Raw genomic sequence first — 547,684 nt, forward strand, 5'->3', positions numbered from 1 at the left:
AATTCCTAAGGCTGTTGGAACCATTTGCTGATTATACGTAATTTGTGGTCCGTGACTCTTTAAGCTTTAATCTTACAGCTCTTCTTCTTCGTCTCCACTTTTGAGTTGTAAAGAATGGGGTGACGTAGATACTGTCTTCAAAAGCTAACACAATAAGAAATGAATGGAAAAAAGATAAGCTCTCACATATCTATTAACAAATCTGCTTCTTCTTCTTGTTCTTCTTCTTTTTTTTTTCTTTCTTTTCTTTGAAGGTCCCAAATGAATATAACAATATAGAAGTCTAAATTGTTCAAAATCAACTAGGACGAGAAGTTTCTGAATAGTTTCATACAGAAGTGGCCATTAACCGAAAAAGGGCTGCAGAGTCTTGGTATAGTTTCATACAATTACTCTCAGAGCTGCCCACCAAGTTTCCATCGTAAGAAAAATTTTGAAAGTTTTGCAACAGGAGCAGCAAGTTTTAGTTCAATGAACTTTAAGGAGGCGTGCATCCTTTAAAACATCTTAGAAGAAAAATTTGTAAAAATAGCATACAAGTTCAAAGTATCATTTCAGACTTGTAGGTGAGAGTTTATACCGAACTTGTTAATTCTGTATATGTATAAGGCTCACTGAAATGAGATATTTCAGTACCACGTTTTGTTTCGGAATTATATATGTATATGTATAAGGCTCTTAATAGTTAATATATCAGTAACATATTTAAAAAAAAAAAGGGAAGAAATGGAACGGGAAGCTGCCGCTGGCCAAGAAAGAAATGGAAGGGGAGGGGAAGCTAATTGTTAGCGGCAAAGAAGAAAAGCGCCCCCCCCCCCCCCCCCCCCCCCCCCAAAAAAAAAAAAAAAAAAAAAAGAAGAGGAAAGGAGAAAGAAACTAGGGCCAGATTCCCAATCCCATGCCTTGCATTTCATCGACTATTTCGGTTCTGTTTCGACTGGCATGGCCGAGAATTTAACCGATACGAAATAAAAATCTTATCATTTTGTTTCAGAATAAAGAAAAATCATTTAAGCCACGACAGGTAGGCAGGTAGCAAACCAAGGGAGAAACCTGAAAGAAATTCCAAGTTCGCTGGCAGCCACTTCCAGAGGTCTTTTTGTCCTTTTACCAGTTCAGATCAGAGAAAAAAAATCTGGAAAAAAAGGTTTCGATTCCCACCCAAAACTAATCATATAATAAGTATAAACCAAATTCCAGAATTTCAAAAATCTGGAAAGGAGTAAAATGAGGGTCAACATGGCAGCTAGAGCATATGTGTTTGCTAATTGCTCCACCACCACCCAATCCTAGGGACATTTTGGTCATTGAATAAGTGAAAAAAGATTTCAATAATAATAATAATAATAATAATAATAATAATAATAATAAAGATCGAATTTCCTCACCCTCAACAGGCATTGCATATTATCTATAATAACTTGGAAGAATAGATTTTATATTCGTATCATTTTAGGAAATGATCTTTGCATTGATTCAAAATTTTGTTTCTTTGTTGTTGTGGGCTTAGGTACAACATATTATTTGGTTGATTCTATCTATCCTACACGAACTGGGTATTTGGGACCATACAAGCGTGAGTCTTATCATCTTCCTAATATTCGACATCCAAATGGAGTTTTTAATTACTATCAATCCAGTTTGAGATCCACACTGGAATGCACGTTTGGAGAATGGAAAAAAGGGATTTGTTATTTGTTGTATGCCGTCATTCATTCAAGTTTGATGCACAAGTTGGGATCATTATAGCCACCATGGCGATGCATAATTTTATACGACGACAAACCAGCACAGATAATGGTTTTGGTGGCGTTGCTCTGCGCGTACGGCGTTTGGTCATCTTTCAAAGGGAAGAGAGAGGATGATAGAGCGAGTCTTGTGCTGGCCTATCACGCACCTATGATGTAACTAGTTCTGCCATGAATCTCATCTGCATATCTTTCATTTGCTTGTGCATGATGCTCGACTTTTATTGTTTCCTGGAATTTCCTGCTTCTCTTTGATCAGTGGCCTGCCCTTTGAATCATATTGGGCACAGTTTCTCAATGCTTTTCTTAGGTACAAATACAATCAACTATTATCCAAGGCAGACATGTATTAGCACATACAAAGAGGTCTGGAAACGCCTTCCCATTCGTTTGTTGTTGGCTTGTTGCAGTGTATAAGCTCCAAGCCCCATCCTAGGGCATTAACAAACGCCTGTTTCTTGTAGGTTTCACCCTCAAAGTTTTTGATTCTGGAAACATTAATAAGCAATGAAATTGTAGTCACCCTCTTGCTCAAATCCAATCAAGGCATAGTGGAGTAAAAGATTCTTAAACTGAGCTTTCTGGATGGGAAGAACTAAAACTAACAGCAACTCTCGTCCCACATCGACTCAAGATATCATACAAACGCTCTTCATAAAGTCGTCTCAGTCCACTATAGTACGCCGAGCTGGGTAGCGCCAGCTTGTAACTCGAGTGAGGGCACTAAGGTTGCGGGACAAGGGCTCGGCCCACTCAGGCAGGGCCAGAAGGGTGCGCATAGTGGTTTGCCCGCTCCAAGTTGGGAGTTGGGCCGTGCGGCTTCGGCGAAGGCCGGGGTCGCTCGGCTCCTAGAGTGGAGGGCAATGCGTGAGGCTGGGTTCACAGAGCAGCGAACACTTCCCGCTCTCGACGGTGGAAGGATAACAAGCCGCTGCATTCCTGGCCCATGGTGCCTGGTGAGCCTGCCCATAATGAACTGCAACCTTTTTTTCTATTTTCCTTCAAAAAAAATTCCCGCTTTGTTATGATGCTAAAAATTAAGATTTAAACCCTTAAATATATAATAAATAATTTATTAAGCACATATAATAATTAATTAATTTATGAATTAAAGGGTTTTTGAGACTTATATGAGTGATAACAACGAAAGACTAGCTAGTAATTGGTGGTTGAAGTTTTATGGTCCTAATATCATCACTCTAAATTTAGTTAGCATATTATCACTTGTCAAGTTATGAATGGTTGATTTCTTTCCTTCACATTCGCAACCTTTCCACTTCCAATTATTTAAACTATGCATTTAAATATTAATTAAAATCTTTTAATATTTTATTATTTTATTCTTTCATAATCATTTAATATTTTTAATCCAATTATTGACCGGGGGGTCAACATTTGACCAATTATTTTCAGAGAAATTTTGAGTATACGATGTCGATATCAAACATAACACTATATGATGTGTGACCTTTTAAGTTCACTATCCCCTAGTAATTAGATAATACTAAAACCTTTTTTTTAGTATTATCCAACCCTTTGACCCATCACTGAAATGTCTTCAAATCCCGATAACAATTCTAGAGTTTCTGAATAGTGTTTAACAGCGGTTCAGGACAGTATAAGTGACAGTGAAGTTTCACTTCAAGTGAATCTATTATAATTGACGATTACTGTATGTTATAATCATTCTATCACCTAACGTCTCGATTAGACGAGAGTTATGGAGTGACAAACTCAGTAACTATATGTCAGACCTCATTAATATGATTAGATGACATCTTAAGAAACATATTTCTTGATTTTCAATTTGCCCTGGTCATGGATTGTCCCATCACACTGATAGTAGATCACATAGGATGTTCACCTCATCAAATATCGATGAGAGTGACATATCATATTCCCAACACCTGTCTCCATATACTAGTAATACAGAACCATATAGATAAACGTTCTCTCCTCTCAATTGAATGGTTTGACTCATTAGCAAATCTCACATACCAATACACAAAATAACTGTGTTGGTTCAAGTCTAAGGATTAACACACTATCGCAACTTGATAATTCGACCATAAAAGGGAAGAATAAAGATGCCGGGCCACCCAAACATAGCCAATGAAATAGATAAATAAAAAAATAATTAATATTTTTATTTTATTTTTTTTAGTATATAAAAATATATATTTATTTTCTAAGCTGACCGATCAGACGAACGACGATGCATGTAGACGGATGAGTAGGGGTTCGCCCGCCAACAAAATCTGGGTGTCCCTTGGGGCCCAACCCCAAGTCAGAGGCAATGATTTAAATATCCTTAGTGTTCTCTTTATCCCACAAATGTGGGACAACACTAACCCCTCCCCCTCACACACAAAGACTTACACTCACACACATGAATACACAACATATATTCGATTAATTGGAGTCTCTATTCAAATAATCTAAAGACTATGAATAATTTAAGAAATTATGTTATAAGATAATATTGTCATATAATCTCTACACTTTGAGAATAAGATTCTCATACAGAAGATTTAAAGACTTATTTATATAAATTTTGATATATATCAGACAACATGTATACATTTATTTAAAAAGGCACACACCAAAAAGAGCGAAGAGATAGTAGACTCTATATCTTCATATATAATTGTATGTATTTCTAAAATTTGAAAGTTGTAGATATATTTTGTTTCTTTTACTTGTTAACCTATGTAACTAACTTGTGAAATGTTTATTGAGAAACAAATGGAAGAAAGGTTGTCACAAATACCTACTGATGAACAAACTCCAAACTTGCTAGAGGAGATCTTTACTCAAATATTAGGCGAAGATCATACCCCCAGTTCCAATAAAAAACATCTAACAATTTTTCTCTCCAATTCACATTTCATACCCAATCAAGGCACAGTGGAGTAAAAGATTCTCAAACTGAGCTTTCTGGAGGGGAAGAACTAAAACCAACCGCAACTCTCGTCCCACATCGACTCAAGACATCATACAAACGCTCTTCATAAAGCCGTCTCATTCTACAGAAGTACGCCGAGCTGGGTAACGCTAGCTTGTAACTCAAGTGAGGGCATTAAGGTTCCGGGACAGGGGCTCGGCCCACTCAGGCAGGGCCAGACGGGTGCGCTTTGTGGCTTGCCCGCTCCAAGTTGGGAGTTGGGCCGTGCGGCTTCGGCGAAGGCCGGGGCCTCTCGGCTCCTAGAGTGGAGGGCAATGCGTGAGGCTGGGTTCACAGAGCAGCGAATACTTCCCGCTCTCGACGGTGGAAGGATTACAAGCCGCTGCACTCCTGGCCCATGGTGCCTGGTGAGCCTGCCCATAATGAACTGCGACCTTTTTTCTGTTTTCCATTAATTTTTTTCCCCAGTTGGGTATACTGTTAAAAATTAAGATACAACATCATAATTGATCACCCTTAAATATATAATAAATAATTTATTAAGTACATATAATAATTTATTAATAAATAACTAATTAATTGATGAATTGAAGGGCTTTTTAGAGTTAAGGATGACTGACTAATTAATTGGGTATACTGTTAATAATTGAAGGGCTTTTATTTTTACATCTTATGGTAGAATAGATAATAAATTAGCCAGTGGGCGAGGCTATATGAGTGACAACAAAAGGCGAGAAATTCGAAATAGGAGTTTTACACGTCCTAGTACGATCACTCTAGATTTAGTTAGCATGTTGATACTTGCTAGGTTTTGAATAGTTGATTCCTTTCCAAATCACTTACAAGGACATTTTGATGGATGCTTTAATTTTTGGAAGAGTGATTTTCATCTAATTATTTCAGGATAGAATGGGAAAATTAAAAGTGTAAAGATATTTAGGTAATTTTGAATTTCTATTCCCTTTAAAAGTCTCAAATAGAAAATAAATCAGAACCTTATATAGATGGTTCTTCCTACCCTCTGGTTGTTCAATACATTAATGCAATACATGCATGATTCGGTACATTAATGCAATGTATGCATACTTAACATAAATAATTCAACAAGAATATAAAATTATAGTGTAAAAAAATGAATTTTTAATAATAGTTCAGCCTAACTAAATGGAGGAGGCTTATGTATACCTTCATCTTCTCATTTTGTAACAATAATTCAACAAGAATATAAAATTATATTTTTTTTTGTAAAAAATATAGAAATGTGTTTCATTATAATTAGAGGTGTGTAATCAGTTATAATCAAATTGAATCAAACCTATCGACTAACCCCAACTAACCGAAGCCTAAAACATGATAACCAAAACGAACCAAAAATCGAATTAATGCACAAAATAATCGAAGAGATCGAACATTAGTTCAACCTTACTGTTGCCGCCAACTACCTAACTGGTCGGTCACTCTAATTATTGGAACTGATCATTAGATTCCCCTAATTGTGATGATTCATATATCAAAAAATGAGTTTATTCAGATAGTTGATTTTTTGTAGATTTAAAAATTATTTTTATGATAAAAAAACTCAAAAACACGTTTCTGGAAAAAACGTCGATAGTCACCATACACGTTGGATTTCAATGATCAGAATCGATCATCATATTCGCTTTAGCTTAGTGACCCGCATACCTGAAAATAAAAAATATCTAATAGTTGAATTTTAGTAGATATATATTTTAATGTAAAATAAAAGTTGCAGAAAAACTTATTAAATGGGCCATTTGCGTCGACAAACAAACATGGTGGTGCAAATTAGTGGGGGAGGGAGATTCTGGGTTAGTGTTGGTGTCAGAGGGAGAGGAAGGGCCGAGCGAATCAGAACTTCAACCCTTCATCTTTGTTTCTAGCAAATCGGCCCTTTGTCTTCGACATGCGAATCAAAGACAAAGTTCACTCAACTAGTCGACTCTTCGTCTTCATCTCCAGTCGGTAAGCCTAGAGGTGAGGGATGGTAGTGGTGATAAGGGACAAACAAATGGAGGTGGTGGTGGGGGGTGGTCGAGTCGGATTGAGAAGAAGAAGATGGAAGGGCGGGCAGAACTTAAAAGGCTATTTTCTTTTTATAATACACTCAAAATGATGTTATTTTGAAATTTCGATCAATTTGGTTAAATCGACAACGAAAATCGAATTGATAAAAACTAATTGAACTTTTTACTGAAATTAATCGAATCGCTAATTGACAATTTAATAATTGAACCAACCAATTCGATCGATTTAATTCGGGCTAATCAAACTAATGCACAACCCAAATTGTGACACTACTTCGTAGTTTTATAAAAAAAAAAATTACAAAACCTTTTCAAACAAGAAAAACTATAATTGCAAAACCTTAAGTATTTTTTATCAAGTTGTGAATACATATCTTGGACACATAATTGCTATAATATGTATCGTTTGAAGACTTCGTCCTGTGCCAAATATTATGAATATATAACAGTAATAACTTGACGATGTTATCTTACAAATTATTGGCAAGATCACTCAAAAACTATACTAAGATTGTTTAATTGGATTGCAGCTCTAATATAAGAAGACTAGTCAGTTTCGTACAATATTTACTGAGCTTTCTGGATGGGAAGAACTAAAAAACCAACAGCAACTCTTGTCCCACATCGACTCAAGATATCATACAAACGCTGCTCATAAAGCCGTCTCAGTCCACTGAGGTACGCCGAGCTGGGTTGCGCCAGCTTGTAACTCGAGTGAGGGCATTAAGGTTGCGGGACAGGGGCTTAGCGCACTTAGGCAGGGGCCAGACGGGTGCGCTTTGGTGGTTTGCCCGCTCCAAGTTGGGAGTTGGGCCATGCGGCTTCGGTGAAGGCCGGGGCCGCTTGGCTCCTAGAGTGGAGGGCACTGCGTGAGGCTGGGTTCACAGAGCAGCGAAGACCTCCCGCTCTTGACGGTGGAAGGATTACAAGCCGCTGCATTCCTGGCCCTAGATGGCGCCTGGTGAGCCTGCCTATAATGAACTTGCAACCTTTTTCTGTTTTCCTTCAGAGTTTTTCCCCAATTGGTTAATGCTAAAAATTAAGATTCAAACCCTTAAATACCCAGAAGTGTGTTTTGTTTTTATATCATACAGTAGAAGACATAATAAATTAGAAGGTGGACAAGGATATATGAGTCATAACTAACTAGTAATTAGTCGTTGAAGTTTTATGGCTCCTAATACATCACTCTAAATTTAGTTAGCATATTGTCTGAATGATTGATTTTCTTCTAAATCATGCAAAAGAAATTTTGGTAAGATTGTAACCAGTTAAGTCAAGCTTCATTGATGTCAAGTTTGAACTCAAGCTTGATTAACATGAACTAAGCTTGAGCTCAGCAAACTTTTAGCAAGCTCAAACTTGAGCTCTAATTATATTTTTTTAAAAAAAATTAATAACTTAATATGCAAATAATCAACGAGTATAACTTTAAATCAAATTTGATAATCAATAAATTTCAATTGTAAATTAGGTATTAGTTGATTAATTTTCAAGTCATAACATATTTTATTATAAACTGGAATTTGATAAAATGTCATATATTAAGGAAAATAATATTCTTTTAATAAAATAAATCCAATGTTCAGGTTTTTCAAAAGTTGAGCAATAAGAAAAGAAAAATGCGTTTGATAAAAAATAATGTGTATCTTATTAGATAAAAAGTATGATTAACTTTAAAAAACAAAATATTAATTTAAATTTATCTTCTCAAAAAACCCAAAAACTAGTATGAACGAATGCTTCCAAAACTTGGTAACAAATATTAAAATGTTAATAAATGTGTCCATAGTGCGTAGGGGTAGGGGAAAACGATGATCCCATAATTAATTTGAAGGACGGATCTTGTTGGCCAGCCAAATTGCTAATTACGTAGTGACATTGACATCTTCCACCACAATTATAGTATTGATTGATCAAATCTAGGAAGATGTTAATAATCCACAGAGTCCATCAACCCAATCAACCTTCTTGCATCCCAATCCCATTCATCTAGAGAGAGTCAAAAATTCATTGTCCTGTTGTTTTTATAATTATTAAAAAAATTGAAACTTTAATTGTATGAAAAATAATTATCATCTCTTATCACAAAATCAAGCTACGATTTGGGTATTAGATGTATACCATAGTGCAAATTCATGGCTCATATATATTAAGTACTTTTCTTTTATCAAAATCAAACAGTTTCCTCCATTAGAGTAGTTGATAAGCTTTTTAATGTACACTCCAGAATTATGAATGCGTGACTGTGACATAGAAACAAAATAAAATTGAGTTCAGCTTCAGCAGACTGCAGTAGGAAATTAATTAACTAATCAAATTGAAAAGTTCCATCACTCAACCACATCAACCTTGGTGCTGCGGGTGCAAGACAGAAACCGCCGGAACACCGCCGACAGGGTAGCGCAAGACACTCGCTTGGCTCTCATCACTCTGACCACCAGCTTCCTTCCGCCGCCGCCGCCGCCGCAAGCAGATGACTTGTTCTTACCCTTTCTTCTTCTATGAATTACCAGTACTTTCTCTTTAACTCTAGCCAGCCACTTCCTGGTCTTCTCCGGCACTCTCTCCTTCCTGGAGAACGTGTAGCTCCTCAAGTACAACTGCCTGCACGAGATGCTGTCCACCACCCTGGGGCGGCTGCCGTCGCCGCCGTTCCGCAGCCCTTTGGTGCTCACGGACCGCACAAACTCGGCGTCGGAATCAGGCCACTTGTACAGGTTCACGTAGGTGGCTCTGACCGGTACGCGAGCATCGGTGGCGCCGCAGCTGGTTGTGCAGAAGGTGGACATGATAACCGGCAGAGGGAAGGGCCAGATTTTGTTACTGGGTTTCCTTTATGTTGCCGGAAGGAGAGCTTAGCAAGCAAGAAAAGTTAGAGACAGAGAGCGAGTGGCGAATTGGCCATGAAGTTGCTAGGTGCCTAGTTGTTTGGGTGTTTGTTGGGGATGAAGTGGGCAACGATATGTGGGGGCGTTTTACTTAGAAAATGATATATCTTTTGAATCTTTTACAAAAAGATTTTGTAATGAATAATACATAGAAACAAAATATTTTGTAAGATTTTCATGAATAAAATAAATACTACATATATCACAAACACTTAAAGCATGTATATATGAAGGAATAACAAATGAGTATGTAGCATATATATAGGTGCAGGAGTCAACTGACCATTTAAATGCCAATTTAGCCAAAGTGGGACTCTAATTGGTCAAGGCATAGGGCATGCTTTTAACTAGCTGTCGTTTTTAGATAGAAGGGAAAAAGCTTAAGTTGATGATACATTAAAAGTTTATTTCTTTTATTTAACAAATCTTATACATTAAAAGGTCCTAATAAGATCATATTCATTGACCCAATAAATACTAACAAAGTAGTTGCCATAATTCATCCTTGGACCCAACAAATGGGAAGCCCAACAAATGTGATAAATGAGAAGCAATCTGGTAAACAATTATATGAACCCCAACAACCAAGCCACCAAAATATTACTGACGCATTTATGGGCATTCGTCTCTCTGTACCATTGAACTTTGAAGGGTTTCGGTTCACTGCAGAAAGGGAAAGGCCTAACACCAAACCTAAATTGTTTATGAAATTGGGCCCGCTCTAAAGGATTCAGTTTAAAAAGGGTTTGAGATGGATGTGTGCTAAGATTGTTTTAAATTTATATTTGGTTCCAAAGTAGGGTAAAGATATGATTTTTGTAATTCATTTAAAACTCATAGAGTTCTCTTAATATTTTTAACCTATATACCTTATTTTGTCGATAAATAGAGTTATATATTATCATTATTAGATTGCAACAGAACATTAATCGTAATGTGTAGAGTTTTGAGAGTTAAGAATGAGATTGTTTATCTCTTTGTAAACCCATTAATAAATTACATAATCAATTTTGTATTTGTCGAATGTAAGTATTACGGGTATTTTCCGCACTACTTCTTATGAACTGGGTTTGACCCAATAGGCCGGCCCAATCGTCTAAAGCCTAATAGGCCCGCTGAAATCCGAACTCTGATCGTGGAACCAAGCAAGCTCCCACAATCTTCTAGCAAGGCTTCCAACAAGCTCTCAATGATATACCCAATGAGCTGCTAACAATGCTTCTAGCTCGTTAGCCTAACCGTTCAGCTCGCCGGTCAAATTATTCAGCTCGCATAGCAACAAGATTACTAAATGACCGAAGGCAGGGACCCACTTATTTCTGTAAGGCAAACTGGATCCTTGGTAATACGAAGCTCACTCTCGATTTTATGGGGATGATAAAGACATTTTGCCCCCCATGATATCATCTCTACACTTTTATGTTTTATGCAATTGTAAACACCCCTCACTATAAATAGGGGTTGAAACACCATTGTAAAAGAGAGAAGATGGATAATACATGTAACACCCGAGAATAATTTTGAGGATAAAAATGATGTTTGATAAAGGGCTTAATTGAAATTTTGGGAAAAATATGACTATAGGGCACACTAACACAGCTTTGGACGACCGAATTAATCAGAGGGAGTACCTCGGACCCTAGATATCCAAGGAAAATGGTATAGTATCGACGAGCAATTAAAATTATGATTTTTAGTGATGAAAGAAATGAGATCGGGAACAGTTTTCGGTACAGCAAAAATATAGCTGCCAATTAGGTCGTATTACCGAATTGCTGTAAACGACGTCCAAAAAGTCAACGGAGAGTGTCAAGGACTAGTATTCGATGTATAGAACAACCCTTAAGTGGTTTCAGGTTGAATCGAGTGGATTTGAGGTCAAATAAATCAATCGGGCCTAAGTGTAATTTTTTAAAAATACCCGAGAGAGGTCAAAACGGTAAATTTTCAGAAATTTCAAGGGAGAAATGAGAAGTCTTAATCTTGAGGGTCTTAGTGAGGGTGCTAAAGAGATCAGGGGCTTGAGGGTAAGGGCCAAAATGCAAAAGAGAAATTTCAAAGGACCAAAGTGCAATTTTCCAAAAATTGTACAAGTATGGCCGATTTGGCCGGAAAATCCGGCCATTTGGCAGCCTAGGATCATCAGGGCATGGACAAGGACTGTCCTGGTGGCGTGTAGGAGGAGTTTTGGCCGAAAATTGGCCACGTGGGGGTCGGATTTTGGCTATAAATAGCCAAAGATTTCGGCCGAATTTGAATCATCAAATCGCTCAATTTTGAGAGTGAATCGAGGGAAACCAATAAGGGGCTTTTGATCTTTGAGGGAAGAGGATCATTTCTGGAGATTTTGGGAATTTTCGGGATAGTATAGAGGGTGTTTTCGCATATATATACATTCGGCCGTATATATATATATACATTTTGCGTGAAATACTAAATCGGGTTGTAGAGTGATTGATCGAACGATCTAATAAGGGGCTTTTGTTCGCAAGGTGATGGATAACTGATATGGAAAATTTCGTGCCAATCGGAGTTCGAATCGAGGGTTAATTTGATTCGCCGGAGTTCGGTGGCGGGATAGCTTCGACCGACTGTTTTTGGCCAAATCGAAAGGCTTCCGGTGGTCTTTTCTGAGCAAGATTGGTACCATTGGGATCGACTAAGGGAGAGGAACATCCTTGTGTCGTCGCTTCAATTTTCCGGTGTACCGTCGCCGGAGAAGATGACCGGAGGTATTTTTGTGTTTTTTTAAATACTGAAAATATAGAAAATTCAATAAAAAATAGAATTAAAGGAATTAAAATTCTGGAAAAATATCCATAAATTCAAGAAAGATGAATAGTTTAATTTGGTGAATTTTTATCTTGGAAATTTCTTGGGGAAATAATTATTTTTGATTTTTTAACGGAAATGTAAATAGAAAATAAATAGGAGGAATTTTTATGAAATTCTGAAAAAATTCCATAAGTATAAGGAATTTATTTTATGATTTTTGGTGATTTTTATTGAAGTATATTCGAAGTAAATCGATGAGAAATAAATTTTCTCAAGGAAAAGTAATTATGGAAATTTGAGAAAATAGGAGAAAAATCTGGAAAATTTCCAGAAAATTCCAGAGGTTTATAAATATTATTTTATGAATTATTATGTAAAAATATTTGAGAAAATAGTTGTGTAGGTATTTATTTTGGATTATTAGAGAAGAAAATGGGAGAAAAATAGGAAAATTGTGAGAAAATTAAGGAAAATTATAATTGTTGGATAAATGTGATGATTAGGGTGCCTTGAGGCTTGAGAAGAAGTGACTCGTGCGAAGTTCGAAGAAGGCACGCAAATCGAGGCAGGCACGCAAATCAAGGCGTACCGCGCTTGTCAAGAAGAATTTGAAATTTCGCCAAAGGTGAGTGTTCGCCCCCAACTTTGTTTTGACTTGTGAGTGGTTCTACCCGAAAAGACTTTAAGTGACATGTGAATGGTTTACTGTGAATGTTCATCCCTATGGCTTGGTTTATTATGGTTGTCCAAACAATTATTTACACATGCATTGAATTTCGTACGGTAAAGTGCATACATTGAGATGTTGATTTTATGCGTGTTATGATTTTTCGGCGTTGGCTTGTTTTGTGTCGTCCATGTGGGACGTGGGTTGGTAACTTGTGACGTAGCCCAGAGTGACAACACTCGGGATGCGTACCTAGGATTAATGCTAAGTGACCCACTTGGGACGGGGCTGAGACGGACTTCACCCTACGAGACCCAAGTGGCGGGGCTGAGAGTGGACACCACCCCGGTTGTTGGCTCAAGTGGCGGGGCTGTGAGTGGACACCACCCCAGGTTCCTTTGAGCAATAGCATTAATGCCAAGGTGACGTCGATTCCGAGGATAGTGCTGATGTGACACTCTTGGGGCTAGGGTTGCGTTGGGTTTTGGAATACTTTTGAGTTGGAGCGTAAAGCCTAACAATGACAATGGGGTGATTCCCGGGTTCATATGCCGAGATTGTCCCTCTTAAGCAGGACTGTTTTGCCAATGGGCCGAAGTGGTTGTGTCGCCTTTAGAGAGATTGCATTTTCCCCGATTAGGGTTAAGTGCTATGTGGGATTCTCTTAAGCTGGTACATGTCGGGATTTATCAATTTTGTATATGATTTTTCATATCTGCATGAAAACGTTTTTGAACTCTCACGTAGATGATTCAGCATCTAATTTGGACTATGTCCCTGGAATATTCAAACGTTCCAGGTGAAAGCAGTGGCGCCAAGGGAAAGAATATCATCGAGATGTAGCAGCTATGTTTAGTTTTCGTAGGTTTTGTCCATGATTACGATGTTCAGAGGTTATGTAATATTTTGATATTTTCATGTGAAACATCGATTTGGTTATTGTAAAGGAATTGTCGGTTATATCATTGAGGTTTCGATCTTGCTTCCGCTGATGTGATTGTTGATACCTGTCTTAGTTTATTATTAAATTTTGATATGCTAAGAAGGTACGATCGGGATTGACGGGAAATGATTATGATGAAGGTATATGTATTGAGAGACTTATGTTGTGTGTTCGATGTTGAAAAAAAAAAAAAAAAAATTCTCGAAATCTCGAGTTAACGCTCGTTGTGGGAAAATGGGGCGTTACAATACCATATTGTTACTCTACTGGAATAATCAGATAACAGTCGTGGAGTAGACATCGTTCTGACCGAACCACGTAAAAATCCCCCATGCATGTTTTGTTTCGTTCCTCCTCCTTGCATTTAGGGTTTATTTACTCATTGCAGGCCTACGAATCACGGTCGGCTAATCTTGAACGTCGACATTTTGGCACTAGAGGAAGGGGCACGCTTTGATCGCTAGCCATGACAAGAGGAAGGAACGCACGAAGCTTTGATGCGGTGGCCGATTTGCTAGAAAATCACTGCAATCAACAGATGAATGTTCCATCAGCCGGAGGACCCCGTTGTTTCTGTAGTGGGTGCCCCTATTCCACCACCAGTTGGAGTCACCATCGGCATACCTCCATGAGCTCCTGTTCTACTCGTCAATCACACTGCCGGAATGGAGACGATTCAGGCTTGGCAACAACACCAGGAGGCGTTGGAGAATACAGTCATGCAGCTCGGTGATGCTGTCAGAGTCCCTACCCAAGCTCAGGCGCAGGCTATCCAGAGACCCCTAGAAATCCATTCACCCCGTAGGACTCACCATTTGTGGGAAAAGAGACCCCTACTGGGTGAGGAGGATATTGAAGATAATTATTTGCCTCCAAATCATCATTCCCCCAAAAGGGAGAGAAGCAGACGATCGTAGGTTCAGCAATTGGCTAACCTGGATTCAATTGTTATGGAGTTGTGTCAAAGAGTTCGACAATTGGAGGCACAACAATGGGTCCATGGCCAGAATAATGGCCATGGGGACAAAACGCCATTTACTAGAGAAGTTGAGCTCGAACCTCTCCTCTGTAGATTCAAAGTCCCGAGTATGCTGCAGTATAATGGGGACAGTGGTCCCTACGACCACCTAGATGCATTCAATGTCCAGATGGATTTGTAGACAACCAGCTCGTTGGTCAAATGTCATGCCTTCCCAACAACCTTGGGTGATATTCCCGAGCTTGGTTCAGGGGCCTACCGCCTTGCAGCATCAGCAGCTGGGAGGAGTGCCAACGAAGATTTCTCAATCAATATAGGGCGCTGAGAAGGTAGCTCGCCCCTCTGTGTCACCTTACCACAGTGTTCCAGAGGACAAGCAAGTCTTTGAAAGACTATATCGCCAGGTTCAAGCACGAGATGAGCAATCGAAGACCCCTCCGATGAAAGCGTTCTGACTACGATTTTTGTAGGCGTCCGCAAAGATGAGAAGCTCTATGAGAGCATATATAGAATCTTTGTTAAAGACTTAGGGGAATTCTATGAACGAGCTGGCAAGGAGATTAGGTGGAAAGAGGATTTTGGCTCGAAGAAGCCTATCGGACCGAAAGAAGAGGCTTGGGGCTCCAAGCAGAATAAGCAAGGAAATAACCGAGATAATGGAAGGGAAGCTCGGGAAGAACGCTCGAACAACCAGGTCTCCAACAACCTTTGCGATCAGGTCGCTTCGACAGCTACTGTACCATGTCAGATCCCCAAGAGAGGATCTTCGTCATAGAGAGAAACAAGGAGGAGTTTGGGAATCCCAACCCGATACAAACTCCCAACAAATTCAGAAATAAGAAAAAAATCTGTACGTATCACAATGAGGCGAGTTATAACATTTCTAAATGTTGGGCTTTGAGGGATGCCATTGAGAACCTCATCAAAAGAGGTCAGCTGAGGGATTATGTGGTGTAATCGACCAATCAATTGATCCAACAACCGGCACAACAGCTGCCCCTCCCCGATGATGAATGCTCGTCGGCAATTCGAATAATCTACACAATTCATGGTGGACCTCTTCTCGCTAGAATTTCCCATAGGTCCCATGACAGGTACGTGTGTGAGGCCAACCATGTCTTATTGACAAGGTGAAACGAGTAGGTCGCACCCGGGAGACAAGCTAGGGAGATGGCAGAGAAGATCATTTTCTCAGAAGAAGAGGCTAGAGATGTCCATTGGCCATACAATGATGCCCTCTTTATACGAGCCCGGATCTGCAATACCGAAGTGCGAAGGATAATGGTGGACATGGGCAGCTTGATAAATGAAATGTATAGAGCTTGTTTTAATCAAAGGGACTGGGGCCGGAGCAGTTGAGCTCATCCCCGAAGTCACTCTATGGGTTCACAAGTGATGCGGTGGTCCCTGTTAGGCGGATTAGTCTCCCTTTTATTGTTGGAGATGTAGATCGCCAGGCCACTATATTGGCGGAATTCCTGATTGTAGACTGCCCTTCGGCGTACAACGTCATGCTCGGAAGGCTGGCAATGAACAACCTAGATCTGGTCACTTCGAGCAGGTCATTGACAATCAAGTTCCCGACCCCCAATGGAGTAGGGTGCGCATGAGGTGAGCAATACCTCGCAAGGCATTGCTATGAAAATGCCCTAAAAATGGAGGCCAAAAGGAAGAAAATGAATGTCATTGCAAGAAGCGACTCGTAACCTACGACCTGCCAGCCAAAAGAGTGTTAGCTATGATCCAGACCCCCACGAGGTGGACTGTGATAGGACCACCGACCTAGTGGAAGAGGTCGAAGACATTCCAGTCAGTGAGATGGATGAGGAAAGATGCCTCAAGTTGGGGAGGAATCTGGCCCTCGAGGTAAAAAGTCCCAACTTACCAATTTTCTTAAAGCTAACCTCGATGTATTTGTATGGAATCATGAGGATATGGTAGGAATAGCCCCAGAGGTTATGTCACACAGGCTTAATGTAGATCCCAGCTATAAGCCAGTGCGTCAGAAGAGGAGACTAATGACTCTTGAGCGCTATGCCGCTCTTAAAGAAAAAATGGACAAGCTCTTGGAAAATGAGTTCATTAGAGAGGCCCACTACCCAGTCTGGGTAGCTAACCCAGTCTTGGTAAAGAAGAAAAATAGGAAGTGGAGGACTTGTGTCGACTTCACCGACTTGAACAAAGCTTGCCCTATGGACAACTTTCTTCTACCAAGAATTGATCAGCTCGTGGATGCAATAGCTGGTGTAACATCCCGCATCGAGCGATAGGAAGGACCAGAACAACTTACCCTGATGGGCTTACGCAAACTTCCCAAGGGGTCACCTATCATTGACTTTCCCAACTCAATCACGCTTAACCTGAGAGTTTTTTTTACCTACATTCAATCCAAAAGGTATCCATCTGGTGTTGTTTCCTTCCTTACTTATTCTCGATATATACTACCCTTTTCTGGGCTCTTGAGGTATTATAGTTGGGGTATTACCCTTTTTCGAGAGTTCTATGTGTTAGAATTGAACTGATATGGCACATACCAAGATGAGGGGTGAATTGGATATTTTAAAAAACTTAATTGAAACTTGAAATCTTTTTGACCCAATTGAGATTTTAGTGATTTAAAACATATAACATATGAAATGACAAATGTAAAGTAAGAAGAATAAATGACACAAATAATTTATAGTGGTTCGGCTTAAACTAAGTCTAATCCACTATCTTAGCTCCCACTAAGGATTTTAAACCAATTCACTAAAACCTCCTACTTACAAAAGTAGGACCTCTAGCTATACAAGCTAGGAAATACAACCTGTAATACCCAAAAAAATTTTAGGTAAGAAATATGAGGTTTCAAAGGAAATCGGTATCAGAAAAGCCTGAGAAAATATCCGAATCGACTAAAGGGAACGCCCGAGGGCTCATATACCTAAAGAAATAGGTATATACCTATTAAGAATTTCAAGAAATGATCTTTAGCATCAAAAGAAATTGGATCAAGAATGATTTTCGATACAGCTAAAAATACAGCTATGATTTTGATTGAAAAATCGAATCAATGCAGGAGACCTTTGAGAGGTCAACAGAACTTCAATAAAGTTCATATTTAGTATGTAGAACAACCTTTCAGTGGTTTCAGGAAGAAACGAAAAGGTTTAAGGCCAAAACGAAGATTTTGGCCTAAGTACAGTTTTTCGAAATTGCTTGAAGGAGGTCAAAAAGATAATTTCTTGGAATCTTCGAGGGTCAAATGAAAGTTTTAGGACTTGAGGAACTTAAATGCAATTGTGCAAAGTTGAGGGGTTATGTAAAAATGGGTTAAAATGGGAATACCAAAGTTGAGGGGCCAAAGTGCAATTTCAAGAAAACCTCCAAAGCATCCATGGCCGACCAACCTTCCAATCACCGAAATCAGTCATGGGAGACCCAAGGCAGTGGCTGGGGGGCCTCTGGGCAAGGCCAAGACAAGCTTCTTGGCCAACAAATGGCCAAAATGACGTCAAAATTGGGCCAACTTTCGGCCAAAAGTTTGGCCACTGAAATGGCAAGATTGGAGCTTTTTTGGTAGATTTTGGACTTGTTAAGGGCGAGAGGGGACATCAGAGGCCTTGAATGAAGTGAGATCCGTCGTTTAGGGGCTCGAAATTGCCTATAAATAGAGGATATGGTGGCCTAAAGTTTTGCAAGATTTGAGCTTCAAATCGACCTCATTTTTGAATAAATTGAGGCACCAAACCATAGGGCTTCTGTTGCCCATGAGGTGAGGATCATTTTTGAAAAGTTTGAGGAATTTTGGAGTTCATTTGAGGGGTGATCGGAGCTTCCCCGGAAAAATCGAATCTCGCCGGAGCTGGACTGATTTTTTGCTCGAAAGGAGGTCTTCCAAGTGTTGTTTTAACCTCAAATTTGGCCAGAGTAATAAAATCAAGGTAAGCTATCTTTTGGTATAGTCAGTTTAATTTTCCGGTGTGCCAGCGCTGGAGAAGATGACAAGAGATAATTTTTATTATTTTTAAATATTAAAAGTAAATAAAAATAGAGTAAAAATAGAAATAAAATGGATAAAATTATGGAAAAATATCCATAAATACAGGAAAAATGAATAGTTTACTTTTATGAATTTTTATTTTGGAAATTTCATGATAAAATAATTATTTAAAATTTTTGAAATTAAACTTAATTAGAAAAAAATAGGAAAAGGTTTTGAAAAATTCCAAAAAAATTTATGGAGATTAGAAATGTTATTGTAGAAATTTTCATGGGAAAAAATTGAAGAAAATACTTTATTAGGAATTTTGGAAGAATTTATGGCTATAAAAAACTAGAGGAAAAATAAGAAAAATAGAGAAAAAATAAGGAAAAGTCTAGAAAAAATAGATTATTAATTTTTCTTGGAAATTATTGGCCAGGAAGTGATTTGGCCAAGGATCTTGACAATTTGTAATATTTTCGAGGTTGACACGCAAATCGAGGCAAGCCAAATTTCTATTTTAAGGTGAGTGGTTTTGTCCCTATAACTCATATACGATATTATTACCTTTCTATGCATGATATCTATGTATGTTATGATCATCTTCATATACTGTTGCATGAAAAGTCGTGAGGTATGCATGACATAATATTATTGTCATATTAAAACTCGTACATGGGATTGGGATGTCACCCTAAGAGTGTCGCCGTAATTCCCCAAGGGCAATTGATGGAACAACGTTATGATTATTCTGCAGAGATTCGGGATTCGACCTAGGGTTTCGTGCCGGGCTGGTGGGCCAGGGAAGTTACACTAGGGTATTTGTTTATAAATGTCCATGCATCATTCATTCATTCATACTTATATAACCCTCACTTAGAAGATTTCATCTTCTAATATTGGATTATGTCCCTGGAATATTCCACGTTCCAGGTGAGACAAGCAGCCGGAAGGGCAAGGAAGTGATGGAGACATGAGCTTGACGAAAATTTGTGGCCCCTATGTGGGGCTAGGACCATCTATTACATTCAGTTGTATTGTTTAAGGTTTTAGCAATATTTGTAATATTGTGTTGGGTGAACGATGTGTATGTACCCACGTATGTATGTTTTCAAGGTTTCTTGCAGGTTCTGATCTTGCTTCCGCTTATGTTTAAAGTGTATCACTCATTCACCATGTTGTTGATTAGTGGTTAATTTTGTAAAAATTTTGTTATAATTATACCCTTCTTTCGATCTTAAAAATGGTTTAAATTAGATATTAATATATATTTTATGGTTATATGCAAGTTTAAATTGAAAAATGAATGAAATGAAATTTTAAAGTAAAATTTAATAATAATAATAATAATATATAAAATTATATATAATACATATATATCATTATATGCATGCATGTAATATATATATATAATATAATCTAATATATATATGTGCCATGTGTAATACATATATATAATATATAATTTATTAATAACATTAAATTATTATTATTATTTTTTTAGGCATGAAGAATTCAAGCCCATGAAGACTTAAAGTCCATGAAGAATTCAAATCCATGAAGAAATCAAACCCATGAAGAAATCAAGTCCATGAAGAATTCAAGCCCATGAAGAATTAAGGCCCAATTTGAACAACCCATGGACAATATTATTTGGAGAAGGCCCAAGGATTATTTTTAATCCTAATGAAGATTAAAAACCAATTTATAGAAATCTATTTTTATTTTTTATGTGAGAGCTTTATTAGGTGTGTTTTTTAGCTAAAATCCATTTAACTATTAGGTGGATATTATAGCTAAAATCCATTTAACTTTATGAGTGCTTTATTAGGTATGTATTTTAGCTAAAATCCATTTAATATTAGGTGTGTATTATAGCTAAAATCCATTTAACTTTAAGTGTGTGAGTGCCCATTAGATATAATTATGTCTAATTGAATAATTGAAATTGTGTGGTTTGTATTGCATCTTGTGGCCTATAAATAGCTCACTTGATTGCATTTGTAAGTGTGATTATTATTCTTGAATAAAAGTTTAGTTGTTTCCTTATAATTCTCTCTTTGAGAATTGTTCTTGTTCTTTCTCATTTTCTTTAGTACTTTCTCTTATAATCTTACTTTTTTCTTTCTTCTTTTAAATTCTTATGTCATTTATTATTACTTTATTATTCACCGCCTAAATGGCCGGTTAATTTGTGCCTTTAAATTTCTGCAATTTTAATTCTTGTCATTTAATTATTCACCGCCTAAATGGCCGGTTAGTTTATGCCTTTAAATTTCTGCAATTTTAATTCTTGTCATTTAATTATCCACCGCCTAAATGGCCGATTAGTTTATGCCTTTAAATTTCTGCAATTTTAATTCTTGTCATTTAATTATCCACCGCCTAAATGGCCGGTTAGTTTATGCCTTTAAATTTCTTGTCATTTAAATTCTGTTATTTAAATTACGTTATTTAAATTTATGTCAATTAACTTTCAAATAAAAATGAGTAGTTAAATCTAATCTTGGGTTAAGGCAAGGACAGTGTCCAACGCTAATGATTCCCAAAGAAAGCTGCGCTTTAAATAAGTAACATTAATTTAAATTTCAGTATGAGTGTGTATTAATTATTAAAAAATCACTAGGTTTGGATTGGAGCGTAAGCCTAACTTAGAGCTTTCATGCCATGTATGAGAGTTACTAGAACTGGAAACGCTATCATACCTAAACCCAGATGATTAATTTAGTTGTTTTGTGTATTAGTTACAATTGAATTTATGGTGGTTGCTTAAATTAGAATCTCGCATATCATGTATGGGGATTGCTTAACCTAGAACTATCATCATCTCTAATTGCATTTAATAACAAACCCTCATATCTGAAATTAAATTAATGTTGCTAATTTTTTATGCTAAAATTTGGGAATCAACGGGTTGGTATTGAAATTGTCTTAACTCAAGCACTATCCAAATTCATATTTTTACGTTTAATGTTTATTTCAATTTTTGCCTTACTTTATTTTCTAGTATCTGTTGTCTAAAAACAAAACCATAAAAAATCTTGTTGTCAATTTGTCCAAATGCGTGTGCGTGTGTGTGACATTCTTTTTCTTTTGCCATAAATAAATCTCTCAGTGGACGACCTGGATTCATCTAGAAAATATAAATTTAAATTTGGACTACAACTGCACTCGTACACTAGCGAGTATAAACCTCTCACTAAAATAAAAAAAATATAAAAGTTTTATTATGATTTGTTTTTATTGTGTTTTAATTGCAGGGTGAGAGTGCAGTCAGTTGTGGAGTGTTGATGTATAAAGGTTATGTTGAGGATTTATTGTTGGTTTATGTTTGATGTAAAAAAAAAAAATCCTAACATATATTAATGCCCTGTAAGGCGGGGTGTTACACAACCTCCTACTTAAACCAAGTTGGCCCTCTAGCTATACAAACTAGGAAATACAAGAAGTATAACAAAGAGAGGATCTAAGAGATAAATCTCTTAGTTATAATGTCTCTCTAAAATGATACAAGGCTTGAAGTAAATAATTACAAGTGAAGATCAAAGCCTTGAAGAGAGAAAATTAAAGCACAGTCAATGTAAATACAAATGTGTATACGATGTAAGTTCAAATCATTTTCTTTCCATCCATTAGTCTTCTCTTGATCATCCTTGAGTTGTATTTATAGGCTTCCCAAAAAATTAAAGAGAAATGTAGCCGTTTGTGACCGTTGGAGTTTGAAAAACTAGCCGTTGGAAGCTTTCTGCAAAAGATATAGTCGATAGAAGAAAATGCATAGTTGACTATTTTTACAAGTAAAACAAGACATAGTCGATAAACAAGAAGGCATAGTCAACTATCTTATAACACAAATTTTCCATAGTCGACAGACACATAAATATAGTCGACAAATACAAAAATATGAAGAGGATTTTGAAATTCATGAACAAATATAGTCGACTATCTTTACATGATAGTCGACGAAGTGAAAAATAGTCGATAGAAGTCTCAAATAGTCGACAGATCAAATCAGCATAGTCGATTATCCTTATGCATAGTCGACTATCCTTAACAGCATAGTCGACTATTTTCAGGCATAGTCAACAGAATGAACCACATCGTCGACTATCCATTTGAAAAGATTTAAAACTTAACTCCTCATTTTGATTCTTTTGAAAGCAAGTTGAGATTATCAAAAATATATTTATTTTGAATCTAAACACACTCAACCACACTTCAACATTTCTTCTATATAAATTTTCATAACTTTGCTTCAAGGAGATTTAAAGATTGATTTTCTTATACATATAATCCATATAGTAGAGATTGATTTTTATATAGTCATTATCAAAATTATTTTATTACCAAGAGTAAAATATCACTATGAACCCCAACGATAAGGAGCACACCTCGTTCATTACTGATCGGGGACTGTATTGCTACAAGGTGATGCCCTTTGGGCTGAAGAATGCTGGGCTGACTTCTCAGAGACTGGTGAACATGATGTTTGAGGCACTGATCTGCAAGACCATGGAGGTCTACGTTAACGACATGCTGGTAAAGTCAGAATGAGTAGCCAATCATGTTTCCGATTTGGGAAAGATGTTTAAGGTCCTTAGGAGCTATCAGATGAAGTTTAATCCCCTCAAGTGTGCTTGTGGGGTTGCGTCTAAAAATTTCTAGGATTTATGGTAAATAATAGAGGCATTGAGGCCAATCTGGAGAAAATAAGGGCCTTGCTTGATATGAGGTCGCCCATACGAAAAAAAGATGTGCGAAACCTCAACGGCCAGGTCACTGCTTTAAGCCGATTTATCTCTAAGTTAACAGATAAATGTGCTCTATTCTTCGAGTTTCTAAAAAAGGCACAAGATTTTCAGTGGATAGAAGAATGTGAGTCCGCTTTCCTGCAGCTAAAAGAATATGTGGGGCGAGCTCCACTCCTCGTCAAGCCCAAAGATGGAGAAAAACAGATTATATATTGGGAGTATCCTAGTACGCTCTCAGTGCAGTCCTCATTCGAGGGGATAAATGGGTGCATTACCCCGTGTATTATGTCAACAAGAGCTTGGTCGATGTGGAGACAAGGTATACGCCGATGGAAAAACAAGCCTACTGCCTGGTAATGGCATCAAGGATGCTACGACGTTCTTTTCAGGCTCATCAAATTGAAGTCCCGACCAAGTACCCACTAAGGAAAATCTTGCAAAAGCCAGACACCTCAGGTTGCTTACTAAAGTGGGACATAGAGCTCGCCCAGTTTGATATAGAGTACAAACTGAGGACAACGATAAAGGAGCAAGCATTAGCGGACTTCATCGCTAAATTCACTGGACCAGCTGAAGAGGAACCGGAAAGCTCGAAAGGACCTTCCTGGGAGCTATATGTGGACGGATCATCAAGTGAACATGGGGCAGGAGCTGGGGTGATGTTAATAAGCCCCGAGGGCCATAGAATCCTCTATACTCTAAGATTCGGCTTCCCAACCACCAATAATGAAGTTGAGTATGAGGCACTATTAGCAGGACTTCGCTTGGCAAAGGAAGTGCGAGTTGAGGCCCTGGTAATTTTCAGTGATTCTCAGCTTGTTGTTAACCAGATACGAGGCGAATATCAAGCCAGGGGTACAAAAATGGCAGCATACTTGCAGAAAGTACGCGAGCTCCTAGCTGCCTTTGAGAAGTATGAGATATGCCATATTCCTCGATCTCAAAACTCTTACGCAGATGCACTGGCCCAATTGGCAACTGCTAGAGATTCCGAATTCTTGGGGGCCATACCAGTAGAGTTCTTGGCTACCCCGAGCATAGATCAACAAGCTGAAATATTGACGATTAACGTACTCCAAGGCTCATGGATGAATCCCATTCTAGATTACCTCCAAAACGGGAAGTTGCCAGAAGATAAGTTGGAGGCACGAAGGCTGCGAGCTTGAGCAGCTCGGTACTGCATCTACGGCAATAGATTATATAAGAGAGGGTTTTTAATCTCGCTTTTGAGGTGCATTGATGGCATCGACTGTAAAATTGTGCTGGAGGAAATTCACGCAGGCTATTGCAGTAATAATGTTCGAGCACTTTTATTGGCGCAAAAGGCACTTCGATAGGGATTTTACTGGCCCACAGTAAAGCAAGATGCCGCAAAGCTGGTTAAGAAATGTGATAAGTGTTAGAGATTCGCTAAAGTCTCACGAGCTCGGCCAGCCTACCTACGACAAATGAGTAGCCCATGACATTTTGTTATCTGTGGAATGGATCTGATTGGGCCACTTCCAGCATCTCGCGGAGGGTGCAAGTATGCCATAGTGACAATTGATTACTTTACCAAATGGGCAAAAGCCAAAGAGCTCGTCCAGATCATCAGCTCAAAGGTACAAATATTTACATGGGATAATATTATTTGCAAGTTCGAAGTTCCACAACAAATAGTCACGAACAATGGAACCCAATTCACCAGTGAACAATTCATCTAATTCTGCGAATCATTGGGGATCCAGAAGAGTTTCACGACTGTGGACAACCCCCAAGCCAATGGATAGGTCGAGACTATCAACAAAATAATCAAGCAGATCCTGAAAACAAAGCTTGAGGCTAGAAGGAGGGCTTGGGTAAACGAACTGCAAGCAATGCTCTGGGCTTATCGAACAACAGCTCAGAGCAGCAAATGGGAGACCCCATTCTCAATGGTGTATGGATCCGAGACTATGATCATAGCAAAGAACAAGGTGACCAGCCAGCAGAGGGCCACCTTTAATTCAAATGACAATGACGAGCTGCTGGTGGCGAGTCTTGACCTACTCAAGGAGGTGAGAGATATAACCCGCATGAGGGTCGCCATTTATCAACAAATGGTAGCACGATACTATAATAGAAAGGTGCGGATTCAACGCTACAATGTCAGAGACCTAGGATTGCGTCTGATACTTCCCGGAGCTCGTAAAGAAAGTGAAGGCATTATTGGCCCTAACTGGGAATGACCCTTTTATCATCAAGGAAAACTTTGGAAATTGAGCATATCATTTGGCAAATATGGATGGAGTTATTCTCCCGCGAACTTGGAATGCGGAGCATCTCTGTACTTACTTCCTATGAATGTAATCGTCCTGACCTATGCTCCAAATTTCTATTGCAATTGATTTTCATAATTCTGATTTGAATTTGTGAATTTTTATGCATTACACTTCATTTTTATTCAATTGAATATCTCTAAAATAAGGGGTTGAGAAATCATGATTTGCGAGCTGGGGCCCATTCAACTTAGCCACTGTGCTATGGTTTGCAGCTTAACTGAGCATTCATCTTAGTCCCCTCTCAGGTCGTGGTTTGCGAGCTAAGACACATTCCTCTTGACTTAATATCATGGTTTGGCACCTACTAAGCAACCACTTCCATTATTTAAGTTAAGGGTTCATTAGCTGGGGTCCTTTCATCTTGACTCAAGTCATGGTCTGCGACTTTCCTGAGTGTTCCCTATTAGCTTATTAAACTTGTAAAAAGCCATGGTGTGTTAGCTGGGGTCAACCTATGATCTGCCTGGACATATAACTTGGTAATACAAGTCAGTAAAATACAAGCCATGGTATGCTAGCTGAGGTCGTAGGATGATGTGTGATTTATGCACAATTAATTTGGGCAAGTTTACCTTTGTCAAATATGCATATAGTGATGAAAAAAGTGTCGATCCCATGAGAACTAGATTACAATACCAAAATAATTTTAATTAGCCTAAGTTGAACTAATTAATTAATCGGATAAATAAAAAGAAAAATAAATGAAAAACTGAATTCTTTATGAGAAAAATTAATTAATGAATGCAATAGGGTTTAGATTTCATTTAATCTGGGTTAGTTAATTATCTATTCAATCCGATTTAAAACCAAAAATACCCTTACTGTATTTCATAATTATTTGCATGTGATGGTGGATTTCTCTCAATTAATTAATAAGATTTTTCAAGTCATATTAATCCTTTATTAATTCAATTTCACTATCAGATTTCTGAGTAGATATCAATGAAATAAATAAGCATTAAGTTCTTTTGAAATCTCTAATTTCGGAATGGGATTTGACTCATTAAGTTTCCTCGATTCCCACATATGAGCTAATCATCTTTCAAACTCATAGTCAAGCATGTGATTTATATTGCCTATGGATCTAATTTATAACAATCTTTTAGTCAGTCATGCATAAATCAATAAATCATTAAAAAGTGGCCAATTTTTTAAAACATTAAGCACAATAATATAAAATCCCCATATAAATAATAATCGGGTTTTTAATTAAACTAAACAAATAATTACATAATCTCAAATTTAAAATTCATCTAAACCCTAGCTAAAATAATTTAGCTAGACATAATTAAAATAAAAATAAACACTGAAAGTTTAATGGAGAAAAAAAGGCTCTCTGCCCAGTCTATTCCAAATCTGGGTCACAATTGCGCCTCCTTGCTTGCGTTCTTTTATGCGTCCTATAGTTTTTTCTGTTCTATTCCGCCATTGCAGTGTTTCCATTCAATCTTCTTCTGTTCTTTTATGCGGCCGCTGCTTCTCCAGATTCATTCACTACGCCGCTCTCAGAAGCCCTCCAATCTCCCCCTGTTCATTCCATGTTCCCCTTTTATATATTATAATAATATATATATCTATATAATAAAACAGGATGGTTTTTGAAAATATATACATTTCAACGGCTCAGATTTAATTTTTTCAGATGAATGGCTCAGATCATTTTTTTTCCCGCCCAGTCACTTCTCCTCTCTCTCTTTCTCTTCGCGGCTATCTCCCACCCAGTCACTCTGTTTCTCTCATTCTATTCCACTCTCCTTCTCTCTTTCTCCCACCCACCCACCTCCCTCACTCACTCTGCCTCTCTCTCTCTCCCTCCCACCCACCCACCCACTGCCTCTCTCCCTCCCTCAGCCTCCATCGCGAGCAGCTCTCCATCAGGCAGCGGGCAGCTCTCCATCGCGGTTGGCTCGCCTGAAGCTCTTCATCGCCGCGATCACCTCAAGCTCCATCACCGCCTCCTCGCTGCCGCGTCGTCTCTAGCTCCATGCCTCCAGCTCTATTGTGTGCGTGTGTATGTATATGTGTGTGCGTGGGGGTAACTGTATTTTCTGCATTTTGTGTGTGAGCGTGTGTATGTATATGTGTATATTTTGTATCATTTTGTGTGTGTACGTGTATGTATTTTGTGTGTGTGTCCATGATTTGTTTGTTGAAGATAAGGGCAGAAGCGAGCTGTAAATACATGTATTTTGTGTGTGTGTCCATGATCTATTTTTCCAACTCTGATGGCAAGCATATAGCTCCCTGAGTTTCTGGGTTTTTGTTTTTAATGCTTAACAAGGTTTTGGGTTTAGTTGGTTGGGGTTTTCTTTAGTTGGTCTCAAACCTCTGCTTTTGGGTCGTTTCTGATACGAAGTTATTTTCTTTCTGTTTCTGTGTTTCTAGCTTCCAATCTGTTCAATTTATATTAATTTCAGAAATTTTATGTGATCAGAATAGTGTCAAATGGGATTTCCTCTTTTACGTGGCCAGATTTTTTTTTCTTTGTTGCACTGCTGCTTGATTTTTTGCTATCAATAGGTTTTGTATATGTTGATGCAGGTATAGGTTTTGTATACGTTGATGCAGGTATGGGTTTATGATATGGACATTTGGGTTGTATACTTGGATACAGGTTTTGTACACCCAGAGCGAAAGAGAGAGAGAGAGAGTGAATGATACTATATTTGTATTCGGGCTCTGCTTCAAGTTGTTGTACTCTTCTACTCTGATAAAAAAAAATAACATCAAATTTGATATAATAAAATATTTGATAGCATCATTTGATTCAATTAGCTTGGTTGATGGATATCATTAGTAGGATGCAATGAGTTTCAACAAATTACTCCATTCTATGTATAGAATAAATATGTACATACAGTGAATGATACTATATTTTATGTATATATTCATTGCAAGCAGTGTGTGTGCGTGTGTATGTATATAGATTTTTACATTTTGTGTGTGTTGTGTACATTTTTTACATTTAGTATTGGAAGCACCAAAAAATATAACAAAAGAAAAAAATTGAGTTGGACCCACTCTAATAAAATTTTATCCAAACATTTTCTTAAAAATTTTATTCAATTTTTAACATTGGGTACAATTAAGTTGGACCCAAATATACAATTTTATTTTTTAAAAATTTTATGGGACGAAAATGAATTATAATTTTATTTTTTATTTTTTTCATATGTATTTATGTGGGTCCCATTCTTATAAAATTATGTCTTTATACAATTATATGTGTTTATGTAATCTTACAAAATTTAATGTGTTTATGTAGGTCCCAAATATATGTATTTATATAGGTCAAATTGTAAAATTATAACTTATTTAAGTCTCTAGAAAAATTATGCTCCGATTTCTATAAAATTGTGTTTCGATTTTAATTTTATCATTTTAATGTGATTGTTAAAATACATCTATTCTAAACATTAGGTTGGCTTTTTATCATTTTGGTTTTTTTTTTTCGTCTTCTCATCATCTATTATATCCATGACAATTATTTATTTAAATAAAATATTAAATTTTATTATCTGATTTGGTAGCAACTAATTTGTTTTTTAGGTTGAAATGCAATAGTTATGGACAATATTACTATTTTTGGTCATGTAAGTTTTTTTTTTTCATATAAATTTAATGTAATGCCTATTTTGTTTTTTAAAAAAATACTTATCATATTTAATTTTTTTCTAATAAAATACTTTTTTTCTCATACTTTATAGGTGGATGGAGATTTACATCGAACCGTAATATCGACTCCATTTACTAATTTTTTTATTTATGTGTATCAAGTTTTATTTATCACTCTAAAATATTTACATATATAGGTTCGATTTCTTCAAGAAAAAATTATTAATGTTGTTATTTACAATGAGCGTGACCTTAATACTATTTGCATTCGTGAGGTAAGTCTAAAAGTCACTTCAACATTGAACATGCATTTTCTTATCATTTAATTTTTTTTTTATAAATATAGTCAGCTTATTTTTCATTATTATAGACAAAGGCAAAGGAAAAAGGAAAAAGGCTATCCCTTCTGGTAAAGGGAAGAAAAATACCCATCCCGTGGTATGGTTTCTCAATAATTTTTAAAAGTTTCTTTTATGAATTTAGTGTCATATACTCTTTTTTATGTATATTTTTCAAATATTTAATCTAAATTTTTCTTTTCTGAAGCAGGTTAAAGTAAGCATTAATCTGAAGCATGTTAAAGTAAGTATTAAGAGAAAACACATATTGCAGTTATAGCATAGCATAATAATATCTAAAAATATAAGAGAAGAAAATGAATATGTGATGTAAAAACATTAGAGAAGAAAACGAATATGTGATGAAAAGGAAATTACATAATATAATTTTTTTAATTTTTATTTTTCTTATAAGTTCTTAAAAAAAATAACAAGAAGAGTAAAAAAGAAAGTAGAAAATATTACACGTTAAAGAGATGGGTAGTGTCTTTAAACCAACAAGTGCATAGTAAGTTTGCACTTTTGTGTGCTTAATGTGTACAGTGAGTTTTCATTAACAACTCAACGGAGTGAAAAAAAACATGATGAAAAGGAAGCAAGAGAGGCGATAATCTTCACATTTTATACACCTATTTATATAATATTCTTATTTTAGGCATACAATGATAATATGTTATCAAAAGCTGGCCCAACGCCTACAACGAGAATGAGAAATATCAAAGGAATGTGTTAACTCAAGACAATATTCTTTAACATGAAATTGATAAACAATTGTATTTAATTTTTGAAATATATACTCTTACTATTATCATTTTATTATATAAATTTTAATTTGTTCAAAATTCATTTCTGTAGCCCTACTCTTACAACCCTATCTAGAAATATTGGTGTGGTCATCTGTGATGAGCAGACCTTAATGTTATATGTGTTCATACGGTAAGTACAAACATTGTGTTCGCGTGGTAAATACAGATGGCTCCTTCTGACAAGAGAATGACAAATGCATGTCAAGTGATATTAGTGCAGAAAATGAATTTGTTATTTTTGTATTATTTTTGTAAAATGATTGTAATATATTTTTCTGTAATTTGCTATTATTGTATGTGTTTTTCAAATTTATTTATTTTTATTTTACATGGATACATGTGCATTTGTATGTTTGTTTTTCTTATGTAGTTATAATTTGATGTTAGTAGTATTAATTGATGTGTATTTTAATTTTAATTTTTTTATATTGTAGAGTATTGATTATTGTGCATTATTTGATATTTAATTTTTTTATATTTGATTTGTTTGAAATTGTATAATATAGGCTGGTATTTAATTCTAGAATACATGCTGATATTATTATATTTAAATTTATTATAAATTCTTCACAAATTTCAATATAATACGTATAAATTATTTGTTACAAAAATTTTAGAGGATACCCTATTAAATTTTTGACTGAGTATTCACTTTTTGACCTTTTTTTATTTCACTAAAGTCATGACATAAAAAATGATCAAACGATTTTCAATTTAATGTATATAGGGCAACATGAGTTTATACGTGTCTGAGTTTAAATTTAATGTTCGATTTTTTTTAGTTGCACCGTGCTGAAGGCACGGGTTATTCCTAGTATATATATATAGGCGCATGGAGCCCTAGACTCTCTTCACACACCACTGTTAGCAATTATTATATATATTTTTAAATATTATATATATAAATAATATAAGATAATATATATAAAAAATATTATAATTTAATATATAATATTTAATATACTATTAATTACATTAATTTTAATTATATTATAATATTAATTATTTAAAATATTTACTTTTTTTTATTTATATTATAATATTAATTTTGAAATTACCTTTATAATATCTTTTTTTTTATTTTTATGCCCAAAATTTTGAAATAATATCCTTTGTTGGGTTCCTATAAAAAGAGATTAAAATAATATAAAATCTATATAAATATACATTTATGTAGAAAAAATAACACAAGGTTAAGATAAAAATTAGATAAAAATATATATACAATTAAGCCATATCACAGGACGATCCACCTGGACATATATCTTGACAAGCTTTTCATTATGATTTATATGATATTTTGTTGGGACGTGTTAGTTGGAGTTTGTCTTAATTTTCTTAAGTATGCCTATTTGCGACCTACTGGACACGCATCTTGACTGTCAATTATTATGTTCATCGATCACGAGCTGTTCAGTCGTGGCATATTAACTGAGATCGCAAGACGATCTACCTGAACGTACATCTCAGCAAGGTTTTCAATATGATTTTGTTAAAGATGTGTTATCTAAGGGTTGTCTTAAGTATGAAAGATAACACCTTACAGGACACGCATTGATGGTTATTACGTCTATTGTCGATGACCTATTTAAACCTTGCCAATCTGTGAGCTGGTAATTCTTTGGATCTATCTAGGCTTATCGTTCTCAAGTTATATTCTTGAAAACATTTTTCAAGTTATACCTTCGAGCTTACCTTGATATGCAGGAACTTCTTGGAGTTGGTGTTAAAGTCAAGTCATGGAGATCGGCTCAAGTTATATTATGAAGACTGGTTCAAGAATTATTTTGTTAAGTCTTATTTAAACTTTGAGTCTGATTGGCTTGAGTTCGTTACAAAATTAAAGTAAGAAATACGAGTTCAGAAATTTTTGGATTTCATTAATAAAGTACTTCTATTACAAGATAAAAAGAAAAACAAATGGAGCCTAGCTAGGGGGAGCGGTAGCTTTGGTAGGCTAGACCTCAACAGCCTCAGAGAGCTGGACCTCAACAATTTTAGCTGGCCAGACCTCAGCATTGGCAGCAGGCGAGATGACCTCGGATGGATCCAGCGAGGCAGAAGCCTAGGCATCCTCAGCAGCATCAGCCACGAACCATTTGACCTCCTTGATAGCCTCATCACTGAAGAAGAAGAAGTCAATTTCTGGATGCTTCAACCACAAAGTGTAGAGGAATCCTAAGCAGGTGTCGGACACAGCCTCTTTGCGTGCTTGGTCAATTCGGGCTTCCACACCCACCCGATCTCATTGATGGTCACATCCGCCATCTGCTCTCACTTGTTGGCTCGATCCTCGGCCAACTTACGCTCATCCTTAGCCTTTTGCAGCTCCGCCTCGGCCAGCTTTAGCTTGTCCTAAGCCTTTTGCAGCTCCTCCTTAGCCTTATTTAACTCACCGATGAGCTTGGAGTTGGCAAGCTCCCACATATCCTTCACCCAGTGAAGCTCCTCGTCGAGGTCTTTATTTCTTTGATGCGCTTGTCTTAGCTACATCTCAACGCCCTCGACCTTTCTTTGGGCTTCATGAAGCTCGGTGAGTAGTGATTTCTTCTCTTCCTCGAGCTTTTTTATCTCGCCCTGAAGGGACGTGTTCACCGCGTCAAGTTGTGCCTCGAAGTCTTGGTGTTGCCCTTTGAGCTTTATGGTAGTAAGAGAGAGCTGTAAAACAAAAAGAATTAGCTCGAAAAAAAAAAGAAGCCAAGAAATGAAAGAAAAACTTACTACGACGCCATAACGAGCAATGAAATCATAAATGGTCGTCCCTTTCATTGCTTCATGATCCAGGGTCTTGGTACCCGCGCCCAAGAGTGTGAACATACAGTCCAAGAGGGCGTCGAAATAGGTCCCTCTCAGCATGGCCTCCAGGGCAACCTTCTTCTCAAGGACTTTGGCCTCTTTTCCCCTATCGTCATCCCGCTGCCGGTCTGATGCCCTTTTTTACCCAGTAGCTGGAGCATTAGAAGCCTCATTTGCAACCTCTTTCTCACGAGCTCGGTCAGACCCGCGATCATGAGAAGCAATAGCTCATTACTGTTGTTGTTGTTGGAGGCAATGTTGTTGTTGTTGCTGAGTGTGGGGCCGTTGCTATTGTTGTTGAGGTTGTGGTCGTGATTGTGGCTGCTTCGACCTTCTGTCCCAAGTAGTGTAGCCCGTCCTTGGCACTCTTAAAGGAAAAAAAGAATTTGATAAGTTTTGGAGATGGGGGAGAAAGTTCATTCCTAAGGAATATGATAGCTAAGGAAGTGAATTGGGTATACAAGTTTAGGGTTAGTTGAAAGGGTGCGAGCTTGAGCTCGTTCAGAAGGTTGAGAAGATAGGGTGCAATGGGAAACCTAAACCCAGACTTGAAGTATTGGGGGCTAATGGCAATGAAGCCAGTTGGGGGATAAGCTGCATGACAGCTCGGATGGGGGATATACACTCGGCGTTGGAAGGAAGTTGCCTAAAGACCTCTTGCCCTTGGCTTTCCTCAGCGACCTGTCTGCTGATAGTCAGGGCGGTTTTCGAAGATGTCCCTTTTGCGACTTCCTCAGTTCACAAACTCGCTCTCTTGGATTATGTATCTCTATCACGAGGCAGTCTTTGGAGTTCGAGGTATCGTCCTCTTCTATGATGTGGTTGCAGCGCTTTTGACCCGAGTTCTCTTGAACAGAATCAGACATCTACAAAGAGAAAGAAAGAACAGTCAGGTTGCAAGTCACGGACCAGACTCCAAAGAATTGGAAAAACCCTAAAAATACTCCATATGTGATAGGCCATGTGCTTTGCAACAGAGTGTCGCCTAAGGCAGAAGGGCTAAGACTAGAAACTCGGTATTCCATAGAAGACTAGTTCTAAGGTCATTGAGCCCGAAAACTCGGTGAATACCTAACAAATCGATTCAAATCGGTGCCCCAAACAATGAATGTGGCACTGACAAAATTAGAGAAACCTAAGAACCACCGACGGCTAACCGACGATGGGCGATCTAATGAAAGAAAGAAACGAATATCATAAGAAGCTTACCTATTGTTGAATCTCCTGCCGATGTGAAAGCTTGGGGTAACTTTTTGGCAGTGATGGATGCCTAAGCAGTTGTAGTCGAAAGGAGCTTTGTTGCAACTAGATCTTCAGAGACGAAGGAAACAAGAGCAAGAATTTCAAAATGGTGTAAAGGGGGAAATAGTAAGGCCCTTCGGCTATTTATACGCCCAGCTCGAACAATCTCAGCCATTAGATCAAAACGGCTTATGGCATTCCCCGCACCCACCGGATACACAATGGCTCATGGGCCCCACAGCCGTAATCATGCGCAGTAATAGGGGAACACGCGCATTAAATGTGCCCCAGACAAGACGTGAAGTATGAAACGATATGAATTGAAGCAATTGGGCAGAAGTTTGAAAGGTGGATTCACAGTTGTAATGGTTGGCATGCGTTAGCTCCCAGTTTGAAGATCGCACCATGAGCTGGGGGGCTTATGTTACGGGTACTTCTCACACTACTTCTTATGGTCTGGGCTTGACCCAGTAGGCTGACCCATTCGCTTAAAGCCCAGTAGGCCCATCCAAACTCGTTAGACTAGCTCATACATTGCTGAAATCCGAACTCAGATCACGAAACCAAGTGAGCTCCCATAAGCTCCTAGCGAGCTCTCAACGATATACCCAACGAGCTGCCAACAATGCTTCTAGCTCGTTGGCTTAACCGTTCAGCTCGTTGGCCAAACTATTCAGCTCGCATAGCAACAAGATTGTTAAATGACCGGAGACAGGGACCCACTTACTTCTATAAGGAAAATCAGATCCCTAGTAATACGGAGCTCACTCCCGATTTTATGGAGATGATAAGGACATCTTGTCCCCCATGATATCATCTCTACATTTTTGTGTTTTATGCAATTGTAAACACCCATCACTATAAATAGGGGTCGAAACACTATTGTAAAATAGAAAAGACAAATAATACCATATTGTTATTATGCCGGAATAACTAGAGAACAGTCATAGAGTAGGCATCGTTCTGGTCGAATCACGTAAAAATTCCCTATGCACGTTTTGTTTCGTTCCTCTTCCTGGCATTTAGGGCTTATTTACTCATTGCAAACCTATGAATCACGATCGGCTAATCTTGAACATCAACAATAAGCAATTTAGCTAATCATCAATTTGTTTATATTTAATTGTGATATTATGTGAGTGTGACAAATTTTTTGTGTGTTCTTAATTTCGTATCAAATGCTACTAATTGGATACTTGAATAGTATAAAAAATTGATTACCTAACCATAAGCATAATAATTAACACTACTTATTATTAACAATCCTTATTAATAAGGACACAGAGTTTAGACTCTATTTTTTCAATGAACCAAGCACATATAGAAAAAAAAAGGTCAACTACATTGAGCATTCTTGAGATTTGATAAAAATAAAACCCTTAACATTATAAATTATGTATCCCTTTCCCCTTGATTAAAAAAATTAAAATACCTTTCACCTCCATCATTCCCTTTTCTCTTTATTACTCTTCTCTTTAATCATAGGCAATTTAAAAAGATGCAAGCATGTGTTGGTTGTCCATTTGCCATGGCAAATTGGTTGATATTGAAACCTTGGTGGCTATGGGGTTTTGAAAACCCCATCATTGTTGGGTTTCTAGAGAACTCTATAATTAACAAAGTAGACAGAAAGTCTCGATGAGAAAGTATAGAAGATTGACGAGAAACTTGATAAAAGAGTAGAAAATACTCTATCAATTAAGATATAGAAAAAGAGAGAGAAAGAGTACCCATATAAGTCTTGTAGAACGATGATGCTCATAGTGTGTGGAGTTTTGAGGGTTAAGAAAGAGATAGTTTATCTCTTTGTAAACCCATTAATAAATCACATGGTCAATTTTGTATTTGTCGAAACGTAAGCAATTTGGTTAACCATCATCAATTTGTTTATATTTAACTATGATATTTATGTGAGTGTGACAAATTCTTTGTGTGTGTTCTTTATTTCGTATCAAATGCTACTAATTGGGTACTTGAGTAGTATAAAAAATTGATTACATAATAAATGGTATCACACTTGATTACCTAACCATAAGCATAATAATTAACACTACTTATTAATAAGGACAAGGACTTTGGACTTTTTTTTTCAGTGAACGAAGCACAAGCTGAAATAAAGGATGTCAACTACATTGAGCATTCTTGAGATATGATAAAAAAAAAAATTCTCAACATTATAAATTATGTATCACTTTCCCCTTAATTAAAAAAATTAAAATACCGTTCACCTTCCCCCCCCCCCCCCTCCCCTCTTTATTACTCTTCTCTTTAATCATAGACAATTTAAAAAGATACAAACATGTGTTGATTGTCCACTTGCCATGGCAAATTGGTTGATATTGAAACCTTGGTGGCTATGATCATTGTTGGATTTCTAGATAACTCTATTATTAGCAAAGTAGAGAGAAAGTCTCAATGAGAAAGCATAGGAGATTGACGAGAAATTTGATGAAATAGTAAAAAAAACTCGATCACTTGAGATATAGATAAAGCGAGAGAAAGAGTACCCATACGTGTCTTGCAGAGTAATGATATACTCGTGTTTTCCAGCACCCTCTCTTTTTTCTTAAATTAATATTCCTCTTCAATTATGATAGACCTACTACACATGTGGCCTAACTTGATAACTCTTCAATTATAATTGACAAACAAAATGGGTCTTAATATTATATATCAACTTACTTGATATACCGAAATAAGACATAAAAAGGGATCAATGAGATAGAAATAATGAATCGGAAATAGAGTTCATGTTCGAAATCCATAGATAATTAATATGGATGGGATTGTCTATAAGAAAATTTGAAAATTCAACCAACCCATTTTCAAGTGAATGAATAAGAATCTTGAACTTATAAAAGACCATGACCATTTATAAAACTTGTCACTGGAAATTGAATGTAAACAAGACCTATTTTCAAATGGTTGTCATTGTAGATAATAGAGATGAAAGGGACGGTGGAGAGAGAGAGAGGGGGTGGCTACTGGCCATTTTCAAAATAGAGATAAGAAAGAGAAATAGGGAAGCAGAAGACCAAAAAAAGATAAGGGTTGAATAGGAATATAAGATGATCATTTAATATAATAAATTAATTATAAGTTATTTTTTATATGTCAAAATACATTTATTTTTTAGTTAAATTTTAAAAGTGTTGGATGTAATTTAACTAAAAAAAATTCAATCCAAGACAAGTAGGGAGAGGGTTGAGAACGGGTGCCATAAATTATTAGTTACAAAATTCTATAAAGATAACAAATTAACTGTACGAAAATACCAAATCCAGTGGCCCACTTGCAATGAGTGCAATTTTGTTCGTCTCTTTTAACAGGCGATCATCACCCCCTCAATGATTTGAGAGTAAAAAATAATAGAACAGTAATTAAATATTACTACTCATGCAACTATTTTGTTATTTTTAATCCTCAAAATACTAAGGGTGATGATCACCTCGTTAAAGGAGTGAACAAAATCGCACTCTCACTTGCAATGGCAATGGACGGAAAACAAGTTCCAGCAGGGAGTCCTGAGGTTACAAGTGCAACCAACCAAACATCATGTAATTCCTTCCTAAAAACACAAGCTCCTAGCTAGGCCCCCTCCCTACTGCCCCTATATTCTTATCAACAACCAACAAATTACGCCTTTTCATGTAATTCCTAAGCACAACCCTCTGACGTTTAAGGGCCACATAAACACTGTTTGGATGCTTCTGTATATATATATATTTTTTCGCATATTGTTCCGGTCAAGCTGCCTGTCCCAACAAACGCCTCATTCTCCAAACAAGCTGCATGGCGACTGAATGAAGTCATGTTTGGATTTGACTTCTTTCTCAGCTCAGCTAATCCCTTTCCAACCCATGATCACCCACGCGGAATATTTTATCTAAGAAAAAACTATTAAAATATCAGATCCATCCCAATCCCGAGTTCGATCTTCCTTTTTTTTTAACTAAATTGGCTCATCAATTGCCATCTTACAATTCTTGTGATATAATCATGACCTGTTTCTATATTATTTATATAAAGATATAAAATTTAAAAAATATGCACATCATTTATTACATATTAATTATCTTCTTATACATCTAGATCGAAGCATGTATTATAAATTGAGCAAATTTTAAATAAAATTAAGCTGAAAAACAATTATCAAACACACTCATTTTAGATAAATTGGACAATAATCAATTCCAACAGGGTCATTCACCTTTGATTAGGAATTTCATTAAGTCGTCGGCGCTTCATCAACATATATCTCTATCCCAACAAATAAGATTTTAGCCAAACAAACTCCACGATAAGTGAATAAAGTCGCACTTGATTTTTTAGGACAGATATTAATGGGTGGAGTTGCTGAATCCACGAACTCATTAAAGCGATGACCTAGTGATTTTTTAATTAATTTAATATATATTAAAAATTAAAGAACTTTGTTAAATGACTAGAATTTATTGGAAAGTCATTTAATACTTGATTTATATTATTTTAATAATATTTAACAAAACAAAAAGATAATTTTCATCTCATAAAAATTCAAAACACATACTAAACATTTTTCACTTATATGCTTTACTCCTGACTAAAATTATTGCCCAATACATTAAAGTTGCACATTTGCAAAACAAAAAAAATAGTTGTAATCAATGTTCAACTTTATATAATAAATAAATTATCAAATATGCACAAATTTAATAAAAACTACTACTTGTTCCTTTGTAATTTCACATAAATCTATATAATAAATGCTAGATCATTGTCAATTGGACATAATTCTATGTAATTACTACTTGATCATGCAAAAAATCTATAAATTTGATCAAATCAATACTACACCATTTCCGATTCGACATAATTCTATGTAATAACTACTTGATAGATCTAAATAAAGAACAACTCATAGATCATTTTAAGACTACAAAAAATGATATAATTATATCCATAATATATAAATACATCAAAATATTAATTTAAATAATTAAAAATACTCAAAAACTTATATCTTACAATGACCCAATCACTTAAAACAACAAATTAATAACTAAATCCCAAGTTACAACAACATTTCATAATGGCATACTAGTAACAAATAACACTTTAGGGACTATATGCCCCTAAAATATAATTTAGTAAGAATAAGAATTTAATATATCTTGGCTACTTATGAATTTAAACTAAAGTATAAAATTTATAATAAATATAAATTTTAAGTTTGGTGAGTAAAAAAATATAAATATAAAATATATATTCAATTATTTATACATAAGATAATTACAAAATACATAAAATTTTATGTTTTGTATGAATGATAAAATAGAAGAAATATAATTATATTATGATGGATATATGAATATATTTTTTATTAAAAATAAATATTATAATATTATGATTTATAATTTGATTTTCATTTCATAACTTAAAATTTGAAACAAAACTACAAAATGATTTTTTTAAAATTGCAAGACAAACAATGCTCGCCAAAATTTTTTAAAGTTACAAAATGAGTTCATTTTGATTTAGATGATTTTGTATAATATATTTTTAATTTAAAAAATATATATTTAGTGAGATAAAGGTTGAATGTGTTGTTTTATATGTTATTGTAGAAAGAATATGATTTTGTAAAGTTATACAAAATCATAGTTCAACCCAACTAAATCATAATTTTATAATTTGATTTGATTATAAAAAAAATATTTAATTTAATTTAAATAAAAATAGTATTTTATAATTTATTTTTGAATTATAATATTTTATAATTTAATACTTGAATTCTTATATATGTAATATATGCTATTTGGTCTATTTGAAGATTTAACTTACATTTATAATGAATAATTTCTTAATAACTATATAGTAATTTTTATAATGTTAACTATTTAAACACTACAAAAACTTTGAATAATAACATAATTTTGATTTAAATATTTCGGTTGGAAGTAACTATGATTACACTGTAAGTATTAGTGAATAATTAATTTGTAAATAATAAAAAAAACTTATATATAAGAAAAATAAAAATATACCAATTTTCTTGAAATAAAATAATCAAATTGTTTACGATGGGAATCAAATCATGGCTAGGACCTTTGTTAACAATTCGATGTATGGAAAAAAATTTACAAGTATTATTTGGTTTGATATATTTTATGCACGATTAAAAATTTGATCAAACATTTGTTGTAACGCCCCATTTTCCCACAACGAGCGTTAACTCGAGATTTCGGGAATATATATATATATATTTTTTTTCAACATCGAACACACAACATAAGTCTCTCAATACATATACCTTCATCATAATCATTTCCCGTCAATCCCGATCATACCTTCTTAGCATATCAAAATTTAATAATAAACTAAGACAGGTATCAACAATCACATCAGCGGAAGCAAGATCGAAACCTCAATGATATATAACCGACAATTCCTTTACAATAACCAAATCGATGTTTCACATGAAAATATTAAAATATTACATAACCTCTGAACATCGTAATCATGGACAAAACCTACGAAAACTAAACATAGCCGCTACATCTCGATGATATTCTTTCCCTTGGCGCCACTGCTTTCTCCTGGAACGTTTGAATATTCCAGGGACATAGTCCAAATTAGATGTTGAATCATCTAAGTGAGAGTTCAAAAACGTTTTCATGCAGATATGAAAAATCATATACAAAATCGATAAATCCCGACATGCACCAGCCTAAGAGAATCCCACATAGCACTTAACCCTAATTGGGGAAAATGCAATCTCTCTAAAGGCGACACAACCACTTCGGCCCATTGGCAAAACAGTCCTGCTTAAGAGGGACAACCTCGGCATATGAACCCGGGAATCACCCCATTGTCATTGTTAGGCTTTACGCTCCAACTCAAAAGCATTTCAAAACCCAACGCAACCCTAGCCCCAAGAGTGTCATATCAGCACTATCCTCGGAATCGACGTCACCTCGGCATTAATGCTATTGCTCAAAGGATCCTAGGGTGGTGTCCACTCGCAGCCCCGCCACTTGAGCCAACAACCGGGGTGGTGTCCACTCTCAGCCCCGCCACTTGGGTCCTGTAGGGTGAAATCCGTCTCAGCCCCGTCCTAAGTGGGTCACCTAGCATTAATCCTAGGTACGCATCCCGAGTGCTGTCACTCTGGGCTACGTCACAAGTTACCAACCCACGTCCCACATGGACGACACAAAACAAGCCAATGCCGAAAAATCATAACATGCATAAAAATCAACATCTCAATGTATGCAATTTACTGTACGAAATTCAATGCATGTGTAAATAACTGTTTGGACAACCATAATACACCAAGCCATAGGGATGAGCATTCACAGTAAATCATTCACATGTCACTCAAGGTCCCTTCGGGTAGAACTACTCATAAGTCAAAACAAAGTTGGGGGCGAACACTCACCTTTGGGCGCAATTCGAATTCTTCTTGAAAAGCGTGGTTTGCCTCGATTTGCGTGCCTTCTTCGAACTTCGCACGAGTCACTTCGTCTCAACCCTCAAAGCACCCTAATCATCACATTTATCCAACAATTATAATTTTCCTTAATTTTCTCACAATTTTCCTATTTTTCTCCCATTTTCTTCTCTAATCCAAAATAAATATCTAAACAACTATTTTATCAAATATTTCTACATAATAATTCATAAGACAATATTTATAAACCTCTGGGATTTTCTGGAAATTTTTCAGATTTTTCTCCTATTTTCTCAAATTTTCATAATTACGTACTTTTCCTTGAGAAAATTTATTTTTCATCGATTTACTTCGAATATACTTCAAAAAAAATCACCAAAACTCATCAAATAAATTTCTTATACTTCTGAAATTTTTTCAGAATTTTATAAAAATTCATCCTATTTATTTTCTATTTACATTTCCTTTCAAAAATCAAAAATAATTATTTTCTCAAGAAATTTCCAAGATAAAAATTCATCAAAATAAACTATTCATCTTTCTAGAATTTCTGAATATTTTTCCAGAATTTTAATTCCTTTAATTCTATTTTTTATTGAATTTTCTATATTTTCAGTATTTAAAAAAATACAAAAATACCTCCGATCATCTTCTCCGGCGACGGCGACCGGCGACCTGCTCCGATGGCTGATCTGAAGACACCATCTTGAAGCCCTCTTCAATTCGATCACAATGGAGCCCTCACATGGCCGAAAAACTTACCGGAAGCTTCCCGATTTGACGATTTACAGTCCGACTCCAGCGAAGCTTTGCGTTTTTCGGCGAGCCAAATTGACCTTCGATTTGAACTCCGATTGACACGAAATTTTCCATATCAGTTACCCATCACCTTGCGAACAAAAGCCCCTTATTAGATCGCTCGATCGATCACTATACAACCCGATTTCATCTTCACTCGATATATGTATATATATATACACGGCCAAATGCAAAAACACCTTTACACCGCTCCAAAAATTCTGAAATTCTCCAGAAATGATCCTCTTCCCTCAAGGATCAAAAGCCCCTTATTGGTTTCCCTCGATTCGCTCTCAAACTTGAGCGATTTGTTGTTTCATTTTCGGCCAAAAACCCTTGATATTTATAGGCTAAATTCGACCCCCACGTGGCCGGATCGGCCAAATCTTTCCCCACACGCTTCCTAGACTACCCTAGGCCATGCCTTGACGAGATTTGCTGCCAAATCTCCCGATTTTTCGGCCGAATCGGTGGCCAAATCTGCCATGCTTTGGCAAATTTTCAAAAATTGCGATTTGGCCCCATTTGAATTTCCTTTTACATTTTGGCCCTTATTCTCAAGCCCCTTAATTATCCAACTATACCACTCAGACCCACAAGATTAGAACTTCTCATTTCTTCTTTGAAATTTTTTGAAAATTTACCGTTTTGACCTCTATCGGGCATTTTTAGAAAATTACACTTAGGCCCGATTGATTTATTTGACCTCAAATCCACTCGATTCAACCTGAAACCACTTAAGGGTTGTTCTATACATCGAATACTAGTCCTTGACACTCTCCGTTGAATTTTTGGACGTCGTTTACAACAATTCGGTAATACGACCTAATTGGCAGCTGTATTTTTGTTGTACCGAAAACTGTTCCCGATCTCATTTCTTTTATCACTAAAAATCATAATTTTAATTGCTCGTCGATACTATACCATTTTCCTTGGCTATCTAGGGTCCGAGGTACTCTCTCTGATTAATTCGATCGTCCAAAGCTGTGTTAGTGTGCCCTATAGTCTTATTTTTCCCAAAATTCCAATTATGCCCTTTATCAAATATCATTTTTATCCTCAAAATTATTCTCGGGTGTTACATTTGTCACATAAAAAAAATTTAGAATATAATTAATTTGTATTTAATATATTTTAACTGAATAAATTTAATAATAGAATTTTGACATATTATATATAAATAATGTGCTAGGTATACATTTTCATAATTCTTAAAAAAAGAGGGAAATAGAAAAGAAGATATGGAAATAGAGGTTGGATGAAGAAGAAACATAGAATAGAGAAGAAATATAGGTTGGATTTGGACAAAGAAGAAGCACTTAATAATTTTTTGGAGAATAACATTGTTAATATTGATATTCTAAAAATTTATTAAATAAAGTAAATGGTTAAAATTTAAAATTTTAAATTAACATAGAAGAAAAAGCATGCAATTTTGGCTTGGACTAAGAAAAGCACATAATAGTTTATTGGAGAAAGTAATTGACTTTTGAAATTCTAAAAATTTATTAAATAAGATAAGAGATTAAAATTTAAATTTTAAATTAACAAGAAAGAGAGAATGAAATTTATAGTTGTGACCGAAAAGTGTATTATTGGTAAATGAAATGATAAATAATATAATTATTTTAATATCAATAATTGAAGTGATAAAAAAAATCTATCTAGATAAATTTTATCTAAATAAAGTTATTAAAAATTAAAAATTACTAAAACCAAGCCCATAACCCAATGAACACAATTTTCCAAGCGTTTTCATAGCTTTCCACGCACGCCTTTTGAAGTCTTTGTCGTTGACGCAAAATTGTGTTCATTGGGGTTGGTGAGCGACAATGCGCCTTTGGAGTCAATGAGTCATTTTCTTAGAATTTTCTCTCAAATTTTCATTCACATATTAATCATCCGCAAATACAAAAGAGGGATTTGATAGGATGATGTGACCCCCAGTACTTTCTCTTTTTTTTTTTTTTTTTACCTATAACCTTTTAGCTTTAAAAAATAGGAATTTTGTTTTAAGAATATTATATTAATAAAAAATAATTAAAATTCACAAAATTTAGATATGAGACTTTAACCTATGACATTATCAATGGAAATATAATAATTTTTAATTTTTGAATATTTTTAACAAATTGAGCTGAAATTTAAAATAATAATAAATATTATGTTATGCTTACTCGATACTAAATAACATATTAATATCTTTTGATATTAATAATTATTTTTTATTTTATTCTTTCTTAGAGTAACAAGGGTTGCTTCTCTTCTTCATCTCCATCCTTACTTTAATAACTAAATTCTCATCCGATAAATTTTTTAAATTTTCTTGTCAATCGGGTCAGGGGCTGCACATTTGCAGGGTTATAGTTACACTAAACATTAAATACAGTGACAATCTAGGGAAGGACTAACCCGTGTCACCCCAACTAAAATTTATATATATATATATATATTTATTCTGAAAATAAAGCTCCAGCCCTCCCCCTGATCCCATCCGCCACCCAACCAAAACATTTATATATATATATATATACAGATTGAAATTGAAGCTACAGCCCTCCCCCTAACCCATCCGTCGCTGGTTGAATGAATATGATTTATAAATTATTATTATTATTATTAGTTAAGATTCTTTGTTTGAGCAAGTTCCTAGAAGTTTTCTGTTTAATTATAATATATATTCTGCTTCATTGAGCAAGTCCCTGGAAGTTTCAAGTGGGTCTCCTTGGTTACAACTTACAAGTACAACCAACCAACCAACCATCACAAAGTGGAAAGACTGATCGATTCGGTCAACCCAAGCTCCTAGCTAGGCCCCTCCCTACTGCCCCCGTCTTATCAACAGGTCTGTCCCAACAAACGCCTCATTCTCCAAACAAGCTACATGGCGACTGAATGAAGTCACTTCATTCTCAGCTGTCCCTTTCCAACCCATGATCACCCACGTGGAATATTTTATCTAAGGAAAAACTATTAAAATATCCTTTCTTTCCAATTTATTCAAAAACAACAAATTTGGCCCATCTAATCAAATCCATCCCAATCCCGACTTAGATTAAAAATCAAACTATATATAATAATTGTATCGACCGACTAACCCAACAAATCGAAACTTAAACCGTGCTAACCGAACCGAAAACGAATTAGAACACAAAAATAATCAAAAGACTAGCCTTATTGTTGTTGCCGGCCACCTAGTTGGGCGGTGATTCCAATGATCGGAATCAATCATCGGATTTCTCCAACCACAATGACCCACATACCAAAAAATTAAAAGCATATAATGGTTAGATTTTAATAGATTTAGGTTTCAAACTTTCAATGTAAAAGAGAAGTTATGCCCATAAAACTTATCTAAAAACCATCGACAATAGCTTGCATCGGCATCATCTTTTCCTTCACTCTTCATCTTCATCTTCACCATTGGCGACGACGAGGGATGGTGGAGGGAGAGATAAGGGATAAAGAGATAAGGCAGTGCTGTCGCGAGACCAGATTTATAAAGAGATGATATGAGGTAATGCTGCGGCCAACCAAATCTCAAAGAGAAAAGAGACGAAATGGTGAGAGAGATATAGTCTTAGACTATGTTGCACGGAAACAGAAACGTTCCCGTTTCTGATAGGAAACAGAAACGGACGTTTTTCTAAAAAAATAGGTATAAATATGGTCCGAAACAGGAATAGGAAACGTTTCGAAAACGGGGAAACGGCACCTATGAGGTGTTTCCGTGCAACATAAGTCTTAGAGAGGGAGAAGGACGAAGAGAAGACAAGAAAATACAGCGAGAGAGAGAGAGAGAGAGTCTTAAAGAGAGAGAATGACGAAGAGAAGAGAAAATAGTAGGCAAACATAGGGTGTCTCACCCGCGTGAGGGAGGGGGGGTCGATTCGATTCGGCAAAGGGGTTATTGCTATATGGTTAAGTTCGGTTCAATTTTTCAGTTATTTTTACTAGAATAACTGAACCGAACCCAATAATTGATTTTTAAGGATAAATATAATCGAATCGAACCGTTTCTTTTGAAAAATCGAACCAAATCGACCGAATTTGTTGGTTCGATTCGATTAGTTTGGTTTAACCGAACTTTTGCTCACCCTTATCAATTGCGATTTTACAATCTTGTGATGTAATCATGACTTTTTTCGATATTATTTATACAAAGATATAAAATTTAAGAAATGTAAACACCATTTATTACACATTAATTATCTTCTTATACTTTTAGATGGAGATTAAATTAATCATCAAAGCATATATTACAAATAAAGCAAATTTTAAATAAAATTAAGCTGAAAAACAATTATGGAACACACTCATTTTAGACAAATTTGATAATAATCAATTCCAACATAGTCATTTAGCCCTCGACCCTTGATCAACATATATCTCTGTCCCAACAAACAAGTCTTTAGCCAAACAAACTCCACGACAAGTAAATAAAGCCATGTTTGATTTTTCAAAACATATATTAATGGTTGGAGTTGTTGAATCTACAAACTCATTAAGGTGGTGATCCAGTAATTTTTTAATTAAATTAATAAATATTAAAAATTAAAAAACTTTGCTAAATGACTAGAATTCTATTTAATACTTGTTTTATAATATTTTATAATATTTAACAAAATAAAAAAAAAAACAATTTTAACCTTATAAAAAATTCAAAACACATACTAAACATTTTTTACTTCTCTCTTGTACATCAATTCACGTGTTCTTTATTTCTACCCATAACCTTTTAGCTTTAAAAATAGGAATTTTGTTTTAAGAATATTATATTAATAAAAAATAATTAAAATTCACAAAATTTAGATATGAGACTTTAACCTATGACATTATCAATGGAATACACCAACCAAGTAAATATAATAATTTTAAATTTTTTTAATATTTTTTACAAGTTGAACTTAAGTTTAAAAATAACAAATATTATATTGTGTTTATGAACACGGCACGACACTACACTAAATAACACATTAATTTCTCTTGACATTAACAATTATTTTTTATTTTATTCTTCCCTACAAGGGTCACTTCTCGATCTCGATCTCCATCCTTACTTTAGCAACAAAATTCTCCATCCGATAAATTTTTAATTTTACTTGTCAATCGGGGCAGGTATTGCACATTTGCGTAACTTCTCATCTAAGTTCGACGATCTCGCGAGGATTACGATTAATGCTTTCAAACTCTCAAATACCTAGTATACTCATTGATGAGGAGATATTTTACTAAAGGGCAAAATTACTATACTACCTTTGGAGACTATCAACCTAGTGCCGCCACGCGTCTGTCTCAGAAAGCGTCACGTGTCATCTAGATCTCCATCCCATATTTGATTTTGAACGAGATTGACTCGGTCAACCGAGATTATCTCCAACGTCTTGTTCAGAGGTTATCTTATCTCTTCAGAGTATGTTTTATGTCATCTTTAAATAGAGGTCAATTTCTACAGGTATGGATCATCTGATTACTGTGTGACTTTCTATTTCAGATATTTTTTTCTACTGACTTGAGCATTGGAGTTCTCCCGGGAGATTAAAAGCCCACCCTTACAAGTACTTACTTTGAGACAAATCTCGATGATCGATCCAGTATCATCACTCATTGTTTATCAAATACTAATGGTATGGAACATCTTTTACAAACAAGAGTGTACTACTCTAGGAGACTTAAATTACATGCCAACAACCCCCCCTCCCCCGGTCGCCCTTACACTAACTTCAATTTTTCATAAAGTGGCTTCTCTTCTCGTTTTTATCTTTTAAGCTTAGAAAAATTACATGCAAGGTTATACTTACACTAATTTATTTATTTTTTAAAATATATGTTATGATAAAGTATTTGATATAAATTTTCCTTAAAAAACATCAAATGCAGTGACAGATTTAGGGAAGGGCTAACACGTGACACCTCAATCAAAATATTTATATAAATATATATACAGATTCTGAAATTGAAGCTCCAACCCTCCCCTGATTCCCTCGGCCGCCAGTCGAATGAATATGATTTATAAATTATTATGATTATTATTATTATTAGTTAAGATTCTTCATTTGAACAAGTCTCTGCAAGTTTCCTGTTTAATTATAATATATAGAAAAATTCTATTCAGAATCTGAAAATTTACTCTTCAAAACCCATGTCCCATCAAAATTTTCAATAATTTTAATATACCTCTTTTACCCCATAACCCAAGCAAACCCTCTCCTCCGATCACCTCTCATCCCCAGCCATCACCTAAATATATAAATACGCACTCACACACACTTATATATATATATATACACACATAGCATAGCCGCGACCATACAACCCAGCACACACACATATACACTCACACACCTATATAAATATATATATACATACTCACACACACTTATATATATATATATATATACAAGTTCCATGGCCGCGGCTATAGAAACCCCCACATCTCACAATGCGGGGATTTCTAAAATCTCCGCACCTTGCGGTGCGAGGAATCAAGCCTTTTCCGACTGCTGGGAAGGCTTGATTAAATTTGTTTTATTTTAATAAAATAAAATAAAAAATAATATAAATAAATGAATTCTAAATATCTGTATTTTAAGTAATTATAAATTAACTAATTTTAAATTTTAAATCATTGTAATTAAGTGTTGAATTTTTAATACTTAAAAAATTTTAAAATTTATTTTATTGAATTACTTAAAAATACCCATATCTAAAAATCCTATCATCATTTAAAATAATTTTTTTAAATATATATATCCTTACCTAATTCAATAAGATAAATTTAAAAATCCTATCATCATTTAAAATAATTTTTTTAAATATATATATCTTTACCTAATTGGATAAGATAAATTAATTAATTTTAAATTTTTTTAAGTATAAAAAATTCAACACCTAATTACAATAATTTAAAATTAATTAATTTATAATTACTTAAAATACAGATATTTTAAAATTTATTTATTTATATTATTTTTTTATTTTATTATAATAAAACAAATTTAGTTAAAATAAAAAATAAATAAAACCAATCTTCTCCGACTGCTCAGTCGGGAAAGCCTTAATTCCCCGCACTGCGAGGTGCGGAGATTTGAGAAATCCCCGCACCTCGCGGTGCTGGGCTTGCAAAAACCCCCTGGACCGTGAGGTGTGGGGATTTCAAAAACTCCCGCACCTCGCGGTGTGGGGATTGTAGAAACCCCTGCACCACGAGGTGCGGGGATTTCCATGGCCGCGACCATGGAACTTATATATATATATAAGTGTGTGTGAGTGTGTATTTATATATTTAGGTGATGGATAAAGATGAGAGGTGATCAGAAGAGAGAATTTGTTGTGGGTTGTGGGGGTAAAAGAGATATATTAAAATTATTAAAAAATTTAATGAGATGTAAATTTTGATGAGTAAATTTTCAAATTCTGAATAGAATTTCCTTAATATATATCCTGCTTGCTTCATTGAGCAAGTCTCTGGAAATTTCCTGCTTGATTATAATATATCCTGAGCAAGTCCCTGGAAGTTTCCAGTACGACTCTTGATTATAATATATCGATTTGGTCAACTCAAGCTCCTAGCTAGGCCCCTCCCTACATGGCGACTGAATGAAGTCATGTTTGGATTTGACTTCTTTCTCAGCTCAGCTATCCCTTTCCAACCCACGTGGAATTAATATTTTATCTAAGGAAAAACTATTAAAATATCCTTTCTTTCCAATTTAATCAAAAATAACAAATTTAGCCCATCTAATCAGATCCATCCCAATTCCGAGTTAGATCTTTATTTAACTAAATTGGCTCGTGAATTTCCATCTTACAATTCTTGTGAATAATCATGGCTTTTCCCAATATTATTTATACAAAAATATAAAATTTAAAATATATATATATTATTTATTACACATTAATTATCTTCTTGTATCATTAGATCGAGATTAAATTAATCATCAAAGCATATATTACAAATCGAGCAAATTTTAAATAAAATTAAGCTGAAAAATAATTACGGAACACACTCATTTTAGACAAATTTGACAATAATTAATTTCAACACCATCATTCACCTTTGATCATAAACTTGGTTAAGCCCCCTTCATCAACATATATATCTGTCCCAACAAATAAGTCTTTAACCAAACAAACTCCACGACAAGTGAATAAAGTCGTGTTTGGTTTTTCAGGACAAATATTAATGAGTGGAGTTGCTGAATCCACAAATTCATTAAGTTGATAATCTTGTAATTTTTTAATTAATTTAATAAATATTAAAAATTAATAAACTTTGCTAAATTATTAGAATTTATCCGGATAAAAAAGTCATTTGATATTTATTTTATATTATTTTAATAATATTTAACAAAATAAAAAATAATAATTTTAACCTTATTAAAATTTTAAAAAACATACAAAACATTTTTCATTCATATTAAAATAATATGCCAAACACATTAAATATTAGCTTTTCACGCATGCCTTTTGAAGTCTTTGTCATTGACGCAAAATTGTGTTCATTGGGGTTGGGAAGTGCCAGTCAGCCTTTGGAGTCAAGGAGTCATTTTCTTAGAATTTTCCCTCAAGACATATTAATCATCCGCAAACACAAAAGAGGGATTTGATAGGATGATGTGACCCCCAATTCACGTTTTTTTTTCTACCTATAACCTTTTAGTTTTAAAAAATAGGAATCTTGTTTTAAGAATATTAATATATTAATAAAAAATAATTAAAATTCACAAAATTTAGATTTGAGACTTTAACCTATGACATTATCAATGGAATACACCAATCAAGTAAATATAATAATTTTTTAATATTTTTAACATACACCAACCAAGTAAATATAATAGTTTTTAAATTTTTTTAATATTTTTAACAAATTGAACTTAAGTTTAAAAATAACAGCAAGGGTTGTGTTTAACAAATATAACTTAATATTTTTAACAAATATAATATGTTGTGTTCATGAACACACACGACATTAAATAACACATTAATTCCTCTTGACATTAATAATTATTTTTTATTTTATTTTTTAAAATATATGTTATGATAAAATATTTAATATAAATTTTTTCTTAAAAAATATCAAATGCAGTGACAGATTCAAGGAAGGGTTAACCTGTGTCACCTTAATAAAAATATTTATATATATATATATATATTATTAATTAAGATTATTCGAGCAAGTGCCTGGAAGTTTCCTATTTGATTATAATATATCTTGCTTCGTTGACAACCGATTCAGTATGTAATATGCCAGCTTTGCAGTGCAGACAAAAGCTGATCATTGACGGATCACCACGTCGTTAGATCAAACGCTGAAGCAATCAATCTTACCCAAGTGAATTCGCAAAATGGGAATTCGCAATGCGTGTCAACCCACTAAACAATCCAAGTCCAAAGAATAAAAGAATTGAGCTTCGGAAGTAACCCATCGAAGCCGCCTGTCATGCGAATAACTACACATGGGCCCATAATTATTGCTTAATATCGTATTCACCCGCCTGCCGGTGTTTTTTCTAGTTTTGTTTATTTTAAATTCCATAAATTAACTGTACGTCTTGTGGTGTAGATGACTTGTATTTGGCAAAAATAATTTCTTATTTTGCTTTAATTTAATTAAAGATATTAATAACAAATAAAGTGCATTAGCAATTGAAACAAAGTATAAAGCTATTTTGATTATAAATAAATTATAAAAGACATACATGAATTTACTTATTATTTTGTTCTCATAGTTTTAATTTTATCAAATTTATTTATTCAATTAAATTGACCTAAAACTTAGATAGTTAGGTGTACGCCGGACCAGTGAACGAATACAATACAATTGGTTTTGGTATTATGGGTTTGGGATCAAAATTTTATACCTATTCTTTTAAATAAAATTACACAAATTCATAATTACTAAAATAAAAATAAATAAGGATAGGGGTAAAAGACCGTACCCATTCATAATCTATTTATTCTATTATATAAGTAAATAAACTATTTTTATGCTAATAAAATTGTTTATAAAGTGATTTTTTAACATATTTTTATATATATTTTGTTTTGGTTTGGTTCTTTCAAAAAAAATTCAATTTTAAAATAGCAAGAAACATGGAAAAACTTTTTGGGTTATTTTTACAATTTTGAAAATATTTCAAAATTATTTCGTAATATTAAAAAGATATTAAAAGCGTATTTTTATCCAGTCATCATATTAGAAACGAAAGCAATTTCATCTATATTGTTCTAAAGATTACGTTAACCTTTTCACCTTCTAATCTTGAATTGTTGTAAGTTAATTAATTAAAATTAATTAATAAAGCAATTTAAATTATTTATTAATATAATTTTTTACATTGAAATAATTTTATTAGTTGATTAAAACACAATAAATACAAAAACAATGTGCATTTTATTGTTGTTTAACCTATCAAAATTATTATTCCAAAAAATTGTAAAAACTTGAAAAGTAAAAGTATGGTATTGATTAAGAATAGGAAGGGTTGGTGAACTTTATTATTATTGAAATTATTATTAAATGTATATTTGTGAGTCATAGTTCCAATAAACTAAAAGTTCATTGTACCAAAATCAAGAGTGAAGAATAAGAATTATACATGGAAAATTCTTCAGAGCCAAATTTACTTTTGAATTGAAATTTCAACTCATTTCCGTATTTGCAATTGGAGTACTCATTTCTTAATGGGTGCTAATAAATGATAAGTTAAGGGGGCCTCTCTGTAATTAACTAACCTCTTCGTCCTATTTATAACGCTGCGTAGTCGCCTTCCCGATTACTGTTCTATTGCTTCAACAGGGAGAAAAGAGAAGCAGTTGCTCATCTCTCTCCAAATAATTCTGGTAAAGGAAACCTTATCACTTTCTGCATCTCGATGTGAAATTTTGTTGTTAGGTAGCGTTTCCATTATTTGTATGAATTTGCATTTCGTTTACATGTTGAATTGTTCTGTTTCAGGTGAGGCTTTTTTAATTTGTTGTTTGGATTGGTCGGTAGGAGTTGGAAATTGGAGAGTTTGTGAGTCTTGATGGGCACAGGAGGGAGAGATTATGGGAAACAGGAGAGCGCTGGCGCTAAATCGTCATCCGGAGAGGAAGTTTTCGCCGCATGGGCCAAAGATGTACGAGAATGCGAGGAGCAGTATCAGGTGAAGCGGGAGTACGGATTGTCGGCCGGTCAACTGGAGGAACAGCGGAAGATCTATGGATGGAATGAACTGGAGAAGCACGAAGGGCCGTCGATTTTTAGGCTGATCTTGGACCAGTTCAACGATACTTTAGTGAGGATTCTGCTTGTGGCTGCGGTGGTTTCCTTTGTCCTCGCTTGGTATGATGGCGAGGAAGGCGGCCAGATGGAGATCAAGGCGTTTGTGGAGCCTCTGGTCATCTTTCTGATCTTGATCGTGAATGCAATCGTTGGGGTTTGGCAAGAGAACAATGCTGAGAAGGCGTTGGAGGCTCTGAAAGAAATTCAATCGGAGCAAGCCACTGCAATACGTGATGGGAAAAAGATTTCGGATTTGGCTGCGAAAGAGCTTGTTCCGGGGGACATTGTTGAGCTCCGGGTAGGTGACAAAGTCCCCGCTGATATGAGAATTTTGGTTTTGATTAGCTCGACTGTTAGGGTTGAGCAGGGTTCGTTGACTGGAGAGAGTGAAGCAGTCAGTAAGACAACCAAGGCTGTTCCCAAAGATGTTGACATTCAGGGGAAGAAATGTATGGTTTTTGCCGGGACGACAATGGTGAATGGGAATTGTATTTGCTTGGTTACTCAGACAGGAATGACTACAGAGATAGGGAAAGTGCATTCACAAATCCACGAGGCCTCGAAGAGCGAGGACGATACCCCATTGAAGAAGAAATTGAATGAATTTGGAGAGGTTCTCACAGCTATAATAGGGGTAATTTGCGCATTGGTGTGGCTTATTAATGTTAAATACTTCTTCACTTGGGAGTATGTGGATGGTTGGCCTGGTAATTTTAAATTCTCTCTTGAGAAGTGCACATATTACTTTGAGATTGCGGTGGCGTTGGCTGTGGCTGCCATTCCTGAAGGTTTACCGGCTGTCATTATAACATGTTTGGCCCTTGGCACAAGAAAGATGGCTCAGAAGAATGCTTTTGTAAGGAAGTTGCCTAGTGTTGAGACTCTTGGTTGCACAACCGTGATCTGTTCTGACAAGACAGGTACCCTGACCACAAATCAGATGGCGGTATCAAAGCTTGTGGCTATGGGTTCGAGGGCAAGTGATATCCGGACATTCACAGTGGAAGGGACCACCTACAATCCTTCAGATGGAAAAATTAAAGACTGGCCCATGGGTAGAATGGATGCTAATCTCCAAATGATTGCAAAGATTGCTGGTTTATGCAATGACGCTGGCATAGAGCAATCTGGGAGTCATTATGTTGCTAATGGAATTCCCACTGAAGCAGCACTGAAGGTAAGATTTTGTAATTTTATTTTTTCAGGTTTAGATTTGTTTGCTCTTGGAGTTCTGAAGCTTACATGATGCTTTCATTAGCTTAAACATTAACGCTGGGTTTTACCCTTCCAAGCTTTAGATTGGTTAGTCATGGTTCATCAACTCAGCAATAATTCATCCATTCCTCCAGTTTTCTCCTCCTTTTTCTTTTTTTTTTTTCTTTTTTGGTTTCATTCGTCACAACTATGGTATAACATTGGGGTACCGTCCCTTGTTGAAAAGCTTGGTAAAGTTGCTATATAATCCAGCTAGCGATGAATACTGATTCCGAGAAATATTCTGGTCATGATTTGTTCTCAGGTGATGGTTGAGAAAATGGGGCTTCCGGATGGATTGAATTCTGGGACATCTTCAGGCTATGGTGATCTCCTGAGTAAGTTACAAACACTTGTAATATCATTTATTATCATTTTTGCTTGAATCTCAATCCAAGTCCATTTAATTCTGCACTGAAGGTTGTTGTCAAACATGGAGTAAGCTTGAAAAGCGGATTGCAACTCTTGAGTTTGACCGTGATAGGAAATCCATGGGAGTAATTGTAAGCTCCAGCCTGGGTAGAAATTCATTGCTTGTAAAGGTACATATACTACTTCTCTTTTGCTCTCTTCTTACACTTTTCATATCTTATTGGCTGGAGAAATTAATTTTCTTACGAAACTGCCTTTTAAAGGTGTCTTACTTCCCAAACACAAAATATAATAATAATATTCATGAATTTATTAAAAAATTAAAACATATTTGAGTGGTGTCTGTCTTTTTTTTCAAAAGCCACAAAATGAATACTACAAGCTGCGGGGTCCAGCATTGAATCACTGATTCTATTTGTTCCTCTCACTCAATTTCTATTCTTTTTCTTTTTGGCTCTTCATCCTTCTTGTGAGGCAGCTTGAATGTTGTATTTTGAAACTTTAATGTGGAATAATATGATGAATGGATGAAAGGGTGCAACTTACTAAAAAACATGTATGATGAATCAGTGTTAAAAGTGAAACCAGAAAGGTTGTTGATGACTGGGAACCTTGCCGAACATTTCTGCCCCTTTAACAATGATCTGGCAGCACTTGGGATGCCCCAAAAGACTAGGGCATGCCCCTTCCTAATAAGAAATGTTTGAAATCTACATGACTGGATTAGGGACAAATTATACGAAACGGTTGTAACCAAACATGGATTGGAATAAGATAAAATTAGCTGATCTACCTTTGACGCCAACCAGATTATATGCTAAATACCGTATATAGCCCACTACCATATTACAACAGTAGTACTTTAACTTTCCTAATGACCTGAGAAACACTAGAATTTTGTGTCCTATTTTGTCAAGAAACTCCCATTTCTAATAAGTTTATTATTGTCAGTAGCATATTTTTTTTAGCCCCTCGTTCTTTTCTTCAGTTGTGTTTGATAGAGGGATTTCAAATTTTGTCATCTCAAATTCTTCTATTTTTTGGGGTCCATATCCAAGGTAGATTTTGACCCACGTACAAATGATTTCAACAATTATGTTAGCAAATGATAGGGTAAAATGACACAACCCCCCCCCCCCCACCCCCCCCCCCCCCCCCTCTCACTATTTGATGCCATCTTAATCCACTATTACAATTCTGAGTTATCTCAAAAGAGGATTATGCCCTACTAACATAAAATATTAAAATATTATAGACGTTCTGGATAGAGTCTAGATTTCATCACTTTTGACTGTCAAGGACTCAAATTTAAAATACATAGGTAACGAAAATTTCTCCGATTCTCGTGTTCAATTAGACTTCTAAAATATAAATCTAATTTTCATAATAAATCAAAATAAATACCAACATGTTCAATAAAAATACTCCAACAGTCAAGTATATTTAAACATATTTTTATCCCGATCGACTGACCGGTTCAAATTCCCAACAAATACATATACTGAGTTACTTATATCCAAATCCTTAATTTGATCTTAATCAAATTTTGTTTAAGCCGTACCCATCTCTCGAAATCAAATACAAAGCACATATATATATTACAAAAATAACACAGAAACACGACTCACATCCTCACTGTCTGCAATCACTGTTAATCGACGACTCTTCCACCAACACCATTTTTCTTTTCTTAGATCCCGAGTCATCTGTTGGGTTAATGGGGGTAAAGAGGTGAGTCCGAGAACTTAATAAAGATAATATGCAATGCAGTAAATTAATGAGTATAACATCATGGATAAAAATGAACTACACCGTGCATACAAGTCCATCCACCACACTTATCTCAAATTCTAGGTGACCCCTAGTGGTTCATTCTATGACCCCATCTTAAAACTCTCACGATCAGAAACTCACTGTTCATACCTAGACACTTCATTAACATCTTATACAAGTTATAACAAAATTAATTTACACAAAAAACATATTAAACCTTTATCTCCATTTCGGCTTAACTAAATCCCTACAATGAATTAACCCTGACCTTAAATCGTATTTCTGAATAATTTTCTAACTTCGGACATGCTCCTCTAACCTCAGATTAATTTTTAAAATTTTTTAATTTTTCCAAAATTTTCAACTATTTTTTCCTTTTTTTATCTTTTTATTTTTTTCTAAATTTTTCTTTTTCTGCTACTCTCTTCTTCTTCTTCGTCTCCTTCTCTTCTTCTTCACGCCCGACGCCAGCGCGCACCAGCCCGACGGCCTCCCGCCGCCTGGCCTCCGCCGGCCGCTTCTCGCCGCCTCGCGAGCGTCGCTACAGGCCGCCTCCGCCGCTGCAGCCCGCGCCTCACGCAACCGCCTGCGCGTATCCACTGCCGTCGGCCGCTGCTGCAGCTTCCAGCCGTCTCCGGCCACCGTCGCTCACCGCCGCACCCAGCAGCTGCTGCTGCCCCGACCAGCCCCATCACCGGCCACCGCTGCTGCTCCAGGCCATCGCTCGCCTTCGCCGCTGACGCTGGTCGGCCGCCACCGGCCACGCCACGATCGGCCAGCATCTCTCTCTCTCTCTCCGATTTCAGCCCCCTGCTCTCTGCTTCTCTCTTTTCTGATTTCTGCTTCAAATGCCCACCCATATATATACATATACGAGTCTTGGGCACCAAGCATAGCCGACTGTTTCACATATGAATCATTTAATTCACCCAGACTTTGGCAACGTGTGTATATATAATTTGATATTATGTTATAATTATATAATATATTATGTTATATAATAATTTTAAAAATTATTCATTTAATTTTTAAATTTCTTCACCACCTCATTTAAATATTTTTTTAATTACAATTATACCCATAAGTATTTAATTAATTCTCATCAAAATACTTAAAATATAAAATTAATAATTTAAAATTTACTCTATTAGTACGTTTTTGTCCAATTATTTCACATGACATTTGCTTAATCCCAAAATCACTTCAGGTTGATCCTTACACAAAATCAAAACCCCCCAAGATTCTATTGACTTTTCGAAATTCCTTCATCATCATTTGATTTTTTCAAACTCCATCACATTTGTACCGAAAATTATTTCCATTTTAATTTCTTTCAACACCATAAATCTGGTTTCAAGACTTTTGTCAATATCTTAGTGTTTTCTATTGATTTCCTTAAAATCACATATAACTCAATAAATCACATTAAAACTCATAAATTAATTATTTTCAAACCCTAGGATCTTACGAAACGTAACCTTATAAAAACATCACTAGACTTACTAACAGCAGCTCCATTGTGACAGGGTGCAGTAGAATATGTGTTAGAGCGAAGCTCCTATGTTCAATTGCTTGACGGTACAATTGTTGAACTGGATCAAACTTCACGAGATGCTATTCTACAAAGCTTGCAAAAAATGTCCTTGAGTGCATTACGTTGTCTGGGTTTTGCTTATAAGGACAACCTCCCTGAATTTGCCACATATAATGGTGATGAAGACCATCCCGCACATGAGCTTTTACTTAATCCATCTACTTATTCTTCAATTGAGAGCAAACTCATATTTGTTGGCTTGGCTGGGCTAAGAGTGAGTTGGCACACTTACTTTCATTCCCCGATCAAGTTCCTTTTCATTTCTCATTCCTAGTAAGCAATAAGAATTTTGTGAAAATTTCACAAGTTTAATATCGTTTTTTCTTTTCTGAAGGATCCTCCTCGGGAAGAGGTACGGCAGGCTATTCAGGATTGCAGAGCAGCTGGCATCCGAGTAATGGTTATCACAGGAGATAACAAGAATACGGCAGAAGCTATATGTCGCGAGATAGGTGTATTTGGACCACACGAGGACATTAGTCTAAAAAGCCTAACAGGGAGAAAGTTTATGGAACTTCATGACCCCAAAAGTCACCTACAGCAAGTTGGGGGACTGCTCTTTTCTAGGGCTGAACCAAAGCACAAACAAGAAATAGTGAGATTGCTAAAAGAAGATGGCGAAGTAGTTGCAATGACTGGGGATGGAGTGAACGATGCTCCTGCCTTGAAATTGGCTGACATTGGAATTGCAATGGGAATTGCTGGGACTGAGGTATATCTTCTTCATTCAATGTATTCATAATGTTTACATCATAAAAATGATAGACAGAATTAGAAAGGGGAAGAAGTGTTTTACCCCATATCTTCAATATGAATGATTCTCAACAAATTTTCTGCTTCATTTTGGAGAATTTCAATTAGTTTACAGATTTTTTGCAAGAATGCGTCAGTAGCTGTATGCACTTGCTAGGTTGCCAAGGATAATCAAATGAATTTGTTTATTTAAATCTACCCCTAAAGATGTTCAGTTGCCCTCTAAATGTGCGAAGCGACTTTCAAGTTTGTGTTTGTAAGTTACTTTGGGGTCATTGGATGAGCCTTTGACATCCATGAGGGTCTTTTCAACTGTTAAAAACTTTCCCTTTCTTGGTCTCTTATGATTTTAAGACTTAAGTTGCTCTTATTGATTCATACAATCATGGTCCTCTGTTGCACATCACCTCACTGTTCCCAAAATTCTTCCTTATCTGGAAGCTGGTATTATCAGTACACCACTTCAAAGCATGTATCTGGCTTTCTCATCTCCTCTTTCAGTATTTCCTGTATTATTTTTTTCTAGGTTGCAAAGGAAGCTTCCGACATGGTTCTAGCTGATGACAACTTTAGCACAATTGTTGCCGCTGTTGGTGAAGGCAGATCTATTTACAACAATATGAAGGCATTTATCAGGTCCTTTCCCTCTATGTTGTTGGCTTTTACCACAATCAACTACAGGACTGACTTGATGGTTTCAATTTAGAATTCTGCTTACTTTGGTCTAGTTTTCCATGAGTCAGACTCATTCTCCCTCCTATGGGAAGGGGAATGGTCATTACGATACCAATTACCTCTCCACATGGATATAATTGGGGAAAATGATAGTGGAAATCTTGGCATGTGTGTGTATATGTATATCCAGGATGAAGATAAACAATAAAGGATTGAATGCAAAACCTATTTGCATTTCTGACAAGACACTGGCAAAATGGAAAAGGAACTTCAAAAGGAAAAATAAAAACTTTATGGAAGCATATGTGAATACTGTAGTAGATGCTTTATTAATTATATTAAGTGCTTAAATAGGGAAAAGAAACTGAGGAGAATCATGTCAGTATATTATAATAAAGCATATTGATGCTTGATAGCTCTGAGGAAACACTAGTGTTTCCATAGTTGCCTCCTACCCCTCTATTAGAGAAGCCTAATATTTTGTTGAACTTCCAACTATGTTGTATTTTCATAAAAAGAAGATTTTGTTCATCTTTTATAAGGGTATTAGTAATATTTTTTTAATTTTCAGAAGATCATCATACATACGGCGCGGCTTCGCCAGTGCATTTCCCTTGCTAACAGAGTTCTCTGGAAAAGAGAGTCCATTTCATTCTAGAGTTATACATGGTCAACCGAGTGGCTTTATAGATGCAACTTTGTGCATTTGGGATCTTTGGTTCATCCCTGTTTAATTATTGATTCTATGAATCAGCTAGCAGTTACTTGAGTTCTCCACCCCTTCTACCATTTCTAAGAGGCTATAGGCCCTTAGTAATGGTTTTCTAGGAATCAGGTCCTTGGAGTCCAAAAATCGTGATCTTTTTCGTCTATTATGAAGTTTATGTCTTGTGGATGGCACGAGGATGGTTTGTAAGTGCGGCATGGTTGAAGTTCTTCCATTAACCACACACATCTAGTTGATTATACTTATTTTTGCTAGAAAGGTTTCCTGTTATGTCACTCAGCATGTGATAAATAGTATGACAAACTTTCTTCGAAGTTCTTGATGAAGTGTTGCTACCAACGGTCAATGACTCAATACTGACAGTAGTGTGGTCAGTTGCTGGTTCCTTTTTGTTGGATCGGTTTCCTGTTATGGTACTCAGACATGTGATTCAACCCAAAAATGGATGCCGGTCTTGTTTGAACTCCAAGTTGCAATTTGGTATTGCCCGTTTCTGTGCCCGGTTTATTGCCCGCACCTCAAAAATTATGCCTTGCTCCCTTTGTACAGATGGAGGCATTTTATGCTAAGTAATTTTCTTATGGAGCAAATATAAACAGTATCAGTTGTTTGCAGTTGGTTAAAAAGATTTCATCATCCATTACAATGCTTACAATTATTGTGAGCCATATGTAAACGTTGTTTTACCTGTCTCACACCACCTGTCATTGCATTTAGGATAACAATGAAAGTCACCCTAATAATCTCTTGATGACCTCAGGTACATGATCTCCTCAAACATTGGTGAGGTTGCCTCCATATTTTTGACAGCTGCTCTTGGGATTCCAGAAGGCCTGATTCCCGTTCAGCTTCTATGGGTCAATCTTGTTACCGATGGACCGCCAGCAACAGCTTTGGGATTCAATCCACCTGACAAGGACGTTATGAGGAAACCCCCTCGAAGAAGCGACGACTCGTTGATCAGTGCTTGGATTTTATTCCGATATCTGGTATACAACTTACTTAGTTTCTCCTTCCAAGGTCCATTACGCATGGGCACCAGAGTAATATAAGCCTATTCAACTTGCAGTGCTTACTCTTTGTCAAATTTGATACAGTTGATTGGACTCTATGTTGGGCTTGCCACTGTGGGAATATTCATCATATGGTACACCCACGACTCATTCTTCGGCATCAGCCTAAGTGGAGACGGACACAGTCTCGTCACTTATTCCCAACTCGCCAACTGGGGTCAATGCCATTCCTGGGAGGGCTTCTCGGTAACACCTTTCCGGGCGGGATCTCAGGAGTTCAATTTCGATTCGAATCCGTGTGACTACTTCAGGACGGGCAAAATAAAAGCGAGGACTCTCTCTCTGTCCGTCTTGGTTGCCATCGAGCTGTTCAACTCCCTCAATGCCCTCTCTGAAGATGGCAGCCTCCTGACGATGCCGCCATGGGCGAACCCGTGGCTGCTTCTGGCCATGTCTGTGTCATTTGGGCTGCACTTCCTGATCCTGTACGTGCCTTTCCTTGCCCAAGTCTTCGGCATTGTGCCGCTGAGCCTGAACGAGTGGCTACTGGTTTTTGCGGCCGCATTTCCCGTAATTTTGATAGACGAGATTCTTAAATTCATTGGTAGATGTAGCAGTGGTGTTGGAACATCATCTGCCTTTAAGAAATCCTCTAAGCGTAAACTTGAATGAGGAACGCTTTAATTTGGTTTAGGTTTATCCTTTGCGGGCTGAACTGACAATTGCTCGAGTGTCCTCCCCTTTGAACGTGTAATATGTAAATTGGGTTTACAATAATCTTCTAAACTTAGAGAAAGTAATAGTCTTATCCCATTCTTCATTAGCTTCGTTTTGAACTTGACAGACCTGCGCGCGTCATTTTATTTTTAATCCTTTTAACTCGTCATGATCTTTTATCTTTCGAGAATTGAATTGAACACCTTCCTTGAGTACAACATTCCATAGATTAAACATCACTGAAAAATAAGCTCAAAATCACCTGATTGAGAGTGTGTTTGGCATAACTTACTTTCTGGTAAAAGACAACTTATAATAATTCTTTTTAGATCTATTTAACAATGTTCAAAGAACTTATATTTGGGCAAGCACTGAAACATTCCCAATGCATTCAGTCATACCCACAGAATAGAATTCAGCATCCAGACAAAATGCCAACACGGGTTCAAGAAATTGAGAGAAAATTCCATCGACGACAATACATAACATTTGCGGGCAAACTAAAAATCCCTGCAATCTAGAGACTAATATAATTACACCAACATAAAAACCATGATCCTAACACACGACACCCTAAAAGCAAAGACACGGTCCCAAATATACTGACCCCCTCAACGCTTTTAATCGAAACCCTAGCCGCCGAAACCATAGAGGGTCCTGCCTTGGCGCTTGAGGGCATAGACGACGTCCATGGCGGTGACCGTCTTCCGGCGAGCGTGCTCGGTGTAGGTGACGGCGTCGCGGATGACGTTCTCCAAGAAGATCTTGAGCACGCCACGCGTCTCCTCGTAGATGAGGCCGCTGATCCGCTTCACTCCTCCCCTGCGAGCCAGCCTCCTTATCGCCGGCTTCGTGATCCCCTGGATGTTGTCCCGGAGAACCTTGCGGTGCCGCTTTGCTCCTCCCTTCCCCAACCCCTTGCCTCCCTTTCCTCTTCCCGACATTCTCGATTACCGACTGAAAACCTAAAATCACCGAACAAAGATCAAAAAGAATATCCGAAAATTGTTACGCAATTAGTAAAGGATCCAGTCCAGAATGAAGAAACTGAGTGGAAGCGAGAGATTTAGGAGACTGAATAGGGCTTGAATCGCTGACATCAAAGCCATATGAGAACAGACGAGACAGAAAGATAGAGCTTACCAGTGAAAGTGAAACTTCTGATTCTCTTACGAGTTAGGGGTGGCGGAAGGATTGGGAGTAAATTTATAGTAGAAATCGACGTGACTTCAGTCCGTTGGCTGTTGCAGGAAAAGGCTTTGGGCCGTCGATGGGATCGTACGGAGGGTTGAGATGAAATGCTTCGAAGGAGTGGATCGGTGACGTGGCAGGTTTGGGAAAGGGCAAAGTTTTGAATCGTCCTTGTTGGCTCGCTCGGATTTTTGGTCGTGGCGCTGGCGGGGAGTTTCTATTTCGACGCGGAAAATTATATTCAATTTCATTCCACACTAAATATTAGTGTCATTTTAACTATTCATAATTATGTAAAAAAAAGTTAATTAAATTAAAGCAATTGATTTTAATCCATTTGAAGTACTATGATGACTCTAAATACATCCAGTGTATTAAAGTCCTAATTATTAGGTGTATTTAAATTAGAAAATGGCCAAATTTAAAATTATTTCTTGATGCAACACTGTCATAATCATTTGGTGCATGATTGAGCTTATATATCCACAAAATTATTATATTATCTATATCAAATAAACATAACACGTTTGTTCGACTCAAGTAACATTAGAGGAGGGTCTTGGGCCCCACTTCTTTTCCCCTCCCCACACACTCCTTTTGCATGTCTGTGTTAGGTTGTCGAGCAAACTTGACGTAAACAAAAAAATAATCTTGTATCTAAATATTTTCTTATGTTGACTCCAATCGTTTGTTAAGGCCATTGTCATATCTAAATTTGGCGAACCACCCCAATATCTCACCTCTAATAATACTTGTCATCACAAATGGTTGCCAACGGTGGTGATTGATTTCTTCAAGGTCACCATCCCATCTCCCCTATCCCCCAATAGCCATCAACAGAGAAGATAAGAGAAAGATTTTCTGGAGAAAAGAATAAGAGAAGGATTGGCCAGATCAAACAATTGCAGTGATCAACAGAGGTTGCGGTGAGTAACACCAACTCTAGGTGACCAGCGACAACTTGCAGAACAACTCCACATAATAGTTTGTGATTTTTTATGATTTTTTATTTATGTGTGTATTAAATGAGTGATATTATGTATTTTGTTATTTATTTGTGTATTTGATTATTAAGTTTGTGTACATACATATTTAATTATTTTATGTTTTTAATTATTAATTTTGTGTACATGTATATTTGATTATTTTGTATATTTAATTATTGATTTGTGCATTTAATTATTAAATTGTAAAATAAATAATAAAATTTTATAATAGTTAAAATTATATGTAAGGTAAAATAAATAGAATTGGAGTTTATTGATAAATAAATAAAAATATGGAGTTAAATAGAGAATATAATATGGAATGTTATGGGATAGACACAATTTTTGAGATAAAATATAATAGGGAGTTAATTATTTACAATATAATAGGGATTGAGATAAGAATTGTCATTGGAGATGGCCTAAGGTTGACTCTAACAATTTTTCTTATCTCAATTTTTATTATATTATAAATAATTCACTCTTTATTTTGATTTTACCTAAAAAATTATGCGTAGACCAACCACACTTCTTATTCTTTTTTATATTTGATTCCCTATTTTATTTATTTATGAATAAACTCAAATTTATTTATTTATTTATAATTAAATACATATATGAGTAATGGTATGAGTCGTAACTGATGATAATGTCATCAATCATATGTTGTATTCTTATTAGAGGAGGTGCTAAACAGATGAAATAATAACACATAGTCTTCTTAGTCTCATTAAATGAGGATGGGCTATATAATTGATAATACTATCATCAGTCATGACTCATAATATTTTATACACATAATCAATAATTAAATGCATAAAATAATCAAATACGCACATACACAAACTCAATAATCAAGTATAATAAATAATCAAATATGCATATACACAAACATATTAATTAAATATACAAATCAATAATTAAATACACAATATCACTCATCCAATATACAAATAAATTCAAAATTCAAGAAAAAAATCATAAACCAATCTACTAGAGGACGGTGAACAGTAAACCGACCATTCTACTAATTAATAACCAAGTTGTGCAAGCACCTGCCGTCAATCATTTAGCTCGTCGCCGCCAATGGTACTTGTAATAGTCGTTGTCATCATTTTTCGCTGGTCATCATAGCATCCACTAGTCGTTATAATCATTGGATCTAATAGTTGTCAGCTCGATCTAGTGGTCGCCACAACTGTTTCATCTGCTGGTTGCCGCAACCGCTTCTAATGTTGATGGTCATTGCGGTGAAGAGAGATAGTGAAGATAGCTTGACATATTTTGATTGCCTAGTCTGGCAATCGTTTTGAGTTTTACAAATTTTTTGGCGAATGATTCTGGATATGACAAGCAGCATTGGAGGCAATAATTTGTGTTTTGCTCATTATATTTGACTTGATAAGCTGAAATGACAATCTCATTGGAGATGGCCTCATACAGAGAGGGGGAAGTAGTATTTTAATCTAAATGGGGAAAGATCCGTAATAAAGTAAAACATTCGGGACAATCTAGAATTACCCCCTAAATTTAGACCTCTTTCCCTCTTCAAATTCGGAGGAGTGCATGTTACAAAGAGGCTGTTTGGCTTAGCGTTTTTTTAAATAGCTTTTAAGTGATTTAACTTTTAACTTAAAAGTTAGATAGTGTTTAAGTTGACAATTTGTTTGGATATATGTGCTTTTAAGTTGTCAATTATTAGTTATATGTTTGGTTTGTGAAAGCTGATAAGCTGTCAGAACTTGACAAAAAGATTAAAATAGACACGATGCTAAATAATATAATTAAAAAGCATAAAAATACTATTTTTGATCAAATAAATTATAAATTAATTTATAATTAATAGAATACTTGCAATTACAAGTTAATAAATTATATATAATTATCAAAAAAATATTAATACAATACTTTATGTTTATAAATTTTAGTTTAGTCCATAAAAATATTAAATATATATTGATACATTATAAAGTACTTATACATAATTATCTTTTGACATACAAAAAATATATACATATAAAACTGATGAAAAATATATACAAATAAAACTTCACGTACAAAAGAAACTTGACATACAAAAAATACATAACATATATATAAAAATAAGTTGTATATAAAATATATATATAAATACACAACATATATATATATATATTGATGAAGAAGAGGCAGCGATGGCGCGACAAGGAGACCCACCAGCGACGACGCCCAATATGGAGAGGAAGCCCTGTGGATCCGGAGAAAAAAGAGGCGACAATGGCAAATCGGAGAAGAAGGAGGCGGCAGGTGATGGCGTGACCCAAAATCGAAGGCGGCTTGCGACGATGAATCTGGAAGAAGAACCGGTGATGGCGCGACCCAGATTTAGAATGAGGCTGCCGTGGCAACCCAGCTGGATGACGGCAGTATGGAGGAGGGGTGACGGTGCAGCGACGATAATGGTAAAGCAGAGGTTTTGGAGAAAATGATGGAAGGGTACGGGTGTAAATATAAAAAAATATTTGAGGGTATTTTTATATTTTTCTTAGTCAACTCACCAGCGTTTTGTGGCAAAGCTAGGGCACCAGCTTTTGCTAAACATTGCTATAGCAGCTTTTCAATGGCAAAGTATTTAAGTTAAATTGCAAAGCCAAACATTTAAGCACAAACGCGGCGGAGCGGATCCGCTGCATAAATGGCTTATACGGGGTCAAACCGCTAAGCCAAACAACCTCAAAGTGCAAAGAAGGCACCGGGCAAAACCCTATGCCCAAAACCTCCAAACAAACAATGGCGTTCTTCGATCTCAACATACCCTACCACGAATTCGATAAAAACATTCCCGACAAATCCACTCAAAAATCCAATCACCTGAAGCTCACTGTGAAGTTAATGGAATTGGGCTACTCCGGCGCCGCCTACAATCGCACCATCAAGGGTGTCATGTAGGAATCCGACCGCTGCGCCACCTCTCTTTTCCCTCTCTCATTCGTCTTCAAGCTCGCTCCCTCCCCCCGCCACCACCGCCTTGGCCTCCCATTCTCCTCCCCCTTCTGCTAGTACACCCGATTGACCGTCGCCGTCGACAGTCCTACCTAGTGTAACATCCCGTTCGAGCGATAGGAAGGACCAGAACAACTTACCCTAATGGGCCTACACGAATTTCTCATGAGGGTCACCCATCCCTGGATTATCCCAGGTCAAGCACGCTTAACTTGGGAGTTCTTTGCCAACATTCAGCCCAAAAAGTATCCAGCTAGTGTTGTTTCCTTCCTTACACTATTCTCGATATATACTAACTTCTCTGGGCTCTTGGGGTATTACATTCTCCCCCCCTTGATCACATGACGTCCTCATCATGCGACCTTACAACTGGTCCCAGATCTCCCCCCGATGCATGGCCGATGTGGGATTTGTCTAAGGTGCCTACACGCACCCCCCTCAAGGACTCAGCTTCCTCGCTGAGGTTTGCCCCACCACCGCGCTCAGAGGCTCGGGGGTCGGCTCTGATACCATTTGTAACATCCCGTTCGAGCGATAGGAAGGACTGGAACAACTTACCCTGATAAGCCTACACGAACTTCACAGGGGGGTCACCCATCCCTGGATTACCCCAAGTCAAGCACGCTTAACTTGGGAGTTCTAATCCAACATTCAGCTCAAAAAGTATCCAACTGGTGTTGTTTCCTTTTTTACACTATCCTCGATATATACTAACTTCTCTGGGCTCTTGGGGTATTACACCCAGGCTTTGGCTCTCAATTCAAGAAACCCTATTCTCAAGACGTACAATATCATCGCGGTTCGATCATTGAATCAGAACGCATTCAAGTAGGCTTGCCAGGCTTTTGAGGTTTGTTTGAATTGATAGTCTGGTTTTTAGTTAATGTGAGACGCGTTGTTTGGTTTGATGGTGTTCGCTGGAATCTAATTGTTAGGTCAACTTAATTGCGATTGATTTTTCGGAGAAGTTTCCATTTAGGTTGAAACAACCAATGGTGAAAGCTGCCATTCAAGTACTCTTTTCGCCGTCATTGTCTCCACCACGTTGTTAAAGTAAAATTAGGTTGTTGTGTATGCTCGGTGAGTTTACCAATGCATACCTGAAGGGTAGTGGCTGTTGGTTATCATCAACAACAAAAAGAAAAAATAAAAGAAGAAAAATGTGATTATTGGACCATATTTTCTTACACTTGGTTTGAATGATTAGCTGACTAGTGGGAAACTGTCAACAATTTTGTGAAATTTGGCTAATGAATATTGAAGAAAAACAAACTTGAAAACACTATTGAACTGAAATTTCCTATAAGTTTAATATTTGAGAGAACTACGAGCCGGATGAGACCTTTGGATCATCTATTTCCAATTTCTAGCAATAACCGAGGCATGAGGTTAATTGTCAAGGTTGGTTTTGCATAGAATGAGGGAACCTATAGCTTTGATATCATGTGCAGCATTTATTTTGAACTCGTGGGAGATATGTTATAAATTCTTTTGATGATTGTTTATTTCTTGTGATTGATATATATATGCAGCGTGGGGTGTATTTTGAAATTACATACTCGTAGTATTTTGATATTGTTTATAATCTTTTGAAACTTACCATTCATGTCACTTATATTTTTATTTCGCTCCAATTTAAACTCTTCATATTGAGTCATTAAAAAATTGATTTTAGTATTTTTGACTTGATCAGTTCTTTCATATACCATTTCTAATTTTTTTCATATTTCATGAGAAGTGGAGCAAGCAGACAATTTCTCATATTCGCCAAAAAGTATTAACCCAAAAATTATATTAGTGTTCTAAAAGGTGCTAGGCGCTAGTCGGGCGCCAAGCTGGGGCCTAGTGCCTAGGCGCGCCTAGGAAAGCTGCTTCTTTTTTTTGTTTTTTAAATGTTGTGATGTAATTTGATGTTATTTTCAATTAAATCAAAGTTGAAAAACATTAATAATGCAACATAAACTAATAATATAACAATAATGGAATGACAAGTGAAATATAAAATTAAGCATGAGAAAACAAATATCTTCCTCTCCATAAGATAAACCATACTTGAAGAATTTAAGTATCTAACTATCTAATTAGACTTCTTCCTCTCCATATTCTTCTAATACATAATCTTCATGAGACTCAAAATCAAATTCATTGAGCTCTTGCTCTTCTTCTTCTTCTTCTAATTGGAAATCATCTTCATAAAGCTCTCTCATCCTAGAACTTCTTCGAGGTTGAAGCATCTCATCTGCTCCAGATGCTTCACCAACCATTTCCCAAGTAAGCCCCGTACCAAGATCAATTTCTTCATCATCTCCTCCTTCAACAATCCATCCTTGTGCATTGCTGGCATCACTAGCAAGTAGCACATCAACATTCATTTCCTTCTCCCTCTTTTGCTTGTTCATCAATTTTGCATTAAATTGGACACAGACAAGATTGTTCAATCGATGCACATCCAGTCTATTTCTTTTCTTCGTATGTATCTAGATAAATAAAATAAAAGTAATATCACTTTAAGTTTTTAAATGATAGGAATAATGAAATTAAAGTATTAAAAACGTTTTAAAGTATACACTAACATCTTCAAAAGTGTTCCAATTTCTTTCACAACCGGACGAACTACTATTAATGAGAGAATCCTTATCGCCATTCGTTGCAAGTTTGGAGTGTGATTTCCATAAGTTATCCATCATTTAACTACATAAGTCAAACAAGTATAAAGTAAATAAACTTATACACAATAGAAACTAAGAAAATGATTAAATAAATTTTATACATGGATTATAATTGTCATCATTTTCTGCACACCCTTGAGTTGTCCACGATTTTCCAAAAGTTCCTTCTTTATGAGTATATTTTGGCAACTCAATATTTACAACATGACCTTGCAATTCACCATTGACATCATAAAACATCTCCACATAGTTAAAAAATCCATCCATGACTTCATGATCAAGTTTTATACCCATATCCTTAAAAAAGTAATAGGGATTCAAAAGGTAAGCCGCAAAATGTAGTGGACTATCTAGCCTATCTTTCACCCTTGCTTCAATAATCTCTATAATAGATTGATAGTTTTTCTCAATATTATTTAGGGCCTCCTTAATAGCTTCCTTTGCATCCTTAATCTCTCCATATAAAAAGCTCATAGAAGGCTTTTTATCTGCATCAACAATTTGAAACACCTTCACCAAAGAAACAAAAACCTTAAGGCATAAATTCACACCATTCCAAAAAGTAATGCTCATCATAGTAGCATATGTTGCTTTCCCTTTAACAGTCTTTGACCATTTGCACTCATCCCATTCAGAGCTAGTAAACATTGTCCTCATTTGAGCTTTTTTCTCCATCAAACTTTGTAAAATAAGGAAAGAAGAAACGAATCTAGTGACTCCCGGTCTCACAATATCCCTCTTCTTTATAAATGATCTCATTAAGGACAAGGTCTTATGGTGTGCATAAATGAAGATTGTCAAACTTTTGGCCTGATCAATGACTTTTTTAAACTTCGGTAGTTTTCCAATACTTTTAAGCATCAAATTGATAATGTAAGTAGCACATGATGTCCAAAAGATATTTGGCCTCTTCAATTTCAATAATTTTGTCGCTCTCATATTGTTGGCAGCATTGTCTGTTACTACTTGGATGACATTTTGTGGGCCAACTTGCTCAATGCACTTGTCCACATATTCAAAAATAAGTTCACTTATATGTGCGTCGTCTGAAGACTCTCTGGAAGACAAAAAAATAGTACATGCATTAGAATTAACACATAGGTTCATGAGGCTCCTCATTTTTCTATCTGTCCAAGCATCTGTCATAATGGAGCACCCATTTTGTGCCCACTTTTCTTCATGTTTCTTTAGTAATTCTTTAGTTATATCCACTTCTCCCTTTAACAACAGTTCTCTCAATTGGTATTGACTGTGAGGTTTGAAGCGCGAGCCAAATTGACCAACCGCCTCAACAAACAATTTGAAGCTATCATGATCTATAGCATTGAACGAAATACCTGCTTCATACACTCATCTAGCACAATACTCACGAACAGTCTGTGTTCTTTCTTTAAAGAGTGATTCATTGATATTTTGCTGCCTTTTCGTCAAACAAGTTTCAAGACTGATGGAGGTTGTAAACTTATCCATAGGGCCAAGAGTATAGGGCATTTTTTTGCTACCTAACTCTTTCAATTCATCTTCATCATCCCTCCCTTCAGAAATATTAACAAAAGATCTCATCAAATCTTTCTCCTTCTTCTTATTCTTCTTCTTACTCTTTGCCTCGACAATAGCATTCTTGCATTTGGCTTTATCATCCGGAGAAAATTTTGGACATGCAGAAATATTTTAAAAAATATGACCTATGTGTTCTTTTATTTTGTAAACTCTGCCAGACAAAACATTACCACACAACTTACATTTAACTTTATTCATATTCTTCGGATCAATTAATATTCCATACTCCGATCCAATATCATTGGACTTCCTTTTAAAAACCGAAATTGCATCAGACGATGCTCCCGTACTTCGAATCCCATCCGACATTTTTAATTTAATTGAAGAAACTTGCAATAGAAACCTATATATAACCAATAACCTTACTTAATATTCAAAATAATAATAACATATCATGGCTGTAAAATAATCAAATGATTCAAATTAAGACAATAAAATAGCAAAATAATTTATGTTTTACAATATAATAAAAACAGAAATATAATCAATAATAAAAACATCAATATACTATAAGCAAGCAGCAAAATTTTTGGAAATATTATAGAATATATATAATTAATAATAAAAACTAAATATAAATCTAATAATTATATATAAATAGAAAAGAAAAATGAAATAAAATAAAAAATAAAAAACATAAAAAAAAACCAGAAACACAGCAAACACAAAACCCAAAGAGAGAGAGAGAGGTTACGAGTTGACAAAGATGGAGCTTGCCACAACGGAGATAGAGCTCAACGGCGAGGACGGGGGCGGCGACAACGACGCTGAGGCAATGAGGACGAGGAGGATGCGACAGATAAGAGGCGGTGACGATGAAGCTTGGCGGCGAGGATGGAGCTGAACGTAGCGACGATGGTGAGCTACTGGCGAGTCGATGAAGCTTGGCGGCGTTGAGACAATAGCATTGAGGTAAGAAGAGAATGAAGAGGGGGAGACGCTAACAGGTTCGATTTATGATTTAGCAAAAAAAGCCCTAAAAAGCTGATATTTAAAGCTAAAAAAAGCCCTAGGCGCGCTGGCTGACTAGGCGTCGCCTGGGCCGCCTAAGTACCCAAGTCGGTCGATTACTCGAGCCAACGCCTAGGAGGCCCGACTAGGGCAATTTCGGGGCGGCTAGCGGGCGCCTAGCCCGATTTTTAGAACACTGAATTATATATTTTGTCTTATGGTTCATTTGGTGTTTTCTAATATCTTCTTCATTCCATTCTCTCTCTTCAAGTTTAGATGTTGCAAAACTATCTCTAATAATTGTTCACAAATGATGATCTATAGAGAACAAGTAGGATTCAATTTGCATCTTCCAATAGGCAAAGTTCATGCCATTAAAGAATGGCGGTTTAGAAGGTGAACATCCTTCGGGAATGGTTTGATTTGTGAATGAGGCCATCTAGATCTCTTCTAGGTTGAACTAAACAAGAATTTCGACTACCTTAGAAGTCTATTCTGATACTAATTGTTGGTCCTTTAGATAATGACCATTTAAGAGGAAATTGGTGAATTGAGTGGTTAAATAAAATTTTTTGCTTATTCAATTTTTTAGATGATTATTCACCCTATATCGAAATATATCTATTTTATAGAAAATAACGATGCATATATGAAAACAATAAAAGACAAGAAATAGACACGACGATATATAGTGGTTTGGTGTATTTCAAATACCTACTCCATTTTTCCAAAATGTCAATCACTCTTGGGATTCCATTAAACCAATCAACACTAAGGTTTTCCCTTAGCTTATCTTGGGATTACACACAAACACCTAAATTTTCAACGGATCTAGGAAACCAAAACAAATCACACAAATGTTTAGCAATTACAAAGATTGTCCTCACAGGGACATAAATAAATCATAGAAAAATATTACAAGGCAATAAGAAAATAAACTAAATATACCCTCAGTTGATGGAGTAAAAAATCGATATTTTTTTAGCGTTTCAACTCTCAATTGCCTTGGGCTTGATGTTGATTGAGCAATCGAGCACACAAACTTCTTGAATCTTGAATGAAAGAATAAGGGCTTTTAGAACTTCTTGTTGATAGCTCTTGGAGTGCTTGAATGTGATTAAGAGAGGCCACAAATCAAGCTTAAGAAGCTTTTATATTCCTTAGGGTGATCTGCTTTCCTTTTAAATTTTTATACCCCTTAGACTGGGATAGTTAACTAATCAGAATCTTTATTCGACTATTGATGAATCTTTAGTCGACTAATGAAATTTAATAGTCGACTAATCTAAGGTTTAGTTGACTAATGAAAAATCATTACTCAGCTCACTCGACTAATACTATATGGATAGTCGACTAATGAATTAAAAATGTCGAAAATAAGTTTTATCCGCTAAAAAAATATTTGTAAATTGATTTAAATAAATAATTATACTTTATTTGAATTAATGCCATAAAAAAATATTAGGCGATAAAATTGGGGGTTAACAATTTGTACATAGTTTAAAAATGGGTATTTTTGTTAATAATCAAAATCTTAAAAATAAATATAATAATACAAATTGGCTCAACATAAAATACTACATATATCACAAAGACTTAAAAGCATATATATATATATATATATATAGGTGCAGGAGTCAATTGAACATTTAAATGCCAATTTAGCCAAAGTGGGAGTCTAATTGGTCAAGGGATAGGGCATGCTTTTAACTAGCCATCGTTTTTAGAAAGAAGGGAAAAGGCTTAAGTTGATGATACATTAAAAGTTTATTTCTTTTATTTAACAAATCTTATACATTAAAAGGTCCTAATAAGATCATATTCATTGACCCAATAAATACTAACAAAGTAGTTGCCATAATTCATCCTTGGACCCAACAAATGTGGTAAATGAGAAGCAATCTGGTAAACAATTATATGAACCCCAACAACCTAGCCACCAAAATATTACTGACGCATTTATTGGCATTCGTCTCTCTGTACTATTGAACTTTGAAGGGTTTCGGTTCACTGCAGAAAGGGAAAGGCCCAACACCAAACCTAAATTGTTTATGAAATTGGGGCCGCTCTAAAGGATTCAGTTTAAAAAGGGTTTGAGATGGATGTGTGTTAAGATTGTTTTGAATTTATATTTGGTTCCAAAGTGGGGTAAAGATATGCTTTTTGTAATTCATTTAAAACTCAGTGAGTTCTATTAATATTTTTAACCTATATATCTTATTTTGTCGATAAATAGAGTTATATATTATCATTATTAGTGTGTGGAGTTTTGAGGGTTAAGAATGAGATAGTTTATCTCTTTGTAAACCCATTAATAAATCACATAATCAATTTTGTATTTATGGAACGTAAGCAATTTGGCTAACCATCAATCTGTTTATATTTAACTGTGATATTTATGTGAGTGTGACAATTTCTCTATATGTATTCTTTATTTCGTATCAAATGCTACTAATTGGGTACTTGAGTAGTATAAAAAATTGATTACCTAACAAAAGGTATCACACTTGATTACCTAACCATAAGCATAATAATTAGTACTACTTATTATTAACACTCGTTTGGACTTTTTTTTTTCAATGAACCAAGCACATATAGAAAAAAAAGGGGTCAACAACATTGAGCATTCCTGAGATTTGATAAAAAAAAAAAAAAAAACCCTCAACATTATAAATTATGTATCACTTTCCCCTTATTTAAAAAAATTAAAATACCCTTCACCTCCCCCCTCTCCCTTCTCTCTTTATTTCTCCCCTCTTTAATCATAGACAATTTAAAAAGATGCAATGTAATACCCGAGAATGGTTTGAGGATAAAAACGGTATTTAATGAAGGGCATAAATGGAATTTACGAAAAAATAAGACTATAGGGCACACTAACACAACTTTGGACGACCGAATTAGTCAGAGGGAGTACCTCGGACCCTAGATAATTAAGAAAAATGGTATAGTATCATCGAGTAGAATAAATTATGATTTTTGGTGATGAAAGAAATGAGATCGGGAACAGTTTTCGGTACAGCAAAAATACAACTGCCAATTAGGTCGTATTACCGAATTGTTATAAACGATATCTGAAAAATCAACGGAGTGTTTCTAGGACTAATATTTGATGTATAGAACAACCCTTAAGTGGTTTCGGGTTGAATCGAGTGGATTTGAGGTCAAAACAATCAATCGGGCCTAAGTGCAATTTTCTAAATTTACCCGAGGGAGGTCAAAACGGTAAATTTTTGAAAGTTTCAAGGGATAAATGAGAAGTACTAATCTTGAGGGTCTTAGTGGTGGTGCTAGAAAGATCAGGGGCTTGAGGTTAAGGGCCAAAATGCAAAAGAAAAATTTCAGGGGGCCAAACTACAATTTTTGAAAAATTGCTCAGAGAGGCAGATTTGGCCGCGATTTGTGGCCAAAAAATCCAGCCATTTGGTAGCCTAGGACCATCAGGGAGTGGCCTAGGGAGGTTTAGGAGGCGTGGGGAAGAAGCTTTGGCCGGAAATCGGCCACGTGGGGGTCGGATTTTGGCTATAAATAGCCAAGGGCTTCGGCCGAATTTGAAGCACCAAATAGCTCGGGTTTGAGGGCAAATCGAGGGAATCCAATAAGGGGTTTTTCATCCTTGAGGCAAGAGGAGCATTTTTGGAGAATTTGATGAATTTTCGAGGCGTTTTGAGGATGTTTCGAGGGTAGCCGGAAAAGCCCTAGGCGGACCGCCACCGAGACCTGCAACTCAAGTTTTAAAGCACTTTCCGGTGTTCTTTCGGCCTGAAACCGGTGGGGTAGGATCGATTCTTCATGGGCTTTCAGGAGGTACCCGTTTCGTGGTGATCGGAGCAACCGCCGGCGGCCAGCTCAAGGTTGAAGACGGTGGCGCGTGACTGCCACGCACCAGCCCAAACCAACCAGCCACTCGCCCGCGCGTGAGGGCTTAGGTAATTTTGCAATTTTTTTATTATTTTGGGAAAAATAAATTAGGAATTATGGTGGAGGAAAATTTTGAAAAATGTTGGAGAAAATGGTCATTTTGTAATTCTCAAAGTAAATAAGGCTTATGAAAAATAAGAGGAGATATTGGAAAATTATCAGAAAATTCTAGGAGTTAGGGAATATTTATTTATGAATTGTTGTGAAGAAAAATCGAGGAAAAATCTTGAGTAGGCATTTATTAGAATTTTATAGAGGAAATAAGAAGAAAATTATGGAAAAAATTGGAAAAATAGATATTGATACAATTTTGAACAAACGTGATGTCTAGGGTATCGTTGAAGCCAGAGGTTGAATTATAAGAGCATCGGGCACAAGAATCGAGGTCAGGCACACAAATCGAGGCATACCGCGCTTGTCAAGAAGAATTTGAAATTTCGTCAAAGGTGAGTGTTCGCCCCCAACTTTGTTTTGACTTGTGAGTGGTTCTACCCGAAAGGACCTTGAGTGACATGTGAATGGTTTACTGTGAATGTTCATCCCTATGGCTTGGTTTATTATGATTGTCCAAACAATTATTTACACATGTATTGAATTTCGTACGATAAATTGCATACATTGAGATGTTGATTTTATGTATGTTATGATTTTTCGGCATTGGCTTGTTTTGTGTCGTCCATGTGGGACGTGGGTTGGTAACCTGTGACGTAGCCCAGAATGACAACACTTGGGATGCGTACCTAGGATTAATGCTAGGTGACCCACTTGGGACGGAGCTAAGACGGACTTCACCCTACGGGACCCAAGTGACGGGACTGAGAGTGGACACCACCCCAGTTGTTGGCTCAAGTGGCAGGGCTGCGAATGGACACCACCCTAGGTTCCTTTGAGCAATAGCACTAATGCTGAGGTGACGTCGATTCCGAGGATAGTGCTGATGTAACACTCTTGGGGCTAGGGTTGCGTTGGGTTTTGGATTGCTTTTGAGTTGGAGCGTAAAGCCTAACAATGACAATGAGGTGATTCCCGGGTTCATATGTCGAGGTTGTCCCTCTTAAGCAGGATTGTTTTACCAATGGGCCGAAGTGATCGTGTCGCCTTTAGAGAGGTTGCATTTTCCCCGGTTAGGGTTAAGTGCTGTGTGGGATTCTCTTAGGCTGGTGCATGTCAGGATTTATCGATTTTATATATGATTTTGCATATCTGCATGAAAATGTTTTTGAACTCTCACTTAGATGATTCAGCATCTAAATTGAACTATGTCCCTGGAATATTCAAACATTCCAGGTGAAAGCAGTGGCGCCAAGGGAAAGAATGTCATCGAGATGTAGTTGCTATATTTAGTTTTCGTAGGTTTTGTCTATGATTACGATGTTCAGAGGTTATGTAATATTTTGATATTTTCATGTGAAACATCGATTTGGTTATTGTAAAGGAATTGTCGGTTATATATCATTGAGGTTTCGATCTTGCTTCCGCTGATGTGATTGTTAATACCTGTCTTAGTTTATTTATTATTAAATTTTGATATGCTAAGAAGGTACGATCTGGATTGACGGGAAATGATTATGATGAAGGTATATGTATCGAGAGACTTATATTGTGTGTTTAAAAAATATATATATATATATATTCCTGAAATCTCAAGTTAACGCTCGTTTGAAAAAAGTGAGGCGTTACATGGAAGAATGTGTTGGTTGTCCATTTGCCATGGCAAATTGGTTGATATTGAAACCTTGGTGGTGATGGGGTTTTGAAAACCCCATCATTGTTGGGTTTTTAGAGAGCTCTATTATTAGTAAAGTAGAGAGAAAGTCTCGATGAGAAAATATAGGAGATCGACGAGAAACTTGATGAAAGAGTAGAAAAGATTCTATCAGTTGAGATATAGATAAGGAGAGAAAAATAGTACCCATATGTGTTGTAGAGCGATAATGATGCTCGTGTTTTCCAACACCCTTTCTTTTTTCTTAGATCTATATTCCTCTCCAATTATGATAGACCTGTGGCCTAACTTGACACACTCTCTATTTATAAAAAAATCTTAAATTGTGCTCACTTTCGATCTATAAAAGACCAAGACCATTTCTGAAACTTGATAGTGGAAATTGAATATAAACAAGACCTATTTTCAAATGGTTGTCATTCTAGATAATAGAGATGAAAGGGACGGTGGAGAGAGAGAGAGAGGGGGGTTGGCTACTGGCCATTTTCAAAACGGAGATAAGAAAGAGAAATAGGGAAGGAGAAGATAAAGAAAGATAAGGGTTGAATAGAAATATGAGATGATCATTTAATTAATATAATAAATTAATTGTAAGTCATTTTTTATATGTCAAAATACATTTATTTTTTAGTTAAATTTTTAAAGTGTCGGATGTAATTTAACTAAAAATAATTCAATCCAAGACAAGTAGGGAGAGGGTTGAAAACGGGTGTCATGCATTATTAGTTACAAAATTCTATAAAGATAACAAATTATGTACGAAAATACCAAACCCAGTGGCCCAATGGCAATGGAAATGGAAGGAAAACAAGTTCCAGTAGGACTCCTGAGGTTACAAGTACAACCAACCAACCATCACAAAGAGGAAACACCAATTGATTTGGTCAACCCAAGCTCCTAGCTAGGCCCCTCCCTACTGCTCCTATCTTATCAACAACCAACAAATGACGCCACATTTGGCTTTTCATGTAATTCCCAAGCACAACCCTCTGGTGTTTAAGGGCGTACGATCCACAGAAACACTGTTTGGATGTTTCTGTATATATATATATATATATAGATACATACACACACATATATATTCACTTATTCACAGATTCCTAATTTAAATAAAACTAAACCAAATTAATTTAGTTGATCTGGTTGAGTTGATTTAGGAAGCCGGTCAAGCCGCCTGCCCATCTTATCAACTGGTCTGTCCCAACAAACACGTCGTTCTCCAAACAAGCTCCATATGGCGACTGAATGAAGTCATGTTTGGATTTCACTTTCTTTCTCTTCCAACCCATGGTCACCCACGTGGAATATTTTGTCAATGGAAAAATTATTAAAATATACTTTCTTTCCAATTTATTCAAAAACAATAAATTTGAGTACAAGTGTTAACTCATTAAGGATGACCCTGTGACCATTTAATTAATTTAGTAAGTGTTAAAAATTACTAAAACCAAGCCCATAACACAATAATTTTCCAAGCTTTTTCATAGCTTTCCACGCACGCCTTCTGAAGTCTTTGTCAGTGACCCAAAATAATGTTCATTGGGGTTGGGAAGCGACAATGCGCCTTTGGAGTCAATGAGTCATTGACTTAGAATTTTCTCTCAAATTTTCATTGATATATTAATCATCCGCGAATACAAAAGAGGGATTTGATAGGATGATATGACCCCCATTGCTTCTTTCTTGTACACCAATTCACGTGTTTTTTTTTTCCTACCCATAACTATTATATGTATTTTTTGATCGCATAAAATAAGTTAGACTCGATCCGACGAGTCGACCCATTTTCCTTGAAACCCAAATAGGTCCAAGGTTGAGGTCGTCACAGTCATGTTGCACGTTGCCTACTCCGAGCTCAGGCCTTGAAATCATGCAAGCTCTCAGTGATGCATCTAGCTCATAGACTGCAGAACCAAGCGAGCTTCCAACGATACATTTAGTTCGCATATGCAAGCGGAGTGCAGAATGACCAAAGAATAGTCGTGGGCTAAGCATCATTTTGGCTGGACCATTTAGCCCAATCCGGCCCCTCTTTCTTGGCCTATCTTTTGACCCATGCCAGTCTCATCCTGACCCTATACCAGCCAACAGCAATATCATTGCAGCCTCTATTGGGTATCCGCGTGTTGGCCTCCATCCACATTAATGAAGGTCCTATCAACACCATGCTGCCACCTGAGAACCCCCGTTAGCGTCGATATTTAGTGCTATCACTTGTAAAAGCACGACGCAAACGGAGATGACATCTCATCCTATTATATCAGTAAGCTCTTTCCAAAACTAAAGTATGCTCTTCTCGGCTAACCTGCGAATAGATTGCATCATTCTTTTTCTCTTATTTACTTGAACGTCGAAGTATTTGCAGGTGTCGTATGTCGGAAAGCCTACAAAAATCACTGAAAATCTTTGCGGTTCATTCAATCATCGCGGGCCAACGAATCACGATCGATCAATTCCGAACGTCGATAATAACTTTTTAGTTTTAAAAAATAAGAATTTTGTTTTAAGAATATTATATTAATAAAAAATAATTAAAAATTCACAAAATTTAGATTTGAGACTTTAACCTACGACATTATCAATGGAATACAGTACACCAACCAAGAAAATATAATAATTTTAATTTTTTTTAATATTTTTAACAAATTAAACTTAAATATAAAAATAACAACAAGTATTATGTTGTGTTTACAACATGACACGACACTAAATAACACATTAATTCCTCTTGATATTAACAATTATTTTTTATTGGAGTAACAAGAATTACTTCTCCATCTCCATCTTTTCTTTAGCAACAAAATTCTCCATCCAGTAAATTTCCAATTTTACTTGTCAATTGGGGTAGGGGCTCTGCACATTTGCGTAACTTCTCATCCAAGTTCGACGGTCTCGCGCGGGAATTACGATTAATGCTTTCAGACTCCCAAATAGCTAGTATGATCATTATTCATCAGACACTAATAGTGTGAAACATCTTTTTCAAACAAGAGTCCAATACTCTAGGAGACTTAAATTACATGCCAACCCTCCCCCCCAGCCGTTGCACTAACTTCAATTTTCCATAAAGTGGCTTCTCTTCTCTTTTTTTTTTTATCTTTTTAAGCTTAGAAAAGTTACATGCATGGTTATAGTTACGCTAGTTTATTTATTTTTTATAAATATATGTTACAGTAAAGTATTTGATATAATTTTTTCTTAAAAAATATTGAATGCAGTGACGGATCGAAGGAAAGGTTAACCCATGTCACCCCAACCAAAACATTTATATATATATATATATAGATTCTGAAATTGAAGCTCCAGTCCTCCCCTGATCCCATCAGCCGCTGGTCGAATGAATATGATTTATAAATTATTATTATTAATTAAGATTCTTCGTTTGAGCAAGTCCCTGGAAGTTTCCTGTTTGATTATAATATATATATCCTGCGTCATTGACAACCGATTCAGTACCTAATATACCAGCTTTGCAGACAAAGCTAGCTGACCATGGATGGATCGCCACGTCGTTAGATCAAACGCTCAAGCGATCAATCTTAGCCAAGTTGTGTTTTTTAGGCTACGTGGCGGGACCCTACTGGCCATACTTTGTGTTTTATGAAATTGTTACAGTTGCAAAAAGGGTGTCCGCGCTGCGTCAACCCACTAAACAATCCAAAGTCCAAAGAATGAAAGAATTGCGCTTCGGAAGTAACCCATCGGAGCCGCCTGTCTTGCGAATAACTACACATGGGCCCGTAATTATTGCTTAATATCGTATTCACCCGCCTGCCGTATGGAATAGACTCGTGCTTTTTTGGGTTTTGTTTTTTTTTAAATTCCATAAATTAACCATACGTCTTGTGGTGTAGTACTTCTATGACTTGTATTTGGCAAAAATAATTTTTAACTTTGCTTTAATTTGATCAACGATAATAATAAAAAAATAAAGTGCATTAGCAATTGAAACAAAGTATGAGGCGTTGTTTAAGCAAAATATCCAAATTATAAAAGACGTACATGAATTTACTTATTCCTTTGTTCTCTTAGTTTTAATTTTATCAAACTTATTTATTCAATTAAATTGACCAAAGACTTAGATATAGTTAGGTCTACGCCAGACCAGTGAACGAATACAATTGGTTTTGGTATTATGGGTTTGGGAACAAAATTTTTGAGTTGTTTTTATAATTTTAAAAATATTTTAAAATTATTTTATAATATTAAAAAGATATTAAAAACGTATTTTTACCACGTGGTCATATTAGAAAGGGAAGCAATTTCATGTATACTGTTCTAAAGATTATGTTAACTTTTTCACCTTCTAATCTTAAATTGTTGTAAGCTAATTAATTAAAATTAATTAATAAAGTAATTCGAATTATTTATTAATAATTTTTTTACATTGAAATAATATTATTAGTTAATTAAATAGTTTAAAATAAAATATATTTATCATAGGTTAAATTTTTTTATTTAAATAATAAAAATAAAACATAATAAATAAATAAAAAATGTGCATTTATTGTTGTTTAACCTACCAAAATTATTATTCCAAAAAATTGTAAAAACTTGAAAAGTAAAGGTATGGTATTGATTAAGAATAGGAAGGGTTGGTGAACTTTATTATTATTGAAATTATTATTAAATGTAAATTTGTGAGTCATAGTTCCAATAGAATAAGTTCATTGAACCAAAATCAAGAGTGATGAATAAGAATCATACATTAGTTTAATCAAAAATCACCAAATTTACTTTTGAATTGAAATTTCAACTCATGTCCGTATTTGCAATTGGAGTATTCGTTTCTTAATGGGTGCTAATAAATGATGAGGGTAAGGGGGGCCTCTCTGTAATTAACTAACCTCTTCTTCGTCCTATTTATAACGCTGCGTAGTCGCCTTCCCGATTCCGGTTCTATTGCTTCAACGGAGAGAAAAGAGAAGCAACTGTTCATCTCTCTCTCCAAATAATAATTCTGGTAAAGGAAACCTTACCAATTTCTGCATCTCGATGTGAAAATTTGTTGTTAGGTAGCGTTTCCTTTATTTGTATGAATTTGCATTTCGTTTACATGTTGAATTATTCTGTTTCAGGTGAGGCTTTTTTAATTTGTTGTTTGGATTGGTCGGTAGGAGTTGGAAATTGGAGACTTTGTGAGTTTTGATGGGCAAAGGAGGGCAAGATTATGGGAAACAGGAGAGCGCTGGCGCTAAATCGTCATCCGGAGAGGAAGTTTTCGCCGCATGGGCCAAAGATGTACAAGAATGCGAGGAACAGTATCAGGTGAAGCGGGAGTACGGATTGTCGGCCGGTCAAGTGGAGGAACAGCGGAAGATCTATGGATGGAATGAACTGGAGAAGCACGAAGGGCCGTCGATTCTGAGGCTGATCTTGGACCAGTTCAACGATACTTTAGTGAGGATTCTGCTTGTGGCTGCGGTGGTTTCCTTTGTCCTCGCTTGGTACGATGGCGACGAAGGCGGCGAGACGGAGATCACGGCGTTTGTGGAGCCTCTGGTCATCTTTCTGATCTTGATCGTGAACGCAATCGTTGGGGTTTGGCAAGAGAACAATGCTGAGAAGGCGTTGGAGGCTCTGAAAGAAATTCAATCGGACCAAGCCACTGCGATACGTGATGGGAAAAAGATTTCGGATTTGGCTGCGAAAGAGCTTGTTCCGGGGGACATTGTTGAGCTCCGGGTAGGTGACAAGGTCCCCGCTGATATGAGAATTTTGGTTTTGATTAGCTCGACTGTTAGGGTTGAGCAGGGTTCGTTGACTGGAGAGAGTGAAGCAGTTAGTAAGACAACCAAGGCTGTTCCCGAAGATGCTGACATTCAGGGGAAGAAATCTATGGTTTTTGCGGGGACGACAGTGGTGAATGGGAATTGTATTTGCTTGGTTACTCAGACAGGAATGACTACAGAGATAGGGAAAGTGCATTCACAAATCCACGAGGCCTCGCAGAGCGAGGAGGATACCCCATTGAAGAAGAAATTGAATGAATTTGGAGAGGTTCTCACAGCTATAATAGGGGTAATTTGCGCATTGGTGTGGCTTATTAATGTTAAATACTTCCTTACTTGGGAGTATGTGGATGGTTGGCCTGGCAATTTTAAATTCTCTTTTGAGAAGTGCACATATTACTTTGAGATTGCGGTGGCGTTGGCTGTGGCTGCCATTCCTGAAGGTTTGCCGGCTGTCATTACAACATGTTTGGCCCTTGGCACAAGAAAGATGGCTCAGAAGAATGCTTTTGTAAGGAAGTTGCCTAGTGTTGAGACTCTTGGTTGCACAACCGTGATCTGTTCTGACAAAACAGGTACCCTGACTACAAATCAGATGGCCGTATCAAAGCTTGTGGCTATGGGTTCGAGGGCAAGTGATCTCCGGACATTCACAGTGGAAGGGACCACCTACAATCCTTCAGATGGAAAAATTCAGGACTGGCCCATGGGTAGAATGGATGCTAATCTCCAAATGATTGCAAAGATTGCCGGTTTATGCAATGACGCTGGCATAGAGCAATCTGGGAGTCATTATGTTGCTAATGGAATTCCCACTGAAGCAGCACTGAAGGTAAGATTTTATAATTTTGTTTTTCAGGTTTAGATTTGTTTGCTCTTGGAGTTCTGAAGCTTACATGATGCTTTCATTAACTTAAACATTAACGCTGGATTTTACCCTTCCAAGAATCCAAGCTTTAGATTGGTTAGTCATGGGTCATCAACTCAGCGATAATTCATCCATTCCTCCAGTTTTCTCCTCCTTTTTTTTTTTTTTTTCTCTGTTTTGGTTTCATTCATCACAACTATGGTATAACATTGGGGTACCGTCCCTTGTTGAAAAGCTTGGTGAAGTTGCATATATAATCCAGCTAGCGATGAATACTGATTCCGAGCAATATCCTGGTCATGATTTGTTCTCAGGTGATGGTTGAGAAAATGGGGCTTCCAGATGGATTGAATTCTGGGACATCTTCAGGCTATGGTGATCTCCTGCGTAAGTTACAAACACTTGTAATATCATTTATTATTATTTTTGCTTGACTCTCAATCCACGTCCATTTAATTCTGAACTGAAGGTTGTTGTCAAACATGGAGTAAGCTTAAAAATCGGATTGCAACTCTTGAGTTTGACCGTGATAGGAAATCCATGGGAGTAATTGTAAGCTCCAGCCCGGGTAGAAATTCATTGCTTGTAAAGGTACATATACTACTTCTCTTTTGCTCTCTTCTCTAACTTTTCATATCTTATTGGCTGGAGAAATTAATTTTCTTACTAAACTGCCTTTTAAAGGTGTCTTACTTCCCAAACACAAAATATAATAATAATATTCATGAATTTATTAAAAATTTAAAAAATATTAGAGTGGTGTCTTGTCTTTTTTTCAAAAGCCACAAAATGAATACTACAAGCTGCGGGGTCCAGCATTGAATCTCTGATTCTATTTGTTCCTCTCATTCAATTTCTATTCTTTTTCTTTTTGGCTCTTCATCATTCTTGTGAGGCAGCTTGAATGTTGTATATTAAAACTTTAATATGGAATAATATGATGAATGGATGAAAGGGTGCAACTTACTAAAAAACATGTATCATGAATCAGTGTTAAAAGTGAAACCAGAAAGGTTGTTGATGACTGGGAACCTTGCCGAACATTCCTGCCCCTTTAACAATGATCTGGCAGCACTTGGGATGGCCCCAAAAGACTAGGGCATGCCCCTTCCTAATAAGAAATGTTTGAAATCTATATGACTGGATTAGGGACAAATTATACGAAACAGTTGTAACGGAACATGGATTGGAATAAGATAAAATTAGCTGATCCACCTTTGACGCCAACCAGATTATATGCTAAATACTGTATGTAGCCCACTACCATATAACAACAGTAGTACTTTAACTTTCCTAATGACCTGAGAAACACTAGAATTTTGTGTCCTATTTTGTCAAGCAACTCCCATGTCTAATAAGTTTATTGTTGTCAGTAGCATCTTTTTTTTAGCCCCTCGTTCTTCTCTTCAGTTGTGTTTGATAGAGGGATTTCAAATTTTGTCATCTCAAATTCTTCTATTTTTTGAGGTCCAAATCCAAGGTAGATTTTGACCCACATACAAATGATTTCATCAATTATGTTAGCAAACAATGGATTCCAAATACTAACAACAGCTCTATTGTGACAGGGTGCAGTAGAAAATGTGTTAGAGCGAAGCTCCTATGTTCAATTGCTTGACGGTACAATTGTTGAACTGGATCAAACTTCACGAGATGCTATTCTACAAAGCTTGCAAGAAATGTCCTTGAGTGCATTACGTTGTCTGGGTTTTGCTTATAAGGACAACCTTCCTGAATTTGCCACATATAATGGTGATGAAGACCATCCCGCACATGAGCTTTTACTTAAACCATCTACTTATCCTTCAATTGAGAGCAAACTCATATTTGTTGGCTTGGCTGGGCTAAGAGTGAGTTGGCGCACTTACTTTCATTCCCTGATCCTGTTCCTTTTCATTTTTCATTCTTGGTAAGCATTAAGAATTTTGTGAAAATTTCACAAGTTTAATATTGTTTTTCTTTCCTGAAGGATCCTCCTCGCGAAGAGGTACGGCAGGCTATTGAGGATTGCAGAGCAGCTGGCATCCGAGTAATGGTTATCACAGGAGATAACAAGAATACGGCAGAAGCTATATGTCGCGAGATAGGTGTATTTGGACCAGATGAGGACATTAGTCTAAAAAGCCTAACAGGGAGAAAGTTTATGGAACTTCATGACCCCAAAAGTCATCTACAGCAAGTTGGTGGACTGCTCTTTTCTAGAGCTGAACCAAAACACAAACAAGAAATAGTGAGATTGCTAAAAGAAGATGGCGAAGTAGTTGCAATGACTGGGGATGGAGTGAACGATGCTCCTGCCTTGAAATTGGCTGACATTGGAATTGCAATGGGAATTGCTGGGACTGAGGTATATCTTCTTCATTCCATGTACTCATAATTTTTACATCATAAAAATGATAGACAGAATTAGAAAGTGGAAGAAGTGTTTTACCCCATATCTTCAATATGAATGATTCTCAACAAATTTTGTACTTCATTTGGGTACTAAGGGCGCTGGTTTTTTTGAGAATTTCAATTAGATTACAGATTTTTTGCAAGAATGCGTCAGTAGCTGTATGCACTTGCTAGGTTGCCATGGATAATCAAATGAATTTGTTTATTTAAATCTACCCTTAAAGATATTCAGTTGCCCTCTAAATGTGCAAAGTGACTTTCAAGTTTGTGTTTGTAAGTTACTTTGGGGTCATTGGATGAGCCTTTGACATCCATGAGGGTCTTTTCAACTGTTAAAAGCTTTCCCTTTCTTGGTCTCTTATGATTTTAAGACTTAAGTTGCTCTTATTGATTCATATAATCATGGTCCTCTGTTGCACATCACCTCACTGTTCCCAAAATTCTTCCTTATCTGGAAGCTGGTATTATCGGAGACCACTTCAAAGCATTTATCTGGCTTTCTTATCTCCACTTTCCGTATTTCCTGTATTATTTTTTTCTAGGTTGCAAAGGAAGCTTCCGATATGGTTCTAGCTGATGACAACTTTAGCACAATTGTTGCCGCTATTGGTGAAGGCAGATCTATTTACAACAATATGAAGGCATTTATCAGGTCCTTTCCCTCTTATGTTATTGGCTTTTACCATAATCAACTACAGGACTGACTTGATAGTTTCAATTTAGAATTCTGCTTACTTTGGTCTAGTTTTCCATGAGTCAGACTCATTCTCCCTCCTATGGGAAGGGGAATGGTCATTACGATACCAATTACCTGTCCACATGGATATAATTGGGGAAAATGATAATGGAAATCTTGGCATGTGTGTGTATATGTACATCTAGGATGAAGATAAACAATAAAGGATTGAATGAAAAACCTATTTGCATTTCTGACAAGACACTGGCAAAATGGAAAAGGAACTTCAAAAGGAAAAATAAAAACTTTATGGAAGCATATGTGAATACTGCAGTAGATGCTTTATTAATTATATTAAGTGCTTAAATAGGGAAAAGAAACTGAGGAGAATCATGTCAATATATTATAATAAAGCATATTGATGCTTGATAGCTCTGAGGAAACACTAGTGTTTCCATAGTTGCCTCCTAGCCCCCTATTAGAGAAGCCTAATATTTTGTTGAACTTCCAACTATGTTGTATTTTCATAAAAAGAAGATTTTGTTCATCTTTTATAAAGGTATTAGTAATATTTTTTTAATTTTCAGAAGATCATCATGCATAAGGTGTGGCTTCGTTGGTTCATTTCCCTTGCTAAGAGAGTTTTCTGGAAAAGAGAGTCCATTTCATTCTTGAGTTATACATGGTCAACCGAGTGGCTTTTATAGATACAACTTTGTGCATTTGGGATCTTTGGTCCATCCCTGTTTAATTATTTATTCTATGAATCAGCTAGCAGTTATTTGAGTTCTCCACCCCTCCTACCATTTCTAAGAGGCTATAGGCCCTTAGTAATGGTTTTTCTAGGAATCAGGTCCTTTGGAGTCCAAAAATCGTGATTTTTTTCGTCTATTATGAAGTTTATGTCTTGTGGACGACACGAGGATGGTTTGTAAGTGCGGCATGGTTGAAGTGCTTCCATTACCCACACATCTAGTTGATTATACTTATTTTTGCTGGAAAGGTTTCCTGTTATGTCACTCAGCATGTGATAAATAGTATGACAAACTTTCTTCGAAGTTCTTGATGAAGTGTTGCTACCAACGGTCAATGACTCACTACTGACAGTAGTGTGGTTAGCTGCTGGTTCCTTTTTGTTGGATCAGTTTCCTGTTATGGTACTCAGACATGTGATTCAACCCAAAAATGGATGCCGGTCTTGTTTGAACTCCAAGTTGCAATTTGGTATTGCCCGGTTTATTGCTCGCCCCTCAAAAATTGTCTTGCTCCCTTTGTACAAATGGAGGCATTTTATGCTAAGTAATTTTCTTATGGAGCAAATACTAACAGTTTCAGTTGTTGGCAGTTGGTTAAAAAGATTTCATCATCCATTACAATGCTTATAATTATTGTGAACCATATGTAATCGTTGTTTTACCTGTCTCACACCACCTGTCATTGCATTTAGGATAACAATGAAGGTCACCCTAATGTTCTCTTGATGACCTTAGGTACATGATCTCCTCAAACATTGGTGAGGTTGCCTCCATATTTTTGACAGCTGCTCTTGGGATTCCAGAAGGCCTGATTCCCGTTCAGCTTTTATGGGTCAATCTTGTTACCGATGGACCGCCAGCAACAGCTTTGGGATTCAATCCACCTGACAAGGACGTTATGAAGAAACCCCCTCGAAGAAGCGACGACTCGTTGATCAGTGCTTGGATTTTATTCCGATATCTGGTATACAACTTAGTTAATTTCTCCTTCCAAGGTCCATTACGCATGGGCACCAGAGTAATATAAGCCTATTCAACTTGCAGTGCTTACTCTTTGTCAAATTTGATACAGGTGATCGGACTCTATGTTGGGCTTGCCACTGTGGGAATATTCATCATATGGTACACCCACGACTCATTCTTCGGCATCAGCCTAAGTGGAGACGGACACAGTCTCGTCACTTATTCCCAACTCGCCAACTGGGGTCAATGCCATTCCTGGGAGGGCTTCTCGGTAACACCTTTCCGGGCGGGATCTCAAGAGTTCAATTTCGATTCAAATCCGTGTGACTACTTCGGGACGGGCAAAATAAAAGCGATGACTCTCTCTCTGTCCGTCTTGGTTGCCATCGAGATGTTCAACTCCCTCAATGCCCTCTCTGAAGATGGCAGCCTCCTGACGATGCCGCCATGGGCGAACCCGTGGCTGCTTCTGGCCATGTCTGTGTCATTTGGGCTGCACTTCTTGATCCTGTACGTGCCTTTCCTTGCCCAAGTCTTCGGCGTTGTGCCGCTGAGCCTGAACGAGTGGCTACTGGTTTTTGCGGTCGCATTTCCCGTAATTTTGATAGACGAGGTTCTTAAATTCGTTGGTAGATGTAGCAGTGGTGTTGGAACATCATCTTCCGTTAAGAAATCCTCCAAGCGTAAAGCTGAATGAGGAACGCTTTGATTTGGTTTAGGTTTATCCTTTGTGGGCTGAACTGACAATTGCGCAAGTGTCCTCCCATTTGAACGTGCAATATGTAAATTGGGTTTACAAAAATCTTTTAAACTTAGAGAAAGTAATACTCTTATCCCATTCTTCATTAGCTTCGTTTTAAACTTGACAGACCTGCTCGCGTCATTTTATTTTTAGGTTTCGTTTTGGTAATGCAGTTTGATTGCTTATAAGTTATTAGTATAGCATTTTATTTTCTTTCTAACAGCTTCAAAGATTCATAGCTTAAATGCTAATGTATTAACATTTAAGGAAAGCTCTAGGGTAGTAGCTTTTGCAAAAAAGCTTCTGAAAGCTTCTGGAATTGATCAATGAAATGACGATTTTGCCTTCAACTAATTTTAATATTTACTCTTCTTATCTCTATATATTCCCAATCCTGCTCTTCTTCTTCAACGAAGCTTTCTTCTCTATTAGCATTTGTGCCTCCTCCATTATTGCCATCGCTAGATCTCCTCTCACAACAGTCGTTGTCGTCACCCATCGCCTCCAACGCTAGAAGCTGCTATCGCCACCTCTTACTATCAGATCCGTTGTCATCGTTGTCGTTGCCTGGGTCTCCTTTTTAGTCATGTCTGTTGTTGCTTCCTTCTTTCAGATCTACTTTCGTCGTTGTTGTTGTCTTCATTATTGGTCGGGTTTATTTAAATAGCAAATACTTGATAAGTATTGATAAAATTTAAAAATAAATAATTTTATATAATATCTCAAAATATATATTGAAGATTTTTATGAATTAAATCTAAATTTATACATAAAATAAAAAAAATATATTTTTTAAAAATATATTTTATAATTTATTAACATGTAATTGTAAATATTTTAGCAATTAGACATCAATTTAAATTTTTTTTTTAAAAAATTATATTTTTCTAAATTTTATTTGCATTATTTAGTGTCATGTCCATTTTAATCTTTTTGTCAAATTTTAATAGTTTATTAACTTTTACAAACCAAACATATAACTTTATACTAATAACTTAAAAACACATTTATTTAAATACGTTATCAACTTAAACACTACCAAACTTAAACACTATTACATAACTTAAACATTACCTAAATTTTCTGGTCTTAAAAAAAAAAACTAACCAAACTAACGGCTAGTTTGGTTATGCATTTTTTTTTTTTATGTTTTTAAGTTGGATAGTATTTAAGCTGATTATATCATTTAAATTGTGTAACATTTAAACTAATAATATGTTTGAATAAATGTGCTTTTAAACTATGAGTTAATAATTTATATATATGTTATATATATACATATATATAAACGTTTATATATTATTATAAGTTGGTGACTAATAGCTTTTAGGAAACGCTGTTAAATTTATGTTTAAGTTACATGACTTTTAAGCTATTAACATATCTAAACATATAAGAAAAGAAACTTGCTAACTTATAAGTTAAACTAACAATTTATAAGCGATTAAACTACATTACCAAACTAGCGGTAAACCAATCCTTCTAACTGGTGAGGATCTTTTATCTTTCAAGAATTGAACTGGACACGTTCCTCAAGTAGAACATTCCATCGATTAAACATCGCTGAAAAATAAGCTCAAAATCACCTAATTGAGAGTGTGTTTGGCATAATTGGTCAAAGACAACTTATAATAATTTTTTTTTCATCAAATCGATAAATATGAATAAATAATCAAATATACAAGTAATCAATCGACATATTCAAAAAAACATGATTAACAACCAAAACCTTAAAAACCAACAACTTCAAAATGGTCCAAAACATAAGGATATGGAGTAAACATTGGCCCCGTTTGTTGCAGCTTAATTAAAGAAATTATAGTTTATAGCTTCTTAAATTATAGTTTCTAAAACTTAAAATAAGTTGTGAACCTGTTTGTTGTAGTTTCTTAAAAATTGTAGTTAAGTAGTTGTGGTGTTTGATACTATAAGCTGTAAAATAACTTATTTTTGTATAATTGTCCATAATACCCTTAGTAGTTATAGAATGATAATTTAAAAATTAATTAATGTATATGTATAAATTTCAAATGATATAAAATAATTAATTAAAATATAAAAAGAAAGAAAGATGACAAGAGAGAGAAAGAGATTTGAAATTGGAGATGACAGTAGAGAAGAAAAACCCATAATTACATAGACAAGAGAATAATTCTTTATTAAAAATAAGAGCAAAATTGTCATAAAAATATAATTATTTAAACAAAAATTATAAAAATTGAGGTACCCAATTTTAAAAAAGCCAACTTCTACCCCTTCTAAAAACTAATAAAATCTATAAATTAAAATTCTATAAGTTAAAATAAACACTACATCTCAACTTTTTTGAAACTAAAAGCTAAAAATTATAATTTTTAAATTACAACAAACAGGGCCATTATAATAATTCTTTTTAGATCTATTTAACAAGGTTCAAAGTACTTATATAGTTATATTTGGGCAAGCACTGAAACATTCCTAATGCCATCAGTCATACCCACAGAATAGAATTCAGCATCCAGACAAAACGCGAACACGGGTTCAAGAAATTGAGAGAAAATTTCATCGACGACAATACATACCATTTGCGGGCAAACAAAAAACCCCTGCAATCTAGAGACTAATATAATTACACCAACATAAAAACCATGATCCTAACACACGACACCCTAAAAAGCAAAGACACGGTCCCAAATACACTGACCCCCTCAACGCTTTTAATCGAAACCCTAGCCGCCGAAACCATAGAGGGTCCTGCCTTGGCGCTTGAGGGCATAGACGACGTCCATGGCGGTGACCGTCTTCCGGCGAGCGTGCTCGGTGTAGGTGACGGCGTCGCGGATGACGTTCTCCAAGAAGATCTTTAGCACGCCACGCGTCTCCTCGTAGATGAGGCCGCTGATCCGCTTCACTCCTCCCCTGCGAGCCAGCCTCCTTATCGCCGGCTTCGTGATCCCCTGGATGTTGTCCCGGAGAACCTTGCGGTGCCGCTTTGCTCCTCCCTTCCCCAACCCCTTGCCTCCCTTTCCTCTTCCCGACATTCTCGATTACCGACTGAAACCTAAAATCACCGAAGAAAGATCAAAAAGAATATCAAAAAATTGTTACGCAATTAGTAAAGGATCCAGTCCAGAATGAAGAAACTGAGTGGAAGCGAGATATTTAGGAGACTGAATAGGGCTTGAATCACTGACATCAAAGCCATATGAGGAGGACAGATGAGACAGAAAGATAGAGCGTACCAGTGAAAGTGAAACTTCTGATTCTCTTACGAGTTAGGGGAGGCGGGAGGATTGGGAGTAAATTTATAGTAGAAATCGACGAGACTTCAATCCGTTGGTTGTTGCAGGAAAAGGCTTTGGGCTGTCGATGGGATCGTACGTAGGGTTGGGATGAAATGCTTCGAAGGAGTGGATCGGTGACATGGCAGGTTTGGGAAAGGGCAAAGTTTTGAATCGTCCTTGTTGGCTCGCTCGGATTTTTGGTCGTGGCGCTGGCGGGGAGTTTCTATTTCGACGCGGAAAATTATATTTAATTTCACTTCACAGGTGTGTTTAATAATATTTAGTTAAAATAATATTATTTAATTTATATAAAAATTAAAAATCACTCCTCTAAATAAAATTTTACATGAAAAATAAAATAAAATATATTTTAATGGTTATATCATGAAATTTAATTTTATAAAAAATATAATGTGTTAAACAATAAAGATAAAAATTTTTATGAAATTTTTATATTATCCAACTTAATGTTTTTTTAACTGTTTATAATTATGTAAAAAAAGTTAATTATATTAAAGTAATTGATTTTAATCCATTTGAAGTTTATTTAAATTAGAAAGTACTATGATGACTCTTAATACATCCACTGTATTAAGAGTCCAATTATGTAAGTACCCTGCCAGATATTCCAACCGCCTGTTCTATCTGAACACAAGACAAAAATACCCTGGTATGCATATATACGAAAAATACAACAGTGGAAGTAAAACAAACACAAGACAAAAATACCTTGACATGCATACATACGAAAAATACAACAGCGGAAATAAAACAATATACATGCACGTCTACAAGTACCCTGCTGGAACAGCAGTCAAGGAGTATATAAAAATATACAGACACCTGTGCCAACGATAAAAGATATAAGGAACAACCGGGCACAGTAAAAAATGAGAGTCAGAACTCTTAACAAAACATCAGAGAAAACGGGGGCAGCTAACTGTACACCCTACCGACACGGCTGGCTGCTAGGTAGCGTGGTCCTCGCCCTCGACTGTTGCTTTACCCTTACCTGGAATGATGGAAAGCAAGGTGAGTCGCAAGACTCAGCAAGTTTATATGAAAAGGAACGCTGTAAACGAAACAGAAGAGGAGATCACCCCAAATATAAACCCACATGTACACACAAGTCATGTGACGCAACAATGCAACAGTGCCGCATAATAAAACATATACCGGTCCTTGGGGATCACATAAAACACCTGGCACCCAAGTCTCATACCAACCTGCCACTGTCCTGAAAGGCAACATAAATCACCACAAACCTGTGCGCACTGTCCCGGGTCGATACTCCCGTCACCCGTATCCCTGCCGGTACTCCCGACAGCCGAGCCAAAGACTCTCTCGGAACGGTACTCCCGTCCGAGAACTAATAACTACCAATAACCATGTAATACATATAAAATGCAAGGCTTAATGAGCATCAACGTGATACAAGGCGCCCATACATCCAGGCATCAGGCCATGCTCCGCCCACGTAGTAAATCACACGCGATGCATATGCCTGTGCTGTATGCAATCTGACCAATCTAAAATGTCCGTGATCAAGCATAACCAAATCATGATAATCCCATCATGCAGCCCGTACCCATGTGCATACCAAACCATGCAACAAAGATAAAATAAAATATAATCAGGCATGCTATAATCACATAACGACAGAGCTAGTCAACAGTGTCTGACACCGGTCAGTGACCAGGAGAGACTATCTAACGACCTAAAATAGACCGTACAACAGTCACACCGTCACCATACAGCTAACCCTTGCCCCCACTGCCCAACCACTCTAGCCAATAAATAACCGAAAATCTAATAATAATACCCGACAGCTAAGAACCTAGCCCCGGGTGAGTACGACATCATTCCCATAGGCTTGGGGGTGATACAAACCCCCGTAGTCAATCAACGAATAATACCCTCGAAACCAGGTTAATAAATTAAATTACTAAACACACCGTTTAAATTTCATAATTTATTAACAGCCAAATCCAATGAAGGGAGGTCAAATAAATTGACATCGAAAGAATCGACAATGAGGGTATATAGAATTTGCCTTTCCGAAAATAGCCTTAAGCTCAATTTGACCAAACGCGGTCAAAGTTATACAAACTGCAATATTCTAATTATTGACAAAATTAATAAAATTAGGCTCCAAATAAAATTTCACCGCAGAGAATATTAATTACTAGTTTAATTACATACCTAGATAATTAAATCTGGGATTAAACGGAGTTTAATCTGATTTTTGAAGCCCCAAAATTCTCAGATTTCCCTCGCGAGCTCACTGTTATTTCTGTAAAATTTCTCACTGTTTGATATAAAAAAAAAGCCCGAAATCGGGCTTAAATCACAGCCCAAAGAAGCAAGGGAGGGGGCGCCATGTGGCAGCGCGCGACAGGCCGCTGGGAGGCCACCGCCTCTATCAAAACGACATCGTTTTGACGTCTAGAGGCTGAATTAAATCAGCCAAAATTCCCCCCCGCGCGCGACCGCTCGCGCCTGCATGCCTTCTTAACCTATATATGAATTAAGTTATACTTAAAAGTGATTTTTCGGCCATTCCGCAACTCGCGCCAGCACCCCTAAACTTCCATTATATACACAAACACCCCCTATAATAATTACAGAAATGCCCGAAACTTCTAAAAATCCCACAACTTGATTTATTTTAATTTTTTTCTTTTTCCAAAAATTCCTAAATAACAAAATTAATTATCTTAATTTCTTATTTCCTTAAAATCACATAATTTAATTTTATTTACTCACAACCAATTATTTTACTATTTCTTTTAATTTAAATTACCCCAAAATTAATTTAATTTGCCATATACGGGCGTTACAAATCCTCCCCCCCTAAAAAGAATTTCGTCCTCGAAATTCGTACCCGACTAGGTAAATAACTGAGGATGAAGTCGCCTCATCTCCTCCTCTAGCTCCCAAGTAGCCTCCTCAGGGGTATGTCGCTGCCACTGGACCTTCACATAGGAAATCGTACGGTTACGGAGCACTTTTTCTTTCTGATCCACAATGCTAGCAGGCAACTCGGTATATGACGCATCCTCTTGCACCACGAGCGGATGGTAGTCAATTACATGCCCGGGATCTGCCACGTACTTGCGAAGCATAGAAACATGAAAGACATCATGTACGTGGACTAACTGAGGGGGTAAAGCTAATCGATAAGCCAAAAGTCCGACTCGCTCAAATATCTCAAACGGTCCCACATAGCGAGGACTCAACTTGCCAGATACTCCAAAGCGTCGAACACCCCTCATCGGCATAACCCGAAGAAAAACATGATCACCCACCTCAAACTCCAAATCCCGGCGTCGTCTGTCAGCATAACTCTTCTGACGGTCCTGAGCTGCCTTCATCCTAGCCCGAATCAACTGGATCTTCTCTGATGTCTGCTCTACCAACTCCGGTCCAAGCAATGCTCGCTCCCCAATCTCAGTCCAACAAAGCGGTGATCTACATGGTCGCCCGTACAACGCCTCAAATGGTGTCATCCCAATACTAGCCTGAAAGCTATTATTGTAGGCAAACTCCACTAGCGACAAATGGTCATCCCAGCTCCAATAGAAATCCAGTACACAGGCACGGAGCATGTCCTCCAAAGTCCGAATGGTCCGCTCTAACTGTTCGTCAGTCTGAGGATGGAAAGCTGTACTGAAAGTCAACTGGGTCCCCGTAGCACTCTGCAACGCCTCCCAAAATCGTGAGGTAAATCGAGGATCCCTGTCTGACACAATGCTAGCTGGGACTCCGTGCAATCCCACCACCTCGTCAATGTATAACGTGGCCAGTCGATGAATAGGATAGGTCTTCTTGACAGGTAGAAAGTGCGCTGATTTGGTCAATCGATCGATAATCACCCATATCGAATCGAATCCAAGAATAGATCGTGGCAATCCTGAGACAAAATCCATAGCTATGCGCTCCCATTTCCATTCCGGCATAGATAAAGGTCGTAACAATCCTGCAGGCCTCTGGTGCTCAGCTTTGACTTGCTGGTACACTAAACATCGGGATACAAACTCTGCTACGCTCCTCTTCATGCCGCTCCACCAATATTGGCGCCGTAAGCCCTGATACATCTTCGTCGCCCCAGGGTGGATAGTATAAGGAGAACGATGAGCTTCCTCTAGGATCCTCTGCCTGATATCACTGTCACTCGGCACACAAATCTGCCCACGGAACAATAGCAAGCCATCATCCCTCTGGCTGTACGGCTATACCCCAATGGACCAAATCTCTCCATATCAGCCATAATCGCGTCAAGCTCCACATCCTGTCGCTGTCGATCGCGAATCTGATCCTCAAGATCTGAATGGATACTCATGGCAGCACAATAGAGTGTAGGATTATCTGATGCCACTGAGATAGTAAGATCACTCATCTGCTCTAATAAGAACCACTCCTGCACCATCATAGCTGCAGCTGATGCTCCACAACGACTCAATGCATCTGCAACCACATTGGCTTTACCTAGATGATAGAGGATCTCGCAATCATAATCTTTAAGCAACTCTAACCAACGACGTTGTCTCATATTGAGTTCCCTCTGTGAGAAGAGATACTTAAGACTCTTGTGATCAGTGTAAATCTGGACTCTCTCACCATAAAGATAATGCCTCCAAATCTTCAAGGCAAACACTACGGCCGCTAACTCCAGATCATGTGTAGGGTAATTCTTTTCGTGCCTCTTCAACTGTCTGGATGCATAAGCATTCACTCGGCTGTCCTGCATCAAAACACATCCCAACCCTGCACACGAGGCATCGCTATATACAGTAAATAACTCACCACACCTGGGTATCGTCAGTACTGGCGCCGAAGTCAAACGCCGTTTCAACTCCTGGAAAGACCTCTCACAAGACTCGTCCCAAATAAATCTGATGCCTTTCCTCGTCAACTTCGTCATGGGTGATGCAAGCCATGCAAAGCCTTCTATGAATCGTCAATAATAACCGGCAAGGCCAAGAAAACTCCGAATCTCTGTCACTGTCATCGGTCTCAGCCAATCCATCATGGCTCTAGTCTTTTCTGGGTCTACTGAGATACCCTCACCTGAGACCACGTGTCCCAAGAAAACAACTCGGGTCTGTCAAAACTCACATTTCGAAAACTTGGCATATAACTGCTCCTCCCTAAGCTTCTGCAGAACCACGCTCAGATGCGCCTCGTGTATCTCAGGGCTCGGTGAGTAAATTAGGATGTCGTCAATGAAAACTATGACAAAAGAATCCAAGTATTCCTTAAATACTCTGTTCATCAGATCCATAAATACTGCAGGTGCATTGGTCAGCCCAAATGGCATGACCACAAACTCGTAATGGCCGTAACGTGTACGAAATGCGGTCTTCACAATATCCTCATCTCTGACTCGCACCTGATGATAACCTGACCGCAAGTCTATCTTGGAAAACACTGATGCACCACGCAATTGATCCAGTAAGTCATCCACACGGGGTAAGGGGTACTTATTCTTAATTGTTACCTGATTAAGCTGTCGGTAGTCTATACACAGTCGCATAGACCCGTCTTTCTTACGCACAAATAATACTGGATCCCCCCATGGCGATGTGCTCGGTCGAATAAACCCCCTCTCCAAAAGATCTTGCAACTGCACCTTAAGTTCCTTCAATTCATTGGCAGCCATACGGTAAGGAGTCTTGGAAATAGACTGCGTACCTGGTATCAGATCGACTGCAAAATCAATCTCTCGGTGCGGTGGTAGTCCCGGCAACTCATCTAGGAACACATCTGGAAAGTCTCGCACCACAGGATAGGCAGCCAACTCCTTCTTCTCCCCAGCTATCACGGTCACAAATGCAAAATAGGCTTCACACCCACGTCGTATAAGCCTCTCGGCGTGCATAACCGATATCATCGGCGTAGTCACCACAGGCTTCACACCCCGATATGTAACAACTGGTCTCCCCGGGTGCTCAAATGAAATTACCTTCCGACGACAATCAACTCGAGCATAGTGCTGTGAGAGCTAATCCATACCCAACAGTAAATCAAAATCCTGGATCGCCAAAACAATAAGATCCCCTAAAAATACCTGGTCATGAATCCCTATCTCGCAATCCCTAACCATCTCACTTCCCAACAACACCGTCCCTCCCGGCATCGAAACAGATAAATCATATGGTAAGGGGTTACATGGGATCGGGATCTTATGCAATAAATGAGGTGCTATAAAAGAGTGGGTAGAACCTATATCAAATAAGGCACGTGCATCGTGACCATGAAGAAAAGTATACCTTGTACCGTATCACTGCCCTCGGCGGCTGTCACCGCAAACGCCTTCCCCTGCATCTGTACCCTCTCTGTGGGCCCTAGGCGCTGTGCTGCTAGTAGGGGTAGTGGTGCTCCTGGACCCGGTGCCCTAGGTGTAAACTGTCTCTGAACTAGTCTGGGTCCCACACCTCCCATCCGTGGCCCTCCAATCTGAGCTGGCTGGGTGCACACGTTCGAACGATGGCCCCTCTGTCCACAACGAAAGCAAATGACATCCTACCCGGTGGCCGGTGTAGCTGGTGGGGCCGGTGTAGCTGGTCTGGGCCCTTGTGGACAGTCCCTCTTCAAATGTCCCGGCTGACCACAGCGATAACACACGTCCCGACGAACATCCCGGCACTGAGCCTGGTGTCTCTGTCCGCACTGCCGGCACTGTGGAAGCCCAAAACTCTTACTGCCCGCATCCCACTTCCTTTTCTTACTGCTACTCCCAGCGCCCTTCATGACTGACTGATCTGATCGTGCCTCCAATCGGTCCCGCTCCACTGCGTGGGCCCACTTTACAGCCGTAGGAAAGTCGGGTGCCTCGATACCAGCCATGGCGTGACGAATCTCTGGTCGTAGCCCCCTCTGAAACTTGCTGACTCTACGAGACTCAGGGGTCACTAACTCTAGAGCATAACGAGATAACGCCACAAAATCAGTCTCGTACTGTGTGACTGTCTTGTTTCCTTGCTGTAAGTCAACAAACTCGAACACCTTCTGTTCTCTGACCCAAGCCGGTATATAAGTCTCATTGAATGCCGCGACAAACTGTGCCCATGTCAGGCCTCCATCACCATATCGCTGTCTGGTGGTCTCCCACCATCGCTCGGCGTCTCCTCGCAACAGGAAGGTTCCCAATCGAACTCTATGGCCCTCTGCACAGCCTATAGATCGTAGATGCTTCTCTACAGCCAGTAGCCAATCCTCGGCCTCTGTCGTGTCGGCGCCTCCACTAAACTCTGGTGGACGTAGGGCCATGAAATCTTTAAGTAATGCGGCACCAAAACTGTCCCCTACTCTCGGAGTACCTGAATGTGATGCCTGGGCCTGTAGCGGTCCTACCATCATAACTACGCTCCTGACGAAACTGAGATGCCGCAGTACGTCTACAGCCCGTAGAAGACCTGCCGATGTCTCCTACATGTCCGGAGGCCCTAGCTGTCTCTCATCTCCTGTATCTGTCGCTTGTACCTCAGGAGTAGGAACAAGGTGCCCTCTACCTCGCATCGGTGGTCTACCACGACCTCGTCCATGGCGTGCGTCCATGAGTCCTACATAACCAAAATCAATTAGAACGCATTTCGAAATTAAGGACACGACCTGACACTCTAACTCTACCTAACAGCCTTGGTGTACAGTTACTTGTCCCCCAAATTGACTCAATGACGCTCTGATACCAACATTGTAAGCACCCCCGCCCGGATATCCCAACCGCCCCGGTCTATCCGAACGAGAGCGCCTACATAAGAGAAGAAAAACAAACACAAGACAAAAATACCCTAGCATGTATACATACGAAAAATACAACAGCGGAAGCAAAACAATATACATGCACGCCTACAAGTACCCTGCTGGAACAGCAGTCAAGGAGTATATAAAAATATATAGACACCTGTGCCAACGATAAAAGATACAAGGAACAACCGGGCACAGTAAAAAATGAGAGTCAGAACTCTTGACAAAATATCAGAGAAAATGGGGGCAGCTAACTGTACACCCTACCGACACGGCTGGCTGCTTGGTAGCGCGGTCCTCGCCCTCGACTTTTGCTTTACCCTTCCCTGGAATGATGGAAAGCAAGGTGAGTCGCAAGACTCAGCAAGTTTATATGAAAAGAAAGGCTGTAAACGAAACAGCAGAGGAGATCACCCCAAATATAAACCCACATGTACACACAAGTCATGTGACGCAACAACGCAATAGTGCCGCATAATAAAACATATACCGGTCCTTGGGGCCCACATAAAACACCTGGCACCCAAGTCCCATACCAACCTGCCGCTGCCCTGAAAGGCAACATAAATCACCACAAACCTGTGCGCACTGTCCCGGGTCGGTACTCCCGTCACCCGTATCCCTGCCGGTACTCCTGACAGCCGAGCCAAAGGCTCCCTCGGAACGGTACTCCCATCCGAGAACTAATAACTACCAGTAACCATGCAATGCATATAAAATGCAAGGCGTAATGAGCATCAACGTGATACAAGGCGCCCATACATCCAGGCATCAGGCCATGCTCCGCCCACGTAGTAAATCACACGCAATGCATATGCCCGTGCTGGATGCAATCTGACCAATCTAAAATGTCCGTGATCAAGCATAACCAAATCATGATAATCCCATCATGCAGTCCGTACCCATGTGCATACCAAACCATGCAACAAAGATAAAACAAAATGTAATCAGGCATGCTATAATCACATAACGGCAGAGCTAGTCAGCAGTGTCTGACACCGGTCAGTGGTCAGTGACCAGGAGAGACTATCTAACGACCTAAAATAGACCGTACAACAGTCACACCGTCACCGTACAGCTAACCCTTGCCCCCATTGCCCAACCACTTTAGCCAATAAATAACCGAAAATCTAATAATAATACCCGACAGCTAAGAACCTAGCCCCGGGTGAGTACGACATCATTCCCATAGGCTTGGGGGTGATACAAACCCCCGTAGGCAACCAACGAATAATACCCTCGAAACCAGGTTAATAAATTAAATTATTAAACACACCGTTTAAATTTCATAATTTATTAACAGTCAAATCTAATGAAGGGATGTCAAATAAATTGACATCGAAAGAATCGACAATGAGGGTATATAGAACTTGCCTTTCCGAAGATAGCCTTAAGCTCAATTTGACCAAACGCGATCAAAGTTATACAAACTGCAATATTCTAATTATTGACAAAATTAATAAAATTGGGTTCCAAATAAAATTTCAACCGCAGAGAATATTAATTACTAGTTTAATTACATACCTGGATAATTAAATCTGGGATTAAACGGAGTTTAATCCGATTTTTGAAGCCCCAAAATTCTCAGATTTCCCTCGCGAGCTCACTGTTATTTCTGTAAAATTTCTCACTGTTTGATATAAAAAGAAGCCCGAAATCGGGCTTAAATCACAGCCAAAAGAAGCAAGGGAGGGGCGCCACATGGCAGCGCGCGGCAGGCCGCTGGGGAGGCCACCGCCTCTATCAAAACGACGTCGTTTTGACATCTAGAGGCTGAATTAAATCAACCAAAATTCCCCCCATCGCGCGCCTGCCCGCGGTTTAGATCCCGCGTCCGTAATTGGGTCGCCCTCGGGCGCGACCGCTCGCGCCCGCATGCCTTCTTAACCTATATATGAATTAAGTTATACTTAAAGTGATTTTTCGGCTTTTCCGCAACTCGCGCCAACACCCCTAAACTTCCATTATATACACAAACACCCCCTATAATAATTACAGAAATGCTCGAAACTTCTAAAAATCCCACAACTTGATTTATTTTAATTTTTTTCTTTTTCCAAAAATTCCTAAATAACAAAATTAATTATCTTAATTTCTTATTTCCTTAAAATCACATAATTTAATTTTATTTACTCACAACCAATTATTTTACTATTTCTTTTAATTTAAATTACCCCAAAATTAATTTAATTTGCCATATACGGGCGTTACAAATCATTAGGTGTATTTAAATTAGAAAATGGCCAAAATTGAAATTATTTGTTGATGCCACACCATCATAATCATTTGGTATATGATTGAGGTTATACATTTGTAAAATTATTTTATTATTTATGTCGTACAAATATAATATTTGTTAGACACAAGTAACAATAGAGTGCGGGGGACTTGAGCCCTTTCTATCCCCCTTTCATGCACACTTCCTTTGCATGTCCTAGTCAAGTTGTCGGGCAAACAAAACGCGGACAAAAAAACAATCCTTTATACATTCGTTGTATCTAAATATTTTTTTATGTTGACTCCAACGATTTGTTAAAGCCATCGCCTTATCGAAATTTGGCAAACCACCCCCAATATCTCACCTCCAGTAGTAATTGTCATCACTAAATCCAACTGCTAAGGCTGTATTTTCTTTACTTTTAAATTTTTATTTTTAATTTTCTATTTTGATAATATGTTTTTAGAAAATTAAAAATGTGTTCTCTTTGTTATTTTGAAAAATTATTTCTCAAAACAGTAAATTAGAAAACGCATTTTCTTTGAAATTTTGAAAATAAGTTTTTAATGATATTTTATTTAATAAATTTGATTATTCAGTAAATAAAAAATATTTAATGTTAATATATTATTAAAAATATATATACATTTTAAAGTTAATAAATTTTGTAATATTTTTTTCCATTACAATAATAAAATATGAATAAATAAATAAATATGTTTTGAGTTTTGAGTTTATTTTGAATGAAAATACTAAAAACAACTTTTTGTTATTTTGAATTTTCTCTAAAAAAAATTTTTGATTTCAAAAATATATTTTTAAAAATAGTAAAAAAAACACGTTTTCATTATTTTATAAAATTAAAAATAACTTAAAAACAATAAAGAGAACGCAACCCAAATTTTTTACAAAATTGAAAATGGTTGCCAACAATGGCGATCGATTTCTTCAAGGTCACCATCACCATTTATTTCCCTCTAATGGCTATCAACAAATAAGATAAAGAAGGATCACCCGAAAAAAATAATGATTGGCCGAATAAGAGAAGGATTGGCCAGATCCAACAATTGCAGTGACAAACGGAGGTTGCGACGAGTAACGACAACTTTATGTGACCAACGACGACTTGCAAAACGATGACACATAATAGTTTGTGATTTTTTTGTGAGTTATTTATCTATTTATATTTTAGATTAGTGATGCTGTATAATTGTGTGTTTTGTTATTGAGTTTGTGTACGTGCATATTTGATTATTTTGTGTATTTAAGTATTGATTTTGTGTTTGTGTATATTTGATTATTTTGTATATAATATCACTTATCCAATATACAATAAATACAAAATTTAAGAAAAAATCATATACCAATATACTAGAGAACGGTGAACAACAAGATGACCATTCTACTCATCAATAACCAAACCACACAAGTATCTACTGTTGATTGTTCAGTTCATCGCTGCTAACAGTACTTATAGTAGTCGTTGTCATTGTTTCTGCTGATCGCCATAGCTTTCACTAATTGCTATAATCATTGAGTTTGGTAATTGTCAACTCCATTTAGTAGTCATCACAATTGTTTCTTTTGGTGGTTGCCGCAACCGCTTCCAACGTTGATAGTCGTTGTGGTGAAAAGAAATAATGAATATAGCTTAAAATATTTTGATTGCCAAGTCTAGCAATGGTTTTAAGCTTCAATAATTTCTTGGCAAATAGTTATGGATATGACGTGCAGCATTGGAGGCATTAATTTATGTTTTGCTTGCTATATTTTGCTTGATAGCATAAATGACAATCTAGTTGAAGATGGCCTTATACAAGGCGGGGGATGTGGTATTTTAATCTAAATCAGAAAAATCCGTAATAAAGTAAAACATTCGGGACAATCTAGAATTACACCCTAAATTCAGACCCCTTTCCCTCTTCAAATCCAGAGGAGTGCATGTTACAAAGTGCAAAGAAGGCACAGGGCAAAACCCTATGCCCAAAACCTCTGAACAAACAATGGCGTTCTTCGATCTCAACATACCCTACCACGAATCCGATAAAAACATTCCCGACAAATCCACTCGAAAATCCAATCGCCTGAAGCTCACTGTGAAGTTAATGGAATTGGGCTACTCCGGCGCCGCCTACAACCGCACCATCAAGGGCGTCATGTCGGAATCCGACCGCTGCGCCACGGCTCTCTTCCCTCTCTCCTCCGTCCTCAAGCTCGCTCCCTCCCTCTCCGCCGCCGTCAGCCTCCACCGCCGCCGCCTCGGCCTCCCCTCCTCCTCCCCCTTCCGCCAGTACACCCGATTGACCGTCGCCGTCGACAGTCCCGCCCAGGCTTCGGCTCTCAATTCGGGAAACCCTATTCTCAAGACGTACGATATCGTTGCGGTCCGGCCGTTGAATCAGAACGCATTCGAGCAGGCTTGCCAGGCTTCTGAGGTTTGTTTGGTTTGATGGCCTGGTTTTGAGTTAATGTGAGACGCGTTGTTTGGTTTGATGGTGTTTGCTGGAATCTGATTGTTAGGTCGACTTGATTGCGATTGATTTTTCGGAGAAGTTGCCATTTAGGTTGAAACAACCAATGGTGAAAGCTGCCATTCAGGTACTCTTTTCGCCGTCATTGTCTCCACCGCGTTGTTAAAGTAAAATTAGGTTGTTGTGTATGCTCGGTGAGTTTACCAATGCATACCTCATACCTGAAGGGTAGTGGCTGTTGGTTATCATCAACAACAAAAAGCATCAACAACAAAAAGAAAAAATAAAAGAAAAATGTGGTTATTGGACCATATTTTCTTACACTTGCTTTGAATGACTAGCTGACTAGTGGGAAACCGTCAACCTTTTTGTGAAATTTGGCCAACGAATATTGAAGAAAAACAAACTTGAAAACATTGCTGAGAGAACTACGAGCTCAAAGAGACCTTTGGATCATCTATTTCCAATTTCTAGCAATAACCGAGTCATGTATTTTCTACTTTAGGTTAATTGTCAGGGTTGGTTTTGCGTAGAATGAGGGAACTTATAGGTTTGATATCATGTGCAGCATTTATTTTGAACTTGTGGGAGATATGTTATAATTTTTTTTGATGATTGTTTATTTCTTGTGATTGATATGCAGCGTGGGGTGTATTTTGAAATTACATACTCGGGTCTTATCATGAATGCTCAAGTGAGGAGGCAAATGATTTCTAATGCTAAGGTATGGATCAGAATAAATTTACTATAATAGTTGGTTGGACATGACAACCTAAACATGTTATCAAGTTTCCACTACCCAGGCAATCTCTACAAGATTGCCAAATCCAACAATTTGTTACCATAAAATGGAAGAAAATTTTAATTCAATTTTGGTTTGATGTATTAGCTTATCTTGTTAGGGGTTTCTGTGATTGCATATGAAAATTAACATGTAGTGAATTCATGAAAGGGCAATCCTCCACACAAAGTGAAAGAGCATGATTCGAAGAATTGGCTCTATCAAAGAATGTTGCATGTAGTCTGTTCTCGGCCAAGTTTTGTATTTGGATGGGTAAATTGGAAGCCCAATGAAAATTAAAAATGCCAGTCAATTTTGGAGGACATTTGGCTAGCTTTCTTATTAGATTTTAATATCACCATTCAAAAATATTTTTGGTTAGGGAAACAGAGGATTCATACATATTCAACTGCATTACCTGTGACTGAAATGCTAGTCATGTTTTTTTGGGCTAGTTTTTTGATTTCATTTATAGTCTCAGTTCTGTCATCCTAATTGAGTAGTACTTGGGTGAATCTGTTTAAGTTACTGGTGGATTGGACTCGTGGGAAGAATATTATTTTTTCAAGTGCTGCCCCTTCTGTTACCGAATTGAGAGGACCGTATGATATTTCTAATTTATCATCACTAGTTGGGCTCTCCGTGGAACGTGCTAAAGCAGCCCTATCGAAAAATTGTAGGTATGCCTGCCCACAAGAAATGCCATCATCTTTGGATGATCTGCTGATGATTAGTGCCTCTGAATGATTCATTGTGCTGATGTTTTGCAGATCTCTCATAGCTAATGCTTTGAGGAAAAAGCAATATTATAAGGAGGCAATCAGAGTTGAAGTAATTCCACCCGGGAAACAATTTGATTCGATGGAATCTTGGCCCGATGACTGGCTTAAATGGGATCCGATCTCTAGTGGTGAGGGTGATTTATTATTAGATGACATGGCAAGGTCCTTCTCTACCTCCAGCAAAGTTTCCAAAACTGTGAAAGCCATTGATTTCACTTCAATCAGGGGCAATTTATCATCAAGTGGGCTGCAAATTGTAGATTTGAAGTCTACACAGACTACAGAGCAGCAGCTGCTGCTTGTTGGTAAAAAAAATTCTGTTGCTGTGGAAACTGATGCATCAATTGCGGTTATTGGACAATCTCAACGGCTAGACAGTCTTGATAGCCATCCTCTAGCAGATTGCAATATATCTTATGATATTCCATCTCAACGTCATACCTACTGCAGTGGAGAGTCTATGAAGTCATTTCTACCATCTGAAACCCTGAGAGATTTTAATAATTCTGGGCGAATTGTAACCCACACTGGTGAGGAAGAACTTAAGAACTCAAATCAATTGGATGTACCCTTCACATCACTTGGAATCAAAATCCATAGCATGCAACCTGAAAATATCACCACTACTTGTGATGCTCATGTTATTCCACACAATCATGATGCAATGTGCCATACTTCAGCAATGGACACTGAAATTGCTGCCGCTTGTGATGTTGCTGATGCAGAAGATTCTGCTCAACCCAATGTTATCAAATTTTCTGTATTCCAGAATGAAGGGCCTAAGCAGTCAAGCCACTTGGATGCACTTTCAATTACAAATCATGGTACAGATGGGGGAATTGTAATTGAGGAAAATATGAAAGTTGAAGATGATTTTTTGCTGCCATCATCTGAAAAGTCTATGCATGAAGACTTTATGGAAATAGAACAGTCTAGGGAAGCAAGAGATGATCCAGTTTCTACTGCTCGTGTACTGTCAATTGTGGAGTCTCACAATGAGATCAAAGATAGTGAAGACCATCAGATTGTACATTATGGGCTGCGAGAGGAGTTTGCAATGGAAGAGCCAATGCAAAATGAACATCGTGCTGATATTAATTATCCAACTTCAGGTAATGGTGTTATTGTACATGACCATCAAAGTATATGTTAACAATGACATATTATTCTATCTCCTGGTTTTTGGACTCCCTCATTGTTTCTCTTTGTTCTGTCTGATTTAATCCTTTTAATTGTTGCTAACAATTGTGCATATTTTCTGTGTCCCATACACAGTCGGTATCATTTGCTGTTTTATAAGCAAATTCTGCTTGAATGTGTTTTTGTTTTGGGTCAATCTGTCAGGTTGTTCCAGCTGTGTATAGATCCTGATTGCTGCAATATAACAAAGGGAAATTCATTTCCTACCAGGGATTTAAGGGCCTGTTTACTTGTGGAAAACTAGAGTAATTTTCTAGAAAATATCTCTACAAAGATAGAAAATTGGAAACTGCATTCAAAATGGTTGTTTTTCTAAATTGGAGAATATAAAACAATTTTTTTGTTTTCTAAAGTTGTACTAGACTTTAGAAAATATCTTAAAGTTGTTCTCTAGAGAAAACATATTTTTTTTAATTTGAGCCCCACTTCGAATCATATCAACAGCAATTTTTTCTCTTTTGCTTCTTTTTTTTCCTAGTGTTTCATTCGCACACATCCACCCACTCACCACGCCTTCCTCTCCTCTTCCCTGCTGCCCTGTGCCATTGTGATGGCAAGCCCAATTGACCTCTTCTCTTGTCGTCCTCATCCCTGCCATTGCAACAGCAAGCACCACCAGTGCCCTCCTCTGCACTGCCCTCTTCCTCTCCTCTAGCCGTCTTCATCCCTCGACCAACACCACTGCACCTCTATCTTCCACTGCAACAATCATAGCTCCTCTCTTTATCAGGTCACCCTGACTATTCACCTCCTACCTTGCTGTCTATCTCAACATCTTTTCTTTTGCATGATTTTGAACACAATATCTTGTTTTTTGAAATCTAAAATTAGTTTCATATTTAATAGAAATAAATGAGTTTTCCATTTTTCTCTGATTTTTTGTATAAACGGAAACAAAGATGAAAACTGGAGATGGAAAACAGAAAACATTCTCCACAAGTAAACAGGCCCTATAAGCTTCTCTATTCATTTTCTCTATTGATTAATAATTTCTGTTTTTTTTTTTTCTATAATCTTTTTGATCCAGCACCTGTTCACTCGTTTCTTGTAACATCAAATGCAGTGAAGAGGAAAGTGAAACAGAGGAAACGCAGCAAAGCTTGTTTACTCCCTTTCAAGCGCTTTTTGAATCCTACACCTTTCAAGAGGAAAGCTCAGAAAACTAAAGCCATGATTAAATTAGTGTGATTGTGTAAGTACTCCCCTTAGAAGTTTTGATTGTTGATTGACACATGAATAGCGGTCAAGCTTTGTACTTTATTATTATTATTATTTTCTCTAGTTGCTTTTTTGTTAATAAGTAGGTTAACAGTTTTGTTTGTCGTTTAACCCTTCATTGTTGGGTTCTCAATTTTGATTTTTGGAGTTCTACAGTTGAAGAGGAACTTGAACTAGTCAACACTTTTGGCGAAGTACTTCAAATTTATTGTGGAGCGAGGAAAATTTTTGGTCAACATTCTATATAATATAATGCTTATGTTAAAGCATCCACTTGTTTGTGCATGTATTTTATAGGTTATGTGACGTGACATTAGTTACGTCACTCTTCACGAAATTTTGTTACCCAGTGCCTCATTGTGTATGAAATGAGATCTGGTTTTTAGGATCGGACTAACTATAAAAACATGATATATCATTTGCCTGTTCTTAGCTACAAAAATAATCCTAATCACTCTATTTTGGAATATCTGAACCACCTATCCTTTTAGCTGAGGTTTCCTTGTGTTGTTGGATCTATTTTACTTTGTAATTTGGATAGTTCTGGTATGTGCAATAAGAAGGATAGTTTTGCTATCTGATAGCAAATGTTACAATGTCTTTCCTTGCCAGGATAGGGGAACTCAATACACTACAATTATAATTAACATATCGTGTTTAGTTCCAATATGTGGGGTTAGTTATGGAACACTAAAATTACAGCGATCAAAAGTTGGGGAAGAGAGTGTGTGGGTGTGTGTGTTAGTTGCATGAATTATCAATTACCAAGCTGCTAATTCTAATACTTTGCAATGAATAATACATAGAAGTTTATTGATAATATATATATATATGACCAATTCTTAATATATTCTTGTCCGCCTCGCATTTTCGGTTTTTCTCATAACAAAGCTCCAGCTTATTCCTCAAGAGGAAGGGAATCATCGATCTATAAATTTGTATCGACTGGCACAAGGGACCAAATGATTAATAATGTGAAGATGCATTCAGACACGATCCGTACCTTTTATCACTAGAAAATGATAAAGATCATTTGATCTTCTTACAGTATTTTTGTATGAAAAATGTCACCTGAATGGCGCACTTCCTTTTCTTTGCAATGTTAACGAATCATATCATAGGAGAGGATAACATAAATTCTTACAATCTGGAAGATAAAGGTAATAATGACTAGCACATTTAAGTTTGGGAATTGGTAGTAAGCACAAGCTTCCTAATCAAAAGATCCACCGTCCACATCACTCTTGGTAGATGATATTGATGCCCATGCCCCACACCAGACCAGAATACAGCACTAACCATTGCTTGCCTTTCTTTCTCACTCCCCAAACAAGAACCAAACCAAAATAAAATAATAATAATAATGCTAAAAGAAATGGCTAATTTGTTATGTTCACCCTCTTCTGGGCAAATCTAAAATATCTCCACTGCTTCAACTCTTCTGCTGGTAAGAGTTTATAATAATTATTTACACACGGATTTTTATATATTTACATGATGCACATAATTTATAAATTATTATGTGTCCGGATGAGTTTACTGGGTGCGAGAGACCAACAAGACAAAGCCCAAGTTTATCACACTTTTAACCAACAAAGACAAAAGCCCAAGCTTACCACACTTTGCTAGAGCATGCATCCAGATTAATTAGTGGAACCTATTAATTAGCTAGGCATTTGCCGAAAACGAGTACTGGAGAAAGTTGACCCAGTTGTCTTCATCTTCTTCTTCTTCTTCTTCTTCATCGTTTTCCTCCTCCACACACCCAGACCCACCATGGCTGCTCCAGCAGTACTGCTGCTTCTGCAGAGAGCTCCCCTCGATCTCTTTGTTCCTCGCGAATCGACCTCTGACGCGTGGCCTGTTGTCGGCCAAAGTCTTCCTACATGCATACTGATCATTCCAAATAGTTATCTCTACCTAATAATTCGTTCCTAATTAACAAAGATTAATTATTATGTTAATTACCTTGATCTTCTTGTTGAAGTTTCTTCGGTTTCTCTTGCTTCTGTATCTCTCAATCCTCTCCTTCTTCTCCTCAGGGCCGTAGCGACAGGCTTTGTTCATTCCTTCTATGATAGTATAGTTGTTTTCGTTCGATAATGGGCTCTCAGATGATCTCTGGTGGTACTGTTGCACCATCTTCAGCTTCTGAGTCATTAATGAAAATGACACAAAGTGTGTTACTATGAATCTTTTGTTTGTTTGCGTATGGTAACTGCAATTAGATGGCTATATGATCAAAGCGAGTGAATCCACTTTAATGGCTAAATCAAAGGGAAGTGACTGAACCTCTTAATGGGATCAAATCAACCTGTCAATGTGACATTCCCAATGACTAATATTGAAAACCACTAATTATATACAAAACATAAAGACTGACACTACACACACACACACACACTCAAATGTCATCTTAATTAGATATATTATACACTTTCATGCATTAATTCATAACATCCTTAAATTTGAGCTAAGATGATTGTTTCTTCTGGGTACAACTTAGAGATTATTCAACGTACAATAACTATACATATTTTCCTCAAAACAAATTGTGAAGTCTGCTTTTTATCTATAATTAATTAATGAGATAATATATGTGCGCCAAGTGCGTGTGTTATGATCAGTGAAATTAATTGTAATTCAACCTCACATGCATACTGCTTGGGATGACTTTTTCCACAATAATCATCATACTTATTCATATGTATATATAGCTCTCATTTTGTGAAGCAATAACCCTTTGCTGGTGTAATGATATATATATATATATATTGTTTCCAAGTCTATAACCTGAAATTTACACTGTTAGAGGGCGGGGGAGCGCTGAATTACCTCCAAGTCACCTGTACTGCAAACCCTTTTCACTGGGGAAGTCCCAGAGCCCAAGAACACAGCTGGCAAAGTCGGAAGCATATTCCGGCTAAACCCAGTGCCAGTATTATTGTTCTTCTGACGAAGCGAGTGGGTGCTCACGCTCCGCTGCATCAAACCCGGCGTCGACGGAGCCGAGTAACTGGGAGACCCGCAGCTGCCATACCCGTGACCCACCTCTGACTTCCGCGGCGCCGCCGCCATCGCCTCCAACTCATTGCTGCCTGCCCGTGCTTCAAGAGGCGGCGGCGACTCGAAATTTGGCATTGGCGCGGCGGCGGCGAGTGTCGGGAATAGGAAGTCCGGCGTGTCGTAGCGGATCAACGAATGGTTACTGTGACCGTACATGGCAACTTTGATCAGTGTAAAAGGGTTTTGGAGAGTATAGTCGATTGGCTTGGCTTGGCTTGATTTTTGGCTTGTGCAGTTAAAGGGTTCAATTTCGACTGTGCTGGAGGATGACGTGTAATCTGACGTCACCCGTCCAGAGTTGACTTGCCCCCACCTCATATTTTGCACCTTTTAACTCCATTAACTTTAACAACAAAACAGCATTATTACTATTATTGGGAGAGGGTAATGATAATAATTAGAATAATAGTTAAATATTAATAAATATATATATTTTTAAATAAATTATATTTAATACATCTTATTTTTTTATTAATTTTATTGTATTTTAAACTATTTAATTAATTAATTATGGACGTTCAAATTTAGTCGATCCTGATTCGTAGGCCCGCAACGAGGATATAAGCCCAAAATGTAAGGAGGAAGAACGGAATAAAACGGACACGAGAAAATTTTTACGTGGTTCAGCCAGAATAATGTCTATTCTACGACTGTTCTTTGGTTATTCTGACAGAGTAACAGTATGTTATTGTTATTGTTTTCTCACAATGGTGTTTTTGACCCCTATTTATAGCGATGGGTGTTTACAATTGCATAAGATATAAAGGTATAAAGATGATATAATGGGGGACAAGTTGTCCTTATCATTTGTATAAAATCGGGAATGAGATCTTTGTTAGGAGAGATATGGTTTATTTTAGATAAAGTGAATAGATTCCTACTTCCGGTTATTCAGCAACAATGTTATGCAAGTTGAATAGTTTGACCGGCGAACTGAACGGTCAGGCCAGCAAGCTATGTAGTCGTTCAACGAGCTTGATGGTTGTCCATCGAGCTGGAGGTTACGCTACCAGCTCGTTTGATTCAGTTGTTCTAAGCTTGCTTGATACCCACGATCTGAGCTTAGGTCCGGCGACGTGCGACCTCATTCTGAAAGTTTCGACTTGGGTCTGTTAAGGCTCAGGAGATTGGGCTTGTCTATTGGATTGAGTCTAGTCCATATGAAGTGGTGCGGGAAATATGTATACATTAATAAAATTATTTAAATTTTAAAAATAAGATATAGTTAATGCATATTATTTAATAATAATTCATTGATAGTAATGATTTATAAAAAATAATTTTATATATAATGATGTATATAACTTATTATTTTTTTATTGATCATCGTACGTTAAGAAGAAAATCAACAAATTCAATCATCTTATGGATGAAATCATCCATTATTTGTAATAGCAAAATCAAAGTAAATCATTCACATAATAATAGCACCCATCAATTAACAAATTCAATCAACACCTTATGTATACTTTATGTCTAATACATACTTTAACAAAATCCACAAACCAACTAAACGGGAAGTCACAAAGATTCTTTCAAACAAATAATAAATTCTTATAAAACGAGATAATACTATTTAAAATTAATAATAATTTGTAGTGGTTATATATAATCTAAATTAACAATATATAGATGTGTTGAGTAGCATGAAATTAATATTTTTAATTTTAGATCAAATTATTATAGATTTTATTAATTAATTTATAAAATTAGTTAGTTAGTTATTTATAAATATAATATTTCTAAATTATTATAAATAATAAATCACTACCAAAATAACTCGGCTAAAGACAAGAGCCTCCATTTGGAGCAGAGGAGGGAAGACCCCACCACTCACTCACTCACTCACTTTCTACTTTGAAAAGCGGGGGAGAGGGAGATTAAAATATAATTAAAATAATCATTTCAATCATTGGTACTAGGTTAGGGTTAATTAGCTAGGTTTAGCCTAATCATTAATTATTATATTAATGATTGACCAGGATGAATTTTAGATTAATTATTTTATATAAAATTAAATGTATGTATGTCATTTTTCTCTCTTAAAAATAATATCATATATAGTTCTATGTGTCTCTTTTATTTTTTGTTTTTGTTTTATGTCACATGAGTGGCCTTTTGACATGGCAGGGTTAGTGCCCGGACATTTCTTAAAAAATTTAGGTAAGCTAAGTGTATAGACAATAATATTCCAATATTCAGTCACGTCACAGGCAAATATAGATTCACTTGTGCATTTTGATTTAATTAACCTTTTATTTCTTTTTTGAAAGGGTTTCTAATAAAAGGTATCAAACATAGTAGTACGTATTATTAATTCTTATATTTTTAAGAAACCACAAGACCTGTCTATTTAAACAATCATTTAAAAATAAAATAAAATTGAAGATCGATATATATACCGAAAGGTATTGCCAACTCACAATTAAGCAATGTCTTTGAAGATCGATGGGATGCTATGTAAACTCAACCAGAATGATATGATGATGGAGGAGACTAGTCTCTCGATCTGCATGGTGGTGGTGCGCCAAGCAACCGACGGATTGTGACGTTGCGTTGGTTGATTGGTCAGTAACCTAATTAATTATAAATAGAAGAACCCAAATACTACCAGCCCACCCATCCAACCTTAATTTCCATGATTCCTTTGACGATTTATGCATACATATATACGTCAAGTCAGGATTCCACCCAGCCCCAGCCCCAGCAAAAGTCACTTCTTAAGGCAATGCACTTCTGTCGCGCCACCCCCACCCCCTCACCCTGTCAACACGTATAACATACAAACTGAGAAAAAGTGTCGATGAACAGTCCTTTTCTTGGGGGGTGGGGGGGAATTCCTCTTCTTGTGCCCAGATGGTGCTATTATTTATCGTCAGAAATCAAAGGGAAAAGGGCGCCTAGCTACTAGCTAGCCCTAGGGTTTGCAGAAGCTTAATTAATTAGGGGTTCGTGCTTATGCTTTCTTCCTTATGCCAAACGTGGCAGATTAGTGGATGGGCTCATTCCAGAAGAACCACTAAGCGACTTATATTATACTTGGGCAAAATCAATTATTGCGTTGTTAATTAATTTATCATCACAAGTAATTATCGTTAATTTGTAGCGTAAAAAAAATTAAACAAAAATACCATTATTTCCCTACCAAAAAAAGATTTGACAGAATTGGCCAGTTGGGGCTGTGGTGTGGTGACCCAGGATTCAATATTATTCGAGGTGGGTCTCTCTCTGGTCATGGGGTCAAGAGCAACAGTTCCTCCACTGGACTGGAATAATACCTCTCTCTCTGTGACCCGAACCATCATGTTCATGTGGGTAGTGACGTGCCATCATGCATCAACCTCTTGGTTTCTCTCTAAATTCAACTTGGAATTAATAAGAATAAAGCTGCTCATCAAGATGGGTTTGCGTGACGAGCCATCAATTTCCCAAAAATGGCAAAATGGATCATACTATAAATGTCCTTATATTCCCCTTTTTCTGGAGGAGCCAATCAACGGAGAGGAGGGTGAAGGGTTTGCTAATGATTCTTTTCTTAGTGTTCACAGTCCTGAAAAAGTCCCAATACTTGTCGCCTTGATATGATGGTTTCAAATTATAGTTTTCTTCTTTACCCCAAGGGTGCATTCTTTTTTAGGCATGACCTGATCATATATTAATTTTTATATTTCTATTTAATATGCATAATGTCTTAGTTATTCTACGTGTGAGATTAGTAGCATGTCCTATGAATATATATAGTATATAACGATTATCAATTGTTAATAATGATATAAGAAGAATAAAAAAAAGAGAGAAAAAACCTACAGCCATATATATATCGTTGCCCTCTATGATTGAATACCTTAAAGTATGATTGTATGGGAGCATGGCCTATCCCAGCCGGCTATCAATGGGCCCCAACCATGTTTATCAGTGGGCGGTGATATATATATATTAAATATAAGTAAAAGATGTATATGAAAATTTTAAAGTATTTATATTTTTTTACTTATATTTTATATATAAAGAATAATTTTAAATATCTAAATATCTAAATTGAACGACGTGTATGTTAAAAGCCAAAGATATTTACAATAACACTTATTAAAATCATTGTGACATCCCGTAGATGGATAAAGATTTATAGGATTTTAGCCAGTGTGGTCCTTTATTTGATATATATATTCAACTAATTAAAGATAAAAGTAATGTTTTTAAAATTGTAATTGTCTGAATATAATAATAATTTTATTTGACTAAAAATATCATCGTCAAGCTGACTGAGACTGTAAGAAAGAAAACAATCAAAGAGCGCGGATAGATCCACTCTCAAACACTCCGATACTTAAGTTAGATACTGAAAATGATAAAAATTGTATTGAAATCAGTATCAGAAATGTTTATTTTTCAGGAATGAATGCCTATTTATTTATATAGGTACATGGAATAATCTTAATTAATCCGGAATTAAGATACTCATAGATAATATATGTCTTTACATTTTCTAATCTTGTTGGAATTAGAATTCTTACAAATAACGTTTATCTTTGATTTTTCCTAGTTTGATTGAAATTAGAATTGTTATGGATAACGTATATTTTTTATAAATAACGTTTATTTTGTCCTTTTTTGAAAATAAAATTTTTTATGAATGATTATTTATCTCAACGTATATTTTTTTATGAATAATTGCTTATTATTTTCTTAAAATATTTAAGAAACTTTTGAATATAGAATTATTTAATTTGTGCATTTGTGTGAGCCCCTCCCATATGGGATATTTATGCCTTTTAGGTCCAAAGTTTTTTTGGGATTTTAAACTTGTTTTTGTCTTTTAATGAGCTTTTGATTATGAAACAATTATTAAATGGCTAACATCAATACCATGTGTTAAGCTTTTGGTGTTGGCAAATTTCTGAATAATCCTTGAGCTGTGGGATTATTAAGTTTTGTAATATATGAAATCAAATGTTATCAAAGTGTATTGAAGTAAGCCGTAGTTCTGTTAATAAATTTTATTAAAAGAATATTACTTTGAAAAAATATTGTTAAGATGTATGGGTCTCTAATATCTCAGGCCTATATACAATGAAAGTTTGGGCAATTGGAGTTGGGAAGTCCAAAATTAGTTGGGTCCAACAGAGACGGCCTTCAGGCTGAATGTCGTGCACTATGGACCCACCCAACTTCTTTGTTTTGGATCTTCACCCATGTTTGACATTAATGTCACAATGAGTGATTCTTCACCATGTAGTCTCTCATTTAAAGAATAAAATTAACCTCTTTTCTCTATTGTTTAGGGGTTTGATTAGGACAATAATAACAAAATGTGTTGTTAGAGTTAAATTAAAATAAAAATAAATCCGGCCACACCAACATCATCAAAATTAGAGACACCCAAGTAAAAATTGAATTACGTAATCATATAATGTTAAGAAATGTTGATGGGAGTGATAAAATATTTTTTTTCGGTTATGGCTTGACAACAATGACTATTAGTATGATAATCTAATTATTGATGGCCTTGTTAATGTTGTCGTGCCAATACTTAAAAAGGCTGTTACTCCATTTATATCTTTCATTTTATAAGATATCTATAATTAATTAATAAATAATGTTATGAGTTATGATTGATGATGATATCATCAGTTATGTGACGCATTCTTATTAGAGAAGAAGGCTAAGGAAATTATGTATCATTATTTTTTCCTATTTAATTCCTCTTTCAATAAGGATGCGACATATAACTCATGATACCATCATTAGTCATGACTCATAATATTATTTTTAATTAATTACCCTATTAGTAATGGAGATATGTGGATTTGCCATCTGTTGTCTTTCTCACGAATTATAATATTTGATGGTGGTGTGTGTGGGTTATTAGATGTTATATGATATAATAATTAATGTGTTTAATAATAAGATTAAAGTTTTCTCATGAGTTATTTCTTTTAATGTTAGGTTTTAATTCATCATTTGTTATAAGATTGTGTTGAGTTTAAAAAAAGGATTAACTATGTTATCATTAAAATCCACTAACATTTACCTAAATTAATAATATAATATCTTAGTATTTTGAGAATAATAATATTTTTTTTTTGTTTAAAATATTTTTAACATCCATTAGAGTTATAATTGAGAAAACTAATGGGTTTAGAATTAGTGGGCTAAGTTGAAAAATGAAAGACAAAGTAAATGAGTTTAGAGTTAGTGGGCTAAGTTGAAAAAAAATGAAAGGTTAAGTAAATGAGCTTAGAGTTAGTATGCTGCTAAGAAAGTGAGTTTAAAATTAATGAATTAAATGAAAGAATAATTTATTCAAAAGAAGATTTAATGGAAAATAATTAAGGTGATAAAATAATTAACGATAATGGGTGAATTAATTGAGAAATGTGGGAGACAAAGTAGGGTGTGGACAAATAATTAAAAATTATGGGTGAGATTTAGTGGAAAATAATTAAGAAATGTGACAAAATAATTAAAAATAATGGATGAAATAATTAAGAAATGTGGGAGACAAAGTAGGGTGTTGACAAATAATCAAAGATAATGGATGAAATAATTGAAAAATGTGAGAAACAAAGTAGGGTGTAGACAAATAATTAAAGATTATGGGTGAGATTTAATAGAAAATAATTAAGAAATGTGACAAAATAATTAAAGATAATGGATGAAATAATTGAGAAATATGGGAGACAAAATAAAGTGTGGACAAATAATCAAAGATAATGAGTGAAATAATTGAGAAATGTGGGAGACAAAATAGAGTGTGGACAAATAATTAAAAATTATGGGTGAGATTTAGTGAAAAATAATTAAAAAATATGATAAAATAATTAAAAATAGTATGTTACTATAATTATGTTAAACTTAATTCAACTTTCTATAAATATAAAAAACTTGAAAGGTTGGAGGATTTAAATTAGAAAGAAAAAGGTTATAAGAAAGAAATATTTGAAAGTGAGAGAGATTTTTGAAAAAGAGAAAGAAAAAAATAGGAAAAAAATATAGAGAAAAATATCAAAAATTTCTAGAAAAAATCTTATAGGCTGATTTTAATAGTTCTTATGAAAATTTGTGGCAAAAGACGTTGGATACGCAAATCGAGACTTCGTGCAGTATAGAAGAATACCAAATCGCTCCACGGGAATGTGAGTTATTTTCGAAAATTTCTTCAAAAATTTCAAAAATATAAGAATGATATTTTAGAATTTTTGATGATGAAATTAGAAGAGAAATGCATGATTGATATTTATTATGGATTTTTGAAGTAATAGATACTTGAAAATAAAAGAGAAAATGAGAAATAAATAGAATATGGATTCTGAAAATTATGAGAAAATTTGTGAAACTTAGGAATATTGTTTTAGGAGTTATTGTGAAGAGATATTGAGAAAAAATTTATGAGAAAGTATTTATTTCATAATCTTGAGAAAATAATATGAGAAAATAGGAAAATTAGAAAAAATTAAAAATTTGATTTTCTTAAGTAATTATGATGTCTAGGGTACGTCAATGTTCATAATTGAATACGATTGGAAGTCCAACGAGAATTTTGAGACAAAATTATGCTATGGGCAAAATTGTCTTTTTGTAAGGTAAGTGGTACTTTCCAACTAGATTTAGTTTTATGAAAATGCTTGATTGTAAGTGGTTTGACCCCCCAAAACTTGATTTTATGTAAGTGATTTTGTCATATTGTCATGCCTTGATGTGACTATGTCATGTAGATTGCATTTATATGTGTTGATGATAAAATATGCATTTGAGCATTATGAGATTCACGGTCATACGTTGTATGGGTACTAGCACCGTTACTTTGCCAAGAGTGTACCTATACACATCGGTCTGACAGGGAGACTGTAAAAATTGTAGGTAATCTTAAGGTGCAGTTGACCCAAACATGAGAATTATGATTTTATGTGCATTACATTCATACACGAGCATTAAATATTTTGTTCCCTTACTGAATCATCTAATTTGGTCTTTGCCTCTAGAATATTCAAACGTTCCAGATGGAGATTGTAGCAGAAACGAATATGAATGAGGCATGAAATAGGCACTTAGCAAAGTGCATCATGAGTTGTACGATGAGTTGAGTGTATGTTATGTAGCCCATATATTTAAATTCTGCTACTTTGAATTCTAAACGTTTTGAGAAATGTTGATGTATAACCTTAATTATGGTTAATGAGAATGTACGAATTGATTTATAATTAATATTAAGATGTTAGGTTCAATTCTAGTTTCCACATTTGATGTTTATAATAATTCTCTTTCGAGATAATGTATAGAAAATTTGATATGGATATGAGAAATGATATGATTTAGTAATAGTTTTATAAAAAAAATTATTATTCTATAATTATCATAAGTTATAACACGCTCAAAAAATTGAGGCGTTACAAATAACCTCCCAAATCTAAAACCATAAGCAATCTAATCTAACTATTTAACATATTAACCTTACAAAAATTCACACTCTCGAACCTCAACTTCCAACAGGTAGCAAACACTCCCCATTAAAATTTATTACTGTCAAATTTAAACCCAAATCTTAAAGTTGACAGCCCTTGAGATAGCAGAGGGGGCCACCTAATTTGAAAGACCCAAAACATATGAAAAGGATACAACTCTTAAGAATTTCAGTAAGTATTGAATTTTACATTTATATTCCCACCACTTCTATGAAAAACTTAACTCATGAGACGAGATACACCATTTCATCACTTCATTCGTATCAAATTCTTGGATACTTATCATGATATTGTGGACCCCATAAAAGGGCATTTGGATGGAATGAGGACATTGGCCACACAAGTGTCTTAAAATTTAGATTTAATACCTTTACCTAGAAAAAAGAGAGAGGAAAAGACAAGAAATAAGCCAAAGCAAAGATGGTGAACTCTTGAGAAAGCCTCTCTTTCTTCTTCTTAGTATAATCAGCCCCACACAAATACTTTTGCTTTCCATGAAGTCATGTGAATAGATTACACTTGATTTAAAATGGGCATGCCTTTAGAGTCACCAAAATCATGTGATTAGATCAAATGTGGCTGGAAATTTCTCTTTGTGGGCAAAATGAAGGATGGTAGCTTTAATTAATTGTCTGCCATTTCCCTATCTTGATCAAAACTTGCTTTTACTGTGCCTTTCTTCCTTGTCAAGAGAAGCTGAAAACTTCTCTTTTGCTTTCCCCTTTGCGAGTAACATGGGATGTTTACCATGCTGTCCAGAGGCTTCTGCTCAGATGGGACCTTTCTCTTTTTTCTTCCAAGCAACCACACACAATAAAGCAACATTCTTCTCATCTACAAAGCCAAAACTAAACATTTCTCTAATTTGGATTACCATTTCTTACTATTGTAAGAGAAAACTGCATCAAAATGAAATTTTAGTTCAAGTAAGAATACAACCACCATAAGTCCATAACTACATATAGTCTCTAATTAATTACTTTGCTTTTCATCTTTCTTTTAATTAATTTCAAACATATCATCATTACCCTTTACTATTAATAGGGTCATGAACTCAGTTTTCCAATGATGGAACTTCGGTTCCTCGTGGCAATGAGCTATGGAATCCAAAGACAAAAAAAAAAAGGGGGGGGGGGGGGGGGGGGGGGGGGGGGGGTTGTTTTGCTTTGAGCCCATGTGACCCTTAGGCCTTAAGTCTTTATGGACCCAACTCTGCTTCACTCTTCTATCCACTTCTTTTATAGTAATATCCTTGCAAAAAGCATTTGTTCACTCAAATCCCAAAAGTGTTCCTCATGGAAGTTAAAGCTTTTGCCTACTTTAAGCACACTGCACACCATCTTTAGTTCCAATACTGTTGTATATGGATGCTCTCTTAATATTCTAGTTAGTTTCAAGCCCCTTCTAAGCATGTAATGGGATGAATGCCTAATTACAAAGCCATTTGGGGGTGTTTCGGATTAAAGTGGGAGGTGGATTGAATTGATTTGAGTTTGATATTTAAATTCAAAACTGAGTATTTTTTTTTTTTATATTCTAGTTACTTTATATGTAATAATAGAATTTATATATAATTAGTTTATATACATTATTTATATATAATCATAATTTTTATGTATTTTTTAGTCATTTAAAATTTTAACTCAATTCAACTTTAATTTTATACAATCAACCTCAACTCCAACTCATCCACCTCAGGGCCAAATAAGATTTTAGTCTCAGGTTCAAATCTCCTTAAAGATGTTAGTCTTCTTTACAATCAGAGTTTAAACCTGTTTAAGACAAAATTATACATAAATTTCTATGTAATTACTTGAGGCATGTGATTTATGAGTCATGTATATTTTAATAAATTTAGTTAATGTGTATCGAAATCGATAGAAAAAAGATTGCCGCCTGACACCTTCGTTTAGTGGTGTGCAAACTAATCGAATCGACCAAAATTCAATAACTAAAAAAATCGAATCGTTGTACAAAATCGAATTAATCGAATAAAATTCGTAAAAATCAGACCGATTGAATAAACCGAACAAATGCAAAAATAATCGAACTAATGTCCAGCCTTACTATTGTCGCCGGCCACCTAGTCGATCGATGATTCCAATGATATGAGCCGATCATCGGATTCCCTAATCGCGATGGTTCATATACTCAAAAATAAGTTTGATTCAATAGTTATTTTTTTTGTAGATTTAAAAATTAATTTTATTATCATAAAATTCAAAACTCATTTTTGGAAAAATATCTCCAGTCGCCATCCATGATGGATTCTGACGATTGAAATTGATCATCAGATTCACCTTGCCTCAATCACTCACGTACCCAAAAATCAAAAAAAATTAATAGTTGAATTTTTTAATGTAGAATACCTATCTACAAGAAAGTTGCCAAAAAACTTACTACATGGGCCCAAGCATGATGTGAATATCTAAAGGAAACAGATATAGTTTGGGGCTATGGTGGCATTGATAGGCGAGCACGGTAGCTTGGTATTGATGACTGTCGAGGTGGCGTTGACAGATAAGCACGATTGGTGTCGATGTTGATATCGATGTCGGTGTCTACATCAACATCGAAGGGAGCGATGGGTTGCCGGAGAGTTGTAGATGAAGGGGAAAAGAAAGGGTAAAGGAAGGGCCAAGGCTAAGGCAGTTTGGTCCTTCCGCCATTTTGTTTGTCATTTTTGTGTATTTCTTTTATATTGCATCTAAAACGATGTTGTTTCGATTGGTTTGGTTAATTCGACTATTTCGAACAAAAAATTAAAAACCAAATTTCACAATAAAGATAACCGAACTAAACTATTACAAAAAAGAATAATGTAACAGAATTAACAAGTTGAATCGATTCAATGTAGTTAGTTCAATTTAACTCAACTTTGCCTTCCCTACTTTGACTAAAGCCATGCACCACTTGAGGAGGAGAGTGAAGAAGTATGCTCTACGCTGCATATGCATGGAGTACGGCCCAAGTTAACGTCTCCATCTCACTAGCTAGGTAACTTCCATGCTATTCATTACCACTCATGAATTGAAAATGAAAACACAAAAACAGTGAAATTAGAACGAATTTGATATCCAACAAACAATAAAATAAGTCCCATATAGGAAATTAAAATATGCAAAGTTATTGGACAGCCATATATATATTAATATGTCCTTTATATGAACTTTGAACAAGGCCCTAATTTGATTTAGAACACGCGTGGTTTGAGATGGTAAAAAATGGCAAATTTGGACCATAAGCCAATGAAAATCGTACTAAATTCATTGCTTCTAAAAGCAAATGTTGATGCAGGGGCATGGCACATCTAATGATCCCCAAATATTAGATAATAATATAGTATAGTAGCCATTAAAATATTATAGCTCTGACCCTCCTAACAAATCAAATTTCATAACCCACCATTGAATTAGACCACCCATATGTGACATTAAATTAAATATGCCAAGTAAGCCAATACCCAGCCGTCTATCTACAAGTTCTTTAACCAAATTTGATGTTGAACTAGAACATATATATATATATATAATATTAAACATACAAAACATAGGGTCTCTTAGGACAAGCAATTTGACATGGTAAAAAATGAACTTAGAATTCATCGCTAAAATATGCACAACTCTAGAAATAAAGCTGAATCAATTCTGAATTTTTTTCTGATGGCTTTGATCAAATCAACACTGTGATATCTTGTATGGGTGTCAAGCCAAATGGACAATTATATTTGGGCTGAAATAAGGTACCAAAGGGGGCATGTGCTGGCTCATACCAAGTCTTTATCGGGTGGGGACGCCTCCCTCACCACACACACCAACCAACCAACCCTACTTGTCTTCCCCTTTTATCATCTCTCTTCAAACTCCTCTCCTTCCCCCATCTAATCTAATTCATTTCCCAGTCTTATATGCCACTCTTCTATCATCAGTACAAGCCCCATTAAGCCATCATGCCCGTTTCCCATCAATTATTGGAGTCTCTCTCGTTTCCTCTTCAGGTGGCTAGCTGTTTGGCAAACTTGCACCAACGTCCAGTGTGTTAGGGGCTGAAAAAATAATAAGCAATATCATGAATATATAAGTAAAAGTTATTTGTATTTATGTTAATTGGGTCCAAAAAGATAAAATCAAAATCTAACTTCATTGGAATTAAAAAAAAAAAAAAAAGCAAAGCAAAAGAGAAAAGCCCGAACTAAAATTGTATTTTATTCTTAAATATATATTCTAGCAAGTAAGGAAGGACAACAATTGGGGAGACATGGAGCGGAGCCCACTAGTTCCTCAATGGAGGGAAAGGCTGGGCCCCACGGCCTTAATTCAAATACGCATGTCACAGATTAATTGTGATTTATCCAAATGGAATTTGGTAAACCATATATTGTAGTATTCTTCGTCTATTGGATCACGCAGACGGGGCGGACCTTTGAATCTCAAAACGGTGGCAATTTAATTTAGCAAAATCTGAAGAATTAATAAGTGGTCCGTCCAAGATGAGATGACAAACTCCGTCCGTCTCCATTTGGTGGCTTCTGATTTTTATTTATCGCCCTTTTCCCATTTTTATAACGGTCGAGAGAATTAAGACGAACGGCTCTCTAACGCCGTCCACCCAAGTCGTCTAACTTTCTCCCCTGAATTTCAAACGCCCCGTAACGGCACAAAGTTTTGAGTTTCTCTTTCTATTTCTAGCGCCCCCCTCTCTCTCTCTCTCTCTCTCTCTCTCTCTCCGGCTATCTTCTCATATACTCTCTCTCTCTCTCTGAAACACAGTGCATTCCTGCGGTGTCTTTCTCACTGAAATCTTCTTCGGTATTTTGACCCTGTCTCCGTGGATTGAGGAACAGCCGGCTGTTGGATTTACAGTAAGTATTTGTTTTGTTCTACTTCACTCGTATCGTTTCTCTGCTGCTTTGGTTTCTTCGTAGATTCCGAGCTTCGATCGGCCACTTCGATCCAACTCTGATCTGTCTTTTTCAAGTCAATTAATCTCGCTTTTCTTGAACTGGTCTCTCTCCTTTGTTTAATTGCATTCTCTCGCTCTAGATTTGTTCGATGTTTAATTGATTCCCTTTATACTTGTCGTAGTGGCGATTGCTTTGTGGATGAAGTTTCTGACATTAGATTTGGTGGCCTGATTGATTTGAGTTGACTCAGTGAACTGGTGTTCAATCGGCCTACATTTCCAGGTGCGAGATTGAGATTTAAGGAAGAGTTAAGGAATGGAGTCGTCACAGTCGCAGCAACAAAGAAGAGGAGGTTTGGTCTCGCTGTCCCCCTCGCAGACGCCTCGATCGAGCGATAAGGCGGCGAGAGATCTGAGGCCTGGCGATGGGAATTCGAACAGTAAACACGATAAGGATAAAGGTGTTAACGTTCAGGTTATTGTTCGATGCAGGTCAGTTGAAATCTGATTTTCTTGTGTGAATTTAAGGTAATTGAGTTAATTTTTTGGTTAAATGTTGATTTTGTAAATGACGACGGATTGTCATTGCCTTGCAATGGTAGGCCACTGAGTGAAGACGAGATGAGACTGCATACACCCGTGGTGATTTCTTGCAATGAGTATAGAAAAGAAGTGTCTGCAATTCAGAATATAGCTAATAAGCAGATTGATAGAACTTTCTTGTTCGACAAGGTTTGATGTTTTAATTTGGTTCCTCTGGATGATTGTTTGTTTTCTGTGAAAATGAGATTAAAAAATTAAAAAAAAAAAAGTTTTGTAGCCTTAAGCAGAAATTCAAGCTTTTTATGAGATAAAAAAATGTATCATTTTTTTTTCTCTTTTTGTGATTTTACCTGTCAATGAGATTTGTTGGGACTGAAAGAAGATCTTAAAGCAATCTTGATTCTTGAATCTGTAGCGAAAATTCAAGCTTTTATGAGATTAAAAAAAATTATCAATTTTTGTTTTGTTTTGTGATTTTAGCTGGCAATGAGATGATTTGCAACTATAAAAGAAACTCTTAAAGCAATCTTGACTGCCGTAGCGAAAATGCCTATTTTTGAGCTTATGTTCTTCAATGTTATTGCTGTTCTTCGTCCTGTTGGTTTCCGTTGGTAAAGGCTATAATTTGGACATCTTTGCCTAGGTTTTTGGTCCAGCCTCTCAACAAAAGGAGTTATATGATCAAGCTGTTTCTCCTATAGTGTTTGAAGTTCTCGAGGGTTATAACTGCACTATTTTCGCCTATGGTCAAACGGGAACGGGGAAAACATACACAATGGAGGGAGGTGGAAGGAAAAAGGTGTGATTTCTTCCCCTTTAATGAACAATGCTGTTTGTCTCTGTATGGGCTTGTCTTCCACCTATTGCTCTCACCAGTTTACACTATAATGGTTACTCAAATGATTCATCCATTCTTTCATCTTTTTTCCTTTCTGTAGAATGGTGAATTTCCAAGTGATGCAGGAGTCATTCCCAGGGCTGTCCGACAAATTTTTGATATACTAGAAGCGCAAAATGCTGAATACAACATGAAAGTTACATTTTTAGAGTTGTACAATGAGGAAATAACAGATCTATTAGCCCCAGAGGAAACTACAAAATTTATAGACGACAAATCCAAGAAACCAATAGCACTGATGGAGGATGGAAAAGGAGGTGTTTTCGTTAGAGGCTTGGAGGAGGAGATAGTTTGCACTGCCAATGAGATTTATAAGATCTTGGAGAAAGGTTCTGCTAAGAGACGTACAGCAGAAACTCTTCTTAACAAACAAAGCAGTCGATCTCACTCAATATTTTCCATTACAATTCATATTAAAGAGTGTACTCCAGAGGGAGAGGAGATGATTAAGTGTGGGAAGCTTAATCTTGTTGACCTTGCTGGTTCGGAGAACATCTCACGTTCTGGTGCAAGAGAGGTAATCCATAAGCATTGATTAACTCTTGTTTGACACATCCTCCGGTGCATTAAGTGTTAGTGAGTCCACATGACAACAAAGTCATGTAGTTTATAAACTGTCTAATTCTGTAAATTTTTTCAGGGTAGAGCAAGGGAAGCTGGAGAGATAAACAAAAGTTTGCTTACACTTGGGCGTGTCATTAATGCCCTTGTTGAGCACTCTGGTCATGTGCCTTATAGGTATAATTTAATTGGCTTAGTTTACATTGTCACAGTACAGACAGGTTTTAACTGTACACAGACGACCCATTAAAAAAAGCTAACTTCTTGGAATATCAGGGATAGTAAGCTGACAAGATTGTTGAGGGATTCTTTGGGAGGAAAAACAAAGACATGCATAATTGCTACTATATCACCGTCTATACATTGCCTGGAAGAAACACTCAGCACTCTAGATTATGCACACCGTGCCAAAAATATCAAGAACAAACCAGAGGTCAGTTCGTTGGTCATTGTTAAATAGATGATGTAAATAAATATTCCACTTCCTTTGGTCCATTCTTTATTCTACCATCTTTTGAAGCTTAACTATTTCCTGACTCTCTCCATAACATATTTTTTGTAATACTTTTACCTGGTAACTGTTCCAGATCAATCAGAAGATGATGAAATCTGCACTTATCAAAGATTTGTATTCTGAAATTGACCGGCTTAAGCAAGGTTGGTGATTGCTTTTGAGTCTATGTCCTCTTGTGTGTTTGTGTGCTCTGACATGCCTGTGCATGTCAGCTGTGTACTTCACAGAATGATAAAATTCATATACATGCAAATTGATGATGCTAATGTCTCTTTCATTTGACCAGAGGTATATGCTGCAAGAGAGAAGAATGGTATTTATATACCAAAAGATCGTTATCTTCAGGATGAGGCAGAAAAGAAGGTTCGGCTCTGGGATTTAAACCATTTCACCTGCTTTGCTCTCTGGTGATTCATTTTGTTTAATTAAATATGTGATAGATCCGGGCGGATTGGAAATTTTGTTTGATTACTTGTACTTTTTTGCAGGCCATGTCTGAGAAAATAGAGCGTATTGAACTTGATTTAGAATCCAGAGACAAGGTACAATTCATTCAAATTTATTTTCAGTTCTTGGTTTCTATTGGAAAGATTATCTGATTATCTTGTTTGTTCACTCCAGCGACTGATGGAGCTGCAGGAACTTTACAATTCTCAGCAGCTTTTGACTGCCGAATTAAGTGATAAACTTGAAAAAACCGAGGTAACACAGAAGTGGAATATCATCTCCAGATTATCTAACCTTTGCAGCAGCATATGTTCATTTTTCTTCTTTCCTTTTAATTCAGAAAAAGCTCCTTGAAACTGAGCATGCGTTATTTGATCTTGAAGAGAAACACAGGCAAGCAAATGCAACAATTAAAGAAAAGGAATATTTGATATTCAATCTTCTTAAGTCTGGTGAGCACTTCATGGCAACTCATATTCTGCACAAAATTTAATTCTATGCATATCCATGTGCACGAGATTTCTTCCCTTCCCATGTTCGAGGTTTGAGCAGTTCCATGATTTCAATAAGCATTACTGTAATTTTATTCAGCAGTGTTTGATGACACCAATTGCATTGTTTTGGATTTCCATCTCGCATTCATCCATTTTGTTTACATAGGCTGCACACTTACTGTTGTATGTACATTTTTTTTTCCCAGAGAAATCACTTGTTGAACGGGCCGTTGAACTTCGTGAGGAGCTAGAGACTGCTGCCTCTGATGTCTCTAGCTTGTTCAGTAAAATTGGTTTGTATATTATAATTTTTGAGAAATTGATTAGAATTAATTTTTTTTGTTTAAATAATAGTGTTACAATATTGACATCTGTTTGTTTTCTTAGAGCGCAAGGATAAAATAGAAGATGGAAACAGAATTCTTATCCATAAATTTCAGTCTCAGCTAACTCAACAGCTTGAGACCTTGCATAAGACTCTGGCAGCTTCTGCCACTCAACAAGAGCAGCAACTGAAAGACATGGAGGAAGACATGCATTCCTTTGTATCTACAAAGGCAGAGGTATAACTAACTCGGGCAAAAAAGAAAGTTTGTAGGTTTCGGTTGAATTAGTAATTCTCTGTTAAATTAATACATTTTATCGCCTTTGACATACCTGTAGGCTACTGAAGAACTTCGAGGCCGTCTAGCAAAGCTGAAAGCTATGTATGGTTCTGGTATCAAGGCTTTAGATGAAATAGCTGGAGAGCTTGAAGGAAATTCTAGGTCAACATTAGGGCATCTGAATTCTGAAGTTTCCAAACATTCATCAGCTCTTGAGAATGTATGCATTTGTTACTATTACACTGAGCAAACCTCGTAAAAATATTTTGTTTTTGGCATCTTTTTAACATACTCTTGTATACAGCTTTTCAAGGGAATTGCTTCAGAAGCTGATGCATTACTCAATGATCTTCAAAGTAGTCTTCATAGTCAAGAAGACAAGTTAACTGCATTTGCACAACAACAGCGTGAGGTTGATTTTGTTTAACCAAACAACTTTATAGGAGTTCTGTGGCTCTTTATTTATCAGTTATGAACTCCTATGTCTCTTGGATCATTCTCAAAATATTTTCAGGCACATTCCAGAGCTGTGGCAACAACCCGGTCAATTTCACAAATTACAGTGAACTTCTTCAAGACTTTAGACATGCATGCCTCAAAATTGAGTGAAATTGTGGAAGAAGCACAAACAGTCAATAATCAAAAATTATCTGAACTAGAAATGAAATTTGAGGTGATTAAAGCCCTTTATGTGAAACATCCATTGTCCTTGGTTGAGCATGACTGAAAAGACTTCTATTTATTTATTATTGGTGATTGATATCTGTTTATTTCACTTATAGGAGTGTGCGGCCAATGAAGAGAAGCAACTCCTACAAAGGGTGGCAGAACTGCTTGCAAGTTCAAATGCAAGGAAGAAAAAACTGGTATGTGGCCAATTCTGCATCAACAATCAATAGTACTCCTGTACACCACATGAATTGTTGATTAACATTCATTATATCCATAGATGTGTCAATGGTAACTTCACCCAAAGCTTTTTAAGTAGTTCCAGCAATGCAAGTATAGTAAAGATTCAAGCATGTAGGGTTCCTAAACAACATAATAAATGTTCTGCTGTTATTGAGTTATTTACAGATCTTATTAAAAACAACTGAATGGATGTGTCAATGGTAACATCACGTGAAGCTTTTTAAGTAGTTCCAGCATAGACATTAGCAGCTACAGAATGCTTAACCAACTGCACTCCCACCCCCAAAAAGAAGAGCAGGATGCATTATGGTCCTCTCATGACTGTCGCACATTTTAGTACCCATCCACTGCATTTTCCTTCTTGTAATCGTAGTTTATAATTGCAAGTATAAACTGCATTTTCCTTCTTGTAAATAGTAGATTCTTGAAGAGCCGCTTTAATAAATAATAATGCAAGTATAGCGAAGAGAGCATGTAAGGTGTTCTTAAACAACATAACAAATGTTCTGCTATTGTTGAGTTATTTACAGATCTTATTAAAAACAACTGAATGGAGGCTATGTTGTCCTCGTATATTGTTTGTTACTAGTTACTTGTGGAATTAAAGTTAGAATTCTTTTTCTCACACCAAACGGCATTGCCTCTTTCTAATATATATCAGTTGGGTGTGTAAAATTAAGCTGCATTTAAGAAAATGATCAGTTTCAACTGCTTCACAAGTGTTTTGCCAAGGGGGGAAAGGTGGAGAAAGAACTTGAGTTGGTGATGAAAAACTTTAAGTAGCAAAGGATTTGGCATGATATTCATGGTATTGTTTCTGGTGAAATAAATCTTTGACTTGATGAAGAAATTGATATACCTTGCCTAATTGTTGTCTGCCTTTGAAATATTTTCACCTTGAAGATTTGGAAAGAATACCTAGACATTGTTGAATTTTTTAAAATTATTGTCAGTTTTGTGCATTTAGTTCTTGAAATTTTAAATTATTGTTAGTTTTGTACATTGTGTTTGATTGGCATGGAAAACATGGAAAAGAAAATATTTTTCAGCCAAATTCCAACTTTGGATGTTTGATTGGTAACTTTTTCCATGGACCCAAGTACAAAAGTGTCATATTTTCCACAGAAAATAAATTCTTGGGGGGGGGGGGGGGGGGGGTGCTGGTTTTGATTTTGTAAGAAAGTTGGAAAACGTTTTCTTTTCCACCTTGTGCAATCAAACACACCAAAATTTTGTACATTTAATTCTATTCCCCATGTTTATAGTTCATTTTTACAATAATTCATGGTGCAGCACAAATTGCTTCATCGTGGATGCCTAGTGTGTTCTACTATCTAAGCAAACATTTATTATGCTTCAGGTTCAAACAGCACTCCATGGCCTTCGGGAAAGTGCAGCTAGTAGAACCAGCAGATTACAGCAAGAAATGTCAACAATGCAAGATTCAACTTCCTCCGTTAAAGCTGAATGGAAGATTTACACGGAAAAAGCTGAAACTAATTATCTCGAGGACACTGCTGCAGTTGAGAATGGAAAGAAAGACCTATCAGGGATCCTACAGAGCAGGTATCTGCCACTTGGGTTGATATACTTCATTGATACTTCATGTTATATCTTGCCTAATCTTACGGGTAGTTGCTTCCTAATTATCCTTTGGTCTGCTATTGTAGTTTGCAAAAGGCAAAGATGGGGTCGCAGCAGTGGAGCAACGCTCAAGATTCATTGCTCTGTCTAGAGAAAAGCAACGTCGCTTCGCTGGATAATATAGTCAGGTGAGCAACATTGTCCAAATAATAAGTTCAACCATACGTCTCTCTGCTCAAGAGCTTCAGTGGATTTACTTATTCACCACCACTTCGCCCTCGTCAAATTTTCTGTCCATAGGAGTGGAATGGAAGCCAATCAAAACCTCCGTGCTCAGTTTTCTGCTGGAGTGTCATCTGCACTTGAAGATGCAGAGGCTGCAAGCAAGAGCATCCTTTCCTCTATTGATCGTAAGTATTCGGTTCTCCACAACACAGATTTCACTTGTATTTGACCTCTGTAGGGCTCTTTTCCATATCTGAAAAGGCACAACTGAATTCAAATGAAACTAAACACTCGACAGATTCATTACAACTTGACCATGATGCATGTGGAAACCTCAACTCCATTATTGTTCCTTCTTGTGGAGAGTTGAGGGAATTGAAAAGCGAGCACTACCACAAGATTGTGGAGATCACAGAAGACGCTGGAAAGTGTCTCCTAGCCGAATATGTGGTAAGAATTTTTGAACTAGCAAACCTATTTCATTACTGTCTTATTTATGGTCAGATTTGGCTTTTGTTTTTACATCCGCAGTTTAATGATCACAAGTTAACCCCTTTTTATATGAGCGCAGGTGGATCAACCGTCATGCTCAACACCGAGAAAGAGACCGTTCAATTTGCCAAGCATTGTATCAATTGAAGAACTGAGAACCCCCTCTTTTGAGGAGTTGTTGAAGTCGTTTTGGGAAGCCAAATCTTCAAAGCAAGCAAATGGAGATGTGAAGCATATTCTAGCTTCGCAGGATGGCCCCCAATCTGTCAGAGACTCTAGAGTTCCTCTCACTGCGGTTAACTGAAATATATAAAAAAAAAAAAAATGAAAATATAGTGAATCCAAACCTGCATTTGATTACGGAGTCTCGAGCGAAGATTGTACAGATATATATATTATACAGCTGGAGTTTATTCTTACCAATCATGTTGTTGAATTCTTTGGTTTGAAGAAGAGTTCATTTGTGTAGGTCATATACCAAGAATAGAATTTCTTTATTCCCCCCAACCCACCCCTCTTTTCTTTTTTGGGGCCGTTTGGTCCGGTTCTGCTCCAACAAAAGCTTCGATTGCTTTTATCAAGGCTTTGAATTGTAGCGAACATCATCATCACATTAGCAGCTCCTGCTCCACGGTTTTTGTTACTTTTAAGATATTAGAAGGTCTGTATCGAAGAAGAGCTAAGTGATTCTTTTCTTTTTTTTTCCTTTCTTTTTTACTTCTCATTAATTGCGCAAGAGAGATCCCTCCGCACGATTCAATCTACAGAATGGACGAAACCAGGCAGAGGAACAAACACCTCCGAGCAGCAGATGCAAAATACTTGACAAAATAAACGTCCAGCCTTTGCCAATAATGCCTACCACCAGCAAGCAGGGAACCAGGCAACGCCAAATATGCTGTGCTATGTTTCAAATTAATTATGATCTCTCAGGTATCAAACATAAACCGCCCCTTCTGATCCCTGAGCTTCAGGACATTACACATCTCTTTTTTGGGGTGCGAAACCAGTAAAGGATTCTGGGAAAGCACGAGGAAAGATAAGTAATATAATTATGTGTGCGCGCGCCAAAGAAAACTGTGGTCGAAAATGGCATGGACAAGCAATTGGCATAAAACTGGCAAAGGGATACTTATTTTAACAAAATAAACTACAAGACTCACCCTATACATTTATCTACAGTGAGCCGAGGCGCTTCCGGAATTTGCTAACTTTTCTTAAGTAAAGCAACTGTTAACTATATATCAAGTTGATAAACATCTAATTTGATATTGAGGAAAGAAAGACTAGGAAAAAAGGAGGAGAGAGAGAACTGCAGGGAGGCAAAAGCATGAGCATCCACTTGTGCACAAAACCAAATTGGGCCCCAACAAGGATTACTATTCTACAAATTTTGTACTAAAAAATTAAAAATCAATTTACATGTGACCTGCTGCACCTCCAATGAATAAGGAATGCCATGAGATGATGGAAATGGCTGTGCCACTGACGTGGGTGGACTATTTCTTGATACTACTCTCAAAGCCTGCAAATGCATCAGTGTTCAGCTTTTATTACAAATTCCATGGACTTATTTACCACAAAAACAAAACTGTGTACAGACCAAAAATAAAAAGGATTTTCCTGTGATAGCAAATGAAAATAAAATGCTTTTTTTGTTTCAGGACAACTTACAGTGGCAAAATGATAAAAAAGAACAAAGGGGGGGAAAATGCATGCAACAGTGTTTAGCTCTTTACATTAGAAGCATGAGAACAAGCACATAACAATTTCCCAGGTGAACAAAATTACTTTAGCTAATGAACTGATATAGAAAATGGAGAAAAATTGTAGAAAGAGAGAGACCAAATAAAATTTGGTGGGAAACATGTCTTCCCTTAGACATGACATAAGATTTGAAGGTTTTACAGGTGATATAGCCATGGATAGAGATGGCTGGTAGTCTATAATTCATGCAACTGACCCCACAAATGAGATTAAGGTTTGTGATTCTTGTTGTAATGAATTGATACAAAGCCAACATCATACCGCATGCAATCTTAAATCTGCCTGAAAGAACGACAGACAGCTTCTTGGGAGAAATGAAATTCGGCTTTTTTATGATTATTTATGGGTGAAAAACTAGCATTCCTAATAGCCAATAAATTTGTAAAAGTAGACATCAGAAAGCAACTTCTAGTACGGAATATCAGTTAGCAGATATATTCAAAAAGAATACCAATCAATATGACTGATGAACTTTAGAATAGTGTATTGATGGTGAAAATTAAATCTAGGCATAAACTATATAATCACTTTCATCAGGAACCTTAATTTTATTTCTCTTCAAACGATCAGATTTATGGTTATTCTGGAAAATTTTAAAAGCTAATTAATTAGAATAGCTGCAAACTCTTTTTACTAATTGTCAATGAAAAGTCACAATATAAACCTAAAAAAACCATAAAAATGGAAAGACAGTTGAATATTGGCTACAACAGAAGTACCAAAACCAAGCTATATCTCATTTTGGCCAGATGGACAGATAATGGAATTCACTCTTGATATAACTTGATATAAATTAAATAAGGGGAAGCACAAACCACAAGAACTTTTCCACTCCAACAGAAAACCGTGCTCTAAAGATGCAACAAAACAATCAACAAGGGGAAAGGATAGAATACACAACAATGCACGTACATGGCAAACTACTATTTTCATTATTTATCATTTATTTATTAGGTGTTAGTATTCAAACTCCCGCCCCCCCCCCCCCCCCCCCCCTCCCAAAAAAAAAAAAAACAAAATTCTTTTTTGCCAATGGTCAGGTTTAAAACCTACACAAGAAAGTGATGCTTTTCCTAAACCTCATTAAGTAAACATTTCATAATGATGATACATCGTGGTATTTTACTATTTTAAGTTAATAAACAAAGATTACCACTCATCAATGTACACAAGCTAACAGAAGTTATAAAATATGGGAATTTTAAACCAGTTATGCTACCACTTACAGATAATACTAATAACTTATAGCTGGAAATATCCACTGGCCAACAACATATTGCCTCAATTTCCAGGAACCAGGAATGTGGTGCACCTCCGCACTATCAAAGTATAATTTACAAGGCTTGCCTACAAAATAATCAAAGAGGTTCACAGTGAAGGAACACAATGACGGTAGGTAATAGAACACAAGTCAAGATCAAGAAGAAGGAATCTGTAAATGCTAGTTACTACACAGATTAGTGAAGTAATTTTTCACAGAAGAGCCTAAATAAACCCAAATGTAAAGAAACCTTAAGGAACACAAACTTTCTGCCATAATGGACTTTGAAGATAACTTAAAGACAAAAAAGATCAAGGGTACACAAACCAACAGCCCGAATAGCTTTTTTATTTTCTCCTGGTCCTCAAGGTTCTCGCTAGGGTAGACTGTAGAGCCTAAAACCAACAAATAACAAACATCCTAAAAGGAATGTAAAAAAGATTCAGCCTTAAGCAATTGAACAAGTAAGCATATGTTATCCCTACCTATATATCTAGGGAAATATCTTTCTGAATTCCCACCAGAGAATGTGATGGCATACATAATTAGTTATACAACAACAGGTTGCAACAAAAAAATTAGAACCAACAAGACTGACACTGATATCCTCTCTGTCTCTGTTCCAAAAAGAAAAGGATTGAAAGGTGGACAAGAAAACATCCTAAATGCTGGACAAGTAAAGGAATTACCTGAATGCTGAACAAGTAGTTAAGATTCCATATAAAAAGTGAACTTAATAATAATGAATACGCTTTCCAAGTATTGGTACCAAGACTGCAAAGATTTAAGGCAAGAAAATAGCATAAACTACCTTGACAATGCCTCATGACAAGCTCGTGCTTAGAAGTTCAGCATGTGATTCTCTGCCAAATGTTTCGTCTTCAAAATCTTCATTAGTAGAATTCTCTTGACATAGTAACTTGGTTTCTTGCATAGAGCTCAACCCAAGTGAGTCCCAAGCCATTGGACGCCCCAGCTGCATTGCCCCTTGTTCAGAACCATGACTTGTTTCAACATTGTCCTCTATATTATGACTACCATCATAATACAAAAGATCCATTCCCTTATCTTCATCCATGCATGATGACTCAATGTTGAGATCAGAGTTCAATTCAAATCCACTTTGTTCCCCAACCCCATGATAAGCCACTGTCACCGTCCCCTGCTCAAATGGCTCGGCAATGTCTTTCTTTTGCCTCTTCCATTTCTTCGTAGATGAAGTCCCATCATCCTCAAAATCTTCTTCTTCTCTTTCCCTATGTAAATAAACCCATAACTTTCTTTCCCCATCGAACTGCACACAAGGATCACGTTCATAATGTAGACGGTCCAAAGCTCCACTGACAACTTGATTGACCTGTGCATCAGACACATCTTCCACCACATACTGTGAGTCCCTGAGCAAAGTACAAACATCTGCTCTGGTTCCAATACTTCCAGGTAATCTTGCAGCTGCATCTCTGACAAGACAGAGAATGGTCACATGAGGTGGCCGATCACGTTTCAGCATAAAATGGTCTCGGGCCTTAGACGTGGGCTTACCGCCACACCTTCTCAGAGGAGCAACAATTGATTTCCTACCGTCAATAGCTGTGTAAGAGAAGGCCCTGTCAGGAATGGAATACCTAAGAACTTCCTCTTTGCGGAAATAATCTCTCACTTCTTCAGAGCTAGGGGTGATCGTGGTCAGACTTTTCTGAGCTCTTAGGTCCCTGAACCTTTCTTTCTCATCCAAATTAAATTGCATCAATGATGAAGGGGGGGCAGGGAGACTTCCTATTTGTTGAAGGGTCTCTTGTCCACTTTTAAGCCAATTAGCAAATGCGTCAACTAATTTCACAAGCATTTTGTAAGGAAGGCCCCAAGCCTCAGGAGAGGTCACTTCTTCAATGGCTTCATGATCTAATGAAATATGAGGAACTGGACCAATCCAGGACCAACTTTTGGTAGATTTTTCATATACTACAAGTGGCTTCCACCCTTTTGCGCCTAAAGGTGCTGTCTTGGATGAAAACATCTTCAAAACTCCTCTGACCAAATCCTGAAGTGGTTCCTGAGTTTCAAGAATGCAAGGATCCCCAGGGTTTGACCTCAGGCGGTTCACAATCTCCTGAACTGTCAGAGATGGGACATTCAGTTGCACAAAATTCTCAGATTTATTGATGTCCAATTCCTCATGAAGATAAACTCCATTGCTACCTTGTGTGGTATCTTGCTCCTCCCTGGGTTTCAGTTCTTCATCATTTTTATCTGGATACTTTCTAATCTCCAAAGAATCTTCTGGAAGCAGGGTTACCATTGCCATACGAACTGCAGAAAGAAGATGTATAATGGAGAATGAGAAACCAGAATGGACGGTAGGCGTAATCAGAGTAAATGGCTTCTTCTGGGGTTGGGGTTCCAGTTCTACATCTGCATCGACTTCTGCATCAAGTGGGTCCAAAGTTCCCATCTCAAAAGTATCCAAGTCATCCTCCAACTTCCTTTTTCCCCATTTCTTAGAGGATGTGGTGTCATCAAGTTGCTGCTGAGTATTAGAGTTCATAAAATCATTATCATCTTGCTCATCGAGAGATACAGCTTCCTTTACATTCCTCCTCTTTGCCAATGATAAAGGGATATCAGATCTTACATATAGATCATCACCATATGTTTCCAAGACTTTGCCTTTCTTTCCCAATTTACCAATAATTCCATTATCCTCAGCAAATTGACGTATTTCAAGTGAATCCTCCTCATCATCAAGAATGTAATTATTTGAGAAATGTGACTGATGGATAGAATAATCATGATGCTCAAATTCCCCTTTCTGCCTTCTATCCTTGTGGTGGGCCTTCAGGGAGGGTAACTGAAATCCTTCACTGATTTCCTGTTGCAAGTGGCCAGTCTTCCCCAACTTGTGTCTTCGTTTCTGCTCACCATCACCATTTAACCCACCTAACACAGAGAAATAGCTGTCTTCAACTGCTTTAGCAGTAGAATTTTGTAAACGAGCAATACCCTGGCATCTTGCCTTTCTTCTTTCCCTTCGAAGAATAGTTTTCTACTGCTGGTGTATGAGGATATTCACCAAGATCAGCCAACTTCCTTGAGGAATGTAACAATCCATCTAGAGGCTGAGTACTCACCTTTTTAACTTTCTTACTAAGTTTAGCTTTTTTAGGCTCTGGAACAGATTTCATGAAGGAACCATCCATGATCCCACGGGGATAGGCCAGCTTGCTCCTCATCAAAGGATTGTCATCCTCATCCTCATCAAATGGTTCAGATGAATCTGATTCTGTTTCCTCACTTTTGGCAAGCCTTTCACTGCTTCCCGGTGCAGCCATTTCTTGCACTCCATTCTGCACAGAAACTGCTCGGACTTTCTTCTGAGGTAGCTTTGCTCTGGCCTCTGAACGACCTAACCTATCATTCACTTTAAAATCAGAAGACTCCATCTCAGTCTTCCATTTCTTGCTTTTAGCAGTCCAGTCACCATATTCAAAGGAGTCGGTGGAGCGAGCTTCCACTTGTGCTTTCTTAGGCCAAAATTGGTCACCTCCATCTGATAACTCATTCCTACTTCCTTTCAGTGATAAATTCTGAGCCTGGATTTTCCCATACTTCGTCTGATCTTCAACTGGAAACCGCTGAATGTTCTCAGCATACTTGGCCTTTTTGCCATAATCATGAGAAATCCTTGTATTAGAAGGTTTTGCAGTTAAGACTTTGATATCTGACAACTTATTTACAGTTCTGTTGTTACCATAAGCATGTAAATTATTCTTTAAGGACCCAGGCAAACCCATAAAACTGTTGGTGGAACACTCATCACCTCTCAAAGCCTCATGCTTCTTTCCCCTTTTAAAAGGCCCATGTTTCTCCAACGCACTTGCTCGTGAAATATTCCGACCTCTCTGGACTGCTAATTCATACATTGTTTCTTCAAAATCATCATCATCTCTCATCTGATCCCTCATCCGGACTGCTTCTCCCAAGTCATACCCTGCTGACTTATTTTTTCTAGGAAGACCTGGCAATGGTGAACCATAAAGGCCTGACTTCATTTCTGTACCATGGTGAATAGAAGGAAAGTAACCAACTAATTCTTTGGCCGAAGCCATCTTTGCCCCAGCCATCTTCAATGTTCCTTTTGGATTTTGCTTCCCAAGTTTTGTCTGTTCTAATGGCATCGACCTCCCCCGGGATGGAAAATCTAATGTTGGATTTGCCCCATAGACAGAAGGATGGCTCACTTTCGGACCATGCTTCCGATCCTTCAGCCTTTTACTCCACAAACCTGCCCCTGATTCAGCTCTTTCTGAGGACTCGGACTCCAACTGTTCCATATTTTCATACATTAAACTCTTCTGGCTTTTCATTATATTTAATACACGAAGCTTCTCTTCGATGCTGTATCCTCTACAATTAAGCCAAGCATCCCGTATCTGATAAAGACTGCTAACGGTCGAGTTTTGGTGCTTCCTCAGAAGATGGTAGTGTTGCCGCTTCTGGAATGATATCAAACCTTGTCGATACAGAGCAACCCTTGGCTCACACAGCCCTCCTTTCAACAAATCAAAGAGCATGGCAAGAGGATTTCCAAAGTGGAGGTTAGAGCCCGTAAAAAGCTCTCTCAAGGTCTGCATGAACATCTCTTGGTCCATATCGGGAAGATACTTTGTGAGGCTAAATCTCTCCTCCTCAGTCAAGCATTCATTCCAGACATGCATAGACAAGACATCACCCAAACCAGGAAGATCATACAACTCAAAAGGGATGCTGCAAGTCTGATCGCCCACTTGACAAAATTCTTCCCCCACTTCCCCCAGTTCCAACAAATCAAAGTCATCGGAACCAGCCCCAGAATCACAGTCGTCGAAGTCATCGTCATCATCCTCAGATTCGACCGCCGAGCTCCGCCGTTGAAGCTCGTCATCCTCGCTCGACATGCTCTCCTTACTCCGTGACGAAAACTCCGAATCAAGCCTCGAAACCTTAAAGCTATTCTTTTCAATCGCCATTCAACATAACCCCGACCCAAACACACCAAAACCAGCAGCAACTGCCCGAATTTCAAATTCCCCCGCCGCACCAAAGTAACCAACAGAAACCCTAGAAAGACCAATACGAACAAGATAAACACCTCTCATTACACATCCAACACTGAGATTCGAAAGAAAAAGAACGACTTTGGAATCATTCAATAATAATCACCCACACAAGCACATCTATATACGCATTGAAAAAAAAAACAAAGAAATTGGATCCGAAAATACCTTAACGCGGATTGATTATAGTCGAGGCTCGGAATTCAGGGAGACAGGCGAGGATCGAAAAGCGGCGGAAAGAGAAGAACAATGAGAGTGGATGGAGAAAGGGAGAGGCCCTGTGCTTGTTAATTAGGGGTCCCTGGAAACCCTAGAAGAAGAAGAAGAAGAAGAAGACGAAGAGGAAGGGGGATAGGAGAGAGAAAGAGGGTGACGAGGCGGTTTATATACGAGCGAAGTAACGAAGAAGACGACCGGGGACGTGGATGGGCGTGGGCCGTCCGATCTGTGATGGGCGAGTCCGAAAAGACCAAAAAGGGCAGAGCTGCTGTACATAGAAGAAAAATACCAAAAGGAAAGAAAGAAAAGCTTTGCAGCAGAGAGAGAGAGAGGGACGGGGGGAGAGATGATAGGATCTGTGCTGTGCTGGAGCCTGGAGCTTGACGTTGTTGGCCGTGTGACATTGGAGAGAGACGGCGAATCAGGAACCCGTTGCAGAGCTCTGCGGGTTGTCCGGTCGGGCTGGCAGGGTCATCCATCCCTAACCCGGGTTTGGATTTTTGGATTTAGGCGATCTCTCCGTCTCTCGGGTTCTACAAATTTCACCGATCCGATCTCGTCTGATTTTACTTACAAACTTATTGCATTAATTCCTTCACCCTTATTTAATGGTATGGTGTGCTTCCGATCATGGAAAGATCGATTCCCCGTTGTTTGGAAGATTTTTTAATAATAAATTAAAAAGGCATTTCAAATCATTCTTAAAACGGTAAACAATCTTTTGTTTTATTCCAAACAACAATAAGTAATATTTTATTTCCATTATTATGTTTGTTTATAATTCATTTCATTTAATTTTATTATATCTCCAACTCGATTCTATATTTTATTTCTTATTATATTATAAATAATTTATTCTCTATTCTGATTTTATCTAAAAAAAAAAAAGTGTGTTTACTCCTATTCTCCTCCCTATTCCACTCCATATCCTACTTATTTATTAATAATTCTAATTCTATTTATTTTACCTCATTTATAATTTTTATTACTAACAAAATTTATTATTTATTTGATAATTTAATAATAAATATGATGGTATTAAATTTTTATAATATTTAATATATTTGTAAACAAATTTACTAATATTTTTTTAAAAATATTATTTAACAAAATTATTTGAAATATTTCTATAACTACAAAATTAATATTTTAATATATTCAAATTAAAATTTCAACAACGATCATATTTCAACGGCACACACAAAATGAATAATCAAATGTACAAAATAATTAAATATTCGCTTACAAACAAATGTATAATCAAATACACAAATTAATCAAATATTCGCATACAAACAAATGTATAATTAAATACACAAATTAATCAAAATATAATTGAAACCCAATATTTTAATATATGCAAAATTTAGATAAAATACATAATTAAAATCACAAACCCAAATCAAATCGAGGCAATTGCTAAATGCAGGAGGAGGGAGCTGTCATTGTCACCGCTATCATTGATAGTTCCTTGTCGGTGCCCACATTCTTCTCTGTTGCTCCTCGTCGTTTATCCTTGTTGGTGCTCTTTCTTCTTCGCTACTTCTCGTCACGGCCGCCTCAAGTTGCCTTGCATGTGCTCCTGTTGTTCGTTATTGAAGCTGTTATTACTCGTTGCCAGCATCTTCTTCAACTTTCATATGCAATGGAGAGCTATTGGAGGTTTTTCAAATTTGAAATGTAACATATGCTAGCCATCGGAAAAATGTAAGGAGCACAAAATCACTCATCATCTATATGGAACCCTTTGAAGTTTCATATAAATTTGAGAAAAAAAATCGATAAATAAAGAGACTCGTTTGAGAGGTTTCCAGTGATTTTCTCCTCAAAATTTAATTTGACGATGAGCAGAAGCTAGCATCGGAGATAGCCTCAATCTCTTCCAACACAATGCTAGTATAATTTTTAACTATGCACTATTAGTCATTATCGTATGATTAATGATTATTGAATATTATTATATGTTATTTTAAAAAAATATTAATTATTAAAAATCAGACATGCACAATACTTGCCTAACATGCAATGATTTTGTTTTTTTCTTATACACATACAACTCCAACATATACTCTCTACTCCTCATCCTATCCCTATTTATAGAAAATAAAATCAATTATCTATTTTCAATATTTATAATAAAATATTGAATAAGACTTTAACAAAATATTTATTTAATAGTAATTGAAAATTGTAAGTTATTTAATTTTGTAAACAAAATTTTGACGAATGCAAAAATTAATATATTTATAAAATAAATTTATTTTAAATTAGAGACCGTGACTTTAAATGTGTTGATAAACTAATTTTTATTTTTAAAAATAGCTTTTTTGGTTTTTTTTTTTTCTTTTCATTCTTCAACTTTTTCTTTCATTTCATTGAACTCGTCTCATCTACGCATTGAACGTCCAACATGAACTGTGAAACTCTATAAGGGTTGAAAAAATGTTTATTTATGCATTAACGCGATGAACATAAAATAAAATATTCAACTAGTCATTAATTGATATATTAATTTCTAATTACATCTATTTATTTAAATATTCTCTTATAGTATTGTATTTATAAACTTTTTATACATATTTCAAAGTCAAGTTGAAGGATTATCCAACTTTGAATAGTGAGCTATTTTATGATTATTAATATAGGTATTTCACGCTTTACTTTCAATTACTTTAATTTTAATTATGTTCATAGTCTTAATTATTTTATGATTTAGTTTTGAATTTTGACTTTCCTTTTCCATTGAGATTGGGGTTTGCCCTAACTCTTAGTTTTCATACATGCCTTGGGGGAGGATTTATGTGTGAAGCCCAGCACACAGCAGTCCACAATAAAAATTAAATTTATAGTATAATTTTTTTAATTATTTAATATTAGTCCAGCTCAAAATCACTGTAGTCCACCCCATCCCACCCTTATCTTCTCCTTCCTATCTCGACCTCTCTCTCGCTCATGGCTCACCCTCGCTGCCTCTCGCTCTTTGCCTCCTATTCTCTTGCTTGTCCACTCGCGCTTGCCCTCGCTATCTGCCTCTCCCTTGCTCTCGCTCTCCATCGCTGGCTCTCTCTTGCTCTCGCTCGCCCTTGCTCTCTACCTCTCTTGCTCTCGCTCGCCCTTCGGCTCTAGTTGCCTTTCTCTTGCTCTCGCTCGCCCTCGCTCTCTGCCTGACTGCCTCTCTCAGTCTCTCTTGCTCTTGCTCGCCCTCGCCCCCATGCTCGCTCGACCAGTCGACCTCGCCCTCTTGCTCGCTACCCTAGCCCCTTGCCTCTGATTCAGGTCTTCGTTTTACCCTACCCCCCCCCCCAAAAAAAATAATAATAATAAAATAAAATTCAATTTTGCTTCATTCGAGCCCAGGTATGTTTTCTCTTATTTCAGTTCTTTAATTCTCTCGATTGACAACTAAATCTCGACAGTTCTTTTATTTTTCGCCCATATTTTTTTTTTACTTGTTTATACTTGATTTGTTGTTGAAATCGCTGCCTTTTTTCAGCAAGTTTTAAGTAAGTGATTTTGTTGTTTATGCTTGATTTGTTGTGTCTGCTTGCCTATTTGACTACTGCATTTAACTAGGAACTTAGGAATTAGTGTGGCTGGAAGCCTGGAATTTCTTATTGCGAATCTGATATTGAATATTTGAATCGACAATAATAGATGTAAACTCTGTTGTAGGTGAATTTTTTGTTTCAAAATCTCGTTAAGCACAAGTTTAATGAAAATTTATTGTACTGACTTTTTGGTTTTATAAAATTTTTATTACATTAGCTTTTTAAATTTCCGCCCACCCCAAACCTAAATTCCTAGATCTGCCCTATATTTCTTTTTTGCCATTTTAAGTGATCATCTTGTTTTTTCCATTTTAAGTGATCATCACAATCAAGGTTTATCCTGGTCATAGGCTATCTAGGTAGCCTAGGCCCATGCCCATTTCAAGCCACTTAAAGGGCATGTCCATTTTAAATTAATTAAAAATAATAAATTTAAAAATTGAAGAGACATTAGAGGGCCATACCCATTTCAAACTATTATAATTTTGTAATTAATCTCAATTTATCACCTTCCTTTTCTCAATAATTAATCTCACGAGCATCACTACAATTTTTAATTAATCTTAATCTCCTGTATTTCTTTATTAATAATCAATCTCATTCTCATGCGCTTGGCACTGATACCCATCCCCTCGCAATTATTCTATGTATTTTTAATTAATCTCAATCTCCCCATTGTATGATTGTATTACAACTATTTTCATGCACCTGGTAGTTCCTGCAACTCCATCGTCTTCCTCAGTTCCTCTTCTTCTCAATTTTTTATTCATCCACTGTCACTAGCATGTCATCAATTAACATCTGTCATTGATCTGTGCAGACGTAGGTTCTCAATCCAACCGATTTCACAACTACGTTTTCTCTTCAGCGATTTCATTTTTGTCCTCATCATCCCGTTGTGTGACTTATCGGGTATATTTTTTGATTTTTTTATTAGCCCTTAAATTATCAATTAATTTTATATATATATTTCAATATTTGTGATCCCCTATTATTAGTGAATCTACACTAATGGATTGGTGATGGTGTCTATTAAAAAACATATGTTGGAACAAATTAATTGTAATAGTTTAATTGTTGATTTTTTATCTAAAAATGCTGAAAGAGTATTTTAAAGTGAAATTTTGTGAATTTTATATAATAATTTTTTTTAGTCATATTAATTTTATTTTTAATTATAGTCGTAGAAGGTCCTATAAAAAATTTCACTCATAGTCTCTAAAATTTCACCGACCTTGATCACAATCTTAATTCAAACATTTTATTTGATTTATTCTTTTTCTCCTCAATAAATAGTGCATAATTAAGAAAATGATATCGTTATATTTTGAATAGTAAAGCCATTAAACTTTTTGTATCAAGATTTAATCTTCGAATCATAAATCTCTCTTAAGGATAGTGCGTCTTGTGGTATGCCTCAATCTTATTTTTTTATTAATAATTAACTTTTAATGTATGATTCAATTATTCATAATTAAAATTACTATAAATTTTGAATTTGAATATTTAAGATATTCTCTATACTTGTCTTCTAACACTAAACACGTGGTATACATTATTAACCTCACTAACTCCTTGCAAAGTTAAAAATCATGGTAGATAAGTTTTTTTTAGACATAACAACATGCCATACCATTCTTAAAGTGGAACAAAACATACTTTAATGCACATAATTAACAATATTGCGATTTTCTTGAAATTTGCATGTTTCAAATCAACACATATAATAGAAGTCAAAACACTTTAAATTCAAATAAACTCTTACTCTATGTCAGAGTTCTGACAAATGTAACTCTCCTAGTACTTGTTCAATCCTCGACTGCAAATTTTTTACTGTTTTTTTTTTATTTTTTATTTATATTTGATTCTCTATACATATATATGTAATCCCATCTATTTTAGCGTAATTTACAAAAATAAATACTAAACATTTAGATTTGTTACACTTTTAGATTTTTTTTTGTATTTTAGTAATTTATTAGTTTATTACAATCATAAAACACTATTAGAAACCTAGTGTTTAGTAAAATGATGATTTAACAAATTGGTTAAATAATAGAAAAACTAATTAGCCATAATGAAATTGTGCATATATTTAATAATAAAAAATGTGATTTTGATGATCTGAACAAAATAAGTTATGATTATTATATGAAACGTTAGCATGGTAAGCTAAGTCATTGGGCCATTTCATCAATTAGTGTAAGTCCGTTCAAGAGTTAATTTTGATTTACCTTCTCAGTGGAAATTGAGGGTACAAGTAGTGAGAGACAGCGTAAGAACAGTGATTCTAAAAGTTTGATTTTGATTATAAATAAGTATTTTATTTAAAATAAATTAAAATATATTTCAAAGTGAAACGTGACTTTAGTCAAGTCTAATAAAACTTAGTTAATTAGGATAAATATAAAAATTATCTACACGATGCTCAAAACACAAAATCACATGAGACTCCAAAGACTTTTCAAAATAAACCATCATTAAAGCTATCCCTAAGGAGATGATAAACTCATATTAATCAAATTTAAAGGGGCAAGGAGAGCTGTAATAAGGGTTTCACTAGTGTTGTGTGCCATTGACTTCGTAATCCAAAGTTAAAATAATAATTTATGATGCTTGAGGGTCACAGCCTAATAGTTTTGGCGATTCATGTGAGGATTTGCTTTGTTGTGGTTTGAGTCATTGTCTTGGGATCAAAACCGAACACCTTTAGATTTCCTAATTTACTCTCTGCACGCTCTGTTGGGGCTCGTGTGTGAGGTGCCCACGAGAGGGTGTAATCCCAAGATAACAATTTATAACTTTACAATTATAATTTAACTATAATTCGAACTTGTTTGATAATAAGAAATTGATTTGTCCTTCACATAAAAAGGGGAATGTGCCTTCATAGCATAACACAAATGATAAAGCTTCTATGTTTATTTGGGAGTGGCGGGAGATTAATTATTGATGGAGATAAAAAATACTCAATTTAGTGGAAACTTATCACGTGTTCGTTTGGAAGCGTATAAGCTTATGATCGTATCCGATTTACTTGAAAATTGAACTAAGGGAAAGGACAGTCTCTGCCAGGATTAGGTGGGCAAAGTCTAGACACCTAGATAAAAAAAAAAAGAAAAATTAAATAATCTTATTACATGAAGAATTAGTTGATTTTTCCTTATCATACGAGTCAATTATGTAATTAAATTGTGGTTATGAAGTCAATAATTATTGTATTTTAACTTTGAATTATGAAAGTAAGTACATGTGATATTAGTGGAACTCAAATAATTACTCAGTGATTCTCTATATTTGATTAGATAAGGGTTTTATCACATCTCCAAATGATACAAAGATAGTCTAAAATAACGATTTATATTAATAAATATTAACAATTTTATACGTTTGGAACTGTAATTTGAGTATCATGTAAATATAGTCATCAGGTTTATCAGTGTACCTTAACTATCATTTATTGTTTAAAGTTGGTCTCCTTGCTCTTTGCTAATTTAGGTTTCTTTTAAATAGCCTCGAACAGAGTCCTTTTCTACTTTGGAACCTATTTTAACTTATCATAAATTAGAGGCCTGATTGTAAAAATCAAACGCTTTAATAGGATTAGCAATGGGTTTCCCAATTATTTATTTAAAATTAAAATAAGCATGAAAATTTTGATGTATAGACATAGAATTTATTTGAAAATTTGTTAAAATAAGTATTAAATACCCTCACAGTTATTATCTATTTAAAATTAAAATAAATATAAAAACTGAGATATATACATGCGAGTTATTTGAAAATATGTGAAAATAAGTACATAAATATGTACACGAGAGACCAACTGCTATTCCTTAACTTGCCATTAATTAATGATATGAATTTGATTTATTATGTTGATGTGACATCTTCAAATTAAAATATATTTATTTGGGTACGTTAGATTTTTTTTTTATTAAACATGTTTAATTTGAATTTTTAAAAATTAAAAAATTAGCTTTGTCATCAAATAACTAAAAAGAAAAAATTAAACCCAAAAAACAAAAATTCAAAACTAACTAAATATGAAGCGAAGTATATAGAAAAAGCAATCGATCCACAGCGAAAAAGGTTCGAACTTCAGATCACTACTTCGCAAGTAAGTGGTACAACCGCCAGACCGATGCCTGTGTGGCTTTTGGCCCTTGAGCTAACATATACAAGTAAGGATCTAGGGTTTCGGAACCCTCCCCCCCCCCCAACCAACTTGCAAGCTGTCCCGCCTATTGCTCTCGGAACCTTCACAATCCATCTTTTTCACTGATATAGTTTTCCAGTAAACTCAGAGACTTGAAGGCTTGTTACTTTCAAAATCATACAGTTTATTTGGTATTTGATCCTGTTCAGAGTTGATTAAAGATGGCAAGGAGACCCCAGCCGCAAGACACCATTCAGTTCACGAAAGAGCCTTACATCGAAGATGTCGGCCCTCGCAAAATGTGAGTTTCTTCAGTTTGGATTACTGATCAGTTTGCGTGGTAACAGTTGTTCAAGTCTCCTGTTTTGTTCTCATTGATTATTTTATTTATTTTTTGTTTCGTTGTCTGGGTTTTTTGTCACGCAGCAAAAGCATCCGTTTTTCTATGCTTTCTGAGTCCGAGATATGCAAAGCAGCCGAAGTTCAAGTGTACCGGGGCGTTTACTATGACTCTGCTAAGAAGCCCATCGAGAATGGCTTGTTAGACCCGCACATGGTACTTCTTTGTATATCCTCATATATTGTCTTGGGGAAAAAACTGGGTTTGCTATATGATGATTTAATTTGTTTGATGGGGCTCTATTGTGATCAGTAATTTCTTGCAAAAAGCAATATATTTGTTGAGGATTTTTATTATTTTTCCCTGTACCTGATTGGTGGGCGAATTTTTTATTTCCAAACTCGCCCCATTTGAGGTGCATTTGGCAACTACTCTTCAGGTTGGATACCTATTACCATCCCTATATTGGAAATTATATTTGAGAATGTTTAGAAACATAGATCTAGAGAAAAGGATTGTGGAATACTCTTTTTTTTTGTTTACAGGTGTGGCTAGGCCTCTTATGTAAGGTTATGATGCCTATGGCTCTTTGGATGGGGCTTGTAAGGCTGGTAAATAGATGTCTTGTACACGTAAAAGCAAGTTTGTTATTTGCTAAGTTGTTTCTATCTCCTGTTGTTTTTTCATTTGGCCTGCTATATTAGATTACATTCTCCTTACTGATATAATCAGAAAGCAGAGGCGTATAATGGCAGAATGGTCCTTTATGTGCCAGAAGTCTGAAGAGTTTCAGAATCTAGTGGCTCATGAGGAGTGGAGTCCCATTGTTTCATCTTTTTATGTAGAATAATTGATGCTGACCCCAGTGTTTGAATATTCTGGTTTAATGGGGTCTGGATTGCTTAAGGAGTTGGTTAGAAACTTGCTTGGTGGCTGCTCCTTTCAGTGCAAGGCTCAAGGAGGCAAGGACATTAACCATGAAAATATGGTATTTAAAAGTATGGCCCAAGAACATGAACCAATCACTAGTAAGAGTTGCTTATATCACTTGTAATTTGAGTTAGGTTGATGAGATAAAATGAAAGTCATATTTGGAACTATAACTAATGTGCCCAGTAAAAGAAACCCTGAAAGAAGAAAAATCTACATGTCCTGCACCCCTTGGATCCAGTGGGTCATGCTAGGCTTTTGTGAGAAATTTCCTTTTTGCTTGGGTCTGGAGTGTCCTATTCAGGCTTAGACTTAGAGGCATTTGCTTCTCACTCATTTTTTCCTTGTGAACGTGGCAGATTTGGCAAGAAAGGAATAAGAATATTCTACCCGTAGAGGATGTTACTCAAATACGATAAGGAGTACTTAGAAAAACCAGAGAACAAGGCAGAAGTTCAAAGGACATGTTATTTAGCAATTTTTACACAAACTTATACGAGCCATCCAAAAGGACAAGTGGCCAACATGATACCAAGTGAGAATGGAGGATTACAGGACAGGAATCTACAACAACCAATAAAACAGGAAAGCATTCTTGCTTTCCTTTACTAAAGAATTCTAACTCTCTAAATCCTCGAAGTCTCTTAAATTCTTTTCCTTCAGAAAGGACACAGGAAAGCCGGAGTGTTTTCCTTTACTCAAAATTTCTGAGTCTATAAATCCTCGAAGTCTCTCAAATTCCTTTCCATCACATGTACCACGTTCCACATGACACATAAAGGAATCAACTTTAAATGCCATGCAACCTCCTACTTGGGCTAGTCAAACTACTAGAATCCAAAAGCCTTACATTGATGTTAGCCTCATCCCAATAACCCAAAAGCCTTATGTTGTGTTAGAATCTGATTATGACAAGGGGGAATTCTCCCTTAATCAATGGAGAATTGAGAATTATCGAAGAGAAGCGAAGAAATAGAGAGGGAAGAACTAAGAGAATATATATATATATGTATCTAGGGAGAGAGAGAGAGAGAGAGAGAGAGAGGCGGGAATGATTCAATTGTATTCATCGATGCCTCAATTAGCCGAGGGGTTCCGCTTGTATACTGATCCTGAAAGGATTGGCGCCCAAAATTCAGATGATACACCTTCTACACACTATTACATAATTGTCTCTTTTTCCCTTATTACAGTAGGGCCCCTGATTCAATCCATATTACCTCTTCCCGCCTAATGGCTTTCCCCCCTTTTACTCGGTTACATGACAATTTCCCCTTGCTTGAAACCTTGCTTGTCCCCAAGAAGGTTAGATTAAGCCTGTTGCCTTGGGAAATTGCTTGAGGAGATCATGTAAGCATTCCCATGTATTATTTTCCGGGTGTAGATTAGACCAGTGGACTAGCGCATGTGTGATTGGTGCTCCCTGTTTGTATATGACCCGTGTGCCCACAATGGCTATAGGCTCAGCTTCTTGTTGAACACCTTGGGATGTTGGGGGTAGAGTAGAGCTCGCTAGGTTGTTTTCGGTAGAGTGCTTGAGTTGGGATATATGAAACACTGGATGGATGTTGGATCCTTCTGGAAGTTGTAGTCTGTAGGCAACCTTCCCCACTTGAGCTGTCACTTCATAGGGACCATAGAATTTAGGGCTGAGCTTAGTAACTTGTGTTGGGGATAGAGTCTTCAATTAAGCTTGCCTTAACTTCAGATACACCTTGTCTCCCATTGAGAATGCCCTTTCACTTATCTTTTTGTCTGTAAATTGTTTCATCTGGTTTTGTGCATTGGCTAAATCCTTCTTTAAAGTAAGCATCATTTGTTGGCTTTGATGCAAGTAGGTATCCATGGTAGCCACATATGTTTTCCCATTGGTAATAATGGGGGCTTGTACCTATATAGGGCCTCAGATAGGGTCATCTTTAGGGCAGTGTAGTGGTTGGAATTGTACCACCATAGGGCCAAGGGGTAGCCATTTGTGCCACCCAATTGGATGCACAAAACACAAACACCTCAAATACATTTCCAAACATTGAGTCACTTGCTTTGTCTGCCCATTTGTCTTTGGATGATAGGCTGAGAACATTTGCAAGTGTGTTCCCAGGGACTTCATTAACTCCTTCCACAATAAACTCATAAAAATTTTGTCCCTATTTGAGACAATCGTGTGGGGCATCCCGTGTAATTTTCCCACTTGGTCTAAAAATACTCTAGCCACCTCTTAGGCCGTGAAGGGGTGGGTTAAGCTAAGAAAATGGGCATACTTTGTCAGTCTGTCAACCACCATTAGGATATAGTCCCTTCCCTCGGACTTAGGCAAGCCTTCCACAAAATCCATACTAATATGGGTCCACGCCTGTTCTAGTATGGGTAATGGTTGCAATATGCTAGGAGGGTGTATATTCTCATGCTTACATCTTTTGTAGACATCACATGCCATAACATACTCCTTAACTGTCTTCTTCAACTTAGGCCAATGGAAAAGCTGTTTAATCCTGCAATAGGTGTTTTGTACCCCAGGATGTCCCCCAATTGGAGAGTCGTGTAAGGCCTGCAATATCCTTTTCTTGATGGAGTCATTATCCCCGATCTCCAACCTCCCTTTATACCTGATCAAATCATTACCAAGTGTGTATACTTGTCTACTAGAGGGATCAAGAATTAATTGCTCCATAAGCTCCTTAGTCCATTCTCCCTTGTCATAATTGGATGATACCTCCAAGTACCAATCTTGGATTGAGAGAGGTGATGGTTGCAGGCGTCCCTTCCTAAGTAGCGGTTTCTGGGGTTCTAAGGCTTCTTTCAACCCTAAATTTCCCATTAAGGCTTTCATCTTAATCCTTTAAAGTCCAAAATCGTTGGTGTCCAAATTTTTCAATGTCGTACCGGGCAGCAGGGGCCGCGAAAGCCATAGTAGACAACTGTTCTATAGGTTTCTAAAGATTTTAGGGATTTCTTGATGTTTCTTGATTGAGTAACCTAAAGCTCTGATACTAGTTTGTTGAAACCGAGTACTAATATAACTCAAGAAGCACTCAATGATCTCATCGAAATCAATCACAATACAAGATTTAAAAACAGAAAATATAAATGACAGAATTGAGAAGGTAGAAATGCAAACTAGAAAGCAGTACACCAGATTTACCCGAGTTCATGCCATAAACATGGCACTACATCCAACAATCCAAGAAGCGAACAATCCACTAAGAACATAGAAAACAGTACAAGAATATCCCTCACTTGCCTCTCGAATACAATCCTTTAGACGAAGACTACAAGAACTATATTATCACAGCTCTCTTTTTCTCTTCTCACTGCACTCGAACACAAGGGATGGAATGAAAATTGATTGAAAATCCTATCTGACCTCCGCACCCTTCTATTTATAAACTAGAGAGGCGGAATTTCCTAAGGGAAATAACTAACTTACATAAAGTCTAAACTACCCTTATTAATTGCAATTAGTTACATTTAGATCCTGCAAACTAATTGCCATCGATCATCTCTATTCCTTCCTGATTTCTTCCAGAATTCCAGCACACTATTACTTTGGGCCATAGTTCTGAAAGGCGCGAGGCGCAAAAGGTCCTGGAGCCTGAGGTGCGAGGCGCACGAGGTGAGGCGCGCCTTTGCGAAGCGAGGCGCACCTTTTAGGAAAAAAACTCAAAATTCTCCTAATAATAGAAATAAACTATAAAGACTTAAAGCAAATTTCAGCAACCAGCTGCCAGCAAAATAAATTAGGCAAAAATGCAAGAAATAAACAAATAAAATACAAGTAAAGAACTTACAATATGAAATTATTAATATAGGAGAAGACGTGGGCAGCCTTAGGCCCTTAGCAGCTTCAACTTGAAGAGCTCAAGAGCAGATGAGAAGAGAGGCGAGGAAGAGAGGAGAAGACCGTGGGCAGACTCGACAGAGGAGAATAGAAGAAGAGGGCGCGGTTGGAGACTAGAGAGGAGGCAGGCGCTGCTGGAGAGTGGAGAGGAAAGGAAGAGGAAGATCAATGGGTCGCGGCTGGAGAGGAGAGGAAGCTGGAGAGGAGAGGAAGAGAGGAGGCAGGTGCGGCTGGGGCTAGAGAGGAAGAGGAAGATCGAGCAAGCAGCGAGCTGGAGAGGAGAGGAAGAGAGGAGGCAAGCGCGACTGGGGCTAGAGAGGAAGAGGAAGATCGGGCGAGCTGGAGAGGAAGAGAGGAGGGGGTCGCAGCTAGAGAGGAGAGGAAGAAGAAGATCGGGCGAGGGCGAGCTGGAGAGAAGAGGAAGAGAGGAGGAAGGCGCGGCTGGGGCTAGAGAGGAAGAGGAAGATCGGGCGAGCTGGAGAGAAGAGGAAGAGAGGAGGCAAGCGCGGCTGGGGCTAGAAAGGAAGAGGAAGATTGGGCGAGCGAGCAGCGAGCTGGAGAGGAGAGGCAAGTGCGACAGATGCTATAGTCGGGAGGAGTGAGGAGCGAGCAGCGAGTTGGAGAGGAGAGGTAAGCGCGGCTGGATGCAATCGGGAGGAGAGGCAAGCGCGATTGGGCTGCAAGATTTAGTAGAAGACCTCAGTTTCATGAGGCGCGCCTCACGCCCCAGCGCCTAGGCGCACAAGGCGAGGGCCTCGCCAAAACCGCCTCGCCTCGGCCTAGGCGAGGCGCCAAACTGGCGCCTCGCGCCTAGGTGCGCCTTTGATAACTATGCTTTGAGCAAAACAATAACAAATCTTCACCATTTTGCCTTGAGTAATCCTGAAACTTCAGCATTCTTGTTCTGCTCACTTCTTGAATACCCTGAAACAGATCAATCAAAACACATCAAACTGTAATAACATTAAGCAATGGAGTAACTTGGACATTGGGACGACTTTAGTGAAAATGTCTGCAACATTATCACTTCCAACAACTTTTATAAGCTCAATCTCCTTCTTCTCAAGGACTTTTCTTATAAAATGATATCTAATGTCAATATGTTTTGTTCTTTCATGGTGGCTTTGATTTTTAGTCAAATTTATGACACTTTGGCTATCACACTTCAACATAACCCTCACATCATATCCTAGGAGTTCACTAATCAATCCTTTCAACCACATAGATTCTTTAACAGCCTCAGGGAGACAGCTATATATTCAGATTCTGTGGTTGACAGCTATATATTCAGATTCTGTGGTTGATAATGCTACAACTGGTTGAAGATTAGATTTCCAACTAATTGTAGATTTCCACAATTGAAATACATAACCAGTTGTTGATATTCTCCTATCTAAATCTGATGCATAATCTGCATCAGAATATCCTATAATGTTCTGCTCTTTAAAGTCATTTGCTCCACCATAGATTAAAACCTTATTCATTGACCCCTTTAGATATCTAAATACCCATTTCACTGCTGTCCAGTGTTCCTTCCTTGGATTTGCCATGAATCTACTTATCACACTCATGGCATGGGCTAAATCCGGCCTAGAACACACCATTGCATACATAAGGCTGTTAATAGCATTAGAGTAGGGAATTCTCTTAATTTCTTTTAGGTTCTTTTCATCAGTTGGAGATTGGGCATGAGAGAGTTTAAAATGTTGTGCAAATGGTATATTTACTACTTTTGCATCCAACATATGAAATTTTCTCATGATTTTCTCTAAATAGGCTTCCTGGGATAGCTGAAGGATTTTGCTATGTCTATTCCTAATAGTTTCCATTCCTAAAATTTTCCTTGCCTCACCAAGTTCTTTCATCTCAAAGGCTGACCTAAGTTTCAGCTTTGAACTTTGTATTTCGGTTGATGAATGACTTGCTATAAGCATGTCATCTACATATAGCAAGAGGTAGATTGATATTTTATAGGAAACATGCCTAAGATGGACACAACAATCAAATGAGCTTCTTATAAACCCTTGACTTATCATAAAAGAGTCGAATTTCTTGTACCATTGCCTAGGGGACTGCTTTAGTCCATATAAGGACTTCTTTAACAAACAAACCTTGTCTTCTTTGCCCCTAATTTCAAACCCTCTAGGCTGATCCATTAGAATTTTTTCCTCTAACTCACCATGGAGGAATGCGGTGGTAACATCCATTTGCTCTAGGTAAAGGTCTAGATGGACTGTCATAGCTAGCATAATTCTTATGGAGGTGTGCCTTACAACTGGTGAAAACACTTCATTAAAATCTATCCCTGCTACTTGGGTAAAACCCCTAGCTACTAGCCTAGCTTTATACCTAGGTTTAAGGCTATCTCCAGCTCTTTCTTTTACCTTGAATAACCACCTACAACCTACTATTCTCTTTCCCAAAGGTCTATCCACTAACACCCATGTTTCATTTTTTCTTAAGGATTCCATCTCAGCTTCCATAGCTGCCTACCATTTCTGAGATTCCTTAGAACTTACAGCCTCTTCATAGGATTGTGGTTCTTCTCCAGTTGACTCCTCTGCACTTAACAGTGCATATGCTACCAAATCAGAAAGATCATATCTTACTGGAGGCCTACTGATTCTTCTCTGCCTATCTCTGCCTACATTATACCTGTCATTAATTAAATCACCTACTGTGCTTGATGAACCAGCACTGTCCATGTGTTGTTCTTCATCATAACTTGATGAATCCTTAATTTCTATAGACCTGTCAAGACTATTTTGGCTTGAGGATCCTTCACCAGTACTTGATTGGTCTTGGAAAGGTTCTAAGGGAGAATTGAATATAGTAACATCATCCTGTTGCTGCTGTTCAAAATTTACAGCTTTGGCCTTCCCTTCCCTATCCTCATTTTTCTTTTCTAGATTGATAAACGAATTTTCATCAAAGGTTACATCTTTACTTATCATGGTTCTAAGCATTTCTTTTTCTAAATTTCACAACTTATACCCCTTAACCCCTGATGGATAACCAATAAACACACACTTCTTAGCCCTAGGTTCTAATTTACCTTGTTTTATATGTGCATAAGCTATACACCCAAACACCCTAAGGTGATATAAGTTTGGCTTATGATTATACCACATTTCATAAAGTGTCTTAAAGTCTAAGACTAATGAGGGTGACCTGTTTATTAAATATGCTGTTGTAGCAACAGCCTCTCCCCAAAATGCTTTTGGAAGCCTAGCATGGAATATCATACATCTTACCCTCTCAAGGAGGGTCCTATTCATGCACTCGGCCATGCCATTTTGCTTGGGATTACCAAGGGCAATAAGGTGTCTGAAGATGCTACTCTCATTACATAATTGGGTGAATTCCTTATTACAGAATTCCAGGCCATTATCAGTTCTAATAATCTTTAATTTTACACCCTTTTGGTTTTCAGTCAAGGTTTTTCAGGTCTTAAATACATCAAAGGTATTATCTTTTGATTTTAAGACAACAATCCACACCATTCTAGAGTAGTCATCTATTATGGAAAGGAAATATCTAGCTCCACCATGAGTTAGAGCTTGACTAGGGCCCCATAAGTTCGAATGGACATATTCTAGTGGGCCTTTAGTGGTATGGAGTGCTTTCTTAGGGAATTTTACTTTCAAAGATTTTCCATAAATGCATGATTCACATGTATTTAAATTTGTCACCTTTCCGGAGCCTAGGATCCCTTGGCTAACTAATTCTTTAAGCCCTTGAATACTTAAATGCCATAGCTTTGAGTGCTCATAGGTCTTTTCTTCCCCTACAACTGCATCCCCACATACTGTGGAAGCTATCATAACAAAAATTCCATTTTTAAGGACTGCCTTCATATATACAAGTGATCCTCTAGCTATCTTGAAAATATCCCCACAACCGCTATAATTGTAGCCATTCTTAGCTAGCTCTCATAGGGAGATCATATTCCTTTTAAGTTTTGGGACATACCTTACAGATGACAAAGTCCTAACTGACCCATTAAACATCTTAAGCTTAATATTCCCAATCCCTTTTATACCACACTCTTGGTTATTTCCGAGTAAAACCTTCCCCCCACTCATGTCTTTATAATTCAAGAACCATTCTATGTGAGGTGACATATGGAAAGAACACCCGGAATCTAAGACCCATACCACTTCATTCGAATGTCTTGAGACCACAAGAACATCCGAACTATCATGGTCTAACTCACAAATTGAGTTTGAAAATTCTGATTTACCTTTATAAGAAAAATCCTGCTTTCTTTTAGGGCAGTTTTTCTTTGTATGTCCTTCCTCATGGCAATGAAAACATCTAAAAGTTTTCTTGCCATTTCTAGACTTCGATCTAGACTTTCCTTTAGCCTTGGAGTCTTTCTTTTCTGATCTATACCTAGTTGAAAGGGCATCACCAACAGTTTTCTTTGATTCTACTTTCTGTTGTAACTCTTTAGAATTAAGGGCACCTATAACATCCTCTAAAGATATGGTATCTCTTCCATGCTTTAGAATGTCTACTAAATGCTCATATGACTTAGGCAATGAATGCAACAAAATTAGGGCCTTATCCTCCTCTTCATATGATATACTTAAAGTTTTCCAAATTAAGACACAATTTGTTAAAATCATCAATATGATTCTAAAGCTTTTGCCCTTGCATTTTGAAAGTAAAAAACTTAACTTTCAAATATAACCCACTCGAAAGAGATTTAGTCATATATAGGCTTTCTAACTTAGACCACAAAGGCTCGGCAGTCTCCATTTTAGACACCTCTCTTAGAACTTTGCCTCCTAGACTCAAGATTAGAGTATTGAAAGTCTTTTCACAGATTTCTTGCCTTCTATTACTTGCTTCTAATCTTTGTTCATCAGTAGCGGTTTCTGGGAAGGGTTTTTGGGGTTCTAAGGCTTCTTTCAACCCTAAATTTCCCATCAAGGCTTTCATTTTAATCCTCCAAAGTCCAAAATCGTTGGTGCCATCAAATTTTTCAATGTCGTACTGGGCAGCAGGGGCTGCGAAAGCCATAGTAGACAACTGTTCTATAGGTTTCTAAAGATTTTATGGATTTCTTGATGTTTCTTGATTGAGTAACCTAAAGCTCTAATACCAGTTTGTTGAAACCGAGTACTAATATAACTCAAGAAGCACTCAATGATCTCACCGAAATCAATCACAATACAAGATTTAAAAACAAAAAATATAAATGACAGAATTGAAAAGATAGAAATGCAAACCAAAAAGCAGTACACCAGATTTACCCTAGTTCATGCCATAAACATGGCACTACATCCAGCAATCCAAGAAGCGAACAATCCACTAAGAATGTAGAAATCAGTGCAAGAATATCCCTCACTCGCCTCCTCTTGCTTTTCGAATACAATCCTCTAGACGAAGACTACAAGAACTGTATTATCACAACTCCCTTTTTCTCTTCTCACTGCACTCGAACACAAGGGATGTAATGAAAACTGATTGATGATCCTATCTGACCTCCGCACCCTTCTATTTATAAACTTGAGAGGCGGAACATCCTAAGGGAAATAACTAGCTTACATAAAGTCTAAACTACCCTTATTAATTACAATTTGTTACATTTAGATCCTGCAAACTAACTACCACCGATCATCTCTATTCCTTCCTGATTTCTTCTAGAATTCCAGCACACTATTACTTTGGACAAAACAATAATAGTTCTGTCAATGGCTTACTTATAATGCCATAATTCTTCACAAATCTTCTATAGTAACCTGTGAGACCCAGAAATCCCTTCTGGGCTCTCATGTTAGTAGGTTGAGCCCATGCAGTCATTGTTGCGATCTTTTGGGGATCTGTGCTCACTGAGTCACTCCTGCACCCGATATTATATGGCCTAGGTACTCCGCTTGGGTTTGTGCAAATGCACATTTGGATTTCTTGATGAACAACTTGTTGAGCCTAAGGACTTATAATGTGGTTCTTTAAGTGCTCTAAATGTTCGAAGAAAGTAGGAATATACACCAGGATGTCATCAAAGAATACTAGAATAAATTGGCGGAGGTATGGTTCAAATATTTGATTCATTAGGGCTTGGAAGGTTGCTGGGGTGTTGGTCAAACCGAGGACATTACCAAGAATTTGTAATGTCCTTGATGAGTTTTGAATGCTGTTTTGTGAATGTTTTTGGGATGCATGCGTATTTGATGGTATCCCAAACGTAGGTCATGTTTGGCGATTACTTTGGCTCCATGTAATTCATTCATCCAATAGATCTTCTATGATAGGTATAGGAAATTTGTTCTTGATGGTGAGGGAATTGAGTTGGTGGTAATCAACAGATTCAACACAAAAACACCAACTTCACCTCTCTTTTTGACGAGGAGTAAAGGAGAGGCATGAGGGCTTAGGCTTGGTCTGATGATAGACATTTGCAACATGTCCTTAATCATCTTTTCTATTTCGGCCTTTTGTTTTGGTGGGTATCTGTAAGAACATAGGTTAATAGGTTTTGTGTTTGGTTTGAGGTTGATGGTGTGATCTAGGGGTCTTTTTGGTGGCAGAGACTTAGGTTCCTCAAACAACTCCCCTTAGGTTCCTCAAACAACTTCCCAAACTCAACTAGGAGTGAATCAAGAGAGTCTAGTTGGTTTACCTCCCAAGTAGTGTTGGGGTAGAGCCCTTAGTGATCAACTTTAGTTCTCCTCCTTTGCCTGAATCTTCTTCTCCTGTTCCCGTGCATGTATAAAATAATTGGGTTACCTATAACCACTTGTTTTTGACAATTTTATGTAGTCTCTTTCTCATGATCAACTTACACATTCCTGTTTCTGCATTGCCTGTTATAGTCATCCTTCTATGCCCCTTTTCAAATGTGACTTCCATCTTGTTAAAATCAAAATAGATGGGGCTTACCTCTTTCATCCAATCCATTCCTAGGACAATGCTATATCCTCCCAATTTTAGTAGTCACAAGTCAGCTTCAAATTCTTCTCTTTGCATCTGCCAATAGAATTCCATGCAAGTTGATTTACATATCACCTTCTGCCCGTTAGCTATAATGATTGACAGGGGACGAGTTCCCATGAGGTTGCACTTCAGCTCCTTAGCAGTTACTTCGTCTAGGAAACTGTGGGTACTCCCACTATCGATTAGTATCATCAAACTACTGTCCCATGCCATTCCTTCCACCTTTATGATCTTGCTATTAGTTAGCCACCTTAACGCATGTAACAAGATCTCCATCTTCTCTTTTTTTTCTTCATCCCCTCAATTGTCTTCCTCTTCTCCTTCTTTTTCCTCCAACTCATTTCCCTCCAGTAATAGTAGCTGACGTTTACATTGGTGCCTCGAAGAGTATTTGTCTCTGCAATGGAAACAGAGGCCAACTTGCCTCCTCTGTTCCAACAATTCATTGGCCATCTGTTGTGTAGGTGCCGAGAGAGCCAACCCTTACACACACACACACACACCCCCGACCAATATGGCCACTACCTCTACTCCACCCCTTGTTCCCTTGTTGTATTGATCTAATCTGCAACTCTTTCCCTATCCATCTCTGCTTCTTCATAAGTGCCTCCACGGTTAGCTCCTGTAACTTTGCACACTCCGCAGCTTGCTTGATGGTTTTAGGTTGAAACATCGTGACTGTAGAACATAATTCCTCCTTCAAACTGCTAATAAATCTTGATACGAAATAGCCTTTTGTAAGTGTGGGATTCAAAAATCAACATTAGAGCTTTCAACTCCTTGAATTTTTGCTGATAGATCTAGACCGTTCCTTCCTGCCTCAATTTGTTAAATTCCTCTACAACATCCAACATTCCTCTTTCTCCAAAACGATCACCGAGATCCTCAATGAACTCTACCCATGAGCAATTCCCCTTCACCCCATTCCATCCTTGAAACCACGCATCTCCTACATGATTGAAATAGGCAATCGCCAATGTCACCTTCTGTTGTTCAGCCACATCGTAGAGGCTAAACATACGTTCACAATGCCTCACCCACCATCTTGGATTATGGCCGTCGAATAAGGGGATCTCCATCTTCAGCATTGGAAATCCGATTTAGTTAGAACCAATTGCATTCCCATGCCTCCTTCCTCCTTCATTCTCCGCTACTCCTTGAGGTTCCTCCTCAATTTCAGCAGATCCCTCAGATCGAGAATTCACTCCTTGACTAGGTAATATTGGATTAGATCTCTCCCTAGGAGGGAATTCAGGAAGGCGTCGTACTTGTGTTTGGCTGGTGAACATCATCATAAACTGTTGCATTTGATCTCGCAGGATTTGGCCTTGCTCCCTCATTTGATCTTGTAGCCTTGCATTCTGTCCCCTACTTTCTTCATGCTAACTATTCATCGCCCTTTCGATCCTCCTCTCTACCATCGAATCCACCGAATTCTTGAGTGTTCCCATTCGGATCTGCATGTCTGCTATTGTTGTCGGCACCTATTGAAGTTGTGTCTCCATATGCTTCATCCTCGTTTTGTCAGCCATGATTAAATCAGGAGAATCTTGTCTTGCATCCGGGACCTTGCTTTGATACCAAATTGTTAGAATCTAATTCTGACAAGGGGGAATTCTCCCTTAATCAATGGAGAATTGAGAATTATCGAAGAGAAGGGAAGAAATAGAGAGGGAAGAACTGAGTGAGAGAGAGAGAGAGAGAGAGGAGAGAGAGAGAAGGGGGGGGGGGGGGAATGATTCAATTGTATTCACCGATGCCTCAATTAGCCGAGGGGTTTGGCTTATATACTGATCTTGAAAGGATTGGCGCTCAAAATTCAAATCATACACCTTCCACACACTAGTACATAACTCTCTTTTTCTCTTATTACAATAGGGCCCCATGATTCAATCCATATTACTCCTTCCCGCCTAATGGCTTTCCTGCCTTTTACCCGATTACATGACATGTTGATGCTAACTTGATCCTGTGGATGCCAATATTGGCATCAACTTTCTACTACTTTAATTTGCCCCATTTTCTCTACATGCATAAGAATTCAGAGACCTTTCTCCTCTTTGTTCAAGGAATGAGCATTGTTGTTTTTTTCAATTAATTTTTGAACCAAGTCTGCTCCCCCCGCACGCATGCACACACACAAATGCTCAAATGACACTGCATGCTATCACACCCTCAAGTTGAGGGTTGGGCAATCTGGGAATTTAGATAGAATTCAAGAAGAAAGAATAGAAGTTGAGGAAGGAACAGATAGAACGAGAGAGAGAAAGAGCAAGAAAGAACAGAGAGAGAAATTTGAGAGAGGGAAAGAATTGAAGAGATTTTATTATTATTCTAAAAACTGATTCCAACTTCTTACAAAAAAACCTTCTCTTTTCTGTTGAGAGGTAATTGTCAACTGAAGCAGTTATACTTGTTTACAGCCACTCAACCACCTGCCTATAACTGCATACAACTATTCAACCTCCTGTTTGTTACAATTAGTTTTAAGCTTTTCCCCCCAAATGTCTAATCTACCCCTAGGGTCGTAACATATCCCCCCCTTAAGAAAATTCTTGTCCCCAAGAATTTATATCGATGGGCTACGGTTCAACCAATCCCTGCTTTCAATACTTGCTGCCTCCTTCTCTCCTTCTTTCTCCTTTGCTTTTTCCCTTTGAGTAGTTGAAGTGTAGCAGCGTTCGTAGCCTTTGAATGTTTCTCCTTCGTCTTAGCCCTTTCTTCAAACTCAATAGCTTGTATAAAATGCAGCTGTGACTCCTAAGCCCCCTTCTGTAATAGTTTCTGCAACTCCTCCCCGATGATCACCTTGCACTCACCGGTTTCTTCATGGAAAACAACATTTTCTTCTTTTTCTTCTTCTTCTTTATCTAGTCTTTCCATGTTCAGTAGCAGTCTTTTGTATTAGTGGCCTGGACAAAAGTTGTCTCCACATTTATAGCACGATCCTAGTTGCCTCTGCTATGGCATAGGATTTTTGACTGTATTAAGGTTAGAGTTAACCTCGGGATTTCCTTCCAATTGTTGACTAGTGGGAGGATTATTACTTGGTGGCATTCTGTGCTTTTTGAAGATTACTTCTAGAGTAAGCTCCTGTAACTTTACCTTCTCAGCCGCCTGTTTCACCGTTGTAGGCATTATCATCTTAACCATAGGTCTCAATTCATCTTTTAATCCACTAATGAAACTGGACACAAAGTATGGTTTAGTTAGGCTTAGTTGAGAGGTCCATAACGATGCTCTCGATTCCTCAAACTGCATTTGGTATTCTATCACCAAACCCTCTTGCCTTAGCTTGTTAAATTCTTCAACTACATCTATCATACTCTTTTCTCCAAATCGGTCACATAATTCCCCTTGAAAATTCAACCCAACTAGACTCACTACCCTTGGCTTGTGTCCAACCTTGATACCATGAGTCAACCATATCGTTGAGATAGGCTGCTACTGCCAAGGTAACCTTTTGCTCTTCGTTAATACGATAGAGTTGAAAAATCTTTCACAACGGCTGATCCACCACTGTGGTTTCACGCCCTCAAACACTGGAATTTCCAGTCGAGGCTTAGGCGTATGAACAGTAGTTTGGGAAGGAGTTCCTTTTACCTGATTGCCTTGCTCCAAAGCAGGCTGATCTTCCTAGCCCTTCATTAGGTCTAGGAAGAATGCCATCTCAGGTCAAGATTTGGTCAGAACTCATTCTTGGGGGAAAATCAGGTGGTAGACAGAATTGGGGTAGTGCGTCTAGCATGTTGAACATGCTGTTGATCTTCTGACCATACTGTTCCATTGTCTCCTTGTTCTTCTCCAGTTCTTGCACACTTTCCTTGATAGCCGCAATATCCTCCTGACTCTGGATCATAGCTTCTTGGGTCTGGGACATGCCAAATTCCAACGCCTCCATCTTTGATTCCAATTGCTTCATTCGGGTCCCTTTAGCCATTTTTTGATTGAATCGGAAACCTTCCTTCCTTGCTTGGAGCTGCTACCATCCGTCGATTGTCGCCCTTGCTTTCGAGTCGCACCTTAAGACCACTAGAGATCGCCTGCTCTGATACCAAATTGTCACACCCTCAAGTTGAGGCTTGAGCAATTTTGTGTACCTAGGGTTTAACCTAGAATTGGATTGGAAATTGGAAGAATGAAGGGGGAAATTTAGAAGAAGAATAGGGAGAATCAGATGTACAGAAAGTGAGGAAGAGAAAGATCGAGAGAAAGAGAGAGAATTTGGAGGTGGAAAATTAGAATTTCATTTATCAATCAAAACATAATGCCCCCATCCTCAGCTGTGGCTTATATATAGCCTACAACCTCCAACATGCACCCATGTGCAATACAACAAAGAACCTAACTATTTATTAGCTAAGGACAAAGCCCTATAACAGAAAATATGAGAAGGAAATTACAATTATTGTATAATGCATGAAAACTCCTACTATTTACTAATCTATCCTTGGGGTCATAACAATTCCTCAATCCTTGAGAGAGTTCTTGTCTCCAAGAACTTGCAGCAATTGGGCCACTACTCTTATCCAATACCAGCTTTCTCTATCTGTTTTATTCTTCTTTCTTTCTCCTTCTAGGCTTCTTCTTCTTCATTCTTAGGTTTCCAAGATCAATTCCAAGCATAATTCGGCCCAAAACTTCAACAGAAGCAACCCGATCAAGTTTGAGCCCACTACAACCACCTCTTACAATAGTTGTCCAATCAAAATTGGTTTCCACTTTAAGAACATAATTAGCCACACCTGGACTATTATAGTTAGCAGCTGAAACTTGGAGTTTAAAGGGAGGACTAATTGTGTCAATGACTGTCGTTAGTAGTTCATTACCGTCCAATACAAGTAAGAATGGCGGGCCTACATTCATAGTTGCCTTTATTGTATTCCCATTCAACCCATGGCCATGCTTTGTTGCAAAAATATCAACAACATCCTGGAAATGCAGCAATGGAGAATTGTAGACTTGTCTTGGATACTCAGACCAAGGCTGTCTATGAGCATTAGAATTAGGAGTTGCTGCAACTTCAATCCCAGCCAACGGTTCATCCCTCAATGCAGTAGACAACAACTCGGATTTGCTAGTGGAGGTAAAAACCAGCACAACAGTGGGAGTTTTGTTCCCTTTAGCAAAACCTTTGACTTCTTCCGCTATATCCCTTGGCTTTCCTCCAGCTAGTGCTGTCTTCACCTTTTCGTTGCCTATTTTAACCCAAGCCACAAAATCCTCAACTTTTCCCAAAACCACATCCCCCACATTAGCCGATTCTCCATATATTGGACTAGGCTCCCGGGGTAATGCAAGGGACTTTGCTTCCTTTGTCAATCCCTTTAATAGTTCTTTATTTTTTTCCTGCTAGCTCTCATTAGGCACATCCAGATGTATTAGCTCTTCCTCTGGTTGCCAAACAACTGTAATCGGATTCATGTCAACATAATTCACCTTTAGTGGAGTTCCAATAGTATTTGTAATAGGCAAATTGCCTTCCTTTGCAGCTTCAACAACCAATATTTCTTCCTCACCCTTGACTTATTTTTCTGTTAGAATGCCTTGATCCCTTGTTGGTAATTCAGCAACATCTTCTTTTTGTTCATCGGAATATTTTCGAAACTCGCTCTCCACAGCTTCTCTCCTCCAAGAGTCCAATGTTACAGTAATTCAATCATGATGATTGATTGATTGAATCAATCGTCTTCTGGTTAGAACTTCCAGGATGGTCATCTGAAACATTTCTTCTTGGTTTGTTGAAGAATTCAACAGGAAAGCTATAGTTATGCTTCTTAATCAACATCTTTGCAAACTCCTGCAGCTGCTCGTGCAACATACGGCCAAATTCCTTGCACGTTTCATGTACCACACCGCTTGTTTCCTTGTGGCTTTGACTAAACTGATTATCAATTTTCTTTTCCCATGTCCCATGATTCTTCTGGCCAAACTGCTCATGATTTCCGTTATATCCAATTGAAAATGCAGCATTCTTCTACTATGATTGAAACGCTGATTGTCTCATATGTGCACTGCTCCTCATGGCCAACTTCTCACGAATAGTACATCCCCCTGAAAATGCAGCATACTTCTGTTGCAATTGAGACTCAAATGGTCTCATGTGTGCACTGCTCCCCATGTTTGACCTCTCACGAACATGACACTTTGAAGACCAAGGAGCAAGAGTTCTATGCATACTGAATCCACACCCTTCCGTGAGCTAATCGGCTATAAATTTGAATCGCCTCAATGCAATTCAATAACTAATAAGGAATTTCGTCGGATCTGTTTTTGCCTAAAATTTTCGTAAAAACCAACTGCAACTTTCGAATTGACAGTTACTACTCCCTTCTAGTTATGATCAGTCTCGATTTAAACATCCGAGACCAATCGAACTCACTGGAATGCTTTACTTCGCCTTACCTTCACAATTTGAACTGAAGGCCAAATTACTCCTATGACTTGATTTGTCTCCACTTCCCTTAAATCGAATTGAAACCACAGCCGAGGCTTACGGATCTGCTACTGGAATCGGAATTCGCGGTTGAGAATCAATATCCGGCTTCTCCTTTGGAATTCAATCTAAGATATGCTCACCCACTCCAAATCTGCCACTGGATCTTCTTCGCTTTTCACCTTTAGCCTTAGTTATTAGCCAACGCTCAACCTCAGTGCGTTAGAATCGATCACTTGTCTCTATACGCAAGTCGAATTCCAAATCTCTACTACCTCAAGTTGCTCCGGAATTCAAGCGCTTTGCTTGATTCATTCTCGGAAGTCGGCTTGGTTAGTAGTTAGGACTTCCGATTTCGTTGAATTCATCGGACCACTTGAATCACCTCAAGCCCCGCTGCCTCAATTGCGTAACTCCTTGAGAATAAGTTGGATGTTGCTTCGCTTCTAGATCACCGACAATCGTGGCCTATATCATTGAAATTGCTTCACCCTTCCCCTTCGAACACGACTCACCAGATTTCACAACCGAGAGTCTTGCGTTGGAAATTAACCGCATCTAGAAGCGGTAGCCTCGACCCGATCGGAATTAATCTAGCTAGCTCATCGTCGAAATTCGCCTTACAACAATCGCCAAGGGAAATCACTCACCTCACAATAGTTGCCTTCAAGCCTCCTCGATCTAGACCTTAACACTGAAATTGATTTCATCGGCCTTCAACTCGAATCAAAACAACAACCAAGGATTGATTGCTTTGATACCAATTGTTGTGTACCTAGGGTTTACCCTAGGATTGGATTGGAAATTGGAAGAATGAAGGGGGAAATTTAGAAGAAGAATAGGGAGAATCAGATGAACAGAGAGAGAGAGAGAGAGAGAATTTGGAGGTGAAAAATTATAATTTCATTTATCAATAAAAACATAATGCCCCCATCCTCAGCTGTGGCTTATATATAGCCTACAACCTCCCACATGCATCTATGTAAAATACAACAAATAACCTAACTGCCTATTAGCTAAGGATAAAGCCCTATAACCAAAAATTTGAAAAAAAAATTACAATTATTGTATAATGCATGAAAACTTCTACTATTCTATTTACTAATTTATCCTTGGGGATCTTTGGGGTCATGACATGCAATCTGGGAATTTAGGTAGAATTCAAGAAGAAAGAATAGAAGTTGAGGAGGGAACAAATAGAATGAGAGAGAGAAAGAGTGAGAAAGAACAAAGAGAAATTTGAGAGGGGGAAAGAATTGAAGAGATTTTGTTATGATTCCAAAAACTGATCCCAACTTCTTACAAAAGCCTTCTCTTTTCTGTTGAGAGGTAACTGCCAACTGAAGGAGTTATAACTATCTACAACCACTCAACCACCTGCTTATAACCGCATATAACTACTCAACCTCTTGTTTGTTACAATTAGTTTTAAGCTTTCCCCCCAAATGTCTAATCTACCCCTAGGGTCGTAACACATGCCTAGTTTTCTTACTAATTTGCTCGTCCCTAGTTTTATGATACCCTATGGTATATCAAGAAAAGCATTACACTTTGCACATGTTATCTTTTACGTGTTTAAGCTTTCCACCCAAATGTCTAATCTACCCCTAGGGTCATAACACATGCCTAGTTTTCTTACTACTTTGCTCCTCTCTAGTTTTATGATACCCTATGGTATATCAAGAAAAGCATTACACTTTGCACATGTTATCTTTTACGTGTTTAATGTAAATGCATATAGTTGTTAGGCTTTCAGTTACTATTTTCTGTCAATGCTGCTCCTTAATTTCCTGGCTATGAAGGCATGTTTAGTTACATAGTCACGGACCATTTTTTTTTTTTTTGGTCTATCCACGGCATTTGAGTTGTCTTTATTATTTATATTATTGAGGTAGTTAAGTCATCTTAAAGACACTTCTCCTGGTTTCAGGGGCCTCCAAGCAAATATGGTATCTGTGCAACTTGCAATGGAAGCTTTACTGATTGTCCTGGGCATTATGGATACTTGACACTTGCTCTCCCAGTTTATAATGTTGGGTATCTGAGTACTGTTGTGGATATCTTGAAGTGCATATGCAAGGTATTTGATATAGGTGCTTCTCTATGTAGCCTGCTTCCAAAATATCAACTACTATCTTTGAAGTTCTTTCATTGGCACTCTGGCATGCTTCTTGTTTCTTATGTTGTTTCAGAATCAATTTGAAGTCAACTGTGATTAGGTTTTGCAAAGTGGTAGGCCACAATGGCATTGCATTTAGGCATATGATCCAGTTCTATGAAACAAGGGAATGCTGAGTCTAGAACACAGTTAACAAGTACATGATATAAACATATGTGTATGGTCTGATAAGTCAGGTGTGCAGGCATGTTATAGCTTGAGCTGATCATGTTCATACCATGTGTCCATCCATAGAAATTACATACATTGTTTTTGAAAATCAATACTTATGTCAGATTATCCTGACTTTTCTTTTAGTACCAAGTTCTGATTTCACCAGGCCTTTATTTAATTTCTTCCTCATTAACTTTCAGTTTACTTAAAATAATATTTCTAAAGCAAGCTCTCTCTATCACCATTCTTTTCTTATTTATTAAGTCACTTGATAATTGATCTTGTGCAGCATTTTTCCTTAATCTTTTCAACTACTCGCTGTATCTGTTGTACATGTGCATTTCTAGCCAAGTATTCTTGCATTTATTTTCCTCTGCTGGATAATTGTTCACCTTGTATGATAGGAAGCCTTTAGGAGGCACTATATACACAAGAAGGCCTGAAATTATACATGAATTATCTTTGCTCAATGCAAGGATACTACATCTGTGTGGAGTGTGGGTGCTATTGATACTATTTTGGTTATCTATGGTTTATGATATGCAGGAATTATAAGTTACTATTTTTAAGAGCTGCTATGGGTCTCTGGATTTTTTTTTTTTCCTGAGAATGGATTTCTGGAAGTTATCTCTTACAATTAAGCTTATATCCTTGATACATAAAAACTCCTATGGAAGTTTTGTCTTAAGCTTAAACTTCAGTCTTCTACTTGAAAGTGATTGGGTTTATGATTGCAAGTTTATGGATTGAATGATTTTAATTGAGTCTGCACCTGAGAGGGGTCTGAGTCCCATAACTTAGCTGGTAACTTGATCTCTGATTAATTAATTAATTAATTTTTTTTTTTTTTTTGGGGGGGGGGGGGGGTGTTGTTTCTTTTTGAACAGTCTTGTTCTCGAGTACTCCTGCCAGAGAAAGAACGTGTGGATTTCCTGAAGAAGATGAGGAACCCCAGGATTGAGCCCCTTAAGAAGAGTGAGGTTTTGAAAAGGATAGTTAAAAGGTGTAACGCAATGGCAAGTACTAAGAAGGCAGTGAAGTGTTCAAGATGCAGATATATAAATGGTTCGAGCCTCTTTTGCTGGTTTATTTAATTCTAATGTCTCTTCCTCTGACATTAATTCTTTTCATTCTAGGAAATGTAACGAAATTCATCCACTGGTTCCATGCATCATATTATTTTTTGACGTTATATATGTGTTGGCCTTTTGAACGTGCTAATATGAGCTTTGCATATTCTATCTGCATATATGCTTATGAAAAAAGATCTTTTATGATTTACTTTTACCTTTTTAATACTACACAGTAGACCTATTAGTTCAATTCAAATGTTTAGGATTAATAAATTATACCTTTATCTTGGAATTATTTAGTTTTTGAAGAAAATATTTGAGAGAAAAGAGAAACTTATATTTTTCTTTAGGCAAAAGGATGTATAAATACATGAATATAAGACACCTACTTTCTATGGAAGTCTACTCTATTTACAAGATACTTAAACTATTTAAAATACAAACTAACTATCTCTATTTTTTAGGAATACAATTCTAGACTTAAATCATATTCAAATTAACTTATCTTCTTCTCCTTTTATCTCATTATCCTTCCTATAAATTCACCTTCCTTATCTTTAGCATCAACAATTTCTATATTTTCACACTCTCCGTCAAACTGGGCTAAATATGTTATTCAGGCCAACCTTGCAGCTTAATTCATCAAATAGTCTTCTTGATAGGGCCTTAGTGAGAATGTCAGCTACTTGATTATTTGTAGGAGTGTAGGACAACTTGAATACTCCTTCCATCTTCTCTTTGATGAAGTGCCTATCAATCTCCACATGTTTTGTTCGGTCATGGTGGACTGGGTTTTTTGCAATACTGATGGCCGATTGGTCATCACATAATACTTGAATTGGCTCTGTCACAGTTACTTGTAATTCATGAAGTAGTCTTTTCAGCCATATTCCTTCACAAAATCCTTGAGCCATAGCTCTAAACTCAGCTTCTGCTTCTAGAGACAATAGATTGTTTCTTGTTACACCAAATAACTATATTTCCCCCACACAAATGAACAATATTCAGATGTTGATTTTCTATCTAGGATTGATATAGCCTAATTAGCATCACTATAGACTTTGATCCCTTGGTCTGTTGTTTTCCTAAACATTAATCCCTTGGTTGGAGTTAATTTTACGTATCTGAGGATGCGATAAACTACTTCTAGGTGCTCTTCTTTGGGATTATTCATGAATTGACTTACAATACTCACAAAAAAACCTATACTGGCCTAGTATGTGATAGATATATAAGTTTTCCCACCAACCTTTGATATCTCTCTTTGTCAACTAGTGTGCTTTCTTTGCCAATATCTAATTTTGCTGTAGATTCCATAGGAGTATCTGCTGGTTTGCAACCAAGCATCCCTGTTTCATTTAGAAGATCAAGAACATACTTTCTTTGGGAGACTGAAATTCCTTCTTTTGACCTTGCAACTTCTATACCTAAGAAGTATCGCAGATTTCCTAGATCCTTAATTTCAAATTCCCTTGCAAGAACTTCCTTAAGGTTTTTGATTTCAATAATATCATTTCCTGTAATAACGATATCATCCACATAGACAATAGGAATGAAAATTTTACCTTCCTTGGAATGCTTGATAAATAAGGTGTGGTCTGTTTGGCATTGATTATATCTATATTTCTTTACAGTCCTTGTAAATCTCTCAAACTAGGCTCTCGGGGACTGTTTAAGTCCATAATGTGATCTCCTTAGCTTGCATACTTTGTTTCTTGTAAGCTTCGTTTCAAATCCATGTGGAATTTCCATGTAGACTTCCTTTTCTAGATCACCATTTAGAAACGCATTTTTTATATCTAACTGATGTAAGGGCCAATCCAAGTTTGCTGCTAGGGACAAAAAAACCCTAATGGTATTTAGCTTTGTCATAGGGGCGAATGTTTCTTGGTAGTCACTACCATAGGATTGGGTGAATCGTTTTGCTACTCGTCGGGCCTTGTACCTGTCAATCCTTCTATCCTCTTTATATTTTACTATAAAAACTCATTTGCAGCCCACAGGCGTAACACCCCACCTTCTAGGGTATTAATATATGCTAGGATTTTTTTTTTATATACATCAAACATAAACCAAAGATAAATTCTCAACATAACCTTTATAAATTAACACTCCCAAACATAGCGAATGAATGATACACTTTAAACATAAGCGGAAGCAAGATCAAAACCTGTAAGAAACCTTGAAAACATAACATACGTGGGTACATACACATCATTCACCCAACATAATATTACAAATATTGTTAAAACCTAAACAATACAACCGAATGTAATAGATAGTCTTAGCCCCACATGGGGCCCACAAAATTTCTGTCAAGCTCATGCCTCAATCACTTCTGTGCCTTTCTGGTCGCTTGTTTCGCCTGGAACGTGGAATATTCCAGGGACATAGTTCAATATTCGAAGATGGAATCTTCTAAGTGAAGGTTATATAAACATGAATGAATGAATGATGCATGGACATTTATAAACAGATATCCTAGTGTAACTTCCCTGCCCACCAGCCCGGCACGGAACCCTAGGTAGAATTCCGAACCTTTGCAGGATAAGCCTAACGTTGTTCCATCAATTGCCCTTGGAGAATTACGGCTACACTCTTAGAGTGACATCCCAAATCCCATGCATGAGTTTCAATATGACAATAATATCGTGTCATGCATACATCACGACTTCCCATGCAATAGTATACGAACAAATATGACGAAAATGATCATAACATACGTAAATATCATGCATAGAAAGGTAATCATATCGTATATAGGTTATAGGGACAAAACAACTCACCTTTCACAAAGTTTGGGTTATCTCGAAAAGTGTGCACTGCCTCGGTTTTCGTGCCAAACTTCAAAATTTGCGCCAATTGTCTCACCTCAAGTCCCAAGGCACCCTAGGCAAGATATTTATTTAAATAATCAATAAACCTATTTTTCTTTATTTTTCTTGCCATTTTCTCTATTTTTCTCCGTTTTTTCTCTTTAATAATTAAAAATAAATACCTACATCAATTTTTCTCCAAATCTTTTTCCATGATATATCCTAGAATATTTTTCTAAGCATTTTAAAAAAACTTGCAGAAAAATACAAGGCCACACGCGCCCACATGCACCATCGCGTGGTAGGGTGAGTGAGACTGGCGTGTGAAGCTCACGCGCCGGTCATCTTCTCCTGCGCCGATTAACCGGCAAATTGAGATTTTTGCATCTCGTTAAACTACAAGTTGAATCGATCCTAGGGGTACCTGAGATGGCTCGAAAGGAGGTCGGGAAAAGGCTCAACCGGAGGCTTGAAGTGTCGGCTAGAGCGTCTGCCTCGAGCTTCAATGAGGCTTCGGATCTTGCTCGTTCTTGCTCCGTTGCTCGCCAAACTCTCCAGAAATGATCTACTACTCTTGGGCAACAAAAGCCCTCTATCCTTAGCTCTCAATTCGTTCAAAAATGCCTTTGATTTGAGCTTCCAACTTCTGAAAATTTTGGCTTCTTCGAGCTCTATTTATTGGCAAAAACCGAGCCCTAAAACGACAACTTTCGCTTCAACCAAAGCCACTAGTGTCTCCCCAAGCCTTAGATCCAACCAAAACTCACCGAAAGCAACTCAAAAGTTTGCTTTAAACGATCAATTTTCTGGCCACTTTCGGCCGAAATGTTTGTCCATTTTCGGCCATTCCAAGGCCGATTGACGGCCAAGATTGGTTCTAGGGCCTTCCCCCGAGGTCTCTTGCCACTTTCTCGGGCCTCCTATGGCTGAATTCGGTGATGAGATGGAGCTTGGTCGGTCATGGCTTCCAAGCTCTTTTGAAAAATTACACTTTCACCTTCTCTCATTCTTGAATTGCATTTTGGCTCTTTTCACAAGGCCCCTGGGTTTTCCAACATTATTGTTGAGACCCTTACGTTCCAAATTTCTCATTTGATCCCTGAGATTCTAGGAAACACGTCATTTCGACCTCTTTCTGGCAATTTTAGAAAATTGCGCTTAGGCCCGAATCTTTATTTTGGCCATAAACCTTTTTGTTTCTTCTTGAAATTGCTGAAGGGTTGTCCTACATACCGAATATGAACCCTCTTAAGGTTCCGTTGACTTTTCAGAAGCCCTTTGCGTCAATTCGGTTTTTTAGCCCAATCCAAAGCTGTACCGAAAATTGTCTTTGATTCGATTTCTCTTGATGCTAAAAATCATTTCTCGAGATGTTTGTTAGAGAGATTCCTATTTCCTCAGACATTTAATCTTTAGGGTACTCCTTTCGGCTGATTCGGTATATTTTTCGGGCCTTTTCAGATACCAATTTCCCCCGAATTTCCATTTTTCCTTTAAAATAATAACTCAAAGTTCTTTGGTATTACAACATGATTCTTTCCGGGAGGTAAATCAGTGATATCCTATGTCTAATTCTTCTCGAACGCCTTGATTTCTTCCCGAACAACATTCCTCCACTTAGGGTGTTGAAAGGCCTCTTGAACAGTGTGTGGTGTTGGAGAGAATGAGACATCTCGGTTGTAGTCTCATTCTTGTGTTGCTGGTTGTGTGTTCTGCTGTGTTGTATCTTGGATGGTTGTATTATTTAGTTGTAGTTCTGTTTGTAGCAGAATATTTGTTAGTTGCGTTTGTTATGTTTGTTTAGCTTTGCTGTTAAGGCTATATATATGTGTTAGCCTCTCGGTTGTTAGAAAGAGATTTAATTTCTCATTAATCAAATATTTTGGACGAGGTACTTTCTCTCAGATCTTCCAGTTTTCATTCAATTTCATTTTGTTTCATGGTATCAGAGCTATCGCGACTTGCGTCCATGGCTTCTTCTGATTCGACCTCGTCTCCTTCATTATCTTCTGCTGCTTTGTCTAATTTTGCTTCGGTATCTAAGGCGTTCAGTTTTGCACCTACAAAACTGGACTTAAACAATTACCTCTACTGGAAGGCACAGATCTTAACTACAATTAGAGCTTACGATCTGCTGCATTTCATAAATAAAATTGATCTACCGCCTAAGTATGTTCAATCGAGTGATGCTGAGCCTAATTCGGAACCAGCAGTTAATCCTGAATTCCTACGGTGGATGCGATCAGATCAGCTTCTTCTAGGATGGCTGTTTTCGACAATTGATAAGGAGGTAATTGGACAAGTCATTCATTGTGAATCTGCAGCAGAGGTATGGAATACTCTTGAAAATTTGTTTTCTCGACAAACGGTTGCTCGTTCCTTTCAATTGAAACAGCAACTTAGGTCTCTTAAGAAAGGTGATATGACTATCACTGAATATATTCTTAAGATCAAGACTATTAATCATGCATTAACAGCAATTGGAGAACCATTGAATGATCAAGATCTATTAATGACAGTTCTGCATGGATTAGGTGAAGATTATGAAACTGTTGTTGGCTTAATTACGTATCAGATGAATGATATTGACCTTGAAAAAGTTCAGTATCTCTTAATGATGCATGAACAAAGGTTATCTTCGAAGAACATGGAGATATCTAGTGGATTGCCTAAATTTGATTCAGTTGCTGCTATGAATGTAAGCTATGCTCCACAACAGCCTAGAAATAACGGTGGAAATAATAATAGTAGAGGAGGTTTTCAAGGTTTTCAAAACAGAGGAGGAAGAGGAAATGGTTTTAGAGGAGGTAGAGGCAGAGGCCGATTTTTTGGAAAAAGGTTTTACTGTCAACTCTGTGGAAAACCAGGCCACTTAGCTAATCGTTGTTACCATCGGTTTGATAGCAGTTTTCAACATCCCTCCTTTGGTAGAGGTGGAAATGAATCAAGTTCTCAGGCCTTTGTAGCGTCTCATGAGGGTAATGGAGCTTTCTTGACAGATTTAGGGTTTACTCAAGAGACTCATCATGGCTTTCCTCCTTCTCAGTTGAATGAACAATATCCGTCTTCTTCTTCTTCATCTTATCAACTAGGCGATACTTCTTGGTGTGTAGACTCTGGAGCTACAAACCGTATCACTTCTAGTCTTCAAAATCTATCTCTTCATTCTCCCTATGGTGGTAATGACAAAGTAGCCGTAGGAAATGGTAAGGCTCTTCCTATTGCTCACATTGGCACTAGTACTATCCTTACTCAAACCAATCCTCCTTCTGTTCTTTCCTTATCTCAAGTTCTTCATGTTCCTTGCATGAAAAAGAATCTCATGAGTGTTTCACAGCTTACTAATGATCATAATGTAATTGCTGAATTTCACTCTAACTTTTGTTTGATCAAGGACAAGGCCTCGGGCAAGGTGCTACTTCAAGGAGTTCTTAAGAATGGCCTCTATCAGCTGGATCCAGCATTTGTTCATGCTGCTTCTTCTGCTGCTCCTAGCTCCTCTAGTGCTGCCTTTCCTTCAAATTCGTCAATGTCTTCCATGACAAATGTCTGTTGTTTAGCAAACTGTAATAATGTTCAACGAACTTGTAATAAATCCAGCATGTCTTGTACTGATAGACTTTGTAAACAGTGGCATGCTAGGTTGGGACATACCTCTTTTTCTGTATTGAAACAAGTTCTTAATCAAATCAGTATTCCTTGTTCATCTACAGATTTGTCATTTTGTGACTCATGTAAGTTGGGTAAACTTCATCAGCTACCCTTTGCAACTTGTCCTATTACAACAACTCATCCCCTAGAATTGATATATTCAGACTTGTGGGGTCCTGCTCCTATGTTATCCATTGAGGGCTATAGGTATTACATTATCTTTGTTGATGCCTATACTCGATATACTTGGTTGTATCCAATGAAATTAAAGTCTGAAGCCTTGTCTATTTTCAAAACTTTTCATAAGTTTGCTGAGTTGCAATATTCTTTCAAACTCAAAGCTCTTCAAACCGATAATGGTGGAGAATTCAAAGCCTTTATACCCTATCTTCATAGTTGTGGCATTCAGTCTCGGTTCTCTTGTCCCTATACTCACCAACAAAATGGTGTGGCTGAAAGAAAACATAGACACATTGCTGAAATGGGACTTACTCTTTTAGCTCATGCTAACATGCCTTTGAAATATTGGGTTGAAGCTTTTCAAACTGTTGTCTACACTATCAATTTGCTACCAGCTTCACCACTTCAGTTTCTTACTCCCTTTGAGAAACTATATTGTAAACAACCGAGATATATGCACTTACAACCATTTGGTTGTGCTTGCTTTCCTTATCTAAGGTCTTATGCCAAGAACAAGTTTAATTTTCATTCTTCAAAGTGTGTGTTTCTTGGTTATAGTCAAATTTAGGCTGGATATAAATCTTTACATCCTTCAGGTCGAGTTTATATCACTCGACATGTTGTTTTCAATCCTGAGGAGTTCCCTTTTTCTTGCTTATTCTCTGTCAAATCTTCTACTCCTCATTCTGATTCTATTCCTAGTCTGTCTACTCATGTTTTACGTTCTTGTTCATCTTTCCCTCCTAGTCCTTTATCTTCAGTAACATTAGCACCGAGTTTACATGATTCATCTACTCCTATTGTTCCTACAGTTGCTCCTCTTGTTCCGGACCTGTCAGTTCTTGATTTGTCCAATTCTTCTTCTTCCTCTTCTCATGTTCCTACTGCTCCTCCACCAAGACAGTCTTTGACTCTTCCAACTCATCCTATGATTACTCGTGCAAAAGCTCGTCAACTTTTTCTTTCTTCTCCTTATGCTTTGGTGAGTTCTTTAGAACCTAACTCTGTTCAAGAAGCTCTCCAAGACCCTAACTGGACTAAAGCCATGAAGGAGGAATATTCAGCCTTAATTCGAAATAATACTTGGGAACTTGTTCCATTCTCTTCTGATATGAACTTGATAGGCTGTAAGTGGGTTTTCCGTGCAAAATATAATCCTGATGGTTCTCTTCTAAAGCATAAAGCTCGTCTTGTTGCCAAGGGTTTTCTTCAAACACCTGGCATTGATTTTGCTGAAACTTTCAGCCCTGTTATTAAGGCGCCAACCATCAGAGTTTTATTTTCTCTAGTTGTTACATATGGATGGGATATCCAGCAGGTTGATGTCAATAATGCATTCTTAAATGGTGATCTTGATGAGGCTGTTTTCATGTCTCAGCCAGAAGGTTTTCTTGATCAGTCCTGCCCTTCTCATGTTTGTAGATTGAAGAAGTCTCTTTACGGCCTTAAACAGGCTCCTCGTGCATGGTATACTAAGCTTCGAACAGCTCTACAAAGTTGGGGTTTTCTTCGAGCTATCTCTGATGCATCGCTCTTTATTAAGAGAACTTCTGAATTTGTTTTGTTTGTCCTTGTTTATGTTGATGATATCTTAGTAACTGGATCCAGCTCCACTGCCTTGCATGATTTTATTCATGATCTTGACAACCATTTTGCGTTAAAAACGCTTGGTTCGGTGAATTACTTTCTTGGGTTTGAAGCTTATCGGGATTCTACAGGCCTCTATCTAACTCAATCCAAATATACTCTTGATTTACTGACTAAGGCTGCTATGGCTGATTGCAAGCCTTGTGATGTTCCTCTTAGTTCAGCCACTGTGTTTACAGATGAAGGTGATCTGTTTTCTAATCCCTCTCTATATCGGACAGTTGTAGGTTCTCTTCAATATCTTACCTACACCAGACCGGATGTTGCCTTTGTTGTCAACAAACTCAGTTAGTTTTTAAGCTGTCCTAAGGATCAGCATTGGCAAGCTTGTAAGCGGTTACTTCGGTATCTCAAAGGAACCATTGGCTTAGGTCTGGTCTTCACTCCATCCTCTTGTGATTTACCTCTAAGTGTTTACACGGATGCTGACTATGCAGGCTGTAAACTCACCAGACGATCTACTAGTGGTTGGTGTGTTTTTCTCGGCAATAATCTGATTGTTTGGGGTTCTAAAAAGCAAACTGTCGTTGCTCGGTCCGTTGGAGAGGCGGAATATAGGGCAGTGGCTCAAGGAGTCACTGAAGTCTTGTGGTTAAAGTCCCTCTTCCAAGAACTTGGGTTTTCCTGCTCTTAGCCTCCTATTCTTTGGTGTGATAACTTGGCTGCCAAATCTATCTTTGAAAATCCTGTTTTTCACTCTAGAACTAAGTACATTGAGATTGATGTGCATTTTGTTCGGGGAAAAAGTTGAATGTGGTGCTGTTGAAATTCGTTATGTTCCCACCATGTATCAACTTGCTGATATCTTTACTAAAGGGTTACCTAAGGATCGGTTTCATTTTTTATGTCATAAACTTGGTCTTCGAGTGACCCCTGTGTATTGTTGTTTGCTCATTGCGACAGACAAAGGCAAGCTCAAGGCCGCTCAAGGCAGGTCTCAATTGACAGGGAGTGTTGGAGCGATTAAGGCAGCTAATGGCAGGACTGAGACAGCTCCAGGCAGTTCTCAATTGAAGGGGAGTGTTGGAGAGAATGAGACATCTCGGTTGTAGTCTCATTCTTGTGTTGCTGGTTGTGTGTTCTGCTGTGTTGTATCTTGGATGGTTGTATTATTTAGTTGTAGTTCTGTTTGTAGCAGAATATTTGTTAGTTGCGTTTGTTATGTTTGTTTAGCTTTGCTGTTAAGGCTATATATATGTGTTAGCCTCTCGGTTGTTAGAAAGAGATTTAATTTCTTATTAATCAAATATTTTGGACGTGGTACTTTCTCTCAGATCTTCCAGTTTTCATTCAATTTCATTTTGTTTCATGTGGAACCTGCACTTTATCCATATTTGAAACAAATGCACTGAATTTGGGTGAGAGATCCTTGTATGAAATATAGTTTTGTATAGGATGTTGTGTGCATGATCTTACTATTTTTATCAAAGCAAGAGGCCAATGTAAATCCTCATCATCAAAAGAGGTAGTATTCGATTTCTCACCAGTTGCAAGATCTGAATTTAGGTCAGCCTTTTGATCAGGTCCAGGGCATGTTTGGTCCTTTCTCTCCTTCCGATTTGATTGTCTTTGAGAATAAACTTGAAATTCCTTGGTGGGAGAGTGGTTGATTGAGGAATTAGGGGCTAGTTCTTGGGGCTGCTGGTTATTGGTAGGTTGTCGATTTTCAGTAAGTAAGGATGGGATATCCCAAAACTGATATTCCAAAGAGTTATTTTGAGTGTTCTCCCCCTGAATATCAGGTTTGGGATAATAGGATTGATTTTCAGCAAATGTTACATCCATAGAAGTAAAGAATTTCTGAAGTTCTGGAGCGTAGCATTTGTAACATTTTTGATGAGGAGAGTATCCTAGTAAGATGCATTTGATAGACCTAGGATTGAGCTTGCTCCGAAGGTGATTGTGAACATGGACAAATGCACAACAACCAAAAATTTTTAGCTGAAGTTGTGAAAGAACACGAGTACGAGGAAAGGCTGTTAGGAGAAGTTGGCTAGGAGTTTGATGCTTTAGGATGCGTGAGAGCATTCTATTGATAAGGTAGGTGGCTGTAAGAATGGCTTCACCCAAAAAATGTTTAGGAACATTGGTAGAGAACAATAGGGCTCTTGCCACTTCTAAAAGGTGTCAGTTCTTCTGTTCAACAATCCTATTTTGTTGGGGGGTATCGACACATGAGCTTTGATGTATTATACCTTGTTGGGAGAGATAATGACCAAGAATAGAGTTGAAATATTCTTTGCCATTATCAGTCCTTAGATATGAATTTTGGCATTAAATTGTCGTTGCACCATTGAATGAAACATTTGGAAGATAGAACCAACTTCAGATTTATCTTTCATGGGAAATATCCATGTAAGACGGGTATGATCATTAATAAAGGAGATGAACCATCTGTCAGCTCTCGGAAACCTTGGTTAGAATTCCTTCGTCCAGTGGACTGTTCGAAGGAGAAAGAATACAGATAGGGAGAGAAATTAGGGAGAAAGAGAGAACAGAGAGAGAGAGAGAGAGAGAGAGAGAATGAGGGAGAGAATGTCAGAATTCTGTTAGAATAATTTCATACCCATCCGTGGCAAGGATCAGCTGAATATATAGCTGGATTCCTTGCCCATGTGCGGCTAACCGCATACAGTTAGGGAATGTACAACCCGCCTAAGCAGCAACAAACTTGTACCCCCCTCACACCATATACTACTGCCTATATTGCTAATAGCTATTTCTCCCTGCCTATTACATTTAATTACCCTATCTCCCTCTCCTTGCTACGTGGATCATGACAATTACCCCTCTCTTCAAAATTTTCTTGTCCTGAAGAAATGTGGAGGCAGGCGACTCTCGGAAATTGGCGAAGCATGTCCGGCAGGTATTCCCATGTGTTGCTATCCGAGTGAAGATGAGACCACTTGATGAGTACTTGAGGAATAGGGGTCCCGTGCTTGTAGATCACCCTCCTATCTAGCATCGCCACTGGTTCTTTAATGCTGTCATTGGCACTGGGAAGGTCGGGTAGAGTAGGACTTGTTGGTTGAGTCCCTACCGATTTTTTAAGGAGTGCCACATGGAATATCGGGTGGATGTTGGAGCCTTTGGGAAGTTGCAACCGGTATGCTACATTTCCCACCTTTGCAATGATGGGAAATGAGTCGTAGTATTTTGGATTCAACTTGGAGCTGGGGTTTTGCAGTAATGCCCTTAAGTGACCTAGTTTAAGCTTCAAATACACCCATTCTCCCACTTGAAATTCTCTTTCACTCCTCCTCCTATCTGCAAATTGCTTCATCCAGTTCTGGGAAGTAGCTAATTCCTTTTTTAGCACCTGTAACGCTGGCTGCCTTTGCTGGAGATAAACATCTAAAGCTGCCACTGTGGAAGAGTTTCCCAAGGATGGTAGTAGAGGCGATTTATAGCCATAGAGTGCTTCGAAAGGTGACATTTTTATAGAATTGTGGTGGCTAGAGTTGTACCACCATTGGGCTATGGGAAGCCACTTGTGCCAAGTTCTTGGCTGTAGGAAGCAAGAACACCTTAGATACATCTCCAGACACTGATTCACCCTTTCGGTTTGGCCATCGGATTCAGGGTGGTAAGCAGTTGACATATGTAGCTTCACCCCCAGCAGCCCCATCAGCTCCTTCCACAGCAAACTCGTGAAGATCTTGTCGCGATCAGATACTATGGCCTTTGGTGCACCGTGTAGTTTAATTACCTGATCCAAGAACACCTTTGCTACCTCTTGAGCAGTGTAGGGGTGAACTAACCCGATGAAATGGCCATATTTGGTGAACCGGTTTACTATCACCATGATGCAGTCTTTTCCTTCAGATTTGGGGAGACCTTCAACAAAATCCATTGAGATACTCTCCCATGGTCCTTCAGGTATATTCAAAGGCTACAACATCCCTGGTTTGGGTACATTCTCGAATTTGCATCTCCTCCAAGTATCACAGCTTAGAACAAAATCCTTGACATACCTCTTCATCCTTGCCCACTGGAATAGTTGTTTGACCTTGTGATGGGTGTTTTCAATTCCCGAGTGTCCCCCTATAGGGGAGGCATGTAATGCCTCTATTATTTTCTTTCTTAACCCCTCATCCTCGCCTATCACCAGCTTCCCTTGGTACCTGATTACTCCATTGCTCAAAGTGTAACCTGGTCTTGAGGCTGGACTTACTACCAGCTGCTGAAGAAGTTCCTTGGTTCTTCCAGCTTTTTTGTAACTATCAGCTACCTCTTAGCACCAGTCAGGAACGAGGGTGGTGATTGCCGCTAGGCTTCCTTCCTCAAAGCACCTAGATAGCACATCGGCTACTAGGTTTTCCTTCCCCTTTCTATATTGGATAACATAGTCCAATCCCATTAGCTTTGTCATCCCCTTCCTTTGCAGCTGGGTGTGCAACTTTTGTTGTAGCAAGAATTTCAGACTTTCATGGTCTGTTTTAATCACAAACCTCCCGCCTTCCAGGTAATGCCACCATTTCTCCACTGCCATTAATACCGCCAGTAGCTCCTTCTCGTAGATACTTAGCCCAAGATGCCTAGGAGCTAGAGCTTGGCTTAAGAATGCTATCAGCTTTCCATCCTGAACCAGTACTGCCCCGATCCCCTCAGCGCTCGCATCCGTTTCTAGAACAAATGTCTTGCTAAAATCTGGCAGGCCTAAGGTGGGTACCTGACTCATAGCATGTTTAAGATCTCTAAAAGCTTCTTCTGCCTTGGAATTCCACTGAAATCCATCCTTTTTCAGCAGATTGGTGAGTGGCTGGCTGATCACACCGTAGTCCTTTACAAACCGTCGATAGTAGCCAGTTAAACCCAAAAATCCCCTCAGCCCCTTGACATTCTGAGGCCTGGGCCAAGCAACCATGGCTGCCACCTTGCTAGGGTCAGTACTCAGTTTTTGATATAATATGCCCAAGATATTCCACTTGCTTTTGTGCAAAGGCACACTTCGACTCTTTAACATACAATTTATTAAATCTAAGGATCTCAAGGGTAGTTTTAAGGTGGGTTAAGTGTTTGGCAAAAGTGGGGTTGTAGATCAAAATGTCATCAAAGAAAACCAATATGAATTTGCGTAAATATGGTTCAAAAATCTGGTTCATTAAGGCTTGGAAAGTTGCGGGGGCATTGGTGAGGCCAAATGGCATTACTATGAACTCATAATGCCCTTGGTGGGTTTTGAAAGCTGTTTTAGGGATGTCTTCCGGCCTCATCCTAATTTGATGATAACCGGATCTTAAGTCGAGTTTGGTGAAAACAGAAGCATCTTTTAACTCATCAAGTAGATCTTCAATAATTGGTATGGGAAACTTGTCATTGATGGTCATGACGTTAAGTTGGTAGTAATCAATACAAAACCGCCATGAACCATCCTTCTTTTTGACAAGTAATACAGGAGATGCGAATGGGCTATGGCTGGGTTTTATGATGGATCTTTGTAACATATCCTTGATGAGTTTTTCTATTTCAGTTTTTTGTCTAGGTGGGTAGCGGTAAGACCTTAGGTTAACAGGCTCGACATTTGGGTTTAAGTTAATGGTGTGGTCAAGTGATCTTTTGGGTGGCAAAGCAGTTGTCTTAGAGAAGAGGTCCCTAAATTCAATTAAGAGCATGTTAAGAGAGTCAAGTTCTTGTACCTTCCAGGGCTCATGTGAGCTGCTGTTCACAGCCATTGTCAACTCCCCTTCCTGCACCCCTTGTTCTTGTGTGAGTTCTATGGCATGTATAGAGAAAAGCTAGGCCACCTGGTAAAGTTTGTTTTTAAACATCCTTTGCAACCTCTTCCCGGAAATCATCTTACACACCCCTGACTCTTGTCTGCCTGTTAGGGTCTTTTTCTTCCCATTCTTCTCAAAAGTTACCTCCATTTTATTGAAATCAAAACTGATAGGGCTGACCCCCTTCATCCAATCTACACCAAGCACCACATCACAACCCCCCAGCTTTAATAGCCTCAAGTCTGCCACAAATTCTTCACCGTTCATTTCCCAACAAAACCCCACACAGGAGGACTGACTCACAACTTTATTTTCATTAGCTACTGTTACTGAAAGAGGGGGCGAGCTGGAGATCTCACAGTCTAACTTTCGGGCCATAGTCTCATCCAAGAAGCTGTGGGTGCTCCCACTGTCTATAAGTACCATGACTTGAGCATCACGGGCTCTTCCCTCCACCTTAATTATCTTACTGCTGATTGACCCTTTAAGGGCATGTAGAGAAATCTCCCATTTGTCTTCTTCATCCGCTTCTGAAGTCCCTTCTACCCCTTCTTCATCCTCCTCCTCTGCTTCTAATATTAACAGCTGCCTTTTACACTTATGCCCAAAAAAAATTTATCTCCACATTTGTAGCAGAGTCCCGCCTGGCGCCTTTGCTCCATCAATCGTCCCCCATTAGCAGGATTTGGAACTGTTGAAGGCAAGGCCAAGACCCCTTTGCCTCCTTGTCCCGTATCCCTTCCCGTGGCTCTGTTTCCTGCCTGCCATCCTCCGGTGATGACCCCCTTAACTTGGTTTCTTTGTTTTCTCATCAGCGCTTCAATCGTCATCTCTTGCAGCCTTGCACTGTCAGCAGCCTGTTCCACCGTCCCCGGTTGCATCATTTTAACCATCGGTCGCACCTCATCTCCTAACCCACTGATAAAACTCGACACAAAATACTCTTCTGTCAAGTGGGGTTGGTGCATGACCATCAACGACCTTAGCTCCTCAAATTTGAGCTGATAGGCCTGCACCGTTCCTTCTTGTTTGAGTTTGTTAAATTCCTCAATCACGTCCCTCAAACTCTTGTCTCCAAACCTCGTACAGAGGTCTCTTGCGAATACATTCCACGGACTCCCTTCTTTGGACGCAAGCCATCCTTGGTACCAGGCGTCCCCCGCTTCATTCAAGTAGGCGGATGCTAGGATGACCTTCTGCTGTTCCTGAACTTGGTATAGTGCGAATATTCGTTCACACCTCCTGGTCCACCATCTCGGATTCTCCCCATCGAACAGTGGGATGTCTAATTTCGACACCAGGAAGTTCGGCTGATTCCGGTGAGCTTGAACTCCTGGTCCTCTTCCCATCAGGCTCTCTTCCATCATTTCCGGTTCTAATTCAAATTCCGACACCCTAGCATGCGGAGGCTCCATTCCTACCCCAGGAAGGATTGGCTCCGTTCTATCCTTGGGACGAAACTCTTTTGAAAGTCTCACTGGTTGTTGCGATGCGAACATTCTCACGAATTGTTGCATCTGCTCCATCAGTTGTCCCCTCAACAGAGCACTCTGCTCCCGGTTTTCTTCTCGCCACCTCTCCATGGCTTGGGCAATTCGATTATCCACTCCCGCTCCTACTGAGGATTCGAGTGTACCCATTCTGGTCTGCATGTCCGCCATGGATGTTGCCACTTGCTATAGTTGGTTTTCCATTTGTTTCATTCTCGTTCCATCCGCCATGGTGAGGGTAACTATAGCTCCGATCGTTGCCCAAGTCGTGCTCTGATACCAAAATGTCAGCTCTTGGAAACCTTGGTTAGAATTCCTTCGTCCAGTGGACTGTTCGAAGGAGAAAGAATACAGATAGGGAGAGTAATTAGGGAGAAAGAGAGAATGGAGAGAGAGAGAGAGAGAGAGAGAGAGAGAGAGAATGAGGGAGAGAATGTTAGAATTCTGTTAGAATCATTTCATACCCATCCGTGGCAAGGATCAGCTGAATATATAGCTGGATTCCTTGCCCATGTGCGGCTAACCGCATATAGCTAGGGAATGTACAACCCGCCTAAGCAGCAATAAACTTGTACCCCCCTTACAGCATATACTACTGCCTATATTGCTAATAGCTATTTCTCCCTGCCTATTACATTTAATTACTCTATCTCCTTCTCCTTGCTACGTGGATCATGACACCATCGAGCCCCAGTAATGTTTTTAACCCTAGAAAGCCCCCACACAACACTATGAATCAAGGAAAACAGGTAAGATGAAGTACAAAATTGTCTAGGATAAGTATTTCGAATATGTTTAGAGAATTGACAAACTTCAAATTGCAACATATGAGGATCTTGATTCTCAAATAATGAGGGAAATAATATTCGAAGATAAACAAAATTTGGATGTCCAAGTCTATAGTGCCATAACATAATTGCACTATTATTGTTAGAATGAAAATTAGAGAGACAACCAGATGGTCTAGAGGAGGAACACTTTCTTATACCAAGTTTATTGCTGGAAGTAGTACCTTGAAGGATATATAGTCCCAAACATGCCTTAGCACTGCCAATCGTCTTCCCCGAAATCCGATCTTGAAATTCATATTGATTTTGTGAGAATTTAACCATACAATTATGATCAGCTGACAGTTTACTAATTGATAATAGGTTGCAATCTAAATTTGGCACCAAAAGTACTGAATGTAAGGTTAGATTTGTAGATATAGCCACTGAACCTACTCCAACAACCTGTGATAGTGATCTGTCAGCAATTTTTACCACCCAATCTTGTTGGTAGGGTTGAAATTCAGTTAGAAGGTTGGTATTTCCAATCATATGATCCGAAACCCCTGAATCAACAACCCAAACAACAGAAAAATCACCCTTAGCAGTCAAGGCATGGAGGGAGTTACCTTTATGAGCTATAGAATTAGATGCCAAAGTAGGAGACTGAGTAATCTGAGATCTGCCAAACATATTTTGAAGCCACTCCATTTGTTCTTTGCTGAAAACATTGGCTGATGGAGTTACTGTGGTTTCTTCGGTAGAGGCTAAGGTTCCTTTAATCCTTCTTTCATGGGCCGACTTTCAATCAGGTGGCTTTCCATGAATTTCCCAGCAAGTATCTTTGTTGTGTCCTGTCTTGTGACAATGATCACACCAAGGACACCCCTTTTTCTGTTTAAATGAAGCTTGATGGTTCCCTCGGGTGATTAAGGCCGATTGCTCCAAGGCTGGATTGGTGTTTTTCAACATGACTTTCATCCGGCTTTCCTCCCTTCATATTTCTGCAAACGCCTCTCTAAGACTAGGCAAAGGCTTTGTACCAAGAATTCTTCCTCTTACTCCATTTAGGTTTTTATTCAAATCTATAAAAACTTGTATAGTCTCTTCTTTTCCACAATCTGCCTGTATCTTGCTGAATCATCTGTACACTTCCATTGGATAGTATCATACTTATCCAATTGAAGCCAAAACTTGTTTAGGGAGTTAAAGTACTGTGTAACATGAGAATTTCCTTGTTTTAGATCATCAATCATGCTCTCTATCTCAAATAATTCAAAAGTATTCTCAATATGAGAGTGTCTTTCCTTAGCAGCCTCCCAAATTTCTTGTGCAGAGTCATAAAGAAGGAAATTTTCACCTATTTCGGTTGTCATAGAGTTGATGAGCCAAGACATCACCATGTTATTTTTAGACTTCCAAGCCTTGAACCTGGTTCTGTTTCTCCCAGTTTTGTTATGCTTCCAATCAAGTAGTCATCCTTTCCCTTGCCGCATATGAACATCAACACTGATTGTGACCATTGGAGATAGTTTTGACCATTAAGTTTGTGTCATGTAATGGTGAACATGTTATTGTTGTCCGTGGATACAGGATTGCTGTTTGGTAGGGGTATAATCTCGGAGGATTGGCTGGAGGTTTGGCTGCTGTTTCTGCCTGCCATTGTGAGTACCGGCGAGTCTGCTGTTCTGGATAGAGGGAGGTTGGATCACAGCTTTTGATCCTTTAGGGTTAAATAATCAGGAGGAAAAATAATCCTGCTCTGATACCATGAAGAAAATATTTGAGAGAAAAGAGAAACTTATATTTTTCTCTAGGCAAAAGGGTTTATAAATACATGAATATAAGACACCTACTCCCTATAGAAGTCTGCTCTATTTACAAGATACTTAAACTATTTACAATACAAACTATCTCTATTTTTTAGGAATACAATTTTAGACTTAATCATATTCAAATTAACTTATCTTTTTCTCCTTTTATCTCTTTATCCTTCCTATAAATTCACCTTCCTTATCTTTAGCATCGGCAGCTTCTATATTTCCACAATTTTACTTAATCATAGGGTTACATTAGTGAATACCTGAATTTTTTCTTAGGAAATTACATCAATGTCTCTCCTGGACAGTTCTTGAAATCCACTGAGCATTTAGGTATCCAGTTTGGTGGCTGCTGAAGAACTAGTTGGTTGGTGCAATTAGCGTTTCAATAAGACCTACACAACAACAACAATCACAAGCCTTAATCCCACTAGGTGGGGCATTTCAAGGAGACAATTTCTGTCAATTTGTCTATTTGTTTTCATGTTATAATGAATGATTCTTCTGTCTTGCCTTTACAACCACACACAAAAAGGAAAAAGAAAAAGACAAAAGGTATGAGAGTTTGTATATAATCAAGTGGTGTCAAGGTGACATCAATGGCATCAATGGTGTACTCAAGTTACTTAACAAGCATTGTCAAATTAGTTGTTATGTCACTACAATAGTTTTGGCTGATGGTATAAAAAAAACATATCTATATAATTGATAGATTATAAGCTGATAATTTACAAAACGATGATTTATAGTAATTATCTAGCATCCTTCGGTAATTTTAGACAAATCTGGATTGTTTGTCTGGACATTCCTTCTCAATCTGCATTATTTTTCAAAGTGATCAGAGTGCAACATGCTTGTGTTGTATGGAGTAATCTTGGGATTTAGTCTGACAAATAGAAGTTTTTATACTTTTTATATGAACTCAGTGTTAAAGTACTGCTTTTAAGAATTTACTGGGAAGTATGTGATGAATTATTACATGTCCTATCAGTCAATAGAAAGAGTTCAGTGTATGGATGCCATTTATTAGACCATGTTTTTCAGTGCAATGGTCCTTCTAGGTCTTTTTGTGTGTTGTGAATATGTGCATAACAAGCATGCATGCTGCTGCTATTTCCTTTTGCATTTCTTTCATGAATGCATGCTGCTGCTGTTTTTCTTTGCATTTCTTTCATGAATGCATGCTGCTGCTGTTTCTTTTTGCATTTCTTTCATGAACTCTGCTCCTATGCAAAATTAAAAAAATATTATTAGAAGATTTTAGCTGTTCTTCTCCAATGGAAATCAACTTTGGGCTTGTTAGTTTCTGTTTCCATATCTTTTGTTAATGCCAATCTTTCTTTGCAGTAGATTTAATTGTGGTTTGAAAGGAGTGGGAAACATTTCCACTTTTAATTTATGAAAAAGAAGTCTAGTTTATTTGGAAGTCTCAATTGAATGGGGGATATGTGTGTCTGTTAGGGCCTCAGCTTTAGTATACTAATCTTCTTTGTACCTTTGTTCTTATTGCATCTCAGGGATGGTGAAAAAAGCTACAGGTATGCTGGGGATCTTTCATGATCGTTCTAAGATTATTGATGATAGTTTAGAAGAATGCAGATCAGCTATTTCTCACACGAAAGAGTCCAATGCATCCATTAATATGGCTCCTTTATTAAACCCGGATAAGATCCTCTCCCTTTTCAAGAAGATGATTGATGAGGTAAGCATATTTATTGGGGATTTTTTGGGCTCTTAAGTTCAATCTTCATATGGGGTTTCCTTTTGTGTTTTTGTGAGTTGTGCATACTTGAAAGAAAAAAAAAAAAAGAAAAACTCTTAAGAATGTTCCTTGATAGTTGGTTACTTCAGTCCTTTTACTTGCTTTTCTTGTTTACATTATTCTCATTAACTTGTGCTACAGGACTGTGAATTACTGTACTTGAGTGATAGACCTGAGAACCTTCTTGTTACAAGTATTGCAGTCCCACCTTTGGCTATTCGACCCTCTGTCTTTGTGGATGGCGGAACACAGAGGTTATCACAAAATTAATATTCAAGCTTTTCTTTCTTTTCAATACCCATCCATTTTTCCTCTTATTTTTTCATTTTCATCTTTTTTGTCTCTGCTATTAGATAAACATGCTCTTGGTTTATAACTTTTAGGATAACATTTCATTTGCAGTGCTATGAATATTTCAATGTTCATAAATATCTGTTTTGTTCCTTGTTGTAGCAATGAAAGTGACATCACTGAGAGGTTAAAACGAATTATTCAGGCAAATGCAAGCCTTCAGCAAGAATTATTAGAAACAAGCTCCACTTCCAAAAGTCTGGTATGACATCACTTTGAGGTTTTTGGATTTTTTTTTTTTTAATTTGTGTTCATTGGTGTCATAGTTATTAGTTTTATCTTCTGCAGTTTTATACTATTGTTGCTTGATTTCTTGGGTTATTTCTCTGGATTGAACTTTGGAGTTTTCACCTTCCATGGTTTCAGAAGTTTGCATTAGGAAATGCATGGAGATTCATCTACTTGTGGGTGAACTAACACTACAGTTTAATGATCGTTTACAGAAGTCAATTTTCACATTGATTTTTGGATTAAAATAGAATGTTTCTTTACATTACACTCTGTGATACTAAAATTTGCTTCAAGTAATATTATTAAATTTAAACCTTTAAAAAACTTGTTTCTTGAAGAGAATGATAATTTGCTTTGAGTAAATATTATTAAATTTAAATATCTAAAAAACTTGTTTCTTGAATAGAAATATAATTTTTGATTGATGAACTCAGTATCTTCCTCAAGAACTGGTTAACTAAAGAGTGTTTACTTGGGGAATATTATTTAACCAAACTCTCAAAATGTTCATTCTTAATTTTTGCAATTATAAAAGTATAGACATGGTTGGGAATGGGCAAAAACCCAAAAAAAAGAAAAAATTTAACTATTCCTCACAGTTACTATGAGATAAGGATGCTAAGATGGATGTGTGGTCATGCAAGAAAAGATAAAATTAGAAATGAGATTATTCGCAAAAAGGTTAAGAGTGGTTCTTATTGAATATAAGATGTGTGAGACATGTTTAATATGATTTGATCATGTGAAAAGAAGACCTATAGAGGCTCCTATGAGGAGAGTGGATGGAATATAACAAGGTTGTAGCAAAAGAGTGAAAGGAAGACCAGACACACTTAGGTTTGATATAATTAAATGGGTTTTATAAAAGATAAGGTGATAGATAGAAATGAACGAAAAACTAGAATTCATATAGCTGACCCCATATAGTGGGATAAAGTCTCTTGTTTGTTGTCCTCACAATGACCATGAAACTCTCTTAACTCAATGATTCACATTTTAATTATTATTTGAGCTTTCACATTTTAGGAGAAACTTTGAAAATGTTTCCATGAATGTCTTTGAAACTCTAAAATATTAAAGAAGTACAAGTATCAAGAGGAGGACTCAAACACAACATAAGCTAAACAAGAACACCTTTCAAAATAGAAAAATTATCGCACATGGCATGAACATATCAAATACAAGCCCAAAAAAAAAAAAAAAATCAAACCTACAAATGATAAATATATATATAATTAAAAGTATTAATAATATTTACAAAAATTTTGGAACTATTTTTTAAATTAAAATGTTTTAGTGAGGGAGGAGCAATAGATGCAAATCTATGCTATTTTATTTCATAATTGATTTTGACTTATACTTTTAAATTTCTATAATTTCTATTTTTTTTTAACAAATGCTTTATGGACACAGTTTTCTAAGTGCCTGTAGAGTGTCCATTTGTAAAAAACTTAAAATTCATTGAATTTATTGTGTTCAGCATACATTTTGGAGTATTTGGTAAATGCATGGCCAACATGATACATTACCTTCATAAGAGTGTTCGTACTTCTCAGTTAAAATGTTACAGAGAGACTTCCTTGGAACTTGCATATAATTTTGATAGAACCATGTTACAAACAATTGTCACATTGTTTCTATCTCTTTCTCTCTCTCACCTTGAAAAACCTTTTCTCTTTCAATAAGACTATGAACCTGTTGAGGGCAAGCCTTGGTATCTACTGTATTGTTGCTCCCTTGTGAATAGAAGGTCACAGATTCGAGTTGTAGAAACAACTTCTTTATAAAGGAAGGGTAAGGCTATGTACAAAGATGACTCCCCTCCCCGACCTTCACAAAGTAGGAAGCCTCATACGCTAGAGACATCCCAAGAATATAAATTGTTATTCCATCTCAAAGTGGGAAGCTTTGTGCATTAGGAATTCCCGTTAACATGAATTGGTTTTGAAATTTCTAAATAATATATGTTCTTGGTACTTACTTGGTCATGTTACTATTTTGATGATATATATTATTATATCGTATTTAATCTCATATTACTTGTTTTTGTTTGATCACAATTTGCATTTCCTTACTTGTTAACTGATTACTACTAAATTATTAGTTAAGTGGGTTGAACATAATTCACAAATGATGTTTTTTGACCTGACTGTTGTGAGCCTTGTGCTGAAGGAGAAGGAACAAAGACTGTTAAAAGAAAAAAAGGATTGAGTACATCCCTATGCCATGTCTTTGTATATAATTCTTCAATATGCATGCTAATTAACGAATCAATGAATAATTTAGTTATATCTCTTTTTTAAGCAGGTTGTTTGTTTTTCCTTGTAATGGTTCAAGCCCTTTTGGCAGTGCTCTTCTTAATATATTGATTTTTATCAAATAGAACAAAAAATTATTGGACCATTCAAAATTGTGACAACTGAAGGATATAAGTGCAAGCAAAGTAAATGGGTTAAGTTGAGTGCCTCAAGAGTGATGGCATAACATGTTACTTTTTCAGAGTAAACAATATTTTGGTTTTTTGGTAATGATGGAAAGCTAAAAATTGCAAAGCAATCTTTGCAATTTTAAGAAAGGGAAAAAAAAGAAAAAGATTATCAAGGACTTCTTTTTCCTTTGGGGTGGGGGGAATTCTTGAGTAGGAGATCAAGCAATGAAAAATTGGTCCCCACGTCTGAAAATGACTCAAGTGACCGCTTTCTAGTCTCATGGCTGTTTGATATCATGACATATATCTTAAATATGTTACTAATTATTTTTTTTTGAAAGGTTTATGTGTGTAATATTGTTCAGGATGTCTGAATCAGAGTATTGGACCGTCTGTATATCTGCAGTTTTGGACCAAGCAGGATATGTTTCATGGAATTTTCCTAATATGTATACATGAATACACATTGATTTCTCTTAGAAAATTGAATCTGTTACTAGTTTTGTTAGAGAAAACCAAAATTATAATGAAAGTCAAGTCTCTTGCTAAGAGGCATGATGATGCTTCTTGAAGATAGTTGGGGCCTTCCACTGTGTAAGGGATCCAATAACTCTCTCTGGGATTCAACTTATCTCAGATTCAATCCCGTTCCCTCACGGTTTTGCACTAATCAGTTGAAACCAAGCAGTTCTCAACCTCATATCTATATGCCCATTCTATAATAGTATATACATCTATTCATTATGAATGTTATATTATTTGAAGGCAAATCTTTTGGACTTCGTAATTTGTGAATGTCTTTTGGGATGTTTTCTTAATTTATAATTGTCTTTTGAAGTTCCTAGTTAATGTATAACTTTTCAAGTTAATGTTTGTCTTTCAGGTGGCCAAGCATATTGGTTTCCTACTCATTAATTTAAACTAATGTACTTAGTTTAAATCTTTTTCTTAATTTAAATCATTTTCCTACACTTTCCGTATTGAATGTGTATGTTTTGTTGGCTTTTCCTTGAGTACCCATTCTGAAGAATTTGCTTGTTCAGCAGACATCTTTTTATTTGGTGTTATATCTCTACATGATCTTTGTTTAGGTTGGTTGGGCTGATCTGCAAATGGAGGTTGCACAGTACATAAATAGTGATGTACGTGGTGTCCCATTACATATGCAAGCGGCAAAGCCTTTGAGTGGTTTTGTACAACGTCTAAAAGGGAAGCAGGGACGCTTCCGGGGGAACTTGTCTGGGAAGCGTGTTGAGTATACTGGAAGGACTGTAATATCACCTGATCCTAATTTGAAAATTACTGAGGTTAGGCTTTGTACTGCAGCAAAAAGTTTTAAGCTGCCTGTTTTGCTTTCTTAACAGAATGATTGTGTCCAGGTTGCTATTCCAATATTAATGGCCCGAATTTTAACTTATCCAGAGCGTGTGTCTCATCACAACATAGAGAAGTTGAGACAGTGTGTCCGCAATGGCCCTGATAAATATCCGGGTGCTAGATTTGTTACTAAAACTGATGGCAGCTTGACGTAAGGGTTGGTGTCCCTGCATTTTTTCCCCCTTGTTCTCATTTACTTGATTTAAATTGAATGACCTGTTTTTATGCTACAGGACCTTGATGTTCTCTTCTGCAAGAAAGCACCTTGCTGATGATTTGAAATTTGGTTGCATAGTTCACCGTCATTTGGAAGATGGTGATGTTGTTCTTTTCAACAGACAGCCAAGTTTGCATCGGATGTCAATCATGTGCCATAGGGTGACTGTTGTTATGACTTAATGCACTAATTGGTCCTGTTATGTTGTTTCAATAATTAAAATTTATCTTTTCATGTAGGCGAGGATAATGCCTTGGCGTACATTGAGATTCAATGAATCTGTTTGCAATCCATATAATGCTGATTTTGATGGGGATGAGATGAATATGCATGTCCCACAAACAGAAGAGGCTCGCACAGAGGCACTTATGCTGATGGGGGTAATATATCTTAGTTCCAATTTTTTTCCATATCTGTGGCTCTGCACGCTGATCATGTTTCCGGATTTTTTGTTTTTGTTATTAACAAATAAATGTTTCATTACTTGTCTACATCTATTTGTTGTACTTCTGGGAAGATGTTCTTGATTTAAATGTTTTGACTGTTAATTAATTATGGTGTTGTGAAATTTATCTTTTTCATGTTTGTCTGCTACTGCAGTTTCCTGGATCTATTTATTTGTTTGTGCAATGTATCTTCTTCATTTTGTTGATTATTTTTTTTTTCCTTTGGGTTTGAGTTGTGGAAGAAGCCTCTTTGCAAAAGCAAGGGTAAGGGTGCATACAAAGCAACCTTCTCTTGACCCTTGCAATTAGGAAAGCCTCATGCACCATGGATGCCCTTTCTCATGTGATAATTTACTCAAGGAAATGTAACTAACTTAAAAGGCAATAATAGAAAGGGAGAAGAAATAAGTTTTTGATGCCATTTTTAATTACAACCAGTTTTTTCTTGAGGATTATATCCTTTTTCTCTTGATATGGAGGTGGAGTGTCAAGTCCTGCTTGCAAGTTGCATGTGGGGCCTCTCTCACTGGGAACATTGTTTTTCTGAATTTGGATTTTGGTCATTGTGATGCCTAGCTGTTGTGAAAAGTTATAAATATACTTTACATGCTTTTTCTTTATATATTAATGTATATTGGTTTAGGGGATGACCTGCTGTTCCACATATTATGAAAATTCAAGCATTTTGTCTAGCTTTCTATTTCTTAAATCTTAATATACAGGTGCCTTTACAACTTTGTATTTAGTATAATGGCGGTTCTGTTTTAGTACTTTGTTCATGTTTTACTTATGCAGAAGTTTCCTTTTGTAATAAAAAATTTTAGCATCTATATGCTTAAATTTTGAAGAGATAAAACTTTAAGTTTAGTGTGTGGGGGGTTCTGTTTTCAGATTTGGGTTCCTTCGTGTCTCTTGGTCGTCCCAGTTTATCTCCTTGTTAGTTTTGTTAATTTTCTTATTCTTGATGTTCTTGATCTTGATCTATTGTGGCATTGTTCGTTGGTAGTCTTCTTTGTTGTGCAAACCCTAATTCCTCTTATCTATAAAATCAAGTCCCTTTTGTCCAAAACCCTCCCTCGACCAAACACCCTATGGCAATATGCTATTGTTATGCCGGCTTCAACCTGTTGTTGGTCAACAACCATGGATGAGGCCAACATTCCCCACATGAACCACCATGTCAAGCCCTCAGGTTGAGGGCTGGTCAATTGAGGGAATTCAGTTTAATTCCAAGAAAGAAGAATTGAATTTTAGGGAGAAACAAATAGAATGAAAAGAAGGGAGACATAGAGAACGAGAAAGAATGAGAGAGGGAGAAAGAAAGATAGACGAGAGACAAGAGTGTCACTTATGTTATTCGATAATCCCCTTTCCCCATTCTCGGTTACACATATAGCCTTCCTCACAACAGAAGAGGTTAGGTTGTTGTATTGTTCTAACTCCTTAAGCGCCTAGTTAACAGATACAACTGTATTTATTGATAATTCCCCTTTCTACCCCTGGGAGCGTGACACACTAAGCTCACAAATTGCTCGTGGCTAGACTTGGTTCTTATTGGTTTGAGTCCAGTCAAACTTTGAGTTTTAGTTGACCGAGCTCGAGCCATAAGAATTGGTTCATCTTGAGCGAAGCTACAAGCCAATCAAATTTCAATCAAGTCGAGTTGGACTTGAGGTTTAGCTCGGCTCGTTGCCAGTCCTAAAAGCCATCATCTGGTATTTTGTTTGTATAGGAGATAGTGAGTGAATAAGAGCTCTTTTGCGTGTAATGTGAAGGCTTAGCCTAGTCCCAAGGAAAGCAATTGACATATATTATATGAAGAAAAATGTTGCATAAATTTCTAAGGATTTTAAGCTGCCTTTGATTCTTTGTTCTTGACTTGATTTGTCAAAATATGTAAATAAATCAAATAAAATAAAAAGGAGAAACTTAAAATCATCAAGAGCTTCCTCATTTTTGTGTCCACATTCCTTGTTTCACCATTGGTGGCTAGAGTTCTGGGCATTCCCTGGAAATATAAGATATCTATTGGTATGCTGGCAGTGAAAATAGGCAAAAGGTGGAAGAAATCTTGGGCTTTACAATCTTTGTGCTTGATGTGGATAACTTGACCAGAAAGAAATTGGATGCCTTTTTGATGGAGTTGGGGTGCTGGTCTACAATTTAAAAGTAACACATTGTCAATTTTGTCAAGCTAAACCTCATGTGATTAGTTTTTAGACTTCTTTTGGTTGTGTTGGCCTCCATTGGTGTTGGTAACTTGCCTTGTTATAGAATTATGGAAGGGCTGCATCCTGTTCCATGCATTCTTTATAATGTCTGTCAAAAATATGTAGTGAAAACCTTCACCCAGGCTTGCCCCCACTAAGAAATAACACTGCCCAACCCACCCACCAGAAAAAAGAAGGTTAAAAATGCAGTTCAAATTTGTGAAGAAGCCATATTTTTGTGGAGGCTGATTTCTAACTTATGTAATGTGTTGATAAGATAGGCAGTAAGGTCATGTTTTCATGCTGTAGAGTTGGATTTCACAATATTAACTATGTCACTGAACACAATTATATCAATTATTTTCATTCACCACCATCTCATGAAACTTTTTCGTGTAAAGATGGTTTTAGAACTTTTTCTCATCATTCCCTTGCTGGAGGGTTGCATTAGAAGGGCATCTGGCATACAATTTTGCCACATTGTTCTTTTGTATGGATTTGTATTGTCAATGTGACATTTAAAAGTCAATTGGCATTATGAATGTCACACCACTAATCCTAACTTGGTTAGGATAAGGTGTAGTTGATGATAATGATGATTATGCAATTGCACTTTGAATGCATGAGCCTCTTATGTTTTCTGTGTTAAAACACACTTTTCACATTTGGAAGATGGACTTCTTCACTAGGAGGTCAGCATCCCTAGATTGTGTTTAGGGTGATTATAATTTTCTTGTTTTTGGTTTTATTTGTTGTTTATATCTCAAAACTGATTCTGTGTCTAGATTCTCTACTTTGTTGGTTGGATGTGTTGTCTAGCTTTTTGCCTGATTTTTATTCCTAAATATGACTTGACTATTTGTTTTTTATATCTTGACAAAGTATAGCTATTTCTCTATATCACATAACCCTGTTGGTTGACATACTTTCAGTGGCTTAATCATTAAGCTATTTATGTGCCCCACCCTTTGGGTATGGTACAGGACAGGGTTCTCTTGACCCCTCCTCTCCAAGAGGAACCTGTCCTTGGCCTTGCTCTGCTCCTGATATTATACGGAAAAATTGCTACAAAGGGTGGGAAGCCAAATAGTGGGCAAAGAGCCCCCTTCTTTTCATGCAAAAGAAGTCTGTCATTTTACTATTTTCATCTTTATATCCTTAAATATAGCAGTTATAGTTGTTAAAGGCGCGTCTAGGTGCAAGGCGCCAGTTTGGCGCCTCGCCTAGGCCGAGGTGAGGCAATTTTAGTGAGGCCCTCGCCTTGCACGGTGAGATGCCAAGGCGAGAGGCGCGCCTCAAGAAACCTAGGTTATAATTAAAACTTGTGTTAGAGTAACTCACAGCTCTCCACTTATTTTCTCAACTCAACCAGCTCACTATCAAACCCAAGAATGCACCGATAGAAGAAACACACAAAGATATAACACAACCAAAAACACACAGCAAGAAACAATCAAAGATTTATCCTGGTTCGGTCTTGAAAACTAGACCTACATCCAGACTGCTAGGCACCAATCCAATCCACTATCTTGAAACATCCAAGGGGTGATTACAACGAGAATTGAATCCCCTCCCGCCCATATACACTAAAAGCTATAGGGATTCTAGAGAATACAAGCTACAAACCAGCCACTCCCTACCTCTCGCACTCAATCTCGAAATCAAGACAGAAATTCGGAAGCTATACTTCACAAATATAGGCACACTAAAACTCTCTCTGCCGATACTCCTATCCACGACCCCTATTTATAGGATATAGTGATATAGAACAGTGTCGTGAACAGTAGCGGTGAACAGTGCGTCGGTGAACAATACGATGAACAGTGCTGTGACCAGTAGTGGTGAACGGTGTCGTGAACAGTACAATGAACAGTGCACAGGGACAAAACAGTAATTACAACATAATTCTATTTTAGATTATGTCTATTTTAGTCTTTTTTCATGTTAGGGTTTGCTATTATAATTGCTTGTTGCTAGGGTAGTATTTAAAGTCTTTTTCTTTTCTCTTAGTGGCAGTTTTTCTAATAGAATTCTGGAAATTTCTTTAAACTTTCTGGTGGAATCTAGTTCCCTTTGATTTTTTAGAGATTTCCCTTGAAATCTTTTCTTCTTGCTGCGTCAAGTGGTATCAGAGCACGGTTTCTCCGTCTCCATATCGTTGACTGCTATCTTTCTCCATCAAATTGACCATGGGTGATGAGATTGCTGCCATGAAGGCTGAAATTAATGCCCAAAACCAACGGATTGACAATCTGTCCACACAACTTGGAGAGATTCGCCAATTGCTGTTGTAGGTTGTTGGAAATAGCGGAGGAAACGACATTGGAAACCCTCCACCAGCCAACATTGGCAATCCGCAGCGTCCTAACCAAAGGAATCATCGCGATATAAATGCCCATGGTGAGAGACAACGAGGAAACAATAGGCGGCCTACAATTGAAGACAGTGAATCAGATTCCGGAGAGAATTTTGAGGATCCGCCTCAATACCACAATCGTCAACACCAACACCGAGGCACCTGTGACGACTATAGGATTAAGGCGGATATCCCTCATTTCTCGGGAAACTTGAGGATTGAAGAGTTTTTTGACTGGATGGTGGAAGTTGAGCGATTTGTGGAGATTATGGAGGTCCCTGAGGAGAAAATCGTTAAAATGGTAGCTTTTCGTTTGAAATCTGCAGCTGCTGTTTGGTGGGATCAGTTGCAGAAAACTTGCCAGAGACAGGGAAAGAATAGGGTTCGAACCTGGAGGAAGATGAAACAACTTATGATGGATCAGTTTTTACTCGCTGACTATGAGCAGATTTTATATCGCATGTATTTGGGATGCACACAGGGCAACCGATCAATGTCAGACTACACCCATGAGTTCATGAAACTAGCCGAGCGCAACAATTTGACCGAATCTGAAAATCAGAAAGTAGCTAGGTATATTAATGGACTGAAAATTGCTTTACAAGATAAAATTGGGTTACAGAATCTTTGGACTTTATAGGAAGCCATTAACATGGCATTAAAGGCTGAGATGATTGGAGTTGAGAGAGCGGCAAGCAACTATCGTAGGGCTGCCACACCTATTGAACAACCACTAAACAGTGCTATTGACAAAGGAAAAACGACTGCTAGCTCATCTAGTTCCTAGAACAAGGCTAATATAGAAGGAGGCAACACCAAATTTGCTAATAGAGGAACAGGGCGAGTTCCACCTCAAAGGGAGAATCCGTATGCCAGACCTTCAGTTGATATTTGCTACAAGTGTCAAAAATCTGGACATCGCACCAATAATTGTCCAGAACGAAGACAAGCTAACTTGGTGGAGCGTGAGGTGTTTTCAGAGGTAGAAGAAAAAGTGGCGGATGAAGGTGATTATGATGGAGTAGAGTTTGCTGTTGAGGAAGGATTGGAGAGACTAAACTTGGTGCTGCAACGAGTCCTCTTGTCACCAAAAGAAGAGGGACAGAGACATAACATATTCCGTTCGCTTTGTTCCATTAAGAATAAAGTGTGCGAAGTGATTGTGGATAATGGAAGCTGTGAGAACTTTGTATCAAAGAAATTAGTAAGTATGTTACAGCTACCAACTGAGAACCATCCCAATCCATATTCCCTTGGTTGGGTGAAGAGGGGGCCTTCTGTTCAGGTTACTGAGACGTGTAAAGTACCGCTCTCCATTGGAAAACGTTATAAGGATGAGGTGATATGTGATGTCATTGACATGGATGCATGCCATATTCTTTTGGGTCGCCCTTGGCAGTTTGATGTTGACTCTACTTTCCGGAGACGTGACAATGTGGTGTTATTTATGTGGGACAGCTATAAGATCGCTATGGCTCCTCTCAAATAGACGGGAAGTGCGAACAAACAAAGGTCAGAAAGTTTTCTTACTCTCACAAGCAGCGAACAAGAAATTGTGAATTTAGCAAGGCACTTTGACTGCGTCTGCCCAATAGTGATCAAAGGGCTTATGGTGGTTGGGAAGGAAGGAGACATGGTTCCAGTTGAAGTACAACAAATATTAAATGATTTTTAGGTTTTGATTTCAGATGAGCTCTCAAATGAATTGCCTCCTATGCGAGATATCCAGCACCAGATTGACCTCATGCCAGGAGCAAGCCTTCCAAATTTGCCTCACTACAGAATGAGTCCGAAAGAAAATGAAATTTTGAGAGAGCATATTGAAAACTTATTGAAGAAGGGGTTTATTAGAGAGAGCATGAGTCCTTGTGCAGTCCCCGTTTTGTTGGTGCCTAAGAAATGAGGGACTTGGCGCATGTGTGTTGATAGTCGCGCCATCAATAAAATAACTGTGAAGTACAAGTTTCCTATTCCACGACTTGAAGACATTCTGGATGTACTTTCGGGGTCTAGTATGTTTACAAAGATAGACCTTCGTAGCGGCTACCACCAAATTCGAATCAAGCTCGGGGACGAGTGGAAGACTGCATTCAAAAGTAAGGAGGGGCTCTACGAATGGTTGGTAATGCCCTTTGGGTTGACCAACGCTCCTAGCACCTTCATGAGATTAATGAACCAAGTACTTAGACCTTTCATTGGCTCTTTTGTTGTTGTGTATTTCGACGATATTCTCATTTATAGCAAGAACAAAGGAGAGCATCTCACCCATTTGAGACAAGTCCTGGACGTGTTGAAAGAAAATCAGCTTTACATCAACCTGAAGAAGTGCATGTTCTGCACCAATAAACTCCTATTCTTGGGCTATGTGGTTGGTGAGGATGGTATACATGTGGATGAGGAGAAGACAAAAGCAATCCGAGATTGGCCGACTCCAAAATCAGTGTCCGATGTGAGAAGCTTCCATGGCTTAGCCACTTTCTATAGGCGATTTGTACGACATTTCAGCACCATAGTGGCACCACTCACTGAATGTCTGAAGAAAGGAAGATTCAGTTGGGGAGAGGACCAAGATAAGAGCTTCGCCCTCATCAAGGAAAAGTTGTGCACTGCCCCAGTACTAGCCTTGCCAAGTTTTGACAAGGTATTCGAGGTTGAATGTAATGCCAGTGGTGTAGGTGTTGGAGCAGTACTCTCTCAAGAAAAGAGACCTGCGGCTTTCTTTTCTGAAAAATTGAGTGAGGCCAAACAAAAATGGAGCACTTATGATCAAGAATTCTATGCAGTTGTGAGAGCCTTGAAGCAATGGGAACACTACCTTGTGCAGAAGGAATTTGTGTTGTTCACTGATCACCAAGCCTTAAAGTTTATTAACAGCCAGAAGCATGTCAATAAGATGCATGCTAGGTGGGTAGCTTTTCTACAAAAATTTCCTTTTATGCTCAAACACAAATCTGGGAGTTCGAATCAAGTTGCTGATGCCCTTAGCCGAAGAGCCTCCCTATTAATCACACTTTCCCAGGAAATTGTGGGATTTGAATGCTTAAAGGAGTTGTATAGAGGTGATGATCATTTTGGGCAAATTTGGAGCAAGTGTGTGAATCACGAGCCTATGGCAGATTTCCATATCAACGATGGGTATTTGTTTAAGGGCAAACAACTTTGTATTCCTACCTCTTCCTTGCGTGAGAAGTTGATTCGGGACCTACATGGTGGAGGTTTGAGCGGACATTTGGGGCGTGACAAAACCATAGCTACTTTGGAGGAACGATATTACCTGGCCTCAATTGAAGAGGGATGTTGGCAGCATGGTCCGAAAATGTTATACGTGCCAAACGGCGAAGGGTCAGGCCCAAAATACAGGATTGTACATGCCACTTCCCGTTCCCAAAGGCATATGGCAAGATCTCGCAATGGATTTCGTGTTGGGATTACCACGGACTCAAAGAGGAGTTGACTCAGTATTTGTGGTAGTCGATAGATTTTCCAAGATGGCTCACTTCATCGCTTGTCGGAAAACTTTTGATGCCTCGAATGTAGCCAAACTGTTTTTCAGGGAGGTTGTTCGCTTGCATGGGGTTCCCAAATCCATTACTTCTGACAGAGATACAAAGTTTTGGGGGCACTTTTGGATTACATTATGGAAATTGTTTGGGACGCAATTAAATAGAAGCAGCACTGGCCATCCTCAAACAGATGGACAGACAGAGGTCACAAATCGTACACTTGAGAATATGATTCGAAGTGTGTGGAGACAAACCAAAACAGTGGGATTATGCATTAGCTCAAATTGAGTTCGCATATAACAGTGCAGTTCACACAGCTACAGGTAGATCTCTATTTGCTATCGTTTATACCGAAGTTCCCCATCATGTTGTTGATTTGGCAAAGCTACCTAAGGGTAAGAGTACGAATAAAGCTGCTGAACAGTTGGATGAAGAAGTGGTTTCTATTCGTGATGAGGTAAGACAAAAGTTGGAAAAGACTAATGCAAAGTATAAGACAGCGGTCGATTCTCACCGTCGAAATAAGCAGTTTCAGGAGGGCGATTCAGTGATGGTGTTCTTGAGGAAAGAGAGGTTTCCCGCTGGTACCTACAACAAGCTGAAGCCTCGAAAATATGGTCCTTTCAAGGTGTTTAAGCGGATTAATGACAATGCCTATATCCTTGATTTGCCAGCCTCCATGGGAATTTCTAGTACCTTCAATGTGACAGACTTGTATGAGTACCATGAAGATTTCGAACCCCTCTATCCAGAATATAACTCGGGGTCGAGTTCCTCGGAGGTGGAAGGGATTGATATAGAACAGTGTCGTGAACAGTAGCGGTGAACAGTGGCGGTGAACATTGTCGTGAACAGTACAATGAACAGTGCACAGGGACATAACAGTAATTACAACATAATTCTATTTTAGATTATGTCTATTTTAGTCTTTTTTCACGTTAGGGTTTGCTATTATGATTGTTTGTTGCTAGGGTAGTATTTAAAGTCTTTTTCTTTTCTCTTAGTGGCAGTTTTTCTAATAGAATTCTGAAAATTTCTTTAAACTTTCTAGTGGAATCCAGTTCCCTTTGATTTCTTAGAGATTTCGCTTGAAATCTTTTCTTCTTGCTGCGTCATATAGGGACGCGGAGTACAAGATAGAAACAAAACTAACTAACTGACCAACTGCCTAACTAATTTAACTAATCTAAGAGACAACTGCCCCCTTCTAGAAACAAACCTTCTAGAAGAGCAATTTATTCTAACGCTAAAACAGAAATGACTATGCAGCAGAACATAAATTACATGAATACATTTAATCTAATCTAATACAAATGACACAACAACTTGGGTAGCCCAATTCGCTCCTCACTCCATCTTCCTCCTGACTCCAGCCGTGCCTGCATCCTCTCTTCCTCTCCTCTTCAGCCTCCCCTCTTCTCAGTTTCAACATGTATACATTACAACATATTTACATTTTTTTAGTTTAAGTAAATGTCCACATTTTCTTTAATTTATATTTTACATTCCATTTACTTTAATACATAAATGTAAATAAGAAAGTACCCCCCATTTGGATTCAATAAAAATATTTAAAAAATCAAAATCTATAACAATAAGAAAATAGAATTTTAGTTTTAGTACAAAATCGGGATTTAGCGATTTTACCACCCCCAAAATACATACCTACTATTTATTGAAAAATTCATTAAAAATTATTTTAACAACAATGAATATTAGCTATCAAAATATCAGGAGATAATTTTTCAAAATAAAACATTTTCTAATATGTCTCCTTATAATGCGCTAATCTTCCAAACTTAGAAAAATAACATTTTTCAAAATGAAAACATTTTCTTGATTGTGGACTTGTAGTGTTTATTGATTGTGGAGAGCACTAAAGCTTGTCCAAAATGTCCTCCATCAGCAAAACAAGAGATTGGAGAGTACATGCAAAAAAAGAAGAATAACAGGAATGAGCAAAATATGGCACCGTTAGATGATGATTTTCAATTTAGTGAAGGGTATGATGATGATGATGAGGAGTTGCCTAAGTAAAAAAAGACCCCATGTATCTACCCAATGTATTAAACAAACTTGATCACAATAGGGTTCAACTTCGGCTTCAACTTCAAAGCGGTCAGTAACTCAGGTGATTGAAGAGGAGGAGGAAAGTGAGATAGAGACCGAAGATGATGGAGACGTGGAAAAGGGAGAAGAATTGGGACAAGAAGAAGATGATGAAGGGGTGATTGAAGGGGATGATGAAGATATTGACCTTGATGTTGATGATCTCCTTGATGATGATTGATTAAAACTTCTTTATTGATTGTGGACTTGTAGTGTTTATATGTTTGTTTAAAACTTTACATGATGATTGATACTTGTTTGAGTTTGAGACTTTAAGTTTGAACTTTGATGATATTTCTAGTTTAGAATTTGCATGATGAATGAATCAACTTTGATGTTGTTAGTTTAGAATTTGAAGATAATGAATCATTAATGATATGCATGTGTTATTATTGATAATTTGATAGTTTTTTTATGATTTTACAAGATTTTGAGTTTTTTTTTCTAAAAGGTGCGCCTCACCTTGCAAAGGTGCGCCTCAGGCTCTAGGACCTTTTGTGCCTCTCTGCGCCTCGCGCCTTTCAGAACTATGAGCACAGCGGAAAAAGACGTTTTCATGTTGATTACTTAGATCTTCAAGATTCAAACAAACTGATAATAGCTGATAACGAATGCTACCTAATAACAAACAAAATGATAACTTTAAAAGAAGACAACAATAGGCTGCAAATATTTCATCCCCAACACATGTTCCAAAACAACTAAACTTATTAGTGGATTATGAATACACTGAAATCTACTTCACCTATAAAATGCCCCAAGAATTTCTTGCAACCATGAAACACTAGTACTGCCGTTGCAGTTCAATTCTCTAATATCTATCATCAAGAATTTCTAGCAACCAGAAACAATGATACTGCCATTGGAATTGAACTAACATTGATCATTGTTTATTTTCTGAAGGGGAAAGGGTAGGGGGCTATTTGGTGGCATATGATAAGGTTTCTACTTCCATATAAGTAACATGCTGTTTGTTTTCTTGAGTTGGTTCTGATATCTTTTCATTAAATTAGTCTTCTATGTGAAAATCAAAGATTAGAAAACAGAGGAAGAGAATAATAGAAAGAATGCCTCGATTAAGTTTCTCATTGAATGAATAACAAAACATAAGATAGCCAGTCTTTATACTCAACTATTAACAAAGAAGCCGAGCCTTACTAACAAATATGATAACAAACTTAGCAACATAGATACATCATTAAACTGAATAAACAACAGCAACACAAATACTATCTACTGTTGTTTTCTTCAACATTTCCCCTCAGTTTAGACCTCCCTTCAAACTTGGAACTCCTGTGCTTCTTTATGATATCCGAGTCTCCAACAAATTGTGACTTTATAGGGGAGAATTGCAGACCAATCTTGTTACATAGAAAATGCAAATGGACACTTGGTAAAAATGTCAATCACCTATTGTAAAGTAGGCATACATCTAATCTCAACCACACTTTTTTCAACCTTTTCTCGAACAAAATGCACATCTATTTCTATGTGTTTAGTGCGGGAATGAAAAACAAGGTTTTTTGCCATGCTTTTGGCTTTTATATTGTCACACCACAAAATAGGAGTATGATGTAGAGGATATCCCAACTCAGAAAACAGGGATTGTAACCATAGTATTTCAGTAACTCCTTGAGCCATGTCATGTACCTAGGAGTTTAGGAGGGTCAATGCTATAATAGGAATACAATAAAGGGGGTAATCTTGTAATAGGTTTATAATAACTATTAGGATATATTGTTAGCAAGTGGTTAGATTGTTAGAAGGCAATGACGCCTATATAAGGCTGCTGTTAGGAATGTTAGGAATTTGTTGGTATGCTTGAATTGAAGAATGAATTTCAAACTCTATTCTCTCTTAATTCTCTCTCTTGGTTCTTCTCTTTCCTCCCCATTTCTCTTTGTTTAAGTTCTATATCTCCCTCCCTTTCTGCTCTCTCTTTCCTAAATCCCTCCAAATTCCTATCACAACCCTAGCCAAACCCTAGGGCTGTGACAAGCCATTGCTCAGTATTCTGCTTCACCAACAGATTGAGCCACAACCGACTGTTTCCTAGAACTCTAGGCTATCAAGTTTGAACCAAGGAACTCGAATTTTATTCAAAACATGTTTCAGTACATGAGAAGCAGGGTGCCCCAACCTGGCATGCCACCACTGTACAATATTATTTGAAGTAGTTTGTGCTACATCAACACTACTAGACAACAGCTTAGGAACAAAATGATTTTGTTGTTTACATTTGTGTAAAGAAGAAGAATTCATAACAACAACACTTGAAGACTTTGATGAAAAAGCAAGCTTGGACTCGGTCGGACCAAAAGCTGATGTCAATTGATATAAACCATCCTTAAGTATTCCTCGAAGTAACACTAACCCTGAATCCTTGTCCTTAATCACACATAAAGTAGAATTAAACTCAACAACGACATTATTGTCTTTGGTTAATTGAGAAACACTAAAGAAGGTGTTGGAATAATCCCCCAGCTCCGTATCACTCAATTACACTCAAATTCACAACCGAAACACTCTCTGAATCACTCACTCGAAAACACACACAAGATTTGCGATAAACCAGAAAACAGATCAACAACCAAACAATCAAGAACACCAAGAATTTTATCCTGGTTCGGTCTTTTGCAAGACCTACATCCAGACTACCCTAGGCTCTTTATCTTCACTATCTTGAATGAACTTTGAAAAGGATTACATGCACTAATCTATCTCTCCAGCCTTATACACAGAACTACTGAGAGTTTTTCCTACCCAAAATACAAAGATACACCCTCTAAGTACTCAAGTAGAAATCAGCGCATACTCCTCTCTTCCTCCCTTCCCAAGACAGAATAAAAGCCCACCTAAAAAGCTAACACCCGACCTCTATTTATACAGCATAGAGGCGGTAACAGACAACTATCAAAATCTATCGGAAGTTACAACTAACTAACCGATTTAACAAATCTGCTAACTAACCATTCTAGAAACAAACCTTCTAGAATAAAAAACAAGTGATATACAAATGCTAACAGCAAGAGAAAACAACTCTCTCCAGACATACAAGCTAATCTAATACAAGTGATTTACAACATAAGGCTTTTGTTCATATGTGGAACGTGTAAGACATTAGGCAAATCAAGAATTGAAATAGGTGTAGTATGAGTATATAGATTGCTGTAACCAATATGAGATATTGGCAATTTCTTACCATCACCAACAGCTACTTCGTCACTGCCATGATATTGAGAATGAAGAGATAGGTTGTTGAGGCTGGTAGTTATATGGTTGGTCTCTCTAGAATCAACTAACCATGGAGCTTCTCCACGAGAAGAAGGAGGTAAGGATTGAGTTTCAAAGGTCTGTCGATAAGGTGACATAGAACCTACCTCAGCCATGTAAGTCTCACTAGATTCATTAGGACTAATTAAAAATGCTTGATAATCTGCCTGAAACTGATTGTTAGGCTGAAATTGACTGTTAGGTCTGGAAGCATTCTGATTCTAAGGAAAAACTCTCTGAAAACTCTTATCAAAACGATGACAACACCTGTCAACCAAATGACCAGGTTTGCCACAAAGCTGACAGTATATGTGCCTACCACCAGACTGGCCACCATGGCCACAACTCCCTCTATTCACATAACCACCCCCTCGAGAACCAAAACTGCCTCTACTATTAGCAAATCTATCACTAGATCTTGATCCATATGAAGCAACATTAACATTCATTGAACTAGCCATATCAGAATTAATAGAAGAAAGAACATACTAATTTTTTATCGCTAGTTGTTGCTCATGCATAAGCAAGAGATATTGAACCTTCTTAATATAAATTTCATCCATTTGATAAGTAATCAAGCTAACAACAGTTTCATACTCATGATCCAATCCATTTAATATAGCTAACAGTAGATCTTTATCTCCTAGGGGTTCACTAATAGCAGCCAAAGCATGTCCAACTGTCTTAATGTAGTCGTTAATAGACAGAGAGTCTTTCTTTACTGACCTCAATTGTTGTTTCAACTAAAAGGATTTAGCCACTATTTGTTGAGAATACAATATCTCAAGTGAAATTCATAACTCCGATGAAGACTCGTAGTGAATTACCTGAGCGAGTACTTCCTGCTCAATTGTTGAAAACAACCATCCTAGGAGAAACTGATCCGATCTAATCTAGTTCATGTAAGCTGGATTAATGATCAATACATCTGATCCTTCTACATTTGAATTTGACTCGGAATTCAAATTCGATTTAGGATGTGGAAGATTCTTAGGAGGAGGCAGATGTTTATTGAGGAATTGCGACAAGTCATATGCCCTAACTGTGGCGAGAACTTGCGCTTTTCAGAATAGGTAATTACTCGTTCCTAGCTTGATCAGACTGTAATTAAGTGCTTTAGCAACTGAGGAGAAATCAAGTTGCGAATTAGAAAGAGAAGATGCAGAAGATTGAGAGAAAGATGAAGCACTACAGTTCGGATCGGAAGCCATAGCAGGCTCTGATACCATGTGAGAATCGAAGATTAGAAAACAAAGGAAGAGAATAATAGAAAGAATGCCTTGATTAAGTTTCTCATCGAATGAATAACAAAACATAAGATAGCCAGTATTTATACTTAGCTATTAACAAAGAAGCCGGGCCTTACTAACAAATAGGATAACAAACTTAGCAACATAGATACATCATTAAACTGAATAAACAACAGCAACACAAATGCTATCTACTGTTATTTTCTTCAACATTTTAGTCTAATCAATCTTTTTTAGAACCAGGGGAGGGCAGGCACCAGGATCCTAAAGCATCACACTTATTTATACAATTGCTTTCTCAGGCATTGCTATTAACTTATGCGGCTATTATTGGGATTTGAAATAACCGGCGAATTCTTATCCAACATTGCTTTGACCTATGTTGGAGTTTTATATCTTATATTTGAAACTCTTAGCCTGATTAAGCCCTTCCCCAAACCCGTCCCATTTGAGCAAGGCGGGTACCTGGATGTTTCAATCATCCTGCTATCTCCATATGTGCCTGCCGGCTCTATCCACCAGCTGGTTGGTTCCGTTCAGGTAGGAGTCACATAAGTTGTGCTAGTTGTGGTTTCATGTTGTTCTTTTTGACATCTTGCTTAGATGAATTTATTTTAACCAAACTTTGTATTGCCATGTGCTATTTGGAAAGTTTTATCAGGTATGATATTTAGGATGTAGTTGCTAGTTTTCGTTTCATATTTAACTTTGTGTTCAGTTACGGTTCTTTCTTGTTACTGAATTTGAATCCTTGATGTTATTATGATCCTTTCCTGTCATGATTTATTAATTGCTCTAAGAGCAAGGATAATTTAGTGCTGTAATTGTTTTTATTTCTATTCTAAAGTGCTAATAAATGTTTCTCAGGTGCAAAACAACTTATGTACACCAAAAAATGGAGAGATTTTGGTTGCTTCCACGCAAGATTTTCTAACATCTTCCTTCCTCATAACAAGGAAGGACACATTTTACGATCGTGCTGCCTTTTCCCTAATGTGTTCATATATGGGTGATGGCATGGATCTTGTTGATTTGCCAACTCCAGCATTAGTAAAGGTAAGAAAAAGAGCTAGCCAGAATAAAGATTTTATGGTTTTCCTATTGCATTACTTCTTTTTTTTTCCAATCAATGATTTGATTGGATTCATGTCCTTCTTCAGATGAATAGCTTATCTTAATTTTGCTGAGCTTATTTTCCATTTGGGTAAAATGAATGTGTATATATATCGTTCACTCTCTTAAACTGCTGTTGTCTGGGAGCCTGCTGTATAAGGAACTGTGTTGGTTGGTCATCATAGCATGGATCAGATGAATGTTTGTTTTATGTGGCTTTTTTCTTGCTTTTATCTCGCAGCTGAAGTGTCCTAATTTTTGGTTGAATGATGTTATACTGACTGCAGTTGCTGCTAAGGATTTCAATAAAACATGATTTTATTTGTTGTTAAACTTCTTCTGTTATGCCATTTGTTATAGTCATTTACAGTGTGCCAGTCATCTGCATTGTAGTGCTGATCAATTTGTGCCATGTGTTTGTGATGGTAAGGTTTTGCCTTTGTGATTGAAGGTCACGGATTTAAGTTGTAAAAGCATCCTCTTTATAAAGCAAAGGTGAGGCTTCATATAAAAAATGACCCTTCCCGATCCTCTCAAAGTGGGGCGTGCATTAGGGGAAATAGTTTACTATTAATTTTAGTTCTCAAAATAGAACTGTAAATTTGAAGCTGAGGTCAGATGATTTCAACTTGTAATTCTATTAGTTTCCATGGTTTTATGTTCCCTCTTGAGTATGGATACCGTAAATGAGGAGAGTATTGAGGGTCTTTGAGTAAAATAGTTATGAGCCCAATTGATGTGTGCATAGAAGTCTGCAGGGCCATGCTAAGTCATATTGTAAGTTGTGCAATCAAGAAATAAAAAGTTAAGAACATGGGTGTAGTCGAGATGAAGGTGATGAGCTGGGGGGCATGTTTAAGCTAGAAGATATGGGATTAAGAATGAGCTGACAATTCACTCAATGTATAGGACTGGCTTTTGAAGATAAAATGAGGGTAAATCAATTTAGATGGGCTTAAATGTGTACAATGAAGAGTAATGAGTGTACCTATTAAGAAAAATGATATAAAATATCTACATTGAGGGTATGCTAGGGCACGGTAGAGACCAAATTGACTTGGATTGAAAATAACAACAATAGTTACAAGCCTTAAATCCCACTAGGTTGGGTTGAAAATATAAATAAAATATGTTATCGTCTGGTTGAATAGAGATTATGGTTTTTGATTGAGCAGAATTGTGAAATAGGCCCAAGTAGCTTGGAGGCTTAAGTTGAGTTGGGCTTACACTTTGTTTTTCATGATCAGTACTTCTGTTTTAGTTGTTTCCCATTAAGGCAGCACCATTGGGCTTAAATGTTGTACCAGTACCCTTTTCTACATATTCCTAATAATTTTTAATATATTACAATAACTAATTATACTGCTGAGATTTGTTTTGTATTAAAACATATTCTTCATGTTTTATTGCTTCACCAAGGTTGTATAGGAACTTGTAGCATCTTGGTATAAACCATTCATTTAACTTGTGATGGGAAAGAAACTTCTTTAGTGCAACGATGTACAAATTCCTCCTAACTCCTTTGAATACTGTAGGCTGGGAAATGTTAATTAGGTTAAGAATGCTTTTAGGGACCCCATTGGGAAAAGATGAGGGGACTATGCCAATATAATGAAATGATTCACTGGATTGAAGTTGATATGGCCTTGATCTTATAGCATATTCCTTGGGGAGGATTATGACTTTGATTGTATATTTCTCTACCGCTGGTTATGTGAGATTTTGAATTCTGACTGGTTATGTGAGATTTGAGGGCATTGCGGCAGTTTAATAAATTTGTGTTGTAGATGTGAGGCAATTTCATTTAAAATGATGTGTCTTTTACCTTTGAATACATGTAGGTAAATTGTAGGATTTGTAGACACTAGGTTAAGGTTAAAAATGTTCAGAATACAATTGGCCCAAGGCTACCTTCCTCTATCTAAGGCAGAACTGTATCTCAATCATCATTTAGCAGTTTAATTTGACTAACACAAACTGGTCAAGTGTTTTCTAACCCCAACTTTTAGTAAGTTATGTCCACTCAAGCACGTATCATAAACTTGTATGAGGTAACTATTTTCTACCGCTAGTTTTTCATCTAGGTTGACTTTATTGAGTTCTGGACTGAGGCTTGATATACACAAACTAAATTGTGTTCAGAGGCTTTTCTCCAACCCATATCTGAATGGTTTTGGGTAGCTACCTTTCTAAGGTTGCTGTTGGGGACACATTAATTAAGAGAAGTTATCTGCTAATTGGCTAAGGCGAGCTTCAAAATACCAGACTTGCTTTTTAGGTAAACCATTTCCAAATTGGAATTTGTATCATGCTCCAGATATCGGCATCTTAGAACCATTTCTTCTATTGAACTTCTTGGAAATTTAGTTGTCACTGAATATTACTCAAGGGTGGGTTAGTGCAGCCATGCAGAGTATCCATTGGTTCACAGCAGCATAATCTTACAGACGTGTAAAAAAGGAAACTATTAACTTCTCTTTTTACATGGATACTAACGTGTGCATTTGTTGTTTCTTCTTAGTAGTGCCCTAATTGGGAAGATTCTTGTTTTGTTTCGTTTTGCAGCCAATAGAGCTTTGGACTGGGAAACAGCTGTTCAATGTTCTATTGCGCCCACATGCAAATATGAGAGTTTATCTCAATCTTACTGTTAGAGAAAAGAGTTACAGCAAATCTGGAGAAACAATGTGTCCTAATGATGGGTTTGTTTATGTCCGTAATGGTGAGCTGATATCTGGGCAGCTAGGAAAGGCTACCTTAGGTCAGTGCCTTTTTAAGTTTGTTAGTATATTTGAATTGACTGATGCTGTTACTTTGATTCATTACATTAAGCATCGTGTTTTTACTTGTATGGCATTTCTTTTAGGCAATTATTATAATAAAGTGTTGGTTAAATTACTAACAATTGCTCAACTTTTGGCTATGTTTCAATTTTATAATGAACTTTCAATTTTTTCAATAGTATACTGAACTTTGTGTTTAGTTTCAATTTTATAATACCGTATTCCTTTGTTTAGTTGTGCTGTTAAAAGGCTGAGGTGGATGCTGTCATGGATGGATTAATGCCTGACGTGGATGATGAGTTGGAAAAATTATATTTTATGTGTATATATGTATATATTCACATACACACATATAAACCAAACAAACACATTTCAAAATAAAAAATATAGTGATTTTTTTTTTTTTTTTTTTTTTTTTGGGGGGGGGGGGGGGGGGGGGGGGTGGGTGGGAGTTGGGTTCTCCTATCACTGGCATTCTGCCTATTTTAAATATATATAATGGTCGTAGTTCTCAAAGACTCAAGGCGCACTAAGGTGCAAGAGTGCTTGGAGCTTAGGCGCGAGCCTTTTGGATGCGAGGTGCACATTTATTAAAAATTTCTATAAAAATACTTATATATCATTATTTTCAATATATACCTATAAAGAGATAAATGCAAACTTTTAAAATCATAAATAACAAATAACCAACAATTTGTAACTATAATAACAACTAATAGATGGCTAATGGGGTGTTTTATTGTTTTCTCAAATTTCTTTTGATTTTTTTCTGGTTATTATTAGTTAGATTTTATCAAGTCAATCAATATATATTTGATGTAGGAGCAAAAGGTGTGCGCCTGGGCACTCTTAGAGCCTAGGCGTGCCCCTTATAGAATGAGGTGTCCTTAGTTGAGCCTTGAGCCTAAGCGCACCTTTGATGACACAATGGCCTTATAGAGAACATGATGATAGATAGTGATGGTTGGAGATTTAGAATTCATTCTTGACCCCTCCTAGTGGGACTGAAGACTTGTGATTTAGAATTCATTATTGTAGCTTCCTAGATGAAAATATCATGGATAGCCAGGAAGGGTAGTGATGATGTAGTTATTTCCTCAGCAATTTAGTATCATATATATTGCCCATCAAAATGATGTGCTTATTTCAACTTTGTTGAACCTACATATTCATTTGATTACTTATTTCTATGTTGTACAACTTTGTTGAATCTACATCAGTATTTACTTTTTGGTTCCAAATTGGCATCTTCAACTGTGATAGATGGTAGGGCTCGAGCATATATATATTTTGTCTATTCTCTGTTTCTGTTTGAATTTACAGTAGCATATAATGGACAGAATAATCTTTATTTTTCTTGTAATTTTCAATATTTTCTCCACCATTTTAATTATTGGTTTAGTTTTCTTATTTATGTGTTGATCGAAACAGCAGACCAGTACACAAATGTAATGGATAGCCAGGGACAGAATTGAGATTTAGGAATTATTTGTGCACAATTTAATACAATTTTTGCCTGTACAAATGACGTACTTATTTATAGATTGTATGACACTGCTTCAAGATTATACTTCTTGCTGGACTTGTCTTTTCCAATTTGTTGTGCAGCTTGTGCTATCCTGATATCTCTATCATCTAGTAGCTTCGTTGTAGTTTGTACATAAAATTACTGTGGTGGATGATTGTATTCCCTTCATTCCCTCTCCGATTACTGGATAAAACATCCTGTTTATTTCTGATGGAATCTTTCTAGGAAATGGCAACAAGGATGGTCTTTACTCTGTACTTCTAAGGGACTACAATGCACATGCTGCTGCTGCTTGTATGAACCGTTTAGCAAAATTGAGGTATTCTTCCCCCATAAGTTATTTTCTTAGTAATCACATCTTTATTTTTCAACATTGTTTTTAGCATTCACAAACTGGTTCTTATATACTGGTTTGAACAATTATTAACTCAAAATTAATGCAGTTACCATATCATCTCTTATCAGTGAATTTCTTGTCACAAGTTCTTGAACAATTTAGATGGTAATTTTAATGCTGAGTGGGTCGGCCAAATTCAAGGGACACCTGGGTGGAATGCCAATCTCCCCCTTAAATTTGGCCAACCCACTTGGCACATAAATCACTTTCCATGTTAGATTGTACAATCCAGTTGGTCGTTGAGCTGAATACTTTTGACACTGCCTTGAAATGGTTGTAGGATCTTCGTGTGAACATCTTTCTTTACTATGAGGGTCATTCTCCTAATATCTTACCTCCTTGTAGGTATCAATTATAACCAGATTCCAATAATGTAGGTCAAAGCAGGGTGTAAGATCTTCTTTTCTAGAACCTTTAGAGCTCGTGGAGTGGTGGATTCTCCACTTTGCAATCCTCACTCTGGCCAGATCCTAGAGAAGGAAGATAGTTGTCATAATTCATCAAAGAGACCCATGATCTCCATTGTACTTGATGCACTCTTTGTCATTTTTGCACGATCTCCATGATCCATAATTGGCCCCATGCCTCCCCTCCACTACTGGAGCCACTTTATGCATGATTGATGTGATAGCCCTAGAAATAGAGTAGGACACAGCTGACAACCTAAGCCCCTTGGATTCCCTCCACTAAAAATATGGTTTGCACCACTTTTTTTGCAAGAAATTATGGAGTAACGATTGATGACATATTCCATGCATGGCATGTTTGCTTGATCTCGATACAGTGAAATTGATGCAACTCCAGTATTGATTTCACTCTCTCCATGATTGATGTCTTCACTCCACTGTCGGAGAAACATTTGACTGGTAATGGATGCCGCTGGGATGGATACCTCTAGTCTAAATACAGGGTTCGGGCTTTTGTAAATAGAATGGTCGTTACTAAGCCTATTGTAGCTTCTTTTGTGTGTGTGTGTGCGTGGATACAGCGTTTTGACTGTTTTTATCTTTTGGTTGTTCTAGTGCTAGGTGGATTGGGAATCATGGATTCTCTATTGGGATTGATGATGTCCAACCTGGAGAACGTCTAAACGAAAACAAAAAGGCTAGAATTCAGGAAGGGTATTGGAAATGCGATGAGCTTATACAGTCCTATAATAAGGGGATGCTTAAACTTCAACCTGGTTGTGATGCTGCTCAAACACTAGAAGCTCAGATCACTGGTGTTTTAAATAATATCCGAGAAACAACTGCAAAGGTGAGGATTTCTTTAATTGGCATTTCTCCATTTGCTATCTTAAACTTGTTTTGATAAAGAGCTCTACTATCTATCTTTCAATTTCTTATAACAGGTTTGTATGGAAGAACTGCATTGGAGGAATAGCCCCTTAATCATGTCACAATGTGGGTCGAAAGGATCTCCAATTAATATTAGCCAGATGATTGCCTGTGTTGGGCAGCAGTCAGTGGGGGGTCGTCGTGCCCCGAATGGATTCATAGATCGTAGTCTTCCTCATTTTTGCAGAAAATCAAAGACCCCTGATGTATGTTTGATTCTCCATTCCACAGTTAACTTTATTTTTTACCTCTTTTGCGTTCTTCATTTTCCTTGATGAATTCTTAAAAACTTCTGTTGTATGAGTTATGATTAATGATCCTTATTCATATGCGTTAAGAGGTTTGGCTTCAGCTGGTTTTAGTTCTTAATTTCTTTTTTTGTTCAGTCCTGTATGATAGTTGATTTGAATTCAATTCCATATTTGTTTGAGCCCCGGTAATTTTGTATATTTGCTTTTAGTGTCATTCCCCACATGCAAGGGCAGGATGGACGTGAGGGCGGATATGAGAACTTGATTTACATTTTCACTTGGGCTTTGGTCATTTGCTATATGACAATTATTTGTGGTTGATTCTGGTACTTAAATATATCGTGGTTGTTTTTGTTTGGGATGAGAACTTTTGGCCAATCCAAAATAAGGAGCAATTCATCGAACTAGTCAATCTTATACATGAGAAAGTGAAGATCGAATATGGAAAATAAAACACGAAGTGAATGTAAAAATATGCCTTAGATTTTTTATTCCATATCTTAAAAGCTGTACAATGTTGTGCTTGATATAATTGAGCTCGACATAAGAAGAATGAGAATGCAAACAAAGGATGTGATTTTACTTTTGCCTCTTTCATTATAATGACCAAGTTACATTCCATTGTTTATGTTCCCTGAATTACGGTATTCGCTCTATCCTCCTTAAGTTTGGCTAAAGTAGATAAAAATATTACCTTCATAATGTCAAAAGAAGGCATATAAAAGTTGATTCGTCCTTCTGTGATCTTTTATTTGCCTTGGTTTTTCCAATTAACCTGTTGAAAGGGGGGGAAACTGTCCTCTTGGGAACTTTAAATTTTCCTGAGAAGCTGTAATGTCATCTTTCAGGATTCAAATTGTCGAGGGAGCCAGATAACAGAAAAAAATGTACACATGTATGTCTTTGTGGATTGTGTTTCTATACTTCTTTTTATCTGTTGTCTTGGTTTAGTAGGGCACTCTAGGATTTCTGGTTATCGGATCCAAATCTTATTTGATTTGTTAGATTTCATATTAGTGTTATTCATTGTTGTCATTGATGCTGCTTACATGCATGTTCTGCTAACTTCCTTGATAGAAACGTTATCGTTTTTAATTGTCATTGAATAGAAATAAAAATGCTAGTAAAGAAAGATTTCTTATAGAGGGAATTTGTTGAAAGAATTGTATAAGGAATGCCCTTTGGATCGACTAGCACTTGTCTTTGCTCTGAAGTCTGCCTCCTACAAGACCATCCTGAAAATTTAAGTGGATACTCATGATGATTTAAGAGCTAATCTCAAATATATTTCTATTTCTAGGTTTCATATATTCAACTAGAATGTTGTCTAGCTTTTTGAATATCTTCCATCCCCTCCCTTGTTATGCTAAAATCTTAACTGAGGAAAAAAGAAGTTGCCACCAACTGCCTTTCCGCTGAGAAATTGCCTGGATGTGGTGGGTTAGTGGGTCCCGTTTTCCCTACTACATGGTCTATAAGTTCCACATTCACCATTGTGGGGATTATGTTCCCCTTCCCCTGTTGTATTAAAATCTTAGCAAAGAAATATTGTATATGTTTTCATCACAAAAAAAGTTGTTTTCAGTTTCTAACTTGCAATTCATGAATTTGCAAAGGACTGAATATGGTATGTGTAATTGTTGATTCAGGCTAAAGGATTTGTTGCAAACTCATTCTACAGCGGTTTAACAGCTACAGAATTTTTCTTCCATACAATGGGGGGACGAGAAGGTCTTGTGGATACTGCAGTATGTGTCTCTATTTTCACTTTGTTTAATTTATTTGAATTGAAGTGCTTGAAACATTCGTATGGTGTATCGGGTTTAGTATAATACTGACTTCTATAGTTGTATGCCCATCATTTTTTCCCCTTATGCAGACATGATTACAATAGCCTTGTGTCATAATTAATGCAACTGGCTTCAGATTGGGTTGTAATATGCTGATATCAATGCTTCATCTTTTTGTTACACATTTCCTGTAGGCTAAGAAAGATGGTCACAAACATGGACATGGCAGGACAAAGATGCAATTGGCACAACAACTTGCAAAAGAATTAAACTGAAGGGGGACACATATAATTATGAAATTTCTATATTGATGTTCTGCATATTAGTGTTAGGAAGGTTGTTGGACTAAAAATCTGGTTCTAGAGAACTTTATCCATAAAGTTCAGTTTTGGGGTTCAAAATTCCTAAATTTAAGTTTCTAAAGGGTAGAGGACTAGCAAATATAACATTGCCATGTTTTGTGAAAGCTTTACATGGTATAAGGGGATTTTAATGATCTTAGAAACATGAGGCTTCCCACTTTGTGAGGGTTGGGGGAGGATTGCTTTTGTATGTAGTTCTACCCTTGCTCTGCAATGAGGTTTCTACAACTTGAATCCGTAACCTTTCAGTCACAAAGGAGAAACCTAGCCATTGCTATCAAGGCTCGCCCTATTTAACGATGAAGTTATCAAAATATTATTTATTTGTATATTTTATACTCTTTGTAGTTATGTAGTATCACCAATGGTTGCAATTACACAAAGAATAAAGACTGTACGTAGACGTCGTAGAGAGACCTTTCAGACCAGAAAAGCCTACCAGAGGTTGCACCTGCGTTTAGCGACCACTTTTAGGAAACCAGGTCACCAGTTGTACAGACCACACACACATCACTCAATACTTGAATCTCACTCACTGACTTTCAGCTGGTCTGTGATTGCATGTGGGGAATTCCTTTAATGAATCTCCTTTGACTTGCCTTGACCAGATCTATTCGATGGTGGTGTTTTTTTGGCTGCTTCCAAAAGTATTGTATAACTTAGATCTTTTTGGGTTTTAATCTGTGAGAGGTTTTGGCTAACTATATGAAGCTATAGATCTACGGTATTGTCATCAGTTTTAGTGAGATCTATCTGTTGGGAGTACCTATATGTTATTGTTAAGTGCTTTCTTAAGGATCTATAGAGGTTTTTCTTTGTTTTCTTATGTTCTGTATGGTCCCCATCCTCTCTCACATGCGTGAAGGTAAAAAATCTCATTGTTGGGCTTGTGGAATGTATGAATTAATTTTTCAATTGTAGGTTGAAATTATTTGCTTTCATTTAAATGTTTACTTTTCATTATTGTCAATACCATTGAAATGAATTATCTAAGAGCATAATATTGTTTTGCTACAGGTTAAAACAGCTGATACGGGATATATGTCTCGTAGACTGATAAAAGCTCTAGAGGACCTATCAATCCAATATGATAGTACAGTACGAAATGCTAGTGGATGTATTGTTCAATTTATTTATGGTGATGACAATATGGATCCGTCACAAATGGAAGGGAAAGGTGGTTTTCCCTTGAATTTTGATAGAATACTTTTGAAAGTCAAGGTTTGAACCCTCTCTCTCTTGGTATATTTTTACTCTTTTTTCTTTCCTGTGTCAGATTGAACAAAAAAAAGTGTGTTAATTTGCATCCTTGTAGGCTACATGCCCTGCTGGAGAACAAACAAGTTTGTCCCCTTCAGAAATCCTCAATGTTAGTAATGAAAGGCTATCAAAGCATGATATGACTCCTGATGGTGGTTGCTCTGATGCCTTTAAGAAGTCATTGTCTGATTTCTTTCAAGAATGTAGTAGAAGATTAAAAAATACAAGGATGGCATTAAAATTGGATGGTGGACAAGTTGAGGGAGAAAATCGCAAAATCCTCGAAATTGTTGCTCAAAATATATCTGGTCTTACTTCCCAGCAGCTACAGGTATTTAATGTGTTACCTTAAGGACTTTCGTTGAATATTCAATTTTGCTTTGATAACTTCCGCTTTTAACTGCCTTAGTGCCCTTGTCTTTCTAAAAATTAGAAAGGGATTATGCAAATAGTTAAGAGGACTTGGGAAGTTGTTTTGATGACTTCTGCTTTTAACTGCTAGTGCCCTTGTCTTCCTCAAAATTATAAAAGGATAATGAAAATAGCAAAAGATGCCAAAGTGGATGAAATTTCTTTATTGCGAAGTGGGGAAGGCAGGGAGGGGGAAGTGGGACACTGACAGAATGGGTCCTGTAACGTGACTTAGAATGCATTACAGTTGTGAAGAAGAGAGAAAGAGAGAATGAGAAAATGATATGGAGGGAAAAACATCAGAACTGTCTATTCACTATTAGGCATTATAAAGCTCTACAAAACAAATTCACTCTCTCTGTACAACTAAGAGAAACAGCACTATGTGCAGTACTAAGCTGTATCCTTCTAGCACTCCCTCAAGCAGGCACATATATATCATATGTACCTAGCTTGCTGCAAATGCAGTCAAGCCATGGACCCTGTATTGCCTTTGTAAAAAGATCAACCAGCTGGTCATTAGAGCCAACAAATGAGGTACTAATCTAGCTAGAGACCAGCTCCTATCTCACAAATGACAGCCGATTTCTATGTGTTTATTCCGTTAATGAAAAACATGATTAGAGGCAATATGTAGGGCTGCCTGATTAGCACAAATAAGCTGCATCGGCCCTGAGTCCCCAAATCCCAATTCCTTAAGGAATTGCTGAAGCCAAATAAGCTCACAGGTAGCTAAAGTTATGGCCTGATATTCTGCTTCAGCACTAGATCTAGCCACAACATTCTGGCTTCTTAGTCTTCCATGACACCAAATTACCTCCAACCAAGATGCAATAACCTGAGATAGAGCATCTATCTATGGGACTGTTATATCTAGGGTTGCTGGAACTAATTTCTTGGATAGAAATTCTACCACACTTACTCTCACACACTCACGAATTTGATCTAAGGAATAGATTTAATAGAATCAACAGAAAATAAAATAGAAAACAGAATTAAACCAAACAAAAAACACAAACCACACATCCACAAGAACATCAAGATTATCCTGGTTCATGCCATGTGAATGGCACTACATCCAGCCTCTAAGATCCTCCTTAGAGCAGTCTTTATTTCCAGAAAATGATCAGTTCAGTAGCGGCCCTTCTCTCCCTTCTATTCCCGAGCGCCCCAATTGTTTTCCCCCAAGATTACAAAGCTAACAGCCCTAGCCTTTCTCTCAGAAACAATCAGCACTCGTTACAAACAGAAAAATGAGAACTCTCTCTCCATTTGCTACCCCTTGCCCTCTATTTATAATAGTGGGTGGATGTCCCAATGAATATTATAGATATTTACAGTTTAACCCCCAAACTATAACTAATTACAATTTAGGTTACAACTTCTATCTAAAATCTTCAAAAGGAACTCTAGCAAACTGACATCATTCACTGCTACTGCCATCATCATCTTCTTATACCATATACTCGAGACAACCTTTAACAATTCTCCACCATTGTCTTGAGTATACTTCAACCTTCATCCATCCAAGCTTTGGCCTTCCAATAGATGAAATGAACCTGCTCTCATAGGTTCTTCATCCTGCACCTGATCACTCAAACACAAAACAAACATCAAAGAAAACAAATCAATGCTGTAAGACATAACAATGGACCACCTTTGGATAAAGATCAGCTGCAATAACTAAACCTGCAACTCTCATTAGATATTATCCTCCTCAAGGGATTTCCTAATGAATAACTTTTCCTAACATCAATATGATTGATATACTCCATGGTGGGACTAAGAAACTAAGCCAACTGGACTGCCCATTGGCTGATTTCAACTCCTCTTGCCTAGACTATATTCTAGGGATCCTGCTGCATACAAAATGCAACATATACACCCTAAATGTATAATTTCCAGCTAGACACGCTCCACCATAAACCAAATCCATATATGATGTTATTCCTTAATCCCAAAGGGTCCAAACTTTTACACAGCATCACATCAACAGTGCACCTTACCCGGATTGGCCTTAAACACTGCTAGACTTCCTCCTAGCTCCCAAAACCGGCCTTTAGGCTTTACCACTGTCTTCCATTCTTATGTTTGCTTCAACAGACAAAGGACTGCTCTATCTACCTACCAGTCTACCAAGATATGCTTAAGATTAGGGTAACCTAGGCTGCCTTAAGCTGTCCAAACCCTATTCCAATCTCTATGCCTTAGTCTTTCCCAACTTATCCTTCCTCCCACACTCTCAAACACTAATCTAAACACTCAGCTACACCTTGAGAGTTTTATTTTGGAGAAAATACCAATAAAGCTGCCCATCAATATACTAAGCATACCACTGGAATATTCACAGCTTCCCTATTTACTCAATTTTAACCCTTTTGGACTCTTCCAATCTTATATCTTACCTAAGGAACTATTATCATATCTCATACCTAGAGAGACCTTCTAAGCAACCAATCCTTGCTTACCTTTCCCTCTAGTCTCTTATTCCTTGGCTATACTATAAGATCACATTTCTCTTAGTTTCCACATGGATAATGGCTGTTAGTGATACCTATTTGATCCAAATTAAGCCTTCATGTGCTGCTTTAATCAATGGCCATTTGTCTAGAATTTTTCCCAGACTTTTCCCCATTTCCAGCACCTTCCTTAATTCTCAAATAGACACTTCACTGCACTCCACCCCTTTAACCTAAGGGGTCTTTCATCTAAGTCCAACATTCTCCCCAAATTTACATGGCTCCATGCCATTCATTTGGACAAGAGTGCATTACCCCTTCTTATACAAAAGGTTCTATTTTACCAGCCTGCTCCTTGGCACTCAAAACCTGAGCCTAAGCATCCTTCAAACCCAACATTCCATACCTCACTGGTAGATTACTTGAGGTTCTATCTTTTACCCATTCTAGGCAACACTAGACCTTCTATTCCCCTGCTCATTACCTACAAGATGATTCTCCTTCCCTTTCATTGCTTAATCCTGATTTTGATCAACATGGACTACACCATACAAGACAACACTTGCACACACCCTTTTCCCCTCATTGTTTACAAGGACCCTCACTGCAAGAGTCAAAACTATCTTAAACACTAGCTTCCTCCCTCTCACAATTCAGCCCAAGCTTACACAATGAATCTGATCAAAACATTTTCCAGATTTCCCTATTGCTATATCCTGGTTCATAGGTTAGTTTTGGACATTCCCAAAGGATTCTCCTTGCTGGCCAGCATTCCAAATTTCATCCCTTGGCCTTGGAATCAACTAATTCCGTGTCCTATTAGTAGAGTTTTCCCTCATAGGTAAGAACCCTAGCTTTAGGAGACCTAGGTATACCTATTACACAACTCCACACACCTAACCCTTCACACCAGAAGCAATTTCCAGCAAACTTCCTAAATTCCAGCAAGCTCATATACGCTTGGGAATTCCTTAGGAACACATCATCTTCACTAGGTACACTTCACCTAGCTCCACCATGAGACAAAGCCTAGATAGGTCACCCTAGATCCTAGAAACTGATTTCTAATGGGATTTACTGATTTTGGAGACTTCTACATCTGGAGACCTAGACAAACTACCTGGTTTCTATTCCTATACACCTGCAAATTTCCCTTCCCCTAATATCGCTAGCCTTAGATACCTTTCCTAGACCTTGCTCACCATTGTGAGCCATCCTCAACAAATGACACAGCCTAACCTTATCATAGGCTATCCTTTAGTGGCTACAGCTTATCCACATATAAATGCAAGCATGCACCACATAACCTCCATTCTTGAGGGTTGCTACCATCTCTCTAAGAGATCCTTGCAACTTCTTAGGACTCCAATTCTCACTATCTAATTATTTTAAAGGACATTAGGCTTTCTATTAAAACAGGGACATATTTTACAGCTTCTAATATTCTGGAACAGCTCCACCATGCTTCCTAATTTCTCCCATCTCCAAATCCCTTAACCTTACTTTGATGCCTAGACAAACCATTTCCCCCTCCACCATGACTCTATGGGTAAATACCCTTTTCCTATGAGAATTACACCCTAACCCTAGGACCTATGCTATTTTTACTGCATACCTAGAAAGACTATAGGACATCCGCACTCTCATAGCCAAAACCACACATGGTGTTTGAACATTTGGGGTTGGTTCTTTCTTGGGATTCTTTCTTCCTATTTGGGCAATTCTTCTTCATATGCCCTTCTTCATGGCAATGAAAGCATTTAATCACTTTCTTGTTGATTTCTTTTCTCTTATCACAGATTTCCTTTTTCTGTTCATCCGTAAGGGATTCTGGTGGTTTTTCCTCACTGCCTAACGCCTCTTCCAGCCCTAAATTTCCTAGTAAAGCCCTCATCTTCATCTTCCAAAGGCCGAAATCATTCTGGCCATCAAACTTCTCTATGTCATACCTAGTGGCAGCCATTATTTGACACTATTCTATGACCGAGAATCAAAACAGAAGAAATCTTGATGAATCTTGATACTAGAAATAGGCTCTGATACCAATTTGTTATATCTAGGGTTGCTGGAACTAATTTCTTGGACAGAAATTCTACCACACTTACTCTCACACACTCACGGATTTGATCTAAGGAATAGATTTAATAGAATCAATAGAAAATAAAATAGAAAACAGAATTAAACCAAACAAGAAACACAAACCACACATCCACAAGAACATCAAGATTATCCTGGTTCATGCCATGTGAATGGCACTACATCCAGCCTCTAAGATCCTCCTGAGAGCAGTCTTTATTTCCAGAAAATGATCAGTACAGTAGCGGCCCTTCTCTCCCTTCTATTCCCGAGCGCCCCAATTGTTTTCCCCCAAGATTACAAAGCTAACAGCCCTAGCCTTTCTCTCAGAAACAATCAGCACTCGTTACAAACAGAAAAATGAGAACTCTCTCTCCATTTGCTACCCCTTGCCCTCTATTTATAATAGTGGGTGGATGTCCCAATGAATATTATAGATATTTACAGTTTAACCCCCAAACTATAACTAATTACAATTTAGGTTACAACTTCTATCTAAAATCTTCAAAAGGAACTCTAGCAAACTGACATCATTCACTGCTACTGCCATCATCTTCTTCTTATACCATATACTCGAGACAACCTTTAACAGGGACAATCAGCCCAATCAGCATAACTGTATCCAGCAATCTGCTTATGCCCCCTGTTCTCAAACAACAAACCCTTACTGGGAGCACTCTTAATATACCTCAAGATATGTACTAAGGCTTGCCAGTGGCTGTAACAAGGTGTGTCCAACCGACTCACCACACTCATAGCAAAAGAGATTTCTGGCTGTGTAATGGTGAGGAAATTAAGCTTCCCAACCAATCTCCTATACCCTCCAATGGTTCCCCTGTCCCAGAACAAGCTTAACATTAGGATCCATAGGAATCAAGCATAGTGGATCTGATACCATGTGAAGAAGAGAGAAAGAGAAAGGGAGAGAGAAAATGATATGGAGAGAAAAGGTCAGATTTCTCTATTCACTGTTAGGTGTACATACAGCTCTACAAAACAAACAAACTCTGTACAACTAAGAGAAACAGTAGTATGTACAATACTATTAAGCTGTATCCTTCTAACAACAGTAATATGATCATTATGCTTTTAGTTATTGTCCTCCTCCATACCTTACTGTCCTGTGGCCAGGCAACTCTTTTGCCTTTTCTTAGCAGTTGATGACTATTGCTATTGCTTTAAAACAAAAATGCTTCTTACAATACTATAAATATATCCTACTAGTTTGTGATTCAATATTAGAAGTTCCAAAAGAAAACAGAGGTGTGCAAAGTGGGAAGCATAAGTTATTGTGGCCATGAAGAATGCAGTTTGTTCATGTTCACTGGCTTTTTACAATTCTTTTTTCACTTGTTAAATTCATCTCTTGTGATAAATTCTGTGACATTGATCTTATGATTGTATGCTTTCTTTACCAATATTATAGGTATTTTCAGACACATGCATTTCTCGTTATCACTCAAAGAGAATTGAATGTGGAACTGCCATTGGTGCAATTGGAGCTCAGAGTATTGGTGAACCAGGGACACAGATGACCTTAAAAACTTTCCACTTTGCAGGAGTTGCGAGCATGAGTATCCTTTTTCTGTTGCTAATAACCTTTTGAATAAAGATTCATACTTCTCTTGTGGTTCATTTTGCTTAATTTCTAGGTTTGCAATGTGGTCCTTTAACTCTGTATCAGATGTTACTTTGGGAGTTCCTCGAATAAAAGAAATTATAAATGCAGCCAAAAAGATCAGTACTCCTATTATTACCGCAACACTTGAGTGTGATGATAATTTGAGAACAGCAAGGATGGTGAAGGGTCGAGTTGAAAAAACAGTTCTAGGCGAGGTATATTGTTTCTTTCATAGTTATTTGTGCATATTCATGATTTTTGAAGGTTTGTTAGACTGTTGGTTAGGTACATTTGGAAAACCGGGGTACTGCAATGTGCTAAGTTATAATTTGGTTATGGAGAGTTGCCTAAAGCATCAAACAAACTTCATTTCCAACCGTACATTAGATTAAAGCCAATATGGCTCAATTTCCTTAGGTCTCTTTCCAACTTTGTCTCTATTTTTTATGGACCTGCTATTTTGGCCATATAGAATGCTTATATGAGACGAGGTCCTTTGCTGCTTCATGCCCTTAATCATCTTTGTATTTGTAACTTTAAAGAAAAACGTAAAATGAAATAAATAAAAGAGTATTATAGGGGGTCTCTTCTAATAATATGATGGGGTTAGTGATATTGGCTTCTTGTAATTATCTGGATGGCCATTGGTCTTTTTTTTTTTTTTTTTTTTTTTGGTTTCTTTCTTGGGATTAAGGTGAGGGGTGCTTCTCTATGTGGTCTAAGAATGGAGATTTAACAACTTTCAAGTATGTCGGCTTCCATATTTCTCTCAAGTATAAACCGCTTTATTCATCTCCATGCTGCACAGGTGGCAAAAAGTATAAGGATTGTGATGACATCAAGGTTAGCATCTATTGTTGTGACCCTGGACATGGAAAGAATTCAAGTTTCACAACTTTGCATAAATTCTCAGATTGTAAAAGAATCAATTTTGCAAACGCCAAAGATCAAATTGAAGGAGCAGGTGTTGTACTTATCAGGAATTAAAAGTTGCTTAAGGTTCTATATTTGATATGTACTCATGTGCATGCTTGTCTGCAGCATGTTAAGGTATTGGATGCTAGGAAGCTGGAAGTTATTCCACCGGCTGATAGGAGTAGGCTCCATTTTGAGCTTCACTCACTAAAAAATAAGCTCCCAACAGTTGTTGTGAAGGTGATAAATTTCTCTAGTTTTCATTCACAGTACTGAGGACAATACTGCTAAAATGTTTTCCATCATGTGAATGCAACTAAGTTATGCTTTTATCTATTTATGACAGGGCATAAACACTGTTGAGCGTGCAGTGATTAACAAAATCAAAAAGGACAACAGAGAACACTACAATTTACTTGTAGAGGGGTTAGTTTCCTATAGTACTTGATCAGTTTTTGGCTTCATTTTAGTACTACTTGGAATGCTTCAGTTTCTGTAAATAATTAGATAATCTTTTTCATGAACGTTAGGTTTTTTCTAAGTATTTGGTCAAGCGACAGTTTAAGGCACATCTTGAGCTACAACATATAGTAGTGCTTTAGTTTTTATAAGATGCTATCAAAGTTACACATGTAAAGGGAGGCTACTTGCGGTTCTTGGGTCGTTTTACATTTTCCTTGCTTCACCTCTTTTCTTAATTAAAAAGGGTGTCCTTGGTGCATAAGGCTCCCCACTTTGCGAGGGTTGAGGCAGTATCGTATTTGTACCCAACCTTTCCCTTGCTTTGTAGAGAGGCTATTTCCACAACTCAAAACTCATGGCCCTCCAGTTACACAAGAACAACCTTATTGTTGTTAGGAAGGCTCGCCCTCAAAATCTTACATAATAAACAAGAGTTAAATGGATTGTGAAGACTGAAGAGATGACTTAACTTATAATCTCTCTTGGGGCTGTTTGATAAAGTTTGTCAGTTTTAAGTTCTGATTATAATTTCGTGTTTTCAGTTTTCATTTCTTTTGAGAAAATGAAACATATTGTTTAGAGACTAGCCTTTTTTAAAAATTTCAGAATAAAAATTTAACATCATCATCATAATCACTGACTGTACCTTAGCCTAACTAAGTTTGGGTTGGTAGCACAATATTTTTAATGTCAATTAATTTCTAAAAGTTACATTAACAATACAAAATTATGTAAAAGAACAATGTGACAAATTTTACACTGGATGTCCTTACTAAGGCAACCCTTTAGCGAGGGAATGATGAGATAAAGTTCCAACGCTATCTTCATATGAAAAGTTTCATGAGATGGTGGTGAATGAAGAAAATTGATATGGTTGTTTTGCATCACATAGTTGGCATTACAAAATCAACTTGTACATGAATACAAATTTAACATGTTATGATAAAGTTGTTTATTTTATATGATAATTAAATATTTATTAATTCATTTATATTGATCAAAGTGTTTTATGCTTGGAAAAGTTTTGATGTTTTTTATCTTATTTTATTTGATCAGTGACCCAATGGGTTGCTTAGGATTGTCTGTCAAACTCAAAGATATCTTCAGGCAGTGACATATCCTTTTGTCCTCTCCTTCTTGGTTTGGCAAAGTCAAATCTGAGAAAGAAAAAGGATAGGGTGTTAACCAGAGGCTGCAATTGGTAGAGGAAGAAGAGACTGGGTAGAAGAAGGGAAAAGGAAGGTCAGGGGTTCAGGGGAAGAAGAAGAAGGGAAGAGGATGGTTTTTTTTTTTTTTTTTTGGGGGGGGGGGCGGGGGTGTCCTGGAAGAAGGAAAGGGTTTTGGGAAAGGAGGGAAGAAAGAAAGAGGAAAAGGGTTGTTCAGGCTAGAGAGAAGAAGCAGAAACAAATGGAAAAAATTTCAAAATTAACTTCAGTTTTTTTAAAGAAACAGATAATCAAACAAGAGGAGTTGAGGCCCAAGAGGAAGAAGAATGAAAACAAATTTAAAAAAAAAAATCAAAATTTCAACTTTTTCTTAAAAAAAAGACAATCAAATAGATTTTCTATTTTCATTTCCAAAATTTTAAAAACAAAAACTAAAAAATGAAACTCTACCAATGGACCTGTGAACAACAAAACTTAAATGGACTGCATTGAGACAAATCTGTATGTATTTCTATATAGATTGTAGATGAGTTTATTACCATTGTATTTGCAATAAATGGCTCATTCTAGGTTTTTCTTTTTGTTTCTATGTTTGACTGATCAACTATATTATAATTGCAACAAGTGGCTTATTCTCAATTTTTCTTTTCATTTCCCTGTTTGAATAATAAACTAAATTTTTATTGATTTTATATTATTCAATCATTTTAAATACTATAACTTTTTTATTAGGTAGTAATATATTACTTGAAGAATTAATTTAAATGAGTTGAAAATAGTGAATAGAGAATAAAGAAAATCATTAAAGTTTAGTACCAGAGAAAGTCATGGGACTTTATTTGATATGTTTGTCGCACATAGCTTACACATTTTAGCACCCCTCTTTTTTTGTTTCATTGTCACTGCATTTTCATTTCTTATGCCTTTGACTGTATGAAAATGATATAAGCAACCTTTAATCTATCCTTTTTGTGTCTCTTGACTCTATTGCTTGATTCCCAAACTGATAAATAGTTAGTATCTAAATAAATTTCAAAATTTACTTTGAATGAAAGGGATCGCCACAAGGGGAATAATAATTATATTCATAACTTTTTAAGAGCTAGGCTATTTGAATCTGTAATTGAAAAGGCTATGGATATAGTAATATAAATATAAAGATGACAAATCATAAGTTGATAGTTTAAGAAATTTAAAGATATTTAGTTGAAATTACAACCTATAAAATTATAAATAGACAAAACATGCTCATTAGGTGAAGTTACATAGAAAATCAAGGAATGTAATTAAAAGCATAGGATTTTTATATAAAATCCCCAAAAGATAATAAATCTGAATATAGATACCAAATATATCTGTATTGTAGGTCTAAAACTAGTTTATATGTGTTACTACTGTGTATTTGCAGTTGGAAATGCAAAATATAACACTTGAACACATGTCTTGAGGAGATAATATAAATATAAGGATGACAAATGTTTTGAGTTAATAGTTTAAGATATTTAGTTGAAATAAGAACATATGAACAGACGAAAGAAATAGACTAGATGAAGTTCCACAGAAAATCAAGGAATACAGTTAAAAGCATTTGATTTTCACATAAAATAACTGAAAGATAGTAAATCTGAATCTAAGAAACAAATATATGTGCTGTCTGAAACTAGTGTATCATGTCACTACTTTTCATGTTTGCTGTTGGAAATGCAAAATATCACACTGGCACATGCATGGAGAGACAGAATACAGGAATTAAATACTTTATTTTCTTTGAACAAGTGATGGTTTACTGGTAAAGAAATACAAGGACAGGAATGTACCTTACTTCTATCTGCCTCAACTAAATCTAAGTTCAAGCCCTGCTGGCTTCTCTTCACTTTCCTCTATTCTAAACCTACACACCTGTTAAACGAATAAAGAAATAAGTTTTGCTACTGATGGCTCTGAAAGTTGCTCAAATGTTTCTTTAATTGTTTTGATGAAGTTGCCTTAGAGGTGTACCCATCCATGTCTATCATTTCACAAAACTGGCAGTCTATTCTGGAAAACAAAAATGTTGTTCATGAGATAAAGAAAAGAGTTCATCACTACCTTTCCCCACCTATAATGCCGCATATAGCAGAACAGCTTATTGGAGAAGATGCGGCAAGCTTTATCTTTAGTTAGCCAATGTATGTGTTGTATGCTGGTCCTTCTAGTGTCTGTTGTAGTAAATTCTAAATTTAACACGCGCGTACACACACATACATGCTCCAACAGACAGACAATGGGTTAGATATACAGGCAGTTGAATGTTTGGACATTTAGTTGAGAACTTTTGTTTAATGATGGTTTACTGGTAAAGAAGTATTAATGCAAATTGCCTCTTCTTTTTCCCTCTGGTGGAAGTTCATACACCAGCTAAGTAAATCAAAATTAAGTTTTGCTAATGTTGACAGTGGAAGTTGTAGAAACGATTCAAATCCTTGAGACTTTGACAAAGAGCAACCATGATTAGACATGTGAGTGGTAGTAGAATGACCTTGCAAACAAACCTCTGTCCGTGTACCTAGGGTTTAGCCTAGGGTTGGATTGGAAATTGAGAGAAATTGGAGGGGTTTGGAGTCAAGAACAGAATGATTGGAGAGGGAAATTGGACAGAAAGGGGGGAAGAATATTGGATAGAAATGAGGGAGAGTTGCAGATCTGAACAGAGAAGGGAGAGATTAGAGAGAACAGAGGGAAACAAGAGGGAGATTGAGAGAATTCTAGAGAGGAATCAGAGCATTCATTTATCAATTCAAACTGATTACCCTCCTACAGCAGTGGCATATTTATAGCCTCACAGCCCCTGCTTCCATGTGCAATACAACCGTAATCTAACAAATTGCAAAATACCTCCTAACAACTATTATATTCCTATTACAATATTGCCCCTCTTACTCCTAGGGACATGACAACCTCTTAATAGGACCACAGCTGCTTCCGGTGTAAAATCACTAGTTCTCAAACCACAAAATGGATGGTTTCAATCCCCCAATGAACAGAATAGTTCCTCCTGAAAGACCTCGTGTTAGGCCATAGCTACTTCTTGTATATGATAATAGTTTGTGAACCACACAAATGGATGGTTTCAATCCCCAATGGAGTGCTGCACGCCCAAAAGGATGATTTTAATCATGCAAGGGAATTTTTCTTGTCTTATTGGTTAATAAATCATCACAAAGGAGTATATGAATTTCACATGACAAGTAATTCAGAATATGCTGAATTTATAAGTTGCCAAATTATACGTGGACCTTAAATGTGTTGTGCTTATTTCAGGACTGGTCTTCGAGCAGTCATGGGCACCGAAGGAATTGATGGTCTTAAGACAACAAGTAATCATATTATGGAAGTGCAGCAGGTGATTGGAATTGAAGCTGCAAGGAGGTGTATAATTGAAGAGATACAGTATACCATGGCAAGTCATGGAATGACCATAGATCTACGACATATGATGCTTTTGGCAGATCTAATGACATTCAAGGTATGTTTTTTTCTGTGTAAAGATGATGCAGTTTTCTTGAAAATAATCATCTGCCACCTAATTATTATTTGTAGGTTGGATTTGCATATATGCATAGACTAATCTATTGATGGTTATTGTACCAGGGTGAAGTTCTAGGAATCACAAGGCATGGCATCCAGAAAATGAAGGATAGTATATTGATGTTGGCTTCTTTCGAGAAGACAGCAGATCACCTTTTCAATGCCTCTGTGAATGGAAGGGATGATAAGATTGAAGGAGTGAGTGAGTGCATCATTATGGGCATACCGATGCAGATAGGAACTGGCATACTTAAAGTACGACAAAGGTATGTGTATGACACTAACATACGAATATATTACCTCTGTGTGTGTGTGTGTGGGGGGGGGGGGGGGGGGGGGGGAAGTGACTTGACTATACTTCTTAATCTGTTGCATGAGTGCATCCAACAAACCATCAATAGGCAATTTGTATCATGGCCTGAAATTCTTGGTATGACATTAACCAGACAATTAGTAAGGTAAAGAAAATTTTAGTTGTGATACCTCAAAGATTTTTTACTGCTTTTTTACTTGGGTCAACTTTTGTATCTTCAACGTGACTTCAAGCTTTTAGAATATGCGGGTTACTGCCTTAGAAATGAAGTTCCTTTTGAACAAAGCTCTTTCTTGCCTTGTGGACCCCCTTGCGTTTTGTTTTAAAGCATACACCAGATGTACCCAATTCATTTCTGCCTGTATCCCTGTGTTTTCTCCAATGACCTTTCTCCTTTGGATGGTAGATTTAGGTGCAAAAATGTATTTGTTGATATTCCATGTGAAGGATTGATAAAAATTATAAAGGGTAAATTACGCTAACAATGCCCCTCTATTTTCAAAAATTACAGACAATACCCCTTGAGGTTAAAACCCTATCAATTTATCCCCTACTGATAGATAACCAAAATGCCCCTAGCATAAACTCCCATCTTTCTCTCTGGTGATATGGGGCAAAAATTCACCCCATGGCAGCAGCAATAGGATCAGATGGGTTGAAGCCATTGGTGCTGCAATGGGGTTTGTGACAGTCACATTTTTTTTTTCCTTTTTCTTTCTCTTTCCTAATTGTTTAGATATGCATATTTGTATATATATTTTTAGTTTATATATATGTATGCAAATATTTATGTTTATACATAAATTTAGAAAATATATTTTCTGTTTATTCATTGTTTCTTATATATATAGATATTTAGTTTAAATATATATATTTAGAAAATAAATTTGTTAAATTATATTTTCTGTGTTTATAAATTAAATTATACATGATTTTTTAATATATTATTTATATATAATTGTAAATCTATATATAGTTATATATATTGATTCATTATAATATATTTCTTTTATATATTTATATAAGGCCTGTCATTAACCATATATATTCAATTTTTAGCAGCAAGTTAATGACAGGGTGTTCATTGTAGTTTTCAAAAAAATAGAGGTGGTCTCTGTAATTAGACAATACCTCAGGAGTGGTCAGTGTAATTTACTCAAAATTAAAAGATATGTAACACTTTGGTCTCTGGCAAAGATCTGGCTGAGGAGTGTAGCTTGACATTTGCAGTCAACCTAAGATCTTGTAGTGGTTTGTATAGTGAGAACCGATATTTATAAGGTTTTGCTGGAACCTCATAAATAAAGATTGGATTGTGGACTCATCCATAGATGGAAAGAAAGCATGCCTTTTGGCTGATTGACTTGTGTTAATCAGCCCATTTACAAGAATAAAGGAGACGTTCAAGGTTTTGAAAATTAAGTAGGATCAAGTTAATGAGACATACTGTGAAACTTAGGGAGAGGGTAACTTGGTAAGGGTTAATAAGAGAATGCAATGTTTTTGAAAACTAGTTTGGCTTTATGCCTAGTAGGTCAACAATGAAGGTATCTATTTACTAAGGTGTTTAATGAAACGCTCTAGAGATGCAATAACATCAATCATAAACCTTAATTCCTCTAGGTGGGAGAAATGTTTAAAGATAAATAGAAAATTTTGCATATGGTATTTACAGACTTTGAAAAAGCCTGCTTAGTCTCCAGAAAAATCTTGTGGAAGGTTTTGGAGAATAAAAGAGTTTGGATTGTATATGCATAAGTTATAAAGAGCATGCATTATTAGGCAAAAAAGTATGTCAAGACTTGTGGAGGAAGGAGATTCTGAGGCCTTTTCAATTATGATTGGATTACATTAAGGACTTGCATTGAGCCTTTATTTTTTCCCCCTTTTGTGGATCATGGATGAAACTCGTGAGGCACAACCAAGAAGTGTCTTGGTGTATATTATTTAAAAAAATATTGTTTGGTGGATTGGACAAAATAAGGCAAGAAGGCATGGATATTACGCCAGAAATATAGAGGAATATATTAGAATCTAAAGGTTTTAAATTTAGCAAGTCAAAAATTGAATTATTAGCATGCAAGTTTAGTAAAATTGAATTGTGGATATCATTGTTGTGAAACATAAAGATCAAGTTATTCCTAGAAAATAGCTGTTTAGATATCTCAAGTCAATGGTCCAGAAAAAGAGGGAGACTATTGAGAACATTACTCGTAGAATTAAGGCAAAATAGTTAAAGTTAAGAAGTGCATCCACATTTATGTGATCATTAAATGTCTTTAAAGTTAAAAGGAGAGTTTTATTAGACAACTACAGAAACCATATTTGTTGTATAGCTCAAAATGTTAGACAATTAAAAATGAGCATAAATACCAACTTTGCAAAATACTAGTGTAACTAAGATGACATTAAGGTGGATGTGTGATTATACAAGAGAACACAAAATTAGAAACAATCAATAAGATTGGAGTGATACCTATTGAAGATAAGATACGCAAAAGGCAATTAATATGGTTTGGATGTGTGAGAAGACTGGTAGTCGCACCTGTGAGATGAGTGGATGAAATAGAAAAAGTTCGTATCAAATAGAAAAGAGAAGACCAAAGAAAACTTATGGAGGGATATGGTGATAGATAAATATGGCTAAAGATCTAGAGTCATCTAGCCAAACCCATCTAGTGGAATTAAAGCTTGTAACATTTGTTGTTCACTTATGCTGGTTAGGGATCTTCAAAAGTTGCCTGGGGCCTGGCCCATATCCATTGGTTTTCCACCCGTCTCCATCCTCATCGTCATCCAAGACCTGCCGCCAGTTCTCCTTACTGCAGGGGCTCCCTCTCTCCAAGCCTGGTCTCTTTCTCTTCTTTTTTTTTTTAGGTCGATTTAGTTATTAGTATTCTGGGGTTGTGTGTAGGTTTTTATAACAAAACTACCTATATATGTACACAAAGATTTGATGCTCAGCAAGCAATTGTCATCATCATGGCATCTTTTGATCTTCCTCAAAGCAAGTTCCCTGTGATATTTGGTTTAACCTGAATTTTTGCATTAAAGAAATCAAGTTCATCCCAAACATATAGCCTGTCCATGTGCTGGATATGACTGACTTCTGATCACTAATCTGCCCTTCAATTTTGACTAGAAATATGTTTCCAGTCTGTTTGATTACTACTTTTTGAGTTTTGATTCGTATACTTGTCCTCCTCTTGAACAGAGTTGAGCAGGTTCAGCAGCTGAATTACGGGTTAGATCCAATTTTGCTATGATGAAGCATCAGCCTCTTCTTCTGGTTCAGTCATGTCTATGGTGGTGATCCTCGAGTTAAAATGTGAAACTGGAAAATTTTCCTCCACAATCATCTTTTAAGGGTGATGTAGACTGTAAAATATTTTCCTGCAAGTGCAATTAATGCATTTTTTGAAATTATGCATGAAGGCTCGTATAGAAATTTTTGGATCCTGATCTTAATATAAAGAAATATAAATAGTATTTAATGCAAAGGGAATAATTTCACGTAATGGGTCTGTTGTGTCTATTTTTTCCCTGGTTTTTATTTTATGGGCAATCAATCAATCTGCCGTAGCAAGAATTTGGTGGATTCTGTGCATCATAAACCGTCGTGGCAGTGTGTACTAACTCTGGTAATCATTTGAAACATTGTTTGTTTTCTTCGATTTGTGGCACGGTCTGCCAAAAAGGCACAATTCAGCCCGGCCGTGGCCCGTTTGGCCAGCTAGACCTGTGTTAAATTAAAAAAAATGGGAAAAATACAAAATAGATAAGAGAGAACTAAATACGATTAGTTTATTTACATTTGTTGCTTAGAAATTTGAAGTTGGAATTTAAATCTTTTTCTGAAATTAAAAGATGTTACAAAATAGAGTAAATTATACTGTTATTTCTTAAATTGTACGTTATGTAAGAAATGTTTATTATATTTCTAAAATATTATTTTATGGTGTAGAATTAAAATAAAAGTCAACTCTCAAGTATTATAGTTTAAAATAAGTTTGATATAATTTTGTTTATGTTTTACAACATTTTATATTTTTATTTAATTGTAAACAGAAAAATAAACGTTTCAAAAAGTTTACATAGTCTGGCCCATTTATATGGTCCCAAAGGCAGGATCAGCACAGCAGAGCCCAGCCCTTCTGTTAAGGGCCATAGGGATGTCTCTGTCCCTCTTTTGAGATTTGGCCCATTCCAAGCCGCAAAGAATTGGGCTTATGGGGAGGCCAACCGCCTATTCGTTTGGCATCTCTATTTGGATAGTGTTAGATGGGCTTTTAGGTTTTAGAAGGTTAAAGAGTGTTCGAGGGATTCAACAATGTTCTAACATCTCCTAAGTTTTAGTACGTGCATTAAGAATGATCAAGAAAAGAATGTTAGAGAAAGTTTCTCTTAAGTGTGTTAAGAACGGCCGCACTGAATATAGACTAATCAATCTTCCTAGATGCCAATCCAATTAATCGGTTGTCGATGGCTCAGGTAGCGTCTAGGTGTCTGCATCGCCAAATTTTCAAATGTTTTAAATTAGGATTTTTAAGTTTTGAAAAGTGAGAATCGACCGATCATGGAAGTCAACTGCTTGTGATGTGCCCCAATTTCTCTCTCTCGCCGCCGTCGCTATCACCACCGGTCGTCTCTTTCGACCCTTGATTTTCCAAGTTCCTTGGCCTCTTGATTGTCGCCATTAGTCGTCTCTCTTGACCCCTAATTTCCCGATTCCCCTTGCCTGTCACAGCCAGTCATCTCTCTCAACGTGTTCGTCCTCTGTTCTCCGGTATCAATATGTATAGCCATCACCCATTTATGTATATATATTATATATATAATATAAGTTTAATATTATATATAATATCAGTTCATATATTTGTTATATATATAAACTTATATATATTAATTTTGATTTATCTAAAAATAACATAAAATTACATCAAAAACTTAAAAAAAAAAAAAAAAACAGCAGTCCCCTGGGCCCCACTTATGCATCCTAGGTGCTGGGCCAGGCGTCCTAGGCGCTAGGTCTCAGGCACGCTTAGAGTATTTTAAAACACTGCTCAGTAGACTCCAAAACCATAACAAACAAGCCGTAAAAAAAAATGAACCAGGATCAGTATAGAAAGAGAAGTGAAGCATGCACAGAATTATGTCACCCAAAAAACAAAAACAAAAAACAAAAGAAAGTAATTATTTTGTGGCATATATCTATGTTATAGAGGTTAAGCATTAAAAAAATGAATTACAAAGATTCAGAAGTCCCCTAACAGATTTTTGCAAACAAGGAAAACACAGCTCGAACAAAAGAATGGTAAACTACATATATACAGTTGCAGATTATGATTATTTGAGATGTTTCAATTTGGATAATCACATACTGTTATCTGCATTTGGGGGTCAGCCACATACTGCCTGATGAAAGCCCTTCTCCACCAAACCTCAAATGCTCTCTGAATATTGGGACAGTCATCTCCTTTGTTCAAAAACCTATCGAACCAATTCAGCAAGATGCCCTGTTGCTGCGGCAATGGCAGGGTCAGAATTGTCTGGCTTAGTCCATCCTCAACCAATTTCTTGTCGATGGATCTACAGGCCCTTCTCATCCACCCAAAATCCTCGTAAAGAGCATCCAGCCATGTCGACAGCAGACAATATCGGACTTCCTTTGTCACCAAAATCTGCCCTCTGCCAATCGCGATACACAGTTGCGCAGTGATCCGGCTGATTTCATGCCGATACATGGTGGGAATTTTAGAATGGAGAATAGCAAGCTCGTTCTGATCTGCCCACAACTTCACAAACTCATCCCCAATCTTTTTGTTGATTAGGATATCAACAATCCACTGCATGTTGTCTGCTTCTCGAGCTATCTCGCCCATGAGAACCCCTCGGTCCCGCCTGCTATCATCCATGGATGTCGCCTCGGATAAGCAAAGTATAAGAGAACTCAGACATTCATGACAGAGGTGGTAAAGGGTTTCTTTAGAGATATCAAGTCTGTTGCTATAACTACTCGGGTCGTGCGTGTCTTCTCTGAGCAGTCTCGAAATTAGGATTTTCATTTCTCTTCGGGCTTTATCATCCTTGGCCTGTAAAACACCAGCCAATAGCTTCAAGAAGATGTCATCGGCTCTTGAAGATGTCGATGCTTCATCAGATACTCTCTGCAGCACTTCAGCTGCAGAGTGCTGGAGCCGGAGGTCAGCTAGGTCAGATACTACCTTCTCCTCTTCTTCTTCAGACCAAGGAGCGGCTTCTAAATGCTCCAAACAAGACATTATCCCGGCATCAAACATTATTGCAGCCGATACCTATAATAGGGCAGAGACTCAATGAATAAGGAAAAAAATGAGCATATGGTTTTCAACTGATCTACCGAAATGAAGAGGAGGGGTGCTTTTCAGTTTAACCTTACCCAATTTTCATACCCAACACAGAGTTAATTCCGGCGCCAAAAAACCAAAAAAAAAAGGATAAAAAAGCCATGTCGGGCAACAATTGGTGCTAACATAGTGACTCAATGAATACCTTAGAGATCACAAAAAGGCCAAAAATGAGTAAATCAAGAGAAACATACCATTATATCTACTAAACAAGAAGTTAAAAACATGCTTGCCTTGTACTGATCTATTTAAACTAAATCTGATTGTTCCTACTCCCTTGCTTTTCCAATAATTGATTACTAACAATAAAGGAAACTTCCAAGCTTCTGTTCCTCCTTCCCTAACATAGTGTTCGTTCTCTGTTGTTTTACTTTTCTACTGCAGTTTCTCACCAACCAAACAACACCATTTCACCTCAAACCATTTTCTTGGTCAACCAAGAATCACAAGCCACAACTACGAACCCATTTGACAGTTACCTAATTCAATTGCATTATTCTAAAAATGCCTCAATTTAGAAATCAAATCACCACTAAATTACTCAAAGCACTCTATATTCTAACAATACTCAAGAGAAAATTACAGATCAATCAAATAATGAACAAGCATGATAACAATACCTTCAATAAGCCCAAAACCTTGGAAACCTCTTCACCCATCAATCTCCTCTTCAAATCATCACAGTACATCAACACCACTGTCTCCACGTAGACTTCCACGTCATCACAATCACATATCTCCACCGAATGCGCCGCCGCCGATCCGCCGCCATCCCGGGACGAGAACTTCTCGGCGAAAAAGCGGCTCCGATCAGCCAGGACCCGGCGGTGCACATCCATCGAAACCCGAAACCCGTCGCGCCCGGAAATAGTGAGTTTCACGTCCCCGAACCCGCCCCAATTAGCCGGGTTCCGGAACGGCGCCGTTTCGAGCACCCTGGACACCCTCTCGTGGAGCTTGTGGCGAGCCTCGGCCGACTGCTTCGACTCCCGGGTCTGCTCCTCCGACATCATCTCGAAGAGGGTCGGGCTCTGGCGGGCGGAACGAGAGGGGTTCGGCGACCGGGTCGAGTCGGGAGAAGGGGACGACTGCGGGGACAGAGGAACCCTAGAGACTGAAGCTTGGGCTTGGTTTGGCCGTGAAGTGGGAGGAGAGAGTAAAGGATCGGAGATGAAGCCTTGCTTTATCATGGCCGACACTTCTTTCGACTTCTTGTAGGCGAGGTTATTCTCCGAAGCCATTGACAGAGTTCCGGTTCGATGCAGAGAGAAACGGAGTAGAGAGGGAGAGAGAGAGAGAGAGAGAAACGGAATCTTGGATCTGGAAATGGTGTATAAAAGGTGGGAGCCAAAGTGTCACAGTATTTGTTTGTTTTCAATAATAATAATAATTTAAACAGGTTTTCTTTCTTCTTTTTATGTTTTTAAGTTTCCAACTGTAAAAACGGCTTATCAAAGGAACGCTTAATGCATGTGGGACAACCCACCAGACTTGTGCCACCGCTAAATTCACCAATTCAAAATTAAACCAAATTAATATAATTTGTTAATATATTAAAAGAATCCTTAAAGTTGGAAGAACTGAAAGTTACGAGTGAGGAAAAGAGATTGGTATATCAATAAATTGAATTGAAGCCACATAGAGAGAGAGAGAGAGAGAGAGAGAGAGAGAGACAGAGATGATATTTATTTGCAGAAAATTAAGAGTTGCACACCTAACTAAAATCATGCCTCTTAGCGGCGGACCCGGCATTTGATGATATATATTATTATGTATGTGTGTATGTATTGACTTGGCCCAATGGATAGGTAGATATTATGTCTACTTATATAACATAATACCATAGTCATAAGTTTGCTTAATTATACAATCTTAGTAATTATTACATGCTACATTTGAGATGATGGACCTATGTTAGTTGTGTGGTCTTTTAAAATATAATTTTTTTTATTTATATGAGGTGTCCGAATTTTATTTAAACTAATTCTCACGGGCGAATAACATTTTCTCCTGATGTATTTTCTGAATAAATTTGATGTAAACACAGTTTATATACGACATTCAGTATAATAATTTATTTTCTAATCTTATTATTATTTTCTAACTAAATATTATCTTTTAATAATAATTATATCTTATCATACTAATTTAAACTTTGATATTTTATATAAAATTTTAAGTATTTTATATTATATCATATTTTATGGACACAATTATTTCTTATTAAATTGAGGAGAGAAAGAGGGGGGAACCAGCCCCAATCAAGGGGCGGGTATCTTTTCTAATCATTTTATATTTTTATTAAATAATAATAAAATATTAACCAAACAATCAATAACTTTAATTAAATTTATAATACCATACTTGCTTCTTATTTTTATCAACAGTACTAAACAAAACAAGACAAAACACATCCCCCCGCCCATATCATAGGCAGTGCTTTTGTACTGTAATTGTTCTGGGCATTTTAATTATTTATTTATTTATTTTATACATATAAAAAATAAATGATGTGATGGGCACATTTGGCACGCCAGAGCCAGAGTGTCATCTCTTATTTAATATATGAATTTATTTATTTATTTATTAATTAATGCGCCACGCACCACCGCTTGATCGCGTGATGTCATTTGGCTCATTTCGCTTCCGTCCGCTCGCTTGCACTCAAAATATTCCCTGCACTGCACTTTCCATCACCTTATCTTATTATAACAATTTAACTAGCTCTCACCCGATGCACAAAAATTTATATGTATTGAATTTATTTAAAATTAATAATCATAATTTTTATATGGATAAATAAATACGACAATAATGAAAACTTAAAAAATAAATATAGTAATGTGATACATTTATTTAAAAAGTTAATGCATCTCAAAAAAAACTATTATAAATTTTGAAAAATCTCTTAAAAAATTACATTTATCATTGAATTTGTCTAGCCCCATCTTTGCAAGATTTTTTAATTTTTTTTTACTTTCAATTGGGTTAATTTCTTGATGTTTTCTTCTACAGATTGTTCGTTTGTATTTCCACAAACGAATTTATATTCTCTTTTGTGTATTTCTTATGTTCTTCTGCTACTCTGCACTGTAAATGGGTTTGTATTTTTCTATTCTTCTTCATTGTAAATGTATTTGTATTCTCTCTTGTGTGTATTCCTTCATTTGCATAAACGTTGTTCCTCTGTTGCTGTAAATCAATTTGTTTCTATATCAATTTTTGATTTTGCACAATTGATTTTCAATTTTCAATTTAATTAACTCAAATTAGATCTCGGTTAGTTCGGTTTTGGTTAGTTGAGATTAGTCGGTCGGCTCAGTTTGATTATTACATGCGGGTTGGTTCGATTCGATTAGTATTTTTTTATCAGTTCGATTCGATTAAATTATAACCGAATATACACCCTAAACTGGCCCACTGTAAATTCCGTTGGTGCAGCCTGGCCCGGCCCAACTTGTAAAGAAAAAATCCATCTCCCGGGCGAAATCTGTTGGGCAGAAGCACGTGTCGTTTCAGGCGTCTGGTCAGAACAAAAATGTGCACTTCATCATCATATCCCGTCTTCTTCTCCAACTCAATCTGTTCCAACAATGGTGAAATTCGTAACAAAATTAAGCATAATAATAAATGCATAGCCCCCAACTTCCGAACCATTTCGTTGCCATTTCAAGCATTTGGCTTGTGCAGGTCGATTCCTCGTCACTCTTCCAAGAAATCCAGATCGGCTCCGGCATTTTCCATGGCCGCGACGTACTGTTTTTTTCTCGATATCCCTCTACTTCTTTCGTCGTTTGGTTTATAATTCGATTAGTTCGGTTTGGTTTTTGTGATTTCCGATTGTAGTTTGTGTTCTTGGTAGGGCTAGTGCCGGCGAAGTTCTTCCCCCTGCTCTTGGTTCCGCCTCCGAGCCCCCGCCTCTTTTCGATGGAACCACAAGGTCTGGTCAATTTCAGATTATTCCTCTTCTTTGTCTCCGTAATGGCTAGATTTGGTCTCCGTGCGGAACCTGTCTTGTTCAAAACTTTAAATTATACCAAATTGATGTATGATTGTTGCCGTTTGGGATGCAATTGCCGCTTTCCAGTTCAGATCCAAGCATGTGTCTTCTTGCCTGATTGTCTCAGTGTGTTTTCGCGCATCATCCGATCACTAAGTGTATCTTTTCTTTCTTGAAGGCTGTATACCTCTTACATCTGTCCATATGCTCAGCGTCCCTGGATTGCAAGGAATTACAAGGTTATATTTAATTTATAACAACTTATTCTGTTCCATTTACTCTCTTTTTATTTCAGTGATGTGGTTGTTACTGCAATTTTGGATCTAACATTTCATCCTTCTGATGTTAGCAGGGTCTGCAGGAGAAGATCAAGTTAGTTCCTATTGATCTCAGAGACAAGCCTGCTTGGTATAAAGAGAAAGTCTACCCATCAGATAAGGTTTCATTTTCACAACCATAGTTAATTGTTTGGGAAATACCCATGTTGTAAAAAAATCAGGTTTTTACAACATTGTTCTGCTTCATGTACATGTGATTATCGTTAATACAATTTTGGTTTGCTTTAATGTGTATTTTTGAAAATATTGTATTAACCATTTGAGCATTTTGAGTAGCTATTTTTTAAATGATCATGGCGTGCTGAAACTTTTTGATGAAATAGTCATCTTTGAGCAGCAACTGAAAATAACTTGTTGAAGATCATAATTTGTCATGGATTTAATTTTGATGAAAATATGTTATGAAGACCATAATTTATCATGAAAATATTGCATGGATTTTTTTCTTAAATCATAATTTTAATTAGTTATATATTTTTTATTTAATAAAAAATAGATCCCAGTCCAACTGCAGTCCAGTCCAAACATTGACCATTGACCATTTGCCGTCTTCCCCTTTCCAGTTTGATACCAGTCTAGTTTTTAAAACATTGGGAAATTGAATACAAGATAAAAATTTGGGTGGCAAAAAAAAATCGAAAGTGATCTCGAATGAGAAACAGCCAAAATGATGTCATGCATTAAGACACATTACAAACACCGAGAACCAAATTGGTTTTTAGAACTAACTTTTCTGCCCCTTATGGTGTGTTTGCTTTCTAAGCCATTCAGAAAAGTTATCTAGAAGAGTTTTCAGCAATTGTTTTAGGATGTACAATGTTTCCTTAAATCACACAGTATTATGGCAGAAAACTTGAGAAAGAGAAATTGTATGTTGTACAGAGGAGGTTGGTGTGAGATAGCAAGGTTGCTTCTGCATGGTGGTTTGGAGAATAATACATACACACACAATGCGCTTTAAAGGTTTATGCCACATCACTGTCTTGATCATTCCCGGAAATAAAAAACATCAAACACTGCCAAAGACCGGTTGCTGGACTGCTTGTGAAAGAACAGATAGCTTCTGTTATCCACCACTTGTATCCTTCATGATGTCAGGGCATTTTAACAGATGATGAAGTGCTCACGTGCTTTATGTGCTTTCTTTGTCCCTTTTTTTTCCCTGGTGTCACTCTTTCTCTGGCTGTATAATCCACAATTCTCCTAATGCTCTTGAAACTTGGTACTTACCATGTGTAATCATGTGTGTTTTGTATGAGACTCTTGCGCATAATTTGTGCAGTTACTTTTTAAGACAACCCCCCTATTCCCCCAAGAAAGGAATTATGTTTTGACATTCTGGATTTTCCACCCCAAAAACTTTCCTGATGTTCCTCATTCTAAAATTGCAAACAGATGTGAATCAGACTGGTGGAGAAAAGTACCAAATATTATGAGACCCCTTGTCTGGATTCTGATATATTCTGTCTTTTCTTTCTTCCTTTTGAAAATTGTTAGGTGCCATCACTGGAGCACAATAATGAAGTCCGAGGAGAGAGTCTTGATTTGATAAAATACATTGATAGCCATTTTGAAGGGCCAGCACTTTGCCCTGATGTACGGAGATTTTTTACTTTTTCTTTTTTTAAATCCAACCTCTGCTGACTCATAAATTGGAATTCTAAATTGGGTCAAATGTCTGTAGGATCCCGCCAAGAGAGACTTTGCTGAGGAACTGCTCTCCTATACAGACACCTTTACTCAAGCAGCAATCAAATCTGTGAAAGGAGATTCTGAAACTGAAATCAGTAAGATTCAAGTTATCAATTATTTTTGAGTCATATAATCTTAGAAAAAAAAAATCATCCCTTTTCGTGAGTCCTGATGATAGGACCCTACTGCTGTTACTACTCCTTGCTAGGTACTGCTCTTGATTACCTGGAAACAACACTCTCCAAATTCAAAGATGGACACTTCTTCCTTGGTCAGTTCAGTCTAGTAAGTTGCACTACCAATTATGAACCCTCTTTTGTGTGTAATGGTCTAGGAACCATTAATTAACATACACTTCTCCAACAAGTTGGACCACAGTGAATATAAGATGATTTTTAGTTGAAGTGTTTAGCTGCTTATTCTCTTGCAAAAATTCTGAAATGCCAATATTTGATTCCACTGTCATCTAAAAATTATTGATATAACTTCTTGAGATCCAAATTATGTTATTCTTGTGCATATTATGTGCGATCTAATTTCCTTTCTGCATTGGTTAATTTCAGTGGATTTCTTTTTCAGTCTGAACTTCTTTTTTCTTTTCTTTCTTTCTTTCTTTGTTTTTTTTTTTTTGGCTAGATCAGTCTGCACTTTTTTGAGAATGAGGTTAGATGTCCTACATAAAGCCATTCCCCACAAGAATGTGGCACATGAGTTGCTAATCTAAACTTTTTATCCCTGCCTCTAGATGTGTTTGGATCTTATAGTTGGGATTACTGTCCTTGCGTGGTCTCCCGCCACTCGTGTCCTCAATTTCGACAAAGGAGATAAATCGCAAGTGGAGGATTTGTCTCACTGCGTAGGGCAAGGAATCGAACTCACGACCTATTAGTGCGAATCTCAACTTATCGTGGCTCAATCACTTAACTTGTGCCTTGGGAGCACCTGGATCTTATAGTTTGTTAGATTGGATGTATTAGTAGAACCAAAATTTCCACTTGTACGTTAGTGTAATGAAATCTTCATCACCATGCCTGCCTTTTGTAATTTAACTTATATGTTGCAGGTTGACATAGCATATGCTCCATTCATTGAAAGATTCCAGCCCTTATTATTGGATGTAAAGAAATACGATATCACTAAAGGAAGACCTTTGCTGACATCATGGATTCAGGTTTTGTATCTTCCACTTACTTTTTGTGTACAGCTTCTTTTCTGTGACTGGAAATCAACAAGCAAACGTATAGCAACTGCTGACCATTTATTAAACTGAGATGCTAAAAATGTCTACTTTGTTATCCAGTCTGTGGGATGCTTAGTGTAAGCTATCATATTTTTTATCTGGAACAACACAGAACATGCATTCCTGAGTTTTGGTTCCATGAACTCACAAGTTACCTTTAGTTAGCACTTTTGGATTATAAGAGGTATCAAAGCCAAACCTAGGACCACTACTGCATGGGTGCAAATCCAGAAAGTGTTTTGAGACTGACTTGGGTCAATTGAGATATGAGATTTCTGGCCTGGTCAGGGCACTAGGAAATAGAGGAGAGTTTGTCATGATCCAATCTCATATCCTAATATACTGGGGTCTTAGGTATATTATTTGAACCCATGAACACCCATAAGTCATCTTCAACTAACACTTTTGAGTGAAGATCAGTGCGCTATTATAGATGTTGCATGTGTAGAAGCACATTGAATTGAGTCCTTATGAGGGGAAGTTTTTTTTTTTTTAAATATTTGGGGAAAGGTTGATCAACGCATAAAAGTAAAGGCTAAAATTGGAACCTCACAACAAAAATGTTTGAGGGTTTGCTGGAAAAAGGTGGGTGTATCATCTCCTGGAACTTCCCAAAATATCAGGGTTAATTACTAAAACAAGGAAACAGCATGATTGATACCAGGACAGATGAATTATATGGCTAATGTTTTCTGTTGGCATGTCCCTAAATGAATGGTTTAAAACACTCAGGCAGAGTGAATTTCTGGGCAAGTTGGAAAATAAAGCCAGGTTTGCGTTCTTGCTTTCCTGATAGTAAGCCGGTTTCTGTATCTCAATGTTGATGAAGGTCTGCTGTTCAAAAAAATGAAAACCAAACATAAGAAGCACAATAGTGTCTCATTCTTTATTTATTCCCCCCGTCTATATCTATCTAGTTCAGGAATGTGTCTGGAAACCTATTTGTTGAAGATACAAGATGTTATTTCTAGTCAAGCTAATAATGCTCGATTTGGTAAAAGAGGAAATCCTAATCAAGGGTAACTCGGAACAACTGACTTTCTTGTGCTTGATGATTTCTTAAAACCGTTTCATTGGATGTGATTCAAAAATGAACGTGATTATTATGACCTTCAAGCTGAATTTTAGCTCCATCCATCATCTAATTATCACTCATTTCAATTGATTAATTGTTCGGATCATTATGCACATACCCCTTGTGTAGGAAATGAACAAGATTGAGGCCTATACTCAAACCAAACGGGATCCTGAAGAACTTGTTGCCGTCATGAAGAGACTTCTATCGGTGGACCTCTTACTCAAGTCTTAATACTTGATATCCTCAATGATTTTCCTCTTTCTTGTCAATTGAACTTACTTGATATCATCGTGATGAAAGCAAATGGAAAAAAAAAACTCTGAAACACTCTCTGATTGAAGCTTCTGCATTTCTTTGGCAGTTAAACTGAAGATCTAGCTTGACCACTGCTGGAGATCAGTTGCTTCGCTGCAGTTAGAATCACACTACCGGAACAAATTGTAGCATGAATATCCATCAAAATAAATGTTTAGCTGCAGAAGACATTATGAGAGGCTGTATGAGCTGATGGTGATTAATCCACATGTTACTTAAAATATTCTCCTAATTCTGTGGCAGACTCAATTTCAGGGTGTTTAGTTTGATGTCTAGCGAAAGCCAAACAGTAGCATTCAGTCTAGTTGACTGAGTTAATTCATTATGGCATTTGGGACATGAACTGTTTTAGGAGGTGGAGAAATTGGTTCCTGCAGAGCTGGCTGTGGAAGAAGTGATTGAACAGATCACGTGCCAGTTTTTCAACTCCCCATCACATTCCCTGTTTTTTTTCTTCTTTTTTTTCTTTTTCTTTTCTCTTCTTTATTTTTTTTATTTTCCTTTATTGATGAGAATTTGCATTCATTATTGTTTTTTTTTATTAATAAGAACTCACATCTATTATTGTAGCGTCTGAATAAACTCAATTGGGGCAAGGCCATATCAAAATGCCACGTGCTATATAAAAACTAGTCATAGTAATGAAATTCTTCAACTCCTTAGAAAGGGTCCATCCAAAAAATTTAAAAAATAAAAAAGGGAGAAGACTATACCATAGATACTATGTATTATTTTGTTAGTCATGCCATTAATTAAGTAATAATTTTATTATTATTATAAACCGTTATAATAAATTCTAGTAAAAAATCATACCAAAACTTGATTTATAATAAATAATGTAAATGGCAGTGCAACCATAACCAAGCAAATAAAATTTTTAAATTCATACCAAATATAAGCATTAACAATGCTCAATCTCAATGTGTTCTCAGTCTCAGGTATAACAAATATTTTTAAAAATTTGAGCCCATTTACCGATGATTTAGAAACTCAATTTTCTTTAGTCAAAATAAGATAACCTCAGTTTGATTCATTTCGATAATTTTACATATATATAGTATAGTAATTATACACAGAAATAAACATTACCCGAAAACGACGCCGTCGAGGTAACAAACAGACAGCGAGACCGTATCAATGTATAAAACTGGCTCCAAACCAGAACAATGCCGATCGATCGAGATCCGAAGAATTCTGAGAGTCCAAACAAAGCACCTGAAATGATGCCCACCCAACATCGACGACGATAGATCCCCTGGGTTCGCCGGAAACAACAAACCAGATGAACAACGCCATCGCCTCCGCCTTCCATCGCCCCTTAATTCCGGCCCGCAGCTGCGCCACCTGGTTCTTCCTTCTTCTTTTCCTCCTCTACGTCGTCTACTCCTCCACCCTTATCTTCTCCACCCCCTACTGCCCCCTCCGGGCTGCCAACATCTCCTCCCAAGCCAAAACCGCCACCGCCGCAGCTGGCAACTCCACCACATTAAATAATCAACCTCCAGCAGCCCGGCAAACACCTTCTCTACTCCCGCCGTCGGCCCGGCGATATGACACCGAGCTCAAGCACATCGTCTTCTGCATAGCTTCTTCAGCAAACATCTGGGAAAGGCGAAAAGAGTACCTGAAGCTATGGTGGAGGCCGAACCAGACACGCGGCGTGATCTGGCTGGATCACGCGGTGGAGACACGGCAGGAAGAGTCCTTGCCGGAGATTCGGTTTTCCGGCGACACTTCCCAGTTCAACTACACAAATCCTCAGGGAAAGAGATCGGCTCTGAGGATCTCGAGGGTGGTGTCGGAAACGCTCCGGCTGGAGTGGGGCGACGTCCGGTGGTTTGTGATGGGCGACGACGACACGGTGTTTTTCGTGGAGAATTTGGTGAGGGTCCTGTCGAAGTACGATCACCGGCAGATGTATTATCTGGGGAGCTCGTCGGAGAGCCACATTCAGAACATATTCTTCTCGTATTCTATGGCGTACGGCGGCGGGGGATTCGCCATAAGCTACCCGTTGGCGAAGGAGTTGGAGAAGATGCAGGATCGGTGCATCCAGAGGTATCCGAGTTTGTATGGAAGTGACGATAGGATTCAGGCTTGCATGGCTGAGCTTGGCGTCCCACTCACCAAAGAAGCTGGTTTTCACCAGGTAATTCATAATCAATTATTTAATCCAGCGAAATTAAAAAAAAAAAAAAAATTGGCATCAACCTAACGGGAACCAATATTTCTACGTACCCTCTTGAAAATATACGTACGTACGTACGTACGTACAACCCCCTTCATGTCATGAGAAGTAGGTAAATATCCATATATACAACCCTCAAATTAATTAAATCTCAGCGAGAATTAATTCGTTCCCTTAATTTTTCATTGTCATCAGCCAAAATTAAAATTAATTAGCTAGCATCAAGGTACGTAGCAAATGCGTATATCATTCATCATTTCTTTATTTCTTTCCAAGTAATTAAAATCACATGCATAATTAAGCATGCATGCCATCCACTTCACTTCACCATCCAATTCCAAAACTAACGCCGCCATGCGCAGTTCGACGTATACGGAAGCCTCTTGGGCCTACTGGGAGCGCATCCGGTGGCTCCACTGGTGTCGATGCACCACGTCGACTTCGTCCACCCGATATTCCCCCGCATGAACCGAATCCACGCCCTCCAGCGCCTCTTCGACTCTGCCAAGCACGACGACGCCAGCTTGCTTCAGCAATCCATCTGCTACGACAGCAACCGCCAATGGTCCGTCTCCGTCTCCTGGGGCTACGTTGTTCAAGTGGTCCGAGGATTCATGTCCCCCCGAGAGCTCGAGATGCCAACCAGAACCTTCCTCAACTGGTACCCCAAGGCCGACTTCACCGCCTACACTTTCCAGACCAGGCCCGTCACCAGGCACCCCTGCCAGAAGCCCTTTCTGTTCTATTTCCAGTCCTCGAAATACAACGAATCCAGGAATCAGATAATCGGGGTTTATGCTCGTGACGGCAACGACCCACAGCCTTTGTGTCCGTGGAAGATGGAGTCCCCGGAAAACATGGATACCATAATGGTCCTGAAAAAGCCAGACAGCCAACGTTGGCAACAGGTATGTATGTATATTAATATATGCATGTTCGTTGTATATATATATATATATATATGTTGTGAAACCCAAGCAGCCTAGCTAGCTAATTAATTAGTAATACATACTAGTGGAGAGATTTATATATATGTATATATTCGATCAGCTGGCTATATAAGTTGATAATTGTTTTCTCTTGCATGCAGTCACCAAGGAAGGATTGTTGTAGAGTCATGCCACAAAATAAGAGATCAAGAATGTATATATGGGTGGGCAAATGCCGAGAAGCTGAGATTAGTGAATTGTAAAGCAACTTCATCGTTGGCGATCCAATGTTGGCAACCACATTAATGCCATGTTGTTTGTCGGGGACGGCTAAGTTATAGCACATCATATATATATAAATGGCTGCAGACAAGCTAATTTTCTATTTATCTACACACCATGTATCTCAGTATATACGTACTTCCATGAGCATTATAACACTAGTTATCTTGAATTACAAAATCTCAAAACTATCAGTCAAGAAAGTGTATAGACAGAATTTGGAATTGGAACCCCATTATTCGTCTGAAATCTGCCATTGCCAATAAGCAGAAGATAAGAGAAGTACTACAAGCACTATAAATATATCTTGGCTGGCATTTGTTCTATGTTCCCGCTAAGAACTGAATTGATTCAACTTCAAGATACAGACATCACAGGCTGTATGCATGAAAGCAATTTGTGTATATTTGAATAACTGCGATTAATCAGATTCAATTCAGTTCTTAATTAGATCATGTGGAATCATCTTTTACCTGGATAAGATGAAGAGGGCTAGCACAGAGCACTGATGTCTCTGCATTAATTGCTTAAAAACTCCAAAAACAACAAACAAATTTCTCTTTTTTTTCTTAAATTTTAGGTCTTATAAAAAAAAAATTACTTTTGGAAACAGTTTACCAAATAAATTTTCTAGATCACCCTTTGTGTTATTCAAAATAAATTGGCCGGTTTGAAAGCTGAGAATAATTATTTGTTTAATAAAGTTTAAAGATCAAATCTTGTACATTCCTGGGAAAATTAGGATGAAGACACCGGTGAACTTGGGAGCGGAAAGAAGCTAACTTCTCTTCATTTATATGAAGCAGCAACGACAAACCAAGTATTGTATTTGTAGTATGAATTTCTCTATATTTTACAAGTGAAAAGAGACAAAAATGGAGTCCCCGTACAATTTGCTGTCAACACAGAGCTTTGAAGTAGCATCTATCTATTCACCTTTCAACATTACCAAAATAATTGAAAATAAAAAAATAAAAAAAACCAGAAAATTTTTATTGCTTTCTCTTTAGTCACCCAACTAATTCTAAAATTACACTTAAAATTATATTTCAAACTAACGCGACTGTGATATAGGTTATATTGTGTTACAAGGTGATTGTAATTTTTGAATTAAAATATATAATTAGGGTATAGTTCACACTGTTAAAAGAAACATCATCTACCATAACTTCTAACATAATCCCATATGTGTGATGATTTATTTGGTCTTTCTTAAAGTGCAATTATTAATTTAGCATTTGAACTAAAATATAATAACTAATTTTAACAGCCATTTAACTACATCTCCCATAATGTGTGACGGGCCCTAATGTATATAAATACAATAATTTATTTAGTTATTTCTATAATAATAATATCGTGACTAATTTTGACCTCAGACCAAAATTCAGTGCACAATTGACACTTGTCCTTGCAATAACCTTTGAGTAGTGTCCAATATTGCAAAACACGAACATGAAGGCATTTTAAGACATCAAACTTAAACAGAACCCCCTATTTTGTTAAAAAATAAAAAAAAATAATACTATTTATACATCTAAATTAACACTTATGTCACACCTCTTATTTGTGTAATTTAATGAAAAATGTATTGATAATTAATTAATAAAATATCAATCTAAACTAACATTACTCAAAATAAAAACTAGAGTTTTCAAGGTAAGGATGTCCACGTGCAAAGTTTAAATAGTAAACTGCAAATTTGCTACCTGAATAAATGGCATTTGATTACTTATTTTTATTTGTAAGATTAAAATTAAAAAAAATTAAAAGTAAAAATAATGAAAACATTGGAAGACATGGCCGATGCCGCCGTAGCACCTCCAATATCATCGGATAACTTAATCAGGACTCTATTCGTTTGAGTGGCAAGAGTACCAAAACTAAGTAATCAAATGCCGTAGCACCTCCAATATCATCGGAAGACATGGTACGGTGTTGTCTGGCCAGTACAGAACGGTGCATCCCAGCTCTTAAACAGTCGCATCAAACCAGCAAGTCATGACTTCTGAAGGGGTTGCTGCAATGTAAGTTAAAAGATGGGCACATCCCATGCCTTCCTGAGCTGTTCCATTCCATGAGCCCATTTTAGAGCTGCCAGCTCTCTCTAGCATAACATGAAAGGCTTACCACCCATTCAATGTCAAGCCGTAGACAAGATCTCTTTATTTTTTAAGGTATTTGTGAATTTGCTACCTTCGTGAATCTGCACGAGAAGTACAACAACGTGAGCAAACAGAAGAACACATCGACATATTTCCCGGTCCTGTTTTTTTCTAACCCGGCAATTGGCTAAACAAAGCTATGGTCAGGACAACCATGTAGAACATGAAGAAAGTATTTGGTGCCTTGCAGGCACCAACTAAGCCATAGTGCTCTAGCTCTAAGCCAACATGATATTGTACCAATAATACAATAATCAGATTACAAAGAAACGTGGCCAGTAGCACGAGCAGTTCTTGTTCCACAAGAAAAAGTACTCTTTTAGACGGCAACCACCTTACCATTCACAAAGAGTTCAGTGCAGTAAACATTTAAAGTGTCATATTTTCGATCACTTAGAAGTGCACCCTCTCCACACCTTCCTACACTAAAAATTAAGCCTCGCCCATTACACATAGAGCTAGGTGCTAAATCTCATGTACAAACATCCACATGCACTATCAGACGTATCGGTTGAGTTAATGAATCTGTTCCCGGTTGTGTTATTGAATACCATCAGAAGATTTGTCCTTAGGCCCGACGTAGTCTTGCCTATCTTTTCCTACTTTCTTGTCAGACCTGTAAAACAATACAAAAGTAAGAGCTAGTTCAGTTGAGATCTACATACATAGAAAATAAAGTTAAGAGCCATGTGCGTGGAGCTTGTGTTCATACACTGCCTGCCGCACAAATTGTCCCCGAACACGAGGCCTTTGTTCTGCCAGCCTTTTCCTACTTTGGTATCGAACCTGAGAACAAAAACAGAGTAATGTTGCCCATGATAAAATGGTTCCTGGAAGGGATGAGAAATGGGAACATTAAGTAGACTTGAGTATAGTGGTTGCGCACAAAGTAGGCCAAAACCTTCTGAAATCTGAATTCTATCCGGCCATAGTTATCAAAAACTTGACCTGAATCATGGGATCATACAGTCCATTTTCATGGAACCATTCTCAATCCATATTTTGCCTTTTGTCTTTGTTTTCATGGATCATAAATCTGAACATTGTCTATTATTCAATTTTTACTCTTTTTGGGGGGCATAATTTAGGCTTATTCTGTATATATTTTGAAGTTTATCCAATACTACATAAAACTGCTAGACTTATGTTCCTTTTCTGGTAAGACTTTACAACCCTCAAATCAGATCCCATGATCCAATCCAGCCAACGCTTCTGTAGGAGCCCTGTTTGGACAGCAATGAATCCAACCATGAAGTTGACAAGTAGAATTTAGCATGCAGGAGAACTCTATAGTTAAGGTCCTCTTGAGTTCACCAATATCCTTGGACAGGCCAAGGCCAAAGGTTCAAATGTATATTATATTCTACAAACAGTAGATGGAGATATTAGCATGAACTACAAGAAAGAAGAAAACAAAGTCTCTAACTGTAACACCATCAGTCCTCACCCAAAAGTTCTAATAATTAAAGGGGGCTTTTGTTTATAAAACTAAGTAATATACCCAAAACCTTCCCAGTAGACTACCAATGTAGGATTAGGTCATGATAAACTCCTCTCCTCTAATTCCTAATGCCCTTGTCAGGGCAAAAATCTCACATCTCAATCTAACACAAGTCTCAAAGTGCTAGCTGAAGGTCCTCATCTAAAAGTGCTAGCTGAAGGTAACTTCTTAGGTTCATAAAACTAAGCAGTATACCCAAGGCCTTCCTAGTAGATTACTGATGTGGGATTGATTCATTACATTGAGACCATGTCATAAGTTTCACGGGTACTTTATCCTATAGTTCCTTACCAATTTGCAATTGAGATAAAGTATGAAAAATTCCATTACTTCAGCATAATATATTAGTTGCTTTAAGCCATTTGTATTTAGTATGATAAAGTGGCAGTATTGTGTTAGGTCAAGATCAATTGTAATAAACATGCTGATATTTCTTAATATCAATTTACTTTAATGCGTCACTTAATTTCTAAACTCTAGTCATAAATAAATTCTGCATCCTATTGCACCCTACACCAAAAAAATTCAGAACCAAACTTTTTGGTTTGTGAAGACAGAAAGCAATGAAAAGTAATTCACTACATTATGGTTCTAGCATTTTTCTCTTATTTAAAAACACACAATTAAAAACAGGTTACCTTTACCTAGCAAAAAATATAAATAAATAAAAAACAGGTTACCTTTTTCTCAAAACATCTTTCCTTCCTCTTCTGACGGAATTTGGTCAAGGCAGCCTCTCTTTGCGCAAATCGATCTTCATCAGCTCTATCCCCACCAACTCTCCCACTAAGGCCCACTCCACTTTTCCCAGCTGCTCCATTGTCACTTTCCATGTTTGACACTCCAGCATTTAAGGCACTACTACTTCTATTCTGCTCATTGCTCCCATGGTTACTTCCAGAAGCACTTCCATTCGCACTGTAATTTCTACCATTACCTTCAACAGACCCTCCAACCATATTTGTTGATCCACATTGAGGAGCAGCAGCTGCCATATTCTTCAGTGATAGGTTATCAAGGTCCTGCTGCGGCTGATGCTTCTTATTATGGACATGATGGTGGTGATGATGGTAGTGGTGATGGTGGTGATGGACTTGGACCTGCTGGTTTGAGCCCCTTTCTTGTACTTCTTTAATGTTAACTGTAACATCGTCTACCCTTCCAGGTTTAACCTGCTGAGCTGTTGAAATGTGGACAGCTGGCACAGGCTGGAGTGCTGATATGGACTCTGACTTATCGCTAAAAGCTTCTGGCTTTGCATAATTTGTACTGGATGACATAACATTATTGTTGCTACTTTCATTAGAGTGGTGATTAGGAGTGCAATTTGAATCATGCATCGCCTCAGTCTTCATTGCCACTGAGCTGTTATTTATCGGAGAAGAGCTTTCTACGTTGACCTTAGGAGCCTGATGACAGTGAATATAGTATTACACCTGCACAGTAAAAAGGGGGCCTGGCTCCTCTGCAATAACTATTGTCCAAGCGCCATTGTAACTACCGTTACCAATCAATGCAGGCTACATCATATGGAAGATGTTGCTTTCATCTAGGCAAAAATAAAGGATCACTTCAATTGTTTACTGCTTTTAGCCTTCTGTTATGATGATAGCAATACCACTCCATAATATGATGTTGCACACATTGAATGGAACAGCCTGGCAATTACATAAATTGCAGAGGAGTTCCAACCCATTATGATAGATACCTACTACTGAAGGTGCAACTGGGTACCTGATTAGTAGAAAAAGAAGTGTTGTATCTGCATGGTAAAAGGAAATAGAATCCTCTTAATTCATTGGATACAAGCAATATTTGACATGGAGATTTTAATCCACAAGTTTCTCTCTTACTTGGAAAATGCTGACAAGTCTGAATGTCTCAGAACATTTCGGTCACCATGCACGCTGGTTCCAACATCTGCTGTCCCTCTCAGCATTTTTAAACTCAGCTCAAGAGATGGTGATTCTCTGAAATCACCACTAGCTTTATCTTTGATTCTTGAGACGTTTGAAATCCCACTAGGAGCTTCAAGGACTCGGCTCTCCTTTGGCTCAGTACAACTAGCAACAGCACTACTTAAGTTTGCAACATAGTCCCTGGGTTTTCCACTTACATTCTCACTTTTGAGTTCATGATTCTCTTTCCCATTTGGTAAATAATCTGGTTCAGATAAATTGCTCTGCCTTTTTCCACTTGGATGGGTTGAAAACTTGTGCCTGTATTCAGGTTGTGAGTCTGGATCTCTGAACAAATCTATTTCCAAGTCTTTTCCCACTGTTATAACACAAAATATGCACAAGCAGCCAGAGGACAATCAAAAGCCCAAACAGAAAGGCTACGCCTAAGCATAATTTAACAGATGCTTTGAAGGCTCACCAAGTTGTTCATCTCGTTCCTGGTACTCCTTTGTTTCAGTAACGTGAACCCACCTACCGCTAGAAGTTTCTGGCTTTGTATGGATGAACTGGGCACAAGTACTGTCAGGAGCATCAGCCAATTGATTTCTAGGTGATATTTGTTGGGGGCTATCAATTTCAGCAGCCTTTTTTGTCCAAGAACTCTACATGAAAAAAGGAGTATCATGTCTTAAAGAAAAAATATATATATATAAATAAAACTAAAAATTTTCAGGTTTTCCACATGCTTACTGAAGGCTATTTTCAATTAATTTTACTTGAAATGGTTTAACATATAGATAATATGTAGAAGTATTATTTTATAGCCTAATTCCACAAACTATCAATCAATAGGATTTCAAGCTAGTTCTTTAAACTTCTCAACAAATTAAACAGTATGCGGCTCCATGTATTTGACTCAAATAATACCTTGCTCTTGGTAGTTCACAAATTTAACCTAATCAATATTAAAATCAGAATGTCGAAGTACTAAAAAAAAAATAGAATATGATATAGTAACCTGACTTGATCAGAATTCTGTGCCAAGAATGCATATGTATGCACTAATCTATGCCATCTCTTAACAAAATCAAAGAACCCGCTATAATTTACTTGACCATTTAGACATCCATATAAGTAAAGAAGGTCAGTAGTTATTATCTAGTGTACCTACAATAATTGATGCTAAACAATTGCTGGAAACATGATTTGATTAATTCCGTGCACATTTCAATTCCTTCAGTTTGCTGCCTTTTCCTTTTTTTTTTTTTTTTTTTTTTTTTGGGGGGGGGGGGGGGGGGGTGGAATCAATCTCTGAAAGAAGGGTTGGTAGTTTTTTGCACATAAACCAACCACAAGGATTCAGCTGCATCAGGTCAAAATTTTCACAAGCATGGGCCATCCCCTTGGATCCAAATGTCTTACTTTTCAAGGAAGCATCTTTTCACAATATTTTTTCTGAACTTGTTGCAAATGTTGGGTCTCTGAAATAAATTATGCTGACTCTTTGCAAGATCCTATCCATGAAGTAAATTACGTACATGGTTGGATAGATACTGTCACTTTCTTATTTTATTGTTATGGATACAGTTTTCCTTGTTAGCTTAAGGTTTTCTCTCTGAACATTTCACGTAAGGGTATTTCAACAAACTTAACTTCATATTTTCATTTTTTATCTGCTCAGTTACACTTCACACATTCCCAGATGCAGAAGTAAAAGGGAACATGTGAAACCTTTAATAAAACTGCATAGTTTTTCTAAACAAGGTTGAGAAAATATATTTCTCAATTTTTTAAGATATATTATACGATGATTCCCTTTTCTCTTTTATAGAGGAAGAGAATAATACAAAAGGAAAATAACCAACAAGGAAACAGGAATATACACAGAATATACATAACTTCTAAAATATACAAAGAATATTCTATATTCAAAATACTTCTATTTCTACACTCCCCCTCAAGCTGGCTTGAAGATATCTTCCATGGCAAGCTTGCTCACAAGTTTCTCAACTTGAGTTTTGTGTAATCCTTTTGTAAGAATATTAGCTACTTGGTCAACTGTTGGAATGTAGAGCATACAAATTACTCCATTATCAATTTTTTCCTTAATAAAATGTTTATCCACCTCTACATGCTTCGTCCTGTCATGGAGAACTGGATTATGAGCAATAGAGATTACAGCTTTATTATCACAGTAAACTTTAGCTGATAGGGAAGTGGAGACCCTCAAGTCTGACAGAAGCCTCTTTATCCACATGACCTCACAAATACCATGGGCAACTGCACGAGATTCGGCTTCAGCATTGCTTCTAGCCACCACATTTTGTTTCTTACTCCTCCATGTAACAAGATTGCCTCCTACAAAGGTATAGTACCCTAATGTAGATCTTTTGTTAGTTACACTGCCTGTCCAGTCTGCATCTGTATAAGCCTTTATATGAAGATGTTCACGTTTTCTAAAAAGTAGACCTTTCACAGGGGTTCCCTTTAGGTACCGCAAAATTCTGTAGGTAGCTTCAAAATGTTGTGAACCAGGTGAGTGCATAAATTGACTTACAACACTTACAACAAAGACTATGTCTGGTCGAGTATGGGATAGATAGATAAGTCTACCCACAAGTCTTTGATATTTCTCCCTTTCTACCACATTCTTAGCCTCGGCAAGTTGTAGTTTTAAGTTGGATTCAATAGGAATTTCAGCAACTTTACACCCAAGCATTCTTATTTCATTGAGTAAATCTAGAATATACTTATGTTGGTTGACAAAGATTCCCTCCTTAGATTTTGCAAATGCCATCCCAAAAAAAATACTTTAGAGAACCCAAGTCCTTGATCTCGAAATCATAAGCTAATCTCCTCTTAAGCTCTTCAATCTCTCCCTTGTCATCACCAGTCATTATTATATCATCCACATGGACAATTAAAATTGCTTTCTTACCGTCACTAGCGTGCTTGAATGTGTGATCTGCTTGGCTTTGAATGTAGCCATAGCTTTTCACCGCCTTTCCAAATCTTTCAAACCATGCTCTCAAAGACTATTGTAAACCATACAAGGATTTTTTTAAACGACATACCTTGTTTGTAACAAGGCTCTTCTCAAATCCTGGTGGAAGATCCATAAACAGTTCTTCTTCTAAATCACCATTTAGGAAGGCATTCTTTACATCAAATTGGTGGAGTGGCCAATCAAAATTCACAGCAAGGGAGAGGAGAACTCAAATGGAGTTTATTTTAGCTACTGGAGCAAATGTTTCTTGATAGTCGATGCCGTATGTTTGGGTGAATCCCTTAGCAACCAGCCTTGCTTTGTATCTTTCTATGCTCCCATCTGCCTTACATTTTATAGTAAATACCCACTTACAGCCTACCGTTGTTTTGCCTTCTGATTTGTTCACAATCTCCCAAGTTCCATTCTTTCTAAGAGCACGCATTTCCTCCTGGACTGCTAACTTCCAATCTGGGTCACCAAGGGCATCCTGAATTGTTCTTGGGACATGCAGGTTAGAAATATTTGAAAGAAATGCCTTATGATAATTAGACAATTTTTGGTATGATAGGTATTTGGCAATCGGGTATTTGGTACAAGATCTCACTCTTTTCCTAGTAGCAATAGGGACATCAAGATCGAACAAGTCAAATGAAGAATAATCTGAATGAGTGAGTTTAGAGTTACCATGAGAATAAGAAGTACTACCGGAGGCTTATCATTCGTAGACGTCGATTGTTCAATTGTTAGAGGAATATTCGGATTAATAGTATTCTTCAGGGTCTGCCTTCTCGTATAAAATTGAAGTTCCGATTTTGGAATATTTTGATCCGTTTGTGGTAATTCTCCCCCTGGTTCCAATCTCATCACGCTAGGCACCTGTGAACCAGACACACCCTGTTCCACAATGTTTGGAACATTTATATCCTTAAGTTGTGTATTAGAGTGGAGGGGAGCACCAATCATGGTAGGACGAGAGTCATAGAGTTTTAAGGAATTATCCTCCTCAACATTAGAATGCAAAAAATTATCTTCTTGCTCAATATGCTTCTCCTGAAGATGATTTTTGGGAAAGTAGGATTGAGTTTCGAGGAAAGACACATCCATACTGATATAAGTTTTTTTGGTGACAGGATTAAAGCATTTGTACCCTTTTTAATTTGGTGCATAGCCCAGAAAAACACATTTTTCAGCTGTGGGATCCAATTCAGAACGAAATATTTGAGGACCATAAACAAAGCAAGTGCATCCAAAAACTTTTAAGGGTAACTCATAATATATACGGCATAGAGGAAAGAGTTGTTTTAAAGAGTGTAAGGGAGTTTGAAACTGTAGAACACGAATGGGCATACGATTGATGAGATAGGAAGCAGTTAAAATTGCATCACCCCAAAGGTATTTAGGGACATTCATAGAAAACATGATGGCCCTAACAACAGTAGGTGTCGATTTTTTCGTTCAACAATACCATTTTGTTGGGGAGTTTCACGGCAAGTGGATTGATGTAAAATTCCTTTTTCTTTTAAAAAAAACCCCAAAGATTTATTAAAATATTCAGTGTCATTATCAGATCGAAGAATATAGATTTTTGTGTTAAATTGAGCTTCAATCATATGAAAAAAATCCTTAAAAGTTCTAGGCACATCTGTTTTTTTTGCAAGTAAGTAAATCCAAAAAACTATATCAACACCATTTGATTTTTTTGCAAGTAACATCCCCTGATTTTCACCATGTCAACTAAGTGATGGAACACAACTATATCAATTATCTTCATTCACCACCATCTCATGAAACTTCTCCATATGAAGATGGTGTTGAAACTTCATTTCATCATTATTCCGCCAGGGGATGTTATCCACTGCTGGTCCCAAGCCCAGATAAAGGAGGAGGGTTGCGTTAGATAGCCGACAACCAGCGTAAAATCTAGTCGGATCCAAATATGAATTCTAGACAAACTATTTGTTGGGGCGTAACCCACATAGAAGTCTAGAATTCATGTAGCCGACCCCACATAGTAGGATAATGGCTGGATATGTTGTTGTATGTTGTTAAATAAATCCAAAAAACTCAAGTATGATCATCAATAAAAGTAACAAACCACTTTTTGCCAGACAAAGTGGAGACCTTAGAAGGGCCCAAACATCACTATGTATCAAATAGAATGGTTTTGAAGGACAATAGGGTTTTGGAAGAAATTTAACACGATGATCTTTGGATAAATGACAACTCTCGCATTGAAACATAGAAGGATCCACTCCTTTAAACAACGTAGGAAATAAATATTTCAAGTAAGGAAAACTAGGATGGCCTAGCCTAAGATGCCATTGCATTATTTGATTAGAAACAGACGTAGAACTAGCACCACTCAGCCCGTGAGCTTTTTTATTACGCAAGACATCCCCATCCAAATAGTAGAGCCCATTTATTTCTCTAGCACTGCCAATCGTCTTTCTTGAGTTCTGGGCCTAAAAAATGCAATAGGAATAAAAAAGGATAACAGGATAGTTAGAGTCTTTGGAGAGTTTACTAACAGATAGAAGATTGCAGGCAAGTTTAAGAACATGGAATACTGATTGAAGATCAATATTGTCAGAGAGTTTAATGAGACATTTACCTGCAATAGGTGAAAGACTACCATCAGCTATTCTTATTTTTTCACTACCAGAACAAGGAATATACGAGTTGAATAGGTGCGATAAACTAGTCATATGATTAGATGCTCCTGAATCAATGATCCATGGAACAGATTGAAAAGAACTAGACAGGGCAAAGGAGTTTCTACTTGAATAGGCCAATGAACAATTGGGTGTACCAGGGGACAAATTAGGCTTTAGCAGTCGTAGAAGTTGATCAAGTTGCTCTTTGTTGAATGGTCCTGCATCAGCTTCATGGGCAGTAGTAGATTGGGATCACTTTGATCTAGGCTTCCAATTAGTTGGCTTGCCATGAAGTACCCAATAGGTCTCCCGAGTATGGTGTGGTTTATTGCAATGATCACACCAAACACGAGGCTTTTCTGCCGCCTTTCATTGACCCACAATATGTCTTCCACCAGCATTAGCATCAGCAATCACGAGCGCCATATTTTCAGATAGCCCACTTTCACAACTCTTCTTCTTGCCTAACATAACTAGTCTTCGACTTTCTTCACGCCGAACTTCAAAAAAAGCTTCACTTAGAGACAGGAGTGGATTTCTACCGACGATCCTCCCACGAACTTCATCATATACTCAACATTGAGTCCAGCAAGAAACTTAAATACCCGGTTAGCATTGACCATTTTCTGATAATGTTTTCAATCTTCTGTGTTTTTCCACTCGTGTGTTTAAGAGATCCAAGTTCTGCCATATACGTTTTAAAGAGTTAAAGTATATGGTCACAGTATCACTACCTTGTCAAATCTCACCAAACTTCAAGTTGAGCTCGTAGATTTAGGATTGATTCCCCAAATCAGAATACATGGCAGTAACTTCATCCCATAGTTCCTTTAACGTAGAGAAGCACATATAGTTCGAACTTATCTCTACCTCCATGGAGTTAACAAGCCACGTCATCATCATTGAATTCTCGGCATCCCAAATATCATACAGTGGGTCTTTACTATCAGGGGCTAATGTGGCGCCAGTCAAATAGCCAATCTTTCCCCGACCTCAAATGTACATACGAACAGATTGCAACAAACGCAAGAAATTGATACCATTGAGACAAATGGTTGTAATCTGTACCGGATGTGAGTCGGAGGAGCTTCGGGGAACTTGAAACTGGTCTTGAGAGGACTGGGATTGCTGGGTCGAAGTGACTAAAGATGCAGAATCAGTAATGGCGACTGAACAACCAGATCAGGGTACAAGGGTGGTAGCAGAAGCTGGGCGCTGCAAGATGTGACCAGGGAGTGGCCAGATCTATACACAGAGGCCGGATCTAGACATGCCAGTAGTGACCCACGGATCTAGGCGATTGGATCTAGGTACCCAGGTGCCCAATCTGAACAATAGAGAACAAGAACAGCGAACAACGACCAAGGAAGAATGGAACAACGACCAAGGATGGCGCTAAACGACGGACGGGAGCGACTCTGATGTGCGATATGGAGGCAACACGAACAACGACCAAGGACGATTGTTCAAGGACAGCAGACAGGGACAGCTCTGATTCGCAATGCAGAGGCAATAAGAACAGCGACAGGCACGACGAGTGGAACCCGACCTTCGCGAGAGGCTAGGAGGTCGTGGTCGTTCTAGAGGTGGGAACCCACTGGAGAACGACGACGACCGTGGTGGCGGCAGCAGTAGGGATGCCGGATCTCAGAGGCGACGGCCGGTGTAAAGGCGGCAACGACCTGAGAATGCAGCGACGACAGGCTACCGGGTGTGAGGGCGGCGGCAATTCTTGGGTATAGCAGAGGAATAGAAGAAGTTAGGGTTTCACAGTGGATGGCTGTGATTTAATCCCTAATTCCCACTCTGATACCATTTAAACAAGGTTGAGAAAATATATTTCTAAATTTCTTAAGATATATTATATGATGATTCCCTTTTCTCTTTTATAGAGGAAGTAAATAATACAAAAGGAAAATAACCAACAAGGAAAAGGAATATACACAGAATATGCATAGCTTCTAAAATATACAAAGAATATACTATATTCAAAATACTTTTATTTCTACAATTTTAATGCTGATGATAGATTAACTCCAAGCCCATAATATCAAGAAACTTTAATAGCTTCTAATCATGTTGTTCCAACTTATTATTTCTATATGTGAAAATTATCTTAACCAAGTTGAACTTTGCTTCAAGTGATTTCATGCAAACCTTCTAATTCAACAAACAATTGTTTTAATCAAAAACACCACCACACCAAGCCTTTATCCCACCAAATAGGTTGGTGTTTAATCATTATAAAATATTAAGCAGAAGAGAAAATCAATCACATCTAATTGCCTTGGTTACAAGGAATCCACATATCTTTACCTGAGTGCCACTTCCATTGTCACTTCCATCATGAATACTCAGGCCAGTACTCCCATTATCATGCTCATCACTGCTGCCACTATTCTTTTCAGACTCATCATAGCTTTCAGAGGCGGCAGTTTTTTTAGTCTGTGCGCCTGTGCCACTTTCACTCCCACTGCCACTAGACTGAAAACGGAATGGAAATTAGTATTAATTCAAGGTCAAAGATATCCCTCCTACCGCTGAGAAAATGGCTAAACTGATCAAACACAAAACAGGTTTTTTTTTTTTTTTTTTTTGGGGGGGGGAGATATCTTGCAGAACCAGATTTAAGTCTAGTTCAATTGGTACTATGGGAAACAACCTTAGAAGGAACTGTGCATGGACTAAAATCTCAAAAGGGCTTGAAGTAGGAGAGGATGATGGATGTCCACTAGCACAGTCCTATAATAACACTAGAATTGATCAGATTATGTGCAAGTGGAAAGGCATGGCCAACTCACACTGTGGCACCTCCTCCAGACATGTTGCCAAAGGTTTTTAAGCTCATTCTTCCGAATAGGTTTCACTAGGAAGTCAACCGCACCCTTTGACAGACACTTAAAAACCAAACCCATAGAATCATGACATGACATCACTGCACAGAAGGCTCATCAGATGCAGCAGTTAAAAGCATCATATCATAAAAGACTGGGAAAAAAATATTTTAGTTCAATGAAAACCTGTACAGTAACACACAACTTACTAATTACAGGAATATTCTTCAAAGTTTTGTGGTTTATTATCTTGTATAAAAGGCCAATCCCTGATAGAAAAGGCAGGACTACTTCAGTTAGGACAAGATCAATGTGATTATTTAAATCCTCCAAGATCTTCCATGCTTGAAGACCATTTGCAACTGCAGTAACTGCAATGACCAAATTAAGATCAGAAGAGCAAGAAGGAGAAACCAATGGTAAAGGTTGGCATCATATCCATACAGAGTCATGAACCAACATGGCACTGCAATCACACCCAAAAAAAAAAACTATCTATTGAACAGACCTCAAAGAGCAGTCTAAAGTGGCTCAATCATTTCAGAGCCATTAAAAGCTATCTCAACAAGTAGTTGAGAAAAATTCATACAATAATATGCAACACTAACACATAATTATCATGAATTTTAATAATCAGGAATGAATGGCACTACCAGCCTACATCAGCACAACAACAGCAATCACAAGCCTAAACCCCACTAGATGGGGTTCAGCAAAAGGCGTCCATGGTACGTGAGACTCCTTGCTTTGTGGGGGCTCAGAAAAGGATCATATTTGAACAAAGGCTTCCCATTGCTTCTTTTGCAAAGAGACTGTTGACAATACATCAACGTTTAAATAAATTTTAAAATGTTAAACAAAAGTTTTAAATCAACCCTAACTTGGTTAGGATAAGGTGCGATAGATGATGATGACACAAAAGTTTTAAAATGAACAGTACTGCTGACTGTACATCAGCATGCCTCAATTCATGCTGGATAAGTTTTAAAATTCTACACATCATTTGCTTATCCAGTTGTCATCAAAATGGTGAAAACATTTCCATTTCCTAAAAAACCAACTTAAAATAAAAGTGAAAACCAAAATTCCAATGTTTAAACACATCAGAACTCATAGGAAAATTGCAAAACATTCTAAAACAATGAGTTGTTTTTACAAAAAAATGAAGAAAATCTAATAGACACTTGTATTTACCCCTTTTTTTTTTTTTTGGTCCAAAATTATATAGAGAATGGAGAGCAATTTTCTGTTTATTGTAAAAAGTGAAGGGGGGAAAAAATGAAAAGGAAAGGTATGAAGTTAAGAACAGTAAATGAACATAATTTAGCCACTTTTCTTTTTTCATAAATACCTTCTATATTGGACCCCCCCCCCCCCCCCCAAACAAGCTACTAGAATCTACCATTTTTAAGAGCCCCTTTTTATTTAAGCATGCAAACATTTTTTATGCGGCAAAAATCCATCACCCTGTAAAATTGTGACACTTGGCAATCTACTGCTTGCATCATCAAGATAAGACACTTCAGCAAAGCAGAAGTCCCTTATATCTATGAGGATACCCCTGTAACAAGAAGATGACAACCACTACCTCTCAAAACCTGAGATGAGGAAAGGAGATTCATCCCTGGAGATAAGGATTTCAACTCCGATGTGATGAGAAGATTACCACCCACCTGGGGATAAACTCCTACCTGCTTTAGGGGATAGACCTCTACGTGAATCAGGTCTCCACAGCTATAAAAGGCCATTTCCATCTATGGTTTGGTAAAACTCTCTCTGATCTCTCTAAGTTCTTTATTCCTTTCATACTTATCACTTTCTCTTTCATAATATCCCAACTAATTTAAGCATTGGAAGGCCTTCCCGAGGAGACCTCGGGGCAGGTTTCTGATGTGGTTGCAGATCATTAAGCTCAAGATTCATCAGGTCAACAAGTATTCAACTGGAGTCCAACCAATCAACACCTGAGGTCCCATGCCATAAATCTAGGCCAGTCTCATTAATTATCGGTAACATATTTTTGCATCATCAAGTCTATGTACATCAATCTCATTACTATTTACATCAGTCTTTCACCTTTGAAATTGCTTCATCTTTCTTCAGTATAAAATCTCAACTGCTATCATATTTGTAGTTTTATTTGGTTCAACCCTGATGCATGGTAGAAGTGCATATATGTGTTTGACAAAGTAGATTATATAATATTAATTTTAGGTGCATTGAGTTCACTTGCTATTGTTACTTTTGTCTTTAATTTAAAGAAGGTATGCATAGAACTCAAGCATGTCCCATTACTCAAATATTAAGCTTATTTGAAATTAATTTGAGGTGCATTGAATTCACTTGCAAATTGTTGTCTTTAAGTTAAAGATATTTATAGAACTCAAACGTGTCCAATCATTCAAACAGTAAGCTTATGAATTCATCTACACAACTATTAACATCTATGATATGTGTAACACCCCATAATTAATTATCCTCATCAAAGACGATAATTAATTAGGTTAATTGAGATTAGGAAATAATTAAGGAAACTGTTAAGAAAATAAAATAAAATTCCAAAATTAGTTGTGGATGGCAACTGATGGAACACCTTAAGGCATCAAGAGCCGCAACAGGCAAGAGTAATTGTCACCTAATGAACGTTTGAAAGGTTCGGCCTGAGACTACCGCCTAAAGGCCAAGTGGCGCAAATCAGGTGACTAATTGTCACCTGATGGCAAAAGAACTAGCAGATGAAGAGGGGGAGGGGGGGAAGGGCAACTGTTTCCCTGCCTGAAGGTTACAGAAAATGCACGATTGCTATGTTTTTTAGCTGGATTTTGTACCAAATGTTAACCAAATTAGATACGATTAAAAATGTGACTTTGGTATAGCATTAGGCACATGTTAGAGTTTTTGAACTGATTAAAGACAACAATTTTGAAGATCAAATGAGGAATCAAGAAACATTTAAGTGTATGCCAAATAATTTTGAATTGATAATCCAAATTTCCCAAGTATTGGAAGACTTATAGGGGCATTAAAAGGGGGCTTTTTAGTCATTTTCTAATGATCACTGGAGTCGTTAAGTAGCAAGAGAAATAGATCAACTTGAATTTCAGTGAAAAAGACAAAATAAAGGAGACCACAAGGCAAGCTCTTCTCAGAGCTGAGGGGGTTGGAAGAGGGTCAAACCAATGAGATTAGTTTGCAATGAAGGACAATTCTAACCTTCAAACCATAGCTAGAGAGCCAAAAATGGGGGTATAGGGGTCTTTTGCAACCACAAATCTAACGGTTTCATGCAAGAGAAGGCCATTTTTTTCTTCTCTTGCCTAGGATGAAAGTTTGAGAAGAGAGAAAATAAGAGCTTGCTTTTGGTTCTTGAAGGGTCTTGAGGAATACTTCACCTAGGTAATGCAAGTTAGCTAATCTCATGGTTTCCTTTGGTTCTTTAGATGATTTGATGTTAATGTATAGTGTTTTTTGGGTTGTCCAAATGCTTGATATAGGTGTTCTAATCCACTGTTTTGGTGAATTACTAGCTTCCAACAATATCAATCATTACAAGTTCCCCACACCTTCATTTCATGTACCTGGCACAGTAGAGCATAGCATGATGGGTGTATATGTTGGGATGCATTTATTTTCTTGTCAGTTATTTGTATGTTCTGTGATGAGGGATACCCAAGGAGGGGCTACTGTTTGAGAGAAAATTGGATTGAAGGCCACAAGGTAAGGAAATACTCAAGGACGGGCCACCACCTTTAGTTAATAGCTTATTATAGTGTTAAGAGGATTATGACTTGGTCATAATCTTTATATTAAGTATCTATATATACTTAGATGATTTGTATAAATTTTCTGCATATATTGAGAATATATTGTTTCCTTATATTAGAATAGGATGCATGTATCTAAGTCCTTATACTCCTCATATGTGAAACATATAGAGATACATTATTTTATTTTACATGGTATTAGAGCCATTGTAAAACAAATAGTAATAAAAAAAGGGAGTGGGAGAGAAACCCTAACCCTAGTTTTTAAAAGCAGCAGTTGCCACTATCAGTCACTGGCCTTGTCTCCATTGTCAACCATTGCAATTGCAACTGTTAAAGCCGTCAGTCGTAGGCTGTCCATCACGTGACTCTTCTGATCACCATCAATCATTGGCCTTGTATCTAGTGTCGGATGTCCTTACACATCTCCTTCACGTGATTCATTGCATCAGCCACCCAGAACCAGGCAACCCCAGTCATTTCTTTTGGTGTTCTCTAATATACTTCTCCAAAAATTATCATGCTTTTTCCATATTGAATGTTGTCCATACTTCAATTATTTCGGCTCACTCTATACTACGTTACAGTACACGTCAAAGTTGGCCCTAGTTAATGGGGGACAAGAATGATCTGAGATATGTGAATTGCATGCATACATGAGAAGGACAGTATACTGAAACAGCAAGTTCATTATGACACCTTTTTTTCTTCTTTCACCATTTGGAGGGAATTGTGGAAACACAGCTAGCTGAGCACGGCAACTTTAGAAATCCAAAGCCCAGTTTATACCCAACCCCAAGCTTTCGGAGGGACTCAAAGCCTTCTCTTACCTATGGAGAGACATAGTAACATACTACAAGAAGACAACTCAGAATGCCAGAACTCTATGCTGAAATTACTTGTTTCTCTATAAAAGAGCCAACAGATTTAAAAGGTTAAATTAGAACCTTAATGGAAATAATCAGAAAAATAAACATTCAGCGAGTTTTCGATGCAAATAAGTCAAGTTTTCTATGCAAATGTTTAGTGTTAATGGACAAACCAAATCACTCATGTGGTCATGCAAACAGATCATAGATCACTAACCTTCATAACTGCAGTTCCGAAGCAAAGCACTAACAACATGACGTGTAGAATCATCATTTTCCACCAGTAGGACCTTCAGTGACCTAGTTGGTAGAAACCTCTCCCAATGTATCACACTCCCCTGTGATTGAAATTTTTGTGTCCCAGAAGATACCTGAATTCCCCCTTCCAGTCCATTGTTATTATGTCGATTGGCCTCATTAATCCTTGATTCTTCTTCCCCTGACGAACCTAAACCTTGTCCCCCAGCCACAACCATATGTTCAACTCCCTTCTGCTCCCATAGAACATTTTCCTGTACAGCCAAATCATTGTCCTCACCACTATCACTCTTCTTTGGAACAGCCCCCATCAAATAAACTCAGAAAGACTGATAAGAAATTCACAAATCCAACAGGCATCAAACCATTGCCTAAACTACAACCAAATCCAAGCATCTTAAGTCTCTTCAGAATTAAGCTCGGAATGGATAACCTTCAGAACATTAAACCAAAAAGGAACATCAAATAATCAGTTGTACATAGAACTCATATCAAAACACAATCGAATCAAAGTAAACAAACAAAAATTTACAAGACCCAAGTCGAAGCAAAGTAGATCTGAGCTAATTAACGGTAACCCAATCGTTGCATAGGCTCCAAATAGATGCAACTCTTGCGGAAGAGACAGGTCAAATAATTCAACGCAACAACCTATTTTCAAGGTCTAGACAGAATTGTTCATAGACAACTAATTCAAAATATGTTTGTAAATATTGTAGATATGTGTTTTTATATCTGTTTGTATATGTACTAGCATCTGCTTATATTTGTAAATACTATAAATGAGTTCACAAATTTGAAAGCTAATTTCCAAGTTTTATCAATCTGATCGAATAAACTGTTCTTAGTACATTCCCATTGGTATATAAAGACATCTGTAAATTTACATACACGATGTGAACATGCAGAGATTGAAAATACTGAAGAAATCAGTAGGATATCTTTCGAAGAACTAAATAGGAACAAAATTACCATCATAACTCAGTCAATGGACACCAAACCGCCATCATTGAGCTCGATCGAACTTCACAAAGCAGCAGATCAGAAGAAGCTTGACTGCCTGGGAAACTGAGAAGCGAAAGGTGAGAGAGAGAGTAGAGAGAGACAGAAAGAAGGAGAAGATTTTTTTGAGGAGGTGATGACGTGTAGCAAATGGAGGTGGGCAGAGTCTTGGGATCCACGTCGGCATCCGTTGTGTGACGTGGAAAGATTTTGGCCATCGGATTGTCTGAGCTGGACAAAATCTAAAGCCCGAATCTGAGGCTGCCGCGCCGATTCTAATGTCGATATTCGCGGCCACGTGGGCCTGTCTTGGAAACCCTAGGGCGTCGGGAGCGAGCCTTAACGACGTTACAAGCTGGGAAAGCAATAGGTCTTTTCAAGATTAACGGTGTTATAACGGTTGTCTGTAGGTAAATGGTAATTCTGCCCTTAATTTCTTCGTTGAGAATGGCGTTTGTCTTTTGTGGATGCTTATCAAGTATCAACCACTCGCGCTCCCAAACGAATCTTCTTCACTCTCTCGCTGCCTTGCCACATTTTGATTTTGAGTTTTTCATAACAAATAAGATAATGATCTTGACCTTTTAACTTTTTTATTAGGTTTATGAACATAAAAGCTTCTTCATCTTATCTTATTGACTAATTAAAATTATTTATTTATCCACCCATGTACTTAACCCCACCACAGGTATCTTTTAAAATATCCACCACAGGCTTTTATTTCTTTTCTTTTATTAGAATAATTTTTTTTACTAAGCTACGATACATGTATATTTTTTTTTATTACGCTTTATTACTGGCATCCTCAGTCACTTCATCCTTAAAACTACACTGAAGAGGTAAATCGAAAGATGTGACAAAGTGATCAGGATGATAAGTCTAAGCACCACTAATATCACTCATAAGATCCTCCCCATAAAGAAGCATTCTTCTTCCCCAAGAATCGAACCCACACTAGAAACTTTCAAATAAGCTTTTCAGCCTACCTCTTTACCACTTGGCTATATCCATGGGATTGCGATAAATGTATTTTATTTTTACATAAGATGTATTTATCACGTATTGTTTTAATTTATATTTTAATTTTATTAATTTATAGTAAATTTATTGTATTTTGAATTATTTAATAAGTCAATAAAATATATATCATTTTTGAGATATTTAATTAACTAATAAAATTAATTAAAAAATAAAAATAATATATAATAAATGGAGTTTATCCAAAAAGAAAATACAATTATTCCATTATAACTCTTACCAAATGGAAAGGAAGTTTGATAGAATTTAGCAGCAGGATATTATAATGAAAAGGTACTCAAATTTGGATCGATATGTAGTGACTGAAAATATAAATTTATATCGTTAACTTTAACTAGTAAACTTTGATTAATATCAATTAATTAAATTACAAAATGCTTAAAGAATCTTAACCAGGTGTGTTAGAAAGCATGCTTAAATGTAAAATACAAAGAACCATTTTATTATCTTAGAATTTGAAAAATGTTCAAACTAGTTATATAAAATATGATGTTTTGTAACCTTTGTTGGTAATGTTTCTATTATTTATTTATTATAAGTTAATTTGATAATTTATATATTGTTTACAAATTACAATATTATTGGATGTGGACATAACCTAAGTTGGTAATAAGCAGGCATGTAAACAAATAATATCTTAACATTTTCTAATTCCCTGCTCTAAATTATAAGCACTAATTTACACGATGAATAAGAATCTCAAATACAATAATTTAATATAATAATATCGATGTACTAATAATGTAAGTCAGCTGAGACTAAAAGTTTAACCAATTAAGGCAACGCCTAAATAATGTCCAATAAAGATAAATTTATTTTATTATATAAGTAAATATGTAACTTAGATGCCTTCCTTTGTAGGGTTTCATCGCCTGATTTCACGATTTTCAATAAAAGAGGTAAATTTAAATCTGATTTACAGTGAAGTGAATTTGAACCTAAAAACTCAGGCCACCCACTACTCTCTACTTACCACTAAAACAAACATATAAGATAATAAATATGTAACTTTGTCTTACGGAATATATTCAATAAAATGAATTTTTAAAATACCCTTTATATAAATATATTTGGCTTCAAAATTTTTAAAAATTATATTTTACACAGATTTGAACTTGTTGCTTGTAATAAACTTATTCTTCCCACTATATCAACACTTATTTATATTTAAATCTTATCTAAAAAATAAAAATTAAATCACAACTATCATTTGTTGTCTCTACAAATCTTAATTTAAAATTTTGAATATTTTTATTTACACTAACACGAGTCATACCTCTAGTATTATAATATAAGAATTGCTATGATACCTAGAGTTGGAAAATTGGTGGGCCGACCTACCTCCTACTTAGCCCACTCATTTAGTGGATTGGGCTGAATTTGGCCCCTGGAAGAGATAGGTTGGGCTGAGCAATGGAAATAGGGGTCCGACACAGTCCTATGACCTTTAATAAATGGGCCAAGGCGGGTCAGGCCAAGCATGAACTTGCAAGCAAGGCATTTGAAGGCTTGCAATAAAGAGGAGACTTGTCGGGCCAAGCCGAAACATTTTGGTGGGTCAGGCCATGGGCCACAAAAGCATTGGCCTGGCATTACCCACATTCTTGGGATCGGCTTGACTTAGCTCGTTTGTTATAGTACTGAGCTAGGCTGGGAGGGGGGCAGACAGGGCGAGCCCATGGGCCATTCAGCCCATTTGCCAACTCTAATAATACCCAAAGGTGTAAAGGCATTTATCCTTTCTAATATTTGTATATTTACTACAATACTAATATTTTCCTAATAATAACAAAAAAATAGTTCGACTGGCAAGTCACCTTGTACAATTGTGCAGCCACCATAACCATATATGAACAAGTGAGGTACACGTTGTCACCAGTATTGAAGTGGTTAACATACAAATAGCTGGCACATCATATCAACTAATTGATACGACTTGAATAGACTAATTAATCCTTATTGTATTAGCCTTCAACAACATATTGTATTATTGTAAATATGGGTGTTTAAATATTAATTTAGATCAAAATACCAAATCAAAATAGTCGGTGATCCTCAATTCGACGTTCAGTGTATACTGATTTTCAGTACAATTATAGATTGAGGCTAAAATCGATTACATATTTTAATTTGGATTATATTTTTTAGCAATATGCAAACCTAAAAAAAAAACTTAAACTAAAGATAAACTAAATATTTTCCTGTGGTCCTATATTTATTGCCTCATCTTGGTCTTTATATATTTCTTATTTGGTGTTTATATCTGTTATTGACATTTGGGTCATGCACATATTCGATCTCCCTAATTGCTACCCCCAGCTCAATAATAGCCCAAGCCTTTGCTCGTCATCAACTTGTCTTGTCGCTTGGTCATTGTCATCGTCTTACTTTTAGTTTTGTGACAAACTTGTCGTCTCTCATTGAGGCTTACCCTTGATTTGATTCCATTCCCTTGAGTTTATTTCTCTTTGTTCGTTCAATTTGTGCATTTTCATCATTCATTGACTGTTGTCAATCATTTTTATACTCTAGTGTGTAAATCTTATCTCTTACTATATAACTTAATTAAATAACATTAGTTTATTACGTAATTTAGTTAAAATGACTCAGGTTGAATAAGATTAAATCAAATTTGGTCTTGCCTTGTGTGACTCAGGACTAGCTCATCCATTCAAGAATTTTTTCATTTTCTATTTGGATTCAAAACAATTTAACACCCTTAATTATAAATATTAAACTTAAAAGAATTGTTTTTTTTTCTTCTACATGCATTGTTCTCAAAATACGATATTTTTTATTCAAGCATAAATCCTACTTTCTCATTATTATAAATTCTACTCAATATAACCTTATGTCATGAATCTCTAATTATAAATCATCTATATACAAAATTAATTTAAAACCAAATTGAGAATAGGTCTTAAGAAGATCACGAGTTGGTGACAAAACTAGCAAGTAATAAGAAGACATATACAACAACTAGGGGAGAAGAAAGTGAATGAGGGAGAGGCTAGCAGTAAAATGATTAATTATATTAGGTTGCGTTTTTTTTATTTTTTAATTTTTAGTTTTGAGTTTTGAATTTACTTTTAGTTTTATATTTTGGTAATTTGTTTTTAAAAAAATTAAAAACGAGTTCTCTTTATCATTTTGAAAAACTATTTCTCAAAACAGAAAATTAGAAAATGCGTTTTCTTTGAAATTTTAAAAATAAATTTTTAATGATATTTTATTCGATAATTTTGATTATTCAGTAAATTAAAAATATTTAATGCTAATATATTATTAAAAAAATATATATTTTAAAATTAATAAATTTTGTAATATTTTTTCTTATAATAATAGTAAAATATAAATAAATATATTTTGAGTTTAGAGTTTGTTTTGAACAAAAACACTCAAAATAACTTTTTATTGTTTTGAGTTTTCTTTATAATTTTTGTTTATTTTCAAAAATAATTTTTTAAAAAACAACATAGAGAACGTGTTTTTATTATTTAAAAAATTAAAAATTAAAAATGACTTAAAAACAACAAAGAGAACGCAGCTTTAGTTTCTTACGATGAGGGTGGTCTTTGCTATTTTTAAAACATAAAGGATATTCTCTATAATTTTGCTAAACTTCAGGGTGTTATTCGCAATATACACTTTTATTATTATTATTATTATTATTATTGTGCTTGCCGATGTATGTATCCGGAAACTTCAGTCGGTTCCTCTCTTCCTCTATCTCGCCGATTGGAGAGAGTAATGGCGTCGGTGAGGCTATTCGCCATAAAAGCACTCCAGGGATCGCCATCGATTTGCAACCAATCAGAGTGTCTTCTCCATCGAACTCAAGCATTCGCCGTCCGAGCTATCTCCACCGTCACATCGCCGACGTCCACGGCCGTCGTCTACGACCAGCATGGACCTCCGGAAGCCGTCACGAAGTTTAGATCTTAGTCTCTCATACGTTTGGCTCTCCTCAAGTTACTCTCTAATTTCCGTTGAGTTTCATTTTTGTCTCTATGTAAAACTTGCGCAGAGTTGTTGACATTCCACCGGTAGAGCTCAGAGAGACCGACGTGTGCGTAAAAATGCTCGCCGCTCCGATTAATCCTTCTGATATCAACAGGATCGAAGGTCTTCTTGCTTCCTAACCTAACCTAACCTATTTAATGTTAGACGCAGTGACTGTTCATTTATGTGCAGGTTATGGTTTGCTACTTTGTTACAGAGATAAGCATATCAAAAATTGAATTTGCTTGATTTTGTAATCAAGTAATCTTACTTTCATTTTCATTGTTTAAGCCTTAATTTTTTAACACATCCATTAATTATTAATCATAAGTTAAAAATTCTAGTACATAAAATTTTTGCCATCAAATTTTTGTGTGGAAAATATCATAGTATCAAAATTTGAACGAACCAAATTTTATACAAGCAAAAATTAAGCATGAAAATTTTATGCAAGCAAATTTGTTGCTTTAAGTTTGTGTAAATGTTTATTGACAAGCCAAATTTGTACAAGCAAATTTTTTAAATAAAACTTTTGTATGCATGCATTTCGTTTTTTACTATAGCTTTAAAAAACTTACATAAAAAATTATAGAAGAAAATTTCTGCGAGAAATTTTGTTACTACAGTTTTATATAATTTTTTTTGGATTAATCATTTTAAAATTTTTAAACAGAAATATTTGTGCGATCAAAACTTTAATAAAGCAAATTTTGTATACAAGCAAAAATTGATGGATTTTTTAATAAAAGCTTTGAACGTGGTGGCAACTATTTACCAAGTTAATGGTTAGGACTTAATTGATGTGTTTTAAAAAGTTTTAGGACTTAATAATAAATATGAAAGAGAATTTAATAAGGCACTGAAGAAAAGTTAGGGAACTCTAAGGTGTACTTGTGCTGCGTGGTTGGGGTAACGTTTGTATTGTTTTTATGATAAATGAGGCTGAGCCAAGATCTGTTTGGTTGCTAAAGTGAATGATGAAAAGTGAGGAATTTAGGTTTCGCTTTTAAAATTTGTGAGTCATGAGAATCACTTTGGTTGATCATGAAAATGAATGAATCATTTCAGTTCAGTTTGCCATTTGTTGGAGCATCAAAGTTGAAACAAGGGAAATTATAGAAGTTACAGTTCTTATTTGCTGCCTATCTTTGTAATAAAATAAACTGGCATAACTTTACATACGTACATAGACATTGGCATACCATATGTAGAACAGTAGAAGTATAAAATTATTTAGATATACATTTATGAATGCACTTGTGTGCATGGTCTTATCAATGCATGTATCACACCTGAACACTTGACTTTTGTAGTATGAGTGCTGTGCATATTTAATTTTTAGTCTGATGTATGGCTTGATTTTCAGGTGTGTACCCTGTGAGGCCGCCAATCCCAGCAGTTGGAGGATATGAGGGAGTTGGGGAGGTACACTCTTTAGGCTCTGCTGTTAGAAATCTGTGTCCGGGTGACTGGGTGATCCCATCTCCACCTTCTTCTGGTATGCCCGTTGCTAATGTAATATTTTCCAGTTAGCCAATAATAACTTATCACTTAATTGCTTCTTTTATTTTTTCTTATTTTGCCTCTTCAAATAAATTTGCAATTAGATTTGAACTTCATGTTTTATGATGGTTATCATGATGATAACAAGGTTCAACATTTTTGTTTCAATGGAGAAAAGCAGTATTAAATTGAAAAGATCTGTAACTTCACTAGAGCATTGTCCAGGGGAAAAAAAAGGAATTCAAAATCCATAACAAAATGGCGAGGAATATCATGGAAACATGTATGCATTTGTTTGTTACAGTAGAAATTTGATTGCTGAGCTGTTAATTGTATTTGCTTCATGTTCTTCGCACCAGAGTACGACTGAGGCCCACCCTCTTAAGTCAACTCAAAGCAAAATGTATAGATATGTTTGTTCATATACGAGATAACCTCAAGAAAAAAGTTAATTTGTATCAAGGCATTCATATGCATTTGTATTGGCAATAATAAAGCATGACATACTTTTGTTCTGGTTAGGGACATGGCAAACATATGTTGTAAAAGATCAAAATGTCTGGCATAGAATTGATAAAGACACACCAATAGAGTATGCTGCCACAATTACTGTAAATCCTTTGACAGCACTACGAATGGTTGAGGACTTTGCCAACCTAAAATCAGGTTCTCTCATTTATTTGGGATTTTCTGCTTTCTATTGTTTTTTCAACACTTTCCTGAATAGTCCATGCACAAAACAGGAGATGCCATTGTTCAAAATGGGGCAACAAGCATTGTGGGCCAGTGTGTTATTCAGCTTGCTAGAGAACGAGGCATTCATAGCATCAATATTATAAGGGACAGGTGCTAATTTGCTTGTTTCTAGGCCTAGGTGTATTGTCATCCATGTTCATCAGTTTGCAATTTTGTTAGATTTAAATACACACACACACAAAATGGGAGCTTAAAGCTACCTCTTGCGTGTATGCTCATGTATGTGGTGTGTCTTGTTGGGATTTAAATTGTACTTGAAATTTAATTGATTTGCATTGTATTCGTAACTTTTAACATTATTATTTGAGTGTTCATATATTGAGTGGTGAGTATGGGAGCTTAATGCTACCTCTTGTGTTTATGCTCATGTATGTGGTGTGTCTTGTTAGGACTTAGATTGTACTTGAAATTTAATTGATTTGCATTGTATTTGTAACTTTTAACATTATTATTTGAGTGTTTGTATATTGTGTGGTTAGTATAACTCTGTAGTTATGTGGTTAGTATAACTCTGTAGTTATGTTGACCTTTTATAATGAAATTAGCCTTTGGGTTTTTATTTATTGCCTAATTACTAACTTCTCTTGCTAAAGTTTGATGTTATGATTTTAGACATTGATTAACCTATAATAATTGGTACTAACTTATCAGAATGATAAAACTCGTGATAATTGTTAGCACATCATGCAAGCCTGCTGAAATGTTAGACTTTACTTTTCTCATAATATTGGGTAAATTATATAAAATCCCCCTACACTTAGGGTCATGTGCAACTTACCCCCTGTGCTTTCGATTGCATCAAAAAACCCCTTACACTTTCAAAATGTTGCAATCAACCACAATCTCTTGTTATTTTACATAATTTTGTACAATAATCTACATACAAAATACATAATTCTACATACATAATTTCAATATATAAAAAAAATACAGAATTTTGCATTAATTAACCAGTAGATTGCACAAAATTATGTGAAATAGCAACAGATTGTGGCTGATTGCAACATCTTGAAAGTGTAAGGGGTTTTTTTGATGCAATCAAAAGCACAAAGGGAGTAAGTTGCAGATGACTCTAAGTGCAGGGGGGTTTCATATAATTTTCCCTAATATTATTAGTCTGGGTTTTAACTACTTTTGCCCTTATAAAATGTCATGAGGAGAACCTTTAGACTAAAAAACAATATACCAGCCCTTTATCACTCTGTTGGGTCAGCTACATGAATCCATTTTTCTGTTCATGAACCTTTTGATTAACACATGCTAGTTTGTTTGCTTGGATGCTTTATTTATAACCCATAATTTTTTTTCTCAAATTCTACCATGTGTCATTACATTGTGGTTCCATCACTTGTCTGCAAAGCAATCTTGTCATCATTGTGTAATGTAAGAGTTTTTCTTTACTTCTTCCCCTGTACTTGTATATCGATCAGGTTTGCATTTTCTTTCATGGTGATGTATCATCAATCCTGGTTCGCTAGATTCCTAGTGAACCTTCATTTATTTATTTCTCAGTTTATAAGTTGAAAACTAATGACCACCTAAATGGTTATCGTTGTCTTGGTGAGGTGGCATGTGGATACCCATCAAATCAAATATACTTTTTGTAACTGAACTTGGAACTATGTTATTATACACCTATACTGAAAATAGGAAGATGTAACTCCTTTTCTTTTTTTTTTGGTTTTAATTTCTTCAAAGGAATGGAGGTTAGTCGATTAGGTAACTTCTTTTTTACGATAGCTATTATACAAACAAAAAATTAGTAATCAAATACATATATTCCTTATGTTGGCTTGCGAACAAGTATTCTATATATTTTGCATCCCATAGAAGGCATGTTGAACTATATTGTCCTAACAGACTGGAAATCCACAATTAATTGTACACTTGGATCAGTTTTCAGCAGGCAAAATAATAAAAGCTGTCACAACCCTTGTTATGACGTTTATATTGTTGCAGGGCTGGATCAGATGAAGTGAAAGAAAAACTCAAGAAACTTGGTGCAGATGAAGTGTACACTGAGAGCCAACTGGAAGTGAAGAATGTCAAAGTTCTCTTGGTATCAGTTATCAACTTGCTGCAGTTAATACTCTGTGGTAGAGAGATGTTAGTTTGTCTCATTTCTATATAGTGTCATTGTGGTGCATATGTGTTCACATATATGTGTATAGTCATTTTGGTTTGCACATGTATTGTGTTTATCACTTTATCTTTCACTACTATCATTACAGTGTGTATTATCTTTCACTATCAGCTATAACTCCCATATCTTGTGAATTTGCTAGGCAAAAATCCCTGAACCTGCTCTGGGATTCAACTGTGTTGGAGGCAATGCTGCTTCCTTGGTTCTGAAATTCTTGAGGTCAGAAATCAAGCCACGCATGCCATAATTATGTTCTAATTGCAGCTATGAATGAGGACACTGATGTAGTTTTGGTTTCAGGCAGGGAGGGACTATGGTAACATATGGCGGAATGTCTAAGAAACCTATAACAGTGTCAACTTCATCCTTCATTTTCAAGGTAAATTCTGTTTGATCGGAGCAAGTTGTTGGCAGTTGTAGAAATGTGTGTAAGGTGGGACTTTCCACAAAATATAATAATTATAAAATTTTCTAACTAAAGCTCCAACCAAACAATTTCGCAAAATAAAACTCTGCTTGCCATGTCAGCTTGCCAACTTGAGGGGAAATAAATTATAACTTGAATAGAAAGTGTCATTTGACACATGAAGCTGAAACCTCCGGGCAATTTTCTGCGTAAAGGTTGAAACCACATTTGCAGTTTCTGCCTTTTCACGTTTCTAGCCAGAAACTGCCATTCTGCAGAAAATTGTCATGCGGTTTCTGCTCCACATGTAGCACTTTTTCTCTTGATTTATCATTTTGTATTTCCTAATTGTCAATCTGATGTGGTGTATAGAGTTTTATTTCAGGAAATAGTTTGATTGGAGTTTAGTTTGGAATTTTTTTATTGAAAAGTTCTATTTTTGTGAAAAAACTTGTGTTTGTGGTGCTAATGGTTTGTATAAAGGATATTCTAGTGAACTGAACTGAAGAATGAGAATACATGTTGCAATTACTAAGACAATATGAAATGACATAACATTGCATATAGAACATAATTTTTGCAAAACTCAAAAGACAATGTCTCTTCGTAGTTTATTTGTGAAGAAAGAACAAAAATGAGAAAACAAAAAAAAGACAGGATAGAATTTGGCTTTGTGAATATTTATTGAGAACCAGTTCGCAGTTTGACATTGTTACACAATTGACCCAGCCATTACATGTTTGAAATGAGAGAACATATGCATTTTGATTGGGGATGATTGTACTTACCTTCCTTGAAGTTTGGTGAAATTACAGAGTATTCCCGTGTCTTCGAAAATTACAGCAACCTCACCTAACTTTATTAAACCCATTGCAACAGTGTAGGGGAGAGACACTGGAGCTCAAAGAGGTGGCTGCCAATGGTGGCAGGGGAAGTGGAGCCTGTGGCGGCCTAGGGGGGGGAGAGAGAGAGAGCACTTGGGTTTCAGGGGAGTGGTGGTCAGAAATCGGCGGTGATGGTGGCCTGAGGCAACAGTGTAGGGGAGAGGGAGCTAAGGAAGGCAATGATGGTAGAATCAGTGGGGCATGGTGGCATTGCAGTGTGGAGGAGTGAGGGAGAGAGATATAGAGAAAGAAATATATGTATATATAGAGAGAGAGGGGACAGAAAATTGGCTGGGGTGGCATAGAGCAACCTCTTCTCTCTGCTCTCTGCAAACCCTGTTGTGCCCTGCAATGGTTGTAGGGTTTTCAGCAATGCCTGGGCAGCCGGCAGGTCTTTATATACATATATATTTGTTAATATAGAAAATACATTTAGAGAGAGAGAGAGAGAGTAGAAATAGATCAGGGGCAAAAAAGTCTATCTATCCCTTTTTTAATTGCAAGGGAGGTCTCTGTAATTTTTGAGAACACAAGGCTAGCTTGTGTGTGGGTATGTATATATATATATATATAGCATAGTTAGATAGATAGATTGCATCATGGTTCCTAAAAAATACTTGGGTGCGTTCCAGTTGTAGCCAATAGTTTTTTTTCTTTTTTTGAATGTTTAATCATGACTTTCTGAATCAGCTGGGTTAGCCCCAGTTGAGTGGATTGGAGAAAAATGATAGGTTTGGGTTTGGCTGAGGGGTGGTGTGACTTGGGGGTCTTGAGTTGCAGCTCAGATGCTGAAGCATAGGGTTTTGCTTGCAACTTGTTAGAAAAATATAATAAAATTTTTCTTCAATGTACTCATACTCTCTGGCCTTCATTCTCTGATTTAAGATTGTTAGTCAACCATAATAAAATAATTATATTGTTATCCAATCAATAATTATATTTATAATACTATAATTATTGCTCGGAAATATAATTATAATAATGATTATAATACTGAATTTAAGCCAACAATACATAAATATTGAAATTGAAATATATAATACTGTGCTAAGGAAAATAAAAGCACAACAGTATATAAAAGGATGGTAAAACCAAGGCCTGTGTATCACACAGTTCCCTTAAAACAAATTCACTGCCTGACCAAAAGTGCTAGAGGCTAATTGGCGTGTGTTTCCTAGGGTACAACAGTTTACAAAATTAGAAGTTAGCACAAACTTTAGAGCCTAACAACGAACTGGAATACTAGTTGAACACTATTAAAACTGGAAGAGTATGAGAATTTTTAGAAAATAATTATGCTGTGAATTCTATCATTTTTTTTCAATGAAGTAAGCCCTCTATTTATAGAGGAAGAAGAGAAGAGAAAGAAGGAAGGAAGAAGAAAAGAAGACGATGGATGAAGGGAGGGGGCAGCTGTGACTGCTCTCTTTTCTTAAAAAAATATAATATAATATTTATGTAATATTATATCTTTATATATATAATATAATATATATAATGAAATAAGCAACTGTTCATGCACATGGTGTACCTGTACAGTAACTGCATTATTGAAATTTAATCAGATGCCTTGCACAGTGCGAGCATAGGGCACCCTCATAATTTAATGAATAGTACACCCCTTGTATTTTTTCCTTCTTTTACTTATAAATTATATATTAGATTACACAGGTCTCCAAAACAAATTTTCAATCAATTTTTCATTCATTCATTTATTAATTTGGACATATGAATATACCAAAATTTTCCAACAATCCCCCACATGAATGAAAATTGATGGAGAAAACATTTTTGGCTCGGTGATAGTGTTCATTGGTTGACACCTGCATATGATAGGTAGGTGTTACCCCTTGAATCTTCCCTTGTGAAGATATATTTACTTTACTAACTTTCATGTTATTTATGTAAATGATGACATATCTCACACAATAATCCTCCTACCATTGTTCAGTTTTCATGATTATGTTCGTTTTGGCTATGAACATCATCTTGGTTTTGCAAGAGTTTGTTCGTTTTGGCTATGAACATCATCTTGGTTTTGCAAGAGTTTTTAAAGAATTGAGCTTTATGCAATTCTCTTTTGAAGTGGCCCCACTTCTCTCTCACATAAGTGATTTCTTAATTCAGAGTAACCTCTTACTCCACTCAGAATTTCTGAGTTTAAGAATCATTAAAGCGAATATCGCTATCCTTTCTCCCACAAGTATCGCTGTTTCATTATAGGAATTGACAAGATGGTAAAACCCCCCATAGTGACCTAATAAAGTTTTTACGATTAGGTTGTCTTTTTGAACCTACATCTTGGGATCTCCAGTCAACTAGGTTAGGTTCCCATTGTATCTACTTATTCTTTCACGAGATTTAGTCCCATTCCCTTGATGACTTTTTCAACTAACTCTCTATTTAACCCTTTGGTTAGCGGATCTACGATATTAACTTTTAACTTCACATAATCAATAGAGATAATTTCAGTTGAGAGTAATTGTCTAATGGTATTATTTGTACGATGTATATGTCTAGACTTACCATTATACATGTTAATTTGTGCCCTTCCAATTGCAAATTGACTATCACAATGTATACATATTAGAGGCACAAGTTTATGCCACATTGGAATATCCTCTAAGAAATGGCGTAGCCATTTTGCCTTTTTGCCACATTTGTCTAAGGCAATAAACTCAGATTCCATTGTAGATTTGGCTATAACAGTTTGTTTAGAGGATTTCTAGGCGTGAATACGTATCCACTTGTAGACTTGGAGTCTTTTATATTAGATATTTAATTCGCATTACTATATCCTTCTAGGACAGTTGGGTATTTGGTGTAGTGCAGCCCATAGTTACGAGTATAACGTAAGTAGCTAAGTACTCTTACTATTGCTTTCCAATTGTTAGCATCGGGATTGCTCGTATATCGACTCAGTCTACTGATTGCATAAGTAATATCTGGTTTAGTGTAGCTTATTAAATACATTAGACTTCCAATTACTTTGGAGCAAGGGCGAAGCCAGGATTTTGGTTCAGTGGGGGCAAACTTAAATACAAAAAATATAATTTTAAAAATAAGATAAATTTTTTTACAATTGTTTCTTATAGCTTTTCATATTAGAAATTGCAATTATTCAATAAAGTTACATTGATTATTTGAATCTTTAGACTCATCATGACCATGAAAGGCTAGTTCTTGTCGTAGAAGAAGTCGAACACAATCAATTGATACATTTAGACGAATTTGAAAATCACACAGTGTTTGTTCTAACTGTCCGAAAAAAACTATCTCAATATTTTACTCTTAATTCATTAAGGTTTCACAGTTGTTTCGAGATTAATTATGTGCACTTTTAGCATCTCCAACATGAACTTAAAGTTTTTCTTTTTTTTAAAAAAAATTACTGAACCCTTTTTTCATGAAAGAATCACCATTTCCTTATTTCCCATTATTTGTTTTAAAAAGATAATAGTATAAGCAAAATGCTACATCTTTACTTATACTATATTCCAACCAATCACCAAATTCATTGAACCTAGGTGGAATGAATCGTCTTGATTTTGAGGCTGACACAGATCTCTTTGCAAGTAAGCTCTTCTAATTTGATCTTGAAAATTAACATTATAATCCATTATTGTAGTTCTTATCCCAAAATCTATGAATTTGTGCAATATCAATTTGCTCAATACTTTCTTTATTAATTTATTTATTTTCTTCAATATAAATTTCCTTCATACTTTTTCTTTGCTTCACAATTTTCTTTAATACTTAGTTTTATTTACATCATCATTGTAAAAAAATAAAATTATGAGCAAATTGTAAAAAAATGTTGTGATGGTTACTACTGGGCCATTATATACTTGCTTTCTTCAATACTTATTTTTTTTATTTCTAGTAGTAAAATATAATATAATATTTTTATTTTTAATAGTAAATTATTGTAAAAAAAAAAAATAAAAAAAAAATCTGGCCCAGTGCCCCCACTGGGCCATAGGTGGCTCCGCCCCTACTTTGGAGTACTTTACTTGAGAAATAATCTCACATCTATACTTGGATAGATGGAGACTAATATCAAATATTGTTCTAGCCACACCATAATCATTCTTGTTGAATTTCTTCAGAATTTTGTCCATGTAATGTGACAGACTTAAGATGAGACCATCTAATACTCTTGTGATTTTAACCTCTAAAATCACATCTATAAGTCCTAGGATCCTTCATATCAAACTTTGAATTCAACATATTTTTGGTAGATTTAACCATCCTGACATCATTACCAACAATGAGTATATCATCCACGTAAAGACACAAAATGACATAGCCATTTCTCATACCATTGCTTTGGAGATTTTACCAATTTACAAACTTTCTTTTCTTGTCCTGGAACTCTCGGGTTTTTACATATAGATTTCTACATCCAAATCTCCAAAGCACCCCGAAAGATTCTAAGTATCCTCTAGGTATGACTCAGAACGATCCTAATGGCAATAAAGTTAGAACTTCTTGTAAGCCATTAGGGCTCTCGATTACCGTGCATAATAGTCCCTCTACTGCTGACATCTCGATCGAGTGAGGGCTATGGACTGATTAAACTCATAGGACTTGGTGACTATGCCAAATCTAGTTTAGGGTGATCGAAATAACATATCGAAACTGTTTTCGACATCGAAAACTTCTTTCCAATCATACGTGCCTTGGCTAAAGACTCCCATATTCACCAATCGACTCAAAATGCATAGAATGTTCACCTCTATCCAATAAAAGGACAGTGGATCCCAGTAGAGAACATTTGTCTCCATACACCATTGCACAAAGACCACATAGAGAGCATCCACACCTCTTACATTGGATGGTTCCGCTCAATGACAAATTTTGTTAGACACTCTCACACTCTTAAATGTTTGTAGGATGGTCTCATACCTTTCCGGAGTTTATAGGGAGTCTTTTCCACTTTTTCTCGGGATATCTTATTTAAAAGATATATAGTTGCTTGACAAAATAGCTTCACCCCACATGTTATGAGACAATCCAAAACTTATTAATATCACATTCATGATTTTTTTCAATGTGAGATTTTTGCATTTGGCAACACTGTTTGATTGAGGGGAATAAGGCGTTGTGACTTCATGTAAGATTACTTGGAAGTTCTTGCACTTGACTGACCACAGTCTTGGAATCCGCAATTTTAAAAGCGAGGAATCGACCAACCATGAACTTTTTGGTTCCAGCATTTTCAGATTTGTATTTCTAGTCTAAAGGTTCCCATAGCTCCTTGGCAGTTTTTATTATAATGTATACGTTGTACAATGAATCATGCAGACTATTTAAAACATAGTTTTTGCATAAGAAATCATAATGCATCCATGTATCAACTACATTGATTATTAGTATATCTGTTTCATCCTCCTTTAATTTAGGAGCATCCTTAGTCAAGTATCTCACAAGATTCAAGATAGTGAGGTAAAACATCTTTTGCTGCCACTGCCATGGTCCACAGGCATAGTAACGGGCATCTGGACCGTAGAGATAGATCGTTGTGCCATGTTATTAGAGGTTCCATCATTCATAGGAGTAGTTATTTTAAAACAAAATTTATCTGTGAGAAATCTATTTTAAGATTGTTAGAAAAATATAATAAATTTTTTCTTCAACTTACTTGTACTCTTTGCCCTTCATTCTCTGATTTAAGATTGTTAGCCAACCATAATAAAATAATTATGTTGTCATCCAATCAATAATTATATTTATAATATTATAATTATTGTTGGAAAATATAATTATAATAATGATTATAATACTAAATTTAAAGTAGCAGTACAAAAATATTGAAATAATACAATACTGCGCTAGGGAAAATAAAAATATAACAGTATATAAAGAGATGGTAAAATTGAGGCCTGTGTAGCTCACAGTTCCTTTAAAACAAATTTGCCGCCTCTTGAAAATGCTAGAAGCTAATTGGCGTGTGTTTCACAGGGTATAACGGTTTATGAACTTAGAAGTTAGCACAAACTTTAGAGCCTAATAACGAATTGGAACACTAGTTAAAAACTATTAAAATTGAAAAAGTATGAGAGTTTTAGAAAATAATTTTGTGATGAATTTTGTTGTTTTTTTTCAATGAAGTAAGTCCTCTATTTATAGAGGAGGAAAGAGGAAGAAGAAAAGAAGACTGCAGAAGAAGGGATGGGGCGGCTGTGGCTGCTCTCATTTCTTAAAAAAATATATAATATAATATTTATATAATATTATATTTTTATATATATATAATGAAATAAGCAGCCGCTCATGCGCATAGTGTACTTGCATAGTAATTGTATTATCGAAATTCAATCAGCCACCTTGCACAGTGCTATATCAAAGATCCCTTTGTGTATAGGTTGGTATACATGAGTATCCTAGTAATTTTTAGGAGCATAAGCACAAACACAATATCATCAATCATGGCCTAAGCCTTTGTTAGCCTCTTCTCTCAACACACACTTTTACAGGTAGTTGGAATAAGTTCTGTGCTCTCAAGAGATGCTTATAGAGATAGTTGGAATAATTTTTCATATGCAGATGAGAGGGTAGTTTGTTTGCTAAACCTAATCCTCAGGTCTGTTGTGTGCGATTTCCTTTTTGAACTTGGTATATATTTCCTTAACCAGCCAACCATTTTTCACATATTTATATTTCCAGGATGTTGCATTGAGGGGATTCTGGCTGCAGAAATGGATGAGTTCTGACAAAGCACAGGAGTGCAGAAAAATGATTGATTACCTCTTAAGCTTAGTACGAGAGGGGAAATTGACGTACGAGTATGTTCATGTTTCTTTTTTCTTGCTTTTCCTTATTTGTTTTAGAGACCGTGAAGGATAGGCCCGTGATACTTGCATTCTGAGATTTCTTGCCCAAATGCCAAAACCAGGACCACTAGCTTGAACTACGTGGCAAGGATCCTGCATTCTAAATATTTTTTTTGGGGGGGGGAGGGGGGGGGGGGGGGGGGGGGGGGGGAACAAATATTGCATGCTTAGTCCTTAAGTTTATCACCATTGCCGTTTGACGAATATTTTTAAGTTTCAAGCACCATGCATTGGCTGACTTTTGGTGGATTAGTTTTACAAGAAAAGGGGCACAACTACCGTGACCAAATTATTGTTTGTTTATGCTTGCATTATGCATCAAACTGTAAAGGGCACTGAAAGGGAAGTATTATTTGTGGATATTGTTTATCATTTTGCAGGACGGAGCTGGTTCCGTTCAGTGCTTTCCACACCGCATTGGATAAGGCACTTGGGAAATTTGGGAGCCAACCCAAACAAGTGATCAAGTTTTAACCGCGACATGGAACATAGCCAAATTGTTGCCACTTTTAAGAACACTGGTGTGTTTGGTATTTCTCCAGGACTTCGTTCAGGAACTGCCTTTGTAAGTCGCATTCGTATTTCGTAATTAGTCTAGAGGACTTCTGTGTTGCATATCGTTTGTAATTTGATTTTTTTCCCCAAAATGACGACTATTTTTTTAAATTACGAAAATAATACTTAAATTTAAAATATTTACGAGATTTCTTTTTTCCCTGCCACCTCATTCTCCATGCTGGTGCAGCATGGTAGTTTTGCCCTGCTACAAAACCGCTGGTTGACTGGAAAAAGAAAAAAACCACCTCATTCTCCGTGAGTGCGATTTTGTTCACCCCTTTAACGTGGGTGAACATCACCCTCACAAAAATTGTGAAGGTGGAAAAGCAACGGAATGACAATCAATTAATTCATGCTGTTATGTTCACCCCGTTAAAGGGTGAACAAAATTGCACTCCATGCTTGTTCAGCATGGTAGTTTTGCCCCGCTACAAAACCGCTGGTTGACTGGAAAAAGAAAAAAAAATCACATAATCAAAATAAAGCATACTACATCGTCTATTATATCTGTGCACAAATCTTGTAATTAACATGCCCACCGTCCACGTGTAAAGTGCAACTACGTGTTTACAAATCAAATATCCAATATACATCATAACTTCACAAGCACCAAAGAAATAAAATCCACATGTCAGACATGAATATAAAATGTACATAAAAGTCACGTGTCCATAAAGCAAATAGTCAACTAACATACATTAAATATTTAAACAACCACCACCTAAGACATCAACATCTAAGAACTAAAAAATGAAGGTGTGTTGCTTCTAGTTGCCCGGGGGGAAGGTGGATGGTTGGACACCTCCATTTTGGGTTCCTGGATATTATTGTCTAGCATACAGATATTGGATGTATGTGAATATTTCTTTTATGGATATATGTCTTTGATTTGCAGATCCAATCTCTTTGGTGGATATGGACGGGTTGTGATGTTGGTTAGATGTTTGATTTAAGAACTGTGCGGGTATCTTGGTTACAAGATTTGTGCACAGGTTTGTATCAGATAATGCAGTAGAATCTGTGGACGTGGTTTTATGTTTGGCAAAGAGCAAAGAAGCTTTTGTTGAACTGGCAAAATGATGTTGCTTTGGTAAATATCTAGGAACTCACAGGATGCCCTCCTTCCTCAAGATATAATCCACGGCCTCCTCAACGGTGTCAACCACCTGCGGGGAAGTGTCAGTAAAAAATGTGCTCAGAAATTCTGAAAAGGTACATGCTATAAAAGAAAAGATATCAGATCAATGAAGCCATAGAACAAGAAAGATGGATTTAACTTGAGCTAGGCAACTAGGTTGGGTATAAGAGCTCAATTAAGCACGTCTTAAGATCAACATTTCGTTTCCTTTCCCATTCAAATCTTTCACTGTCAAAACTTACAATTTCTTGCTTTCAGCCCTCTCCTAAAGCCCCTCCCCAAACCCTGAAAACAGAGCGAATAAGAATAAAGAGAAATTATAATGAAATTGGAAATTTTTGATAAATTGTTTTTCAGTTAGTTTTTCAAAAAAGAAAATAAGGTAAAAATTATGCCAGAAAATGAAGAATATAATGGCCATGTGTGCATGTTGTATATACTAGTTTCATAATATTAACTAAAACACAACCACATCAATTATTTTTTCATTTACTATTATCTCATCAATTTTTTTTTTATATAAAGATAGTATTAAAATTTTATCTCATAATTTTCACTGGAGAATTGAGTTAGAAAAGGCATTTTTGGTGTAAGGTTTTGTCACATTGTTTATTTGTATGAATTTTGTGTCAATGTAACTTTTAGAAGCCAATTGATACTGTAAATCTACTCTTAACTTGATGATGTTGATTATGAAAAAAATTAATAAATTTTGTCAGGACGACTTTTTTTTAAGTATAATAAGAAATGTACACAATAAGAGGTATGAGAAAAATTTGAACTCGTGACCTCATACTTAATACTTACCATGAGGTCTGTCCTTGGAGACTCAAAATGACGTATAAAAGACAATATTTGCTCCACTTGCCAAAAGGATAGGCTTTCGAGGGGTCTTTTTCAGGATTATTTATGTGAAATGGAATTAGTTATGCACATGTACCTATTATCCAAGGATCGATTCACCTACCAGATCTGCTGGATGCTCTGCATGATTTCCCTTTCCTCTGAAAACCCCCGTCCTTGTCAGAATGGAAAACCAAGGATGTCCGGCCTGAAATCCAAGTAATAAAAACTTAGTTTCATAGTCTTTCAGTTTCTTTTCAATGTAAAAAGATGCATTTAACAACAAATCATTCTTCTAGGGAAATCTACCTGTCTTGCACCTTTAATGTCCACAGAAGGATTATCTCCTATCATGTAGAGGGTTTTGAAAACATGGCTTTCTCCGATCACGTGATTCACTGTCTGACAGTCACGACTCAGAGCAAGCACTTCTGCTATTACAGTTTCAGCATTCCTGAATACAAGTGGATTTGGCTTCCCAAAAGTTGTGTACTCCAGAGGATTATGGTGAATGCTACATGGCAAAGCAGGAGATGAGGATAAATCAAGCATTAATTGCATAACTGGTTTCCATTTTTCTCTGGGTTAAGTATCAACATTTGTTTCATTTCTCATGCCTGCATGGCCTACAACTAGGAAATCACTCTGGAGGGATGGTGATAAGGTCATTTTTTTGTCATTTCATATTTTTTTAACATAGCAATCTCAATTCATACCATGTAAATTTATCAGGTATTATTATACCGAAATCTGGTTGAAAATATTGTCGTAGTTTACCTGTTGAAGATGGACTCTAATGCAATTCGGAAAGCACCCATACCAAAACGTTCACTTGGAAACACAGCCTACCTATTGCTGTTCCCCATCAGTATATAATAACCAAACTTTACGAGAAATTGCCTTCAAACAAAAAAACTGATGTAATCCCTGATGTTAACATTTATAACTAACCTGATATGCAAGGTCATCGTGTGCAAAATACAGAGGTGGTTGATGAGCAATTTCCCTTCCAGGAAGACCTCCTGTTCTTAATATGTCACATAGAACCTAAAACCATCATCAGTCAGCTTATGTCAAAGATCCGTACAAGAAACTTGAAAATTGAGATAATCAACAGAAAACCGGAATCAGTAAGTAATCAGTTAATAGGACAGACTGGCGGTAATTACTATATGAATAACATAGCTCATAGGGAAATACATAAAACAGTTCACGAGACTGATGTCATAGCTTCTCATACTGTCCCACTTCTGATATGCAGTATCTGTGAAAAAAAATCTAGGTTATGAAAGAAGCTTCATGGGAGAGGGAAATCATGCATCCTCATGTAACTAAATTGAAAGCAAGGGTAATAGTAAAAAGCACACACCAGATTTGTCATGTTTTCCAAGAGCTTAATTTGACCCTCCCATCCAATCCATTCTAGTTTCAACCAGTCAGATCTGTATGCTTACTTCAAGACAAGACTTGGTTGGAAAAGAATTTGAGAATTTTTATGAACCTAAGACTACACTTAAAATTAACTTGTTACCATTAACTGGCGGAGACAGTTGGCATTTGGGGGGCAGGAGGAGGTGTTCCAGCGTTTTTTCCTACTTTGGTTAACCTCAGGAGTTCTTAGGAATCAGGACACGTGATGTAATTTTGGATATAGCATAGTGTATTGCATTTGTAGACATACATATCTCTTCATCATCTATCTCAGGAAAAATGGCCTTTTATATTGGTTTAAGTTCTGTTTGGCTTTTCATACATTTTAAATAAACGGAAGCACAAACTGTTTCAGCCAAAAAGGAAAAAAAGAAAAGAAAAGAAAAGTTCCCAGTGTCCTCATAATGTTTTTCAATCATTTAACTTGAGTCATACATAATGAAGTAAATAAACTTGAAAGCATAGCCTGAGGTCTAGATGATTATAGATTTAAGGGAAAAACCTGAATATCCCTGCTCCAATCAACAGAATCACTCACAATGAATGCTGCCTGCACCCTCTGTGAGCAAACATTGCTTCTAATGGTGCTGTTGTGTTTAAGAACATGTGAGGTTGTCCACTTCTTATATGGTGCTAGGGGATCAATATTGTCAAAGCAAAATGCATACTCATCTATAGAGAGTACATTTCTGAAAATGACATCAATAACAAGCAAATAAGAGAAACCAAAAGCACAAATGGACAGTGTAAAGGAGTTCATTCAAGTGAATGGATAAATAAACAAAACTAGCATGATGAAGTCAAAGCCTTACTTGAAATCATATTCATACATCACCTCAGCAGGTTCTCCTTTTCCCACAGCAATAATAAGGTCATTTTCAAATCTGTAGAAAAAGGTTGTAACTGACTGCATTTGCAAGTATATATTTATGTTTACAATCAAACAGATTGAAATATCTTTCTGATTGGAACTTTCTTTTTATAGAAAGTCAACTGTCATCCCTTTTTTTATTATGATAAATACCATGTCATGGATCAAGAGCTTGCCATCCAACTCAAAAAAAATTACACTGTTATGTGGTGCTGCCTACACTTTTGTATGGCCCAATGTCGACTCTTTCTTAACTCATGTGGGATCTATGACACCCTAGATAATTTTAAGACTAAGTGCATCTGCATATGCCCTTGCTAGCTCAAGTTAATACAATAATTTCTTGGATCATAAGAAACACTTTTTATCTGGACAATTAATCAGACCTGTCATGGATATTAGATCAGTTTAAAAACACACCTCTTCAGCAGCTGCTTGAAAGGAGTATGTCCTTGTAAAACCTGCACCCAGATATTCAGTCAAAAGGGAAAACAAAACTAAACATCCAATGCGCTCAAGGCTTTCATTTTACAAATTTTGGCAGAGGATGATATTTAAAAACAAATTGCAATATTCATAAGCACATTGATAGACAAAACAGAAAAATAAAAGACTTGTAGAAGCAGCAAATCAAGTTTAAAGAACTGATAACTGCACCTGTGCAGGTAATATATTGATACCCAACATTTTGCTCAACTCAAACGCTCTCTTAGATTCAGGGACTCCACCTCCTAATGAACTTAAGGAAAAAAGAAGCTCAAAAAAATAAGTAAATGAAAACATAATGACTTGAAAAAATAAAATAAATAAAAAACCATAAGAACGAAGATGTCAGTTGTGCCAATGTACTACATAAAATGCATATGCCAATAACCATATAGTTCCAAAAGACAACAATTCGCTAGAAAATTCAATATGCAGAAATAGGTCTTAGAAATGGTAAAGTTCCAAGATAATGAGTGTGATAATATAACTTATTTTAATTTGTGCCAAAATAGTGCACTTCAACAGACTCCCCACCTGCCATCTTTCAAAATGTTATAGCAACATTTTTGAAACCAGTTTGTCACATGCCAGGAATGGAATTCTCAGGCCTATGGGCATTTAGAATCCCGATATTAACTAGTGCTTTTCAATATTTGGACTGGATCACTCAATCCTATGGACATCATTAGAATCCTGATATTGCAGGGGTTACACAATTGAGGACTGCACTAAACCAATCTGAGTAAATAGGAAAGCCTCAAAGGGCCAGTCTCTGAAACCACGCTGTAAAATGTGAATGAGCTGCTAGCAGCTAGCTTCAAAATACAGCAAAATAATCAAATATTTAGAATTACTGTTACTCAGATTACAATGAGAAAACAGCTCGTTCATAGGTCTTTCTTTCAGAGTGCTCATTACAAAATGTGCCATTCAGTTTTGATGATTGGAGTCATTCAGAGTAAATAATCTGCAAATGCTCCTACTATAAAGACTTGTGCCAAAACTTTAAGAATTATTGTGATTTCAAGTGGATTCAGTCATAGAGTGGTTAGTTTCTTCTCTTTCTTTTTCCCTTCCTCAAGGAACTGCAGTAAAAAACTGAATAATTGCTTCAGAATGTACATTATATGGAAATTCAATTTTAATTTTTAAGCCAACAAAACAATTGCCCACAACCAAAAGGAGCTACAAGAGAAATTCATATAACCAAAAACAAGACATAAACTTACATAGCCAACAAGTTTTACAGGTTCTTGTTGAGAAGACTAGTATAACTCAAGGAAGATCTGGTGACTAAGGGACAAAAAGTTGCTCAAAAGTTACCCCTCTGACCTCCACTTCAGTATTTATGCAGAAGGTTAGAGGTGAGCAAGTAGAGGATGCCTTCAAGGAATTATGTCAAGTGCTGGGCAACCCAAGGAACAATTATAGCCAAAAAGAGAAAGTTATAAACTTAATATAGAGAGACTTGGCAACAGGTAAAGTTTGAGTTAACAAACGAGTAAAGTGAGGGCTTCAACGCTATTCTGAACTTCTGTTACTGCAGGTTTCGAAGACTCTTATTTATAATGGAGAGATTGGACCAAAAAAACAACACTCAAGTGGCATGGTCATCATGGCTTGCCACTTCACCAGTAGCAGTAAACTTGATGTCGTGGTGCTGTAGTGACACCATTGTGTTTGGACACAAGAAGATGAGTATGGGATGGACCACTTTATGCTAGGAATTATCGCAATGACAATAAAGAAATCTTTCTCTTACTAGATCTGTATGTATTAACTGAAAGACAGCATAAAACATGCTGTTTGTATTTTTCATGGAGAGTTGGACAGGAGTTGTGTTAATTTTTAGCTCACGAGCAGTTGTATTTTTTTAAGTCCTTGCTTTATAAGAATTAGAAAGTAACCATATGTAGTTCATCCAGTCCCTTTCCCTACAGGACATAGTGAAAAGTTTAACAGTAGCATGTTTGATACAGTTTTTCTGCTAATCATAAGATATAACATGAATCAATAAGCAAAAGCTGCAAAAACTGTCCTACACAAATTAATGCCACCGATATATTTCTATAGACCAGAAAGATAATACAAGTAGCTCACCGTTTGTCAAGAAAACATAGGGGACTTTCAAAGTGCCTGTCAAAACAAGAAGTTCACAGTTAAAAAAGATATATAACCATTAACATCCTGATAGGCGTCTGTTGACAAATTGACAAGAGTATTAAACCATGATCAACATACACAAAATTTGCCAAGCAAATTAGCAATGTAAGAAAGAAAAAAATATCTACAATTTAGCATCACAATGTTCTAATGCCTATATACATATGGATGTGATTTCAATATTACAATCTGATTAATATGGAAGCACCTATAAAACATGCTGTCTAAACTGGACAAGTAGACAAAAATATTCTTCGAACATCAACTACTTCACTGTTTTACATCATGCAATTATTGAATATAATATACAGTAAATTTTCCAATTTTTTTATATTCTATTTGCTTGCTGCAAAATGGTAAAAAGAAACAGTTATAACCACACAAACATTAGAAACTGAAGAAACAGTAATAATTACACATTTTCAAGGTAACTGGCACGGAATTGCAAAGGTATCAAGCTCAAAGTTCCTTTTCATTGTTTTTTGACAGCCGCTATCGAGTTCAAAATTCTTTACTGGTCCCTCCAGTTTTTTCACGAATTGGTCGAAGGATAATCTATTCGGCCTTAAAATCAACTATTTCCACAAAATTAAAAATTATTTATTTAAACTCGGTTAAAAAAATTTCTTATACTGCACTTGCTCGCTGGGAACATTAGAAAAATAATGAACAGTAATAATCTGATTTATTGTGGCAGCTGACAATCACAAACAGTTATCATGGACTCCTCGTTTTTCCTCAGGAACCAAACAGATGAAATTTGCATTAAAATGGGCAAAATTTAATGAAACTCATTAGCAGTGAATAAAGTATATCTGTTTGTCAACATGATTAACTAACTGGTTAGGTGTAAAACATACGGAGTGAATCGTCATATAATCGTCTGAGAGCACTTGGAGAGCCTCCGATGGGAATGTTGCCGCGAAGAATTACGCCGTCGATGTCGAATGCAATACCGAACGATGGCCTGAACAATCAGCACAGAAAAGAAATAATAAAATCAAATCAATTAAATGAAACAAATGAAAGCACACGAGGATGACATAACCACTGCGTAAATTTTCGAAGGAAGATAATGGCGACAAGTGAATCTTGGAAAGAGGACGAACCGAACTCACCGGTCTGAGAGCGATTGAACCTGCGAGAAGGATCGCGAGGGAAGTAGCAGAGATGATTTCCGTCGGCTCTGAGACGTCGCTTTGGCAAGGATCTGAGAAAATCTCATATTTTCTCTCCTCCTCCTGCTTCGCGTCTTTCGATCTTGAGATGAATGTTCCAAAGTAGGCTCAACTCAACGGTATCTCTGCTCTTAATTCTGGAAAGAAGCCTGTGTACTTTAAATAAAAATAATAAATAAAGAAGGAAACTAGGGTTTAGGCCGGTATGCGGATAATCGGTTGGAAATAACAATTTTATATCTGTATGACTTTTTATATTTAGGGCAAATTATAAATATTATTTACAAGTTTTAACGAAATTGCAGAAGATATTTTTAATATTTTTAGAACAACAAAAATTATTCCTTGATAGTTTTACGTTAAATTATATTGCAAAATTGACAAATTTCTCTTTATATTTTGAAAAGGAAAAAAGAATTTTTTGATACTTTTACATTCGTCATGTGCTAATGTAAAAAATAAATAAAATAATATTATGTATTCAAATTTAAAGTTTAGTGTCTAAATTAATGTTACTGTTTACAAGTTATGAACATGTCTATAATTATATTTATTTATTTATATATGTAGTTATAACACAACGCTTAGCTTGAAAATGTCCCTAGCTAAGACATTTTTCCTTGGCTCCTTGCAATACAAAGGAAGCCTGACAAAACGGCAGGCTGAGTGACATACTATTTTTTTAACAAATAATTTGAATTCAATGTTATTATTATTAGGGTAGAAAGCTCTTCATAATGATAATGATGTTTCGAATTTGGCAGTTTCCACTACCAGTTGCGGGAGGCCATGCTTAAAGATTTAATGAGATAATGTGGTCATCCATTTATCCTTCTTTTTTAGATCAATGAATTTAGTTGGGAAAATAATATAATAAAATTTTCAAAGATTTGAAGAATCATTATCGCCTGAAAACAAAATTCATTCAAAAAATATAAATAAATACTATAAAAGTTCATACAAAATCAAATATCCCAGGAACGCATATTTGATGTAAAGAGTTAATTGAGGAAACAGCATTCAGCAACATGCAAGAGCGTCTCTACTTTTGCCACATTTTAGTTTCTACTTATACGCATTGATAAAAAAAACAATTTGGAATATACAATACAAAATAAAAAACTAAGGCCAGCATATGACCTAGTCATATAATTGCTTTATGGGGAATGATTCTCAAGGAATGAATCTCACAACTCCCCATACCAAACAAACAGCAATCGTCCCTCCAACCAGTCAATTTATTGGAGAGAAATACTTCTTCCTCTTAACCATTCTACTTGTACAAAAACTCAAATCAGATATTACATATACACCCATCTTTTCCAAACCAAAATCAAACACTCAAGACGTTTATGAACTAACCAACAGAACTTGCATCTCATCTGGGTTGAAGTTAAGGGGCTCCCTCCATATGAGCTCCCTTATTTTCTCTTAAAGAGGATTGTTCGATATAGAAGGCAAAAAGGGACGGGCAAGTTGGTTCCTCATTGATCTCACAGAGAGTTGGTAAGGCTGGTGTCTATTCCATCTGGTCTGGGTTGAAGTTAAGGGATTCCCTCCATATGAGCTCTTTGATTTCCTCTTCACTCAAAGAGGATTGTTCGAAATCAAAGATGAAAGGGGATGGGCAAGTTGGTTCCTCGTTGATCTCATGGAGACTTGACAAAAATGGATGACAGAGCGCTTCCTCAACTTTGTATTTATCAAGTGACATTTTGTCAGCAAAAGGAAATAGGCTGATCAAGGAAGCATAGAAAGTACATGAAACTTACCAGTTATGCGTTTTGATGGATCAAAAACTAGCATCTTTTCTGCAAGATCAAGGGCCACCGGGGACACATCTGGGAACTTCTTTGAGAAAGGTTGTTTTGGGAAACGAGGTAGTTGATTGACATACTTCCTCGCGTTCTCACTCCTTAGGAATCCAAGGTCTGAATCTTCTGGAGAACCTAACAACTATTTGAAAGACAAGAATGAGATGTTCTAATCAACCACAATTTAGGTCTTTTTGTCTAAATAGTAAACCCATAGTGTATAAGCAATTTGCAATTATGTTCCTTCTACAATGATTATAATTGTAAAAGATACCATGAAGTTACACCATTTTGTCATGCCAAATCCATAGAAAGAGAAGGAGAATAAAAGATACCTCCACTATAAGAACCAATTGCTGAACATAGTCTTTACCAGGAAACAGTGGTTCCCTTTTAAGAATTTCCATTAAAATGCAACCAACTGACCAAATATCAATGGCTGTTGTGTATTCAGAGCAGTTGAGCAACAATTCAGGGGCCCTATACCAGCGGGTTACAACATACTCTGTCATGAAATCTGTCTCTGAGGTAGTTCTAGCAAGCCCAAAATCACAGATTTTCAGGTCGCAATTTGCATTGAGAAGCAAGTTGCTTGGTTTCAAATCTCGGTGCAAAACATTTGCAGAATGTATGTATTTCAGCCCCCGTAATAACTGATAAAGGAAGTACTGCCAAATCAAAAAAGAAAAAAGGAGAAAAACGGTTCATGCTATCAGCACAGGTCAAATATAAATTTATGAAACAACTTCAAGACCTTATAAGCAATTGAGCATTAATCAAAACTACAATAATGATGCATATTTCTTGTTTAAAAACAAATTACTGCTCTATATGCAGAATGCGCATACAATGTTTTTTCGGAAGTACCTATAGCTTGTTACATTTATTTGATAGAACATTCACCGGAAACAGTATGGTAACTAGTGGCTGAGGCTGCTCCCACCATGAAGTGGAACTTTCTGTGTCCTCTGGAACATGTCCAGGCAAAAGCTGTTTGTTCATACCTAGAATTGTTCTTGGAACTTCACTTGCAACACTTGGTCTTGTCTAAAAGGAGAGGCAATATCTCTTTATATGCCATTGCAGTTGTCCATAAGAGAAAAAGCATTACTTTTTTCTTTCCAAATTTTTATAATGTGTCTGACAGGGAGGGCAAGGCACACTTGCTCCTCCATTTTTAAGATTTTTGTGTTTTTCCTTTTCTTTTGGATTAGAAGCACATATTCATACTGTAAACCATAAGTTGGTTCAGGGTACATGATTTTACATCAAGTACATGTGTCTGAGGTCTGTTAAGCCAACCCGTATAAGTTGTACCTTAAGGAATCCAAATTCCTGTTTGATGATTGACAATATCTGTGAGGCCTAAACACATGTTTTCAAAATTCAAAAGTATGCCTTAGAAGAAATCCTAGACCCACCAGTCAAGCACAACAGTCCATTGTCAGCGTGATGGTTCAGATGATTTACACATTGTTTCCTAGGTCAACCTAACAATCATTTGTTCAACAGAACAATTGATCTATTTTGATCACTAGTTTCAACAGTCTATCAATTATGTTTTCTGTCTTCACCAGTCAACTGTTCTTGCACAACCGATGTTCCAAGGAAACCTCACAAGTAGACATGCTACAGTACTGTCCATTGAACAATTTTGAGGCAAATTGGTTACCAGAATAGACGGCCCAACTCGCAATTGATTGTCCAATGTCACAATTGACCTTCCAGGAAAGGTTACGCTCACATTTCAGCTAAGGCCTTTACAGTTAATGTAAGAGTTGAGTGTTAAAGTGTCAGTCGATCTCTTACGGATTCCATCTAAGGGTTGCACAATCGACTGTCAATGAATTGTTAGGCTCAAACAGCTAATTCTTAGGAGACGAGCCAAAGAAGTTGTTGGACTATAAATAAGCCCTCATAAAGAACAAAGGCAAGCTAATGGTCTAGTGCAATAAAATCAAACTCTCTCAAAAAGAAAAGATAAGTCTCACCAACTAAGGATGAAGAAGAAGCCTCCGCAAAGTTGAAGATTCAATTCATTACAAAGGGAGAAGCTCTTGTCATTTCAAAAGGACTGTGAAGTACATTACAAAAGGGAGAAGCTTTTGTATCCTATTGGTCCAAGTGTGGAGAAAAGTTGTATAAGCACTATAAATTTGTATTGTTGGTAGAAGGCAAATGGGAGCTTGCCATGATGGTGAGGTGCTGCTGGGTTAAATGTACAAGTTTCTAAGGTGAACTTGGATAGAAAAACCTTGATGGGTTTTTAATGAAACACAAGGTTCGGTTGGACCTTGCGGAAGTGGATATAGGTGTGTGTGGCATTGGACTACTATAAATCTTGATGTGTTCTTACATTTGGTATACCATTTACACACAGCGAATTAAAAATTTAAAAGAAGTTGAAATTGAGAAAAAAAATTATTATTAAATTCACACCCCGTACCCCCCCGAGTAAAACACCACAAACTTAGAACCAGTAAGGTCACGACAGCATATACAAAATCTTAAGTTGTTAAACAACAAGAGATGCTCTTGAAGCATGTAGGAATACCTGAACAGTTGAACCACCCCAAACTAAAACATTACAACTATAATATGGAGAATATCATTTTCTATAGAAAGAAAACTACAGTGACCAAATAGTGCAAACTAGCCAATATTCAAGTCAACTAAAACAAAAATCTCCATGGATCAATGGGGAGTTCTAATAAGCAAGATTCAAAAGAAAGTTCATACAGAAAAGCGAAGAGAACTTGGTACATGATAAATACTTAAAATATTCAAATAAATGAAACAGAAACACCTAGATGCATAAATCTTATGAGATGGAAAAAATGTGCTTGACAGTTATAGGAGAAACCTAACTAATGTTGCATGATAAATCTCCTGACATGCATACTTCAAATCCAGGTCATTTTTTCTAAATGGACTTGCACTTGAATTAAGTTACAACCCATTAGTTACCAGAGCAAGCCAGTGGAAGAATAAGTCCACAGATACAGAGCAAAATATGAACGGGAAACTTCATCTCATACTGTTTGGACAGATAGTGAATGTTGATATGTATAATCTAATTATATGTGATCCATTGCATAATTGCATATGATACACTCCATAGAGTTAAAGGCATAGTTCAAAATCCAGGCTATGTGTTTGCAAAGGTCAATTGTATAGATTAATCAATCCACCTGACAATGATCATCTGTAAGTGCTTGAGAAGAGCGGATAATCTGATGAAGATCTGTATCCATAAGTTCATATGCAATATAAACATCATTAAAATTTTCCTTCTCTGGTGGTCGTATGATATCCTTAATTTTAATGATCTGCATAATAGCAATAAATTAATTCATATCAAACACAATGAAGGGCAAAATCATCAGAAAAAGAATGGTCAGTTATATATCATCCATATTCTCCTGCAAATTTTGAATACTTATCAAAGACCCACAGAACTCACTTATGAATTATGTGTTCATAATTGACCAAGTATTTAAAATAGAAAATAAGCATAAACTTCACATGAAATCCCACAATTAGCAATTGCGTGACTTGCAGAGGAATTGCAGAAGATATGTGAAACAGTATATTGATTTCAGATTAGAAATACATTCTCATGATCCATGTGGCAAAGGAGTTTGATTTCACGTAGGGTCCTTTTAGCATCAATCCTGTTGTCAAATGCATTCCCAATTTTCTTGATTGCAACTTCTTCCTTTGTCTCAATATTTGTAGCACAGCTGTAAGAAAGAAGCAAAAACAACCAACACCAATTATTAAGCAGAACCCACAGAGAGAGAGAGAGAGAGCTCTGAAGTATTTCATAGGAACAGATACAGATAAGCATAAACAATAACTTGAAATATTCCATCACCATGAACTCTCTAGTCAGTAGTAATAAAACTGACCCATCAATTGATCAATGGGTCAAACAAAATCACTGTATTGCTCAAGGAAGTGTAATTTTTATTTTCTTTACTACATTGTATAGAGTAAACCACAACAAGATACATCACATATAACCTCAATATGATTTAAATTCAGTACAAGACAAAAGGATTTGCCTTTTAAATGCTCATTAATGTAAGTGGGAGATACTTTCCATCAAAATATTTTTTAAAATGACATCTTTAGCTACAAAATACAAATGTTCCCCCCCCCCCCCCTCTTTGCTTTTATTTTTCCCCTTCATTCTTCCTCATTAAACATGGAAGGCAAACACTTCCTCCGGCCCCTTTCTGCTACTCCATACTACCTTTTCTGACCCCACCCTTGTCACAAGTTAGAAACTGAGATTTGAAGTGGAGACAGCAAGGACTAATTAATCAAGCTCGTGTCGATTTTGCAGAAAATAGGGAAGGAGAAGTGATTTAAGCCTACACATTCTATATTCTCGCGCTCGTGGGAACTCAAATAAATGGAAAATGCAAAAAGCTCCAACCCTCAAAATACAAACTGAACTTCAGAAGCAACGAAATGACAAATCATGTTGAGTCTGATTTCCGATAAAAATCAGAAAACAAGAAAGAAAGCAGGACTTTAACTATCACGGATTCCGCCTTTTGTTTCCTAATATAACCACACAACGATAACAGACCTGCTCTTCGCAATATTTCTTCTTTTTTCTCCGTAATCACTCTCCTCCTCCAAATTGACAGCAATTCCAGTCAATAAATAAACAGGATCGCATACAAAAGCAGATATCCGATTCCCACGCTAAAATACCAAAATTCAATCAATTCAATTTTTCCCTTTTCGATTTAGTAGAGAAACTAAGAGGGCAATAACAATAATAAGTTTAGAGCGAGGAGAAGTACCAGACGATGCCGTAAGCGCCACGGCCGACGGGCTGAATGGGAGGAGCGTACTTATGGAAGACCTCGAAGAGGTTGCCGAGCACGTTGTACTGAACGTACCTTCCACCGTGAGTCGGAACGCCGCTTTTTACTTGTACCGCTGCGGCGGCGGAGGAATCATTCTCCATTCTTGGCTTTTTGCTGCTTCTTTTGCCGGGATATTCGAAGGATTCCGGTGAAAGCGAAGTTGAATTTTGGTTTGGAATCGCAGAGAGGGGTCTTTTTAGATCTGATTTAAGGATGGAAAGAGAGAGAGCTCAGAGAAGGAAAGTGGCCGAAAGGCTTTGAGTGGAGGGACAGTGCCAAGGGGGCGTCGTCGTCGTCGTCGTCTTTTGCGGGTCTTCAACTTTGAAATTTGAATTTCGTGTCCAAATCAAAACTTGAGGGGTTTGAATGGATTGGAATGGAATGGGTGGAGTTAGACCTTTCTCGGACCCTCCAATCTACTGAGTGATGTGTTCTTTAACACCCGGCCCGGGGAGCCTCGACCCTTTTGGCTAGAGGTGTGAAAGTAAAGACCAAACGAGTCAAATTAAATTCTCGAGTGGTCTGATTGGGTTTTGAATTTTAATAAATTATTAAATTAGTTATTTTCACTTAAAATTCAATTAAAACTATTTCTTATAATTTAATTTTTTTATTTAGTCATAGAACTATTAATTTAATTGATTGTCAGGAAAGTAATAAATTCAAAATTTTTAATTTAATGATTTGGAGTAAAGTTTTGAAACAGTGAAAATACTATTAATTTTTTATCCTACTCTCAACAAATCAGTAAATTTACTGAGTTAATTTAATTAATAATTCTCAAATTTTTAAGTTGTTTTATTTTGAAACTAAAAATAAAAACTGTCATTATTAGTACGTAGAATTTTTTTTATTAGTTGAAATTGTCCAAATTATTAAATTATAATTTGAATAATTTTAAACATATAATAATTTAATTAAGATTTTAAAAATAGACAAACTGATAATAGGGATATAATTTGAAAATATATATTTCAAATCTTCAAAACCTACCATTGTACCCTACTTTGGTGAAAAGGGCTAAAATTACCCTTAATTTTTATAAATAACAAATTGATGCATAGGAATTTTATAAACTCCACTTATGCTTCCACACATTATCGTGTCAATACACATTAGTTACTTCATTTTTATTGTAATGTCATTCATGTTAAAAATAATTTAAAATTTAGAGTTAAACCCATTTTTTTTCATTTAAAGGTAAAAGCTGTCAAAAAATTTAATAGTACCGTCGGCTACACATCTTACCCTTTCCTTGCACCTCACATTTATTATATAATATTGTAAAAAGGATTTAGTCAATTTATCTAATAATTACAATAATTTTTTTAGCTTCTAAATATATATATTAAATTCACGTATGATATAAAATATTGATATCAATAAAGAAGAAGAATACCTCTCAACTCTATAACAGCAATGAAAATCTCGATTGCAATGGCAAGTACAAATGTACTGCACCAGACCAGATCTTCTTCTTCTTCTTCTCCGCTATTATGTCTTAACCTTTTCTTGATGAAAAGAAAATGGTGTAATAGATTAATTAAAGAGAAAAGGGAACCTAGCCATATATATATATATATATATAACTAATAGGGTTTTACCCATCACAAAACTCTATTAGACCTACACTTATTCCACAAATCATATATATGCAAATAGGCTTAAGTCCATTAAGGTGCACCATGCTCAATATCCAACTATGATCACATATAATTTATTTGGGCCTTCAGGCATTGTTAAGCTATAACCCAACTGGTTTTTTTTTAAAAAACAAGATCTAATTAATATTACACACATAATAAAAAAATTCTAGCACGATTTACTTGAAAATAATTAAAAAATTATATTAAAATTTAAAATCTCTACGAACGCTTATCTCAGTATAATTAAAATATGTAATGAAAACTTCCAACAAAAGTCATCCCTAACAATCACCATTATTCCAAATCCCTCTAAAGGGATTCATATCTTTGTCGGGAGAATTTTTGGAACAGCTAAATAATCAGTCTTCGTATTAAAAATTAATCTTAAATAAAAAGCGTTTGTAATAATGTATATTATCTCGTATTTCAAATAACCCAATATAAAAACCTCACTCGCTGACATAAAAGAGATTTAATTAGCATTTCAATTTTTCAACTTTGGCTATTATTTTGTTCCAATCACAGAATTTTCTAATAAAGGCCTTCGTATAAATGCATCCAAACAATTCTAACCATCTTCTTACAAAATAAAAGAGCTATCCTGGTCAAGGTACCTAATTCATTCAATCAACTACTTTGAAGTTGAATACTGAGGTGTACGAGGTGTACGAGTAAGGATGCCAATTGCAATCGAAATTGTGGGGGAATCGAACCAAAATCGAAACGGTTAACGTGGTTAAAAATCGTTTGACTGGGTAATGGTTTGGTTCGGAAAAAAACCGAACACTGTTTTAATGGGTATGGTTTGGTTATGATTTTTACTAAAACCAAATCAAAACCCGAACCAAAACCGAACCGAATGATGGGTAACTGAAACGAACCAAATATATATAATATATTATATATATAATATAATATGTATAATATGTATATATAATATATATTATCTACAACCCCGCCCACTTGAGCCCAGCCCACCTGAGGCTAGCCCACCTCAGCTCAATTGCCTTGCTTGCAAACCCTTCTCCCATTCTCTTCTCCCTCCTCTCTCAACCTCGCTCTCACTCTCTCTTACCCTCGCTCGTCCCCTCGCCCTCGCCCTTGCTCTCTGCATGTCTCTTGCTCTCGCCCGCCCTCCCTGGATCTCTCTTGCTCTCGTTAGGGCTCGGCCTTTGTTCTCACTTGCCCTCAATCTTTCTTACCCTTTATGCCTCATTTCTCTTACTCTTCCGCACGAGCTCGCCAATTGCCCTCGCTCTCTGCATATCTCTTGCTCTCACTTTCCCTCGCTAGATCTCTCTTGCTCTCGCTAGGGCTCGGCCCCTCTTGCTCTCGCTCGCCCTCGATCTCTCTCACCCTCACTGCCTCTCGCTCTCTGCGTCATCTCTCTTCATATTAATTTATTTTTTATATTTATAATTTTGTTAGATGGAGTTGACTCATTCATTTCAGATGGATATGCATCAATTTACGAAGAATATATTAATGTTGTTGATGAAGGTATTAACTTTTGTAACATCCCGCATCGAGCAATAGGAAAGACCAGAACAACTTACCTTGATGGACTTACACGAACTTCCCATGGGGGTCACCCATCCTTGGATTACCCCAGGTCAAGCACGTTTAACTTGGGAGTTCTTTGCCAACATTCAGCCCAAAAGGTATCCAGCTGATGTTGTTTCCTTTCTTACACTATCCTTGATATATACTAACATCTCTGGGCTCTTGGGGTATTACATTCTCCCCCCCTTAAGCGCATGATGTTCTCGTCATGCGACCTTACAACTGGTCCCAGATCTTCTCCCCTTGGGGGCTGCCATCCTAGAAGCCTGTCAGAAGCTGCTCCTTGTACAGGCCCTCAAGTCCCGGCGCCACTCCCCGCCCTCATCGGACCGCTTTCGCCAAGGGTCGGCTCTGATACCACCTGTAACATCCCGCATCGAGGGATAGGAAGGACCGGAACAACTTACCTTGATGGACTTACACGAACTTCTCAAGGGGGTCACCCATCCTTTGATTACCCCAGGTCAAGTACGCTTAACTTGGGAGTTCTTTGCCAACATTCAGCCCAAAAGGTATCCAGTTGGTGTTGTTTCCTTTCTTACACTATCCTCGATATATACTAACCTCTCTGGGCTCTTGGGGTATTACAACTTTCGTAGCTAATTTTTTTTAGCTTAAATTACAATTTAATTATGCACATATTAATTTATTGATCTTAACAATTGTAGGTTTGGAAATGTGATTTTATATCCAATAAGTTTTGTAACTTTATGCAAGAATAAGGTAACTTTATTAGAATTTATCTTTGTTTGTTGTGAAATTATCAAAAAAAAAATTGAATGCTATTTGTCTTTGTTTGTTGATATGGATTAAACTAAAAAAATCATGGTTAAACCGAAACCGAATGGTTTGGTTATGGTTTTAAATTTTTAAAACCAAATGGGTAATGGTTTGGTTTTGATTTTAGTAATTTAAGTTTGGTTTGGTTATGATTTTGGCAAAAATCGAAACTAAATCGAACCATTGCCAACCCTAAGTACGAATTTCTAAATTTCATTTAAGTGCAATTTCTACTTGCATCACATATATTTTTCTTTAACTTTATTAAATTCATTTTGATTTTATCTACCTTGCAACTTTGCCACCATTAAAATTATTAAAATAATAAAAACACTCCTAAATTTATCTATTCTCTAATTCTCTTGTCCTTTCTTTCTTTCTACCTCGTCGTCAGAAAGCCATGGTCACATGCAGAATATTATATCGTTTAGGATAACCATTCCCAAGTATTATCCAATAAGAAGTATAAATTTAAGTAAAATATTTTCTTTAAACTACTATAAATGAAGGATAATATATCAACTAAAGAAAATATTCTCAATTATAAACTCTATTTTATTTATTTTATTTTTAGTATTACTTTACGTCTGACTTAAGTATCGGGATAACTTTTCAAGCAAATCATAAGATAGTTATTATAATATTATTTTACAAGTTCATTATTCCAAGGTTTTATTCATGATCTGAGCTAGCAATCGTGCTCTTCGAACAGGTATATTGATGCTCAATTTTCTACATTATCAGGTAAAATAAAAATTTTAAATTTTATTATTTATATAAATAACCCGCCTAGAGTCTGTGCAATTGTTATTATTGTAAATTTGGTTGTTCGTGTCTCAACCTATTATTTGGATTCTATTAGATTATTTAATTTGTTATATCTTTATAATTTATGGCTTTGGCACCCCAACTATTGCATAGTTAGAGCTCAATTGTGTTTTACCCTATTATTTAAATTTATATTTGTCTAAGTTTAAATTAAATATGATCCACTTTCAAATTTAGATGTAAAGCTGACTTAGTAGGTAAGTAAAATCCAGCTAATTCAGTTTAATTAAATTTGGATTAGGTCTCAAATTTTAAGTCTGAACCGAGTTGCAATTTTTACATACATCAAATATTTATTGACAGAATAAGTGAAACCTTAACTTAGTGATAAAGTAGAAGTCTTAAAAATATAAATATTTCATATTTAAGTGTTGTTATATGCAAATTTTTTGGCCAGATAATTATTATTATTAACTTGTATTCATGTCGTTATTTACTGTTTATTAGTTATAAAATAAGTGCTTTAATTATCACATTCATCGTTTATGTAATTACTGTAATATCCCAAAAATAATTATATAACCATAATAATAATAAATTAAATGAAATTAATTTAATTTAATTTAATTAATTATTTTTTTTTAAATTGAGAGGCGGTGCGCCCGTGCTGTGCATCAAAAGGAAATTAAGATTTTTGTCTCTCATTGAAGCTTCTGGTCAAATGGAAAGCAGAGGAGCAGAGAGTGAGAGATAGAGATCAGGGAGAGCCGAGAGTGAGCAGGGAGTGAGAGGGCTCGGTTGAGGGGGAGAGATCGAGACCAAGAGAGTGAGAAAGAGACATCGAACGAGAGAGAGAGAAAGAGGTGGCAGCCATGGGAGGCTGGCCGAGCTTTGCTCGGCCATGGCAGCAACGAGGAGCAGCTGCAGCTTGAAGAAACCGCAGCCATAGGCTACGCAAGCAGCGGCGGCGAAGCGAGGCAGCAGCAACGGTGGCGCGCGGCCGTGGGAAGCGAAGCTGGAGGCAGCGGTTGGTGGCGACGAACTGGTGCGACGGCCATGGCCGCGGCTGAAGCAGGGGAGGAGCTGCGGGAAGAAGAAGAAAGGAAAGAAAAGAAAAGAAAGAATTTTGGGATTATTTCGGCATGGGAAGTGATCAGGTATGTGGGTAAAAATTAATAAAAGTCTGATATGTTTAAATTATAAATTTTATGCGATTAAAATTAATTAATTTGAGTCCTGGTTGTGTTATTTTCTAAGAAATGATTTAATTTGCCTCGGAAGCTTGAGAGAAGTCGGAATCAGCTAGTTTCAGGCAAGTTCCTAATCCTTCCCTCGTATTCCTTAATTCCCGTGAGAAACCCTGAGATTTCTCGTATTTTATACCCTCCCTTCGTCTTCGTCTGTTTCGGCCCATTTATTACTTATGAAATTTTGAGTCGTTTGATTTAAATTTAAATTATTAAGCTGGCTTCGAGGATTTTATTAGCGTGATTTAATTTAAAATAAATGAGGCTTATTGGGATTTTAATTGTGGTGCGCTTATGTGGGATTTTAGACGATTAAATTATTAATATTATACGGTAGATTTATTTAATTAAAGTTGCGATTTTATTTATTGCCAGCGAATGTTTTACTTCGCAGCGGGTGCGTAAGAAAAGCAAGGAACGGCCGTGTAAAGGCAAGCTCTTAACCATCTCTTCCTAATTTTTACTTCCCGTGAAAGACCCTGTGATTTCCTATACTTTATCCTCTCCCTTACTCTAATTCAGCACCTAACTTTATTTGTTAAATTATTATTCATTTGTTTTAATTTAAATTAAATCCGAAACTTCTAGAGTTTATTTGTTGAGTGCCTACGGGGGTTTGTACCGCCCCCACTCCTTTCGGGAATGATGCTGAACCGGTTTGGGGACTAGGTTCCAAGGTTGTTAAAATCGGGATTTTAAGTGGGATCGAAAAAGTGTCCATAAAATCGGATCGTAAAATCGAATCGTAAAATCGTAAGATTTTAGAGATAATTAAAAATACCCTTCAATTTTTGTAAATATATGTTTATAATAACATAATTTTGTAGAAAATGAATTAATATCTTTTAATAACCTGATTATTCCTTATTATAGTTCAAAAGATTATATTTCCAAAATATAGCTCAAAAACTAGCAGGTTGGTATAGGCAATTTAGAGGCAAAATATAGGTAATTTAGAGGTAAAATATAGCTTAAAATTCTTTAGAGAATTCTTTCAACGTCTTCCATTAGATTTATGTTGCATTTTTTTCTTGATTTAACATTGATTAAATCAAGTAAAATCCCGATTTGGGGTTTGGTGGTCCATTAATTAATTACTTGTTTGTCTTGATTTACTTATACAATCAATGTTAAATCAAGTAAAAATTATAATCTAAATCAAGTAAATTGGAACTTATGCAATTAATGTTAGATGCTATGTGACATTGGAACTTATACAATAAATGTTAAATCAAGTTCCAATTTAGAGGCAAAATATAACAATTTATTGCATAAGTTCCAATGTCAGATGCTATGTGACATTGAGACGTTGTAAGCATCCTCTAAATTGCAACTTAAATCAATGAAGGTCTTTGAATCGTAAAATCGTTTAGGGATCTCTGAAGCGTAAAATCGTAAAATCGTATATGTAAAATCGAGATTTTATAGGATTTTATCTCAAATTGGATTTTACATGGGATTTGAATCGTTTAGGGGTCTTCGAATCGTAAAATCGTACGCATAAAATCGGGATTTTAACAACAATGCTAGGTTCCTAGACGTGAGGGTTTATTTACGATTTTATTGGGTTTACTTATAGTTTTTCTCAGATTTATTTATGGTTCGGTTAGAGCTATCGAGCAATAGGGCAGGGGTTGGTTGTTGGTGACATTGGGGTAGACTATTGTACGGCCCTGAAGTGGACCGTCGGGTGGACACCCCTAGTCACTGGCCATTGACCGGTGCCGGGCATTGCTGACTAGCTCTGCCGGTATGTGATTTACTACACGAGTAGATGCATTGTATTACTGTTCATGATTTGATATGCACATGGGTACGAGATGCATGTTGGGATATTCATTTGTTGAGTATGCTTGGACACGGACATTCTAGCTTGGTTAGGTTGCATCCAGCGCGAGCATATGCATGGCATGTGGTTTACTATGTGGGCGGAGCATGGCCTGATGCCTGGATGTATGGGTGCCTTGTATCACGTTGATGCTCACTATGCCATTGCATTTTTATGTGCATTGCATGGCTATTGGTAGTTATTTAGTTCTCGGACGGGAGTACCGTTCCGAGAGAGCCTATGGCTCGGTTGTCGGGAGTACCGACGGATACGGGTGACGGGAGTACTGACCCGGGATTGCGCGCGCAGGTTTGTGGAGATATTTGTTGCCTTTCAGGACAGCGGCAGGTTGGTATAGGACTTAGGTGCCATGTGTCTTGTATGGGCCCCAAGGACCGATATGTGCTTTTATTATGCTCTACTATTGTATTGTAGCGTCTCATGATTTGTGTGTACTTGGGGGTTTATTTTGGGGAGAGTTTTTTGGTTATGTTCAGCCTTCGGCCTTTCTTTTCTTTATGCTTGCTGAGTCTCTCGACTCACTTTGCTTTCCATCATTCCAGGTAGTGCCAGCGTGGGTCCGAGCAAGAGAGTCAGCGTCTAGCAGCAAAGTCGGTATGGTGTACAGGCAGTCCCGTCAATCCCTGTCAACTCTGATGGTTGTGTAGGGTCTATTCTCTTATTGTTTTTACTGTGCCAGGTCTTTCCTCGAGTCTCGTGTATGTCAGTACAGGAGTCTGTATTTATTTATTTATCATGTGACCGCTGTGATAGCGGGGTACCCGTAGTGCATGCATGTGTTTAGCTTATTTTCTACTATTCTTATTTTTGTATATGCATGCCAGGGTGGCCTTTGTCTCGTGTTTCATTCTTTCTCCTCCCGTAGGCGCTCCCATTCGGGTAGTCCGAGTGATCAGAAATATCCGAGCAGGGGTGCTTACAATTACTGAGTGAAATGTCCTTGTAAAATTTTAATGGCACAATGACCTAGATGAAATGCAGGATGATGACCTGACCATACATTTTTGTAAAAGACAAAAAAATCATAATCTATAATCTTTATATATATAAAAGTAGGATAGTTTGTCAAAGAGTTTCCCCCTCCCCAAAACTTACATTAATTACTAAAAATATTAATTACTATAAAATTACTAATGAATTTTTCAATACATGAGTTTTTCAATATTAATTATGGGTTTTTTAATGCATTATTTTATGTATATTAAATATTTAGTTAATATACACATAATAAAGTAAGATAGTCTGCAAAATAAATTTTCTTCCCAAAACTTACATTAATAATAATTAAATTATATTTATCTTTATATTATTATTATTGTTATTATCTTTATATATATAAAAGTAGGATAGTCTGTAAAAGATATTTTTTCTCTCAAAACTTGCATTAATTACTAAAAGTAGCAATAATTAATAATTACTGTAAAATTAATAATAAAATTTTCAATACATGAGTTTTTCAATACTAATCATGGGTTTTTTAATGCATTATTATGTGTATATTAAATTAGGATAGCTGTAAAAGAATTTTTTCTCCCAAAACTTGCATTAATAATAATTAATTTTTTTATATTATCTTTATTATTATTATTATTATTATTATTATTATTATATAAAAATATGATAGTCTGCAAAAAAAAAATTCTCCCCAAAATTTGTATTAATTACTAAAAGTAGCAATAATTAATAATTACTGTAAAATTAATAATGAGTTTTCCGATACTTGAGTTTTTCAATGTTAATCATGGGTTTTTCAATCCATTATTTTGTGTATATTAAATTAGGATAGTTGCAAAAGAATTTTTTCCACCAAAACTTACATTAATAATAATAAAATTATCTTTATCTTTATTATTATTATATATATAAAAGTATGATAGTCTGCAAAAAAAAATTTCTCTCCAAAACTTGCATTAATTATTAAAAGTAGCAATAATTAATAATTATTGTAAAATTAATAATGAATTTTCTAATACATGAGTTTTTCAATGTTAATCATGGGTTTTCCAATGCATTATTATATGTATATTAAATTAGGATAGTTGCAAAAGAATTTTTTCTCCCAAAACTTGCGTTAATAATAATTAAATTATCTTTATATTATCTTTATCTTTATTATTATTATTATCTTCTTTATATATATAAAAATAAGATAGTCTGAAAAATTTTTTTTTTCTCAAAACTTGCATTAATAATTTGCATTCAGTACTTATTGCAATAATAATTTAAAATTTTCAATTACTTTGAAATAATAAGTACTAATTACTATAAAATTAATAATAAATTTTAAATACATGAGTTTTTCAATGCTAATCATGAGTTTTTCAATACATTATTATATGAATATTAAATATTTAATTAATCTATCAATCAATCAAAAATAAATATTATTTATGACAAATATGAATAGACACTTAAAAATATTAACTAAGTCACAAAAAATTGTCTATTAAATAAAATTTTATCTTTATATAATATAATAATATGTAATATATTATATTAAAGTATAATAGTTTGCAATTTTTTTTCTCTCAAAAAATCTGCCAAATTGTTTTTGCCTCTAAAATTTATATTAAATTTGCATGGGTTTTGTGAGAAATATTAATAGACAACTTGAACTATTAATTAAGTTATAGAAAATTATCCACTTATTTAAAATCTTATCTTTATATCTTTATTCTATATATATATAATATTAAAATAGGATAGTCAAGTAAAATATTTTGCCAATTCTCAATCAATGGTGAATTTTTTTCCTCAAAAACTTGCATTAAATCAAAGATAGTGATTAATTAATTGTTAATTTTACTTTAATAATTATATTATAGTCTTAAAAATGTGATATCTTAACAAATTCATAAAAAAATATTTAAGGTTGTCAAATGCTTGGGTTTTCAATACTAATTAATATTTAAGGTACCACATTTTAAGACTATAGAAGAAATTAAAATTCATATTTTTAAAATTTAGTTATTATTGAAAAACTTATTCTTACTCACACCTAAAAATTTTAATTTATATTTATAATATAATAAATAAAAAATAATGAGCATCTTTGAGTGGATATATTATAAATTTTATAATATTTATTTATAAATAAATATAATATAATAAATAAAAAAATTATAAGTATTTTGCCAAATGACCTACTTAATGTGTTAATTATTCTTTAACACATTGAATGATAGTACATTGAATTAAGAGTATTGTCCATTAGTATATTGAATAGCGAATAATTAATTAAACTTAAATTTTGATAAAAGATTGAATATTAAAAGAAAAAAAAATTGTAATTATCAATTCTATTAAAACTATTTAAGATAACGAGTTTAATATTTTATTTTTAAATTAAGTTCTCTAGTGTATCGCACGGGTTTACCACTAGTTATTATTATAAAAGTATGATAGTCTGTAAAAATTTTTTTTTCCCAAAACTTGCATTAATTATAATTAAATTATTATTACTAAAAGTAGTAGTAAATAATAATTATTATAAAATTAATAATAAAATTTTCAATACATGAGTTTTTCAATACTAATAATGGGTTTTTCAATCCATTATTATGTGTATATTAAATATTTAGTTAGTAAATAATTTGTTGTGGACACAATTAAATAGATAAATATACATTTGCACGTAAGTAATTTTTAATCTGCAATAATGGATACACACCAAGAAATTATACAAGATGTAGGCAAAAGATCACTTTTATATTGATTTTCCATAATCTTTCCGGCTTACTTGTTGAAAAATTATTAAAAACCATTTATAATGTGTATATTATTTATCCACCCGTTTAAATATTTAGTTAGTTAACTTCTAAGCATGAATTTTTCAATGCATTATTATGTGTATATAAATATTTAGTTATTAAGTAGTTTGCCAAGTATTTTTTTCCTCTAGTAGTTTGCCAAAGTATTTTTTACCTCTAAAACTTATATTAAATTAAAGATAGTAATAATTAATAATTAAAGTAAAAAATTAAACATGGGTTTTCAATACTATTTATAATATTTATTTATAACTTAATTTTAAACTCAATTAATCCCTCAATCAATCAAAAATAAATATTATTTTTGAAGAATATGAATAGATAATTTAAACTATTAATTAAGTTATTTAAAATTGTTCATTTGTATAAAATAAAAATAATTTACATTTAGTACTTATTATTCCAAAGCTATTGGAGATCACCTATAAAGTATTTTAGAATTTTTCACTATCAATTAAATAAATATTATTAATAAAAAATTTAAATAGACAATTTAAATTATTAATTATGCCATGTATAGATATATAATTTCTCAATGAATTAAAAATAAATATTTTTTATAAATATCATTAATAAAATTTATTTATAATATTATTTTTAATTAATTCCTCAATTATTAAAAAATAAATATTAATATATGAGTTTTTTAATGTTAATTAAGATTTAACATATCATATTTGCAAGACTATGGAAGAAAATTAATACATAGTGAAGAAAATAAGTCAAAATTCATATTTTCAATGTTTTGTTATTATTGCAAAAATTAAATTTCAAAATCAGAAATTAAAAATTTTGAGTAAATTTTTAATTAGCATTGAAAAATCCATACTTTCTCACATTTAGGAGTTTTAATTTATATTTATAATTTATAAATAAATATATAATATAATAAATAATTTTATTTTAATAATTAATCAATTATTACTTTTAATTTAATACAAGAGTAATGCATGAGTTTTTCAATACTAATTAAGATTTAAGATATTGTATTTTTAAGAATTTTTTAATATTAATTAAAATTTAATTTTTAAATTTATTGTGATTACTCGTACAATGCACGGATGAACACTAGTATAATATAATATATTTTTAGTAGGCCTCCAAAGAAGTTGCATTACAAAAGCTTCTTAATAACTTACTGAATCTCCATGAAGTAACCACACCTTCAGGTAACTAAGCCTAACTAGTAATCTTTGAGCTTAGCTGAAGTTGTAACCGTGCATGATCTCTTAATAAAGGTTGGGTTGAACTCAACAAGAAGTATACAACTTCAAGCCACCCATCTCGCTTTAGCATATGGCCTTATACTGTCACATATATGCCAACGTTGAGCTCAAATCTTAGATTTGATTATTCAACTTAAAACTGAGTCAATGTCAACCGCTTTGATTTGGTTCAATAATGTCTTTTGAATTTTAATTAAATATATATGGATGATAAATTGCATTGAAATGGAAGTAGAAAATATTTTTTATATGAAACGAAAAATAAGAAAATAATATATTTTTTAAAATGTAAGAAATAGAAATATAGGGTAAAAGTGTAAATAAAAAAATACATGGAATCTTTTTGTAAATATAATTTTTAATATAAAAATTATTATTCAATTTAAAAAATATATAAATTCAATAATTCATTTAAACAAATATAAATATAAATTTCATAATATATTCAAACAAATACAAACATAAAATCCATAATATATTAAATCAAACATAACCATTACTTCTATTATCAAATCAACAACCACAGCAATCAAATTAACATAAGTTATACCATCAAATAAACATAAACATAAACTTAAGGTGAAAAAAAAAAACAGGGGAGCCTCAAGTCAACAACCCTATACAAGAAAATGTTCAAAATCACTTTGAAATATTATAACAAAACAATCAAATTATCACAATGAAAGTAAAATCATTAGCTTAGAGACTGGAATCATTGAATCAAAATTATTAATCGACAACAATATCAAGCACCGAATTATGAATTAATTCGTGTTGAACGAAAATAATAGCATCAAGCAATTGGCGATAAAGGGGAATTGAGTAATCGAAGTTGGAAACGTGAGCAATCGAACACTAAGCAATTAGAGCTATAAATCAATGACGACACTGAGCACCAAGCAACCAACCAATAAAGAGAACAATGATAAAGGGATGACCAAAGAGTTGAGAGTGAGATGAAGTGAGGAACTAGGGCAGCCTAGGGTTCATGAGAATTAATATATCCTAGTTAGTGTTTGTGGATAAAAATGCATTTTTGATATTTTTAACTTATTACGAAATGGCTCCAAAATATTTCTAAAATTGTAGAAACAGCTTGAAAATAATTTTGGATGCCTTTAAAGTTTAAAAAATATAAATTTTTTTGTATTGTTTCCCATAACATCATCCCCTAGTTCGTATATTACGTGTCAAATCCACATTGGTTGCGACGCAAACGCTGGAAAATACCCAAATGCCCTTCAATTGCAAAAATGATGATCTACTTAATTAATTACATTGTCGATTTGAAATGATTTATGGCGGCCTTGACCTATTTTTTTTTATTTAAATTACATTTTCACATACATAAAAAAAATTAGAAATGTTAATCTATGTAAAGAGCGAGGAGATGATGGAGAACATCAAAGGAAGAAAAAAGCAAAGAAGATGTAAGACGTATATATGGCATTACAATGAAAGATGCAATAATTTAATCACAGTTTGCACCTTTCTTACTCCGTACAATACTTTTTAAATGTGTGTTTGATAGTATTTAATTAAAAATAAATATCTTATAACTTGCATACAAAAATAAAAATGATCTCTTTCTTAAATGGAATTTTTATAAAAAAATAAGTCAAAATATGTTTTAATAGTTGTACTATAAAATTCAATTGCTTGAAAAATATAATATATCAAATAATAAAGATGAAATTTAATTTTTTAAATATAATATTTTTTATAAAATTTTTATACTATCAAACGGGTCTAATTTCAATAGTAACAATGCTACGGACGTTGTTCATTGATTGGATAATATTAAAAAACTAGACGCACCGTTATTCATTGAATGCATAGAGGTGAATTTATGGACGTGAGAATAAAAGTTTAATTAATTATTAGTTGGGAAAAAAGTTAATTGTTTTTTAATATTATTTTCTTCTATTAATTAAACAAAAAAAATTACCAGTCTCTGGTTTGGGCTGCCGCCCAAAAGCAGCCGCCAAGTTTCTAGAAGGAGGCAGCTTTGCAGTGCTTAGCCAATACCCACCACGTGGGAAATCACCAATTGCATGATCATAGCATGCTGACGTATAGCATTATTTCTTACTGTTTTTCCCCTTTTATTTGGTGGTTCTTTCTTCCAAATATTGACTTTTGTTGCTTAGCTTTATTACCGTGATATGCGAATATTATCACTAGAAATGTGAAATAAAAAATAATTAAAAACATCCAAATTAGAATAAACATATATTACAGTGAGCTTGTTATTATCCATTACTTCACTAAACATCTAATATTTCTTTTGAAAAGTCAATATATCCTTTCCAACGTGGATATCAATTAATTTTGCGAGTACCCCTCATAACACTGTGTGTTATCAATTAATATCCTTTCCAACGTGGATATCAATTAATTAGTTATTAAATTCTAACAGCAGAAAAACAACTATATCCTCTTAGAGATGGAGCTTTTAATTTGCACATACTGTGAGCCTTTATTTGACTTTTGGCGGCCTGTGAATGTGAATCCGTACACTCTTTGAGTTCTGACAATAGAAAAAAGCCATTCAAGTGATTTTACTTGGGTCCCTCTTAGATACAGATCTATAACGTTGGATCTGCGTGAAAATGGGAAAACATTTTAACTAATTCCAGACATTGCATTAAATACGAAGTACCGTCACTTGGAAGTGGCCAACAAGATATTGTCCCGACCCCGGCGCCACCACCACGCACCGCCGCTGCCGCAGGCGGGAGCCACCAACATACACCGCCGCGCCGGCGGCGGCGGGACCAAACCTAAAGAGAAGCCTAACAGAAGAAAAATCGAAACACCTAGCAGAAATTCCATCGCCACTGAAAAGCATGAAAGTAACTTACAATAATACAAAAACATCAAACGGAAAGGTAGAAAAAACTAATAAATGCATAGAATCTGCGGGGTCAGCTAATTGTACACGTTTCTGGAGCCAGCTGCATCTCAGCTCTTACCAATAGAACAATCTAAAAATATTAAACAAATAATTTAATCAACTGCTTGGAGCAGAGATCAACCCAATTTACATCAGCCACCACAACAATCACAAGGCTACAGAAATCCTAGGCCCCGCCATTTCTATAACCAAGTTTACATATCAATGAATTCAAACCCCAAACCCATCGGGATCGGATCATCAATCGCAAACGCTTTCGGAGGTGTAGCCACTGGGAGTTTCTTTGGGGGTTGTGGAGGCCGAACTGAGGCATGTTCTTTCTTCTCCGCCTCTCCTCACAAGGCGCCCGGCCGTCGCCGCCGCCGTTTTCGTCGATTTGATAAATTTGTTGAATATGATGCGCTTGATCTGGCCTCTCCTCGGTGGGAGGGTTGCTTTAGGTTCCCGTTTCGGTTTGGATGGGGGCGTGGAGTCTGAGGAGTCCATTTGTGAGAATTGGGAGCGAACGATTGTGGAACAGACTACAGAGAGAGAAACAGGGGAAAACAGAGCGACAGGAAGAGGATACTGTTGCCCAGAGAGAGAGAGATAGAGATAGAGGAAAGTTTTGGAATTAAGCAGCCTGATGGGGGATTATATTCTGGCGTTCGGGGCGGGCGCGCGGAGCGGATTGGGTTGGAGAATCTATCGATTCCATCGAATAACTTAGAAGTTACGCTTCATTTCCTTTCTGTTTTTTTTTTTTTTTTTTTGGCATTGCAAGCATGGAACTTATATAAAAAAAAAAAAATTTAAATAATTCAATTATTTAAAATTTATTTACATGAAAATTATCAATTAGAAGTGTTTGATTGAATTTTATTTTTTATGCAATTTCCTCCTTAAACCCATCTCCCTCTTCTCCTTGCCTTCTCCTATCTCTCTGTCTCTCTCATGTCTCCCAAATTCAGTTCTTCGCTCTACCATCGTTGGAGAATGGAGAGATCCAGCAGCACGAGACCATGTTACCCTACCTTCTCCCATCGCCGCCATTGTTGGAAAAAGCATCGCCACGTTCGCTGTCTTCTCCCATCAAGACCTGGAGAATAAAAAGGCGTCAGAGAAAGGAGATGAGGTCGATAAGGCGTGTGTCGATCAGATTTTCAACTCCAAAGAGGTGCCGCCATGGAAGGACCAACTCATTTTCAAAGCCTTCATTGTAAGCTACCCATATATATATATATATATCTATCTCTCTCTCTCCCTCCCTCTCTCCCAAGCCTAGTTCTTCTTTTTGTCTCCCCCCATCTCCGGTTGCAGCGGTCATCTTTGCTGCTGCCATCTTCGTTGCCCATCGTCGATGGCCGCTGCAACTGCCGATGGCCGATCTTCACTGGCCGTGGCTGCCATCGCCGATCGCCCTTCCCTTCCTCCTCGTGATCACCGGTTGCACTTCTCCTCTTCTTCTCCTTCGTGCTTTCGCTTTTCTTCTTCTTTTTCTTCTCTATAATTTATTTTCCAAGTACCCCCCTAAGAATTGATTTTCCAGCAAAAGTGAGAATTGGGCATCATGTGAGCAAAAGTGAAAATTGGAATTACCTAGAAAATATGGCTAATCAAACACCACCAAAACTAGAATTTATATGGAAAATGGCTATTTTTCATGAAAAATCTGGTCAATCAAACATGTCAATTTTTGTAATAAAAAGTAAGAAGGGTTAAGTGAGTTAAATCTAAAGACGACGTTTGTGTGGCTGAGTAGACCCAAGCATGAGTAATGCTATTGGGTCACTCTCCCTGCCACCTTCAATGCTACACAAGAGATATCGCGATATATTCAATGAAAAGATTGTGAACTTCAAATCTCTCTTTCTCTCACACATTTCTCTCTTTGTCCCTTCCATGCATCTGACCGAGGATTATTCCTCTCATTCTACTCTCCTCTTTGGCTCGTTTCTCCATTCCTCTTGTTTCGGCCATCTCTTTCTCTTTCTTTCTCCTGCACGTTCAACCGAGGATCTGAAGTCTCTTTGGCTTATTCCGGTCATTTCTCTCTCTCCAGCTCGTGCAACAACGTCTACAACATCCCTTGAGCTCGTCCTGACCCCGATCTACAAGGAGGTAAGTCTTTAGTTTGAATTTCATTTCAACAAAGGTATATACGCAAGTGTTAGGTTTGGTAAAAAATTTAAACTTAGATTTATGGAGATTCGGTCGTTAGATCTTGTTGTTTTTTTGGTATGTTAGTCGATGAAGATTAGGGTGTTGGGTGGTTGTCTCAAATCGCCGAAAACCACCAGCCACGATGGTCGTTGGTGACTAGCAGGGCATATATACACGTTATGGGTTTGGCTGAAACTTTAAGTTTAGATTTACAGAGATTTAACCGCTATATCTTATTGGTTTTAGGGTATGTTGGTCAATAGGCCCTTGGGTATCGAGTGGTTGCTTCTGATCGTCGAAAACCACCAGCCACGGTGGCGACTGGTAATGCATTTTTAAGTTGTGGTCAAAAATTAAAATTAAAATTTATGAAAATTCAACCGTTAAATCTTGTCCACTTTTTTGAATATTAACCATCTTGACCAAATATTTCTAATGATAGACTCTGATTGTGGGAATGTTCGACCGACAGTGGTCGCTGGTGGCGGGGGGTTGGTTGGGGCTATTTTTGCATGTAAACATATATTTGTATATTCCATTTTTTCGTATTTTAGTTTTTATTGTTTGCTTATGTTATTTTTTTATGGTAATGATAAGATGATTTTGTTGTTGAAATAGAAATAAAAGAACATAATTTGTTTTAAGTTGTATAGAACATGATTTTATTATTTTTATATTGTGTTGTGTGTGCATCCAAATATTAAAAAGAGAGTTCGGGATTTCGTTCGCAAAGGAGATAGCGAACAGGGCTTATGTGACAAGATTTGCAAACGAAATTCATCTACTAGCGACGTCGAGGGAGACAGATAACAAGACGAGTTAAAAGAGTCATGATTTGTTGTATATTTTTTTTTTTTGTGTTGATTTTTTATGTTATGTTTTAATTTTTTTAAAAATAAAAATTTTAATGTATCATTTGATAATTTTAGATTGTTCAGAATTATTCATTTATTTAAACCCATTTTTCATTTAAAGGTATAAGTTGTCCAAAAACTTAATAGTACCATCGGCCATGCACCTTACCCTTTCCTTGCACCTCACATTTATTATATGATACTGTAAAAATAACTTAGTCGATTTATCTAATAATCACAATAATTCCTTTAGCAAATGGACCACACAAAATTAAAAGAATTTGACTTTACTTGATGTGAATGATGATTTACTTTAAAAAAATTAAAGAATTATATTTTTATTTAATATCGTATCTCTAAGCGCAATGAGCATTCATCTCCGTATAATTAAAACATGTAATGAAAACTTCCAACCAAAGTCATCCCTAGCAATCACCATTATTCCAATTCCCTCTAAAGGGATTCATATTTTTGTCGGGAGAATTTTTGAGCTAACTAAATAATCAATCTCCCTATTGGAAAATTAGCCCTAAAAGAAAGGCGTTTACAAAAATGTGTAGTATCTCGTATTTCAACAGGTCAATATAAAAACCTCACTCATTGGCATAAAATAGATTTAATTAACATTTTAATTTTTCAACTTTGGCTATTATTTTCTGTTGGGATTACATAGATCTTATTATATGTGCAGTGGAATAAAAAATTTAGTTTACATGTATCCTGTGTTTTTTAGAAAATATGGTTTAAAAAATTGAAATAAAAAATGAAATGTTACCTCTTTGATGAAATCCGATTTCACAATTAAGTTTCCCACCGTATAATCCTCCAAGTATAGAATGTTGAGTCGGTCTACCCGAAACTATTTCTATCTAAGAATATCGAGAGAAAATGGAAGTGAAAGAAATTTTTCTCAAAAATTTCTAACTCAGTTTCTTGGATTCACACACAATACTTCAAAACTCTCTAACACTCAAAATGTTTCCAAAAATTTCAATAGATAGAATGGAGGGTTAATTGAGCTATTTATATAGTTCCAACATAACCCTATTCTTTAAATGGGTTGGGCTTCTCAAGCCCATTCCATTTAATGCAATTGGGTTAAACCTAATCCAATGGTGTTTATTTGAATCCAATAGTGTCATTGAGCCAACTCTAATGTGCTAGCAAAAGGCCCAACCCAATTAATGATTAAATAATTATATTCACAATATAATTATTTAATTATTCTTATTTATCTAATAAATAAATACACCATTATTAGTAATTATAAAATTACTAATTTATCCATATTCTATTTGAAAGTGATTTCTTCTGGGTGAGACTTTCTTGGTTCATAAACAAATTGGCAACAAGAATAATCAACAATTAATTCTCGTAAATCATGAGTGATATTTAACAATATGTCATACTTACTCAATTTATTGTGAACCTTTTACTACGTTACCATACAATACGGTCATTCTATCATCTTATATCTCGAAAAGATATGAGATCATAGTCAGAAGGTCGAATATCTTAATCTTGTCATATGACCAAATTCAAAGTCAATATTGACTAATTATGACACAACCCCTATGGAACAAATTCCATTGTCATATTATCTCGATCAAGAATTTATCGTCAAGTGATTATTGAATCGTATATGATATATTTCTCAAAAATTTTGAGGTGATAGATTCCATGTATGATGCACACATACCTCGTGTATCACTAAATTAGGCACATAGATACGTATGATTATATTTGATTATAACAACCATATAATATCGTTAATATCCTAATTCACCAATACATAGATATCCATGTCGTTTCAAGTCTAAGGACTAGTTGCACATTCACAGCTAACATTGAATCATTGACCCGTGAGAAATAACCCATGTGATTCAATGTTAACAGTTCCGTTCAGTGAACTCGTTCTTGTAATGAATACCTACTCATCTTCTTCTATATCTCATACAGAATGACACAAGACTTACCGATCTTACCTTTCAGTATCTCATACTGATCAACGAAGAAGACGATGTGCTGGCATTTACGAGTTACTATTATCCAGATTAAGAATTCTACAGTCAGAAATTTGTTTATAGTATAACGAATTATGAATTATCCATAATTCGTATTCTTAACTCTTAAGAATTGTATCAACTCCTTATTATACTAATGGATATATGTTTTATAATTTAAATCATATTACAATTCAAATAAAAATATAAACTTATTATTTAAATAATATTTAAAAAATTACAAAATCTAGTATTTTGTGTCACTAGAAACAATCTTCAGCTCATATCTAACATTTTCTTCCAATCACATAATTTTCTAATAAAGGCATTTGTATAAATGCATCCAAACAATTCTAACCATTTTCTTGGAAAATAAAAGAGCTATCCTGGTCAAGGTACGTAATTCTGAATATCAACTACTTTGAAGTTGAACACTGATGTACGAGTGTCTAAATTTCATTAAGTGCAATTTCTACTTGCATCACAAATATTTTTCTTTAACTTTATTAAATTCATTTTGATTTTATTTACCTTGTAACTTTGCCACTATTAAAATTATTAAAATAATAAAAATGCTCCTAAATTTATCAATTCTCTAATCCTCTTGTCTCTTTTTTTTTTTTTTTTTCTTTCTGTCTCATCGTAGAAAGCCATGGTCACATACAAAATAAGAAACATAAATTTAAGTAAAAGATTTTCTTTAAACTACTATAAATGAAGGAGAATATATCGATCGAAGAAAATATTCTCAATTATAAACTCTATTTTACTTGTTTTATCTTTACTATTATTCCATATCTGACTTAAGTATCGAGGTGATTTTTTAAGAAAGTCACAAAATAGTTATTATGATATTATTTTGTTGGTTCATTATTCCAAAGTTCTATCTATACTTCGTGCTAGCAATCATACTTTTCGAGCAAACATATTGATGCTCAATTTTCTACATCATTAGATAAAATAAAAATTTTAAATCTTATTATTTATAGAAATGGCCCGTTGAGGCCTAGAATTTATGCAATTGTTATTATGGTAAATTTGGTTATTCATGTCTCAATCTATTCTCTGTTATCTGAATTCTACTAGATTATTTAATTTATTAAATCTTTATAATTTATGGCTTTGGCGCCCCAATTATTGTATAGTTAGAGCTCAATTGTGTTTTACCCTATTATTTAAATTTATATTTGTCTAAGTTTAAATTAAATACAATCCATTTTTAAATTTAAATATAAAACTGACTTAGTAGTTAAGTAAAATTCAGCTAATTCAATTTAGTTAAATTTTAAGTTTGGACCGAGTTGCAATTTTTACACACATCAAAGATTTAATTAGAGAATAAGTAAAATCTTAACTTAGTAATAAAGTAGAAATCTTAAATATGTAAATGTTGTTATATGCAATTTTTTTGTCCAAATCATTGTTAACTTGTATTCGTGTCTTTATTTATTGTTTATGAGTTGTAAAATAAGTGCTTCAATTATCACAATCATAGTTTATGTAATTATTAAGTGAAATGTCCTTATATATATATTTTTTTTTGACGCTCCATCACGGACGTCTTTGTTGCTCAACACCATGATTTTAGCAAAAAATTTAAATTAAGAAACCACAACAATCAAAATTCAAATACTGGCACACTACAAATATGAGGGTGAAAAGCCTTTTTTCATACTTACTCTGACTACTGGATTATGTCTTTCGAGAGAGTCTTATAAATTTTTTATGACATTGATAAAATGTAGGATGGTGACCTCATAGTACATTTTTGTAAAAGAAGAAATAAATTATTAATAATGTCTTTTTTCATTTAGTTGAGTAATGTCTTTTGAATTTTAATTAAATATACACAGATGATAAGGTACATGAAAACAAAAATAAAAAATATTTTTAATATGAAACGAAAGTGAAAAAATGATATTTTTAAAAAAACTGTAAGGAATAGAAAAAGAAAGTAAAAGCATAAATAAGAAAATAAATGAAGTGTTTTGTAAATAAAATTTTTAATATATAAAATTATTAAAAAAATATTATTCAATATAAAAATAAATATAAATTTTATAATACATTTTAACAAATCTAAATATAAATTTTATAATGCGTTCAAACGAACACAAACATTACTTCTATTATCAAATCAACAACCATAACAATCAAATTAACATAAGTTATACCACCAAATAAACATAAACATAAGCTGGAAAAAAAAGAAGAAGCACAAGGGCAGCCTTAAGTCAACAATCCTAACAAGAAAGGGTTCAAAATCACTTTGAAAAATTATAACAAAATAATCAAATTATCACAATAAAAGTAAAATCATTAGTTCACACACATGAATCATCAAATCACAATTGTTAATTGACCATAACATTAAGCATAGAGTTGTGAATTAATTCGTGTTGAACGGAAACAACATCATCAAGTAATTGGCACTGAAAGAACTGAGCAATCAAAGTTAGAAGTGTGAGTAATCGAACACTAAACAATTAGAGTTGTGAATTGATGGTGACATTTAGTAACCGACTAATAGATGAAACCGTGATAAAAGGAACCATAAAAGAATTGAGAATCGAGAGTGAGAGGAAGTGAGGAACTAGGAAAGCTTGGGCCTCATGAGAATTAATAAATGATAGTTTGAGTTAGTGGATAAAATACATTTTCGATTTTTTTACCTTATTACAAAATGGCTCAAAATATTTTTAAAATTGTAGAGACAATTTGAAAATAATTTTGGACGTTTTTGAAGTTTTAAAAATAGGAAATGTTTAGAAAATACTGAAATGACATCTCCAGCCCGTCGTCATGCATCAGTGTACGTATACTAAATTTAAATGATTTACTTATTTTTTTTTCTCAAATTCATATATTTATTTCTATAACTTTGGTCCAGTAGACGGAGTGAGTCCCAACTTATTTGGGCCTGATTACAGGTTGGTCCAGCCCAACTATCTTCGACCCAAACCCTTGGCCTGATTTGATTGGACAGTATTAACCCAAACTATCTTTTATTTTTATATATTCTTGAGTAAGTTCACCCAGCTTATTTGATTTGATTACAGGTTGCGCGCCAGTCGTTTGTCTTCGATTTTAGTAAAGGAAATAAATTACAAGTAAAATTTTTGCTAAAAGAATAGAATTCACAACCTACTTATGCGAATCTTAATTTATTGTGGTTTAACCACTTAACTTGTACTCTAGGATAAAACGATGATCTACTTAATTAATTACATTATGAATTTGAAATGATTTATGATGGCCTTGACCCAATTTTTTTTATTTAAATTACATTTTCACCTGCATAAAAGAAATTAGAAATGTTAATATGTTTAAAAGAGTTAGGAGAAGATGGAGAACGTCACAGGAAAAAAAAAAAAAGACAAAGAAGATGTAAAACCTAAATGTGATATTATAATAGATCAAATTACGACAACATCATATGTCACTAAATATGAAAAAGACTATTGTAATTAATATTTTTTTTTAAAATTCACTAATTAATAAAGAGAAAGACAAGAGAAAGGAAATATTTTATATTTGTAACTGGAACTCTATTGTAATTATATTATTTTATGTTTGAATTATAATATAACAAATTTAAATTGATAGTAAAAGTAAAAATAAAAAAATAAACAGACTGTTCTAATTGAAAAGCTGCCACCTTTATACAACAGTATTTCATGGCCTTATTTATCACTAGACTACACTGGGATACCATACCATACCATAGCATTTCTTTAAATTCTAAAGTATTATTAATAATTCTCTGAACTCAATGGCGAAAGATGCAATAATTTAACCACAGTTTGCACGTTTCTTATTTGAGCTTGAGCCCCGTTACGGCACCATACAATTCTTTCTAATTTCAATAGTAAAGATGCTACGGGCGTTATTCATTGTTGATTGGATAATATTAAAAAAATTAGACGCGTCGTTATTCATTGAATGCATAGAGGGGAATTTATGGACGTAAGAATAAAAGTTTAATTAATTATTAGTTGGGAAAAAGTTACCTGTTTTTTAATAATATTATTTTCTTCTATTAATTAAACAAAAAAAATTATCAGTCTCTGGTTTGGGCTGCCGCCCAAAAGGAGCCGCTCGCTAAGTTTCTAGACGAAGGCAGCTTTGGAGTGCTTAGCCAATACCCACCACGTGGGAAATCACCAACTTCATGATCATGGCATGATGACGTCATTGATTGAGTTATGCTGGCGTCTAGCATTATTATCCTTCTTTCTTTCTTATTTACTGTTTTTCCCCTTTTTTATTTGGTGGTTCTTTTCTTTCATCCAAATATTGACTTTTGTTGCTTAGCTTTATTACCGTGAGATATGCGAAGATTATCACTAGAAATGTGAAATAAAAAATAATTAAAAGCATCCAAATTAGGATAAACATACATTACACAGTAAACTTGTTGTTACCCATTATTACTTCATTAAACATCTAATATTTCTTTTGAAAAGTCAAGATAAATTGAGTAATTAGATGAGCAATATATTTGTATTAATTTAATAGATTGTGAGTTTAATTTTTACTCAAATTAAAAACTCAACTTATAATTTATTTATTCTAACATAATTAAAAATACAAATATCAAAAGTTGCACAAAAACTATCCATGAAAGGTAGAACTTTTAATTTGCCCTCAGCCTTTATTTTGGTTTAGGGGCCTGTGAATGTGAATCCGTACACTCTTTGAGAACTGACCTTAGAAAAAAGCCATTCAAGTGATTTTTCTTGGGTCCCTCTTAGATACAGATCTATAACGTTGGATCTGCGTGAAAATGGGGAAACATTTTTACTAATTCCAGACATCGCATTTAATACTACCGCCACTTGGAAGTGGCCACGAAGATATAGTCCCGACCCCGGCGCCACCACCACGCACCGCCGCTGCCGCAGGCGGGCGCCACCAACACACGCCGCCGCAGCGCCGGCGGCGGCGGGGCCAAACCTAAAGAGAAGCCTAACAGAAGAAAAATCGAAACAATAGGAGAAATTCCATCGCCACTGAAAAGCATGAAAGTAAACTTCCAATAATACAGAAACATCAAACGGAAAGGTAGAAGAACTAATAAATGCGTAGGATCTGCGGGGTAAGCTAATTGTACACGTTTCTGGAGCCAGCTGCATCTCAGCTCTACCAATAGAACAATCTAAAATTATTAAACAAATAATTTAATCAACTGCTTGGAGCAGAGATCAACCCAATTTACATCAGCCACCACAACAATCACAAGGCTACAGAAATCCTAGGCCCCGCCATTTCTATAACCAAGTTTACATATCAATGAATTCAAACCCCAAACCCATCGGGATCGGATCATCAATCGCAAACGCTTTCGGAGGTGTAGCCACTGGGAGTTTCTTTGGGGGTTGTGGAGGCCGAACTCAGGCATGTTCTTTCTTCTCCGCCTCTCCTCACAAGGCGCCCGGCCGTCGCCGCCGCCGTTTTCGTCGATTTGATAAATTTGTTGAATATGATGCACTTGATCTGGCCTCTCCTCGGTGGGAGGGTTGCTTTAGGTTCCCGTTTCGGTTTGGATGGGGGCGTGGAGTCTGAGGAGTCCATTTCTGAGAATTGGGAGCGAACGATTGTGGAACAGACTACAGAGAGAGAAACAGGGGAAAACAGAGCGAGAGGAAGAGGATACTCTTGCCCAGAGAGAGAGAGAGAGAGAGAGAAAAGAAAGTTTTGGAATTAAGCAGCCTGATGGGGGATTATATTCTGGCGTTCGGGGCGGGCGCGCGGGGCGGATTGGGTTGGAGAAACTATCGATTCCATTGGAATAACTTGGAAGTTAAGCTTCATTTCCTTTTCTGTTTTTTTTTTTCATCTATTTTTCGTTTAAGTTTTGTAATAAAAACTAAGAAGGGTCAAGTGAGTTGATTCTTAAGACAACGTTTGTGTGGCTGAGTAGACCCAAGCATATTAATGCTATCGAGCCACCCTCACTGCCACTTTCAGATCTCGTTGATTTTTGGATATTTTGATTAATGAGCTCTTAAGCGTCGAGTGATTGCCTTTGATGGCTGAAAACAAACAGCCACGGTGACCAATGGCAGCTAGCAGTGTGTTTTTAAATTATGGTTAAAAATTAAAATTCAAATCTATAAAAATCAAACCGTTAAATCTTATCCACTTTTTTGTATTAAACCTCTTAACTTGGTGTTTATAATGGTAGATTCTGATTGTGAAAATGTTTGACTGATTGTGCTGACTGCGGTCGTTGGCCCCGGAGGGTGGTTAGGGCTGTTTTTGAGTGTAAACATATATTTGTATAGTCCCTTTTTTTTGTATTTTAGTTTTTATTGTTTGCTTATCTTATTTTTTTCTATGGTAATGATAAGATGATTTTGTTGTTTAAATAGAAATTAAAGAACATGATTTGTTTTGAGTCATAAAAAATTATAATTTATTTTTATATTATATTATGTATGCATCCAGATATTAAAAAGAGAGTTCGGGATCTCGTTTGCGAAGGACATAGAGAACCAGGCTTATATCATAAGGTCGGTGAATGGAATTCATCTACTGGCGACGACGTTGAGGGTGACAAATAACAAGACTTGTTAAAAGAAAGTCCTGATTTGCTGTATATTTTTTTATGTTGATTTTTTATTTTATGTTTTAATTTTTTTAAAAATAAAAATTTTAATGTATAATTTGATAATTTTAGATTGTTCAGATTTATTCATTCATTTTAATATATTAAAAATAAATAAAATATGATTTTATTTGTATTATTTTGTCGTTATCAATAAGTATTAATATAATTTTTAAGTTGTTATTAATTAATTTTAATAAATTAAAAAATATCAATTACATTATTAAAAAAAGGCTAGAAAGGGATGAATTAAAGGTTATTTATGTAAAAATCATTTGAAATAATATTTTATTATTTTAAATTTAAAATATATATTATGAAAAGAATTGATATAGCAAAATTGAGTTATTAAAAAAAGTTATTTTAAAGATTGAAGATCGAATTTTTTAAGATTGATCATAAGCATAAAAAATTAAAAAGACAGAAGTAAAGATTTTTGAATTTTATTAATAATTAGTTGAATAAGTAGTGTATAATACATGAATAATCTTGTTAGTAATTACAGATTGAATATCGAATTTTGTTTTGACGAATGTTTGATTAAATTTTTAATTATATTTAAAATATATCTAGTTAAATTATATTCGTACTTTTACTATTTAAAATATTTTTCATATGTGGAATTGCTAACAAGACTTTTGAAAACTTATTTAGAACACGAATATTATAATTTTATTCTTTTAAGTGTTAAAATTTATCTATTGCAATATTTAATATCTTATTTATATAATTATATTTAAAACTTATTTATATGTAAAAGAAACAAACAATAGATAAAATAAATATTTTTACTTAAAATTATATAATTACATTTAAATTCGCATACTGAGTAAATTTGATTTAAATAGTTGAAATAAAAATTAAAAAATATAGTTTATTTTAAATTGTAAAACATAATTTATTTTTATTATATTATATATGTATCTAAATATTATTAAAAAATTAAAATTAAAACTTTTCATTTTAAAGTCTTCAATTTATTATCAAAAAAATTGACATAGTTTAAATTTAGTTAATATTTTTAAATTTTATTTAATATAAATTTAAAATATATATACACATTAATAAATATCTAAATTTAAATAAAATTAACAATAACTATTTACCATTCAATTCTTAAATAAACATAATAATTTCATTTAAAAAATTCACCAACAATTCAATTTATTAACATTCAAATTTTAATCAATCATTTTTTATAAACTTCACAATATTCAAAAAATCACAAATCTAATATTCTACTTAACATTCAACTTTAACATCTACAATACAAATTCATAATTAAATATCACATTAAACATCAACATTCACAACATGAATTAAAATAATTACAAAATAATATTTAAACACTAATTTGTAAAGATATACACCTAATTGTCCCTCTCATTTGCAGTTGAGATCCAAACTCCGTTTCATATGAATATACACATAGAATACAATAAAAAGGCACATCAAAATTTTAAATTTTCACTTCAACAACCAAATCATTATCATCATCCCCATTAAAAAAATAACATAAGCAAACAAGAAAAATTAATGTAGAAGAAAGAAAAGTATATAAATATATGTATGTATGTATGTACATATGTGCAAAAACAGTCAACCATTGGCACCAGAGGCCGTCGTCGACCACCGCTGATTGAAGATTATCACAATTTGAATCTACTATTAAAAACATCAAGTCAAGAGGGTTAATATATAAAAAAATGGATATGATTTAACAATTGAATTTTTGTAGATCTGAATTTCAATTTTCACCCACAATTTATAATAAAAAAAATAAATATGATGGATATGTGCTGAAATCATTATGGGAGAGACTTACCTCTTTATAGATAAGAGAAATGGAGACATGCGATGAACGAGAAAGACAAAGAAAGGGCCGGAGCAAGCCCAAGTGTAACGACCAATTTTTCAAATATACAACGATACTAAATAAAAGTCAATATCACACACGGACGTTATGAAAATCCTTATTGAAAGAATCAAATGATTGAACTTGATAGCTAACTAAATTTGGATAATAAGGATTTTCACTATAAAACCTTTAATATAAGTATGATTGTGATACATAACTTCAAAAATTCAATGAATAAACTCCTACAACGTCTACAGTACATAATAGTCACTACATAGACCCTCAACAACATAAAAATAAACCCAAGCCTTACTATAACTTCTGTTTATACAAATGTGATACACAAGTCCTACAATAATAGCCTTTTTATACAACGTTTAATTTAAAAATAGACAAAAAAAAACTAAAGGCTACAATAGCTCTTTTTTATACAAGGATTCGTAGTATAAGAACAACAGAAAATTAAACTAAACTCTGGCTACCGCTTTGTCTTTCCTCTTACTTGTCTTCGAGGTACCTGACACGTTTCATATACTTGAAACGTTGAATATTTAAAGGGTATAAAACACTCAAATTAGATAATTACATTTAAGTGAGATAGTTCAAGAAAGAAGGTACATGCGTAAGTATACAAGTATGCCAAAGGTCATGAAATCCTTCCTCTCTGTAGAACCTTTAGCCAAAGTGTAGCAATCACTTTCAGGCTAACATGTCCACACACCTCGACCCATTGTACTACCACATGGTCCACAACCACACATGTTGACCCACAAGCTTGCCACAACCACAAATGTTATGATGCATGGAAAATAGAAAGGATATGCTCGGTACAAAGGAAATATGAGATGCAAGCCACAAACCACACACAAATAAAACCAAGAATGATCAAGATGAAGTAAGAAGTATGCATGAACTACTCACTTTCATTGTTTACCTTTTGGATGTACTGTTCACACTTGTCAGTTTAGATTTTATGTAGAAAACACGAGATTTCGTAACACAAACACCAAATATTTTTACATAACATTGTTCTATATGCCTTAAATTACTTGTGTGAGAAATTACAAGGAAAACTACTGCCGCACGAGCCCTCATGCGTAGGGAGAAGAGGCTTCACGTGCTGCTACTCGCATCCTGTTCCAACACGTGCACCACACACACCGTCTTCTTCTCTGGTGATAACGAGCAATCTTTCTGGTTTTTTTGGTTATATCTCCCTCGTTTTAACTCCAATTCGTCTCCCGTTTTTTTTTTCTACGACTATTTTTCCTCCCCCTCTGCAAGAATATAAACTTAGATTGGACTTATTTCGCTATTTTCCAGTAGTTTGGGCCCAGATTCTGGCAAAGCTTTGAAAACTCTAGCGAGGCTCGTTTCTCCACCAATTTCGCTCATTCTTTTTGCAGAATTTCCCCCCGCTCTCAAGAACAAGATCCTCACCTCACAACCTCTCAACCCTAACCCAATTTTGGCCCGAACTCACTTGGATTGGCATGGCTAAACTTTGGTCCTATTTATAAAAATCACAGGCCAATCACGTGTCGCCACCTTGGGGTCATTTATGAGGAGTCATCATGACTTCCAAGTGGTCAATGATTGCTTGCCACATGCCCCGCCACCTCATGCTCTGTTTTGCGTGCCTCATCATGACTTCCAATGGCTCGTTCCACCGGTTTGTTTCTTTAATATTTTCATTACGAGTTTTCAACAATTATACCGCAGCTCGAAGTTTTGCACTATTATACTTTGACTTTTGTGTTATTGCACCTTGACTCGAACCTTTCAAAGATTGCACTCTTACCCCCTGAACTTTTCAGAAATTACACTTTTACTCGAACTTCAAAATTACGATTTTGCCCCTAAACCTTAGGAAAAATCATATTTCCTCAAATATGTAAATTTTACAAAAATCTTGGGTATTACACCAAGAGATGCCAAATATGAAGTCACATGGGCAGGAGATCGAGAGAGAGACAGCTAAACCGATAACTGGAAGGGAAATGAGAGGAAGGGAGAGACTCGACGGCCGAAAGAGAATGGGAGGGAGAGACTCGTTTCAGCGCCAACAAGAGCAAAAGAGATGGGGCAGATTCAGGACGAAGAAATTGAAAGTGTGGGAAAAAATTTGAAATAATTGAGTTTTTTACTGCTTTTCATATCGCGAGATTTTGGACTCGATAAAACACGAGATATCACAATATCTCGTGGGTGGCTTTGACGATGGCCGAATAGTATTACTCCTCACCAAAATACCGTGAGATTTCGTGGGGTGGCATTGAGGGTGGCCAAATAGCAATACTTTAAAAAATATTTCAAATAGTAAAAGTACGAGTATAATTCAGTTAGATATATTTTAAATATAATTTAAAATTTAATCAAACATTCATCATAAAAAAATTCGATCTTCAATCTTTAATTACTAACAAAATTATTCGTATATTATATACTACTTATTCAATTAATTATTAACAAGATTCAAAATTATTCGCTTTTGTCTTTTTAATTTCTTATGCTTATGATCAGTCATCAAAAATTCGATCTTCAATCTTTAAAATAATTTCCTTTTTAATAACTCAATTTTACTATATCAATTTTTTTTGATAATATATATTTTTAATTTAAAATAATATAATATTTTTTCAAATAATTTTTACACAAATAACCTTTGATTCATATTCATTCTAGCCTTTATAGCTTCTTTTAATAATGTAAGTGGTCTCCTTTCATTTATTAAAATAAATTAATAACAACTTAAAAATCATATTAATACTTATTAATAATAAAAAATAATACAAATAAAATCATATTTAATTTATTTTCAAAATATTAAAATAAATGAATAAATTTAAACAATCTAAAATTATCAAATGATACATTAATTTTTTTAAAAAAAAATTAAAACATAACATAAAAAATCAACACAAAAAAATATATAACAAATCATGACTCTCTTTTAACACGTCTTGTAATCTGTCTCCCTCGGCATCGCCAACAAATAAATTCCGTTCGCCAACCTTGTTACATAAGCCTAGTTCTCTCTATTTTTTGCGAACGAGATCCCAAACTCCCTTTTAATATCTGAATGCAAACATAACACAATATAAAAATAAATTATGATTTTTTACAACTCAAAACAAAATGCGTTCTTTAATTTTCATTTTAACAACAAAATCATCTTATCATTACTATAAAAAAAAATAACATGCAAATGATAAAAATTAAAAAACAAAAAAAGAGAATATACAAATATATGTTTACATACAAAATAGCCCCAACTAGCCCCTCGCCGGCAACCACTGTCGGTCGGACATTCCCACGATTAGACCATACCATTAAAAACACTTAGTCAAGAGGGTTAATATACAAAAAAAATGGATAATATTTAACGGTTGGATTTTCGAAAATCTGAATTTTAATTTTCAAACACAATTTAAAAACGAAATGTCAGCCACCACCGTGGCTCGTGGTTTCTAGCGATCAGAGGCAACCACTTGACTTCCAAGGGCCCATCGACCAACATATCCAAAAACCAGTAAGATTTAACGGCCAAATTTCTGTATATCTAAGCGACACTTGCACGTGTTCGAGAAAGAGAGAGAGAGACAGAGAGAGAGAAAGAGAAATGGAAAGAGAAAGAGAGAGATGGCTGGAATGAAGAAACGAGTCGAATGGGAGAGGGAGAGGGAGAGAGAGAAGGCCAGGACGAGAGGAATGGTCCTTAGTCAGACGCGCGGGATAAAGTGTGTGTGTGTGTGTGAGAGAGAGAGAGAGAGAGAGAGAGAGAGAGACCAACGACCAGTAGGGAGAGGGTCATATCAATGCAACCGAGAGTGAGAGAAGCTACAGCCTACGATAGGGAGAGAGAGACCGACAATCGACAAGGAGAGAGTTATTTCGAGTGAAGCGAGAGTGAGAGGGAGGGGGTAGAAATTTGAAATATTTGCTTTTGGGCCACTCAAAATATCCCAATATTTTGGAATCGAGATATCGCGATATATCAAGGGTGTAACACCCTACTTTCTCAGAGATGTTATAACTTAGGACAATTCTGGGATAATATTTTTTTTTTTAAATCTAATGCTAAATCATATCATTCCTCATATGCATCTCAAAATTTTCGTACATTTATCTCGAAAGAGAATCATCATAACATCAAATGCGAAAGTTAGAATTGAACCTAACATTTTAACATTAATCATAAATCAGTTCTTACATCATCATTTCTCAAAATGTTCAGAATTTAAAATAGCAAAACTTAGATACATGGGTTACATGACATACATTCAATTCATCATTCAACTCATCATGCACTTTGCTAAGTGTCATTTCATGCCTCAATCATCCTCGTATCTGCTACAATCTCCATCTGAAATATTTGAATATTTCAGGGGCAAAACCCAAGTTAGATGATGAATTATCTAAATAAGGGAATAAAACTTTTAATACTCATATATGTATGCAATGCACATAACATCATAACTCTTTGTTTGAGTCGACTGCACCCAACTGTTGTCCGTCATTTTTACAGTCTCCCTGCCAAACTAAGGTGTATGGGTGCACCATTGGCAAAGCAATTGCGCCAGTCCCTAATCCTAAACTCATGCAACGTTTGACCATGAATCTCATCGTGCTCATATGTATATTTCATTTTCAATACATGTAAATGCAATCTACATGACATACTTACATCAAGACATGACAACATGATAAAATCATTTACATAAAATCGGATTTTGAGCAGAACCACTTATTTTTAAACAGAAACTCAAATTTTCTCGAAAAGCGTGTTTTGCCTCGATTTGCGTGCCAAGCCTCAAAATTTGTACATGACGCTTCACTTTAAGTCTCAAAGCACCCTAATCATCATATTATCCAAATAACATCATAAATCTATTTTTTCCCCTTAATTTCTTTTCATTTTCTCTATTTTTCTCTTATTTTACCTCACTAATATTCTAAAATAAATATCTACACAAACATTTTTCCCAATATTTTTTCATAACAAATCCTAAAATAAATTTCCAATTATTTTTAAAAAATTTCCAAGATTTACCCATGCTGCACGTGCCGGTCGTCTTTTCTTGCACCGGCGATGAAACTTATCATATAGCCTTGAAGCCTTCTTCCAGTCGATCACAAAGGTATGCCCCAATGCTCGAAAGAAGGTCTGAATGTGCCCCAATCGAGGACTTACAGGTGAGGGCCAAACCGACCGCCTCTCTTTTCCAGTCAAGCTTTGAAACCCCCTTAAATGGCTATCAAAACATCTCAAATTTTCTAAAATTGATCCTCAACTCATGGGCAACAAACCCCCCTTATTTTCACCCCTCAATTCGTTCAAAATTGGGGTCGGTTTGAAACTCAAATATTGCAAAACCCTCAGCCACTATATTATTTATTTATATTCTAATTCAACCCATAAAATGACTAATTTTGCCTAACCCAAAGCCACTAGTGTCTCCCCTTGCCATATATCCGTCCAAAACCCACCGATATAACCCTTAAAACCTTGACTAATGTGGCCAAACTTTCGGTCACTTTCGGTCGAAAGTTGGCTAAATTCGATCAATTTTTGGCCGTTTGATAGCCATGAAGCTTGTCTTGGTGTTGCTCCGAGCCCCCCCCCCCCCAAAATCCACTTCCTCGGGTCTTCCATGGCCGATTTCGGTGATCGGATGGTTGGTCTGCCATGGATGTCTTTTTTGAAAACTACACTTTCATCCTTTAAATTTTTGAAATGCCATTTCGACCATTTCTACAAAGTCCTTGAGTTTTTCAAAACTTTCGTTGAGACCCTCATGTTCTAAATTTCTCATTTGTCCCTCGAATTTCAGAAAATTGTCATTTTGTCCTCCTTCAAAAATTTTCAAAAATTACACTTAGACTTGAATCTTCATTTTGGCAATAAACTTTTTTGTTTCTTCCTGAAATCATTGAAGGGTTGCTCCTTATGCCATATTTGTCTTCTGCAAAGGTTTTATTGTCTTTTCGAAAGCTTCTTTTGTCAATTCGATTTTTCAGTCTGATTCACAATTATACCAAAAATCGTTATTGATTTGACTTCTTTCTACACTAAAAATCTTATTTTAATATGATTGCTATGGGTATATCTTTCTTTTAACACATACACGTCCTGGGTTACTCCTTCCTACTGATTTGGTCTTTCAGCCTGAATCGATGCTATATTTTAGCTATACAAAAAATCGTCTCAATTCTGATTTTTTTTAATACTATAAATCCTATCTCGGAACGCTCATCGAGATCATATTATTTTCCTTAAACACTTATACTCCGGGACATTTCCTGCAGTCGATTCGATACTTGTAACTGCTATCAAGAAAAATTTTTGGTATTCTAAACTTGCTTAAATTACGTGGCAATCTCATAAAAATATGAAATCTTACAAAGGGTGGCTGAATAGCATTACTTAAAATTAGTATTAGAAAAATTAGTAACGATATAAGATTCTTATGAATATTATTATTAGACAAATGATAAATATAAATGAGATAAAGAAATGAAGTAAATTCACAGGTGGATGTAAATAAAGGTAGAAATGTTTAAACACCTTTATCTATTCACAAAAATTAAAAATAAAAACTTAATTTCGAGCATGAGACGGAAGTGGGTTTCTCACTTGTTGGAAGGTTCTTTAAATATGTTAAAATATTATGGCATATAATTCTCTCATGTTCTATTGACAGCTGGGATTCTTTAATTTTCATTCTCCGGCCTTCTTCTTTAGATAATAATGCATGTGCGACCACCATTAATATCTTAGATGGAACCAAAATTATTCATTTAGGACTAAGAGATAATTATTAATTTTTTTTTTTTTTGGTGGGATGCAGTTTATCACTTGACTAGTCAGTTTCTGACACGTGGCTAAATTTGTTGGCCAAATAATCATTTGACCAAGGATATATTTTTTAATTTTTATCTTTATTTTTATAAAAAATAAAAAAAAACGATCATTTTTATTAAATATAAACTTAATCTTACATTTTAAAAATTGAGATAATATATCCAAAATTATATAAAAAAAGATATAAAAATACACGATAATAAAAGAGGTAAATGATCAGAACGGTTTAATACCCAAAAAAAATTGTCGCCGTCACAGTGACAAAGAAAAGAAATGCACAGCTGTACTGATCAAGAGATGAATGATCAGATTGCGACCTCTTAGTGCATCATCAGTTCGAGTAGGGGATATTAATCCTCCACTTTCTGGATCAGAAACCTGCATGTACGCAAATTAAGTAAGTATTTTGTGACCGATCCTTAATTAATTCGAAAGAAAGAGTTGAGTCATCTGATTGCTTTCCCATCATGCAATAAGTTGTGTCAATTTTTATGACGTAAGAGACTGAACAGTCGTCAAAAGAGCTCTGGTGGTTGTGGGTGATGGAAAATACATGAATCGGACAAGAAGGTGGTCACTTTAATGAATGAGCTCACTGTGTAGTTAACTGGGAATCTTTCTAGAATCATCGATTGACTGGGTGGACCCCACTGTACAGTGCGTGTACTCTTTGGCCTTTGCCACGCGCTCAACCCCAAGAATAGCTTTCACTGAAGAAATATATGAAAGAGAGTAGTTGCTGAATATTGATGAGAAAGAAAGAAAGATAGGGTAAGTAAGATAAGAGGAGCAAAAAATGAGACAAGGGAAATGATCGGGCAGTTGGGAAGGAAGGAACGCGTTTTAATATTTATTAACTTAAATTGAGTCCACACAAATGTACGTAGTCTCCAGTGATTAAGACAAACTTTGTTTTCTACGGGTCTCGACAATTGGGTGGGTGTTTTGTTAAACTTGTTTCTCAACTTAAAAGTTTGTAACTCTCTTATTTAAGAGAGAAAATTTTAACATTCTGCTATTTTGATAAAATTAAATATAATTTATTTTTATATTTAAATTGATATAATTAATTGAGTTTGTGGATTGAGGAGTTTAATGAAGGAAATTTATATTATTGTGTTGTGGATAAAGAGGTGATTGAAAATTTCTAAAATTTTGGGATCTAAGTATAATTTTAGAATGAGAGTCATTTTAGTATATAGCAAATTGATGCATGTATATCAATGGAGGATTAAATATAAATTATGTTTGAGGAATTAAGGCAAAAAGGAAGTGATGATAATGTTTGAAATGGGAAGGCAACAACAGTAAGAAAGGACAATAGGCTGTTGACGGATGGCAAAGAGTTGTAGATCGGTCGCAAACGATTGCTCGTTTTCTTCAATTATTGATCGTTTTTTGCTAGGCTTGATTTTCTAAGCCTTATTAATTTAAAGCAATGAGGTAAGTGAGATTATTATATATGTATGTGTGGGTAAATTAGTTGAAAGACCCAATAAGTGAAGGTTGAAAATTAAATAAAATTGGTTGAGAATTTAATGAAGTTAGGTTTTGACTAATGTGAAAAAGCCCAAGGCAAATGATAGCTAAAGTTTAAATAAATCCATTTTGAATGGATTGGACCTAAGCCATGTGTAGATTGTGTATTTAATTAATTTCAAATGGAATAAGTTGGGCCAAGTTAAAAGATAAATCCTTTGGGGCCTTAAGTGAGTTGGGCATAATTTATATGGGTTGGGGACAATAAAAGGGTTTAATGTCTTTATGTTGTGTAAGCACCCCCGCTCGGATATCCCAGCCGCCCGGACTATCCGAACGAGAGCGCCTACGGGAGGAGAAAAATAAAGAAACACGAGACAAAGACCACCCCGGCATGCATACACGAAAATAAGAACAGCGGGAGCAAAGCTCAAGACATGCATGCACTACGGGTACCCCGCTAACACAGCGGTCACAAGATAAATAAATAGACACAAACTCTTGTGCCGACATACACAAGACTCGAGAAAACACCTGGCACAGTACGAAATAATAGAGTAAATTCTACTTAGACATCAGAGTGGATAGGGATTGACGAGACTGCCTGTACACCACACTGACTCTGCCGTTAAAGCTGACTCCCTTGCTATGGCCCACGCCGCCACTACTTGGAATGATGGAAAGCAAGGTGAGTCGAGAGACTCAGCAAGCATAAGGAAAGAAAGGCTAAAGGCTACACAAAACCAGAAATCTCTCCCCAGAACAAACCCCCAAGTACACACAAGCCATGAGACGCTACAACACAACAGCTCAATAGCATAATAAAATAAAAGCACATACCGGTCCTTGGGGTCCACATAAGACACTTGGCACCCAAGTCCCATACCAACCTGCCGCTGCCCTGAAAGGCAACAAATATCTGCAACAAACCTGCGCGCGCTGTCCCAGGCCGGTACTCCCGTCACTTGTATTCGTCGGTACTCCCGACAACTGAGCCAAAAGCTCCCTCGGAACGGTACTCCCGTCCGAGAACTAAATACTACCAGTATCCATGCAATGCACATAGAAATGCAATGGCGTAGTGAGCATCAACGTGATACAAGGCGCCCATACATCCAGGCATCAGGCCATGCTCGCCCCACATAGTAAACCACACGCCATGCATATGCTCGCGGTGGATGCAACCTAACCAAACTAGAATGTCCGTGTCCAAGCATACTCAATAAATGAATATCCCAGCATGCATCCCGTACCCATGTGCATATCAAATCATGAACAGTAATACAATGTATCTAACCATGCAGTAAATCACATACCGGCAGAGCTAGTCAGCAATGCCCGGCATCGGTCAACGGCCAGTGACTAGGGGTGTCCACCCGACGGTCCACATCAGGGCCGTACCATAGTCTACCCCAACGTCACCAACAACCGACCCCTGCCCCACTGCTCAATAGCTCTAACCGAACCATAAATAAATCTGAGAAAAATTGTAAGTAAGCCCGCACGACTAGGAACCTAGTTCCCCAACTGGGTTCAGCATCATTCCGGAAGGAATGGGGGCGGTACAAACCCCCGTAAGCTCACAACGAATAAAATTATAGAAGCCTCGAATTTAATTTAAATTAGAACAAATGAATAATAATTTAACAAATAAGATTATGAGCCGAATTAAAGTAAGGGAGGTGATAAAATACAGGAAACCACGGGGTCTTACACGGGAACTAAAAATCAGGAAGAGGGGGTTAAGAGCTTGCCTTTACACGGCCGTTTCTTCTCTTTCTTGCACTCCCGCTGCGAAGTAAAACGTTCGCTGGCAATAAATAAAATCGCAGCTTTAATTAAATAAATCTACCGTGTAATATAATTAATTTAGCCGTCTAAAATCCCACGTAAGCACACCTCAAATAAAATCTCAACGAATCTCATATTTATTTTAAATTAAATCATGCTAATAAAATCCTCAAAGCCAGCTTAATAAATTAAATTTAACTCAAATGTCCATAATTAATAAACGAATTGAAACAACGAAGGGAGGGTATAAAATATGAGAAATCACAGGGTTTCTCACAGGAATTAAGGAATACGAGGAAAGGGGTTGGAACTTGCCTGAAATTAGCTGATTCTGACTTCTCTCAAGCTCCCAAGGCAAATTAAATAATTTCCTAGCAAATAACACAATCGGGACCCAAATTAATTAATTTTAATCGCGTAAAATTTATAATTTAAACATATAATGCTTCTACTAATTTTTACCCACGTACCTGATCACTTTTCATGTCGAAAAATCCCAAAAATCCTATTATTTTTCCTTATTTTCTTTTCTTTCCTTTCTTCTTTTTTCTTCTTCTTCTTCCCGCGCCCCTGCTCCTGCGCGCTGCTTCTTCTCCCTTTCTTCTTTCTTTTCTTCTTCTTCTTCTTCTTCTTCTTCTTCTTCCTTTCTTCTTTCTTTTCTTCTTCCTTCTTTCTTTCTATTCCCTGCGCCTTCTTCCTCGCATGCACCAGCAGCCACCGTCGCTGCCCAACCCCACCAACCATCGCCGCCCCCTGCCAGCGACTTCGCTGGCCACCTCGCTGCTGGCGCCGCCACCCACGACCGCGCGCGCCACCGCGGCCCATTGCTGCTCCGTCGCCCATGGCTGCGGTTTCTTCAAGCCGCAGCTGCTCCTCGTCGCTCCCATGGCCGAGCAAAGCTCGGCCAGCCTCCCATGGCCGCCATCTCCTTCTCCCTCCCTCGTTCGATCTCTCTTTCTCACTCTCTCGGTCTTGATCTCTCCCCCTCAATCTCTCCCTCAGCCGATCTCTCCATCTCACTCTCTGCTCACTGTTCTTCTCTGTTTTCATTTGACAGAAAAATGGCCACTTTGCTTAACCCCTACGCACACGCGCACAGCCACAAAATTTTAACAAATTATTTAACTAAATTTAATTTCAGTAAATTTAGTTTACACTTTTATTATTTTTTATTATTATTATTATTTTTTTTTTTTGGAATATTACATGTTGTGTATGAAAAAGATAAGGTAAATGGAAGATTTCATAAATGGGTTGGATAAAGAAAATGGGAAAAAGAAAAGAAAACGTGGCAAATGTCTAAAAAAGACATGGGATATTTGTGGCTTATATGTGTGCAAGTGAAGGGTAAAATGGTAAATTCTAAGGGAGTGGTTGGCAACCCACTCCTCTCCCTCTCTGATATCTTACTCTTGTGATCATATGATTTTGATAACGACAAACAATATAAGCTTCATTATGTTTGGAATTAATGTATTAAATGTACTTTATGTATTCAAAAATCAATTTCATGTTATTGTTTTACAAAAAGAAATGAAGTTGGGCTATGTTATTGTTTCCATCTTAATGCAAAGTAAGTAGTCAAGATTCCAAATCTTTTATATAAGATTGGTTGACTAACATAATATTTATTTTTCTTTAAAAAGGTTGGCTCGATCGACTAACCTTAAGCCTTGGTCGACTAACAATATATTTGATATATCTTGGTCAACTAACTTTTTTAGTTGGTCGACAAAAGATCAGCCCTGGTCGACTAAGTGTCATGTATGTTTTTGTCTTGATCGACTAAGTGCCCTAATGCTTTTGTGTCTTGGTCGATTAACCTTCTTTGTTTGTCGACCAAGCTTATTATTTTACCAAAGTCTGTCGACTAACCATTCTTTTTCTGTCGACTAAGTCTTTTGCAAAATTCATAACGACTAGTTTTGGCCGCATTTAATGCTCGCCCAACTATCCCAACAACTCAATTTTTGAATTTTTTCGGCATCATCGATAAATAAGTGGTTGAAGATGGCTAAAGAACATTTATTACGATCAATTACTGAGCATACACTTTGCATTTGTGCTTTCAACTTGTACTTTCTCTCTTGTGTTTCAATTAAAGGCTTTGCAATCTACTGTTTCATTTATTAACAGCCTCGTATTTATTGTAGAGATAATTTGTACTAAGAGATTTTAACTCTTAGATTTAGTTTCATTGCATTCATCACAGTTTACCTAGCGTAAGCTAGAAGGCCCATTCGAGTAGGAGACTTGTAATTTCCTAGTTGCGAACTAGAGGTCCTGCTCAGTTTGAGTAGGGGGTTGATAGTGAATTTGTTTCTAAATCTTTAGTGGAAAGTTAAGGTAGTGGATTATGTTTGGAAAGCTGAACCACTATAAATCACTGTCTCCTGATTTTGTGTTCTCTGTTTTGTTTATCTTGTTTAGCTTCTTTATATATATCCTAACCAATTTGTATATCTATCATCTCGCCTATAAAGATTTTATATTAATTACTCTCACAACGAAATTGTCTTCACACGGTTGATACCTCATCGTGCCATTTTAAGATCTTGAGGTTTAATGAATCCGTGGTCTTTGTAGATGACATCTCTAGTTCTCAAAGATTATTTTTATTATTCCAATTCACTCCCCCTCTATTTTATTACACAAAATATTATATCGTTTAGGATAACCATTCCCAAGTATTATCCGATAAGAAGCATAAATTTAAGTAAAATATTTTCTTTAAATTACTATAAATGAAGGAGAATATATCGACTGAAGAAAATATTCTCAATTATAAACTCTATTTTACTTGTTTTATCTTTATTGTTACTCTACATCTAACTTAGGCATCGAGGTCTTTTTTCAAGCAAGTAATAAGATAGTTATTATGATATTGTTTTGCTGGTTCATTATTCCAAAGTTCTATCTATGCTCCGAGCTAATAATCATGCTGTTCGAGAAAACATATTGATGGTCAATTTTCTGCATCATCAGATAAAATAAAAATTTTAAATCTTATTATTTATAGAAATGGCCCGTCGAGGCCTAGAATCTATGCAATTGTTATTATTGTAAATTTGGTTATTCATGTCTCAACCTATTCTCTGAATTCTACTAAATTATTTAATTTATTAAAGATTTATAATTTATGGCTTTGGCGCCCCAATTATTGTACAGTTAGAGCTCAATTGTGTTTTACCCTATTATTTAAATTTATATTTGTCTAAGTTTAAATTAAATACAATCCATTTTTAAATTTAAATATAAAACTGACTTAGTAGTTAAGTAAAATTCAGCTAATTCAATTTAGTTAAATTTGGATTAGGTCTCAAATTTTAAGTTTGGACTGAGTTGCAATTTTTACACACATCAAAGATTTAATTACAGAATAAGTAAAATCTTAACTTAGCGATAAAGTTGAACTCTTAAATATATAAATGTTTCATATTTAAGTGTTGTTATATGCAATTTTTTTGTCCAAATCATTGTTAACTTGTATTCATGTCTTTATTTATTGTTTATGAGTTGTAAAATAAGTGATTCAATTATCACAATCATAGTTTATGAAATTACTAAGTGAAAGGTCCTTATAATTTTTTTTTTTATGTCGCTCTATCACTGTTCAGTCCCACGATTTTAGCAGAAGATGTAAATCAAGAAATCATAATAATCAAGGTTCAAACACTAGCACACTACAAACATGAGAGTGAAAAGCTTTTTTTTCATACTCGCCCTTGTCACTGGGCTATGTCTTTTGAGAGAGTCCTTATAAAAATTTTATGACACAGCGACGTTTATAAAATGCAGGATGGTAACCTCACCATATATTTTTGTTAAAAAAAAGAAAAAAATATTATTTATAATATAATATATTTTTAGTAGGCCTCCAAAGAAGTTGCATTACAAAAGCTTCTTAAATAACTTACTGAATCTCCATGAAGTAAACATGTCCTCAAGTAACTTGTTATATATATTTCTTATATCACTCCACATGGGGTAGACTCAGCCCAATGGACCTGCCCAATCACTTGAAGTCAAGACGGCCCAAACGACCTCATCAAAGAAAGTCCAGTCATCATCGAAATTCGAAATTCATAAAGCGAGCATCTGACGAACTCCCGAGAAGCTCCCAACGAGCTCTTGGCAATGCCCTTCAGTTCGCTGAACCATCCAAGTTGCTAGCCTAAAACCTCCAGCTCGCATAAAGTGGCAAAGCTGTTGAGGAGTCAGAGGTAGGGTCCATTTACTTTATCTGCAATAACCCATGCTCCTCGTAATGGGGATCCCACTCCCGATTTTGTGTAAACGATAAGGACTATTTGTCCTTCATTATGTAGTCTTTATATTTATATATATTATCTAAATTGTAAGGACCCCTGAGTACAAATAGGGGTCAGAGGGACAAAGAGAATAATCAGAGATATCGTCATTCTGAGAAAACAATCAGAGTGCGGTTGTAGAGTAGGTATCGTTTTCGCCGAACCACGTAAAAAATTTGGGTGTTGACTCACGTCTAAGACCTTGGTATTCTTCTTCTTAATATTTTTGGGACTTATTCACCACGACTTAAGACGAATCAGGCTCGACTGAAATTGAACATCGACATAACTAAGCCTAACTAGTAATCTTTGAGCTTAGCTGAAGTTGTAACCGTGCATGATCTCTTAATAAAGGTTGGGTTGAACTCAACAAGAAGTATACAACTTCAAGCCACCCATCTCGCTTTAGCATGTGGTCTTATACTGTCACATATATGCCAACTTTGAGCTCAAATCTTAGATTTGATTATTCAACTTAAAATTGAGTCACTGTCAACCGCTTTGATCTTTTGAATTTTAATTAAATATATACGGATGATAAGGTACATGGAAACAAAAATAGGAAATATTTTTTTATATGAAACGAAAATAAAAAAAATATTGTTTTTTAAAAAAAAGTAAGGAATAGAAATAGAAGGTAAAAGTGTAAATAAAAAAATACATGAAATCTTTTGTAAATAAAATTTTTAATATATAAAATTATAAAAAATTTATTATTCAATCTAAAAATAAATATAAATTTCATAATGTATTCAAACAAACATAAACATAAAATCTATAATGCATTAAATCAAACATAAACATTGCTTCTATTATCAAATCAACAACCATAGCAATTAAATTAACATAAGTTATACCTTCAAATAAACATAAACATAAGGTGGAAAAAAAAAAAACAAGTGCAGACTCTGTTAGTGTAAATGCTTTAGATCCAATCAGATTAGACAAATTATACACTAACATTTGTAATCATATTTATTATTATAATGATCAGATGAAACTAGATAGAAGTTCATATGATATATATTGTGATTAATTTAAAAAGATGTCAGATAATGCATCGCAGTTTCTATACATCATTAAATGTTTCAAGTCGTAGCAATGTCAATAATGAACATTGACAATTGCGGTAAGACTTGTATGTGCTATGTTTTTGTTATGTGACAGCAATTTGAGTCTCACACCCATAGGCATGAGGATGTCTAGACAAGAACATAGGTGATCAATGTTGAATAACATGTCACTGGACATGACTCGTTATGAAAATCTATTTTGCTTATATGTTGATAGAATTCTCATACGAGATAGGTGTAACTAATCTTTAAATCTAAGATTGTTGTGATCATCTCATAAGAAGACTAGTATACTTTGACATCGTTTTGATATGCCTAAACAAAGGTTGCACGTGGGCTTGGGCATATTGTGAGGCTTATAGAGATGAATGTTTAACCAAGATGAGAGTCGTCAATTCCTTGATAGAGGATGATGAATCTAAAACGCCTTGGTGGATATTCACTTTAAATCCATGACTATGGTAAAAGATATCAATAAGGAGTTATTGATTCACTTTCTATTGAGTAAGAATATCCAGATAACCGAAGAGAACTCGTGTGATCATAATCAAGCAATATATCACGAGACTTAAGATTACATAAGATGCATTGACGAGATGACTAAGTTACACGGTAATCATGCTAGTGAAATGTTATTTGTGGATTATGAATTCTTTTGAATAATTGGATAGGTATGACGCCTTGCTAGAGGCTAATCTTGTCTCATGTGTTCATACAGATACATTGTCATCATATTCGGAAGCTTAATAAGTCATACGCAATAAGTACAGTTCTTGACTTAAATTAGAAAAACAAACGTATGGTTAAGTGGGATATTTTGGTAAGAAGTTGTACTGTCATAAATTCTCACAGAAAAAGAACAAATAAATGATATCATCACCTAATCATAATTGTTAATCAACGACAGCATCAAGCATTTGGTGGTGAGGGGGAAAGCGAGCAATCGAAGTTGGAAATGTGAGCAATTGAACATCGAGCAATCATAATTGAGAATTGATAACGACACTAAGCACCTAGCAACCGACTGATAAATGGAACAATGATAAATGGACGGTCAAAGAGTTGACAGTCAAGATTGAGATGAAGTAAGGAACTAGGGCAACCTAGGCTTCGTGAGAATTAATATATGCTAGTCAGCCTTTGTGGATGAAAATGCATTTTTGATATTTTTAGCTTATTACAAAACGACCCAAAATGTTTTTAAAATTGTAAAAATAGCTTGAAAAATGGTTTTGGGCGTTTTTGAAGTTTAAAAAATAGGAAATGCTTTGAAAATGTCGAAACGGCGAGCCATTACCATGCATCAGTGTACGTATCCTAAATTTAAATAATTGACTTATTTACTTATTTTTTCTCAAATTCATAGTGTAATATTTTTGGAGATCTTATTTATTTCTATAACTTTTGTCCAGTACACGTGAGTGAGTCCCAGCTTATTTGGGCCAGATTACAGGTTGGTCCAGCCCAACTATCTTCGACCCAAACCCTTGGGCCGATTTGATTGGACAGTACTAACCGTAACCGAGACTATCTTTTATTTTTTATATCTTCTTGAGCAAGTTCACGCAGCACAACCTCTCAGCCTCAGGGCAGCAATTTTGTATTGCTTCCCGTAACGTCATCCCCCAGTCCGTACATCACGTGTCAACTCCGCGTTGTTGTGACGCAAGCAAAGAAAAACTTGAAAATACCCAAATGCCCTTCCATTGCAAAAACGGTGATCTACTTAATTAATTACATTGTGGATTTGAAATGGTTGATGGCGGCCTTGACCTAATTTTTTCTTATTTAAATTACATTTTCACTTATAAAAAAAAAAATATGAATATGTGTAAAGAGCGAGCGAAGATGGAGAACATCAAAGAAAGAAAAAGACGAAAAAAATATAAAATTAAGTGTGACATTATAATAAATAGAATTACGACAAATTATATGTGAATAGATATGAAAAAGACTAATGTAATTAATAAATTTTGTTTAAAAATTCACTACTTGATGAAGCGAAAGACAAGAGAAAGGAAATATTTTATATTTGTAACTGGAATTCTATGGTAATTATATTATATGTTTGAATTATAATATATATAATAAATGTAAATTGATAGTAAAAGTAAAAATAAAAAAATAAACAGACTGTTCTAATTGAAAAGCTGCCACCTTTATACAACAGTATTTGATGGCCTTATTTATCACTAGACTACTCTGGGATACCATACCATAGCATTTCTTTAAATTCTAAAGTATTATTAATAATTTTCTAAACTCAATGATGAAAGATGCAATAATTTAATCACAGTTTGCAACTTTTTTTTTTCTTTTTTATGCCTCATTATTAACGTTCTCAACCACTCTATCCCTAGAGTTACACTAAGAAGATAAATCGAGGGATGTGCCCAAATGATCAGGGTGGTGGGCCTTAGCACCACTAATATCATTTCTAAGATTCTCTCTTAAAAGAAAATATTATACTTCTCCCAAAAATCGAACCAACACTAAAAATTTTTAGACAAACTTTCAACCTACCCCACCACCACTTAGCTATGCCCCTGGACAGTTTGCACCTTTCTTATTTGAGCTTGAGCCCCGTTACGGCACCATACAATGCTTTCTAATTTCGATAGTAAAATGCGACGGACGTTACTGATAGGATAATATTAAAAAATTAGACGCACTATTATTCATTGAATGGATAGACGGCGAATTTATGGACATGAGAATAAAAGTTTAATTAATTATTAGTTGGAAAAAAGTTACTTGGTTTTTAATATTATTTTATTTTATTCTATTAATTAAACAAAAAATTATCAGTCTCTCGTTTGGGCAGCCGCCCAAAGAGTTTCTAGACGAAGGCAGCTTTAGAGTGCTGAGCCAATAGCCATCACGTCGGAAATCACCACCTGGATGATCATATCGTGCTTTAAGTCATACGATATTGTTTGATTAGATATGCTTTTCTTTCTTTCTTATTTACTGTTTTTCCCCTTTTTATTTGGTAGTTCTTTTTTTTCATTCAAATATTGACTTTTGTTGCTTAGCTTTATTACCGTGAGATATGCGAAGATTATCACTAGAAATGTGAAATAAAAAATAATTAAAAGCATCCAAATTAGGATAAACATACATTACCCACTACTTCATTAAACATCTAATATTTCTTTTGAAGAGTCAATATATCCTTCATTTGGGTATCAATTAATTTTTCAAGTACGCATGATAAGAATGTGTGTGAGTAAGTTTTTAAAAAAGCAAAATTAAATCCTAATTGCAGGAAGACAACTATATCCTCTTAAAGATAAAATTTTTAATTTACACAAACTGTAAACCTTTACTTTACCTTTTGGGCCTGTGAATGTGAATCCGCACACACTTTGAGTTCTGACAATAGGAAAAAGCCGTCGCTAGGAAGTGGCCAACAAGATATTGTCCCGACCCCGGCGCCACCATCACTCGCCGCCGCCGACAGTTTTACTAATTCCAGACATCGCATTTAACACAAAGTGCCGTCACTTGGAAGTGGCCAACAAGATATTGTCCCGACCCCGGCGCCACCACCACTCGCCGGCGGCGGGGCCAAACCTAAAGAGAAGGCTAACAGAAGAAAAATCCAAACACTAGAAGAAATTCCATCGCCACTGAAAAGCATGCATGAAAGTAACTTCCGATAATACAGAAACATCAAACGGAAAGGTAGAAGAACTAATAAATGCGTAGGATCTGCGGGGTAAGCTAATTGTACACGTTTCTGGAGCCAGCTGCATCTCAGCTCTACCAATAGAACAATCTAAAAAGATTAAACAAATTATTTAATAGTCAACTGGTTGGAGCAGAGATCAACCCAATTTACATCAGCGACCACAACAATCACAGGGCTACAGAAATCCTAGGCCCCGCCATTTCTATAACCAAGCTTACATATCAATGAATTCAAACCCCAAAGCTATCGGGAGCGGATCATCGATCGCAAACGCTTTCGGAGGTCTAGCCGCCGGGAATTTCTTTGGAGGTTGTTGGGGCCGAATTCAGGCATGTTCTTTCTTCTCCGCCTCTCCTCACAAGTCGCCCGGCCTTCGCCACCACCTTTTTCGTCGATTCGATTAATTCCCTGAACATGATGCGCTTGATCAGGCCTCTCCTCGGTGGAACAGTTACTTTAGGTTTCGGTTTGGATGGGGGCTTGGAGGCTGAACAGTCCATTTCTGAGAATTGGGAGCGAACGATTGTGGAACAGACTACAGAGAGAGAAACAGGGGAAAACAGAGCAAGAGGAAGAGGATACTGTTGCCCAGAGAGAGAGGGTAGAAAGTTTTGGAGAATGATGGGGCTTTTATTCGGTGTTCGGGGTTGGCGCGCCAAGCGGATTGGGTTGGAGAATCTATCAAATAACTTGGAAGTTAAAGCTTCATTTCCTTTTCTGTTTTTTTTTTTTTCCTTCTGTTTTTCGTTTAATAAAAACTTAATTTCGAGCATGAGACGGAAGTGGGCTTCTGACTTGTTGGAAGGTTCTTTAAGTATGTTAAAATATTATGGGTTTCTCTCATGTTCTATTATTGACTCGCTGGATTCTTTAATTTTCATTCTCCGCCCTTCTTCTTTAGATAATAATGCATATGCCACCACCATCTAATATCTTAGCTGGAACCAAAATTATTCATTTAGGACTAAGAGATAATTGTTATTATTTTTTTGTGGGACGCAGTTTATCACTTGACTAGTCAGTTTCTGACACGTGGCTAATTTTGTTGGCCAAATAGATCATTTGCTGCATACTTTTTTTTTCATCTTCAATTTATATTTATATTTTTATAAAAAATTAGAAAAAAATGAAAAACACGACCATTTTTATTAAATACAAACTTAATTTTATATTTTAAAAATCAAGATAATGTATTCAAAATTATGTAAAAGAATAAATATAAAAATCGACAATAATAAAAGAGGTGAACGATTAGAACAACTTAATATATAAAAGAATTGTTGCCTAGCAATGACAGAGAAATATTGCACAGTGACACTTGTCAAGAGATGAGGATGATAAGAGGAAAAGAAGAAGACGACGAGAAAAAAAGAGCCGAGTACTATCATTGCAAAAGCAAAAATCAACGATGAAAATGAAAAAAAATACGTAGTCAATTTGGAATGGATGCAAAATTATATAACTTTTAGGGGACATGATATTAAGGTAGTTATTTTTGTAAAATTATTACATTAATTTTGTTCAAGGCTTTGTAGCTTGTACTTATTTAATTTTGTGAATATATATATATTTTTCTTATAAGTACTTCTCGCACTATTTCTTACGAGCTTGGCTTGACTCAGCAGACCAGTCCAATCGTCTAAATTCCAATAGGCCCAAGGCCGAGCTTGCCAAAATAAGATCTCACCTCGTTGAGACTCGAGTTCAGACTGCGGAACCAAACGAACTCCCAACGATACTTCCAGCTCGCTGGCCTAACTATTTCGTTAGAGATGTCAAAAGAGTCGAGCCGGTCTAGCCCATGTTGGCCCACAGGTTTTTTAAACAGGGCAGGCCAACCCATGGGCCTAGCGGGCTCGGTGGGCCTGGCCCATAAGCCCCGGTAAGTCGGGCCCACCGAGCCTGACCCATTTTTTTAAATATTTTTTTTAAAAAAATAATATATATATATAAATATCAAAATAATGCATATATAAAAATTAATTTTTTTCTTTTTAAGCAATTTTCTATCTTATATTTTAAATATTATTTACATCATTTTATATTTCAAAATTCTATATGTTTTGTAAATTTTCTTGTAAATTGATATGAAAAATAATGCCCATATAAAAAGGAGAATATTTATTTATAATTTAAATATATAAAAAATTTAGCTTAAAAATTTTAAGTATGATGGTTATTATTTATATATATTGTGAAATATAAATTTTTTAGCATCTAATATCAATAATTAATAAAAAAACAACATAGTTAAACAAATAAATAAGTAAGGAACATTGAGAATAATATAAGGTCCCAACAGGCCGGGCCGTGGGCCCAAATTCTTTGGGCCAGCCCGGCCCTCCTATAGGGCCCGAGCCTGGCCCGGCCTATCCCGGGCTGGGCCGGGCGGCCCGACCCTTTTGACATCTTTACATTCAGCTCGCATAACAACCATGCTACAGAATAAAAGGAGGCAAGGACTCGCCTACATTATCTAAAGTAAATCGAATCCCTGATAATATGGAGTCCACTCCCGATTTTATGGAATTGATAAGGATATTTTGTCCCCACGATGTCATTTTTTAACTCTTGAATTTTATGTAATTGTAAACACCCTTCACTATAAATAGGGGTCGAAATATCAAAGGAAATGAGAGACGACCATAATAATATACTGTTATTTTGTCGGAATACTTAGAGAACAGTCGTAGAGTAGACATCGTTCCGATCGAACTACATAAAATTTCCCTACATACCGTTTATCTTTCCTTCTATTTTCGTTCTCCCTCTTTGTGTTTGGGCTTATTTTCTCATTACGGGCTTACGAATCATGGTCGATTGATTCCGAATATCGATAATTTTTAAATAGAAATAACATGAATTAAAATTAAGGTTTAAAAATTTTTATTTTTTCAATAAATCAAAATATCTTGGATCTAATTCTGAACTAATAACTTAATTGTTTGGATTGCAAAGAGTTCTCCTCTTGCCATTGTACATAAATTCTTCCTTTCTCTAACCCATATCCCATGGAATCTTGTAAAAACAATTGAATAAAGGAAAGTCATTATTTTATTCTGAATATAAAACAAAGTTTAAAAGAACTTTATATTAATAATTCATATAGTTTTGTTAATATAATCAGTACAATTATTTTATTCACTTGTCACGAAGAAACTTTTGGTTTTGCGTGGCAAGTGACATAACATAACTAGGCTCTAGGCAGTGGCACTGGCGGTTCATTTATTCTGGGTTACTGGTCCCTAGCTATTACCGTTATTGACTTTTGACTTGGGTGAAATGGTATTTATATTCAAATCATAGTAGATATATATCATATTTGTATATCATAAATTATATATAAAGGTATTATGATCAAAATATCTCTTGTCTCTATGTGACTTATGAAAGATATTTTTATCATTGGTACATATTTATGTAGTCTAAAATATACACAAAAATATACCAATAGCATTATTTTTTATATTCTTATGCATGGGTGGTGGTTCAACAAAATCCTTTTTGATATATATATATATATGCGTGGATAATTATTAATAATACTGTGAAAGGAAGGAAGGGAAAACATTGAATTTATAAATAAAATATTTAAAAAAGGATCTATCTATAATAATCTTTTATAAAATGTAGAAAACATATTAAAATGGTAAACAGTTATAGAAAACTACTTACTAATCTTGCGTTGCGTGGGTGTTCAAAAAATAAAGAGATTTTAACTTGAAATAAAACACCGACTTCAGAAAACGACCGTCGTTTGACCGCTCAGCACGTGAGCCGACAAGCAAAAGTTCCTTAAAAGGAGGAGAGAGGACATTGAAAGAAAAAAGAAAACTAAAGGAAAAGAAGCGTGGGAGGGGGGAAGAGTTGTTGGCACGTGGTCGGTTGCAGTTGCGCCGCTTTCTATGTCCAATCCATTTTACGCCCATGACTTGGACCCAACATGTCACATGTGACGTGGCCGTCTCGAAAACAGATAAACCTCAACGCCAAACGTACGTAAAGCCTCGATGTCAGTGTCCTCACCGCACTGCGTGACACCCTTCTTCTAGATGCTTCAATTAAATTTGCTGAATGTATAGACGACAAAAATGAGGAAAATTGAACTCAAATTCGAAAAATCAATTTAATATAATGGACTGAAATGACTCAAAATAATCGAATTTTAGTCAAAGTAATCAGTATTAAGAAAATTTACAAGGAATTTAAAATATTTTTTTATTGAGTAACATTGGATTTTAAAATATTTGTAGTGTGATTATTCCCTTAAACTTCAACTTATTTCATTTTAGTATAAAATTTATAAATAACCTATATATTCTGATTAATTTTATTAAAAATCAAACCCGTAGTGTTAAAATTGATCCGAATCAAAAATATATTTTTGTATCAGTAAGGGGTTAGTACTGGCTTCATCACATCAATATTTAAAACATGATTTAGTTAAAAAAATATTTTTATAATTTAAAAGAAAAAAATAATTAAATGGTTAAAACAATCAACCTTCAAAACAAATATACAAATAGGGTTAGGAGGGAGATTCAAGGTATTTTAATAATTGGGAAGCACATATTCTCTCATTCTAATCTTAATTATTTATTTTTATTAAATTATAAAAAAAAATTCTATTACGCATGTTAAATAATATAAAATTTATTTAAAAAGAACAAATTGAGAGAGGGCGTGGGTCTTATGAGGGGTCCCTCCCCTGTAAAGTCGCATCGAGAACATAAAATTTTCATAACGTTACTTGACATGAATAACATAATATCTCTCGTTTTCTATAAATAACTTGTAGAAATATCTCAAATAGTTTAAGATGGTAGATTAGTTTAGCAACCAAAATTCAAAATTTAGGAGAGTTGAAATAAAGATACCAATATTAACAGTAACTAGGATCCAACAAATTATGCAAAATTTTCATTTCACCATTTTTCCCCCAAAACTAAATTGAAACAAATTTAATAAAAAATTAATCTAAAATAATCTGTTCGATTCATAAAGTCAAATTTAGCTTATCCCATTTGCAGTTTCATATCTCTGTATAATAACTATGCATTTGACTGAAGCTAAAGGTTAGAAGTGAATGATATATAATTATGATATCAATACTTATAATTAGAATGGAAACTTTCCGGTCTTCAGATTGCGACCTCATAATTCATCATCAGTTTGAGTAGGGGATATTAATCCTCCATTACTCTCTGGATCAGAAACCTGCGTCACGCAAATATTTTGTGATCGATCCTTAATTAATTTGAAAGAAAGTTGAGTCATCTGATTGATTGCCTTCCCATTATGCACAAAGTCAAGTCAATTTTTATAACGTAACAGACTGAGCTGTCTTCATAGAGCTTATAATTAGAATGGAAAATATATGTATGAATCGGATAAGAAGGTGGTCAATTTAATGAATGAGCTCACTGTGTAGTTAACTGGGAATATTTCTAGAATCATCGATTGACTGGGTGGACCCCACTGTACAGTGCGTGTACTCTTTGGCCTTTGCCACGCGCTCAACCCCAAGAATAGCTTTCACTGAAGAAATATATGAAAGAGAGTAGTTGCTGAATATTGATGAGAAAGAAAGAAAGATAGGGTAAGTAAGATAAGAGGAGCAAAAAATGAGACAAGGGAAATGATCGGGCAGTTGGGAAGGAAGGAACGCGTTTTAATATTTATTAACTTAAATTGAGTCCACACAAATGTACGTAGTCTCCAGTGATTAAGACAAACTTTGTTTTCTACGGGTCTCGACAATTGGGTGGGTGTTTTGTTAAACTTGTTTCTCAACTTAAAAGTTTGTAACTCTCTTATTTAAGAGAGAAAATTTTAACATTCTGCTATTTTGATAAAATTAAATATAATTTATTTTTATATTTAAATTGATATAATTAATTGAGTTTGTGGATTGAGGAGTTTAATGAAGGAAATTTATATTATTGTGTTGTGGATAAAGAATAAAAAAAAACGATCATTTTTATTAAATATAAACTTAATCTTACATTTTAAAAATTGAGATAATATATCCAAAATTATATAAAAAAAGATATAAAAATACACGATAATAAAAGAGGTAAATGATCAGAACGGTTTAATACCCAAAAAAAATTGTCGCCGTCACAGTGACAAAGAAAAGAAATGCACAGCTGTACTGATCAAGAGATGAATGATCAGATTGCGACCTCTTAGTGCATCATCAGTTCGAGTAGGGGATATTAATCCTCCACTTTCTGGATCAGAAACCTGCATGTACGCAAATTAAGTAAGTATTTTGTGACCGATCCTTAATTAATTCGAAAGAAAGAGTTGAGTCATCTGATTGCTTTCCCATCATGCAATAAGTTGTGTCAATTTTTATGACGTAAGAGACTGAACAGTCGTCAAAAGAGCTCTGGTGGTTGTGGGTGATGGAAAATACATGAATCGGACAAGAAGGTGGTCACTTTAATGAATGAGCTCACTGTGTAGTTAACTGGGAATCTTTCTAAAATCATCGATTGACTGGGTGGACCCCACTGTACAGTGCGTGTACTCTTTGGCCTTTGCCACGCGCTCAACCCCAAGAATAGCTTTCACTGAAGAAATATATGAAAGAGAGTAGTTGCTGAATATTGATGAGAAAGAAAGAAAGATAGGGTAAGTAAGATAAGAGGAGCAAAAAATGAGACAAGGGAAATGATCGGGCAGTTGGGAAGGAAGGAACGCGTTTTAATATTTATTAACTTAAATTGAGTCCACACAAATGTACGTAGTCTCCAGTGATTAAGACAAACTTTGTTTTCTACGGGTCTCGACAATTGGGTGGGTGTTTTGTTAAACTTGTTTCTCAACTTAAAAGTTTGTAATTCTCTTATTTAAGAGAGAAAATAGTGTGAATGCAAAGGCAACTTGAGAGTAAGCATTCAACCCAACCCAACCCAACCCAATGGCGGACGGCAAACTCCATTTGGCAGTCATGGTCTTTGACAAAAGTGCCAGTCTCCCGGTATCTTTCTTATTAGTCTACACCACCATGGCACGTGGGCGCGAGCGCCACGTCACTTGTTTTTGTTTTGTTTTTTTGTTAAAATTAATGGGTTTAAAGGTGTGAATTGAAAGAGTATCCAAATTGAAATTCTCATTTAATATGAGAGAATAATTTGGTGTGGAAAACTTCTTTTGATGTACTCTAGTCATTAAAGTTTATTTTCAAGAATTTGAAATCAATTATTATCTAAGTGGGAGTCAATTATTCAAAAAGATTAACTTTGTATAATAGATTTTTGAGAAAAACGTCTTTTGATGTACTCTAGTCACTAAAGTTGATTTTCAAGAATCTGAAATCAATTATTATCCAAGTAAGAGTCAACTATCCAAGAGAGATCGACTTTGCATATAATAGATTTTCGATTAGATCAACTATAGCTTTGCTATAGTTGACTTTGGTACATTGAAAATTGTCGACGTAAAAATTTCAACCGATCGTGATTTGTAGGCCTACAATGAGAAAATGAGCCAAAGTGTCAGGAGGAAAAACTAAGTAGAAGCAAAGACAAGGGAATTTTACGTGGTTCGGCTAGAACAATGCTTACTCCACGACTATTCTTTGGGTATTTCGGCATAACAACAGTATAGTATTATCAATGTTCTCTCTCTTTTACAATGGTGTTATTGACTCCTATTTATAGTGAAGGGTGTTTGCTATTGCATAAAATACAAAAGTGTGGAGATAATATCATGGGAGACAAGATGTCCTTATCAATTCCATAAAATTAAGAGTGGGCTCCGTATTACTAGGGATCTTGTTTGCATAAGATAAAGCAGATGGGTTCCTGCCTCCGTTTATTCAACAACAATGTTGTTACGCGAGCTGAATAGTTTGACCGGCGAGTTGAACAGTTAGGCCAATGAGCTAAAAACGTTGTAGACAGCTCGTTGGGTATATCATTGAGAGCTTGCTGGAAGACTTGGTGGGAGCTTGCTTGGTTCCACGATCTAAGTTCGGATTTCAGCAATGAATGAGTTTGCCTGACTAGCTCGGCTGGACCTATAGGGCTTTAGGCGATTGAACCAGCCTATTGGACTCAATTTAGCCCATGAGAAGTGATGTGAGAAATATCCGTAACAGAAATCGACTCTGGAACATTGGAATTTGACTCCCAAATCAATTTTTGAAGAAAACATTCCAAAAATGTATTGATGACATGGCAAGTGGATCGACATGGCGTTGATGTGGCAAAGGCATCCAAGAGGCACGTGCGTGGCATGCCTTTATGTAGTGGGGTGCCAAGTGGACACAATCGTTCATATGGGGTGCCAGTGAGTAGTGTTAAAACAGTAGCACAAATTTGACTATGGCAACAACAAATCATTGGAAATATTACACCCAACAAGCAAGCAACAACAACAGCTATATATAGGCACACTCGTAAAACTCCCCACACCCACAACAATAACTGTGAATATTTCAGCAATGACAACAGCACGACAAGTATATATAAGAGGCTGAGCACAACAAGAACTACAAGAAGAAGACTGAGCACAACACAATCAGAACTACAACTGAACTGAAAGATATAAGAGGCTGGAAATTCAAACCAGCAAGTCTCCAAAGAAACATATCTAAAACAGAGACAGCGGTTGAAGTATGCCGGAGTCGTTGTCCTGAAAACAGATGCGCCATGTTCCGGTTATAATAGGCTACGACCAGTGCCGTACCTGAGATTTTGGGGCCCTGAGGCGAAATACAAAAATGGGCCTCAAATCGTAAAGTACATTCGAATCGTGGAGTCAAAGCCTTTGAGAAGCAAATCTGAATCAATCGGCAACAATCCAAAGATGAGAGAGTCAGTAAGCGACCAGCGACAGAGAAAGAGGCAAGAGCCAGCCACTATCGGCGAGGGCAAGTGACGGAGTGAGAGAGAGATAGCGAGCGACGGAGCAGCGAGAGGCGAGAGCAAGAGCGAGGGCGAACTGCGAGCAATCGAGGGGCGAGCTAGCGATGGCAAGGGTGAGACCACAAGCGATGGAGAACGAAAGAGAGGCAGTGAACGACAGAGTAGCAAGAGGACAGAGTGAGGGCGAGCTGTGAGCAACTGATGGGCGATTAATATTTAAAACATGATTTATATTAAAAAAATGATTAATATTTAAAAGATGATTTATATTAATATTCACCACATCAATATTTAAAACATGATTTATATTAAAAAAATTATTTTTATAATTTAATAATTAAGTAGTTAAAACAATGGGTCTTCAAACACAAGTATATAAATAGGGTTATGGGGGAGATCCAATGTATTTTAATAATTGGGGAAGCACATATTCTCTCTTTCTAATCTTAACTATTTAGTTCTATTAAACTATAAGAAGAATTTTTTTGTTAATTCCGTCGAATAGCATAAATAATTATAATATTAATAATTATAATTAGAATGGAAACTTTTCAGTCTTCAGATTGCGACCTCTTAATTCATCATCTGTTTAAGTAGGGAATATTGATCCTCCACTACTCTCTGGATCAGAAACCTGCGTCACTGATTGATTGCCTTCCCATTATGCACTAAGTTAAGTCAATTTTTATAACGCAACAGACTGAGCTGTCTTCAAAGAGCTCCGGTGGTTGTCTTGTGGGTAATGGAAAATATATGTATGAATCGGATAAGAAGGTGGTCAATTTAATGAATGAGCTCACTGTGTAGTTAACTGGGAATATTTCTAGAATCATCGATTGACTGGGTGGACCCCACTGTACAGTGCGTGTACTCTTTGGCCTTTGCCACGCGCTCAACCCCAAGAATAGCTTTCACTGAAGAAATATATGAAAGAGAGTAGTTGCTGAATATTGATGAGAAAGAAAAAAAAGGAAAGAAAGAAAGATAGGCTAAGTAAGATAAGAGGAGCAAAAAATGAGACAAGGGAAATGATCGGGCAGTTGGGAAGGAAGGAACGCGTTTTATTATTTATTAACTTAAATTGAGTCCACACAAATGTACGTAGTCTCCAGTGATTAACACAAATTTTGTTTTATTTGGTTAGAATTAATGGGTTTAAAGGTGTGAATTGAAAGAGTATCCAAATTGAAAGTCACTAAAGTGTCTTTTGATGTACTCTAGTCACTAAAGTTGATTTTCAAGAATCTCAATTATCATCCAAGTGGAAGTCAATTATCCAAGAGAGGCTATCAATTAGATCTACTTTGCATGATAGATTTTAGATTAGATCAATTGTAGCTTTGTTATAGTTGACTTTGGTACATTGGGAATCGATTTTGGAACACTGGAGTTGACTCCCAATTCGATTTTTGAAGAAAACATTCCAAAAATGCATTAATGACGTGGCAAACGGACCGACATGGCGTTGATGTGACAAAGGCATTCAGAGACACGTGCATAGCATGCCTTTATGTAATGGGGTGAGTAGTGTTAAAATAGTAGCACAAATTTGACTATGGCAACAACAAATCACTAGAAATATTATACCCAACAAGCAAGCAACAACACCTATATATAGGCACACTCGTAAAACTCCCCACACCCACAACAATAATTATGAATATTTCAACAATGAGAGTAACACAAGTATATATATACCACTCATGACAACAAGAAGACTAAGCTAACACAATCGAAACTACAACCGAATTGAAAGATATAAGAGGTTGGAAATTCAAACCAGCAAGTCGTCAGAGCAATATTTCTGAAACGGAGACAACGGTCAAATCATGCCGGTAGCGCTGTCCTGAAGATAGATGCGCCATATTCCAGTTACAACAGGCTACGGCTACTGGCTTCGCAGGATTCGACGACCAGCCTGACAATGACAACCACTGCAGCAGGCTATGACAGAACTATCAGGACTGGCTCTCCACGACAAACAACAGACAATTGGAAGTAGATTGGATACCTTGATGCCGACTCACAGAGGAACCTTGTCTTTTATAGTGCTTCAAGGATGCTCGAAAGAACGTCGGCATAAAAGTCTGTCTCTTGAAGTAACCAAACGGACGAAAGCTTTAAGATGGAAACTCTTCGGGAATTTCGACCGATAGAAGGATTATATCGACCTGACCTGACATGCTTGCTCATCTGACCGATCGAATAGACGACAATGCATAGGGCCCAAGGGGTTCGTCTGCTCACAAAATCTAGGTACCCCTAAAGACCTAGACCCGAGTGAAAAGGAGAAATATAAATACTCACTCCTATCTGTTTATTCAACCAATATGAGACACAAACTCACACTTACACTCACATACTAAATACACAACAAGTAGTCCTGTCCGTTCAAATGTGAAAGGTACAGAGAAATAAATATGTACCTTCACAAGAGGATGCAATCTAGACCGCTAGGTCTCACCCAAATTTGAAAAGATGCAATCTAAAGATCCAAACAAATTCAAATCAAATAATATGACTTTTCATGATTGAACACTTGAAAACTATAAATAGGACCCTTTTAATTTCATTTCCATCATCTAAAATCAATTCGAATTTATTGATTTCACGTATTTCTTCTCCAACACACTATCATTATCCTTTATTATTTTTAAGGGCAAGAGATTCTTAAAGAGAAAGGGATAAAAATGAAATGGTGGTTATCTAGATAGATTAGACAATCCGTAGAAATAAGCCAACAAACTAACTCAGGACAGGCTATATATGAGCTAAATGTTCTGAAAAAGGCCTATTTTTGGCACAAACCTTTAGAAAGTACGCCTTGCAAATAAGTACAGATGCCCACAGCCAGAAATGTTTACCAGGAAATAGAAATTTTGAGTGAAATACAAATACAAATAAGTTAAGAATTTGGGTGTTCACTTTTGCTTTTCTTTTTAATTCTGTTACCTTATCTATAAGGCTCAGTCCAACGCAATTTTTTATTTTATTTTTTATTATGTAATAAATAAATTATTTTCTATTCTAATTTTGTCTCAAAAACTATACTTGCTCCAATCACACACCCTATAACTCCCTATTTCATTTATTTATTAATAACTTAAATTCTATTTATTTTATCGTACCTATAATTTTTATTTAATACATAAAATAATCAAATACACATATATATAAAATAATAAGACACATAGATAAAATTAATAATTATATATACAAAATAATCAAATAGGCAAGTATACAATATCACTCATTTAATATACAAATAAATAAAAAATTATCTAAAATCACAAACCAAGATTTGTCTTACATGCCATCGAACAACCCATCACCGAACAACCTGTTTGTCGCCGACGTTGGATCTCCTAGTTGTCGCTGCAACACCTCTGTTGGTCGTCGTCGCTGCCTAGTCTACTTATTGTCGCCTAGTCTACTCATCATCGCCTGTTCCCCTTCTAACGCCGTTGTTGGTCATTGTCGACTTTGATCTCCTAAACTCTTTGTGGGCTTCTTTTGACAACAAATCGACTATTGAGATGAGAGAAATGATCAGGGTTGGTTGGACACGATGGATCGCCAAATCTGACGAGGCTTTGGTTGCTCACTATTAATTTGATGAGAGAATTTGGGGTTGACAAACAGCGTTGAAGTGAAGAAATTAGACTAGCTCTCTCATTTGGCTTGACGAGCTTAATGGAAAGCCTTAGAGATGCCTAAGATCATCTCCAATGGCAACAATTTCTGCTCGCTAAGCCAAAAATGGAGAGCAAAGGTGAAGAAATAATCTCTAACAATGCTCCCTATACCTATTTTTCCTCGTCAAAAATTTGGCAATCATCAAAATGCTCACCATAGTTGGGGAGGGAAACCCATCCTGCCAAACTCACCATATCTCTCTCCCCTCCCCCAATGATCATCAACGCATATCCAGATTTGGGAGAAGATTGATGGCGAAGATCCAGTGTTGCAGGTAGACATGGTCAAAATTGAACCGGATCGGCGGTTGGAACCGGAACCGGACTCGGAACCGGCCGAACCGGAACCGGAACCGGAACCGGACTGAACCAGCGAAATTCGGTCCGGTTCCGGTTCAAGGTTCCGGGGAACCGGAATCGGAACAACCCCCCCTCCCCCCGTGCAGCACCCCTCCCCCCCCCAACGGTCCAAAATTGGACCGTTGGCAGCCAACGGTCCAATTCCAATTTTATTATTATTATTTTTTTAATTTTATAATTCCTATCTATATATACCTCTCCCTCCCCCACTCATTTTTCACACTTTCTCTCTCTCTCTCTCTCTCAAGTCTTAAGCTATTATTCTCTCAATTTTGTCTCTCATTTAATATTTCAATTTCAATTTCTTCAATCTTCTCATTTTGTTATTTATCAATTTATTCAATTATATTGTTAATTATTTATTACTTGTTACTATATTATTTTATCATTATTATATTTTTTTATTATCATACTTTTTTCAAAAAAATGGCAAGTGAAGGTAGAAATTTTGAAAATGTTGAGTTTGAAACTCAAAATTTTCAAACACAAGAGAGTGAAACTCAACAAAAGGGAGGTGGAAAAATTTCTACTTCTGATATTTTTAATATTCATTTCAAGAAAACACCAAAAGGAGATGGTAAATTTGATGTATCTTGTAATTATTGTAATCAGGTATACAAATTCAAGCAAGGAGGTGGATATGGTACTTTCGCCCGACATTTGCAAACAAAGCACCCGCTCAAGGTTGGATTGAGCCGCGATCAAACACAAATATCCGGGTTTGCTACCTCTTCAAACTCTCCTCAATTATTTCATTATAATGAAGCTAATTGTAGGTCTGGTTTAGCTGAAATGGTAGCAATTGATCATTTATCTTTTAGTTTTGGTGAAAAATTAGGTTTTACTCGATTTTGTCAAAACTTTGTTAATCCTAGTTTTATATCAATTCCTAGAAATACTTTGAAAAGGAATTTGTTAAAATTGTTTAAAAACTCAAAAATTGAATTGATAACATATTTTTAAAACAATAATATTAATGTTTCTATTTGTAGTGATATTTGGAGTGATCATTGGCAAACTCATTCATATATGGGTATTACTTGTCATTGGGTTGATGAAAATTATGTTTTACAAAAAAGAATTCTTGCGTATCGATGTTTTGATGAAAGTCATAATGCTGAAAATATTTGTAGATTAATTCAACAAATTTTACAAGAATATAGATTAGTTAATAGAATTTTTTCAATTTCTTTTGATAATGCATCGGCTAATACTGCTTCTATTAATGAATTGAAAAGAATTTGCCAACCAAATTTTGGTGGAAGATTTTTTCATGTTAGATGTGCATGCCATGTTTTAGATTTATGTGTTCAAGATGGTATTAAGTCACTTAATTCTTATTTAGATCCAATTAGAAATGTTATTTCTTATATTTGGGTATACCCTCGAACTGCAAAAGCATGGGCACATTTTTGCACCTCCAATGGTCAAATCCCAAAACGTTTTTCAAAAGATGTCCCTACTCGTTAGAACTCAACTTTTAAATTACTTAATCAATCTTTTGAATATAAAGATTTATTGTGTTCTTTTGCAGCAAATTATATTCCACAATATCCTATTTTTCCAACTATGTGGAATCTTTGTAGTTCAATTTTGAATATTTTACGAATTTTTAATGATGCTACTCATACACTTAGTAGTGTTTATAAACCAACTTCACATCAATTTTTAATAGAAGCAATGAATGTGGCCGGTGTATTAATGGAAGGAATTAATGTTGAAGAAATTTGTCATGCTGTTTTAGAAATGAGAGAAAAATGGTTACGTTATTATCAATTTATTCCTGAAATTTTTCTTGTTACTATGGTATTTGATCCTATGTGTAAATTTGATGGTTTAATTGAGTGTTTGTCTAACTATTATTCGTTGTTAGGATTAGAAAATAATGAAGAAATTGATGTGAATATTATAATTTCTAAGGTTAGAACTTTATGCAATCAATTATATGAAGCATATGTTATTGCTTCTAGTAGTGAAGAATCATTTCCATCCATGGCTTCGCATTCCTCTTCCTCCCAACCAATGAAATGGGGTCATAAATTTTTAGATCAAAGGAGGAAAAAACCTAGATCGAGCTCACATTCGGAGCTCGAAACTTATCTAACCACAGTTTTTGAGTTTGGTGATGATACAGGTTTAAATATTGAAATTTTGGAGTGGTGGAAAAGGCACAAGGAGACATTTCCTGTAATATCCCAAAATTTGAAAATAAATAATAATTATTCAAACCGGTGTTTGAGGATATTATTGAATATTTGAGGAATTAAGAAAAATGATGAATTATGTAATTTTGAGGAAATAGGAAATTTATGTTTAATTAATTTAATTGGTGTTAATAGTAATTATTAGTAATTTGAAAGTATTTATGGAAATAAGAAAATAAATTAAATTAGTGAAATTTCTGGGATGTTTGGAGTATAAGTGTAATAAGGGAAAATAGGTATTAGGGTGTGTGTGTAATTAAAGGAACTTGTGGGTGTTAAAATGTAATTTCCGGAGCTGCCGTGGAATCACCTTAAAACTAATTTAGTGTGCATATAGGTTGAAGAGTGCAAGCAGCGCTGGCGGTCGCGCGCGCGTATGGCTAGGCAAGAGACGCGGGATCGAGCTGGGCTGGGAGCATGCGCGCGCTCGAGGTATTTTGTTGGATTTTATTAAGCCTCAAGCGCCCAAAACGGCGTCGTTTTGAGGCTAGGCGGTGGCACCAGCTGGCTGCCACGCGGCAGCGTCTGGTGACTCTTCTTTTGCCTTTTTAAAGGCCGATTTCAGCAAAGTTTCGTCCCAATTTTGAACCAGCAAACAGAAAGGAAAATTGGAAGGAGAAGAAGCGCGCACAGTGAGCACGAAGAAGGAAATTTTGGGAGAAATTAAGTGTTTAATCAAGATTTAATTGGGTTTTATTTAGCCAGGTACGTAGAGAAATATGTGTTAATTAATCTGTACGGTTGGAATTTAATTTTGGGCTCAATTTTATTAATTTTGGGAGTTTAATCTAATTTACAGCATGTATTAGTTTGGTGATGTTTAAGCGTGGAAACGCTGTAATCAGCTGAACGAGGCAAGTTCTCCTCTACCCTTGCGATCTATTTCCATTTGGAGAATCCCTTGTCTTCCCTTAATTTGGTTTGGTTTTGCGTATTAATTATACGAATTAGGGATGTTTTGGGCATGATTTAATTTAAAAGAAATATGAGATTTATTGGGATTTTATTTACGAGGTGTCTATGTGGGATTTAGATGGCTAAATTAATTATATTATACGGTTAGATTTAATTAATGTAAGCCTCGGGTTTTATTAATTGTTATCAAACGTTTTTAAACGTTTTACTTCGCAGCGGGAATGCAAGAAATGTAGGGATCGACCGTGTAAAGGCAAGCTCTTAACCCTCTCTTCCTAATCTTTAATTCCCGTGAAAGACCCCGTGATTTCCTGTATATTATCACCTCCCTTACTTTAATTCAGCACCTAGCCTTATTTGTTGAATTATTATTCATTGGGTTTAATTTAAGTTAAATCCAGGACCTCTAGAGTTTTATTTGTTGTGAGTTTACGGGGATTTGTATCGCCCCCACTTCTCTTGAGAATGATGTTGAACCCAGCTTGGGAACTAGGTTCCTAGACGTGTGAGTTTATTTACGGTTTCTTGGATTTATTTATGGTTCGGTTAGAACTATCGAGCAGTAGGGTAAGGGTCGGTTGTTGGTGACGTTGTGGTAGACTATTGTATGGCCCTGAAATGGACCGTCGGGTGGACACTCCTTATCACTGACCGTTGACCGGTGCCGGGCACTGCTGATTAGCTCTGCCAGTATGTGATTTACTGCACGTTTAGATTTATTATATTGTTGTCCATGATTTGATATGCACATGGGTACGGGTTGCATATTGGGATATTCATTTATTGAGTATGCTTGGACACGGACATGCTAGCTTGGTGATTAGTGGTTAATTTTGTAAAAATTTTGTTATAATTATACCCTTCTTTTGATCTTAAAAATAGTTTAAATTAGATATTAATATATATTTTATGGTTATATGCAAGTTTAAATTGAAAAATGAATGAAATGAAATTTTAAAGTAAAATTTAATAATAATAATAATAATATATAAAATTATATATAATACATATACATCATTATATGTATGCATGTAATATATATATATATATAATATAATCTAATATATATATATGTGTGCCATGTGTAATACATATATATAATATATAATTTATTAATAACATTAAATTATTTTTTTTTAGGCATGAAGAATTCAAGCCCATGAAGATTTAAAGTCCATGAAGACATCAAACCCATGAAGAAATCAAGCCCATGAAGATTTAAAGTCCATGAAGACATCAAGCCCATGAAGATTTAAAGTCCATGAAGACATCAAATCCATGAAGAAATCAAGCCCATGAAAAATTCAAATCCATGAAGAATTCAAGCCCATGAAGAATTAAGGCCCAATTTGAGCAACCCATGGAAGATATTATTTGGAGAAGGCCCAAGGATTATTTTTAATCCTAATAAAGATTAAAAAACCAATTTATAGAAATCTATTTTTATTTTTTATGTGAGAGCTTTATTAGGTATGTTTTTTAGCTAAAATCCATTTAACTATTAGGTGGATATTATAGCTAAAATCCATTTAACTTTATGAGTGCTTTATTAGGTATGTATTTTAGCTAAAATCCATTTAATATTAGGTGTGTATTATAGCTAAAATCCATTTAACTTTAAGTGTGTGAGTGCCCATTAGATATAATTATGTCTAATTGAATAATTGAAATTGTGTGGTTTGTATTGCATCTTGTGGCCTATAAATAGCTCACTTGATTGCATTTGTAAGTGTGATTATTATTCTTGAATCAAAGTTTAGTTATTTCCTTAGAATTCTCTCTTTGAGAATTGCTTTTGTTCTCTCTCATTTTCTTTAGTATTTTCTCTTGTGATCTTACTACCTTCATTTCTTTCTTCTTTTAAATTCTTATGTCATTTATTATTACTTTATTATTCACCGCCTAAATGGACGGTTAGTTTTAGCCTTTAAATTTCTGTAATTTTTATTCTTGTATTTTAATTGTTCACCGCCTAAATGGACGGTTAGTTTATGCCTTTAAATTCTTGCAATTTTAATTCTTGTATTTTAATTATCTACCGCCTAAATGGCCGGTTAGTTTCTTCTATTTTAATTCCTGTCATTTAAATTCTGTTATTTAAATTATGTCATTTAAATTCCTGTCAATTAATTTAATGGAGATGAGTAGCTAAATCTAATCTTGGGTTAAGGCAAGGACAGTGTCCAACGCCAATGATTCCCAAATAAAGTTACGCTTTAAATGAGTAACATTAGTTTAAACTTCAATATGAGTGTGTTTTGATTATTGAAAAATCACTAGGTTTGGATTGGAGCGTAAGCCTAACTTAGAGCTTTCATGTCATGCATGAGAGTTACTAGAACTGGAAACGCTATCATACCCAAACCCGGATGATTAATTTAGTTGTTTTGTGTATTAATTGTAATTGAATTTATGGTAGTTTCTTAACTTAGAATCCCGCATATCATGTATGGGGATTGCTTAAACTAGAGCTATCATTATCTTTAATTGCATTTAATAACAAACCCTCATATCTGAAATTAAATTAATGTTGCTAATCTTTTATGCTTAAATTTGGGAATCAACGGGTTGGCACTGAAATTGTCTTAACTCAAGTACTATCCAATTTCATATTCTCACGTTCAGTATTTATTTCAACTTCTGTCTTGTTTTATTTTCTAGTATTTGTTATCTAAAAAAAATCATAAAAAAAATAATGTTATCCATCCTCTAAATGCGTGTGTGTGTGTGTGACATTCTTTTTCTTTTGCCATAAATAAATCTCTCAGTGGACGACCTGGACTTATCCAGAAAGTATAAATTTAAATTTGGACTACAACTGCACTCGTACACTGACGAGTATAAACCTCTCGCCTAAATAAATAAAAAAATATATATAAAATTTTTATTGTGTTTTGTTTTGTGTTTTAAATGCAGGGTGAGAGTGCAGTCAAATTTTGGCGCCGTTGCCGGGGAGATTGAGGCAAAAACAAAAAGAAAAAAAAAGAGAAAGAAGAAGCATCTCCTGATAAATTCGGTAACTCTGTTTCTTTTTACTTTATTTTTGTTTGTCCATTGTGTATGATACTTAGGTCTGGTAGAACTGTAGAAAATCAATCGCTCATGTCTCAACACAATGAGAACATACCACTTGCACACAACATGTCTGCACGTGGTAGTGACCACGGTGACCCTGATCCCATTGATCAGGAGATGATCAGACCCCTCAGAGAGTATCTTCATCCTCCTAGGCAGACAACCCCCTCTTGTATTATTCTTCCCATCAACCACCATAGGTTTAACTTCAAACCTGGCACAATCCAATTGTTGCCAACTTTTCATGGCATGGATTCTGAAAATCCATATACTCATATGAAAGAATTTGAGGAAGTATGTAGCACTTGCATGGACCATACAGTAAATGAGGATGTCATCAGATTAAAACTCTTTCCATTCTCACTGAAAGATAAGGCAAAAATATGGTTAAGCACTCTCTCACCTAGATCTATAGGAACTTGGAGAGAAATGCAAACAACTTTCTTAAAAAAATACTTCCCTGCCAACAGAACTGCTACTCTTCAAAGACAAATCATGAACTTTGCCTGTAAACCAAATGAGAATTTTGCTCAAGCGTGGGAAAGGTTTAAAGACCTTCTTCACACTTGTCCGCACCATGCTTTTGAGCAATGGAGAGTGGTCAGTTTCTTTCATGATTCACTCACTCCACAATTGAAAATGCTAGTTTCTACAATGTGCAATGGAGAATTCTATGAGAAGACTCCAGAAGAAGCTTTCCACTTCTTTGACACATTGGCTGAGAATACAAGAAACTGGGAAGTTGGTCCAACATCTGCTCTTGATTCAAGAGAAAATCCACAACCTAGAGGGAGATACCAACTAAGTGAGAGTGATGATTTAAATGCAAGACTAACTGCTTTAACAAAGAAAGTTGAAAACATGCAACCCAAAAAGGTGCAATCTGTTAATCAAGTGGAAGTAAAGTGTGTTGTGTGTGATGCAACAGATCATTCAACTGAAGAATGTCCTACCCTACCTGCTTTCAAGGAGGTATTGTATGGGCAGACTAATAACAATCATTCACACAACTTTGAGGGGAGACAAAATCAAAATCAGAGTGGAGCCTATTATGGGAATAATCAGAACTACAATTCATACCATCCCAATAATAGAAATCACCCCAATTTTTCTTGGAGAAATGATTTTGGAAATCATTCTCAACCTCCCTTCCCTACACAACAGCACACTTTCCAACAAAATCAAGGTTCTTCATCCAATACTTATCAACCTCCTCATAGGAGATCTTTGGAAGATACCTTGCACCAGTTCATCCAAAGTCAAACAGGTATCAACAATCAGGTTGCTCAGCTTGTCAAAAATCAAGACCAAACAAATAGAGCTGTAGAAGACATTAGGAGCCAGTTGACCAAGATAACACAAACATTGAGTGTGAGAGAACCCGGAAGGTTTCCATCCCAAACTAATCCTAACCCAATTAGACAAACCAACCAGGTAGAAGCTTCAAATAGTGAAACCAACACTCATGAACAAGTGCAAGCAGTGACTGCCCTAAGAAGTGGAAGAATAATTGAGAAACCAACTGATCCTAGGATAAACCAACATGTTGATGAAGAAAAAGAACCAAAAGATTATGAATCCACCGTGGAAAAAAATGAAAAAAATGAAAAAAATGAAAAAAATGAAAAACAAAAAGAAAATGAGAAAGAAATTCAATACAGGCCCAAACCACCTTTTCCACAAAGGTTGAATCATTTGAAAAAAGAGCAACAAAATACAGATATATATGAAGTGTTTAAGCAAGTGAGAATCAACATCCCGCTGTTGGATGCAATCAAACAAACACCTTCATATGCAAAATTTTTGAAAGATTTGTGCACTGTCAAAAGAAAAACAAATGTGCATGAAAAGGCATTCTTGACTGAACAAGTCAGCGCCATTCTCCAATTGAAAACTCCTCCCAAATACAAAGACCCAGGCTGTCCAACCATCACATGCATCATAGGAAGTCAAAAGGTTGATCGAGCACTCTTGGATTTAGGAGCTAGTGTCAATTTGTTGCCATACAGTGTGTATCAACAGTTGGGATTAGGTGAGCTTAAACCTACTAGAGTGACCCTTCAGCTGGCTGATCGATCAGTCAAAGTTCCACGAGGAATTGTGGAGGATGTTCTGGTACAAATCGATAAGTTCTACTTTCCAGTAGACTTCATCGTTTTGGACACCCAGCCGCATCAGGGGCCTCAACCTCCTGTGCCAGTCATCTTAGGTCGACCATTCCTTGCCACATCAAATGCCATCATCAACTGTAGGAATGGTGTGTTAAAGCTATCTTTTGGGAACATGACTGTAGAAATGAATATCTTCAGGGTAGCCAAACATCAGGACACTGAGAGTGAAGTGGAGGAGGTAGACTTGATCCAAACACTGACCAATGACTATTTTGAAGAGTTCATGAGAAGACCCAAAGAAGGAAGTCAAGATTTTGAAGAAATAAAAGAAATGGAAGTCATAAGCAAAGAAAGTGAGAAGCCTACATGGATGCCTGGTTTAGAGCCATTAAGGAACTTGGACAGTAAGCTCATGGCTCCTGATAGCCATCAGTCCACGCCTGAGAGAAAGCCATTGCCCAGTGATTTGAAGTATGTCTTTCTAGGAGAAGGGGAAGCATTCCCAGTGGTGATCTCTTCAAGTTTGACACCTCAGCAAGAGCAACAACTGATAAAAGTTCTAAAAGCACACAGGAAGTCATTAGGATGGACCATTTCAGATTTGCAAGGTATTAGCCCTTTGATCTGTACTCATAAGATATTCTTGGAAGAAGGAGCAAAACCAGTTAGGCAAATGCAAAGGAGATTAAATCCCAACATGAAAGAAGTTGTCAGAAAAGAAGTGCTGAAGCTATTGGATGCTGGAATAATTTACCCAATCTCTGATTCTAAGTGGGTAAGTCCAACACAAGTAGTACCCAAAAAGTCTGGAGTCACTGTTGTAAAAAATGAGAACAATGAACTGATTCCCACACGCATCCAGACAGGATGGCGTATGTGCATTGATTATAGAAAGCTCAATTCTGTGACAAGGAAAGATCATTTTCCTTTGCCTTTCTTGGATCAAGTTCTGGAGAGAATAGCAGGCCAAGCCTACTATTGTTTCTTAGATGGGTACTCAGGGTACAATCAGATAGAAATTGCACTAGAAGATCAAGATAAGACAACTTTCACATGTCCATTTGGGACATTTGCATACAGGCGCATGCCATTTGGGTTATGCAATGCTCCAGCCACCTTTCAAAGGTGTATGATGAGCATTTTCAGTGAAATGGTTGAGCAGATTGTTGAAGTATTTATGGATGACTTTTCTGTTTATGGAAGTAACTTTGAGGCCTGTTTGGAGAATTTGAAAAAGGTTTTAGCAAGATGTGAGGAAACAAATCTGATACTCAATTGGGAAAAATGTCACTTCATGGTGAAACAGGGCATAGTCTTGGGGCACATCGTTTCATCTAGGGGGATGGAGGTAGACAGATCAAAAATTGAAACAATTCAAAAACTCCCCATCCCTAGGAATGTGAAAGACATCAGAAGTTTTTTGGGACATGCAGGGTTTTATAGGAGATTCATTGCTTCCTTTAGCACCATAACAAGACCCTTGTGCCATTTGTTGTCTCAAGATGTTCCGTTTGAATGGAGTCCTGCCTGTCAAAATGCTTTTGATAAATTGAAAGATGCACTCATTTCAGCACCTATCATTCAGTCCCCTGATTGGTCCCTCCCGTTTGAACTTATGTGCGATGCTAGTGATTACGCGGTAGGAGCTGTGTTAGGGCAGAGGAAGGATAAGAAACCTCATGTGATATACTATGCTAGCAAAACTCTTAATGAGGCACAAAAGAATTACACCACTACAGAGAAAGAGTTACTAGCAGTTGTCTTTGCCCTGGACAAGTTCCGATCTTACCTCGTAGGGTCACTAGTGATCATTTTTACTGATCACGCTGCTCTGAAGTATTTGTTCACAAAGCAAGATGCAAAACCCCGTCTGCTCCGATGGATCTTACTCCTGCAAGAGTTCAACATTGAAATCAGAGACAAGAAGGGAGTAGAAAATGTGGTGGCTGACCATTTGTCAAGGATTCCAAGTCAAGATCTCACACAATTTGATGAACCAATTCATGACAATTTCCCTGATGAGCAACTGTTTGAAGTGAATGTTATTCGTGCATCATCTGTTGTCCCTTGGTATGATGACATTGCGAACTACCTGGCAACTGGTCTGATCCCAGACCATTGGAGTAAGCAAGATAGGCATAAATTTTTCAGAAAAGTCAGAACCTTCTTTTGGGATGAGCCCTACCTCTTCAAGTATTGTCCTGACCAAATCATCCGTAGATGCATACCCGATCATGAGCAACAAAGTGTCATCAATTTCTGTCATACTCTTGCATGTGGAGGCCATTTTTCTGTCAAGAAAACAGTTGCAAAAATTTTTCAGAGTGGATTTTATTGGCCGACATTGTTCAAGGATGTGTACAAGTTCTGTTCAAATTGTGATCGATGTCAAAGGTTAGGAAGTCTGTCAAGGAGAAACATGATGCCATTACATCCGATCCAAGTGTTAGAAGTTTTTGACTGTTGGGGTATGGATTTTATGGGCCCATTTGTCAATTCATTTGGTCATGAATATATCTTACTTGCTGTTGACTATGTGTCCAAATGGGTAGAAGCAATCCCGGCCAGAACAAATGACCATAGGACTGTCGTGAAATTTTTGAAAGAAAACATATTCAGTCGATTTGGGATGCCACGAGCAATCATCAGTGATGGGGGTTCCCATTTTTGTAATAAAGTTGTGGCAGGATTAATGAAGAAATATGGTGTACTGCATAAGGTTGCAACACCATACCATCCCCAAACCAATGGTCAAGCCGAGCTAGCCAATAGGGAGATTAAGCGCATATTGGAAAAGACTGTTGCTGCTAATCGTAAGGATTGGTCCTTAAGACTAGTAGACGCTCTTTGGGCATACAGGACAGCTTACAAAACAATTTTGGGAATGTCTCCCTATAGGCTAGTATACGGTAAATCTTGTCATCTGCCGGTGGAAATTGAGCATAAAGCATATTGGGCAATTCATAAGATCAACAAGAGTCTAACTGAAGCAGGCTTATCCAGGAAGCTCCAATTGAATGAACTTGAGGAAATTCGGAATGAAGCATTTGAAAATGCACGATTGGCCAAGGTTCGCATGAAAGAGTTACATGATCGGCACATCATTCGAAAAAGCTTTCAGGTAGGGCAACAGGTACTCTTGTACGATTCTCGATTGCATCTATTCCCAGGAAAATTGAAGTCTCGATGGGTCGGCCCTTTTGTAATCAAGTTCATCTCAGGATATGGGTCATTTGAGATAGAAAATCCGGAGTCAGGACAGCTTCTAACAGTCAATGGTAATAGGTTGAAACCATACCAGGGTAGTGTTGAGGAGAATGAAGGAGTTGTGGATTTGGATGATCCACCATCATCTGATGAATAAGGGAAGTTTCATGTCGTCTGGGAATCTGACGTTAAAAGACCACCTTTCCATTTAGGTTAAATGGATGTTTATAGATCTAAAAAAAAAAAATAAATAAATAAAAATAAAATAAAATAAAATAAAATAATAATAATAATAATAAAGAAGTATATATATAAGTTGTTCATTTTCTGCATTACTTAATTAACTTTGATTCAAATAGTGTTTCTCTGTATGCAGTCTAAATAAAATTTTTTCCATACGAGTTCATGCATTGAAGACCGTCAGGTATGCCTATCTTCTATCATTTTATTGCCGATTGAGGACAATGCGCAATTTAAGTTGGGGGGTAAGGTGTACTTATTGATTTATTAGTGAAATAATTTTGATTGACTTAATAATATTGTCTTGTGTGATATATATGATTTTATTGGGCCCCTACTAAAAAAAAAAAAAAAAAAAAAATTACAAAAAAAAAAAAAAAAAATTAAAAAAAAAATAAAAATAAAAAAATTTGAATTGAGAGAGACAGAATTGACGCTGGTGGTAGCTATCTTTTCTTGGGCAGTGCAATCACACTGCCCTATAAAGGATAAGGCACACTGCCAAATGTTGAAAAATGAGGCACCGAGCGTTGAAAAAGAGACGCCAAGCCTGACCCTGTAATTGTGACATGTCTCGACTCGAGTGTAGAATAGTGATGACCGTTGCTCTATAAGAGACTCCATATCTGTATGAGGCAAGTCACCCTTCTTGAGCTCAATCTTCTCTCCTTTGTGTTATCCTCCGATCAGGTACTCTCATCCCTTTTGCAAAGTTTATAATTCTTTACTTTCTTTTCAGTATAGTTATTTAAAAAAAAAAAAATAATGGATTTTTATCTCTCAAAAATTCACAAATACTATCCATCTCTTCCACAGAATGATTTGAAAAAGATTTATGCTGCTAGGTGTGAAAGACTTAGGCTGTTGATGCATAATAACATTCCTGAAGATATTCGTTGGCTGATCGAAGCAAAAGTTCGATTAGCTGGTGAAACTTCACCGAGTTTTAAGCACTTTCCAGGTTTAGGGAAGAGTAGTTTTTCGAAGAAAAGAAGAGCGAAAAGAGTGAATGGTTGTTACAAATGTGCTCGATGGACCTGTAACACACGATGCAAATCTGTGGGGTTTACGTCCATAAATCGAGAAGATAAAATTAGTTTCATAAAGGATGGACTGAGTAAGGAGTCTTTGGATGATATCCGATTGACTCTTGAGACGCATCCATGTGGAATAGTGCAAAGAGAACTTCTTGCTTTATGGACCCAGTTCAGAAGTGACCACCAACGCTATAGTCTTGGGAATCTGACTAAAAACGACCCTGTTTGCCAATCTATAAGAAAATTGGATGGGAAGCTTATCCCCGCTTCATAGAAAGTGTTTAAGCCGTTTCTGGACGTAAAACCAGAGGAAGATGTGAGCCACAATCACAACTACTTATACATACGCATGATTTTTGTTTGTATTTATTTCTTGTTGAATTGTTGTATAGCTACTTTTGATCGCTAAATCTCTTTCCAGGGCATACAAAAGGAACAAACATGGAAGGTCAGTTAGTTCGTCGAATCAAAACCATATGTGTACTTTGTGGCTCTCAACTTGGGAGTGATATTTGTTACGCACTTGCAGCAAGCGAACTAGGCAAAAAATTAGGAGAAAAAAAAATTAATTTGGTATATGGAGGGGGAAGTCGTGGATTGAATGGTTATGTTTCACAAGCTGTACATCTTGGAAATTCATCTGTGGTAGGTGTAATGCCATTCCCTTTAGCTGAACCACATATTTCTGGGATTACACGCGGTCAACTTATAGAAACGACTTCTATGTCTGAGCGTATGGCTTGTAAGATTTATCAGTCAGACGCCTTCATTGCTTTACCAGGAGGTTTTGGAACACTTGAAGAAATGTTTTGTATAATCTCCTGGGCCAAGAGTAATCTCCATACCAAACCCATTGGACTTTTAAATGTTAACCATTTTTTTGATGGGTTGCTCTCTTTTCTTGATCAGGCTGTGGATCAAAAGTTCATTTCTCTTTCAGCAAGAAAGATTCTCATTTCCGCATCCACCATTGATGAGCTGCTAGAAAAATTACACACTTATGTTCCACAGCACGATCCTTATGAGCCTTGGATAGACTGGTCTAAGGCAATTAGTAACAAGCGCCAAAGGGGTCCGATTAATTTAGATTTATCACTGTGAGAAATGCTCTTTATTAAGATGGCTGAGTAAGGAGTACTTTTTGTACTCTTGAGACGCATTTTAAGTATTGAACAACTTGCAGGATTTTTCTTGGTTGTGTTCTTAAAAAAAAAAAAAAAAAAAAAAAAAAAAAAAAAAAAAACTGTGGAATGTTGTTAGGCAAAGTCTTTGATAAGATGGCTGAGTAAGGAGTACTTTTTGTACTCTTGAGACGCATTTTTTTTATCTTATGACTTGCATGGAATTTTTATTTTGGTGTGAAAATATAAATATATATATATATGGTATGCTCATTTGTTGTTTAAGTTTTAGCAGTTCACAGCAAATCTATGGACTTGTGGAGTTACAGGTATTCCTAACAACCCTAGTTTATTACTGCAATTCAAGTTGGGGGGTGTAAGGTCTAATTATGAATTATCTGGTTCATATTTAACTGTGAGTTTGCTATTGCTAGTTTGTAGTATTGTGTGAATTGATTATCTTTATCTGCTCTTATTAAAAAAATAAAAAATAATAATAATAATAATAAAAAAAAAATTATGTGTTTTAAATAATGCTATTCCTAAAGCTTGAAGTTATGCACTGATAGCCGGTTAAGTTTGCAATACAAAACATGAATGCATTAATTTCTTATTTGAAAACGTATATGCATTAGAATAAGTAATTTGCATTCATCGGGGATTCAAAATTTAAAAATTAGTTATCGGTCATAAAGTCAAAGGTAACAGTAATTAGCTGATTAGTACACTGTATGATCTCTCAACAAAAGTGGAGACTATTACCCAAGTGAGTGTTTGAGCCTAATAACCGTTAATTCTGAGTGAAATAACACTTACTCTAAATATGCTTTATTGTTTATCTTATCTTTTCAATGGCTTCAAAACATCAATTCGCTTTGAATGTCTAGTATGATAACGGATAAGTTTGACTGGTTTCAAACTCTGAATTAGATGACTGAGTATCATCGTTTTGTAGAAGCATGATAGGGGGATCAATTTCTTTCATTTTGAGCTTATTAAACCTTTTTCTTTCTTTAAATTAACCTCCTTTGGTAGCCCTTTTGAGCCATTTGTAGTACAACTTTCTTCGCTACCTTCGTTTTACCCAAAACAATATGAATTTTGACCAACCTGGTGTGTTTTTGGGAATTAATCTGTCTATCTATTTTCATATTTAAAGAGAAAGAAAAAGAGAAAAAGAGAGAAAAAAAAAAAGAAAGAAAAAAAAAAAGTGAAAAAAAATGGGGCAACTTCTCTTAGCTATTCAGCATAACTGCTTAAAAAAAAAAAAAAAAAAAAAAAAAATCCCGACACACACTTTCCATAATCTACCTTTTCTTTGACAACCCGTATTAACCTCATAGCCCCATTACAACCCAGTCTGGTCCCATTTTATGCTATAAATCATGTGATCTCAGAATTCGAGTTTGGAGTAGGGAATCATGTTTAAATTCAGAAGTTACTCATCTAGAGCATTATTCCAATCATGAAGCTATGTCAATTTCCTTGTTTTTTCATGAAAATACGTTCCTTGTATTTGGGATGACACTGAGTTTTGAACTTGTTCTGCATTTACTCTTATAACGGTGCACCCCCTTGTGTGTACACCTGAGAAATCCTTTTTATTGGAGGGAAAATCCATAGTGAGATTTGAGTCAAAACTTCAAGAGAGTAAGTCTGTGTGTTGGTCATCCTAATTGCTATTCCTGAGATTGTATGATCTTTAACCAAAAATCTGATTTAGAATGCTAAATTATTTATTCAATTTTATGCATTTCGATTTCAAATTTGAAATTTTTACATTCATACAGTTATTAAAACTTGGCATGTGTATAGTCTGATTGCTAAGGGACTAGCAATGTTTAAGTTGGGGGGTATGATTAGTGGTTAATTTTGTAAAAATTTTGTTATAATTATACCCTTCTTTTGATCTTAAAAATAGTTTAAATTAGATATTAATATATATTTTATGGTTATATGCAAGTTTAAATTGAAAAATGAATGAAATGAAATTTTAAAGTAAAATTTAATAATAATAATAATAATATATAAAATTATATATAATACATATACATCATTATATGCATGCATGTAATATACATATATATATAATATAATCTAATATATATATATGTGTGCCATGTGTAATACATATATATAATATATAATTTATTAATAACATTAAATTATTTTTTTTTAGGCATGAAGAATTCAAGCCCATGAAGATTTAAAGTCCATGAAGACATCAAACCCATGAAGAAATCAAGCCCATGAAGATTTAAAGTCCATGAAGACATCAAGCCCATGAAGATTTAAAGTCCATGAAGACATCAAATCCATGAAGAAATCAAGCCCATGAAAAATTCAAATCCATGAAGAATTCAAGCCCATGAAGAATTAAGGCCCAATTTGAGCAACCCATGGAAGATATTATTTGGAGAAGGCCCAAGGATTATTTTTAATCCTAATAAAGATTAAAAAACCAATTTATAGAAATCTATTTTTATTTTTTATGTGAGAGCTTTATTAGGTATGTTTTTTAGCTAAAATCCATTTAACTATTAGGTGGATATTATAGCTAAAATCCATTTAACTTTATGAGTGCTTTATTAGGTATGTATTTTAGCTAAAATCCATTTAATATTAGGTGTGTATTATAGCTAAAATCCATTTAACTTTAAGTGTGTGAGTGCCCATTAGATATAATTATGTCTAATTGAATAATTGAAATTGTGTGGTTTGTATTGCATCTTGTGGCCTATAAATAGCTCACTTGATTGCATTTGTAAGTGTGATTATTATTCTTGAATCAAAGTTTAGTTATTTCCTTAGAATTCTCTCTTTGAGAATTGCTTTTGTTCTCTCTCATTTTCTTTAGTATTTTCTCTTGTGATCTTACTACCTTCATTTCTTTCTTCTTTTAAATTCTTATGTCATTTATTATTACTTTATTATTCACCGCCTAAATGGACGGTTAGTTTTAGCCTTTAAATTTCTGTAATTTTTATTCTTGTATTTTAATTGTTCACCGCCTAAATGGACGGTTAGTTTATGCCTTTAAATTCTTGCAATTTTAATTCTTGTATTTTAATTATCTACCGCCTAAATGGCCGGTTAGTTTCTTCTATTTTAATTCCTGTCATTTAAATTCTGTTATTTAAATTATGTCATTTAAATTCCTGTCAATTAATTTAATGGAGATGAGTAGCTAAATCTAATCTTGGGTTAAGGCAAGGACAGTGTCCAACGCCAATGATTCCCAAATAAAGTTACGCTTTAAATGAGTAACATTAGTTTAAACTTCAATATGAGTGTGTTTTGATTATTGAAAAATCACTAGGTTTGGATTGGAGCGTAAGCCTAACTTAGAGCTTTCATGTCATGCATGAGAGTTACTAGAACTGGAAACGCTATCATACCCAAACCCGGATGATTAATTTAGTTGTTTTGTGTATTAATTGTAATTGAATTTATGGTAGTTTCTTAACTTAGAATCCCGCATATCATGTATGGGGATTGCTTAAACTAGAGCTATCATTATCTTTAATTGCATTTAATAACAAACCCTCATATCTGAAATTAAATTAATGTTGCTAATCTTTTATGCTTAAATTTGGGAATCAACGGGTTGGCACTGAAATTGTCTTAACTCAAGTACTATCCAATTTCATATTCTCACGTTCAGTATTTATTTCAACTTCTGTCTTGTTTTATTTTCTAGTATTTGTTATCTAAAAAAAATCATAAAAAAAATAATGTTATCCATCCTCTAAATGCGTGTGTGTGTGTGTGACATTCTTTTTCTTTTGCCATAAATAAATCTCTCAGTGGACGACCTGGACTTATCCAGAAAGTATAAATTTAAATTTGGACTACAACTGCACTCGTACACTGACGAGTATAAACCTCTCGCCTAAATAAATAAAAAAATATATATAAAATTTTTATTGTGTTTTGTTTTGTGTTTTAAATGCAGGGTGAGAGTGCAGTCACTTGGTCAGGTTGCATCCAGCACGGGCATATGCATCGCGTGTGGTTTACTATGTGGGCGGAGCATGGCCTGATGCTTGGATGTATGGGCACCTTGTATCATGTTGATGCTCATTACGCCATTGCATTTTATGTGCACTGCATGGATACTGGTAGAATTTAGTTCTCGGACGGGAGTACCGTTCCGAGGGAGCCTATAGCTCGGCTGTCGGGAGAACCGACAGGGACAGGTGTCGGGAGTACCGACATGGACGGGTGACGGGAGTACCGACCCGAGACAGCGTGCACAGATTGGCTGGAGGTATTTGTTACCGTCCAGGGCAGCGACAGGTTGGTATGGGACTTGGGTGCCAGGTGTCTTATGTGGGCCCCAAGGACCGGTATCTGCTTTTATTATGCTATACTATTGTGTTGTAGCATCTCATGGCTTGTGTGTACCTGGGGGTTTATTATGGGGTGAGATTTCCTGATTTTGTGTAGCCTTCAGTCTTTTCTTCCTTATGCTTGCTGAGTCTCTCGACTCACCTTACTTTCCATCATTCCAGGTAGTGGCGGCGTGGGCCATAGCAAGGGAGTCAGCTTTAACTGCAGAGTCGGTGTGGTGTACAGGCAGTCTCGTCAATCCCTATCCAGTCTGATGTCTAAGTAGAATTTACTCTATTATTTCGTACTGTGCCAGGTGTTTTCTCGAGTCTTGTGTATGTCGACACAGGAGTTTGTGTTTATTTATTTATCTTGTGACCGCTGTGTTAGCGGGGTACCCATAGTGCATGCATGTCTTGAGCTTTGCTTCCGCTGTTCTTATGTTCGTGTATGCATGCCGGGGTGGTCTTTGTCTCGTGTTTCATTATTTTTCCTCTTCCGTAGGCGCTCCCGTTCGAGTAATCCTGGTGGTTGGGGATAGCCGGGCGGGGGTGCTTACATTTCCAACTCTTGCAATTATTGCAAGTCAACTTCTTGCAGTTCCAGCTTCAACTGTAGCCGTTGAACAAACATTCAGTAGTGGAGGCAACATTTTGGACGAAAGAAGATCAAGATTGGCTCCAGAATCATTGGAAGCTCAAGTTTGCCTCGATGATTGGGAAAGAGCTAACATGCGACGTCAAGAAGAACTTATCCATTCATCATCATCTGACGAATGGGTTAATAATGGTTTAACAACGGTGACTTCCGACTCCAATGAAGATGCGTAGGATCCAAGTCCATATTTTATTTTTTTTCACATTTGTAAAAATTAATTACTTGTATTACATTTTTGTTGTAATTATTTTTTAATGAAATTAAGTCTAATTCTATTTTTTATTTTTTATTTTTCACATTTGTAAAAATTAATTACTTGTATTACATACTTGTTTAGTTGTTTTAATTATTTTTAATGAAATTATTACTTATATTTCTTCAATTTTTAGTAGTGTTTTTTTATTAAAAATATGGTTGAGAATATTTATATTTACAATTACATTTAACAATTAAAAATCGAAACCAAACCGAACCGAACAACGGAACAAGGACCAAAATTGAATACAACAATATTTAAAAAAAATTAAAAAAATTCGGTTTGAACCGGAACCGGAACCGTTGACCGAACCGGCTCAAACCGTTGACTGAACCGGTCCAAACCGTTGACCGAACCGGCACGAACCGGAACCGGAACCGAACCGTCCCAAACCGCCCTTGGGCGGTTCGGTTCAGGTTCAAAGATTTCTTGAACCGGAACCGGCGGTTCATGAACCGGAACCGGCGATTCGTGAACCGTGGCTATGTTTAGTTGCAGGCTGGCAGACGACTTGTAGACATTAGATCCGACAATAACGACGACGTCTTCTTCAACGAGTCTCTAGCCCAGTTTGTGATTTTGTATATTTTGTATTTATTTTTATATTAGATTATTAATTATGTGTATGTGTGTATATAATTATTTTATGTGTTAAGTGAAAATTATAAGTAAGATAAAATAAATAAAATTGAAGTTTATTAATAAATAAATGAAATAGTAAGTAAAATTGAGAAGATGATAGGGAATGTGATTAGAGCACACATAAATTTTGAGATAAAATTAGAATATAAAATAAATTATTTATAATATAATAGAGAATATGATAAGAATGTGACTCCAATTAATCTAATTATTCATGATGATAGTCAGAGCCGGCCCTGGCCTAGAGGGGGCCCAATTTTTTTTTAAGTTATGTGTATATGTGTTTAAAAAATTAAAAAAAAAATTAACAAAAAGAAACATTGTCAAAAGAAAAGTTCATTGTTATTTTTATTTTGTAGATACATGTGATGATTGTTTTTACTTCAATTAATTATAGAGGATGAAAGTAGAGATGTCAACGGTTCGGATTGATCCGATTCTATAAGAATTCAGTAACTGAACTATTTTTAATGGTTCCAAAAAAATAAGAACTTTAATCGAACTATTACATATATAAAATCAAACTATAATCAATCTGTCACACCAGATTGGTTTCAGTTCGGTTTCGGTTCTATTCAATTAACATTTAGCTTCTAAATATTTTCACAAAATATGAAATTACAAACAAATTTATTAATTAAAATAAACCCATAACTTCATTAATGCTTCAAGTCTTGAAGTAAAAGTAGAACAAAATAATTCATAGACTATCTTACCAAATGAGATTACATCGACAATTTATTATAGCAATAGCGCATAAAAACCTAGAAATAAAAGAGTTCATGAATCTCGCTAGTTTCCTAATAAGTGATATTATTTATGCATATGTATATATATATACCAACAAATTATAATATACATATAAGTATAATTTCAATTCCGATTCGGTTCGAACCATGGTTTAAAAAAAAATCAGTAACCAAACCAAATATCGATTCTTAATTTTTTAGAACCAGAACCTAACCATTGAACCATAAAATCAATCGAAAAGGCATGGTTCGGTCCGATTTGGTCCAGTTAATTGGTTTTCAAATATTTTTTGACATCCCTAGATGAAAGGAAGATTGATGAAATCAATAAATACTTACGGAGATTCAGGAGGAAGCATGTAGATTCAAATATATAGTTTTTATTTTTTAATGTAATACTTACAATGCAAGGTACTCTTTTTTTTTTTTCGTTTGGAGTTTTGCCCCATTGAGTTTTCCCTAAATAAGGTTTTAATGAAACTCTAAATTATTCTTCTTTATCTTTTATAAATTATTATAATTTTAATAAAATTAATTATTTAATATTTTTTTTTTTAAATTTATATAAAGGGCATACTTAAAAAACATTTACCTGGCCCTAAAACACCCAGGACCGGCTCTATATTTAGGACAGCGGTAAGAGCACGCCATTTCCATTCACGCATGGAGACCATAAACCTTGCTTTCACCACATATATGTTGGTCCAGGCACGTGGGTGATGGGGCCAGCAAGTTGCTTAATTAGATTATCCTTTTCTTTTGACTCGACGACTAGTCTTTCTGTGAGCAGTGAGTCCATTGCTTCCATAAATTTAGCGAGGCTGTTATTTTTTTATTAATTTAATAAATATCAAACATTGAAATTTAGCTATATATAAAATTTTAGAAATTCGTTGGCATCTATAGACTTGATATTGGTTCAATGAATATTAAATGTTAAAAATTAGCTAAAATTGACTAAATCTCAATTAAATTTGAAAAGCCAATCTAAACTATTACCCTTTTCAGTAATTAGTCGTTTTGAGTATCACCTCATCATATTCAAATTCAATGTGTTAGGATAAGTTTATATCACTCAGTCTCAAATTTTAAGTTTGGACCGAGTTGCAATTTTTATGCACATCAAAAATTTAATTACAGAATAAGTAAAATCTTAACAAGTAGAAGTCTTAAATATGTAAATGTTTCATATTTAAATGTTGTTATATGCAATTTTTTTGTTCAAATCATTGTTGACTTGTATTGATGTCTTTATTTATTGTTTATGAGTTGTAAAATAAGTGCTTCAATCATCATAATCATAGTTTATGTAATTACTAAGTGAAATGTCTTTATAATTTTTTTTTTGTGATGCTCCATCACGAACACTCCTGTTGCTTAGCCCCACAATTTTAGTAGAAGATATAAATTAAGGAACCGCAACAATCAAGATTCAAACATTGGCACATTGCAAACATAAGGGTGAAAAACCTTTTTTTCATATTCGCCCTAGCCATTGGATTATGTCTTTTGAGAGAGTTCTTATAAAATTTTTATAACACAACAAAGTTGAAGAAATGCAGGTTGGTGACCTCACAATATATTTTTGTTAAAAAAAGAAAAAAATATTATTTATTTGTTATTAAAAACTAAATAATAAAAAATATTATTTTTTATAAATTATAATATAATATAATTTATAAAGATATGAGATAATGCATCACAGTTTCTATATATTATTAAATGTTCCAAGTCGTAACAATGTCAAGAATGAACATTGACAATTGCAATGAGACTTGTATGTGCTATGTTTTTATTATGTGATAACAATGAGGGTCTTACATCCATAGGCATGGGATGCCTAGACAAGTATATAGGTGATTAATATTGAAGAACGTGTCATTAGACATGACTCGCCATGAGAATCTATTTTGATTATATGTTAATAGAATTCTCATACAAGATAAGTGTAACTAATCCTTAGATTTGAAGTTGTCTGATCATCTTATAAGAAGAGCAGTATGCTTTGACATTGTTTTGATGGACCTAGTGTAACACCCGAGAATAATTTTGAGGATAAAAATGATATTTGATAAAGGGCATGATTGGAATTTTGGGAAAAATAAGACTATAGGGCACACTAACACAGCTTTGGACGACCGAATTAATCAGAGGGAGTACCTCAGACCCTAGATAGCCAAGGAAAATGGTATAGTATCGACGAGCAATTAAAATTATGATTTTTAATGATAAAAGAAATGAGATCGGGAACAGTTTTCGATACAACAAAAATACAGCTGCCAATTAGGTCGTATTACCGAATTACTGTAAACGACGTCCAAAAAGTCAACGGAGAGTGTCAAGGACTAGTATTCGATGTATAGAACAACCCTTAAGAGGTTTCAGGTTGAATCGAGTGGATTTGAGGTCAAATAAATCAGTCGGGCCTAAGTGTAATTTTCTAAAAATGCCCGAGGGAGGTCAAAACGGTAAATTTTTGAAAATTTCAAGGGAGAAATGAGAATTTATAATCTTGTGGGTCTTAGTGGTATAGTTGGATAATTAAGGAACTTGAGAATAAAGGCCAAAATGTAAAAGGAAATTCAAAGGGGGCCAAATCGCAATTTTTGAAAATCTGTCAAAGCATGGCAGATTTGGCCGAGATTTTGGCCTGATTTTCCTGCGATTTGGGCAGCCTAGGGTCGTTAGGGAGTGGCCTAGCGTGGTCTAGGAAGCATGGGGAAGAAGCCTTGGCCGGAAATCGGCCACGTGGGGGTCGAATTTGGCTATAAATAGCCAAGGGTTTCGGCCGAAAATGAAGCATCAAATTACTCGGTTTTGAGAGCAAATCGAGGGAAACCAATAAGGGGCTTTTGATCCTTGAGGGAAGATGATCATTTCTGGAGATTTTGGGAATTTTTGGGGTAGTATAGAGGGTGTTTTCGCATATATATACATTCGGCCGTATATATATATACATTTTGCGTGAAATACCAAATCGGGTTGTAGAGTGATCGATCGAGCGATATAATAAGGGGCTTTTGTTCGCAAGGTGATGGGTAACTGATCTGGAAAGTTTCGTGCCAATCGGAGTTCGAATCGAGGGTCAATTTGATTCGCCGGAGTTCGGTGGTGGGATAGCTTCGGCCGGCTGTTTTTGGCCAAATCGGAAGGCTTCTGGTTGGTTTTTCCGAGCAATATTGGTACCATTGGGATCGACTAAGGGAGAGGAACATCCTGGTGTCATCACTTCAATTTTCCGGTGTACCGTCGCCGGAGAAATTGACCGGAGGTATTTTTTTATTTTTTAAATACTGAAAATAAAGAAAATTAGAGGAAAAATAGAATTAAAGAAATTAAATTCTGGAAAAATATCCAGAAATTCTATAAAGATGAATAGTTTATTTTTATTAATTTTTATCTTGGAAATTTCTTGAGAAAATAATTATTTTTGGTTTTTGAAAGGAAATGTAAATAGAAAATAAATAGGAGGAATTTTTATAAAATTCTTAAAAAATTCCAGAAGTATAAGGAATTTATTTGATGAGTTTTGGTGATTTTTCTTGAAGTATATTCGAAGTAAATCGATGAGAAATAAATTTTCTCAAGGAAAAGTAATTATGGAAATTTGAGAAAATAGGAGAAAAATCTGGAAAATTTGCAGAAAATCCCAGAGGCTTATAAATATTGTTTTATGAATTATTATGTAAAAATATTTGAGAAAATAATTGTGTAGATATTTATTTTGGATTCTTAGAGAAGAAAATGGAAGAAAAATAGGAAAATTGTGAAGAAAATTATAATTGTTGGATAAATGTGATGATTAGGGTGCCTTGAGACTTGAGACGAAGTGACTCGTGCGAAGTTCGAAGAAGGCACGCAAATCGAGGAGTACCGCGCTTGTCGAGAAGAATTTGAAATTTCGCCAAAGGCGAGTGTTCGCCCCCAACTTTGTTTTGACTTGTGAGTGGTTCTACCCGAAAAGACTTTAAGTGACATGTGAATGGTTTACTGTGAATGTTCATCCCTATGGCTTGGTTTATTATGGTTGTCCAAACAATTATTTACACATGCATTGAATTTCGTACGGTAAATTGCATACATTGAAATGTTGATTTTATGCATGTTATAATTTTTTCGGCATTGGCTTGTTTTGTGTCGTCCATGTGGGACGTGGGTTGGTAACCTGTGACGTAGCCCAGAGTGACACCACTCGGGATGCGTACCTAGGATTAATGCTAGGTGACCCACTTGGGACGGAGTTGAGACGGACTTCACCCTACGGGACCCAAGTGGCGGGGCTGAGAGTGGACACCACCCCGGTTGTTGGCTCAAGTGGCGGGGCTGCGAATGGACACCACCCCAGATTCCTTTGAGCAATAACATTAATGCCAAGGTGACGTCGATTCTGAGGATAGTGCTGATGTGACACTCTTGGGGCTAGGGTTGCGTTGGGTTTTGGATTGCTTTTGAGTTGGAGCGTAAAGCCTAACAATGACAATGGGGTGATTCCCGGGATCATATGTCGAGGTTGTCCCTCTTAAGCAGGATTGTTTGCCAATGGGCCGAAGTGGTCGTGTCGCCTTTAGAGAGATTGCATTTTCCCCGGTTAGGGTTAAATGCTATGTGGGATTCTCTTAGGCTGGTGCATGTCGGGATTTATCGATTATGTATATGATTTTTCATATCTGCATGAAAACGTTTTTGAACTCTCACTTAGATGATTCAGCATCTAATTTGGACTATGTCCCTGGAATATTCAAACGTTCCAGGTAAAAGCAGTGGCGCCAAGGGAAAAAATGTCATCGAGATGTAGCTGCTATGTTTAGGTTTTGACTATGATTACGATGTTCAGAGGTTATGTAATATTTTGATATTTTCATGTGAAACATCAATTTAGTTATTGTAAAGGAATTGTCGGTTATATATCATTGAGGTTTCGATCTTGCTTCCGCTGATGTGATTGTTAATACCTATCTTAGTTTATTTATTATTAAATTTTGATATGCTAAGAAGGTACGATCGGGATTGACGGGAAATGATGAAGGCATATGTATCGAGGGACTTATGTTGTGTGTTTGATGTTGAAAAAAACAAAAATAAAAATATTTCCGAAATCTCGAGTTAACGCTCGTTGTGGGAAAGCGGGGCGTTACACCTAGACAAAGGTTGCACGTGGGCAATCGTTGGACATATTGTAAGGCTTATAGAGATAGGTGTTTAATCGAGATGGGACTCGTCTATTTCTTGATAAAGGATGATGAATTTAAGGTGCATTCGGTGGATATTCACTTTAAATCCATGACCATAGTAAAAGAGATCAATAAAGAGTTATTGATTCACTTTCTATTGAGTAAGGATATCCGGATGATTGAGGGAACTCATGCGATCGCAATCAAGCAACATATCGCTAGACTTGAGATCACATAAGATACAATGACGACATGACTAAATTACATAGTAATGATGCCTGTCAAATATTGTTTGCGAATTATGAATCCTTTTGAATAATTAGGTAGGCATGACACCTTGCTAGAGGCCAATCTTGTCTTATGTGTTCATACCGATACATTGCCATCATATTCGGAATCCTAATTAGTTATATGTAATAGGTATGGTCATTGACTTAAATTAGAAAGTAGACGTATGGTTAAATGAGACACTTCAACAAGAACTTGTGATGTCGTAGGTTCTCACCGAAAAAAAATAAATAAACAACATCATCACCTAATCATAGTTGTTAATCATAATTTACTTATTTTTTTCTCAAATTAATAGTGTAATATTTGGAGATCTTATTTATTTCTATAACTTTTGTCCAGTACACGTGGGTGAGTCCCAGCTTATTTGGGCCTGATTACAGGTTGGTCCAGCCCAACTATCTGCGACCCAAACCCTTGGGCCGATTCGATTGGACAGTACTAACCGTAACCGAGACTATCTTTTATTTTTTATATCTTCTTGAGCAAGTTCACCCAGCACAACCTCTCAGGGCAGCAATTTTGTATTGCTTCCCGTAACGTCATCCCCCAGTCCGTACATCACGTGTCAACTCCACGTTGTTTAATTCATCCATCATCGTATCCATATATATACGATATCAATATGATAATTAATATATGGTCCAGTATACCATAACATTTCTTTAAATTCTAAAGTATTATTAATAATTTTCTGAACTCAGTGGTGAAAGATGCAATAATTTAATCACAGTTTACACGTTTCTTATTTGAGCTTGAGCCCCGTTACGGCGCCGTACAATTCTTTCTAATTTCAATAGTAAAGATGCCACGGACGTTACTGATTGGATAATATTAAAAAATTAGACGCACTATTATTATTCATTGAATGCATAGAGGGCGAATTTATGGACATGAGAATAAAAGTTTAATTAATTATTAGTTGGAAAAAAGTTACTTGGTTTTTAATATTATTTTATTCTATTAATTAAACAAAAAATTATCAGTCTCTCGTTTGGGCAGCCGCCCAAAGAGTTTCTAGACGAAGGCAGCTTTAGAGTGCTGAGCCAATAGCCATCACGTTGGAAATCATGCTTACGTCATATCATGCTCACGTCATTGATTATGTCATAGCGATATTGCTGGATTAGATTTGCTTTCCTTTTCTTTCTTTCTTATTTACTGTTTTTCCCCTTTTAATTTGGTGGTTCTTTTCTTTCATCCAAATATTGACTTTTGTTGCTTAGCTTTATTACCGTGAGACATGCGAAGATTATCACTAGAAATGTGAAATAAAAAATAATTAAAAGCATCCAAATTAGGATAAACATACATTACACAGTAAGCTTGTTGTTACCCATTATTACTTCATTAAACATCTAATATTTCTTTTCAAAAGTCAATATGTATCAATTAATTTTTCAAGTACGCATGATAGCACTGTGTGTGAGTTAGTTTTTAAAAAAGCAAAATTAAATCCTAATTGCAAAATTATATCCTCTTAAAGATAAAGTTTTTAATTTACACATACTGTAAACCTTCATTTTACTTTTTGGGCCTGTGAATGTGAATCCGTACACTCTTTGAGTTCTGACAATAGGAAAAAGCCATTCGAGTGATTTTACTCGGGTCCCTCTTAGATATATATCTATAACGTTGGATCTGCGTGAAAATGAGGAAACATTTTTACTAATTCCAGACATCGCATTTAACACAAAGTGCCGTCGCTTGGAAGTGGCCAACAAGATATTGTCCCGACCCCGCCGGCGGCGGCGGGGCCAAACCTAAAGAGAAGGCCAACAGAAGAAAAATCGAAACACTAGAAGAAATTCCATCGCCACTGAAAAGCATGAAAGTAACTTCCGATAATACAGAAACATCAAACGGAGAGGTAGAAGAACTAATAAATGCATAGAATCTGCGGGGTAAGCTAATTGTACATGTTTCTGGAACCAGCTGCATCTCAGCTCTACCAATAGAACAATCTAAAAATATTAAACAAATTATTTTAATCAACTAGTTGGAGCAGAGATCAACCCAATTTACATAGCGACCACAATAATCACAGGGCTACAGAAATCCTAGGCCCCGCCATTTCTATAACCAACTTTACATATCAATGAATTCAAACCCCAAACCCATCGGGATCCGATCATCGATCGCAAACGCTTTCGGAGGTGTAGCCACTGGGAGTTTCTTTGGGGGTTGTGGAGGCCGAACTCAGGCATCTTCTTTCTTCTCCGCCTCTCCTCACAACGCGCCCTGTCGCCGCCGCCGCCGCTTTCACCGATTCGATTACTTTGATGAGCATGTTGCGCTTGATCTGGCCTCTCCTCGGTGGAAGGGTTGCTTTAGCTTTCGGTTTGGATGGGGGCGTGGAGTCTGAGGAGTTCATTTCGGAGAACGATTGTGGAACAGACAACAGAGAGAGAAACAGGGGAAAACAGAGCGAGAGGAAGAGGGTACTCTTGCCCAGAGAGAGAGAGAGAGAGAGAAGAAAGTTTTGGAATTAAGCAGACTGAAGGGGGAATTATATTGTGGTGTTCGGGGGCGGGCGCGCTGGGCGGATTGGGTTGGAGTATCTATCGATTCCATCGGAATAACTTGGAACTTAAGCTTCATTTCCTTTTCAGGTTTTTTTTTTCCTTCTATTTTTCGTTTAATTTTTGTAATAAAAACTAAGAAGGGTTAAGTGAGTTAAATCTTAAGACAAGGTTTGTGTGGCTGAGTAGACCCAGCTGTCAGGCACACAAACCATAATCATAAAATTAGTATTAGAAAAATTAGTAACGATATAAGATTTTTATGAATATTATTATTATTAGAAAAATGATAAATAGATTAAGTAAATTCACAGGTGGATGTAAATAAAGGTAGAAATGTTTAAACACCTTTATCTATTCACAAAAATTAAAAATAAAAACTTAATTTCGAGCATGAGACGGAAGTGGGCTTCTGACTTGTTGGAAGGTTCTTTAAGTATGTTAAAATATTATGGGTTTCTCTCATGTTCTATTATTGACTCGCTGGATTCTTTAATTTTCATTCTCCGCCCTTCTTCTTTAGATAATAATGCATATGCCGCCACCATCTAATATCTTAGCTGGAACCAAAATTATTCATTTAGGACTAAGAGATAATTGTTATTATTTTTTTGTGGGACGCAGTTTATCACTTGACTAGTCAGTTTCTGACACGTGGCTAATTTTGTTGGCCAAATAGATCATTTGCCCTATAAAAAGTATAGGTTGCGTTTATTTGGAAAGAATGTATTTTTTATTTTTTATCTTTATTTTTATAAAAAAATTAGAAAAAAAAAAAAAAAAAAACGAGATCACTTCTATTAACTATAAACTTAGTTTTTTATTTAAAAAAATTGAAATAATATGTTCAAAATTATATAAAAAAAGATGTAAGGATCGACAATAATAAAAGAGATGAATGATTAGAGCGACTTAATACCAAAGAAAGTTATTATTGTCACGGTGACAAATAAATGCACAATGATGTTGATCAAGGGATGAGGATAAAGATGATAAAAAAAAATATTATCTTATTTAGTGGGGAGTGATCGTGTGTCTATTTAAAAATTTATAAATTTATTATCACATCTAATTTATCCAGAGGTTGAATTAGGATAAAGGCCAATTTTCTTCAAATTAAGCAGACAAAATCAAGATATCCAAATTATAAAAAGAATAAAAATAAAAAGAACTTTATATTAATAATTCATATAGTTTTGTTAATATAATCAATACAATTATTTTATTCACTTGTCACGAAGAACCTTTTGGTTTTGCGTGGAAAGTGACATAACATAACTAGGCTCTAGTTAAATTGAAGAGTGTATATAGGGGTATGGTGTACTGGCACTGGCGGTTCATTGATTCTGGGTTACTGGTCCCTATTACCATTATTATTGACTTATGACTTTGGTGAAATAGTATTTATATTTTGAATCAAATTATTTATGTATATTTTGAATTATATAAGACATATAAATAATATAAATATTTCTTATCTTATTGTACCTCATCACCTTGGGTGAGGACATTTTAGGCATTGATACATCATTGTGTAATTCAAGACATACACAATAATATATCAATAACATTTTTCTTATATTTTTATATATGGGTAGGGGTTCAACAAAATTCTTTTTGATATATATATATATATGTATATGGGTGTATAATTATTAATAATATCGTGGAAGGAAGGAAAAATATTGAATTTATAAATAAAATATTTAAAAAAGGATCTATTTATAATAATCTTTTATAAAAAGTAGAAAACATATTAAAATGGTAAACAGTTATAAGAAAACTAGTTACTAATCTTGCGTAGCGTAGGGTAGCGTGGGTGTTCAAAAAGTAGAGAGATTTTAACTTGAAATAAAATACCGACTTCAGAAAACGACCGTCGTTTGACCGCTTAGCACGTGAGCCGACAAACGAAGGTACTTTAGGAGGAGGAGGGAGGACTTTTGAAAGAAAAAGAAAAGTAGAGGGAGGAGGGGAAAGAAGGGGAGGAGTTGTTGGCACTTGGTCGGTTGCAGTTGCACCGCTTTGTATGTCTAATCCATTTTACGCCCATGACTTGGACCCAACCAACTTGCATGTCACATATAACAGGGAAATTATTTTGTTTTTAATAACAATTTCTGACACTTAAATTTGAGTTTTAACAGTGTTTTAAGTTTTAATATAATTTCTTAATTGGTAATATTATATTTCAGAAACCATACTTTAATGTTTTATTATTATATAATAATATTATATTTCAGAAATCAACTGACGTGGCCGTCTCGAAAACAGACAAACCTCAACGCCGAACGTACACAAAGCCTCGATGTCAGTGTCCTCACCGCACTGCGTGACACCCTTCTTCTAGATGCTTCAATTAAATTAGCCGAATGTATGGACGACAAAACTGAGGAAAATTGAACTCAAATTCGAAAAATCAATTCAATATCATGGACTGAAATGAATCAATCAAAATAATCGAATTTTAGTCAAAGTAATCAGTATTAAGAAAATTTACAAGGAATTTAAAATATTTTTTTATTGAGTAACATAGGATTTTAAAATATTTTTAGTGTGATTATTCCCGTAAACTTCAACTTATTTCATTTTATTTTAGTATAAAATTTATAAATAACCCATGTATTCTGGTTAATTCTATTAAAAACCAAACCGGTAGTGTTAAAATTGATCCAAATCAAAAATATATTTTTGTATCAGTAAAGGGTTAGTACTGGGTCAATATTTAAAACATGATTTATATTAAAAAAAATATTTTTATAATTTAATAATTAAGTAGTTAAAACAATGGGTCTTCAAACACAAGTATATAAATAGGGTTATGGGGGAGATCCAATGTATTTTAATAATTGGGGAAGCACATATTCTCTCTTTCTAATCTTAACTATTTAGTTCTATTAAACTATAAGAAGAATTTTTTTGTTAATTCCGTCGAATAGCATAAATAATTATAAGAAGGTGGTCAATTTAATGAATGAGCTCACTGTGTAGTTAACTGGGAATCTTTCTAAAATCATCGATTGACTGGGTGGACCCCACTGTACAGTGCGTGTACTCTTTGGCCTTTGCCACGCGCTCAACCCCAAGAATAGCTTTCACTGAAGATATATATGAAAGAGAGTAGTTGCTGAATATTGATGAGAAAGAAAAAAAGGAAAGAAAGAAAGATAGGCCAAGTAAGATAAGAGGAGCAAAAAATGAGACAAGGGAAATGATCGGGCAGTTGGGAAGGAAGGAACGCGTTTTATTTATTAACTTAAATTGAGTCCACACAAATGTACGTAGTCTCCAGTGATTAAGACAAACTTTGTTTTCTACGGGTCTCGACAATTGGGTGGGTGTTTTGTTAAACTTGTTTCTCAACTTAAAAGTTTGTAATTCTCTTATTTAAGAGAGAAAATAGTGTGAATGCAAAGGCAACTTGAGAGTAAGCATTCAACCCAACCCAACCCAACCCAATGGCGGACGGCAAACTCCATTTGGCAGTCATGGTCTTTGACAAAAGTGCCAGTCTCCCGGTATCTTTCTTATTAGTCTACACCACCATGGCACGTGGGCGCGAGCGCCACGTCACTTGTTTTTGTTTTGTTTTTTTGTTAAAATTAATGGGTTTAAAGGTGTGAATTGAAAGAGTATCCAAATTGAAATTCTCATTTAATATGAGAGAATAATTTGGTGTGGAAAACTCTAGTCATTAAAGTTTATTTTCAAGAATTTGAAATCAATTATTATCTAAGTGGGAGTCAATTATTCAAAAAGATTAACTTTGTATAATAGATTTTTGAGAAAAACGTCTTTTGATGTACTCTAGTCACTAGTCACTAAAGTTGATTTTCAAGAATCTGAAATCAATTATTATCCAAGTAAGAGTCAACTATCCAAGAGAGATCGACTTTGCATATAATAGATTTTCGATTAGATCAACTATAGCTTTGCTATAGTTGACTTTGGTACATTGAAAATTGTCGACGTAAAAATTTCAACCGATCGTGATTTGTAGGCCTACAATGAGAAAATGAGCCAAAGTGTCAGGAGGAAAAACTAAGTAGAAGCAAAGACAAGGGAATTTTACGTGGTTCGGCTAGAACAATGCTTACTCCACGACTATTCTTTGGGTATTTCGGCATAACAACAGTATAGTATTATCAATGTTCTCTCTCTTTTACAATGGTGTTATTGACTCCTATTTATAGTGAAGGGTGTTTGCTATTGCATAAAATACAAAAGTGTGGAGATAATATCATGGGAGACAAGATGTCCTTATCAATTCCATAAAATTAAGAGTGGGCTCCGTATTACTAGGGATCTTGTTTGCATAAGATAAAGCAGATGGGTTCCTGCCTCCGTTTATTCAGCAACAATGTTGTTACGCAAGCTGAATAGTTTGATCGGCGAGTTGAACGGTTAGGCCAATGAACTAAAAACGTTGTAGACAGCTCGTTGGGTATATCATTGAGAGCTTGCTGGAAGACTTGGTGGGAGCTTGCTTGGTTCCACGATCTAAGTTCGGATTTCAGCAATGAATGAGCTTGCCTGACTAGCTCGGCTGGACCTATAGGGCTTTAGGCCATTGAACCAGCCTATTGGACTCAATTTAGCCCATGAGAAGTGATGTGAGAAATATCCGTAACAGAAATCGACTCTGGAACATTGGAATTTGACTCCCAAATCGATTTTTGAAGAAAACATTCCAAAAATGTATCGATGACGTGGCAAGTGGATCGACATGGTGTTGATGTGGCAAAGGCATCCAAGAGGCACGTGCGTGGCATGCCTTTATGTAGTGGGGTGCCAAGTGGACACAATCGTTCATATGGGGTGCGAGTGAGTAGTGTTAAAACTGTAGCACAAATTTGACTATGGCAACAACAAATCATTGGAAATATTACACCCAACAAGCAAGCAACAACAACAGCTATATATAGGCATACTCGTAAAACTCCCCACACCCACAACAATAACTGTGAATATTTCAGCAATGACAGCAGCACGACAAGTATATATAAGAGGCTGAGCACAACAAGAACTACAAGAAGAAGACTGAGCACAACACAATCAGAATTACAACTGAACTGAAAGATATAAGAGGCTGGAAATTCAAACCAGCAAGTCTCCAAAGAAACATATCTAAAACAGAGACAGCGGTTGAAGTATGCCGGAGCCGCTGTCATGAAAACAGATGCGCCATGTTCTAGTTACAATAGGCTACGACCAGTGCCGTACCTGAGATTTTGGGGCCGTGAGACGAAATACAAAAATGGGCCTCGAATCGTAAAGTACATTCGAATCGTAGAGTCAAAGCCTTTGAGAAGCAAATCTGAATCAATCGGCAACAATCCAAAGATGAGAGAGTCAGTAAGCGACCAACGACAGAGAAAAACGCAAGAGCCAGCCACCATCGGCGAGGGCGAGCGACGGAGTGAGAGAGAGAGAGATAGCGAGCGACGGAGCAGCGAGAGGCGAGAGCAAGAGCCAGGGCGAATTGAGAGCAACCGAGGGGCGAGCTAGCGATGGCGAGGGCGAGACCACAAGCGATGGAGAATGAAAGAGAGGCAGTAAACGACAGAGTAGCAAGAGGACAGAGTGAGGGCAAGCTGTGAGCAACTGATGGGCGAGCCAACGATGGTGAGGGCGAGGGCACGAGCGATGGAGTAACGGAGAGCGAAAGAGAGGTAGCGAACGAAAACGAGCGAGAGTGAGAGAGGGAGAAGGGTTAGGGCAGGGGCGAAGCCCATTTGCAGAGAGGGATGGGGTGGGCCACTGGATTACCTGGGTAGTGGGTTATGGGCGCTTATAAAGGGGGAGATTTATGGGCCCCCAAATAATTAAATATCCATGGGCCCTCAGGCAACCACCTCATGGGCCTCATGGAAGGTCCGGCCCTGGCTACGACGACTGGCTTCAGAGGATTTGACGATCAGCTTAGCAATGGCAACCACTGCGGCAGGCTATGGTAGAGCTCTCGAGACTGGTTCTCCACGACAAACAACAAACAATTGAAAGTAGATTGGATACCTTGATGCCAAATCACGGAGGAACCTTGCCTTTTATAGTGCTTTGGGGATGCTCGAAAGGATGCCGGCATTTATTACTGACATAAAGGTACGTCTCTTGAAGTAACCAAACCGATAGAAGCTTTAAGACGATACTCTTCGAGAATTTTGATCGACACATGAGGATTATAATGGGAAAGAAAATATTAAAATAAAAAAGAATCATTTTAATTTCCATTACATAAAAAGATATATATAAGTACATATATCGACCTGACCTGAGCTGTTCGGGTGTCCAATCGACCAGATAGATGGTGATGCGTTAGGCCTAATGCGTTCGTCTGCTCACAAAATTTGAGTGCCTCTTGAAACCCAAACTCAAATGAGAAGGAAGAGTACTCCCATCTCTTTACTCAACCAATGTAGGATACAAACTCACACTTACATTCACATTAGAATACACAACAAATAGTCATGTCCATTAAAATGTGAAAGGTACACAGAAATAATATGTACCTTCACGAGAGGGTACAAAGGAATAGATATGTATCTTCACAAGATGATGTAATATGGACCTCTAAGTCTCACCCAAATCTAAAAAGATGCAATCTAAAGATCCAATTGAATTTGAATCAAATAATATGACTTTTCATGATTGAACACTTGAAAATGATAGATAGGACTCTTCTAGTTTCATTTCCATCATCCAAAATTAATTCGAGTTTATTAATTTCATATATTTTTTCTCCAAAACACTATCATTATCCTTTATTATTTTTAAGTACAAGAGATTCTTATTTCTTTTTTTCAAATAAAGAGTACAATCACGTTCGATTTCTCCCGACAATGTTAGTTTTGTGCGATACTAATTATTGAAAAAGTATTATATTTTGGGAGATAGACGTCAAGTCAATTGATCTTTTAGCACAATTGAGGGAGTGAAATCATTCTAAAGGGAATTTATTTTGGCACATCTTATTTCAATTCAATTTTATGTTTTTTTTTTCAAATCTCTTTTTTATTATATAATAGGTTTCCATTTTATTGTTAATGTCCACGACAAATTTATATTTGCTAGAACAGCTTTTGTGAAGTAGGCTTGCCACTTCACCCATATTCAAATAACAAATTGGGAGCACTAACGGACAGGCGCCCTTGGCCTTTCCCCATCACACCGATCTTTCTGAACAACGACCCGGACAATTTCATTGAGCAATTCAACCGGAAAACCCTGTCACTACGTACCAGAGGCTGATCAACAAGTTAATGATCATCAATTACAATTAAGATGGTAATCCAGCCGGCCACGTGTAATCATATATTTACAGCTAGAAAAAGATAAATTCTACTTCTATAAATTTAGATGTGAAGATGCTAATGAAGAGAGAGAGGGGGGGGGGGGGGGGGGGGGGGGGAATGGGTCTGCAGTTAATTTGACGATCCTGCCCTGCTGTAAAAAGTTAGAAAAGTACGTATTTTTTAAATAAAAGTGTCCTTAGAGCAGCTCCAATGGAGCGGCAAATGCAGCGCCAACTCCAAATTGGTGCTGAAAACGGCTCTAACGTATACACCAAAATGGTGTTGGCACAATTTTTCATAACAAAATTTGGTGTTGAGTGAATAGTGTAACACCAAATTTGGTGTTATACTATTCATCAACACCAAATTTTCTTTTTTATTTTATTTCCTATTTTACCCCTCTTTGTATAACTTCAAAATAAGTTATTCCTTTTATATCCTTTATCACTTTTAATACATTTGTATATTTTGATTAATAATTAAAAATATAAATTAAATTATTACAAAAAATATATACAGATGGAAATATTTTATTAATATCTATAAAATGAGTATAATATTGAATATATTTTAAAATATTTAATATATTTTATAAATACTATGTTAATATAAAATGAACTATTTTTGTTTATGTATATGAATTTTTTTATTTTAATAATTACTTAATAGAAAAAAAATATTTTTAATGTAAAAATTCAATAATATAATAAAAAGCAATAACATTTCCATTAACTTAAATTAAAAATACATGATGAAAATAGAAAAAAAAGCTTAAAATAAAAACAACAACAACAACATGACTTAAAAATAAAAAACATTTATTGGAAAAATAGTGAAAAAAAGAAGATAAGAAAATTAATTGAAATATTAAGTGAAAAAAACATTTATTGGAAAAATAGTTTCTTTGATTTAAAATATTAGTTGAGAAATGAGATGGATAAATAAGTAGGTGGATAAACAATTAGTTTGCTAAAAATTAGGCAAAAATAATTAATTAAAAATTTAGTAAAAAAATTAATTAGAATAACATATTTTGAAAAAAATATAAAAAAATTATGACTGTAATTTTTAATTTTTTTTATAAAATATGACTAATTATTTTTAATTGTATTATACTATTAATATTTATTTATAAAATATTCTTTAAAAATTTCTTTTTACACCAATTTAGTATTATACATTGAAGAGAACACCAAAATGGTGGACACCAAATTAGCGTAAATCACTGTTTAGAGATGCTCTTACAAATCTTTTATCTGTTGCAGAGTAGAATAAGAAATTTAGAATTTGTACTATAAAAAAATAGAAGCAGAAATTAAGACTATTTCTAGAACCATGAACAATCACGTGCAAGTCAGTAACCAGAAGAAAAAGAAAGGACGCTCAGTCTGCAATATGCTTCCTTCCTTCCGGATGGGCGGTCAGTCAGAGTAGGTGTTCACACTAATTTAACGAACAAAAGGACAGAGTTAGTTTATGCGTACTCTTCTGATCATTACCTGGCGGCTGCCGGCTGGACTTTATTATAGCCTCCGCCAATTGGTCTTCGCTTCATTCCATTTTCAGCTGGAAGACGGCCATGCCATGCATGCACCAACCAAATTCAAACACTTTCTTGCTTATTCTGGTAAATGGATCCTTTTTCTCTTTCCCCTTTTGTTGGTGCTTTCATAACTGTTAAAGAGGAAGATGAAAATCTCTTAGAGCATCCCAACAAATGCAGCATTTCCAACTGTAATTATAATTTGGCACAAGAACCACTCCAACAAATATAACAAAATGGTGTTTGGCACAATTTTCAATCACTAAATTTAACGTTGAGTGAATATTATAATACCAAATTTGATATTATACTATTTTCAATCATCATTTTTTTTTTTAATTCTACTCCTCCTTGTATAACTTCAAAATAACTTATTCCCTTTATATCCTTTATCACCTTTATTATATTTATATATTTTGATTAATAATTAAAAATATAAATTAAATTGTTATAAAAATATATATTGATGGAAATATTTTATTAAGATCTATAAAATGAGTAGAATATTGAATATATTTTATAAATATCATGTTAATATAAAATGAATTACTTTTGTTTATGTATATGAATTTTTTTATTTTAATAATTATTTTTAATTATATTATACTAAGTTAAATTAATTAATTAATATTTATTAAATATTTATTTATAAAATATATTTAAAAATTTTCTTTCACACCAATTTGATATTACACATCGGAGATAACACCAATTTGATATTAAAAATTTTGATGTAAATCACTGTTGAATATTAAATTGGCACTGAATTTGGTGTCTAACATTAAAGTTGCTCTTAGTGAAACATTAAGGGATAAAAATGAATTATTAATTTCACACATTTCCTCTCCAACACACTATCATTATCCTTTATTATTTTTAAGTGCAAGAGATTCTTAAAGAGAAAGGGATGAAAATGAAATGGTGGTTATCTAGATAGATTAGACAATCCGTAGAAATGAGCCAACAAACTAACTCAGGACAGGCTATATATGAGCTAAATGTTCTGAACAAGGCCTATTTTTGGCACAAACCTTTAGAAAGTACGCCTTGCAAAATAAGTACAGATGCCCACAGCCAGAAATGTTTACCAGGAAATAGAAATTTTGAGTGAAATGCAAATACAAATAAGTTAAGAATTTGGGTGTTCGCTTTTCTTTTCTTTTTAATTCTGTTGCCTTATCTATAAGGCTCAGTCCAACGCAAATTTCTATTTTATTTTTTATTATGTTATAAATAATTTATTTTCTATTATGATTTTATCTCAAAAATTGTACTTGTTCCAACCATACTCTCTATTTGACTCCCCATTTCATTTATTTATTAATAACTTTAATTTTATTTATTTTATCTTACCTATAATTTTTATTTAATACATAAAATAATCAAATACACGCAAATACAAAATTAATAATCAAATACACATATACACAAAATAATCAGATTCACACACATAGACAAAGTTAATAATTAAAAATACAAAATAATCAAATGACAAATACACAATATCACTCATCCAATACACAAATAAATAAAAAACTTATCCAAAATCACAAATCAAGATTTGTCTTACATGCCATCAAACAACCTACTTGTCGTCGTTGTTAGATCTCTTAATCGTCGCTGCAACACCTCTTTTGGTCGTTGCTGCTATCCAGTCTGCTTGTTGCCGCCTAGTCTACTCGTCATCAACTGTTCCCTTTTTGACGTTGTTGTTGGTCATTGTTGTCTCTAATTGTCGTCTTTAACCTCCTAGACTCTCTGTGAGTCTCTTTTGACAGCAAATCAGCTATTGAGACGGTAGAGATGACAAGACTTGGTTGGACACGATGGATCGTCAAATCTGACGAGGCTTTGGTTGCTCACTATCAATTTGACGAGAGAATTTGGCGATAACAAACAACATTTGTAATACCCTTAGCTATCAAGATCGAAATTTTGTGTTTTAAGACCCTAAAAAAATTATTAGAATTTTTAAGATAAATTTATGAATTGTACAAATAGTGTTTATGTATATAATAATCTTGTATTAAAATAGGATTTTGGGAATTATTGAAATTATGGTAGTTATGGACAAGGTATATTTATATAAAATTAGTTATATCAAATTATATTATGCATTTTATGATAGTTAAATACATTGCATAAGTATATAGCTTAAAAATAATTGAAATAAAATATATATATCAGAAATTATATAGTATATATATATTACTGTTATATGTATATGTATGAAAAGAAGTATAAAGTATAGGTATATGTACGTATGTGTATATGTATGATATAAAGGTGTATGTATATATGTATATATCCATATATATATATATAAAATCAAAAAAATCTAGAAAATCTGGATTGAGCAGAGCAGACGCGCGGCCAGAGCATGGCCGCACCTGCAATCGGCCATCTAGGGTTAAGGGAGGGTTTTAATGCTTGCAAGGATGTCAGGTATGGCTTCTAGGGCACGTGGGTGCTTTGATGGGACGTTCGCGGCGGAGTTTTGGCTATAAATAGCCGAGTTCGCGCATACACATTCATCCGAAAATTTCATAGCTAAGTTCGGGCATTTGGGGCAGTGTTGAGAGGTTTTGAGAGTAGGGTTTTGATCATCGTTTCGTGGGCAATGTTTTTGCTAAGTTTGGTGGCCAACGGAGCAGAGGAAGAGGCGGATCGAAGTTTCACCGAAAAATGTGCAACTTGCCAGAACCCCGCCTTCAATCGACAAATCAAGGTATTTCTAATGTTTTTTCTCATTTTTTTAAGGCTGTATTTAGAATTAGAAGGTCGGATATGAGGGAATAAGAGTGTTTTTTTTAAAGCTTGGAGCAGCTGAGGCGTCGCCGGCGGTGAAGTGGCCGCCGGAGAAGAAGCCCCCAGTCGGGCTCGTGTAGCCATGCTCCCGCGAGTAGGAAGAAGGCGCGTGGCCTTCACGCGCCCGACAGAAATAAAAAGAAAAGAAAATAAAATAAAATAAATAGGAAAAAGTTTTGAAAAAATTTCAAAAATTTTCAAAAAATTTAAAATATTGTTTATGTCTTATTTTGTGAAAAAAATTCTGAAAAATGTTAATTTTATTAATTATTTAAGTAGTTTTTCTATTTTGGAAATAAAGAAAAATTAGGATTTTAATTTGGAAAATTCCTAGAAAATTCCATAATGTTAGAAATATTATTTAAAGAATATCAGAAAAGAGAAATTAGATTTTATGAAAGTCTAGATAATTTTTATGCAATTTTGAAGAAATAAGGCTTAGAAATAAAAGAAAAATTGAAGAAATTATGAAAAATAGTGGAACGAAATACTAAAAATAAGTTTAATTTTCTAGGAGTCCTTGAGGGCGAGAAGTTTAAGAAATAGCCGCTTTGCACAATTTTCGAGGTCGACACGCCTTCCTAGACAACTTATCAGTAAGTGTACCGTTTCAAACATAGTATGGTTTTTAAATGTTTACCTTCGAATGCTTACATCATATTGACATGTTATGATATGTACTCAACACGTAGACTGCATCCATGACATGATTATGAAATACATAAATACACGTCGATGTCATTGATCACTCGCATATGAGGCCGTAGGGAGTACGAACTGACACTGCTTTCTTACCAAGGGTGCACCCATACACCCCATATTCGATAGAGGTGGCCGCTAAAATGGTAAGTAGCCTGAGGGTGTAGTTGACACCTATGAGGTAAGACATTGCATACACACATGACATAGTATTATGTGCCCTTACTTAGATGGTTCATCATCTAACTTGGGTTCGCACCTGAAACATTCAACGTTCCAGTCAGGACTTGCAGTGATGATACCGAGGTTGGAGATATGTGTGATGCGAGACGTCAGGGAATGAGGAAATGTGCCATGTTATGATGTAATATGAATAAGTTTAAGAATTATGTACAATTATTTTATTTTCAGAAGCTTATGTAAAAACCTTGTGATAAATATTATGTCTAGTTATTCATGTATGTATTGCCATGAACAAGTTCGATTCAGCTTCCGCTTTGTATTTATTTTCTAGTGTAAACATCTCACTAGATAAGGTCTTAGGGAATTTCGAGAATAATGTAATGAAAAAAACTATATATATATAGACTAATTTTCCTAAGGCATAACACATCTTGAAGAAGTGGGCTGTTATAACATTGAAGTGAAGAAATGGGACTAGCTCTCTAAATTTTTGGCTTGGTGAGCTTAATGGCAAGACTTAGAGATGCCTAAGACCGTCTCCAACGACAACAATTTTTGCTTGCTAAGCCAAAAAATGGAGAGCGAAGGTGAAGAAATAAGCAACGACGGTGCTCCCTATACTTATTTTCCCTCGCCAAAAATTTGGCAATCTTCAAAATGCTCACCGCAATTGGGGAGGAAAACTCACAATGCCAAACTCGCCATCTCTCTCCCCCATCCCCCAATGATCATCAACGCATATCCAGATTTTGGAGAAGATTGATGGCAAAGATCTAATGTTACAGGCGCGTAGAAGACATGTAGATATTAGATTCGGAAACAGCGGCGACTTCTTCTTCAACGAGTCTCCAGCTTGGTTTGTGATTTTGTATTAGATTATTGATTATGTGTATATGATTATTTTATGTGTTAAGTGAAAATTGTAAGTAAGATAAAATAAATAAAATTGAAGTTTATTAATAAATAAATGAAATAGTAAGTAAAATAGAAAAGATGATAGGAAATGCAATTAGAGCACACATAATTTTTTAGATAAAATTAGAACATAAAGTAAAATATTTATAATATAATAGAGAATAGGATAAGGATGACACCCAATTAATCGAATTATTCACGATGATGGTGTATATTTAGGACAGCGGTAAGAGCACGCCATTTCCATTCACGCAGGGAGACCATAAACCTTGCTTTCACCACATATATGTTAGTCCAGGCACGTGGGTGATGGGGCCAGCAAGTTGCTTAATTAGATTATCCTTTTCTTTTGACTCGACGACTAGTCTTTCTGTGAGCAGTGAGTCCATTGCTTCCATAAATTTAGCGAGGCTGTTATTTTTTTTATTAATTTAATAAATATCAAACATTGAAATTTAGCTATATATAAATTTTTGAGAAATTCATTGGCTTCTATAGACTTTATATTGGTTCAATGAATATTAAATGTTAAAAATTAACTAAAATTGACTAAATCTCAATTAAATTTGAAAAGCCCATCTAAACTATTACCCTTTTCAGTAATTAGTCGTTCTGATTATGATCACCTTATCACATTCAAATTCAATGTGTTAGGATAAGTTTATATCACTCATAGTACAATAATGACGACAGCTCACTATTATTGTCTGCCTTTGACAGAGATTTAATACATTGAGAAGGAAGTGCATCCCATGCCAAGTCAAATGACAAATATTTACTCATATTGATTCAAGGATTATGTTTGTATGTGATTTTTTCTAATTTAAATTTATGACTTTTTATTATAAAAAAATAATTTTATTGTTTTTTTGGGAAATAAATTTTATTGTTATTATCAAAATTTGTTCTTTATTTTTACCCAAGTATTAAAAAAAAAAAAAAAAAGACAATCCAATTGTCATCTATTTGAAAACAAATTAGTATATATGCATGAACCACAAGAATAAGTTGTAAAGTAACTTCTATTTGATTTCCCCCTTTTTCAGGCACAGGAACTTACGTTAAAATGAACTCAATAATTTGTCCATCTTATTAACATGGAATTCAATCCAATGGTTGCAGTCTATTCAAGCGATTTGTAAGTTAGTTCATCGATCTTTAAGTGGTTTGCGACAGTCCAAATGATGTCTAATATCAAAGTATGTCATAAGGAAAAGTTCACTAAAAAAATAAAAGTCCAAAATATTAGTTGGTGTTTAAAACGTAGTCAAGACGTCATGAAAATTGAAAAAATTTTATAGAAACATAATTTCTCGTACATCGAAAGAACTTGGAGACCAATCTTGGAACTAAGAACTTGGAGACCAATCTTGGAACTCTTATAGTCTTTATGAGATCATAACCAAGCTTGAGAGACTATAATATCTTAAAATTTATTTTGTAAATTTTCTTATAATTGGGGAGGTCTGAAATAAAGTGCAAATAAAATAATTTCAATACTTAAAAATCTTTTTGAAAGTTTATCAAAAAGATAAACATTATTCATAAGAATTATAATTTTAGTGAATTTCAAAATATTATTAATATTTATCACAAAATCTCATACTGCTCTATAAATAGATGAACTCTCATTTTAAAAGATAAATACTTATGATAGTGATTTTAATAATACATTTAAGTCTTTAGAGAAGTTTTCTATCTAATTTAAGTACGGAGTGTCTTGGTGCAAATACTGCTCTATTCTCTCTTATAATTTTTTTTCTATAAAATAAATAAATTCATTATTATGTTATAGCGACAATGTTCAGATTTTTGTTTTAAATTCAATAGGCTTTTCCAGTTTTTTTTTTTTTTTTCTGTTAAAAAATCTCAGCTTATTCTCTCTGTGCTGCTGCCCATAAAGAAAAATTCATCCTATCAAAAATAATTTACTCAATTAAAAAGAAGAGTTATGATAATTACTCTATAATCATTGTAAAATTTATTAAATTAAATATAATAAATTTTTTTAAAAAAATAATATGTTAATACCTAACCTCTCATGCGATGTTTGAAGGAAAATATTGTAACTCTCACAAATAATTTTTATAAATTGACGTGAAATCTTAAAATTCATAATAATTATATTTCATGAATTACTGTTTATTTTAAATAGAGTTATTATAAATTTTGTAATATAAAGTTAATTTATAGAAATTATTCGTGAAATTTATTTATAAGTAATTTATTGCTCATATTTTAACGCTAATTATAAATTCTTGTATCGGTGATAAAAAGGAAAAGAGAGAACAAATCAACAATGCTGCCACCGACGTGTTAAGTGGGATCCGGTCTTTGGAGTTTACATGAAAAGAGCAAATAATAATAATAATAATAATAATATAATAAAGGTACCGTGCATCTGTGTATATATATATATATATATTATATAAAGAAGAAATTGAAAACGACAGCGAGAACCAAAGCCGAGTGGAGAGATAATTTTTTTTTTTTTTAATTTTGAAAACCTTTGGCTAAGATCAAGAGGTAATTTCAATTTCGATGTAATATGCTCGTCAAGACGAATACTTTTTATAGTTATTTTCACTCTTGTCGAATCTTTTTCATGTAGGAAAATTCTATCCCTAGCCTGACAAATTACTCTCTACAGCCCACCCTATGTAAAATTCTATCAAAATTTTAAAATTCTCATTTTAACCTTACCCACTACTTCCTCCGACCATCTCGATCGCGACCTCATCTCTTCTTTTTCTCCCATACTACATACACACATACATATAGAAAGAGAGAGACAGAGAATGGGTCGGCCATGGCCGACCCACACACACATATTTATATATATATATTTACACACACTCACACACATATATATATATATACACAAACACTCACACACACATATATATCTATATACACACACACATGGCCGCGGCCATGGAAACCCCCGCATCGCACCGTGAGGTGTGGGGGTTTGCGAAGGTTTTACAGTTCTCTGCACCTCGCAGTGCGGAGGTTTGAGTCCATGGCCGCGGCCATGCGTGTGTGTGTGAGTGTGTGTATATATATATATAAATGTGTGTGTGGGTCGGGCCGACCCCCTCTCTGTAGCTCTCTCTATGTGTTTGTGTGTATGTGTGTATATAATGTGGGAGGAAAAGAGAGAGGTGAGGCCGCGGTCGAGATGATCGGAGGAAGTAGTGGGCGGAGTTAAAATGAAAATTTTAAAATTTTGATAGAATTTTGCATGGGGTGGGCTGTAGAGAGTAATTTGTCGGGTTGGAGATAGAATTTCCCTTTCATGTATCCTATTCGGTATGATTTCTCACTTTTTTTTAGGTAGAAGTCAAGAATTTAAATCTTGAAATTTATTTATTGAGATATGCTTTTAATTGAATTAGCAAATAATTTTTTTGTATTTTATCTATTCTTTTAATAATAAAATTTTTATTGGGTTGTAGGCGTGATTTTTACTCTTTACATTAAATAATTTTTTATATAAAAAATATTTAATGTTAATTATGTATTATTATAATTCTTGGAATGATCATTTTTGCGCGGCCCTTGATTATGTTAAGAGAGGTAAATTGTAGGTTAGATCTTTGATTCTTAAGCAAGGCGAAGATCGAACTCACAATCTATCGAATTAACATCGAGATATTACTCATTCGATCATTTCACCTATGTTTGGGAGCTATGTATTGCTGTAATTCTTAATTTATTGTTTGTGTGGTTATGTTTGTCTCAACACAACGCAATATGCGTGCTGATCAGATAGAGGCATATACGTATACAGGGATTGAGAGGGAACAGGAAGAATAAGATACAAGGATGCTGCGTCCGCAGAAGAAAGAGCAGTTCTGAAGCCCAATTTACTAACAATCCCAAGGGGGTTATCTTGAAATTCTTAATGAATTAATTACGGGGCCTTATAAACACCTTTCAGTCATTTAATTGGGTATATGTGGGCTGTGGTCCTAAAGTAAAGGGGCCACATGCATAGAGTTAGTCGACAGAGTTCTGGGTGTGAGCATCCAAATTCACCTACATGCTTCAACTCATTTTTCTGGGTTCAGATAGCAATGTCTGGAAACCCAAATAAGGAAAAAAAGATAGCGTTTGATAATTAAGAAAATCCAGCATGATATTGTCTGCCAACGAACAGTTCACAAGCCAATAGATGCTTATTACAGTTTCGGAAGGATAACGAGTCAAGTCCATGGCGTTAAGCGAAGCAGCAAAAAGTGAACCATAAAATTCATCAAAAGCGTCATAAGAGTCATCAGAAGTGTCCAAATAATATTTCTGATTAAGATAACAGTTACATATGTTACAGATACGTTAACGCAAGCAAAGACAAACACCCCGAAATACAAACCAGCCCCCCTCCAATGTCATCTCTCATCCAAAACGTTCAGAAACAACAGAGGGGGAGATATATGCTACAGAATAAGGACTGCTTTGCAGCACAACTGAAACAGGAAGAAAAATTAAAATACTACAGATGAGCACACCCCTGATGTAAATCGCCTCCTCCAATTCATCCCGTATCTAAAAAGTACAGAAACAACAGAGGAAGAGGCCTTTCTGCAGACTAGAGATTACCAACCTTACGGCCTAAGTAAAACAGGAAGCCAAATGAAAATACCCGGGAATACGACTTATAAACAGGGAACTAAGGTTCTGTACAGACACAAACCATTCTTAAATTATGGAACCAACGAAGCTTTGATCTGAATCTAAAACAACAGAATTCCATAGCTTCTGACACCAAGAGGAGCAACACGGTCCATCAGCCCATGACCTGCAATGGAAGTCTACCCATGGAATTTGAAAATTTTAGAGAAGTAGATCACCCCGTTCACCATCAAATTGACTCTACGAGGGCTCAGAATTCACATCAGAGTTGTAGTCGCCTGGTGGATTCTCAGAGGTGGAGCTACTGCCACTGCCTCTTCTCCCCATCCCAGTCAGTGCTTCACCTGCTTTTGAAGCAAAAGAGGTCAAGGTCTTGATCCAGCTCTCAAAAATTTGAGCTTTGATCTGGCCTCTCTTTGGAGGAAGGCTTCTGTTTTGATTATTTCCGGGATTGGATGCGCTGGCCATCAGTGATTTTGGAATCAGCAGAAGGCAGAAACGAAATTACAGTCGATGGCAAAAAAGAATTGAAGCACAACCAAGGGAGAAGAAACAGAGCTGGAAGGAAGGAAAAGGTGGAGGAGTCCGAGGAGGAGGAGGAGGGGAGGGGGCGGGGGTGGCGGCTCAACAGGCTGCGCTGAAACTAATTGTTGGGGGAGGGGGGGGTGTTGTTTGTGGAGGAGGCTGTGTCGGAGCTAGTTGTCATAAATAGGGATCGCTGAGGGGACCATTCATAGGGACGACGATATAAAGGACGACTTCATAGGATAACTAAAACTGAACAAAGAAAAGGGAGTGTTGGCTTGTAAGCCTTTCTAATTAAAACTGCGTAAAATTTTGAAGCTCTTTAGAGTTTAAATTAATAATATATTTAGATAAATATATTTTAAATTATAATTTATATAAATATGTGTTTGATTTGATAAAACTGATAAATTATTAGAATTTAACAAAAAAAATTAAAATGAACATATTAATGAATAATACAAACAAAATTATTAAAAAATTATTTTTAATAAAAATTAATGTACAACTAATAAGATTTGTATCATTAAATATTGATAAATTATATACAATTATTATAATATATATATATTTCATAAATATATATATATATATACACACACAAGAGCATGGGATGGAAGAGGCGACGGACGAAGATAGAGAGATGGTGATGGAGGTGACGAATAAAGATGGAGGCAATAGTGATAGAAATGAGGCTGGAGGCGATGGCTGGCATGAAAGAGATGGAGGAGGCGATGAGAAGTAAATGAGGGAGGCAGGGAGAGTTTAGTTGAAAATATGGTAGTTGTTGGATGATAAAATTATAAAATATTTAATCAACTAAATAAGTTATGAACAACATTTAGAGAAAAGTTAGGGGAGAGATCTTCTAAAATATTGTCAAATAGCTTTAAGTTCAATAGACTTTAATCTCTATAATTTTTAACAAACATGTAATTAAATAAGTTATATAACATTTAATTTCTCTAACAATTTATAAGCTGGCTTAGCCAAACACCCTCTAAGTCCAATTCATATAAAGGTTATATTCCTTTTAAGCCCCTTCCCATATCTATATAAAAGGAATAAAAAAGGGCAGTTCTGGCTTTTACACAAGTGTAAGCCCAAGTCTTAAAATGCAGGAGAGCTAGATGCACTTTTGAGGATGATAACAAAAATATGGCGACTTTCTTTCCAATATTTTATGCCCATAGCCGGGTCGTGTTTTACAACTTAATAGAATAAGGATGGTCTAGCGGGAATATTCAGTTGACTCCTGGCTAAAGTCATGTGACACGGCTCACGATCAAAAAGTAGAGGGGCCAAGCAAGGTCTTAGCCTCCCCCACACAGCATTAACTGCAAGATGATGTGGTTGTCCATGATTGTTTGGAGGTGTTATGGTCACCAGAATAAGTGACTGGCAGTGTTTGTAGATGTCGAGTGTGACCAAAATCACAGCTCACTAAGTGAAATTAAAAGCATCCCGCCCGCATAACTCTTTTACTAATTAGTAATTACTCTCCATGTTTTTAATATTTGGTACAGAAAGACACCATACCAAATAATTAAGTGGATGGGGGCTGGCTTAGGTTTGTTTTCACTTTTCAGTACAAAAATGACATAATTATATTTGAAGAGATTTGAATTTATCAATTTAACCATGCGGACCACCTCACACACATCCTGAATGTTACCAACAGAACAGAACAAACAGGAAAGAAGACAGAGCAAGTGTTGGGATACAACTTGAGACTCGACTTATTGATGCTCGATAATGAGTAATAGGATATAAACATAGATAATACAAGTAAAATTAGATTGTTTCCTTATATTTGGGATGCCTTTCTTAGTGGGCTTCGCTGTTAGGTCTCACGATTTTTTTTTTTTTTTGTTAAGAGAGATAAATTTGAGTTTAATCCATAATCACTGCACAAAAAATAAATTTAAATTTAAAAACTCAGATCCTGTGCTAATCACTGAGCAACTCCAGTGGTCCAAAGAGCATATTTACTAGGTGACGTGGTGTGACCTCTTAATGCATGATAGCTGTCAGAGAAATACCTTAAGAAATAAGAAAAGGAAAGAATGCCAGTTTAGAAACAGCAGCAGATCTTTGACAAGACAAAGAGGATTCAATTGAAATTCGAAGGAGTAGAGAGAAACAAAACAAGAAGAAGTAAGCTTCCATTAAATTACCTGACAAAATAACTGAATTCAATTGAAACTTGAAGGACTAGATTGGGAAGGAAGCTTCCATTAAATTGCCTGACAAAGGAACTGCAGCTTCCTATACTCCCACAACACAATTCTCCACCTCAGAAGGGCCCAAAATTTCAATTCCTCCTTCTAGACGAGACAACCTTGAATTCTAAATTGCATTCTGACTAGGCAGCATAAAATTAATTAAATAAGAAACATGAAATTGTTTATCATTAAATTCAATGCTCGGCTCATAAAAAAAGAAATAAAAATGGTAAGTCAAAAGGTTATGTAAGCACCCCCGCCCGGATATCCCAAGCACCCGGACTACCCGAACGGGAGCGCCTACGGGAGGAGAAAAGTAATAAACACAAGATAAAGACCACCCCAGCATCCACACACAAAAATGAGAACAGCGGAAGCAAAGCTCAAGACATGCATACACTATGGGTACCCCGCTAATACAGCGGTCACAAGATAAATAAATAAACACAAACTCCTGTGCCGACGTACACAAGACTCGAGAAAAGACCTGGCACAGTACGAAATAATAGAGCAAATTCTACTTAGACATCAGAGTGATAGGGATTGACGAGACTGCTTGTACACCACACCGATTCTGTCGTTAAAGCTGACTCACTTGCCATGGCCCACGCCGCCACTACCTGGAATGATGGAAAGCAAGGTGAGTCGAGAGACTCAGCAAGCATAAGGAAAAAAAGGCAGAAGACTACACAAAACCAGAAATCTCACCCCAGAATAAACCCCCAGGTACAAACAAGCCATGAGACGCTACAATATAACAGCTTAATAGCATAATAAAATAAAAGCACATATCGGTCCTTGGGGCCCACATAAGACACTTGGCACCCAAGTCCCATACCAACCTGCCGCTGCCCTGAAAGGCAACAAATATCTCCACAAACTTGTGCGCGCAATCCCGGGTCGGTACTCCCGTCACCCGTATCCGTCGGTACTCCCCACAACCGAGCCATAGGCTCCATCAGAACGGTACTCCCGTCCGAAAACTAAATACTACTAGTATCCATGCAATGCACATAGAAATGCAATGGCGTAGTGAGCATCAACGTGATACAAGGCGCCCATACATCCAGGCATCGGGCCATGCTCCGCCCACATAGTAAACCACACGCCATGCATATGCCGCGCTGGATGCAACCTAACCAATCTAGAATGTCCGTGTCCAAGCATACCCAATAAATAAATATCCCAATATGCATCCCGTACCCATGTGCATATCAAATCATGAACAGTAATACAAGGTATCTAATCATGCAGTAAATCACATACCGGCAGAGTTAGTCAGCAGTGCCCGGCACCGGTCAACGGCCAGTGACTAGGAGTGTCCGCCCAACGGTCCTCTTCAGGGCCGTATCGTAGTCTACCCCAACGTCACCAAACGGTTGACCCCTGCCCCACTGCTCAATAGCTCTAACCAAATCATAAATAAATCCGAGAAAAACTGTAAATAAGCCCGATAAAATCATAAATAAACTCGTCCGTCTAGGAACTTAGTTCCCAAGCTAGGTCCGGCATCATTCCCAAAAGGAGTGGGGGCGGTACAAACCCCCATAGGCTCACAACAAATAAAATGCTAGAAGCTTCGGATTTAATTTAAATTAAAACAAATGAATAATAATTCAATAGATAAGGCTAAGTGCCAAGACAAAGTAAGGGAGAAGACTAGATACGATAAATCACGGGGTCTTTTATGGGAATTGAAAAGCACAAGGAGAGGGTTAGGAGCTTGCCTTTATATGGCCGTTTCCTCCATTTCTTGCATTCCCGCTGCGAAGTAAAACGTTTAAAAACGTTTGATAACAATTAATAAAACCTAAGGCTCACATTAATTAAATCTAACCGTATAATATAATTAATTTAGCCATCTAAATCCCACATAGGCACCTCGTAAATAAAATCCCAATAAATCTCATATTTCTTTTAAATTAAATCATGCCCAAAACATCCCTAATTCGTATAATTAATACGCAAAAGCAAACCGAATTAAGGGAAGACAAGGGATTCACCAAATAGAAATAGATCGCAAGGGTAGAGGAGAACTTGGCTCGCTTAAGCTGATTACAGCGTTTCCATGCTTAAACATCACCAAATTAATACACGCTGTAAATTAGATTAAACTCCCAAAATTAATAAAATTGGGCCCAAAATTAAATTTCAACCGTAGAGAATGTATAACACATAATTATTTACTTACCTGATTAATTAAATCATGATTAAACGTAGTTTAATCTCCAATTTTTCTCTAAAAAAATGACCCTCGCACGCGCTGCTTCTTCTTCATTTTTCTTCCTCTGGTTCTATCTCAAATTTGGCCGAAATCGGCCTTAAAATCGCAGCAAAAATGCTGCTTTAACGCGAGGCAAATGGGCGGCCCACAGCGCGCCACGTGGCGCTCCCAGCAGCCGTACATGGCTGCCACCGCTTTACCCAAAATGACGTCATTTTGGGCAAGGGTTTTGGCCAGCCAAAATTCCTCCACAACGCGCGCGCACCTACGGGGCTCGAACCCGCGCCTCCCCGCTGGCATTCCTCGTGCGCGACCACCGCGCCACACGCTGCTTTTAACATATATATGCCTCCTATTAATTTTAAACCCATCCCAGCTCAATTTCACAGATCTCCTTTGAACCCCCACAGTTTCCTTTATTCACACACACACCCCCACATATATTTTATTCTATATTTCACTTTTACCCCAAAAATCACTAAATTAATTTATTATTTTCCTAGATAATCCCCAATAATTAATTATTTTCTTTAAACCTTAAACACTCAATAATCACCAAAATATAAATTAAATCATTTTTTTTATTTAAACCCACAAGTATTCAATAATCTCCACAAACATAATAATTATTAATTAATATTTCTCGTAAACCCAAAAATATTTAACAATTATCAATTGTTCCCAACCAATACAATAATTAATAATTATCAACCATGAATTCCTTATTTTCCTTAAAATCATATAAATACATACTTCCTCTTAAATTCTCAAATATTTAATAATGTCCTCAAATACCAATTTGACTAATTATTATTTATTTTCAAATTTTGAGATATTACAGGTTACATAATGCATTGGCTATTGAGAGTAGCTTCTTGTTAAGGAATTGATTACATGAATACCATATATCTCATGACACTTCCCGGGTAGATAATAATTTAATTAATCATGTTAAGTAAACCATCTTAACGAAGAGGAGGGTCATTTCAAATAGGGATTATTTCCTTGGGTGCCCATGTTTTGTGTGTGTGAACATGCGAGAGAGAGAGCTAGAAAGATAGCATTCCTAAATGAATTTTCATCCAGGAGGGTTGACAAGTAAGGATAGAGAGAGGTATGAAAAGCTCTGCACTAAGAGAGTTCACATTGCTGCAACAAGACAAGGCGAAGACGGTGTTACAGGCTTCCAGCTGACAAGACCCCACCACATTAAGGGTACTAGAGTAGTGGGTCCATATCTCTATCTGAAAATGGAGAGTTCACAAGCAAGGAGAGGAATGTTTAAGTTTAGCCTTAGCACACGGAAATTTGATTATATCCACTGGCAAGGCCAGACCTTTTATGAGGTTCATGAGACTCTTGTCTCAGGCTCATGAATATTTAATTATTTGAGCCCATAAAATTGGGACTCATCATTCTTTGTAGGTGCAAACTTGGCTCACCCCTGCCCTTTTCCCTCTCTCACTTTCACTCGTCGCCTTGCCCAGTCTCGCTCTCTTGCTCTGTTACTCTTGGCTTCGCCCTTACCCTCACTCTCGCCTCTCACTGCTCGCCTGCTCCATTGACCATCGCTCGCTGTCTTTCTCTCACTCTCATGGCTGGTGGCTCACTGCTTTTATTGTTTTGGCTTACTTGTCTATGTCTATTGAAAAAAAAATGATCAAATAACTTGATTATTTAAACTTAATTGATATTTTTATTTTTAAAATTGAGTTTTTAATTGATAATTTAAAAAAAATCAATTTTATTTTTTGATATGGTATAAATATTTATTTATTTTTTCTACTTTATTATGAAAAAAAAATTGAATATACTCTATGATTTGAGGGTCCAACTTTAGATTTTGACTCAGAGTCCCAAAAAATTGAATATACTCTTTAAGTATAACCCTGTCCAGTGCATTCAAAGTGTTCAAATGAAGACACCTTACATATTAAATAGAATGGTAACTCTATTAGCGCTTAGAATTTGATTGGACCCTACGCATTAAGGGCGTTTAGATGCAGAAATAAATGTTAGGTAAACAATCCCAGCGTGCCCAATCAATTAGCACATTGCATATCCTTGCATGCATTTATTCTTCTTGTTTCAAATTTTCAGAGCCTATCTCATGTTGCCACCAAAAAATACCCAAAAATTAACAACTAGAATGGACAGAAAATTTGGGCATGTATTACACTGCACAACGATTACAAAACAGCTGAAAGGACAGTGTAATCCCAAATTTAGTTATGCGAGTCTAGACGTAGAAATAAATGAGAAAATGAACAAATTTAGCTAAACAAATTCATATGTCATAAGTGTCATTCCATGGACATAAAATGCTTCACTACTCAAACAGCTGGCCTTCACCAACAAAGAGATGATTTTAAATTATATCCTCATTGAACAAGCTCTTAGAAATCACTTTATAGACTTGGTCATCAAGTAAATCATATAGTCAATGATTTCCTTTAGTTGATATACTTGTAAGCAATTTTAATTATTGTCACTGATCTTGAATCCATTTCCTACCACAGGAGGTGACAGGCCTCCTGTGGTAGGAAATGTATTGCATAGATGTTTATAGGACCAAATATCCGACTGAAAAAACCAAAAATATGAATTTGCGGATGTTTATATATGTTTTCATCCATTGGGGAAGGAAATCTCGCCTTGATCACACCGACGGGTTCCAATCCATCCAACTGAGATCGATAAAAGAACCAAATGCCTGCTCATGTTGGCCGCATTGCTCAAATCCAGTGCCCAATGCTCTAAATTCTTGAGAATAATTTCTCCAAACATAAACAGATGAAAGTCGTAAAATAAATAAATTATTGTTAATAAATTTCACTTAAGACCACGATTAAAGCCATTTTTAGTAAAATCTCTTGTGATTTACTTACATTTTAAGATTTATATATTTTATTTTTTACGTTTTAACTTCTAAAGAGTCAGAGATATCTACCGAAAAATAAAAAAAATTAAAACATATAAATCTTATATAGTAGGGGTACCAGAAAAAGCCTTTCGTTTCCCCCCATTCGACCTTCGTCCGCCCTTCTCGCCTCCCTACGCTTCTTTTCGCCACCTTCCTCGCACTCATAGAAGCCACCAGGTTGACCCTTTTTTATTTTAATTTTTAAAATTTTATAAATAAAAATCGAATACTTTGTTTGATTTTTAATTTTTAAAACTTTGAACACGTAAATAATTTATTTTCACTTTTATTTTTCATTTCACTCAGTGTTTTAATGTAAATAAAACTAGTTAACTTTAGCTTTAAGAAAATGAACTCATAACTTGATAAGTTAGGCCAATTTAGTGTTGGGTAAACAATAATAATAATTATATAAAACCGGTTTAGTAAAAGAAGCTGAAAATAATGGCCAAAGTAGGCGGTGTAATACCCGAAAAATTTTAAAGGACTCAAGGGTAAATTATATTGGGACAAAAGCGAAATAAATTGAAGGTATAAGGGTAATTTATTACTATATGAATAACTGAATCGAGTACAGGGAGTGCCCTGAAGTCGAGATGCCAAAGAAAAATGATGTGGCATTAACGAGCGTCCCGAGATAGGATTTATGGTATCGAAAGAAATCGGATCGGGAACGATTTTCGGTACAGCAAAAATGTAGCTGTCATTTAGTCTGCAAAACTGAATCTTTATAAGTGACTTTTAAGAAGTCAACGGAAGCTTGAGGGGACTTTGGTTTTTCATGAGAAACAATCATTCAATAGTTTCAGGAAGAAACGAAGGGGTTTAGGGCCACAATGAAGATTCGGGCCTAAGTGCAGTTTTTCGAAATTGCTAGAGGACGAAACAATTTTTTTTAGAATCTTTGGGGGTCAAATAAATTTTTGAGAACTTAAGGGTCTTAAAAGCAATTATGGAAAGCTCAGAGGTTAAGTGAAATGGACCAAAGTGAGAATAGCCAAAACTTGGAGGTGTTAAAGTGCCAAATCAACAAAGTTTGGCCATAAGATTCGATCAACCCACCAAAAGTCACCGACCAACCATTTGGAGCACCAGGACTGCACGAGCAATTGTTAGGGATGACTTTTGTAAAGGAATATCCGATAACGGCCACCCTGAGGATTTTCGACCAGCTTTATGGTTGTGCGATCGAGCACCTGCAACGTGCGATTTTGGTCGTTTAAAGTCGATTCGAGGTCGATCCAAGGCAGGTTTAAGCTCTAAGGCACATGGGCTGGTCGATCTCGGGTGTTTGGAGGTTTGAAAATCCCTATAAATAGGGGTTCCGTGATGACTGAAGAATGGGAGAAATGAAGCTTGAAATCGAGGGTTTTATCAAACGAATTGGAGGTTCAAACCATAGGGCTTTTGTTACCCATGGCCTGAGGATCGTTTCTGGTAAGTTTGAAGCATTTTGATTGCGGTTTGGTGGAGTTTTAATGCTTCGTCGGAGAAGGAGGCGAACGGCCAAGCCGAAGCTTTGGCCGGCCCGTTGAGGGCTTTCCTGAGCTTCTTTCAGGCCCCAAGAAGGTCCATGGTGATCGACTAGAAGAGGAGAACCAGCTGGTGGAGTCGTCCAGATTTTCCGACAAGCCGTCGCCAGAGAAGACGACCGGCGCGTGGCCGACACACGCTAGCCTTCACGCGCCGCCACTCGCCCTAGCGCGTGTGGGCGCATGCGGGCGCGTGGAGGGCTGGAAAATTTTGAGAATATTCTAGAAAAAAAAGAGAAAAATATTTTATGGAGGTTTGTGCAAAAAATTTTAGTGTTTGTCATCCCGATGTCTCGATTTTGGCACCGACCAGCCTCATTTTGCTTAAAAAGGCAACATCCAGGTAAGTTCAGTAATTTTCCTTTGAAGTTCATTGGATATTATGAATTGTTGTGGAAAGAAATTTGAGAAAATAGTATTGAGGGTATTTATTGAGATTTTTAGAAGGAAAAATTGAAGAAAATGAAAGAAAAATAAAAGAAATTGAAATATTGAGATATTTAGTGATTAAATATGCTTTTCATGATTTATGTGCTTGAGAAAAAGTGATTGGTGCAACTTTCAAGAGTTAGCACGAGAATCGAGGTCGGGCACGCATATCAAGGCGATGCGCACTTTTCGAGAAAAAAACGAGTTTATCTCAAAAGGTGAGTTCTCGTATCCTATATGATATGATTGTTTATTATGCATGATATTTATGAAAAATATGATTCATTTTGTCATATTGCATGGAAAGTCGTGATATTTGCATGGCACGATATTATCGTCATATTGATATTTGTGCATGGGAATGAGATGTCACCCTAAGAGTGTAGCCATAATTCCCAAGGGCAATTGATGGAACAACGTTAGTTTTATCCTGTAGATGTTCGAGATTCTGCCTATGGTTCCGTGCCGGGCTGGGCCTGAGAAGTTATATTAGGACAAATGTTTGTTCATGTATTTGCATCATGCATTCAAGTATCATGTTTTTAAACCCTCACTAGAAGTTTCGTCTTCTAATGGGTTATGCCCCTAGAATATTCAACGTTTCAGTTCAGACTTGCAGCTTAGGTAAGAACGTGATTGAGGTATGGCGGCACGGGGTGACGTATCCGATGATTCAACAGGTTGATCTAGTATTTGGTTTGTTTAAGAAGATCCGGATATGTATCAGATGAGAAATGGCTATGTATTTGAGATATCATTTGATTGCACCTAAGGTGTTTAGATGTTGTCTCGAGAATCGAGTCTCCATGTATTTATGTATTAAAGCTTTTGAAGATATGATGTAATGGTACAAATCCTTATGTTGTTAAAAAGTGAATTGATTATGTACCATATTAGGTTTCGATTTTAAGTTTCCGCAATTATGATGATTACCTATCTTAGCTTATTGATTCTTGTTTAGTATGCTGGGAAGGTAAAACGGGATTGTCAGGAAATGGTTTATATTAGAGAAAAAAAAATATTCCTGAAATTCCTAAGTTATTTAACGCTCGGAAAAGCGAGGCGTTACAGGCGGCACTTCAACGAGTAAAGAAATTAGTATAGATCGAGTTGCTCAAACGCGCTGTCTTGAAAACGAAATCGCCTTGCGCCTACAACTTGCAGACTACGGCGATAGTTTTAGTAGGATGAAACGATCTCACTAGCAGAACAACAATCAAGAACAACCGGAGCTAAAAAAACTCGAAGTGGTATTTTTCCCTCAGTGTGGGATGAAAGTGAAGGAAATGAGAAACTCGAATGGCTGAACAGAAGGACTGACTGGGATTTTCTTTGGCACTCTTTGAGGAACACCAATGCAAAAATCCAGCAGGAAAAACTGCAAAAATCTGCAACATGTAGGAGACAAAATCGGAAGACACGCTAGAGGAAAATTCGTAAAGGGTGCTTGGGACTACAAGTGAAAATCCAAAGACGCATGAACGCACACGTGAAGTAAAATCCAAAATGAAGTTCAGATTTTTAAGAAAATAAAAATAATATATATTAAATATTTTTTAACAAAAAATATATTATTTTATTCTTTTTTATCTAATTTGATTCGAATCGAACCGACTGACCAGACAGGCAGCTCGCGCATGTGGGTATGGGTTCGCCCACTCATAAAATTGGGTGCCCCTTAGGGCCAAAATCTAAGTTCATGACTTGGGTTATTTATGCCTACTTAGAATCTCCTTACCAAGCAATGTGGGACAACAAACACTCCCACATATTAAACACATATGCACAACACAAATGCACTCACACACAACAATCCCCCACATAATGCTGAGACAAAACAAAAACAAATCGACACTAGGTTACAAAGAGCAAACAGATAAGTTATGCATCAGGTAAGATGTCTTTTGGAGTTAAACCTTCCTTAGTGAGTATCTATCGAACTTATCGAAAAAATAGTGAGCCTAGCTCTTGAACTATCATTCTTGTGGTAAATCTAGACAATAGATATCACATACAACTCATCTTATACCATTAAGTTTTATACGATTGTGTCTATTTTGCTCCAAGATAACATCTTGAATTCATGAGAGCTCTAGAGAACCCAAACCATTTGAACAGTTATCATAAAAACGACCTACTTCAACTCTCATATAGGTAAATAATGATTAAGAGTACTCTATCACTACTCCTCTTAAACAAGATATCAATATTACCTTAAACACCAACATAATACACACTGTAATTACACATCAGAAATGGGAAGAAACTGGAAGTTTCTCAGTGTGTTAACTATGAATTATTCCAGCCAGTTTGCTTATTTAACCTAGATCTTGGGATCTCCAGTCAACTAGGTTAGGCTACCACCGGATAATTCATTTCATAGGCTTTAGCCCCATTCCTTTAGTTGTATATGTGACCTGCTCTTTGGTCACTCCTTTTATCAAAGGATCTGTTATATCATTGATGAGCAGTTGCCTTATTGTATTATGCATACGTCTTATATGCTTTGACTTTCCATTATAGACACTATTCTTAGTTCTCATCGAATCAAATAAGTTGTCACAATATATACATATGCACTATAAAAAAAATAGCATTTAGCGGCGGTTTTAACAGTTGCAAAGAGATTTAGCGGTGGTTTTCAGCAACCGCTGGAGTATCCACTACTAATTATATTTTTTGCGACGATTTTTAAAATATTAAATTAAAAAATATTTAAAATTTTAATTGACCCATCCTGCGCAAGCGTGGGCGGTTAGGCCTCACGCCCGGCTGCCTAGGCCTAGCCCTGCTCGCGCCCGCCCGCTGGTGCAGGCTTGCGCGCATGCCTAGCCCCTACGTGCCACGTGGTCGCATGTTCGCGCACCACGTAGCGATGCTAGAAATTAACTTCCCAGCATTTCCCTCCCTCAGTTTCGAACCCGAGACCTCTTCTATGCACATGCGCACGCAAACCATCTGATCTGCGAAGCCTCGATATATATGCGCGCATATAAATTATATACTAATCCAACCACTATTTTTTAGAATTATATTTTATATTTTTAATATAAATTAAAAACATTAATTAATTGATTATTTTTTAAAAGAATAAAGGAATAAATTAAAAATAAATTAATTGAATTAAATTAAATAAATTAATTGATTAAAAAATAAAAAGAAGATTTATATATTCTTTAAAAATATTAAAATTATATATATTAAAATTTTGTTAAATTTATTTTTATTTTTTTAAATTAAAAATTTTAATGAATTTTATGATTAATTTAAATTAAATTTTAAATTTCTTTTTAAGATTTTATATTTATTTTTATTAATTTAATTTTTAATTATTTTCTTAAGCAAAATTTAATTTTTTAATGAATTTTGCAATAATTTTTAAAAACCACAGCAAATGTTAATTTAATTTTAATTTTAAATTATTTTTTAAATTTAGCAGCGATTTCTCAAAAATCGTTGCTAAATTCAATTTTTTAATAAATTTTGTGGAGTTTTTCCAAAATCGTTACAAATGTTAATTTAATTTTAATTTTAAATTATTTAATTATTTAAAATTAAATAATTCTTATTTTATTTGATTATTTATTTAATTATTTTCTTAATTTAGCTGCGATTCTTTGAAGACTATTGCAAAATTAAATGTTTTAATAAATTTTGCAACGGTTTTGAAAAACGGCCGCAAAATGTTAAAAAAATCGTCGCAAAAAACTTATTTTGCGACAGTTACAAACCATTGTAAAATATCATGTTTTGCGATAATTTTTAAAACCGTCACAAAAAATCAATTTTTTTGTAATGATATAGCTTTTACAGGCTTTAAACACAATGGAATGTCTTCGAGGAAATGTTGAAGCCATTCTACTTCTTCACCTACTTTATCAAGAGCTATAAACTCTAATTCCATTGTAGATCGTGCTATACATGTTTGTTTTGAAGACCTCCATGACACAATATCACCACCTAAGGTAAAGATATGCCCACTGGTTGATTTAGTCTCTGAGCTATCGAATATCCAATTAGCATCACTAAATCCTTCCAATACTAGTAGATATCTCGTATAATTTAATCCATAGTCAAGTGTGTACTTTAAGTATCTAAGTACCCTGAATTGTGCAACCCAATGATCATGTCTAGTATTGCTCATGTATATTGCTAATCTACCTACTGAGTAGGCAATATCAGGTCTTGTACAATTCATTATGCACATCAAACTTCCAATGACTCTTACGTATTATAGAGGAAATACACCTTCACCATTATTCTTATTTAACTTAGAATTTGGATCAAATAGAATAACTGCTGGCTTACTCTCATAATAACCATGTTTTCTCAACACTTTTTCTATATAGTGTGATTGAGAAAGCACACATCTTTCAGAATTTTTGATTATTCAAATTCTAAGAATAACATCAATAAGGCTAAGGTCTTTCATTTCAAAATTAGAATTCAACATCTTCTTTGTGGATTCTATAAGATTTTTGTTAGTACCCATTATCAACATATCATCTACATACAAGCACACAATGACATATTCATGATTTATGTTTTTAACATAAATACATTTATCACATTCATTTATCTTAAACCCATTTGATAACATAATGTGATCAAACTTCTCTTGCCATTGCTTGGGTGCTTGTTTTAGCCCATAAAGAGACTTTAGCAGTTTACCAACTTTCTTTTCATATCCCTTTACAACAAACCCTTCAGGATGTTCTAGATAAACTTCTTCTTCTTCTAAGTCTCCATCCAAGGATGCAGTCTTTACATCCATTTGGTGAATTTTCAAATTATGTAAAGCCGCAACGACAATCAACATCCTTATAGACATGATTCTCGTTATCGGGGAATAGGTATCAAAGAAATCTAACCCCTATTTTTGACGATATCATTTAGATATTAAACAAGCCTTATATTTATCAATAGTGCCATCAGCCTTCAATTTTCTTTTGAAGATCCATTGCATCCAATTGGTTTACTTCCAGGAGGTAAGTTCACCAATATCCACATATTGTTTTGCATAATGGATTCTAATTCACTATTGACAACTTCTTTCTAATATGGAGCGTCAGATGAAGACATAGCTTCATCAAAGATTTGAGGCTCATGTTGTAACATGTAAGTTACAAAATCTGGTAAAAAAAAATTAGCTTTCTTAGCTCTTTTACTTATTCTAGGTTCAAATTTAGTTTCCTGATCATCTTGATCTTTCGAAGAACTTACTTCATAATTCCTTTTGGTACTACCATCATTGTGTCTTTCTTTCTTAAAAGGAAATACATTCTCAAAGAATTCAACTTCAATAGATTCCATAATTGTGTTGTTATTAATATCAGGAATTTCTAATTTTATAACTAGGAATCTATAGGCTGCACTATGTAACGCCCCGTTTTCCCACAACGTGCATTACCTCGAGATTTTGGAAATATATATATATTTTTATATTATATACAACATAAGTCTCTCGATATACATACTCTTATCATAATCGTTTCCCGACAATACCGATCGTACCTTCTTAGCATATCAAAATTTAAGAATTAATAGACTAAGACAAGTAATATCAATCACATCAGCAGAAGCAAGATCGAAACCTCAATAATATTTAACTGACAATTCCCTTAACCGACAATTCCTTTTATAATAATCAAATCGATGTTTCACATGAAAATATCAAAATATTATATAACCTTTGAACATCGTAATCATGGACAAAAACCTACGAAAACTAAACATAGCTGCTACATCTCGATGATATTATTTCCCTTGGCGCCACTGCATTCACCTGGAACGTTTGAATATTCCAGGGACATAGTCCAAATTAGATGCTGAATCATCTAAGTGAGAGTTCAAAAATATTTTCATGCAGATATGCAAAATCATATATAAAATCGATAAATCCCGACATGCACCAGCCTAAGAGAATCCCACATAGCACTTAACCCTAACCGGGGAAAATGCAATCTCTCTAAAGGTGACACGACCACTTCGGCCCATTGGCAAAACAATCCTGCTAAAGAGGGACAACCTCGACATATGAACCTGAGAATCACCCCATTGTCATTGTTAGGCTTTACGCTCCTATTCAAAAGCATTCCAAAACCCAACGTAACCCTAGCCCCAAGAGTGTCACATCAACACTATCCTCGGAATCGACGTCACCTCGACATTAATGCTATTGCTCAAAGGAACCCGGGGTGGTGTCCACTCGCAGCCCCGCCACTTGAGCCAACAACCGAGGTGATGTCCACTCTCAGCCTCGCCACTTGGGTCCCGTAGGATGAAGTCCGTCTCAGCCCCGTCCCAAGTGGGTCACCTAGCATTAATCCTAGGTACGCATCCCGAGTGCTGTCAGTCTGGGCTACGTCACAGGTTACCAACCCACGTCCCACATGGACGACACAAAATAAGCTAATGTCGAAAATCATAACATGCATAGCTTAAAATCAACATTTCGATGTATGAAATTTACCGTACGAAATTTAATGCATGTGTAAATAATCATTTGGACAATCCATCACAATAAACCAAGCCACAGGGATGAACACTCACAGTAAACCATTCACATGTCACTTAAAGTCTTTTCGGGTAAAACCACTCACCTTGAGCTAAATTCAAGATTCCTCGAAATGCGTATCCGATCAACCTCGATTATCGTGCCAGGCGTTCTCTAGTTCAACCTCGAGCTTTAATGATACCCTAGACATCGTATGCATTCAAAGGGAAATTAATATCTATTTTCCCAATTTTCTCATTATTTTTCTCCAATTTCTCTCTATTTTTCTCTTGATAATTTCAAGTAAATACCTCTTCAAGCATTTTTTCTAAATTTTTCTCCACAAAAATCCATAAAAAAATATTTCTAAGCTTATGGAATTTTCTGGAAATTTTTCAGATTTTTCTCCTATTTTCTCAATTTTCCATAATTACTTTCCTTGAGAAAATTTATTTTTCATCGATTTACTTCGAATATACTTCAAGAAAAATCACCAAAACTCATAAAATAAATTCCTTATCCTTCTGGAATTTTTTCATAATTTTATAAAAATCTCTCCTATTTATTTTTCATTTACCTTTCCTTTCAAAAATCCAAAATAATTATCTCCTCAAGAAATTTCCAAGATAAAAATTTATCAAAATAAACTATTCATCTTTCTTGAATTTCTGGATATTTTTTCCAGAATTTTAATCTCTTTAATTCTATTTTCTATCGAATTTTCTATATTTTCAGCATTTAAAAAAATACAGAAAATACCTCCGATCATCTTCTCCGGCGACGGCACACCGGAAAATTGAAACGACGACACCAGGCTGTTCCTCTCCCTCATTCGATTCCAATGGTACCTATCTTTCTCAGAAAAAACCACCGGAAACCTTCCGATTTGGCCAAAAACAGTCGGCCGAAGCTATCCCGTCACCGAACTCCGGCGAATCAAATTGGCCTTCGATTGGAACTCCGATTGACACGAAACTTTTCAGATTTTCTACCGATAGCCTTGCGACCAAAAGCCCCTTATTAGCTCCCTCGATCGATCACTCTACAACCCGATTTGAAACTTCACGCAATATGCATATATATATACGGCCGAATGTATATATATGCGAAAACACCCTCTATACTACTCCAAAATTTTCCAAAATCTCCAGAAATGATCCTATTCCCTCAAGGATCAAAATCCCCTTATTGGCTTCCCTCGATTTTCCCTCAAAACCGAGCAATTTGATGCTCCAAATTTGGCCAAAAACCCTTGATATTTATAGGCCAAATTCGACCCCACGTGGCCGATTTCCGGCCAAATCTCTTCCCACACGCCTCCTAGGCTGTCCTTGCCCATGCCCTGATGAAACTTGGCCGCCAATCTTCCGGATTTTTCGGCCAAATCTGCAGCCAGATCTGCCATGCTTTGGCAGATTTCCAAAAATTGCATTTTGGCCCCCCTTCAACTTCCTTTTATATTTTGTCCCTTATCCTCAAGCCCCTTAATTATCCAACTATACCACTAAGACCCATCAGATTAGTGCTTCTCATTTCTCCCTTAAAACTTTTGAAAAATTACCGTTTTGACCTCCCTCGGGCAAATTTAGAAAATTACACTTAGGCCTGATTGATCGTTTTGACTTCAAATCCACTTGATTCAACCTGAAACCACTTAAGGGTTGTTCTATACATCAAATATTAGTCCTAGACACACTCGATTGATTTTTCGGATATCGTCTATAACAATTTGGTAATACGACCTAATTGGCAGCTGTATTTTTGCTGTACCGAAAACTGTTCTCGATCTCATTTCTTTCATCACTAAAAATCATAATTTATTTTACTTGATGATACTATACCATTTTCCTTGGCTATCTAGGGTTTGGGGTACTCTCTCCGATTAATTCGGTCTTCCAAAACTGTGTTAGTGTACCCTATAGTCTTATTTTTTCCAAAATTCCATTTATGCCCTTTATCAAATATCATTTTTATCCTCAATTTATTCCCGGGTATTACATACTATGCAAAGCATAGCCTATAAAGACACAATTAATAGTTTTAGGTCCAAGTTTAGTCTTTTTTGGTAAAGACACTTGTACATTTGCTAAACACTCCCACACTTTCAGAATTTTGTAGGAGGGTTGCTTCTTATTCCATACTTCATAAGGAGACTTATCAGTCTTCTTATGTGGAATTCTATTCAATATTAAATTTACAGTAAGCAAAGCTTTCCTTCATAGATTATGGGGTAATCCTGAATTATTTAGCATGCAGTTTACCATGTCTTTCAACGTTCGATTATTCCTTTCAGCTACACCGTTTTGTTGCTGTGTATAAGGTGTTGTCGTTTGATGGATTATACCATGAACTTCACGGAACTCAGAATGAGACAATGATTCATACTCACCATCTCTATCTAATCTTAGCAGTTTTAATTTCTTTCCAAGTTGATTTCCAACTTCTGCCTTATATGTTATGAAAACATTTAAGGTCTCATCTTTACTATGCAATAAATATACATAGCAATATTTATTACAGTCATCAATAAATGTGACAAAGTATTTTTTACCACCTTTAGTAGGAGTACTTTTCATGTCACAAATATCATCATGAATTAAATCAAGTAATTCACTGTTTATTTCCACTGGTGGAAACGACTTTTTGCAAACTTTGATTCAACACAAACTTCACATTTATGTCTTTTATTAATGTTAAAGTTAGACAATAGCCCTTAAGTTACCATTCTTTGTAAAGAATGATAATTGACATGCTCTAACTTTGAATGCCAAACATCACACAACTCAACAATATAAACAGAAGAGTTATTTTTATTATTATTCTTAGGAACTTGGGCTAATACATTAATTTTAAATATGTCATAATGCAGATAGCTCCTTCCCACATACAAATCTCCCTTAGTCAGAGTAAATTTGTCTGACTCAAATACAAGCGTAAACCCGTATTTGTTCAACATAGTTCCAGAAACTAAATTATTTCGAATTTCAGGCACATGCCAGACATTAGTGAGGATAAGTATTTTGCTAGAGGTCTATTTCAGCAAGACCTTGTGTTTTCCTTCCACAGTAGATGTTGAAGCGTTCCCCATATACAATTTCCCAGTGCAATATAATTTTTCATAAGTACAGAACAAAGACTTGTCCCCACAAATGTGTCCCGTGGCCCCAGTGTTGATCCACCAATCCTTGTTATCAATAACCATGCAAACATCAAAAGAAACTGCAACAAGGTTGTCATCTTCCATTACATTGGCCTGACTAGGCTTGTTTTTGCGCTGGTTGTTACTAGAGCTCTATCTCTTCTTGTGACAGTAATCAATAACTCCATGACCCGTTTTGCCACACACCCAACAACTACCTTGGATGCGTTTGTTAGCAGCATTTTAAGGACCTAGGTGCCCACTCTTCTTCTTAGCTTGTTGCTTTTTGGGTTAGGACCTTAGAGTTGGAGCCTCAGTAATATTGGCCCTTGCTTCAAACTTGTGAGATATTTTATCTCATTTTCTATTATTTTCTTCAATACGGAGTCTGAGGGGTAGATCCTCCATAGACAACTCTTTTCACTTGTGTTTAAGATAATTTTTGAAATCTTTCCACTAAGGTGGTAATTTCTCAATTATAGCAGCGACTTAGAATGGTTCATTAATGACCATTCCCTTATTGTGCAAATCACTAATAATGATTTGCAATTCTTCCATCTGGTTGACTACCAGTTTGGTATCGACCATTTTGAAGTCTAAAAACTTCCCCATAAGATATTTCTTGGTGCCAGCATATTCTAGCTTATATTTCTTGTCTAAAACTTCTCACAGTTGCCTAGACGTTTGATAGGCATTGCAATAGACATTGTAGAGTGAATATGTCAATCCACTCAAAATATAATTCTGACATAGGAAGTCAGAATACAACTAGGCTTCTTTGGCAGTTTTAGTTTCGGTAGTATTGTTTTCTTCGGTAGTAATCAGACAATATTCTTTAAGGATATAAGCCAGTTTCAGTGCGATGAGCTAAAATGCCATTTTCTGTTACCATCTTTTAAAATCTTCGCCATTAAATTGTTGTGACTTTTCAACACGAGGAGTGGCCTTGGTGACAGCAAGCCCAACAATAGTGGCAATGGCAGTTGCAGGTACGGTGGCTGGAGTAATGGCCGAAACTGCAACCGAGGCAACAAATGAGGCTGAGTGAGCAGCACCAACAATAACATTGGTAATAGTAGCGTCAGTGGCCATGGTAGCTTATAATAAACTCTGTCTTCAGATTGTTGGGGTAAACAACAATAATTATATAAAACTGGTATATCAAATGAAGCTGCAAATAATGGCTAAAGTAGACATTAACGAGCAAAGAAATTAATATAGATCGAGTCGTGTAAACACGTTGTCTTGAAGACAAAATCACCCTGTACCGACAGCTTGTAGACTACGATGATAGTATTAGCAAAATAAAAAGATCTCACCAGCATAATAATAGCCAAGAATGATAAGAGCTAGCAGAACTCGAAGTGGTATTTTACTCTCAGTGTGGGATGAAAATGAAGGAAGGGAGAAACTCGAATGGCTAAACAAAATAACTAATTGGGATTTTCTTCGGCACTCTCTGAGGGACTCGAGGCTTATTTATATTTATAGCCGAGACAACTGGACTCCGAGAAAACTGCAAGAATCCACGATATGAAGGAGACAAAACCGGAAGACACGTTGGAGGAAAATCCGTAAAAGGTGCCTGGGACCTCGAGTAGAAATCCAGAGATGCGTGAATGCACGCGTGAAGTAAAATCCAAAATGAAGTTCAGATTCGTAAGAAAAGAAAAAAAATATATATATTAAATAAAATTTTAACAAAAAATATATTTTTTTTCTTTTTTATCCTACCAACTGGACATACGGCAGCGAGCGCGTGTGGGTATGGGTTTGCTTGCTTACAAAATTTGGGTGCCTCTTATGGTTCAAACCCAAGTTCATGATTTGGGCTATTTATACTCACTTAGAATCTCCTCATCAAGCAATGTGAGACAACAAACACTCCCACATATTAAAAATAAAATTTGTTTCCATTTTTTGTACTTATTTTTCATTCTATGTTAAAAATAAAATTTGAATATATTATTTGATAATGTTCTTAGTTTTTTAAAATTTTTAATGATACAAACTAAACAAGTAGTTGGGTGTAAAACGATATTAGTTATAATTTGAGGGTGAGCAATAAGTCACGTTAACTAAATGTTTGTTTATAAGTAATGAATAAATGTGTTAAGATAGTATTTGTTAACTAATATATGGGGTGAAAATTTGGGATATGGACAACATTAAAGATAAAAGTGATTTTCATTATATTTGTTAAATTTATTTGGCAACTATTAGAAAATAAGTCATATAACTTCTTATCTTGAATTGTTCAAATAAACTTATCTTTCTCCCCTCAAGATAAATTTATCTTTAACCAATATATAGATAAAAAAATATAAGTTATGAAAAGTATTTCAGACTTTTGTTATTGCCAATGTATTTGTTAAACTTATCTAATGACTTTTCAAAATAAGTTATGTGATTTCTGTTGGTTCCTAATGATGGAAAATAAATCCCAAGAGAGGGGATGAATTGGGATTAGGTAGATTTTCGATAATTTAAAACTTTGATTGTTGGTAGAATACTAAGTTTCGAAATATAAGCTATATGTTTCGAAATAAACATTTTTGTTAAGTAGGTTTCAAACCTACTATATGTGTTTCAAAATATACCTTACTGTTATAGCTAGTTTCAAAATATGAAATGTATGTTTTGAAATTTACTTCACTGTTTTACTTGATTCGAAATCTTTTGACTTGTATTTCAAACTAATAATCTTTGGTAAAAATGATATACATAAATAAGAGTATACCGAAAATGTTTGTATATCAAAGATATGTTTTGTATGTGTATAAGTTTATACTCAAGAAAACTATTTTAGCCTTTGATAACAAATTTTATGATAACATGTGCAATAGGCAATAATGATAAGCAAAATCTAAAGAATAATTGCACACAAGATATATAGTGGTTCGGCACCCGCCTACTCCACTACCTTCAAGCTTACCCACTTGAAGGATTTGCAATCCCAAACACTTTTACTAGTGATCATTACAACAAGGGTTTTACCACGGTTCACCTCAAAACCTTACAATGTGAGTTTTTACGGGCTCAACTCAAACCTAGCACCAAGTGAGTTTTAATGTTAAAATTAAACCTTTGACATAATGAGTTTTAGGCTCAACTCAAACCTTTATACCACAATGAGTTTTAGGCTAAATTCAAACCTTTACAACAATCAAGATGAATAAAGTTTATCTTTACAGCCCAACAAATGTATAACAATAGAATGCCTTACCAAATGGCTGTACAAATCTCTTAACTTGAGGTGAGGAGAGCTGGAGAGATGAGACTCATTGTTTGCACTTGCTTCTCTTTTTTCACATCACAATGCACATCTATGAATGAATGGATCTTCATTGAATGCTTATCAAACAGATTTAGATCATTTGTGCTTGTGTGTGTGTCTCTAATGTGTGCTCAGTTGTTGTATCTTGTTCTTGCTCAATCGATCTCTTCTTGTCTTCAAATACCTGCTATTTATACCAAGAAATATAAATCTAGCCGTTTATAACCGTTAGAAACAAGACAGAAAAGTAGGTTTCGAAACATACTCGTCATGTTTCGAAACATACAGCATTTCCAGTTGTACTTGCACTTAGAGACAACATTGAGTGGGAGACATAATCTATTCCCACTTTGAGAAAGCACTTACATTCAAATTCAAATTTGAATCTCATAGCATGGAGAATGCATTAATTAAATGATGTGAGAAGCATACAAAAATATAGCACACATGCATTTCGGTTTTCAAATGATCTGCTGACAGAATGTCAGAGATTTCAAAACATGATATGATGGGTTTCGAAACATGCCTCTCTGGAAATGAGGTTTCGAAACATACATCTCTAGAAATGAGGTTTCGAAACATAGACATATAGGTTTCGAAACATGGTTCAAAACCTGAATTGAAAACACATACATTACATAGATGTTTCGAAATAGCATACACTGAAAACATTGAAAACCTTTTCAAAAGGGGTTTCGAAATATGAATAGAAACATGACAGATATTCAGAAGAATATATTTGAAAGCACAATCCACAGCATGTATACATCACAGCTTATTTACATTTCTTTAGTTTACGTAAATGTCCTCATTTTATTTTATTTATATCTTACCTCCATTTATTTTAATACATAAATGTAAATAACGAAGTACCCCCTATTTGGATTTAATAAAAATATTTAGAAAATCAAAATCCAAAACAATAAGAAAGTAGATTTGGGGTTTTAATACAAACTTACGATTTTGCGATTTAACTACCTCTAAAATATATACTTTCTATTTAATGAAAATTTCATTAAAAATCGTTTTAGCACTAATGAATGTTAGATATCAAATTACCGGGAGATAGTTTTCCAAAAAGAAAACTCTTTCTTATATGTTTCCTTATAAGGTGCTAACCTTCCAGACTTAGTCAAAACAGGGTTGTCATTTTCACAAAGTAATACTTTGATATTGAAATTGATATATGTTGAAAACCACACACTTGACACGTGACTTAGGGATTAAATCAATAGATGTTTTTCATCATTAAAACTAATGTACAAAAAGTATAACAACAATTTCTTATATGGGTTTTTCCATATATGCTTACCTCCCCCTCTTAAGATAAGGATATATTAATCTTTACAGATAAGAAAAAATTATACTTGTATCATCTACTGCATTCTGACAAATTTAACAAACTGTTTGATAAAAATCTTAAAATGTTTCAAACCATTTTTTTGACTATTCTATATATTAATTCGAAAAGTATTCCAACCTTATTTTCATGCGATTTCATGTTACTTATTTTAATAAAAGTTACATAAGAAAAAAATAACCTATATATCTCCCAATGCATTCCTAAAAATGTAACAAATAATTTGATAAGAATTTTTAAATACTTCATAGCATTATCTTAATCATTCCATATATTGATTTGAAAAACATTTTAATCTTATCTTGATACAATATTATCTTACTTATTTTAATAAACATTACCTAAATATGTGCCATTACCCATGCCCCATGAACTATAAATTCTCCAATAAGTAATAAGTAACTTGTAATTGATCATAAATAACAATCATAATAGCTAATAATAAGCTCATGATCTTCGTAAAAGATCTTACTAACCATTATTGTTAAATCATGACTTTGAGATTCTCACAAAAAAAATTAAAGTTGAAAATAGATTATTCAAAGTAGCTATTCTTACAATGATATATGCGAGAACTTTATTATATAAAAAAAAATCTTAACAAAAAAGATGTATCAATTTCTTTTACCTGTATTTTTTTTATTTTGTATTATTATTATTACCCAATTTTTGACTTAACAATGAGATGAGTTGTATTTAATAAATTTTTAGGGCAACGCTATTTATGATTGTAAATAATTTTTAATTATACTGACAGTAAATTTTTTGATGCTATGATATAAACGATATCATAATTATAATTATTAAATTATTTTTATGCATATTATTATAACTCAATAGTTACACACTCAAATAAAAAAAATAACAATTTCTTCAGTATATTTTAAAATTTATAAAAAATATATACATAATATTATTACAAATTATTTTTTAACCGAATTTCAACAACAAAAATGCTCGTAGAAAAAGAAAACCCAAAATGAATTATTTGCCTCTGTAGAAGAATACCAAACGTTCGCGAACAGAGAGCACGTGCCCGTTTCAGTTGATTGTATAGAATATATTAGAGCGCGAGCGGGAGCGGGACAGGGAGGGAAACCAGAGTGCGGATCGAGTTGAATCCGCCCGCTTAGAGAGAGTAAAGAGCGATGGCGAACAAGCTCATCAGTGAGATGGCTCTGCCCAAATCGATTGCCAACATCTTTGCTGCCCGTAACTTACTCACAGCCAAGGTAAACATTAACCTATGTATCCTCACAGCTCAATCGGCGCTTCTGCATTTGTTGTTGCCATCACACGAGTTCTTGTTATCGACATATATGAGACTGGGTTCAGAGCTTAAATCTTTTAACCGGAGCTGATGACTCGTTTATGTCTAAATCGTAGTTACCTGCGAACGTTGTTGTGGGTGCGTATAAGCCACAAATGTATATAGTTCTAAGGCCGTCTAATCCAGTTAATATCTTCTCGAGTGTTTGATTGTTTAGGTTTTTTTTTGTTAGGAAACCCTAATTCATTAGAATCACCGTATGGAAATGTTTCAAATTCCATTCCAACTCCCATGACTTTCCGAATCCAATGTGTATGGTTTTTTACATCCTTGTAAGGTCAAATTACTGTTCAACTTCCAATGTATTTGCAAATGACTTGGCTCTAATAAGTTTGACAATCGACTGCCGCCGATGACAGTCGGAGCAGCAGTGAAACAAGGTCCACAATCAATCAACGGTCGATCAGAGTCTTATACTGCTTTTTTGACGGTCGAACATCACTTGACTGTCTTGGTCAACTAATGACGCTAAATTGTATGCATCTCATTTAGTAGTTCAATCCAATTTAAGCTGATGCCTATAACACAGTATAGACTATAAAATGGAAACATCTTGGATAATAAGAGCCTAGTTGTGATATGGTAAGTTACAAGTGCCAGTATTTAACTAAGGTGACCATAGCATACACTGATAGTCCATACTAACAAGGAAGTCTTAAATATGAATTAGCCCAAATAGTGGTGCTTGGAGTTCAATGAGAATTCAATAACATAGATAAAGAAATAAAGAATGATCGCCTAGGACATCGGTCGTATTTGAGTGGGCCCAAACTGACTGGGTCAACTTAATAACTGGGAAAATTCCCCATAAAACTAGATGATGGAGAAAAATTAGCTGCAAAACTAAATTGGTTGAGTTCCACTGCAATTTCTCATTGAAGGGTCACAAGATTGGGTCTCGAGATGGCTAGGTCTGACATTGACAATTTTAGGTCATCAAGGGAAACCATAGAGCTGGAGTTGACAGGGGAGAGGGGACCATAAGGATATCACTTATAGGGTCATGAAATATCTAGATAACTATGAATTTTCTTTGATGGAATGGTTTTGTATCTTGAGGACAATTACCTTTGTTTGAATTATTAACATGTATAGTGTTTGAGTATTTCAGATGCTTGTGTTGGATGAATCTGGTTTTGTTTTTCCTAAGCCAAGGCTTGAAATTCTCAGCTGGTCTCACTCCCTGAAGGGGGGTGTGATACTAGCCTTCTGGTGCTGCTGGTACATAACTGGTCTCTACACCTCAATATTAAGGGCTCAAGTCCCTTTATCACTTTAAGGTGATCAGAGCATCATGGACCATTGTTTCCATTTTCAAGGTTTAAGTAGTCGGAGTCCAATTTGAATTCATCTATAATTTTGCCTACTGGAGCTTACTTTTCCTATAATCTGTATGCATCAACCTTTTTATTTTGGTTTGTCAAATACGTGAAACTGTTTTATTACTTTTTTGGTCATTCAATGAACAGGACTCTGTTATCAGTGCAAATCTTTATTTTTTAACAGTATGTATGAACTATATAAGTATCCTACTTTCCAAAAAAAGAATTATATAAATCAGAAGAATTTCAAAGTGGCCTTTTATCCTCTGTACTCTTGACTTGTATTTGTGATTAAATATGCTTCTCTTCTAGATGTTTTCATTTAAAACTTGTTGCTTCCAGGATGTGTTGTCATTGACTGAGTTTGAGTTGATGGAGCTCTTAGATGTGGGGCTTGCTGAAGTTACATTGGCTGTAGCACAAGTTAGTGCGATTGCTTGCCCGCCTTGTCAAACTGTAAGTTTGTTTTCTTGGTACTAGAGAAGGAAATTTTCTCCACAAAAACCTAAGAGCACGTTAATTAAGGTTATATGTTACTTGCCTTGTGATACTAGGTACTGTCATTGCTTGAGCAACGTGTTCAAGATGAATACTTCACTGGTCATCTCCCTACACGTCTGAAAGGGTTAGATGATGTCTTATGTGGTGGAATACCATTTGGTGTTTTGACAGAATTGGTTGGTCCTGCAGGAATTGGCAAAACACAGGTATGAATATGATAGCTAAGTCAACATTTGATAAATCTTGTTTCCTTCTATTTTTATGCTACTCTAGTTCTTGCCATTATCACAGTGGTACCCTCCTATCATACAGGACCGATTAATCTCTTTTTTCCCCTGTTATTTTAAGAAACCGTGAACTTGTCTACTCCTTGTATTATGAACCTTTAATGAAGTTATACATTTTTTTTTTTTTTTTTGGTTTAGTTCAGTAACTACCCTCAAATGTAATGTGCTTGGTTTATTTGACACTTTGTAAAACTTTTCCAGCATATTGGTGCAGGACTATTCAAATGTTTGAGTCTAGCCATCCTTTTTGCTGTGAATGAATCTGGCTCATTTGGGGACCTTGAGGTGGACAAGTAAAGATAAAGGCACAACATTAAAGCCTTAACATGTCTTTTACCTGATTGCTAGAAAAGAAAATTAAAGTATAATAATATGTTTTCCCTCTTCCCTGATAGCATTAGTAGTAATAATATTTCTGTGTTTGAAAACAGTACTTAGTCTAATATCTTGTTGAATAATAGAATAAAGGGGCGCACAAGGGTTAGTTCAGTTAGGGGTGCATATATATTGATTGGGTTTGAGCTGCTACTTGCTGTGTCCCACCTTGAACCAGGGGCGTGCCCCTGTCAAAGGGTAACATGTAGTGTAGGCCTCCCACGTCTGCTAGATTGACCTGAGACATGAGGTCCAAGTAGCCCATCTCAAGACCTATGTTAGTACTTTGTGGGTCTAAACTTACCCTCAGGTTGGGAATTAGGTACTCCATAGCCTGTCTCAAATTTCTTCACTTAAAGTGCACGTTCTGGGTCTTGACTTAGCTCATCCTGCCTCACTTTCTTTGATTTCAGCATGCCCCCCATGAGACCCTGCCAGTTGACTCTTCCTTGCACAGTCAATCTATTTTTTATTCTGTTATAAAGAGTTGACCAAACAGTCAACTGATATCCTCCCAAGTCGACTGTCCAGATTTGCTGTTTGCTTTTCAGTCGATCAAACAGTTGATTGCTCCCATCAACTGTTGCCTTTTCCAGTTGACCTTAACTTGAAAAAAGGTTTATGGCAATAATATGGTTCCATTTCCACACATAATTCTCAATGTTGTCATTTCCATTAGATCATTGCTCGCACCTTTACACAACATGATTGATAGCAAGGATTTACTTTATACATAATTTTGAGGTACAAAATGCTTTCATATCATAACATCCAGCTGCCTGCTTCATCCCTTGACAATTCACCATTGTTCTAGAAGCTCCTAGAGTGTGTTGAGGAGGTCTACTAGTTACTGGATTTTGCCAGAGAATATTTTTAATCCAATTTGGGTACTCTTAATTGCTTGATTAGCCATTAATCCCACTTTCATAAACTTAACCAAAACTAACAACCTTTATATCATTGGAATCTTCTCTCCATGCTAATAACATAATTAAATGCATTTAATTATTTTTCATTTAGTCTCCTAAAATCGAGTTGAAAGTCAGTTGCTTACTTGAGTTTTAACCTGTTTTAACCTGCCTGCTGCCAGCAGTCGACTTTTCCATCAACTGGCTGTTTATATGCAGCAGCTAACCTCACAGTTGACTGCCACTCCTAAGCCTCCTTTCACTATTTTCTCTCTCTTTTATTCATATCAACTCATGAGGTGCCACATTACTCAACTTAGACCTTTTATTGATCTAAAACAGATAGGTCTGTTCTTTAAAATTCAATTATTTGAAGAATGGAACTTTTGGTTGAAACCAAGCAAACTGAATATTCCTCTTTTTTTTTTTTTTTGAAACTGGTATTTCAGTTCTATTAGTCTTCTTTTTTCTGGTTTATACTTCTTTCCTCACTTTTGTGCATGTACATGTCGAGAACTAAACAAGCACATGCACTGCTAACTTCCTGCAATGGCTGCATTCTATGTTATGTTACCTTTCAAATGATCATAGAACTCTTTATGAATCTCGTCAGTTATGTGATAAACCTGGCCTATCAGTCATTTGCTTGAATTTTTGTGTTTGTTATGGGTTTCTCCTGCTCCTTGGTGCTCATCATTTCCTATTCTTAAAGGGGAGGTGTGGGGTGTTCAAGTTTGTGGGAGGTGATCTATACTTACTGGGAAAGAAGTTAGGAAACCATATTTGGATGCACTGGAAAACAAGGCATCCAAGGCTCAAAATAGCTGTCTTTGAGTTTATTATTTGGAGGAATACATCTGACAAAATTCTCTCCTTTATGGTGAATTGCAGTGGTGGAAATATTTTATTGAACAGAATTTCTCTCTATGTACTCAGGTCTCCTATTCCCTTTTTGCTGTGGCGCTTGGGTTTGGTCATCTGATTCTGTGAAATATTTCATTTGAAATTGCAGTTTTGCATGAAGCTTTCATTACTCGCTTCTTTGCCTCCTAATTTCGGAGGTTTAGATGGGCATGTCATTTATATTGATGTAGAATCCAAATTTAGTTCAAGAAGGTATCGAAGTCATACCTTTTTGATGTAACTTCTTCTGGGTTTTTCATATTTGTTCTGTTGCTGAGCCAAGTAAGTTGCAATAAATTTTAAATTTTATGGTATACCTTTTACAGGATGATAGAAATTGGTGTTAATAGTTTCCCAGAAATATTTCACATGGAAGGAATGGCACAGGAGGTACTGTTTCTCAAGTATTTTATGTATCAAAATAATTGTTTTTTGGTTAAAAAATGTTCAGCATTTAAAATTAGTAACTTATTTTTTTATTGCAGATGGCTGGTAGGATACTAGTTCTGCGGCCAGCATCACTGGCTGAATTTACTGAGAGGTGAGAATTAGAATCAGATTTCTCGTACTTAAAACCTAGAGAGTGTTTAATAAGAATAAGACATGAAGTTGATTTATAAGAACTTGTAATGGTAAGCCCAATGGACGACAAATTTGTAGCCAGCAGAGGTGCTTAGATCCTCAGCTACAAAGGCTATGGGATAAACTTCTTAAGGGACAGTATTTTAATTTCAATGTTGAAACAAGGAAAATTTTCAGTTGTTAGGAAAGATGTGATGGTGAAGTAATATGGTGACTTACTGGAGAAGCTGGTACTTGTGAAAGTTTGAACCAAGTCTCACCCTAAAGAATATACCAAACACTTGCCTTGAATAACCTCAATATGACTATCTTAGACTTAACTACTTAAGTTTAGATTTCAGGTGAGATAGATTGCTCTAGAACAAATGTAATTGGTCTCAGGATTTCATTGTAGCATGGTAAAATGTTGGCTCTGGACTTGTAGTTTGAGCAACTTTGCAGCAGTAAAAATTACTGAAGAACTGTATTAATTTACAATGGGGAAAAAGCGCTTACCTACGAGGTATGACAAAGAAGTGAATAAACTTTGGAGTTTGCGTCCACCTTTTGAAATGGATGTTAATAGGTAATTAGCCTCATGAGCAGGATTAACCAGTGCCAAAACTTGATAATTGAAGACTGAAAAGGAGAAATTTTGCTTAGTAACTCAAGTAAAAGCTCAGTTTTTTATTTTTTGGATGAAAGGACTAAGGAGGGGCAACTAAGGTAGCTCTCTGCCAGGACGTGACCTGAACAATTCTTGTCCTTGTCAGAGTTGGATAGAAGTGAAATGGTTGAGGGATAGAAGTGAAATGGTTGCCCCTCACATGGTGTTTGGGAACGCATCACTGCTGCAAATGGGTTTGGGAATGAGTAGGGATGGCAATGGGTCAATAAATTGGTCCTATTTACCCATTTAAAGTTAAAATGATTATGAAAAATTCATATTTTGAGTCATAGAGATAAAATTTATTTGAACATTTACTAAAATAAACCCTAATTAGCCATTTAAAATTGATGTGAGTTTGAAAATTTCATATTTGAAGGATATAGATGATTAGACATAAGACATATTTTGAACATTTACTAAATGGGTAAATGGGTGACCCATTGCCATCCCTGTGTGAGTTGAACTTGCGACGTTCTGAAAATGGTGTTCTTACTAGTTACATCTTAATTGTATATTGAGTGAAAAGAAAAAGTAATGGAAGCATGAATTTTGTGTGTTTTATGTTTCTTGTGGAATGAGGAACTTCCTACTATATGAGCCTATAGTATTCTGATTAGAGCTCAGTGTCTTTCTGCCTTCCCTGCTCTCAGCTAAAATTTATTATTATTTTTTAATTTTCCAGCTTGCAACAAATTAAAGTTTCAATCCTCCAGCGCCAAGTGAAGTTGCTTGTCATTGATAGCATGGCAGCTCTTGTTTCTGGGTAAATTACTTTTGCAATATTGGGCTATTGTTATTTTTGCTTAACTCTAGTTTTTACTATCTAAATTCACATGTAATTGCTACAATGCCCTTGTTCATGGGCTGATAGTAATTGATTCTCGAGATCGGATATTGGTTATGAAGATTGGCATTTTGGCTGTTAAAGTTTGGTCACTCTAAAAGTGGATACCCATTCACCTCATGGTGCTCAATGACACTGCCTGGCTAAGATATGACAGTCTTAGAGAAGAGACCTGCTGTAGCTTTTTGCTGCATTGTCCCCTTTTCTTCTCAATAACTTTTTAGGCTGAATGCCTCTACAATTAGCTATTGCTTGCCCTAGGAACATGACTGAGACGCTTTTCATTTTATCTTGGCACTTGTTACTTGTGTGGCTGTAAATGTCTATATTCCATGTACGGCAATAATTTTTTAGGGTTAGTGGCAGTGCGCTTGGTTGTAGGAGTCCTTTTTACAGAGCCCAAGGTCATCTGAGAATGTTTGCTTAAAATGAATGGGTGGCTAGCCATGTGGCTTACAATCCCTATGAATATCATGTCTGATGACTGACCATGGTATTTATGACTTTAGGTCAGCAGTGCCAAAATTTTCTCTCAGATCCTCTGAATTACTCTTGCTCTTTTTGCCCCCTCCTCTCCATTGACCCAGTGCTGAAGTAGTTCTCAGGAGTCTGAACTAATCTACTACACTTGGATTAAGTTTGGGACTTGTATTATGTTTTATTGCTGGTCCTTCCAAAATGAAAACAAGATATCCATAGGAAACATAGATGAACACTGTCGTGTTTGGAAGGTATTTGTTTCCATCTAAACCAGCATGAAATATTTCTGGAAAATCACATTTCATGCTTCCACTTAGACTTTCTGAAAGACTAAACATGTCAAAACCTTGAATTGTTGTGCAAGAATGATAAATCATGATACCTTATGCATATCATACAATTTCTTTTTTTATTTCTCTCTTTCTGGTGGGAAAAATATTTGAGAATGAAGAAAGACAGAACAATCTGAAATTTAATGGAGGGCATGGGAAGTAGAGAGGAGAAGATGAGAGATGAAAGGGATAAGAAAGCAAACATAGTTAAGCTATCTTTTTCCTATATTTGTTATTGTAGATGCCTTTTCTTGCAAATAATATCACTTCATGATGGTATATTGCTTTGGGAATTAACTCCCTAAATCTGTTGTCATCTAATATTATTGATCTTTATTCAACCTTGTGAGTTTGTTCTTGAATGTTTTGATGATGATTATTTTATGCAAAAGTTTAATGTAAGGCATGTTCTATGATAAGTATGCTTTGAGAATAAACTCAAGGAATCTTGATATGATTATTTGTGAATATGGTTTATATATGTGGAAAATATTTTATCCTTCTTTAGGATATGATAAATTCTCATACTTCTTAAGAAAATGTTAAGGTTGTGTTGTAACCTTAATATGTTATTATATTTTATGTATGTGTCAATAAGATTGTTTTTATATCTTATCTATGCTAATAGGTTGTTCAGATTTTCAAGGGATATTTTAAATATCCTTATTGTATAAGTATCTTATAGATCTTATGGTGTTTATGGTTCTTAAGGTAAACTTTGGATTAAGTTTGTTGTCCTAAGTAATTAATATTTATGTTGTGACTCAAAGAGTGTGGGTCACATCAAGTTCTTGTAGTAAATGATCATATACTCATGAGATGGTTCTTGAGTTTTGATCCAATGATCTTAGATTGCCTATTTGATATTTAATATCAAATTCCTAAGGTTCTCAATGTTTTGAAATTTAATGGAAGAACATTTGAAGAACTTATAATGTTGAATGTTTGTTGCTAGATAAGCAAAATCATTCAAGTATTTGAAAAAATTTAAATGCTGAATGTTTACCTAGCAATTCATTCAAGTGTTGCTTGTCTAGTCTGTGAATCAAGTTTTGTTTCAATGCATTTGAGTAATAAAATTCTGAAGGTTCTATCTTTCAAGAATTACTCAAAATATGCATTAGTAGTATGTGTATTTAGCTTATAGAATAAGAAATCATATATGCTTTGTTCAACTTATATGTGTTCTTGTAAAATATAAATGAGATATCATGATGCTCAAGCTAATACATCTCTTTGTTATATGTTGTGCTTTGTTGTTGAGTAACATATATTGTTTTCAACCTACTTGCAATATTCTATATGTTTTGTCTCAATCAAGTAGCAAGTAAGTTATTTAACTTATGTGTGCCTCATGTGTGTGTATGTTTGATAAAGTACATTTGATTGAATAGTTATTTGGGTAATTGTATTTCTATGTTATGTTGTGTGCTAAGTAGAATGATTTTTCTTTGATCAAGAACGGAATATTTTTTGGTTGAGTAGCAATCTATGTACTCAATTTTTTATTCCTTAGAAATCTAGTAAAATTTCATTTCTTGGTCCATTAAGGCTTTTTATTTAACCAGGTGAATGTGATTGGAAAATTAGTTTTAACTAACTCTCACAAACAACACTTATGTTTTATATTTGAGCTTAATGTTTATGTTTCTTATTTAGATGTTGTTGATAAGAAAATTGTTTTGATGATATTCAAAACAATATAGTTTTGATAGAGTTTTAATCAAGACATAAAATTAATTGAGTATATCAAAGCCTTAACCCAGTAAGGCTTAAATCCAATCGAGTGTATCAAAACATTAATCGAGTAAAAATTCTATGTTACTCGAGTAATTTGTTGATCTAGGTATTTGAGTTTATGACTTCATCTATTTAATAGAGTATAAGATTTTATTGTAATCAAGTAAGCCAATTTTGTATAGCATATAATCAATTACAAGTTATAATGTATTCAAGTATGTAAGAGTTTATACTTAACTAATTATTCTTTTTGTAATTGAGTATTTATTGCAAGTTTCAATTAGATCAAAAGTAATCGAGTAACCAAATTTATAATCGAGTATTTTTCCTTTGTAATTGAGTGTAAATTGATGCCAGATAAACGGGCAAAGTCTTCTATAAATCTCAGGTAATAGCCAGCCAAACCAAGGAAACTACGAATCCTAGTCACTGTCGTAGGCCTCGATCAATCAACCATAGCCTTAACCTTCTCGGGGTCAATTGAAATATCCTCACCAGAGACTACATAACCTAGAAATCCCACTTGTCGCTGCCAAAAGTCACACTTACTGAATTTGGCATATAATTGTTTTTCCCTAAGTCTTTGCAAGACTAGTCTGAGATGGACCTCATGCTCCTCTAGACTTGGTGATTAAATCAAAATGTCATCAATGAAGACAATTACGAAGCAATCTAGATACTCCTTAAAGACTTGATTCATTAGATCCATGAAAACTGCCAGGGCATTAGTTAATTCGAATGGCATAACTGTGAACTCATAATGCCCGTAGTGAGTTCGGAAAACTGTTTTCTGCACATCTTCCTCTCTAACACGCACTTGATGATAACCAGACTTCAAATCAATTTTTGAGAATATCGATGCCCCTCGAAGTTGATCTAGTAAATCATTACTAAGTCGGAAGAGTTTTATGTTGGGATCATGTCAGGCTGTCCGTTTACAAACTCTGATTGAGGAATTTGCAGGATTGACTCTCAACACGAAACCATATGATAAGACGACGATTGTAGTGTAGATGCAATTACAAGTAAGTCTGTGCGACGAAATTAAATAGGCTACGGCTTAGGAAGGGAATTTGGAATAGTAGATAGATGAGAATGGACAACCCAAGCAACCGGGATTTGAATACCGTAACGAAATACTCCGAATGAATGGACGAGTGTACGTGCCGGCCTTTGGGAAGCTACAATAGGAAATTCTGAACGAGGCACATCGGACACCATATTCGGTACACCCTGGAGCCACCAAGATCTATCGTGACCTATGGGAAGTGTACTGGTGGCTAGAAATGAAGAGAGATGTGGCTGAGTTTGTAAGAAAATGTGACACTTGTCAGCGGATAAAAGCCGAGCATCAAAAGCCGTCGTGGAGTCTGCAACCCTTAGAGGTTCCCGAATGGAAATGAGAGCATATAACGATAGACTTTATCATGGGTTTACCCTGAACTCCAAGGAAAGCTGATACTATTTGGGTGATTGTGGATCGACTAACAAAGTCAACTCATTTCTTACTTGTAAGGAGTACTATGGGCACTGAACAACTTGCCTGACTCTATATTCAAGAAATTGTTCACCTTCATAGGGTTTCTATGAGTATTGTGTCAAATAGAGATAGTCGATTCATGTCAAATTTTGGAAAGCTGTGTAGGAAGAACTAGGGACCCAGCTGAATTTCAGCACACCCTATCACCCCCAAACAGACAGTCAAATTGAGCGCATTAATTAGATTTTGGAAGATATGCTTAGAGCTTGTGTGCGAGACTTTGGGGTTAGTTGGGATGAGTATTTGAGTTTGGTTGACTTCGTCTATAATAATAGCTACCAAGCAAGCATAGGGATGACACCCTATGAAGCATTATATGAGAGACAATGTCGATCACCAATGTAACAACCCATCATTTCCAATGTGCTGTTATTCTCAGGGTTTCATAAATTCCTTAATATAGAATCCCCATACATACATTCAGTGTTCCAATTGAAAGCTAAGGAAAGGTAACATAAACACTTGTGGAAGCTAGAATCGAAACCTAACGGAGTATTGTAATTTCCAAGGAAATAAATCCATACAAAATCATTCTATAACCACAGTATTACAATATCCGACATAAAATAGCTAAAACATGCTACCTATCATAATTCTCACAATAGTCCTAGCACGGGTGTAAGACCTATCACGCCTACCAGCACGACTAGACTTCAACAACCCCTTTACCTTTTTGCCTGCTCGTTTTGTCTAGAACGTTGAATATTCCAGGGACAAAAGTCCAACGTTAGAAGATGAATCTTCTAAGTGAGGGTTTAAAACAGTTTCATGAATGCATGATGCAAGGACATGAATAAACAGACACCATAACGTAGGATTCCTTGGCATTCTAGCCCCAGCACAGAACCCTAGAAAGTCCTCCTAGCAAACGTTGCTTTGGGGAAATCCATCCCCAGCACGGGAGACTCTGGTTATTTAGGCAAACTTCGTTTCGAGGAAGTGCGGCTACACTACTAGGGTAACTTCCCACCCCATACAAATAGTGATATGCCAATAATATCATGCCAAGTGAAATATCACAATTATTGATGCATCATAATATAGTAACATGCACGATATTTCAAAATGAATGTGCACATGGACCGAGAGATGCATATAAAACACATGAGTTTTAGGGGTGAACCACTCACCTTGCTGCTTGTCTAGAATAGCACCTTGCATGCTTACCGAGGCTTAGTTTTGCTTCACACGTGCCCGCACTCGCTTGGGGAAGTGTGCCCACACACTTAACACGTGCTACCACGTGCCCGAGGCTCGGGTTATCTTTTTTGGCTGCTTCCTTGTCACTGGCGACTGGTTTTGTCTTGGTTTTCTTCCTCATTCTTGGCTTACTCAATTTTTCAAATATCATGGAATAGCCCTTGGCTTGAAACAACAGGCCAAACATCCTCATTTTGGCTGTTTAATGCTCGGCTCTAACAACCTCTTGACTTTCCATCCAAGCCTCATAACCCCCTCAAATCCACACGAAAACCCTTCAAAATTTCCAGAAATAGTCCCTCATACCTGTAGAGCAAAAGCCCTTTATCGAGAACCCTCGATTTTTTCCCAAACAATCGGATTGCACAGATTAATTTTGAAGAAACTCTTAGCCTCAACCTCGACTATTTATAGCCAGTTTTAGCCATTTCTCCGACTAGTCAACTCGCCCCATGGCCTTGAGCTTATCCCTAAGGCCATGATGGCCTTATCTCTTCCTCTGATTGACCATTCGATGTAGATGCAGGTGGCCATGTGCAGCTAACCATTTCTGGTCGTGTTTTTGCTCTCCAACCCTTTTCCTTTCACTTCCTTGCACTTTGGCCCTTAGCCCTCAAATCCTCAACTTCTCTGAATTACACTTGGTTACCCATAAGCTTTGAGAAACTACACTTTAGCTCCAAAGTTTTGGAAAATCTCACTTATGCCCCCAAAATAATTACACTTAAGTCCTTAAGGAAATTTTCAAGTATTACAAGCGATATGTTGGCTTGAAGTAAGGGAGAAACAACTTGCCCGAATAGATCTTGTGGATAAAGCGATGCAGGAAGTAGAGGTGGTTCGCAGAAACATGAAAACGGCCCAAAATCGACAGAAAAAGTATGCAGATCGTCGGACCCAACCTTTGGAGTTTGTTGTAGGAGATTTAGTGTACCTTTGAGCTACCCCAATGCGTCCGGCATTTAGACATCAGCAGAAAGGAAAGTTGGGACCTCGATATTTAGGGCCATACCAAATCAAAGATCGAGTTGGATCAGTTGCCTACCGTTTGGACTTACCAAAGGTACTAGCCGGACTGCATGACATATTTCATGTCTTCCAGTTACGGAAACACATATATAATCCTGACGTAGATGTGCACATTGAGGAAATTCGAGATGCACTGGCAACGAACTAGCACAGTCAAGACTTGATATAGGCTAGTACGGATAGCTCTACAGTTAGTGACTATGAGTTTCGCAACGGCTTACTGCTGTACAGAGGAAAGGCATATGTGCCAGATGCTAATGATTTTCGCACTACCCTTGTGCGACACTTTCACAATTCAAGAGAAGGAGGACACTTGGGTGTTTATCGCACTTATCAGTGCTTTAACTGACTTTTTCACTGGGAAGGCATGAAGTAGCAGGTCGCTAGGCATGTGGCAGTGTGTGATATCTGCCAACGTGCCAAGAGCAATTCTACTCAGCCTAGTGGCTTACTGCAACCATTACCTGTGCCTGAGTAAATATGGGAGGATCTGAGCATGGACTTTGTTGAGGGCCTACTGAAGTCCCAGGGGTACTCTTCAATCCTTGTTGTGGTGGATCAGCTTAGCAAGTATGGCCACTTCATACTGCTTGTGCACCCTTTCATAGCTCAAATTGTTCCACGAGTGTTCATGCAGACAGTGGTTCGATTGCATGGCCTACCCTGGACTATTGTGACGGGTTGGACATAATTTTCACCAACCACTTTTGGAAGGAGTTATTCAAGATGATGAGGACAGAGTTATCAACCAATTCATCATACCACCCATAGACGGACGGGCAAATTGAAGTTACCAACTGGACTTTGGAGCAGTATCTTCGATGTTTCTTGCAGAGCAATCCACACACATGGGCTGATCGAATTGCGTGAGCCGAGTATTGGTACAACACGTTCTACCATCAGGCTTTGGGAAGGAGCCCGTTTGAAGCTGTGTACGTGGTCAACACTGTCCATCTTGGTTGCATGCGATGTGTAGGACACCAGTGCGCGGTCAACACTGTCCATCTTGGTTGCATGCGATGTGTAGGACACCAGTGTGGGAGGTGTCCGCCCATACACAGCTTCAAATGGGCTCCTTCCCAAAGCCTGATGGTAGAACGCGGTCAACACTGTCCATCTTGGTTGCATGCGATGTGTAGGACACCAGTGTGGGAGGTGTCCGCCCATACACAGCTTCAAATGGGCTCCTTCCCAAAGCCTGATGGTAGAACGTGTTGTATCAATACTCGACCCACGCAATTCAATCAGCCCATGTGTGTGGATTGCTCTGCGAGAATCATCAAAGATACTGCTCTAAAGTTCGGTTGGTAACTTTAGTTTGCCCGTCCATCTTGGTTGGTATGATGAATTGGCTGATAACTCTGTCCCCATCGTCTTGAATAGCTCATTCCAAAAGTGGTTGGTGAAAATTTTGTTGCGATCAGTCACAATAGTCCGGGGTAGGCCATGCAATCGGACCACTGTCTGCATGAACACTCGTGCAACAGATTGAGTTGTGAAGGGGTGCACAAGCTGTATGAAGTGGGCATACTTGTTGAGCCGATCCACCACAAGGAGGATTGAAGAGTACCCTTGAGACTTTGGTAGGCCTTCAACATAGTCCATGCTCAAATCCTCCCATATTTGCTCAGGCACAGGTAGTGGCTGCAGTAAGCCACTAGGTTGAGTAGAGTTGCTCTTGGCACGCTGGTAGATATCACACTCTGCCATATGCCTAGCGACCTGCTCCTTCATGCCTTCCCAGTGAAAAAGTTGGCGAAAGCGTTGCCAAGTGCGATAAACACCCGAGCGTTCTCCTTCTCTTGAATTGTGAAAGTGCCGCACAAGGGTAGTGCGAAGATCATTAGCATCTGGCACATATGCCTTTCCTCTGTACAGCAGTAGGCCGTTGTGAAACTCATAGTCACTGATTGCAAAGCTATCCGTGCTAGCCTATATCAAGTCTTGACTGTGCTAGTCCGTTGCTAGTGCATCTCGAATTTCCTCAATGTGCACCTCTACGTCAGGATTATATATGTGTTTTCGTAACTGGAAGACATGAAATACATCATGCAGTCTGACTAGTACCTTTGGTAAGTCCAAATGATAGGCAATCGGTTCAACTCGATCTTTGATTTAGTATGGCCCCAAATATTGAGGTCCCAACTTTCCTTTCCGTTGATGTCTAAATGCCGGACGAATTGAGGTAGCTCGAAGGTACATTAAATCTCCTACAGCAAACTCCAAAGGTCGGGTTCAACGATCTGCATATTTTTTCTGTTGATCTTGGGCTGCTTTCATGTTTCTATGAACCACCTTTACTTGCTGCGTCGCTTTATCCACAAGATCTGTTCGAGCAAGTTGTTTCTCCCTTACTTCAAGCCAACATTTTGGTTGTAATACCTGAAAATTTCCTTGAGGACTTAAGTGTAATTTTTATGGGCTTAAGTGTAATTATATTGGGGGCATAAATGAATTTTTTCAAAACTTTGGGGCTAAAGTGTAGTTTTTCAAAACTTATGGGTGACCAAGTGTAATTCAGAGAAGTTGAGGACTTGAGGGCTAAGGGCCAAAGTGAAAGGAGAGGGGCTGGAGTGTAAAAACCTCGCCAGAGAGTTAGCTGCACATGGCCATCAGCATCGAATGGTCCTATCATGGACCGTCGCCCTCGCCAACTAGTTGGTCGTCGACACACACTGATTTTCCCTTATTGGACCCGAACCATCTATGGTTAGTGGGGATAAAAGGGTGAGTCCTGGGACTCAATGAAGGTAATATATAATGTAGTAAATTAATAAACATGACAAACATAGATAATGTAAAGTGAATCATGCATGCAGGCTAGTCCACCGCTCCCTCCACGATCTTGGTGGCCCCTAGTGGTTCCTTCTAAGAGCTCATCTCGAGACTCGCACGGTCAAAAAACCACAATTGTCGCACCTTAGAATTCCTCTAACACAGAACAGTAGAATAAGACACAAGAATTAAATCTAACTCCATCTAATTTTCTAATATTTTTCACTTACCTTGCTCTTAGCCCTTCCTATAGCTGTCCTTCTACGTTCTCACTCGTCTTCCTTTCCTTCAATATTTCTCCTTGAGTTCACAGCTTTGCCTTCAAATTTCTCCCTAGGCTTCACTAATTTTCCCTTGGCTTACACCCTATTTGTACTCCATTTTCCAATTGTAATCATAACCCAACTCAGTCCACTGCAAATTTTTGGCCACAACTCTACTTAATTTACTCACCTCAAAGCCCATCATTTAGTAGCCCACTTAATTTGACAACATCATTTCACTTTCACATGGCCCTCAATTTCACGTGGCTGCAATTACATTAAAATTTGGAAAAATTAAAGCTTTTGCGGACAGCAGCAGAGGCAGCCCCAGCGGCTGCTGCGTGGCGTGGCAAGGCTCCATGCGGGCCCACACGCATGGGTACCATCTGGAGCCCTAAAACAGTGCTGTTTTGGCGCCTGGCTGGGTTTTTAAACCCAGCCATTTTCCTTGCCCAGCCGCAGGTTCAATCCAGCCCCCCCTACCCGCGTGTGCCATCCGCTCTACCTCATCCCTCAAGTAATATTGCACATATTTTATTCTTAAGGTTATATTGCCCCCAGTTTCCATTATTCCCCTTACACCCCAGAACTTTCAAAAACTCCTCCAAATCCCTTCACTTATAAAACTTAATATTTCCTATAAAATTCCCCAAAATTACTTTTTATTATTATTTTTCCTCTAGTAGAACTCCTTAAGTAATTTACCACAAATCCACAAGTAAATAATAGGAATCATGCAGATAAAAAATAAAAAATAAAAAATAATCAAGTAGTTAATTCATGTTTTTGTGGATAAAAAATATTTGAGTAAGAACAAAAAACAGTCGAGTAAGCCTCCTTTTGTACTCGAGTAATGTTGTGCTGAAGTTGAAAAATATAGCTGTTGCAAGTGCATTTAATGCACAGTTTTGATTGTTAAGGCTTTAAAATGATTCTAAATTTTCCCTCATTCTTTTATTTTGATTTTTGAATATTCTAATGATTATTTTATAAAAAAGAAGGTTGTACTTGCATATTTCATTCTCTTAACAACAAGAAGAGGATGAAGAAACATCAGCTCATCTTTGAATCCTTCCTACTCCTACCTCAAGAAAAAGAGCCCTAAAAGCATACATCTTCTACTAGCAAAAAGAGAGAGAGTGTGTTTTTACTTTCAAATTCCTTTCATCTCTTTTTTTCTTTGTAAGAAGCTACTTTCTCTATTTGAATTTGTTAAAGCTTCTCAAAGTGTTTAAATTGTAAACGTTATTTCACTTATCTTGTTGTGGTTGGTGCTTGAGCTCATAAAAAGCACCGTGTAAAAAGGTTTCAGTTGATCCTTACAAAAGCTGTGTATTCGGTTATTGTTGAGTTATTGAAAAACAGAGGTTTTAGCTTATCCTGTAAAAGTTATAATGAGTTGTTGAAATCCTTGGTGAGAAGCCAAGGGAGTAGAGTAGGTTGTTTAAGCCGAACCACTTTAAAATTCTTTGTGTGTTACATTGTTCATTTCTCCATACATTTCAGTTAAGTTTTTATTTCCAGCTTTTACAGTTTGCAATATTTGCTTTAAAATTGATCTTGGAAATTCCATTTTCACTCAAACATTCTCACATCATTGTTTCCTTTATTATCTAGAGTTAAATCTTTCATTAGAGACTTTTATCACTATTTTTCAAAAGGTCTAAAAAGGGTCAAACAGTTTTCTTTGCACAAAAAGCTTTTAAATCCAAAAAGTTTTTGGAAACCCAATTTACCCCCCATCTTGGGTGTTTATTATTTCTTACAAACCTTATTCTCAGCCTTGCCAATAAAAAAAAGATTATAATAAAAAATAAAAATGGATTTCTGATATCCTGGATATTCTCTAATATTTTGCTTACTAATAACATGTATGATGTTAGTTCTGCTAAGAGTTCTTGGGTTGAAACTTTGTGCACGTCTAGCATTACACATGCTCAGGCATAATTACATTGAGTTTTTGACACTAATTTGATGATTTTTGGTTCACATTGAACTATTTTTCAAATAATACACTTCCTCCTTTATGTTAAAGAGGTGCAAAGACCTTAAAAACATTTCTTTTATTTTTAAATATCAAGTGTATATTGGATGCCATTTTTAACTGATTGACTCTGTAAGGCCTCTTATTTGTTTCACAACTTAACTCAGAAGTTGTTGTTTAAGCTTGAAATATACTTCTCTTTGATAAATTTTACCAGTTTGGTTCCATTATTAAGGGAGGTTTAGAAAGAAATTGGCACAACAACAACAATAACAATCACAAGCCTTAATCCCACTAGATGAATTTAGAAAGAAAACGGGCAATATCTTTAAATTTACTCAGAACTGAAAGATGATATGACTTGTGTAGTTAGTATTAGAAGTCATCCTTCAAACAGCAATCATGCAACTTTGGTGCCGTTATGCTGTGTTATATAACAAAGGTGCAATATACACTATTGCTATTTATTTCACACGAATAGATGTGCAGCATATATTTTCCTCTGGCTTGTGTTACTATTGAGCAACATTTTTTATATATACTGTTCAGGGAAGAGCAAGGATCTCGTAGACAATATTCGTTGGGTTGGCATATTTCGTTTATTAAGTGAGAATTGTATCTTCTGAATTCAGGCCTTAATTTTCTGGAAATTTTATGCCAGAGTATAATTGTATTTGCTTCTCGAGTGATACTCTTTTCTCCATCATGTCTAGGTCACTTGCAGAATTTTCACGAATTCCTATAGTTGTGACTAACCAAGTAAGAAGTCAAAATTGTGATGAGGCCTCCCAGTACCCTTTCCAAGGTATAATAGCATATTGAAGTGTTAAAAGCTCCTATCCCACTCATTGACAATTCATTCATCAGGTGCTGTGCCAAGCATGGTTGATGATGCTGTAGGGAATAGATTTGATAGTCATCTTGTTCCTGCTTTGGGGATTCACTGGGCTCATGCTGTCACCATTCGTCTTGTCCTTGAAGCTAAATCAGGTTAGTGTATCTATTTGTTTTGACATAAAATGTACCAAACTGCTCATGCATGTAAAATTTTTGCTCCATGAAACAATGAGCATGGAGTGGCATACATTTTGACAATAGAAGCCAAACCCTTGGTCCACAACGGCTGCATTCATTCAATCTGGAAGCCACGGACAGTACACAACCCCGAGGCACCAGGGGGACTGGATCAGAAACTCCATGCTCATCCAGAGATGGAAGACAGCTTCATCCGTACTTTATGCCTTAACGCTCTATCCCTTTCCTGTGCCTATGGAGATTTGGATTTGGAATGCAAGACTGACTAAGAGCGAGATCATCAGCCTATGTACTCTTTGACAGCTTTCGGCCTTATAGCTCATTCCCGACCTAAGAGAAAAGAGAACTGACCCCGGCAACAAAAACATGGAATTAGGAGAAAAGCATGGAATACATGGAACTTTCTGGTACAATACAAGAAGAAAAGCATGGAATTAGGAGTAGGTTTGTTAAGGCTGAGTAACTAAAATGCTAGTACTTCTTTTCAGAGTATGTAATGTCAATGCTGCCTTTTATGCCAAGGGAATAAAATAATTTTATTAAAGCTAGATATATATATTTTTAATTCTGAAAATTTAATAGTTCTGGTGAAAGCATTTCTTAGAAAGCTTGCAAGAAGAACATTGCTAGGTTTCTATTGAAGCTTTACAGTTAATCTAAGAAATCCTATTGACTAGCCAACCCCACATGGTGGGATAAAGGCTTGGTATGTTCTTGTTTTTTAAGAAATCCTTATGAATGGAGGATAGGAACTATATATTTATGTGTGATGTAAGAAGATACTAAGATGCATCTGAAGTCAAATTTTTAGAGCCATGTCATCACACCAGTGGTGGAGCCAGGTCCTGCCAGCGGGGGTAAGTTTTTTTAATGAAGTATTATATTATATATTCAATTAAGTAATAAAAGTAAATAAATTAAGACATAAAAGAATCCTTACTTTGTAAAGTTAAGTATAAGAAAGTAGCTAAATAATCATTTACTAAATTATAGTTGAACCAATTCTCAAACTCATCAAACTAACAGTATGTACAAAATGTTTAATAAATTTTTTCTAATCTTTCTAAAAATGTTATAGTGGCAAAGTAGACATTTTTTTTTATGTAAATTCTATGTGTATTGTTTTATTCATCTGATTGTTGAATGATAATATAAAATGTTAATCCATAATTAAGAATCTATAGGAAAGATTATTCTAAAGCTCATTTAACTGTACAATTTTTTAAAAATGTTTGTCATTGTCTTAATCACCAGACTTTTAAAGAGATGGTTGTTGATATAATATTGCTTCTCTCTTTAAAAAAAACTATCTATGAAGGATAATGTATTAACAAAAATTATTCTAGAACTAAATATTACTCAAAAACTATCAATTAGATATTAATACCCTTTACACGGTTAGTATTAGAATTATAATAAACCAAAAGTTATTTATCTCGAAAATTTAAGTTTGAATATAACATAAAAACTATTAATTTAAGTATAAAAGATAGGGAGCAATTTTCAAATTGATCTACATTTTATATTTTTGAGCCGGGGAAATTTTTAGAAAAAAATAAAACATTATACCTTTTAATGCATTTTTAAGAAGTTGGGGGGGGGGGGGGGGGGGTTTAGTGTATTTTTGAGAAAGTTGAGGGGGTGCAATTGTCTGCCCTTCAGCTGAATGTGGCTCCGCCATTGTATGGCACATACACTTAGGAGAAGTTGATTTAGAATAAGAAATCAGAAAATTCTACTAAGTAGTTAGATTAAGATCATGTCATATACTTTAGGTTGAAGTAATGGTTTCAAGGAGAGAGGAAATGCGTTTTCTGAAAAATGGTTTGTACAGAGTGATAATTTAGTTTGCTTTAGGAAAGGGGTATCCACTGATCAAGGACAATTGTGGCACAACAGTTATTGCTTTTGGAATGTGATAAAACTCTTATGTGGGATGGCATGTCATGGCTATGTCGTTATTACCATGAACCTGCCAGGTGGTGCCCTGGGCACTGGCTTAGACTGATAGTCAACTCAACATCACATCTTGAAACTGCTTCAATACCTTCTAAATATAATTCGGAGATTGACTCCATCTCCAAATATTCATTGCTTATTGAGGCTTCTACCCATGTAAATTCATTCCTTAATTTCATTATGTTGTTGAAATGCCAATGGGACTTGTTTGGGTTGCTATTAGCCATCTTAGGAATGAGAGATAGGCTTTCTCCTGAGGGATGCCACTGTGATATATGTTCACCCTTCCCACAAGTAAATTTTAATAAGAATCACTGGCAATCGTGGTGATTGCTTGTGCCATTGAATTCGCAGCCTTGATTTAGCCCCATCAATTTAACGACTGAGTTACACCATCTTTGTGCTTCTGACATAGTTGTAGGTTGCTCCAGTATGAATGAGTTTATGGATGGGCTTCTCATTAACCTTGATGCCTACAAATATCAGATTATTGATGAATAATTTCCCTTTCTTCTCTATGGGTTTCTTGGGTTTTCTTTTTCTTCTCCATGGCTTGGCATCAAACAATCCTGTCTTTTCTCACTTTAAAAAGTGATGCTTGCTTCTTCTCAAGCTTCTTCCATGTGGGATGTTTCCACCGTGGAAGCAATCCTGGGACCTTGCACTTTGAACCGTGTGTTGACCTAGTATCCTGCTCATCATCAATGTCATCACTCCCTCTATGTTTTGTATATTCCCTTTAGAAGTTGGGAAACATTTATTGCCTTTTTTCATAAAGTAAATTGTCAGCTTCAACCCCTTTTGATTTTCCTTGTCGTGCAATGCCTTGAAGTATTGCTTCATGTCAAAAAGGATGTTGTAGAGCTCCTTAGCTGTAGGGGGACCTCTACTCAGGCGCACACCAACATGGGCTTCTCAGACAAAGTCAGCGCTGCTTCCCCTCTGGTGCTACTTCCATTCCACCTGTGTTGCAGCATTGTCCAATTGCCACTAAACGTGTTAGCATATTGACATAGTTGTTGCATCCTCAAGATATTGGAAAAGATTGTCACCTCCAAATAAATTGCTTCAATGTCTAGTACCATTTTTCATGCTCATGCTATTTGATTGAAGATTTTGCTAATCCGAAAATTGTGACTTTTTGCCCCTCTTACAGGTGCTAGGCTTATAAAGGTGGCAAAATCTCCAATATCTCCTCCTATAGTATTCCCCTTCAACATTACTTCATCAGGAATATTATTCACAAGTGATGTTGGAATAGAGATGACAGGACCTCAAATAAACACAATACAAAATCAAGGTTTGTTTCAACTTTTCCATTACCAGCAAATCATTTAATGATTAGCATTATGCATTAGTCACTATGAAAACAAGGTCTCAGAGCTTAAGATGCAACTATCTATGAATTGACTTGTTAAGACACTGGTGGCTCCCAAGCATTGCACCTGCATACCTTTGCAATGCTTTCTGGATTTTTCGTCTTTCCGCAGCATATGGGTTTCTCAAATTTAGTTTCTATGATCAGTTTTCACTTAAAAATGGAACACTATCATTCTTATTCTCCTTTAACTGGTCAAGAGCAGTTATCATTTTGAAAAATTAATAGAAATAATGATGATACTTGAAACTAAATTGTTTGATTTATTTCTTTGAAAAAATAGACATACGACATTAAAGTTTTCATATGATTGAATGCAGGCCACAGTGGAATCCTTAATTTCTCCAGCTAGAAGTAACAATGGTCCATCAGCATGTGACTACAACAATCAATATCTAGGCATGTAGAAAGAGATCTTCCTCAGGATATACATTCTATTTGATGTCTTTCAAAGCTAAATCCAGGCATCATTTCTACATGTCATTGTTACCTTATTATTGCAAGATTTATTTGAAATATTTTTTTGCTCATGCAATTGGTCATGCACCCAGTGCATCTTTTCACTTGGAATTCTGCTTTCAGCACTTTATTTGAATTGTCTTGAGCAGAAATTTTGCTTCTCTATCACTAGCTGTGAGTAGGCATGTCAGGATGGCTGAGGTTGGTTGATGGCCTTTTAGAAGTTAAGGGGGGCAATGAGCTTAGTTGGGAACTGCCAGAGCTGGGAAGGTGAGACCAAGGTAGTTGAGAGAATGAGTGTCCGGGTCCATGTTGTAATCATTAGTAAATGGAGGTCCCTATCCTATATATATATATATATAGGAGAGGGATCAGACCAATGAATTAATGTCCAAAAGACATGGTCATGGATCATTGTATGAAATTCCATTATGGAGTGGCCACATGTTAGTAGTGAAGTGACACCTAGAACGAAGATTGGTGTGTATAATGGGGGAGTGGTGCTTGTAGATGAGGGGGATTGTGGAGCTGCAACCTAAGGTTTATGTGAGATACGTGGGTTTTGTATTTAGATTCTCCCTTTCCATGAATCAGTAAGGGTAAGGATCTTTCCAATTAGAGTATCCATCATTGCCAAACCTTTAACTCTAGCTACAAATAAGATTGAGTTGCAAGTGGCCTATGGACTGGCATGTGGCATAACCTTTGCTGTAGAACGTCTTATGGCACTACTTGTGAGTAGCCCATGGAAATCATATTCAAAAGTGGTCTTTAATAAGGTGCTTGGGTGGAGAACTCCTAACTACTAGGGGTGCTGTGGATGTCCATACTTGGTCCATTGATAAGAATGGAAGGGTGACTGTCCATACTTGGTCCAGTTTATAAGAATGATGTACTAGTACTGCTGGCTAATTCATAGAGATGAGCTCATACTTTCAGATGGAGCCATCCCGCCTTGAATGGAACCACATTGATGGCACTTGATAGCTCAATTTAAGTACCCACATTGAATAAGTGACTGTATTTTGTGTGTGAGTAAAACATTGCATTGTGTCCACTGCAGGTTGGTCAAGAGAAAATTTCTACGTGGTAAATAAAATTTTATATTTTCTGGAGTAAATTTATATCCCATGTGGTGTATTTGAGATGGTTTTGGGATAGCTAGTCTTGGTTTATGTGCTCTGAAGAAGGATTTGTCATTTGAAGCACTGCCTTACTCCAGTTTTCTAGTTTCAGCAGTTGGAAACATGCTCACTCATTGCCGAGAAACCATGCTTTGAATTGTGAGCAAAAATAATTGTCCTCATCTTTCTTATGCTTATCTTTGGGATGCTCTTCTTTTTTTGTTGTCATCTTATACCAAACACATATCCTTGTTAGGTCTTAACAATAAATTTATTGAAAAATGGTAAATATATCCTTTTCTTTTGCTATGTATCTTTCACTTATTGTACCACAGAGGGAAAACTATTTTCTGCATGGATGCTGCTATTTGCTGGAGAGGCCATATAGCAAATTTATGCTTCATCAATGGGACTATTGATCCTGTTGGTTATAGACATTGATGTGCAGAACAAAATGGAGTTGGAGGCAAGGCTTGATGCCATTATGGAAAAATATATGTTTTAACCCTTGTACTTCTATGTTTTTTTCATTTAGATATTCAAACTTTTTGTTGTTTCAAAGACACCCCTAAACTTGCAATTTTGAGTCAATTGCACTTCTGAACTTTTTGTTATTTCAATTATATCATTGAATCCATTGTTCTCAACAAATTTGTCGAGGTGTGCAATTGACTTGAAATTGCATAGTTTAGGGGTGTAATTGAAACAATAAAAAGTTTAGGGGTGCAATTGATTTGAAATTGCATAGTTTAGAGATGCTTTTAAAACAACAAAAAGTTTGAGTGTTTGAATGAAAAAAACGTACAAGGGTTACAATATGTATTTGGCCATGCTATTATTGTAGATTCTCCTGCTTTTATGCTTCCTCAGTATCCTAAATAAAACTTAATGCTTATTGTCAAATGATGAAGTTAGGTTGAATTTTCTTTGTGTTCACAAAATTTGAGGGCTGCTTCAGTTATTTGGTGTTAGCAGTATGGATCCTGCACACACCTGCTGGAAACCTGTGTTTCTAAATGTGCATCAAACTTATGCCAGATTTTCTATGCTTTTCTTTGGAATTCAGTTCTGTTCTCTAAATGTCATACAAATTACAACTGGATATCCTTGTTTTTTGTCATCAATGATATTACTGGAAAAAAATAATCTCATGTTCTTTGCTACATGACCTTCAGTATTTATTGACGCTTTGAAAGGAGAACTGTGATTCTTCAGGTGTTGCTACTTTTAGAAAGATACTAAATGGCAAATATATGCTTCATTTATGCTATTTTTATCCTGTTGTTTTCGTTGGTATGTGAAACAAACTGGAGGTGGTGGAAAATTTCTATGCTTCTGTACCTGCTGTTATATTTCATTTCTATTCTTAGCAAAAACATTAAGTCAACTATTCTCTATAAATGAGAAGCTTGGTGACCTGTGACTGAAAAATGTTTGGACTGAAGGCAACATGTTATAGATGGTTCTTGGAGCATGATTGAACTATCTTGAGGGGTGGTGTTGCATATAATGTCAACGAAAGGCAATGCGCAGGCCCATACAATTTACAGCAGCTATACAGTTGAGAAGAAAAAATGGAGTTCCAGTTTTATTGAAGTAAAAACATATGGCCCAAGTACCAAATCTTGTTTAAAGTTTGCACATTGTCAATTCAGAGTGTAAAGGTGGAATTAGCAGTAGTTGCTTGATTTTACCTATCTTGATTTCTTAGTTAGAACAACTTAACTTCGTAATTTTATTTATATGTAAAGTTTTCTAGCAGAACTTGGAATTTCTTAGTTAGAACAACTTAATTTTGAACATTAATTTGCCAAAAGTTAACATTCTACATTTTTGTGGGGCCTAAACCTGCCTGGCCTGGAAAATTATGAATGAAGATGAAGCATGGCACTGTGCCCTGATATAAATTTTTTGTAAAAAAAAGGCCAAATTGGCCCCTCAACTTTTTGATTTTGTTCAGTTTAGCTCCTGAACTTTTGTTTGGCTTGAATTCATCCCTAAATGGCTGAACTTTTTGAAATGGTTCACTTTGACCTTAAAATGCTAGTTTTTTTTTTTTTTTTTGCTCTCAAATTCACCCTAAATTAAACCATTCGAAAAACTGAGGGGTGAATTTGATCCCTCCCTCCCCCACCCCCCGCCCAAAAAAAGTCCAAGGGCTAAATGAATCAAAATTGAAAACTTCAAGGGCCAAATTGGCCTTTTTTTCCTAATTTTTTTAGCAGAACTTGGAATTTCTTACTTAGAACAGCTTAGTTTTGAACAGTAATTTACCTAAAGTTGACATCCTATGGGTCTAAACCTGGCCTGGAAATTATGAATGAAGATGAAGCATACCATTGGTGGTCCTGATAATTGGGGTGTAAAGCAAGGGGAATTCCTTAAACTACCGGGTAGGGTTTAGGGTCAAGTAGGCATTTTCTTGTGTCTGTCAGTGCATCAGAATTTATCATTTGCATACTTTGTAGATTTAAGTCACGTAATTCTTTTACAAAAAACCTAGCAGGGGAAGGTGTCAATTTAAATGTCATCAGTGAGGCAAGAATGTTATATTCATTTATCAGGTTTCTATTTACATTGTAAATGGATATTTCCTGAACTGGCTTCGGTTCAAAATGATGGGCTCATAAGCCGGTCAATTATAGGCTTCTTGCAAAGTGACTAGGAAACTGATGAAATTGAAGTAATTAGCACAATTCCATATGAAAGGTTTACCACACTATGTAACAGAAATAGACAAGATAATGTTGCACAAGGCCTCAGTTGTGGAAAGTTGATTAGTGACTTGTCAATGTACTTGTATAAATTCTGAATGAATTGTCATGGAGAAAGAGGAAGTTGGGGTGGATTGTTTATGGCCTATCTACAGATGGGGAGTTTATTTACCATCAGATGTGTAGTTGTCTATAATTAGGAACTCTCTAAAAGATATCTGGCTTCTTCTGGAAACATGCTGGTGGTAATTTATACACCTGGTTGCAGATATTTTATTTGGAGCACTGCATTTTTAATAGAATTTTTAAAATAGATGAGCATCTGTATAATGCTCAAAGGCTTTTAAAGAGGTAGACATAGCAAGTCTGGAAGAATAATACAACAATCACAAGCTGCTAAATAAGGTTTAATCCTATTGTGTGGGGTTAAATACATGAATTTTAAACCTCTGTCCTGTATCCATGTCAACATCCTTTGTAAGGTTATTATCGTATGTCATGTTTAAGGGTTTTCACCAAGTTTTGTTATTTTTTCCCTTCATCCTTTGCTACAAATTCATTTTGTTTCATACACTTGCCTCATAGGTGCACCTATCTGTCTTTTTCTCACATATATTGGTCCTTTTCTCACATGCCTAAATCATTTTAATCAAGACTTTCATATCTTATCTTTAATAGGCGTCACTTCAACTTTATTAGTTATGATCTCATTTCCTTTTTTGACTTTTTTTGTTTTTTTGGTATGGCTGGACATCCATTGTATCATTCTTGTCTCATTTATGCTCATATGTTGCATATGTTGGCACTTAACTACATAAATTTCCAAGTCATACAACAAATGTGGTCTTATAATTGTTCTATAAAACTTTTAAGCTTTAAAGGGACGTGTAACCATCCCAAGATGGCACTTGTTTCTCAATTTTATCGAGTAACTTAAAGAAATACTCCTTCTAACCATCCCTAGATGGCACTTGTTTCTCAATTTCATTGAGTAACTTAAAGAAATACTCCTCTCTCTCTCTCTCTCTCTCTCTCTTATGGCATCCTTCCACCTCTCTTTCATCATTCCTCCATTTACCGATACATTTCTAGGGGTGAGCATTCATCGGTTTGGTTATCCAATCAATCGAAATTCTAAAAGTGAATAGACTGAAGTTTTGTAAAAATCAAACTGAACCGACTGAACAAATTGAAAACTAAAAAAACCAAGCAAATACAAAAAAAACTGAACTGACCAAAAAAAGCCAAAAAATTTGAAAAAAAAAGAAGAAAAAAGAACAAACTGACAAAACTGAGAAACCGAACAAATTGAAAAAAAAAAAAAAACAAAAAAAAGAACCAAATTGATGCAATGTAATGTGCAATACTTACACACAGCAATGTAATAATGAATTGCAGCAATGTAAAACATGAGAGAAGAGAAATACACAGTACAAACAACCAGTTTTTGATAACTGAATTCCCATCATAATATATATATATATATCATAAAACATTCATACTAAAACAATTGAAAAGTGAAAACCCTAACTTGAATAATTAAAAATTGAAACTACAAGAATTACAAACTCACCTATGTGGGTTGGGGTTGGCTGCGAGTTGCTAGTCGGAGCAAAAAGGACAGAGAAGGGTGGGTTGATTGCTGGTCGCTAGTCAAAGGAAGGGGAAGGATGGGTTGGTCGTAGGTTGGTAACGACTAATGGGTTGCCAATCAGAGCAAAGAGGAAGGGTCGAGATCAGTTGAGATGGCGACAGCTAACGGGAGTCTTGTAGTTACAGAGGTCTAGAGGAAGGGTCGAAGGTGAAGGAGAAGGCGGAAGAAAGGATCGGTTCTTCTTTTGTTCTTTTTCTTTTCTTCTTCAGTGCGGGCCAAAAACGATGTCGTTTTGAAATTTGGTCAGTTCGGTTATTTTGGTTTTTTTCAACACAAAAATCGAATTGAACTGAAATAATCAAAATTTACTGATTTTAAAATTGAACTGACCGAACTTATCAAAATTGAACCAAACTGACAATTTTGGTTGGTTCAGTTTGGTTATTTTGATTAAAGTGAAATTTTGCACATCCCTATACCTTTTTATTCTCTGTCTTTTATGCATTTGACTTTCCTCAAATTCTTTTGTTTTTTGTTTTTTCCACTTGTTTAGGGAGTTTCCTACCTCTTTTCCCTTCTTTGCTTTGTTTTTTGCCAAACCATGATTCTTTAAGTTTTCTTTGTTACGGTGTGTATATGAAGTCTCGTAGTGGACTCTTGTTTTTTATTTTTATTTTTTCTTAAATCTCTTCATTTTACCACCAAGACTAATAGTTTGGTGATTTTCCCTTTGACTATCTGATAACCTCTTTTTTCATATTTTGAATGGCAATAGCCATCTTAATCCACATACTTGGAGACATACTGTCAAATTACATTTGCTCTAGTGCACACATATCATCCTTTAGGGACCCTGAAAAAATGTTTTGAGTTTCTTCTTGTTTTCCCCTATCATCCCTTCCAATTCTTTTGGGTTTGTCTGCTATGAAATGTAATTTGGTATTCCAACTGCTGATGCACTCAACTTAACATATAAGGAATACATACTTGTAAGACACTGATTTTGCTTAATATTATCTTATATTAGCTTTTATTATTCTTATATAGTTGAACTATTATGTATTGCAAATCTCTAGTGGCCGGAGAATGGAAATTAATATTCCGGTGCTGTAGTGATGATAAACTCATGAGTCGTGAGTGGTTGACGCTGTGCTCGTTTCGTTTCACTTTGAAATTACGCAACACAATCTAACAATTTACAACTAAAATATCTACTTCGTGTCAAAGACACATTAAATAATCCAATTAGAGTAGCGTGATATTTGCAGTAAGAACTAAGAAAACATCTTGTCATACGGTCCGGTATCTGGCATGTGATTGTGAATCAAAGGCATCATCTGCTTCATCCTTCCATGATGCCTCTGAACTTGCGGTATCATCATTTGTTGGATAATCTAGTTTTAGTCTGGTTCTTGGGACAAGAATGCCTTGATATGCACTCGATCAAGATTCATGGCAGTTTCTTGTTATTTATTCCTTGTTAGAACCAAGAGAAAGACCTTTTGGGTTATTATAGATGCAAAAGCCTGAACTGTCTTGCCTGTTCTTTTCTAAAGAAGAGAGGACATGCTCTACAACCTTCTGGTGTGATTTTATTAAAATATTAGAAATGAACTGAATAACTTGCAGTCTTTCACAATTTCTTCCTATATTCTTTGTTAGACCCAAGGGAAAGAACCTATTGAATTATGATGCTGAACGTGAAGAACAATGAACTGTCTTTGCTTGTTCTTTAGCTGAGGTAGGGATAAAGTACTCTGAAACCTTCTGGGGTGATTTTATTATAGGCAACTAAAGATTGAAAAGCCTATCTGTATATGGACCCGTTTAGATTTTTGGCACAAATACATCCAGACCAAGTAAATAAATTATTCCAGACTACGTCCTGATTCAACTACGCTGAATTATCATGCTTTTGTTTGTTATTGTTTTGACATCTTAATCTCCTCGAAATTTTTATATTCAATATAATATTAGAAATGCAGCAATCAAGCACCCTGTGTAAATAAACATTTCCTAGTGACATTGTAGCCTGTGGCCACGATGAGCAACTTGACATTAATAGTCTGCATGTTGTATTGTTAATTGTTTGGTTTGTTTTCTAGATTCTTCCTCTCCCTTACTAGCAAATGGGTATTTAGGTTTCGTCAAACTTTGACGTAATTAGGTGTATTTACTTGTACCTAACTCTACCCTTGACCTCTCGCCAATGCTACATACAGTATGATACATTAAAAATCAGTATGTGCTGTGGTTGCCTAGACTGCAGGGAAAGAAAAGTACAATCTTCTCAGCGGTTGTGGAAATGCAATCCATGGAAAACCCGGAATCTTAATTAGATTTGTTTGGTGGTAGTTGTAATCTTATGGATCTAATCTGATTATGCTTTGTTGAAAATATCATATTCAGGTACAAGTTTGATATGGTTTTGGTTTAGAAGGAAAATACAATACAGGGCTTGTCTTTGATGCGATGAAATGGCTTTCCAAGTATATTATCACTCAGGCAGGGCAGGGCAGGCAGGCAGGGCAGGGCCTTGTCTGCCTTTGTTCTCTTTTAAAATGCACTTGTCCATGAGCTTTTTGGGTTTTGTAGTTTGATGGCAAATGCCCATTTCCCCTTTTTTTCCTTTTCCCAGGACAAGGAAGTGGATTTTCAATTGCTCTGCTTTACTGCTCCTGATGGTACTTGTTGGGTGTGATTTTCATGACCTTGGTTTTTCTCTTAAAAAGGTCAGTTAAATATTGTTATTATTTTGATATTGACAGCTCATGGTGCTTTATGCCACCAATTATCATCAAATTTAATGACAATTTGTCCAGATGCTGCTCAAGGCGCACCAACTTGGAGGACAGCTGCCCTTCATAATAACAAAAAAATAAAAAAAATAAAAAAGTAAAGGGTAAATTGCATAGTCATTTCTTGTAGTTTATTTTTAGTATTTCGAGTCTTCATAATTTTTTTTCTTAAATAATAAAAGAAAAATGAAATTATAAGAATTCAAAATACTAAAAACAATGGCATAGGGTGTGGATACAATTTACGCGAAAGAATATCACTGATAGTTTAACCCATTCTTTAATGTGAAATGATAAAAGTTTTTTTTTTTTTTTATCCTTGAAAATTTACTATTACCATCTTTCAAGCTTGCATGAATAAGTTGACTAATTTATAGGCCATTCCCAACTAGGGAAATATTTGTGTGGGCTGGCTTGTTTGAACCCTATCATATGGGATGTCATTTGTTGTTGTTGTTATTATTATTATTATTATTATTTTTCAATAAATGGGCAGGGTTACTAGTTTGAGGAAAACTTAGGGTTAGACTAACCTTACCTAAATCACAATTTACTCGTGTGACTATGAAATTATTGGCTTTCATATTCAAAATATTTATAGGATTAAATATGTTTTTATGTGTTGCTTAAGGATTTAAATGATAATTTATATTTTTATGATAACATTATTAATTCATTCACGTTAAATAAATTTAACAGGTAATAGCAAGAAGAAATCACCAAAAATCGAATTTATGACGGTATCAAATTGGGGGAGTGTCTAAAACACCGGAGTGACAATTCTTGCTTCTGCCAGACCATTGAAATCTTGGCTTATGCCAGACAAGAGTAATCCGTTTGGCGGGGCGGGGCGGGGCACGGGTGGAGTGAAGAAGAAAGTGGAAAGAATATATCAAAAACAAAGGTCAAGTAAAATGGAATAAGGCGTGGGATTACTGATCAGGGAAAGGAAATGCGAGCGAGAGCATTACATTACGTTACATTCTTATTATGATTATTATTATATATTATATTCGCTTTCTTTTTTAGAAGCAAGTGGAAGGGGGGGAGCAAACGAGTGGACGAGAATGGAAAGTTTGACGTAAACGGGGCAATTTAATATTAATTTCCAGGAATGGAGAAGCAGCCTCCACGTCGCCTTCTTTCCACAGGCGCAAGCAAGCAAACCTCGTACGCACTTGCCGACACTATTTCATCATTTTTTTTTTTTATGGGATATGGGCCCCACTCCCCTCTCTACGTGGACTTTACTCAATAATTGATTACTCTATACTAATTAATAATAACAAGGCCTTTTATTCTCTATTATTAAATTAATATTATTATTTTTGATAATGGATTTGTTGATGGTGTCATGTGTCAAGTCAGTGCGGGTGATATTAAATTAATTAAAATATGGCTATCTCCAGGCCTAGCCTAGGTGTCCATCCACGGCGACGAGAGACAGAGAGAGAGAGAGAGAGAGTTTGCTTGTTTTTTTTTATTCTTTTAATATAATAATAATAATAATAATAATAATAATAATAATAATAATAATAATATTTTCGCTGCTTTGGAACTGTACGTCGATATCAACAATCAAAAGCACATGGTAGTTTATAGGTTGTATTTTACGAACAATCTTTTTGATTCTTGGGGCGCTCACTGCTCGTTTGACGGCGTTACTCTTTTTTTCGCTTGTTCACACTTGCTTTTTTTTTTTTTTTTTTTAATATTTCTTGTGGGGTTTCCAGCTACACTTCAGATGCCGTAAATTTTCTCATCTTTCTTTTACTTTATTTTTCCAGTCTTTCTTGCTGAAAATGAGGGCTGATTGATTGCTGTAAGAGCCCAACCAAACCATCATTCTTAGACGGCGCAATGTTTTATTTGTATTTATTTGACTTTCTTTCACCTCAATTGCAACTTATGCCTTGTATTTAGAAATATATATATATATTCAAATGTTAATGAAACAAGTAATTTCAAGAAAACAATTAAAAGGCTACAAATTTTATAGAATTTTTTTTTTCCCTATAAGTAATTTTAAAGAAATATTAGTCCTGAAGTCCTAACCATGAAGGAGTTTACAAAAATTTAAAGGTAAATGGCACGTGACATTATCAACGTCTAGTATAAGTACATAAAAGATTATTTATTTTTTAAAAAATTATATTAATTATGTGTATTGTATAAAAGTTATATCCTCTTACTCATTGTTATATCAGTACCTTGAAGTTTTATAAAATAATACAATATTTATAACAATTATTTACCTAAGGGGTGGAAAGTATTTATTTTTTTTATATGTGAGAGTTACACTATAATAATTTGGTAAAAATTTAAATATTAAGTAATTTATCCAAAATTCAATTCCTAGCATAAAACCTTGAGGTTTTGATCCAAAAAACATAAAACCAAAAAGTAATATAATATTTTATTTGGGAGGAATTATAAAATAAAATAAAAATTATAAAGGGTCCAACGTCCACAATTAGGACAAACGTTACGAGGCGTAATGCCGTCAAAGATGGTTAACGGTGATTGCAAAGCGGGAGACGTGGCAAGCAGCGGTTGGAAGATAGGGTGGAGAAGATCACGTTGTAGATGTGGTTGGGTTGGGCCGGTTGAGGGAGGAGAAAGTTGGCGTGGAGCTCGTGGTCGTCGGGGGTGGTGGAGGGGGCGAAGTTACCAGATTAGGAAATAAAAAAATGTGGAAAAGGGTTTTGTTAAGGTTTGACGATTACCCTAATAGGAAGGTCCAGTTTGTAAGTTGCTCCGAACAAGCAATCTTTTTTTTTTTTCTCTCTCTTACTTTATTTAGGAGGAGTGATATTTTTCAAGTAATTTAATGATAATAATAATAATATTATTATTATTATATAATTACTATTATTATTATATATGATGTGACCTGTAAAGGATTAGTTGGTGTTGGGAGGTATAATCAGGCAGTTGAGCCATTAATTCATTCATCATTAAGCACATTCCTCTTTACTCCAGATTGGTTGCAAAATGTCATATTTGCCCTCCCAGGGTGGGTTCACCTCTATCTCTATCTCGTCTTTAGGGAGATTTATTTATTCTAGCTTTTTTAAAGATATATATATATATATATAATTTCCAATCACTAAATTAGTTATGAGAGCGTTTTTTATGCTTTTTGCTTTTTATTATCTTATAATTAAATATATAATTATTTTTATCAATAGATTTATCTTGTTAACAAAATATCTTAAAATATAATAGGTGGACGAAAATTTACAATTTTGGTGGGCGAATTAAAAAATCTGATTTTTTTGAGTACTTTACGTGACATTCCTTATTTTCACATTGGCAATCCGGTTGGTAGTATAATAAATAAAGAACTGGTCAATGACCAAAAATTGATTTGGTTAATTAATTAAGAAAACTTTTAATTAAATTAATCCAGATACATCACCCACCACCTCAAAACTCTAATTCAATGTTTGGATCAATTAGGATTCGCATAAAACTCAAACTCAAACCTGCTTTCTTAAAACCCACTAAATATATAATTAATGATGATTGGTGTGTGGGCAAACAAATAGCGAAACATAACATATATAGGGGAATGCTAAAATATTTCAAAAGGAAATTATAAAAGTTGGTGAAGAAAATGAGGGTTTGATTAATGAAATTCAGAGATGTTCATCACTCACTTGTTAATTTTTGGATTTTAATTAAGGTTTGGAAGTGAAGTTGGAACCCACCAAATATTATTAACTGCAATGATATTGGTTTGGCACAAAAGGGGGTTATAAACGTGACATTTCCATTGTTGCATGCCAGCAAGGCTTAAAAGTTTTCCCCTGAAGCAATGCTTGAATTACTAGTCGTCCGAGGAGGAAGGAACCAGCAAGCAAAGTGAAGTCCTCGCAATCATTACTTGCAATTTTAGCATTCAACCCTTTATAAAAGTAGCTTGAAGAGTGCATGGGATGGGAGATGATTGTTTACCCGACATGTTAGTATGATGGATGAAATATTTACAATAACAAAATACCATACAATATAATTAATAGAATAAGATGAAATATTTATCACTCTCACTTGTATCTTTTTTGTTTAACTAAACGTTGTTATGTCCCTTAATAAAAGAAGACGATAAGAGGTAAATAGATATCATTACGCACACATTTATAATATATATCTGAGATTAGAGAACACAAGAATCTAAACAAGAAAAATTATCGTTAACTTGTCCAAGACAATTGCATGGAGCAAGAAGATCAGCAGTCAATAGTTATAAGAGTAGCTTGGTAAAAAATGGACGTCAGACTCTGTGAGTATGAGAGGTGGTCAAAAGAATACTATGGCTAGCCGTATGATTACATCGCGCATAAAGATATTAAAGTTAAAACTCTTTCTTTTATTATTATTAATTATAACATGCTTTCTTGAATTAAGCTCGTGTTAAGCGAGGATACGCCGATGGTCACGACCCGTCAACATGATTAATATTACCTTTATTTTAAAAATATGTCTATTTTTCACCTCATTCTTCAATGATTAATCTCATCTAATCTACTTTTAAGTGTCTTTAGGAACAAGTAATGCTAATTAGTTAAATTACACTTACGACGAGCTAATTATCTAGACATCATTTGTTCAAAATAAATAAATTTTAAATGTAAATATTATATTTGATACAATGTTGAATAGAATATGGGTAGTTTGTATAATTTTTAAAAGATGAAAGATATTTTTATGTTATTTTAAAAAAAATATAAAACTAGTTTAGGTATTATGACGAGTTATTTTTCAATTAAAATTATTGGATGTAAAAACAATTAATTATTTTTTAATTCCTGACAATAAATATATATATAAGAAAGAGAAAGAGACCTGTGCAATAGCCAAAACTTAAAAAGGCACGTGTTGTTTGAAAGAAGACACGGGAAATCTCCTCCTCCTCCTATTCCCACCTCACATTCTTATGATAATTAATTATTATTTTTAATATGTATTATAAAAATTTACAAACCGCGTATAATAATTTATGAATTATGAATGTCAGCTAAATATACCAATTTTCTTCCTGTTAATTTGAATATTAACTTACTTTATTAATGTTAATATTAATTTATTATTTTAATTTATCTGATTTTAGTTTTACGTGGTTGTGTTAAGAATTTAGTTTCAAGAATTTTAAATTCTTTTAGGCAACTAAAATAAACTGTGTTTGACTTCTCAAATTTGGCCAATTGAGATAAATTCTAATAATTTCGTTATCTTTATAATTATTTAAGGCTGTGGCTGTGGTTTGGATATGATTATTTGTAAGGCTATGTTTGGAAGTAGCGCAAGACAGCAAAAATTAGGAAACGTAACCCAAGGCAAAATAAAATAATTTGATTTTTTATTTCTTTAATTATTTTATGTTAAGAGTATTGATTAATTGATTTGGTTCGAGGTTTATATAAATTTAAACTACAACTATCTCTCTTAATCCCAAAAACTCTCTCCAAAGAGTTTTTGAGATCATCCCCTTAATCTCAAAGACTTGAGGAGTCTTTGGGAAAGTCTCATTAGAGTGATACTTTTTAGCATGGGTGCAAATGAGTCGAGTTGAGCCGAGTTTCGCTTAATTAGTCTCAACTCGACAAATTTTATCATAGACTCAAGTTCAAGCTCAAATTTGAGTCAAACTTGGAAGTTTGACTCGAGCTCGAGCTCATGGTTGAGCTAGCTCTAACTTGAGCTTGGGCTCGAGCTAAAATATATCAAAATTTTATTTAAAAAAATCTAATAAACTGATGTACAATAAAAATAAATATAAATTTGATAATCAACAAATATATCTAAATGAACTTAACTTGATAATCAACAAATATAATATCAACATAATAATTAAGTAATAATAATTTCATAAATTACAATAAGCATAATATCATTTACCGTACAAAAAGATAATCAAATTACTTGTCTAATTATTTTTAAAATACAAACATAATTAAAATTACAGCACAACAAATATATTTTTAATTCAACTTCAAATTAGTTATTCCAAATATCAACTTACAATTTGAAATTTTAATATTAATCAATAATTATAATTATATATCAAATCACATAGATCAACCTACAAAATACCAACATATCAAAAACTTTCAAGAATCATATACCTTGTTTTGTTTCATGTGGAAGAAGAATTTTAGTGATGTTATCCTATATATAAAAATATAAAAATTAATAATTTTTACCAATATTAACTAACAAAGTGCTCAAGAACCTATAAGAGAGTTAGCTCGCGAACCTCTATTCAAGACAACTCACAAGCTTATAATCGATCTAGCTCATGAGTCTCTATTCAAGCCAACTCGCAAGTTTATAAGCCAAATTTTATTAAGTTCAAACTTAGCTCGTTTATAAATTGAGCTTCAAAGTCAGGTTCGAGTTCATTCATGTTGTCAAGTTGAACATCGAACCAAGCCCGAATAGTTCGGCGCATTTGCATCCCTACTTTTCAGGGGCATCCCATCCCCGAATGTACCTTCAAGCTTTCTGACCTTATATAAAGACTTTTCACCTGAATACTTGGCCTACCCACATACGCCACGTGTCTTGCCTTGCCACGTGGCATAATTCTCGAAGCCTATAAATACCTTATAGATTCGTGCCCTTGAGATCCAGATCTAACACTCAAAATCCTAGACCAAACACTTCAGATCTAAGCCCATTTGAAAACACTCACTTGAGGACATTCATTCGAATATTCACACATATAACCCATATTCATTTGACTTTGGCATCGAATGGCATGTACAAGAGAGTTCCCCGCGTTATTTCTTAAGTATTCTTATGCCATGGGCATTTTGAAGACCCATCCAAAGACAATAAGGCAATAGCACCTCCTAGAGACTCCTCAACTCTCCCAAAGCCGATCCATTCAAAGACACACCCAACTGAAGACCATTAGCCTCTGGAGACCCAATAGCCTTCAAGACATTTATTTCTACTCTATTAGATAGTGGATTGAGTCATTCTCTAGCCAGACATTTGCTAGTGCCACTTGCTAGCACAAGTCTTATTCTTAACTTTCTTGCTAGACTCTATTGAGCTATTTTTTAAAATAAATAAATTTAATTATTATATTTTGACAACAACAAAATCCAAACCAAACATGATCCTATTTGAAAATTAAAACCTAGAACGACTCACTCATAAAATAAAATTGAACTAACCCAATCTCTTACTTTCAAAATCTATACAATTAAATCAAAATTTTATATTTCAAAACTTGAGATATATATAAATATTGATATTTATAAACTTAATTTTAACATAAATTTCAAAAAATAACAAGCAAAATCAAATAAAAAGCCCAAAAATTAAGGTGAGGGGCTTGGATAGGATAGGATACAAAAAATTCATAACAAGCTATTAGGTGAGTCGCTTGGGAGTAATGCTATTAATTGGAAAATAAAGAGGTGTACATATAAATATGGACACTGCAGCTCTTCAATTTCTAATAAGAGAATGCTAACTAAATTAGTTTAGATGAATAGTATTACTCTTCACTTACACTTCTTAAATTTTGCTTGCACCCGATGTTCCAATGAAGGTCGACAATTACGATAAATGCTTGCCAAACATGGCCTGCTCTCACTGCCAATGCTGGATTTTTTTTTTTTTTGGGTTAAGATTAATGCTGGAAATAGGAATCGACTTGTTAAAAGCAAGTATAAGCCTTTCCCTCATTTCACTATTCTCTCATTGCAAAACAACTAAGATATAAAATATTTTTAATTTTTTATAGAAAGAAAAAATTTAGGGTCTTTTATTTTTTTTTTAAATTCAATTTAATTATCTATTTTTATTATAATTTTTTTTTAAATTTTCAACATTCAAAAAATCTACTTGTATTTTTACTTTTTAATTTCACTCGTATTGATGCTCAATAAGCACTACTCATTTATCCTTCATATCCAGCGAGTCCTAAGATAATTAAAATATACTAATTTTCTAATAATTAACACATTAATCGTTTAAAACATTTAAAAAACACTTGTACCAGAAGTTATTTAAATAATAATATTATTAATTTTTATCTAAACTACTCAACTTATGATCACTAAATCTCACTACGTACAAAGAGTCACAATATGTGAATCATTCAAATCAACTTGACCCGACAAATTGATGAAAATGGAGATAATATAATCTGTGAAATTAGAATACGAACACTGTGAGGTAAAAAAAAGAAAAAGAAAAAGCTGTGAGATTTGTCCAAAGAGAGAAGTTTCATTTTAGATAACATCCCAAGAAGAAACATATGAATAATAATAATAATAATTTGATTTGGACAAGTTGTCCAAAATACGACATGTGCCCCCAAATTAAAAAAAAAAGGGGGCTTGATCTAAAAAAAAAAAAAAGAAAATCTTGATTCGTCCGATGAAGTAAGTTAAATAATATCTTAAAAAACACGAACCTGTTTCCGTAGTACAACAGCATGTTGAGAAGTCACATGCACCTATTAAATCGTAAACTATTTCAAACTTAGTTTGCTAAAATAAGACCCCAGCAATTAAGCCAATGTGATTACCCAAAACAAATTATTTGTTTATTTTAATGTTAAGTTAGCAATTAATTAAGGAGGTTTGGCGAGGCATGTAATCTATCTTTCTTTGGGAGATAAACCTGAGAAGTTTTCTGTTCTTTTCTCGCTCTTTAAAAATGGGGCCTGAAAATGTTCCTTCCCACGACAACCTTCTTCTCTGCCTTCTCTCTCTCTCTCTCTAAACCTTTTCTCTCTGTAATGCAATTACAGATTACAGAGACGTCGAAGGATCTCCTTGTAGAACTCGCCGGAAAGTGTCGCTTCCTGTTCTCTTCCGGTGGCCGCCTGTCATAACTCCTGTGTGTACCTTGATCTTTCGGTTTTCTTATTTCTTTGTTTCTCCTTGTTTTTTTTTTTTTATGGATTCTGTCTGGTCCGCTTGTTCTAGTGTTTGATCGCCTCCGATTTGAGTTCGATCACAATTTGATTCGTTAATTTAGTTTTTATTTTCTTTTTGTTGGATACAAGTGTCGATCGGCGGTGAAATGGTGAATAGAAGCGACTGTGAGGCTTGGGAGTTCGAACAGTAGGAGATTTGTACAGAGGATTCGAGATATATATATATAACTGGAGACGGATTCGAGTGGTAGAGAGTCATGTTGGATCTTAATCTCAGTATTGTGCAAAATGAAGACTCCGTGGTGATTGCGGATAATTTTGGTGAAGGTTCGGGGGCTCAAATGGACGAGTCAGGAACTTCGAATTCGTCAATAGCGAACGCCGACGCTTTGAGCAATGCCGGCGACGACGACTCGAGCTCGACGCGTTCTGGAGGTGACATATTCGCCTACAATTTTGATATATTAAAGGTCGGACGGGAGCACAACTGTAACACTTCCGAGCAAGATACTGAGAATCGGAGGGCTCGGACCGAGTTATTGACTCGGCAACTGTTCCCCGTGTGTGTTAATGGTGGATTGACTGTCGGCCAGAACTCGGCCTCCTCGTCGGCTTCGCTATTTCAGCCTAATTTGGTAGATCTCACGTTCAGTCCATCCAGTCCTGATGGCTTACAAGATGTGAGAATCCTACAACAGGAACCGCAACAGCAGCAGAAGGTAAAGAAGAGTAGACGAGGACCAAGGTCCCGGAGCTCACAGTACAGAGGAGTCACCTTCTATAGAAGAACTGGAAGATGGGAGTCGCATATCTGGTAGCATAATTTCTGTTTCAATTTTCTTGTAATTATATCCATAATTTTGATTTTTCGTTCATATTTCTATATGTTTGTATGCAGGGACTGCGGGAAACAAGTATATCTGGGTATCGATATGATTTCCTGCTTGATTTCGTTCATATTTCTAATTTGTTGTGTTTTGCTGTTTTTGGAAATTTATGAAATCTGATGTTTGGACTTGATAGGTGGATTTGACTCTGCTGATGCTGCCGCTAGGTAATAGTTGGTATTGGAAATTTGTTGGTTTATATCAGCTTAACTTTTAAGCTGCTTTAACTGATCCTGGTTCAATTATATTTCCTGACATCAGAGCTTATGATCGAGCTGCAATTAAGTTCCGTGGTGTCGAAGCTGACATAAATTTCAGTCTCAGCGACTACGAAGAGGATATGAAACAGGTTTTGGAATGCACTCGATGTTTCCCACAGGAATGTCGATTTAACTAGTGGAATTAATTTGTTTTTTTCCTCCTTATGAATATCGGCAGACGAAGAATCTGAGCAAAGAAGAATTTGTACACATACTCCGTCGCCAGAGCACTGGTTTCTCTAGAGGGAGCTCAAAGTACAGAGGGGTGACTCTGCACAAATGTGGCAGGTGGGAAGCTCGAATGGGGCAATTCCTTGGCAAAAAGTGAGCAACTACATCATATGGTTCTAAATTTCAAAACTTTTTCAACTTCCGAATGGCAATAATTCGCATAGCCTGTCTGTTCGTATGAACCGACCATTGGTTTTATATAATTCTCATTCCTAGTCTGGAAGACAATCTAAGATGCCTGTTTGAAAGAACCAATGATTGGGAACCCAATTTTCATCTTGGGGATGATGATGCTTGCATTGCAGGTATATATATCTTGGGCTATTCGACAGTGAAATAGAAGCTGCAAGGTCTTAAACATGATCATGAATTACACTTTCCCTGATTCTGAATGTATTCCCGAGAATTCTCAACCTCATTAGGTTGTCATTCAACATGTATCTCCTTTTTTTATTTTCTGGAAATCAGGGCTTACGATATGGCAGCCATCAAATTCAATGGAAGGGAAGCGGTCACCAACTTTGAGCCAAGTACATATGAAGGGGAGATGCAGTTGTGTACCAATGATGGAGGTACTGATTGATACTTTTCTTTCGTTCTTATATTTAAAATCTTTGAAGCTAGTTATGTCATACTGCAACCTATTTTACTATTAGTTACCTTATCCCTTATGCATGAGCTCATGGGATTTCAATGTCGTTAATTCAGGAAGTGACCACAGTCTTGATCTGAACTTGGGCATTCCATCCCCTTATTCTGGAAATGGTCCAAAGGATGATGAGAGTTTGGGGGATTTGCAGCTTCAACCTTGCAGCGCTGATGGCACAAGATCTAATGTAAGATCCCCATCATAATTTTTTTACCTTCGAAGTTTTATGTATGATAATTATTCAACTCGTTAATCCATTAGCCTAGCGGAAAGTGACCGAAATTGATAGTGAGGCTCGATATGTTTATTTTGTTTGCTTCATGACATTCACCAATAATACATATATATATATATATAGCTTGTTCTAGTCCTTTTGGGGATATAGAATGTTATAAATATGCCTCCACTTGTTAAATTTTAAGCTATTATTAATTAACTTCTTCTAATTCTGCTATTTCACATGCAGAAGTCTACTACAAATACGGTGAGGAGTCCAACCCCCAGAGGACTAGCCGTGACATCAGAACTCCCTCTTTTACATAGCGGTGGATATCCTCTCTTCTTCCCCTCTTACGAGGTATCCTATATTACCTTTGTATAGAACTGTATGAATTTTGTCGTCTCTGATTGCACCAGCTTTCTGTTATCCTTGAACCAGTCTGCTGGTTGCAGTGATCTATCATTTTGCTTTTAGCTGGATTCCTCAAAAGGAAGCTGCCTATTAAAATAATTTAGTTCTCACTTATGGTGAAGTGTATCTATGTTTTCTTCTTGTGTGAAGTATGGGAGTTCTGAAATTACAAACAACAATAATACCCAGCCTTAATCCAATTAGGGGGGAGTTTTGAGAACTACAAATTAAGAACCAAACATCTCGTGGTTTGGATATTGAACCATCCAGTCATAAAAACGTTCTTGAAACTCGTTTGAGCAGTGTCTGCATAATTATTTTATCTACTACTACTAACTGAGGAAAAGAAAGTTGGATTTTATGCATCCAAATTTTGGCAATTTAATCTTCATGCAATTGATTGAAATTCCAGAAGAAATGTAGAGAAATACTGTTATTGCATGGCTTGTATGTGCTGCATAACTGCATTGCTGATGATGCATTTTGGTCCAAAGCTCTGTTATTGTAATGATAGTGTAATGCATGGAACCCCTGGTTGGTTGGGTTGGGGGGGGGGGGGAAGAGACCAGAGTGTGCAAAAGGATGATGATATAAGGGCCTTAAAGAAAGATATGGCTATAGATAAAAAAAAAATGAGTGACGAGTTAGAACTCATGCAACCAACTCAAAGGCTTTGCCATGTTGTATTTACAATGTTCTTTCCCTGATAAAAGCTTTATGCTAGTGGCTAAAGTTTCCTTTTACGTGGCAGGAAAGAGCGACGGAGAAAAGAATCGAAGGGGGTTCACTAGGATCATCAAACTGGGCATGGCAAATGCACGGTCAGATAAGCGCTACCCCGACTATGTTCTCCACTGCAGCATCATCAGGATTCTCATCTGCGGCTAGAACTGCTCCCTCACCTTCCAGTCATCTGTCAAAATCACCCAATCTAGCACCCCTCGGTCTCTGCTTCTCTCCATCTGTGGTAGCCAGCAGCAACCCTCAACAGTTCTACCAAATGAGGCCACCACCATAATTGGTCTCTTTTCTTTGCATCAAGGCAGGCAACGTACTTCGCATCTTAATTCTTTTATAATGTCTCAAATATCAATCAGAGATATACTCTCTCACCTTGGTGCGTCCTTGGTAAAAACCATTTGCATAGCTAGGAAGCAGAAATTTGACCAAATGATAATTCCTTTGTCCATAGGGTGTCATGTCATGAATGGTTTATTTTGAGCTCTTTTCCCTTCTGCAGCCTTGTTTCCGTCGTCCATTTTTCCAGAGTGGCTTTGTCCCTCAAGGAAATGATTTTCTTCGCGAATCCTTGAACAGATGTTGTGACTTGTGACCAAATGGAGGGACAATATTGTCTTTTTACTTCAAAGTTATTTAAAAAGATGAAAGATTCTGTGACTGTTGAAGTTATTTATACCACTAGTGTTACAGGTAAGGAGCATGCGAGTTACAAAAATGATCGGAAAAGTCACATTTGAAGTCTTTTATGCACATAAGTTTAGTTGATTACTCGTTATAACATTATTTGATTTTAAAGGTGAAGTTTAGTATATTATTATGGGTTCTATGATGGCTAAGTAAGTGCTTTTAAATTAAACAGAAGCCTTTTTTCAGTTTTTGGTTATTTAGTTTTCGTGATGAAAAAATATGGAAGTTCATGAAATTACCAAAAATTATTTTTTCCTTCTTTATGTGAAATCTTATGGTTCAAATACATATTTTATTTGTTGTACTTGTATGTTTTTTTATTTAGACATTTCTAAAGTTATGTAATTTTGAGTCAGTTATATTTTAATTTTTTTTGTTGTTTTAGTTATATTCTAAAATTATATAATTTCAAGTCAATTAGATATATCGATAAATTTGTTGAGAAAAATAAATTTAGGGATGTAATTAAATTAATAAAAATTTTAAAGATGTAATTGATTCGAAATTATAAATTTAGGTGTTTTTAAAATAATAAAAAATTTAAATATCTAAAAAATATATATTTTACCAGGCTTATTTGATCTGATCTATATTTATGAGGTGATGCACATAAATTTATAAAAGATTAATCTTAAAACTCATACATTATTAAAACAAAAAAAAATTAAAAAAAAAAAGAGGAGAATTTACGTGCAGTGTACGGTTAGGTTACTTTGAAAATGAGACGAATTGAGAGGGAGAAACAAATAATTTTCTAAAAATATAGGTGTTAATAGAAATGAAACGAGAAACGTTTCCCATTGTTTCTGTGCTTCACTGGTGGGTGTACTATTGGTTGGTTGAGACCAAGCAGCAAGAAAGAGTACAAGGTTCGAATCGCGTGGGGCGCAAACTCAAGCCGACCGGAGCAGCAGCCAGCTTTGTCCGGTTATATCCGCACGATTTCTCCTTCCTCTTTTCGTTAACAAATCTAGGAACCAACGAACAGTGCGTGCTGCTCAGCATATGCTGAATTCCCGGAAAAGCAAATGTCCTTCTCTCCCATTCTGAATCAGCCCCGTCCTCAGTAAAACTACACAGATAGACAGACAGATATAGCAATGGGCCCCACATGCACTACTGAAATCGACCCACCCAATCAAATAGGGTCGGGTCATATTCAATGGAAATGAAATCCTTAAGCGTTTAATCATTTATTATTGAATTATTATTATTATTAGTGCGGGATTCCATTTCGTTTTCTCAGGTAAAAACTAAAAATGATTATGATCACTGATCACCTTCAAGTTCAAGCAGAAATATTTTAATCTTAAACCCAAAAAATATATATATAATTTTTTTTAAAAAGCTCTTCCCTCTCTTATTTTCTAGTTTAATAAATATATTAATATTTTTAAAAAATGTATATAATTAATAAAATAATTATATATGGTAACCGTTTATTAATAAAATAAAATAATTGGAAGAAGAAAGAACTCACAGATGGGGGGCTGATTTTCTTTACCTTTTTTTTTTTTTTTTAACTTTTGGCGCTGTGGGTCAAGATATGACCTGATTTCCCATCCAACAAGGACAAGATAAGACTTGATTGGACAGGGAAGTACCACGCCAGCCTCTAGTCAATTTCCAGAATATTGCTTTATTAAATATCATTTTCATGAATAAATTTATCGTCACCATCAATTCAATCTTTGCCAAAATTATACTGTCCCTATATTTTTGTGTTTTTGCTTTTTGGGTGAAATTTTAAATTTTTTATAATTTGAAATGTGCTCTTTAAACTTTGGTTAAAAATATATTTACATCTATGAACTTTTGACTTCTTTCTTGTTAAACTCCAAGTCTTTAATGGTTTTAAATATGTTTTTAAATTGTGTAAAATCACTCATTTAAATACTTAATTAATAAATAATATATATGTGGACTGACATGGTAATTTTTCAATGTCTCTTCATATCCATTTCCTCAACTCTTTCTCTCTCTTTAAAATCTCCTCAACTCCATCTTTCTCTTTGGGGTTTCTTGCATCTTCTCCGATTATGTTTCTTATGACAAATGTTACCCTAAATTGACTCTATTTTTTATCTTCCCAGACAACAAGGTAATCATCAACTCAATGATCCGTCTAACTCAGCTACCCTACATAGTTCAACTAGAAGAAATGTAGGAAATGCTAGAGAAAAATAAGACACAATGAGAGAGAGTGAGGAAGTTGAGGAGACACCAAAAAATTGTTACATCAATACGTGTATTTGTGTGTGTGTATCACTTATTGGTTAGGTGTTTAAATAAGTTATTTTACACAATTCAAAAATGCATTTGTAATCACAAAAAATTTTGGGACATAAATATGCTATTGACTTAAATTCTAGAATACATTTGAAATTATAAAAAATTTAAGATTTTACAAAATATATATATATATAAAAGTACAGCGGCAAAAATATGTTTTTGGCCATTCAATATTTGTTATTTTGCTTTTGATGACGAAAAATTTTATATCTTTTGAATTTGAAAATGAGATATATTTTATCTTTAAAAATAAAAAATGCAAAATTCAAATAATGCCAAAGGATAAATGAGCTTTTCATAGTTAAAAACTATTGACAATTTTTTACAAAAAAATTGTTGATCGTCTTAAAAAAAAGTCAATCATTTTTAGTCTTGGGTGAATGAGTTATGCAAAAACAGTCGGTCATTCTTGTGAACTATCGGCATGACATTTTCATACTTGAAAGATTATCTAAGATGGGGTGAATGGGTATTTTGGATAATTTTTAATAATAATGAAAATATCTTGAGAATTATGATGCAGTAAAATTATTTGAAAACAACATTTTTCTTAGACTTAAAACTGGTGCAACAACAAATAGAATATGCATGAGTGTATATGTAGCATGCGGGATTCTTTATAAATATAATTTAAGAAAATTTTAGACATTTGATAAGTTTATATATGAAGATGTTAATTTGATGATATATGAATTTAAGAAAAGATACAAGAGATAACATAGAAATGATAGAAATCAGTTTGAAGAATATGAAATAAACATATATATATAGAGAAATGATTATGTAATTAAACAAATATTTATATGCAGTGAAACTAACGTTTGAAAAACTTTTTATGAATGTCTTGAAATTAAAATCTGAAATATAAATATATTATGAAAACTGAATTAGATATATATATATATATATTACAACACATATAAGATGTAATGATAAAGAAGTATATTTAAAATGAGGAGTTTGTAAGACACATATGAAGATGTGAAATTACATGAATTTTAGAATGATTTCAGCCAACAAATATTTTTTAGTGACACTTTAAAAAAAATGCTATGAGATGAATTTGTGTATGGAAGTCACTTTATGGCTAACAAGGAAATGTGGTTAAGACAGAAATATAAATGATAAGTAATATGGATACAACAAATTTAATGTGGTTTGGCTAACATGCTTAATTCACTATCTTAACTTTTTACTAAAGATTTTCAAAGTATTCATTGAGCATATTAGTTTTTGGGGCTTAACTATAATCCATACACAATTTTTTACAGGTTCAATTGAAACTTCTACTTTTATAGGCTGAATAGGAACCTTAACTTTTACAAGAATAGCTATAATCTCTATTTTCACGAGTTAAGTAGGAACCTTCACTTTTCACATGTTTAGCAGTAACCTATTACACGAAACTTTTTCATTATAGGCCAAGCCACAACCACTACCTTTTAAAGAATCAAATGTAACATTTTACAAGTTCACAAAACATTGTGAAGAGATTTTTCAAGAGAAAATATATAAAATGATACAATGATATCAAGTATTCTCTTGAATAAAAAAGAAGTTCGAAAGAATGAATGGATAAAGCACTTCAACTCTTTTAACTTAATCTGGTTTATAAAGATACATATTGAATCTCACCGAATGAATGCTTAGAGTGAAAAAGATTGAAAACAAAGCACACTCACTCAAGTTATACATATTAGCATGAGAGGGATTAGGCTTGCTATATATGGGTTGGCTCTATATTACTCGAACATTAACACATACGGTTATGTTAGCACATAGGCTTTTTTGGTGGTTCAACAAAAGCTTAATCGATCGCATAACTTGGCCTCTTATAGAAGCTTGATGGTTGGATTTAACATTGAGATTTGCACATTTCACAACTTTTTTTATTTGACCAATAACGGCCAAATCTGTTAGAAAGCATATGCAAATTATTTTCATAAGCATTAAGCACACTTGTATAAATATAATTTATAAACATTTTATAAGAGAACACAATTAGATGTATTGGGATAAGCAAATAAAGTTTTAACGATAAACTGTTCTCTTTTTACTTTCTAAGTAACGGTTATAAAATTTAAAATTAGGTGTCAATTACTTGACTAAGTCCTAAAGATGCTCGACTAATAAAGCGCGTACTCGATTGATCATTATATGTAATCGGTTATATAAAAACTTCACTCGAGTAAGACCAAATCATTACTCAACTGACTCAAAAGTTATAGAGACTTTGCATTAATCATTTGACTACTAGGTTAAGCTTACTTGACTAACAGAAAGATATACTTGAGAGTACAGATAACTGATACTTGATTAAACTTATATAAGTATAAAGACTGAGTCAGATTTAATCTAATTTTTACTCGATTAAAATATATAGATACTTGATTATAAGAAATACATTAGTCGATTGAGAGGAAAATATATTCGACTAAAGAGATGCTTGAAATTTTGATATCAAAAAATATACTCAATTGAAAAACAGTCTTTGCTCGATTGATTTTAGAAATACAGAGAGTTTACATAAAGTACTTAAGTAAGAAATCTTAATAGTCGATTGAAAAGAAGTTTTACTACAACATATAATCAACTAATTTGAAAAACACACAAAACATTACTCGACTAGAAATATGCTCACATTTCACTATATATATATATATATAAATACTTGATTAATTTGAAAAATACATTAAGCAATCAAAGTCTATTTTTAGACTGAAAGAAAGTGTGGTAGTTTTGAAAGAATGTTTGAATACTTTGTTTTCAAAATCTTCAGAAATACATATACTTAATTTAACAAAAGGCTTTTATACTGACTTGATTTTTCATGAAGATTTTCAAAATGAAACATTCTTGACTATTTTGAAATGTATATTTATATAAACTTGAAATTCTCTAATTTAAAAAAATATTTTTATAAGCTTTAAAATACTTTGATTAACATAAAACGATACTTAGTTGTTTTGAAAGACATACGTATGTATGAGCATGAGATTTTCTAATAAATAATATTTTGAAAATCATTAATAAAAATCAAATTTACTGAAAATATGTTTTTCAACATTATTTTCTCTATAAATTAAAATATAAATTTCTCAACAATACTCTTTATATTTTTTATGTAAGTTCAAAAGATGTCGACCATTACTCTAACATGTCGAAAGTTTCTCAAAACTGTCAACTTATTTGCTAAAACAATCAACCATTTTTATAAAACTATCGTTCGATTGCTGAATATGTTGACTGATTGCCCAAAACTATAAGAAAGTTTTAGGTTTCTCAATGGAAATAGTCTACCATTTTGAAAGACTATCAACAGTTTTTTCATTGACAGGTTTAAACGGGTAGTTTTTTGCAGGCATTAAATGCTCCAACAACTAATTAATTTAAATGCTCCAACAACTAATTAATTCAAAGTACAAGAGTTGATCAAGTGATAGAAAAGTGTTATTATTCTTCTCACTAGTGCTTATATTTTCAATATTTCTCTCAACCAAGTTTGTTTATCTTTCATAAATTCCTGTTAAAGGCTCATTGCATATTATAGAAATATCTTCCTAAGTAAAAGTGTCAATTTCCAGTTCATTCTATTTGTAAATTGTGTTGTAAATTTCTAGTGATTGTGCAAGTAGGAGATTTTAATGAATTAAAAAATCTCTGATGGATAGTTGAAGGAGTAGATGTTGGGGAGGTTTGTCGAACAACAATAAATCTGTTTCTTGTATTTCTTGCTTTTCATTTTCTTGTTCATAATTTACTATTTTGATATTTATCTTTAAAAACTATTACAAATTCTTAAAAATTATAATCACCCAATTCATTGTCTATGTGGTGCCATTAAATCACACAAACCTAACAATATTTCCTACCAATGTATATACACTCTTGGCATCTTCAGACGTGCAGACCTTTACTTTCTGAGCCCCCCTGCCCTCCCGGACAGCCGCCAATGGTGGTCCATGTGGTGGTGAATCACACTATTGGCTTAATGTTTTAGTTTCTCCACTTATTTTATTTCTAGTGGAATGAAATTAATTTATAATTCAATTTCAAAAAGTATTTTCAATGTAACTGGTGTGGCAGTTTAATGATAAAGGTGAGTTAATATGTTCAAAAAAATTTCAAGTTTTAATCTCTCCAACAGTCTCATTTTTGTTATCTGGGTGCTAGATTAATTGCCTTATCACAAGATTATTTTAATCTAAAAAGTGAATAGATATATAATAATATTAATATTATTATTATTATTATTATTGAAGATTAACTTAGGATCATGTGGATCCCATAGACAGTCCTAATTAATTTGTATGTTTTAGTTTTTCCACTTATTAACTTCTGTAGGATTAAATTCAGTTTATAGTTTAATTTTAGAAGTAGTTTAAGTTATAGTTATGCATATATTTAGCTTATATAAAATTAATACTTTATGTAAAAGTTTGTAGGCCATGTCAGTAACTAATTTAACTTTGTATGTCACGTTAACATTTAATGATTTTTATTAATTGAGCAGAAAAAAGACAGTTTAAAATAAAAATAAAATTAAAATTAAATGTTACTGATGATAAAAGTTTGAGCTTTGTTTAGAAATTTACCTAAATAATAATCTATTTATAAGACGAACATAAAGATTATATTTTCTCTTAGAGTAATAATATTCATCTCCAGTAAAGATAAATAGTAGTTTATGTGACAACTACATGATAACGTTTGATTGAAAAAAATAAAATAATACTTAACAGATTTTATTATAATACTAATCAAACACTACAATATAATTGTCCGTTCTTCATCCTATTAGAAATGAAGAGCATTACTCTTCCACTTGAACATGTTGTAAAATGTGAATTTCGTAGGTAATTTTAATTTGATTTTCTTACGTTCAGTTATAATGAATAGTTATTGAGTATCAAATCATTGAAATGAAAGAGAGTATTTAAAGGCTGCATTATTGTTTGAAGACAAAGTGTGCCTCTCTTGGCAAAAACGACCACCCAACTACCAAATTGGAACCCTAAAATTTTAGCAACAAGATAATCGGCACAAACCCGCCCTTAAATATCCACAACCATGCAGATAGGTTTTTCTAATGGAAAATAAAATAAGAATAGAGCAATTTCGTTTGTGTCCTGTCCAATCATTGAATAGTGGATAAAGGGTTTATAATTGGCAAAAGGGACGTCAAGAAGCCTCCAGGATGAGGGAACAGGGTGGTTCCCATGAAAGGAAACGAGCTCCTGCAGGAGACAGAGAGGAACAGCAAGATCAGTCTAATTAACTTTCACTTCCAACTGCCAAGACTGGCATGAATTTTCTCCATCCAATTTCCCAGCTCACGTACGTCTTCTTCTTGGCTTGGTCACTCCATATATATATACAAGCGACCTAATAGACCAATTTATGAAGCTTTTTATGCGTACAGCCTTTAGAGATAGATGGAAACAAATACCAGAAATGATATCAATAATTAAGGAAGCTCTAGGCAAGGATGGAAATTCTTCTTTCTTTCTTTCGTATCACTTCAACAGCCCAAGACAAGAGAGAGCTATTATCTGAAGTGGGACTTTCATACTAATTTGAATATTTCTTTACCCAATAAATGGGTAAAAAAAAGAAAAGAAAAACTGGAACATGAAAATGGATTTGATACAAAGTTCACAGCCTTTGGAGTTCCTATTTAAGCTGAAGTAGGACACCTGCTTGAACAAGACAAAAGAGTTGTGAGCTCCTCCAGGCTGCAACAAACAAAAGGGAGGATTTGCACTGAAGATACTTAAGTATAATAGGACTCTTATAATGTTCTTAAATGGACGTAGCTCCACTGAAGGCAGCAATTGATGAATTTTGACTTTATTAACATATCATACCACAATATCTAGGGACTCCATTTTGCTGCCTGCTATCAGTCTGTTGGTTTTCATTTTGTGTTAAAAAATAAAATCAAATATTGCGTTGAAATAACTAATCCATCACTTGCCGAAAGAAGAAATAATTAATCCATGGATCTATCTATGAAAAGAGAAGAAAAACTTTTGATAATGAAAAACAAATGAAGCCCACATATTTATTTGTTTGATTTTGTTAATCTCCATGTTTGTATATATATATATATATATATATTTTACCAAATATATATATAAGCATTAAACCATACTTGTACTTTGTACTCTTGTTCATGCATGTTGATACACGTCATTTTATTTTATATAAATGATTAGTCGCCTTAGTTAGAAGAATTAACCCAATTTATAGCTGGAAAATAATGGAGAACCGAATTGGGTGATGAGTTAAATATGGAAGTACAAATAGGAAAGCAGCAACCAGCAGAGCACGGCACTAATGGATTGACAGAAACGCAACAATCCAATCTAATCTAATCTAAGGGCAATAATAGATATGGGGTCAATCCAATTAACACGCGTCTCTTCCCCAACAGTAACTAACTCAAATGAGTTATGGCCTGGCCTGGCATGGCATGGCATGCATGGCTAGAAGAAGACCAATCCAGTCCTCAATTTATTATTATTATTAATGTCTGTTTCTACCTACATTTATGTTCCACCGCACCAAGCCAACGCCTTGAGGCCTCAAAGCTTCGTTTGTCCTGTACTTGTGTTCCCCTCCTCAAACATGGCTCCTTCGGGCTCTCCCATGAATTGAATGACAAATCCTCTCTCTCTCTCTCTCTCTCTCTCTCTCTCTCATGATTGATTGATGGATCCACAGCATGGATTTGTGACACGTGGTGGGTCCGATCTCCGCTGGATCTTTCTTAGGGATGATTCTTCATCAAAGTGGGGCTCCGATGGTGTTTGGGTTAGGTTTTGAGGATAAGCAGCGGGCAATATAAGTGGTTGGGTTGGGACTCAATCTAGATTTTTATCTGGAATTATTAAATTAACATTAAATGAGTGGCACTGAATCAGACAGCCAATTGGTGGGGAAGCTTTTTCTTTAGTTTGCTTTTCTTTTCTTTTACGTATCTGTCTTCTTCAACTTTGTCTCTGGTTCAGGAGAAGAAGAACGGCCATTAATGGTGGGGCTGACCCTGAAACCGACCGGTCAAATCACCTGTTGTGTGTAAGAGCCTCCCTTGAGGAGACCAAGGGCCAATCCCCACTTTCATATTACGCTTTTGCTAACCATGTCTTTTAACACATAAACTATGAAATGAAAATAAAAAATAAAAATATAAAAATACAAAAACATATTTAATAAAAAAATATATAAACTTTTTTATAAATATAGTTTTTAATATAAAAATAATTATTTAATTTAAAAATAAACATAAATTTCATAATATATTTAAACAAATATAAACATAATTTCTATAATTAATGAACTATGACTTATTAATTAAAAATAAATATTAAATTTTAAAAAATAATAATTATATATAATACAATTTATAAAACTTCCTCCATTTTACCGTTCTCTTTCTTTATAATCTCATTGGCATCTTCATTAGTCTTTAAGATGATGCTATTTTTCTATTTAAAGTCTGAGTTTAGGTAAAATTTATATAATTTAAATTTATTTTATAAGAAAAGAGCAAAGGACACACAAATGTAATTAATTGGGCTTTAAAAAAAGAAATTATAAATTAATTGAAGATTAATATTAGAGAATTAATATTAAAAAGAGAAGAAATTGAAGTAAAACAATAGAAGATGAAGATAAAGAAAAACAGGAAAAAAAAAAAGATAATAAAAGAATAATTATAAAAGAAAGAGAGTTGTGCGTACAAAAGAAGAACCAAAGAAATTGAGAAGTCACAAAATAGTAGAAAAAATTAGAGGCACAAGTAAGCCAACCACAATAAAATAGTGTGGAAGTTGTTGCAAGTAGGATAGCAATAGGTAAGACATATGACAAATGTAGAGACGAAATTTTTTCATCTCTTATATTTTTGTTGACGGAAAGGCATTTTCAATATTTTACAAATATTATGAAATGACGTTGAAATATTTTTAAAATTGTAGAAATAGCTCAAAAAACATTTTTTAACATTTTCATAACAAAAACATTTAGAAAATGCAAGCAAGATATTTTCATACATCATAATATTTAACAAATTTAAATTGTATTTTTAATATTTAAATATTTTTATTAATTAATAAAATATTTTAAAATATAATACATTTAGTACTAACTAATAAAAAAATCTAATATATAATGAAACCATTCATCCTAACCCCAACTTCTATAACCTGCCATCCATGCTTCCTTCTGCTTTGATCCCTAATAAATTGATACTTTGTAATTCAAAAAGAAATATTATATAAGTCGTGATAGAGAGGTGAAGAAGATATTGAGATTTATGAATCTTTAATTCAAAAATTCATTCATGCAACACAATACTTCTCATCTATTATCATATTACGATTATCATTGTGAATACATATTATAGAAAATTTGAAACATTATTAAATTGACGAAGGGAATTCGCAATTTTCTTTGATCATATAATTTTTCTGGTTCTGAATATACAAGAAAATATGAGAATTGTGTTGCTCAGTAGTTAGGATTGTGCTCTTTTATTTTTTAAGATATAGAAGGAAATATTGCCTCAACACTAGTCACTTGGCAATCATATAGACATAATTTCATAGGCAAAGTCACTCAAATTTAAGCCTAGCCTTAGCCAGAACGACCCGACCAACATCATCTTAATACTATAGCTTGGATCGGGAAGAAGGCAGTTCCAAGTTGATCTTGCTTGAGACATCTATAATAGTTTAATATTAACTTTTCAAAGTATGATATGAACAAGTCCCGATTCATCCAAATAAATTAAGAAGAGGGGGGGTAACAAATTAAAAAAAAAAAAAAAAAAGATCAGAACATCCATTTACAGAGGGCTAGACACTATGGGTAATCTAATTAAGAGGGCAGAAAAAAGGGGCGAAACGGCTGTATTTCCACTCTTAAAAGCAACACAAACCTTAAAAACCACACAAACAAACAAACAAACAAAAACATTCACAACTTTGAAGCAGAAAGAACTTGGCTGAACTGGCTCCTGTTGTGCTTAGAAGTTACTTCCAAAATTTCATTTGTTACATCTGGGCGATCTTTTCTTCACTCAGTAGGAGAACATACATTCAAAATCAAGACGATAACCGGCCTTATCTGATCTTTAGGGCACTCACCAGTCAACGATTTGCAGCAAACCTTAATATTCGGCTTGCTTCACTGCAGAAGGCAAAACAAAAACCATCAAAACATACGTCCATGAGATGATGCATGGGATCAAATGATCATGTAAGAGTGAAGCTTTGATCTCAGACTCATCCAGTCATGCACCCCAACTGGCGAAAAGGATCTAGAGCAGGCAAAATGTGGCACCGTATCAAATGATCATGTAACATAATTAAAATCTACAGAAAGACAGTAAAATGTTCCTAATGGAGGGTCAGCAAAATGTTTAAGATTAGGATTATTTAAAAAATTTAATTTGCGTAGGTTGGGAATTTCACAACTGGTAGATCTAGTGTAATTATTATTATAGATATCATTTTCACGACACTTGTACTGGGAAAGAAGCAAGGATATTATATTTGAGCACTCCTTCCCTGGCTTATGTGAGAAGAGGCAATCAGAAGGCTCTACCAGTTGCCAGTTACTGGGGAAAAGAGTACCTGACAATTGTGTAAAACTGTTCACCTTTTACATGACACAAACTATGAACTTGGTTCTTTCTTTAGATGACTACAGCAAACTATCTGGGGACGCAGATGATATTGAAAGATAAGTGTCTTCAAAGCAACCAAGCCATGTTTGTTGAGTTGATCAGCCAATTGATACTAACAATTCTCCAAGTACAGGGAAGGACTCTAAACTCAAATCAATTGAACAGAATATTATATCTCCTCAAGAATTCCAAGTGATAAAGAAGTTGAATAAATGAAGATCCTCCAAAAAGTCAAAGCAAGGATGTCAGTAATTCACCTTATGCCAAGTCATTATTTGAGGCTGTCATGGCTTCTAAAAGTGAAGAATATATTATCCCATTTTTTCTCAACAAAAGCACAGAAGATGGGACCTATAGGAATTACTTTATCACAAAATGAAATTTAGAGCTAGTCCATCAGAAGCATCAGTAAACTACTGAAGCCACTATGACCTTTCAAAACAATATTTCATTAATTTGATCCTGGATGGCTTCAGTAATGGTACCTTTACACATAGAAGAGTTCTACTCAGCCAGGGAAAATGTGGAGATAGTGAGTTCCAAGGGCCCAGTGTTTTGGCCTTCTAGGTCATTGATCGTTTAAAGAACTTTATTCTGTTAGTTAAGAATTCAAACTACTAAAAATTTTAATTTAATCATATGATCCATACTAGAACTATCCCTATTTACATAGGACTTGAACTTGAGAGTTCTAATTCAAAATTGGATGACAATATTATTTCCCTGATGATGGCAAAAACCACATCCAACCTCCCTCCCAGGGGGAATGCGTATGAGTGTGCTAACTTAACAGTAAATTGACTATTCCATCTCTTCCCTCTCCTTCCACAGTTCCTTCGGTGGTACAGAAGTCGTCGAATTTTAAGCATCAATGAGCTGGAAGCAGATGGTGAACTATTGAGTAACCTCACAAGCCTGGGCTGTTAAATATTTAACTAAAAGAAGAGGTGAACCCAGTGCATGAGGCTCTAGCATTGTTAGCTCTAGGAAAGGTCAATTGTATACAGCCATGCCCTTGCTCAGTAAAGAGGCTGCTTCCTTGAGAACCTGTGACCTCCAGGTCACAGAGGAGCAACCTCATGATCACGCAAAGGCTCACCTTCCCGTTAAAATTTTAACTAAAAAGAAAAACAAAAAGAAAACCAAGACTAATGCAACAGTAAGGCATAATCAATCTCCCTCCCATCTCCAAGGCTAATTTTTACTCCTCAAAGGATAGCATCGAGACTAAGGCATTGCACTAACTTTATTTAACACATATTAAACAAGTAAACAAATTCCATACCTGCTGTTTTCTGGCAAACCCTTGTTTCTAAGGGTTTGATCCATCAACAATGAGATCCACAAAGTCATACCACTCACCACTTTCATCTTTCTCAAACAAGGCCATAACTTTAATGATCTTTCTGTTCCTCTGATTAAGCCCACTATTTTCCAAACAAATAAATCAACAATTCATCAAAACCCATACATTCTGTTGTATAGATTGCCTGAACTTGGCATCCGGAACTTTGAATCCTCATACCCAGAATGGAGCTTGTTAAATCCAAGTCTCTCAGTTTTTAAGAACTCAGCCATAGGCAGATCATTTCCACCCTGAGCCTCATAACAACCATTCCACTGACCATTTGACATCAGTGTAGTTATTGGCTGTTGAAGAGTGTGTTGTGAAAACGAGGACAGGTTGCTGGCCAGTGTTTGCTCCATAATACTTGAAGGAACTCCATAAGCATCAGTATTGGGAGCAAAACCATCTCCCCTGTCAGTAAATCTTTGGTGCTGCAAAGGAGAAAGAGACCTTTGCATCAACATCTGAAGTCTAGACTCATTCTCAAAGGCACTGATCGGTGAAGAGAAGTTTGATCTCATGTCTAAACTGGCAGCATTATTAAGCCCACTGGGCATTCTCCCTTTGCCAACTGCCAAAATTGCTGGATCCATAAACTCAATATCTCCAGAACTACCAATATTTCCTGCAGGCTGTACCTGATATGGATTTCTCAACAAGGAGGAAGCATTGAGCAAATGATTGCCTGGAAGATGCAGTAGTAAAAAAGGGCATCCAAAAATTCAGTGTACAAACAACAGCTAACATCGTATGACAAATTACTAATGTAATGGCAGTAAACAACTAACCAGATATTGCATCAGAAGCAAGTTCCATCCTTTCATTAGAATCAAATCCTGGTGGTGGTGCTCTACTATGCACTGGGAAACCAGGAGGAGCAGAAACTTGAGCCCGCGAAACTGTAGCAAGAAATCAGAGAGCCAGGCATCAGTTTGGTTCCGTGAAAACCATGCAAGTAGAGAAGGAAGCTTAAGCACAAAATGATCAAATATACAACCACCCTGAAGGAAAAATGGCAGGCTACCACGTAATGTTGCTCATAAATCATGCATCTCAGAAAAGCTCCACCAGAAAAGATACTGAGTGTGGATATTGGTGTTTAAGGTGAAAAACAAATAGCTACTTGCATCATTTTTGTTCCTGATTTCAGGATATGTACGATATCCAAAGAGGCAAAAATGGCTTGGACTGGTTTCTTGTTCAGCAAGGGAAGGAGAACTACCACAAAAATGATAAATACCAAGCCTTAATCCCAGTAGACACAGTTGATCACATGAATTTTAGATCTCCATGGATCTCTATCCATGGCCATCATATCCTATGTCAAGTCTAGAGTTTCTCGCCAAATTTATTTTGCTCTCCTTCTCCCTCTTACTACAAATTTCCTACATTTCATTCACTCACCTCACAAGTGCTTCTATCAGTCTTTTCTCATATATCCAAACCATCTTAATCATGCCTTTTGCATCTTATCTTCAATATACATCACTCTAACTTGTGCATGACCCCCCCCCCCCCCCCCCCCCCTTCTATCTGCAGGCCATGCATCCACTGTAGGATTCTTATCTCAATCACTCATATTTTGCAACTGTCAACATTTAACTGTCTTCTAACATTTTGCGCCATACAATAGATGGTGTTATAGCTGGAAAACAGGGAGGAAGGATTCTTCAGTACAATGAGAAAGAATTAAGCTTTCTCAGTACTTAGAAGATTCAAAAATTCAATTGGAATGCTCTTCCTAGAATTGCATCAAACTATAGCTTTCACCCCAGTTGACAAACAAGCAAACAACATGATAGAGAATGTATTCAAAGTTAATCTTTGAATCCCATAACCGTAAGTTTATAGTGCTTTAGAGGGATAACATAGATCACACCTTGAAATAATCAACAGCAAACCTAGCAAACAAGGAAAGGCAATTCTAATGCATTCAGAAATCATTAATCATATACAGAGACCATTTGCAGGGAAAAGAAATCAATACAGCTCTGGCATGAAGAAGTCTCCCCAAAATTAATATAATAATAAACACCAAGACAAATGGCATCTACTCTATTTTCAACACCATATATTCATAGATTATAATTTAGCAATGCCCTTTGGAAGTTTTTATAACCCTCCCCCACCCCCAATTTTTCAAGGTTGTTAAACCATTTGACCCAAAAAAATTTGTGATTATTCTTTACCACTCATCAGCACTGAAAACTCCAAATTGCTAAAGCCTAAGGACCAAGCCCTCTGACAATCAAAACTTTCTGGTGATACTGCAATGCTCCACATTGATTCATCAGCTGCATGTTGGGCAGAAGATGTTACAAGAATCAGGTAGATCAGGGTATCTATGTTACTTTTTTCTTTCATGATAACAGCCTCTACTCCCATGTCAGTTTTAGATTTGCCACAATGATTTGCAGGTTGATCATAAAACTGTGGATGAAAATCACATAACTACAATAGATTAACCAAGGTCGCAAGACAGGAACACAACTAATTTTGTGTCACATGTTCCTTGCAATAGAATAGAGGAAAGCTGCCACAGGATGAAGAGGAAAATGGAAAAAACAAACGAAAAGAGAGTGTGAGTACTTATGTCACTCTTAACACGACACACACACCTCCAATATGGCAGGGTGTTATCAGTGTGGCTGTATTATACATGGCACACGCACTGCTCCATGAACTATCCCTCCAGAATCATGATTATCTCCAATTATGAGCTCTCCCTCAAGAAATCAAGCATTCTTCACAATTATCTCCAATTATGAGCTCTCCAAAAGCATGCAATGGTAATAGCACATGGTGCCTTGCATACCAAATTTGGCCACTCAGTGCATACCTCAACTCAACCACAACGCTTCTTCATCCAAGTAGCAGTCACTCCCCATAATGATACTACTCTCAACACCCATATGTTATCATAGCTCTACCCAAACACCTTACTGATTGCCACATTTCCTCTCCACGAACACTTTGATGACTCCTACTTGCTAAGTGGCTCCAGCACCCCCAATGGCTTCAATATCTTCACTGATTATAACTAAAGGCTCAAGTAGGGCCTATGATCTCCCTTGATATGGGACCTTCAAAGCTTTGTGGAACAGTAGCTAAGAGTTCATTAAGGCATGGATCCTTGGCTTGATGGAACCCCAACTTCACCAATCATAACAAGAGAAAACTTGAAATAAAGAGCATGCAAAACCAATATGCCACACATTCACTTAGAACCACTATAAGCACCATTCCACTACAAGCGCCACTCCTCCACTCTAGTCGTGCACTCATCTTTTAATGGAGTTTCAGGTTATGACTGGCTTTGGCCTGATCCCTCCACTACAAATACAGGGTACAGACAGATGTGATTTAAACAGACATACCAAAGCTCCCGTTTCTTGGTCCCATCTTCTCCATTACTGCTCCTTCTCTCTGTGCAAACTATCTTACATCTCTCCCTTCCTGGAACTTTGAGATTCCCAGCACTAACTCATCACTGTTTCATTCTGAGAAGGCCATCAACCAATCACAGGAACCCATTCACAACAATCTATCTTTCCCATGGCAATTTCAAATTTGCCAAAAGGATTTGCATGATAATCAAACTATTGACAAAAACCACATATACAAAACATTATTAATTAAAGCCTGCAAGAAAAGTAACTGAATTGTGCGACCATACATTTGTTGCAGTTAACCATCAGACATTAAAAAGGAAACTTATAAACAAATACGAGCAAACAAACAAGAAATGGAAATAATGGAGGGCTTGCAAATGTTGCAAAAAAATGCATACATGCACATGCATGTAGGACAGGAAAACAGAATATGTCCCTCAACTAATTTAAACCAACAAAAAACTTAGTTGTAAAGATATGGATCAGATTGGAAAGGAGATATTTTTTCCCGAGCCAGGGGGGCACAAACAACTTTAACCCATGCAGAAATAAAAAATCTCAAGAACATTGCCTAAAAACATCGATAGCACAAGACGAGAGTGAACATGAATTGGTCAGCAGCCATCATAAGCTTACATACCTTATGAACTGAAACAAAACACAACTTACCTGAAAGCTTATTAGAAGATAAACGAGAATAGCTTCCGGCAAAATTATCAGATTCCTCAAGGTTAAATTTAGGGATACCAATACAATCACCAAGCCTATCAAGATTAAAATGTCTGTTTTCTGAAAAATCATGGCCTGGAGGATGGTCCTTCAGCAGTTGCCCAGAATTACCCAAAGAGGGTGCAAAACCAAATATTTTATTTTTATATTGTTCCTCTCTTGCAAAAGAGAATCTGGACTGACCACTGTTTTGCACCTTCCAGGGACCTGTTAACTTATTAATAGAACCCTGCTGTCTGTCAGTTTCACCCAATAACTTAGCCACATTCTGAGGTGAAGCCAATGATTCATCCAATGAATCAAAGTCCATGGACAAAATATTTGATATTATGCTGCTCTCTCCAATACCTCTACTTTGGTCAGATTTGTCTGTTTGGCCTTCAAATCCTCCACACTTCCATTTTACTTCATTTGGAAGTGAATAGGAGTATTTGAGTGCCCTGTCTGAGTCAACAGAACCAGTTATTACATTCTCAGGGTATCCATTGGGCATATTTGGAACACCCGGTGAATATAATATCTGTTCTTTATCAACTTTACCATGTGAAATTTGAGGATCTCGGCCATAACTAGTTGAACCATAAGGTTCACTTGACTGAGGAGAATGTACCCGAGATTGATGAGAAATGTGAAATGGGTGAGATGGACTACAGAAGTAGCTTGTGCTAGTAACTTCTGGATCCTTGAGCCTCTGATCTTCAAAACATTGCAAGTCCTTTTCCCCTTCAGGCAATGCAACTTGCGAATCTGTTTTTGTAACTTGGGTTCGGGAATCTATTCTCCAATCATACCGTTTTTTCATAAGAGAATCTGACCTTGGATCCAGTTGTTCTCTTGCAACACAAATATCATTAGCGGATGCCACAGCTTCTGGTAAGACAACTGATAACAAAGGTTCTCTGAATTGCTGAACATCACATTGCTGTAACCCTTGATTTTGAGGTGAATTATCCAAGGTCTTACCAGGGAGAAAACTATTCAGCTTTGTATCCCAAGAATGTTCAATCCCATCCTCAAGATGTGCATCAACATTCAATGAAGCCATATCAGAACATAAATTCTGGATATTTCCATTTGCAGAATCATTCATTTCTTCATCTGGACCAGGACCAGAAGGATCAAAAGAATTTGTAATGTAAGAGGATACAACAATGCCTGTATCCTTATCCTTAATTAAAGGTGGGGAACATGACTGACCATTCACAGTTGGTTTAGCAGGAAGTCTTCGAGTTGCAGGAACCTCAGAAACATTTACTTGAAAATCCACATCGACATACTGTATGTCAGGTTGTGACTCCAGCTCATCATTACGAAAGGTCATGCAGCCTTCTTCATTGGAATTAAGCTTCTTTTCAGCATCACCATGCAACACAGAAACTTGAGTTACACCTGCAACTGCTGTTGAAAATGCCATTGAACAACTTTCAGGCTTCTGTTTTTGAGGTCTGTTGGAACATGCTAAAATTGCAGAAGATGGTTGGCTGTTAGAAGCGCGCATTCCCCTGTTGTCCAAATTCAAATTTAGAATATAAACATAATAAACTGACCAAAGATGCATTACTCAGTCAACGCATACCATGATGCTGCTGCTGGAAGAGCAGCAGGTTGACCATAGCTGCTATTTGGTGGAGAACCTCTGACACTAGTTGGCAGATTCTAGCAGTCAGATGAAACTAACATGAGATACAGAATCAATGCCAATTGACCGCAATAATCACCATGAACAACATACTTGCCCAGAAACAACCACAACTTAGATGGTAGTGGCAAAAATGCATCACCCTTTTTCAACTTGATTGAAAATTCAGAGTGCTCAAAATAATCATATAGTTGCATTCAATCCTAAAAGCTCTCTCATTAGCAAAAGAAAAATGCAATCTAAACCAATACTTAAGGTGGATTGCTATTTTTAGTTTTTCAAGAATCAAAAACAGAAAAGGGTAAACACTGGAAGTCTTACATTTGAAGCACTTTTATTAATAGGTTTTCCTGAGGATGCGGAGCTGTTAATGTAGTACTCATCAGCTGGTGGTGGTAAAACATTCCCTGAACGCCGTTGCATATTATTTGTAGCACCAGTAATTTGTTGAACTCTACTCCTTTAAAATCACTATGCAAGTTAATTAGCTATCCAATAAACTGCCATGCATCATTCTATACAAAAGCAAACAAAGTACTCTTTCCTTCTGGTACATGCAAGAACATCTAACCAATTCAAGAATATAGTCAATTCAGGACAAACTATTTGGAGTTTTTCTGTGACAATTACATATCAACAGACTTCTCATAAATCCTTCAACAATATCTAGGTCAAACAAAAGTAAAGTTTCAATCTCGATCTAGTTATGTTCATAATATTCAAGAAACACATCCTTAAAGAATAGTGAACAAGGATTAAGTTTTAAATTTTCACCATTTTGTGCACCGTGTATGTGTGCGTGTGAGAGAGAGGGAGAGGGAGAGAGAGAGAGAGAGAAGTTAATGCGAGACAAAACCAAGTCTATTTATTGGGGGAATACAGCTTAAGCAAAAATTTAAACACTTTAACAATGAAAACAAGGTGACTGAAATCATGAGTTTAAAACATGAATGAGAGAACACAAATAGAACACAGTACTTGAACAAAATAGATAAAACCTAAGTTTAACAGCCTTAGGTACAAAGGAGAGTGAGATCAATCAAAACTCTTTTAAGTTTTGTATTGAGTGAATGATCTATATATACACGAGAGCCTCCGACTTCTACTCCTAATTCTAAGAGATATATGATACAAGATATGCTAGAAATAATTTACAGATAATCTAGAATACACACAAGATTAATCTACAAACTTAATCTTAATCTCTTAGGTAGGCTTATCAACTTATCAGCTAATCTTTCCTCCTTTCTCAGCTTCAGATTGATTAGCAACTTGCTTGCTTGCTGATTTTTTATTCAAATATTCCTCCTCCTTTTCTTAATCCTTTTACCCGGATCTCCAACAGTATTTTTATGCATAAAGATTCTTCATCTCAAAAATATAAATTTTCAATCCTTGTAATCTTAAATAGCATCCACTTTTTGAAATAGCCCGAATTAATAAAAGTAACTCCTGAACTAGCAAAGAAATCCTGTTAGATTACTGAGCAAAATGGGGCAACTTTAAACCAACAAAACTATAAATATTGGCACTTTTTTTTTTTGTTTGGGGGGTGGGCGATAAATAAAATCAAGAGTAATTGTATACACTTTTAGGCCTATGAACAAGATGAATTCAGAATGCATCAACTGCAATATTTGTTCAATGACAAATAATCCAACAGTGAAGAATCTTGATCTAAATATAAGTGCCAGTTTTTTGACATCCAATTGGATATAATACAATTGAAACTGCATGAAAATGCACAAAGACCTCATATTGGTGGGAGACTTGCACCCATTCCACTAGGTTGCCCATTGCTAGTCAAATGGAAACATTAACAATGAGATCAACTCAATGAGTGGGTACAATCATTCTCAAAGCAGAAATATGGATAAAGACATAAAGCTATTGGATCAACTTCAGATCAGAATCCAATCCACTAAACATTTACTTCTCAGGTGCCTATCCCATTAAATTTCAACCAATATTTTAGTTGTCTGACACCACCAATTATGAAAATAATTGTAATCATAGCAGTAACTAATCATGAACCTTAACAAGGATGAAATAATTTCAAACACTGATCAATAGGTCCTTAACATGCTTTTGCTATAGCTTCATCTTGCAAGGATGAATATAAGTTTTGACCTGAGAACATCTGATCCTTATTCTGATCCCTTTAGCCAACAGTACTGTATCTATTTATTCTGCCTCTGATAATCAATGAATTTTTAAAAAATAACGTCATATCACTATCCAACTGACTCCCCTGGGGTTTAAACCCAGAAGGGAAAGAAGCATAAGAGGAAAACGTGGATTCCTGTCCAAGTCCATTATATCAACAATATTAATTGTCCCAGTGACTAAGATGAGATCACTGGGAAAATCCAAAGGAGTTCTAGTTCTAGATTCTAAGTAGAATCAAAGAAAGGAAAAACTTTAGATCTCCTATTATCAAGAGAGAGATGGTTCAAACACTTTCAAAACATAATTCACAAACATTTGTTGAGTAACCCACAATATAGATTTCATAATAAGTTCACAGGGGAACACACGATCTGCTTTTTGAACCACTAAAGCCACATCTTAATTTAAGGGAAGAGAAACGTATTGTTACAGGATGCAAATCATGATGATACCTTGTATATGCTGATATTATTTCATCTTTGGTGAAACTATCCTCTTGTGAACCAACCTCATGCAAATATAGGCAATCAGGATTGGTGCAAGCCTGCAACAAGAAAAGTTCAATCCTCATTTACCCAGATACATCAACAACATGAAATGCTTATCTGATAAGTCAATTTCAAACTACTAAATCTGAGATCATACCACATTTCTCAGCCATGCATGACAGTACTTTGTGGTTCCAAAGCATGCCCTGTAACACAAAACACAAGCACCTAAAAAAATCCAGAATAAATGTTATAAAACATAATACTTGAGTGCAACATGTGACTACCTCAAAGATCTACCATCCAACACAAACCCATGTACCGATTGAATACATCGAACTGCTTCCTCCTCTTTTGAGTAAGTAATATATCTTTAACAAATATGACATTAAGAATAGAACAACAGATAAGAGATGGAGTAAAAATATGTAAACAAAATGATAATTTTTGTACGTGTCTCTGTGTGTGTGTGCTTGGCAGGTTGAGAAGGACTAAATACTTACACACTACAAGTATTATTTGCAAAATGTTGGATAGAACCTGCTGCTGTCCGAGATATAGACACCTTCATTGCCTTCCCATACTGACCAAAATACTCTCTTCGCTGCAGAAGCTGCTTAAAGAATAGTAGAACTGTTAATTTATAGGTCTGCCTCTCAGTTGGAATCAACTGCTGCCAAGTGCATGTGTGTGTTTTTATTTGTTAGAAAAGGGAGGGGTGAAGAGGAGGGGGCAGACATAGAGAGAGGGGAAGCAGAAGGAGGAAAACCCAGCACTATATTTTTTTTATTTTTTTTTTCTTTTGGGGGGGGGGGGGGGTGTTGGTCCTAAGCAGTGAGAAGAAGATAAAGTAGACAAATTACACACATCTTCATCTGCTAGATTAAGAGGCAACCCCACAACATAGACAAGATTCCTTTGAATCACTCGCACACTGCTGAGCTGCTTTCTTCCTTCAGATGTCTTACTTTTTGTTTTCTGTGACTTAATTTTTTTCTCCATATTCATCTCAGCCACCAACCTGGCACCATAAAAAGAATGACAACAACAATAACTTCATAATTAAGTGAGAAAAATCTAACAAAGAGCTGGTTGGTGACAAAATAGCTTTCTAGAAATTAACCTTTCACAGTTTGCTGTCATCCCTACAATTTTCTCCTTGTTATAGGGGGTACGGCAAGCTGGACAACGCCCTTCAGTCTGATCCTTCTCAGCCATATCCATTATGTGATGCCAGCACCAAACACAGATCTGCAAAGGTGTTTATGAATGTAACAGCTTCAATACAATATCTAGGAAAGACACCAAGAACTATCATGAAGGTCAGCCAAAATGTCCTTGCTAAAGGATCCATTCAAATATCATTTCTATGATATTAGTTGCATCATCTTCAGTCCAGCAAATTTACCATGTGGGGCAGAACACCTATTTAGAAAATTTGCAAGTGTTCCTACTTCCTAGAAACTTTAAATAGATGTTGTCTCATACAAAAATCAGATTAACATGAAGTCAAAAAGAAGGTTTGGAGAGGCAGCAAAATCTAGCAACCAAGTCAGGTTGCCATTTGGCATCATCCTCAAGTCAGATTCCATAAAATTTAAAGAGCACACAGAACAAAACTGATTGGGCTTCAAGAGTCAAAAGGACAAAATATAAGAGCTAGTTTCTGTCTAGTTTCCATCATGTAATAGTGCTCAAAATGTCCTAAAATTTTACCAAACGTGTCTATTAGAAAGAGTAACAGTTCAAATATGCCAAGATTGAAAATGATTCCCAATCTCCAGCCACTGGAGATTTGCAATAATCATCATAATTTCAACTAGGTCAAAATAATAAAGCCCATCCAAGATAATATTCCAAAAAAAATCAGTGTCTTATGAGCATCTTTATCAAAAAAAAAAAAAAAGGATTGAAAATAACAATAATTGTCTACTGACTACAAAATTCTCAAAGTTTAACTGCCATATATATCAACAGGCAAATAACAACCAAATGATTTCTTCTTTTTTTTTTTTTTGGTTGGGGAGGGGGGGATTAACATCCAAATAAATTTAAAATCCAAACATAAAAATTTAGCACCAACATTTAATATTGAAAGTAAACTAGAAAAGGACTTAAATCAAGGACATTAAATACAATAAACCCATGAATTTATTTGACGGTAACCCAGGTAAGTTTCCCAATAAAACAATTTATTTTTTATGAAAAAGATAGCCAAGTGGCCATCCAAATGAAGCCATGCAAGGAGTTTTATTAACTTGTAATTATTTGTCACACTTGGAAACCTGCCACCTTGAACATCTATGGAGAATATTACTTGCCTCACATAAGGCATGTTTGGATCTAGAAATTTTTCTGTGGGTGGGTACAGAAGAAAAAAGTTCCCAACCTAAGATAGGGATCTGGTGCAAGGGTGGTCTCTGGCCTATCCCCAACCAGCCCATAATTTTATACTGTTTTATTTTATTTACATATAATCTTGTGTTTTCTATCTAGATAAAAGGTTTAATTTTTTTAATCTTTAAATCAATGTTGATAGTATTGCACGATACTTAGTGATACAGTTCAATACTAATCCCCAGCAGTACGAACCAAAGGGTGAATTGGATTTTGCAAATTGCAACCTGAATCACATGTATCATATGATAGAAGACATTCTGGGTGAATCACACAATTCAGGATTTTTTTTTAAAAAAATGACTGGAGTAGTAGAATTCCGCAGTCGGTCACAGCAGACCCAGTTGGATATGCACAAACCAAATGTGAAACGACTCAGTTTTCTTCTCTCTCTCTCTCTCAACCTGATGCGAACAGTCCTATTGGGCTTTTAGGGGTAAGAAATTCAGGTCAAATAGGGTCTACTGGGTCAAAAACTTAAAAAGAAACTATGCAGCATACAAATAGTCTTCCTCTCTGCTCAGCCATGTGCTTTCTCTCCAAGAAAGCTTATGAATTTTTACACTTGTGTATGACTTATGATTTATGAGTTTATGACTTCTGTAAGACTTATGGTTAATTTTGAAATTCTTGGTAGCTTATTTCCGTGCCATACATGATATCAATATTGTTAATACTTGGGTTTAAATTACTATTTGAGTATTTTCTTCATGCGATAGGTATAAAAATCTCCTAGTTTATAGGTTTTAAGCTATTTATCAAATTGTTATTGTACCTCACAGTATGATACAACTCACAATTAGGAAATTAGGCCTTCTGATTTATGATACATATCTCAATTTGACAACTAAGCTTTAGATTTACTCATTCCCATTGCCAAATTTGAGACTAATATTTTTTTAAAAAAAATATTTTCATTTTTTGAATCTTCAAATTTTAATGTATTTTTTTGCATTATTTATTTTTTAAGATTAAGTATATTAGCTGATCAAGACAGGAACAAAGACAAAGAGGGAATGTAAAGATGGGGCTGGGGGAATGGGTTCCCGATCTGAACTTGACCCATTGCCATTCCTAGGTTCTTTTTTTTTTTTTTTTTTTCTTATAAAGGTTGTTGAGCCTTGACCATAGTTCAAACTTCACAGAATGTTATTTGACCAAGGTACCAGTTACTCTACCTCCTTAACTCAAGGCTTTTAGTAAAACACGCCTTCAACATTTCTTTTCCTTTTTCCCTAGCTGACCCAGGTGAGATTGGAGGAGTTGTTTAAACTATTTCTTATTGCTTTGAATGATATATAGCTGGCTTAAGAACATGAAAATATGAATTTGAGCTAGCTCCTACATGTCTAGACTCCACAAAAATAGTCAATTGTGTTGGGGAGAAAGGGGGGGGGAGGTGTCGAACAATATTTGAACAGTAGGTTAAAACAAGAAATTCCACACTGAACTGTTAGCATTGCGCAAACTTATATTAGTACATAAAAGTTGAAGCAGCAAAATTACTATAACTATCAAATTTAAATCCTGCAAACATTTAAAAATCAACAACAACAATCACAGGCTTAAAATCCCATAGGTGGGATGAGCTACATGAACTCTAGACCTCCAGCATTTAAACTAACCAAAGTGCATAAAAAACAAAAACCAAAATGGTAAATGCAGGGGCAATCAAGGAGAAATGAAAGAAGTATTTCTTGAAAGTATTCAATAAATTTAGAAAAATAAATATTATGTTTTACTAATTCTAAAAATGAAAAGAGTTACATGTTCTATAAAACATATTTGTCCAAAGAAGTGATAAGATAAAAAAAAAGGGTAAAATAATGTATCTAGATAATATGCCAATAGAATCACGAAAGCACGTGAGACATTATAAGGTAACAAAATTATTTATTCAATATAATCTTTAAATCGAAGAGGATGTCTGATGATTGACGAATCAAAAAAGAACACTCTACTGCTTATTTATAGAATCAAAAAGATGTTCAAACTTCAAAGTTAAGACAGGGGATCAAGCTACATAAGCCACACAGTCAAACTTTGAAAGAAGGTGACTAAGTAAAGATTAAGAAGAGAAACCAAGGTGTTCAGAATAAATTTGGTGTCAACAACGGAAGCTATATACTTGTTGAAATTTATAATGGCAATATCTAAAGATAAAACAAATATTGTAGTTACAGATATAGAAGAAGCTTAGAACAAAGTCTCCAGAAACTCTTATGGAGGGTTATAGAGAAGAAACAAGTTATAGTTGCTTACATACAAAATATTAAAAACATGTATCATACCTTATATAAAATGTTAAATGATTGACATGTGTACTTCATGAACTAGGAAGATTTCAGGTAATATAGATACTGACGCAATTAAATACATGAAGAAAACCCCCTCAGTTGCTTGTAGAAATATAACATCTAGTACAAACACCTAATTAATCAATTTTTGGCAGCCTGCCATTGCTCCTAAAGCAAGTTCTGGTAGTGGATTCCTACATCAAACCATCATATAGACTCTTCTTATCAAGTGGTACATCACTAAATTTGACATCTGAAAAACAAGATAAATCCCTCCATTGTACCACAAACACTTGTCACAAAATGCTCTTCATGTTGGCTAAAATAAGTTGGCATTTATGGAGTTAATGTATGATTTTACACACTTCAGCAGAATAGTGGTTTTGTGCATCTCCATACAGTTCCTTGTGGAACAAAAACCTAAAAGGAAGTTCTCAACTATTGTATTTTACCAATGTCACAATATACATATATTTTTACATGCAAATCTATAACCTGTTTAACGAGATTGAAAATGAGAAGACCATGGAACCTCATATCCACATTTGCAAGGCTTCAGTTGTTGATCTGTCAGATCCATCTCTTCTGCACAGAGTGGGCAAGTCCTTTCTCCCTCGTCACTCATGATTTCCTTCAAAATAAATATAGTGAATGTATGATAAGATTTCAACAAAAATATTACAAACTCATTATCAATTTCATGAAATAGTAGAAGATAACAATAATAACAGTCAATAACCTAGCAATTAAAATGGAAAGTTGTATATTGGTTGTAAGTACCGGAGAATCAAGTACCGACAAGGCAAGCCATGTGCAGGTATAACACGACACAAACAATGACAATATTCTATACAATGTAAACTGCTAGTGACCAAATCAGCAAAGTTTTCGCACTCCTATACTCATGGAGACAATAAGTTCCACAATTACATCACCAATGCCACCAGAGCCCATAGATGAAAGAACACAATTTTGGGTTTTAAATAACAACCTTGGATAACAAGATAAAACCCAAAAGAGACTTAACCACGAGCTGAAACTACGAACTAGCCCTGGGTGCCCACCTCTCCTCCCCAAAATCCAAATTAAATAAAGGCAACTCAATATCTTGTTCAATTTAACAAATAAATGATCTAACTGGTTTGACTTGAAACCAATCAAACTAAATTCAATGCTATAAGTCAATTAGAATAATCCAACTACCACGAAGAACCAACCAAACGATACAGAAATTCTACTCAACCACCAAAATTACAACTTCACTAATAATCGATGCAAATCCTGCAAGCAGCACATAACTATCAATCGTCGCACAAATCAAAATCAATCGACGAAAAATAAACAGCGTGAAAATTGGGGATCCAACCGACATGATTGAAAGAAAGATCTAAAAGGACATATGAAACATAAAATTAGGGTTGCAGATTGGGGCTCGAAGACTTACAGCAGTGACGGTGCCGGACGGCGGATGAGATCGAGACAAGGAGGAATCGAAGAGGATGAGATTGTAAAGAAATAGAGAGGCACGAGAGAGATAGAGAGAGAGAAAGAGGGAGAGTGTGTAGGCCCGGTTTTTGGCTTTGAATGGCTTTCTTATGCTCTACTTGTTCCCTCTGCGTCACTGTCAATTAAATATTGCTGGGGCCTCATAGATTGCCCTTCGATTGTACTTCAAATTACTGAAACGGAAATTCTATTCAGAGCTATTTTTTATTCTTCACAGTGATAATTAAAATAAATTTAATAATTACTCTTGATAATCAAAATTATTACTTGTTGCAGTCAATTATATTCCAAATTTGCCCTCATATACCCATACACCTCTCTGCTGTGCCTCACCGCCGTTCTCAACCTCCACTCGCCTTTGAAACTTCCCTACACCGCACTCGCAGCCGTCGCCTTCTCTACAGTCGCATCTCTTTATTGTGTGCGCTTGGTGAGGTAAGTTTTACTTACATTTTTTATTGTTTGGGTTGTATCAGTGAGTTAATGTTAAGAAACATAAAAACTTGGGTTCGATCGAGTTGTTCGGAGGCGGCCCTCGCCTCTGAAAGCTGGGTTTCGGAGGCGGCTAGCGCCTCCGAACCCTTTAATTTTTTTTTTTTAATTTTTTTTTTTATGCAAATATTTGAAAAAACTTAATTTTTTAATTAAATAGTGATAATTAACATTTTTTTATTCTTAATTTTTTATTTACGTATTGGAGTTGAATAATTTAATTTTTAATACAAGCAAATATATATTTTTTTACTTAATTTTTTAAATCTAATAATGAATTTTTCCAACTCACTAGTAACATATTTTATATAATTATATTAATATATTAAATATTTTATATAATTATATTAACATATTTTTGAGTCCCGAGTTCGGGAAACATAAATTTTCCCAAACTACAGAGTTCGAGAAACATGAATTTTCCTGAACTACAGAGTTCAGGGAAGTTGGTGTTTCCCGAACTCTGAAGTTCAGGAAACATGGATTTTCCCGAACTCCAGCGTTCGGGGAAGCTAGTGTTGCCCGAACTCTGGAGTTCGGGAAACATGGATTTTCCCAACAGCCTCTGGTTTATGGTTCATTGTAATGTTAATAATTTTTGTTTAATAATTTTTTATTGTAATGTTCTGTTTAATATTTTGTATTTTTATGTTATTTTGTAGGTATGATATGTGCTATTTTTTATTTCTGTGTTATTTTGTAGATATGGTACGTGGTAGAAGAAGAGGTGAAGCTTCTTCATCTCACCAGCCTTCTTCTTCTTCTCGGGAGCGTCCTACTGCATCAACTAGAAGAAGAATGAGGACCGAGAGTTCCAGTGAACAGACTATTTTAGAGGAAGAGCCAGTAGCAGATTATGTGACACTAGTTGAGAAGCATCCCAACCCTAATCAACGGGAAGCAACTGATCAACTATCTTACTCTCAGCACGACGATGATATTTCTAAACCACTACCTGAGGGCCCTAGTGATAGATCTATTCTAAAAAGTTTTAAAAATTATGTTGCATTTGCAATATGGGCAGGAGAGGTAAGTTATATTAATCTTTTTAAAATTTATCTTTATAATTTATAATTACCTATTGCAAGTTTTTAAAATTGAAATAATTAGGTATTTGAATTTTTTAACAGGAAATAGGCATATTAAAATGTAGAAATCATGGCCTTAAAATTCTTGAATAGCCATTGGATAATCAGCCTCGTGTTCGTGATATTGTTATGGATTCTAGTTTGTCACCATTGCTAGAGTGTACTTATCGAAATATAAATCATGCTATAGTCTCAGCATTTACAGAGAGATGGCAATCTGAGACTAATACATTTCATTTACCATTTGGTGAGATAAGTATAACATTATATGATGTTGCTGCTATTTTGAAGATTCCAGTAACAGGAAGATCTGTATCTGTGCCTCATCATTTGACACCTAGTGAAGCTAGTGATTTATTATGTAGGTTACTTGGGGTTTCATTAGATGTAGCAACACAATAAATTAGAGAGAATCGAGGAGCATTTGTAAAATTAGATTGGTTGAAAAAAACATTTATGCATCTACCAAATGAGGTTTCTAATGAAAAGATTGAACATATTACTAGAACATATCTGTTATTTTTATTAGGTTGTACTTTATTTGTAGACAAGAGTGGGACATTAGTTTCAGTAACGTATTTGACATTATTAGATGATTTAAGTATGATCGGTAATTATGTATGGGGAGCTGCGTGTCTAGCATATTTGTATCGACAGCTCGGCATTGCTACTAGACGAGAGGTGAAGAGTATTGCTGGATATCTTACCTTACTTGAGGTAATTATTTTAATTTCATAATTTTATATTATATATTTATATATATTTAACATAATTATTTATATTAAATTTATAGGCATGGGTGTACGAGCATTTCCCTTTTACTAGAATTAGATGTAACTTGTTATATAGTGACGATCAGTCACGAGCTCTCCGTTGGATACCTGTTCGTGATACTGATTCTTTACAATCTATTAGGGAGCAGCTTGATGATTTATCACTGGACGAAGTATTTATCATATATATGATTTGTAAGTTAATTAATATATTATAAAATTAAATTTTAAACTAAATAATATTTACAGTTGATTTGGACGCTGTACTGGAGGGTTCAAGAACACCATCCATTTTCAGAAATTACATTTTTCTCAAGTTGTCTGAAATGTGGAAATATTATAGAACCATATCATCCTGAGAGAGTTTTACAACAATTTGGACATGTGCAAACTATTCCTCCACCCTCATTATCACCTGTTAAAGCTAGGCGAGGTCCGGGTACGGCTTCATATCGGGTAAATTATACATTTGTTGATGATATGTGGAATCGATGGGATATGCATTTATTACCACCACGTCGACGTGGTAAATATTCTAAATTTCCATTGCATTTTACACCTGAATATTTAACGTGGTATGGAGCTATTACACATCAAATTATACAAAATCCTATACATCGATCCAGTTTTGATAGAGGTGCAGAAGATATACTCAGTCTTGCTGAATCAGTAAGTTTTTAAATTATATTTAAGTTATTATTGAATTTAGTTTATTTAAATTAAAAAAATTGATATAATTATTTTTATTTCAGCATAATCGACTAGCATTATATGCTATCGATCAGACGATATCAAGTACTGAGCATGTATCTGCTGATGCATGGAGGGAGACATGTCTTGGGGTGAATTCCATTCTAGGCTCTCAGCATCCTAATGTTGATAATATTGGAGCGTCCACATCTCGTACATCTCCGCCAAGATAATTCACTTCGGACTATAGTTTGCTTATAGTTGTTGTTTATAGCACCGAGTTGCTTGTAGTTGTAGTTGTTGTTTATAGTTGTAATTCGTAAATTATAATTTTGAATTATGTATAACTTGTAATAATATTTTATTTTAATATTTACTGTTAAATTTTATTATGATTTATGTAATTTTAATACCATTTACACAAAAATTAACAGAATAAATTAATGAAAGAAAGAAATATAACTTTGTGCAATTTTGACACTTCTAACAAAATAAAGAAATATTACAAACATATAATATAAAACATACACATTCGTCATTCATAATTAAATCAAAAATATATAATGTAAAACATACACATTGGTCATTCATCAGTTAAATCAAAAAACATCATTTGTAATAACATTTTTGTTAATAAGAGACAAAAATCCTTGAATTCGAGTTATATATGGTGTTTCTCATTCACGTGCAATATCATATCGATATTTATGCCAATTGCGTGCAACGGAAGGAATTGGTGAACCTGCTTTAAGAAACACCTGAAAAAATATAAGACAATATTATTAGTAACAAATTTATATTAACATAATTATAGAAATATATAAATAAATTATTAAATAATAATACATGTACAAAATGACAATCATCCATAAAACCAATAGTAATAATTCTATGTTGTATAACTGAAGGGGCGGCTAATCTCAATGGAATGTAGGTAAGACACTGCATTCGAGATAAATGAACCAACACAACATTATATTTTGAAGCAATCAAATGACCCATGTCAGGTAAAGTCATCCAATGTTGAGGAGGTGCAACACACTCAAAGCAAGAAAGTGCGTGCATTAACTCATCTACACGCATAGCAGATCCATATAACTCTATATATTTATCATGAAAAGTATGCAACTCTCCAATCAGATTCATACGAATATCCCTCCAGTTGTGCTCACTTATTCCAAATAACGCAGCAATAGCACGAAATCCACAATGTCCATCCGACTCCACATTAACAATATTATGTATAAAATAATATATTTTTGATGGGAATGAAGCATCATAGTCTAGCAATCTGTTTTTGACACGGATACGATAAAGTTTACCTTCATTCGGTGTCTTAACTGAGCTCTGTGTTGTTGGAGATGTACTATCATGAATAGACTGTACTATTTCAAAATATGATGGATCACGTCGAGTGGATGTATCAACCTGAATTTTATTCTTTGATGATGGCTTACCTTTTGTCCGAACTTTTACACTTGGTGGGATCAATGAAGTCGTAGCTGGATCTATTAATTATCTCAACTTCTGTTTTAATACGATTTTACCTCCTGCTGGTTCTGATTGAAATATATTATATAGACTTTCTAACTCTAGATCAATAGTTAACACTGAGGACACATTAACGGTCTTCACTAAATCTAATTTTGTCTAATAAGGGTGCACAAATGATAAAGGAATTAGTTGCCCTTCCATCATTAATTCTGCAATTTCATGTGCACAAGGTAAACCATGTGTGATTCTTATCACACATCCACATGCAATCTTATCCACCCCAATTTTTTGAGCTATCTGTGTTTGCTTTAATACCATATTAATTGCATTTCTTGATATAATACCTCTCAATTCTCTAAAAATTTATGGCCTGTAATTATGTTGTACCAACATTAAACTCTTCTCAAAAGACCCATTTATCTCGGTATGTTGTAACTCAATAAGAGAATTGATAATTTTCCATGATGACTCAAAGTCACCTTGAGATGATCCCAAATATCTCTTCAGCTTCGCATGTGCACTCTCAGCCCTTTGAATAAAAACATAAGCAGTATTAGATTAATAAGAGATTAATTAGAGATATTATAATAAAAATAATAACAACAACATTTGAGTTTACTAAAAAATACTTGTTAGTAGTAACATTGCCAAAATGTAATACTTTATTTGTCCACGCTGCAATAAATTTTTCTTTATAATCATTCAGCCATGTCTTTCTCACATAATCAAGTGCTTCTTCAAATGCATGATACTCAACCATTAAGTCACAGAGCAGACTTTAATACTCAATCTCAGTAGAGGCAAAAACAAGAAGATTCCATTGTAACATAAACTTCTCCCATATCTCTTTTCTATCAAAAAATTTCTTACACTTAGCAAGTACATTTTTAAATATATGCCATCTATATAATAAGGTCGTCGTACTTGGAAAGACCTTATGTATTGCATTCATCAATGCTAATTCTCTATCAGTGACAATTACTCCTGGAAATGTATTAGATCCCATCACATTCTTTAATCTCTCCATAGCCCATGTGTAGTTATCATCGTATTCATGGTTCATAAATACAAATGCAACAGGAAAAGTTAACTCAGTGGATGTCACACCAACAATCTCAAGAAGTGGATATCTATACCTGTTAGTTTTGTATGTACAATACATTATCAAGACTTGTGGAAATATTTTTAATAAATCTATGGACATCGGATGAGCCCAAAATAAGTCTCCAATACAATTTGATCCATCATTTCTATGCCACTCCACATAATTACATTCTTTTAATTTCTTCATCAACTGTTGCATTTGTGATCTACCACATTTCTCAATAAGTTTATATCTTTGACCGCATTATATATAGTTTTGATAGTAGTAACATTATTTTCATCATCTGCCTTTAAGCTCATCAAAATATTTTTAGGTTTCACGAGATTTTCAGACATTGTTTTTAAAATTACTTTCTCTTTTTCTGTAAGCCTCCATGCATATGAATGACCCTCCAGTTGAACTACTAGTGCATGATTATGCAGTACACATACAACTTTCAACTCCCACTGCTCAAATTTCATACCAAGTAATTCAAACGGACAATCACACTTTTTTGAACCTGTGCACTTTCGTTTTAATTCTCCTATTATTTCTTCTTTCCTCTTTGATGGTCCATACTTTCCACTACGTTCACAAGCAAGACGAATTCTAGGTCTTTTTCCAGGACCCCCAGATTCTGAACTCTTGATCACAATCACAATTCCATTTTGTTTTCCAATTTTCTTAGCCCATCCAATGAGTGCTTCTCTAGTATCAAATAGCTAATACAACAACAAAAAATATTCAGATATATTTTTTCAATAATTATATATTTCAAACAAAATTATTAAAAATATATCATACCTCATTCATAGTAAATTGTTGAATAACATCAAATTTTTGGATTGCACAATTCGATTCCTATAAAAAAAATCAATAAAATAAAATATAGATTGCAATTATATTTCTCGAAACCTAACATTCGAGAAGTCCCAACTTTTCCGAACGCTAGGGTTCGGGAGACTTTCCCGACCCCAAACCCTGGAATTCGGGAAGGCTAGCATTCCTCGAAGACTGGTATTCGGGGAGGCTAGCCTTTCCCGAAGGCCAGCATTCGTGAAAGATAATCTTTCCCGAAGGCTGGCCTTCTCCGAAGGCTGGCATTAGGTAAGGTTTGCCTTTCTTTTTCAACGTCTAGAAACAAACACTTCTTTCCATTTTACAACGCATTCCAATACAACCCATATTACACTCTTAAAAACACAAACACATATTTTAAAACACACATTTACAGATTACTTACATATTACACTCTTACAAACACAAACACATATTTTAAAACACATATTTACAAATTACTTACCTGTGCATAATATTCTTTTTCTAAATAGTTGTTCTGTTCTTCCTCAAACTCTTCCCAGTTCTTCGTCAATATTTTAGTGTAGCAATCCATGATCGATCATAAAATGTATGAATCACTGGTATGTATTTGAGAGAAAATAGATTAGTATGAGTGTGAATCTGAAAGTGAGTCTCAAATGAGAGAGATAGAGATTTTAGGAGAAAAGATTTGATTGGGATATGAGCCACTGTGAAGAAGAAAATTTCTCCGACGAAAGACGTCATGTCAGGTGGTGGTTGAGTATTGAAGATAAGGGTAAAATTGAATTTTTATTTGAGGGTATTTTAGGTATATTTAAAAATGGTTGCGAAGAGTAAAACGGTCGCTGTGAATATAATTTCCCTTTATCCACTTGTTTTAGCCTTCGGTTAGCTCGAAATGACCGAACTACCCTCCGTCGGTTGCCACGTGGCTATTCTTGTGTTCTTTGTGGGGAAGGAGAATCAAGTACGATGGCTCTACAGAAAATCGCTGCGGTGGAACCAATTGAATTGCGAAGTGTACCCTGCGAGATTACTCGTAGATAAGGGTGCAAATGAGCTGAGCCTGGCTCGGGCTCGGCTCATCAATTTGATTGACGAGCGAGCTTGAATTTATCAAAATTTTATTTTTAAAAAATTAATAAATTTATATATAATAAAATTAAATATTAATCTGATAATTAACAAAAATATATCTAAATGAACCTAACTTGATAATCAAAAAATATAATATCGATATGATAATTAAGTAATAATAATTTTACAAATTACAATAATTAAGTATAATATCATTTATCGTACAAAAAGATAATCAAATTACTTGTCTAAGTTATTTTTAAAATATAAATATAATCAAAATTACAGCACAACAAATATATTTTCAATTCAACTTCAAATTAACTATTCCAAATATCAACCTATAATTTGAAATTATAATATTAATCAGTAATCGTAATTATATATCAAATCACATATATCAACCTATAAAATATCAACACATCAAAAGTTTTCAAGAATCACATACCTTGTTTTGTTTCACATGGCAAAAGAATTAACTATTTGGTTATTCAATTAATATTATTCTATCATATATTCGAGTAAAACAATTATATAATCAATTAACCACTTAAATGTTTAGGTTTTACTTAATTAAAAAAAATCAATAGAGTACAATATTTATTAGTTGTTAATCAATTAAATATTTCCTTACTTGATTAAAGTGATAATTATTCTATTAAACTAATGCATCAATTGATTAATTTTCACAACAAATCTTTTTATCAATACATTATTATTATGATATTATTATAATAAAATAAAGTTTGACAATTTTATGTTAAATATATTTTTATAAAATTATAAATAATTTTATTAATATATTTGTAAACAAGAGTATTTACGAGCCAACTCGTAAGCCTCTACTTGACCTAACTTACGAGTCTATAAACAAGTTAACTTGCCAGCCTCTATTTTAGACAGCTCACAAGTCTATAATCAAACCAGTTCATGAGCTTATATTCAAGCTAACGAGTCGAACTTTACTAAGATCAAGCTCCATTTGTTTACAAATTGAGTTTCAAAATTAGACTCAATCTCGTCTTGTTTATCTTAACAAACAGACTCAAATGAGTTTTTGTCGAGTCAAACACCAAATCGAACCTGAACGGCTCTGCTCATTTGTACCCCTACTCGTAGAAAATCATTGGTATATGTTGACTCTACACTACGTGAGTTCTTTATTGTAACACCCAACTTTTTCTTAGCGTTAAATAACTTAAGAATTTTGAGGATATATTTTTTTTTCATCATAAACTCAATATAAATCATTCCCCGACAATCATGTTCTACCTATTTCTCCTTCGTTCGAGCTCCATTTCGCCTTTTGTTTGAACCTACGCCTTCATCTTTTCATCATTTGTAAGATTATAGCTTCAAATCACTCGATCGTATCCATTTTCTAACTAGTTTATCTAATTTTTCGGGGAAATCCATTTTTTCGATGAAGCTTCGTATCTCCTTCAAATCTCAACAAAAATTGCTCAAAATTTCCAAAAACAATCATCTGGACATGGGAAACAAAAGGCATTTATCCATTTCCCTCAATTTTTTCCCAGACTCTGGGATTTGAGAGATTAATTTTCTACACAATTCGATCATCTCTCAAACCTATTATTTATAGGCAACCCCGAGATTTGCAATCCTCATGGCTGGTCAATCCAATCTCGCTGAGGCTTTTACCTACCCCAGATTAGTCCAAAACACCATTATTCGACCACCAAACACGAATTCAAAGCATCAAAATTTTGACTAAAAAAAGGGTAAAAAATTATGCAAAATTGGTTACTCTTATGTCCAATGTCGGCCTAGACCCGACCCAAGAGCATCCTTAACCATTTTTCTTGAGCCTCTCATGGCTAAAAGTGGCGATCAACGACCAACAAGGTGGCTGGTCAGCCATGGCAGTCTTTTCATTGTAAGGTTTTTGTGAAATTGCACTTTGACCCAAGTTTCTTTTAAATTTTCACTTTGGTCATTTTCTTGAAGCTCCTAAGCTTCCTAATAGTATCATTACAAACCATAAGCTCTATAATTTCCATTTCATCCGCAAAATTTCAGGAATAATGTCATTTCCTCCTTTCTCAAGCATAATTAAGAAATTATACTTAGACCTGAATGTACATTTTGACAGTAAACCCTTTTGTTTCTTCCCGAAACCATTGAAGGGTTGTTCTACATACTAAATATGAATCTTCTTGGGGATCCGTTGACTTCCCGAAAGTCTCCTACGATAATTTGATTTTTCAGCTCAAATCACGGTTGTACTGAAAACTGTCTCTAATTCATTTTTTTTTTATGCCATAAATCTTGCCTTGGAATGTTCATCAATATTATATCATTTTCGTTAGACATCTCAGCTCCAGGGCACTCCCTGCAGTCGATTTGGTCATTCATATATGTGATAAATTAAACTAAAATCCTCCAAGTTTCTTTCACTTTTTCCCCAAGATAAATTACTCGTGAGTCCTTTAGAAATTCTCGGATATTACATTTATTATGATTAGAAGGATAAATTTCACTTATTAATTTTGAATTTTATTTAAATCATATTAATTATTTATGTGTGTTTAAATATATTATTAAACTCTCTTAATTTCATATATCATTTAACATTAAACTTTATGTCGACGTTCAGAATTAGTTGATCGTGATTCATAGGCTCGCAATGAGAAAATAAGTCAAAATACAAAGAGGAAGAACGAAAATAGAAGTAAAGATAAACGGTACGCATGAAAATTTTATGTGATTCGGCCAAAACAATGTCTACTCCACAACCGTCATCTGGGTATTCCGATAGAGTAACAGTATGTTATCATTTCCCTTTACAATGGTATTTTGATCCCTCTTTATAGTGAATTTTGTCTACAATTGCATAAAATACAAAAATGAGTAGATGACATCATGGGAACAATATGTCCTTATTAATTCCATAAAATCGGGGGTGAGCTCCATATTATCAGGGATCTGGTTTACATCAGATAAAGTAAGTAGGTCCATGTCTCTAATTATTTAGAAGCAATGTTGTTATGCGAGCTGAAAGGTTAGGTTGGCGACTTGGAAGCATCATTGGGAGCTCGCTGGAAGCATTGTTGAGAGGTTGTTAGGTTTCGCGATCTGAGTTTGGGTTTCGGCGATTTATAAACTTGCTTTGACGAGCTCGACTTGGGTCTACTGGGCTTTAAGCAATTGGGCCGGCCTGCTGAGTCAAGTCTAGCCCATAAAGAGTGGTTCGAAAAATACCCATAACACTTTCAATTGTTAAGTATTCATTGTTAAATTTTTTAAAATTCCCATAATGTTTCCTTTTTTTTTTCTCCATACACTATAATTATATAAAAATTAAAAAATATATATATTTGGGATGGTCATCGACCATCACCAACTAACCATAATAACGCATTCACATGTGTTCTTCGTTGGAAAAAAAAAAAAATAGAGGACAAGAAAGACATTAAAATATATGATTTTCTTTTGTCACTACTGTCGAATGGACAGTTAGCAATGGATTTTCTTCTTTGGGTTTGATGGTTCAAAGGAGAAGAAGTATCTAGGTTCGATGGTTTGTCCCCTCTACATCGTCAAACCATAAAAGAATGAGTTCTCTTTTCATGTTTTGTTTCATTTTTTATTTTTTTAAAATAAAAAATTAAAAAGTAAAAGAACACAGTCTAATCTTTCCACTTTTTATTTTATTTTCTATTTTTTAAAATTTTTATAGATTAAAATTCAGATCCAAGTTGTGATATGAAATCCATATAACAAAAATCATACAAAATATAAGAGTAAGATAGAAATAAGAGAAAGACCCACATGATTGAGTCCAATACCCAACTATTTAGGCTATGTTTTTTTATTTTTTAATTTTTAATTTTGAGTTTTAAATTCATTTTTTATTTTTTATTTTGATAATTTATTTTTAAAAAATTAAAAATGTGTTCTATTTGTCATTTTGAAAAACTAATTTTTAAAATAGAAAACTAGAAAACGCCTTTTATTTGAAATTTTGAAAATAATTTTTTAATAATATTTTATTAAATAAATTTAATTATTCAAAAAATTAAAATTATTTAATTTCAAATAAATAAATAAATTAACTTAAAAAAATAACAAGTGCTATCATAATATAATTATAAATAAGAAGCATTAAAATAAAAATTAAAGACATAAACTAATATTACATAATGTGATTATAAATGATAAGATTACATCATTAGAAAACGCATTTATTTTAAAATTTTGAGAAAAAATATTTATAATATTTTATTTAATAAATTTAATTATTAAATGATAAAATCAACTTTCTTAATAAAATTTTATTATTAAAATTAAATAATAAATTTAATTAATAAATTACTGATATCTGAGTGATAATTTATATTAAATATTATTATACATAATATATGTAATATACTTAATAATATATTATATGTTATCCCATGTTTTTAATTATAATATAAATATACTATATTTTTAAAATTTTAAATAAATATATAATTTTATTTTTTAAATTTAAGAATAATTTTTTCCTTCTTTTCTTTTTTTTCCTTTTCTTTTTTAGAGCCAAAACATGGAAAATAGATTGTTTTTTTCATGTTTTGGATTTAGAGATTACCAAAACAATATTTTGTTGTTTAGAGTTTTTTTTATAAATTTTTTTCTTATTTTTGAAAATGATAAAGTAAATGCACTTTTATTATTTTATAAAACTGAAAACTAAAAATAATTTAAAAATAATAAAGATAATGTAGTCTTAAATTTTGATTTAGAGGAAGACACATTGAGAAAAATATTCAAACCAAAGTGGGGGGAAGAAAGAGAGGAATAGATGGATGGTTAATAAAATTATCCTTCTTGTGAAACAGAATCGTTGTAGCAATTTTCCCTTCTGTCATTGTGCTACAAACCTGTAGGAAATGGGTAGTCAATATGCCTTTTGCGAGACAAGAAAAAGTGATAGAGGGGATAAAAGAGAGAAAGATGAGGGGATGGGAAATAAAAAGAAATTGGATCCAAGGATTCAGCTGTTGCATGGACTAATGATGGTGTCCACTAAATATGTAGAAAGAGAGATTGAGAGAAGTAGAGATGGACATAAGAGAAAAAAAAAATAAAACTAGGGCATGTTCTCATATTCTGTTAATGGCAAGGGAGGTCTATGTTGTTTCAAAACATAGGGATAGTCAACACTGCTAAGTTTAATTCTAAAAAATGTTTTGACGAGAGAATTAAATACAAAATTTTAATGAATATCTTTTAATTGAGTAAAGATTTAATCGAGTAAGAAAATGTCTCAATCGAGTAACAAGAAAATTATTCAACTAACTTATGATTTTAATCTAGTAAAGCTCATTGATAATCGTGTAAATATGTTTGAGAAAGTCAATTACAACTAATCGTCAAACATTACTCGAATATTGAAATATATTAATCAAGTGAGATAAAATTAGGGTTTCAAGAATTCTAGAGTATTAATAGAGTAATGAGTTTTTAATCGATTAAGGATATACTCTAATTGAGTATAAGATATTTTATTCAATTAAATTCACCTTGTAATTAGAAAACCTAAACTTAATCTATTACTCATTGTGTATTACTCAAATAAGTATTGGAATACTCTTAATCAAGTAATAAAAGTGTTACTCGATTGATTTATATATTAGTTAAGTAATCATATTTTGTAATTGAGTAATAAATTTGAAGCGAAATGACAAGTCTTTGGAATTACAACATTAATCGACTAAAAAGATATTGTTAATCAAGTAACATATATATTAGTTGGGTAATAAATTTATAAATTGAGTAATAAATTAAGAGTAAAATGTCAAATTTCTGCACTTAAAACTTTTAATTAATTAAGAAGTTGATATTAATCAAGTACTTAATCGAGTAAACAACATTATTAATCGAACTATTAGACAAAGAGTCAGTCTTTATACATAAATTATTAATCAAGTAATGAGAAAAGTTAATCAACTAATGTTATATCTTAGTCGAGTAACAAAAGTAATTAATCAAGTATTTACTTCAAATCTTAAATGTCAATGAAAAGATTAGTCGAGGAACACATATTCTATTGTCGATTAACATCAAAAGTTAATCAACGAACTTCAAATATTACACAAATAATGGCATCTGAAATTTAAAAAACTTGGTCGTTACAAACCATTAAGTGCATGCAGATTTCACTTTCATTTCATGCAATAAGATGCTTCTCTCATGCTTTCAAATTTAATATAACTATTACTGTGCATGCAGAAAGAATGTTTTTTTGTGTAGATGATATATACAAGCTTTTACCCATTAGACAACAAGCCAGTCGCATTGAGGAGGGAAAAGCTATATAAAGACAATTGAGACTCAAAAGTAGGGGTGAGCATAAAATCGATTAAATCGAATTGAACTAACTGAGGTGGGCGGTTCGAGTTCGATTAGTGATTTACAAAAATTCGGGTATTTGGTTCGGTTCGGTTATTTGGGCAAAAAGACCCAAATAACTGAATCGACTCGCGCTAAGTTGCTTGTTGTTGCCTTTTGTTCTCTTGGTCCATTCAATATTTGCCTTGCCTTTCTTCTTCCTTGAGTATCACACCCGACAGCCCGCTCCGAGAGAGAGAGAGAGAGATCGACCGCCTCACAAACCCCCCCACCTGTTGTCGTCGTCAACCTTCACATCGTTGTCGCCGTCGAAGCCAAACGCCTTCGTCTTTCTCCCCTACCCAGCCCCCCTCACTCACCGTCGAAGCATCAACCCTAGCCCTAGGTCTTTGATGGCTAACCCTAACCTCGCCATCGACGCATCGTCGTCCTTGTCTAACCCAAACGCCTTCAAGCCCTTCACCGTCGGCTTTTTCCCCACCCAAGTCCAAACATCCAGCCCCCCGGTCGTCGATGGCTCGAAGCATCGACCCTAGGCCTAGGTCGCCGGCTAACCCTCACCTCGCCCTCGCCGTCAGACCCAAACACCTTCACCGTCGGCTTCTCCCCCACCCAACACCCAGCCCACACCCCACCCTGTCGAATGCGACAACAAACCCTAAGCCATTTCACCCTTCTCACTGTCAACATCAACAATCTAGTTGGTTTCGGCAACTTAGGAGTGAACGATCTTGCAGGTATCACCGTCTTCGATTTGAGAAGGTAATATGATTTCGACAACTTAATCATCCTATCGTTTTGATTGTCATGTCCGATCTGGTTGGTAATACGATTTGGTTCATTGATTTGGTTCATTGATGCTTTGACTTTTTACGAATTCGTTGGTTAATTCGTTTTAATTCGTTGTGATTTGGTTCGTTGTTTCTCTTTTGCAAATTCGTTGGTTAATTTTTTTTGTTGTATTGGATTCTTGTGCAGAATGCACTGTTGTTATTGTCATAGTTAAAGATGTGCTTTTTGCTGTTAATTGTTTTAATGCACTGTGAATGAGATTCTTGCACAGCTGTGCTTTCTACTTTCTATTACTGTCATTGTTTAATTTGTTTTGCTTTCTGCTGTTATTGTTTTGATATATAAGTGAATTGTGCAGCAATGAATATTTTTTCTGTTTTGTTGGTTTTTAATGTTTGTCCTTGGTGTTTTGCAGTTCATATTTGTATTGATTAAGTGTTTTTTCTGTTAATGGGTTTTTAGTGTCACTGTTTGCTATTGATGATGTTGGTGTTTATAATGTTTTTGGTTCTGTTTTTGGATTACTTTTCGGTTTAATCTTTGGTTCGGTTACTTTACAGCCATTTCAGTTTGGTTTTTGAGCTATTTTTTCGGTTCGATTTTTAATTCGGTTAGTTTAAAATCTAAATCGGTTAATTTGATTTCGATTATTTCGGTTAGTGAATTAAGTCGGTTCGGTTATATTCATAATGTCAGTTCAGTTCGATTAGGCAAAAATAAGGTGATTTAATTCGATTATAACCGAATACATATCATTGCTCAAAAGACGAGAAATGCTGATTCAAACATTATATCTGAAGTCTCAAAGCATACAAGCTTGCAAATCCACGTCCTTGTACACTGTTATCATAGAGAGTACTTTTTGTTGTAAATATTTTCTTTTTTCTTTATTGAGTGCTTAATTGTAAAACCTTCTCCCAACGATTCAATCACTTTTTAGTTTGCTGCAAACGGTTCCAGCCAAGCCCCAAAAAACACTTTGTAACGGTTTCTCTCACAACAGTTGAGTATAACAATTTCAGCTTGATTTTCATGAAAACGAAACGAAAATTATTTTCAATACGAAATGAAAATAAAAAATAATATTTTTTTAAAAATATATAAAAAATAAAAATGTGAAGTAATCGATAAATTTAAAAATATAAAAAAATTATAAATATAATTTTTAATATAAAAAATAATTCAAATATAATACTGTTATGCCCTGTCGAAATTATTAAAAAAATAATAAAATCTAAAAGAAGAAAAAGTCATATGGCAACCCTAGGAGTTGCCACGTGGCAGCCCATTAGGCTACCACCTGGTTATTTCATGCAGCCAGGAGGCGGCCACATGGCTGCATGGAATGGCCACTTTTCCCCCTCCCCATGTTGCCACGCGGCAGCGTGGGCCAGGGAAAAATGAGGGGGGGCACTTCTTCCCTTCCACGCTGTAGCGTGGCCAAGAAAAAGCCATGCTTTTGCATGGCAGCGTGGCTGCAAGTGCCTATGCACGCCCCTTTGCGAGCATTCGCGTGGCTGCATTCATACACCATCGCGTCGATAATCTCGTAAGATTTAGTCAAAATTGTCTCCGAGATATTTGTCAAGAAAAGTAAGTCATTCGACACATGAATGTCCCTCTCATCGCTATAAATAGGGGGTATTTTTCTCTTATTCGAGATGCAATCTTTCACTCATTTACTTACATTTTCGCCTTCAAGTATTTTACTTCTACGAAGATCTGACTTAAATATCGGAGAGTCCACGCGAGGACTCTCACCCGCGCCCCTAACCGATTTTCTTTTCATCAGGTTATCTATCGCTCTCAATCTAGTCAAGTGACTCATTCATCGCTATTGTGCCTCCCGAGAGACTCATCCATCGCTCTCAACCTAGCCAAGGGACTCATCCATCGCTGTTGTGACCCCCGAGAGACTCATCCACCGTTGTCACTCCACCCCGGGAGACTCACCCATCTCTCCCGATAATTACTTATCGTTTGGACAATCCACACGTCACCCATGACCCGAAGGAGTCGTCCATCCTCCGAGTGAGTCATTCATCGCTCAGATACATCACACGAGAGTCATCCATCGACAGTTTTCACTTTTACAAATTTATTGTTGTAACCGTGTAACAACAAATACAAATAATAAACATAAGTTCAATAATGCATTCAAACAAACATAAATATAAAGTCCACCATGAATTCAAACAATTATCAACAATATTTCCAAAGCTCTATTACCCTTACATGATTTAGTAATTAAAAGTAAGACATTATTTATAGCAATTTTCACATGAAAAAATAAAAGAAATTTATAAGAAAAAATTATTATCCTCCCAATCCCCCACCAAATTGAAACTCTGATCTCTAGATGTTTAAAGTGATTTTGATGTATCCGTGGTGTATGCCACTGACTTTCAAATGAATCAAACGCATGCTCACGATGGCAAAGCAATAAAATCAAATAGCAAAGCAATCCAGTAAACAAAGCAATCCAAATCTAGAAAATCATAAATAAAATCGTAGCAGTAAACAAAGCGATCCTTCTCTAAAGCAATCCTTCTCAAACACATGGCTCACAGAGAGCAAAACAATACAAACAAATAGCAAAGCAATATAGTAAACAAAGCAATCCAAATCTAGAAAATCATAAATAAAATCGTAGCAGTCGGCGCATGAACCCGGGGGGGGGGGGGGGGGTTGTTAGAGAAAAGTGATTGGCGGCGTGGGAACTGGAATTGGAAACGAGAGGCGATTGGAAGACGAATGAACCAGAACCGAAAGTGAGAGATGGGCGAGAAGGAACGACCTGCGGCGACAAAACTAGAACTGGAAGCGAGGGAACTGGAACGACTGACGGTGAGGGAACTGGAACCGAAAGCGAGGGAAGGCGACGATGGAACACCAAAGCAACAAAAAGGGGCTTTGAGATTCGAAAAGTAGTCGTTGGAAGAAGAAAAAAAAGAAGAAAGCAAACTGAAAAGAGGGAAAAAGAGATTTGGGTTCGAGATTCATGCGTGAGTTGAGCGGCAATCGCTGGAAATGCGCTTGGCAAGTTTAGGTAAATTACCAAATGACTCCCAAACGTTTTGTAATTTATAAAAATGATCCCAGAAGGTTTCGATGTTACATGTACACCATTTTTGTACATCTTGGATTATACAAGGGGTATTATGACCAAAATACCATGCGTCTCTCCATGCGCCTCACGCGCCTCTATGCGCCTCATGAAGGATATTTTTGTCATTGGTACACCTTTGTGTAGCTCAATGTGTACACAAATGTGTACCAATAGTATTATTCTTTTTTAAATGGGAAATGGTTTAAAAATGTCAAAACAACATCTCCGAACCATTTTCGTGCTTTAGAAGTTCCAACTGATTTCGCAATATCTATGTAATCGTTCCAGCTAATCCCGCAAAAGCTAAATAAGTTATAAAAAATTTTAACGAGAAGTTAAGATAATAGACGTAGACAGTTGACCAAATCATTATAAATCTTATATATTACATTCTTTACTTAGTTTTTATTTTTGCATGATTTTTTTAAGTTTTGGATAAACTTAATTTACGTTCTTTTTTAAACTAATAGTTCTCATATTCTGTTAGGAAAATACTACCGGTACACATTTGTATACACCTTGAGCTACTTAAAAGTGTACCAATGACAAAAAAGTTCCTCATGAGACACATGATATTTTGGTCATAATACCCTCTTATGTAGTAAAAAACGTACAAAAATATTGTACATTTAGCATCATTCATCTTGTTAATGGCAATGTAGGTTTGTGTTGTTTTTGAAAACATAAAAATAGTCAATACAATATAGATATACCTCAGGGGTGATTATGAAATTTACCCTAACTGTTATTAGCATAATTTTCAGGGTAAATAAAAGTTAATTTTTACTACCCTAATTGTTAGCTAAAAATGTTAAATAAAAATTAAATAAAGAGCATTTTTTTATATGTAATTTTCAAGTAAAATTAATTTAAGTAACGACAATTGATGACGGCTTGGGGTGGCAACTAGGGACAATGAATGACTATAAGGAGTGGTGGATGGCAAAAAGCTTGTATACGTGATAATATATAATTATAAGTAATTATGCTACCATGGAGTTGGAAGGTTTTCCATCCAATTTGTGATGGAAATGCCTTTCATTAATTTGAGGTGACCATCTTTCCCTAAGTAATCGATCATTCCACTTTTTTATAACAACCAAACAACTCTTCATGAAAATCTTATTTTTATTTCTATTCCTTCAATCTCCATTTTGCCCAACCAAAGGTGACCTATAAAATAAGATCACATTAGTCATTCCCATTGGAATTGTCAAAATGTTATCTATTAACATTTTAACTTTTGATATTGGTGTCAATTTTAGGATTGACCCAAATTTCACCCCAAGTCAAAATTCAAATTTTACTTAACGAAATCACAAGTATGTTGCATTCGTGATTTCAATTAAGGTGTGATGGAAGTATATTGTGATTGTGATTGTGATTATGATTGTGTTTTTTGGTAAGTTAAGATTATTTGATTGCAAGCGAATTTGTAAAAGTAATTGTGAGATAATTGATGGTAAGGCACAATTGTAATTGAATGTGTGATTTGGACATAAATTTGTTCTTCATCTAAGGTGGATATGCTATTCAAATTGAATTTTGTTTGTTGTTAATCTATGATTATGAGGTAGAGCTTGATTCAGGTGCCATGAATTTGCTAAAGTTATTCGAATCATGATTATGATTTTGATTGCTAGTATGACTATGAATCAAATTGCATCAAACACAATATAGTATTGTGTTATATATCGTTGGGTTTTTTAAATGTGTTTTACTTAATTGTTGATCTTATTTTTTGAACAAATTTTGAATTTTATGGTCACATAATTTATTAATGATGTTTGGTGCAATTTATTTCACATAGAGTGTTTGATTCACAACATTTCTTGGAGTTTAGGCTTTTTTTTTTTTTTTTCTCTCTCTTTTTTAGATGGTGGGTGGCTACTAAAGTGATTAGATGATGTGCAACATTTTGATATTTTGGAAAAAATAATAATGATTAATTTTTATATTTGAAATGATTTATTAGAGATTTGTGAATTGGGGAATAAAATTGAGAAAATTAATATTATTGTGTTTGTGAATAGGGAGGATACTAGAAATTTCTAAAATTTTTGGGATCTAAGTATAATTTTGGAATTTGAGAGTTGGTTTATTATAAACTTTATTGTTGTATGTATATAAATGAGGGAGCTAACAAGTTGTGGGTTCGAACCTTAAAAGAGAAAATACTAAAATTAAATTTCAACAAAAAGAGTTAGAATTAATAATAATTAATTTATGCATACATATTAGTAAGCAAAACTTATAAGGCTAAAGATATACTCAGCCCCCTTCACCTTTCACTATTTAACCATTTTGTCCCCTTAACTTAAACAATGACCTATTAGCCTTCTCAACTTCCAATTTTGAACCTGGTGGATGCTTAGGGTCAGCGCGTGTGTTATACACGCGATTGAGGTACGTGCAGCACCATCATCATCATCATCTTCATTCTTTATCTTATTCTTCTTTCTTTGTTGCCAATGACCTCTCACTCGCTGCCTCTCTCTTGTTCTCGCTCCCTCTCTATCGGTGGTCGTTAGTGGTGTGAGAGATGTTAACCGGGGTAGGGGGGCCGTCGATAGCAGTGGCTGGGCGTGAGGCAAACAGATCTAGGCTGATGGCATAAGAGACGAGCGGTTGCTCGCTAGCTCGCATTTCTCGTGTGGGTGGTTGGCGATGGCGTTGGGAAGGCATAGGATTTGATTTGGGTCAGGGGATCGGTGATGGCATCGATAGAGGTCAGAGGGCTGACGATGGCATCGATTGGGGTCGAAGGGGCTAGTAATTGTTTCGATTGGGCTGGGCAGACAGTGACGCTATGGCATAGGAGGTCGGTCTAACAACTAGGATGTGGGCAGGAGGGCGTCTTCCTCTTCCGTCACCGATGGTCGTCTTCCTCCTCTGTCGTTTTAGGCAGCTATCTGCCATTGTCGGTCATTTTCCTCCCTTGTAGATCGAGACATGTGGCATGCTCCTATTGGTTTGGTTAATGTGAGGCCCACATCAGACTGCGTGTGTAACTCACGTGCAATACTTGTTGCACTAAGGTATGTAGTTATTACAAAATTAGTAGTGAGATAGATAATAGGTTCAAAATTGGAAGTTGAGGGGGTTAATAGGTTCTTATTTAAGTTAAGGGGGCAAAATGATTAAATGTGAGGGGGTTGGGTATGCCTTTAGCCAAACTTGTAGGTTAGATGATCATGCGTGCGAATGAGGAAGAAGAGGTTGCAACTTTTAAGTCCAAGTAGGCGAGGATTTTCTGACATTATTTTTGAAGGCATGTGCGAGTGTGTGTGTGCAGATTGGCAAAAAATTAAACAAAAAAGCTTAGTGGAGGATAATTAATCAAAAGAAAAGTAACTGGAGGATTAGTGGGAATTAAATTATATTTATATTACCCCTCTAAATATGGGGAGATTGGAATAGGAGCCTTGACAATGAAGAGAATGGAAGATTTGAGAGAAACAAGAAATTGAGCTTGAGAGAGAGAAATAAAAAAAAAAAAGAATAGGCAACACATAGCTATTTTGGCTAAGCGATTTGACCTCTTATAAACTGGCATATAGCTTTTAAGCTATTTAACTTATTTAATTTAAGTGTTTGGCAAACTATAAACTTAAACACTCTTACACCAGCGTTTTGTAAAAACTGGTTGGAGATAGCTTTTGCAAAAAGTTGCTATAAAATAAGCTGTGTTGACCAATAATTTTACAATATTACCCTCATATATTTTGTTAGTTTCTAGCCATGCCCTTTTTCTTCATCTTCTTCAACCTTTGCCTCTCTGCTTCCAGTTGTTAGTCGCTCCAAAATTTTCAACTGCCACCGTTAGCCATCGTTGTTGCCCCTACTGTCCGGCCATCTCCTCCTCATTGCCATCCCCACCCACATCGGCAACATTGGCCTATCGCGTTGCTGGTCGCTGATAAGGGTCAATATTTCCTATATCCTAATGAATTATATCCCTATTTTGGCTTTATATTTATGCTTAAAGTAAATAATTATTCGTATTACATATTATTACAGAATGAAGTAAGGAAGTTGGCTTCTACAAATAATTAGGGGCATAATCGAAGACATTGGATTACCCATTTTTTTATTGCTCAAATTCAAAGGCCAATTATGGAGTCTAGAGGATGTTTCAAGTGCACTTGGCTCAACTATCAAATGAAATCCAACCAAAGGCCCAAGACCAATCAAAGGCCCAACAAAGCCCAATTTGTAGAAGACTTTTCTTTGTTTTGTATTTTTTTTATAAGTGATTTACCACCTAAAGTCTTTTGTATTCTTATGAGAAGTCCACCACTTAAAGTCTTTTGTATTCTTATGAGAAGTCCACCACACAAAGTCTTTTGTATTTTTTTGTCTTTTACCTAATTTTCTTCCACTAGTTAGGTGAATGTTTTGTTGAATAATTGTGTGGCTTGTATTGCATCTTGTGAGCTATAAATAGCTCACTTTGGTGCATTTGTAAAAATGTGGTTATTACTTGAATCAAAGTTTAGTTTTGTTCCTAGAGTTTCTCTTAGAAAATTGCTCTTATTCTCTCTCTTGTTTTCTCTTGTAATCTTACTTCCTTCCTTTCTTCTTTTAAATTCTTATGTCATTTATTGTTACTTTATTATCTACCGCCTAAATGGCCGGTTAATTTCTGCCTTTAAATTTCTGCAATTTTAATTCTTGTCTTTCAATTATCCACCGCTTAAATGGCCGGTTAGTTTCTGCTACTTCAATTCTTATCATTTAAATTCTGTTATTTAAATTACGCTATTTAAATTCTTGTTAATTAACTTTTAAATGGAAATGAGTAGGTAAACCTAATCTTGGGTTAAGGCAAGGACAGTGTCCAAAGCCAATGATTCCCAAAGAAAGATGCGCTTAAAATGAGTATCATTAATTTAAATTTCAGTATGAGTGAGTTTTAATTATTGAAAAATCACTAGATTTGGATTGGAGCGTAAGCCTAACTTAGAGCTTTCATGTCACGCATGAGAGTTACTAGAACTGGAAACGCTATCATTCCCAAACCCGGATGATTAATTTAGTTGTTTTGTATATTAATTGTAATTAGATTTATGGTAATTGCTTAAATTAGAATCCCGCATATCATGTATGGGGATTACTTAAACTAGAATTATCATAATCTCTAATTGCATTTAGTAACAAACTCTCATATTTGAAATTAAATTAATGTTACTAACCTTGTTTGCTAAAATTTGGGAATCAATGGGTTGGTGCTGAAATTGTCTTAACTCAAGTGCTATCCAATTTAATATCCTCACATTAAGCATTTATTTTAACTTCTACCTTGCTTTATTTTCTAATATTTGTTATAAAAAAAATTCAAAAAACAAAATCTTGTTACCAATTCATCTAAATGCGTGTGCGTGTGTGTGACATTCTTTTGCTTTTGCCATAAATAAATCTCTCAGTGGACGACCTAGACTCATCCAGAAAATATAAATTTAAATTTGGACTACAACTGCACTCGTACACTGACGAGTATAAATCTCTCACCTAAATAAAAAAAAATATATATAAAATTTTTATTGTGTTTTGTTTTGTATTTTAATTGCAGGGTGAGAGAGCAGTCAGTCGCTGCTCTTATCATGTCACTGGTTGCTGCTACCATTGCGTCCCAAGCCATCTATCGCCCTTATCTTCTCCGATTTTGCTTCTCTTTCCTGCAGCCATGGTTGATCGAACTGTGTATACATATATATAATAATATATTATATATAATACATAATCATATATATTGTTGTTATATAACATAAATAATTTATATTAATGCATTTTTAATAATTATATATAATTTATCAACATTTAATGATAAAATTTTATATTATTCAATAACATATCTATTTTCGTCTTTTTATCAAGTTATAATAACTCATCGGTTCTTTCAAACCAAACACATAACTATTAATTGATAGCTTAAAATCATATTTTATCCATACACATTATCAGCTTAAACGCTACCAATTTAAACGCTATAAACAGTTTAAACACTACTTAACTTCAAAACTTTATAAAAAAAAACATAGCCAAACTAAGCAATAGAAATGAATGGTTGGGATGAAAGGAATAGTTACAAAGTTAAGAAGAAAGGTAAGTCCGAAATATTTGAAATTAGATGGAACCTAATTTTAGTAATATTTTATTTTATTTTATTATGTTTAATTTTTATTAGAAAAATTTTGATGCGTGACATCGACAATTTTTAACGAATTAAAGAAATCTTTCGAGGAAGGCAGTCAACACTATTTTTGTAACGATTTATGTATTTTGTGTGTAAATGATATTGTTATGACTTATATATAATGACAGATGAGTGCTTAGACATGAGGTTATAGATTTTTTTACTGAACATAGCTCTTGCTAGGGTCTTAGAAAAAATTATATGGGGTCACCAAGAGTTCGGGATGGATGAGATGGACAAACCTACATGCATGATTCGTTCCATATTTTTATATGATTATCATAATTTTATGATTTGCTATTTTACATATTTTCTTTACTAAGTCTTAGAATTCACCCCTTATCATTAATCATACAGATAGCTTGGGTTCTAGAAAAGGAAAAGCAATAATGGAGGAAAAGTCACTAGTGGACACGACTAATAATAAGCTGTGAAAGGACTTTTGATATTTATAGATTTTATTAGTCAATTATCATATTTTATATTATATGTGTGTAGAACAAACAAATCTTATGGTGAAATTAGGATTTTTACTATTTATTGGTAAATTATGGATTTTATATAAATTTGTTCATATAATCTCATCATGTTTCTTTAACAGCTTTGAGATTCTAAGCATGTAACCCAACCAAGATTTGAGTGTCCACTGACTGCACTTTCACCCTGTAATTAAAACACAATACAAAACATAATAAAAAATTTATATTTTTTTTGTTTATTTAGGTGAGATGTTTATACTCGTCAGTGTACGAGTGCAGTTGTAGTCCAAATTTAAATTTATACTTTTTGGATGAGTCTAGCTCGTCCACTGAGAGATTTACTTATGGCAAAAGAAAAAGAATGTCACACACGCACACGCATTTAGATGGATTGATAACAAGATTTTTTTTATGATTTTTAGATAACAGATACTAGAAAATAAAGCAAGGTAGAAGTTAAAATAAATGCTAATGTGAGGATATAAAATTGGATAGCACTTGAGTTAAGACAATTTTAGCACCAACCCGTTAATTCTCAAATTTTAGTAGATAAGGTTAGTAACATTAATTTAATTTCAAATATGAGAGTTTGTTACTAAATGTAATTAGAGATGATGATAGTTCTAGTTTAAGCAATCCCCATACATGACATGCGGGATTCTATTTTAAGCAACTACCATAAATCCAATTACAATTAATATACAAAACAACTAAATTAATCATCCGGGTTTGGGTATGATAGCGTTTCCAGTTCTAGTAACTCTCATGCGTGATATGAAAGCTCTAAGTTAGACTTACACTCCAATCCGAACCTAGTGATTTTCTAACAATTAAAACACACTCATACTGAAATTTAAATTAATGTTATTCATTTAAAGCGCATCTTTTTTTGGGAATCATTGGCGTTGGACACTGTTCTTGCCTTAACCCAATATTAGATTTAGCTACTCATTTCCATTTAAAAGTTAATTAACAAGAATTTAAATGGCGTAATTTAAATAACAGAATTTAAATGACAAGAATTAAAATAGCAGAAACTAACCAGCCATTTAGGCGGTGGATAATTAAAAGACAATAATTAAAATTGCAGAAATTTAAAGGCAGAAATTAACCGACCATTTAAGCGGTGGATAATAAAATAACAATAAATGACATAATAATTTAAAAGAAGAAAGGAAGGAAGTAAGATTACAAGAGAAAACAAGAGAGAGAATAAGAGCAATTCTCTAAGAGAAACTCTAAGAACAAAACTAAACTTTGATTCAAGTAATAACAGCATTCTCACAAATGCACCCAAATGAGCTATTTATAGCCCACAAGATGCAATACAAACCACACAATTATTCAACTAAACATAATTATATTTAATGGGCACTCACAAAATATTCACCTAACTAATGGAAGAAAATTAGGTAAAAGACAAAAAATATCAAAGACTTTAGATGGTGGACTACTCATAAGAATACAAAAGACTTTAGGTAGTAAATCACTTATAAAAAAAATACAAAACAAAAAAAATTCTTCTACAAGTTGGGCTTTTGTTGGGCCTTTGGTTGGATTCCATTTGATAGTTGGGCCAAGTGCACTTGAAACATTATCTAGACTCCATAATTGGCCTTTGAATTTGAGCAATAAAAATAGGTAATCTAATGTCTTCGATTATGCCCCTAATTAATTGTAGAAGCCAACTTCCTTGATTCATCTTAAAATAATATGTAATACGAATAATTATTTACTTTAAGCATAAATATAAAGCCAAAATAGGGATATAATTCATTAGGATATAGGAAATATTGACCCTTATCATCTACCGTTGCTATTTTTCTTTAGGGGCTCAAGTTCTCAGTAAGTGAAAGTGGCGAAACTTGGATTCCACCTAGGACGCCCTAATTTGTAGGGGCATAATTGACTTTTAAAAATTCAATAAGTCATTGGTGATTGTAACCATGGGTTACGGTGGCATCTCGAAGGTGGGACCGAGGGCGCCACATGATTTTTTGACGACTTTGACAATAATAGTTATTATATAACTCTAATTATAAAGATTTGATAATTTATTTAACCCCGGTAAATATACAATAGCCAAAACACAAAAGCTAATTTGGCACCTCCATCGTATTTAACCATTATTGAGATTTAACTTAAACTACAAAAAGTGCCCTTATATCTTGGAGATGGCAATCACTTCCTTGAGATTACTATCCTTGTACGGTCCCCTTCTACTAATGTTCTCGATTTTAACATAGGAGATAAATCACAGGTGGTGATTTTGTCTCGCTGCGTAAGGTAAAAAATCAAACCTCACAACCTACTGGTATAAATTTCAACTTATCACGACTTGATTTGTGCCCTGGAGGCGGCAATCGCCTCTTTTGACTTTATAAAATAGTATACCCTTTGACCCTTGTTTTTGATTAACTTAAATTTTGGCTAAAACATCAATTTATTGGCTAAGAATAAATTTTGCACTCAATTAACCTGATAACATCATATTTATGATGTTATTATACTTCATTTCATATATTTTATACTACAATTTTCTATAAAATTGGTTGTTTGATGTATTTAGTGATTATTTTGTAAGAAGAAGAATTTTAAGATTAATTTTAGAGTTTATGACGTGGATTATAGTAGTCATGCCATATTTTAAACATAACTTTCTGTATATATGTTGGATTGACGTGATTCTTGATGCTACATAACGCTTAGAGATAGGGCTACAATTTTTATATTTACATGATTTAGTTATGTCGTTCTAAGGGTGAAAATTGCATCTCAAGCAGGGTCTACTATTATCATGCAAAACTTAATAAATCGATGGCAGAAAATTAATCCAATAAATCAAGGACTTTTACAGATTTCAGCGTCAAATTCATAAAATAAACCTTAGTGGTCAAAAGGTATAAAAAGGAATAAGGAGGCTGTGTTTATAAAAGAAGAGAAACAACAGAGAAAGGGGGACCGGAGGGCAGCCGTCGCAAGGTGCAGCAAGCGACAGATACGTAAGGCAAAGCAGAGCACAGGGCAATGCGGTTGCAGTGCAGTTACAGGCGAGAGTGGAAGTGCTGAAGCAGGCAGCTGTTGGCACACGCGCAAGGCACGGCTTGGTCACGCAGAAGGCAGCCCCATGCTGATGCCAATCCCATTCCATCAAATCTGGTTGGCAACCAGACTTGAAACAGATCTGGTTCCAGATATGGCAGTGGAGTATTTATCTTTTTATATTTTTTATGGATTTTATTAATTCCACTATGGACTAATTTTATTTACTAGGTGTTAGATGTAACCTTACATGAATATTCTTTGTCCATTTAGAATTATTGTTCAATTAATTCTTAAATCTAGTTTGATTCGTCGTGATTAATTCAATTTTTTTATTTATGTTATTGTTTGGTCATTTTTAATATTATTGTTGTTCAATTATAACAATGAATTTATAGATGAAAAATTGACTTAAAATGACTCATGTGTGAATTATCTAAAATATGGGTGACTATTGAGAGCAATGGATGACTATCTCGGGGTAGAGCAATATTGATGGATGACTCTTCTGGGAGTAGCGATAGTGATGGATGAGTCTCCTAGATGGATTGAGAGCAATAGATGACTCTTCTGAGATGACCCTTCTGAACGAAGATCAGTTAGGGGCGCGGGTGAAAATCCCCGCGCAAACCCTTGGATGCCTAAGTTACCCTCTCGAAAATATAGAGTAATCAAACGTAAGAAGAAAATGCGAGTGTGAGATATAGCATACCCAATGGGGGGGATGACTCTCTATTTATAGCGATGAAAGAGGCTATCAGGTGTTAGGTGACGCGATTTTCTTGGCAAGTAACTTGGAGTTAGCTTTGATCGGGTCTCATAGGGTGATGGCGCACAGATCGCGAGCGTGGGCATGCCCATGGCACCCTTGAGTGAGGGTTACTCAATGGCGTGGGGCACCCTTGGGTGAGGGTCACTCGAAGGTACGAGCGCAAGCACGTGCGAGGTCGAGCGAGAGTAAACACCAATAGGTAGTGTGGGCGCATGGGTGACCACAATGGGGCATCTTGGGTAAGGTCACTCGGGGGCACGGGGTACCACCAAGTGAGGGTCACCTGAGGGTGCGAGGGCAAGTGCGCGCAGGCATGCCCGGGGGTGCATGATAGGTTGCAACCATGTGCATGGGGGCTCCCTAATTGGCCACGTGGCACAGTCTCTATCATCCGATTCTTTTGCTTATTTTTGCTAATTCACTTTGTCCATTTACTTTCCAGGGCATATCAAATATAAATAAATTGATGGCATAAGACACACTAAAGATAGATACCATATGTCTAGCCATGAATATCTCTCTTGAATAAATGAATAGATGTTTGATCTAGACACCAGAGTAAAATATTTATTTGATTCTTGATGGATGTTCTTTTGATTTTAATAGTTTGTAGTCACTAATTATACTAAACACCATGGTTAATTTGGTGATTAAAAATACTTGATCACACCCAAATGCTTAACGGAATATTCATAAGTTAGAAAGAACGAACACTAGAATTGAATTGAGACTTGTAGAATTAAAGAGATATAATTGCAATGTATTGATGAAATTGGATTTCTAGGCTTTTATTTGGTGATTAAAAAAATATATTTATAAGATCTAATTAATTTTTGCATTATTTTAATTGTTTTAATTAATTAATCTTTTTAATTGATTAAATAATTTTAGGACAATTCATGTTAGCTTTAAAGGAAATCTTGTCTAGTAGTATAGATAAAATTAAAAATGTTACATGTATTAGATACACGTAACAGAATTAATTATACACAAATCATACGTAATTTGGGATATTTAAGCAACACGCATATTCATCACATGAATATAAATAAACACGTATCTGTTGTCTGATATAGGGATAGAGTACAAAACTAGTTTTGTACTGAAACTGTATCCACCTCAAGTTGTGGTGGTCATAATCAGTCCATACCTAGTACGATGTCTGGTATTGTTTCAATAATCTCTTCCTATACTAGACATAGAGGTTTTCCGTATCACTAGCACCGAGCGTTTCAATTTCTTCCCGTGACAATCATGCACATGAAATCAATCAGTAGCAAAAACGGAAGAAGATATAAGCAAAAAATAACAGAGGCAGAGCAAGTGGTGAAATGGCCTCTATTTTTTCTTCAATTTCACATCCTCAATATTCTTCCCAGTCACCCTTGCCACCACCCCAATTTCATGCCACGTGTCCCACATTTAAAATTGGATGAGACGATGTGAAAGTTAACTTTTAGTTCAGGGAAGTCAACTCCTAAAGCAACCAACAATTTGAACAAACAAACAAATTTACGAACTACCGGCTCATTAATTGTTAACAAACCGTCGTCATTAACACTTAATGATACATCAAAAACTATCATTAACTATTAATGATGTTCGAGACACATCAGGTGCACAAAGTTGATACCAAATGCAACAGTATATGATGTGTGATTTTCTATGTTCATTACCCGCTAGCAATCAGATAATGCCAACACTTATTTTCATACCAGCCAACACCTTAACCCCAGGGCCAGCCCAAGGCTTAATGGGGCCCTAGGCTATAATAAATTTTGTGCCCTCCAAAAAATAATAAAAATTATTAAAAATCACATTTATTGCTCAGCATTGTGTGCGTTGCTTGCTGTCCGTCTTGGTGAGAGTGGCTGTTGATGTATGTACTTGTATTTTTTGGGGGCCCAACCAGCAGTTGTTATATTTTTTTGGGGCCCCAACCATCAGTTGCTATATTTTTTTGGGACCCCAAAAAATTGGGGGCCCTAGGCATAGGCCTCAATAGCCTATGCCTTAAGCGGACCCTACTTGACCTATCATCAGAATCTCTCCATATCTTGATGAAAATTTAAGGGTTCCTAATAAACGCTTAGCAGCGACTCAGGATAATATAGGTAGCAGTGAAGTCTCACTTCAAGTGAACCTATTACGGCTGATGATTACCGTGTGTTATAATCCTTCCATCACTTAACGTCCTAACTGAACGAGAGTAACTGGGTGATAAAATCACAAACTTAGTAATTAAGTGTCTAACCTCGTCAATGTGACTAGATGACACTTCAGGAAACTCATTTCTTGATATTCAATTTGCCATGGCCAGAGGCTATCCTGTCACATTAACAATAAATCATATAGGATGTTTACCCCATCAAATGCCAACAAGGACGACATATCTTATCCCTAACACCTATCTCCATATACCAGCAATACGGAACCACATAGATGAATGTTTCCACCTCTCAATTGAACGGTTTGACTCATTAACAAATCATATACACTGATACACAAAACAATTGTGTTGGTTCAAGTTCAATGATCAACATACCATCTCAACCTGATGACCTAACCATTATCTACCATGTCACGTGGTCAGTCATCGACTTCACATTCAGTTAGTTGTTCCTAGGGCTGGCAATGAGCCGAGCTATTCGTGAGTTGACTCAAGACTCGACTCGAAAATTGGCTCAATAAGCTAGCTCGTGATACAAATGAACCAAGTTTGAGTTCAAATATTTGGATCATTTAGTAAATGAGCCGAGCTTGAGCTACCATTAGCTCGACTCATTTGGCTCACGAGCCAACTCGATATACTTATATATATATTAATTTTATAAATTTATTAAATAAAAAAATATTTATTACTTAATACTCAATAATATAAATATATACTTAATAATTTTATAAATATATTATTTAAATATATATATACATAAAAGTAAGGTAATAGTCAATTTCGAGCCTAGCCGAGCCAATCCAGCTTGTAGTCATCATCGAGCCAAGCTTGAGCTAAGAAAATCAGCTCATATCGAGCTCGAGTCGAGCTATGAGTCAAGCTAAAATCAATCAAACTAAGCTGAGCTGAGCTGGGCCTAGCTCGGCTTATTGCCAGCCCTAGTTGTTCCCCAACAACCACTTATAGGTCTACAACAACATCCCCTTGTCATATGGCGTGTGACACACTACCTTCCCATTACTAACTCATATTGAATGAGGTAGTAATTTCTGTGCTAGTCTATACTCGACTAATCAGAGTCTCCATCCAAAAAATTTAAGAACTATGAATAATTTAAGACATCCTGTTACTAGAGAATCTTGTCACTCAATCTCAACATATTGATAATAAGATTATCAAACAAAATATTTAGAAACTCATTCATGTGGTAAACTGGAGAGCTCATGAATGAAGAAAATTTGTCTTTTATTAATATTTGCAAAGACACAATAAATGTGTTCAGCTACAAGCCTGTTATAAGTCATCCAAATTTAGTATTAGGACACACAACATTAACAAACTTTATGTAAAGAATGACATCTTACTGCCAAGATGGGGTAAATTGAGTATTTTAAAAAATACAACATAAGTGATTTATAGTGGTTCGGCTTAACTGGCCTACTCCACTACTTTACATTCTCATTAAAGATTTTTCAAATTCACTAAAATCTCATACTTGAACTCGAGTAGGCCCTCTAGTAATCAATTAGACAATATACAATCTCTTACTTACACCAAGTAGGCCATCTAACAATACTGTTAGGAGTACAAAAGCAATTACAACGAGATGATTTGAGAAGTATAAAATGTCAGTTACAATGTCTCTCAAATGAAAATAAAAAGGCTAAAACAGAATAATATAAATGATATATATAACATTGTTGTGTCATAGGAAAAAGCCAATTCAAAGACAAAAAAAAAAAAAAAAAAAGCCAAAATAATTCTTTGGGCTAAAAGGTGCAAATTAATATCCCCATAACCCGAGAGGGGGATCCCATGCAACGCGCAAACTAAAGAATTTCAACATTTAAAAATTACTTCGAATATTTCAAGAAAGTAATAAGTAATTATCCATAAAGAATTATAATTCTAAACGTATTTCAGAATATTGAGATAAGTATCATCCATAAGAATTCTAATCCTAACGGGTTCCAAAATATCAGAATCGTAATTCTAATAAGGTTAGGATTAGTCTAGATACATGTTATTTGTAACAATCATAATCATGAACTAATTTGGATTACTCCATACCCCTCTATAAATAAGCAGACACTCATTTCTAAAAAGATATGCCTCTAATACTGATTTTAATGTGGATTTCATCATTTTCAGTGTTTGATTTAAATATTAGAGTGTTTGTGCAGGGAGGTCCCCACGTCCTCTAATTATTTTATTTCTTGCAGGCTCAGACGACTAGACAACAACATTTCCAATCAAATAAATTCATTGTTATATATCGACAACTACAAATCTTTTAAGAGAAAAATAAAAGTATAAGTACTAATGAGAAGAATGAATACTATTGTAAACTCTTACCACTTCAATTTTATTCATTAGCTTTTATAGTGTATCATTGGGATGGTATTTATAGACTTATTCCGAGTATTGAAGAAAACTAGTCATTGGAGATTTTTAATACTTATAAAAACTCGTTGTTAATTAAGCATATTAGTGAAGAAGCGGTTGACAATTTTCTTTGAAAAATTTGAAAACATCTTTTAGCTTTGGGTAAACGGTCAATTTTTAGAGAAAAACAATTGACTATTTTGATAATAAGTCGATATTATACAATAACAATTGACATTTTTTTTAAGTTACGTAAAAAAACAGAGAGTGAAAAATTACTTGGTCGACAATTTTTGTATAACCCATTCACTTAAGGCTAGAAACGATAGCCTATTTTTTAAAAAATAATCAACTCTTTTTGGCTTTTCATACACCTATAACTTAAAATTATCAACACTTTAAAAAATAATATTGACTTTTTTAAACAACCGAAACAACTAAGACACAAAATGATCGACAATGGACTTGAAAGGGTCAACAACTTTGCCTTGAATTTATAAAAGAGGTTAAGATAAATGTTAAAACAATTCTTTAACAAACCTCATATACTCATCCATTTGATTAATATATATTGAATGGTAAAAATATATTTTTCAAGAGATTGCCAATAAGGAGTTTATATGATTTGACAAAATGATTGAAACATCCTTAACCAATAAATAGATTTTTCATTTTCCATTTTCAAGAATATATACTTTATTTTTATTTTGAAAATGAAGATGACATGAAGATATTTTTCATCATAAAAAATGAAGATTTTCATTATCAAAATATTTTCCATCAAAGATATTTAACCTGATAATATTCATCAATAAGTAATCATGAAGTTTTTTATCATCAAAATAATATCAAAAGTAAAATAATTTTGACACATTTCATACAACAATTCATTTGATTTAAAAATAAAAATAAATTTTCTTTGATGCCATAATGTTGTTTTCTACGATGAAATATTGCGCACTATAGTGTTAATTGATTTGTGCACTTGAGAGAAATAAATTTATTCTTCATAACTCAAGTGATAGGTACTAAACTAATACCAACAACAAAAAAAAAAAAAATTTACATGTACTAAGTTATACGTTGACATATAATGCAAAGACCAAATTGTCCTTTTGAGTAGGATGAGATGGAGAAGTAGGGGTGAGCATTCGGTTATAACCGAACCGAACCCCCTAAAAATTCTTAACCGAACCGAACCGTTTAAAAGAGAGTAACTGAATCGAACCGACCGACAAAACCCACCTAACTGAAACCGATTTAACCGACCACTGTCGTTGCCGGCCGGCAATTCCGATGATCGAAACCGATCATTAGATTCCCACAACAACGATGTCTCATATATTAAAAAATAAGATTGATCCAAAAGCTAATTTTTTATATATCTAAAAATTAATTTTATAGTGAAAAATATACAAAAAAAAGGGGGGAATTTACCTGACGAAAGGCTGAGGTGGAGTGACTGGAGTCCACGGCATCGGTGTCTTCATCGGAGAGAACGATGGCAGCTGCCTCCGCCGTCGCGCCAGAGAATTTGTGATGAAGTGATGAAAAATATAAGGGGAAGGGAAATGAGACGGCCGAAGGGGAAGGGAGGGCAGAGAAAGAGAGAGGTGGTGGGGGGTGTGGCGGTGGGCCAGTTGCCGCTGCGGAAGGGGGAGAATGGGAGAACCAGAGAAGGGAAATGGGAAGGGAGGGCTGAAAAGGGAAGAAGGGCAGAGAGAGAGAGTGGATGGGGGGTTTCTTGGGCAGAAGCCGCATAACAGATAAAATGGGGGGTGGGTTTCTTGGGGGGAGAGGGGTTATGGCAGGGGTAGAAAAGATTAAGGGGGGTTGCAGAGAGAGTGAGGGAGAGAGGTCTGGGAGTTCGTGCATGAGGGGGGGGGTTGCTGTCGTGTGCGGTTCGGTTAACCGAATTAGCTGATTTTTTAATAAATTAATAATCAAATCGAACCGGTTATTAAGAATAATCGAATCGAACCAATCAAATTGATCGGTTCGGTTCGATTAATTCGGTTAATCTGAACAGTTGCTCACCCCTATGGAGAAGACGTAGTAACACACGATCGCTATTGGTGGAAGATTGACAAAAGGCTAGAGATGGAGGAGACATATGTTAGAGATTGAGGACTGACGAATGATCGAAGGTGGATGAGACGTATATTGAAGGCGGAAAAGATATGATGGATGAAAAAAAAGAAAACTAGAAAGAGAGAGAGTACAGGTGGGGAGATGTTAAAATTTTAGAGGGATATTTAATTTGATGGGTGATCAATGAAGGGTATTATTGTCATTAAAAAGTTTGTACAAGTAGTAATTTTTTGTTGGGAAATTCTATCCCCAGCCCGACAAATTACTCTCTATAGCCCACCCCATGCA

At 35.7% G+C, this 547,684-nt stretch overlaps 22 protein-coding genes and 2 long non-coding RNA genes across 43 annotated transcripts; 12 read left to right on the forward strand and 12 right to left on the reverse strand.

The window, feature by feature from the left end:
- Nucleotides 1-8,892: 8,892 nt before the first annotated feature.
- On the reverse strand, nt 8,893-9,818 carry LOC127788342 (uncharacterized). The gene has a single exon (XM_052316495.1). The coding sequence runs from the start codon at nt 9,488-9,490 to the stop codon at nt 9,032-9,034; it is 459 nt and encodes a 152-aa protein (XP_052172455.1). The 5' UTR covers nt 9,491-9,818; the 3' UTR covers nt 8,893-9,031.
- Nucleotides 9,819-11,976: 2,158 nt separating this feature from the next.
- LOC127793484 (uncharacterized) lies at nt 11,977-13,983 on the forward strand. Its single transcript, XR_008021432.1, has 3 exons — nt 11,977-12,321; nt 12,868-12,989; nt 13,831-13,983. It is a non-coding gene; the product is annotated as an uncharacterized LOC127793484 (long non-coding RNA).
- Nucleotides 13,984-53,716: 39,733 nt separating this feature from the next.
- Nucleotides 53,717-63,245, forward strand: LOC127792432 (calcium-transporting ATPase 1, endoplasmic reticulum-type-like). 2 transcript variants are annotated; one of them, XM_052322922.1, is made up of 9 exons: nt 53,717-53,840; nt 53,956-55,441; nt 55,784-55,856; nt 55,939-56,060; nt 59,190-59,471; nt 59,592-59,969; nt 60,537-60,646; nt 62,173-62,401; nt 62,510-63,245. In XM_052322922.1, exons 2-9 carry the CDS (start codon nt 54,026-54,028, stop codon nt 63,095-63,097), a joined length of 3,198 nt encoding a protein of 1,065 aa, XP_052178882.1. In that variant the 5' UTR covers nt 53,717-53,840; nt 53,956-54,025; the 3' UTR covers nt 63,098-63,245. The 2 variants fall into 2 exon arrangements, with proteins under 2 accessions (XP_052178882.1, XP_052178889.1); XM_052322929.1 differs by having other exon boundaries at nt 53,784-53,840; nt 53,995-55,441.
- Nucleotides 63,246-63,586: 341 nt separating this feature from the next.
- LOC127792448 (histone H4) lies at nt 63,587-64,442 on the reverse strand. The gene is made up of 2 exons (XM_052322940.1): nt 64,286-64,442; nt 63,587-64,107 (listed from the first exon to the last, which is right to left on the reverse strand). Exon 2 carries the CDS (start codon nt 64,084-64,086, stop codon nt 63,775-63,777), a length of 312 nt encoding a protein of 103 aa, XP_052178900.1. The 5' UTR covers nt 64,087-64,107; nt 64,286-64,442; the 3' UTR covers nt 63,587-63,774.
- A 19,483-nt stretch (nt 64,443-83,925) lies between these two features.
- On the forward strand, nt 83,926-91,364 carry LOC127792425 (calcium-transporting ATPase 1, endoplasmic reticulum-type-like). Its single transcript, XM_052322912.1, has 9 exons — nt 83,926-84,091; nt 84,207-85,692; nt 86,043-86,115; nt 86,198-86,319; nt 87,297-87,578; nt 87,698-88,075; nt 88,665-88,774; nt 90,289-90,517; nt 90,626-91,364. Exons 2-9 carry the CDS (start codon nt 84,277-84,279, stop codon nt 91,211-91,213), a joined length of 3,198 nt encoding a protein of 1,065 aa, XP_052178872.1. The 5' UTR covers nt 83,926-84,091; nt 84,207-84,276; the 3' UTR covers nt 91,214-91,364.
- Nucleotides 91,365-93,777: 2,413 nt separating this feature from the next.
- Nucleotides 93,778-94,649, reverse strand: LOC127810496 (histone H4). Its single transcript, XM_052350017.1, has 2 exons — nt 94,480-94,649; nt 93,778-94,298 (listed from the first exon to the last, which is right to left on the reverse strand). The coding sequence occupies exon 2, from the start codon at nt 94,276-94,278 to the stop codon at nt 93,967-93,969; it is 312 nt and encodes a 103-aa protein (XP_052205977.1). The 5' UTR covers nt 94,279-94,298; nt 94,480-94,649; the 3' UTR covers nt 93,778-93,966.
- A 6,397-nt stretch (nt 94,650-101,046) lies between these two features.
- On the reverse strand, nt 101,047-101,880 carry LOC127787086 (uncharacterized). The gene has a single exon (XM_052314982.1). The coding sequence runs from the start codon at nt 101,878-101,880 to the stop codon at nt 101,047-101,049; it is 834 nt and encodes a 277-aa protein (XP_052170942.1).
- Nucleotides 101,881-106,445: 4,565 nt separating this feature from the next.
- On the forward strand, nt 106,446-111,209 carry LOC127792869 (protein GAMETOPHYTE DEFECTIVE 1). Of its 2 annotated transcripts, XM_052323498.1 has the most exons (7): nt 106,446-106,923; nt 107,009-107,086; nt 107,603-107,683; nt 108,266-108,420; nt 108,511-109,634; nt 110,786-110,914; nt 111,097-111,209. In XM_052323498.1, the coding sequence occupies exons 1-6, from the start codon at nt 106,468-106,470 to the stop codon at nt 110,908-110,910; spliced, it is 2,019 nt and encodes a 672-aa protein (XP_052179458.1). In that variant the 5' UTR covers nt 106,446-106,467; the 3' UTR covers nt 110,911-110,914; nt 111,097-111,209. The 2 variants fall into 2 exon arrangements, with proteins under 2 accessions (XP_052179458.1, XP_052179450.1); XM_052323490.1 differs by having other exon boundaries at nt 110,786-111,209.
- A 1,143-nt stretch (nt 111,210-112,352) lies between these two features.
- LOC127813064 (zinc finger protein CO3) lies at nt 112,353-114,207 on the reverse strand. 2 transcript variants are annotated; one of them, XM_052353800.1, is made up of 3 exons: nt 113,776-114,207; nt 112,909-113,091; nt 112,353-112,822 (listed from the first exon to the last, which is right to left on the reverse strand). In XM_052353800.1, exons 1-3 carry the CDS (start codon nt 114,160-114,162, stop codon nt 112,682-112,684), a joined length of 711 nt encoding a protein of 236 aa, XP_052209760.1. In that variant the 5' UTR covers nt 114,163-114,207; the 3' UTR covers nt 112,353-112,681. The 2 variants fall into 2 exon arrangements, with proteins under 2 accessions (XP_052209760.1, XP_052209752.1); XM_052353792.1 differs by having other exon boundaries at nt 112,353-112,833.
- A 12,904-nt stretch (nt 114,208-127,111) lies between these two features.
- Nucleotides 127,112-134,976, forward strand: LOC127797918 (kinesin-like protein KIN-5D). Of its 4 annotated transcripts, none has more exons than XM_052331128.1 (23): nt 127,112-127,329; nt 127,553-127,862; nt 127,973-128,102; nt 128,557-128,712; nt 128,852-129,328; nt 129,452-129,549; nt 129,649-129,805; nt 129,960-130,029; nt 130,173-130,249; nt 130,375-130,428; nt 130,508-130,588; nt 130,674-130,785; nt 131,034-131,120; nt 131,215-131,390; nt 131,491-131,652; nt 131,737-131,844; nt 131,947-132,105; nt 132,215-132,298; nt 133,705-133,910; nt 134,015-134,116; nt 134,229-134,338; nt 134,452-134,603; nt 134,725-134,976. In XM_052331128.1, the coding sequence occupies exons 2-23, from the start codon at nt 127,687-127,689 to the stop codon at nt 134,947-134,949; spliced, it is 3,159 nt and encodes a 1,052-aa protein (XP_052187088.1). In that variant the 5' UTR covers nt 127,112-127,329; nt 127,553-127,686; the 3' UTR covers nt 134,950-134,976. The 4 variants fall into 4 exon arrangements, with proteins under 4 accessions (XP_052187088.1, XP_052187101.1, XP_052187095.1 ...); XM_052331141.1 differs by having other exon boundaries at nt 127,613-127,862; XM_052331135.1 differs by having other exon boundaries at nt 127,654-127,862.
- A 988-nt stretch (nt 134,977-135,964) lies between these two features.
- Nucleotides 135,965-143,532, reverse strand: LOC127797908 (uncharacterized). The gene is given in 5 exon segments (XM_052331109.1): nt 135,965-136,170; nt 137,639-137,759; nt 138,485-140,677; nt 140,679-142,821; nt 142,935-143,532. Coding segments are annotated over 2 exon segments (4,182 nt in total). The 5' UTR covers nt 142,680-142,821; nt 142,935-143,532; the 3' UTR covers nt 135,965-136,170; nt 137,639-137,759; nt 138,485-138,496.
- A 7,202-nt stretch (nt 143,533-150,734) lies between these two features.
- Nucleotides 150,735-239,501, forward strand: LOC127806224 (DNA-directed RNA polymerase III subunit 1). Of its 2 annotated transcripts, XM_052343370.1 has the most exons (27): nt 150,737-150,993; nt 151,119-151,248; nt 171,112-171,261; nt 172,401-172,578; nt 192,195-192,379; nt 192,581-192,693; nt 192,893-192,992; nt 196,541-196,756; nt 196,829-196,977; nt 197,060-197,204; nt 197,283-197,423; nt 213,058-213,246; nt 215,869-216,064; nt 217,840-217,933; nt 219,034-219,268; nt 219,363-219,554; nt 221,249-221,347; nt 222,769-222,972; nt 223,067-223,342; nt 229,384-229,531; nt 229,642-229,793; nt 230,387-230,542; nt 230,620-230,733; nt 230,840-230,919; nt 235,422-235,626; nt 235,752-235,954; nt 239,216-239,501. In XM_052343370.1, the coding sequence occupies exons 1-27, from the start codon at nt 150,914-150,916 to the stop codon at nt 239,265-239,267; spliced, it is 4,182 nt and encodes a 1,393-aa protein (XP_052199330.1). In that variant the 5' UTR covers nt 150,737-150,913; the 3' UTR covers nt 239,268-239,501. The 2 variants fall into 2 exon arrangements, with proteins under 2 accessions (XP_052199339.1, XP_052199330.1); XM_052343379.1 differs by lacking the exons at nt 230,840-230,919; nt 235,422-235,626; nt 235,752-235,954; nt 239,216-239,501 and having other exon boundaries at nt 150,735-150,993; nt 230,387-230,421; nt 230,492-230,542; nt 230,620-230,691.
- Nucleotides 239,502-241,179: 1,678 nt separating this feature from the next.
- On the reverse strand, nt 241,180-243,721 carry LOC127795648 (BTB/POZ domain-containing protein At5g60050). The gene is made up of 2 exons (XM_052327457.1): nt 243,008-243,721; nt 241,180-242,315 (listed from the first exon to the last, which is right to left on the reverse strand). The coding sequence occupies exons 1-2, from the start codon at nt 243,626-243,628 to the stop codon at nt 241,362-241,364; spliced, it is 1,575 nt and encodes a 524-aa protein (XP_052183417.1). The 5' UTR covers nt 243,629-243,721; the 3' UTR covers nt 241,180-241,361.
- A 2,156-nt stretch (nt 243,722-245,877) lies between these two features.
- Nucleotides 245,878-251,483, forward strand: LOC127791875 (protein IN2-1 homolog B-like). Of its 2 annotated transcripts, none has more exons than XM_052322043.1 (10): nt 245,878-246,140; nt 246,256-246,327; nt 246,566-246,626; nt 246,740-246,826; nt 248,223-248,321; nt 248,410-248,512; nt 248,626-248,702; nt 249,481-249,588; nt 250,862-250,942; nt 251,097-251,483. In XM_052322043.1, exons 1-10 carry the CDS (start codon nt 245,926-245,928, stop codon nt 251,103-251,105), a joined length of 912 nt encoding a protein of 303 aa, XP_052178003.1. In that variant the 5' UTR covers nt 245,878-245,925; the 3' UTR covers nt 251,106-251,483. The 2 variants fall into 2 exon arrangements, with proteins under 2 accessions (XP_052178003.1, XP_052177995.1); XM_052322035.1 differs by having other exon boundaries at nt 245,879-246,140; nt 246,250-246,327.
- An 849-nt stretch (nt 251,484-252,332) lies between these two features.
- Nucleotides 252,333-254,430, forward strand: LOC127787162 (uncharacterized). Its single transcript, XM_052315104.1, has 3 exons — nt 252,333-253,199; nt 253,601-254,146; nt 254,329-254,430. The coding sequence occupies exons 1-3, from the start codon at nt 252,333-252,335 to the stop codon at nt 254,428-254,430; spliced, it is 1,515 nt and encodes a 504-aa protein (XP_052171064.1).
- Nucleotides 254,431-256,697: 2,267 nt separating this feature from the next.
- LOC127799710 (two-component response regulator-like APRR7) lies at nt 256,698-274,524 on the reverse strand. 2 transcript variants are annotated; one of them, XM_052333934.1, is made up of 11 exons: nt 274,357-274,524; nt 273,344-273,817; nt 268,703-268,864; nt 268,461-268,594; nt 267,976-268,143; nt 260,495-260,678; nt 259,969-260,392; nt 259,850-259,877; nt 258,796-259,524; nt 257,327-257,400; nt 256,698-257,230 (listed from the first exon to the last, which is right to left on the reverse strand). In XM_052333934.1, the coding sequence occupies exons 2-11, from the start codon at nt 273,693-273,695 to the stop codon at nt 257,155-257,157; spliced, it is 2,331 nt and encodes a 776-aa protein (XP_052189894.1). In that variant the 5' UTR covers nt 273,696-273,817; nt 274,357-274,524; the 3' UTR covers nt 256,698-257,154. The 2 variants fall into 2 exon arrangements, with proteins under 2 accessions (XP_052189894.1, XP_052189898.1); XM_052333938.1 differs by having other exon boundaries at nt 273,344-273,638; nt 274,357-274,512.
- Nucleotides 274,525-279,119: 4,595 nt separating this feature from the next.
- LOC127800151 (enoyl-[acyl-carrier-protein] reductase, mitochondrial) lies at nt 279,120-292,658 on the forward strand. Of its 2 annotated transcripts, none has more exons than XM_052334603.1 (10): nt 279,120-279,356; nt 279,452-279,549; nt 280,793-280,924; nt 281,452-281,595; nt 281,673-281,775; nt 283,645-283,744; nt 283,971-284,047; nt 284,129-284,207; nt 291,788-291,906; nt 292,335-292,658. In XM_052334603.1, exons 1-10 carry the CDS (start codon nt 279,175-279,177, stop codon nt 292,426-292,428), a joined length of 1,128 nt encoding a protein of 375 aa, XP_052190563.1. In that variant the 5' UTR covers nt 279,120-279,174; the 3' UTR covers nt 292,429-292,658. The 2 variants fall into 2 exon arrangements, with proteins under 2 accessions (XP_052190563.1, XP_052190572.1); XM_052334612.1 differs by having other exon boundaries at nt 291,788-291,900.
- A 433-nt stretch (nt 292,659-293,091) lies between these two features.
- On the reverse strand, nt 293,092-300,769 carry LOC127800125 (uncharacterized protein YKR070W). Of its 5 annotated transcripts, none has more exons than XR_008022727.1 (13): nt 300,563-300,769; nt 300,305-300,411; nt 299,382-299,417; nt 297,453-297,526; nt 297,216-297,256; nt 296,737-296,808; nt 296,427-296,613; nt 295,445-295,540; nt 295,271-295,338; nt 294,803-295,007; nt 294,618-294,701; nt 293,790-293,935; nt 293,092-293,678 (listed from the first exon to the last, which is right to left on the reverse strand). XR_008022727.1 is itself a non-coding variant. In XM_052334580.1 (13 exons), exons 1-13 carry the CDS (start codon nt 300,667-300,669, stop codon nt 293,671-293,673), a joined length of 1,128 nt encoding a protein of 375 aa, XP_052190540.1. In that variant the 5' UTR covers nt 300,670-300,769; the 3' UTR covers nt 293,092-293,670. The 5 variants fall into 5 exon arrangements, 4 of the variants coding, with proteins under 4 accessions (XP_052190540.1, XP_052190529.1, XP_052190547.1 ...); XM_052334580.1 differs by having other exon boundaries at nt 293,893-293,935; XM_052334569.1 differs by lacking the exon at nt 293,790-293,935 and having other exon boundaries at nt 300,563-300,767.
- An 825-nt stretch (nt 300,770-301,594) lies between these two features.
- Nucleotides 301,595-307,731, reverse strand: LOC127792828 (mitogen-activated protein kinase homolog NTF6-like). Its single transcript, XM_052323440.1, has 6 exons — nt 307,257-307,731; nt 306,050-306,179; nt 305,628-305,765; nt 302,772-303,104; nt 302,395-302,578; nt 301,595-302,314 (listed from the first exon to the last, which is right to left on the reverse strand). Exons 1-6 carry the CDS (start codon nt 307,421-307,423, stop codon nt 302,142-302,144), a joined length of 1,125 nt encoding a protein of 374 aa, XP_052179400.1. The 5' UTR covers nt 307,424-307,731; the 3' UTR covers nt 301,595-302,141.
- A 112,048-nt stretch (nt 307,732-419,779) lies between these two features.
- LOC127790257 (uncharacterized) lies at nt 419,780-420,352 on the reverse strand. The gene is made up of 3 exons (XR_008020743.1): nt 420,245-420,352; nt 420,057-420,150; nt 419,780-419,817 (listed from the first exon to the last, which is right to left on the reverse strand). It is a non-coding gene; the product is annotated as an uncharacterized LOC127790257 (long non-coding RNA).
- A 20,131-nt stretch (nt 420,353-440,483) lies between these two features.
- LOC127797313 (DNA repair protein RAD51 homolog 2) lies at nt 440,484-463,377 on the forward strand. Of its 3 annotated transcripts, none has more exons than XM_052330119.1 (12): nt 440,484-440,665; nt 442,428-442,541; nt 442,640-442,792; nt 445,169-445,272; nt 445,386-445,449; nt 445,545-445,600; nt 446,973-447,053; nt 459,027-459,083; nt 459,191-459,282; nt 459,345-459,467; nt 462,628-462,771; nt 463,170-463,377. In XM_052330119.1, the coding sequence occupies exons 1-12, from the start codon at nt 440,582-440,584 to the stop codon at nt 463,199-463,201; spliced, it is 1,104 nt and encodes a 367-aa protein (XP_052186079.1). In that variant the 5' UTR covers nt 440,484-440,581; the 3' UTR covers nt 463,202-463,377. The 3 variants fall into 3 exon arrangements, with proteins under 3 accessions (XP_052186079.1, XP_052186084.1, XP_052186093.1); XM_052330133.1 differs by lacking the exon at nt 440,484-440,665 and adding an exon at nt 441,605-442,043; XM_052330124.1 differs by lacking the exon at nt 459,027-459,083.
- Nucleotides 463,378-480,205: 16,828 nt separating this feature from the next.
- LOC127790127 (ethylene-responsive transcription factor RAP2-7-like) lies at nt 480,206-484,500 on the forward strand. 3 transcript variants are annotated; one of them, XM_052319420.1, is made up of 11 exons: nt 480,206-480,403; nt 480,573-481,257; nt 481,342-481,367; nt 481,467-481,497; nt 481,592-481,679; nt 481,769-481,914; nt 482,127-482,171; nt 482,290-482,393; nt 482,530-482,657; nt 482,937-483,047; nt 483,853-484,500. In XM_052319420.1, the coding sequence occupies exons 2-11, from the start codon at nt 480,701-480,703 to the stop codon at nt 484,117-484,119; spliced, it is 1,503 nt and encodes a 500-aa protein (XP_052175380.1). In that variant the 5' UTR covers nt 480,206-480,403; nt 480,573-480,700; the 3' UTR covers nt 484,120-484,500. The 3 variants fall into 3 exon arrangements, with proteins under 3 accessions (XP_052175380.1, XP_052175394.1, XP_052175387.1); XM_052319434.1 differs by lacking the exon at nt 482,127-482,171; XM_052319427.1 differs by lacking the exon at nt 480,206-480,403 and having other exon boundaries at nt 480,420-481,257.
- Nucleotides 484,501-495,161: 10,661 nt separating this feature from the next.
- On the reverse strand, nt 495,162-512,557 carry LOC127800963 (uncharacterized). 2 transcript variants are annotated; one of them, XM_052335683.1, is made up of 14 exons: nt 512,419-512,557; nt 511,507-511,605; nt 507,404-507,531; nt 507,148-507,301; nt 506,784-506,893; nt 506,568-506,651; nt 506,438-506,486; nt 506,245-506,336; nt 503,945-504,083; nt 503,561-503,640; nt 501,925-503,486; nt 498,652-498,762; nt 497,801-498,548; nt 495,162-496,016 (listed from the first exon to the last, which is right to left on the reverse strand). In XM_052335683.1, the coding sequence occupies exons 2-13, from the start codon at nt 511,597-511,599 to the stop codon at nt 497,974-497,976; spliced, it is 3,177 nt and encodes a 1,058-aa protein (XP_052191643.1). In that variant the 5' UTR covers nt 511,600-511,605; nt 512,419-512,557; the 3' UTR covers nt 495,162-496,016; nt 497,801-497,973. The 2 variants fall into 2 exon arrangements, with proteins under 2 accessions (XP_052191643.1, XP_052191651.1); XM_052335691.1 differs by lacking the exon at nt 512,419-512,557 and having other exon boundaries at nt 511,470-511,605.
- An 894-nt stretch (nt 512,558-513,451) lies between these two features.
- LOC127787313 (protein MAIN-LIKE 1-like) lies at nt 513,452-514,987 on the forward strand. Its single transcript, XM_052315325.1, has 5 exons — nt 513,452-513,554; nt 513,676-514,001; nt 514,154-514,421; nt 514,608-514,777; nt 514,976-514,987. The coding sequence occupies exons 1-5, from the start codon at nt 513,452-513,454 to the stop codon at nt 514,985-514,987; spliced, it is 879 nt and encodes a 292-aa protein (XP_052171285.1).
- The last annotated feature ends 32,697 nt before the right edge of the window (nt 514,988-547,684 follow it).

Source organism: Diospyros lotus, chromosome 1, assembly GCF_014633365.1.
Source record: "Diospyros lotus cultivar Yz01 chromosome 1, ASM1463336v1, whole genome shotgun sequence".
Lineage (NCBI taxonomy): Eukaryota > Viridiplantae > Streptophyta > Magnoliopsida > Ericales > Ebenaceae > Diospyros > Diospyros lotus.

Coding starts and splice junctions, on each gene's coding strand:
- LOC127792425 (XM_052322912.1), top strand. CDS start 84,277: ATGGGCAAAGGAGGGCAAGATTATGGGAAACAGGAGAGCGCTGGCGCT. Junction 86,116..86,197: donor AGGCTATGGTGATCTCCTGC/GTAAGTTACAAA, acceptor TCTGAACTGAAG/GTTGTTGTCAAACATGGAGT. Junction 90,518..90,625: donor GGATTTTATTCCGATATCTG/GTATACAACTTA, acceptor AATTTGATACAG/GTGATCGGACTCTATGTTGG.
- LOC127792448 (XM_052322940.1), bottom strand. CDS start 64,086: ATGTCGGGAAGAGGAAAGGGAGGCAAGGGGTTGGGGAAGGGAGGAGCA.
- LOC127792869 (XM_052323490.1), top strand. CDS start 106,468: ATGCCCAAAACCTCTGAACAAACAATGGCGTTCTTCGATCTCAACATA. Junction 106,924..107,008: donor AGGCTTGCCAGGCTTCTGAG/GTTTGTTTGGTT, acceptor TCTGATTGTTAG/GTCGACTTGATTGCGATTGA. Junction 107,684..108,265: donor AAATGATTTCTAATGCTAAG/GTATGGATCAGA, acceptor AATCTGTTTAAG/TTACTGGTGGATTGGACTCG.
- LOC127792828 (XM_052323440.1), bottom strand. CDS start 307,423: ATGGAGAATGATTCCTCCGCCGCCGCAGCGGTACAAGTAAAAAGCGGC. Junction 306,180..307,256: donor GGCGCTTACGGCATCGTCTG/GTACTTCTCCTC, acceptor TCTTTCTTACAG/CTGTGCTACAAATATTGAGA. Junction 302,315..302,394: donor TCCATCAAAACGCATAACTG/GTAAGTTTCATG, acceptor ATAAATACAAAG/TTGAGGAAGCGCTCTGTCAT.
- LOC127792432 (XM_052322922.1), top strand. CDS start 54,026: ATGGGCACAGGAGGGAGAGATTATGGGAAACAGGAGAGCGCTGGCGCT. Junction 55,857..55,938: donor AGGCTATGGTGATCTCCTGA/GTAAGTTACAAA, acceptor TCTGCACTGAAG/GTTGTTGTCAAACATGGAGT. Junction 59,970..60,536: donor TGGGAATTGCTGGGACTGAG/GTATATCTTCTT, acceptor ATTTTTTTCTAG/GTTGCAAAGGAAGCTTCCGA.
- LOC127790127 (XM_052319420.1), top strand. CDS start 480,701: ATGTTGGATCTTAATCTCAGTATTGTGCAAAATGAAGACTCCGTGGTG. Junction 481,258..481,341: donor AGATGGGAGTCGCATATCTG/GTAGCATAATTT, acceptor GTTTGTATGCAG/GGACTGCGGGAAACAAGTAT. Junction 481,498..481,591: donor TCTGCTGATGCTGCCGCTAG/GTAATAGTTGGT, acceptor TCCTGACATCAG/AGCTTATGATCGAGCTGCAA.
- LOC127787086 (XM_052314982.1), bottom strand. CDS start 101,880: ATGGTAGGACCGCTACAGGCCCAGGCATCACATTCAGGTACTCCGAGA.
- LOC127800963 (XM_052335683.1), bottom strand. CDS start 511,599: ATGAGTGACGAGGGAGAAAGGACTTGCCCACTCTGTGCAGAAGAGATG. Junction 506,337..506,437: donor ATGCATGGCTGAGAAATGTG/GTATGATCTCAG, acceptor TTCTTGTTGCAG/GCTTGCACCAATCCTGATTG. Junction 498,549..498,651: donor TGCTTCTGATGCAATATCTG/GTTAGTTGTTTA, acceptor TGCATCTTCCAG/GCAATCATTTGCTCAATGCT.
- LOC127799710 (XM_052333934.1), bottom strand. CDS start 273,695: ATGGGGGCTGTTCCAAAGAAGAGTGATAGTGGTGAGGACAATGATTTG. Junction 268,595..268,702: donor GAAGAATATTCCTGTAATTA/GTAAGTTGTGTG, acceptor CCTTCTGTGCAG/TGATGTCATGTCATGATTCT. Junction 257,231..257,326: donor CAATTTGTGCGGCAGGCAGT/GTATGAACACAA, acceptor ATTGTTTTACAG/GTCTGACAAGAAAGTAGGAA.
- LOC127797313 (XM_052330119.1), top strand. CDS start 440,582: ATGGCGAACAAGCTCATCAGTGAGATGGCTCTGCCCAAATCGATTGCC. Junction 440,666..442,427: donor GTAACTTACTCACAGCCAAG/GTAAACATTAAC, acceptor TGTTGCTTCCAG/GATGTGTTGTCATTGACTGA. Junction 459,283..459,344: donor CTCCCAGTACCCTTTCCAAG/GTATAATAGCAT, acceptor TTCATTCATCAG/GTGCTGTGCCAAGCATGGTT.
- LOC127791875 (XM_052322035.1), top strand. CDS start 245,926: ATGTGCACTTCATCATCATATCCCGTCTTCTTCTCCAACTCAATCTGT. Junction 246,141..246,249: donor GCATTTTCCATGGCCGCGAC/GTACTGTTTTTT, acceptor TGTTCTTGGTAG/GGCTAGTGCCGGCGAAGTTC. Junction 246,827..248,222: donor AAGTCTACCCATCAGATAAG/GTTTCATTTTCA, acceptor GAAAATTGTTAG/GTGCCATCACTGGAGCACAA.
- LOC127800125 (XM_052334569.1), bottom strand. CDS start 300,669: ATGAGATTTTCTCAGATCCTTGCCAAAGCGACGTCTCAGAGCCGACGG. Junction 297,527..299,381: donor CTATGTTTTCTTGACAAACG/GTGAGCTACTTG, acceptor TAAGTTCATTAG/GAGGTGGAGTCCCTGAATCT. Junction 296,614..296,736: donor ATGTATGAATATGATTTCAA/GTAAGGCTTTGA, acceptor TGTCATTTTCAG/AAATGTACTCTCTATAGATG.
- LOC127788342 (XM_052316495.1), bottom strand. CDS start 9,490: ATGTCCACCTTCTGCACAACCAGCTGCGGCGCCACCGATGCTCGCGTA.
- LOC127810496 (XM_052350017.1), bottom strand. CDS start 94,278: ATGTCGGGAAGAGGAAAGGGAGGCAAGGGGTTGGGGAAGGGAGGAGCA.
- LOC127800151 (XM_052334603.1), top strand. CDS start 279,175: ATGGCGTCGGTGAGGCTATTCGCCATAAAAGCACTCCAGGGATCGCCA. Junction 284,208..291,787: donor CTTCATCCTTCATTTTCAAG/GTAAATTCTGTT, acceptor TTATATTTCCAG/GATGTTGCATTGAGGGGATT. Junction 291,907..292,334: donor GAGGGGAAATTGACGTACGA/GTATGTTCATGT, acceptor ATCATTTTGCAG/GACGGAGCTGGTTCCGTTCA.
- LOC127813064 (XM_052353792.1), bottom strand. CDS start 114,162: ATGTACGGTCACAGTAACCATTCGTTGATCCGCTACGACACGCCGGAC. Junction 113,092..113,775: donor GCAGTACAGGTGACTTGGAG/GTAATTCAGCGC, acceptor TTAATGACTCAG/AAGCTGAAGATGGTGCAACA. Junction 112,834..112,908: donor ACTTCAACAAGAAGATCAAG/GTAATTAACATA, acceptor TGGAATGATCAG/TATGCATGTAGGAAGACTTT.
- LOC127787162 (XM_052315104.1), top strand. CDS start 252,333: ATGAACAACGCCATCGCCTCCGCCTTCCATCGCCCCTTAATTCCGGCC. Junction 253,200..253,600: donor AAGAAGCTGGTTTTCACCAG/GTAATTCATAAT, acceptor CGCCATGCGCAG/TTCGACGTATACGGAAGCCT. Junction 254,147..254,328: donor ACAGCCAACGTTGGCAACAG/GTATGTATGTAT, acceptor TCTTGCATGCAG/TCACCAAGGAAGGATTGTTG.
- LOC127797918 (XM_052331128.1), top strand. CDS start 127,687: ATGGAGTCGTCACAGTCGCAGCAACAAAGAAGAGGAGGTTTGGTCTCG. Junction 128,713..128,851: donor AGGGAGGTGGAAGGAAAAAG/GTGTGATTTCTT, acceptor TCCTTTCTGTAG/AATGGTGAATTTCCAAGTGA. Junction 134,604..134,724: donor GTCTCCTAGCCGAATATGTG/GTAAGAATTTTT, acceptor ATATGAGCGCAG/GTGGATCAACCGTCATGCTC.
- LOC127787313 (XM_052315325.1), top strand. CDS start 513,452: ATGGATTTTCCCGAACTCCAGCGTTCGGGGAAGCTAGTGTTGCCCGAA. Junction 513,555..513,675: donor CCTCTGGTTTATGGTTCATT/GTAATGTTAATA, acceptor GTTATTTTGTAG/ATATGGTACGTGGTAGAAGA. Junction 514,422..514,607: donor TGAAGCTAGTGATTTATTAT/GTAGGTTACTTG, acceptor CTTTATTTGTAG/ACAAGAGTGGGACATTAGTT.
- LOC127795648 (XM_052327457.1), bottom strand. CDS start 243,628: ATGGCTTCGGAGAATAACCTCGCCTACAAGAAGTCGAAAGAAGTGTCG. Junction 242,316..243,007: donor AGGTTTTGGGCTTATTGAAG/GTATTGTTATCA, acceptor GCCCTATTATAG/GTATCGGCTGCAATAATGTT.
- LOC127806224 (XM_052343370.1), top strand. CDS start 150,914: ATGGCAAGGAGACCCCAGCCGCAAGACACCATTCAGTTCACGAAAGAG. Junction 192,993..196,540: donor GCTCCACTTCCAAAAGTCTG/GTATGACATCAC, acceptor ATCTTTGTTTAG/GTTGGTTGGGCTGATCTGCA. Junction 219,555..221,248: donor GAAAATCAAAGACCCCTGAT/GTATGTTTGATT, acceptor TTGTTGATTCAG/GCTAAAGGATTTGTTGCAAA.